General features: G+C 42.7%; 5 protein-coding genes and 1 long non-coding RNA gene across 8 annotated transcripts; 3 read left to right on the top strand and 3 right to left on the bottom strand.

Annotated features, from left to right (window-relative positions):
• Positions 1 to 94,674: 94,674 nt before the first annotated feature.
• LOC125330791 (glypican-5-like) lies at positions 94,675 to 433,974 on the bottom strand. 2 transcript variants are annotated; one of them, XM_048314414.1, is made up of 9 exons: positions 433,749 to 433,974; positions 410,259 to 410,420; positions 356,878 to 357,572; positions 323,844 to 323,974; positions 319,460 to 319,519; positions 317,800 to 317,925; positions 242,458 to 242,578; positions 190,241 to 190,391; positions 94,675 to 103,135 (listed from the first exon to the last, which is right to left on the bottom strand). In XM_048314414.1, the coding sequence occupies exons 1-9, from the start codon at positions 433,912 to 433,914 to the stop codon at positions 102,933 to 102,935; spliced, it is 1,815 nt and encodes a 604-aa protein (XP_048170371.1). In that variant the 5' UTR covers positions 433,915 to 433,974; the 3' UTR covers positions 94,675 to 102,932. The 2 variants fall into 2 exon arrangements, with proteins under 2 accessions (XP_048170371.1, XP_048170372.1); XM_048314415.1 differs by lacking the exon at positions 319,460 to 319,519 and having other exon boundaries at positions 433,749 to 433,973.
• LOC125330792 lies at positions 388,498 to 402,607 on the bottom strand. Its single transcript, XR_007205706.1, has 3 exons — positions 402,597 to 402,607; positions 401,601 to 401,609; positions 388,498 to 388,616 (listed from the first exon to the last, which is right to left on the bottom strand). It is a non-coding gene; the product is annotated as an uncharacterized LOC125330792 (long non-coding RNA).
• Positions 433,975 to 496,396: 62,422 nt separating the features above from the next.
• Positions 496,397 to 504,180, top strand: LOC125331019 (syncytin-1-like). The gene is made up of 2 exons (XM_048314849.1): positions 496,397 to 496,716; positions 501,332 to 504,180. The coding sequence occupies exon 2, from the start codon at positions 501,584 to 501,586 to the stop codon at positions 502,727 to 502,729; it is 1,146 nt and encodes a 381-aa protein (XP_048170806.1). The 5' UTR covers positions 496,397 to 496,716; positions 501,332 to 501,583; the 3' UTR covers positions 502,730 to 504,180.
• An 8,548-nt stretch (positions 504,181 to 512,728) lies between these two features.
• Positions 512,729 to 517,022, top strand: OTOS (otospiralin). Of its 2 annotated transcripts, XM_048314851.1 has the most exons (5): positions 512,729 to 512,857; positions 513,648 to 513,719; positions 514,022 to 514,112; positions 514,459 to 514,485; positions 516,518 to 517,022. In XM_048314851.1, the coding sequence occupies exons 3-5, from the start codon at positions 514,061 to 514,063 to the stop codon at positions 516,700 to 516,702; spliced, it is 264 nt and encodes an 87-aa protein (XP_048170808.1). In that variant the 5' UTR covers positions 512,729 to 512,857; positions 513,648 to 513,719; positions 514,022 to 514,060; the 3' UTR covers positions 516,703 to 517,022. The 2 variants fall into 2 exon arrangements, with proteins under 2 accessions (XP_048170808.1, XP_048170807.1); XM_048314850.1 differs by lacking the exon at positions 512,729 to 512,857 and having other exon boundaries at positions 513,595 to 513,719.
• Positions 517,023 to 517,319: 297 nt separating this feature from the next.
• On the top strand, positions 517,320 to 519,819 carry COPS9 (COP9 signalosome subunit 9). The gene is made up of 3 exons (XM_048314852.1): positions 517,320 to 517,434; positions 517,511 to 517,583; positions 519,515 to 519,819. The coding sequence occupies exons 1-3, from the start codon at positions 517,372 to 517,374 to the stop codon at positions 519,550 to 519,552; spliced, it is 174 nt and encodes a 57-aa protein (XP_048170809.1). The 5' UTR covers positions 517,320 to 517,371; the 3' UTR covers positions 519,553 to 519,819.
• A 7,060-nt stretch (positions 519,820 to 526,879) lies between these two features.
• Positions 526,880 to 533,310, bottom strand: ADIPOQ (adiponectin, C1Q and collagen domain containing). The gene is made up of 3 exons (XM_048315025.1): positions 532,907 to 533,310; positions 529,113 to 529,332; positions 526,880 to 528,686 (listed from the first exon to the last, which is right to left on the bottom strand). The coding sequence occupies exons 1-3, from the start codon at positions 533,021 to 533,023 to the stop codon at positions 528,160 to 528,162; spliced, it is 864 nt and encodes a 287-aa protein (XP_048170982.1). The 5' UTR covers positions 533,024 to 533,310; the 3' UTR covers positions 526,880 to 528,159.
• Positions 533,311 to 555,073: the final 21,763 nt, after the last annotated feature.

Here is a 555,073-nt window from a genome sequence, read left to right on the forward strand (position 1 = left end):
TAAAAAAATAAAGACTGGCTCCTACAATGAAACACTGTATTTTATCCTTGCTGTCCTCTCAAACTTGCATAATAAAATGCTTAATTTCTGTGCTTTCTTGTTTTTATAACATTAACAAGGTCCATAAAGTCTGAGGTAACCAAGTCCCCTGTGAAGCTTGCTGAGCAGTGAGAAGAATTTACCACACTATCAGAAACTGCATGGATTTGCTTAGCCAGGGAAGGACTTGTACTGGATACCAGCGTATGCAGAGTTCTCTGCTTAGAAGGAGACTGACCCAGTGTCACAGGAGAGAGCTTTTTGAAATCTCTAACTGCCTGTCCTTCCTAACTCCAGCCTGGTGGGAACAGGAGACTCCCTTCTGACTCTCTTGACATAAGAAGCTCATGAAGTGCTTGGCTGTAATGAACTTGTAACCTGCCTTGCACTGTGACACCCTGTTCCCATACACGCTGCAGGCTCCAACACCTGTGTGATTGGCATCAGCCTGATAGCTCGGGTTCAATTACCAATGCCAGTATGAGAATTTAGAGCTGTTCATTTAATAGCTGCTCCCATGACCTCAAGGCAGACAAAAGCTGACCCATCAATGGCTGCCATTGATTTGATGGGTCACAAGGCAAAAACACCGTGCAGTATGTCCACAATGGCCTTCTTGGGTATGGAAGCACAGCAGTGTCTGTAAATCCTTATAAATTATACCACTATACTATCTAACCTTCTTATGTAGGCTTGGACAATTTCCTCCCTCCTCCCATTGCTCATTTTCCACAACTCACAAATGTCTGTTTCACACAAACAAGAAAAATGAGCTGGCAAACACCCTGCCCATAATTCAATTTTAAGGCAGAGAAATACAATTTTCCCCAAATCTTTCCTTCTTAATGTTTTGTGAAATGAACTGTTCAAAGCTATCTATTGAAAAGGAGATGAAAATCCTTCCCTTCCAAAAAGAAGCATAATGAATGTACTCTTCATTCTTCAAGAGATGCAGCATAGCCTGCCAGAGAAAGTCCTCTTATTCTCCATTTATGGGGCTTGATTAAGTGTTCTGTTCATGTGGATTTGAAAGTTTTGATGCGATTCTTTTAGTCGCTGCTTTTGTATATGAAAAACAAAATTTGAGATAGCCAAATGCAGAGGTAAAACCACAAAATTATTCTTGTCAGCTCAGTAGGGATGACTGGAACCTCTTTGCTCAAACTCTCCTTAACATTAGTGGGAATGTCACACTGCTGTTTATCCCAGATACCACTCTTGGCTGGAGAGATCCTGAGGCACAGAGTGCTGGAAGCTCAGAGGGTCCGTGTGGAAGCACTGTTGTATGCTCTTCACTAGTGGCCATTGCCAAAGTCAGCCCTGTGCTCTGCCCCTCTCTCACATGCACTTTGCAGACTCTCAATTTACTAATGTGGTTATCTGAAACCATTTCAAATTACAGCTGCACGAAGAACAGCATAAAGGATTCAGCCTCCCAGAGAGGCTCTTTGTGCACTTAGATGCCTCCAGAGCAGCACATCATTCCCAGGACCAAGCAGATTAGCTCCAGGGCTTCTGTATGCCTGGAGAGGGATGCTGAGGACAGACTCCTACCCTTCGTCCTGTCCTGCAGTGTGCCAGGAGCCTCCTGTGAATGGCTGTGCAGTCTTCACTCTCAGGGCAGTCCAGAGAAGTGTGCTGTGTCATGTGATACTTAGGAATACTTTGGGCAGTAACAGGTACAAAAACCCTCTGAGGTTTGTTAATGTCTTTGGTGTGGTCCCCTTTCCAGTTTGATATTTTTTTGTACCACATACATATAATGATGCCAACAAAGAACACAGGTTACAGCTACCCGGGAAAGTTCATAAGAACACTTCACTCATCCATCCTGATGAAACCTCTCAGCACGGCTGTGCAAACCCTCCAGTAACACCGTACATAACCTTTCTCTTCTCCCACACTCCATGAATCTCCCTGCTTTCCCTGCCTGCTGGTTTGTCCTGTACTCAGCTAGAGGGGCTACTTTAGGATGCTTTTCTTCCTGTTTGGGCAGATTGTTTTGCCTTTCTAATGCTCCTCCTGGTCCTGCCAGTCCTGGGAGCACGAGGCTCAGAAGGGGAACTGAACTCACATCTTCCTAAGAGCAATCATAAAAGCTGAGGTGGATGAGCTTTAATTTCCCTTGTTTTGAATTCCATCAGCAGTGACCCACAGCCATGAAGAGGTTTTGTCTGCATGCAGTAATCAAGAAAGCCAGGAACTCACCTCAGAAGTTGCTATGCAGGACTGCTTGTAGCCTTAGCTCTGAATGATTCATCAATTTATTTGATTGACAGGGTTGATAGAAGGTCTTAAGGGCTCTCCTGAGAATCAAAATCAAAAGAAAAATCCATATGTGAGGGTGCTCTATATCTTTCTAAAGCTTCTCTTATTTGGGAACTAAGCTCATCTACTTTTAATTTCATATAATGAGAAAGTATGGACTTACCTTAGTAAGAACATGGCAAATATTAATTAAGTACTAGCGACTAAAAAGAATATCAATAGCAACCAGGGAGGATAAGTCTGAGAGACTGGGGTTTAGACTGTAAAAAAATAATAACCAGAAAGCATAGGAATTCAACAAAGTGCTTGTTAATTAGAGAATATTGAAAGCAGTGGGATAATAACAAATGTCCACTTTTCACCTGTGACAATGGAGACAACTCCTTCCTAGAATTAAGTTGCTGGTCTTTCTGTACATGGTGCTGTTAGAGTGGAGTACCAACATCATCACTGTTAGATCACTTACTTAATGATATGGAAGCATCAGATTGTGCCTTAATGTACCCTTCTCCCCTAGACCATGTGGTGGTTTTAGGCTGACCTCATGAAGCTGAAATACCCATTTCTAAGAAACCCTCTCATGGAAAAAAGTCAAAATTCTATCATTGTTGCTCCTACACTGGCAGAATTTCAGGGGGACACGTGACTGACCTGCTGTATCTGTGGGTTCCTTCCCAGCTGAGCTAAATCAGTTAACATCAGCTCGGGATCTGCATCACATTTCTGGTTTCAGAATGAAACCTGTTTTATTAGGAGGACAGAGACAAACAAACTATAAATAAAACTGCATAAGGACTTTACAAATCAGTGCTTTAAAAACTTAACTTTTCATCAATCTAACTGCTGCTCTGCTCTCTGTGATGCCACTTTATCTCAGCAGAGACACAGGCAGCCTGTATTCTTTTAACCTCAGCAGGCTGTCACTGGTCTTTGATATAGCAGCTGTCTCATAGCTACCACTAGATTTCAATTAAACCAGGCTATATTTAGGGTGAAAATAGGGTTATTTTCAACTGCCATACCTGCCAACTTTTATTCACTCTCAGCAGTAGTTATTTTATTTGATGTACCTGGTTTTAAGCTGTGCCATCCATAAAATTAAAAAGATACCCAAAACTGTGATGTATTTTACATTCACATCACCAAAAATCTATCATTAAAAGCAGCAGTTCTCCAGAGAAGAACACACTTTAAGGTGATAAATAACAAAATGCTCTCTACACACAGGCAGGGTTGCTAGCACAGCCTTGCCATGGTGGGGTGATACAAATGATTCTCTGGTGCCAAGGAGAACTAAACTGAAAAATGTATTTATTTTTCACTGATCACAGGGGTCTGTTGCTAACATGGAAAGACTTGGTGTGTGGAACATCAGTGGAGCACTTTTGTGTGGTGTTCCAACCCAAAATGCTTGTTTTATGGACAGATTATATGATTTGGGATTGAATAGCTCTGTCTCCTCACATTTTCACTTCAGATGGTCATTCCTTTCCTCCTCTTCTATCAATACCACACGTGCTTTGTCAGCAGAAAATGGGTGAAAGCGCCATTAACAGAGACCTCAACCCTTGTTCCCCTTCCTTATGATGGGAAACACCATATTACAGTATTCCAAAATCCTGTAATGCTCAGCCCATGGTCAGTGTGATGCACTGTCATAAAAATCTGTTCCATGCACAGACACACTGGGACACTGACCTGGCATCAGGAGTGCCTCTCTAAGAAAACGTGTGAAGAGCCCATGTGTTTAGATAATGCAATTACCTGCATGAAAAGATGGGGCACATTTTTACATGAACAAGAAAGAAAATCTTATTTGAGTCATCTAAAATTTAATAGGCTACGAACATGGCTAAAGCAAAAGATAACCCTCTCATGCAAAAGCCTTCTCATAAACAGTCTGTAATTACACTTGCTGCTGCTGTTTGGTTGATGGCACAGGCTTTATTAAGTGCAAGAGCTGTTTTTCTGCAAGGAAGCTTACTGGGGAGTGGATTAAAACAAGCATGATCACATCCTGACATGCATAAAATGCTGATTGTCTCACTTGCCCTATATGCCAAGTGCTTACTCTTGCAAGGTATTTGGAGCTGTCAACGCCAGCTGAACTCAGAGAGGCAGAGAGGTGCTCAGTACATCTTAAAAAGCCCTTGGCATGGAGAGCGGGCCTCAGACACACTTGATGTTTGCCAATAAAACATACCACAGGAATGATGGCAATTACAGAGCAACTATTTGTGTGAGCATTACTGGAACTCCACGGCCTCCTTCAGAGAAAGGACGCTGGCAAGACCGAAGGGGGATGCAGAAGTGCTACAGCTCTGGCTCAGAGGCTGGAAACCTGCCTGACCGTGACAGACTAAATAAAGCGAACCTGTGGCTCATTGCATTCAAAATACAACATGAAAACAAGACCGTTTAAAGGGCCAAATGGAGACACTGAGAATGCTGGAATGGTTATACCTTGAAGCTCTGCGATGCATTCTGCCATAGCCTTCAGCTGTGTATGCTTGGGTGTATTCATCACCTCCTTCAGCTGGGGCATAAAAGGGACAGGGCATACCAGAGCACACTCATGGGGGCATTATTCAACATTCTGCTTTAGCACTGTTCTTCCAAGCAAGGCCCTAAATGCTGCCTTGTTCGCTGTACTTTCACCAAGCCCAGCTATGAATATAGAACACTTAATTTTTATTGGTTTTTTTAAGTGGCAAGATGGTATCAGAACACTTCAAAGCATCACAGAATGTATTTCCACAACAAAGATACCAAATGCTCATCCAGGCTGCCTTTTTTTTTTTTTAAACTGGTAAAAACAACCCTTCCCTCTCCTTATTCTTGCACAAACTGGATCATTTTGGCTGAAACTTACAAGAAAAACAAAACAAAAACCAAAAACCACTACAAGTATTTCCTTACTTTGGAACGAAAATAACCCTGACTGGAAAATGAACCTAATGGTTCCACTTTGGCAAAATGATAAGCAATTGGTAAGAAAAGAATCCTACAGTGAGAAGCATGGAGCAACCATTATATATATCGCCTAGGCTGTTAAAGAGTGAGTTTAGTCCTAAGTGTGTGTGTGGAGAGGGAATTCCTCAAAGCAGAGAAGGATCTTCATTACCTGAGAGATACAGGTGTAACAAAAACCTCTAAATGGCAGCGATTCAGATGAGATAAGATTCTTCTTTTTTTAACCACCAGCGAAGTAGATATGAGAGCAGCCCATTCAGGGATGTGTTAAAATTTCCATTTCTTGAAGTCTTAGAATCCCCAGCAGACATACAACTAAAAATACATTGGTTCCAACAGATGCTGGGAGATCAGTGCCGAAATCTTCCAGTGCAGTGGCCAGAGCTGTGTAGGATGGCAGGCTACAGAATTCCTTCTGCCCCCAAATGCTCCTCTTCATACAGTGAACACACTGAATTACCATGACTATCTTGTCAAGTGCATGAGATTTTTTTGTTCTGAAACCTATGCCTATTGCTTTTTGGGTAGTTGGAGGTCTTTAAATTATTTTTCTCCTTTTAGTTTGCACACCAAACCTCTCCTTTTCCTAGGAGCGATGCCATGACAGCAGCTGATCCCCACAAGACAAGGGTGCAGCAGAGGTTGCCTACTGAGCCTTCAGAACAGTTCTAGTGAGTATGAGCTTAGTATGTGCTTAAACTGTGCACTCAAAACCCATTGGCTTCCCAAAATTTTGTCCATGCCTCTGCAATCACAGACAGACACGCAGCAGTTATTCTGCAAAACTTCCTGGTGTCCCAAAGCTCCTGCTTCAGTACTAACCAGAGCAGAAGACCAAAAACTTGCAATCTGTTTTTCAGTTTGATTACCATAACTTCTGCCTCTTATGGCTTCCTTTTGCTGGAGTTTAGCACCATCTCTTATATTTTACCTTTTTTTGGCACTGTTTACAGATTCTTCACCTTTTGTTCTAGTTCAGAACCATTCCTGATGTCTTGTGTGGTTTTTAACTGCATGCCTAAAATACATCTGTAATTCCTTGCTGGATTTTCAGTATTCTTGAGCTCCAAGGCCTTCATGCCTCTCTAACCACTCCTTATCAATTTATTCCACCTCTGATTCCCGTGTGCCAGTTGCCAATTTTTTCCCATTGCTCCTTATTGTGACGCTGACAAGGAGCACAGCAAAACTGACACAGCGAGGCACAGAGATGCTGCAGGAAGAGCTCAGAATTGACAAGTGACAGCGGAACAAGTGGCAGTGACCAGGTTTTCTCCCTGAGATCTGATTTCACGTTCAGCATTCCTTGAAATGAAATAGGAATAAACAGGTATTTTGGTTTTACTCCTTTCTGTGATCTCTGGTATAGAAATATGACTAGTTTAGACCCAGTACTCAGAGGAATCTCAGTTTTGCTGGGATTATTTGACAACCATTAGGCTTGTACTTATTTCCTAAACCTAAAGCAACAGATACATATTACTGGGGGGAAGGGGAGGGCTTCAAGGAAGGCCAGTGGGTCTGAGAAAATCTGACTGAATGTGATGGTAGGGAGGAACCAGGCAGAGACAGCAGCAGATCAGTTTTGCTGACCGACTGAAGGCTCATTAGTGTGTCAGGAAAGGTTTGAGGCTGTGGCCCCAAGCCTCCACTGGGCTATCAGGGACAGGGCTGGGGGACCCCTTGGGGCAGCTCCCTCTGTGCACAGGAATCTGACCATGGAGACAGCTCAAGGCCCAGGCTCTTTGTGCTCCACCTGCCTGGGGACACCAGGACAAATGCAAAGAGGACCTATTTTAGTCACTGCACATAAATAGTAGCCACCCACTGTAAGCAATGGCTTTGTTCTTCTCTACTCCAGTCCAACACATAAGGCTTCCACAGCAGCCTGACCTTAAATCTCAATTTGCTCCCAAATCCCAAGGGAGAGGGAGCTCTGTGAGAACTCCTGGAGATGGGTCATTAAATTAACATTTTTGTCTCATTAGCTTTTGAAAGCAGCAGTTACAGCACAAGGGACTTGGCCTGGTGATATACCTACACATGCACAGCATGCTTCTACTAAACCCATTAGACCACATCTGCCTAGAGTACATTTTTCTGGCCAGAACCCATAATATTAATCTCTGCTGTGTCCTACATCCAAAATCTAATTTTACACTTACTGTATTGGGAGATGCTGCATGAATAAAGGGATATGTCATTCTCACTCCTTTTGCACATGGAGCCACTCTGGGTCCCACTCCTGCACTGCAGGAATCACAGTCAGTTTGGGGATGGCTTGGGGACCCAGAGGACACCAGAAGCCCAAGAGCACTGGTGGGAGCAAGGATGGATGGGACTCTGAGTAAGCTGGTACAGTGGAAGGGTCCCTGCCCATGCAGAGGGCTTGGAAGTAGATGATCTTTAAGGTCCCTTCCAACTCACACTGTGATTCTGAGAAACTGTGTAGAAAAAATGTGCAGAATACACCGTTCTGGATGAATCTGGTGAAAAAAAGACAAAGCTACCTTGCTCTGCTAATGCCGATGTTTCTATACTGTTACAAAATTTGATTAACACATCTAATAGGACAGACAGTACCTAGCAGCTGTCAGTAAGTATTTAGCCTCTGGCTGGCTTGCTTATCCTGAAAAGATTAAAGAAGCTGCAAATGTACTTCACAGCAGAGACAAGGAACTAAACAAGATTATTAGCCTTCATGAGAATGAGCACCAATAAAATGACACGGGAGAGCTTAATGCTATTTCTTGAACAAGAAGTCACTATTCTTTATAAACTTAATATTTCACAAATTCCAAGACAATGTATCTTGGGAAGAACTGTGGGAAGTACTGAGCATCACAGAACCAGCATTCCCCAGCCACAGGTACCGTGTGTGACGCAGTCTGTGAGAACAGGGCGTGAGTGCGCACGCTTCACCCCGACATGGAGGAATGCCATTCACAGGTGTCTGTGCTCAACAGTCTGTGCTCAGTTTCTGAGAGGATGGCACAGAGAACAGGAGTTATTCTCAGGAACCAATATCCCCTGGGTTGTCTAGTGCATATCTGTCATTAATCTGATGGTGACATTTGGGGCTGCCTCATTTTACTACTGCTCTTGTTTTTAGGAGTCGGATTGCCGTTAGCACAAGTTTACTTCTAAACCTTGCTGCACGCTGAATCCCAAACTCTCAGGAGTATTTATGCCAAAATTTTGGGCCAGGCAGTGAGAAATACTGTATTCCCCCTACAGCCAGGAGAAGTCAGAGCAGAGAAATGTAAATGGATGGAAACCAATCAGCAGAGAATCTAAGTGATTTAAGGGATATCTGGCTCTGCCAGGCAGTACCCTACTCCAGGTTAAACCTGGTTTTAAGTGAGAGACTACACATTTAAAGCACCCTGCTCTACTTAAAGCTTATTACACCAATCTACAAAATCAGTGGGTTGCCTTTTGATTACATCTAGGAGACTGCAAACATCCCAGAGATGGGGTCTTTCCTCTTCTAAGTATTTACACAGCGTGCAGGACCAGAACTATCTTTGTCAGGCGCTTAGGACCCTAATGAAATACAAACAACAGTTACCAGGAGGCAGCTGCTCAGTGCCACTGTTACCTTAGGCAAGTATAATGTTTTGTATTAACTTAAAACTGACATTGAAAACAGCTGAATTAACCCAGTATTAGAGGTGTGTAGTCCATACTGTGCTGTGCTTCAAGGAATTTGTGAGCTAAACACATTTCTTTCTTACCTACTCATGAAATTTTGACGTCAGAGTAAAAGAGCATTATATATTAACTGATTCCTCAGAGGTTTAGAGATTATTTCTTTCTAAATAGGCTAAAAACCCTACAGTTAAAAATTATAGCTGAAATTTTACAACTCAGCAAGTAACTTCAAGTTACAGTAAATAATTGGAAGACCAGAGCTGATAATAGAATTGTCTTCCCTGGCTTCTGGTCATCCTCTCTTTCATTGTTTCCCTCTTACTGACACAGTGAATGGTGAGTGACTGGTGGTAGTCAGGTGGGTATAACATGTAGTACCTTAGGAAGTGTAATTTAGCATTAATTAGCACCACTTTAGATAAAGTTAATGGCCAACATAGTTGTCCGTTAACTAAATGAAACTTGAAATTAGAGTCTAATTATCAAAGGAAGAGTTTAAAGAGTATCTGAGAGTTTTTTTGGTTTATTTTTTCCCTCTATTTCAGATTAAAACCTAAATCAATAACCAGGTGTAGCGCAAGATTGTGTTTTAGTTTTGCTTTTTGGCTTTTTAAAAAAAATCTTGTACATAGAGCAAAGTTAAATGCACTGATTTTCCTTTTAAGTTTAAATCTGACATGCTAGCTGCATTTAGCAAAACGATGCCATATTTGTGGAATACTAATTTAGAAGCCCCAACCCAAAACAATTCTCTCCCGTCTGTTTAAATAGAAGGCTGGTGCATATCAAACTCTGTCATCAGCTATTATTCAAATTGAAATAGGTCAGGTCCCTGAACACCTAGAAATTAGCCTGGAAATTCCCTCAATTAATGAAACCCTGTCTGCCTGGATTTATACTGCCTTACCCATAACACTTGGACAATCATAGCTGTAGCATGTAAAATTAATCTCATTCTGTTACTTTCTGTGGAAGGGCATTTTGATTGCGCTCTGACCCCTGAGAGAAAGGTTAATACTTGTTCATTCTCCTGCAGTTTGCTCAGCAGACATGCAGCTCCTGCAGTCCAGCTTACTGGAGGCAGCAGTCACAGTTCCCCCAGTGCATGTCCTCAAAGCAAGATGCTTACCCTGGCTTGATAAGACACTGAGGTAAAGCAGCACCTTATTTTCTTACACTCCATCTATTGACATGGAAATTTTCATATTTAATTTACTTTAAAAAAACTATTCTTTTTCCAAAAACTCCCTCAGTTACTTAAAACTATCAGTTGTTCTCTCGCTTTCTTCCCTTCCCACTGTCTGCACACAGGATTTGTCCTGGAGCACCGCACAGTGCTGCAGGATGCCATTGCCCCTGACATTTATAGGCAATTCCACCCAACCAGACATTTACCTCTCCTGGAGTTTGCTCCAGGCTTTCCATAAGTTTGAACTTTGCTGTGCTGGGTGGGAGGAGTTGGGCCGCTCACTCTCAGTGATGCTGTTTGTAACCAGCTCTTACCCCGTCACAGATATGTGCTCTAGAAACTGAGAATGAATTAAGTGACTGCTCTTCATTAAATAAAATGTTGCCAGCCTCAACAATAATGTAATTGTCACAGTGATTTAAAACAAACAAAAAAGGCACAATGCAAGTAGCTGAAGTTCAGGGGTGGATTAAGTTAAGCTTGTGCATAACACCAACGTCCCTGGTCCTGTTTTTGATGGTATGGTCTTCAACCACAAGGAAGAAAGTGCTCATTTGCACTTACTGCCAACATTCTCATCCCACAGCTAGGGCAAAATAAAGTCACGTGTAAAAAAAACGTATGGGGATGGGGAAGGATTTTGTTGAAATATTGGGCTAGGATCAGAGAAATCCACCTTACCCTCAGCCCATACAGGGTGTGCTTTCCCACCAGGGGAGTGAAGTGCACAGCTCTGCCTGCAGCCTCCCTCACCTGTACTGAGGTGTCTTGGCCCCAGACTGGCTCTGCCACGGACTGCAAAGGGGACTTTGGCCAAGGCTTTCTGTCTGCTACCCCCTCACCAGTCGAGTCTCCCACCATGCCCCCTTCTTCTGACCTTACCCCTTCTGTTCCCAAAGTTTTACACTGGAGATACTGTCTCTGTCCTTGTGCTGGCAGACTCCTTCTTCCAACACACTCCCGAAACAGAATTTTTACCCTCAGGCCCTAATTCAATCCTGTTCTGCCAAAATCTGGTGTTGAAGATAACTGCTGCAGAAAATTGTCAAAGTGCTCAGTCTTCAAGGAAGACTCAGTTCTTCTCACAAGAAAGAAACTTGTCCTTTCCTTTCTTTTCTAAATTTTTGAAATCCTTTATTTTATCTAAGTGAATTTAGATTAAAAATGAGGTTATATATAGATATGGACATGAATATATACTTGTGTATATAAATATAATGGCCCTAAGGGACCCATCAGACATGAGCTGAGAACAAACCTTGAATGGTTTAAGATGTTTCTGCTGGTCAGGACCCAGCTGAAACAAAGTGTACTCACCTGGTGTGAAACAACCTAGTTTTAAGTCACCTTCACTGACCAGAGGTGCCCTTAAATCTCTTTAATGGGGTAGTCAAATAAGCGATGAAGTTAAAAGAGCATGTCTAATTTACATGCATAATTACATCAGCCATATATACAAATTATGGCCTGAAGGTCTGTCCTTAAAGAGGCAGAAGCAAGAAGAGGATGATGTAGGACTGGAGAGTAACAGGCAGTTTCAGACTCAGATGAGCACAGAGCTCAGCCTTATGGCCAGAGCCCCTTATTTTGAAAACAAAGCCTGGTTATGGCACATGAAAACTGCTCTGATCTTGCAGGTTCCAGGGCTCCCTCGGCTCACACCCAAGGTGCCTGCACTCATGGGGATGGGCTGCACAGCTCCCTGTGCACAGTGCTCACGCTGCCCCTCACTGCACAAGTGCTGCTCTCTGCCACATCACCCACTGCTGCAAGGAGAGCTGATCCCAGGCAGTGCTATTTCTAGACAGGCTGTGCCAGAATAGCAAAAATCCAAGAGTTTAAGAAATGTAGAGCATTTTGCTTAGGAACTGTCACTCACTTGAGGTTCACCCTGCCCTGTTCAGCTGCTGTTCCCATCTGTACCCTCTGTTTGGTTTTCTATTCCTATTCTGAAACTGAATTGCTAAGCAGAAAATTTTAGTTACTGAATAAACTACTGCCAAAAATCTCTGAAGAATACACTGAAAAGGAATGAGGTTGCTGTGTGATAGGCAAAGAACAACTTCCAGTCTGGAGAAACTCAGGCAGAGACAGACCCTCAGCATTACGGCCTGTTGGGCCACATGCTTGTCCCACAGGAGGTGGGTGCTGCTCCTGTCCAGAAATTAAATAGAGTTCTGCCATTTTTAAGAACAACCTCTCAGTGATTGATGGGATCAGCTGCCCCAGAGTCTCTGGTACACAGCACCTACTCCTACTGTACCTGGCACTGAGAGACTGGCAGCGGGTGCCAATTGAAGGGGCTGACATTGTCAACATGACACGAGTTCTAAGGAACACACTCTGTGTAGAAACTGTCCTGCAAGGGCAGGATTTCTTATGGCTGAGACTCTTGCTTCAGACTGTGTTTTCACTTATTTCACTGCGATGCCTGAAATTGGCTTATTAGGAGCATTCAGCTTATCAGTTAAATGGATTTTTGAGTAGCTCTTCATCATCTCCCTTCAATATTGTCAGGTTTTGAGGGAAGATGTTTATAAGCCATTATACAGAGATGTCTTTTATGTGCGATAAAGAGCTCTTTCTCCAAGATCTCTACACTCACACTCCAACGTATAATCAGCTTTTACAGCCGTATTAAAGTCTTCAGAATAGGTGGTTGGTTTCTACAGTGGGAATCCCTGGTATATCCCTTAATTACACCATTGCTCAATACAAGAGTATAGGAATACATTTAATATAATACATACAACATTTTTATCATGAAAACTGCAATTACTTTCAATAGAACAACAGTTTCCAGCCGGAAAAGCTGACCTGACTGTTTTTCTCTCAGCAAATGCTGAAACCAGCACATGCTGAAACCAGCACTTACACGCTGCAATATAGAAGAGAATCTCTCCTCTGACTGGACAAATTATAAAAACTAATGCTTATACTGTAAATAGCTTTAAATGCCATAGGACCTGTGTGTAAATTAGGGTACCATTAGACTATGCTCATTTACACCAGGCCTCTAACTAGCCTACAACCCTGTATAACTCCAGGATTAATTGCTGGTGCTTTGTCAGTGAATGGTCTTTTGTTAGTTCTCTCAGCAGGCATTCTGCCTTTCTGGGTGGATCGCCTCACATGAACCTGATACACCAAGAGTTATGGCATATCCTGTACTCTCCCTGAACGGGAAACAGAAGTTTTAATTGTCTCTTCTTATTATACCTCAAAACACACTTCCTTCGTGCTTGTGGAGAACGGAGGAAGAATGACAGAGGTTTAGTAACAGCGAGCCTTTCACTAATCTTTGCAATCAGATCTTTGGGACTTTGCTGCCATCACACAGAGCAATCACTTCACACAAGTGAGAAATCAGTGCAGCTTCAGTTCCTGATAAAGTTCAGTACAGGAACCAGCTAAGCCTGGGCATGCCACATCCATCTTTCTGCTTGGTGCTCTGTTTTGACAACTGCTGTGTTTGTGTCCCTTCAGATAATATTTGTCTAACACTAACATAATCAATCTAATTTGAGAGTCAAATTTAACATGTCTCAATCTATACCTAGGCTCCATATGTTGTGTGCATTCTGGTATGTATTAGCACAGCTGAGTGCCATGAGGCATATTAACGAATCTCATCTGTAATTTGCTACTTGTTTTAAAAGAACTTTGTTGTAGAAGTTCTGCAGCCAATTCACTACATGCGTGAAGTCAGCAGAACAACTCATTTCCTACTCTAATAAGACTCCAGTCTCTGGTTGGGATGGTTGGTTGCCAGAAGAAATGGCTTTCTTAAGAATGGAAGCACACAATTGCCTTTCTTAGCTGCTCTATTATTCATTGTCAATCTAATGACCTTGCCATTTGTTTTTTCAGCGTTGATTCAGAGCTTTCTTTTGCGTTGAAAAGGTCACAGTGCCTTCTCTGCTTCCCCTCCCCTCAGGTAATTTTCTTGATATATTTTAACTACTCATTTTCAGAGCAACTTCACTCACATTTCCACCTTTTCCTTCTTTCTCCCCCAAATCTGTGTATTGGCCAGCTTCTCAACCAGCATACACAGAACCAATTCCAGTGACTCTGGCAAACCCACTCCAAATTTTCTCAGAGTTCGCCATATGTCCCCCAAAATTATAAGGTAACTTCTGGAAGTCATGTCCATTCAAAGCCCTGCATCCTGGAACAGGAACAAATAAATTATCCAAAGCTGCTGTGCATACATTAATGGCATCTGGAAGGTTTGCATGGTAACCAACATGGTCTTGTCAGGACGACGTGCATCTTCCAACAGTCTAAACCATGCATTTTTAATGAACTTGTAGAAGCTCTTATTTACTCCAGGTATTTTCCTTTTCTCCACAGCTATATTACTTAGTCTAATAAAAAGGTTCAGGTCTCCCTGCCAAGCTTTCTCATAATTACTGACTGTGAGCAGGCTAGCTGCTGTTATCCTTGGCCATTTTGGTGAGACTTGGGACATAAAGCCATAAATTAGGTCACTTGTCCTCAGCAGACTCTCTATTTCCTTTCCATATTTTTACTGCACTTCCACAAAAACCCTCAGTATGGAGAAAGAAGAAAAATAATCTCATACATAGAACTTTTAAAATTCAGGTTAAAAAGGAGGGAAGGGGATAAAAGGAGTATTTGAGCATTTTATGCATCTGTGATTTCTGGGCACTGATCAGTGAGAGGATTCCCTGATCTGTGTTTATTTTTCCAGGACCTCAATTTAATTTCTCTCTTTGAGTCCACTGCATTTGCACCTATTGTTCTTGCTCTTCCTTTGGGGTTAACTGAAGTGGTGGTTTTTTACAGCTTAGAAACATTTAATATTTTTCCAATATCCATCTCTAAATGAAAGTAGAAATTAAAGCAGTCGGTTTGCTACAGAAGACAATTTGTTTTCTTTTATAGCTTTCTTGGCTGCCCAAGGGTAATACAATCAGGACAGAAGTGCTTGTAGTCTTGATAACCACTGATAATTTTTCTGATAATTTTCCGACAGTCTTCTGTTACTGCATTTATCTGAAAAAACCAGCCATGAAGTTTTCAATTCAGTCCTGGCACAAACAGCACAATTCCCTTGGACACTAGTGCATAGTGCACCTATTATTATCATGATATGACCTGAGACTGTATTTTCTCCTTCAGTACCCTTAAACAGCTCTGAGAACATGGCAAGCCACTAGATCTTGTTATCAACTCATTCGTACTGAGCCTTCATTTCTGCCATGCTTCAGCCACATTGGGAAAAAAAAGGATTGTTTTGTCTTCCTAACTCAAAGCATTAGTTCTTTTTATAACTTTTAATTTTGACTTAAGTAGGATGCCTCTTGCTAAATACATCTACCTTGGACTTGCTGTCCGTGTGGAGGAAATGAAGCCAAGTTTGTTGAAATGGATCAACTAAATATTACAAAAATGCACTCATCTCTACCCTCTCACATACAGAGCGGGCAACAGCACTTGCTACTGAGACACATAAAGGAAAAGGATATTTCAAGAGTAAAGTTTTTCCTGACCCACATGAACTTTTTCAGCCTGCTCTGAGTGTGCTGAACTCACTTACAGACTTCCCGTCAGTGTCTGTAACACCTTTAAGGGAATCACATCTCAAATATATAAAGCTTGCCTCAGTAAAAGTGTCAGAAGCCTTCATTTAGCTCCTATCTAAAAGACTAGAGAATATTCCTGAGACCAGGAAATTAGACATAGATGATCAGGGTCAAAATTCTTTAAGACAATGCAGATTGCAGAACTTTATTTTTACTGACCCATTCTGTTCTGACACCAGTCTTGATCCTGATACTCACAATGTATCACTGCAAAAATCATCCAGAAGTATAGAGAAATAAATTTTTAAAAAATTCCCTTTTCATAAGGAGTTTGACTCTAGTGCTTCAGTGTATCTCATAAGTACTGAGTACACAAGAGACTTTGGCTTACTATCCTTTAGAATGAGTTAGAATAAACTGTGAATCCCAAAGCTCTAGTTAATAGAAGCATAAAGAGAAAATTGGCAGGTAGCAGTGAGGCAGTGGGCTGAACGGCTGCCATCGACAAGGCCTATAAATAGATTTTTCAAAGACATACACATTTTATTACATACAAACATAATGTATTTTTCCACTTTGGGCTAGTAAGAGATCCTCACTGTTAAGAAACATGAAGCGGCCACTTCACAAGTTTGTCTCAAGAGCAGATTCAAGCACTGCGTTTTTATTCAACTTGCCATGTGCTTCTCATGCCTGTTGTCTTTGCTGCAGAACAACACAGAACTGATGGGTGACTCTAACTTCCCCTTGGACACACGCACTCCCAAACAACGTTTATAAGCACTTTTAAAAGTAAATCTGAAAGGTCTCATGTTGAGTAGAATCGCTGTGTGAGCAGGGCTAGGTCATGTAGCGCAGCTCCTGTGCAATGCTCACTCTCCGCCTTGGCTTTGGCAAAAGCAGCGGCCGTCACTGCAGGAGAGGCCTGAAAGGGCCATTAGGGAGTGCTCTTAACATCCTCCAGAAGAGCAGGACAACTGCAGAACACTTCACTGGGCTTTTCAAAACCACTTGCATTTGTCAGACTTCTTTCCAGTGTGGTCAACAGCAGTTCTAGCAGTGCCCCCAGTAACAGCGTAATTAGACCAGTGCTAAGTGCTTTCAAATGCCTAAGATGTCCACACACAACTGGTAATGCAGATACAAAATGAACACTGCTTGTGCAGACACCAACAATGACAACTGCAGATTACATGACCTCAGATTCGGGCACCTTGCTCATTGAAGCACCACAGAGATGGACTCAAAATGGTGTTCTGCTCTCTCTGAAAGTCCAAAACAACCAACCTGGAGCTGGAGTGGATCTGTAGGATTACCTTCCTAAACCAACCTGAAATCCAACTACACTTCATGTCATGCCTTTCACTGGAATTATTCCTGCCAGCTTAAGTGGGGTAGTACAAAACTCAAATGCTAGTAGAAAAAGAATACAGTTTCTGGTCAATCCTGCTCACCATGGAGGATGTCTGATTTCCACCTCTACAGGGCATCTAAGAACCCAGTCTGATGATAATTCACTGGAAGACATTTTCTCAAAAAATACTATCTTCAGGATGGAAGCTGGCTCAGGAGAGAAACTTGAAGATGGTACAGGAGACAAATACAGAAGGCAGACAAAAAATGCAATAGCAGGTGGGAAAGAAGCAACAAAGACACACTGTTAAAAAAGAAATTAAAAGGGGAAAAGCAGGATTGGCATGCTGCACGAAGCAGATTCAAACAGGTCTCTTCAGCAACATTTTTGTTGGTTCCGGTTTGGAAACAAATACGTTGATTTAGTGAGCTTTAGAGGAGGTCTTGTTTGTTCATTTTTACCTTTCAGAAATCAACAGCCTTCAACCTTATAGTCTGAGCTAAATTCTAAGGCTTCAGAACAGAGGCAATAAAAAAATGACATAGAGCAAAGAAAGGAATATTGTGTTGTAAGGCTAAATACACTGTGCAGACAGATATAATTACTCAAGTTTCCATATACCAGCAATCTCAGAGCAGCAATATTAAAAGAAAGACAAAATGAGTGAATTTCACTGAAAAATCTCTGTGGTTACACTTCTGTGCCACATAAAGCCAGAAACCAAAGGGTCAGATGCTTTTGTTTGGATGTGATGTTGTAAGCAGGGTTTAAGGCCGGCCACACCTGCCTTCTCCTTTGCTGTACGAGGCAAATGACTGTTAAACCTACACTGTACATCAACTCACAGCAAAACCACAATTCAGGCAATAGCCCTGTAGGTTTCCATTACAAAATGGACTATTAGGATTAATGTTTTCAGAGATCATTTTATTTAAATGCAATTTTGCTTCAGCATGAACTCACGTTGTTCCAGTGGTGGGAATGATTACTATTCTGAATGCCCTTGGAATCAGGATCTCCATATATTAAACCCAGTTTTGGATCAGACTCTAGGGATCTTTTTCCTTCTTAGCAAGTCACAACATGGCTGGGTAGAGAGACTCTGCTTCATCTGGATGCTTAATAGGGAATCTACTCAAATTCAGGTACACAAAAAAAAAAGCTGTGAGCAGCTCTACCCTGAGTCTCCAGGGAAATCACTTTTCATTTTGGGTATGTTGATGGATCATAGGGCAACAGCCATGGCACACACCATGAACTATTAGTGAGTTTGTCCCATAAGTTATCTGCACTTGAGATTGAGAGAAAAAAGTTTCATTTGCCTTAAAGGCAGAAATGTTCCACCAGAGGGGAATGATTCACTGACCTTGGAGCACTAAGGCTGATCATTTGGCACTAGTGTAAATGAAAAATTCAACATTACCAATGATTTTTGACTGCCCTAGAAAAACCAAATAATAATATGATTTAATACAGCACAATTGAAAATCCAGAATGCAATAAAACTTTCATATCATGCTAGCACAGGGATTTCTTTGTGCTATTCATTCAAAGAGCGGGATATTCTCGCTCTCTGTTTCAAGTCATCCTTTCTGGAACTGAAACAATATGGGATTACACCGAGTACCTGTCACCACCCTTTCAATATATGGGCTCACAGGTGTTTTCAGTCTTACAGAAATGATAAAACTCCTGTCTGCATCTTCTCACAAGTTCTGAACACAGAGTCTTTGCATTATTTCCCTAAGAAATATTTGGACACATGCTTTATAACAGTCTGTGAGGTACTTTGGCACTAGGAAACTCTACTCCAGAGGAAAAGCTGAGATAGAAAAGGGGATTCTCTCCTGAGACAGGTGATAGTGACCTTTAGAGGCTCAGAGCTGATAAACAGCCCAAGTCTGTGACATAGAGACCCTCAAAAGTCACAGGCCAAATACAAGATTTCATATTTTTCCTAACCTGAAATTGGGATGCCACTTGTGGGAAAAAAAAATAATAGTCTACCTTGGAATAGTGTAAAATATGAACTAGCCACAGGGGATTCACATTTTCTAATTAAATGCCGATTAAAATCAATTAAGAAGCTATAGCAGTCCTGCGCTAATGAGGGAAATCATATTATTACCTCTGCATTAAGTACTGTATCATCCACTAATTCCATTTAATCACAGTGAATTTTTTTGTAATACGAGGACCTCGACTAATATTGCAGCAGATTTGAACAAAAAATTATGCAGTTGCACTGTTTCCCAGCCAAAGTAACACATTTTCCTGTACACGCCACGCTATGGTGACTCTAAGTGTGATCTTGTGACAATTATAAGAGGTGTCATCTCCATTTTTTAATTCCTTCATGTTTGAATAGGGTTTTTTAACTCAAAGGATTGCTAGTAGTAAATTTTACTTGTCTTGTTAAAATGCATGTAGAATTATAAAGTGTTGTGATACAAGATTTATAAAATCTTGCTTCTGTGTCTGAAGGCTCCAGTAATCAACAAGAAAGAGCACAAAGATGAAGGTAATATGTAATCTAGAAAAAGAATAGGAATAGGCATATTCATCAAAGTGTTAGGGGAGGAGACAAAGGACCCAAACATCTTCAGGGTCATGTGATGTCCTAACTTTCCAAACAGAAGAATCGTGAATGGGCAAGAAAATAAAGCTGGATCTTTCCATTTGGTTTATAGAAAAGAGCAAATAATCTTGTGGTCTGGGTAGCACAGACCCAACTTCAAACAAGAGTAGGAAAGACATTCCAGCAGGAGTTCTCCAGGACACATGAAGCCTGGGCGAGGTTCAAATAGCTAACTAGCCTCCTCAGGAGCAAGTAAAAGGCTGCAGAAGTTAGAGAGTATCTCTCTTATTCAGTAGTAACTCGGATAACATGCTCTGTAGTTTCTTTTCTTTGTAATTTAGTCTAATTATCCCAATATACATTCCTGTAGCAAGCAATAAAGCTGGTTCTCTAATAACCTACAGATAGAAGAGCATTACACTGTTCCTTCAGGGAAATGCCAATTTGTTACTCAAGGGGGCCCTGCCCAATTCCTGGCATGCGCCATCCCACTGGATAGGGGGGTGGGAATCTTTTGAAGGTCTGGAGAAGCCTATGCTGGAGCTGCAAAAGTTTGTTGTAGGAGTTTAACACACCTTGCCCATTTGTAGGGAATCACAGAATAGCTTGGGTTGGAATGGGAAGAGGGGCTTTACCAATGGGAAGAGAAAAGTGAAGACCTGAAACTCAGAGCTCAGGCTTCCAGTGGCCTTTGGCGGTTGGATTCTGGTCTCTGTTTAAGTGATGCACGCGGGGTTCACTGGTACAAACCCAGCTGGCTGGCTGAAGCAGCCACAGAGAGAGTGTATCAGTGCTTCCTTAGGCAATGGGGGCTGCAAGTAACGCAGACCCCTGTGAACCAGGGCACTTGGTGACGAGGCACCTACTGTGCCAATCAGAACTGAATTGCAAGCATCCTCCCTCACTAGCCACTAAACACAAACGCGTCTTAAAATGTTTTATAGTGATTATAATGTTAGGCTGAATGGTGCTGACAGTTTATTCATGGGTTCCCAATAACGATAATTTTTAATGTGATTTCCATACTTCCCCAAGCTTTTTTATGCAGTCTCTCTGTGAGACATCTTTACTCTGTCATTACACAGAGAACTGGAACAGAAGAAAATCTACAATTGTGTTTGCAAACACTATTGCAATGGGAGCGGGAAAGGGAACAAATGTTGTCTTGGAGACTGGCACTGCTCACCATGCTGATACTTGACAGAGAACAGGTACTATCACCGTGCTGCCACGCCGTGTTCAGGGACTTGGGACCTGCCCTGCTCCTTCTGAGCCAGATGGTCTTGCAGCCCATCTCTCACAGGTGTCCCACACGAGCCCTTCATGCAGAGACACCCGAAACTGCACAGGGAGGTTGGGGAAACTACGTGTTTATATTGATCTTTATTTTGGAACATAAAGTCATCAGTGCAAAGCCGGTGTTCCTGGCAGGTGAAGAAATACTACACTTGATCCCAAATTTAAATGGAGGACAGTGACACAGAGAGCAACAGATCCAATGATTTGCAGTGACTCAGGGAGCTGAACGTGGGATAAACCCACTGTGTTGGAAATGAGTATTGTATGATTGGGTGTATTACTTTTAGAACACTCAGCTCCTTTTGAACATTGCTGAAGTCTCTACTATTAGGGACCCTCTGGTAGGCCAGACCTTGCTATGGATCCCAAGCAGAACTCCAGTAGCCCATAAGGGCTGCAGTCCTACATACCCTGGAAACCAAAGCATGGTCACTATAGTAATTCATGGGGTTTAGGGAATAAGAACAAAAATCAGAGAATAAAAGAGGGAACCACTAATGATCAAAGTAATGATCTGCAAAATGTCTTTAAAATGAAAGAGTGTTTATCTAAATCTCATCCTTGGGAAACTTTTGGCCTCTTCAAAAGTCTTGACCAGAATCGCCAAGCTCTGAGCCTGGGGAATTCAAGCACTTTCTGTCCAATGAGAGGAAAATAACCCACCTGAGCTCTCCTCATTTTGGGATGAGCCTTTATGCCTGATGAAGATAAAAATCCAAAGAGAGGTTGGTAGTATAGCACTCAGCTGACAGAAACACCACTTTGAATGGTGTACATTATCAAAAAAACCCTCTGTGTTGGCTTTTTATTAAAAAGCTTGCTAAGTCTTTCTAGGACTGACATAGAGAAGGAAATGTCTTGCAGCAGTCAAGGCTCACAGGGCAATTGTTGCAGTTTAGAGCTCATCATTTTTCCCTCCTTTCATTATTCCTCAGCCCGCTGTGGCTGACATTATGCATAACCAGCTCACAATCACTTCCTTATTGCATTTGATTTCCCATGTTTCGCCCTGCGGATTTTATCTTGCTAATGAAACCCAGGGTATTTGTCCTCAGGTATTCACATGGTCCCCATTGCCAGAGAGCCTGAAGACCTGAACATCTTAATGGAGCCTTACAAATTCCTCTGGCTGCTTCTGAACCACCCGAGATGAAAATAGACTTTAAGTCATTCAGGCTGGGTCACTGGTGTTGTGTATCAATTATGCAGATTCCCTCAAATGGATTCTGAAAGCATCTGTCACACATGAAAGAAAAGCTCTGTGAGCCTCTCCAAACAGAAATGTCTTTTGTTCTCTGACGACTTCGTACATAAAGGTGTGAAATGAGACGGCTCAAACAGGCTTTCCTGTGACATGGAGCAAGGAGAGCTTATTGCAGGGATGTGGGGAAGATAGCTTTTCATGGATCCTGAGGACTGGATGGGTGAGGTGGGGGCTGCCTACCCCCAGCCCAGGACTCACCCTGGGGCAGTTCTCACTGAGGGAAGAGCATAAAGGGAATTCTGTTCCCTCTCTGAGTACACAGGAACTTTCCGAGAGGAAACGTGCACAAGCACAAGGCTATGAAGGTTTCAAAGACTGTATAATGAGAGTGATATGCTGATAATCAGCTTAATTCCCATTTCACACACCAAAGTCCTTTTGTGAATCTGGCCCTATAGACTTAATCCTGCATATAGCTTAATTAGCTTAATTGTTGGCCATGTCTAGTAAAGGGAGGGTGGGCAGGACAGTGTGCTCTGGGGAAAATGTCCACACCCAGCAGGTCAAAGAAAAGCTTATGGTGGATGGGGCTTCGAGGGCTCTAAATGGAAACGGCTTTGTTTCAGGAACAAGAAGCCTGGGAAGAGGCTGCAGAAGTTTGTGTTCAGATAGGCAGAAGTAACTGGGACTGAATGAAGAGGAACCTCTTAAAGCTTTTCAGGACCAGAACGGTCCCATGCCCAAGGCACTGAGGATCGCTTTTTCTTTCTTGTCTCCAGACGAATGTCTAATTTCACTGTTTATGACCAGGGAAGTGAGCGTGCAAGGATCTTGTAACTTATTTCTGTTCACTCTGAAATAGCTTCACAGTTCAAACTTGGCTGCATTACCTCCACATGCCACTGTTCTTGATGCTTTCCCTGGGACAGGTTCCACATGCTTGTAGCTTGGGACACCTTACAGGATCAAGATCACACTCCTCTGCAAACTGCTTCCTGATATACAGGGAGAACGTGAGGCTGTGCCTGAGGTCCTCCTGTGGAGGGGACTCTCACAGGCATGGGAAGGGCTCTGGGACCAGAGCTGCTCCTGATGCCTTTGCAGGGACACAGTCTGCCATGTGCCCCACTGGCATCACAGCTAACCTTCAGTCACCTTAGAGTAGTGTCTGAAGTTACTTTCCCCTATAAATCACTAATAATTTGGCAAAAGAAACACTTGAGCATCATCCTTTCTTTAAGAACAGTAAAATAGAAGTTGGTCTTGTCTGCACAACTTCTGGGAAAGTATTTTCTGTTGCATACAGGAAACATGCAATTTTACTTTATGTAGCAAAAGGCAGGTGTGTAATTGAATGAATATCTACCTAAGTATCCATATAAACCTTTTTAAGCAATTGAGACTACCAGAACTGAAGTGGATTTTGGAATTTTTTTTTTGTTTACCCTGGTATACACGGTTAAATGAGGAGAAAGTTGGGTAAAGCTGCCTCAGTTTATAGAGGCCTCATTAAAAAATAAAATAAGCTATCCTTCTGCAGTGAAGAAACCATTAAATATAAGTTCCATAAATATTTACTCATGTGAAAGAAATCCTTAATCCAAAGAGTTTGAGAAACGGTCTTGTTTTACTTGTCCTACTATAAAAAGAATCCAAGCCTGTCCAACCTGATCAAGCTGCCTTTCTAATATTGTAAACATGCGTATGGAATTGTTTTTTACATTTTCCCACGATGTCCCAGAGGACAGCATCGTATTACATTATACACCAAAGCCACAAGCATTTAAACAGACAAAGTTCATCCTGGCTATCAGCTAGTTCCTCAGTCAGTAAGGCAAGGCAGTTAAACTGGAGTTAGGGTAAAGAGCGAGCACCAGGAATTTCAGAGAAAAGAATCCTTAAAGAATGTGGAGTCATCCGCAATCCCAGATCTTCATTGTACAACAAAAACTATGAGACTCATAGGTGCATTTAAACAACCAGAAAAGGAGAAGCAATATCCCTAAACTCCTCTCCCTGTCCCCAGGCAGTGCTGTCAGTGTGGTTTGTGCAGCAGATGATTGATGCTTCATTGGCAGTGGAGCCTTGGCTGGAGTTTGCCCTTCCTCCTGCCTCGCACAGCTCACACTGGAGGCAGGTGCCCACACAAGCTCAGCAAGCCTGCTCAGCTACCAACCAGGTGCTCTGTACTTCTCAGTACCTGGATTAAGAAGTAAATCTCCTGTTTCAGAGCTGTACTCCTAAATGTAATGTGAAGACACAGCAGCTTGAGAGAGTCACCTTTCCTGTTGAGAGAGACTGGGGCCTTCCAAACACCTACAGCTTTAACATCTGAACCAAAGCCTGGTTCATGGCAGAACCAGGGTCCCTGGGTGATGACATTCACAGTTGCTGATGGACCTGTGCAGGATGGGCACTGCTGAGCTGTGATAAGCCCTCTGAGCTCAGCAGCACTGCCCCCATGTAAAGCTCTCGTTTCACTGTCTCTATTAAGCTGAACAAAGTAGCTGTCAAACACTTCACCTTCTCTCCCCAGTTGCTTGACTTCCCTGTTATTTTGGCTCCTTACACCATACTCTTTGTTTAAAGTACTAAGCATTAGCATGTCTTTCTCCCCCCCACCAGTGCTTTTACAATCTGTTCTGCTGCTTCAGACAGGTGGTGTGTCTTGGTAGACCACGCATCTCATCTTCTTCTCTGTCCTGACAGTCTCTGACCCCCTGTACACACTTTTCACGCTTCTAGTCAAATGGGCATCTGTTTTCTCCTCCTTCCTCCTTATGGGAAGGTTTCATCTAAGTGCTTACCAGACTCTACTCTCTAACAGTCATTCAGTAACTCAACAAAATAGAATTTTTTAGAGGAATTTTGTTTGACTGTTCATACAAAAGCCTCCTTTCCTCTTGAACACATTCGTTCAAACTTACTTGGCACTTTGTTTCTCCTGTAAAAGTAAACATATGCAAATATATTTTTCATTTAAGGCATAACTATATTATTCTATTAATTTAAAAAAACACCCCCATGTAATTTTCCATTACAGAACTGTGGTCCTGATTTACAATAAGCCCTCCTTACAGAAAGCTTAATTGATGCTTTAGCACAGGAGCCTATTATCATTCAGTGTTTGCTAATATAGTCAGTGGCTAGAGTTTATACTTCTCACAGAAGTAGTGTTTAATTTTCTCCCAGTGTTACCTACCATTAGCGGATTTAGCTTATCAGAAAATGCAGCAATAAGCGTTCACAACTCCCAGCCTCTAACTGAAGCAAGTCAATATTCTCCAGTTGGGATAAAAAAAGAGAAGTGAAGGCAGCTTTTTGAAAGGCCCTCAGTCTTACTTTTTTCTGGATTTTTTAAAAAAATAAACACTAATGAAAATATATTTGGCACGAATAATTTCTAGGCAGCAGAAACATTACTGAACTGGCCTCCTTTTACTCACATAAAGCCACTGGCCATGCCCTCAGGTTGCAGTTGCTGTTTTGCTGCACCCTTCTGTTGCCGGTTGCATGAAAGATTAATAGGGGTTGAGGTTACTGGCTTGAGAGCTTTCGTGGGATTGTACAGCAGCAGTTAGTTCACATGAACATGAGGCAAGCACTGTTTGCTCTTTTGCCCTGTCTCTCCTACAAAAAGGGTTATCAGTTTGCTGTCTGTAACCATCTAGGGCCTGAAGAAAAATATAATTTATTTCAATTAACGTAGACAAAGTTCACTGAGACCCTCTCAGTATTCAGAAGAAAACTAAAAGTGAAGCTGGAGAAGCTCCATGAAGCCATGGCTGAGTCTGCAGAACGAAGTTTGGAGGACTAGCACACACATGTGCATGGAAAGCATGTGTGATTGTATTCATACTAACTTACAGCATATGGACATTATACCTGGTATCTCCAGTTTTCTGGATCACTCCTGTGAGGTCACCACTTCATTTGGCTTTTCTGCAAATATAGTGGGATATTGAAGATGTTTAAAAGACATTTTTTCCAGACATCTTGTGAGGTAATTTTGACAGGCTTTATCCTTCTTAGAACTTACCAGTATTACAGAATAAATATATACTATAATAAACACATTCTAATTTATTTTTACAAGTATTTTATACAGGCAAACACATGCACATTATGGATATCCACAAACTCTCCATACAAGGTGCATGTGTGATTTTATGTACATATGCCTACATGTAAACTATATGCAAAACACATATTTGGGTTCCTACAGGTAGGAACTGACATGTATGTATGCAGATACATTAAACTGGACTGCGATCTAGTTTTATTTCATAAAAATTGTATAGGATTATGTTGGAGTACTTAATAAAGATATACCACAAAGTCCACTGTATTCCACCCAAGAGGAAGGCATAGGTATTCAGAAGGTCCTAGAAATCTGTCAGTATTAAAGCAAAATAACAGATATTTAAAGTACTGCTTCTGATCTACAGAGTTTCTGCAGCAAGGACAGAGAGAACGGTTCTGTGATACAGCATCCCAAAGCTTTGATCAATCCCAGTGTGCAAACCCTGCTTTGATAAGGAGCAGGAGGGTGAGGCTGTGTCAGTGCTGCAGGACAGTGTAAACACACCCGAGCCATTTCACACAACCTAAGTGGAAGCCAGAGCAGCCTTGATGCAGCAGCAGAGAGCAGAGTCAGCTGAGAGGCACTGTGGGCCCTGTCACCGAGGGTGCTGCCCTGACAGGCCTGTGCCTGGTGTCTGCCCCATCCAACAGCCCACTTGGAAAACAGATCTCCAGCCAGAGCCTAGGGCTGAACCATGGTTCGACACCAAAGCACACAAGGCCCAAGATGGTGTTTACTGCTGGGCTCCTCAAACAGAAAGCCAGGCTTCTTCTCATGGGAGAAGCATCCTGCCCCAGACTGCATGTTATAGCAAGTTACTGCTGATACCTGATTTCCTACTCGTGTTCTGTTCCTGAGTCCCAACCAGTGATTCTGTGTGAATATATATATGTATTTTTAAGCAACTTCAGTTATCCAGACTTCAACTACTATTTTTTTTTTTGCTACAGAGAAATACAGATGCGGCATGAAACTCATTCTGAAATTCTGTGTGAGGAATCCAGAGAGATTCCCAGTCCTTTTTGAAGAGGATTATCCATGTCCTCATTCCCCTCTGCAGGGACAACAACAGAAGCTACTGCCATCAGGCTGTCTCCATTGCTCTGCCAAATCCAACAGGCAAGTTCCCTGCTGACACAGGCAAGTCCATTAAAACCAATGGATTTTCATCTTTGGAGATTATAGCCCTACAACTCTTTTCAGGGATTTCCCAGGAGAAAGAGCACAGATTGACCTTGAAAAGAAATTAAAGGCTCTGTCATTGATTGCCAATATTTGCAATTCAACAACTGTAAGCTCAGGGAGGAGCAACACCTGGAAAGAATTCCACAAATCCTACGGATAAAAATCATGCCTAAACAAAACAAGCACGTGTTTCTATGCTTAGCCCCCAGCAAGAGGGATGTCATGTATAATGTGTGTGTAAACATGTACCTGCTTTCTTTCTAAGGCTTTAAGAGCCTGTGGTACACAATGCTAGGGGTGCTCTATTCAGTAAAGTCCATTAAGCACACTGTCTAAACACTTGTAAAAAGAAAGCAACAAAAATGAAGAGTCACAACATATTACGAAACTTCATTTCCAAAGTTTAGATTCCTTCATTTGAAATAATTCACATTAGAAATTAATGTGGATTAAGTGTTCTTGGGATCTCTGGATACTCAACCCTAAGCCTACATGAGAAGAATTCAAAACCAGACCTCCTTTTTCCATCCAGGCTTCCTCCTCCTGCTGTAGTTTCCAATGAAGTCACCATCCTCTGTAGCTCACCACAGTTGTCACTAAGTTCAGTGAAGCTCTCCCAGTTGCATCAGGGATTTATTTGGAACCTTATGTTGACTTTAACATGGGAACATGTGGAACCAGACACATACAAGAGGAAAAGGCTATTTAAAATAAGTATCTGGGGAAAAATAAAGGAGACAGGAGAGCTCAGTGCTCTGCACACATCTCGAGCTGCTAACAGCTAGATTTGCAGTTAGGGCGGGTAGGCTGCACCAGGGTTAGCTGGAATCTGTCCCTGGGAATTTTCCCGAGTGCTGTCAACAGTATGCCTGGGCTGGATCTTATTTTAGCCATCCAGCTTAACCATCGTCTGTCTAACTCCAGAAATGATGCACACCCCTCTCCTTCCATTGTGGTTATCCCCCCAAGATCAAGGGACAGAAAACCATGCCCACGTCTGTCACTGATTACAAGACAATCCCATCCACAGGCCAGGGGAAGGATTAACAACACGTGGGGTGCTCTGTGCAGTGACCAGGAAATTCACTGCACACTGGAGTAACGCTGGGCTCACGTGCCCATGTTACACAAGAGCCTTGTCTTCGTTGTGTACCACTACCCAGCCTGGCTGGCTGTCACCTCCCATTTCTCAGGGCCTGCTGATATTGGTCTGTTTGTTTGCTATTAATGCAAGGCATTGAGGATTTGGCATGATTCACTAAATGGATCCACTTCCCTGGAAAGACAAGCAACAGCAATACTTCCTTCCAAGGAAAACAGTGTTTCTGAGACACAGCAGACCACGCTGAATCCCCTCAGTCCTCTCCAGTCACTGCTTCCCTATCCACACACAGATATGAGATGGAAGAGACTTTCCTGCTGGCTGACTACTGCACAGCTCCAGCAAGCTTGGTGACATGAATAGATCAGACTGCTGAAAGATGAGATTTGGGGGGGGGGGGGGGGGTCTGGCTGAGCATTTGAAGCCTCAGCAGACTGGTTAGTTACCAATTAATTAGAAACAAAACTCACACTTGTTTTAAAAAAAAAATAAGCTTTGGCAAAGTAAGAACTAATAAATTTTATCTTGGTCTACACAATGATGCATATTTTACAGCTTTAAAAAGCAAGAAGAGACAGAAGATTAACTTGTAAGGCAAAAGTGTGAAATATTCTTTGCAACTACTTTTTAAAGCAATTTTGACACCCCCAAAATGAGAAACATTTGCTTTCATAATATTCTCTCTTTCTTTTCAGTAGTACAGAGAAAGTGAATGAAAAAAAAAAAAATCCACCCCATTTTTCCTAAGAGTTTGGATCACTTGGAGGGCAGGGCAATAGTAAATCTGAGCTGCTCACTCTCAGGAAGGATGAGGGTTTGCAGCAGCCTGCAGGAGCCTCTCTGTGCAGTGGGTGTGAAACACTCAGTGCTGCAGGAGCAGACAGGGGCCAGCAGCAGGCCTGCATCTCTGCCCACAGCAAGGGCATACACAGAGGGCACTTACAGGACAAAATGTGCCTGAATTGAGCTCCTCAGCGCTGCCAGCAGAGCTTTATGCTTTTGCATTACCTATTCAGGCACTGGCTGGGCTGAACCTCAGCCTGTGTCTGGATCCATGGTGGTATTTTCAGTCTGAGCTGGAAATGCATTTTCTGCAGGCCAGCTCAGACATGTTCACTAAAACTGCAAGGGCTGATTTTTAACACCTTTAGAAAAGGCCTTCAAATAGCTGATTGTGTAAAAGCCAGAGAGAAACAGAAAGCTATCTCATCTAATTCTGTAGATCCCACTGGCCACCCATGAAAACCCTGTCAACATGTGCTGCCTCAGTTTCACCTTTGTAAACTTGAGAAAAAATTCCATAGTATTTCTCCAATGGAAGAAACCCTGCAAGCACAACTGTTCTGTTGAATACTTGACTTTCACAGAACAATGCCTTAATCAATAATCAAGAGAACAGCTTTGAATGCATACAAATGATGCAGGTCCACTTCACCACGACTATATGCTGGATTTTTGAACAGCAAAACATTTTCCAACAGATTGTATGTTAATGACACAACTGCTGCTGGCAAAACAAACTCCCTTCACCCTGAGCTGCTTCCAGATGCTAAACAAAGCCTTAATAAACCCAGACTGTCCTTTAAAGGGAACAATCTCTAAACCTGTAAGAATGATTTAACATACAGTGCTGTACATTCAGTATCACTGCTATATAAGATATTACCTCTGAATATGCAATGAAAGTTTTCGATTAAAGCATAAACAGAATGAGAGATTAACAACTTCTACGAGGTTCTGCAGCTGGGTTTATTCATCAGTTGCAGAGACTGTACAGAAATTCACTTTGTCCAAGATAACCATCTCAGAATGTATTTTCTCTCTCTATATGGAAACTTTTTTCCATATTATTTATTTGTTTCACACCTATGCACCTGTCCCAATACACAGAATGAAAATAAATTCTGGGAAAGTCCTGCTGTTGGAAGAATATGGTAATCTCAAGAGAATGATGTTTAATCCTTGTCATTTTACTACATAAATATTATACCCCTAATTTTTATGATGAAGCCAGAGAAAGATGACAAGTCAGTTTACACCTTTGAACATGTCTTAATTTTTAAATAAATAAATAAAAATAAATCCATAATAAGCCACTGTGTTCTCTTCCAAAGACAGATATATATATTGGTGGAAATAAAGCAACTCATAAGATAATGCTTTAGCAAAAAAACCAAGCACAATCCTGGTGAATTTGGCATCGAAGGGGTTAATAACTCAGCACTCTATACCTGGGACATTCTCTAATTAAAAAAAAAAAAAAAAGTAGAAAAAACCCCTGTGTTCAGGGCAGCACAGAAAAGCATTACTACAACAGCAAAACAAATCAAGCACTGATCAATGTCCCTGTGGTCACCTGTTACCAAAGACTCGTGATGTGTTTCGAATGCACTCTGTGTTGGAGCCATATTATCCCCTTTCCCTGATACTTTGTGGTAATTAGACACATGTGAAACCACTTCTGCAAGAAGGACAGCCCTCCTATTTTGCTTTCACACATCCTTTGTGGCAGTGCCTAAATGACAGATGAGGGCTGGAAAACAGTGCTTGCAGCTAGATCTGACTGAAGATGGTGGAAAGCCATCCCAATGACAGATCTGAAGGACTTCAAACAGGATTCAAACAGAGTCAGTTCTGTCACGTTTTGGTGCCATTAGTGTCTGTTTCAAGTAGTTTCTGTCCTTCCCTCTCCATTCACATAGAGCCTGGAAGGCAGAGAACAGGGCGGGGACTATTTTCACTTTCTTGACTACAGAGCACTAAAATGAAAGAATTTTCTTTTAAATACAAGGACCTGAATTTTAAGTTCTCCAGCAGGCTGTTTCATTTACAAGAACTATTAACAATGGAGTAAAACCCTGTGTTTGCCCATCCCACTGCCAGACGGGATTTCTCAGGGTAGCAGAGTTGCTAAGCGCTGCTGCTGCTACCTGACCAGTATCCTTCAAGAGGCAGCCACTCTCCATGAGCACAGCTTTGGGGAACGGGCACCACCACGCACCAGGGCACTGCTCAGCCTGCTCCTGCCTGGGCACAGTCTCACAGCACCTGGAACAACACAGAGCAGCTGGCCCAAGCACAGCTGTGGCTCTGTGCAGCACAGCTATCTCTGCAACCCTGGCTTCTACAAACACCTGCAGTGGAGGAGGTCCCACTCTGCTTAATTCTGTAACTACCAAAAAAGCAGCCAGAACAGCTTTGGACATTTCTCAGTAAAAGCTGATAGGAGGCTGGGTTACAACAGGAATCAAGCAGTGGTGGAAAACAAACCAGAACATCCCCCACTCTGAACACGCTTAGTCCCTCTGATTTCCCACTGTTGTAATTGGAATCAAAGGCACCATCGAGCAGTCCCACAGCACAGCCAACAACACTTTTAACTGCAGGTTGAGCCTCTGCTGCCTTAGTTCAGGCAAGGGCCTGGAAAGGTGTTTTTTGGCCAGCCTGTACCTGCAGGACATGAACTGAGAGCATCTTCATGCTTCAGGTGAGTATAACTGCATATGAGACCCTTCTCGAGGTGTCTCTACACAGATCTTCGTTCCAGTGTGAATACAAGCCATGCCATTTCCTGCAGCCCAGGCTAATGAACGAAAAAGTAATGGGAGTCAAATCAGATTCAACTGTTTTTAAAGAAACCAAGTTTTTTTTCTAACCTTTGAAGCCTTTGAGCAGCAGTAGTCTCTCTCCCTTACCTTTAGCAGAGGACTCTACAGCAGAAGCAACCCCCACATGCACAGCTGGGCTCCATCCCTCGATGGTTTGACAAGGGTGGGTCTGTGTTTTTGTCTAAGGCCTGAACTTGACCCCCTGGGACCAGATAAATACTTGGAAAAGACAAGGAAACTTTGTACTGTCACCACACCCCATTTCCATGGAAAGCTAAGCTGCCAAGCAAAGCTCTCATATGAAGAAGCTTTGCATGAAAAATACAAAAGAGAGAAAATCAGTATGTTTTCCTGATTGCAATGACTTAATACCACATTATTTAGGGTCCTACTTAGTTCAATATCTTATCTTTATAGAAAGAAAATAAAATCCACATTTTCTTTTGAAAACCATCCATATTTTCTTCAGATGTGGCTTACAGTCTGGGGTTTCCCCATTGGCAATATTCTATCAAAGATCTGCTTTGTCAGGATAGCTTTTCATTCTTTTCAGAGAGTCTCTATAAGATGTTTCAAAAGGAAATTTTAGGGATGTCCACGGAGTGGAGAGTTATCATCAGTAAAGGTTTGAACTATAAAGGAAAGATTAGAACCCATGCTCATAATTGCAGCTGTGCTAGCAACACACAGAAGGAACAGAGGAGGAAGGAGCCCCATGCCCTGTGCCAGGGTACAGGATACCTCACCTGTGACTATTCTGTTCAAGAATCTCTCCTGTAGACCTGTCTCCACATAATTTCTCTATGCTCTACTGGAAATACTTAATATTCTAACTTGAGGGTGCAAATTTCTACCTTTGTTCAGAGCTGGGCCACGTGTCAGAACAGAGGCAGGAAGAAAATCAGCACAAGCGTGGGATCTCTGTCATAGAGAGCTGGAAGCAACCCCCCCCCCCCCCCCCCCCCGCCAAGCTTTGATGCTAAAACCCTAACCAAAAAATCATCTCTTCTTCTTCACAGGCTCTAAAGAAAATTCCGAGAAGCCTGTCCACCATCTAATACAACTGTTGCCCTTCCAGCTCATAGGATTCTCTCTACTGCTCTCACAGATCCAGGTGACCAACTTCTACCTTGTGCAGAAAACTGCATTTTGGGATAACACTGCAGACAGGAGGTGCAAGGACAACCTCTGGCATCATTTAGCAACAAGCTAATGCTAGCTTTGGCCAACTTGCAGAAAGCATAAAATAACTGTTCACAGCCACTGTGGTATTTTAGGGAGGATCTTAACGAGGCAAAGCTAGTGGGAAAATGTAGTATCTTTGATAGGAAAAAAATAAAACAGGTTCTCAAGTATAAAAGGGGGTTTTTTTCTGTCTAATCTAGATAAAAGAGGTAAATAGGTAAAAATAGGTAAATTTAGGATAAGCCTGAGCCCAGGTTAGCCATGGAAGAAAGAGATATGCAAACATGACCATTTAGGTTGTTTTCTTTCTAAGCTCACACAAAATCTGCTCTCAGTGCAAAGTTTTTATTGGGACAAGTGAAAATCATAACAAACTCTCTGGAAGCAAAACTCCATGAACTCCAGGGTTATTGCAACTCTCTCCTACTTTTTTGATTAGAACACATCATATCACCTGCCAAACCTTCTGCTGATCGCAGTAGAAGGTCAAAGTTCTTTAATAAGAAAAGATACAGCAGATGTGCTTTGGATAAAACTGCATTTTTGATCTGGCCAGAGGCTTTATGAATGCCATTCTAATTACTTCATAAAATCAAACTAAGTTTTAATCCTACTTTTACTTCTAGAGATTTACTTTCAGCCATGTTTTAATTAGAGATTAAAAATACACTTTCAAAAAAAGCCCTCTTTAGACAATAAAACACCTTCAGAGTACAGCGCACGCTTTGCCACAAAAATCCCCATGATACTGCTCTTATAAATCACTTCTCCTTGAGTCAGACAAGGACAGATTACAGAAAAGACTCACCCCTGAATTCCTAGGAATGTGTGGCTGCAGCCACAGCCTCAAATCTTCCCTTCATCTTGGTCTGCTATGTAGCACTGCCATCCCAGCTAAAAAACTCAAGCCAGAATTTTCAGGTGTGGCCTATTCTCCCAACTGCCAGACAAACGCCCTTCCTGCTCCAGGTGCATCCTATCATGCAGCAATAAAACAACCCCTCAGAAGGCAAATCCTCTGCCAATCCTACCCAGCTGATTCCAATTGCATAATAAGCCCAGTCAACTGAGGCTTTCAGGTCAGTTCCTGATTTCCAGTGAGTTACCACATCCACGTTCGGGTTCACATTGTTCTGGGGCCTTGCTTACCTATGGGGTATCATTTCTGATTTATCACCCTGCAATGTCTGAAATTCTTTCCCATCAATGACAGCAGCAGCCACCTTGACTCCCCAGAGCTTTGACACATGGCAAATTAAAACCATGGGATAATGGCTGTTTCCCTGCCCCCACAGCATGTTACCTAAAAAAAGAGCCTACTATGCTTATGCCTAAAGGAGGATTCAGATGTTCCCTTCTTACAGATACATGTTTGTAGGCAGAGGTTTTCAGAAAGAGTACTGAAACTCCATTGGCCAAAGATTATTTTAACTGTGAAGATGCACTTCTCAGCTCACAGAGGTACAGTTTTAACAAGCTACAAGGAGAGAAAGGTTCTCAGTCCCCTGGATCTGCAGCAGATATACAGGCATTGGCAAACTGTTCCCAAGATAAATACAGTCAGGTCCAGAAATTTTGGAAAGTTCTTATCAAGGAAACTTGCCTGGATATGACATACTAGTTGAAATCTGCTCTCTCAAGCTCACCTTTCATTGTCAGCAAGTCCCAACACATAGTGGTGCAAATTACAGAAGGCACCAGTAAATAACAGAAAATGAGACATTGAATAAAAAGGGAACAGGGTTTTGTGGGATTTTTTTTTTTTTCAAGCAATATAGTCAAGCTCCAATCCACAGTGCATTGGTGGCCTCAGGTAACACCTCTCATGTGTTTCCCATCCAAGCTCTCCTCTTCCACTCGTGTTGGGCCACTGAACATCAAATGCATGTTTGGTGTGCCAGGACAGCTCTGCTAAGAGCCCTGCTCCTGTTCATTACCATACAGTGCCACATGGAGAGAAGAGTATATGTTCCTTGGTTTGCAGCAGAGAAGCTCCTTCCCCTTTAGAGATGCCTGTCTGGCAGCCAGGCTCTCCTTTCAGAGGCAGTTTTTCCAGAGGTGGCAATCTCTGATTACCCCAAAAGTACCTGATAGCACAGTTTAGTAATGAAGGCTCCAGTCATTCTCATTCAGGCAGCAACTCTCCTGAAATGGATGGCATTTCATGATATTCTGTATTCTTTTCTTACAAATCTTTGCCTCACATAAGGAATAGTGGTTTGCTTGCTGCTGCCATAAATAAATAGTAAACTGAGGAAGCTCTGAAGCTAGACATCCCAGAGAGTTCAGAAGCTTCTCAATAATTCTAGGGTAAATGTTGTACAAATATCTATATCATGTCAAGTAATGGTCTATGTATCTTGGACGCTTTTTAAAAAGCAGCCTGGAGTCAGTAAGTCATACTGACACGTTACCAATTTTGGCCCTAATTGATGATCTGCCTGAAAAGAACAAAGCTGCTACTTTGGTTTTGAGGCCGACCACAAATGTTCACATCCCAAGACTGCTGGATTTTATTTGACTGCTCTTAGTAACAGAAATACCTCTGTTACAGCAGAGCCCAGAAGCCAGACTGAAACCATATTGTGTTCAATGCACTGCACAGAGACAAAAGTACAAATAACCAAAAGAGAAAAAGGAGAGAGATGAAGAGGATCAGCAATAGGTAAAACAACAAGTAAAAGAGCACATGCCTGGTCAGCAGGAGCACTTAAAACATTGACAGCTTTTCCCTAATGGGCTTGTCCTCTGCCAGAGCCATTTGTGGAGTGACGCTCCTCTGAGCCATACCTTGCTTAACAAGTTGCTTTTCCTATTTTCCTGCCTTCTTGAGGAGAACAGACAATCGAGGTTTTTATAGGACACAGGAAGCTAAGAGCTTAACTAGGAGGATGGAGAAGACAAAGGGACAAAGTCTACTTCCTTAAGGGAGGTGCAGAGAAAAAGAGGTTGGAAAGCCACATATACCCTCTCCCTCTGTCCCACATCCTCCCTTTTGCAGAGGAGATGCCCTTCCAGTGGCATTCTCAGACTGGAGCAGGACAGATCCCTGGAGGTACATGAGAGCAGGAAGACACTAAATGGCATTATGGAGAATGTGAGAAATGTAAGAAGATCCACACCACCAGGCAGCTTTTTAGATAAATCTGTGTAAGATTATGTTCTCTGAGTTCACTTGGGGAAATTCTGGCTGCATAGCCCAAATCATTGGGCTTTACATTTCAGAGAGCTGGCAACAGGAACAGCCTTGCAATATGTGTGTGTGGCAATTTCAGAAGTCAAGCGGCCAACGCAAACCAGAGCTCATGGCTTTTGGGCCCATCATCATCTCAGTGTGGGAGGTCTGAGGGAGGACTCTGCAGTGCTGGGTGGTACCAGCTCGCCTCTCAGAGCACCAATTTTATGATCACTCCCTGAGCCCATACACTACACTCAAACTACACAGAAAGAGCCAAATCTGCCTGGGCACTGGGAGCAGCACAGCTGCATTGGCAGAGCTTCCTGCCCAAACACAGCACCATTCCAAGGAGGAAGCCTGGGTACCTCTACTTGGCATAATACTGGATACAAGCAGATCTCTAATTTCAGAGTTAGAGTATTAGAATAGACACAATATGTTCTTATTCTTTATGTAAGCCTTTAAAAAAAAAAAAAAATCAATTCAAGCAACAAAGCAAATTTGATAGAAGTTTGATGATAGTGTTTTTCCTGGGATGGATACCCCTGCATGGACTTGCTGCTTTGGACAGTGTTTGGACAACACTGGATAGGTAATCTTTCCAGCAGTTTCCCACACACCACCCCTGCATCCACAGGGAACAAGGATCAGGGGCAGCCCACAAACCAACAAGATCTGAAGGAGATCAGCAGGACACTGCAGGATTATATTATTATGCCAGCCCAGTCATTCAGCTGAATACATGTTAAATTCAGCAGCTGGCTTGGGGCCAACCATCTCTTTCTCCCCAGGCCTGAACAGCCACCAGTGTGTTTGCAGGAGCTGCCCTGCACAGCCAGGCTGCCAGGCTTTCTCTGCATTGCACAGCCCCTGCCTGAGTTACGGCATCGGGAAAAGCGCAGCCCGTGCAGCTCCTGAGGAGCCTGCTCCTGCTCTCCCCACACCAGGACCAGGCACTGGCCTACAACTCCACCAGGAGGATTGGGCCCCCCCTGCAGAACAAGTGCCTACCAATTAGTGACACTTACTGATTATATCTGTAGAGAATCATTATGAAAAATACAAAGCATTATGCAGCCACTATTAATCTTCTGCTTTTGTTGCATTTACTCATGGTTTATGGCTCTCTGAGGAGGATAAATGATCAAGGCATGTACTCATGTTGTTATTTGTCTATTTGTCCGTGCAACAATACACGTGCTCAGCACTAAGTAGAAGTTATTTTTCATGAGGAATGCAGCTTTAAGGCTTTTCAAGGTCAGAAGGCTTTCTGAGGAAAAAAACCTGCAAGTGACTGGCTCATTTGCTGCCAGCTCTTCCTTTTAAAGTTACAACCCACACAAGACCATAAGCAGGCTAAGACTCCAGGAGGAATGACCAGAGAAGTGCTGAGGAATTATTATCTTTTGCTAGGGTACAGTATGGCACATGGGTGTGTGCATACGACAATTATTGTCAAATTGTTGTCAAATGACAGCTCCTGTTCTAAGGTATTTAATATTGCTGAAACACCTCTTCCACCCTACATTTGTGATAGCGAAATCTCTCCTCTCTCTACTGCTCTCCTTACTAGCTTATAGCTCACTGTGAGCAACTATTTTGGCCAAGTTTTGTTTAGAGCAGGGATTTATTTCTGGAGGTTAAGTTCTAGCAAATTCAGGCTATCGTACATCTGCAGTGGTGCTTAACTAGCCAGCAGACACTAACAAATAGCACTAAGAAATGTTCTTTGGCACTGCATAGCTCTCTACAAGAATGGCCAGCTCTGTTATGAACACACAGTACTTAAAACAATATTAGTTCAAACCTGGGAATGCAAAAGCAATACAAATATTTTAGTAGCTGCTACAAGAACTACATTCTAGTTAAAATGATCAGATTTCCATGTTTGCTTTGAAAACATGCAGATGTAAGTTCAAACCTCTCCTAAGTTTTTAGTTTTAATATAGAATCATGATATTACGGTAGGGATGGCACTCTGTTATTTGAAAGATGATAAAGATGAGAAGCAGTATTTTCATATAATAGTCACATGGCAAAACACAGCATTTGTCCCTTCCTTGCTCAGAGAAAGAGCAAGGCTGAACCAGAGCCAACTGTGTCAGTGCGAGTCTTTCTGTCACTTCTGCAGCTTTTGAATCTGGCCTGGATGCCCCACAAGACTATAAATACAAAACACGGCCTCAGCACCGTGTCACACACAACAGGGAAGTAAAACGTGCTGCCAAATAGCTATCAGGTAAGGCCAAACATCTGCTGCCTGATTCCCCCAAACAAAGCTCCATTCAGGCAGAGGGTTATATCAAATATTTATAAAACATAGTCACAGAGGAACTCGGTTTCACACCTCACTATTATCTTTTCTTCTTGTATTTCTTCCTCTCTGTTTCAAGTCAACTAAAAATAGCAAGAGAAATATGAGAAGATGACTTTTCCCAAGATACTTGTTAAATGTATTCCTTAAAATAGGTTTTGTTTCCAGAAAATTGTTCAGTGTTCACATTTGCATGTATCAGATCCGCTCAGTCATTTCCATTGGTAGATTGGCAGTCATTAGGTTCAAGCAATCTAATTTCAGTAAGTCAAGCTGTGCAAAGAGCAAAGCTAGTGGAGTATTTGACAATAGATATTCAGGCATCATGGAGGACACTGAAAAATATTTTCAAACTATTTAATGAGATATGATTCAACAGATCTTGCCAGGTGATAAATGGGCACTGTTTGAATAGCAGATATTTTACAGAACATTATCAATGCTATGCCATGAATATTGTATTGCCAACAATAAATGTTTTGACAGATAATGATGCATTTATATATAAATCAATCAGACACTACACTCTCAATTATCCATACTGTTAATTGTTCAGGCTTTTTAATTGTTATGAATGGTGCCTTCATCAAGGGTTCTGTCTGTTGTAAATCAGAATAGTTCATTTAATACCTCAATTTACCTTAGTTGAAGTGCAGAGACATGAAGAGAGTCAAATTTGGCCTATAATCTTTGGGAATGATGGATTTCTCTTAACCTAAAATGTTGTCTCCTCTGGCTTAATCTATAGCAGGTGCTGGCATTGATACCATGCCTTTTTGGAGAGTCTATGGCTATGTCCAAGCTCCAAACATTATCTTGCAATTAGAAAGGTGTAGGGCAGGAGAATCTGAACAGTTCTCTTTACAGCTGAAAAGTAGTGCGAAAGCCATATACCATTTTTCAGTTTTTATTCTTTAACTGTGGATTTCTATCCCATTAATTGCTCCTGTCTTTGGCATTACTCTGAGTTGCCAACACTTTCTCCTATTACCATTCCTATAGCTGCTGTTCTCCCTCCTGGGCACACCTGGAGAAAGGCTGTTGCCTCTGATGACATGGCATCCGTGCTTCCAGAGCTGACCATTGCCTGACGTACCTGCCACTTTGCACTGCACTACAAGTTCACTTGCTGCCCGCTATCATTTTTGGACTGCACATTTCCCTCCATGACACTGAATCTCTGGGTCTGGAATTATTTTTCCTCCCAGATGTCCTCCAGGTTGTTTTTTTCCTAAGCAGATTCTTATACAGTGGCATTTAGGTCATATTTCTAGTGCCTATCCTTTCTGCTTTATCTTTCCTTCATCTTGAGCAGCATCCATACCAAGTCCACTCTAGCATCATATCTGCTTTCAAATGCCACCAATGTTCCTCTTATTTACAGAAAACATGTTAGGCAATAATGGATCTCATATGAATGTGGCAATTTTCATTAGATATCATCTTCATCAACCCCCTGCTTTTATTTCTAATTGTTTCTTTCCTTTCTGTCTGTTAGCAACCAAAAGACACTTATGAATTCCAAAATATTTCAAAATTAAATTTTATGCTTTAGATTTCACCAGAAACCACATTAGTATCAAGTCAAGTCTTTTCATTCACAACAATCCAGTTTTCAGGTCAGGTTTCACTCTTACAGCCCAGCACAAGGCACATGTTTATGACTTTGCAGTGGGTGCTGTGCAAGATACCTGAGCAGTCTCACATGGAAACCCCAGCTACCGGAAAAGGAGAGATCAGTCCCACTTTCCAACAGGGGCCTGTGATAGGAGGAGAGCAGGAAAGGAGGAGCAGGCATCCCTGCATGTAGGGACACTTTTGTGCATTCCCTCTGAGCACTGGCTACTTGTTTGAGGTTTGCAGGCATGGCTGGAGTGGGAGCAGCAGCTCCATCAGAGCTATAACTCCTGCTGGCTGGATTGCACAAACAGCCCACACACACATGCCATGTGTCCTTGCATATACACACACTCCTCTCCTGGGACTCACCAGAACTGCCAGGAAAGTGTTGAACACGTACCCAGATGATGGTAGGGAAAATCCTACACAGTAACTGTTCAAAAAGCATCAGACATACTACACATCTGCAGGACACCTTGCAGAGGGTTGGCATATGCTTTTGTTTTCATTTGGAAGACCCAAAAAAAAGTATTTCAGCCCTCCCTGTACAAGAACAGAACTTTCTACCAACCTGTCTCTGTCCCTGGAGTTTCCTTAGCAGAACAAGTCTGTCTCTGCTGTTGGAGAAGGGACTGGGTGCCTATGTTGGCAGCAGACCGAAGGAAAATATAAAAAGGGAGAGGAGGCTTCTGGATGTCAGACCTCCACCTGTTTTTGGAGAATTTGTAATTGTCAGGTGTGACTGACCTTTCTGGTCACCTCAGCACTGAGGCTTACTTTAAAGAGAATCAACCTGCTCCTAGTGCTGCCTTCTGAGCTGACCTTCAGTTTCTTTCCATGGTCTTCCTAGAGCTTGAAATTAGATCTACCAGACAGGAACTGCCAAGCTTTTTGAGCTCTGGTATCTCTAAAACATTCACAAATGCTAGACATGTCTCTCCCTCACCTTACACATCCTAGAGGTCAGAGGGAAACCTCAGAAAAGCGTGACAACTCAGAATCCAGAAATAAAAGCTGTCAGACACTGGAATTTTATTACAGTAATGGAAGTTATCTGACAGGAATGAATGAACCCCTAAGAACATTCTTGTGTGCACACAAACTTAGAAAAATAACCAGCAGAGGGAAAAGAGAGCAACAAAAAAAGCCCCTTTCTCAAAGGCTTCTGTTATGTTTTTACTTTTATAACTTAAAAACTGTACTAGAGAGCAAAACAGTCGGAGGGCCTGGGTTTGGGGCATGACCTTTGTTTCCTGGCCTTCCTCGCCTTGCAGCGCACAAGAGTTTGTTGTTTCTGCATCCTGCAGAGTCCCTTGCACAGGAAGCAAGTGTCAAGTGGAGATGTGGCCCTGTGATGCAGGAACGAGCTCCCTCCTAATGCTTTCCTTCCAACCAAGCTCATCATGGCTCTGTCACCGGGAGGATGGTAAAGATCTTGTCACAGCAAGGTTCAGGTCTCCCTTCTACCTCAGTACCAAGCAAACATGCAGTCAGCCTTTATATTTCCTACCCTAACCACCACTTTCCCTACACAGCCTGCTCCCCTCTGAGCTCTCCATTCCATTGCATTCACCCAGGAGCACTGGCACTGGCTTTGAAATGAGAAGACTTCCTCTCAGAGAAGCTTTGTGCCCATGGTTCTCTATAGAGCAGGTTTCAGTGGGTTATACCTGCATTGCATTGCCAGGTAGCAATTAGCAATTCCTGTCATATGGGCCTTAAATTCAGCATGTCGTGCACTCATTTCCAACCCCAAAATTTAGAGGCCCAGATGGTCCTTTGGGTTATCCTCCTCAGGAATCCCTTGAACAAGGGACCAGGTAGATGCAGTACAGTGTTGCTTGTCAGGTCCTCTCCTCTTTGATACCCATTGCCCTGTTACTGTGTCACTCTGCTCAGTCCTGTGTGTGGTATCAGCCTGTTTCCTGCCTGGACTTCTTCCCTCATCTGTATGTAAATAAGGGCCTGAATTCCCAGACTTCATTACTCAAGTCTGCACCACCATTACTGCCATCACCTACAAAAACTAAAAGCTTATGTATATTCCTTTTTTGTGGATAAAACTTCTAAGTCCTTCCATGTGCTAAGCCATCTCATTTGGTTTGCTGCTAACTCTTCAGCATTATATTTCACACAACAATTAATTCATCCTCTATTTCTCACTACACTGAAGGCTGTACCTTTATTGAAGTCTGTATCTGAGCAGAGCTAGTAATTCATCAGCACTCCAATATCTCTACATACAATGTGCTCATTTTGCTATAATAGGCTTTTTTAATCTTGCTGACAATTGAAATGTTGATATTGTTAAGGTTAATGACCCACTGATAAATACCAGAAAACACATTTACCCTCAAATAGTTTTTAATCACAGCTGTTGCAAAGTGTGACAAGAATGCTTTGTGCCTAAATAGGCTTTAGGAACAGTATTTTCTAAATATCTGAAGCGCCCTTTTACTACACAAGTGGTTTCTCTGAGAGTTACTGGGTTTGCTTGTGTGCCAGGTTCTTAGGTTTATTACACTGAGTTTGTGTATGAACTGGCTGGTTTTTCTTTCACACTTCTTAATGGTCTGCATTGTGTGTTAGATGTGCTGAGATGCCTTCGATCTGCACTTTACAAATGATGAAATCAATGCAATAGAGCAAGCTAATGGAAAAGAAGGACAGCCTGTGAGAGTTTTATTGGGGTACAATCACCTAAAAGGTATTCTCTCTGATAAAGTACATGCAGCTCTGGGGACAGGATCATAAGAAGGCAGGATCAACACTGATTTTTCACATTTTAACACGGAGTTGCACGTGAGGAGACGTTTGCCCTGTACTAAGCAAAAGGCATGCCCAGGTAATTCATATGATCACTAAGCCAGCATGCAGAGAGGGCTGGAGAAGACGTTTCCATTTTTAATTCACATTGTTTTTTGGCTGGATTTCTTCCAAGCATTGAACCAGCAAAAGAAATATGAAGTACTTTACATGGTGTTCCCAGAGATACTTGCCCAACTTTCTATAGCCAAAGAATGTCAATATAGCTCCACTGGAGCCTGAGTGGCACGTGCCTGTCAGCTGATGATCTGACCCTAAACAGAGATTTCTGACTGCATAAGCTCTGTGAAAGCAAAAATGGATATCACAGAATGCACAGTATGAAGCCATGGGAATGCAAAAAGATAATTCTCATTCAAAGCAAGCAGTATTTTGCAGCACGGAAGGGATACAAGAGGGAAAATGAAATCCAAGACGTGGGTCTCATAAATTCTATGTATTGTCTCTACATAAGGGAAAAAGAGCCCTTTGCTTAGGCTTTCACTGCCCTTGATTTGTCCTCCTAATTCCAACTGAAGTGGCTGTAGAAATAGCTGGTACTTGCGGAGACTTTCAGATGAACTGAGTGTTTCAGAGCATGTTAGCCAAATGCCACTCAGATCCATCTTGCCTCCCTCTGAAGCCAAGCAACTGAGCCAAAGGACAGTGCTGGGGAAGGACAATGAACTAATGGAAATGGCTAGAGATATATTACCTCTGAAAGTAAGAGGCCTGGTGAGAAATGATCCTTGCTATTTGCATGATGAAGTATAGCTGCTTTGGAAACGTCAAGGTAACCATTTTCCCTAGGGAGACTCGCCAACACACTTCAGCTGTGTTCTGAAACAGCCTGTGCTCCCTGTGCTAGCAAGAGGGCAGTCAGAGAGAGGCCCCTTCTGATTGCAGATTTGACAAGGAATGGGCCTCTAGAGCCAAGGCTGAACCTGACAACTTGCACTGCTCAAGTACAAGTTACATGAACAGGAGGACTTAGGAACTGCTTCCCAGGTGAGACCGATGGATCCTCAGGCCCAGCTTCCTGACTCAGTGGCAGCAGGAGAAACTATTCAGAGAGACCCTGTCAACATGGTCTCCCTCTGCTCTCCATTTACTTTTCACTCTCCCAAAGCTGTTGTACCAAGGAGGTGGGGTACATAGCAATACACAGAGTGTCTTGCTCAGTCCTCTTAGTATCCATTTCTAGACTCTTGGTCCTTGAATGTCTAATCCCTTCTTATACCCACAAACACCTATGGCCACAAGATCCAGAAGTTCACCACCCACTGCTTAAAGAAGCACTTTCTTTTATCTGTTTTAAACTTTTCTTACCAGCTCCACTGAGGTTTGTGAACACTTGAAGGGATTCAAGCAATAATTCCTGCCACATCACAAGGTAACAATAAAAATACATACGTAGTCCCTGTTCCAGACATGGGAACTCCAGAGTCCCACAGAATGTCTTGTAAGTCTCCAAGATCAAAGAATTAATCACACTTTTGGACTGATTTAGTTCTAAAGTACACTAGCAACATTATGTTGGTTTAGCCCACATAGCAGCACTCAGTGCAAAGGAAAAAATAAAAGCTCATTTTATACATGCGTACACACAAACCAGATGTTCTATATTTTTAGCTTGTCTGCAGGTGTGTGTAAAAGCAGTTCTGGGACTCATTGATTATGGAGCTCTCCAACCAGTCTTAAGCTTGCACCATTCAAAAAGAGATATAGTCCTAAGAGCCTTACTGCTAACAAGCTAAGCCCTTCACAGGAGCTGGCTTTTGGTTTGGCCACATTTATTTCAAACTGTGCTATTCTCTGCTAATTAAACTTTTGAAAACGAACATCGCTGACAAGAAGCTCTGAGTAATTTGCTCAGTCCTTGACATTAGTCAGGGAGTCTCAAAGCAGAGGCCACAGAAGTACAAGAATACTAACCTCCAAGAGAAGAGACAACAGTCCTTAATTAGAGTCTTGCCTCAGATATTGCTGGGAGGGATGAGCTGAAGATATCAAAGATATCCAAAACAGAGATGATGCTGGTGGTAAGTGATCAATTCAGACGTACTGTGGCTACTGGATCCCCAGAGGAAAAAAGAAATGGAAAAAAGTCTGAGTATAGCTTGGAGACACAGATGCAGAAACTTGGCGTTTGCCCTGTGGAATTCTTGGATGCACTTGAAAGATTCCTCTCAAGGATGAAAGTGCAGTCTTCTGTTTGTTTTTCTGACACCATCATATTATCTCAGACTCATTGGCAAATGGTCTCGTCCAATGGCTGCAGCTGTTATTACATTACAAAATATGCAGAACGACAGATGTCTGCTAAATTAATTGCCAAATGATTAACTGAATGTTAATGAAGCAAGACTTTAAGAACAAAATTTAAAGGAAGAATCAGGTATGAAGGAAACCTGAAAACGGCTCCATTTTCAGGCTCTATCTTGCTAAAGTGCACCATTAGCCAAGGAGACAGTTATTTTTGAAGTCACGAGCAGCACGTAAGTTTTTCTTGTTCAGAGCAGGATTGGTAATGTAGGGAGACTTTATCCCTGTCCTCAAACTTCAGCAGAAGTCACTGCTTAAGAAATGAGTTCAAAAAGACTTACCCCCCCCTTCCCTTGCTCCACCCAAAACTACCCTCCAGCAGGGATTGGCCAACACAGTGTTTGTGGAGACAGCCGTGCCTTTTTTACACAATGCTGTGTACACAGATCAGTGCTGTTGATGTCTACAGCAACAATGGACTGTGTAAGTAAATGACAGTAAATCTATTAAAGACATACTTAAACACCTCCCTCCAACTAGAGCCACAGATTTAGGCACACCTTGGTAATAATTTGAGAAGTATAGGACATAGACTGATTGAAAAATGGAAGGGCAGTAGCTCTGTCATTCAGCAGTATGAAAAAAGGCTTAATTTAACATCTTAGAAGCAGCAACCACAGGCAAAAAGCCTATGGCACAAGTCAGACGCAAACTACTGCCTGGTATTACAGCTTCTTGGCACCCAAACTAAGGGAGATTGCAGGCCCAGCCCAATGGACACTCAACCGCCCATGTCTCTGCCGCCCCAATGCAGTGGGGAGCTGCAGGGCTGCTCTCACACTGCAGCAGGCAGAAGCACTGTCCTGGCCATCACTGGAAATGAAAATCCTGGCAAGCCTGGCCTGTGATGAAAATACCAAGACTTCATTGCCTCCCGTTTCCTACAGATAGATAAAGCCAAAGACATTTGAAGGAGGAAAGGCAAAGCACTGCCTGTAATGGCAGTCGCCATTTTTCTTTTCCCTTGATATATAACTACACACAGCTATGTATCTTCAGTTTCCAGGCTCAGGTCAGCACTGTTGGCAGCTCTCTGCCCACCCCAGCAATGCAAGGACACCCTGGGAGGGCTCTCAGAGTCAGCTCAGTCTTGCAGCTCCCACTGGCTCTGCTTCAGGCCTGAATGTAGTCAGGCTTCAGCTAGAGACACCCAGATGTGTCCCAGCTACAGCATGTTCCCTGGCACCCCAGACTGGTGCCTGACAGCAGGGATTGTGTTGCTTTCTTCCACATACAGTTAATTTATATAAACCAGCACTGACATTTACTTAGCTCTGCATAACACTTTCTGAGAGCCTCTGGAAAAGCAGGGCTTTGTCTGGGATCCTGCACTGTGTCAGGCCTAAGCACAGGAGGCAGAGAGGTGGGATGGGAAGTACAGAGCAGTGCCCAGTGTCTCCAGCCCCCTACACAAATTTTCAATGCATGGATTACTGTCAACTTTCATTGTATGATTCCTTAAACATTATTGTTCTGCCCTCGGTCACTGTCAGTGTGTACAGCACTCTCATAACTAACAGCAACTGCATGAAAACTTCACAGCAGCTGACTGAAAACTACCACAAAACAATGTATGTTCAGGTAGTCAGTCAGAGGCAGAATGGAAATTTGCTTGCTCCTATTCATGTTGCAAATGTGTGCTGACAATTTTAACTCTCCTAGATGTAATCTTTCATGTTTTGAAGGACACAGCAGCAGAGCTGTAGGACTCTTACATCCCACAGTCAGCATGTACCACTTACAGTCCTCTTCCAAGCTGTCTGGCTGTTAGCACTTAGGAAAATACCAGAGCTCAAAACTCTGTTAAGACTTCCTTATTAGCCCCACTGACTCACCTCAAATCCAAAACTTTGTACAGGGATCTCAAAACTTCACCAAAAAAAATACACTTAATTCTTCTGTTCCCTTGAGTTTCTGCCAAGCTGCCTGAACGCTTCACCTTCCCGTATGTGATGGGGAGCCTTGTTCTCACTCTTGGCCTGAAATACACAGAAGAAAAACCCAGTTTGAATCCCACTTTCACTTGGCTTTAGAGAACTTGGTTAAGTTTGTTTTGGGACATGTCACTATGATCTTTTTCCTTTTAGTTACCATGGCTGCCTGAGAGAGACATGACGTGACAGAACATCTGCAGTGCATGTAGTTCTCCTCCCCAAGTACCAGACCAAGAAAAACAGCCTGGCAGTGAAGTCAGGTAAGTAGCACATGAGAATTTGGGTGCTTTTTGCTGCTGTTAAACCGTTCAGATTCCTGTGGGCACTTCTACTTTGTGTGTGTGTGTGGTCCTACGTGTTTCTAGCAGTGCTTCATGAGATGGGCTCTACCTCTGCAAGCAAAGCTGTTCCAGCTCTCTTCTCCTCTGTTTCCACTGCTATGCTATGGAAAACACAGTTGCCTGCAGTTATGGGATGGAAAGAAAACATGTAAGGGATGCATAGAAGGAAGATGTATAGTCAACTTTCTGGGGGAAAGAAGCGGGAAGGACCTCCCAGCAAACATTAGCTACTGTCTCATTTTTTCAAGAGCTTTGAAAAACAAGGGAAGAAAAAAAATTGCACAGGAAAAAGTCTGTATATCCAACCTTAATTATGGTAATGGATCACAAGTGGCTTCCAGCACTCAGTTGAAACATGTCACCCTGTCCAAGACCAGTGAGATGAAGCACCAGCTTGCAGCCATAAGCCAGACCAAGACAGGCTAGCAGTTGTGAAGAGAGCCCCAGGAAATCCAAAGTAGGAGAGTCCAGCAGCTTCACAACTGAGCACAAGAAGGCTGGATACCCTGTTAAAAATCCTCATGCATGGTGGATTCACCACATTGCTTTTTAAATGCATCTTTCTGTATCAAATGGCACTTGTAGTTAGGCTGTGTCATTTCACATTGCATTAGCCTGTATCATCTCATATAATTTGGCAGGAAAATGATATGTCATAACATCTACATAATCTGGGACATGTCACACCCTATATTTACAGTATTTAGTATATTTTATTTGATTGTATGTCCGTCTTGTCCATCTTTTTCACACCTTCCTCTTACTGAAGCTGATGGAAGAAGCATACGAACAACTGACAGGATAATCAGGATCCAGAAGCAGAAGGAGAGGATGAGTGACAGTCTAGTTCCACTGACTCATTACCAGCAGCATCATTTCAGTTAACCTCACATACTTCTAATTCCCCTTTCTGTCTGCAGAGCATCCCCTGTTGTCACAATGTCAGTGAATGCCATTAAGCCTGGATAGTCATTTGCAAAGTCCTGAATAATCCAAAGGAATAATATTGAATTATATTAAAGCTGTTCAGCTTCTTCATTTGGTCTCTTGCTTTCTTGAGGGTATCCTAAGGAATTTTATTGTTTTCTTCTTGCCAGATAAGGTCTTTTCTTTCCTGACCTAAATTAAAGACTATATGGCAGGTTTTGTTGATTAGCCACAGCCAATTATAACAACATAATGTATAATATGTCATCTATATCTGCAATATGATTACATTATATTTACTTCAGTGAAATCTTCCTCATCCATGGCAGGACAAAAGATTTAAAAGCAGCCAGTGACTACATATTGTAATAGCACTCTGAATTTCTTCCCAGCACTTATCAGATCAATATCAGTAACTGGAAAGAAACTGGTCTGGAGCAAGACATGAGGATACAAATTTGTTATGATACTGATGAGCCTCCAAGTAGAAGCACACTGCCAAGGTGTGATGAGAAGAGACACGGAAGAGCTCTGACAATAAAGCACCACTTCCCAATCTCCTGAAATTCAAGTGCTTCACTTCCAGCACACCTGCTCTTCAGAACGAATCTGCTCTTGGGTGAAGACTTGCACAGAATTAAAATAAAAAAATATCTACATCTCTCCAAGTCACAGTCACAATCAATCACAATGGACAACCAATAAATGCAATATATGGTATGTTCAGTAGAAGACAGAGTAAAATTAATGAAGATGCCCAGACCTGGAACCCATATACGATCATAAAAGCATAGACAACCTCTCTCGTTAAAAAACAAACTCTGTATAAAATTGTATATTGCTGTGCACAGGCAGTTTCTGGGCAGTTTCTATGTTACAGCACAGCAATAATTTAGCTGCACACAGCAGCCCTGCCTGGCAGTTTATGGAGAATCTATAAGGCAGCACAATATCCAAATAACATGTCAGGGGGATTTAGATGGGCACGGTGCAGTAACTGGAATTGGATTTGGGATGCTCTTGCAGCCTCGTTCGCAATCTATTACAAGGCCCTTTGGAGCTACACACGATCAAAACCTTCATTCAAACCTCCCCAACAGGCTGCTCACAGGCACACACTTAGGAGTGGATGGGCATAACACACTGTCACATCCCCCTGCCTCATTTTCCCTGCTCACAGCACCCCAGGGACCCTGGGCTGGAAGGCCTGCTGTGGAGTGGGAAGCACCAGCCGTGTGCTGGAGGGTGCGGCAGTGACTGCAGCTCAGGGTCACACCTCTCCCTGGGGACTGAGTGCAGGTAAAGTGACCACCTGGATTCTCCAGTTTGGTTAACTGGGGTGCCAATTTAGGCTCTTTCTTTTAAAAACTCAGTAACAGAACAATTCTTTGCTGCAGATGAAGCCTCTGACCCTGTTTCTCTAAAATGACCTTTTCACGTACAGATGAACACTGTTTATGTTCTCCCTCCTCCTGTCCCCAGTTTAACGGGCAATGCTCAGAGGCTGAAGTGACCTCCATCAGATCTTCTGCCATCCTAGAATCATAATACAGGAAATGATTTAGCTTAGAGCCCATGAAGTCTATCTGCATGTCAAACACGCTGTCTGTCGGTGTCAAAGGCCAACACGTAATGATACCTGAGGTCTGCAGTCCTTTTCAAATTCATTTCAATCAGCTATTACTTAAATAAGCATGGGAAGGAACAAAACACAACCAGTACAGTAGAAAGATATGCTGAAGGAGCCAAAAAGGTTGACTGACCCCATTTCTTTCTGGACTCATAAAATGTGCCAATTCACTGTTCTCATACCTATGTGTGGCAGAGTTCTCACACCAATATGCTTTAAAAACCTGATTGTCCCCTTTGGGATAGGTAGACATCACAGAAGCCCACTTTCTTCTTCCAGGTCTGTTTCTCAACATTTCCAACTGCTCTGTGGGACAGCTTTGCCTGTGGGGTATGGTGGGCTCCTTCCCTGGGCATAGTGGCCATGGCAGATGGGATGGGAGGTACTGACAGTCAGCTCAGGGTACCTGGGTGTTACAGAGCCTAATTCCAGTGGCCCACAGGCAGTGTTGGTGGGAAGGGGCGAGGGAGGGGGTGATTCCCAGCACTGAGGTGGGACCCCAGCCTCAGCAGTGGTACCATGGGATGGTCTCAGTAGATTCCTCAGGGAAAGTGCCCCAGCTACAGACACAGCACTCAGCCACTGAAGGGAAAACATTTGCTAAATTGGCTTTGCATCTCTTTAATATTACATATGATGTACTTCAAGTCACTCATTTTCTGTTTGTTTGGGGGTTTTTTTTCCACACTAGACTAAAAGCTGGACCATTCCTGACCCAAGTGGAGCTTACCAGGTCAAATTTCATCCATGTCAGGATGTTACAGCATCTTGAATCAACAGAACAGTTTTGTGCCTAGTGCTTAGTTCAGAGTTAAAGAGAAACCTGCAAGGTTAACAAGTAACAGAAAGAAATTAATTAAAGTTTGCATAACATAATGTTTCACAGTGATTTCACTTCATAATAAATTTTACATCTTCAAGGAAGAACAAAACCTTGGAAAAATGCATACCTAACGTAAGAGACTGGCAAGCAAGGTGGACTCCTCAGCACTGTCCAAGGAATTTTGGAAGCTTTAACACTGTTTATGGAGCTCTGGTCTTTATTCAGAAACGCTTAGTCATTGAAGTGCTTCCTTAAATTGGCTTTTTCTGATAAAATATTCCGTAAAAATTTGGATGTCTTCTCTTTAAAAATTCCCTTCTGTTTGACAACACCCTCAGAACATTTGCAAAATAAGTTTCATGCTTCTTTACGTTGAGAATTAAATCTTTTTAACAAAGAAGTACAGCACATGTATCTTCTGACACGTTCAGTGTCAGCCCTTCCTGCAGACAAGATGCCAGACTGGACAGACATGACAGTTGCTTTACTAAGGTCGTTTCTACAGCACCAACAAATATGAAGGAATTCCTGCAAAGCCCTGTAGCCTGCAGTGAGCTCTATGGATCCAAATGGTCTTGCTTTCCTTTTTAAATCAAAATTCTAGAGTCTAAATTAACTTCCCAAACTAAAAAATCCACAGATATGTCTTTTTAGCCTAACGATGATGATCACCTAGAACATTAAAATTTTGGCTTCTAGTTTCTCCCGTCTCCCTAATTCCCAGAGTTTCTCAGAATACAAAAAGGCCATCCTTCTTAACCAGTGAACAACAACGGAAGTATGAACATGACAAGAAAATGTGATAGATGACAGCTCTTGCAATAGCAGTTGAAAGCCAGGGCCCTTGGCACAATTCTAGCAAGTGCACAACATTATTATAGTTACAGATTAGACCAAGGGATGTATTTATGTATGCAGTGCTGATTGTGCATTTTAACACATTGGTAACTGGCATTTAACTTCTGGAATAACAGCTTAAATCCGGCCATTAAATTCATTTTAATTAAATGTTTGTGAATGCTTTTTGCTATTATACACCACAGAGATACTGCTAATGACTGCTCCATTAGTCTCCACACAGCATTATTCCCTGTAGGAAGGCCCTTACTGCTTTGCCTGCCCTTTTATGGGGAGGGTGTCAGCATTAGTCTTTATGCACAGGGCCTGATTTTTCTGCTGCTGCAGGAAGACATCTCATTCCTCAGGCTGTCACTGCTCATCCCTCAGCACGGCAGGGGATCGGCCTCATGTACTCCAGGGAGCCGGTGCGCGGGAGGATGGAGCAGGGCTTGCTGTGCTCACTGCTGTAGTCCTCAGTGCTTCTCTTCTGCTACTCTTTCCCCTGAGGCTGTTTCTTGCTTTCTGATAGGCTCAAACAGAGCTCCTGGATGTTTACATAAACTTAAAGGATAGAACTGATTTCCAGAGGGTTTGGATTTTGCTTCCATACCTGTTGTGTTCCCAGAAAAGCCCAGACATGCACGCAGGAATCCACAGGGATACCTGCAGTCACTCACCTTTTCACCTCCCCACCTCCCCCGGCACCTTCCGCAGCACTGAGCACCACAGCCAGTCAAGCACAGTGGCTTTTAGAGGCTGTTGTCATAGCACCTGCACAGTGACAGAGAAGGAACTGCCATTATCACCAAGCTCATCACCATGTCTGCCCTGCTCCTGCACACAACCACACCATCCAAGGAGGTTCACCAAGTGATCTCTTCCACCTGACAATCAGATCCCTTCATCAGTCATGTTGGGAGTTGCCCTATAGCTCACCATGCTTACACTAAAAACTTCCATCTACACTCCAGAATTTATATTTGGTTAAGGCCTATTTGTTTCTCTCCCTTAAGCATGAAAAATTTAGGTTTAAATGGTTACAAAGGAGAACTTTCTAACATTTTCCTGCCTAAGTCACCTCTGGTGCTATATAATTGTGCAGCAGTCAGATATAGTTAGTAGTTAATCTTTTTTCTAATACAATAAGATGGCTGTATCACGGAAGAAAAGGATAAAAAAATATTTTTTTAATCCAGTGTGACTGGTGCTAGGTAGGTGGAAGGTTAAAATACCAGCAAGGATGCACAGGGAGACAGAACACTATGAGTGGTGAGCAAATCCCAGATTCTTTGCTGGAACTGGTTAAAGATGATTTTGGAAGGGGTGTCACAGCATGACTTGGTTAAGCTTTCTGTAAACTTGACAAATAAAACTCCTTCAAAATCAATTGAGAAATACTGTTTTCACATGCTTAAAGCACTAATCTCTGGAACAGAGGGACTATTAACAGGACAGTCATTTGTCTGCAGCTGCCAGAAAAGCCAGGAAGTGGGAGAAATGGTATTCTCTGCTGCAAATGGATGGATAAGACTTTGCTTGGGTTAGTGGGTAAATGGAAGGAAGATCAACCCTTCATTTGCAGAAACAAGAAATTAGAGCAATAGCAATCATAACTTGCTGCAGAAAGCACAAGACACAGGCCTACAGCTCACAGGAGCTCAGAATTCCCACTAAAGTCCACAGACACAATGTCATTGGAAAGAATTCTCCTGTTTAAATAATCCTTAAATTTTACTACAGAAAGGGATTTGAATTGAAGAAAACTCCAAGCACATCACTGACTAGCACACTGAGGAGAGTTTTCCAGAGTCAGGACTTGGTGCCTGTTTTCAAGATTCCAGAGTAGGAAAACCCTGGGAACACCAGCCAGCTCCACTGGGGCCTGCAGCCACTGTCATAAGAGCATTTAGGATGTCCTCCAACAGGCTGTCAATCCAGCAGCAGACTGCTGGGAAGACAAATGGATTGACAAGGAACTGTTCCCATTGGAGAATTGTGAATAAAACCCCAAGTGTGTTCCAACAGAGTGCCTTTATTTCACTGCATACCTCTACTTCCTGCCTGAAGAACGGTCCACTGGAAGATTTACACGGTGCTCTGGGCAGGATTATAGTCAGGACACCAATCAACTGAATCAGAAGTTCCTAAATTGAGGAGCAGTTCAGACACATTCAAGGAGAAAGAAAAGGATTTCAGACAAGCATTTCAAAACTAGTTCCTGAGATGCTATTTCAAGAAAAGAGACGTATCACATCATTTTCCAGACCACTTATCCCACATCTCCCACTGTGATGACTAAGAATTTCTGGATGCTCAGCAGTTTTGAAGAGCAGGATGCCTCATTTGGGAACAGACGAACAGTGGCAGCCTGAATGTGGTGGCTCAGCAGAAGCCAAGCAATCCTGGGGAGGTGGCAAAACGCTCACCTGCTCCCATTCAGGGGGCAGCCCCTGTCCAGCAAATGCTCCTGGACTTGGCATTTCCCAAGGCTACCTTCACAGCAGACTTCTCTGAATCCAGCCGTGATGTCCTGCAGAAGACCAGGCTGCAGGAGTTGCCCACGTTATTGGTCCAAGGCAGGCCCTTGCCTCCAACCTGCTCCCAGCCCTGGGAGTCTCTCCACACCCTGCACAAGGGACATGGGCACAGGGCTTGCTGCTGCTGCCTGCAGGCTGGAGGGGTTTATCCCTGTGGGTGGATTCAGCCCTGAGCATCAAAAAGCTGTGAAGGTGTTGGCCTTGACCTTCCACTTTGAAGAGAAGTATTTCACGAGTTGGTGGAAAAGAATGAGCGACCACGGATTCAGTGCATTGCTTCCTTCCAAAAGATGCTGACACTGAATTTACATGCCCACCCAAAAAACCCCAAACATAGGTATTTTTCAGTTCCACATCCAGTGTGATTAAGAATCTGAGGTTCATCTTCTGGAAATGCAGAAAATATTTTTTGGAAAGCTGAAAGAACATGGGAGATAGACTGAGACTTTACCAGCCTTTAAAGCACCAGTGACTTATGAAAGAGAAATTTTTGGTTTCAGACTTTCAGAGTAGAAAGCCTGAAGGGCTGACTTTAATTCATTTGCAATTTCTTGCAATAATCTAATTTAGATGTCAAACAAAGTTCTGGGTTATTACTTTTCAGAGAAATTACAATGTAATTGTTATTGTTTTCTTCTATAATTACTGCGATGGAATTAACAAAGGATATTTTTAATAAGATTTGCTTATCTGAGAGATAACACTTGAACATAATATAAACAGAAGTCAGCCTTCATTCAGTGCTGTAATATTTTCTGTAGACACAGTAACATTAGAATTTAGCTAAAGGGAAACCTGTGTCTGTGTGGACTTTGCATCTGGCTGTATTCATATATCAGCAGTACGAAACGGACAAGAAAACTCTTGCATGAATAACAAGCTCGCTCTGCTTTCATTTAGAAATTCATATATTAGGCAAAATACTGTCACTCTTGTTTGGAATATGTCAACATATTCCCCTGTACTTCAGTGAAGATTACAAGGTACATCTGCACAGGTACTGCTGTCTGTCAAGGCATTTACTTAATCATTTTGCTGTCTTTAAATAGAGTGTGCTAGCCACTGTTTTCACACTGAACATCAAATATTAACTTTGACAAATATACTTTGTAGACATGATTACACCTGGAAGCACAGACTGCAACATTACAGCACACATTTTGTAGGAAAATCACAATGCTTTATCCTAAACAAAAGTTGCCAGGCTTGTTTCCAACTTGGAAATCAGTGAGGCATCATAAAGTTTAAATTTTAAGGTCTCAATTTAAAGTTTCAGATTTCAGCATTGCTCTCTGCTATTTTTTTCCCCTTTTTTGTGCAGCAGCCAGCAATTTGATGACCAGATTTGCACATAACTCATTGGCTGAGCATGCATGTATGTACATTATCTTCCACACAGTCACGTTTGCTGTAAAGCAGTGAGATTTCTCATGGGATCTGAAAACTCTCTTCCACTGTTTGTATGCAACTGTATGGATAATCTCACTATTTAAGCTTTTCACCTCTGTGGCTGGGGACTGTCCTCTGTACAAAGTCCTGGTAAGGGCTATGTCAAATCTACAATACACAGCAGTATTGTCACACACTTAAATCATGGGAGTTCCCACAAGGCAGTGACCTCTGTTTATAGAGCTAAATTTTATGAGCTATATATTTTATTATATGACTGTCTGAAAACCATATTGTATTAAGTACTCTGCATTGTCATGAATCACTGTGAGACTCACTGAGAAAATGTATAAGGTTCTCTCCTTCAGGGTCAAGAGTACATTCCTCTGTGACCCTTCACTTTAACATAAGGGAAGCATGTAAAATACCAAAGGCTCCTTTTACACGGATTTGAGTGGAAATAGTTCAGAGATTATTAAATACCAGACAATTCCACTATCAATCTAGCATCTTAAAATGGGAAACCACCTACAGAAAACAGACCAGTACGAGCCAACATTACAATGTAGATACATACACACACAGACCTGCTATTCAAAGCCAGTGGCTCTAATAAAGCTCTTTTTCTTTTTTTTTCACATATTCCTTCTGTTGCCTGAATGACTGCAGTCTCTTTTACCTTAACTATTGTGCCCAGTGAATTAAGGCAATGTAAATTATTCAGGTATGTCTTGTGAATCTTTAATGAAGAATCTCTGTAGCAAAAGAAAAAAAACAACTGGACATGAAATTGTGTCATTTGCAAAGGCCTTCCCTAATGCTATTCAAATACAGAACATTTTATTAGAGAGAGAAATCATAAAATTAACATCTCACTTGATACCGGTCTGTACGTTTCTGAAACACTAAGAATAAAGTGAGCTCAGCATTGTTTTTACTGTCAGATTTTCAGCATGGGAATTCTGAAGTGCATAGAATATTTACAGAATGCTTGAGATAGCCTAGAAATTGTGTATGACACTAGTTAATTTCTGAAGGTGAAGAACAAAATCCCCTCCCTTTCAAGGATCTCAGTTTTTCATTTTAACAAGACAGACATTGTAGCATCTAATTTCATAAACAAAAATATTACCCACTTTCATCTACTGTAAGCAGCTACAATAACAAGAGGAGCTATGTTTTTATATACTTCATGTGAGTTAAAAGTGTTTTTCAGTGAAGAGATAATTGATATTGTGCTTTTAGAGCAAACCAGTGAATAGAAATGCTTTGCAGATAAAAGATATTGAAAGTTTAAAAAAATTAATGTTTAATAACTAAATTTTATGAAATGTTTAAGATCATTCATTATTCAGCATTGCTGGTTCAATTATTTAAACTCTGAAAGACTCCTGTTGGCTGGTCAGTTCCAGAACAGGGTGTTTGGGAGCCCCGTTGGGGGCTGGGTGCTCTTTTTCACCCCCAATCCAGCTGCACAGTGTGTGCCCAGAGCACCTCTGCCCTGCAGGGAGGTGGCACTCCCTGTGTGCAGGGCAGTCTGTCCCAGCCCTGCTCTCCAGGCCGGTCACCTCTCACACCTCCACAGCCCTGGGTCACCGAGGAGACACCGAACCAGCTGGGTGTGAAGTGCTGTGTCAGTGCTCGCTGTGTTCCCCCATGGCTCCCAGCCTCTGGAAAGCGAAAGCTTGTGCTTGGACCTTGCCAGAATCCAAAGGATGTGCTCAGCAGGAGCGTGGGTTAGCTGTGACAAACCTGACACCACAGCTCCCTGTGCCGGCTCCTGCTGCTCCAGCCTAGGAGTTGAGGCTGAAGGGCTCAGGTGTGACACAGAGCCCTCCAAACACAGCTCTGGACACTGCTGTGGCATCACAGCAGGACAAGGGCTTGGTGTGATTTGCAGCTTGGGGGTTAAACTCGACCCATGTCTGGCACAAACATACACCTTGGAAAGCCTACCCTAATTCATCAGTTATTCAGAATGGCAGGAAATACAGGCTTGAATCTTCTAAGAAACTGTAATTTTTTTCTTGAAATTTATTATAAGATTTGTCTGGAAACGTAAGTGTTCTCAATGAGGCTTCCAGAAACAGCAACCCCCTTGTTTTGAACTGGGCAATTAAGGCAGTGATTAATAGAAATTCATGGTATTTTCTTCAAAGAACTCCAAGGAGAATCATCTCCTGCAGCATCAGTCTGACCTGACATTTGTTCTCAGATTCTTCAAAGTCAGCTGAAAGGTGTGGAGTGGTTTTTTGTTTATTTTGTTCTGTTGTTTGGTTTGGTTTTAATGGGGCCATGAGCTTCAAGGCACATCCTTACATTAGGCATGCAAATAAGATGGCTTGGTCCTCAAAAAGTTTAAAGAAGCAACATCTAAACGTTTTTTAAAAACATAAATCTAACATTCACATGGTCAAATATAGCTTTATGCTTCCAGCTGTAATATATGAGTGCTAGGACTTGAGATTTTCTTCTCCTGGGTGAGTGGCCTAGTTGCCAGGCTATAAAAAGTCATTTACTCCTTCAGTCTGGCCCAATTAATATTTAATTATGTCAGGCAAAGTGGAACAGCTTGAGTAGAGGGACTTGAGGGTCCTCACATAGCCCAGGGTAGCCCAAACTTACAAATTCATGTGGCACAACAAAAGCAAAAGTGAATCCAGGTCTTCTGCATCCTAAGCAAATCCTAACTGCTAAGTTGCTGGATAGCAGGGAAAAACCAGTATTACCTCTTTTGTCAGCTAAGACCAAACCACTAGATTTGCTCTGAGGCTCAGGATCCTTTGGGAAAATGAAGACAGACTCTCAGGTTGTGAAGCCTGGCAAGGATTAAATGCAAGGGAAGTGCCTACCTACCCCCAAAACTGTCAAAACAATGCACATCTGCAAGTGCTGAGAGACAGCCTCAGCACCCAGGCAGAGGACTCTTCATCTCAGATTCCAGCAGCTCGGCGGCAGGCAGGCACTGAAGCCCCTCTCTGACCTAAGCTCTGATCTGGGGCCAGATTTTGACTTGACAGTCTGAAATGACAGGTAGAGGAAGAGAAAATGAATTCATTTGCCTGCATACCTTGTCTTCTAGCTGCCATTCAATGTTTCATGTCAGGTGTTTTATATGCAGGAGGTTACAAAGAGAACTGCTCTGTGTTTTCTTTATGTCTAAAAAAAGTACTATTTGAATATTTGTTTTTGTCTCCCTCAATTCAAAATACATGCTTCCTGGACTGAAAAGGCACATCTTCCTACTGGTACAAGAGAAAGATTTCCAGTTTCCACCACTATTTCATAAATTCAGTTTGCAATTCCTAGTAAAGTAAAGCTCTGTTTATGCTGTTATTTTATACTGCACCTTAAAGCTTTAGGCAACCAAGGGCTAAAGTGAATTAACTGTTCTCTGCTGTTCAGAGAGAATGAAATGTGGATGTTAAAGATTAGATACTAAGCTGACAGGCCTATGTGCATGAACAGCCCCTAAATTCAGACAAAAGCCTTAATGCAGAAAGAGCACAATTTAACCCAAAGCAGATTCTGCGCCTTGAGTTCTCACACTGTGCCCATGCATCAGGCAGGGAAGGCAGCATGGGGAAAGGGTGGGAGAACTGTGCCTGCTCCCAAGCCAGAATCCCTGGCAAAGATACCCAGGTGGAAAGTGTTTGTGATACCTTACACCCTCATGCCCCACAGTGCTTCACAGTGTCCAGGCCTCTCATACTTGGAGTTTGTCTCCAAGCCCTGAGCTCCTCCACTCTCCCAGTACAGAACTCCTGTTCCCTGACTTTTTGTCCCAAATCTACTCCAGCTCATGTCTTCCTCTTTTTTGCCAATACTTCCAAATTGTACCCAAAAGCCTCCCTTATGCCACAGACCTGAGCTCCTCAGTGCTTCTGTCCCACATCTCCACTGGCTCTCTCCCCCAGGCACCCTCCTGTCTGGCTCTGTACCCACCAAATCATCCCTTCACTCTAAATGACTCCATCCATAACCACTCCCTACCTCGGCGCCACAAGCCCTGCTGGTGGCCCAGCTGTTCTACTTATGCCAGCTATTGACTCGATTCTGTGGCCTCTGCTGTCCCTCATCCAAGCTCTGACATCCCTCCTGCATTCACTGCCATGTTCTAACTTCCCACCCCAGCCAACCAAACTTGTGTCTTCCCAGGACCCTGCATGTGAGTTGTTCTGACTTCTGCTTCTGGGAAACATTTTCAAAATCTGAACACAGGCTACCCTCGCCCAAAAATTTGCCTGGCTCAGCTGTGAAGAAATTAAAAATAAGCCACCTCCAAGAATAGGATATATGGAAGCTATAAAGATCTACTAGTGTGAATTGGCTGTTCGGCCCCCAAAATAGGCAACCACCAGTCTAAATTCTCTGCACACAAATCAGAAACCAGCTTTGGTTTCCACTGTGCATCTAGTTATATCTGCAAGCGACTGGATGGTGCTATAGAGGTATGCATATTGTAAATAATGTGAAGAACCCTGATGCTTCAAAATATGATATAAATATCAATAAGCTGTCATTATAGTGCAAAGCTGAAAGCAGTGCATGTGGGCTTATCACTGTCACAGCTTAGTGCCTGGGAATGGCTGCCTAATATATGTTATAGAACTCTCTTTTGCCTCAGAAGCAGCAGATTAGAGTATTTTGTAACTTCCATTATCACGTGTTGCACATTTTTCAGAGCCCAGGCCTGAAAATGAGTTACCTGTAGGATATACAACCAGGCCTGACATCCAAGTGTGATAGGATTTCTGTGGACATCAATGCTGAATAGGCTGACCACTCTGTTAGTGTTGTTCATATCAGTCCTTAGTCAGCAGTTAGGGATGGCTCACATCCTGATGATGTTCTCCAGTTTGGGGGTTTTCCCGCATTTAGCAAACCATGAAAATATGTAAAAAAAGTCAGTGGTTTAAGTGTTGCCTTTGGGGTTTCTTCTAAATATTGTTCAAGAATATTACATCTTGATTTTTATGGATCTCATCTCCAATCTTACTTCTAGTAATTTTATTAATTATAAGAATTTTAATCATTACTTTTAGCTTTTATAATCTCTATTAAGTTGATGAAATAAATATTTGGTGATATATTTAGATGTGCATGTAACTCAGATTGCTATTAGTATTCCCTGTTCAGTGAGGTTAGTCTGTTACTCAAGATGGGGAAAAGGGAAAGCATGTACTTCATCACTATGGAGACTGCAAGGCCTCTAAATGTTTTTACCCATTTTTGAGAAAAGGGACACTTCAAATGTCTGCATATTTGAAAATCTGCTACTGACCGGAGCCATTAAATACATTCATACAAGTTTTGCTACTTCTAAGAACACTGCCACTACAATTCATGAAAGTCATATAGTAACTCTGAAACTGTTCTATGAACTCTTTGTGGATGTTGAGTCAAAATTTCAAATATTCAGCCCACAAAGATGGACAGGCATTTTAAACGGGCTTGATGTTCACACAAGTACCTGCTTGAAATGGTCTGAATTTCAGAACAGCTCATCACCAGCAGCTACTACAGCCATCAACACCTTACTCTTGTTGTTCAGATCTTGTCCAGTTTAAATGGTCTCCCCTAGCTGAAATGGAGACTTAAGCTGTAGCTGAAGCCACAACACACTGTCAGTCTCAGGACACCTCTGAGAATGCAAAGGTCTGCCTAACAAAATGCCCAGGTAGCCTGCAACAACTACATTCAAAATGCTATAAAAGGCAAACACAGACTTATAAAACCTTCCCTGTAATTAGAAACTTTGTGGATCTCTGGAGTTTTATATAATAATTTAGTAAAGAACTGAATCAACAGAGATTTTTTTATGAGACTCCTAAGACTCGTGTGTATTAAAGCAGTAAATATTTCATTTTCTTTATAAATGTTAACAGGAATAAAATGGAGCAAGATGCAACAAGACTCGGATATATAGCACTTGGCTGGAGACACACACTGTTCTGTCATGTTTGTGGAAATCAGGACAGTCAGTGGAGTAGCAGAGCCAGAAGTGATGCTGAGCTTCTGCTCTGACTCCAAACACCAGCTCCCAAAGGAAATCCCCAGCACACTTTGTCCCACTGCATCCTGTGACCTCCTCCCACTGCCACCATTGCATCACCAACCGCTCTTCCCTCGCCCAAGCCAGCTGCCCTTTCTCCCACTTTCCTCTCTGCCCAAAGGGAGCTGTGGGAATGCTGGCTGGAAGAAGGGAGGCCAGCTCTGGTGGGAACAGCTTCCCTGGCCAGGCAACTACAAAGGCAACTTCAGAGTATGAATGAGAGCCTGGGAATGCCTCAAAAACAAATTTCCCTCCATTTCTAACATAGCGGGAACATGTTACTTATCTTTTCCATAAATGCTCAGGGAAGGAACTTATGCTGGCACTAGCATCATGTCATTCCAGAATAATTCTATCAGATTTATTACATCTAAGCGCTTCAGTAAATATTTAAAGAATCTGATTGCAGCATATACGGTTCTAAGAGATTAAAAAGAAATGTTACCTTACATTAGCATTTAATATTATTTACCTAAGATAATAAAATCAACTCAATTAATCACTAAATCAACTGAATTTTCATTACCATGATGTGCTAAAGGAGTGCAGGTGACATCTGGTTAGAAATGTTAAAGTAATTCTAATAACAACGGTTGGTTGGTGGAGCCAAATTAAAGTGACATTAAACCTCACAAAACATCTTCAGCATTAATCTTAGACAAAAGTCAAGTTTGCACTCCTGTAGAGGAAAGTACTCATTCAGCTGTGAAAAGTGTAGTTTAGATATATTTACCACTTTGCCTTCAATAAATACTAAATAAGTATCACATGCCTTTAACCATTTCACAGGTGGGAAAGCAATGCCCTGCAGCACACACCTTCCAAAGCAACCAGTGGTTTTCATGAGGCCTAATCTTCTGACCTTCTATCTGATACTTCACAGAGAACCCTTCATTTGAGTGCTTACAGCTATTTAGTTGTTCTCTGTGGTGTGCTTGGGATACATAAAGGTGATTATTAAATATAAAGGTGGCTGGTCAGAATCATTTTACTGCCAAAAAAATTGAAAGGAAAGGCATGTATAGCAGACCAATAGCCAGGGAAAAATGGTCAGAGGAATCAAGTCTGAGAACAGATGAACTACTGTCATTAGCAGCAGGAAAAATGTGATGTTTTTCTCGTGAAACAGTGCCACTGTATGGCTCCACTTCCCATTTCATTTGCTCTCTGCACCTCTGTGTATCAGATAACACCTGCATGCTGCTGTCCTTGCACAGACACTCCTTCCTCAGGAGGAAACTGGCAATTGTCACTGCACACAACAGCAATGCACTCAAGGAGTCAGAGCTTACCATCACTGCTCCAGGCAGCTGAGCCAGAGCTTTTTTCAGGGAAAAGCTAAAGTTCTACAATTTTACTGTTCTTTCAAGATGTAACTTCTGATTAAAGCTTCCTTCAATCAGAGACATTCATTGGCCATACTATTGTTCCTCAGCAACATCTCCGTAGCAACTGATTACAAAGGGAGCTGGTTCTCAGCAGAAAAAATATTACAAACTATAGTGCCCCAAATGAGAAGTAATCCAGTTTTGATTGTTGACCACAAGAAAGAGAAGCATTAAAATTAAACTTAGAATATTTTTATGGTTACTAATAAAATTAACAATAGCTTTTCAAGACTTGAATGCTCTGTACTTTTTTTTTCTCTTGACATCTCCATAACACCTGTAGTTGTCTGTATTCTTCCAGATATAGTCCTGGGAAACAGAAATAAGGTCATTCCACCAAAAGCAATGGAAAAAAATGGTACAGAGGGGAGCAGGACCAAAAATTTACTTAAAATCATGATTAATTCTTGTACTCTCCTGGTCACTACATATTAGGATCCCTCCTTCCCTTGTGCTGATCCACTGGGATTTTTAATGTCTTGCAATCGTCAGCCTGAGAACCATCCTCATTCACGCATATGCAAAAGCCTCATATTTTTAGCCTGGATGTGTTGATCCAGGTGGCATCCCTTAAATTTCCATTTACTGGGAGTCCATCCAAGAGGAGATGGAAATCTTCTTGGCCAACTACATTGCAGGAAATGGGCCACGAGTGAAAAACCACGGCTGAGCATCAGCACACAGCAAGGAGTGGAGCTCCTGCTAGGCCAAAATGCAAAAGGGAGTTGGGAGGGAGGAGCTGTGAGAGCTGGAGCTGTCAGCACAGCCAAAGGTCTGCACCAGATCTGGGGAGAAAAACCTTTGTGCTTGCTCTGCTTCTATCTGTGGCCAATGTTCTCTGTTGTAATGCAGGGTCTCACCCCAGTTATTTTGAAAAGAGTGAATTCTCTGATCAGATGATCTAGGGGACAGCTACATTTCATATCCTTAACCCTTGCAGTTTAGATTCACCTTTCACAGCTCATCCTTGCCAGCACTTTTTGTATTTTCTGTTCTAGTATATAACGTACAGTTTATACTCCTTTATTTTTAATCACCTTTACTGTGTAATTTTCTTAGGTACCTGTCTACCATTTCATCTCCCTGCTTTGCCTAATTACCTGGTCCCTTTCCTTCAGATGGTTCTTTTATTCCCTTCTTACTTTTCAGAATCATTAGCATTGCATTATTATTCTTAACAGCAGTACATTTACGTTTACTATGCAGTGTTTGCAAATAAATAGAGAACTGAATTTCTGGCTGTATTTACCTAAAGCTAAAAGGAGAAAATGCAATGTGGGTTGAATTCTCATTTCATTTACTTGCTTATTTTTGGAAGGAATAATTTTTAGTGACTTTTAAGACCTCTACTTTACAATCAGTACTTTTTATAGCTTTGGTGCTGCAAGGAACATGGGAAATATTTATCAAATCATCTTTTAATACAGAAAAAGTACTACTATTGAATCTAGTTTTCTTCTTCCTTGGCTACTGCTCTTTTCCTTAAGGAAATACTTGTAACTACATCAGATAACTGAAATGATCCTGACTAAATGGTGACATTCTGCCCTGTGAAGCACATCTTGCTTGTCCATATTTGACTCTATAAACCTCATAAAAGGATAAACCTACTCACATGGTGTTTTACTGCTGTAACCAGTTGGACTGTAATTTTTTTTTTTTTTCCCCTTGCTGTGTTGTTACCCTGCCATGGGGTGAGAAGACTGAAGTGATGCCAGGCCCTTCTGCATTCTGGTGAAAGACAAACACTCCTATAGATTACAGCAGAAGCAAAGCTAAAGTCACCCAAGCTCCCCAACCAGGCAAGTGCATGGATGTGCAGTAGCCACATTTAAGTCCAAAGGCCGGTTGAGTGCACAAAGATCAGTTCAGACATCCCTACCCAATCAAGGCCCAGCATGCCTGCTGATCACAGAGCTACAGATTCATCTGGTTTTCTTTTGCAGAAGCAGGAGGAAGGTGGAAGCTGTTAGAGTATACCATTGCTTTGTTTGAGCTCATTTTGCTTAAAATTAGCTCAAGCAATTATGGTTTTGTATAAACTAGTCTTGCTTCCTGACAGCCTGAGCACTGACTGCCATACCCATGGCAGGCTCTCAGCCAGACTACATTAAAAAAATTGACACTTCACTTTCTTCAAAGGCTGAGAGAAATTTAGCCTTTGAAGAAAGAAAAAGACATTCTCTCTTCCTCCAGGTTAGGCAGCAGTGCTTTTAATTAATCCAGGGAAACAGGGAATTTCTTCCACTAGGGTAGGTCCCAATTGCCCAAGTCTTAGTGAACCACTCACTTCATGACTCCATTTCTCTTCCTCTGCTGCTCTCTATTTAAAGCTGTGAGCCGTGCCTTGTGCCCCTTGGCTGCTCTCATCCCCTTGACTGCCACACCCCACCATAACATGAAGTCTGCAGATGGCCCAAGTCTTTAGGTCCCTTCTATTGCTTATGTTCATAGGAAAGAACACTTGTTAAACACTAAAAACTAGACAGGAAGTGACCCCAATATCTCAGTATTAATCCAAAGGGGATTTGATTTGTTACATGCATTCTTTTCCCTTTGTCAGCAGTATACAAAACTATCTGGCATTTAATGGGAATCCTGCGCCTTGCCCATTAAGTGCTGTCCGAGGCTCCCAGGACCAGCTGTACTGTGAGATGTGTGGTTTTATGAGGACAGGATGCTGGCTGGCAGCTGCTGCATGGCCCTGCTCACACAAGAACACAAGCCCAGGCTGCAGCTGAGTTCACAGAGCTTGTATGACTCCGGCTGCCAACACAGTAGGCGCTGTGAGCTCATGGGATCGCATGCCACTGGACAGAGGCTGAAACAATGGAGTGGCAATTATTGCTTGTTCTTCTCCTAAGAGGTATCACTGAGCTCAAAGCTGCTGCTTCTATTTCTCATTTTGATCTTGTTTTATTCTTTGTCCCAGAGACAGTACCAGTCAGTGAATACATTAAATTATATAGGAAGCAAAGCACTTATATCAATCTTTCCCTAAGAAGCTACAGTTGTGTTTTATTAACAGAAACATTTCAGTTTCATAAATACTTAATGAAGTGACTGCCTATAGCAGGGAGTCACTCCTGAGTTAATTGTTGCTGTGGTCAAACCACCAAGCTGCTTAGTATTTGCTTGCAGCATCACATTACATTGAACACAGCTGACAAACTGGTTATTAAAGTATTAGAAGCATCTCCTCAAAAACTGGGATTGTTTAGTTAGCACAAGTCACTTATGCTACCTCGGGAATGATGTGGACTAGGAGCCTGGTGCAATATTGCATGAAAGAGAAGTCAAAGTAATCGATGGACCCCGTAGAGTAAAACCAGAGAGTTCAGATTCTAGGGCAAACTGTCAGTGACCATCTATTTGTACCCATTTATTTCCGCCGGAGGAACAGAAGCCTGAAGTTATCCTGGTGGATATACTGGTGCAGCAGCAAGCTACAGACCAGCAGGAGCAAGAGACAGAAACACAGAAGGGACCCAAGAGAGGCCTGGGCAGTATCCAAAGGCACACTGCCGAAGGCTCCAGCAGCGCCAATGGGAATGGGCCAGAGTGGCCACTCCTCTGAAAGGAATCAGGGCAGTGCTGGCTGCCCAGCTCTTCTGAAACTGGGCAATACAGAAAGGTTGCTGCAAGGTTAAAGTAGATACAGAGGTTGTACACGTAAGATACTGAAGAAGGAAAATGGTAAACCAGCATCTAGACAAGACTAAAACATCAAAGTATGAAGCCTTACAGTCAAACTAAAATAAATTTATTGTATGTTAACTTGGTAGGATGCTGAGACACATTGACATAGTGAAATTTATATCATTTTCTCCAAGATAATTTATACCACATATGCATTCTCATACCTAACAGAAGGGCACTAACACTTAAAATGAAGGTAGGGTGTTTTCTTCCTTCTTTTATCCTTATTATTATTATTAGTGAAGTGGCTTGCACTGTTTATTCTGGCTTGCCCATGAGACAAAGTCTGACTGGGAATCTGAGAGGACAAAGGTGTGTAGCAGAAACACACCAGAAAGCCTGGTTATTACACAGTAGTCCCGAAATGACCTCCCCACCTGCTGTAGCGGCATCCCCACATTCACTCAAAAGGCATCACAAGAGAAGTCTTGTTCACACTCGGGTTCACAGCCTGGAGCAGCCCAGCCATACTGAAACCCCTGTGCATGAAGCCCAGGGGAGAAAACAAGTAGCAGATACTGAGTACTGGAGCCTAGAGCTTCCAAAAATAATCATCTCCTGGTCTCATGGTGGGATGGGTGAACTCCAGATGCCGGGAATCACCATATAGAGCCTGAGGTATGCCTGGATTAGACTGACTAGATATGACTGACTACAGATTTTTTGCTATTTCTATCATAACTTTTCACTGCTACACTACACAGTGAGTCAGATTTCATGGTTAGAACAAGTGTGAGTCATACCACGAATCACTCTCCAAACCTATGAAAGTTAATTTATTTATTTTCCTTTTCAGAGACTCTTGCTGATCATCCACTGCTGTTAAGAGGTATGTAATTCAGCAGTCTGATGGGGTGGTTTCAAATACTGAACCAAAAAATATCAGCTGAACCAAGCAATGGAAAAAACAGAGCAGGCATGCAGAGATCTCACTGAAATGTGATTTAGAAATAAGTTTCAGAGGGAAAAAAGCCACATCAGGTCAAAGTCTGTTGAGCTGTGAGTCTGCAGCTGGCACTCAAAAGGGTCACCTACAACAAGAAATCTATGAGAGTACTGGATTTCACCTCCAGATGTAACAGGGATTAAAACAAGTAAAGATACCAGAAAATATAAAGTGGCATTGGAAGACTCTTCTGAAAGGAAAACACACATGGCTGATTGAAGGAAAATTTAGTTGGTGATTATGTCAGACAGCACATTGACTACATATAGATATTTAAATTGATAAAAATGCAAGTGAGAAAATAATCCATTTAATGGTTTGCTTGCATGTTGTTCCTTTCCCTTATTCATCAAATCCATCTCAATTGATAAGTTCCTTTAGTAAGTTTTCAAAAACAGCTCACAGCTTGCTGTGGAGTTACCCATGGAACAATATTGCTCCATGTATGGGCACTAAGCCACTGGTTTGTACTGGGAACTTCCTTGTGCAAGAGTACTGTGGCTTCCCACCTACTTCTGTACAGCACATCCCTGCAAGCACTTGGCACAGTTCTAGGGAAATCCTGCTGTGAGGTCAATGGCTGCAAGGACAACAGCTTTCTCGATGCTTTCCTTCAGTTTGGTGCTGTCAAAAAGGAGATTTGTGCTCTGTAGTGGGGAAGCTGGCTCGGAAGCATTTAAACAATCTGGCCATATCCAAATCTGTGGGGCCTGATGGAATGTGCTCCAAGCACTGAGGAAGCTGCCAATGTCACTGTGAGGCCACACTCAATTATCTTTGAAAGTGATCAGGGGATTTTTCTCAGAATTAGAAAAGCAAATCTTCCTTTTATGCTCCTTCTAAGGAAGAGGATCCAGGGATCTACAGGCCAGTCAGCCTCATGTTGATCCCTGGGAAGGAGCAAATCCAGGGAAGAGTCACAAAGATGATTGAGGGACTGAAGTGTCTCAGGTGCAGAGAGGCTGAAAGAGTTGGGACTGTTCATCCTGAAGAAGGAAAGGCTTAGTGGGGCTTTACCTGTGTGTATAAATACCTCGTGAAAGAGTATAAAGAAAATGAGCCAGATGCTTCTCAGGGGCACCCAGTGAAAGGACAAGAAGCAATGAACACAAACTGAATAGATGAAACCCTACTAAATACAAGAAAAAAGACCCCAAACACGTCTTTTACTATGAAGATGGTCAAACCCTGAAACAAATTGTTTATGGAGTCTCCATTCTCTAAAATACTGAAGACCCAAACAGACATTGTTCTGAACAATCTACTTTATAGAGGTTGCTTCCAAAGTCCAGGATTCTGTGATTTTGTGTGATTCTGGTTTTGTGTTTAACCTGGACACTTTAGTTCAGACTAGATTCTCCTGGATTTATTTTCCTAGCAGACTGTCTGAAGATTTGAAAGTTCCTTTCAAATCTCTTATGATCTTCAAGTCTGAAGACCTTAGATTTGAAAGGTCTGCATTATGGACTATCAAACGGAAGATTACCTTTTTCCAAAACAGTTTTTTTTCCCCCATGAACACAAGGTACACATAATTGCAAGGAAGAAGTTAGATGTGACCTATGTAGTCCGTCCCTTCCTGACCTTGTTTACTGCTTTCTTTTCTAGAATTTTGTGATGCTGTGATTCTTGCCAACAAGCTCCGAGAACTGGTAAGACAACTTAAAATCCCAGACTTCTAAATTTTTGAGTGGTCTCTATATATCACAAAGTTCTACAATGACAGGTTGATAGGAACTTTTTTTAAAACGCTCTTTACTATAATCCTCCAGATAGCACAGGGAGCCCTAGCTATAATATTTTCTTTGACTTAATGTAAAATTCATTAAATCCCATTACTTCAAATTACTGGGCTGTTGGAAATCAGCGTAACTCCACTGAAACCAGAGGAATTATACCAACTGACTTTAGAAGATGATCCAACTATTAACCACAGTACAACAGAATTTCACATTAAATCTGAGCATGCAGGTCTTTGGTGACAGCCAGAAGCAATCTGATTAAGCCATTCTGACTTTACTCCAAAGCACAGAACTTTATTTCACAGACTTCTCAGGAACTTTAGGGTTTATAGGACTATCTGACAACCCAGTAGTTTCAAGTCACTTAAAAATAAATCCTGTGAGTCTCCCTTGGCCTTAAATAATATCAAGATTGGAATTACAGGCTACAGCATCTGACCCCATCACCAAATCTTTCCACAAACTGATCAGGCTTCCTTTCTTTTACAGTTTTTACTATTACTATGCCTACACTACTACTACATTCAGGTTTTTCCTCTAAGTTCTAGACATCAGCCATCAAATCCTGGTTTTTTGCTTTATAGAACTGGTTCTACACCCTGCCTCTGATATCACCCCACAGCATATACCTGGAGAACAGTTATTTTGCCAAAGTAAGTCAGCTAAGTATGCTTAGTCTCCACTTAAGGGATAGGCTTTCCACCCCCTAGTGTCACTGTAGCTTTTTCCTGTACCTGTGAATGAATCCCTTCTAACACAAATACCTGAAATCATTCACACTGTTGAAGATGCAGTTAACAGAGAACCTATGGCTCTGTACTATCTCCTGTGGAATAATATGGCCTGATATTTTAGGTTCACACTCATCTTGCTTACAGTGATAGGCATCTTCTGGCCAATGAATATATTTATGCCTTGCTTCTCCTTTTTCTTCCTTTTCAAATGTAGAGCTCCAACAGCATATAATAAACTTATTACTGGTCCCTAGCAGCACAGACTTGCCCTGGGCACTGTGGAATTACTGCTCACTTTTTAAAGTTCAGTTATTAGAGTTCTCCTGCTTTTCCTGTATGCTTTGATCTGCTAAATTTTTGATCAGTTTTATATGTGTACTCTCACCTAACCATGCCATTAACAAACATATTAACCAAGATCAATCCATCCATGAATCTCCTCTGACCTTTACTCCCCCCTTCAGCACAACCTACTGTTGTCTCACATTCAGCCCACTTAATTCTTGCCTTGTCCATATCTTCATCATCTCGACTATGAAGTTACCATCTGGCAAGGCAACGTGGGTTGTACACTTGCTGAGGCACAAAATACATGTGTGCATCCAAGGAATGAAAAATGACAGTCAAAGACAACAGAATTAAGGAAAGGATCCTTTTAGGATTCTAATCAGTCATTATTACTAATGTGTGCTTTGAGGATTAATATTTGAAGATGCGAATACCAGACCATTAGTTTTTAGAAATTAACTATAGGATGACATTCACTTTGTATCCAGCTTTTATTGAATTTATGTCAGTACCTCCTGCTCACTTATCCAGAGATGAAGACTGAAGAGAAATCACCAAGCACACGAATGGGGATTGGGAGACATGGCTTCCAGTGCCAATTTGACTTCCTTTCCATCTCTGTCCAGCCCTGTAAAAGGGCATTAGTGCCCGTTAGCATCTTTGTTTAATGTTCAGAGCTATGGATTTCATTTCCTCTCCATACAGACCTTGCTTCAGCTACAAGCACTGCTCATATATGACTGCAGTGTTACTACCACAACCTGGAAGGCAACAAAAAGCATTCAAGGCAGCAAACACACAGCAAGAAGGAAAGCTAAGCTAAATTGCACGTACTTCCAGAGTTAAAAAGACACACACCTTTAGGGCCCATTAGCCATACCTGTCTCTGAGTACCAAATGCAATGACTAATACCACATGAAGCGAAGGGGCTTGTGCCTGTTTTCTCACCCCATCAGACAGCGTGGGGTACAACATGCAGTAAGCTTGCTATGAATGAAATATAGCGTATCAATGATCATAACAGCAGAGGATTTATTGAAAGGAAGATTCCTTGTGTCTTCCTTTCAATGCTGCGCTGTTTTCCCTGCTCTGTGTAAGAAACGTTGTGTGCCAGTTCTGTCTCTAGAATGGCCAGAGATTGGTACTAGAGGCTAAACAGGAAGAAAATGAAGTGCTATGTTGGTGCTGCCAGAGCTGTCCACTTCCCCTACAGAGCACATCTGAGCAACCTGCTGGCAAGGCAGGGAGGAAAGAAAGCCTATCCTTGCAAGTAAGTTCCTCACACTTGCTTGTAAACACCAGTTCCAGGCTCCATTACGTCAGCAGTAACAGGAAATCATGACTCTGCACGCTTCCCAGCAGCGGCAGACGGACAACCTGTGCTACTCAGGCAAAATTCAGAACAGAGCGCTGAACACCTGAACCCAGAAAAATATTTTTCAGGTTTTTGTAAATTACCACTTGTTTTTTACCATCACTCTACCAAACCTTTCAAAAAGCATGAATCAATCTGCTAAGAACCATTGTTCCACTATATTGTGCTCCTCTATCAGGTTTTACAGCACAGGTTACAGGAGGGGTAGCAGCCACACAGACAGCACCGAGGGCTTACAGCCCTCCATCAGGCTGAGTCCTGAGATGCCAACAAAGGACAAGGCCTTAGGAAGTGTTAAAACCCCTCATTTTCACATGCAGGGCTGAATTATTTGTTAAACTCCCACAGCAAACAGAAAAGACAAAAGGAAATAACCACAGGGCAAACACGCACCTGCTGCTTTTGAGTTGGAAGAAATTAAGTACTTTGTATATTAAGATCTTTTGTTTCATGAAATAATTCTTTTGTTCTAGTTAACCAATCCACACCGGGCAAGGGCTCAATGCTCATGTTCCCAATGCTTCAGAGGGTTCACAGAGTAGAGAAAAACCACACTGCTAATGTTTCATTTCACCCTGCTCCGATGCACGTTGTGAATGACTAAAAGTCAAACACACTCCTACTGGGATTAGAAATTATAAATTATTATAATCCTGCTACTGCTGGGCAGAATGGTTAGCAAGAGTAGAAATGAAAGGCCAGTACTTTAGCCCAACAAGCAACTGTGAACAGAAAAGGGATGGAGAGTTGTGGACACACAGGTATGGAGGAAAATGTGCCATGATTGATAATCATGTTGTGAAGAAAGAAGTAAAAAGCCACATGGAAGAAATGGCTTTGTTTTGAAGGACTTAGAGAAAGCGACACATGGTTCCCCTTATCAGCAAAATTTGCAAAGCAATAGGAGGAAAGTATAAAGGGAGAAAAACAGCCACTACATTACAGTTCCAACAGGCATTACACCATGTGAACAACAATTTATTTATAACAATTACAGTATTTTTGGTTTTTTACCTTTTTCTGCTCCTGACACACCATAGACATGTGTCACCTACATATGACATTTCACTAATGCCAGAGCATTCTCTCAGCTCCATGTGCTCAATGAACCATTATAAAATCTGAAGTGAAGATTTATTTGCAGGAACTAGAAATGATTCCCCAGTTTTCTCTGGGAGAAGCAGGGGGCATGCAATCACCCTTGCACAGCCTCCAACCATTCTTCATCTGAAGAGCAAGGTGCTCCCAAACTTTTTTTTTTCTTAAATCCCTTCTGGAGCCTGCACTCAATAAGCAGATACTCCACATGCTTAAGTCTGCTTACTTACCACAGCAAAGCCACAGGGTCATTTTGTCTGTTCCTGGAGAGATACTTCCCTCTCAAGTCCTTTGGAAAAGCCTGGAAACATCCTGGGCTGGAAACACCAAACCTTTGAAGTTCTGCTGCTGCTAAAGTGCAGAACAAACCCCATGAGTGTTTCCAAGGAGAAAAGGGAACTGGAATAGCCCATGCTATGGTTCCCTCTGTAGAGTCCTTCAAAATAAAAACCTGCAGAAGTGGCTACTGAAATATCACTACTTATTTCACTGCTGAACTGAGACAGATTTAGAAACCATTTGTACGCTGTCAAGCAGTTGCCAACATTCATGCTCAAAAGAGTTTCTTAGCATGGGCTGAAAAGTTAGTTCTTCCATTTACATAAAGTTTAGCCTCTGGAGAAGTGAATGCCAGCAACAGAAGTCTCCCAGGAAACTAATGTGCTGGCAGCCTTCTCATTTTTTTCCAGGGCAGAAGGATTTTGCAAGCCTGTCAGCAATGAACTGTGCTTACTACCTGCCTTCCAGGGGGTTCGTATTTTGAAGCCTGTTACACTCAGCTGAGTACATCTGACACTGATGCTTTAAAGCTGTTAGTGGAGCTTATTGACATCTATTTCAGTGTTTTCTCCTTTGCTGAGCATGGATCCTACACTGGTTTTCACACGTGTGTCAGCTCCAAACCTCTCAGAAGGTCGACAAAAGTGTTCACTGGCTCTGATGTGCGAGGTGGCCCCAGCTGATCTGAAAGCTGACATTCCTCAGTGCCTTCTCCTCCTGCCTCAGGTAACAGATCAAACCGACCAAACCTATTCCTAGTTATGCTGTTTACTGTGTCCAACAGGAATCAAGGGAGTTTTTTCTTCTTGCTCATGTCAAGCATTTGTCCACCAGAGAGAAACTCTCAGCGATAGCCAGCACTGCTGATGAGATGCAACACTAATGTTGCCCCGTGCAGACCCGTGTTTTGCTGCGGTCCCTAAACAAGGGTTTGGCTGAACAATTTCATTCATTTTTGCAGAAGCCTAAATCAGAAAGATGCTTCCACAGTCTTCAATTCAAAAAACCTTTACATGAGGAGGGCCTAATTTTTCAGCACTATGAACTTCAGCTAGAGGCTAAATGAATGTTCAATGAATGAATTTTGGTTCTGTGGTCCTGCCTTTCCTCTGGATTACATGGATTAGTTGCCCTTGAAACTATTTATCAGATAAGACATCAAAGGGGATTAATTGTACTCATGGGTTATTTCAGACACCTCATATTCCATTGCATAAACTATATGTAGTTTGGAAAACTGATATTGTTGACCTCGATAATTAAATGTTGCAAAATCAGTTTTATTTTCAAATTTTAAAATTTAGTGAGGCAATAAGCAATAAAGTGGACTGGGCAGTTTCCTCTTTGCTCCTCCTTCCCAAATGCCAGCTCTGTTTAGCAGCCATTCCTGCGATAAGAATATTGTGAGAATCCAGCGTGAATAACACACTCCAGATGCATGCAGACCAGGCAAAACAGAGCAAATACACGGCAGAGACAGAAGCAACAACTGCTCAGTTTCATCATAGAAGAAATACTACCCTGTGCCTTATAGGCAATAGCTTTAGCTAGGGGTTTGCTGTCAGCTCAGCCCACAACAACATCTAAAATCATTAAGTACTAGACCTGACAGGCAATGAGAAATCAGACAGGGTCTAATGCAATGAAAGGATTTATTGTGTGTTCTGTGTTTTAATTTTTTCTGTATGAACTCTAATTCTAGAAATAGTTTAATTAAAAAAAAAAAAATCAAGTAAAATATGAGACATTCCTATGATGGAATAATGAAGTCAAATGAGGCTAATGTGCACCACAAAGTACATATGAAGGGGTAACAGGATGCAGTTCTAATGACGGCTTCAGAGTGCTGTGAGGGAATTAAGCAAAAGCAGGAACACCAATGTTTTCAATTTATCTCAACAGTGGGTCCAGAAATGGTTCTTAAAAAGGAAAGACCCAGTTAGTGGCCTGCTGAAGCCTTATCTTCTTTGCAAGCACCATTCCCACAGGGACCAAATCCAAAGACACTGTATACAGACTGAAAAAGCTCAGGATTTCTTTCCTATGGGAAATTCTGGTATTTTGTGAGAACTTTGTTCTGAATTAGAACAAGAAGAAATTTAGAAAAATCCAGATTTAAGGACACTGTGGAAGAAAAAAAGAAAAGTAGAGAAGAAAAACCAGTTTGGTTTGGTCCCCCCCCGTCCCCCCTCCCCTAAAAGGAAACAGAACAGTTGATTGCTCCCAGCTCTGGAGGATTTTCTGCCTGCTTTCTTACTCTGAGGCACTTCACGAGTCCTTGAAGTCATCAGTGGGATCCTACACAGAATACGCCTTTGAGGGTCTCTGCCAAGGAGATTCCAGTAAGCCACCTCACACTGAAGCCAGGGGGCCCAAAGCTCCTCCTTTCTAGACCCCATATCTGCAAACCCAGGAAGCCAGGAGATCCCAAAGCTCTCAGACCACACATGGAGTCTGCACTTGAACTGAGTCCCTCAGCTCCCCAGCATCAACAAGGCAACAAGAAACCACACAGCTCTCTATTAAAAACTCACAAATGTGTCAGCAATAGGTTGTCAAACAGCCAGGTTTCCTCAAACATTTTAGTTTTGACATAAGTGACATTTTCCAGCAGACTCTCTCTTCTAGCAGGGAAAAACCCCCCCATTCTTGGAAAGTTCCCATCCAACTGTACTTGTGATATACACCTACAGAAATAGCACTGCATTTAAAGCCATTTCAAGCTTAATTTATATGAACCTTACAAAAAAAGAAGTACAAACGCATGTGCTGAGTGTCTAATAGCACGTAATATCCTCCTGGGAAAAAGCACCTCAGAGTGTGGCATATCTACATAACATTCCTGTACCACAATCTGTACATGTCTGGCTCTTAGTCACCAAAATAACACCTTGATATTTCATTTTTGTGACTGCTAATTAGAGCATACTACCTTCCTTTGTGGCAACAGTCTCATGCACAGCTTGACATTACAGCGCACACAGATTGCCCAGAGAAGTGCAAGCTTTTTCTTCTTTTTTTTTGGTGTGATAATTGATCTGAACTTGCCTGCATTCATTTCCCTCAAGATGTTTCAGATTAAATGAATGAATCTCAGGGCTGCAGTAGAGTGAGTATTAAAAGGATTATGCTCACCACAAGAGACTCAGTACTCCTGAATCCACAATCACTTTTACACACTTTCTACCTGCTCTTCAAAATACGATGTCTCCTCACTAAATGTCAGCAGGTTGTGGAGTTCTGCTGAGTTTAGAGATGCTCTGACATATTTTGCTCAGGCAGACTGCATACCAAGAAGTACTGGTAAGGTTAATGACCTAACAATAACAGCACAAGACACCTTTGCAGACAGAAGTTCACTAACAGAATTACTAAAGTGATTATGAACTTTGCTCTCTTCCAGTTTTATACATCACTGCACCCTAGGAAGGTGCAATCTCCTCACAGAATCACAGCTTGTCATTTAGCAGCAGTGTCTTTAAACCTAACAATGGCTAGGACAACCCTTTGTCATCTTTAGGAGGTGGAATCACTGCCTTAGTTACACTAAAATGATTTCTAAAAATGTAGGATGGAACTAGCAATTATAACCACTAAAGAAAAGGCCATGAAACAGCAATTGCCACAGGTTAGCGGTATGGTGGAGTTTGCCAGCATTTGAGCAGAGGAGATAGTGGCAATGGATTAAAGTGAAGTGACCAGCAGCAGGTACAGTATCTGTAGCTCTCACCAAAGAATCAGAATTATGCTTTTTGCCATGGACGTCCCTCCCTGCTCAACTGGACCCTTGGGGAGCAGATCAGTCTTACAAATGTACCTCTGGTCTTTAATGTCCTACCTGACAGTACCTGACACAGGCACAGCTTCCCTCACTCAGCAGCATCCCACTCCAGACCCAGAATGGATCTCACAGAACAGATCATATTCTTCAGCTCTCTGGTCAAAGCACCTCACTGCTCTTCTCTGGTGGACTGAATGTCCCAAACATCTCAACAGCCCCCACACAGCACCCGCACTTCAACTGTGAGTCCTTGAGTCTCCCAGCACCAGCAAGGCAGCAGGAAAACAGATGTTCACTCTCCGTTAGGATACAAGCAATCCCCTTTGGTTACCTCCAGAATGGGAACTTTGAGTTTGCAAATTTTATATTCATATTAAAAGTCCTCCTTGTTCTGGGGTTGGGCCCAAAGTCATTTGGCAGAAGCTAGACACAGAAGCAAACAAAATAGACAAAATAAGGATTTTACCAAACTTTACTACTTGAACTGCCCATGAACCAGGCAGTTAGCGTTGGGCTACACCAGACACAGAAAGGAAGACCAGTAAACTGACAGGGCACATCAAATGAGAGACTGCAGAGAACACCTAGTCACTGCTTTAAATATATGCATTAGATGGTATTTTATAGAGCAGCAAAGGAAAGTGTTTCCTCACCAGCAGTAAAGAAGCAGTCAAATCAGATAGGAGGAATTACAAGCACCCAGGCATTCTTAAACTGACTTTCCCTGTTTGTGTGCCAGAAGTAAGAGGGGGGGGGAAGGGGTGGGGAAAGTAACTTTCACATATGCTGCCTCCCTGCCTACATTTCCAAAGAAATTAAAAGTCATCCTGTAGCCACATTTTCCTGGGAGTGATGACTTAGATATGTCATCCCATTCTTCCTACACACACACACACACACAAATCAGCACAGTTCCCCAGTTGTGGCCACTGAATTATGCCATCTTTGTGTTTAAACATCCAGTGCAATGCAGGACCACTCCAACCTGATGGTGCATCCCTCTTACCTGCATTTCAGTGGCTCACCTGGGGAATTTCATGCGGGAAGACAGCACCTTCTTCAAAGTATATGGCAACTCTGCACAACACATAGGGCTGGAAAGAGACCACCACTGGTCCTACTGAAACTGCAGGTGCACCACTCATAACACACCAAGCACAGGAAAAACAGGGCCAGGGCACAGAGCCAATACACACACTCCTGCTAAGGGCACCACCACCAGGCCAGCACCTGCCTCTAGCACTCAGTGCCTAGAAACTCCACCTCTCACCTTGTCCCCCCAAAACACTGTAGCAGCTCTGCTCTAAGCAGGAGGAACAAAAGGAACATCCATGGGATAATGAGAAGAGGGGATTGATAGAGGTGAAGAACTCTCCCAAACAGCTTTAAAGAGTTTTGCCTGTGTTTTAACTTCTGTATCCCCCTTTCTGAAGGGAGAATCACTACGGCCACAAAAGCAGCACCTGTGTGTGTGGGTTGGGGGAAGTTCAAGTGAGAGAAACAGATTGCTCTTTAAAGCTCTTTTACATAACATGGCCACAGAATCCCTCAATGGCTCTTAAAAACACTTCAACCAGAAAAACACATTGGATGACTGAACAGCACAGGAACAACAAAGCACAGCTCTATTCTCAGCCTGACGTCTGTGAAACTTTTGAGACAGAAGTGAGATGGGAAACTCTCACACTTGTGCTGTGCAGGAAATTAACCAGGACTCCATGGGAAGCACTCCATTAAGGAATCAAGAGTATCCAGCACCTTCCCATCCCTCAGCGAGCGTGGGCCAGGATGGACAGCTGACTTTGGAACACAGAATATGAGAGAATGGGCATTTCTGCAACAGATTTTTTTTTTAATGGGGTTGACACAAGAGGTAACCCTGAGAACATACTAGCATTAAAAAAAAAAAAATACTGACCATGCTGACATAACAGGGTAATGTTGAACTATTTTTTCAAGGCTTTTCTGGAAAAAAAAAAAAAAAAAAAAGTATATGATTTATTGGGGGGAACCACACAAAGACTGCTTTAGCAACCATAGCAACAAAAAAGCTGGCATTTAAAGGCTACTTGGATTTTTCCCTTTGTTTTTAAGAAAAGCTTGAATCTTTTAATAGAAAAATAGTATGTTCTTAAAGGTATTTAAGTAGTTCTTGAGTAAATATCCTCTGCTTATAATGGAGCTCTCCCCTGTGGTTCCTTGCCCACAAGGAACCTGAACTAAGCAAATTCACCTGTAGGTCACCCCTTGCAAGGATACAATTATCTGATTTCTTAAAACATGAGAGAGTTGCTCTTTTCAGTGAATGACTGGATTTCCTGCTCTCTTCTGCTTTTTCAAGACAAGCTCCCTACTAGTGCTAAGTTCAATTGTTGGCTAAGCAGAGAGCAGTGTTGGAAAAACAAAGAACACGGCTGGAAAAACCCATTTCAAGGAACTGAAAACAGACTGCACTATCAAATCAGAACAAGATTAAAATTGCTCCATTTGAAGTCCTGGAAAAATGTAATTTAGCTCTAGGGTGAGCATCAATAAAAGCACTCCACTATGATTTCACACCTCATGTCAAAGCTTTACTATTCTTGCTACAGGTAAGTTAGAAGGAGAAATTTATTGCCTTCTCACACTGACAAATATGTAACTTGTGTGAGTTGTGAGGGCATGTTAGCCTTGGAAAAATAAGGCACCTAAAACCTGGAAACCAACACGTTCCCCAAAAGTCACCCGTGCCAGGTCCCTTCACTGTCCAAGCGCTTTCCACAGTCAGAGCTGCATGCCAGCAGGGGCCTGTGCTTGGTGGGAGCACAGCCCCTGTTTACCCAGGTGGGACAGGCTCTCCTGCACCACTTCAGGAAGGAACTGGCACATTCATTAGCTGCTCTTTTGGGAGTTGCAGATGGCATCCCTCCAGCAAAACACAGTTTTCAAGTACTGACATGAAAACCCTGGAGATGAAACATACACACAGCACACACCTAATATCAACAGCTCTGCTTCAGCTGGCCCGAGTGGCCCTCCTTCCAGGAACAGCCACTGATCCCCACAGGGCACTGTCCCTTTGCAATGGACATACAGGCATACACAGAGACAAGCAGAAAAAAAAATAAAATCCCACTGTGACAAAACAGGTCATTATTTTTCATTTAGTAACAAAATACTTCACAGATGGTGCCGCCATCACCTGTGGAGAAAGGGAGCAAAGCATTCTTCTCACTGTGGACAGCATGAGCCAATTACCACTGGATGGTTGGGAACTTCCCTTTCTCAGAACACACCACCGACTCTGGCCTCATCTCCAACACCATTTCAATGATGTGTCTGTGCTGCAGGGCTGGCAATAGAGCCAATGCACTGGGGAGGAGACGAGACATTTCTGGAGTAGCACAGCTCTCATTAAAACACTAGATGCCTTGCTCACTATGAGCAAAAAGCTGCGTCATTTGGCTGCTTTAGCTTAGTCTTTGTGTGAGAGGATGGCAAGAAATATGCTCTAAACTCAGTTTGACTTTGGATTTTCACAGAATCATATAATCACTGTGGTTGGAAAAAACCGTCTAAGATCATCAAGCCTGACCATTAATCCAGCACTGCCAAGCCCACCACTAAATTGTGTCCCCAAGTACCACAGCTACGTGTCCTTTAAATCCCTCCAGAGATGGTGACTCCACCACTGCCCTGGCAACCTGTTCCAATGCCTGAACACCCTCTCAGTGAAGAAATTTTTTCCCAGTATCTAATCTAAATCTCCCTTGGAGCTACCTGAGGCCATTTCTTCTTGTTCTGTTTTTTAGAAGAGACCAATCCCCACCTTGCTACAACCTCTTTTCAGGTAGTTGTAGAGAGCAGTAAGGTCCCACTAAGCCTCATTTTCTCCAGGCTGAACAACAATTATTCTTGCAATACTCCAGGCACAGCAGGTGTATTAAGGCTGAAAGGTCAGATCCACATATTTGAATTTTCAAGATGCTGAACTGCTTATAACTAAACTGTAAGCTCTTGTGAGACTAAACCGCAGTACAACAACAGGGGTGAACGTTCTTTAAGCTTGATTTCTTTTCTCCCTCCAGTGTCTCAATTCACCTCAGTGGTTTCTCACACTTTTCTCACGAGCTGCAGCCAAACACTCCTCCTTCTGCAAGCAACCCTTCAACTCCAATTAGTGTCTATCCTCACACCCCAAGCAAAGAAGCCACTCCCACCTATCTCTTGCAGAAGAAGCCTGTTCTCCAAGACCCTTAGGCAAGTAGCCACCATCATCTAGTATCCACTCCAGGCTGTTGCCAAGGGAAGTGGTGCAGAGTCCTAGGCCAGGAAGGCTGCAACTGCCTGATCTCCTGCTGAAGGGAGACACAAGGCAGAGACACATCTGGAAGGATCTAGCAGATCCTGGATGCTGCATCCAGTTGCATGCCTTTATGGGGCAATCATCAGCTGATGCTTTTCACTGAACTGTGGCAGCTTCCTGGCAGCTCCTGCTGCACCAAGTACTTGAGCACAGCTTGCTCTCTCCAGGGAAAATGTGACAAACCACCTGGAAGCGTCTCAGGCCAGCCCTGGAACCAGTGCATTACCACTTAGGCTCCATTACCAGTGTTTGTGAAGGAGGCATTGTATGTTACCGCCAAAGGAGCGACCTCCAGCACGAATGGATCCAATTCCTCTGTTCCTTTAGGAAGAATACAACACATTAGAAGATATCCTGTCTCTTTGGAATTCAGGGTGAGAAGGCAGAGCAACTTTGCTTTGTAAAGGACATAGCTTATTTTATTTTGTGGGTATGACCCAACAATTGGAATAGCATGAGGCAGGTCTGAGACTTTAATCTAATGGTACAGCTATAAAGTAACTGCTTTTCTTTATGCAGACTTTAGGTAGCAGAAAATTGGCCCTTGCTCAGACAAACCCCCTCACACTACAGCAAATAGTGTTAGTGAGCACTGACATGCAACACCATGTCATTCTCCAAAGACAGTCTCCAAAGGAACTGCTTGTATCCCTGGCAGAGACGGAAGAGAACAGAGATGGGACATCACATACAGGTCTGGGGTTGGTCTGGAAGTGGAAGGGAAGACTGAAGAAAAAACCAGACTTGACTAGTTATGCAGATAAACGAAGACATTTCATACAGACCTGTCTAAACAGGTAATGAGAGGCAGACAGCAAAAACACTCCTCAGGGGTAGCAGCACAGCTTATGTGGTCATGTAAATGAAATAAATTGTCCAGTATGCTGGCAATTCAAACAAAAAGTCTTGGTTTTAGAAATATAGTCGCAACAGCGTACAATATGCCATCCTCCAGGCAAAACAAAGCCATATTGACTTGACTGAAATATTTTTCTATTTTTATGCTTTAATTAATTCTTAGGAAAGAAATGTCCACATCAAACTAGGTCAAGATGACAAATCACAGTAAACAAAGCCTGCCATGTTGGTTCATCAAAATTAGGCTTGCAATATGTTTTTGGTCTAATTGGAATTCCACAGCACCCAGTAAACCTGGCTGGACAGCCCATGTTAACCTGTGGGAGCAAGGCACTAGAAACAATTCATCGTGCCTGGATTTTGGAAGCAGCAGTGCTGCCTGCAGAACCAGTCAATTCAGTATTCTCCTTCCAGGGGAGAAGTAAAGTGTTCCCACAAACCACAGTGCAGTGTCATTAACACTGAACAAAAGTACAATAGTACTCTTGAGCAGGAAAGAGTGATTTCACAGCACTTGCAGATGAAAGACAACACACCCCATAACACAGTATAAAAATATCCCCAAGCCTCCTGCTTCACCAAGTGATTCAATGAAGAGCTATAAATAAGCAGGAGAGAGTCAGATGTTACAGTGAAAGAACTTGGTGACTTAATGACACATTAAGCTGATTTGGATAGTTAAGAATCAGTATGTTCCCATAGCAATAAGATAAATAAGCATATAAAAAAATATATAAGCCTTTCACGGCTCTTGACAAGGTAAACAGGAGAAGACTTTTCTATATATACTGATGAGATTATAAAAATGTGACCAGATGTCTTCTATGCTTCATAATAGCCCATGAACTCTCAAGACATCTGCAGAAAATGCTTTGAGGATATCATTTTGATATGCTGCCTTCTGCTTCCCTTCACTAACATTGTTTTCCTTAACGGTGGCCACAGAGATTGACTTCAAGCAGCTGTTCAACCCAGAGCAATCTGATTCTCTTCATTTTAACAGGATAAGGAGGCTACAATAACTGTATTAAGTTGAGGGCCCTAGAGGAATAGTTTCTTGCTTAAATAGTACCTGCACTGGCAATCAAAATCAATACAAAGTCAAGAATATAGAACCTCCCTCTGCCAGACCATGCCTGCACTTCCAGGTTACTCACACAGCATCTTCAAAAGCTGATCTATCAACCTTCTCTTTAGAGCTCAGTGGCAGAACTTAACCATCAGCATAAGATCAGTTTTGCCTTATTTCATTTTATAATCCATACGAAGCAGGCAATAAAGCAACGGATTTTTTAAGGATTGGCTCAATGTGCTGTCTCTAATCCACTCGAGCCAACTGCTGAGCCTCTGGACCTATGACCAGAGTAACTGGGCCACTCGTTACTTGAACAAGGGCTGTTAAAAAAAGCAATTGGTACTGGTGGCCCACTGACCATCTGCTGGTTGAATACTGCTATTTTATTTTTAATTTCATTTCAGACTACTACAAATGAAAAAAAAAGGAAGCTGAAAAGTAGGAGGATAAAACACATCCAGTACACAATAAAAAAAAAGGTTACATAAAAGCACATTTCAAAGTCAGAAAAGGACATGCATTACCTTGTGGTGAAAGAATTTCATGTAGCTTGAAGATCTCCAGATCTGCCAGGGAGACAGCAGCACTGGTTCCACTGAACCAAACCCTGGTGTTGCTTGCTGGACTCCAAGGCGAGCTCTGAGGATTTTACTCCTCCAGCACATGGTCCTGGGGGCTGTGCAGGACTTCAGCAAGAACCACCTTGAATCTCTTTTTGCATGAACTTTTCAAAGACCCAGCTAAGGAAAGGTGTTTGGCAATTAATGTGTCAGGCAGATGGGTGGGAGGAATGGTACTTGGAATGTTGAATAGTGTGAATGAAGCATTTGGGGGATGGATCTAAAACATTATATAGTGAGCATGGTGTACCGACAAAAATCACTGGAGCTAGGGAATCTGATTATGCATTAAGAGAGCAGCCAATTAGTTAGGATTTTACCCTGGTTTTGGCTCTAGGTTTGCCTCTGTAGCCTTTCAGGAGACACCACTCCTACTAAAAGTCAGTCATATTTACACCATGGTTTAAAAATGCATTGGTGAGTTGCTAAGACTAATTTTAAAAAGAACCGACAAAGTAAATTTTCATGAAGAGACAAGGGACTAGACAGTGAACATTATTTAGATGTTTGTGGAGGAGTAAATTTGCCTTTAACTCTCAAAAAGTCAAGATAACTTTGCAGCTAAGGGTTAATACAAATTCTCTAATTAATTTTATTTTCTGTATATGTCTGCATACAGAGGAAAGAAAGAGAAGATGGAAACAGGGAGACCTGTAAACAAGGGACAAACTAAAGAATGTTGGCATTCTGCATTTTTAGTGGGGTGTCTGAGATAAAATTATTTTCATTCTTCTGTCTTGCTCAGATTCAAATCAACAACCAAGGGATGAAGGTATCTCCAAGTGCATATTCAGTGAATTTCCATTATCAAGTTTTGTGCTCGGGGTTTGTGGACTCTTACTTAGTTGTTCTCTCTTATTTATTGTCTGGAGTACCATAACACAGCTTTAGCTTTCATTAAGAGGTCTTAAAAAAAAATCTGCCTTGACTGAAAGCTTCCTTGCATATTTCATGCTTCTACACTGCTTCTGATTATCACTCTAAATTCTCTTCAACTTTCTGTCCATTAGATTAAAAATACACAGATACACACAACCATGAGCATTGCTTTTCTTTTTGCATTTGCCAGCACATGCACAGTCCAAGTAGCTCTTCCCCAAAAATTTCTATTTCTGAAAAATCATTTGAGTTATGTCAGAGAAGCCTTCAAGCCTGTGACACCAGATCTAGTGATGGCACTAGATCACTGACATCTACTCGGGACACACTGCTATGTCATCACTGCCAGTGATGTAGGGATCAAGGTGGAAAACACTGGAGTGATCAGATTTTTTTTTTTTTTTAACCTTTTTTTTGCCAATGACCTCTGCATGACCTTGCACAAGCTGTTTTCTCTTTCTTTCACTTCCCCTCTATTTTTACTTGGAATTTATCATCTTTAGGAAGGGCCTGTGTGTGAATAGGCACAGCACATACCACTGTGGATCTCTCATTTCAAAGCAGTAAGTACTGACAGCAAACGATGATAAAGGTCTCAGAAATTAGACAAGATGTGGTATAAGAGAGATTTCACATTGCCTCTTTAGATTCACAAGAGCTTTTCTCATGTAAGGTTTAGAGCTGGAACAATGCATGCCCAAGAGTGCATTACAAGTCATCGATGCACAATGCAGCATTTTATACTTATGTTTCTGTTTTACCCACTTTTAATAAGGGGCTTGTGGTGAAAAGTGAGGGAAGACGTGAGGGAACCAGAAGGGTGGAGTGGAGCAGAGGGAGAGCCTGTAGGAGCTGTTTAGCCCCCCACGGCGAACACCCAGAAGGGAGATAACCCCGATATTGCCGCTCCCGAGCCTGCTCGCCCCAGGGACACAGCACCGAGCGTGCCAAGCTGTGCCGCGACCCCACACCACAGGTGTCAAACCGAGCAGGCAAAACACCCGGTCAGAGGCACAGAGGAACCTGCCGGCCCTGGGGGGAGCGGGAGGGAAGGGCGGTGTCCCGGCCCAAAGCAAAACCCCCAGAGCCACCGCCGGCCGCCCCAGGCCGAGCTCTCGCCGACGCAACTGCAAGGACGGGGCAAACAACTCAAACGGACCAGAACCAGCCCACAGCAAAGCCCCGTGATGGGCAGAGGGGCCGGGCTGGAGGAGCCGCTCTCCGGCACTCCTTCCCTCAGTCCCCAGGAGCCGAGCAGGCACCGGTGCTCCCCGATACCCCCCCTACCTTTGCTGTCTGTTCAGGACACTCCTGTTTTTCCTTAGGTAGCCGAGGCTGGAGCTGTGGCAGCCACGTCCCTCACACAACTCCACCTGCTCCCTGTGAGCACCAAGAGCCACCCTGTTATACCGGAGGGTGGTGGTAGAGTCGATAATGCGCCTAACGAGCCCCAGGTGTGCACCAGTTCTCAGGTGCACAGGTTCTCAGGCTGCCCGGCACATGAGCTCCAGCCCGGAGCCTTCCCCTCTCTCCCTCCCTTCGCTAGGACGGCCGGGGCCGTGTCCCCCCCACCCTCCTGTCACGGACAGGGGTGCCTCGTGCAGGGTGTGTTTTGGGCTGCTGGAGTTGTGCTGGCAGCAGTGATCTGGACTCCTGAGCTCCTCTGAGGGGGACATGGCCACCTGCCCAGCTCCTCCTGAGAGGGCTGGAGTGCCCAGGGCTCTTGGGCCACATACCTGGGCACTGTCAGGCCCTGTGTCCAACCCCAGCCCCTGGGGTCAGCCACCATATGGGGACAACACTCGCCATGGCCTTTCCTTCCACATGTGGGCCAGGTCCATGAGGGAGAGACATTCTCTCCTGAACCCATGGAAAGTGTACAAAAACACATGTAAGGTGCTAATCAGGCACCTGTGCCTTAGGAGCAGCCAACCTTTTTGAAGGGTGGGACAAAGCCAGTCTGTTTTCTAATCTATATTTGAGCCCCAAACTATCATTAAAAGCAACCTCTTTCTTCTCCACTTGACAGTCACTCAAATAGGCCAAACTCTCTAGACAGGCTTTTTTATATATAGCAGACTCAAACCATATTGCTGTGAAGCTCTCACAGGGTCTGTACACCTGCTCTATTTCAGTACTTTTTAAGTATTCCAGTCTTTATTGATGTTATTGTGAAATTTTGTGTGGAAAGAGCTCAGCAAGCCTAGTCCTGGAAATCAGAGTTTACTAAGTATTTTTTCACTATCATTTTCCACTCCTGTTTCCTCAGCTCACCTTCCTTTCCCCTGTACGTTCTTTGCTTTGCCATGTGCTTTTGCCACTGCTCACTGTTGTACATATCGTCTTTCTCTCTCTCTGTGTTCATCATCTCCTATCTTCTTCTAGAAGAAGAAAAATGCCACATGATGCAACTGTCTAATAAGGTACGTCAAATAAATTATTTTATTCCATGTGGGAATAAATCAGTGCAACAGATGCTGGGGTTTCTGACCTCTTTACAAGGCTTATCTTTGCCTTTGGTAGCAAATGCGAGGGTTTATTGCTGAAGAAGCAAAAGATAAACTAATATTATTTAGCAGTTGCTTTGCTGCTGGCTGTTGATTAGCTCATCTGGAAGAAGATGAGAAGCAGGATCAAAGGGGTTTGGGCACATGCATCTGCCTTAATATGGAAGTGGGCTTGGTCCAGCTGCCTGGCATTAGAAAAACCCTTGGTATAAATTGCTTGAATGAAGTATCTAAGTCAAATGTGGATCTTGCACATAGTAGAACTGCTTAAAAGGAAATGTCTGGGGGAAGCCATTAGGAGAGAGAAAGACTCTAAGGAAGGTTAAACCTCGCTAGAGAAAACCTGATAAAATGAATTCCCCCATCTTCTCCCCTGCTGCACACACAGATGTTTGCCAACCCCAGTGGAACATGACAGATTACAAAGGAATTTCTTCCAGAGGGTATCTTCAAAGGATGTGCACAGATGTATTTTAAAATAAATTGGGTGAGTATTGAATTCACATCATTATACTATATGTACTGCTTGTTTCTTCCTTAGTGGATGACTCTTGGGGATCCTTCTCTCATTAGGTCCCAGACAGGAAAAAAAGCACTTATTCCTTAACTGGAGGACTGTGTAATCTGTTTTTTTCATTGATCAATTAGTCATCTGCACAAAGGCCATCAAGTCTAACCGGCACCACATCCCTATTTCCCATGGATAGTCTCTCTTTGGTGAAAGCACTATCAAATATTCTTTATACAATAAAGCATAGGTTAAAGATAAACTTAAGCCTGCACCTCAGCTCATGAGTTAAATATACTCATAACTGCCTTTTGAATGGAATAATAAATTTGTTCCTCTGTATAATTTGTACTGGAAGGAAAGTAAGAAAGAAAAGGTGAAGTTTAACAGACGAGCAAACCCAATATAAAGTAGTCTTAAGAGAAAATATTTACCCTTCAATAACACAAAGAATTTCATATTTTTCTGTGTATTGTGAATTTTCCTGATAGATTGTGAATTTTCCTTCATATGTAATAATATATGGTGTCAATAACAGGAGTAACATATGAGAATGCTTTTGCCCTGTGACTTTTCTCTGGTGTTAGAGTATAACCTCCCTTTTGCTCCACAAATGACATTTTACAACTTCCTGCTTAGTTTAATCAGACCAAGTCTGGTTTTTTTCCTATCCAGGGCAAACAAATGAAAAAGGATGACTTTGTGCAGTTTGCTTTCTTCTGTTATTATGATCTGCTGCTCTTATTTTATTCCTTTTTCTTCCCTCCAGAATAGAGAAGTCTGGGGCAACCAATATATGGAATTTGGTGGTGATGAATTTAAGCGAGAGGTTGAAACTGGGAGAGGGGAAAACACCACCTCTTTTTTTTGTTGCTTAGGTAAGGGAATATTTCACCTGCCTCACACTTGCTGTGCATACTCCATAACCCTGCTTAAGAGCCTGGATGAAGACTGCTATCAAAAGCTGGTGGTGCTCTCCCTCCTGAATGACTTTGCTCATTTGTAGACCTCCCTTCAAAGGCAGGTGCTAAATACTGGTAAGAGGCAGAAGGAAATCTCCTCTTGGAGTGGAACTGAAAAAGAGATTTAGAGTGATTATTTTAGTAAGAGGATATTGTAAAGATAGAATGATTAGTAAATAGCATGCAAAAGGTTAATGAATATCTGTTGATATTCTAACAATGAATATGAGAAAAAAAAATACGTTCAGGAAGACAGCTTGGATCTAGGAGTATGATGGTAGGCAGTTCAACATGATAAATGGAAATGGAAATGTTTACAAAGCAAAAGGGATATCAAAACCAGCTTGGGGTTTTGCAATTGTTCAGGAAAATGTGCCCTGCATGGGGTGGAATAAGGATGTTGGGGACTCTGGATCCATGGTTAGAGCAAATTCAGAGCATGAAGTGAATAAATCCTGCAGGTAGATGAAATATACACCATGCATGACTGATTCCATTATTCTCCTTTATGAGTTTGCAAGTTTTTTGAACTTTCCTCATACCTTTGTCTTTTCTACTTTCTTTTCTGAGACAGGGTATCTTTTCTGAGACAGGGTATTTTAGACAGAGATGAGCCACCAGTTCACTCAGGAAAGGTGATGCTTAACTCTTTAACTCTTCTCTCATGGGACTCTCTGAGTTGTGCTTTTTTTGGTGTTCTTTTTAAGCTTTGCATTTTTTTGCACCTTTTAATTATGATTCCTTCCATTTACTGATTTGCCTTCTTTCTAAACTTTATGCTTATTGATTTCTGAAGATAACCATTAAAGACATGTAGTCATTTCTGTATACCATGAAGTCACTTGGGAGTTCACAGAAAGACATCTGCCCAAGTAATGAGGGCTGACAGTTCACTGACCTTTGCTCATGTGACAACACAAAGCACCATCTTCTACCATCATTAAAGTGAAGCACCTTGAAATCAATTATTATATCACTGCCTTGTTTTGTTCTCAGGAAATGATTAATTAAGCCCTTTTATATCTAAACCAGAGTCTGTAATTCAGCCACTTTCACATTTTCTGCAGCCTCATGCCCCAAGTCTGGCTCCCCAGAAATGCTAGCAGAAATACTCTGTTTTGTATTTCTCCCTAGAATAAGCCCCAGACATGTTGAGGACTACAAGCTTAGGTATCCACAGAGGAGTCCCCTCTGTAGCTGGCCAGTATGAAATGTTCCACAGTGGTTTGTGCTTTTGGCTGTTTAAATCATGGCCTGAAGTGATTGCTATGTTGTTTTTCAGGAGAAGAAAACAGGCAGCAGTGAGCACGACTGTCTCTTGTCGTACCTTCTGTGAGATCCCACGGTCCTCTGCTGTCCGAGCAGCAAGAGGCGTGCCCAGAAACAAACCCCAAGGGACTGCCTAAAATGGGAAGCTCAGGCGTGTCTAATTAGCTCTTTCACTGAGAGGGATATTCCACTTGTTTTAGTGGCATTATTATTTTTAAATTTAATACTTTTTTCCTTTTGAAATTTCCGTGTGAGCCAACCCTCTGGAGTCTATTGGATGAAGCAGCTTTTCTTACAAAAGGACCCAAAGAAACTTGCAGGTACATACAGGTGTTTCTGCACAGCTAGTTGTCTATATATGGAAAAAGAAATTGGTAATAGTGCAAGACTCCTGCTGATCTGCCCACCTGCAAGACAAACCTAATTTCTGAGGCAGAGCTGAGTACTGAGTAATAGCAGGGCTGGAGATGTCTCCTGGTTGCCAGCATGGAAAAAAGGTAAAGGGAGAATGACCCTATAGGTGTGCTCTGCATCATCTTGGGGCCACCTTTTACTCCAGTATTAGTAAAATAGTTTTGGGGCCCTCAGTTTTGACTGTAGCTGTTTACTGGGGCAAAGCAGGTGACTTGACAGGTTTTTCAGCCAATACAGGTTTGAATCTTGCTGTTGTTGCATGTGCTGCCATGTGTTTCTGTAAGGATGGAGCACATTTGTAGGTTCTGCTTTGCCCAGGGATGAGTGATCTGGAGTTAGCAGGGAGCATTGAACAGGAGGAATCATATTCCTATTAGCTCATTTTGCTCTTGGCAAGTACAGCCTTGTGCTTTTGACTGCCTGTTCAGACAAAACAAGCTGCTACTCTTAGTTGCCTATCTGTGGGTAGGAATATTATCCTGTGAGTAACATCAAAAAGTCAGTATTTACTAGTCCATTTACCCCTAAGAATTCCTGTTCTGCCTGTAAGAAAAGGTCAGGGTAGTTACCACTGTGTAGTCAGTTAGCACATGCTGATGATCTCAATTTGTGTTGATTTTTTTTTTTTCCAGATTGCACCCATGACAAATATAATTTCTTCTTTGCATAGGAAAAAACTTAAGGCTCTGGGAGGTTAATGAACTTGTTTGTTCACACTGTTCTAATAGGTTACATGCCAGAGTAGGAGCCAAAACCATGAGTTCTCATTGTGGTTCTGACATGCACTTGCAAGGTAAGAGTGCTGTTCCCTGAGGTTCATTTTCCCAGACAGACAATGAACTATGGGGCTCTTCATCTGAGGTTAATTGGAGTTTCTGCACCTTTCCTTAAATTAAAGAAATGCCCTGAGGAAATTGATGCACCAAATGTGTCTCAAGAATTTTACATCCAATTTAAGGTGGAACTGAGAAAGACAAGTGCTGAACTGTGACCTCACCTCAGAGAAACACAGCAGTGCATACCAGGTGTGTGCATATCATGGATACTTTCCAGGAAAAAGCAAAGCCACTGCCACTCCTAGAAGTTTCTAATTCCAAAAAGATCTGAGGTAGTTCACATTTTAGACCCAGTAGGACCAGGATACTTTCTAGTTCTGCAGACCAAGTTACTCTGTAATGAAAAATGTTGCTTTTGCAGCTAGAAAGTCTACCCACTGCTGGCTGAGAAAAGAGGGCAGGCACCGTAACAGTTTGTGCAATAGGATAAGGGAGCAGCCTCCTGCTGCCTCAGCACTCGCTTGAATCAACGAATAATGAGTCATGGAAAAAAACTTGCCTTTAGTTTTTAAAGGATAGCTCTGAAACTGAAGGGTTGTCTCATGCATAATTCATTCCTTCCTGCTCTTGGGTGGAGGAAGATCAGCATCAACTCTTCTCCCTTTCTTCATGCCCTGTGGACTACCTGTGGAGCATTCATAATGTTGTCTGCATGTACCTTAAAAAAAGGAACAGCAGCATGATGTGGGACCCACCATGAGCTCTGGGGAAAAGCATGGGGTCCTGCTGTGAGAGGTACCCTGTGTCCTTACCCCCTAGGAATCACAGTACAATGCCTGTGGGACAAGGGCAGGCAACACCATAAGGATTGAGTATTCTGTCTTCTCTGGAGGTTTTCAGGTTCTAGATGTTACCTTGGATAAGTGACTACAGAGCCAAAAATGCACAAGAAAACACTGAGTAACCACTGTGAGTGAACAGGGCTCACACATCTGGTGTAATCTCCTTCTGCTTGCTCTGGCAAATTCCTTTAATCCATATGTTGTTTTCTTGAAAATATGCGAGATGGGAAAGTAGTAATCTGTGGTTACAGGACATAATCCTGTAGGTGTAGGACATGGGTTTCTCTTCCTTTGGAATTCCTTGTTTCTTCTAAAGTTAATTCTGAATCTCCTTGAGGACATAATAAATGCCAATAAAACCTGTCTTTTTCTTACACAAGCAGGAGCATTTTCAGTTTGCTCTTTTAGGATGGTGGTAGTTCATGTTGGATCCTGAGTTAATCATGACTTCACAGGCGTTCTTTCCAAAAAAAGACTGTTTATTTTCAGATGTAAAACTGAAGTGTAGGAAGACTTCCTACACTGAAGTCACAGTGCCTCTCTCAGTATCATAAGGCAAAACATCATTCTGGTAAGTCAGTGGTTGTATTTGGAGCTGTTCCACATTGGAACCCCTGGGACAAGGTAGGCTAAATGCATTCTTCTTTACCCAGGGTTTGGGTAGGACAAATTCTAGATGTTTCAAAGCCAAACTGATATATTGCTCATAACTAAAACCAAACAACAACAAGAACAAGAACAAAAAAAACTAAAGAGGAAAGATTTAGATTCCTGATGGGAGAAACATGAATACAGTTGCAACCACATGTCATTAGGCTAAGCAGAAGAGCCAGTTACTCACTGCAATTAAAGATCTTCAGTCCAAGATATGAACTCCAGTGCCACTATTAAAGAATGTCCTTGAGGCACCTCATCAGATCTAATGTATTCTGTGTATTTTTGGAAAATACTTACTTAATCAGGTGAGAAGCAAAGCCTTTAAATAACCCTACAAATTTGAAGTGTCAAAGAAGCACTTTTTAAGCATCTCTGGGAAAAGAAACAACATCTTTTGAAGCGGAGGCAGGTTGGATTTCAGAATGAAGCAGCTTTGCAGATTTAGACACCTGCTTAATTAGAGGATGAATGTGAAATCCTTAAAAGGCTTTTATGAGGCAGCACTTCAGAGAACAAGCATCCCCTTAGCATCAGCAGAGAAGAGCTGTTGGCTATTATCTTTGGAGCTGGGTCAAAACCGAATGTATTAGCAAAAAGCACTCTCCATACATGGTGGGATGAGTTGTATGCAATTCCTGGACCTCAAATAGGAAACATTTTGGAAGAATCAGGGACAGCTGGAGTCATGGATGCTTTAGGAGGCAACACGCAAATCATTATGGAATCAAAAAACAAATAGAGTTAAGAAAAAAATGGGTAGGTAGACAGGAGGCACACAGTCATGTAAACACAGTCAAGGAACATTTTTTTCATGATTGTACTTCAGTGGTCTGTCCTACAGTCTTCAACCAATAGTACCAGAACAGGAAGGAAAAGAGAAAAAAACTTTCCCACCAACTTCTAATCAGGAAAAAACCCCAGCTGTTTTGACAGAGCAGTGAAGAGAAGCTCATGGAAATGAGCTTTAAGAAATGCTTGTAAGAGCAAAGGTCTCTGCTGTGTCACTTAAGGTAGAGGCATCTGGGAAAAAAAAAAAAAAAGATTTGGTTTTTCCCCACCTCAAATGAAGGAAAACTGCAAAGTTTGTAACTGACAAGTGATGAGAACACTAAGAGAGGGGAGTTCCCTTGTCTAGTACACTGGCTTATATGAAGACAGAGTAGTAACGTGCTCCTAATCAAAACCGGGGAAAAGGCTTTTAATAGGGCACACAGTGATTGTAAGAACTTGGTCAATAGAGAACTCAGATCTATGTAGGAATGGAAGTTTTTTGGAGAAGTCCTACCTGTTGTGAGAGGTGTGTGGCTTTTACCCAGGAGACCACTGCAAGTATTGCATCTCTTCAGGGGTATTGAGAGCTCCCAGGAGAGCAGGTACCTTTACACCTCACTGTGTTTATTCCAAGAAAGGAAGAAGAACAATAACATAGTTATGTGCTGAAGAAACAGACCTTTCCTTGCCAGACTGTGGCCAAAATACTAAGAGTTCCTCAGCAGTTCCCAAGGTCTGCATCCTTTAGTCAAAGCATCATCTGAACAGATTAAAAGATATTTAAAATTTTATAAGCTCTGTAACTTACATCACTGATGATGAAAATCATTCCGAGAAAAAGAACAGAAATTTTAATAGACAATGACAATTTCCTGCTGTATTGGAGTATTTATTGTTATTCCAAATCACAGTTCACTGTCCTTTACAAAGCACCCTGTTTAACCTTTTCAAAGTAGCCTTGTTCGTCTTTTAAGACATTGTTTTCAGACTGTTTCTTTAAATTGCCTTTATTGTATTCAATGCTGAAAACAAACTGAAGAAAATTGACAAATTTATGCAATAAAAATATAAGCAGATATACTGCAAATAAAACACATGCTTGGGAAACAGAAATATGTATTAGAGCTTGAATACAGCTTAAGGCAAAACCAATCTATTTTGGAACTTAAAATACCCAAGATGCAACTAATGCAAGATACAAATGGAGCAGCCTATTAATTCCTGTAAAGTAAAATGAACTAAAACAGACTAGGAGGCCATAAACTAGTTATTTAAAAAGCTAAATGGCAAAGCACATATTTTACTAGAATTTCTGTGCCAGTGTAGTGTAAACATTCATGCTGTGTTAGTTTGGATACCAAAGTACAGTAAGTAGTTGTATTATGCAACACAAACTGTAAGGTTTAGTGTTCTGGCTTCCATTTGTATTCCAATATGGCTCCATAGAATAAGCGAGATACAATAAACACTTTCTGTAGTATTGCTGCTCCAATAGCCTGCTCCCATTTGCAGCTGCAGGGTTTTGGGAGGAGGTTTCAACCCTGTTGCATGTCCCTAATGCAAAAGCTCAATTAAGTCAGTAAAATGCATCTTCTCATTTTTTCAGTGAGCCCCCCACTGAATGCCTGCTTTCTTCACTGTTTTGTGGACTGGTCTACAGCTTTTGCCTATACATGGCTTTTCACCTGTGAGCCATAAACCTTAGCTTTTTTCCAGCCCCAAAACAGAACCAAAGGGTAGATGTGCTCTTCCATGACAACCAGGTAAACTCTGACTCTTGCACCAAACCCATCCCCACTCGGGGGGATCTATGTCTTTGGGAGGCCTAACATCCTGCTTTGGTGTCCTTCCAAGTTGGATGTTTAGCACAATACAGAATAAAGTTTGTTTCTGCTTAGGAGGAAATTTCATTTCTTCTCTATAGAACACTGGGCTGCAGTAACTCAGGAATTTGTCATTTTGCTAATCTGGAAACTCCTGGGTAATTTACCTGGAACTGAATGCAAAGCCACACAAGCTTCAGCTGAGGCAGAACACGGCTGCTTGCCCTCTCTGCTGTGTAAGCTTCCCTGAAGACATCAAAGCCACTATCAGTCTTCTCCAACAAGTGTCTCTTAGTTTTTGAGACCAGTTTAGGATCCTGTTTTAACATGAAATAGGAAAATCAAACTTCATCTGCCTCAAAGCCTGATCTATATCAGCAGACCTCTGAGAAAGAATTTCTACCCTAGGAGACACTCACAGAATAAATAATCTCCTTGTAGCCCAGCTACAAGGTGTTGAACCAACTGCTTCTGGAAAAGGCCCCTGCTGTGCCCCTGGAAAGGGAAAATGCCAGAAGACTTGCGGCATCCCATGTCTTCCAGATTTGTTTTTTCAGGCATGACATACTGTCTGATCAGTGGCTGGGACAATGCAAAACTTAAGAAAATTTTGTAATCTCTGCAGTTACTCTTGATTTTCTGTACCTGCAAAATGATGGGCAGGAACTGCCATTCTTGGGCTAGATATGTAGGTCTGGGTAAATTTACATTGTTAAACTGAAATCAAAGGAACTGCACTGATTAATAGGAGCTGAAAAGTCTGTTCCAACAATTCATACCTCCAGAAAAGTCTCTTATTTTTTGATTTCTCAATTTTGTATTTGTGGAGAGTATAAACATTTTTTTCAATTTCCTCTTTAGAAAAATCAAATTATTTTTCTCAATATTCTGTGCATTTAAATAGAAAATTACTATTTACCTAGAAGCTTCCTTACAAGATTGAAGCAATCTGGTTTAATTTCCACAAGTTTAACCCAGTGTCCTCAACACTCCAGCACAGCAGGGCTTTTGATAGCCTGATTAGTAAAACTTCTGAACTGTATATGCATATACAGAAATACAAAAATTACACTAGTATTGATATTCTTGAAGTTTTACTGCTTTCCTTTTTCACTACTGATTAAAACAGGCTACAAATCTGGGATACTGTACTTAATTATGGGAAAGTGGTATCAGACTTCTTCCATTTTAACTGCATTTAAAATGTCAGTAACTATTTTAGGTGCAATAGCCTAAAAGCCTAGCCCAGCTCATAAACCAGAAGATGTATGAAAATGTGCTTTTGCATTCCCTTGAAAAGTAATTTTTACAACTGTGTATTTGCAAGGAGTTCACAAAACTAGCAGTGCATTTATTTTTCAAATGAAATGTCCATAGCCTGTAGTATAATTCAAACAGGTGCTAATTAGGTGTACAGAAAGGCCACCGAGGATAATTTATATATCCCCTGCAAGAGAAAAAAACCCTGAATAAATATTAATTGCTTACACTATGCAACTAATTATTTTCAGGATGGCACTAAATTAACTGCAAATATTATAATTACAAAGTACTGGGTAATTTACTAAAGATTAATTGAAATTATTAAGTGCAAACAGCATAATTTTGCAAGGTGGTAATAGTACTTTCTGCATGGAAAAAAAGAGACCAACGTGGCTGTTAGCAGCTATTTAATGAAGTACTTCAAGCACATCGTGAGACCATCAGTGGCCTTTGATGTGCCCTTCTCCTGAAAGGGTATTACAGGATTTCCACTGGGGGAAATGATTGTAGTGTTGATAATGACCAGAATGCCTAAACCAGTCTATTTCAAGGACTGAGTTTGATCTCAGTGACATGGAGTGACACAAAAATATTGCATCATGGTCTGTGTCCAGCAGCCTCTTCTGAAAGCTGCAGCAACTGCAGCTGCTTCCTGAGTAAGGACTGAAGCAGTTGCAGTTGGAATGCATTCCTTGCAAACAGCAAAAGGACATCCACTGCAAGCAAGATACTTGGAAATATTACTATGCAATAGTTTTAATTCACTTGCTGAATTCAGTACCAGCTTCCTGCATGCACGCTTCTTATTGTGCTGTATGAAGGTGGAATGGTGATGAACCTGGAGAAGGGAGAGGGACTTGAAAAATTGTTCTAGTCCATGAGTGGTTTGTTTCCTAGGAGTATCCTCTGTTTTAAGTCCAGGATCTTTTTCTGAATTTATTCTCTATTTATTACCATCTCTCGGCCAGTGTTTTTTTTTTTTTTTTTGGTGGCTTAATATTTAATACAATTCAAATGTAGTTATTTAGAGAGTGACAGTGGAAAACAGAAGATAATTCAGTATTGAGAATAATTCTAGACTTCTGAGGCAATGGAAGACATAACTGTGTTCTTTTTGACTCTGACATTGACTATAAGATGTTTCACTTTTCACTGACACATATGCCATATGTCATTACAAGAAGCACCGAGAGTAGTAAAATGCTATAAATGAAAATAAATGCTTTGTACTTATGGCCAGTTGTAACCTTAAGCACTTACAAAGCTGTGATGCTCAATGTGCAAGATAGGGAATGTCTCCTACAGAGCTAAACTTGAGCACGTGAGGAGACATGAGGAAAGCATTGTACATCAACTGATTTCCACTTAAAAATGGGTAGACTGTTTATTGATTTCCAATAAAAAGCTGAAATCCCTCTGACACCACGCTAGCTAGGAAATTTTGACTGTAAACTGTTCAATGTGAAGGGTTCCATTCAGGAACGTAGGAACTTTCTGGATTTTTTGTCCTACTCAGTATCTCACTTCAATGTGTGCTTCATCTCCTTTCACTTAAACAGACCTTGCCTAAACCTAATAATGTGCAATACTGAATATCTCAGTAAATATGGGCAAAAAGGCTTGACTAACATTAAAATCAAATCTGTGCACAACATCCTTTGGGACAACATTGAGAGGACTCATACAGGATTAGAGAGTCAAATTTAAAATTATTATATATGTTGCAGTCTTGGTACCAAAAGGGAATAGAGCTGTTTTAAATACAGATCTGATTTAAGAGATCAGAGAGATGTGAATCTCACAGCCAGATACCCATGCACAGAGCTTCTAAAGTCAATGCAGCTGGACAGTATTATTTGTGTTCCCTTATCAAGCTCTGACAGACATTTTTACCTCAAAAGGTTCATTACTGAGAGATCAGAATCACAGTTCCTTATGCAATGACAAAGTTGCACTAGAAGCCAGGGCACAGCACTGGCAATATGCAAGCCAGAAAAAAGTGCGAGAGGCCAGACTGTGTAAAGCATCTAAACTGCAAAAAAAGTCCAATTCCTAGCAGGTGGCTGTGAAGTTGTCTGAAAGTGCAGTCTCTTGATTCTCTGCTGCTCTTTGCCTGGCCAGTCTCCAAGAGATGATTTGGAGAGGTGTAAAAGCTGCTTGAAATTAGCTGAGAACATTGGGCTCAGGGCCCCAGAGAAGCCAGCTGGAGGCTGCCAGGCCCTGGCACCCTGCAGCCACACACGCCTCTGCCCACCCACACTCACCCTTTCCCTGGTGCTTTCGTAGCCAGGAAGGGGACTGGGGACACACAGACATCCTGAGCCTCCTACAGGAACACACAGCCTGAAGAGCAGTGAAACACTAAGAACTGACACTATGCCCATGGCAGCTTTGTCTTATTTGGTAAAAAGCCTGCATCACTACCAACAGAAAATTGTACATTGATTTTACTCACAAATGTGTAACAGCAGTTACTTTCCAATGCTGGCATTCACAAAAGTGGGCACAGCAAAATATTCAACGAAAGTCATAGCAAAACAATAAACAATCAGAAAGCAGTGGCTAAATACAATTCATAACTGTTAGGCAAGGCTACAGCAATGCTCTTAGACTGGTACCTTATTTTACACTGAGATTACATACACAAGTTCCAAAGTATTTTGAATGTAGACATTTGTAATTACATTGTAATTACAGTGTCCTGGATAACAAATTAAGACTTTGTAAAACAGGTATCTTTTTCATCTGAAAATGAATGCTTCCTTTATCTGACACAGCCAATTGGTTTTGCCTTTGCTGGTATAGATGGTTTGTTTGATGGAAAACATTCTTTTTTGTATATGTAAATGCAACTGATCCTGAGGAAAAAAAGTATCATAAACCACCAGTAAAAATAAAATGCACTGCCCTTTAAAATGGCACCATTTTTGATGCTCATTGTGAACATATTTCACGCTGGTTTGACCAGAACTCTTCTTACAGTGTACAAGTGGTTTTGCATGAAAATGTATTAATTGATGTAGAGCCCTCTTGCCTCATTCTGCAACAGTTTTTGTCTATCAAAATATTGGTTGAATCCAATGAAATGAGTTGATTCTATCTCACCCCATGATTTGAACTTGTTGTGTTTTGTTACAGAAATTTTTAAAGGGCTGTCTTGTTTAGTTTGAGAGATGAATACAAATATTTGCTGACCAGTCCCCAAATTCCAACACTTGATTTTTCAGAGGTTTCTGTTTGGAAGAATTATGACATTTAGCAACAACAAATAACCCCCTGGGTGAATTATTGCATACTTGCCTCCTGCAGGGCATCTGCAGCTCCCTCTGCTACAGCTGAACATGCGGCTGGCGGGATTGCTGCTAAAACCTTTTACAGAACAGACCTCAGAAACACACCTGGCTCTGGGCCTTCAAGTTCCCTCTCTGCAGGTGAGAAAAATCTGAAATCTCCAAACTGCACAGCTGACATCTGGCAGGATCAGAGCCCAGCCCTGAAACCTCTATCCATAGGAATCCTGACGGAGACTTCAGTGTGTGAACTGGATGCACTTGCCTGAATGATGACAGAGCATTGTTAAGCGTGAGAACACTAAATCAGAAGTCAGGCTGCCAAGCATCAGACATGAATTGCTCCAGTGAAGCCAGAGTGATTGGTGTGAGCTGAGGGGCAGGTGGTGAGTGTGAGCACCCAGTGTACATTTCTGTGTGTGCGCACAGAGCTGCCTGACGCAGCCATCAGAGTGCAGGATTCTCTAAGACTGCCAGGCATTACAGAGTCCTTCCACTGTACAAATGACAGGACCTGCACACCTCCTCAGGTAAAACAGCACTTTTCCAAAGGGCACTGAAAATGAATACAAGAAGCAGCATTTTTAATTATGGTTCCATAGATTGGTGCAGCTCACAAACCCTGGAAAACACAGGACAGCCATTTAAATACTTGTGGGAAAACCGATTTTCACTGATCGGACTGGGAAGCACTCCTTAGGGATATTAATATCCTTACCATTGTGAAAAATCAGATTTAAAATATAAAATACTTGATATTAATGTAAGTATCTCCTTATCTCCTTGTTTCAACATTAAGATTGAATTATCTTTCAGAAAACTTAGCTGCTGTCACTTTAGAGACGCTGCCTTTGCAGCTGGGTGAGTCCATAGCTCTGATCATACCTTTATGTCATAAATATGATCTAGGAGCCAAAACTGGAAATTAAACTCAAGCCCCACCTTTGCAAACATAATTAGACATGTTCACTAATAGTTGTCTGGAAATGTGCAAGTGTAGCGAGCCTTTGTTCACTTACTGTCTGCTTGTTCTGGGCTCTTGTCACCTCCTGTGTGATGACATCCAGCAGTAATACTGGCCCATGGCACCTTCTTTGAGTCAGGCTTTTAAAATCAAAGCTGCCAATAAAATGCCTGAAGCTGGTTAGTGAGATACAGGGCTCTTCTTTTGAGTAATCTCAGTGACTGTGTAACGCCAAGTATCAAAGAGATGTTTTACAAAAAACCAAAGTCAAGTGTTTTACATTAAATCTTACAAAACTGTACATAATAATAGTCTACAACATGAAAATGGCCATTAAACAGTTGTAATAGTTATGAAATGTAGTAAATATAACAATTCTAATGTTTCATATATTTATCATATTAATCACTGTATTCATACAGTTGTGTTTGTACACATATATTCAATGGCACTGTAAACAGTTGTTGGAAAACACACATTAACTCTTAACCCATTAGAAGTTATTATAGTACTTTTTCATCCAAAAAGTTAAAATGCATCAATGTATCATTGATTTAAAAAAAATAGCCTTGTAATATAATGCACATTTGACATTTTCTAGGGTAGCAATCAAGATGAAGCATAACAGAGAATGTTCTAGATTTCAGAATGTTTTACATTTACACCTAACGTGATACAAAATTTTAAACATTAAATGTAATTAAATAATACACAGTTTATGAAACAGTTGGTTTCAGAGATCCATAATGCACAAAATCTAGTTAGTGTCTAATAGGAGTGCCCAATAATTCATATCTCTGGGACCTTTATGGAAAACTTAAGTTGGTTTCTGTGTAACATCTCATAGGCAAAGTAAGTTTGAAGCGAATTATCTTTCTTTTTTTTTCTGTACAGAGCTGCATTCAAGTGGATAAAACATTATTATGTTTATTTATGTTTCCCTTTGCTGGACATTCATCCAATAAGCCTTGAGCATATGCTTAAGCATCTGGTAATGACATTTTGTGGGGCAGGGAAACTCACTATCTATGTCCCTCAGTAAACAAAGTGGTTCTATTTTTTTCCACAGTTAAGGCAACTATACTGATATATTAGACACACCATATGTTTTTATGTTGCTTCCTACAATCTAAACAGTAAGAGTGAAAAGAAGTTTCAAACATGCTTTGATCTTCTTGACCGCTCAGGAATTTGATCAGGCTGGTAGAGAGCACTTCACTGTACAGGGGAGCAACCTGGTACCTGCTCTGGTGGGAGGTGTCCCTGCCCATGGCAGGGGGGTTGGGACTAGCTGAACTTTAAGGTCCATTCCAACCCCATAACATTCTATGATTCTATGAACTGTAGCACAGCTTGTTAGCTGTTCACTAAAAAAACCAAAGTATGGATTGCCTTGAATTTGAAGAGTGACCATTCATATAACTTATCAGAAAAACTAAACAAATAAACAACAGCCAGTCAGATTCTAGCAAATGAAATTGATAAAAACAGTTAACACACACATACACAATTTCTGTGTTTTCAATTATTTCTACCCCATAACTTAAGCTATTCAGACCCTTGTGATCATCCTTGCTGTACCTTGGATGGGCTTTGCCAAAGGCTATCTTCAGACATTGTAAGTGATGACACTTGGTATCTGCCAACTCCAGCATATCACTTCTTATTTATTCTAACATATCACATCAATGAGAGAGCCATTTCCATTTGTTTCCAGTCAGGTAAGGCTGCAGGTATAAATGACAGTGAACAGGAGCACTAGCACAGCATCTGCAGGGCAATACAGCTACAGGGGACAGTGCCACAGAACTGCTAGTGCTGCCAGAACAGCAAGGGAGGGACTCAGGGCTGGACTGCTCCCATTTCCAGTTACACTGTGTTTGGAGGATGACTTGACAGTGCTTGTGGTGGTTGTGGTGTCAATCTTTTTCACGGTTGGTTTTGGTTCATTTCTGTTTTCTGGATGGGTTTTCTTGTCCTTGAGTATATCTGAAAACATGAAAGTAAACATGAGATTAATCACACATCTTTTAAATAGAGCTTTAAGTTCTTTCCATTGTTGTACACTCACACTGAGTAACTGAAACATGTATGGAGACTGATGAGGCACTTGCACTAATGTTTTAGTTGGGCTCAGCATGGCTACTCTGTCCTCAGCACCCACTGTTCCGCACAAAAAGCCTTCTCTGCCTGCCTGGCTCCCCTTGGCTACTTGCAGACACAGCCTGAGCAGAATAATAGGTATTCTGCATTGCAGTGGCTGGGCTCAGAACATGATCTTCTCTCACAGAAAGTACCTTCAGTTTCACCTGGGATGGGAACCAGCTCATGCTTTAAAACACGGTTTTAGGATTGAGTGATTTTGTAACATGTCACAGTGAAACACCCTTCAGGTTGGTGGTTTGCTGCAGGAGATTGGATATTGACTTAATAGAATCTCAGACTGGTTTGGGTTGGAAGGGACCTAAAAGACCACCTTGTTCCACCCCCCTGCCATGGGCAGGAACACCTTACACTATCCTAGGTTGCTCCAAGCCCTGCCCAACCTGGTCTTGAACACTTCCATGGATGGGGCATCCACAGCTTCTCTGGGCAACCTATGCCAGGGCCTCTCCACCCTCTGAGTAAAGAACTTCTTCAAGTATCTAAACTAAATCTCTCACCTTTTCATGTAAAATCATTACCCCTTGTCCTTTTCAGTGTCTCCTGTGTAAAGGTTCACTCTCCCTCCTTTTTTTGTCTCCTTTAAGCACTGGAAGGCTTCTCCCTTCAGATGCATTTTGAGGCAATTCCATGTATTTTTATATAAAGAATTGGATTCCGAAGAAAGTAGGAGTAGCTCTTTATTGCAAAAACATGGATTTTTTTAAAAGAGAGAAAATAATAAATCTTTGGTTATGAAGACATTTCCAAGCCATTTGCAAATATTACTGAGACCATATTGCCCTTAAACCCTCTCGCTGGCATTGTGGAGAAAAAACCAACCAACCAACCAACCAACCAACCAACCAGACTATTTCACCTGCTGAAGGGATGATGATTTTATAGTCAATCTGTAAAAGCATACCTGAGTGCTTGGAAAGAAAAAATGCCTACCTGGAAGAATTTATAATTAACAATAAACGTTCAGGTCCAAGTTTAAAGGATTTGCGATACTAATGAATGCAGTGCACATAAAAAAGAAAGCAAAAGGCATAGATTTGTAATGCAGATGAAACAGCAGTCCAATCTTAAAATGAAAACTCTGAATCACAGAAGCAAGTTCCTGGCAGAAACTGGAAAGATGGAAAGTATTCCAGAAATGTAAATGCAATCTGAGATCATTGTCTGCACGTCAGTAGTTCTGAACAACCATCAATAAATTCACTTGATACTAAAAATGAGCTATTGTATTGGGAAAGCACACATTGTTCTTTTGCCAGAATAAACTGTAAGAGAAATACAATGAATTCCTCCATTTTACCATAATATCAACATTAATCCTGGAGGAACGTGTGATTCCTACACCTGACTCAAGAGCGACTGCAGTGAAGGGACACCAGCTGGCAAGGAATACTTTGGGGAAAGGGTAGTCTGACATTGTGCTCAAAATTCCTTATGGCAAAGTGCAGGCATATCTCCTCTTTGATTCCAACTTGCAATGGAGCTCACAGAAAGGAGGGGGAGAAAAAGCATGCTCTAAATGTTTAGAAAATATCAGTATTCTGAGGACATTTAAAGAAAAATGGACAACCTTCAGACTGTCATTAAAGTAAATTAAGAATAAATCATGGAAATAGGTGTGTTCTGACACTGCCTAGAGTCCTTTCCATCACTGTCACTCTCCTTTGCAACTGCAGTAAAGGCACTATTTCTCTGCTGCCTCTTATATCAACCCAGCCTGCTGACTTCAGCTCTCTGGGGCCGGCTGATTAAATTAAGACCTCACTCAGGTAAATCTATTCCCCTCTTTCAGCTGGCCATGTCCAGCATTGTAACTTGATTGGCGTCTATAAATCGGGCAGACTGAAATGTATTAATTCGTTTATTTTCTAACTATTGACTTAACCAAAAATCTAAGGTAAGATTTAATGCTATCAGAGAGACTGCTGGTTTTTAAAAGCTTTCCTCTCAGTGAGTGCTTAATGCACTACATAACAAGCGTTAAATAATACATTAGAAAATTCTGCCTTCATCCTTTCCAGGGGAAGGACTACATTCTGAATTCTCTCTCTGTCTTCACAGCAGAGGATCTTCTGATGCTATTCATAGCCAATTCTAATTTGGGATCTAATTGTGCAAAATTGGCATTTTATTCAAAATGCTCTGTTTTCTCCTTTCTAAAAAATAAACAAAAATAGCTTAACTTTCAATTCCGTTCAAAATGGTTTTCAATCCTGTATTTAGTTTTTAAGGCACAAATTTCAGCAGTATAAAGATTTCATGTTTTATTACAGTTTCCTCAGAGTTCCTGTTGCTTACTCACTCCATGATTTTGGCTGAGAGACTCTGAGTTAAATGAGTTTTTCCTCTTAAATCTTTTTTCTCTGAGTCAGAGATGGTTATGTTCAGTCTACTACTGACATTCAAAAGGCAAAAAGTACTGATCATGCTAGAAAGAAAAAAGTGTTAGTGTGAAGACTAGCACAGAAATGAAACTTCAGTCTCAACACAGAAAACCCCAGATGTTCAGCACCCATGAATCCAGCCTCCAGAGCATGACTTCATAAAACCAACCAACCAAACCCCACAGCTTTGGTTTGTTCTCCTATTTACCTTCTGCGTTTTAAAGGCTTTATGGTTCCCAACTAGAAGCTTTCGCCATTGCTAGAAACTTCCTTTCACCATCAGTCCCTCTCTCCTTTCCAGAAATGGAGTGGTTAAACTCTCTGAAGGCTTCAGCTAACCTCAGCCTGACAATGTGATGACCTTTGGATACTGGCATATAAATATTGTTCTATGCTGTTTATTTACCACTGCACCACGATGGTGATACAGCCACTGCAGTAGCTACTGTGCTGTTCCCTCATCCAGGCTCTCAGTGAGAATATTCAAATCCTGCCAAAACGAGTGCTTAGTGAAGGCAGCTGACTGCCAAAGCAGCCTTTCTGAGCAGCCTTTCGGGACTCTTGCTGAGGACAGGGTCTGCTGGGGTCAGTGAAGATGGCTCAGAGTTCCTCCAGGCCCCGTGATTACAGCTCAGTTAGTCCAGGGGATTGAGTCCACTTCCTTAGCTGAACTCTTATCTGTGTTAACTGCTGCTAAATTCACATCTTGACAGTACAAACAAAACACATAAAGAAAATGACTTGACCTCGCTGTTTAGAGCATACAGGATTATCTTCACCTCCGAGATGTAACCGCAGATTGCTGCTCAGTAATGCATGTGCCACGCCAATGGCACCGAGCTACTCATAAATACTTCTATGGATCAATACTGTTCCTCAGAGAGACCAGCTTAGGATGACAGGGAGAACCAAAACTGTCACTGACATCTAATTTAGGAACAGGAAACCTCCCCTATAGTGAGGTCTGATTACGCCTTTCAAATGCATTCAGTGAATCGTATGTTGAAGTACACCTTAACTGGAGTCAGTAAAGATACCGGGGCAAAACAATGCAATTATGATTTTTTTATGTTATTACCGGGTCATCAGACAGAAGTTAAAGTCATACTGGCACCCAAGCTGTCAGTTCCCCCTTCCTAGGCCAAATGATTTGCAGTTTGCTACTGCTAGGGATTGTCAAAGATAAAACTATTTATTGGTGTATTTGCATGCTATTGCTCTCTAGTGAGCGCTATCAGCATGGTCTGCTTTAATCTGTTCATTACTGTCCTGCCAAGGGATGAACTCATTCAGCTACTTAATAGAAACCTCCTTCCTTTTTTGTCGTTCTCTTTGATCTGATTTGAGCTCAGTCCTTTCTCTGTGATTGTAAATGACTGGACCTCTGCTCGTCAGGCACTACACTTGTGACTGCCCAACAGCCTGCGTGCCTCTGAGGCTACAGATCCTCTCACCAGACAGGGGTACAGCCCCTGTGAGGGGATGCTGAATAAAAACAAAGCAGAGAGATTTGCCAGACCAGTCCTGTAAATGTTAATTACAGCAGCCTGGTTTCTAATGGAGTGGGGCACTGACAGCAGAGAATCCGTGCTCATCAATCCACCGTGCCCTTAACAAAGTGGGGATTCTGGACACATTTCCATCAGTTTTAACCATGAGCTGCTAGAGAGAACTTTCAACCCAGCTATTTCGGGAGACAAAAGAAGTAGAGATTGTTTATTTCTGCTTTCCCCACATTAATTACATCAAGTCAGACCTGTCCATTTCTTTCCAGACTTTCATGCAAACACTGTGCTTTGAGAAGACAGACTGTCAGCATCTACGATAGCAAATTAATGCCTTGGTTTTGAATGCCTGATCATGGATGTAATGACACTTATAATGCAGGTCTGAAGTGAACTGGTCAGCACCTGCAGTTACTCTCCACGTTGGAGCTCAGTTGCGTGATAAATTTCCCTTCGATCACGGGCTTGGGTTTGCCTGACAGCTTCATAAGAAAATTAAAGCTAGGTGCAACTTGGTGGAACAGGCTCTTAAATTACAGTAGATGCTGCAGTGTTATTATTAGCTTTTTATCACCTCGGGTAGCAAAAGCTGAAATTACTTTTACATATTCAAAGGAAGAAGCTCTGAAATTGCAAAACAATGCTGTCACCATAAAATGTACCAACCATTTCCAAATAATCCATTATCCTGACATTAAGACCAGCACTAATTATTTCCAGTTACAGCTGCAGCAAACAAATGGAAACAGGAATGCTGTGGAAATGGGAATGTGAGAACTCCTGAAGTATGATAACTTGTGATGCAATTCTCCAAATTCTGGAGTCTATTATTGTCATCTATATAATACCAGTCAGTAAAAGGTGGGTGTAATGTATGCTTTTTTGGAGCCAGAAGAAGGGAGCAATGAAAAGCTCTGCATCCTCCCATGTATGTACTGTTCTACCATTTTCTGTTTCAGCCTGAGAACGTGGTGTCTACAGAAGCCTTTGCCCCACACACCTTTTTATGGAAACCTGGTGTTAGGAGGAAAAAAAATCTTTAAGCAGAAAAAGGAAGAACTCCAGGAGTTTCAAGTGCATAGAGCACTCTCCCCACTGAACTCCTAAGTGGCATTAGGTTCAGGCCAGCCTTTCCAGAAGACCTGTGGGACAAGATTATGGGGGTAAGCTGATGTGTCCCAGTTTGATTTGGAGATCTTCCCATTTCTCTTTTTAAGAAGTTTCTCTTTTTTAAGGAATGAGTGGGGGGATAATCATAAATTGGGACCAGGATTATCTGTGTCTGGGTTTTAATTCTATATTAAGCTCTGTGTGATCTTTGGCAGGTCGCCTTTCCGTGTGAACCAGTGAGAGAACTACTTTATTTCCTGCACATTTTGTGCACTCTGGATGCAAACTCTTCCATCTGAGAGCCATACCCACTCTCCTCAAGAAATAACATTGGCTGGAACTTTAAGGAACTCATTCAAATGCAATCAAGAAAAGGCAGGAACAACCATGAGACAGTTTGAGATGTCAGGTGCCTAGAAGCCACACGTACATGAAATGGCCAACTCCTTCCCCATTTCCCAAGCAATCTTTTAGTCCACATACATCTGAATGCAATATATATGTGTATAGAGAGAACAGGACATTATCTCATCTGTCCTGCTCTAAGGAAACCTGTCACTGTATGTGTTTGGCTTGTGATATACAGTGGCCATAGCAAACCTTGCACGATTTTCAGGAGCCACAATACAACTGTATTAGTTCTGGGGGTTAAAAAGTAAACCTGCACGTAGAACTGCCTCAGCTCCTGCCATGGTAAATGTCAAGCAGGAACAATCCATCTTTTTATTGGGAAGAAATAATCTAACCTAACAAAGCTCACGTGATTCAGAAGTACTTCCATTAATCAATCAGTCATTTGCAAGAAGAGCTCTTGTCATTTTGTTTTTATTAATATGGGACTTATTCAAATGGAGACAAGCTGAAAGTATAAGCTTAAAACATGCCAAACATCTTTTACATTTCCTGGAAACATCTGTTTTTAGTCTAGTCCTAGGCACATGTTTGTGGTTGCATGTTTATGCTTGTTTAGTTTGCCAGATACCTCATACGTAGTGCAGCACAGCTGACACGATATCCTGAAACACAGCATGGAAGTATCTGTAAAACATGATGTTCCCAGTAAATCTGTTGAACATTTGTTGTAACTTTCTTGTAATAAAAGAAACAACTAAAAAGCCCTGTGACAGCCTTCTGCCTTCACTGTATGGTGCAATTAATTAGCTAAGTTTAGAAATTGTGTACATGCCTCACTGGCAATATCAGGAAGACTGAGAGCGATCCTGATGCCGCATGCCTTGCATGCTCCAAACTCCTATTAAACTTAATGGGAGTTTGGGGGGATGCAAGGAATGCAGGGCTGACCTTTATGGTTAAAGATGAATGTGAGCTCCAGACTTCAAAGATTAGGTGCCCCTGCCAGTCTGGAGCATGCAAGTGATCAGCACGCCAAGTGCTGAAGGCATCTGCTAAATATCACACCACAGCTCAAAGCTGTAATTAGGAAAAATATAAACTGGCTCGAGGAAGAAAAATATTAGTAATAATTGAAAATGCTTTAGCTTTTGCTTTTGTCCTGATGATCTCATTAGTTTTGGTTACAGAAACAGTTCTCACACTGGCTGACATGGGGCATGCTTTGTTTGTGCTCTCCTTCTACCCACATCTTTCCCAGTTAACTTTTATTGCTCAATACAAAGGTCAAATAGAAGGTTTAATTAAATTGTATGTGGGGAAACTATAAACTTATTTTGGAAGGGAGTACAAAAATATTTAAAGCCATCCCAACTCCTCTCCCCCAGACACTCCTTAATTTCTTGGGAAGAAAAGGAGCATGTGTTGTTGGCACTCTTTTCCTTAAGGAGAAACTGCACCTTTTCTGGCTTCAAAATTTACATGTTACAAATATCCAACCTTTTCATAACCTGCTAATTGTACTTGAAATTGAAATTTGTAATAAGGATTTTAATTTAGCTCTGCTGCTCTAAACACAAGAGAGCTCCATTTTGTAAAAAGCCTGGATATGATCTTATACTTCAGCAGTGTAAGTTCAACTTACAGCCAGGATTGGAACTTACCTTAACCTTTGTTTAACTTTAAACAAAACTTGTAGCACCAAGATAAATACTATTACCCCACGTGCTGAAGTTAGGCACAGGTCTCTCAGCCTTCAGGTCTAGAACTGAAAACTCATACTGAAAACACTCACAGGTCCTACCTAAGCAGCATTTACAATTTCATCATGCCATGAGAAGACAATCACATAGCTTGAGAGTAAGGTCAGGTTTGAGTAGGCTACAACCTTTGTACAGCAACACAATCCCCAAGGAAGTTCAGTCTTCCATGTGCCAGGCCTGCTGCCCGAGCTGTGTTCATGCACCACTGAGATTCTCAACTCTCCCAGTCTAGGCTGTTGCCTAGCTATAGGGGCAGAAGGATTCTCTAGATCGTTCTCCATCTCCAAAAGCCCTGCACTGTTTGTGTTTCTGCAGCTGGCTGTGCACATGAGCCCTGGGGAGCTGTGCTGGAGGTGGAGGATGCTCTGCAGGTCTGCTCTCCTTGGCCAGACCTTGCCAGCACAGGCCTGTGGGATCACACCAAGTGGTAAGAGAGCAGAGAGGAATCTGCCAGCTGGGGCAGCAGCTCAGTTGTGCTCCCATGACAGATGATACCAGGCTCAGATCCTTCCTGTGAGTGATTTAGAAAGGGTGCTTGAACCCAGGTCTCTCGTGCCCTGTCCAGTCAGAGGAGGTATATCTCAGCCTGAAGCAGGCTCTGCTTGAACTACCTGGGTCTACCCTGGAAGCAAACTGGCCCAAAATACACTGGAAAGAACTACTCAAATTAACTAACAGGTTGTCAGCCAAAAGAGAAGGGACAACAGAATCTGCTCTGTGCCACTGTATGAGGTCTGTTCATGCCTCCCCAAGAAGATGGCAGTGAGGGGCAGGAGCCCAGACTGCTCTCTGCTTAGGAAGCCATCCTCTCACATTACAGCATAAGCAGCTCTCGTATCTGTAAGGAGCAAGCAGGAGAAAATAAGCCACTGCAGAACTCCCCTCCCACCAGAGATCTGGGACTCAGGGCAGAGCCCTTTTAGCTCAGCAGCCTTTAAAAGGAGGCAGGGAGAACTCAACACAGGCACTGCAGGCAGCTCAGCCAAACCCGGAGTGAATAACTCACATCAACTTCCAGCATGGCAGGCACAGGAAAATAATCACAAGTATCTCTAAAAGATATCTGAAAGGGTCTTTTCACCCTGCAAGCAGGCTGCTCTCATCAGTCCTCATCCTTTAAAAGCCAGTCAAATTCCTCCAGTTATTCTCACTGCTCCCTTAGAAACTTGGGCAGATACAATTCCTGCTTTAAGATTCTGAAGTCCCCAGATCTCAATGGCAGCCGTGAGGGTTTAAAATGCTTCCTGTATTTGTCATTTCTTGAGCAGCCATAGAACCTTATCCTAAAGATCTTTTAAAGAGGTTCAAATAGGATGTAATAATAATAATAGATGTTTAATTATAGAAGAAACACTGAAATCACTTCAATCTACATAGCATCTGACTTCTTTTAATCTAGATTATTATCTCAGGGGGTCCGATGCTGGTCAGCATCTGTATGCCACAACCTTCCTAGAGAGAGCATCCTGCAAAGAACAACTCTTCCAGGGGTGATGGCAGGCCTCCCTGGGCAGCAGGTGATTTCAGCAAGTGTAGCAACTACTCTGCTACAAGTGATATCAGCTCTTGTGATTCAGCTCTTTGTGAAATCACCCAAGTTGAACTCGGGGACAGAGAGACAGGAGCTTCATGTGGCAGTTCCACAGAGGTAGCCTTTATTGTCCAGCAGCCCCTGTGAAGAAAGGCCAGGGACAAAGGCTCTCTAGTCTGGGGCAGAAACGGGCTTTTTATGGGAAAGGCAGGGGGTGGGGTAGAAACCAACTAGCCAACTGGGTACAGGCTATTGCCATATAGAAGCAAGGCATGCTGGGGGTGGTTCACTTTGTCACCATGACCCAGAGGAAGGTTGCTTATCTCTGGGGAAAGTCTTTTTGCCCTCAGGCCTCTCTCCTCCAAGGGAGTGCAGAGGGCTCTTGTGCCAAGGGCTCACAGCCCTCCACAGATGATAAAAAGGATTAGTTGTAATGCCAAACAGTAGTTCTAGTCCTTGTATCAATCAGTAGGAAATGTTTGTTTATTGAATCTTTCCAGTATTTAATTTCGCTCAGAACTGAAATCAAAAGAAACTGTGGCAAGATACTATCCTGGATTAATCATTTTAGCCTGAACATCAGTAGTACAGAAAAACATCATGGCATCAGGCTTGCTTCAGCACTGGTATGGGAAGCTTAAATTAGTCTTTTCTCCTGCTCTAGCCTGGCAACTCTTCAGCATTGCATAGCCTTTATTTCACATTGCTGGTTTATCCGGCCAGCCAGAACCCCAGCTCCATCACAGCTGACAGTTATTGACGGGGAGGATGATTAGAGCCATCACTCTGCTGAGGATCTGCAGCAGGAAGAACATGTTTCATGTGAAAATACCAAATGGCTTAAAAGCATTATCTTATTAGTAGCACGCAGTGAAACTGATGAACCCTTATCACAGTCAGCAGGATGATGAATACCCAAATCAACACAAATGGAAAGGACATATACAACCAGGGTAAAAAATAAACTTTTCTAGTAGAAAGTCTTACAAAATGAAGTCCCATCCATTAGGATATGCATAAGGCTATGTTCTGTCAGTGTTCAGACTGTGGGGCAAATTAAAGGAAGGAAATTCTTGTTTGGAGCTGGCAACGACCCCTTTCCCTGTTCTGTTTTTGTAAGGATGTGAACTGCTCCCTCCAATTTTCATGGAGTCACCTAAAGAAAAAGCACCAGACTTGAGTTTAACTAGTCTGCCAACACTGGTACATAACAGACTGAGGGCTACAGATCATCCCCCTTTTTTGCGTAACAGCACCGCTCAACTTTACATTGGCCAGGGTTCTCTCACTTGGCCAAAAGGAAAAAACACTTCTGCCACTAGCCCACATGGGCTAAACCCTCCTCAAGGCATTATCTCCATCATGAGAATGGTAGAAACACCATTTGGAGAGTGATAAACCCTGCATTGGAACTCAAAGGTCTGGCTTCTCTCTACACTGATGTGCTCAAGCTTGACTGCCCAGGTGACACCAGTGACAAAGCCCATGGTCCTTCTGCAGGCACCTGTGAATGGATCCAGTGGCTCATGACAAGGGGCTCAGGGTGGTGGTGTGAAAAAGTACTTGTTTTTAAGGAGGAGGAAGCTGGACAGCATGCAAGCATCAGGGTGTTGCTGGAAGCATGTGGAGAGCAATGGGGACCCCAGATCAGGGAATTCAATAGACTTTGATGAACGTGAAGGACCATCTCTGCTGTTTCTATGCACAGAACTGGCATGAACATACATAGAGCACTTCTCAGGTGACTGAGCAGGCAGCTTGACTTCCGTTGTTTCCAGCCAGCCAAAGAAGCTCTGACAGGCACTCAGTCTGCTCTGAGGTATATCAGTTACTGCCATTTCTTTCTGTCACAGGAGCTCCAATAAAGGGAAAAACCCACTGGAAGTTCATAAGATCTGACACTGTATGCTGTGATGGATCTGTTGGCACTGCTGTAGTCTATTATGCAAATACACATCAGTGGACTTCGTAAAACATAAATTATGTAAACACCCATTTAGAGACTTTTCAAAATGCAGATTACTTGCCTGATGTTTGGAGACAATAATTAAGATCTCTGATGTGAACCTGTACTTGGGATTGCTGTGCAAGTCAGGCCAGCCTGTGGATGTCTAGGCCGAGCAAACCTTATTTCACATGCAGATTCCATCTTGGTAAGAAGAGATTTGCAGTCAAAGTTGACTGTGTCATAATCTACTTAAGCCACATTTCACTGACACCACAGGTTATAAGAGATCCTTGAATTTACTGTTGCAGAAGGGCTCCATAACATCCCATCTGGAATTCAGGTATATACTTGTTCATTCAGGATTACAAAGGATCTTCTTTTTTAATTAAGAATTTGATTTTTCTTTGATGTACGCCAAACATCCACACGCCTGCATGATGGCAGGTGGCTCGTCCTTCTGTGGGGGCAAGGGTTTGAGTGCTAGTTCTCCACCCCTCCAATCTGCTCCTGGCCCTGGGTGAGACCTGAGTCATAACTAGCACAGACAAACAGGACTTTGGGCTAGACCACGAGCCCAGGTCACAGGTTTGGCACAGTAGATAGAGGTCTACTCCTCAGGGCTCCCATTCAGGAACCAGGTCAAGCAGTGTTGTGGTTTAACCCCAGCTGACAGCTAAGTACCCCAACTGGGGTTAAACCATGTAGTACCCAGAATCAGCTGCTGGCTCAGTCCCCTGCCCCTGTCTTTGAGGGCAGGAGAACCAGAAAAAGAAAAAGTAAACCTAACAATAATTGTAATGAAAAGGAGAGAGGAATAAAACCCAAGACAAGTCAGTGACGCACTACACAGTTGCTCCCCACCAGATGGCCAATGCCCAGCCCATCCCTGAACAGTGACTGATGCCTCCTGGCCACCTCCTCCCAGTTTATATACTGGGCATGTGGCATGGAATACCCATTTGGCCAGTTCAGGTCAGGTGTCCTGGCCATGCTCTCTCCCAGCTCCCTCTGCATTTCCTCACTGGCAGAGCATGGGAAACAGAGAAGTCCTTGACTCAGGGTAAGCTCTGTTTAACGACAATCAAAACATCAGTGTCTTATCAACATTATTCTCATACTGAATTCAAAACACAGCACTGTACCAGCTACTAAGATGAAAATTAACTCTATCCCATCTGAAAACTGGACAAGCAGTTGGATTTTTTTTTTCCCAGAGAACACTAAGCATCTTGGATTGGTCTCAGTAGGCCCATTCCTGTCATCTGACATCTTACAAAAATCTAGGCCAAGTTTGGAAAAAGAAAGAAAAACATCACAGACTGTGTACTTGGGTAAAGAATTTGGAGAAACTAGGTTTCAGGAATAGTAAACTGAGCATCTGTTGGACTTCATTAAATTCTTATTTAACTTGAGTTGAGATCAGTGAAATTAACCTTCATACCTCAACTGTGCTCCTCCTGCTTGAAGCAGCTGAATCAAAGCAGCTTACCAAGGGCATCTTTCTGCTTTATAACTTCAAAGACCATTTATTCAGAGATAGCATGTGAGGATCATATAATTGGAGCCAGCTGATGGAGAAAGTGCTGCAAACTGAGGTATCCAGGAAAAATACCTAATTTAAGGACAGATTAGAGATCTGAAACACAGGTTCATAAAGACTGGTGTGTTACAAAGCAGAGGTAACGATTTCCCAGACAAGCAGAGACAGTACAAGGTGAATGGAAGAGTCTTTCTATCCACTGTTGCTGAGTAGTATTCCCTGAGCCATGAACTATAAAAAGAAAAGGAGCTTAGAAGGTGATTTGCAACCATTCAGTTTTCTTTACTGGCCTGTGTAGGCTCTTCAGGACATGGACAACCATTTCTGTGCACCTACAGTAGCCAAGGTCAGGACCTTGACTGGGGCATTCCTGCACTACTGTCAAATTAAAAATGGGAAAATACAAACAGTGATAATTAAAGGACAGTAAAGAACAACAGTGGATACTTTAAAATTCAATTAAACCCCAACATTTACTGGTATCCAGAAAAGTTACCAAGTTACCAGACATCCATAAGGCTGCCATCAAACCCTAAACTAGAAACCCCACAGATATACAGCCCTCTAGTTACAAATTCAGATTAGAACCATTCAAAACAATTAGAAGAGACAGAACTAATCATTTCACTGAATCTTCTCCAACTGACCAACTGTGTATCCAAGTGCTGGGATGTGCACTGAATTACATCCCTCTATCACTGACCTGGTACACTCAAGAAGTACAGGCTCCTGACATCTCCAAAGCTGAAAGCAAGTCAAGGCTGCTGTAACAGGAAACAGAAGTACTCCTGTGATGTGTCACCCAGCCATAAGAACCCCTCAGTTCTGCCATGGCTATTCCAAAAATCAGAAGATACTGTGAGATGAGACCTTGCAACACTCAGAGCATTTATTTCTAGACAGGGAGTGGGAGAAGAGAAGGCAGGAGAAGATACAATCTTGTATCTGTTTCTCTGCAACAAATTGTTCTACCTCACTGAATATCAAAAGACAGTTTAGTTCTGCCATTGATAGTAAATGAAAAAAATTGCTGTGGAGTGACAGTGGTCACACAACTCTATGCAACTTCAATGGAACTAATGTCACAGTTTCCTTTTAAAATACCAAGCCTTGTTTGTGCAAGGATTACTGTAGTATCATCCCTTAGGAGCAAAAAAATTCCTTGTACATGGGCTGATGCACATTCTCTTCCCCACCCCACATTTCCACCAGTTTCCATCAAAAAATTAGAAGCAAATTGCTTGACTTATGAGTTACAATCCTTACACCAATGTGCGCTTGAAACTCAGCTGGGAGAAATGCCTGAAGTTTGCTCTGGACTTTACTCTCACTATCCAGTTACACAGGGATCCTTTTTGGTAATAGGTTTTGCTTAAAACTGTCAGAGAGAAATAATTTTACCAAACTGTCTCCAATTAGTGTGGCAGAGCATGGGCAGGCATAGAAGAAGTGGCCCCACACAGCTCAACCAGGTGTCTCCCTGTTGAGCCAGACAGGAAAAGGAGAGGTACAGGATGGTGGGATGGGGCACATGGTGACAAACAGGAGAGCCAAACCTCTAATTGCACTCAAAGTGGCACGGATGTGAAGGGCCACAGGAAAGGCCCATCACCAGTGAAAGGGAGACGGGGAGAAATGTGATAAATGTCAGGGTGACAGAGGACACTACAAAACCTGAGGTATTAAATGCCTTCTCTGCTCTGGCTTCGCTAATAGGGTGATTGCTCAGGTTCCTGTGGCTCAGCCTGGGGAGTGAAGATTACCAGGGCAGAGGAAAATCAAATTAGGGACTGTGTGTTGGCAGTGGGATGAGGACCAGCGTTAGGGCTATGCAGGCAGCTGCCTATGGGACGCTGTGAAAACTCTCTCGGTGAAGGTTTTAAAACCCAGACGAGGCACACAGGCATGGGTTTGGCAGAGCTGACTTTGGCCTGGGACACTAATCCATCCTAGAGAAGCTTCTCCATCGCTGTTCTCAATCTTCCAATGATCCATTCATTTTGATGAATCTAGTCCATGCAAAAAGCAAATGAAAACGAAGTATTCAATCAGTTTGTGACTAAATTTGTAACTATCTATAAAAACCAAGGGTAAACATCTTGTAAAAAGAATATACACTGGCAGCTATTGCTGATGAAGTGCTATCGATAGGCATTAAAGCTGCAAATGGCAAGGTGTTGGCAAAGTGAGAGGAATTGCTGCAGAAAGTAAAAAGCCAATCTGTATGATGAACAGAGTGTACATAAAGTACAACAAATTACCAGACACACAGCCATGAGAGCACAGAGGCATGGGAGCTGATTAAGAAGTCCTTGTGAAGAAATCTTGAAGGCTGGCCAGTTCCTCCTAATTCTCTGGCAGGCGTTGCAGCCGCTCAGCCAGTGAAAAGAGCACTGTCTGTGATGTGAGCACACGTAGTGTGTATTACAGGGAGATGATGGATGTGCAATACCATGGCAAATGGCTGCTTGGAACTGCCATCCCCCTTTCAGAACAATCCTGCTTTTCAAAGCCTCAGTACTCTTGGCTAAATGCCAAAGAGGGAGACTTGAAAGGCCCAGCTCCTGAACTCCCCCGCGAGGAATACGCCGGGCGCGTGGCTGGATGTACTGTGCGTCACTGGCACCTCGAGTGTGTGACATTTGGAGGCTCTGCTGCTGGGGCTGTACTAAGGCTAAACACCTTACCCTGTACATTTGTAACCTTAGAGGGAGGTGATAGCCGTAAGACCTCAGAAGCCCAACAGCTGTTGATTTTCTTTAAACCCAGGAGCCTGATTTTTATTTATTTTTCACTTCCTGGGTTTTCTCAAGGCATTCCTTCTTCCTATTTCCTCCTAATTAAATACAATGGAGCCTTGCTCTTTAACCTACTAACTAGAGAAGAAACAAATGATTTTCTGGTCATCTCAAGAGCCATAGAATTGTTTAAACTGGAGAAGACCTTTAACATCACGAAGTCCAACCACTAACCCAGCACTGCCAAGTCTACCACTAAACTATGTCCCTAAGCTCTGGGGCAGGAGCTTGGACTAGATGACCTTTAACAAAGGTCCCTTCCAACCCAAGCTATGCTATGATTTTATGAAAATATGAATTATTTGAGTACTGTTAATAATGGCTTGTGCCAAGGAAAAATTAATTGGGACTGAATTTGATGTAACTGAAAGATGAGCTTGGCTTAGAGTCACAAAGGGACTGATTAAGCTCAGGGCTTGTATTGGAAGACTATACTCTGCTTTACCAGTTCTCCAGGAAAACTTGAAGACAGCAAAATCACAAACATGACTAAATGTCTGATTTACCTGTCCATTTGAAAATTACTAGTGCTTTAATTTTTCCCTTTTCTGAGATGGTCTACTTTAAATGAAAGGTGAGTAGGCAGAGGTAGCCTGGTAAAAAATTCATTACTGTCTTTTTGCTTACCTATTGAAAAGGAAGACATCCCCCCCTCAAAATGACAAACGTAACTGCTTTAATTGGGGATTCTAGGTGCAGCAGCAATGGAACTAATAAAGCATGCATGAGATTTTGATTGTTGAACTTTCATCAACTTACTTCATCACTCTACAGTCAAAAATAACTGGAAATAGGTAATTGCAAACAACAGCCAAATGCTATTCCAAGGGCGTGTCTAAGTAATTGTCTTGTTTTCACACAAACTGAGTCTCTGTAACTCCCACTAAAATCAGGACCTTGAAATGCATCTCCAAGAAAATCCCCCTGTGGTGCTGTGGCGGGGCCAGGGAGCACAGCTGAGCAGTTTTCGCTGCCATGCATCGCCAAAGCAAAGCAGCAGCAACTCCGTGCCCAGAAACGCTTCCCAGTGTGTTCCACTGCATCTTCTAACAGGGCACACACAGCAGCAAATGAACACCACTTGTTTCAGCCAGGTCAGTACCTGGGACAGCTTTCCTTGGAGAGCCCATCCTGCCCTCACCACAGACCATCTCACACTTTGCAGCTGCCAGAGTGTTAAGCACAGATTAACATCAGCACTTAGGGACAGATGTGAATGGCAACGTTTTTACTCTTCCTGTGTGGAGTGGAACAAGAAGGGGATCGTGAAAGAGTGTGTGGGGATGGCATTAGGATGGGAGGGAAAGGTACAGCTGTTTTCTGCACCTTCCCAGTATGACCTGTATTTTGGACTAAACCAGCATGGCATCTTGCACGTGCAGGTGGGGGATTCTTCCACTTCTTTACATCCTCCTACAGCTACATCTGCCAGCCTGCTGCCAAGCACTGCTCACCACTGTGTGTACCAGGAGAGTCAGGTCTACTCTTGCAGGGCTCTGAGCAACTAAGGTCAAAACATTTAGAGGTATAAAACACTTTCGCCTCAGGTGTTATTGTGCCCTTAGGTAGGCTTTAAAACCACAAAACCCCTTGTTTTTTTCAATAGTTCTGAAGCTGTGCTGCAAGTGTATTATGTGACTTCGGAAGGAACTGCCTGTAAAATGTGACAGAAAATGAATGCAACTAAACCCAAACAAACCCCTGCCTCACTCCCAGAAACACCTTATCTTTTACATCCTGGAATTCTTCAGTGGTTAAAGTCATACTTCAGCTGAATTTCCACTGTTTAGGTAAAATTTATGATGCAACAGCCAAGTGATTTATATTCTTGTTTGGAATGAGATTTCTAAATTCTGCTTTACTACAGATGTCAGCCTCTATACTATATTCTATCATTTGCCAGTGAAAGCTTTTCTTTAAAGTTAAGACATTCAGATGAATCACATTTTCTTTGCATCTTTTTTAAATAAAAGGTTTCCTTGTCTCTGTAATTCCCACTCCCCATCCTCCAGTTTCTCTTGCTCTCAGTGTACAGAGAGAGACTGTGATATTTATTCCCTTACTTAACAATGAATAGTACAACATATCAGTGAAAGCCTTTCTGAAATCAATGAGACTTTTTATGGAGTGTGGTACTACTCATTGTGAGCAGGAGTGTTTCAGTTTGGCCTGAAGAAAGATCCAAGATGACATAAGCTGAAATGAATAGAGTTACTCACCACTACAATACATGTGTTAAAGAGACCTGGGCAGATGGAAAACCATTCCAGTAGCTGCCAAGTGTTTTGACTCCCTAAAGCAGGTAACAAGAGACCCTATCAGTTCTTAAATCAAAGCATGACTGTCTTGACAGTAATTTCGGAATAATCAATGGAAGAAGTAACTTTTTACATTCTTATAAAGTCTTTAGTTCCGGAGTCTTAACAGATATTACAAACAGCAAATATGGCAGCACTCCTGGGAAGTATTATTCCCATTTTTCAGGTGCGGTAACAGACATGAAGTGGCTAAAATGATCCAGGTGGTGGTCACAGCAGAAACCTGCAACGGCCTTCAGAGTCAGCACTACACTTCCATCCTTCAATCCAGAAACTGATGCAGCCAAATGTCATTTCATTCCAAATGTGGCCATTTACTAAAAGGTAATTTACTGTATGTCCAAATCAAAATCAAACTGTATGTAATGATACACTAGCTTTCAAGCCTGTTGCTCATAGCTCATGGTTCTTAGCCCACAAGAGCTGATGAGAGATTGGATTGTCTTTGTTCTGTTGGTACAGTCTGATCTAACACTGGGGCTCCAGGAGTATCTGGAACAGGATCATTCATTTATTGTAATTAGCTAGGGTGTACCATAACTGAATGCCTGTCCTTGCTGAAAACAAGATGGGCATCAAAAATAAAAAATGCAGAATGAAAAATAAACAGTGATAATCAGATGTGATGACAGAAGTACACAACAGCTGCTGCTCTTGTGAGGTGCAGTGAAGTACAAGCTGGAAGTATCAAAGGCAGAGTTACAATGGAGAAAGCTGTCAGCAAACAGACATGAAACAGTGAAAGATGAAATAGCTTTCCCCAAATCATGCAGCATACTAGAAGTTTCACATGTGATGTGATACAGATTATCACATGTGAGATTATCGCATTATACAGTGAAGGTGCAGTAAGTTCAGTATTTCTCTGTGTGTATGATTTGGGTTTTACTTCCTACAGTGGAAATGAACAGTACCAGGTTCCTGAAGCACAATTTGACAGACTTACTACAAACATCTATTTAATTCAGACATTCTCAGCACCTGTGAGAAGTTACAAAGCCATCCAACCTGCCTCTAAAAAAGAAAGGTATCCAATGACAACATATGCCTCAGCATCTGGAAATCACCATGCAGCACACACATCAAACCTTGCTTGCACAGGCTGAGATAGGCAGTAGTTTGCTTTTTGTCCCACCTGCTGCATTGTTAGATTATTATCCTTGAAATACACCGAATGATTATGTAAAGAGAACTTCATGCTTGACCAAGTATGCAGTGCAAAGCAATTAACATTTTAAAGCCATTTGGTACATGTCTAATCTTACTGCTGTCTTCATCTTTGTCCCTGTTCCTGTACTGACAAATACTTATTTACTTGTTTTTGCCTTGGCCTACACTGAGCTATCAAATCCCTTTCCAGCTCCTTTCCAGCTGGCTCAGACACAGGGAGAAGCACATGGGTATGAGGTGAAGGGTGGGCCACAAATATCACTATGAAATGGAAACAACATCCATAAATGTTCATCACATGTTCATAATTATGGGCTAGATTCTGTGAGAGACAAGAGAATGGAGAGACCTGGACCTAAAGCTCTCCAAGGGGCTTTGTGCTCATCACAGCTGCAATATTCTCCTCTGCTCCCACACACCTGAAGCAGCCAGAAGCCACCTGAATCTCCAAGTGTGACACTTTGCTTAGTACTATGCTGGATAAAGAAAGGACTAAAGACGACAGATATGTTCCTTTCTCAGAGCTGAAGGGGTGCTTCCACTGCAGCAACAATGGGGCAGTGAGAGTGCTGATGTTTGTGAGCCACAACAGGCACTGAGGGCTTCTCCTGCTGTCATGTGTGGTACAGATCCAATCCAGCTGTCAGCCTTTGGCTGTGCTTCTCTCTCTTCACATCCCAGCCTGTTTTGCCTTTCACCTGCATGAAACCATGGTACTTTCCAGGAGATGCTGAGGGCATAGAGCACTTGCCCCAAGCTTCTGGAAGGAAATGAAGATTCTTTCCTTAGGTATCTCTAAGCAATTTGCTTTTTCCTCTGACATTTCTGGCTTTCCGCACATCCTGATTGCTTCCCCTCGTCAAAGTGCTATTTGTCCTGTTTGCTCCAAACATTTTTGGGTGCCCTGTGTGCTAAAGGGAACAGCACAAGTTCTCTGACAGGGAGGATACAGCCTGACACTAAATCAACAATAACACCTGTGTAGAAACAGAGCTCAGCCTTTATCTGGGACTGGCTATCTGTGTAGGGAGCTCTGCTGGAGTGCACTGTCATGGCACAAAGGGACCTTCATGGACTACTGGCATGTAAAACCTTTACAACTGCCTTGCATCCAGAACAGGAGAGAACACTGATTAATGCACAAAAATATTGAGTATCATCTGTTTTAAAAAGACAAAAGATGGTTAAGCTTTAGAGGGAGGCCGTGCAACTCCAAACCTCTCATTCATATCCCCTCTCTGTGGAAGTGAATGGAATGGCCTTCCCCATATACACACACCACAGGAAGGACTGCCATCCTGCACAGCCACAGGTTCTTTCTTGCAGTAATCAGCCACTGGAAGTGAAAGAATTCATTTGTACACATAGAAATGCAGCATTAGGAATGTGCAGTAGCACGCAGAGCAATCATTTCAATTTTACTTATGTACCTCTTGTAAAAATAATCATTTATGGTCATTATAAACCTGCTCTGATGTAAATCAAGTGAACAAACCAGTACATTACTGCTGTCTCCTTTGCTCAAGTTTATTTGGCAGCTGGGTATGTTAGCACTGTCAGAACCCAGGTAATCAGTCACCCACAACCGAGGTGAGAGTGAAGAAGAGGTGGATGCCATGCTGAGGTTGAATATGGAGAGCGAGGGGTTGCTCGTCCCTCTCTGTGCAGGAAGCAGTGTGGGGCTGTTCCTACACTCAGGCACAGGGCACAAACCTGTGAGGAGGCAGCTGCTGGGAGGGCAAAGCTGCCTGTCCCCCTGTGACCACCTGCCAGGCCATGGGGGTGCCCACAGGGCACTCAGTCCCCCCACCCAGCAGCTGTAACCCCAGGCCTGCTGAAGAGCCCTCAGCACCTCCAGCTGTCAGAGCAAGAGCAAAGGCAGCTCACAGCAAGCACTGCCTGGGCTGCAGCACAACAGAGTGAAGGATAGCTGCACCCTGTTATGTGCTTCTTTTCACTCCAAAAGCAAAGGAATTACAGAACTTCACATGATACCCAACTCCACCCCTTGATAATCTTCTGCTTACTTCCTTCTAGGTGATTTCATTTGGTGACAAAGTGGAAAACCAAAGAGAGAGGAAAACGGGAGCAACGCCTAAATCAAAAGAAAGGCCTGATGGAAAAATCTTTCCCTTGAGACTTCTGGCATCTCAAAATATGAATTACTTATTTTTACTGGAGAGCTGCCTGGAATAATCTGGGGAGAAATAAGGGCCTGTGACTTGCTCCAAGTTAAAAACATTGTCGAGAGAAAAGCTGAGGGCACTTTTTGCTTGTACCCAGCAACTTTTCTATGCAGTCTGATAGGTATCACATTGTGTTATGCATGAGCACAAAAGAGAGCACAGAGAAGCCCGGTCCTTTAACAGAACCTCAGAAATAAAAGAGATTTGAAAGGAGATTTCTACCCCCTCTTGAAGTAGTCACTTATCAGCTCAAAAGAGTCCCTGTGGGGAAATAAACCTTCAGAATCCTCCGGTAAGAAGCTCCAATGCATTTATTCCTTCTTTAAATACAACCTAGAGTGCCAAGCAGGAAAAGAATGGGGACAATGGGGAGGAGAAGCACATATACCAAAATATCCCTGACAACAACATGTGCCCCAACATGACAAGCTGTCCCTCTGACAAACCTTGGTGGGTTTCAGTTTCCTGTGGGAATGTGCCACCAGCAAGAAAATCCTCAAACCAACCACATTTAGAACCTCTATTGCTTATTTCTCTCTATCAGAAATACAATTTGCATCTTGGTCTGGCTCAGAAATGAACACATTAGTAAAGCAGATGGAACCACTCAGTTCTACGGCCTTTAAGGAAAGATGTTATGAGATCCTGCAGTTCTCTGTATTCCCTGGGCAATCCTGCACAGTGGTGTTACCTGCTCAGCATCCAGCTCAAAATGAGTACAGACAGGTATTTGCTCTCATAATTACCATTTGATAGCAGGGATTATATTCTGTCCTGAATCTGCCACCTGCCTCTACAGCAAACTTGCCTGGATGACTTGCCTGAGCATTCATTAGAAATGAACTGATCAGTAGTTTGACTTGACATCAATGGTTTCCCCCCTGGTAGCTCACACATCCCTTTCCATGTGATAGGATCCAATAACTCACATGGCCACGGTGTCCCCAGACCTCAGGGATTAACAGGACGAGATCTGTGAGTGCACAGCAGAACACAACACGCACATCTCGAGGGGAACGCTGCTGCTTGACCCCCAGCTGGGAAGTGGCACTGGGAAGTGTCATCCTGCACAATTCCACATGCCACAGGAGCACTGTGAGCCCAGGTGAACCATGCAAGGGGGCTGCAGCTGCAGCTGAGAAGCCACACTGCTCTCTTCCCTGCTTGCTGCCATCCCTGTTGGGATTTATCTGTAACTTCCCATGAAGGGCAGCACTCTGGTCTTTCTCTCACAAGTCTGTGGGTACAGAGGTGATGAGGAAAGAAGTCCTGTAAACTGTGATAGCATCATCTCTGGTGATGTCTTCTTCAGTGTTGTGTGGGAAACACAGAAAAGCCAGGCTGTGAAGGATCTCCTAAAGAGTGCTGTGTGCTAGACCTGCTTCCAAAGATGACACCTCTGACAGAAGGAAGCTGTCACCCAGCATGGACATGTCACAAACAAGGCCACAGAACACATGCAAAAGGACTGGAAACTCATTCTCCCTAGAAACATTTCCTGTACCCCAAACACTGCCCTAGAGAATCAGACTTCAAAGCAAAGCAATTCCCCAAACAAACATCCCTAACTGGCACCTCCTCCTGCCAGCTAGTAAGAAAATCATCCTTGCAAATCGCCAGAGCTATTTCAAACCAAATGTCAAATGTTTCAGGTGTGTTTGAGGGAACACTCCTCTCCAGGCCTGCTCAGAAGGAGTGTGTGGTGACAGGGAGTTTGTTGGCCTGGCTGGACCCCACTGCTGTGATCCAGTAACTACTACTCTGCTTTGCTAAATGATTACACAGCAGCAGTGAAATAAAGCCCAAACTCTTCCAATAATGTGGTGAACATTCCAAATGAGACTACAGGAGATGTGCTGTGTCTCACCAGTGTCTGACAGCGACCTGTAGGTCGTTCTTATGTTTGTGGATTCTGGGGACAAGACAAGTAGGGCAGAGCCTCTGGCTCAGCCCGGGGTAGCTCCAGTCACAGACACAATCTGGCAAATCAAATCTCTTCTGCATCCCAATTCCAGTATTGTGGAAGCGATTTATCTTCTTCACAAGGTTGGCGAGGGAATAAAATCACTGTGTAAGTGTAGATGCTCCAGTGACAAGTCAACTCAGTTCTTTTAAGTATGTCCTACATCCTTCTGCATAGGAAACAGATTAATCCCGAGGGACTGACAATGAACTAATCTAAATAGCATTCCTTTTCCTCCTTAAAAAATAGAAAAAGCACAGGAGAGATTCTTGGTGTTTGGTGATGATTGATGAGGGTCTTACTGAATTTCCCCCCAAATTATTCATGTTAGCATTTGATCAAAAGGTTACTTTTCTATACTAATAGGGGATAAATCCTGTATTTTTTGTTAAAGGTAATTTCATATTTAGGGAGGTATGATTCTTCAATGCTTGTATCAAACTTGTAAGAGAAAAATCCCATTTTCTAGCAATTTCATAAGCCTCAAGGAAATTTGGAAAGTTTGGTGCCTTAAAACTTCTGTGTTTTTTTTAAAAAGTTAGCCTTAACAGGAAAATATTGTTGCAGCATATTTACTGTATGTAAATAGACCTGCTAGCTGAGAAGTCTTAATTACTTCTCAACTGAAAGCAAACATTCATCAATACACCAAAAAATCTCATGGATTTGATTCTTTGTTGTGAAAGACATCAAAGTGATGATAAACTTGAATGAATGAATGAAGGCAACAGAAAACTCTTCCAAAAATTTTTTTCAGAGATTTGCTAACGTAGTGAAAACAAGAAAATAAATTAAGGTTTGCATCTGCACTAAAAATCAAAACCAGTTCCACCACAAATATACAACTGTTGTGAGAAACATTTCTTTACTGAAGTTGTCCAAGAGCTTGATTTTATCTAAGCCACATTACTGAAGAAAGCATATTTTAATTAAAATTCTTACTGCACCAAACACCTCAAGTCAATATTTACATCCTATTAACACCAAAGAGATACACTTCAATGCCCTGCTAAATAGGGACAGTCTGGTCATTTTAGGACATATTTGCCACGAATCACCTTCTGCCAGCTCCAGAGGAATCTCCTGACAGCTTGTCCCAGTGCTGGAGGAACACTGAGAGACACGAGCAGGTTACTCCCCTGCAGAAGTGCTGCTGGGATATCTCCACACAGTCACACTGGGAGTGACACAGAGCTCTGTCCCACCTGTCCTTCTGTCTCTGGAGACATCCAAATGAGCAGTCACCACACAGCCAGCCTCCCACACAACCCCTCAATGGGACTGCCCAACTCTGGGAAGGTAGGAAGTGGGCAGGGGGCCTCTCTGTGGCTCTCCAGGGTGGAGACAGCCCATGGTGACATGAGTGACCCATGCCCTGGTGAGGGCTGCCCTCCCCTTGGACCCACGACCATGTCAGCACCTTGTAGCCCTGGCTCTCCCGGCTAGGTCACAGCCACACAGCTCCCTGGGGACAGGGCTGCACCTCTGGCTCTCACACTGTGACAGGGATGGCCACCAGGACTGCTTGGAAGGCTTGTCGGAGGAGAAAGGGGCTCAGCACATGGGGCTGTTTCAGCCCAGAGTTACGAGGTTGGGTGCTTTAATCTCCTGAGGAAGATGAAACTTGGCCATGTCTATGTACAGAAGCTGGAGAAAGGACCCAAGAGACCCATTCTAAGAAGGAAATCATAGAGCAAATGACCCTCAGTACCTGGATTTCCTTCACACAGTTGGTGTGAGCCATTCCAGCAGAAAGGTGATCCGCATGGAAAGCCAGAACAGCTTGTTCTGGCCCCAGGCATCCACCTTGGGAGTGCTAGAGGCACTTGTACAAGTGAAAAGGGAAGGCTCCATTGGACAGGGGGTATATTTTACTTAAATCCAAGCAAATAAATAACTGTCTTTTGTTTTGCTGCTGACAGAGTACGGCTCTTATGTAATCATTAGAAAATGGATGGATGGGTCTGAAGTCTCAGGAAGCTACTCTTAATGAAACAGAAGAATTAAAGAAAAAAATGGGAGTGCACAAAGGAATTTTGAATTCCAATGAAAGTGCAAAACAACTGATAATAAAATATTGCAGTTGCAACTATTTGCATGGACAAAATTACCTTCTACACAGAAACAAAAGGCATTTGACTGCACTCCCTAAAAATGTTAGTGCCTGTGTTGTATGAGGAAAGTAAAAGAAGAATTGGACAGTTTTAGGCTGAATTACCTCTCATTTCTTTCAAGCCAGCTTTACTGGCTTCAATGAAAAGACTCTTGCCACTTAGCTTTGAATCAAAGATTTTAGGATTTTCTTGGGTGTGAATATACAATTCCTTGGACTTTTGCATGCTTTCTTTTCAGACAGCCAACTTTTCTCTCCCTTGTTACTGAGGAGGTGGCTGCTCTCTGCCACTCTGAGTTTGTCACCACTGTGTGTGCCCATGATGGACTGGACATCACTGTGGGAGCACCAGAACCTCAGGGCAGCACAGCATATCTCAAAGGGGCTGAACAGCACCCCCGAGTGTGCCTGATGCTTTCACACATCTTCCTGCCCAGGCCATGCAGGCTGGAAGAAAACAGATTGTCTTCAGAGGCATCAGCCCCATGGCCAGCAAGGCCAGCAGGATCTCAGCACCCGTCAGGATTGTGCCCATACATTTCTGAAGCCTGGAATGCCAACAAAACATCTCTAACACATCACTCCTCCCTCACTGCTGGTCTCCAGTGACCTAGAAAGCAGTGATTCAGAGTTCAGACACAAATCTGGCAGAGAAGCAGCAACTGACTCAACAAGCAGCCTGGGGAAACAGTGCCCTTTTGCAAGCACATGCTGGCAGTTTCTGAGGTGGAGAAACCGGACGGCTCCGACAAGGCAACTGCTGTTTACTTTTACCATCACAAATACAGAGAAATGCAACTTCAGTGTAAGAATCTCCTGAAAGCATTCACCACCATTTTCATACCATCTACTTGAACTCATCATGTGCCCTTTTCCTCTTAGCAGTGCTGCAATGTGAAGTAATGGTCTGTGACTGCAGAAGCTCTCAGGTAAGCAAGAGCTCTCTCAAGTTAACAACAACATCCTCCAAAGGTTGATATTCTGTACATCTTGCTCCAAAAAAACATTTGAAAGAACAGTTTAAGAGATTAATCAATTTTTTAATGATGTGGGATTTTTCACCGAGTGTATTTTTCCCGTCATTTAGTCTTACAAAGATGACAGTGCTCTGATAAACAGACTGACTTTGTGCAATTCATCAGGACTTTCAACAAACACTCTCAAACTTCTAATTCGTTTTTCTTAAACCCTGTACTATGGAAATCCAAGACCAGATTTTGCTTCACTAAGGTCTAATAAAGTGTCTCTGTACAACATTTATATACAAATCCTAAACCAGACCAAAGTATGTGATTTTAATGGTCTGAGGTCATGTTACTGTAGGTGCACAGCTCACAGTTTACACGATCTGCTGGCTGCCTTGTTTATCGAAATATGCGATAGTGGCTAATTTTGTTTTATATGTCTGGGCTGGGCTGGGGTGAAGGTCAGCTGCAGGAGACAGACTGGGGCCGGGTCTGCAGTTCTGGTGGGAGTGACTGAGGGAGGGACAGATGGACAGAAGGCAGCAGCCTGCAGACACACAGCCGTGTGGTAATGGGGCAAAGGAGAAGCTGGACAGAGCACAAATGTGGCACGTGAGTGAAGGCACAGGAAACCCAAACTCCAGGTAAGGAGAGATGTGCTTTCCAAACTCATCTCCTGCAGCAGAAACTGTGGCAGAGAGAATTCCAGCAACGAAACAAGTGGCGGAGGCAGAAGAAAGAACTGAGAAAGAAAACCATGGGAAAGCACATGGGGCAGCATAGGGGTGAGAGGAGAAGGCCCAGAAGGCAAATGGAGGGGACAAAAGTGGAGGGAGGCAAAAAGAAAAAAGGGTGACAAGAGCGTCACCAACAATGGGGCAACTGTTGCCAAAGAGGGGTGGCTGTGACAGAAACACTTCAGCCTTTTGATCCCGTTAACAGCATTCAGAGACTTGCCTTGTGTAGCCAGAGCTGGGCACAGGGCCAGGGCAGACACACAGGGCCTGATTTGCAACCTGCCACACGCCTGCCCTGGGAACGGCGCCTCTGGGAACGGCTGGCGGCTCCCCTGCACTGGGATGGACCCCACCGCCGTGCCAGGCTCACTGCCACCGTGAGATCTCAGCACCTCAGAAATTCATGGTATCTGAAATGCCCACTGGATGGATTTTTCTTCATGATTTTATCATTTCTGCAAAAAGTCTGCTGTGGATTAGCTTGGGTACTTCTGAACACCCCCTCTACAGCTAGAAAAGTCCTTTGAAAATTTGCCCCAAACACAGATTTGCATGGCTGTGTTCCAGCCTCAAAGTGTTGACCAAGCTGCCCAGGACAGTGCTGGGAGACCAGCTTAGCTTCAGTATATCGAGGAATGCTGGCTTAATTCTGCTAAGAACCTTTCGAGCCAGGATTTAAAAAAAAAATTACCTCCAGCTCCCTGTATAACATATGCTGAGGTACTTTGTAACGAGAACTTTTTCAGAGTAGTTCTGGAAGGACAACCCAGGGCAACGATATGCCACATGCTGGTGCTGTCATTTGCCAGACTACTGCTATGCTACAAACTACCCTGTTCCACTTCAGCTCAAAATAAGAGAAAAAGATAAAACATTAGAGAAGGACTACGTCCTTATGCGTTTGTCTGCTGAGAAGCAAGTAATGGTGTTTTGTTTCCTAAAAAAGAACCTGAGTAAGATCCATTAAAGCAAATCTTTTAGACCCCACAGAATGCATTGCACAGGATTACATACCTCATAAAATTTTTGCATACAAGCACGAGTACACGAGTACAGGTACACATGCACAAAGAAAATAATGTTTATCTTCAACAGCTGCCAAGTTAACACACCCCTAAAAGGTAGAAGACTTATACTCAGCAAGTGGATACTCTGGGTTTGCCATTTAATATCTGTAAAGATTTCCTGCAGAACCCCTTTTTTCTTTCCAAAAATCTTCATGCAAAGCACATTCGAGCCACCTATTTAAAGAGAAACTGTCTACTTGAGATAAGCTGCTCCCTACACGTTTCTGCATTTATCAAACATGACTTAACTGAGAAAACAAAATGAAAATCTATTAGCTGCAATTCAGAGTTGTGACTGCAGTGTAATGGCTTCATTATGACCGGGATGATAAAACATTCCCAACTGCAGGCTCTGTTTCAGCAGCAGCTACTGAACAGGAGCTACACTTCAGCAGCAGCTCAGTGACACAGCACACAGTGCCTGGCCATACTGCAGGGCAAGGACCTCAGGCTGGAATTCCCAGGAGGTGCATTCCATCCCCTGCCCTTGAAAGATTTCCCCGTAGCCTTGGAAAAATGAACCTTTTGCTCTGTCTCTCCATTCCCAGCCTACATACGGGAGAACAAATGCAGAGGAGGACTATGAGGCCCTCTTTTATTACAGCAACTGGCCACAAAAACATCTTCAGAGTGTTAAGGATTTATGCCATAAATGTAACAGCAATCCTGGTTTTCTAAGAATTTTCATTTAGCTTCCATAAAGGGTATGAGGAGATATTGCCATGCTTTGGGGAAGTGGAGCTGTTTGCTGGGGACTCTTGAGAAACTGGGGAGCTGGGCTTCATTAGACTCTGACATGGCCCAACGCAGAGAGGATCAAACCCCATCCCCTCGCCCCAGGCCCGTGGCACACTGTTCACACACCCAAACACGCAGCTCAGGCCCAGAGCCTGCTTTGTGTAATAAACTCCCCCACCCCAAAGCAGCAGCTGCAGACATGCCCCGTTTGGAGAATACGTTCAGTGCGAGGTGCAAAAACACACGTAGTGTTCAGCTGCCTCCATGTACTCCCTTTGTGCTCAACTTGAAAATTAATTGCTTAAAAATCCAAATATGAATTACTCACATATTTGCCTATAAATTAGAAGCTTTCACAGCAAACATGGGCAAGTTATTTACTATCCACACAGAGCTCAAAGCAACCTTTAATAGTAGCCACAAGGCCAAGTCCTGAGCTAAAAAAACATCAAGCTTATGTACTTTACAAGCACACAGTTAAAAAACTTGCTCCTAATCTGAAGAACAAATAGGGGATTTATTCAGAGAATGCCAGAGGGACTGTAGTAATGCCAGCAGACTGCTGCAGCCAGCCTCGTGGAAGGTGAGCAAAGTTCAGACTTGGTACACTAAAGCTTTTAGTCTAAGTCAGGACAAAAAAAGGACAAGAAAAAAGACAGAAGCTGCAGAAGGAAGTTGAACCAGCATGGTTAGAGCTGACCAGGGAATAGATCAGTCTGCTTTAGGTAAGCACAGCATATAAGAGGCCAAGTTTAGACCTAGTCTGCCCAAAAACACAGTGACAAATTAAGTAAAACCACATTCCCTTTTTGTAATCCTGTGGGTTTATGCTGTTCATTAGATGATACCCTGGTTCTGCCCCAGGGCTGTGTTCCCCTGGCACTGAACTCATGCTCACACTCAAGTTCCCCCCTACAGATGCAGAGACACCCTTCCTTCCTTCCAGCAGAACTCCTGACACATGGTGCAAGGTGTGGTGCTTGTGGGATGGCCTCTCCCTGACCTTTCTGAACAGCTTAGAAATTATTAGAGTCTTAAGACAAAGATTTTTATCTTTCTTAGATAAAAAAAACCCAAAACCAAAATAAAACAACCCTCCCCCCCCCAAAAAAAACCAACCCAAAAACAAAACCAAAAAACCCCCAAGAAACCACCACAACCAAAACCCACACCAATCCTAATTTATTTTTTGTTTAAAAAGTGTGTAGTATTTAAATTTATTTGCTTCTACACTTCCCATGACTGATATTTTTAGAATATTCCATTTTTTTTCTGGAATTGATTCCTCCAGCTCCCTGTTCCTTGTTGCCATGTGGTGTCAGTAGCACCAGCCTGATGTGGACACAGCACAACAGTAGGGTACCTTTCCCAAAGCTCCTAATTCATGTCCCCCAGGACTTGGTGAGGAGGAACACAGTGTGTCTCGTTCACTTGGGAAAACTGATGTTTCACCCTTGTAATTAACTACATGCAAAAATGTAACTGAAGTTTGAGAAATGGAGCACTCAGGGATCAGGAAATGTAGACAGAAGGTGGAAAATTCACTGTCTTCAATTTTAGGCTTTTGCCATACACTCTGATTTCTGTCCAAGAGCAACTAGAAAGAGAGAAAAATTTAAAATAAAGTTTCTCATAATACAGAAGTAATCCTACGAAGTCCCTAAGATACAGACTGATGGAAACTGTGAGAATACACCAAGGGAATTGTCACTTATACATTTGCAAGGGTTTTTTTGCCAGAGACAGATCTCTGGCAAAATGAAACTACCCTTATACTTGTATATTCTGATTCTAAATTTTAAAATAAATTTCTATGTTTACCTTAAAAAAATAGATAATAAAAAAATTCTCCTACACAAGTTTGTTTCATGAAATTGAATGATTTGGCCAGCTCTCCCTGAATTAAGGCCACCAATAGTTGCACACTTGACAGAGGACTCCTGAATGCCCTGGAGAACACAGATCTTTAGTTGGCACCTTCAGGTAGTGTAAAATTAACTCTCAGAATTTCAGTTCTATTAAACAGCTCTTAACTACTTGGCACTAACAAAATTTGTTCCCATTAAACTTAATTTATGCTAATCAAGTACTGCTTAACACCATTCTCTATCATTAGGCAAAATCAGTTTTCTGGGAAAAGTCATAATCAAGAGGAAACTTCATTTCAGAGTGTTCCAACTCTGAACAGCATGTTGTAATAAAGTTCATTTATAGAGCACCTCACCACCAGCATTTCACCAAAATTCTGTGTGCAGCCAAGGACAGTGTCCAGCACGGAGCCCTGGGAAGGCAGAGGATCAGGGAATGGGGCAGCCCTTTTTAAAGGGCCATGGGACACCAGCAACAAAGAGCCTGTCTGTGCCGCAGAAAGCACAAACAGCACATTTGTTATCTGGGCACAGCTTCCCCTGAGGGGGACCACAGCAGGGTCTGCTGAGGAGAGGAAGTGACAAAATGCAACTCGTCCCCAGCACGGGGAGTGACAGGAGAGACCGTCCCAGATGTGCCTGCAGATGTAGCAGGAGGCTGCTCTGGAGCTGCCACATCACTGGGGGTGAAAGACAAGAGGCAGGGCCACAGGACCGAGCCACAGTTTGAATCTTAAAAGCTCTCAAAGGAGACCCCTGTATGTCTGGCAAAAGCATGAGACAACTGCCCTTGAGGAGCATGAGGGCAATGCTGAATGAGAAGACAGATGGGGGAATTGGGAAAGAGGAGAGAAGGCATATGAGTGAGATTGGTTAAGCTGGGCTCAGTGAGGAGAATGAGATTCTCAGTCTGATACTGGTCTGAGCTGGGGAGGAAGATCTGTGGGTTACCAGCATATGGTAGCATTTGCCTTTGCCCACATGGATGAGATTTCTGCTGCTTTTGTGGGAGCTCAGCTAAGGCCAACCTAACTGCCTGGGAAATCCTGCCCATGCTGCTTTAGACCACCAGCACAGGACACTGCAGTAATTACTTCTCCTTTACAACTAAGTGTCCTGTGGAACAGCTGTGATGCTCTTTAGAGTAAATTTCTGCCTTTCCATAAGTGATTTAGAAGACCTTTAAGAGCTCTTTGTATATACACTTACTAATTGGTTCCTGTAACTTTAAAATGCAAGTGTCCCAGCAGCTGCCTTGTCCCAACCTCTGTAAGCATGTGGTCATCCTGGTGAATGCAGGAATACAGTATTCCAACTCATTGTCCAGTCAATAAAGTGAAAAATGCCATTCCTGTTTTAGCAGATGGCAGCAGAAACGCAATACAAGGAGCAAAAACACTAATATAGAAATCAATATCTATTACAGTTTAAATCACATTGCAGTCCTGAAATGATAATAGCAATCCTTTAAAAGCTAATGCTGATCCTGTTTGTATTAGAAGTCGGTTCAATGTATTTCAGGTTTTAATTCTGTTACAAAAATAATTACCTTTTAACCTCGACCCCCCAGCCCCAGCCCCCTCCTCCTTCCCCAGCCCCTGATCCCACAGAAGAAAAACAAACCAACCAGCAAAAAAAGCCCCCAAACAAACAAACCTAATCACTTCCTTCCTTCCAGTCTATGACTGGCGAAGGGATTTTTATAATGGGAATTCCCACAGCAGGCATGTCATGGTCAGTGCAAAGGGATTGTTCAGGCAGCTCTGTCCGTGGCTGTGCAAAATCTTTCTGGACAGCTACAGAGTAGCACGAAGAAGAAAGAAAGTCTTTAGGAACTGCTGACAGAGCAAATGCTCCCTTCCTCGAGTAAAACCGAAGTGTTTTGATGTTAGAACACCATCTTTTGATATAATCAGAAGAGCTACTAGCACAGCAATGGTGGCAAACCCCATCTCTGCTGGTTAATGGTCTGCGTGAGCCGTGATCAGCACAGTGAGAACTGTCTGGGGCATCATGTCCATGATAAATAGCGAAGAATAGACATTGGGAAACACCCACCAGGCCCTGCATGTGCTGGATCACCTGAGGAGCCTGGCAGCAGGCAGAGAGAGCCAGGCACACACCCGCAAAGCCTCCAGCCCCACTGCAGCACCCCAGCAGCCCATGATCTGAGCAGCTTTATGGCTGCAGGGACCACAGTGGCTCAGGCATAGAGCAGGGGAAAACCAAATAAATTATATTACCACTGCAGCACTGCCACTGCTGCCAGCAAAATCCCACATTCAGCATTGGTGTTCACACATCAGGGGAGAGCATGATAAATTTTGTATGGCTCCAAGTCCTGAGACTGATTAAAGGATGGGAAAACACATCTTACAGTGACAGTCTCAAGGAGTTCAATTTATTTAGTTTATCAAAGATTAGGTTAAGGCATGTCTGATCACCAAGTAAATACTTACTTGGGGAAAGGGAAACTGATAAGAAGAGCCTTTTCATCCTAGCAGAGGTGCAACAGTCCCAGAGGCAGAACATGAAACCAGACAAATTTAGGCAGGCAAAAGCCACACACTTTTAATAATAGAGGAATAAACCACTGGAAGAATTCCTGATAATTTTAGAATTATAAATGGATGTTTCTTTAAAAGATATGCTATACCACAGAGTAAAATTTTGGCTAGCTCCCAAAGTTGAAAAAGCCTAGAATAAAATGTAATTCTATTAGCCTTTTGATTTTTCATCTCCTCTCTTTGTAGCATTCAACAAATGTTGTTTGATTCAATAAAAAAGCCTCAATGTCATGCATGTTGTTTCTAGCTCATTTTACCTCTCCAAAATCTATTCCTTTCTACTTTGAGTACAAATCAGTACTCAAAAGCTTCATTTGCTTCTTTCTTTAAGTAAAACTGAAGTCTTTTTATGCAAGACACAATCTTTTTTGCTTCATTTTTTTCTTCAGCTTCATTTGGAAGAATTTATACTAGTGTCCTTAATGGTACATATGTATCTGCATACACACTTTACACACTCCCAATCTCCACCAACACCTGCTCCCACTGTGTGTCCTTGAGCACTCCTTTTACTCATCCCATTGAGCAGCAGCTCTGGAGCTCAGCTTCCCAAGCCCCTCCAGGCCCCAGGGTCACAGCTTAGGCTGCTCCTCCCCCAGCCTTGATTGTCTCCTCTCACCTGCTCCCTTTATTTGAGCTGCCCCTCTCAGACCTGGAGGAGCAGGTTCAGGTATCCCCATTGCTCTTCCAGGCCTATGGAAGAAAGTTCCTTAAAACTTTCACCTGGGTTAGCTCAGTGCTGCAGGCAAAGAAAGGAGAGAGGGGAAGAGAAAGGAAGGAAAGGCAATAGGAGATGTCCTGGCAGCTGGACTCCCTTGGCTGCCCCACTCCTCCCTCCCTGTGCTGGGCACACCTCCACCCCTGCACCTGTCCCCAGAATGCTGTGGGGACATGATAGGGCAGAGTCTTTCACAGCACAGGGGCTGCAAGTCAGGCCCCTTTATAGCATGTGCCTTTCAATGCCTTGCTGTCCTTCATCAACATGTCCAATTTCCCAAGAGGTTGTCTCTCTTTTTTGATGACTTCCTGTCCTTTCCAGTGAGCAGAGGAGCAGGGTTGCCCCTGGCTTCCCTCCTGCTGGGCTGGGGAAGAGGAACCCTGTACTTCCCTTCAGCTTCACTCCAGGCTTTATGAAGTGCACTGACCCCAGGTGTGGCTGCAGGGGTCCTGCCATCTCCCAGGGGCTTCTGGAAAGATCTAACACCCTGACAGTCATTTTTTCCCCTTCGACTTGCCAAAAACCAGTGTCTTTTTTGCATGTACACATTCAGACTGTGGTTGGCAGAGCCCAGGTCAACTTCCCTCTGACTGTCCTGGGCTTCTCCTGCTGTCTACTTTCCTCCTCCCCTTGCACTGCTCCATCCCACACCATGTGCTGGCTCAGGGGAGCACTCTGTCTCCTCACTGCTCCTGCTGGTCAAGAATGAACCTCCAGCACCTGCCACAGAAAGGTGAACCTTCAAAGATCAAACCTTCAAGATCAGCCTCTCAAACACATGAGCAGGCAGGTCCAAAATCCACATCCTTTGGAAAAGCCCCTCTCCCTGTGACAAGCCACTCTTGCAGCGGCCAGGACCAGCGAGCACAGGAGAGAAGGGCTGGTCAAACACCATTGAACAAAAAGGGTTTTTAAGGAAAAAGCAAGTCAAGAGAACGTGCAGACACCAGTGAGAGCCTCTGAGCAAGCCCTGTGCTAGGTAGGTGAGCAGCTGCCCTGTGGCCAGTGAGGCAGCAGCCGGGCTGTCCCACTCACTGCACTCCAGCCTCCCTCTTGCACTCACATTTGGGACCTTTCAGGAGCACTGGAAAGTTACCGAAGTCTGGTGTTAGTGAGACATTTTGGAACTGCAAACCAATGAAAATGTTTTGTTTGCCCTCCCTGGCATGATGAGAGTACCAAGAACATGAGTGTCACTCATGCTACTCTGCCTGCTGAGATCCCCTCCTGGCCACGCCGGCTGTGGGGGCAGGCTGGAGGGACAGTCACCATGTCCTGCCCTGGCTCACTTCTCTGGGACTCACCCAACGGCTCCATGTTTACTCATGTGAGATGCAGCATTCTTATTCAATCTACCACCGATTATTTTAACTGAATGACCAGCGTCTATTTGCCCAAGTAATTCCCTGGGAACAATGCCAGCAGCCCAGGCAGCCAGGGCATAGACGAGTCCCAGGAGGGTGGGTTCAGATCACTGCCAAGAGCTGGTGCCCTGGACAGGTCCTCATCCTCTGCCTCTCCTGATGCCGGCACTGTTTGCTGGAATGGAAGTTGCTGCACTTGAGTAAAAACTTTTGGTTTTTTGGAGGAGGGATCAGTGTTTGTCCAGTGCTGTGATCCATGACAACAGCTCCTGCATTTTGCAGTGACAGGAATGACACGAGAGCCACTTGTCCAAATGGTTTTGTCCACAGCACTGTTGACAGCAGAGATCTGAGAAACAAGTAGCCCCTAATACGTATCATTATATGTGCACATTGGAGCTTTTATATTCACTGATTTGAAAAAAACTAACCAAGCCTCATTGTTAAGAAAATCCAAACTTTCCGCAATGTTAGCCCAGCTGAAGTCTCTGGAAATTCTGGGTTTAACTTCGTATTTTTTTAATTTTCTTTACTGTCAGTCTCATAACTGAGCAGCCGAGATCAGTCAGCTAACACAGCAATGTACGCATCAGCCTCAGCAGCCTTTGGATCAGGAGCATAAATGATGATTTTAAAGAAATTTTGATAAATACTGAACAGTTAAAACAAACACAATGGCTAATAGGTTACATACATCACTTAGTATAATCAACCTCTGCTGATTTATTATGTTTTTAATTCTTGCAATATGCAAAAACGTTAAATTAATCATTTCTGTTGAAGCATAATAATACTGGGCTCCAATGTTGTATCTCTGCAGTACAGTTTGCCTGAAGGACTAATAAAAACCGATCATTAAAACAACTGGATTTGGCTTTGATTAGAATCACCATAGAATAAAGGGAATAAAAAAGAATTACAAAGAAGAATGGGGAAAGTAAATGAAACAGACAGATACTAGTGAATACTGTACATTAATATTTACTAAGGAATTAGGATAAAAACTTTTAATATGGCCAGCAATGAGGTGTGAAATACACCATATTAACAAGTTACTCACTGCTGCACCAGAATATAAACCAACAGGGTAAGGTGCAATCAGAGGTCATTTCCATCCTTCTGCACTAAATTACCCTCCACCCCATTTGGAAACACAAACAAAGCTTTGAAACAGAACCACAAAAACCCTGCATATACACTTATGAAAAATAAATTACTTTGTTAATCATGTTAGACTGAAGATCAGATTTCACCCTGCTCCCACCATGACTGCTCCTGTCACCATTTCTGTACATTTCACAGTCAAGTGTGTTTTTCCTCTGCAAAGTGGCAACTTTCTACTTGAAAAACTACCAACTGTTTCTTCAGCACAAGTGGCAAAATATTTAATAGAAGATCAAACACTGATTGCTCTTTTTAAAATTTCATTTAAATTAGCAGTTCCCACATCTCCCTTTCAAATTAGTCCCACTAATATCTAGAGGTAGAGAATATTGAAATTTACACTTAATAGTTTTTTAGCAAGGACATGTTTCTGGTTTGCACATTCCATCCTGTCTTCATTTAGTATGAGGAAGAGAGGGTGGAAAACCACCAGCTTTGCTAAGGTACCCATGCTGCTCCTACCTGCACTGAACTGGCTCTACAGTTCCTCATTCCAGTGTGGGACCCCAGTCTGTAATCTCCAGAAGTCACCACTCACAAGCACCAGTTTTGATGATTTCAGTGTAACTAAACCTCAGATGAGGGTATACCTTGCATCATGGAGTATTTATAGCACTGGGGGACAGGGACTCTCCGTCAGTTTGAAAATGAGCAGTAAGTCTTCAATATGTCAATATAGAACATAAGGAATTTCACATGTGACTATATGCTGGTAATGCTCAACAATGCTTTGGGGACCTTTCATGTGAAAATCTGACTGCATAAACACTCTCCATAAGAAAAAGCATTTGGATCAGGCTCTGAAGGCAGAGATACTTCTTTTTCAACTTCCTGAGCCTTGACACTGTACATTAAGTTTCTGAAACACAAATGTAACTTAACTTCACTCTGGATCTAGGACAAATGCCTTTTCCCTAAGGCAGATGATTTTCATCAGGCATTGGCCAAAAGCCTCAGGTGTGGTGCTGGTAGCTGGGATGGAGCTGAGTGTGAACATTATTGGCAGTATCACCTTCCCATCAACATTGCTACCAGTGCCCCAGCACTGATAAAAGAAGTCATGACTTGTTTTTCACACACTTCTCCTGGAAAGATACCTTTAACAGCTCATCAGGGGAGATCAAAGCTAGCAGTGGTAAATATTTTAGGAAAAAACCCATCCAGAATCAATGTAATAAGCATAACTCCTATTGTCAGTGCTACCACAGCCCCATCGATCAGGTCCCAGCGTTCGCAGCCACTTGGGCACGCAGCTGAGCTGCACAGCGTGAGCCAGGGTTAGTGATCTGTGACCACTCAAGGAGAGGACTGGAAATAACTGCAAGCCAAAGAAGTATCTATTGATTAGTAAACAAAGGAAAATGCACTTGAGAGCCTGTTTTCAGAAGGTCCCTTAAGAAATACTGAAACTAGAATCCACATCCCTATTTTATACCATTCCTCAAGGTACAGCCTTGAAACCCACTCCCAAACCTGCCACAGCAAAAGGCCCAACCACAGCCGCAGTTGTGGCTTCCCAAAAGGTCTGAGTTTCTTCAGTAGAGCTGACAGATTTGGAAGCTCCTGGGGGCAGAGCCAGACTGAGCATCCCCTGTGCCCTAAGCTTGTATCCCATGGACAATCCCTTCCCATCCCAGTGCACCTATGTGCCATCATGATAAGCAGGATGGGAGAAATGACAAGTTTTCAACCCAGATCAGTTCTTCAAATTTCATCGCATGTGCACAGGCAGAGTTACGTGGAAATAATGGAAAAGGAGGAACAGGACAGAAGTAAACAGGAGACAGTAATGCAAACTGCCTTTTCAAAACCCTTTAACTCTTCATGCCTTGCTCGTTTTAGGAAGACGAATGTGGAAATGTGCCTAGGTCACTACAGGCTTTGTTGGTGTGTGGATTCCCAAAACTCAGTTGCATCTCCAGAATGGAAGAGCTGAGACAAAGGAGGGCAGAACAGTGCAACATATCCAGCCCAGACAAAGCCAGCACAGGGAGCCTGAAAGATGCAGAGGAGCAGCTGCCCCTGAGGCATGGACAGGAGTGATACCACATGTAAAATGTATTTGACAATATTTAACGGCTTAAGGTATGAGTCACAGATTGGTTTTCACTGTCCTTGTACTTTGTTTCCCACTTAGGAAAAAAAGACAACACAGAGCAGGAGATGCACACAGAAACCAAAGCAGAAATTAGAGATTGTGAGAGAAACACAGAAAGCAGTGAGTGTCACTGAGGGATCTCTCACTTCCTGTGATAACCACAGTAAGATGAAATACTCATATTTTTCACAGCAAATAAAGACTTGCTTTGACATCAATAATCTACACAGCACATCTTTCTAGTGGCATAGCACGGCCTCAGCTCTTAGACACAGATTAGATCATGAGGACAAGTGTTACTTTTACACTGCAAGCAAGCTGCAAGACTGCAAGTAATGCACAGGATGAAGCTGTGGAGTAGGTAAGCACAATTAAAGTCAGCTAATATTTTTATGGAAAATAGGTGTTGTCAGTAACAAAATAAAAAGAAAGGAAATTCCCTGGTTATCCTCCGTTACAAGACCATGTTTGATTAGTAATGATCATTTCACCATTGTGATAAGGTTTTATATTGGGTTTGATTTAGTGCAGCATAATATTCTGGTTAAAAACACATTATAACAAGTCAACTGAAAAAAATTAAAGTGCTAGCTTGCCAAAGGATCATCATTAAAAGAAATTTCTAATGGGGCTTCCTAATGAATTGTTACTAGTCTCCCTGTATTTTCCAACACTTTCACCCATGCTTCAGATGGAAATACATTTTAACTGCTAGAAAAACCTGGGGGTAACATAGGTAAATAAAGAAAAAAGGGTGTCTATACTAAGGAATCCAGATCACCCATCTCAGTTACAGAAAACAACCTTAAACAGAATCAAATGTGACCGGGTAAACATGCCTGAACATGTTAATCATCCTGATCTGCATTTTAAACTGCCTGCAGTTCACTACTTCCTCTGGCCTTCAAACAACTTCAAACATGGCAGCTACTCGGAGGAGAGGCCCAGTAAAAACAAGTTTGTGTCTGGCTTTTGCAGTTTATAGTTTACTATTCCAACATTAAGTGCACTGACCCACTCAGATATGTAATTCCCAATACCAAAGGACTGTCAGGGAAAGCAATCTGAGTCATGAAAAACATTATTGCACATTTTGTACTGCACATTGCTGTGCTCCCAGTGTAAATGGCTGCAGCGATGCCTGACAAAGGAAATCCTCCTGCCTCTCATCATTTATTTCTGCTTTCTCACATGCCTTCTGCTCCTTCAAGCTGCTGCCAGCAGTGAGCCTTTGTTACCTGCCTGTGCTGCCCCATGGGAGTGTGTTCATGTGCCCCTCTCCAGTTCAATGTGCAACTTGGAGATCTCTTTCCCACTCCTTTAATTGTTCTAACCCTCTAACTACACAAGTTGTCACTGTTAGAGTTCATCACTTGTTCTCTGTTGCCTGAAAGCTGTATAATTAAGAGCAGCATGTGGCCTGACTTGTTTGGGGATATGACTGCTATGGAAATTGTTAAATATAGTAAGATTTTGATTCTGTTGCCTTCCTTTCCTCCATTAACCCATGTCTCAAATCTCTCCATCCTCCTTATCTCTTATCTTGTACTCCCTCACGCTGTACCCTCAGAACAGCTTCACTAAGTTATCTGTTGTACATTTTACCTCCAAAGAAGGCCACGCACACATAAGCATGTGAACAATAAACCATACACACAGTTTGACCACGTGAGCTGGGGGTAGCCCGTAGCCAGGTCCCCAGGGGGAGTTTCCACAAGCACATTTCCCCGATTCTATGATCTCATTTGCTCTGCTGGAAAATGTTAAGCATGAGGAATTATGCAGAGCACAAAATGCTGTGTGAATGGAGGTCTGAGCAGGGAAAGCTTGTGTGTTCTTAATGAGCACCTGCTGCAAGAGATGCTGCCAATATCCTGTGCAGATGACACCAGCGAGAGCAAGGCAGGTATTGATTGGTGCCTCCAGGGTGCAGGAAGAATTGTTAAGGGTCTCCTGAAAGCACAACCCACAGCAGTTCCTTGGAGATGTGCGAGTTGCTGGTAATAACATTATCCTTGCCATCCCAGCTCTCCGGATCAGCAACGCACCACGGAGCAGAACCAGCAAGAGGCTTTCCAGAAATAGAGATGCAAACGAGCATCCCATTTACCAACCCTGTCACTTTAGAGGAACTACAGATTACATAAAGTCCAACTTGCTGTTTCTGAGTAGGCAGATTGTTGTCGGTAAGACACTTCCTACTGTGTTGACTTCTTAAATCTACCAGTGCCTGCTCGAAGAGGGCTGAAACTGATTATACCCAATGTGCTAAATGTCACTTAGTCATGATATGTGAGGTTTCTTCCCGCCTTCTGTGGACTGGGAGAAAACAGGCTGAGCTATAATTTTGTACCAGTGAGAGAAAGTTCGGTCACCAAAGGGCCAAGGAAACATTGCCAAGCTGGTGAGGGAGGCAGGAGGTGGAAAGAATGGGGAAAGAAGAAATAATACATACGTGAACTGTCGTGGAAGCTTTAAGGAGCTACAATTAAAAAAAACTGGGGAGATATTTTAGGGAGATGAAACACTTGCTAATGTGATGCTTATATTAAAATTGTAACCAGATTGGATAGTGGTATAAAACATGTCACTGGAAACAGCATTTCCATATTGTATGTTATGAATTTTGCCTTAAGGGCAGAAAAAGCAGCAAATGAAATAGGAGTTTTCACCCCACCACCCCAGTTGAGTTTCATGTAGTTATTTTAGCAGGCTTACTTAGCAGGAAGCATACCGGAAAGAAGTATTTTTAACTGAAACAATCAGAATCAGACAATTCGGCCTTTTTTTTTTTGACTCTTCAATGATAAGATCTTAACCTGAAGAAGGTGGTTTTAATTCTGTTTGAGTACTTTTTTATCTCGGTAACATGCTGCAAGATTGGGCACCACAAGTAGCTCACTTCAAAAATGACAGCAATATTTTGTTATTTGTTGCAATGGATTTCTGGGAGAAGCATTTCTGAGGGACAGAGAAAAGAAAGAAAGGTAAGGGGATTTCTTTGGGATGAACCCAAGTCACTCTCCCTCAGTGGAGACAGGATGCCATGCTGCCATTCCTCCTATTGCCAGGCACATGTAGAGACACCCTCCTGAATGGAAGGAAATACCCTTTTTGGGAGTTCTCAATCCAGATGGGAGAGCACCTCACAGCATGATGGGGGCTCATTGCTGAAGTAGTTTCCTTTGTATAAGGGTTTATGATTGGGAAATGATGAATCACCCAGACAAAATTATGTTGTCAGCACAAATCGAAGGCTCAGCAGGAGAGCTCAGGGAACCTTCAGTATAAGAGAAGCTGCCAGTGTCTTGTGCAGCTCAACAGCAAGAACAACAAGGCTAAAGCACCTTTCACCTCTGCCTGTATCCGCACAGATAACTCCAAAGGGGACATATTCTGGCAAATACTGGACTTCTCTTTATACCTCAGCATAAAAAAAAAAAATTGCAACAAAAAGACCATAAACAAACTTCTCTGGATTAAGTTGACAGAATTTGCAAATAGCTAGCAATAAAATATCTAGATACTCCAGCCTATTTTCCATGCCATTTATTGCACTTGGAGAGAAAGAACAAACACCAGGCAGATTCTTCATGGGTGAGGAAGGAGGGGGTTTAGGATGACAGGAATTACAGTAAAATTGTACTGAAGACTAACGGATATGGCACCCCCCTGTGTGGAAAGCCCCAAAGTGACTAGTCACTGTCCAGTGTGAAAGCTGGGCAGTGACTAGTAAAATAGCTTATTTAAACATCAGACTCTCTATAAATTTATGGAAATGTGGATAGCAATGATAAGACAGTCAGTATGGAACTGAGGAGAAGTTCTGGCAGCCCTTGATTTATCTCTGAAAACTGAATCCTGGCTGCTTCTAAAGTGATTCAGTGTCTGTTAAATGTTTGACTCCCCCTCCAACTTACAAAATATGCTTGGCAGAACATTGCTTATTTCTATGCTAGTCTTGGGTTAAATACCCCTGAATGTCTCAAAAACCAGGCCCAGACTGAATACTCAACCCACACACCCAAAGTCAGGGCTCCTGTGCTGCAAACAGTTTATCAGGTGGCTGCACTTGCCCTGAAGTTCACTCTGACACTGCAGGGCCCAGGAGGCAGAGGGGCCTGAGAGGAAGGACGGGTTATCCCTCTGGGAAACACTCCTGCTCATTGCCAGTCAGATCTCTGCATCCCTTCACCTGGTGCAGAGGACGTGCTTTCTCCTTTACCCAGGTCAGAAGATGGCCAGGATTCTGAATTGGACAGGAAAACCTTGGCACACTGGGGGAAGTTTCCCCATTTACTCAGGTATCATCTTTAAAACCTCTCACCTTTCAGGGATCAAAACCCACTCAAAGTGTTTTTTCCAACAGAGAAGTAAGAATCCCTCTGGATTTTTTGACTGAGATGTGAATACTCAAGGCAGTGTTTACCACAGGCCCTGCTGTGGAATGGTGTGTTCTGACTTTCAGAAGTCTGAGACCCTTTGTTCACTGCTCACTCGTTTAGAGCCCCTGATATGGGCAGTACTGACACCCATGTCATGACCCCAGCCATCTTAAAACAAGCTTCAAGAGGGATTATGTTGATGCAGGTTTTTCAGTATCAGCAGCCCATCTGAAGCAAGGCAGTGAGTAATTATCACTGACTTACTGAACTGGAGGCACAATGGTGCGACCCCTCTGGGACAAGGGTGGCTGCAGTATGGGGGAAGTTTGCCACTGCACTTCCCTTGGACTGAGGTGTCCTCTGCCGCCCTCCTTCCCGGGAACTCTCACAATCTTACCTTGGGGTGACAACACTACCAGATACTTGGGAGCCCTCGTAATCCCATCAAAACACACCAAGACTTGGCATTTTTGCTCATGTCAGGAGAAATACTGCTCCTGATCAAACATGTGCTCAAGACCAGAATTTCCTGTTTAACCCAGGTTAACACCTAAGAACTCATTAAGAGAAGCACACACTTATCTCTAATAACCATTTGCCTTGCTCTATCCTAAATTCAGATCCTTTTCACTTTCCTTCAAAAGATATTTATCATGGTAAATTTCTCAATTTTACATCTCATCCTTTTAAAGGTCAGGGTACAATGCTGTATTTATAGAAAAATCATCGTTATCAACAGCTAACATATGGGCTGCACTGAATAGCAGAAGTCACGGTATTTATATCATATTTACTGAAAATGTGTTTGCAGCCTCATCCCTCCTGTACTGCTGGGTGATGCACTAACTTACAAATTAAACATTAACGGTGATGGCAACTGATTTACTAAAGAGAAATCCAAATGATTCACTAAATCACAGCAGCACCTACTGTTAAATATTGGCATTTATGAGTATTGATGAATTTTAACACTACAAAGTGTTAGATATACCAACTAATATGTTCTACACTCAAATCAGTAAGGCTCATGAAAATCGGTAACAATTACTCTGCCATCTAACAGAGAGGCTTTCCCCTGGTTCCAACATTTGCCTTAGTGTTCAAGGTTGTACAGTTACATCTACTACATTCCAATCGTGAGAGGCAGCAGGACAATCCAAATAAATTCTCCCGTGAAAGCAAAGCTCACCAGTGAAGCCGTATTCGCCCGACTCACACCTTCTGTGACATCTCTAACTCATCCCCTTCTTCCCCTGAGTGAACAAGAGAGCAACTGTGAACCCCAAACCACTCTGATGCTTGATTTATGGCAGTAGAGCTGCCCCTGCTGCAACCTGTCCTGCCTCAGTGGGAAACGAAGGTCTTTTAGAACTGAACTGCTCTTTAGAGAGTGATTTATGTCCTGAGATGCTGCAAGCACAGCTCCTGTGCTGGTGCCAGCAGTGGCCTCCTAGAGCTGCCTCCAACGGGCCCACCCACACGGCTGCCCAGGTGAGCCAGTTGATGCCAGAACGTGCGCTACTGCAGAAACACAAAGACAGGAAATACATGACACTCCAAAACAAACACAGTTTGGGGTTTTATTGTTTGTTTGGGTCTTTTAAAGCTTGGCTTTCCCCCAAGAAAACACTTACTATGGGCTCCATGTTGCATTGTAAGACCAAGTTTTTCCCTTTCACCCTGTCTCCTGTGCCCTGTGACCCATCTTTGGAAAACCAGGGAACACTCGAATGAGTGTCAACAGCAGAGTGATATCAGGGCACTTTCTGCCTCTAATCTGACCACAGGCACTGGCCTGGGTTATCAAGTATTTAATGTGCACTGCTGTCTGCTGGTTCTGCAGTGCCTCCAGCAAACAGACTGGGGCTCTGAGCCCAAACACCTCTGTCAGGAAAGAAACACTTCTGTCAGCCTGAAGGACAGCAACTGCTTTTTCCTCCTCTTGCATGAAAGCTCACCTAGCTCAGAGGAAAGGTTTGCTGGCTTGCAGTGTGAGAACTCAGTGTTGCTGAGCAAATGCCTCACTTCCTCTGATTTAATAGGAGTTCTTTTGGTCAGCTTGTGTTACTCTGTCAATCTCCACAGATGCTGAGAATCAGATTTGAATGTGCTCAGTAGTTACAGGACTGGTTCTTAATTGTTACGCACTGCCCTCTTAATCTATTAAAAAGGAGTGATAAACCTGTTTTACAGCCCTTGAAAATAAACATTTGAACCCACTAAGGCTATGTCACGTGAAGAAGCTGCTTACCACGTCCAGAGAGACAGTATTATGGGAAACAAATGATGCAGTTCTCCCTGCAAACCTGAGAGTCATCATATGGAAATTTCACTGCAAATCCTCTGTGCTGCCACCCTCCAAACATGCCAGCCAGTGCTGCTGAGAAGCGCTCAGGATGGCAGGCGCACCAACAAGTCTCATAATAATCACCTTATTAAACTATCATCTGTCATTGTAATTTAATTACTTGCTGCCTACACCATTCCTACTTGGGATTGTTTTTCAACACCTGTGGTAGTAGATCATCTACCCAGATGACATTTTATTTCATTTTTACATTTCTAATCTAATCTGTGAGCTAACAGAATTGTTTTAGCTGTCGTGAATTCCGAGGCACACAAAGAGCTTCATTAGACATCAGCCTCTTTATTTTGCTGATGCTTTAAGAAAAATTTACCAAAACTAAGCAGTCCTCTCATTTCAGTATAAACTCTCCATTTCTCTTCAGGTTAGACTGACTGAAAAGTATAGCACTCCATTATCACAGTACATTTAAAATATGCATTAAACACAAAACTACACCTAATCTTGTTTAATGCCAACATAAAACCAGATCTGTATCAACATGGAAAAAGCTAGATGCTCTCTCAAATTACTTAGTGTTTGAACTAAAGAAAGCTAGTCTCTTCATATGAAGTACCTGATCATGCAAACAACACAAGCCCTCCTCACACGGGTTGGGGAGTGGTGGGGACCTTGCCTTTCACTCTCAAACACCTGCCTTCAGTCTGCTGTGCCCTGCACAGGGAATCCAGGAACTCCCCCAGTCTTTACAAATCAGACTTCACTCCCAGGGGAGCTGCACAGCCTGTGAGAGTCTGTGGTGAACTGGCACAGACTTTTTGGAAGAACATTTCTTTTATTAACGAGGCAGACTACAGTGAATTGAAGCCTTTGGGTAGCAAGGGAAAGAGAGGTACACACTGATGTGGGGATGCTGCCAGCCACGTCAAAATCAAAACTCCAGCCTAAAATGCCTGGCACTCTGTACTGCACCCCTCGGGAGCTGGCATTTAATTCCTTGTGAGAAATTTTCAGACAATTGAGTGACTGTGCTTCTCTTTCCAAGATCTGGCCATGCTTCTCTCAGCAACTCAAGGTCAATTCAATGGCCTCTCCCTGCTCCACATGGGACCTACTGTGCCAGGCTCCCCTGCCAGACAAATACTCCTCCCAAGCTCCACACAGCCTCCTCTCTAAAAAAGTCAGGGGCCATACATCTTCTGCCCTCTAGGAAAGCCCAGGAGGGGCTGCTCCTGAGGAGCATCACGCACCTTGCTGAATAAGATTCCTCTGGTATCAGCACCTTCCTATGGACAGTGTAATGCACACCGCTCATCTTCCAGAATGGAAGCACTGAGCAGAACCACCAAACCAGGACTTGTGCTCCACTCCCAGGGCTTTCCCAGCTGCAAGGGCTCAGGAGCCTTTGGATACCATGGATGTATCCCCATGGATGTGCTGCAGAGTTGGAGCAGTTGCTAAACTCCTTGAGTTGAAAAAAATCTAGTTTATGGATCTGCCATATCAAATTAAAAAATGATCTGTTAATCTTAAGTATCAATAGTCCACATTAAGGTAACAAAAAGCCAAACTGTCTAGGACAGACAGCACAGGTACATTTGTTTAGAGAAGTCACAAAAACATAAAAAAAGAGAAGAAGAAACCTCCTCTTAGTCTAGTTATGCCACAGTTGTATTAGCAAAGTGCCTGTTTCCCTCATTAAACAGAACTGCTGCTTCCCTCCTAAGGAAATGGTGATCATGTCCAGAGCCCCCGGCTGTCCTCCCTTCTCCTGGAGGGAGAGCTGCTCCTGGAGCAGGTGCTGCCCACACAGCCCTGACCCAGCCCAGCCAGGCTCTGGCCAGGCCTCTCCCCAGGCTGCAGTCACTGAGGCACCTCCCGGACATCCCCACACTGCTGGCTCTGCCAGGGGACGGCTGTAACAGACAACAGGAGCAGAGGAGCTCTTCGGGTTCCCTCAGGTGCAGCTGCCCAGGGCAGCCCAGCACAGCAGCTCTGGGCATTCCCTCTGCAGGCTCTGCCGAGTCACTCCAGCCTTGTGACACTGAGAGGGCCCTTCCATCCTATCTAAGGCCTTTCATCTGCCAAAGAAAAACCCATCCCGAGAGGCATCTGACAGCTGCTGTTGAATTGCTGTTAAATTACAGTTTCCCCTCTTGTTACCTGTTCATAGGGGGCTCCTGACAAAGCCCGCTTGGGCAGGGTTAAATAATTTGTGATCCCTCCCCACGGCTGGTTCCCAGCCACACACCTGCAGGCAGCATTAATCACCGATGCCAGCCAGGCTCCCACAGGCCTGCGAGGCCCTGGCAGCTTTATGAATTAATTGTTACAGCAGGGATCTCACTTCCAGGGAATGATTAAACATACTTTTACTTAGTTATTTATTTATTTTTAAGGAGCACAGGATTCAGTTTCTATCTCAGGTGATAAAACTCTTCCTTGCACACATTTACCTCTCTGGCAGATTTGTCCTTACTACCCTCTTTTTTTTTTAGGCAAAGCTCAAAGATTTTTCCCAAGATATGGTTAGTCACAACTTTTCTATCATCTCAGTATAGCAGTTTGATACTCCACAGGAGGTCTCTAATCACCTCTGGGTTATAGAGAAGGGATGAAGCATACAGCCTTTTTTTTTAGGAAAAAAAAGAAGCCACAAAAAATCCCCACCAAACCCCAACACAAAAACACACAGAAAAATCCTAAGTTCACAAAAGCCTCGTTGATCTTTCAGGATCCCCGAGTTACTGTTCTCCCAGAAGAGACTTCATATTTGAAATTATGAAGGGTTTGTGCCACTCCTGAATTTCCTTTTCAAGCAATGATCTCTTTTACTTTCCTTTAATGATATTCTTCAGAGCTCAGGGTACCCAGAGGCACTTTTGTTTGCAGTGCATTTGAAGTTGCACAGAGACTCACAGGTTCTATCCCATTTCTGGGGGGTTTTGTTTCGAAATCTCTTCCTGCTGGTTTAAGATAATCTTCATCTTCTTTTGATGAGATGTATTCTCTTCACTGAAACACAAATATGTTCAGCTGGGAAGGGAAGATTCCTGTCCTGGCAGGAACAGCACCATGGACACGGCACCATGCCTCACATACACATCACACCTGGGGTGTATCCCAGGTAAGTGTGGGAGCTGCTGCCCTGCCTTTCCACCCAGGCAGCCTTAGCCCAGCTGGCTTCCTTTGCACCAGTCTTTATCCCTTTTAGATCCTAACAGATAGGTCTTTTTCTCCACATATACCAAGCAGGGATTCACCTTGCTCCTGCTGGATTTCTGGCCAGCTGTTATTCACATACAGAATGCTCCTGCCCCACCACTCATCCCCAGCCTTATCAGCTGATCTGTTCTCCGTGTCTCTGTAACCACTCGGGTATTTACTCCTGCAGGAAAAGGCCTGTTCAATTACACACACCAGGGTGGGCTGCAGTCACACAGAATTCACCCTGGCACAGCACTGTCAGCTTGGCAAGGTGCTGAGGACAGCCCTGGCAGGACCAGCCAGTGACACCAGCACAGCACAACGAGCCTCAGGGGAGTGGTGCTGTGCAATGTGTGCAACAAGATGAACTGTGTTCATTATTTTCAAAATTAGCATCAGAAAACAAAGTCTCAAGTTTCAATCCTGATTTATTTCCTCATTTAAATATCACCTACTTTTCCTGAATGAAGCCTGCAATATTTTGATTTAAATTATAGTCATCAGTTAAATCATTCATTTCAGGTATGACAGTAAAAGTGATGTGTTGTAAAATTCATTCCTCAGCTAACTTGATTTTCATGTGTGTGACTAAAACAGCTGCTGCTTTCTGTACATTTGCCTTTGAAAACACCTCCAAAAATAGTGAGGCTGGAGAAATGCTGTGGTAAATAAAAATTGCTTTCTCTGGACTGGTTTCTGGCAGACTTGGATGTGTAATGAGAAAGACACTGGCTTTAGGAACTATCCATGTTTATGAGAAGGCTAAATATAGTAATGAAAAGGCACACTGTTCATAGACAAGGAAAGCAAGCTGTTTTCAGGAACAATTTGCATGAGATCTTACCCACTAACCTAGAAAAATAAATGGTGTATTCTAATACAATAGGAAAAAAGAACACAAAACCAAAACCAACAATTCCTCCAAAACAGCAACATACCCTTGTCAAAGAGAGAAACTCAACACATCAACAGAAACACTGGCATTCTCTCCTTCCTTGACATGTCTTCATCATTTTTTATACTTATCAAAACATTCAGTAAAGTCCTGACTCACCAATGGGGCAGCACGCATAGGATGTCCAACATTTCCACCTGTGGGTACCTTTCTTCCATAGTGCTTGAAGGAGGGAGTAAAAAGCATATCCAGGTTTGAGGGTAGAACCCCAGCCCCTGCAGCAGACAGAAGCCACCTCACTTGAGAGCTGTGGCAGTGACCCAACCAGCCAGCCTGAGGTGGGTACATGCAAGCCCAGATGGATTAATGCTTAATAAATCCTTCCCTTACAATCACAGAAACATTCAGAAGCCAGTTTAAAAAACAACAGTATAGAAACTGTACAGAAAAAATCTGTGGAGGTGACTAATGTGGTGACTGAGCACAAACAGGATACACAACAGCTGCAGGAGGCTCGGTTCAGGACCACGGAAACTGCAGGGAAAATGCAGCTACTCATCAGAGGTAATGAGGTATTTAGAGAAACCAAACGAAGCACTTGTTCTCTGCAACAAGCTCAGCACTAAAGGAGGGAGCAGCTCACACACAAGCTTCCTTCCACAGCCCCGATTCCACTGGGTACCCCGGGCAGGCTGGACAGCCCCAGCCTTCAGCTGCCCCAGGGACACCGGCATGGAGCCTGGCCCGGGCTGTCAGGACTGTGATCCCCATTACCAACACCTTGGAAATGAGCCCTCAGACACAGGACATGGCCATTGTACTGATGGAAAACTACGGCACTGAGACGTCATGCAGGGACAGCTTGTGCAGAGCACAAACCACAGCCACACCTGTAAGCTGGGAAGTGTTTCCATAGCCTTCAGCACATCGCTATTTCCCTAAATGGAGTCCAGTCCTCCCACAGACACAGCAGCTCAGCCTGGGAAACAATCTGACAGCACCTACCTGGTGTAAGAGGTTGGCACAGGTGTGTCTGAACAGAGCTCCTCTCCACAGGCCTCAAAGCTGTCCCAGGCAGTGTCACTGAGAACAAGCCATAGCCCTGAGGTGCTGAGTGCCAACTGCCCACAGAGCTGGGAGCACCTTTCTGAACCTGGATGCTTAAAAACAGACATTGTAACTGTGTAATGTGCATACACTAAGCACAAACCCCTTATATAATGCATTACAGGTTACTTTGCATAGGTTCCTACCCTTCTGCAGACAATTCACTAGCAAGTTGTGGTGAGTGGAGATTATTGTAATGGTGGCTTAGAAGCTGCACCAAGTTTTTATCGAGTGCAGAGATCACCACAGACCTCAAAGCAGCAAGCAACACTATCACCTGATGCTTCCCAACAGCCACACACACAGAGCCCACCCTCCCCCTGCTCACATGTGACACACGAGGTGCCAGAGCCCTCAGGACAGAAAACACAGCCCGTTTTCCGATGCTGATTCTATTCAGCTTCTGCATAATGCCCCTATTCTTTACCCACCTTTTCCTCCTGCTTGAATTTTCCCATCCTCCCTCCCTCCATCCTCCTGCACAGCCCACCCCACCCACCTCTGTCTGCCTGCTCCCCTCCAGCCCTTCCTTCCATGCTGCTGCCCCAGGACAGCTGAGGAAGGCAGCAGCAGCAGGACTCGTATCCACATGGACCAATGCTGGGCAGCAACAGGGTTTGCAGCACAGAGGGGTGCTGGAGAGGCTGCTGCGAGTGAGGGGTGTTCCCCTGTCACCCACCAAAGGGACCTGGAGGTGGGCAGCAGAACCTGTGCTGGAAAGGGTTATGCTACACTGCCGTGTTACACAGACACAATCTAAATTCTAAAGAGCAGGTGAAATGCACTTTGGAAAGACTGAATAGTTCCAAGTTCATCTTCCCACGTACCCAGTCACTTACTTGAAAATTTAAAGGCACTTTTACACAGCTTGTCCTCACTTAGAGCCTCTTCTGCCATGCAGATATTTCCTTCCCCCCACCTTGCTTTCATTCTTACACTACCACCACCACTGTCAAAAGTAATTTAATTTCAATTTCATGGCTTGATTGGGCTGAATGTAATGGAACCAGATGCTGTGAATGAATGAAAGTTCCTCCTGTGAAGACCCATCATATTTTTGAGCTAAGTGGGCCATGTTCAGCTGCATGCAGGTACTTCATATGCTTTCAGAGCATTAATCTGTCTGTACCAGGTATGAAGCCAGTCCGATGAGCTGAAACTAAAGTAAAAGCATTAAACTGTCCTTTGTTGTTCCATAAAGAAAATAGTATAAAGCTTTAATTGCTAGTTAATCAACATACTCCAAAATAAATGAATCATACTATTTTTCTTGGTGCTTACGTGGTTTAAAATAGCTAGAAAATTACACACTCGTTTTCCCCCAAGGGCTTTCGGTTCAGAACTATTTCAAGGATGAAACAATTTAACCAGAACATTTTATTTTAGTATAATCATGAGGCCACTGCTGAATATGGCTGCATAAAACTCAGTATTGGAGAGTGCTAGTGGCTGGTATGCTGAGTATTTCCTTCAGAAACATGCTTTTCCCAAAATCCTCTTTTATGTTCCCATCCAGTGGAATGACCGGGTTGTACTGTGTCAGTGAGGGAAGCCAGCCTCCATGGGCAATACGCTGGAGACTACTAAAGCAATGCTTGAAGTTATTTGAAGGGGTTTCAAGCAGCATTTTTTCTGACTTTTTCTAGTGACTGTCCAGATATCATCTGTCCAGTGGAAGAGTTCAGGGAACTTGGTCCAAAGATATTCATAGGATTCACTTTCAGATAACTTCAGCAGCAATGAAACATGGAATTCAACAAAGGAATGAAACATAATGGAACAGACCCACTGCATTATAGAGGTATTTAGTATATTACTTCCAAAATCAATCAATGAAAAGGAGTATTAATCTTAAATCGTATCAATTTTTAAAGAAGTGTCAGGTAGTGAAATTCCAGCCCACTGGAGGCAGATCTTGCCCAAGCTTCAAAATCATATTGGTGGGAAAAAATGAGTCTCCTTGGACGTGTGAGTGGTAGCCCGAGCATGAACAGGACTGAGGTGTCAGAGGGCCATCAGGACTGAGCCCTTCCTTTACTAATGGCTACTAGAGGACTGTTCATCAATATCAAATGGCAGACCTAAATGCCTATAAAGCATCTTAATGTGCACTAAAAAGCTCTTCTGAAGTCTGCTAGCCCTATTACAGTCCCTCTGCCTTCTGGGTATGCACTTTACGTGCTCTGTAGGGCAGGAAAAGCTTCCTGCTCCGTGCCCAGCATCCAGCACGTCAGGTCAGGGTAATGGAGACTCCCAGGCTCTCCAAGGCCTCCAGGCTCATGCCCTTTGTATGGTTTGGCCACTAAATCTTTCCAGGAAGTTTTGCAGATTATGAGCTGGTTTAGGAATAAACACCTAAATTTAGGTGTAGTTTCACAGAGATGGGACTCTGGACATGAGGAGCCCCTGGATGTGCAGCTCTGAACCATGCTTTAAAGCAGAAACTGGTATGAGGCATCTGAGTGCGTTTTGTACTGCTGATCCTATCGTTGTTCAGAGTGACAAACAGGACAGAGCATCACCAAGAAAGTTGTTTTGCCCTGAGGGCTCCTTTTATCAGGTTCCCCACACGGGCAGCTGAGCATGATCCTGTTCCCAGGCACACAGGTGAGATTTTGGGTGTCTCCCAGCATGTGTGGGTCACAGCACATACTGCAACTGGAATAAGTGACACAGGCCCAGCAGCGCCTGGGCCTGAGCCCTTTGAATGGTGATCCACCACGTGGACACCAAGCCATCACATGGACATTGCATCCACAAACACAAAGGGGCCGAACACCATTACATGCTATCAATGAAACCAACCACTAAACACCAAAATGGGATTTTAATTCAAATAACACTTATTATGGGGGGGCAGGGGCTGGTAAGTATTTGAGCTTCTGATGTAAAGCTTGAAATTCAGAGAGCTGCCTATATTAACTCATCCACTTTTAATTTCCAAATTTAATTGCAATACCATCTAATTTTCTATTTTTTTTTTTTTTTAAATCTTTCTAAGGTTAAGTTCCTTATTTCAATAGCACCAAAACTGTGTTTCAGAAAATTCTTTGAAGGGCCAACAAACAATTCTCCCCCCAATATTTTTGGTAGATGGCTCATTATGGAAAATCAATTATGCTGTTTCTAATTAAATGGTCCAACAGTATCATGAATGTTAAACATAATAAATTTCACATTGCAAGACAATTTCCATACTTGAAATCATGAGGTTAGTGACATTATTAGCCTTTTCCCTAGCTAAAGCTCTTATATTACTTCTGATTTTCTCTCCCTCCTAGGAAGATACAATTTATGAGGGCAACCTAGTCTAAGCTGGGTTACTGCTTGAATTATTAGTATTGAGAAGCAGTCTTATCTATTAAAATAACAGAATAAAACTACTTAAATATTTTTAGAATATGGATGAATTTTCCTGTTGAAAAGAGATGCATTTAATACCACAGGAATAGGCACAAATTTGGTGTAATTAGTACATCAGGCAAAGAGAGGGAAAACTGCTTCTCGTGCAAAGGAATTGACATTCATGGTTCTTGTGTTGGGCATGGAAACCTTAGCAAGGAAATAGAATTATAAATAGAATGTTCTCAACACTGAACACAACCTTTCCTTCTTCCCCCACGAGCACATCCACCACAAACAGCGAATCCATAAATAACCCCCATGTTGTGCATTAATGGATTTCACTGTTCCCAACATGCAGAAACCCCTGACCATGGAGGTGTCTCCTGCAGCTGCAAAGAAGCTCTGCCTGTGATCTCAAGCTGCCACTCCTCTGACAGAAGTTGCTTGGTGGGGTCACAGACAGGCTCCCTATCCAACAAGCAAAGGTTTCCATAGGAAGCCACACCACTAGTGCATTTATGTTTTCTAAAACAAGCAATATAAACCAAAGTCATTTTACTCAATATGGAAAGCATTACATGATCTACATTGGAAAGATCCCTAACAGTTTCTGGAGCGTGTCATCTCCGAGCAGGCAGAGCCAGCAAACACGCGGAACTGTGAGGATGCTCCAAACCCTGGAAGCCACTCCCCATAGCCAGTACCAAATCCTGCACTCCACAGCACAACCTGATAACCAGCGCAGCTGAGGAATCCCTCTCCAGAAAGCACACACATCACAGACACACCAAAGGAATTAGGAACCCTGAACCACAAATATCCTTGGGCAGGACTGGCACTTCTGGGACTTTGCCAAAGGGTTGGTGGTGCCCACCCTGCACCCAGGAGAGGAGCTGAGTAAGTCTGTCAGGTTGAAGCATTGTTTTACTGCTACCTAAGAGCAGCCTCTGCAGAAAAATTTGTGTGAAACTTGAGCAAGTGACACTTGATGTTCCTTGTGCATCAAACCTGTGAAATTAAACTGTGGAATTCAAGTGGGCCAATTTAGGACTAGGACTGGCGGCGAGTTCTGATCCCAGCAGGACTCCCCAACACATCCCTGTAGCTGCTGCTCAGAAAATATCCTGCCCTTTGCAAAACCTTGTTTGACTGGAGGAAAGGAAACACTGAGTTTGCTTCAGCCCTCAACGACTTAACATGAGCACTGGGATTTTTTCCCTCCCCTCTCCTTTTTCCTTCCTTAGGTGTTTTTCAGCTGTGGATGAAAACGTGCTGTGGCCAAAACCATGCTTCAGGCTGAGGAAAGTGTCTGTGGCTTGCAAAAGCACAAAGGCATAAACCCAAACCTTTCTATTAATAACTGAAGGAAATAAATTTCTTTGTACATTATATCCTTGTAATAGCTTTTGTGATTCTATTTTTATAGCACCATGGATTGCCTCCCAATCTCTGTTGTCTAATGAACTTTCAAAACACCTCACATAGGTGAACAAGCATTTTCTAATGTATTCCTGTCTGTAAATATACTACTACAGAACACAAAAGTAACTAAAATTGCAAGCAAGACCAGGTATGGAAAGCAAACCAGCTTTGACACTTCCCCCAGAAGAGAAAACAAAGTCTGCTGTTCTTCAGTAACAGTCAGCCTTCATCACCTACACAAGAGAAGAGTGGTGCTTCACTACCAGGTTAAATCCTGCTTCTCCAGGGTGTTACAACCCAAACTGTCACTTGCACAGACTGAAATTCTGGAGCTAGAACACAGTGCAGCCTTTAGCTAACCCAGGTGCCTAACACAGGATTTCAGCACAAGAATCTGTCTGTCTGCCTGTTTCCTTAGGTTTACCCTCTGAATTGCAACACACACACACACACACAGAGAACCAAGGAATGTTTTATCAGAATAAGGAATTCAAACTGCACGTTTTCTTAGCCACACAACGTGAGAGAAAGTTTACAAAAAGGCAGTGAACAAGCCCCATATGACATAAAGAGAAGCATTTGCTCAGGCAGTTTGTACCACCTGAAAGGCCCGAGGGAAGAACCTGGCACACACTCAATCACAGCAGTAGAGCTGTGATCTTTTCCAGGGAGAGGAAGGTTTCAGAGAAAGTCAAGTGGGAACCTGAAAGCAGCAAGAGCCGTGCAAGGTGTGGGGACAAGGAGCAGCATTCCAGGCAGAGGGATATACAGGCATCCTTCTGGGTCAAGAGCTGGGGCAGTGAATGCTGCTGGGACCTCTGATGCCTGGCTGGTATGGCAAGGCTGAGAAGAAAAAATACTGAAGCCCTCATCAGCTGTACCAAAAACCTGGAGTTTACATGTGCGGTCAAACTCAGCTTTGGCTCAGCTCCACACATTCCTCATAGGACAGGCTGAGCCAACTGTGAGACAGTTTGGCTTTGGGGGGCTCACTTACAGACCAGGTCCTGAAGAGGAAGGAAGGGTTTTAAAATACTGGCTAGTGCAAGGGAGAAAGAGGCAGTGAAAGTAAGAGGCATGGGAAAGCATCCTGAGCAATGTTGTTTCAGATGACTGTGAACATTACTGAAGAAAACTGAACTTCTCAGACAGCACAATCTGGTGCAACTCAACTGCAGAGGCAGCACCACTTCCACCAGCCATGAATTTGGCCCAGCTCGTTGTCTCTGCACTGCCTCTCTGCTCAGGAACAGCCACAGTAAGATTTAGAAGTGTAAGGCAGAAAAGAATCCCAGTCTGTTCTGCTCTGCTCAGCTCAGCACAGGTAGCATATAAATAAAATATTCACCATGTGGGCTCTGCCCCTTGTGAATTGTTTTACCCTTCCTCACTCAAGGCACGAATCTGATCTCTTAATTCAGCCCATCACCTACAGCCTGCACAGCACTGGAAGATACAAGCAGGTATTGCTGGACCGTGGCTCACCCACCTGAGAAACTCTGAGCTGCTCCTTCCCCCCTTTTGTTTCAAAACAACAGACTTGCGTCTACACCCTCATTACCCCCACTGAGACCAGCTAAGCACTGGAGATGAACCACGGGGAAAATGAGTGGAAGCCTCATGGTGGAAGGTGATGGGGATGCTTTAGCACCTTTAAAAATGTTTATCTGACATGGCAGGGACCAAACAGAGACCAAGCCATGCCTTGGCCAAACATCTTAGGAGTGTGGGGAGAAGTCTGAATTGTAGGGGACTATATTAGACTCCCTGAAAAATTCACTGAAACCCTGGCTTCTCTATAAGGAATATTATATGAAATCACAATCAAAGGCTCTCTCCCTAATAAGCAGCAAAAGCTCGTGGAAAGCAGTGTCAAATGGAATATGCCCTGAGGCTCAATAAACTTGAAAAATTCTCTTTATTGGTTGTGTGAACTGTCCATGATACTGTTTCTCAACTGGTGGGTCACGAACATCGGGCAAGAGAGCAGAGCAGGCACTAGAAAAGGTCGCGAGATGGTGACCATTGCACTGCAGTTTCAAAGAGCTTGTTCTTTGCCCAACTTAACACCTCCCTGGCAGAGCATCCTCTGTGAGTTCTGCAGTGGGAAAGTAAATTGTAGGGGTTTAACTGTGCAGTCATTAAGAGAATACAACTTCATGAGTGAGAATAAAAAACGTGGAGTCATTTAGAGTTTGAATAAATGCCTGGTAATCTGAAAATGCTGCAAGATACTTGTTAGGAAGAATCTGCACATGCTTCCCTTTTTAGAGCTACAGAGAAGGGACTCATGGCGGGTAAAGTGCAAGATGATCCAGACAATCTGCTCCAGCACGTAATCAGCTGGATAATTTAATATGACTTAAGGAAGAACAATTATACATCTAATGGCTAACAGAAAAACAAAATACATCATGATTAAGGTTTTGCTGGAGGAAATGGGAAAGGCTAGAATACTCTAGGAATTACACTACAGAGAAGAATGATTAGCACATCAGCACAGCAGAGATGACTTCTTGCAAAGGGAGATACAAGAGAAAAAAGCTTGTTTCTGCTATAATTCTCCTTCCTCACAGAGAATAGTGCAGTGCTAGGCTCAGCTCTAGTCAGTGTACGTGCAGTGCTAATTTCGCAGTTTCAAGACACTCTTTCATAATGAGTAAAGTGCAAAAAAACCTCAAGTCACAACACTGAATCAGGGACCTATAAAAATATTAAACACAGCACACTTGGATGAACAGGCAAATAGATGATACTTCTTGAAAGCTCATCACTGTAGATTCAGAATGCCATCCACATCTTCCACCAAAAACAATTGTTTTGCATAAGATGCTGAATTTACTCAAAGCCTATTCCGACGAGGTTTATTAAAAACTCTCTATAGAAAAGAAATGGCATCCTGAATATGCAAGAATCTAGACCAGGTGCCGCTTGACAGAAGGTAAGTGCACATGACACCACTCCTGAGGCATCATGGAACATTTGATATAGAAAGTTTTTGATTTTGCCTTCCAGGGTTTTGCTTATTCACTAATTTTATGGGGGTCAGTTAAAGCCTAAAAGCAACGCATCTGCCAACCTGTCAGAGGTATGAAACGTGCTCTGTATCTAAAAAGAAGAATATCAAGTTTTAAGGAGGTACCTACAAGAAAGACCAGTGAATGTTTTTAATTGTATTAAAAAAAAAAAAATCAACAGCACTTGCTCAAAGCTCAGGCTGTAAGTTTTTGTGAGTAACTGCACTCTGCAGCAGCCACTGCATGCTGGAGTCAGAACGGCCAGAGCCTCTTGCCACAGCCCCTGTGCTCTTAGGGGGCAACCACAAGCCTGCAGGAGAGGCAGGACGAAGCCCAGTAATGAAGGATGCAGATGGACAGATCTGGGATCTCTGCACAATTAACTTTGTGTGAACTGAAAACCACCGTGCCTCACTCTCCTTATCTATAGAAGGGAGATTATTACCCTTATCTCTGCTGAATTACCCTGGTATTTATGAATATAAAGGAAGTTGAGCAGCCTGTGAATGTCAGTCTTTCCTTTTTTGAGTAATTAAAAAAAAAAATAATAATGTGCTGCTATTTTAGCACCTCTTCTGGTCTTCCAGATGCAGAACATACTGGAGCTTTCTGCTCCTCCAGTGTGCTATTTCCCTGACTTTAGTTTCTTAAATACACCAAAACAAGAGGGAAGAAGCAGAAAGCAAAAATAATATTAATTTCACAGACAGCAGAAAACTAACTCTGGGTGTTAAAACAGTCCACAAAATTGGTATATTTTCAGTAGATGGCTGTACACGAGTAACTTAATTTTCTTAACCATAAGATTTATATAACAGCATTTTTTACAAAGCCTCTCAATGTTTACTGGTCCATTGTAGGATATTTAAAACCAGGATCTGCAAAAGAAAAATATTCTGTAGAAAACAGAACAGGACTTTTAGTGCTGTACTTGTGTCCAAATAACAAGACATATATCATTTTTGAACACTCTACCACATATACTCCTTATCCTTTTATTTAAAAGCATTAGGGCTGTTAAACCTGTAAATGGCAGCTCCAGAGCCAGGCAATAAAAACGCACTTAGAGCTATTTTAGCCCCACATGTAAGTAATTCAACCCTTTAAGTTATTAGAAAAGACACCGATTGTGACAAAATTGAGAGGCTTTCTCCACCATTCATACAACAGACTGCAAAAGAGGGATGCTATTTCTCAAAGCTGCTCTATACCCACCTTTTGCTGCTAACACTTTGCTGGCCAGGGGTGTCAATCTGTATTAAATAAGCCTGCTCAGAGGCCCTTGCACAATGCCAGTGCCAGCAAAGGGCACAGCTCAGTGCCCTGGCCTTACAGACAGAGCTGGGAATGCACAGACTCCTTGGCAATGGCAGAACTGTTTCTGTGAGAGGAGTCTATGCCTGGGTACCAGGGCAGCCTCCAGCACAGCTGGATGGGCTCCCCCGCTGTGATTTTGCCCCTGTGTGCCCACAGGCTGGGCCAGACAGCACTGCAGCATTCTGCACTTGTTGCCTATTTTCAAGGTCACATCCTCAATCGTGAGATCCACAGACAGCCCCGGGGCTGAGGCGCTGCCCCCAGCTCTTCCCCTGGAGCTGGGGCACACTCACACGGGCAGTTCTCCCTGGCTCGGTTTGCGGACTGAAACCCACCCTGAGGAAAGCCTGACTCAACATGCAGCACTACAACTGCTCCTTCCTACCAGTTAAAAATACACATCAAGTATCCTTGTTGTAACAACCCTGATATGGAATCCCTTTTGCCTGGTAACATCTGCTGGATGCTTGAACGTATTTAAAGAGTTAAACTATAGGACGCAACTTAATGCTGCACCAACAGAACTCGGACTAAAACACATAATTTCAGCTAATAGAGCTAAGCTAATAAACCCAAATGCTTTCTTAGGCAATAATTGAATGTCTTTGGTACAAAGAGCTAAACAAGGAAAGTATCATTGTCACCATGAAGGTATAACCTGTTTCTGTCAAACCCCCTTCCAGCACTCAGAATTTCAGCACTGGTGGAATGAGACATGGTTTTGCCTCTGGTCAATGCACTGGAATAATCTCCTTCCAACAGTAACCTGTGCTGGCCTCAAAATCATTCCTACACTGCAGAGCTTTTCCTCTCTCCTCTGGGCATGTCTTGTAAAAACAGAATTACTGTTTATCTGGCTTTGTTCGGAACATAGCCAAGTTAAGGATGGATTTCGCTATTCTCCCAACAATCAGCAAATGAAGTTAATAGGATCCCTGTTTCCCACTTGGAGGGAGGCACTCCTTCCCCTACCATCAGTAAAGCAGCCCTCAGCAGGGTAAGCCCTGTTCTGCACACCCTGTTCCATAGCCAAAGGGCAGGAGACATCTCCTCAGGTAATTTCTCCTGTGGAGTGAGGAATAAATTCCCCCTGCACATTTTTCCCCTCAAGGGGAGCACAGACGTCCACCTGCAAGTAGAAGCACTCAGCTCACATTCTGAGGTCAACCAACACCTCCTGCTCCCCATCCTACCTAAACCCCAGGCACAGCCTCAGTTCCTGACACCAGAGCACTGCCAGGGCTCCCACACCATTTCTTCCAGCATTACATTCAAGGATACCCAACCCTACTGAAAATGCCTTTGGTAGTTTAATTTCAGTTGGCATAAGGACGCAATCTGAAACATTCACTGTCCCTAGTTAAAAGAAGATGCATCATAAAAAACAAGTGCAACTCTTTATCTTCATTTATAGGACTGAAAATGGTTCTGGCACTGAAAGGTCAACCCAGCTGGCTACTCAGCAGCGTTCTCTGAGCCAACACCCTTTAGTTTCTTGACCATTACAAAGGAGTTTTATGTTTTGGTGTTGGCTTTTTGTTTGTTTGAGGCTTATTTGTTTTGCTTTTTTGTTTAGGGAACTGGAATAGTTTAGTCCAAAAGAGTGGCATCCATTTAACAGAGAACCTGGCTGGAGATCCAGAATCCTTGCATTTCCAGGTTCCTAGACTTCCTCCTCCACAGCGGAAAGCACAAGCCTGCTCGCAATTGCAGGGTCTCAGACATCAGGGAAGTTCCTTGTTCCACTTACACTTCTGAGACGGCAAATTCAGCACCTAAACTGCAGCCAGCCCTTCCTGGGCTGGTGGCAAGGGGTCTGAGGGCCAGGCACCACATTCTGGACACTCTGCCTTAGAGTACACAGGATGTCACTGGGGCATCTCATCTGTTCTGTTATCGTGGTATCATTACACCCCAGGGGAAATGAAAAACATCACAGCTTCTAACCGGGCTGATACTATAACCACCCCATCCTAAAGGGTGTCCTGAAGGCTCTACATTTAGGAATTCCAAAGACCAGTAGTGTTGGCTTCCGCTCCTGATTTGTGCATTGAGTTTAGTCTTTTTTCCTTCGCCTTTCTGACTTTCAATGTGTTTCTTCTGAATCAGCAGAGCTGCCTGTCTGGTTTGGCTAGAAGGGAGCCTGGGACACATCAGCAACCCCTGCCTGTTCCCAGCGCTTGGGATTGCCTGCAGGGAGGGGAAGAGCAGCCTCATTTACTGCCAGAGGCAGTGATAAGGAAACAGGCCCTGATTAGCTGTGCTCAAGCCTTGGCCACAGCATCCATCACAGAGTCACTTCCTTTCCTGAGTTGATTGAGTACCCAGGAAAAAGCCCTGCACTGTAAACCAAGCAAGAGAACAAATGTACTTTAGAAGGAAGCTAAAGAACTCCTAATACATCCAGAGATGCTTAAAATAAACTGATGAAGCCCCAAAATAGTAACCAGTAAAAGTAGATTTAGAAGCTGCTAGCTTTGTTGATACAGTATCTTCCCAATACAATAATGTTTACTCATTTCTGATGAAATCATTATTTCTTAAACTGAATCTCCACAAAGAGCTTTTACTGATGGCTAAAATGGGTGTATGTTTAGGAACTGGCTCCATGGAGTTGGTTAGAGTGCAAAAAGATCTGCAACAACAAAAGACAGGCATGTACAACACTCTCACACTATCCCTGCATCTCTCTGATATCAAATCATTATCATAATAAGAAAATAAGAACCTTCCTTCAGATGCCAGAACTGATCCAAAGAAATAGTATTTATTGCAGTTTAGCCCTGTTCCTTTAGAGCAGCTGAGTCCTGAAAGCAATGCTGTGAACCAGCCCCCATGCTAAGAGATGTATTGCACAGGCTGTTTTCATAAACTATCCTCAAAACCAAAGACCACATTTCTTCACGTTGGCAATCGGTAAACCTAATTAAGGAAGAGAAACATTGCAAATGAATGCACTTAATTTTGAAGAAAATGTGCAGCGTATGCAAACTAGTAGCACACTGAAAAAGTGGCTGGGCATCTTTTTTCCTCTCCTCAGATCTCAGGAGCTCTGCGAGAAAAACAGCTACTGAGTCAAAGCAGGGGAAATGCACGAATTCTTGCCACCCAGGTGTTACAGATCACCGGCTTCCTCTACACACCCCCTTCCAAAGTCATGGAATCACAGACTAGTTTGGCTTGGAAGGAAGCTTTAAAGGTTCCAGTCCCCCAGAGTAAATCATTAATCTACAGAGGCCTGCACACAAAAGATTCTGCTCTGGATAAAGTACCCTCAACAAGCAAGACCCTGTGCCAGGGGCTGATTCAGTGTGGCCAGAGAGGATGTGAGGAAGGTGCAGGGTACCCAATCACAGACAGGCTCAGGTATCATGAATTATCTGAAGATAATTCCTCTAGCGTTCTCAGACACAGACTTTCCTCCCAACAAGAGCAGTGAGGGAAAAGCATTACCCTGGTGTCTGACAAGGGCAGGGCTCAGCCCCGGCACAGCTCCAAAAGCTCGGTGAGTACATGCACTGTCACACATGGGGCTCATGTCAAAGCCAAAACTTAAGACCACAACCTGTTTAAACATGTTGTATTTTTAAAGACTTCCTCCTAAACAACAACAACAAAACAGTGACTGGTAATAATATAACTGGAGGTTGTATATAAAGGAAATGGGGAATTGTTTAGGCTAATCTTTAAAGGACCCTTAAATAATGTAACATTGCTTACAACACACATGGCCAAAGATAAGGATATTTTAGGCTGATTTTGTACTGTGGTTTTTGTTTTTTAAACCACTGCAGGAAAAGAACAAACTGCTGTTTATTAATGTTAGCTTGACTTAGAGAAAAAAACCCAGAGTAACTTGGCAATATAAAACTCAAAGGGGACATGGATGGGCCTAAAACCTGAAATCATGTGGATTTCAGCATTTACAATTACCTACAGGGGTCACATCCTTAAACCTGAATTACTGTGGTCTGTTCATTCGGCTGTGAAATCTACATTTCTGTTGAGATGTTTTCCAGTCCGTTCAGAGATGTTGTAGGATGCCTGTTAATCAGCCCCTTGTTCTAATAAAATGAGGGTTATGGTATTTGATCACTGTATTATGGCCTGCAAAACCTTAGATGATTTATTTTACATACCTGACTTCAACAGAACAATGATCTCTTAACATGAAAGTGCTTTGCAGCACTCAGATGGGCTGTCTGGTCCTCCATGGCACAGCCTGTCAGCCACACAAAGGTCTCAGATGATGATGCAGAATAAAGACTGCTAATCCCTGCAACTACCAGAGGCATGGCTGGTCTGCTAATTGGTAACAATCAAATTATACTTTCTAATATTACATGCAGTGGAAAAGCCTGTTCCAGATGAACACACTGCAGCAGATGACTTCTTTATTTACTCTAAGTTCTGTTACCTAAAGCAGTGAGAAGGAGTGAAATGCTTGATGTAGGGTCAGAGAGCCACAGGATCGCTGGGACATGCTTCATGCCTTGAAACCCCAAAAGTGACAGCCACACCATGGAAGATATCTGGAAGGGATGACACTGCTGGTTTTGTCCCATTTGTTTTGCCTGGCAGCCTCAGATTTCCCACTGGCTCCAGACAGGTCATTTAAAATATGATGGAGCCTGTGAAGGGCATCAATATTTGCAGTAGCCCCATATTTCAGATTTTCCAGACATTTTTTCTATGCCCAGATCTGAACAGAAAGCATTTGTGATAGATCCTCTGTCTTGAAACTCAGAGCAAAAGGTCTGTGGAAAAAGAAAAATAAAATCTACAGAAGTTAAGTCGCTGCTTGTTTTTTCCCTTCCCTTTTCCAGGAGGAAACTATCCTTCACCCAGAACAAACGAGGTTCCAACTCCTGACGTGCAGCTGGCACACAGAACACTGAACAAGATTATGTAAGCCACAGAATGCAACACAAACCAGTTGTTTCCCCAAAAACTTCAGAAGCATGGAGTCATACATCTAATATATACCTTGAACTACAAGGTCTGGCCCAGATTTGTATCTGGTTGTGTGAGTGCTGCCAATGAACATCACTCAAAAACTTGGCCTGAGCCATGTATTTCCATGGAGGTTTATTGTGTAGAATTCAAACCAATGCACAAGGATTCACACAGCACCACAAACACTGCACAGTCCTGCTACTTCTTGGATTTCTAAAGCCTGTAACTCCATGAATGCTGTACAGAGGTTGGTATGGCAGGCTGGGTCACACCCCATGCTACTTCTACAGAGGCCCATTTCCACCTGGAGCTCTCCAAGACTAAAACACACACTTAAAGTCCCTCGGTCACCTTCCCAGTTTGTTTCAGCCCTCATCATCTATCAGAGTCAGAAGAGGGTGCAGCTGGTCATTCATTACCTATCAGACTCCGAAATGGGTGCAGCTGGTCATTCTGCTCGCTTTATCACCTTCCCTCCTTGTGCCTCCCCTCAAAAAAAACCTTCAGTGACCAGCAGCACAGTGGGGTGGCAGCCAGGGATCAGGAGACCCTGGCTCTGTTGCGAATCCTGGGGCTAGGTGACGGCAGCACGAATCTAAACCCTGTTCTGACCCCCTTCCTGCTCCCCATCCCTTCAGCCTGGCACACCTGGGGCAGAGGCCAGGTCTCCCAGGTGAAAGTGCAATTCCTTGTGTCACAATACACTGGCATGGATGCATCTTCCAGACAGAACAGCAATGCAGCTTTTAAAAAGCTGGCAAGATTTCACAGAGTCAACATCTGGCAGCAGTTGCCAAAATAAACACAGCATAGAAATATTTGTAAAATAGCTGAGAAGCACTACGGATAATGTGGCATTATACTAGAAACAGAGCAGCATATTAATCAAGGAACAATAAAGCTTTTAATTATATTTTAAAGAGTCTCAGTTAAAACCAATGCAAAACATAACTCATGTGGAATGACTGGCCTACTTCCCATTGCCTCCCTATGCCAGTTCTCCGGCTGTAAAATTAAGAAAACAAGTCTTGGGGGCATAATGAGGAAAAAAAAAGATGAAAAACTAAAGAACTCCAGTAGAGCTGTAATTGATACCATGTAAGTAGGCTAGAGATCTAGTAGGGCTAGAGATCACTATCCAAGTACTACAAAATTGTGTTTGTTTGGAAGGAAATACCACAAATACTAGAAGAGGACTTGTGGCCATCCAGTCCGCAAGTGCAGATTCACTCAGGAAGTCCAACACCCTTCAGCTCGCTCCCACCTTCTGTGACATATTGAGAGTTCTACCGCTCCCCCCTGCCACACCAAACCCTCTGTAGAACACTGACACTGCCTACCCACAGCCATGAGGCCACTGTCACCTACTCACTGCATCCTGTGAGATCTGGGCTACCAAAATGCTCCTTCTTCTTGAGCTTTGAGCAGACAGAAATAAATAAGGCTGTGACATGCTCCTAAGCTGCACCAGACAGGGTATTTTACACCAAGTATATGGAACACACATGAATCAAAGTACCTTGCACACATAAGGGAGAAAAGATTGACAATATCTGCTGGTTTGAGATGCTGAGAAGAGAGACTGTCATCGTTTACTGTCAGCTACACAAGGTGTATATGGCCCTCTGAAGCACTCAGCTCATCTTCAGCTTCCACCAGGAGAACTGTGAGATTGATGGGAAGCCCTGCTTGAGCAAGGTACATCTCCATGGAAATCCACTGTGATGAAAGAACCTGCCACAGGAGATGGAGAGCAGAATAGCTGGGGCTCAGTCACAGCCCGCTGAGAGGCAATGTGCCATTTCAACTGATGAAATGGCAGCGCTGGCCACAAGCCTTTCTGTAAGTTTTTTTGCCTTAAAGCCCACTCCACTCAAACCCACTCTGTTCAAAATGACCTTTCATCTTAAAATTCACAATAGCAATAGTTAGAAAACATCAATACAGTAAAAGCTGTAACAACTCATTTAGATATTACCAAAATGAGTGCTCTGTGTGAACCCTTCCCCAGGCCCCACATTCCCAGTAGTTTTTCCTATTTCTATTAAAGGGACCTAAGCGTTCTCTCCTCCACAAAGCTCTAAATATTGTGCTGTATTTCCTCATCATTGCACACTTTCAAAGAAGCAGGACTGTACTTTGCAGTGTGGGTTTAACAGCACAGGACTCACGGGAGGTGTTCATGGCTCTGCACACACTCACGGTCTGGTGTCACTTGAGAACCTCTGGCAGCACCAAGGAAAACACATCACCCCAGCTGAGCACCCAAAACAAGTGGGATATTGCAAAGAATGGAAAAGGGGATGACTAAGCAGATTACAGTGACCAAGGAGTGTAAGAGCAGAATGTGAGATACCAAAAGTCAACCTGAGACTCGGCTACAGATGTGAAAGCCCATGACACAGATGTTCTGCAGCTGTATTTGTTAAAAGAGAACAGTAAAGCAAAAGAGAAGCTGCCACACTGTTCACTATGTGGCTACACAATCCCTCAGCTTTGGGATTATTTGTGATTATGCCAGTGAATATGTGCAACTGGAAACAGAGACCAGAATGTCTTAGTAGGAAATACATATGGGAATGGTCCAATGTCCCATGTTCCACCTGGAAGAAGCATTGGAAGACAGAGAGTCACCATAAGCAGTCATCCATGGTAATACCTCTGATGGAAAACCACAACAGTCCATAACTCCAGGTCTAACTGTGATTATATCAAAGGCTGTAACAAACTCTGGCTGAGGGCAGCAAGTATCTCCAGGGGAGTAAGGGTAGAAACCCATGGGACTGATTAGCGCTCTGGCCCTCAAAACTTTTTAGACCAAGAGACAGATTGTATTGCTAAGGGCTTCTCTGGTATAAACCTTGCTAGCAAGGGCTTAAAGTTATTTTCTGCAACAGGGGAAAGGTGAATCAAATTTCCAGCACTGGACAATGAACTTTTCAGCTCAAAGCAAGCAGCAGAGATTCTCCTCTTTCCAACCAGGCCTTAACTGCATGAATCCCCCAAAGAGAACGCTAAATGGTAATTTATATTTAAAAATACACAGACACAGTCTCATGAGTAATAGGGTATTTGAATTACAGGTCAGCAGCACTGTAAATAACCCAGGGCATGCACAGGAGCTCTCCTAAGGATGGGGGTCCAAGCTTCTGAGCAGTGCTCCAGAATGTACCCTGACACAGGCAGGATGACCACCCTCCATCATACACCAGGCATAGATCACCCTGCTTCGGGGCACATTTATTTTTAACTCTTCAACTTAATCCAGAAGCCACCTGTTGCAAAAATACTTAGGATGATACAGGCTGACTCCAGGATCAGAGCTGCTCTGTAAATGACCCATGCTGAACTTTCTAACAGAATGAAGTAAGAAAATAGTTGTTGCCCAGGTAAACCGCAGGAGAAGAACACTCCAATGCTGGGACAGTAGATAAGCTCTGTGGAGAGAACCTGAATTAATTTTACAGTATTGCACAGGAGACTACACAAGGGATGCTATTATACAAATGAATTAATCCTTATCTAATTTCTGCATACCCAGAAGATTGTGTCCAGTGCCTGCAGACAATACATCTAGGTAGAATATTAGCACACTATCCAAGAAGCACACCTTAGAGCAGGGAGTACATTTTCACTAGGGCATGATTCCACAGGAGAGTATACTTTCATGGAAAAATCAATTTTTCACTTTCATAGTGATGTTTAAGTACTGCAATACATTTTATGATAGTTTCCTCAACATTAAAAATACAACTTCAAATAATACGGAGCAATAAATATGACACTTATGAATATGATGGCAAATGAAGCAGGGACAAGTTCTGGGCTCAGTTCTTCAAGGTGGGTTGATATACTGCAGCTCATTCTGTGGGGCTGACATACCTGTAAATGCTGCTTTTCTCTGGCTATTTTTTTTTTTCTTTCATATGATTAATATTGCCAATTTCTTTTTGATTAGTATTGGGTATTTTAGAGAGGAGAGAAGAAAAGAAGTGAGGGGCAGGATGATTCCTGTTGTTGCATCTGGCACTCCAGTGACAGTTTGGAAATTACTTTTAATTAAACCAGTGTTGATTTTTAAAGTGAAGAGTAATCTGAGTCTGTAACAAGCAGCTGGGAAAGCAAACAGACATTTAGTTCAGCTGATAAACACATGCTGAAGACAAGTAAAAGGAGGATATTAACTGGGATCCCACATGATGCAAACACTCAGAATAGTGGGGGGGTGTGCATGCACACGTGAGTGAGTACATGTGCATCCAGCAAGGCCTGACAAAGCCAGACTGGGGCCAGAGCTGCAGCTCAGTGAGAGGCTCTCCTCAGAATGCCATCTGATTAGAAAAGCAAGTGATTTGGAAGGATAATCTGACTTCTGATGTGACATGACCAGATATCTCATCACCCTAGGTAGCAGACTGACTGTAGGGCTTGCCTTAGAGTTACCACCTTAGAGTTATCAGTCAAGAAAAAAAGCCCCCCTCTCCCTGTCCATCACCTCTCTCACTTCATATCAGGGTAAGTGGCAGGAGAACCAGACCCTGGCACACAACAGCTCTGCAGAGGAGGGAGCTACACAGGCAGGCAGCGGGGACAATCCCTTGTGATTCTCTCACTGCACAGATGGAAACACTATGGAAACCTGGTGTGGTGCAAGAGAAAGCTCAGAAGGAACAAAGCCTATTCTTATCTGCTCTAGACCCAACAAATCAGCTGAAATTAGGCACACGAATAGCCCTAACTGTAAAGGAGAGAGATGTAAGTATTTGCAGTAGGTTTTCTGTGGGTCAGAGCCTCTGGAAGGCAAACACCCAGAGCCCTGCTCTTGCTCTCCCCATGAGCCACTCACGGGCACTGCCCAACGGTAAGATCAGCATCGCATGCTTTCTCCACACTACTGAGATGTCATTTCTCCTCTCATCCAAAATCACTACCAAACAAAGAGAATGCCCCTGATGACTGTTCCTGTTACCAAGCCAAAGTCCAGAGGAGTTCAGGACTCCTGCCCTGATCAGCTGCTGTTGGGGAAGATGAAACAGGAAAGCCTTGGAAATATGATTGCCTGACAAAAGATTTTGGGAATATGAAAACTACAGGCAACATCGAAATGAAAGCCACTTTTGAAATACCAGGTCTTAGTTACTGAACAACTAGAAAACAATGGTATGGCCACTGAAGTAATCCCCTCTTGATGGAACAATACCCTCTGCTTGCAAACAGGTCCAAGGGTCAGAGCAGACCCTACTAGCTCAGCAGAAGGGGTCCAAAGAGTAGTTTTTAGAAGTTAAGATGTAACACTCTATGGTAATATAAGAACTCTTATAGGCTGTATGTAAATGCTATAGGATTTGTATCTTGTATTAGATTGGTTAGTGACAATTAGAATATTCAGTGCAGAAGATGATTTATTGTATTGTAACCAGGACTTCAGACATTCTCTCATTTTCTCATTCTCATTCTCCTTCTCATTCTCACTTCTATTCATTCTCTCTTCTATTCATTCCTCTCTTCCACTTCTACTCTTGCTCCTACTCTCTCTCTCTCTCTCTCTCACCCGTTCACTCTCTTGCTCTCTTGGGCCTGCTCAGAGCTGAGTCTACCAGCTCTGAGCAGTGCCCCAATACCCACGCCCTTTACAATAAACCGGCTGTGTCCCAAGACCTGCCTATAGAGATCTCTCGTCTCCATCCGTTACCGTCTACGTCCGGCCGTCCCGACAGGACCTCAGAACCCCCAAAACCTACAAGCTGCCTCTGTCCATGCTCTACATTTGGCCTTGGCAAGCCGAGCTGCAGCTGGAGCCGGCTGAGGCTGAGCCAGAGGAGCTGGGTGAAGGATCTCCTTTGTGGATTCCAGGCTGCCGGGCTGCAGAAACTGGAATTTCTCAAGCTGAGAGAGAGGACAGTGTCTGGAAGATGTTGGAAAGATATTTCTGATAGGCACTGAAAGCTTGCAAAGAATTAGTAGAGAATTAGGCTGAAATGGAGTTACCATGCTCAAATGGGTGTGATCAGGCTGCAGCACTTCCAGGAAAGAATGTTTAAGGAAGGCAGGCATCAGCCAAGCCATGGAGCATGAGCCTGGGCACAGGTGGAGAAAAGGCAACACATGCTATCAGCAGAGCCCAGCACGGGGAAACCAAGAGCTTGGAGAGAGATGCCAAAGGGGACTGGGAAAATGAGGAGCAGGGACAGCTGGTTCTGTGAACCTCCGAAGCTACGTGAGTGGCAAAGGGACTCTGGTGATTTTCTCCACACACCAAGCTCCCGTTGAATACATTCTTTTCTGCCTATAAAAAATGCCAATATCTGCATCCAAAGGCATTGACAGCTTCTGAGAATATGCCAGAAAATCAGTACTTAAGTTTTTACCCATAAGCAATACCAAGGGAATGTTAATACAGAACAGAAAGCAAAACATGGGTTCACAACTCACAGCCACAAAAAGAGCCCTTCCCTTTGAAATGTTCAGCTACTCCCCACACCTCTGCACTCTGCAACAAATGCTGTCCTGGCTCCTTCCCTCAGCTCAACCAGGAAGGTCTTCCTTCCAAGGTAACCTGTCCAGCACCGGGGTGTTCCTCTAATATCCCTCAGAGAAAGTTCACGTTTGAGACTTCTGAGATCTTCAGACATACTCATCTGACAAAAGCGCCCAGGACTTTCAGATAAAATAAGAGATTTTGAATACTGCATGGATTCTTGTTATCTAAAAATTGTGAAAATGGATCATTGTACTAAGTTTTCTGTGAGAAAAACCTAAAAAGAAATAATAGTAACAAAAAATTCCCCAAATCCTCAGGCCGAGATACTGACCTCTAAAGAGGTCAGAAGAGATGAGATCTGAGAAAACAAGAACTATGGGGGCATTTATCCACATGGCACAATTAAGGCAGTTTGAGAAAATGCACTGAAATTTAAACACTTCTGTAGACATTATACTTTTAAAATCGAGGCTGCTCACAGATTGTCTTCTTTTAAAATGGAACCTTTTTTTTTTTTAATTTCAGTAAGTCAGAATGTTTCATTTCTCAGTCACAATTGCTAATCAGGAAGATGTGATACAATCTGCTAAATCTCAATAGTGCTAAGATATGAAGGGCCTTTAGCAGTCGTACAGGTAATTAAGTTTGTTATAATTTTCTATATATTCTGCAGCAGAAAATCTGATTGTTCTTTTGGCAAGGGGCCATGCCTGTTCATCTTCAAAGATGACCTGCTTTAAATTTTAAAATAAATATTATTTAAAGTTGAAGATAATTTTATTTAAATAGAGCACATAATACCAATGTACGTTCTTCATTACATACAGCAATTAATTTTTTTTGCTAATATACCATTGCATTGAAAACTTGTCTGATATTTTTAATACATATTCAAGAGTTGGAGACACTAAAGGCAGGTACTTAGGTGATGTTAACTAAGATGACAGATCCTGTGGAGCTGTATTAACATATTGGCACACTAAGAGTCTGGAATTTTTTGACTGACTGTAGTAAAGGGGAAGATTTGAGGAAGAGTCTTTGAAAAAGAGAAGAACTCAGCATAATTTTTTCTTAATTATTGGTATTTCTCAGCAATTTCCACAAGGCATCATGAGAAACAATGACTGTGGCAGATCTCCATGGGATTCTTACTAGTTGACAGCAGAAGGAGAATGTTATTTTGGAAGGATCACGGGGTATGTATGGGGCTCCCCATTTCTCTGGTGCTGGAGGGAATACAACCCCTTTGTACCATTGCTTGGGAGTGTTCCATGTGGAATTAGAACTACCCTGTGACCTAAAAATGCCATAGGTGTTTAGTACCTCCAGCTAGTCCACAGAGCTACTCTGAAACTCTCATTATAGTCAGCTCAAAGGTGATTTATTTCATTAAACAGAAATTTAGACATGCCCTAATCTTAAACCTTGATAATTTCAGTCAGTATTCAAAATATAACTGTTCTCAGTGCCATTAATCCACACGTGCTCACACATCTGGTTCCAGTCAACAGATCCAATTAGTCTTCTTCCTCAAGAAACTGTCTCAAGTGAAGCCCCCAAGAAAATCCTAACCACATGCATCTCACCACTTCCTGAGATTTACTCCCAACATTATTTGACAAGCTATTAGACTGAACTGGATAAAAGATGAGTGCAACCATGTAGCTGGTTTAATGTACAGACAGCTGCTTTAGCAGCTACATAAAATTAAAAGTATCTAACCAATTCTCATGCACAGCCTTTGGTAATTTACAGGCACAATTTGGATTTCTCGAAAATGCCTCCTGTTGTCCATTTTGAAATGATACTTTTGCTTTGTTAAGTTATATTATTGATGTCTCCAACTCTAATAAATACGTTAAAAATAAGCCAAACATCACTCTTGGTGCACTGCATTATTAACCTGCAGTCATTTAACTTCATAATATTTGTGTATTTTTCCTAAAAAATATTAACTTAACGCAATCATCAAAATGAATTTATCTACAACCTGTAACAACCAGTTTTCCTTAGCACAGACTAACACATTTGCACTACCTTAGCCCAATAAAGAATTTAAAAAGAAGTATTAATGCAGCATTTTCATGAAAAAGGTGTGAGCTTCCCAGGGATGCATCAATTATTACATTAACACCTACAGCCTGGGAGTTTAGCTGTCAAGCTTTTGATGATGGGCATTTTAAGGCATTAATGCTGGGCAATTTTCTCAAAATTCCTTTCAGGACAAATCTCCTTAAGCTCGTAATATCTTAATGCTTTCCAAGAACAAAAGCCTTACATTCTAAGCAAGCAACGTTAATGCAGTTTGTCTAGGGCACATTTATGAGAACTAACTTGCATGAGACCTCAGGAGAAAATAGATCTGCAGGGGCCAGGTAGAGAGGCCAGGCAGGCAGAGAGTGCCTGATCTGCCATGGCTACACAGCTCTGCCACGGCCACACAGCCCTGGCAGGTGTGGCTCTGCCACGGCCACACAGCTCCACGGGCACTGCCGGGGCTTGGTGTGGCCCTGCACATGGAGACTCCCGAAGAGGAGACTGCCATGGGAAAGCCTTCTGTCTCGGAAGGTGATTTATGACCACATCCCAAATCTCAGGAATCAATGAGATGTGCAACACATGGGTGAAGTGAAAAGAGCAGAGGACCTGAACGCTCACCAGAGGAGGATTTTTGACTATTTACCTTCTAAACTTGCTGGCATTTACCCAGCGGCTGTGACCACCATGGAAAAGGATCATTGCAAAGACTTAACCGCAAGGCTCTTTCAGGGGAACACAGCAAACACAGAAAAGTTATCCGCACCAAAACCAAGGCACATATCTGCAAAATAGGAGAAGGAACCCTTAAGTAAAGACACACCTGTGCCAGTGTTTGTAACACAAGGGAACAAATAAAGAAGAATCTCTATTTTATAATAGTATTCTGCTTTTAAAAAATTACATTATTAAGGTGTATAATCCATAAATCCATCTAAAAAGAATGCACATGAAAGAAAGGGATTGTGTTTGATGATATAAAATATAACTGGTGATAGATTACGCTGCACTCCAGTGTCAGCAGAACATAAAGCATTTGAAAACAGTGATTTGATTTTTAACAAGACGCACAGATTTTGTCCATGGTTAGTCAGAAGCATTGTACTTTACATAAATGCTTCACAAATGGTGACACAGTAATTACAGCACCAGAAAATGGCCACTATCTATCTGCTCTGCACTTCACAGACTAAACAGAGATTTCATGCATAATGAATACACTTGTGTTAGCGCAATACACTTTTTCAATATTATTTTATAAGGTGAGAATAATATAAATTTTAAATCGTTATTCAAGTGTTACATCTATTTTATCACAAGTTACATTTTTAATAAAATGCAACTTTACTTGAAGCACACATAATGTTTGCATAATCTGTGGAAGAAAATTGGCACTCTAGGAATTTATAATTCGCTTATTCCTTATAAAGCCTTCTTTTGATGTATTCTGCAGACTGATAGGGTTTCAGTGTATTTATACAGATATAAAAATATTTTCTGTGGTTGTGTATTTGCTCCTTTGAATAGATTTCTTTACAGTTTGCAATACATTTTCATATAGTTTGCAAAAATAAGCTTATGATTTATCTGCAGTTTAAAAAATTCATTTCCAATCTTCTTTGATACAACATACTTCCAATTTTTGTTGTGACACAGATTATGCAAATGTGCTCAACAAAGAGGATGCAAAGTGATTTTAAAGCAGAAGTTCAGCTGACAGTGCCCAGGCTGCTGTGTGAACTCAAAAGGATTGGGGGTTTATAGTCCCATGGATGGACATTGATTACTTGGGGCTTTTCTTAGATTAATGGAGAGGCTCCCACTGGGCATTTCCCAGTGATGCATTTGGGTATGATACCGAACCCCTGCTATGTCCCCATTAGCGTCACGCATCTTTTTCATTTACTGACAAGATGTCAAGGACCTGCTAACATGTCATAGGACTCTGGAACATGATTAAAGTGGGGGTTTTTTGATAAAGCTCTTTTCAGTTCCTGATATCCATGCAGAGTTTATGTCAAAGCTTAAGGCAGCTTGGAGACAGCCAGTACCTTCCTACTCAAGTGTGTAGGACTGCACATCCAGCAGAATCCCTGGGAACAGGTGAGAACCACATGGGGATGCTGCTTTCAGAGGAATCTCACATGCTGCTCACCAGTGCAGGAATCCCCTCTCAGCACCAAGGGACCTGAGCAGGAAACACTGCTCTATGAAAATCTGCATTCCCAACCCCATGGGATCAGGAGGCCACAGGGAACAACACACACCAGTGTCTGTGGGTTGGAGAGAGAAAGGAGGGAGTTCTTCCATGTGCAGACACTGAAACTGTGGAGGCAATGACTGGAGTGTAGTAGGTCAGATTGCTGAGAAGCTGTCTGGCTTTCTTACAGGGCAGTGCCATATTCCACCCTGTCGGAGGGGAAAAACACATAAACGTGATAGTGCCAACCACAGAACTGCTCTGCAACTACAAGAAAAGCCTCCAAATATGAGGCTTTGAATATGACTAAGCCTCATGACTCAGAGCCTCTGCTGATGCTCAGGGCTTTTCTTCTGCTTTGGAAAAGCAAAATCCAGGCAGTACCTGGCTGGTTCCATGCTCCAGTTCATCCCTTGGAGGGCTGGAATGAAATCTGCAAGGACAGTGGTTGGAGAGACCCTGGAAGGCAGGCAAAGAACTTTGAAGAAAAATCCCCCATCTAAGGTCCATGGAATGAACACAACTGCAGCAGGTATTGACCAGGTTGCCTGGAACATGTGGATGTTTCTCACACCGCAGACCCAATAAAAGGAAAGAAGTTCCCACAGATTTAATAAAAAAATAAAGAGCTCCCTGAAGACAGAAAGAGAAAAACTAACTTCCAGTGAACATGAGTAGCTGGTCACTTTCAAAAATAGTAATTTTTATAATGTGTGAATATAACATGAATATTTCAATTCCCAGGACTATTCTGCAAGTACTTTTTATGATGAGTGATAAAATGTTCCTGCTTGGATGCAATTGTACTAAACTACTGTAATGAAATTCTCTGTCTGAACTTGCAATGGAGCTGTATCCCACTTTTGGGAGGATACTTTACTACCAATAGTTTGAAATGCGGCCATGACCTCTGTAAATCAGAATATTAAAAAAAGACGGTGTCAGTGTTGTTTAACTGGAACCAATGTAATTTCTGTGCTTTGGCACAGGCCAAGCTCATTGCTGCAGATCACCCTGGGCAGTACCTTTGCAGTAGCCTTAGGGTTACTAACCTGGACAGGAAGGAGGAGGACAGCAGAATCCAACCCTTTGTTGGCTCAAGCTTTTGTCTCATTAAGTCAAAAGCAAAATCCCCGGTGATAATAACCGGGTCAGAATCAGGCCAAACTCTCTCATCTCTTTTTTTTCTGGCCTTTATAATCTTTCTTGTGAATTTCAGAATATAATGCCTTTAAATCAGGAACTTTCTGGCTAAAAACATCAAGCTTGCTATATAATATTACTATTATTATTATTATTATTATTATTATTGTAATAAAAACTATATATTATACACAGGGGGCAAAATATTCCAGCTTGAATCGACATTTTCCCTTTTGTGTTCAAAACCTACAAAAATATCCCCTTAAATTAACGTTCTTCCAATTGCATATGTACAACAAATGTTTCCATTTTGGAAAATGATCTCTTTTCAATACAGAAACAAATTTGTGGGTTTTTTAATAGGAAGAAAACTGTTTTCCCCCCATCAGCTCTACTGTTTTTCTATTGTGGAAGAGATTTATCCTGATAGAGTTTAGCCCAAGGCGCTGTGCTTGCCCCTCCATGTTCAGGTTACTGCAAATGTTCTTTGTGCTGGCTGTCGTTGTAGCAGCGTCCTGCGTGCGCTGCAGCTCCATACATATTTAAACAGGCTGTTGCTTTACAAGCACATGTTCAAAAGATTTTATCTAATCAAATTTTAAATAGGAAATTACTTGTCTGACTTCACATCAGAAAGCTATTCCTTTCCCTGCTGCTCCAGATTGGATTATTAGGACTTCACTACTAAATGGTCAGCAGCGTGTCTGAGTCACCAGTCTTAATTCTGGGCTATAAATATCAGATGATGATTTAACTAGGCAGTTGCAATACTGGAGGAGCAAATTCTCTTTAATGTCTTTAATTTTGAGATGAATGGCAAATAGTTTTGAAAGCTGAGAACTTCTAAGGTTCTCCATGCAAGTAACAGCTTGATCAGTTGATTTCAATGTCTCCCTCCACCTTCTAGTGATTCCAAGAGGTTTTCATGCCCACACTGACCCAATCCTGCTTATCTCTGAATTAACTGCTAACTGTGGGCAGCAATTCCATGGTAAATGGGCTAAAGCTGTGATGGTGAGAATGTTAAACGACTTTTACAGCTAAATTGAATAAACTGTGAAGGAGTAGTTGTTACCCTCACGTGCTACCTGCCTCATCACTGTTTAACATTCCTACCTCATCTGGACTCCACATGAGAGTTTATGATCTGCACAGTGACACAGATTGTACTGTCTGCATATTCAAAAGTAGGAGTTTGCTCCCCAGAATATACAGTTACTGCTTTCACCTCCTCCAAAATGCTAATGACGTTTCTCCTGAAAGGCACCAGACCAATGTGTCTCACCCTTTCTGGGAAACGCAGCTGCCCATGCAGGTTGCTGGTGCAAGGAAGGTTTGCTTGTGCAAATCACACCTGGCTCAAGAATGTGCATCATTTCAGAAAGCATTAAAGCAGGAAACAGACTTAAATCTCACTGAAATGAAGACTAATCTGCAAACTTGACAGAATTGTTTATTTAGAAGATGAACAAACTAATGTGACACAAGATACCTCAAGAGATTAAAAAACCCCAAACTAAGAACATTTTCTTAATTTCAAAATACTTTTTTGTCATATTCAAAGTTTGGTTGGTTCCTTGTGGCATTTTATTTAAGAAATAATTCAAATTTGGCTTGACAAACTATTAGGCATTCAGAGAAGAACAAGCACAATAGGGGGCTGAGAAACTGATTAAAGAAGACAGCCTAAAGAAGGTTAGACAATCTGTCTAAATCCTAAAAGACAAGAAGACAAGGAAAGAAAACATTTTCTGATTGTGATATTTAGGAGCCTGAACTAGGAATAGAATGTAATTCGGAAAAATAAAAGCTTCTGATACAAGTAAATATGAGGGGCAATTACTGGAGGCAAATAGAGGAAACCAGACTAACAACGGTGTTAGAAGAAGTGCTGTAGGATCTTGTATCCAGCTGACTTTTCCATCATTGAGAACTATGCTGATGACCCTTAGTCATCCATAATTTAGAGACTTCACCCTGTTTGTAGAGAATCAGGGTCCACACTTCAGCATGTCATATAAATCCAAAAAGGTTTCTAACTTCCCTCTTTTGCAAGTTATATCTGGCTCCTGAGTTTGGGACTACTGGATGATATTACAGCCTAACACACCCTAAAAGACCTCTGAAAGGTGTCAACTGTCCTGTCCATCCTGGAAATTTCAGGGAAATGTTACTTGACTGCTTTCAGGATCAGAGGACAGAAATAAACACTCTTAAAAACCAGCAGACAGGAGACACTGTGGGATAAACCAGATGCAAAATCACCCGCTGAGGAATAATGTGCTTAATCTTCAAACACTTTTCAGGGAAGGTATTTAAGTACATGCAAGATCATCAGCTGGTTTAAGTTCTTTTAAAGTACCTTGATCTCAAGGGAGCCAGATCCAGCCCTGTAAATTCTTGATCCTGTTGATATGTCACATACTTTAGCCTGAAGTTCTGTTCTTTTTGTAGTAAATCAAGTATAGAGTACAGAGCAGTTGTGCTGCGCTCTCTATTACTGCAAAACTAAACTGTGCTTTCTTTCAGGGTATTGTTTGGTCCTAAATTTCTCAGCTGAGACATTCTGATGGCGTATCTGCTGGCCTCAGGCACAACAGAACTCTTTTAAGGAGTATTGTTTTACCATAAAATGGACAGTCAAGGAATAGAAAACCTCAAAATGTGCACCTGGTGTACTCAAGGCAGCTTCTTCCCAAAAGCAAACACAAAACACCCCCAAGAAACATTGGTTCAAGAAAGGGAGGGAGGGGAAAAAACAAACCAGAGCAGCTCTTTCCTGTTCTAAAAGAACAGCAACTGCTTAGGCTTTCCTTATGAATCATAAAACAAGGGAAGACATCAAGCACGGAGAAACAGAAAGTGTATTTTCATTTGTCAGTAACTTTCAGTTCTATTTCCACTGCCAAACAGCTGCACTACCTGCCTTACACTTGCTGTGTGCAATGACAGATGACAGAGGGCTTCTTAAAGCCTTTAAGGTTGCAGTAATTCATAACCTCACCTTAATTAACCTGGAAGAATTTACCATTGGAAGAAACAAGGCCCAGGGTTTGATTTTAGTATCTTCTTTCCTTGGAGAAACGTGTGGGTGTTTTTCCCCTGGATATCCCCATGTGCAAACACATTGCTTCTCACAGCAAGAGCTGTGGATAGGACTGAACTCCTGAAACAGTGGAGCGCAGCAAATGCTCCAAACCAGTGTGGGGTGGAAATGGCACAGCCATTCCCTGTGTTCAGTTCCTCACTCTCTGCTCTCTCCAGTGAGCAGCGAGGCCTCCACAGAGGAGCAGAGGTGGCAGAGGTGACATGGGTGCAGCACAAGGAGCAGGAACCAACGTCCCTGTCACTTGGCTCTGGCCAGGTATTCTTCCCTTGTGCGGCACAAAGAGCAACTCGCAGGTGACCATTTACCTGGGGCTTACAGGATTGTTTGGACAATTTATAATCTAATGGCATCACTATTTTAAAGGGCGCTTCCCTTAAGTTATATGAGTTATCTATTCTGGAGCAATTTGAAGGACCTTTCATTGTTAACTCCTCTTAATTAATTTTGGCTTTATGGTATTTTGGGGGCAAATTGCCTTAGCCTTCACATTTATCCTATCACTATGTGGCATGACCGCGAGAGCTCTTAGGTGAATTTCTCTTCAGAAGGACCTAAACGACACAGCTCATGAAAGCTCCATGTGAAGGTTTTACTCTCCCTTTAGCTTTGGCCTCTGAACTCCGGGTGCCAGCCTGCTCCTTGCAAATGACATTCTCAGAAAAAAACCACCACGACTGTAGGGTCCAAGTATGCACCTGCAGACTGCTCTTATAGCCTGAATCAAGATGTTCTGTTTCATGTGTTTAGCAATACAATTTTTCTTGGAAACCTGTCTTCCATATTTTAGCCATCAATCACTAAGTTGCTTATTTTTGTTCATGCTCTTGGTGGTTTGACTATTGTCCTGTTTGGGACCATTCAGCTTTCTGATACTTCTGTTTAAAAGAAGTCCCTTTTATTAATACCTGTGAGAAATGCTACTGAGTGGGAACTCACTGGAAAATGAGATCAATGAGTTTTCAGTTTAGGACTGTTTTTAAAACTCATCTCAGAAACATATGTACACATGGAGTTGCTCCTGTGGAAAGTAACTAGATAAAATACTGCTGACAACGGCAGTGAAAATTGTTCTGCTGTAATAAGTGTGTTCAAGGGACAGAGATTACTGGTAATATTTTTAATAGGAAGTTGGTAAAAGCGCATTACCCTTCAGTGATCTCCAATGCAGTCTCTGATGACTGCTTATACACAACTACTGCAAACACTTAAGCCCCAAATGTCTTTATCTTGATCTCTCCAATGTTTAATTTCTTCCTACAGAACATGCATTGGAAGGCTTAGGGTACCCTAAGCAACTAAAATGCTTTACCTTTTAAATTTGTCTAAATGGTGCTAAGATGATCAGAAATGTGCTGTAATTTAAATTTCTCTGGTGAAATGGTAAAATTGCATTTCCCCAATTACCATTTTACCTCTTTGAAGGCACCAGAGATAGTTCCAAAGCTGTTCAGAGAGTCACAGAGCTGGCACACGGTCTGTTATTCCTCTGGCTACTGCTCTGATTAGCATTAGGAGAAATTCCTGCAGGGAACATGTTTATCTGGTTGTGCAGAAAGTAATTTCTACAACCTGGCAAAAACTCCTGTCTTGAATGGATCTAAGCAGGGGCTCTGATGGTACTGGGAACTCTCACCTCACGTCTAGGAGTCAGAATCTGAAGGAACTGAAATCCCATTCCTTTACACCTTGAACTGTCATGCAAATGCTGAGGCTGAGGAAGGATGAGGAATCATACTAATATTCTTCTCCTGTTCATTCCAGTTAAAATTATACCGTGTAATGCAGAACACTAAACAAAAAAAAACCACCTTATTCCTGTATTGGCAGATTATAACATAGATTTATCCAGGGAAAGAGATGAGGAAACCTCCTTCTGTCTTTTTTTTTTCTCTGCCCTTGCAACACTCTCTTCCCTTCTCTGAAGCCCCTCTGAGCTGCCCTCTGATCCCAGCTGCACAGAGCAGAGCCTGCAGGAAATGCCACTGTCACCCAGAGAATCTCTCAGCAAAGTGTACCCAGGAGGGAAGAGTGGGGCACCACTATGAGATCAAAGTAACTGATCTCAGGACCAGATCTTACCAAGTTCAAATTAATAATCAAAAATCTGTACTTTTCATCTTGATTGTTTAGGTTTCTCTGGTTTTCTCTGCTCCTATGTCTCTTCCCAAACTGTATCCTAAACAGAAGCCAAAGCCAGAAATTCACCAGCTATGGAACTACCAGTCACTCTCCCCCACATGTGCTGAAGGCCCTGGCAGGGTTTGCTTATGCTCCTCCTGACAGAGGCTCATGTCTCTCTACCACCCCAAATGGCAAGCATAAGGTTGAGTTTTCTTGAAAAATCAAACTTCTATTTAACCTGCTACTGTGCTGTTTTGTGGACAGAATGAGGCATTTACACTGAGGGCAATCTTGGAATTTATAGGTTCTCTAAAAACAGAGTTGGAGATGAAATATCTTGAGCAACAAAGGATGTAGAAAAATGGCTATTCAAGGCAGCAGGATGGGGAGGAGGTGTGATGGAGAGGTTTCTCTAGGTAGGAAGATAGAAGACACTGAAAATGCAGCATTTCTGTGAGCCAGGATCATCTGTGAGGATGTGTGGCGATGAGAAGCTGATGAGCATGGCTGACTGCCAGCAGATATTATGATCTCAGAATATTGATGTTTTGTACTAATAATTACAAAATCAGCAGCTGTACAACTGCATATTTGGATAAATACAAGTGTAAGTGCATCCTGTGACACGGTGAATGGAAATGAAGTATGACTAAAATGATAGGTCATACAGTAATACTGATGCCAAAAAACGACAGACAAGCTGGGAGAATGATAACACAGTAAAGCATTAAAGGATATTGATATTCAAAAGGAAAAAACTGATAATGAAAACATTCATAAGCAGTCAGAGAAACACATTAAATTTCCATTGCTGTTGAGAGCAGATACAGATCAGACAGAAGACAATAAGAAAAAAGAAAATTTACTTGTCTGTAAAGGCATATTGGGACAAAAATGCATCCTTCTCATAAGCCCTAAATAAGAAATCTACAACCAGGATAATCTCTTCAGATACTCTGAAAGATAAGCAGAAAGATGGGGATTGTCCACACAGCCAAGAAGAAAGCCAAAGGTTGGAATCATGTCATCTGAGTGTTCTAAGTAGATTTGTTACAAATTCCTACCCAGGCAATGAACTGTGACAACAGGCAAGATATTCAACAGGGATGTCTGAAATCTGAAAGTTCTTGTTAAAGGGAGGGAGCTTCATGAAGGAATTAGGAAGAAGTACAGAAGAAAACTGTTACTGGGATTAGGTAAGCATTTGGCAAACATCACAGTAATAAAAAACCATTTAACCCACAGTCATGGTCAAAGTCTGCCTGGGATGTCCCAGGATGTTTGCTTACTGAATGCCTGCACTGACAGACACGATTTAAAGTATTGTATAAAATCTGCTGTGCCTGATGGTCAGCAGTGGTCAGTCACTTCTTATTATTCCATGGAAACCCACTGCTTTTGCAATGGGGACAAAGCAGAAGACCATCTCTGTGTAGAGCAAGGCAGTGAGCCAGGAGAAAGCAAAGTTCTGCATTTCCATTTCCCAATGATCTCAAGTTTCAAGGAATGTCAAAAGGAGTGGGGTTAACACCTGTCCCACCTGAGGGCTGAGCTTTTTGAGTAATATATAGATTCTAACCTCAGAGAGGTGAATCTGGTGCAAAGACTGCAGTTCAAGTACACCAGACATTTGGGGTTGTCTATTCTGTTCAGTGGAGGACGGCCCAAGGATGGACTGAACTGTATTTTCCTTAACCTGTGCTGTTTGCTTGCCCTTCCAGCCAGAGGACCGCTGTAGTCCAGCATGAGCTACACTCCCTGGGACTTTGCATGATGTTGTATCAGGCTCCTCTAGACAGAAGCTTGGATTAATTTCTGTCTTGCACTGGCTGTGTGAGACATCCAGCCTCATATACAGTGATACAGGAATAGCTGGGTCCCCCGTGCATGCAGGTGTGCTCATGGACTCATGCCCAGAGTGGTATCAGCACCACCTTCTTCACCACAATGCTTCACAACTTCCACACAGCCCAGAGCTCCACACAGCTGGCTTTGGGCTTGCACTAAAAGCAGGCCCCTATCTGTGGCCTAAACAATTCCTCCACCTTTGTTTAGCAGCGAATCACCTCATGATTTCCCTGAACTGAAACCTAATGTTGGTTGTCATTGCTTGGGTGGGGCCTCATCACAACACAGAGCTGGGAATCAGAATTCCTTGCATAAACTTCCTTCCCACTTTTCACCTAACAGGCCAAAACATTTTGCCCCCTGAACAGCAGAGGCAGGGCACAATGTGAATCTGTTGCTGCTCTATTTTCATGAGCAGCATGACACTCATCCCTCTCCCTCAATCCTGCAGGGCACTGAGCAGTCCCTGCTCTTCTCCAGCACCACCACCTTCATGTAAGGGCTGAAGAACACGGACTTACACCAGTGGACTCACGCTGTGATCAGGTCCATGTTAAGACTGTGATTCTGCGAGCAGGCTGGGCTCAGCAAGGCTCAGCCTGAGATGCTGCTTTGCCCTTCTGCCTAGAAACCTGCAGGACTGCAGCAGGGCAAACCACAGAGCAACTTCCCCATCCACGCTCAAGATTTATATGGCTTGCTTTCCTCTTCTTGAATCTCTCCTAACAAAACTTTGTTCAAAGATGATTCACAGATGTTGTCATTAAAAAGTTGGTACTTGCCAACAAATAACACATGGGCCTGCTTGAGAAACTGCTGTTCCCACAGCTTTCCCCAAGAAGAGGTACTCGTGGTAATTGATAAAGCCTGTGAGAATACGACATTATAAAGCCTCTTCTACCATCCATAATTTTTGAAGACAATGCTGGCTTCCTGAGAATTTATCTTGTTCATATAAAATCATTTGGATAAACACACCTGATAGAGAATAGATAATTAAGCCCATTATCATTAAAGAAGTGTTGATCTTTTCAGGTAATAGCGCATGTGTCAAACAAAGACTTATTTGAAACAAAGATAAACAAAACCCCAGCTAATAGATAGCCATGTATCTTAATTATAGACATTAAATAAAACTATTGACTGATATGCAGGCATGAGTCTCAAAGGCTAGAAGGTGGCAAACAAAAGGACAGGATTGTACTGTCCATTGCAGGATGAGGTGAACTACAGAGATTGAAATCCCCAAGCAAAAGGGAATTAAAATAAACAAACAGAGGGAAAAGGGTTTATACAATGACCTGGCTGGAATATACACACATAGATTCACATTTGTGCTCACCCACTCAGGACATGCTGAAATCTAAAACCCAGGAGCCCCGCCCTCTGTCAGCAGCTGGGAAAAGCAACATGGGGAGAAAGCAATGGACCCTGTCTGGGGAGATCTTTACTAACAGCTATGAACAGAAATGTTTCATGACGGTAACCCATATATTGATGAAATTCCTGGCCATTTATCGGTAAGGAAAAGGGGTTTTTTTTCTGGGAGGTGGAAAGAAATGAGCATTTGGTAGGTTTTCAAAAACTAAAAGCAATCTCAGTCCTTTGCAATGCTCTCAACACACATAGAGCAGTAAATATAATTTTCATCTATGTTTTGAATAAATGACAGATGTAGTACATATTTACTACATTTTCAATTCTGCATTTTAGAGGTTGACATTGAAATACTTTCCTCTCTTTTTCATAGGCTTGTTGTTAGAAACATGACTGCTCTGCCAAAAAGTCTGTGTTTGGAAAGGCTTTTATTCCTTTTTTATTCCTTTTGTTCTGCTGTATGACTCTGTGCTCCAGCATGCCCTGAAGAGCTTAGTGGCATTTTACAGCTCTCATTTGTGTCTCACCCACACCTGTAAGGACGTTCCCACTGACTTCACCACGCTTCAAATCAGGGCTCGATTTGGGATCTAGCTTTAGTGCCAATTCACGACTCAATTTCCAGGCAAGCAGGGAACAGGCAATGTTGTCATGTTCTACTTCCACAAAACAATGGTTAGATGTACTGGACAGGTTTTAAGCTTAGGAAATACAAGTTCACAGGCTGTACAACTGCCACCATCATCTCACAGACATGCAGAAAGAGGAAATTCAACTCATCTGATGTTTGTTTTTCTTTAACATTCTATTAAAGCAAAGCAGCTCCATAATGAGATTACTGCGTTTTATCTCTTAATTGTATCCAGATATGGAAAAGAGATTTACAGCTAGTGGCTTGTATACAGTACAATATTTTAAAGCTAATTATGATAGAGCATTACTATTGTCACACAATGAAATACTTATTCTACTGTTATGAATCAATATCATTTTCTAAAATTTATTGTAATTACATTTTTAACTGGATATACACCCTGCTAAATTCTGAAACAGCCAGTTATATAAATACAATTCTTTTAAATCCAGGATGATATCAGCATAAAATATTTTAATTAAATAGATTGCAAAAAAGGAGAAAAAATGACATTAAGTAGCTTTCCATTACTAAAGCCAGCTGAAAGTCAAGTCTTGAAAGTATTCAAGGTTTTGTTTTTGAACTCTGCCATTGTCCATGGAAGCATGGATACACATCCTCCCCAAATGCTGTATTAATAGTTTGATTGTTCATTGAAGACTACCTAGCACCTGGCTTTTGTTTCCATTACTCCACGCAGAGAGGAAATCATATTACAGTATTTATCTTCCTAAATCCCCAGGGTTGAAAACATCTAAAAGTCTTGTCTTTGCTTATGGATCAAATACAGTAAACAAAAAAAAGCTAAGCAATGAGTTTTAAAATAACATTGTATCAAAATTCCTCTGTTCAAAAATATTGGTGTAGATGGTGAAAACCTCTGTTTGATCTGACAGTTTTAATTACTTAACTTTTAAAAACAGTGTCCCTATGTGATGATACCTTGATCATACAGGCCATCAATGCAAACTATAATTCAAGTATTTATAAGCTGATACTGCAAATTAGCTGTAACACGCTGCACACATTTCAAAGTACATCTTTAAGCTTGATTTTCCCGAACAAATATTCACAATAGGGACAAATGAAGTCTTGACCACAGGCTTATCACAGCATGTTTGCAAACCTTACCTGAGTATGGGATACCTCTTCCCCCTCTCCACTCAGTGGCAAAGAGACAAGTAAAAGGCATTTGTTTATCTCAGCTGAACCAAGCAGCAGTTTAAAACCTACCTGAGCTCCAGCCATCTCAATGAACATTGTTTTCAACACTCTTATACCTGTATTTCATGTATTTATGATCCAATCCACATTACATTTACACACACTAAGGTAAATTAAACCAGTTACATTTTGGTGAGTTAAAATGAATCACAACTTAGAGATGAAGTAAAACAGTAATATCAAGTATTTAGAAACACTTTACTTCTTAACAAGTTACTGAAAGGATTTAACTACATATTATATTGCCAGTATGTTGGTGGAAGTTGTCAGATTCTGAAGTTGATTCTACACTTGATGGCATATTATCCAAGTAATTTCATGAATAAATATTGCAGAATGCAATATCTGAAAACTATCAAGAAATTTCATTTAACCAGCAGCTCACCACTAGGGAAAAACCCCACAGTACATCCTATGTTTTTTTCAAGAATATATGCTTTCAGCCAACTCTGGATCATCCTTCAGTATCATTATGCAATAAATAAATGTTTATGTTAACACTTAGCATACTCTATAAGGTCATCGATTTTCTATTTATCTGAAGAGCCCACATTATCTAGGAAGGCTTTTCAGTATTCTTGTGATCCAGATTTCATTGCAGACATTATTCACTCCAAATTTAAGTCTTTTATCTGTCTGCCAAGTGTTAAATAATATTGGGTTACTGCCTGTATCATTATATTTTTACTGCAGCTCTTCACAGATTAAGATTCAAATCCTTTGAATTTAGTAGGATTTTAACAGCAATTCAAGCAGCGTAAGTCTTAGCTCTGTCCACCTAATTGTGACACGTGCATTTCTAAGCTCTCTAAGTGCCCACAGAAGCTGTATTTACCTGCTGTGTGTATCCTGTCACCGGATCCTTGGCAGCCATCCTCATCATCACAATCTCCGCTTGACTCCATCTCCTCACTTCTTCCACCCCCACTGCCAGCGTCTCGGGGACCCCATCTCTCCAGCTTCAATTTTGCCTTCTCAGCATCCAGCTGAAATGGAAGAAGTGGCAAACCAACAATGGTCAGACTATTTACACAGTTCCTACCCCTGGCGACCTGGTTTGTAAAGCAACAAACACTTTCTCATGTACTTTCAAGAGCAGCTCCTCAAGCTGGAGGCTGTTTCTGGCAATGGCATTCAAATATTTTGGAATAACAGATTATGCAACCAAATGTTCTCCACCGTAGATGACCAGGGGCACTTAGCAACTTTTAATTGAAAACATCACATCTACCAGTGCTGTTCCTACACCTTTTCCTTTGCCAACCACAGTTTGGGGAACACTTGCTAATGATGGTACAATCTGCCAGCTGTCCAAGTACTTGTTTTGAGTGATTACAGTTGAAGACCATGATAAACTTCACAGCTGAGGGCATTTGCTACTTTTCATGATGGGCTTGGTCACTTGGAGACCTTGTCCCTGGATATGACCTTTAAGATGGTGCCATTTAAGATGCCTGTACCAACTGCATGTTGTTCATTAGATTTCACTTAAAATATATTTTTAGGACTGAGTATAGAATAAGAAAACCTTTTCTAAAATAAATCTAAATATGTCATACTAGGTCATGCTTGCTCCAACAACATATTTACCCCCCAAACTCAGCTGTTTGATCTTTAGGTAACTCTTTCTCCTGCTGTCACCACAAACAGCTGCCTACTATTAGCACTGTGGAAATAAATGATTTTTCAGCTCAATGGTAGTTCCAAAAGATGAAAAATCCTATTTCCTTGGGAGTGAATCTAAATCCAGCCTGTGCAGGGCACACCAAGAGCAGAACTATCTGGTTAAAAAAAAAAAAACCCAAATGGCTCAGACTAATAAACCGTGTTATAAGGCAAATATTCGTCAAGCAAGGATGGTCCAGGAGAAGCCTGAACCTTTCCCCCACACCTGAGGAGCACTGACCAAATGGAAAGACTCTGTACTGCCCTCAGAGACTCTGCACTGCTGTCAGATTGTGGATCTATCCAGTACCCTCAATCACAAGTATCTTCCTCCTAAAGAATTCCAGATCCATTTCAGGCTTTGTGATCTGCTTCATCCCAGAGGACTGATTATTCTTGGTACTGAGCAAAACGTATTTTGAAATGTAACACTTTGGAGATTCAAACACTAAAAGGAGGTGTTCTGGGAGCTGTGGGTGAACTGCAGCACAAGGCTAATACAGCTGTATTAACTGGACTGAAAGGATGGTGATGGATGCAGCAATTTCTCTGTACTGGGAAGCTTTGTGTCACAGTCTCTTTCTTCTTCAGATGCTGGGAGCTGCCATCCTCCACTCCAGGGCTGACAAATGCTTGGAGCAGTGCGGCAGAGATCCAGTTCTGTGGAACAACAGATGCCAACTTCTACACGGCAGAACTCAGGAAACTTTGCAGCCTTTCACTGAAGAGATCAGTTTGCTCCTTCTGAAGACACAAGTAACTCCACAGTGCAGTGGGAAGATCAGTAAGTGGGAGGAGAGGGTATGGACTCCAGTGGAGAAGCGCACTGTACACTCTCTAATTGTTACTGCATGTCTGTTTTTTATAAACCAGTTGCTTAATGTTGAGCCTTGTTATTCACAGCCATGAAGACTGATGTCATGGCAATACAAAACAACATTTTCTTAAACAATTGGAAAATTTTGCCTACGAGGGTGAAAGATAACTCAGCTCTTACACAAATTTATTGGGTCCTGACCATATTAGAAAAGACTCATTCATTCTTAGTTATAATTCTTCAGAATGAAAAGAAATGGCTGAGTGGCACACAGAACAGACACAAAATTTAATAAAAGCTTTTAATGACTGTTTCCCATTCAGAGCAGAAATGTTTACTGCCTGTTAAGGCACTCCTTTTCAAAAATTTGATTTCATTCATTGCCCATGGTCCAAATCCTGACCTCTGCTCAAAACAAGTAATACTTGAACCAAATAGGCCCCACCTCCAAACAAGAAGCTGAACTTTCCAGCATGGTGCACTGCAGCATTTCTGGGTTCTAGTGCCTTCACTGCAGCAAGAGAGGAGCTGTAGCCCGGATCTGCATCTCCGCATCTCTGAAGGCACATCCAGCCCTTTCTTGGCTTGTCAGCAGAGAGGGCCACCAAATTACCCAGAGCCCTGATATCCAGGTTCACCATGACCACATCAACTCAGGTGCAATCTACCAACCCTTTTCACCTTGGATACCCTTTCCCAGCCTCTTTACAACAGAGCTTTTATGTCCTGTGGCTACCACTCACCTAGAACGATGGACCAGAGCCTGACTTTGTGCATCAGTAATGGTTTATCTACAAATAAATCATTCCAGGAGATGGAATAGTGTAGCCACATCAGTGAGGAGCTTCAGACACACCATGCAACTCTGTTGAGTAAGCAATGTCATCATTTCATAGTGACTTGTGACCCAGCACCCTTCTCATTTTCAGGTTCTGAAGGCACAGCTGTCCTTTGGCTACTGCCACAGGACTTCAGTGAGATCCGTGTTTCAGTGCAATAGCAAAGCTCATGCTAGCATGTGCCAATCTCCTTTTTTTCACAGAATAATAGAAACCTGTCCTAAAGGCCTGAAACTGCACCAAAATAGCACAGACTGCATCAGGTTGGACTGGGATGGTGCAGGCTTTAGAAGATCATAATGCAAGACATTAACCATCACTTTTTACTCTCTGGGTCCAGGGGGTGGGTATGGGCAGGGGATGCCTGCTGTACTTTGTGGCTGTGGGACTGGGAGGTCCCCAGCAGAGAACCTGGTGGTCACCTGAAGGTTCAGGTCATCTTCTGAGACACACTGGCAGACACGGATCTGTTAAAAGACCCCCCAACAATTCTCCAGGCCACTGCCACCAAGCACAAATCTCCCTGCTTCCCCAGATGGCTGTAGGGAGAACCACAGTCCCTTGCTCGTGTTTAACACTGAGGAGCAGAGATTGGAGTCAGTTGTGGCATTTCTATCATTGCTTAAGAGCCACTCTTAAACCCACCTTATTCTGGTGACTCTTTCCCTGCCAGCTGACAAATGATGCCACCCAGCCACCTCTGGCAGCTCTGCACAACAGCTCCTGCCTGGAAGTGTCCTGTTCTGGGGCTGAGAATTGATGCCTTGGTTAAATAATTGCAATGAATTGCAGGCTGGGCCCTGGAGCTTGTGCCTTTACCTTCACAAAGCACAAGATACCTGCTGCCTAAGATTCCAGGGAATACTAGAATCTTAACAGCTTAAAAATTAAGTCTTCAAGTTTTTGCCATATGTGAAAGATAATTTTTTTTTTCCTCTTGAAAAGGTTATATAAATAGATCAATAAGATTTGTACAGTCCAACTGGAAACTGACTTAAATCAGGAATTTTCCCAACTGCAATAAGCTTTGGATCAGGTTCATAAACCTCTGAAGGGTTTCTGAGAAACTATATACTGCTTCTGTGGGAAAGTTTTAGTATCTGTATCTGACTCAGCTTAAAGGTAAAAATCACATATTACTATTCAGCTCTGAGTCAGACACAGATGACTCTCCCGCATGGATTTTATTTATTCCAGCAAAGGCCCCAACCTTAAGTGATATTAAAAAAAAAGTTCTGCTGACATAAGGTTTTCTGGAGAAGAAAGAATTCATATGAGAGTGGCTCCTGTATTTCTCCCCTATTAATACTTCATGATGTAGCACACGCACTCCCAGTCACATAAAAGAGTCCTTCAGACTTCAGAGGCTTCAAAGAGTCCGTGACACACAACCCCTGAGCTCTCCACAATGAGTCTAACCCTAATTCTCACTCTGAACACACGTGTGTCACAATACAAATTCATTCTCACAGTTTCTCATGAAGGCATGTTCCACTTGAATACTTCCACACCTTAATTAAATAATAACTGTTTCACTGCATGAAAACCATTCTATAAAAAGGTGCCAATTTCTATCTGTTTCATCGATCAGTCTGTTTTCTGAGGGGTCATATATGCATGTGTATCTGATGGGATGACTTCAAGCTGTAGGATAATAACCCCAATTAATCAGAAAATAGGTTTTAAAACCGTATTTTACACCACAGTTTCAGACTTCTCAGGTCAGTGAACACAACAATGAAAATACTCTCACTTAATAAAGCCACCTAAAACTTGTGTGCTTGTAATATTCAGAAACAAATTCCATAGAATAATTGTTCCTGAGGGATTTGTTAACTAGTTTTCTACATGACAGATTGCACTGTGAATGCTTTTTCCCTCTGAAGAGTCAGCTTTGAGGTGAAATGTGACTTGTGTCCACTCGCCATGTGAGCACATGTATCACTTGCTGGTGTTTCCAGTGGGAGGAAAAATCAGCTGATTATACGCTGCATTTAGAAATTGTAAGCTAAGCATGTCTTTTCTCAAGGTACTTACAAGTAGCTGCCTTTTTAAAAGTGCCCTAGTGACACAAATATGATTTGCAGAGACAAAGCATTTTTTCCAGCTTATACACAAATAATGCACAAAGCCTAATCTTGAAAAGAGTCATAAATGACTCAATCCTTCCACTCATTTATTTAAAAATAAAAAATCCTTTCTAAACCATTATTAGGTCAGAAATGACTACAACTGGAAAAGACAATGTGCCTTTGTTTTCAGCCTGTTATACACATTTTTTGTTAGGAACTGACATACTGCTTTAGGCATAAAGCTGCATTTTACTGGGGCCTTGTGACTGAGCAGATGTTCTGTCATTTCACAAAACAATAGCAGCATAACAAATTTTAGACATAACTGCCATATATATGCTTATTTCAAGTGGGACCTCTCCTCTGAGATAACATTTATGGTTAATTTTTCTCCAAATATGCTCTTAGCTCTTTTATAAAAGCATTTGGCAGTTGCTTTTATTTCTTCATGTTATCTAGCAATCATATATTACAACGTAAGTAAGAAAAATAAACTTACTTATCTTCAACTTTGTCAGACATTTTCTTTGGTTTGTTCTTCCCTTGTCTCTATTTCACAGAACCCCAAAAAGGCCTGATGCATTATCCCCTTCTAGTTTCTTCAGGAAGTAGAACAACTCAAGGAGGTAACTGCTAAATCCCCTTTCTACCTGAAGGGAACAGACATCCAACCTTCTGTAGCAACCAACACCCCCAGCCTTCCTTCTGCTGTGTTTATTCAGGTCCTTACAATAACCTTTGCATGACACATCCTGCTTTACAAGTCACCTGGACACATTACAGTAATTTAATTGAACAGCTATACATAATTTATGGGACACAGTTATGGGCTGACAATGGCTTTAGAATTTTATTCACATCCCTCCAGACCAGACCTTTCCAGCTTGGGAACTGGACCAACACTGGTGGATTCCTTTGTTCCGTGGTTTTCTCTCCAGCCTAAGCACCTCACATTTACATCCACTGATATTTGTATTTGTTGTCTATGCCGGTGCTCCTAGCACATATAAATATGCTGTATTTTTATATGCTAGGAGCACCGGCATAGACAATAATACATACACACACTGAAGGGGAAGGCTCTCTTCAAGCACATGGGAACGTGCCAAGTGCAAGTCTCAGAAAGTGGGGCCTGACACCTTTCTTTTGCCCTCCGCCTCAGTGTATCTCCACTCAAGCTACACAGCAATTTCAAAGTTCTTTTTCCATTTTTGATATTTTTTTTTCCAGATTTTTTTTTGCTTTGTTCTCCCATCAAGTTTCTCAGGATAACCCTACCTGCTCTGTCTTGATTTGTGACATTGCAGCTCCCCACAGAGCCACCTTTTGGATAAATGGCACAAACTTCTGGTTGAGCAGGACAGGCTTACAAGATCCAGCAGCAGAAGGGTCACAGTAACAGAAAGTTTCCTTGGGATCACTACATGTGGCAGGGGAAATGACACAGCTGCTTCTAATGTCTTTTACATGCTGTTTTTCATCTTCTGCTTCATTCTAGAATTATTTTGTTCCAAGTATGTCTATTATTTGACCAACCCTCCCACTGTTTCTGAGCATCTTTAGTATGAGGTGTACATCTTTTGGGAAGGTCAGGACTTGTTTTCTGACTTTATCCAACTTTTTAAAGCCAAAAAGCTGTTGGAATTGGTGTTTTTGTTTGTTCTGACTTGCTTTTATTCACATCAAATCACTAAATTACTGCTTTCAGAAAAACAACGTCTGTATTCCTACAATTGCTTTAGATTCTTATGGTTTCAGTGGAAGCTTCTTGTAAACATTCCTTTATTTTCTCTGTATGTTTTTCTCCTGATTTTAGAGCCCTAGCTTCTCCACACACACTTTCAAATCCTCTGTCACTGAGGCTTTGTATTTGCCCAAGTCTGTCTCTATCTGTGATTCTTTTTTTTCTCTTGGTTTATGCAGGTTGACTCATTACCCTCTCCATGATATTTTTGTTGCCAGATGACACACTGTATACCTACAAATCCACACTTTCACTTATCTTTGACTACTTTTCACTTCTCCTCTGAGTCCTTCCTCCAATCTGGCTCTGTCTCTCTGATTTCCTGGATAGTCCACTGCAGATCCATACCCCACAGCAGAGGAACTAAAAGTATTTCTTTCTGGTTGGATTACAAATGTTTCAGCAGGAATCTGAAGATGGTTTTTAGAGATTCACTTTGTTATACTGCACAATTAATGCTTCTATTTTTATAGTTTACGGTTTTTGTTTTCCAACTGCTTCTTCAAGGTGAGCTTGTTTCTAGGAAAGTGCTAGCACCAGGAGCAGCTTAATATTCACTGAATTAAATTACACAAGCTACATATGTTCTCATATTTACTGATGACACTGTGAAGGAGCAACCAGAGTGTGCACTCACAGAATCTTATCGCCATTAGCAAGAGCTTCATAGTAACAGCTTAGGTAAACTGTCACCTAAAAAGTATTAATTGTGACTGATGTGAAGTGAGCACAAATTAAAAAACCTCAACTTATTCTAGTTCATAATGTGCTTAAACAGATGTTTAAAGAGAAGAAAGAAAATCTGATTTAAATTCAACAAGTCAACTGGGGCAAGGAAGCAGCAGACACCTCTCCTTGATGTCTTGTCTCGGTGTTGGACTGTAACTTTTTGGTATTACGTGATGCACTAAAGAAAATCCTTCTGATCTGGTATCTAATATGCCTAACTCAGACATAGATGTTGGGTTACTCTCTGTCACAGGTATGAATTTCACCTTTAGACATAAAATGTAGTGTAGTGTTGCCCAAAAACATAACTGGCTTTTTAAGTTGCAGTACATGTAGTTTGAAAAGAGAGCATATGGCCGAAAAATCTGTCGTGTTACATTGAAGACTCTCTGCATCTTGTTAAGGTAAAAAAAAAAAAGGTAAACAATTACAATAAAATTGTAATAAATGGTAATAAATATGTAACATAAACAATTATTGGTGAGGAATAGGCAGTAGTTGCTTACAAAGACCTCTGACTCTTCAAAGTAGTTCACTTTGAGGAAGAAAAAAAATCACCTTTAGACGGTGTAGTGTATTCTTTCCCAAAAATAAAATCTAGTAGTAGTTGCTTACAGGAGACCCTTGACCCTTCAAAATAGTTCATTATTGGGGACAGGGTCTGTTTGATACAACAACTTCAGAGGCAGAGGGTTGCTGTGAGTGCCCACAAGGTACTGAGAATGACATAAATAAACCAGAAGTTTGGTTTAAAGATTAAGAATGTAAATGATAGGAAATAGTAGGTACGTCTGTCTCTTTTCAGTGGGTTCTTGCTTCCCCCTCAGCTGTCTGTGCACGATATTCACCACAGTATGGCTCAAATTCCAAGTTTTGTATAGATACAATATACTAAGAGCCTTCCCTGAAAAGACCATAGCCCAAAGATGACTGGGAGAATCTGGTTATTGTTGGTAAAAGGTATCTTGCCTTTCCCTTAAATGCAGAGACATCTCTGAGAATAAAAGAAGCATAGAAAAAAAAAAAAAAAAAGGTGGAAACAAGCATTTTAACTATCAGAGTGATGAGTTCTGGGAGCAGCTTCCCATGATGAAGGTGAGGACAAAAATTCTCAAGCATTTGCAAGACCTGGATGAATAAATCCATGAAGAGAGTTGCCTGTGATGTCAATGAGCTACACGTGGTATTTTAGAAGATGTCTTCCAGACTTCTATGCTGTATCTCTACACTCCACTAGTTTCTAATATTAGAAAATTGATTTGTAAAATCCCAAACCAGAACTAGCCCCATTAGTAATTAGGAGTGGGTTTTTTTCCTTGCTTCTCTGACTTCTATATGGGAGAATTCTGTCCACCTAGCAAATTATGTCCATTCTTTCTCTCCTCTAGGCTAAGAATGAAACCTCTTAATTGTGCCTGAAGTCAAAATGTGGTTCAAAAAATGTATTAATTATTACTGGGGCTTAATATGGTTTACAAATGAGCTCTGACTCATCAGAGTTTAGATGTCTAATAATAGCCAAGGACCTTCTGTCTGATCAGACTCGGGAAGTGTGAAATGACAAGTGCCCGCAATCAGCAGGCTGGTCACACTCCATCAGCCCTGAAATGGCACCCTTCTGATAGGCTGCACGTTTTTATGGGCTAAGTGAGTAAACAGTGGCCAATCTAAATTGTCTAAGGAGCAGAGCCAACCTTCCTCCTTGCTTTGTACTCTGACAGCAATTACCTTTGTTATTTACTGAGGGAAATGTTCATGACATGCTCCAGTGCATGTTAATACTGTTCCATGTTCTTGGATAATTATCTATTTTCAAGCTCTATGTTGGGGAACATAATTTTCTTAGTATGAAAAGTTTGACATTTCATTGGAAAGACTTGTGAACCATCAAAGTCTCTCATTACTTGGTAGCACTCAATGGACCCAGGCTTCGGATTTGACATTTCGTGTGAAAACATGACAGAAACAGGGATCTGCTTAGTCTCCTCCACACTAAATCACAGCAACGAAGCACTAAAATACAATATGGAATGAAGTATGGAAAATATGGTAAGAAGATGGGTAACGATGTTTGTCATCCATTTAACATGTATCAATGTGGGAGATAAATCACCAGCTATTTATTATATAAGCTAACTAGCTTTAATGACACTGCAACCCAAACTCACATATAAAAATAATCCCACTGTCTCAGGGCCACCACACTTCTCTGAAATCTTGAATATCATAAATATGTCGAATTATTTAGAAAGTGCCACATGTACAGGAAAAGAAAGAGGAAAAAAAAAGGATTGGAGCCTATGCTGCTATGAATCAGCAAACTGAATTCTGTGGAGCTGCTCCAGTTGGTTCCACATGAAGGGCCAGCCCAGATTTTTTCTGTTTGGAAAAGCATGGTGCTGTAACAGAACAGAAAAATGCATTTCATGTTGCATAAGTTTGACAGAAGAAAAGACTCTCTTTCCAGATGTTGTACTCCCATGGTTTCATGGTAACATCTGAGGACATGATTGAATGCTTTTGCTAAATCATTTTTATTTAAAAAGGGAAGAAGAGGGAAGAAAATATACTTCTGCAAGCAGCAGCTGTCACTGCAGCTTTTTTCTTATGGTTTTTCCTACAGCTTTTCACTGATGGCTTCCATGGAGGTTCTGTGCCATCACAAAGATTGAGTTCACAACACTGTGTTTTTACCAGTGAGTCTCTCTCCTCACAGAACTCAGGATCCGTTAAATTTGATTAAAATTGGCTAAAGAGTAGAAAAGCTACAGCAGGAGTGGCAAGGCTGAGAGGCAGGGACGCAGCAGAGCACATTACATAAGCCGTGTTTGTTTATGAAACCAGGTTAAAATACAACATAAGGGCAAACAACCAACTGCCCTTGGCAGATCACCAGTGAAATTTCTGGAGAGCAGGAAGAGTTCTTTGTCTGATGCAGCTCTGCTTTTCCCCTCACAGGTTTAAATTCTGTTCAGGCTCAGACAGGCACAGTAAATGGAAAAAGGTCAGTGCATCGGTCTTCACGGAATATCATCTGCTCCTACTGCCTTTTGAGAGCCACTAACAAGATAATCTGATCACAAAGATCAAAAGCTCTCTTGTGGTGCACTTGGGAAATTGATAACTGCATCCTCCTATGCTGGATATCCTATAATTCAGAGCTGGGAACTGGCCCACATTTACCAAAGATGTAAAGTGGCTTTGAAAGTCTGTCTTTATCTCTCATTCACGCTATATAAAGGTATTTCCAGGGAGAGAATAGGAATGTTCAGAACAGGGCTCCAGACTTGTGCTACCAGCACTTTACTGCAGGACTCATTTAAGCCATTTCAGCACATCCAAGCAACCATCATTTGCCCTGATGTTTTACACTTATATTTTATACTTATTAATTCAGAATGTTTTCTTGACAAGTGACTAAGTTCCCACTTAATCAAACAGAATAATTTTCACTGATGTATCTTCTGAGATTTCTGAAGTTTCTCCATTCCATTTTTTATGTCACAAAAAATTTAATTCTTCGTTTAATTAAAACAATCATCCTATTTTCTCCATTGATGGGTCTCAATTAGATTCTACTCTTGTACAGCTCTGTAGACTTCACCTAAATTTCAAGCAGTGTTCAAAAAGAGCAAAGGAAAGATGTCAGCTCTGCTAAAGACAAGAGAGAATTCTGGACTGGAGCTGGCTTCTGTTACTGTTAAGACCTAGTTTGGAATAGGTGAAAATCCAGAAAAATGACCCGAGAACCACCAGTATAAGACAGTCAGTGGAAAACAAAACATTCTACTGATATTGTTTTCCTCCTTCTCAGCAAGATGCTCTCCATTTCATTTGTATTTAATCTTTCTTGCCAGGTCCTCTTCACTGCTTAATTGGGACCCACCCCTGTCATTTTTGCCTTCTCATGGAGCAGCATTCTCTTTCCTGCCTAAATGCAGTCATTTATTCAGCTGAGCATGAGGATTCTTGGTCACTTCTATTTGAATGCATCATTAGGTTTTACATGTGGAAGCTCTTCTTCCCCTGGAGACCAGTCCCTTGTGGACTGCAGCAGCTCTGCCCAGCAGATACACACTGAAGGCCTGCGAGGACCGTTCCATCCTCTCACCTGTGTCTCTTCCCTGCCTTAGACCTCTGGAGAATAAGGCTGGCCTACCTTTAAATTTTGCTCTCTCACAGCTTTTATACCACTCAGAATCTTCCTTTATGCAGGGATTCTCAGTGGAAACAAGGAGGAATCAACCCCAGGGATCTCACCACTGACCACCAGCAAGTTTCCCCACTGTCCGGGAAATCCTAGATGAGCTTCTCCGCAATACAGTGCTCTAGGGGAGAAATGTAGGCTGGAAAAGCTCATACATTTTCATGGACAGGGATGTTATTCAAGGTAAGATGGCTCTAGGAAAGCTTATATCCTGCTTGTCAAGCATCCCATGTGGGGTACCTGCCCTGCCAGCCCCGGCTCCCTGCTGCCTCCGGCCTCCTCTGAGTGAGAGTTGAGATTGCATCACGCATCACGTGCTGGTTCTGTACCGATGTCCTGTTTTGCTCCCACTTAACTTCGACTTGAGACAGCAGCAAATACCAGGAAACACACAGCTGGATAAGCTATTGCTTCAGAACAAAAAGCTAAGGGTGAGAGGTCCTGGATTTCAGAACTGACAGCAAACACTGAGCCTGTCAATTTTCCTTCCTGGCAAGGCACTCTTGCTGCAGTGAAGAACGAGTTGTGGCATTGTCACTTCCACCAGCTCACAATAGCCTCACTCCATCCCCACAAGGCTGGTGTGTTCACACGCAGCTCTGGGAGGAACGATTATTTGTGGTGACAAAGGATGATCTAAGCAAACAAAGGCAGACTCCTGTGCCCTTGTCTTCTCACCTGATGCCTGAGTAATCACATTACAGAGCCTTCATTCTGCCTTGGGCATTTTCCTAACCATGAATCACAATATACAAGGCAGAGATGGCATAAAGAGACTATGAAGAATTTACCCTTCTGGCACTGTGGCTTCCTCTCCTTCCCTGGAGCTTAGACATGGCTGTGCTGAGCCCTGAGCACTGGTTGCTCTGGCAGCAGCCATACAAACCAGTGCTGGCTGTAACCCAACTGGGAAGGAACAGCAGTCCCCAAAGAACCCCAGCACCACTACTGTATCTGGGGGAGTTGTTTAGTCTGGGTCTTTTAAGTATTTCTGAGGTAATACAGCTATATTTAGCTGCTGAAACATAACATGAAGTATAGCAAGAACCCCACTGTGTATTTGGTCATCTGATCCAAATCAGGCATGAAAAAGAAGGAATCTATCTTTAGTTTAACTTCAAAGCCGAGGCCATGCTTCTTACTGTCAGGCAGGTAGGACTCACAGTGATCGGCTGTGATTACAACTGTGGGGGCACACACCCGCAGGGAAATCTAAGGCAGCTGGAAAGGCTCAGCAGCACTAATGCTCCCTCTCTCTCTCCTCCCTGCCTGGTGTGTAAGTTATGGGGCAGGCCTGTGCTATTCATTCCAATTACTCTGATGCCCTGAATGACTGACTACCAAATCAAAGCCTGCTCACCGATTTCACTCAAGGTCATCGCTCAAAAAATTTTCCCTCCTCAGTCCCCAGCCCTCCCCATGCTGTCATAGGGCTCAAGACAGAGACACAGCACTCAAAGGGACACAAAGAGAATGGTGCTACAAGCCTTTTTATGTAGAAAAGTGGGCAAAAAGCCATGGTGGGAATTGTGTTAAGATCCACCTCCATCACAAAGCTCTCTCTTGTGCTGTCACCCTCCCCAGAGCTTTACCTGGCCTCCTGTATTTGCAAGCTCTGCAGGGACTGCCTACTCTTTTGGATTTACTACTACAGGGAGCTGTTCTTAGCTGGTCCCTTATTCCATGTGTAATAAACATGATTAATTGTAATAATTAAAAGGATATCTCCCTGCTTTTTGTTCTTTTATTGCTGTACAGATGGTAGGTGGTTTTTTTCTGTTTTCTTTCCTATGCTGGGTTTTTCTTTCAAGTCTGATCTCACCACCTCTCCATTGCAATGTAGGTACACATCAGTCAAATAAGTGAAATTTTAATAAGGTGAATGGTGCTTAATTGTGCCCATTTTTATAAATCATATTTCCTCTTACCCCCCTTCATTTGACACATTACACTCCAGGTAAGACGGAGTTATACCAGTTACATCAGTTATACCATGACAACACATATTGTAAGTCTTGTTGTGATTATCTAAATACATGGTGTCCCGATTCTTACTCACTTCACCTGGTTTTTGTTAAAAGAGATGGCAATATGGAACCATAATGAAGGACTAACTTGTCAAATTTTATCTTCAAGGAGGTTGGATTAATGTGAAGCACACAGCTGAGGTATCTGTGTTTTGAAGGGCTTGAGAGACTTTTTAATTGCTGCAATCTGTTGTGCCTCTCAGATCTATTTGTGAAGGTGTTCAGCACGGTGTGTGCTGCTTTGCTAATCAGCTATTCTTTGTCTTGTAATGAAGAAATGTTTTGTCTTCTGTCAGATATTAGAGCCACTGATATTTAAATGTTTAAGAATGGGAAATGAAAGAATGAATATTAACAAAGGAATGAAAACAGTTACAATGACGTTTGATAAAACATCGTAAGGTGGTGTTTTGCTATTTTATTATGTTTTATTTATCTCTCTTCTGTTCATTAGCGAGAAGCCAGGGAGGTTTTTTTCAACAGATCCTCTACTCTAATGCTTTCTAGAAAAAGGCAGTTTATTACCTCCAAATAAATGGTTACTATGGGCTACATCCATGTGTTTTCTATATCCTTTCTTTGGATCTACAGTGGATGTTTTACATTAGTGGCCTCTTTCAGAAGTTCCCATTTTTAAGACGTCTCTAAAAGGGAAATACGCAGCAATAGTTGATTATACCCTCTGATTCTTCTTATTCCATCAAAAAAGGGAATTTATGTCACAACAGGAGTGGGACTACCACTGGAGCAGAAAACTTTAATAAATGTTTATTTTATATTAATAATAAATCATGCCTATATTATGTCCATACTGAAAATAAGTGGCCAGTGTAGAGCAGACCAAGTCACTGCTCACTTATTGTTTATAAGGAAGGGGAAACTGACTGAACCGTATTTTGCTATAATTTTCATGATGTCTCCCTCCTCCCTATTACATTTCTCCCACACCCTTCTGATGAGTAATACACATCCTAGATAAACACCCTAGGGCTTCTCCTCAGACATTCATCCCACCCCTGCTGTGCTCCCACAAGCATATGTCTCCATTTCCCTCTCACACCACTCTAGGTTTATTTCTTGCCCCTTTACCTGATCTCACACAGATACTTTATTCTCCCTCCTCTTGCTGCCTGCAAAGCCTCCATCACTGCAGTTTGCTTCTCACATCTACTGTTAGTCCCTTTATTCAGCTGTGAAAGAGTGGAAGTACTCAGGGTGTTGATCTGGAGTTGCTGCCTTTGTTAACTTTCTTTGGACTACAACTCCCTTTGTACAGTGTCTTCTAAATCGTGGTGTACCTGATCCTGGGAGCATGATTTAATCCCGTTTAACTCTTCGGAAGTTAGTGCAGCCTGCAACATCAGAACTAACCACTCTCAGGCTACTCATTTTCACAGATCGTATTAGTCAAGAGTTTTTTCATTTCTCGTTTAAGTGCCAGAACTGCCAACAGAAGGTGAGGAATAATGATCTACCTCCAGAACAGAGTTTAATATTTAATGGTCCATGATCACTATTTAATTTGGACCAATCCCATACTGTATGCCATAGAGGTCTCTCTCTACTGTTCCACATCTGTTAAATATTTTAGATATTTTAGCTTTATATTTATGTAGTTGAGGTGCAGTATAATAAAGCCTGTTAAAATCAAGAGTGTATGAGGTTATATTGGGTATTCTGAGAAAGACAGATTTAGCAAGCTTAATGGAAACCATTCACTCCTCTATAGAGACGTCACATTTGTTTCTCACAGTTTAGTACACTATGTTTAACTCCGTTTTTTCCATCAAAGGCAACTGATGTCTTCTAGCAACACATTCAGACATGGTTTCCTTCTTAGTTCCAACTTCTCCAGAATAAATTAATCCGATAGACAGTGGCATGCATGTGAAGACGATCATTCTGTATGCAAAATGACATCTCCATAAAAATGTGACGGAGCACAACTTACTGTCTACATCCACTGGAATCCTCCTAAGTTCCTACTGGGATTCTTGTTAACATTTGGGCAGCACATTCCCATTATGGCTCAAAATTCTTGCTCTGATTTTCCTGAGCTTTAATGAGCCAGGAATGTCAGACTGGTTAACACCACAGCAATACCACCTCATTTTCAGCAAACTGTTCCACAAAGCTTGAGTATCATTAGGTGGATGGAGCATTACAGATGTGTCTCTGCCATCAGGCTTCTGTCCACAATTCTCTGCTGTCAGTATTTTCGCTAAAATTGAAGGTTTTATCCTCAAGAAAGACTCCTACCCTGAAGCAGGACACCTATCTTTACCAAAGGCCAAGTTCCATAATGGTTATCAGGGCAGGTTTAAATGAGTGAAGACAGAAGTATCCTCAGATCGTGTCCTCACTGTTACAATTGTGGACACCACAGTCTTGCAAACAACTGAGAAGTGCAGACCAAACCAACAAAATGTGGTAACAACTCCCACTCTCACTCCTCACTAACTTTATGCTTTAAAGTGATCTCACTGGGCAGTAATACTGGGCAAGGCCTAATAATTAAAATGGATGACATAAACTTGGAATTAGAGCAAATACCATGACCATCACAGACAGCTGAGGGGGAGCCAAGAACCCACTGAAAAGAAATAAGCAGACATATCTACTATTTCCTATCACTTACATTCTTAATTTTTAAACCAAAATTCTGCTTTATTTATTTGGAAAATTAAGTAGATTATTTCATCACTGGCTGTGCACAGAACTTGGAGGATTTAGTTAAGCTCTTAAGCAATTCTGAAACGTACTGGGAATACTTGTTCAAAAACGTGCCCATGTCATATAGCATGGACAGGTTAAGAGAGTTAGTCAGAAGACAAAAAAGCTGATGTTAAGGAGGAAATGCTCTCAGGGGACACTAACACAAAGCAAAAGACACATCATGACTTGTGTGAATTACCTACAGAAGTGTTTGCTTTCTTATCGCAGCATTAATCTTGGCACGTGTGGGCGTTTATCCTCACCGCCATTGTGCAGCAGGCAGGGAGCTGCAGGACACCACTGCCCTCTGCCCCCAGCCATCTGACAGCAGCTGATCTCCCACATTTTGTGTAGGTCAAGAGTGCCTCTGGCAGAGAGAAGAGGATTTGTTCTCTCTCTTACAAGTACCATTCACACAATGTAGAGAGTTTCACTGGACCTCTCCCCCGTGTCCCAAAGTTTCCTCTCCTCCCCTTTCTTTCCACAAGCCCAGGACCACATCATCTAACTTTGGCCATGTCCACCCTGAGTGCCACAGTCCAGATCCTTGTACTCTGTTCCCATTCACATCAAGGTTCACGAGGACCTCTCTGCCCTCCGTACTCCTGCAGGAGGAAGGGCTAGATCAAGGAAATGAGGAACTACACAGGCATGGCTGCAAAATACCCCCCTGACAAGCTTCCACATCGCTGTCTGGCAGTGTAAGGCCACCTTTGCAGGGCTAGGCTTTTGTCCCAAGTAGAGAATTTAAAAAAAACTTTTGAATCTTGGAGGTGTCAAGCACAAAAAGGAGATAAACAACATCCATTCTTCATAAAACAATAAACACACCAAACTTCTCAAGCTAGAGGCTTTCCGAACGCAAAGCACAGCCCCACATAACATGACCTTCCAAAAAGAGAATTGTCACCTCCTGATTTATACTTGCAATATCACATCCTCCCTGCATGAATTTCAAAGTGTATGATAAAGTACTACAAGTCCTCAGAGCCAGAGTGAATTGCAGGATAGCTGGCTTGGGATCAAAATGATCAGTATGCAATAAAAATGGCCCTACAGGTTGAGACAGGAGTTCATCCAGCCTAGTATCCTGCTCCTGATGGTGGCACAAACCTGATACTGCTCTGTCTCCCTTCAGGCAAAGTGTGTTCATCATCCTGATGACAGCAGGCAAAGGAATTCACTGACTCACTCCTTGAGGAGCTGAACTGTAGCTGGTGGTGAGCGCTGTGGGACATTGGCCGGACCAGGAGGTATGACAGCCTCAGGGGCCTCTGGATGGGGGGAGTGCAGTGGAATCAGAGGGATGAGTGACAGCAAGACTTCAGGAGCCTGTGGCCAGACTGCATCTTCCTCCTCACTAACCTACTGCTCTCCCAGCATTCAGGTCTGCCTGAGGGATTCCTCCCCACTGTGGGACTCTGTAGACCAGGATGGACTGGACATGCTGGGTAGAGCTGAAGACCATGAGGGAACTGCAGGTTGCAGTCCAATACCTCCAATAAGGTTTTTAACAACACGGCTCTTGGAAACCTACAGGTGAGTATGTGCAGCTGAGCCTGTCACACTGCATTGCTGCATTCCCGAGTCTTCCCGCGGCCAGTTTCCCGTATTCCCAGTGGGCATATCTGGCACTGCAGTGCAGAGCTCCATGAGGGCTGTCAGGCAGGGCCAGATAGCTCTACAGCGCTGCAGCACCAGGTCGGGTGTCTCCATGTCCCGAACATGCCAGGGTGCCTCCTACAGAGCTCCTTACAAGCTTTAAGCATCACAGCTTCATATCTGGTCCTGCTGACCCTGCAAAGAGCCCCCACCAAAGGGCACACACTGAGACCAGAGAGCGCCTTGGATGTGCCTGAGTCCTGCTCACAGCACATGGCTGGGAGCTGGGAGGAAATGCAATGCAAACTGTCCATTTGTAATCCTTGATAGCTCACATTAAATAAAACCACAGGTGTAGAGGAAATGCCTGACTGATAGTGTAAGCACTCATGTAAAATGTGTACAGACTGGCAGGCTGATTTTCATCACTCAGGCTGCTCTATTCTTTGAAGATATGTCACTTCCCTGGATCATGCAGCTGTGTGTTTGAAGCTCACACTAGTTGGACAAAATGATTTGTTCATGATCTTAATGTTTAGCCCTTTCATGGAAAAAAATTCCAGTACTTCAAGCTTTTGTGAGTCTGAAAGGCTCATTCAGTTTTTACAGATCTGCCTTAGCTTTTCTATTTCAATTATTTATTTGAAGCCTGAACGGGCAATTTGATGAATGAAAGAGAGAGGGTGGACAAGAAAGCACACAAATATCATTTTGTATATAATTTTGCCAATTACTATGCAACAGTCCTCAACCAGTTGAGGAGATTTAATATTTTTGGCATGCTATTACACGGGGCTTTTTTCATTTTCTTCTTGCTTTCCTCTTTCCTTATTATTAATCAATCTATTCAGTCACAAGAGCATTTAATTTTAGGAACTGATCCCGATGCTACGTTACCTTCAGGAAACCAATGCCATGATCCAAGAAAACCAAATCACTGGATTCCAGAGCTGGAGGGATATTCACTTCATTCAAGGCTGTTATGCAAAGATGTTGAGTTTCTCACCCCTGCTTCTTCTGCGCATATTTTTACAATTTTAACCCTCTGCATACACATGTGGCTGATTTCCTCCCTTGCATCTCAACCAATAGACAAAAATTTTAATAGTAAGATGCTGTTATTTTAGGAGTGTCAGAGGTGCCAGCCCCATCCTGGGAAAGGTGATTGTGGTGTCTCTCAGTGAGGCAGGTAAAGCATAAAACTTCCCATCAATGTAGTTGATTCTTCATTTGACTCCCTGGGGGGCTTCATTCTTTCTGAAGTGAGAGATTAATCTGGAAGTGAGACCCAGTGCAACTCCTCCTTTCCTGATATGACCTTGGCTATACTGCTTCACTGAGAGGGTCTACCCCTACACATCTACAAACCTGCTGGCTTCCCCAAATGATAAAAAGGCATTTTTAGAGTACTCCTTGCAAAAAAACCCCAAAAACCCTGAGGGAGTAATTTAATAAAGAATGGTAATTCTTGCAGTACTCTTAAAGCCAACCTATTTCCCAGAAAATATATTCATTCAATGTTTTTCTGAATTTCATGTTTAGTTCATCAGGACAATCTCTACATACAGTGACATATTATTTCTTTTTATTTTATATTTTCCAGAGGGCTGCTCTATCAGGGAGTGTGAAATTTAGGCCTGAAAGCATTGACTATTTTTTGAAGCTAACCCTAAGCCTCTGAGCTACTAAATTATTTCTTAAGCAGAACCAGCACACTCTTCATTTAAGATCATTCAGCATCCTCTTGATTACGGTATGTCGTTACTTAAACTGCTGGAAAACTTTAGCTAGTCAGTAAGTTTTTTACACTGATCGTATTTTGCCAGTAAAATTTTAACTATGACATAGTTAAAGAGACATCTTTCATAGCTGCTGACTGAATATTAATCTGATTTTTTATTTCCACTAGACTCCATTAGAATGTAACTAAACATTAAAAATGAGCACTAGACTCAGTGATGCTTATTCCCCCATTGCCTATCATTATGTGACTCCTGAGTCCTGTTTCTCTTCATTCCATTTGAGGTCCTATCTATCTGATTTATGGAGCAAGCTGTGGCAGGAAGTGGAAAGGAATTCTAAATCAGCACTCATTCGTCAGACTTCAATACTAAGTGCAAAATATGGTATTAAAGCAAGACTGAAAGCTTTCTTACTTCTCCTTGTAGAAAATATCTCCTTGCTCAGGACTGCACGGAACAGCAGAGGTAATGGGATAAGTGGTCAGGAAATTTCCAACACTCAGCTGCTCTGCACCTGTGTGCCATCAGGCAGGGCAGAGTTGGAGGCAGGCTCAAACATGCAGAGTACATTCAAGTTTATGACTTAATTACGCTGAGAACCAGCACTGTTAGGCCGGATCAATGGTGCTGAGAGGAGCATTTCTACATCTCAGAGCTTCCCACACTGATTTGCAACTACCCTGCAAACTGTCCACTTACTGCACTGTCCTGTAAGATGATGCCTTTTCCAAGAGGCATTAAGGGGTTTCATTTCTGCTGCTCAGCTTTCTTTTCTGTCTTAAACTTCCAAAGGATTCATACTATCGAACATATGGTGCTTATACTACCTGCTTCAAAAATGATACAAGCCTATTTTAATTAGATTTATGGGAAATCTTCCTAAGGGAGATTCTTCCCAGTTGCAATTATGGAGCACACCTGAGATAAAGGGATGGCAGTGGAGGAATTACCTTTCTTTTAACATGAAATATAGTTTATTTGGTTATTTTCATTATCAAAAGAGGTAATAATATTTTCAAAAGAAGCAAAGTGGCTCATCTGTATGAATCATTAACCGTCTATCCATAAATATGCACAAAGCTGCAAGAAATAAAGGAAATGAGGTTTCCTGCCCTAGAGAGTGTACAAAATGATGCTACAGACAAACTTGCAGTGGCAGCAAAAGCACTGGGCAACACGTATCACTTGAGCTGTGCGTGCACAATGAGCAAGGAAGGACTCAAAATTACCACAGCAAAATTTTCCTAAGGTCTTTCAAGACAAGCGGATGCCTCTGGACTTTGAGTGCTCAACCCTGGGAGTGTAGAACTGCCTCTCTTTGGGATGAATCCAATGCACCTTCCCTAGTCCTGAGCAGAGCTAGGAGCAGCAATCCTTTGTGAACCTGCCTCTTACCAAGCAGCTGACACCCCTTTACTCTCTTGTGTCCAGCACAGCATTTTGGGAGGCACAACCCCACCGCAGCTACACAGATGGCAGCTCTCACAGACGTGAGAGCAGGGCAAGTACAAGTACAGCGAGAAGACGGGGTCAGGTAGCAGGAGAAAAGCATGTGAAACATTGCCTTTTGCTCTCTTCATTACTCAGGATTGAGCAGCCCCTCATCACCATAAAAAGTTTGCCCAAAACAAGCCAGACACTGAAAAGAAACCCACTCAAAGGTTAGATCAGTGAAAGCAGACTAAAGATGAATGTTAGTGCCTGGTGACTTCAGGACGCCCCTGCACTGGCTTTTCAAGTCTTACAAGAAGCAGTGCTTGTTTTTATCACTATCTGCAGAAATGAAAATTGTATTTCATGCAAAAAGCTGCTCTGCTTAAATGGAACAGCTGATGAAAGTAACCCCCTCAAATTGTGTTAACACCTGGTCCATTTAGCTTCTGCTTTGAATGAGATTTTACAGTTGAATTCTGAGCCACTCAGGGAGGGAGGGTGGGAGGGAAGTGCTGATATTCCCTTCCTATGGTAGCACTGCGTGGCTGTGCTGTGAAAGGTACAGCAGTGGCATGTTTGGGATGTGAGCTAAATGGGAAGTCATTTGTTGTGACTAACATAAACCACAATTTTCAGCACAAAAGTTATCTTACATTTTTGGAAATGCAGTAAGAGTGTTTAAATTTAACAAAATGCTGGCATGTGACCTTGACGCATACTAAGCACAGCTAGGACTATAAATGCAGATCCATGGCCTCAACTCCATTTTGCTAGATAAAATCCCATGATATCTACATCATAACACCATAAATGTAGCTTTTTTCTAAATATAATACATGTTAATTGTGGCAGATAAAGATGTCAGCAGGACACTGACCTGAACAGAATACTTAAATGGCGCTGCAACAAACTGCAGAACAACAAAAATCTACAGCAAACAAATAAAAACCCAAATAAAGAATGAGATGATCTTTAAGGTCCCTTTCAACCCAAACCACTCTATGATAAGAATATCTATATTATAAATCACCAGGATATTAAACAAATCTGACAGAACAAGAACCCTTGAGTTCAGCATCTAAGTCAGGCAGAGCTACATAGTATGATACAGGACCTAATGAAGTACTTGCTTTCCCTGCAAGTAAATATTTTAAAGTATTCATATAAGAGCTGCACATGAGCTTCTTATGTGGAACTCTGGACCATCTCGCTCTCATAAGTAATACTAAATCCCTGGAAAAACCAATACAAATAAAAAATATTCCTGTCTTTTCAAACAGTGTTTTAAAATGTTTTTCAAGAACATGCAATTATCCTAGCTGGGAATGGAATGAAAACTAAATAGAAACATGTGTAATCATTTCCTTACTAATGTTCTAATTTACTAGATGGATAAGCTCAATATCCATTCCATGTAGGAGAGATCATTTTAGCTCCTTGCAGCTATGGAAGTTCTGGCGCAATCTTCTCAATCCAGCACACAACAGTGCTTCATGAGGCATTCATGAATTCCTGGCTTCTCCCCTAGGCTCCCTGGATTCCTCCGCATGTCACATTCAGTGGGGCAGCAGGGGTGTCCCATAGGATGTATCTGAGATCTCGAAATCTAGTTGTGAGCATTGTTCTGTCCCACACAGAAACTAAAAGATTCGCTATCTCAGGAGAGATGGTTAAAAGCATCTCTTTTTGTGCTCACTGTCACCACACTCACAACTTTTTTGCACACCAGTGACTGCTGTATTTCTTCTAATGTTAATCCCAGCCCCTGACTCTTTCTCTTTCTCTCTTTCGCTTCTTGGCAAGCCCGTACTTTACACAAATAATATATCTATATATATAATTCTGCCCTGAATGTCTTCTTTGGACACTTAACTGAAGATACCCAAAATGGAAGCAGCAAGACATGTACCAAATGTTAGACTGGTCAAATGGTCACTTGTACAAGTATTAGCTTGCTTTTGCAACAGTCAGTATTTAACTCTTGGCTCAATAATCCTCATGTACTCCTCAATCCCAGTCAATATCCATTTAATATTTCATGATCAAGCTAACCAGCGAGCACCAAATCAATCTGCCTCCCTGAGCTCTGGGAAGCACACAGGAGTTGCAACCAGCCCTGGGAGCCAGGGATGCTCCCCCCAGCTGCTCTTGGGAAGGTTCACCCCTGCCCCCCACTGCTTCTCCCAGCTCTGCACCCCTGACACCCCTCGTTCTGCCCATCACTTTGGCCTGTCCTCAGCAGGAAGCAGATGACAAATCTTCAGCTGTTTTGCTCTTTCTGCTTTCTGCTCCCTCTGCTGCAAGTGCTCTTCAGCCTTTGGTTTAGCAGAACACAGTGAAGTCTCCGGAAACTTAAAGCTGTGATCCTGATGGCAGAGCCGCTCACACTGCTGGAAGCCATGCTGTCATCTGAAGATGGATCACTTCTCTTCAGTGCATCTTCTCCTGCTACTAGCTGTGGCTTCCAGCTCCACAGGGCTCAGGGGTCATGCCTTTTCTTGGGTTGTTTAAGGAGTAAAAGAAAGCAAAGGCTTTCATTCCTTGTCACTCTGCTTTGCCTGGTTATCCTGCATAGAGTGGGGGGTCTCTTAGGTATTCTCCATCACCAGCTGCTAGCCAAGGAGGGCACTGGAGCAGAAGGAGGACGTGGTTGGGCTTTGCCTGTTCCCCATATCCTCCCTTACTCCTAAGAAGAATAACTGGGTTTATGCAAGGAGAATAAGTTTGCTCTCAAAGGAGCAGATGTAACTTCCTCAAAGCAGAGGGAATTGTGTTTTACTGTTTGTGTAGTTTAGGTGCTCAAAACACGACTGGCATTACAGCCTCTCTTGGGTGATGGCACAGCTCCACCACTGTAGGGGGCTCACCTCTCCATGATTCCTGCGAGGTTTTCCCTCATAATGCCCCTAATTAGACAGGAGATGCTATTTATCACCTGAAAGACTGAGAGCAGGTAACTTGTCCAAGCACAGCAATGGCGGTAAGACGGAGCCTAATTTTGTGAAAATACAAAATTCTGTTCTTCTCACTTACAGTGCTTCCAACCAAAACTGAGCAGATAATTTGGTTTTCAGAACGCATACAGGGAACTCCACTCATTAGCCAGCTGAGCGAGCACAAGCTAAACAAGAACGCTGACACTCAGGACCACACTACAACTGTTCACATTCTTTGTAAATTTTCTGTTTAGGAATTACATTCCAAAGGTTTGTGTATCACAAAACAAACAAACAATCAAAAACAAAAAAGAAAAAGGTGAGGAAAACCCACCAAATTATGTTTTTCTGAAGAGAAAGGACAAAACCGGCCCAGCAACAAGCATTACTTGCAGGATTAAAGGCAGCACTAGCACGTGTCTCAAGTGCTCTTGAGACACTGCCTGCTCTGGAGCAACTGGCACGAGGTGAGAGCACCCTGCAGCAGGGACACGCTGTACCGGAGCCAACTGGGAACCGCAGCGCACACCAGAGAGGCCTGAGAGCCCCGTGAGCACTGCCACACTCCCAAGGTGTGCTGTCACCTCAGGAACCGGAGCAGTGACACATTTATCACACTCTGTCCCGGCAGGAGCTGCCCGGGGCTTGCAGTGACACGCTGGGACAGACGGCAACGTGCCGGTCCCCTCCAGAGCCAGCTCTGCAGCCCCGGCTGCTGCTGGGAGCCAGACACAGCCCACAGCTCCTGCTTCTAATTACTGTGCTTGCCATGCATTACTGTTCCTTAGGAAACCTCTCATTTCCAGATCATAACTCTGTAGAACAGGCTTCTTCCTAGTTATGTATTGATCCTTTTGAACCCAGATGCCTCCAGAGATGTTTTAAATTGCACATTTTGTAGTAGTGACAGAGACCTGTGCTTCTCTTACTGTGTGTGATCATGCCTGCAAAGTTGTGGGGTAGACAGAAGTCAGCAGCTTTACAATTTATTTTGGGGTGACAGTCTGAACTTGTAAGCTTTTAGGAAAAGCAATATTGTTTCAAATTTAATTTCTCTTTTATGTTCCTGCTTCAAGTTTTGGCATTCAGGAACCTCAGATGCAGGGGAACAAAATAAAAAGGGAACTCAATTAAATTAGTGGCTCCCAAAGTTGTGTCTATAGCACTGGCTCGCCTCCTGATCTCCAGATGAAATAAAACAGATGTGAGGGGAAATTAATGGAGCAGCCAAAGTAAATGGTGTGACTTGGTCAAAATGAACTCCCTCTCCCCCATCAGATTTCAAGATTCCCTCTCCTCCAGAGCCAGCTGAAGGGATATAAATACCTTGCCATTTACACCTGGTTGAAGCTTTCTGGATTTCATTTCCCCTCTCCAATTTTCCCTCTTCCTTTCACCTCCCCCTTATTCCAGCCATCCTCTGCACAGGTATACATACACACACTGAGATAGAAACGCACAACACACCATGGGTTGAATTAAAAAACCCCATGATTTGCAGGGTAACATGTTCTGAAATGTGAAATGCTAACTAAATATTGTGTAGAAAATCGCAAAATGAGTCATTAAGACAATTTTTGGAGACAGAGTTCGGTGTTGGAACTCCAGCATTAGATATTAGTTAGCATTTTGTGCAGTGTGGCTTTAAGTTAACGCCAATTATTATCATCAACCCTGTCATTAAAACAACTATTTTCTCTCATATTGCTTGGACTTTTCTACTGGGACTTTCTTTCAAACATAGACATAAATCGTGCAAAGCATGTAAACAGCTACATTGTTTTCATTAAGCACTACTGATATCTCAGTTTATTATTTAATCTTCTGCTTGTAAACTGCTTTGAAGACATTGGGACAGCAGAACAGATGCTCAGCACCACCTGGGATAGGCCTGATGGGCAAGGAAAACCATTCTGTGAACTCAGTGGTAACAAGCAACATTCCACTTAGAAGGGGACTTCAACCAGCTGATGTGCACAGTGGAGGCTCATCTGACAACAGAGCTAATTTACAAAAGAAAAACTCTTTAATGAGAAATCTGAGAGAGAGACAGAGCCAGGATGGAGGTGAAGAGCAAAATGCAGGGCAAACTTTTGTCACAGCCAGCTGTCAGGGCTCACCCAGCAGTTGGCTGCAAGAGAAAGTGATGATGCTCTTGTTTGATGAAAAAACCACAAACTGCATGATGGGCTGATCTAATCCCAAAGTGAGAAAAACGTGTAGGCACCTATTATTGAGTCTAAATCTACTGATTTGTTGTGCAAAGATAATTGAGCAGTATTTGAGGGATCCAGGGTCCATTTGGAGGCTCCAGGCTCCCATCCTGCTCTTCCAGTTTCTCTGCACGGTGGTACCACAGGGAAAGATAACACTGGGGAACAGGCCATGCTCTGACACACAACCTCCATCTGCTCCTCCTATGCCTTGTGTACTTTGGGTTCACTAAAAAGCCTGTCACCGTCTTCCTGCTCAATTAAAACCAGGAAAAATCCACACGAACCATTTGTTGAGGTGTTGTGAATACCCCCACAAAATAAACTTAAAGCCAACATGAATTGGCAGGGCTTCATTTTCCCTCATGAATATGCATAACTAATATAGAAAATGCTAATCTTGCCCTCCTCCACTTCCTTTCTGCCTTCTCCGTCTGCCCCTTTTGGAATTAAGCACTTATCTCCTATGGAGTGAATAGGGCTCCATTATGTGGAGAGCTGCAGAATTTTAATGAATTGCAAAATATAGTTAATTATGGAAAAAAGACATCTTCTGCACTTTTTCATGTAAATTAGACAAATTAATTGGTGTTCGGTATTTTTTTAAACACATGCAACCCTGGGAGGGAAGGAAAAAAAGCTACTTGACAATTCAGCATTGGAATCGTGACAGAGAAAGGAAAACTGAGGGGGCATTTCTGATATGCTGCACTAATCCAGCCTCCAAAGTGACAACTACCTAATTCCAACTGGAATCGTGAGAAACTTAGAGAAGTCTGTTCTCACAAACCAAGTTATTAATTTTTTAAGTTTTCACCTCTTTGAGCTCCCAGATCTCAAGAACATGTATCAATAGCTGGGTCTGATCAGACCACAGGGCGGGTATTGTGTGGGATTTCCCCAGCAGCACCGGTGCCGCCTCGGTGCCCATTCCCCTCCCCATGACACTGCCTGTGGGGGCAGCCTGGATGGGAACACGTGTCCAGCTGGGACTGCAATGACTCTGTTAGGTGAGGTGTCGGTTACACTCTACCAGCATTTGTATCCAGCATTTGCAAAATGACAACAAGCTGTTCTGCTTGAAACCCTGTCCACAAAGAAACCACTGCAAATTGCTCAGGCTCTAGCAGTGAACGGTACAAAATATTAAATATACTCCAGGAGAGTCGGAGTCCTTCAAAACACAACATAAATCTGCACTGGTGACCTAAATAAAGCACCTACATCCTGCTTTAGCTGCCCAAATCAATATTCATGTATGGAAGGAGACACTACTTGTTGCAGGTGGGTTGAAGGAGTTCTCTTTAAGTGGAACTTAGAGCACTCCGTCAGCTGCAATAAAAGGAATGGGTTTATTTCTCAAAATGTAAAATTGACTGGATAGTTTCAGAGAGGGTTACTGTCACAAAACAACACAACAGCAGCAATAACAGCATCGATTAAAATGACTATATAAAACATGCCATAGCATATTAGGAGTGCTCCTTATAAATAATATTGCACTCTTACATTGTAACTGGCATCTGTAACAGAAGCATTTAGGCTGACTTGTTTCAGTGTAGCAAGGCAGCATTACTACACTGTATTATTTTTTTAATCTGGCTGTGTTGGAGAAGTGCCCCATTCAGAACAACTGAACCCACAATCTGCTCACATGGAGCACAGTTTCATGTCCTCTAAAGCAGTGCACAGAAATGGGTAGGAATGCTGTTTGCTGTGACACACCTTGTGGTCCAGCACATTGCTCCCCTATTTCATAACGCATTCTGTATGTCTTTATTGGCACGTGGAAGAAAATACTTCCCCCCCTCCTTTATCTTAATATATCACAACTGGTATGGCTTCTACCTGTTTAAGGGGACTTAATACTTAATGATACTAAAGGCTTCTGTGAAGATTTGAGTCTTTGGGTCCTCTACAAGCCCAAGAGACAGGAGATGATCATGAAGATGAAGGTGCTGGCACAGCCAAGGGAGAGAGGGGCTCCTTCCTCACAGGGAGATGCCGAAGCAGGAACCTAACTCAAAGGGCTCTGAATCTCTTCTAGAATTTCTCTTCCTCTACCCTAAACATAGAAGGATTCTGCGGACACTAAAAAGGACTAAAATTGGCCTTTACAGCATTCCTGTATCTCCTCATCAGAGATTAGATGAAAATGTCTAAAGTGACTCCAAGTTCAAAATTTACTACAAATATTCACAAAACGAACTTCATAACATTAATATGAGGTAAATACAAACTATTTTTCTTTCTCGTTCTACAAATGGAGTAACTGACGTTATTTAGATGGATCTTAACATTTAAGTAATATTAAAAAAATCTAAATTAAAAAGTAACTTGACTCTGACGGAAGAATGATAAATGCTGAACGCAATTTTATCAAAGTAAGAGTTCAAAGCACTGCAAACCCACAGCTGATCCTCACTGACATGAAGAGAGCATGCCTGAGAGATATCGGGGCTTGTTTCAGGAACTGATTTATTTCAAACATGAAACACTTCTTAGAAAAAAGCTGCTGATTACAACTTTTTAAGAAGCAGTCAGTAAGGCACTAAGTAAGTTGAACAGAGGATGAACTTTGCTGTGGGTCATCTGCAGGCAAGTTGAAACGTGGAAGTGCTGAAAGCGCTAGGAAGCATTAGCAACAAACTCTAACCAGATTAAATGCTTATAGGAAAACCTGGCTGCTCCTAGGAAACATTCATGCCTTGTTAGGAACTTTAGAAGATTAGGAAGGGTTTAGCATCACAATTTTAAGCACTGGAGGGAACCTCTGCTAACCTTTCTATGCTTCATTTTATTGATCATGATTTTAACTTAAAAAATCCCTCCACACAGTATTCTTTTCCATCTCCAATCTCTTTGAACCATACTACAGATGGCTTACATTTTGTTGTTACATAACACACCTAGGATCAAACGTCCTTGGAAATCCATGTAGGTTTTTAAGGCTACCTGGATCAGGCAATGAATTAGCATTGAAGCACTTCAGTCTTCAATCTCCTTTACTGTTAAGCAGATGTTACATCCCACCTCTAGCCACTGATAAAAATTAGATTATTTTAAGTCCTTTGCTGAAAAGAATGGAATGAAGCATCTTCCTTCCAACCAGGCCTAGAAAACAACAGAACCAATGAGCAGAGCCCTTCTTTGTACAGATACTTTAAAAGGGATATGCAATTACCTGAGATAGATGTATCTGACACAGCCATTAGAAATCACCTAAGCAAGAACATATAGATCAGCTTTGCTCTGCATTTCCTTCTAGCCAGACTTGTCTTGGCTCCTGTTTTCTTAGGGTACCTCATAAAACACAATCACAACTGAAGTGAAGGTGTAATACATGTAAATACAGTTACTGAGTTTATGCTTCTACACTACTGTTACATCTAATTAAAATCTTAAGTAACTCAGGTTCTGCTGTGAACAGGGAGAGTGACAACAATAAACAGCACACGATGATAAAATCCCCTTCCATAGGTACACCACAGCTGGAACACCTTGGACCCCACAGGAATTAACGGGCTCTGCTGGTGAAGAGTAAATCAGCGTATTTCAAGTACTATCCAGTTTGCTCTACACTGCAATTTAATCTGTCAGCTAAAATATCCTGAATGTTGCATTATCAACTGCAGTGTGTTGATTTTAAAAGGCTATGAAATTCCAGGCTCTGTTTCCTGCACTGCAATCAGCAACAGCTTCAGCAGAACTCCTGTGTGAAGCAGAATGTGCCTTTCTGGGTACAGCTGTACAAAGCTGAGCTTCCCCACCCAGCATCCATTTGTATGGAAGCAGCCTTGATTAAAGGGAGTAAGAGAGAGCACCAATTTCTTTGCTATACTAAAGCCTCTGGAGGAGCAAAGGACTGCCAGCTGGAATTAACCTCTGACCCTGAGATAGTTGTCAGTCGGTCCCAGGTCCCCATCCAGACATGCATAAAAGGGCTTTAACAGAGTTCTGAGGCACTGCAGGGCAACCTTCAGGTCACCCAGCTCCTGCCAGGGCCACAGAGAGCTCCTGATCCTCCCCTGCACACCAAAGCAGCCCTGGAGGTGCCAGCTGGAGCAGCACTAAGGCAGGCTACACACCTCACTGCAGGCTGAGATCACCCACCTGGGCAGGTGTTGGACTATTCACCAAGGTAAAATGTTCAGAACATAAAAAATATTCTGTGAATCCATTATTATAAATCCTGAAGCTAGTTAAGAAAAAGCTAGTTGAGAAAAGTAAATCAAAAGTACGTTTTAAAGAACAGATTCTGTGTAATAATGAATTCAGTTACCATTATCAAGCTTCATTAATATTTGTCTAGATAATGAATGAGATCTGTCCTCCTGATGCTAACAAAATTTATTTGCAAACATATATTCCCATTGTCCAAAGCACTATGAGATGCTTCCACCTGATAAACAGACATTGTACAAAATAAATAGCTTTGAATGGCATTTCAAAGATATGGTTCATTTATTTCTACTTTCTATCCACCTAGAAGAAAAAAGGAGATCACAATGTTTTTGCTTAAGTTCTTCATTTTAGCATGTTTCTTGCAACAAGCATTAATTATCACTATCTATCCATTATATTATCCTGACAGATGCCCTTCAGTTTTTTCAGGTATAGACAGCACAGAAGAATCTCAGTGAGTCTTTTAAAATATATTCTAGTGCTAAAAATATGTTGTGTACACAGAATAGCCATTGTACAGCATTGTTCTACCTGTACCATTTAAAAAAAAAAAAATTTCTGCTTTTAATTGTTGCTGAATTTATCATTGTTATGAGGAAAGCGAGATGAAGAAAAATCTTGAACTGGCAGCAAGTTTGCTCATTTCTAGGGGACACTTTTCTCTAAATACATCTGTATTTTGAAATAAATTTTCTTTAGAAGAAACATTTTGAAACAATGGGATTAAAAAATAGTAGAAGACAGTATAATTAGTACAAAGAGTCCCCTCCCTCAAGTGGTCCAGAGGGAACCATACTGCACTGTGAATTAGGAAGTTGCAGTCACTCCTCTAATTCCCAGTTTTCAAGGAAAGCTTAGAATTTTGCAAGGTCAGAAATGCTGGCAAAGAAAAGGTGATTTCTATGAAACATATGTTCTCTCATCTTTCCAGTCCAGTGTTCCTCATCCATCACAATGTCCACTACTGCTTTCTAACCCAGAAACAAAGGCAGCTGTCTTTCCAATGACCATTATCCCTTACTTCACCTGCATTTCCAACAGGTGATCTAATGATACTCCTGCGAAAAACGATGATTCGTAATTCTCTATTTACTCTCGATTTTTTTTGATTATAGCTTTTTGTCCAACTTACTTTTTACAAAAGCCTTCAGTAAGACCGAAGTGAGATGTATTTGATGACCCTCTCAATAAACTTAGAAAAACCCCATTTTGCCCAAGCAGAGACACTCAAACTCCCATGAAATCTGGTTTCCCTTTCAATATGTCTCAGGTTTCAGCCTTAGAAACCTCTACTGCCTTGTTGCTACAGTATTCTGCCCGTGAACACTGACAGTCTCATCCCCAGCACCCCAGGGGAAGGAAGGAAGCTATACTTCCATCACGTTCATGTCATGTTCCTTGCTCCCAGGAGACCTGAGGATGCCATCAATTTATACTCACTCCCAGTGAGGCTGTGACATGTTCAGCCTAATTCCAGTGTGGTGGGAGATTCGGGGGAGTGGCAGGAAGGAATCCTGTGCTCAGTCCCCAGCCCCTGCTCAGATCTGACAGCTGGTGCTCTGAGCAGCCCCATCAGCAGGACAGCCTGAGCATTTCCAGTTCTCATTCCACACAACAGCTGGTCTTGCACAATCACTCACCCTTAGAACACCACAGGAGGAAGGGACTGTCTGTCTGTTACCAAATAAGAAATACTGTGAAAGACAGACATGTCCTTGGGAACACCAGGGGTTTGTCTCCAAGATGGAAATTAAAACTGAGTTCTCATTTGTCTTCTATATCCACTCTGAAAACTTCTCCATCTCTGCCACAGAATCATCCTTGGCTTCCATTTGACTTCCCCAATTCCTGTAAGGCTGCCTTCCTCAAGCTGAATGCTGAGAGAGATGCTCATGATGAAATAAATGGACTTTTATAAAAAAAGTCAGGCTATGGAGTTCCTAGCCTTATTTGATCACCTTGGTAGTAAACGGGCTGTTAGAAGCTCAGCCTCAGCAAGCTCCTATGGAATATTTTGCAATAATAATCATGAGCAGTGATGATGAGAAATTTCACTACTAACCTATTCAGCCTTTCTCAGGGACTGAGAAAGATCAACTATTTCTGTCTGGATTAGCAAAATTATAATTAGAGAGTCTTCTTTGTTTACACTTAACAGCATTTACCATCTGACAGCACAATCTTCGAAGCATGAAACTGCTTCAACTGAGGCTTTGCATTTTCTCCCCCTCCCTTTCCATACCAGTTTACACACCTTCCATACAATACATTTAAAAGTACCTTGTACAACTTAATGTAGGACATGTGTCTCTCCTTAGGCAAGGCCAGCAGGGAGTTCTTGACCCTTCCCCCTCTCCCGCAGAACACAGAGTAAGAAGAAAACACTATTTCAGTGACATGACTTTTCTCCTCTCTGTGGGACGTGAACAGAGATTTCAGGGCCTTTACACAGAGAGGCTCCTTCCACTTCCACATGGGAATGGGAGCTGGCACTCAATGCTCTGTGCAAAGGCTTGGCACTGAATGATTAATGAAACAATAGCTACCAAACAAAAAGGAAGGAACCCCCCTTTTTAACAGAACTATATATTTCTCTGAAGCATTTCCTTTTCCTAGGACAAACAATGAATATAATCTTTGAAACAGGTTTAAATATAAGGCTTCAATACCACTGCATCCTGAAAAGAGCCCCTGTTCCACTGGCAAGTGGCAAATGATTTCCAAAAATGTGAAGGAAGCCGAAAATCTTGGGAGGACCAAACACATAGATGCAGGTAACACGTGTTCCCATTGCTTCCTTGGCATTTCCCCCTGCTGGATCATTGTCAGAACCAGAGGTATTGAAACTTCATGAGGAAACCTGTTTACACAAGACTCCTAATAGAGGGCTGTGGGTGCAAACACAGTGGACAGTTCCTACGTGCATTCCCAACCCGGGCATGTTCAGCAATGTGAACTCCTGAAACTTTGGCAGTTCATCCATCAAAACTTAGAGCTTGTCCCCTCCTTGAAAAGGTTTTTTGTTTCTTTATTTTCTTCTTTTCTTTATGGGTAACCTTTTGCCTCTTCTCCAACTCTTTACCTTTGCCATTAATCTGCAATAGGCAAACTTGTCAAATGTCAGCAACACCCAAAATGTAATTACAGCAGGCTTGAATTTTCTTTGTTTCTCTCCTCTTTCGCTCTCTTTCTTTTCTTTTTCTTTCATATTTATCTATCTATCAAATACACGGCTCTGATTTTCAGCATGAGTCAGAACAACTCTTCTCTAAAGAAATGGAATTCTAAACCCAAACGAGTTCAAACTACCAGCATTTGGTTTTGAGCTCTAGCATCTACGTGTCCTAAGCCTCTATTTAAGTATCCAGAGACATGTTCAAAAAATGGCACAAGAAAATCAGAGTGCAACTTTTGTGAATTCTGAATTTTTCAGTATATCATGTTATGAAGCAACGTGTCATGTACATACAGCTTCCAGTTAAACCGTGATTACAGTGGGTATCTTGATATCTCTCATTAGTTGTGTAGAAAGGAGGCACTTTTTGAGCTATTTTCCAGAACCAAAATTGTTCTCATGCCCTGATCTTACTCCTAATTTAGCCCTGAGTTACTTCGCTGACTTCATGGATTTGCTACTGCCACAGATTAAGGAGTGTTAAGGAGACCTGAGAGACCAAGTGATTACTTCCTCCAAACAGAGACAGAGTTTTCCCAGAGCCCATCACAGCTTCCCAGGCCAGGATGTGGATATGCCACACCACTGAATCCCAGCCAGAGCTGCCCTGCCAGACAGCAAAGTCTGCCCCCACTGACCAGGAGCCAGCCTGCAAGGAGGACTGGAGGCTCAGGAATCATGTTCCCCACCACAGGCTTGCTCTGGCTCTGTACAGTGACAAACTCCCTCATGAAAACCCTGTGGAATGAACGGGTTTCTATTCTCCAGCCATTAAATCAGTGTTCAGGTGGATGCATCCAAATATCAGGCACATGAACTTACAGAAACAATCATGTTTTGACTGGCAAACAGATATATTTGCTTAGATTTTGAAGGCTGCTTCAGACACATTCCCCTTCTTCCCATTTTGGGCTTCTTCAAAAGTTGCAATTTTGCACAATTTGTTGGACAAATCTGTCCCAAAAGTTACAGGCTACAGTAACTGGTTTCTTGATCACAAGCTGAAAGCTTGGGGGGATTTCTGTTGGGTTTCTTTGGTCATTTTCCTGCCCGCCTGAACACCTCAGCTTTCCTTTATTTTAAGCTGGGAACTGCACTTACATGGGATTGGCTTTCTGAAGATCATTTTCAGTGTGTATAGTAATCATCTGTCACTGCTAATTATTGCCACGTTGCTGGTTTATGTGAAAAACAGTAGCTATATTTTTCAGAGTTCTCTAACAAAGCTCTCTTGCATATGAAGCATTAAAGAGGCTCTGTGGCATCTGAAACATTAATAATTCAGAGTCCTTCAGTCCAAAAAACACGACACGTGACTGACAGCTGTCAAATGTATGACATCACCCCTCAATTATACAATATAATAACTTACAGTCTAATGTGTTCAATAAAATGAACAATTCACAGAAAAGCACAGAAACTTAAAGGTGACATCCAAGGGAGAATTCCCTCCTGAGCTGTTAATTTAGAGTTTCTGGAAACAGTAGGAATGTGCAGTTCTCAGCACAGCAAGGCCTTTCTGAAATGACATTAACTTTCAGCACGTAGCCATTACCTCATAATGGTCCAAGATCATGTATTAGGCTACTGTACACTATGTGAGAAAGTCAAATTCTGCTATGAAAAATACAGAGATAACATTTTCCTTTCAAGGAAGTGAAGCTCTTAACAATTCTTATTCATTACTGTGTTAGTTATGCAAATACAAAAACCAACACTCAAATCTTCAGTGTTTCGGGCTGCAGATCAATCTACACTCCCCCAGAAGAGACAGCAGAAAGCAATGCCTGGAAAGGGTAAGAACAGGCACGTAGAGTTTACATATTTGACAGTAAGGAGTTTAACTGTTCTCACTCTCTAGCCCAGAAAACAGCCAAGTTTATCCACATTTTTGTTCACCAAACTGCCGAGTGTAACAGGGAAAGCCCAACTGCACACACAGGCACAAATGGAACAAGACGTTCTGTGGGAAGCAGAATGCAGCCTGAGTACCTTTGGTTTTGTGTTCATGGCTGGAGTACCTCACCTGTATTGAAGCAGGAGACCTGAGTGAGGCTCTTCTCGCAGTGGAGCCATGTGGAGACCTCCTCATTCCTTCCCCTTAATGTGGATTCTTTGGGATATAAAACACAGCACACCCTGCCAGCCTTTCAGCCTCTGTGTTAGCAGGGCACTGAGCAGGATCTCACTCTCCAAACACCTATTCTCCAACTTCCATGGTCTCAATTTTTTTTTTTTTTTGAGGCTGAAACAGTGGTTGAAATGACTGACAGGTTCAAGAGTTTCTGGGAGGATGAGCAATGTACCAAGCTGCTCACTCCCTGATGCTGAGCAGGGCGTGCTGACCCTCCCTGCACCTGGATGCCAGTCCCATGGAGGGGACAAATTGCAATCCCTGCAGTTCTCAGGCTTCACCCACTGCTTACACGGCATGACCAGGAGTGAAGGGAAGTTCCCCTACGCTCCAGTCTGGGCATCTGCTGCAAAGACTTCCCAGGCCTATGCCCTGGCTTCCAGAAGAAACACTTGAGCTTCTGACACATGGATATGGCATGGGAGCAGCATTTTGACCAGTGAACTTTCTCTGTTATTTCTGATGCAACCATTTCTCCTCTTACCAGCTTTTTCAATTTTTATTAAAAGAACACAAAGAATTTGCAACTATAGGAGAAGATTATCCGCTTTCTAACAGCAGCAACAATCTGACATTTTCTGCAATGGTGAGAGGAAAAAAACCCAACAAAACAATCTAACCACCCAACCCTTTGAAAGACACTCATTTGCCTGAAGTTATACCCTTACAATCTGAGCAGAGATGGAAGGCAACCTTTATCTTCAAAGAAAATAATGAGCGGCAAGATGCCTCTATTTAAAGATACCACACAAAATTAGCCACATAATTCTCATTTTTGGAGAGGAACCAGCTCCAAGGATGCAGCACAGATCTGAATTTAAATAGTACAATCTTACTGCACAATGAATATCGGATAGGGCAGACCAACAGAGAATAGCAAGGAATTAATGGGCAGCTCTCGATATTTTTTTAATTAAAAGAATCCAGAACAACGAGTGTGTCTACAAAAACTCCCAAAAGACCTGAAAAATATAGATCTCAAGGACAGAAAATCCTTTTCAGACCTGCACCCTTGTGAAGGTCACACTTTGCAAGGGTAAAATTTAAAGTTACAGAAGCGTGTAGAAACTTGGCATCCCAAAACACTCAACAACATAAATTCTTGCTTGTAGATTGAAAATATCCACTAAATTATATTAAAATGCCATAAGACCAGTTATACTGAGTCTTTCCATTGGGATGTGCAGAGCACTTTGTGTATTAATTCAAATAGTATTCACAAAGAAACACCCAGAACTCAGCTGCTGCTTTGGAGGTGCTGGAGGGAGTTACCCTCTCCTAGTCCATGTACAAAGGGCAGCTTTGAGCCAAAACCTATCTGCCTGTACAGTCATGTACAGTCCTGTGTCTCCTACAGATGCAGGTCCACAAAGCCATAGCAAAATTAGGTTTGGGAAGTCATGTTTTAATCTAAAAACATGAACAGGCACTTCTGACCTCTGTCTTAGGAGCTAAATTACCCTGGCAACAAATGAACCTGAGCAACGCCATCAGATGCAGCTCAGACTTTTGTCTCACGTTAGAGCAGTGCTCCAAAAGGTGACATCCAGCCAAAACCCTCAGTGAGCTTAGAAACCCTAAAGAGAGGATGTTGTCTTGCCTAGAATTTCAAGTAATAGTTATTATAAACTATACATGAAGATGAGCAGAGGGCAGGGTAGAAGGTATAAGATGCTTTTTAAGGATAAAGTACCAACCATGGAACTGCAGTGGGCCTAGAGGATTCATATGGGAGATGCTGCTGTCCAGAGTGAACCCTCTGTGTGAGAAATAAGCATAGCAGATGATCGAAAAAGGTACTTTGTGGATAACCAGCCACTTGTCTTCGTTCAGAGACGAAGGGAGAAAAAAAATTCTCTCAGTGTGACAGCCACAGGTAACCACCTACTGACAGTTTGCAATGGCATGTGAGCATCCAACTGAGCAAGCAGCTTTTGATTCTGCTGTTTTCAATCTGTGATGCTCAAAGCTATACCCATACATATACACACATACACAGATGCCAACACAGCAGATTACAGCTGACAGCCTCTCTGAAAGCCACCAAAGTCCAGATATGGTGGAAGCCTGTTCAAGCTGTTGGAGATATTTAATCTGATTTCTGTCTCATCTAAAACTCTGTATAAAGCCACAGTGAGGAACAGCACCCTAAAATCACAGACTTAACTGCCACCAAGCACTGCAGATCTGCAGGTGCTAATGAGCATTTTGGGGTGAGGGAGGGACTGGGAGGAAAAAGACAAAATTCAACCTCAGTTCCTCATGTTGTCAGGACTCATGTTGCTATTTTCTGTTTAGTCCTAGACTGGAACATGAAAATACAGCATGTTTGAATTTTCAGGATTTTGTGTTCTTTAAGAAATCAATGCCATTTTTTCTTCAGGAGCCAGACTAACACTGCTTTCTCCCACCTCTCTTATAGGGCTTCCAAAATGGTGGGAGAAACTTGGCTGATTTAACTGCAGCAATGTAACTGTTATGGGCTTGTGGCTGTTGTTGTCAAGGGTTTAACCCAAATCCAAGGCAGAAGCCAGGGACTAACTGTGAATTTGCTAAATCTCCCTCTTACTGCTCTTCCCTCTGACACATGCTGAGGTTTCAACTCGGCTAAATTCCTATTATTGACCACTTTGAATGGCTGATACAACCAGAACAGAGGGATGCTGAGACTGACCTGAATTCTGGGGCTTGCAGTGAATTACCACATCCCCAAACTGCATCCTCCGCGCACTTGAATCTTCCCTGGAGAAGCATGTCCACGGGCTCACCCACACCCCCACAGGCAGATAGGCTGCTTCACACACATGGGGCTTCTGCTCCACCCTGCTCCTGTCACCCACTTACCATGGGCAAAATTAAACATTTCATTTACAGCAGGGATTGAGAAGAAGGGAGAGAGAAAAAATGAGAATAGGAGAGAACCAGTGCCTCCTCTTATTCTCTACGGTCTGTCCACAGCCATTTTTACTCCACAGTTAGATCACCCTGGGAACGCTCTCTGACACCCAGAACCACAATATCAATAGAGACCAGGCCAGACTTTCTCTTTTAGGCTACCTTCTAATCCCCTATAAAAAATGTGGCTGAAATCTGCCCTGGGATGCAACCAATCTCCTCAGGTATTCTCCACAGACCAAAATTTCCTTGGATTTGAGGTTCCAGCAAATGATCTTATTGTTCCTCTGTGTACCAGCCAGAAGGAACTAATGTATTTGATCGTATGAACTCTCTGAAATTGCCAGAGCCTAACAGCAGGCAGCACAGTAACTGCACACGCTTTACCTCCTGCTCACTGGTTTAACTCCAGCTTGACAGTTCATATAGAACTATTTTAGCTCACCCCAGATTACAGTCATTCAAGTTTTTCCCTGCCTGAACTGATAAAAAAAAGCATCCAAACATAAACCTGTTCTCAGTTAATCAAAACAGCACCAGGCCAGAGTCTCGGCTGAAAGTCTGTGCTCAGGAAATTCCCAAGCAGAACACAATGCCCTGCATCCTTTGCCCCTGTTCACATGCTCAGAGTGCATCACTCTCAGGCATTTCTTCCAAGAATCTTTTCTCAGGAATCAAGCTGCAATATGTGCTAATGTGTCAGTGCAGTCCAAAACCTTTTGAAACAGGAGGAATGGGCAAGGAGAGAAACCTCCTGCCAGCTAAAACCGGCTGTGGAAATGTGGTTGGACTCCATCACTTTCAAATGCTGCTGGAGGAGCAGGCTGGTGAGCCGACAGGCAGGACAGCTTGGGCTGCCTAAAAGAACAGAGCCCAAAAATTTCAAAACCTTTTCTAGAATTGATATGTTGCACAGAGCTACTTTTTGCCTCCTTATTAAATAAGGGACTTTCTTGCTGTCCTGGGCCCTAGCTGTCACAGGTTTTACATTGCACCATTTAGCTTTCCTTATTGAATTTTACATATCGTAATTTCTCCTTCATTCTCTTCAGTATTTTTCTTTTCTTACTTTTGCTGCCTTTGAAATTGTAAAGTGCTTTTCCTTTGCCACTGACCTGAGATGGTTTATGACCAGCTAACCCCGTTTCCTGAATGTGCATTCATGACTTTCTGGCTTTTACCATTACGCTTAGAAGCTAAAGAGAAACTTCTTATTTCCAAAATAAATTATTCACATTTTCAAAGTAATGCAATATATTTAGTTCTGCTTGACCGTCTCAGAATTAAATAGCAATTTATTGTATTTTGTTCGGATTATTAGTTAATATATCATATTAACAACACACAAAGTATCTATATGGCTGATTACTGGTGTGCAATTTGTAGTCTACCAAGTGCTAGGAAGTGATTAGCAAAGCTAGACAAAAAAACCCTCAAAAAGTATTTTAACCAATAACTGAAATAATCTTTATAATAAGGAAGTATAATATTGCTTCATATGGTTCATAAACACTCTAACTGAAGTCCAAAATTGAACTTTAATACTCAAAGTGATTAATTTTATACACCTCAGTTAGAACTTCTGTATGGTGCTGCACAACTCAGAATTACCCTTGAGACTAGAACTTCATGCAACACAGCTCTTAAACATTAAACTTTTATTTGAGGGACTGGCACAAATGGTCAGCTTCATCAAGGGGTTCAAAGTGCCTGCAGCTTGCCACAGCCCCCGGCCCTCTCCCCTCTCTTTATGACTTCATCCAGCCCCAATTATAAGGCCTAAGACAAATCTCAAGCTTTCCATTTACCCTTCTGAAATCCATTCAATATTATTAGATTCTCTTATTCCAAATGCCACATCAAATATGGCTCAGTGTCATTTTACTGCAGTGAAGCACAAGCCATATTTCATTATGTTATCCAATAATGACATTGTTTGTCTCCAGTTCACTCCCATGAACATGTCACTTTGAAAAACTGCCGTGAGAGACTCCTCTTATAGGTCCTGAAAGCAAATAAGACATAGCCCTGAAACGGTGCTGAGCACTTTCTGATTCTGTTTGCAAGGCTGATTACTTGTATCTGGACATACGGCAGCATTCAAAACACTCTGTGCTTCCTTATCAGCAGGCTACATTCTAGTTATTTACTTCTGGCTATTAAAAGCTCTGTTCAAATTTGACTATCACTTGAATCCACTGCAATTGGTTATCAGACATATTTTATAACTGTGAAAAAGTCCTCATCACATAGAAAAAAAATCTTCCATATCAGAATTATTAATAAATTAGAGCTGGAAACCTTTTCTAAATGTTGGAAACAACAGATTGTGTACATCAGGTTTTTTTTCTTTTAGTTACATATGTTAAAATCATGTGGCCAACTTAAATTCATCTTCAGATATGACCAAACTGTGTAAGACTGAGGACACGTTGTGGCTGCTTCAAAACAATTCAAGCCCGTTACCTGTCTCTCTGGGGGTGTCTGTGTGATGTGGTTTGCACACTCCCATGAGCCTGACACACACAAACACTTGGGCAGGAGCACACTCGGCATCAGTAAAGCAAACATTTCTTCACACACTGACACAGGATGGCTGAGTGAGCTGTGTGTTTAAATGCCATGCTGAATAAAGGCTTCTGATGAGGAGGAAACTGCGGGGGTTGAATGAGAGTGGGCTGGCACAGGTTACTGTGAGCCCTGCCAAAGGACCCTCCCCAGATTCCCTTTATTGTTAATGGAGAAGGGTGATGGAGTAAAAGCCCCAAGATTTACATTTATCCTCTCAAAGAAAGCATCTGCTCCAACAAATACACCAAGAGTAAAACTTCAGAAGGCTCACAAGCCCTGCGTCTCTTTTTATTTCTGAGCAGGCATATAATTGTAATTACACACAGTGTGAATAGCCAGTGGAACTATTTACATCTTTAAAGTTAGGGACACAGGTAAAGATTGATTCTGGGCTTGAGCATGGTTACACATGCTGGGTCTTGTTTGCTTTACTAGACCAATGTTACCTTTTGCAAACACTCACCAACGTTTCTACATAAACTTCTTGAGAGCTCTCAGTTGCTGCAAGAGGCAGAGAACTCCACAGCCGCCTTGCAACATGGCAGGTACCTTCTGCATTTGTCTGTGAGAGGCTCATGCTTACTGAGCACTGGCAGCTGTCAAACCTTTGGGATGGGGGAAGCACTTGTGTGAGATTTATGTGGTAACAGACTCATCTTTCCTCCCTGAGGAAAGGCTGACTTTCCTCCAGAGTGACACCTGGTGTCTCTGCACAGCTCAAAAGCCAGCCTGACAAAACTGTGATGGAGGTGTGCAATTTCTACACGTGAAGTGGCACTGTCTTATTCACTGCCTCTCATTTCTCACTTTGCTATTGGTGTTAAGGCAACACTAAGGCTCCCCATCTCTGAAGGAACTCAGTGGTCTCCTGGGTGGCTGTTCTGCATAATGACAAGTTCATCCATGACATCTGGGACTGGGAATACTCAGCCCCAAATAGACCCAGTCCCACATAACTGCACTGAGGCACAGGCTCATTTCAGATGCAGGAAAAAGGCAAATGAAATAAATGTATTATCTCATTTAAAATGCATACAGTCCCAGGAAGCAGGATAGATTGGAGGTGTCACTGAACAGTGCATAGTAAATAAATCATATTTGCAATGCAAGACACTTCAGCTAGCCAAAGCCTGAGGTGGTTAGGGGCATAGAAACTGAGGGCCTGGACGTTTTCAGGACTACAGAGCTCAAATCTTTAAGCAGCATTTTCCACCATGAAATCACAATCAAAGGTAGAAGTCCCATTTGTGTTCAGGAGGCAGAGATGTCTGCAAACCCACCAGAGCTGTGGCACACAGGCCCTTACACACACACCTCATTGCTATTCAAAAGCACAGTAATGAGCAAATGGCTTCTCGCTGTAATACCCCAGGCTTTTCCCAGCACCATGTGCACAGTAAATTTTCTTCCAACCCGCCAGTGTATGCAAATTCTGTGCTCTGAAAATGAGGTTGCTGCTGCTTAATCAGTACTCTCCATTTATTTATGTCCACCTTGCTGGAGGGAATCCAGGCAGGTTGGACTTGCAACAGGAATCTGCTTCATGCAAGGTACGGAGACATACTGTCTGCTTTGGTTGTCATTTCCTTTGGATGTTTTCCTACAGGAAGCAGGAACTTCCAGGTATCCCACTATTGAGTCACATAAATGCTCCTGCTTTATACACTAGAACATATTTCAGTGTATAAAGGTATAAAATGCCTATTCTGTGCCCAAGACTTATTGTCCTTGAATTCAAGCCGAACCCTATACACACAATAAACAGGAAGAACTGAGGCATTTAAGACTAGTGTACTTATTTTCATAGAGATAAGCAAGCAGACAAACACAAAGCAGAGGGGCACCAGGGAAGAGATAGAACCTCTCCCTCTGGAATTATGCAGGACCTGTTTTTACAGGGCCTTGGATAACCTAATCTAAAGCCCTGCTTTCAACAGAAGGCTGGATTGTCTCCAGACTGTCCCTTCCAATCTCAAATTATCTATTACTCTGTAGTAACTTTTACAGTCTGGTAAATGCTGGTACAAGATGATAGAAGACTCAGAATTAAAATATATGCCTCTAAAAATAGTTTTATTGCTAATGCACTTTGAAAAAAAAGTCTTTAATCTCAACTGACTATTACATGACAGCCGTTCCCATCAGTGCTCTGTGGGGGTCTCTGCATTTTGTCATTTAAGCACCATGTAAGCCAGCCCATACAATGCTGGCTGGGACCTAGACTTCTACTGAAGTCTGAGGAAGGGCTGATTTTCACGATTTCTAACTATTCAGATAGAACACTGTTTATGGAAAACTATGCCATATGTCTCCTATGACCAAAGACATTCCTTGCTACGTTTTCCTCTTCAGCCCACATGCTGGCCTTGTACCTGCACAGGACTGAACTGAGTTAGGAGCAAACTGCACAGACTGTCTGGAGTAGAATGAAATCAGCTGATACACTCAGTTTATTGTGCCTTTAAATAATAAAACTAACCAAATTATTTTAAAATGGACTCAAACGAGGCTGATTTTCAGAAACAAAACATTTCAATATGGGTAAGAAAGGCCAGTAAAAAAGTAAGGAAGTTAAAGACTAGCTATATGCTCCTAAAAGTAACAGAGTGTGAAAACTAGAGTGTGGTAAGGTTTGTAAAATTCCTACTAAACCTTTTTGTATTAGCTGAACTCATGTTCTTTGCAAATCTCCAAGTCTTGACACAAAAGCAAGGAGACAAAAATAAGAAACAAACAGTTATAAAGAGAAGTGATACTCCCTACTAGATGGTTCTCTTGCATTTAGTGCTAGCCAGCAGGCAGGTAAGGCTGGCAGGTAACACTCAGCCTCTGGTATCTGATGGGAAGCTCATTGTGGGAATTCTGATGAGTGAAATGAGAGAAAACAGGATGTCAGCCACACAGAATTAATGCTACTGATGGAGGAGTGTTTCCCTGGAGAAGCACAAATAACTACACTTGAGGAGAGATGTCTCCATGTCAGGATGGCCTCCCAAGCCTGCCTGTGGGCAGAGGGCAGGACGGGACCTCCCTGCAGTAGCAGAGCCCAGCCAACCATCCTGCTCAGCACCCAGAACACTGAGATGCCCCTTGTTTTGGGGAACACACTGAAATGAAGCTCAAGGAGGTCTGTGGCCATTACAGAATTGCACCATGCTTTTGATAAAAGAGCAGTAGCAACAGTGATCGTGCCAAACTGGCATTTTTTGATTTTACTAATTGGGTTGATGCACCTACACACATCTTGCTTTTTTGATTCCAACTTGGCAGAGGAACTCATCAAGAGATGGGGAAAACAAGTCTGATAACCTAGGGTCGATTCTCACTTTGGTGAACTCCTCTCAGCCTGGCTAAGGGCTGTGTGAGATGTAATATACTCAAACCTTTACAAGTACTGTGCACAACACCAAAACAGTGCAAGAGTGTCAGAAGCAAAACAGGCCTATTTTAAGACTGAATTTCTTTAGATTGACAAATAATGCTGTTTCACAGCAGTGGTTCTGCCTGAAACAAAGATTGTTTCCTTTAGTCTTTCCTATTTACTCATTACTTGTGAATGTTTCCCTTAGCAGAAGAGAAAAGCTCTTCCTGACGTGGCCTCTCTCCAGCATACAGGCTTGCTTTCTAAATTCCAAGTGTAAGGCAGTAGACACTGAAGAAGAGCAAGGTAGATCAAGAATTCCTCTACCTTGCTCATGGCCCTATTTTCTCCTTCAGAGACCACACAGGGACACTGGAAAGTGTGGACAACCTCACCTCACACCATTAGCTCTTCCTTTGCTCTCCAAGAAGTACATAACTGATCACATGAACACACATGGCACCAAACATCCACAGGTTTTAACTCCCTACACACTGCAGTTACACTGAGGAGATGGATTAAAAGAGTGCTTGCCTGGGCAGACAAGTAAGAAACAACTCACATGAAGCTGTCACAGTTAAGCAACACAAATCAGAGGGCTGCAGGTGCTGTCCATGACCTGCTCCTGAGCTGCTGGGTTGTGCAGGGAGCTTCTGAGGCCGGCACTGGGCAGCAACATTGGGCATCCAGGTAATGGAAACCTTTCAGAGGGACACCTGAGCTGGGGCTTCTCCAGTGCTTCTCCAGTCCAGGTCTGATTCATCAAGTTGTGCTACAACACAACCCAAATTATTGCTGGAACCACACTGTTTGCTTTAGCTGGTAAGTGGATGAATACTTCAGTATTTAGTATTCATTAATCCACTTGTCACCAGCAGTACAGCTCCACTTGAGCTTTACAGAAAAAGTCTGGGGTTTAGATGGCCTTTAGTCCTATTCTCTTACACTGTTTTTTCTGCCTGTCTGCTCCCTTCAGTAGTGGAACAGAAAGAGAGGAAAATGACCCTTTTCTTGCTTTTGGACAATGATCAATCAATTGTTTGAAGACCTTTACCCTAAAGAAAACAATAAATCTCTGCTTTCCTTTCCTATTATGCTAAACTTACCACCTCCAAAAATAAGCATGTTATTGTACTTCAGGAATTAGATCAAAAGTAAATACCATGATCACACTTCTAATGATAATTACTTGAACAATGTACGTAACTCACAATTACCAGAGTGATCAGAAAAATATGGTTAAAAGAACAAAAGAAGTATTTACATAAAAGAGAATTTGTAATTTCAGTTAATTAATTCAACGATGACTGCTGACTTTCTGTCTATAAAAATATCAATTACCATCCAAACCAATAGGCCAGCTCCATGCGTCCTCCCCTCTGTGACCCGCAGGAAGGGGCAGTGCTGGTCAAGAGCAGTAACAATTCCTAGCAGTCGTTGAACAATAACACAGCAGACTTTGGTTAGCACCCCACACCACAGAGAGAGCAGTTACCAGAGTGATGCATTGCTTGTGGGGTGGCAAGAAACCAAAGCATCTCCATTAGTGGTGGAAAAGCTTCCTTTTGGCTGCCTCCCTGCCCTGGGCAGCAATCCCACGCTCCAAAACCTGCCAGTTCTCCCTCATGCCCCAGATGCCTCATGCTCGCATCTCTGCCTGGCCTGGGGTGCTCACTCCAGCCCTCATGTTCCCACCTTCCCCTGGTCAGGTCACAGCAGATCCCTCCACCATCCTCTCCTCAGTAATTCCACCAGAGCATCCAAAACACTTCCAGGGCTCAGGTTGCACTTAACAGCTGCAAGAAGAACTGGGCACCCACACCAAGAGACAGACCCCATATTTATTTTTTTTAGAATAAGACTCTTCAAGCTGGGTTTTTCTGTATGTGAAATGCTTTGGCTCAGCTCTAGATTGAAACAGTAGCTCTGCCCTCCTCTCCCCCACTTGGCTCAAGTCACTACTGTGATTCAAGATGTGATTTTGATTTATTAAGACTAATTTCCTGCAATGAGCAAAACAAAACACATACAATGGTCCATCTGGGCAAATAATTTCTGAGAAGGCTTGCAAGACAAATAGCACAGCACACTCTGAGACACAACACATGAATAATAAAAGGCCATTTTAGCATTATATATTTGCTAGCATATAATAAGATATGCTGGATTTACACTGAGATTTAGATTTGTCTTGTTTTAAAATGCTAAATTCTACTTTAGTGGAGCCAGTATTTCACATTACTGTTTCAACTGAAATCCTGATGCTGGGTTCTAGTACCAGGAAGAGGTACTTTCTCAATTTCTCAACTCCAATTAAAAGCTAATTTCTCAATTCTAATGAAAATTATTTAATTATGTCTCAAGTCACTATATTTAACAAAACCAAACAGATAACCTGCAGACCTCAGACCAGCAAAAGTTCACTGATTTCAGCCAGGGATGATATATACCTCCATTAGCAACAAATTACAATGTTAACACAGCTGCCCATAAAACAGTGTTCCAGTGATGTTTTTTCAGTGTGCTGGACTAGAAAGAACTCTCCTGTTCTGATTCATGGACAAACTTCTGGGTTTGACAGGAGTTTTAGTGCCACAACAGAACGAAGGTTAGAGCTTCCAAACTACTTTCCTTTTTAAAATCTAAGAGGATTGGAGAGAAGAAAACCACAGGTTGGAGCTGCCCAGCCCTGAATGAGGAGATCCAACATCTCCAGATGAACAGCCCAGTGACTGAATCACTGTCATCTGCTCTGCTTGTATACATATATAAATATATATATATTTCCTAAGAAACAGAAAACCATACAGAAAAGACCACACTGAGAAAGATTATTCTCAGTCTTTGAGTAAGCTGGATTGTTTCAAGCATTGGGATGAATTGTTTCATTGCATATGGATTATGAAAAAGATCATAACTTATCTCAGACCTGAGCATTCACAATCTATATCTGGGAGCAAAGACATGTTTGACTTATCAGGGGAGAAGAAAAACTACCCATGAATCTATTAAGAACAAACATTTTGGAAAAAAACCCCCAAAAAACAGGATGAAAAACTTTGTGTAACTGATGAAGTAATCTGAAGTGATAGTTTGACTTATAAGGGTGAACAATTTTTATACAGCAGGGCAGGAAATAGAAGAAAACAAAACCATATAGTTCATTTGGTCTTTCCTGGTCTTCACAAGATCTTAAACATAATTGTTTCAGGCTTCATTAATTCTATCTTTATTTTATTCTAGTATATGCCTGTCTTGGTGCTGTTCATTAATCAGCCAGTAACTGTGGTATTAATTAAATTATCACTGCTGTTTGCTTTAGGAGACAAGGGTGGTGAGGACTGTTAATGCCTACACAGTGATGTGAATTCAAAAAGGACCATCACAGCTGCACAGGTGTTTGCTTCAGTGAAAATGTCCCTTTTACCTGGGCTGCAGACAAGCCGAGGCAAGATTCATCTTTGAGGCTTCTCTGCCCCAGAGTGTGGAAAAGCTGCCCTGGAGAACTTACATCTCTGCTGTATTCTGAGCAGCTTTCACTGGCTGAGCAGGGTGAAAATGTCCTTTTTCGTGAGAGTGACAGGGCTGGTCTGGGGAGGAATGGGGGGGACAAGCAGTGTTACCTCTAAGCCTACTGGGGCTTTGAAATACCAGGGGATAGAAGTAGGAAAGCAAGAGTCTTTCTCGGGTGACTGCCTTTCCTTCCTTGCTTTCACTGGATGAAACAAAGAACAGAAAATTCTGAATCCTACTCCAAGTCAGCTACAACTTTGGCTAAAAATCAAACCAACTTGTCTCCACTCATATCTCATTAAAAACTCTACAATGTAATAAATTTTATAGATGTCTAAAAAAATACACACTTTTAAATTAAGTACTATTTAAATTATTTATTGTATTATTCCCTATTGTATAACTCAACTAAATTCACTTTCAGGATTAAATTATGGCTGGCTCATATTATTGGTATGAAACATCTCAGTGCTGTTGCTTTGAACTCGGCTCTAATGGAATCCTCTGTATAGAAGTCTGAAAAGGAATTAACTTACATGCATTTCTTAGTTCAGCTGGCAGATCCATGAGACTTTGGCAGAGAAAAAAAAATAAAATACATGGGTCCCCATTCAGGAAGATTTGCTTTGACATTACTCTTATTTTCTGCACTAGGTTATTGCAGTGTCTTGAACTACAGCCATGCCCTAAGCGTTCATCTCTGACAACAGCAAAACACACTGATTCACAAAACCTGTCAAGAGTAGATTTAGGCTGACAAAAACCAAATAAGTCAAACTTGTATAATACTTATTGAATTGTAATCCTTTGAGAATGTTGATACCTCTCTGCTAGTAAAGGTATAGTCACACTTTTCCCAGCATTCTCATTTCTTTTTAGAGCAATTGATCCTTGAGGATTTTTAACCTTGGCCTAAGAACCATTTTAATTTGAACTATGAAAAGCATTAAGCTGAAGAAAAACATTAAAACATTTAAGTGTGATTTTGTGGCAAGAAGTAGTACTCAAAGAAGTTGCAATGGGTGATTTTTGTGTTTACCAGCAGTTTGGGTTCCCATCTGTTCTATTCATAAAAAAGAGGGAGGAAAAGATGTTATTTCTGCTATTTTTTCCAAATACACCTGGGACTTCACTTGATCTGTTTCTGCATTACTAAAAGTTACCATAAATTGTAGCTCAGTACCTCTATTGATATGTGAATCAGCCACTACAATAAACCCTTCCACCACCTTATCTGTCAGGGATGCAAATAACAGTAATTGTTGAATAATATTCTCTAAATTTCACTTTACTTTCAGCTTTGCCAAGTGGATATAAAATAGCCTGCTATTTGCATAATCATTTTATAAAAAAACAACAACTATGTGGTGAGGATTTAAGTCCCAGATGAAAAAAAAATGAGGAGCTGCTATAATCTCCAACAAACTGGCATTTCAGCCTAAACGACAGCAGAAATGGAAGATGCCTTGCATACAGATTATTTGTAACATGCTGGAGCTAGGATGCACCAACTAGAGCAAGAGCAGGACAACAGCTTTGTTCACATCCACAGGATTTAAGATCAATGAAGTTATTAGGTCTTTTACCTTTGTGGACAAGCTCTAATATGGAGCTAACAAAGAAAGGGCTGCTGTACACCAAAGCCTGTCAGGCTGGGATTTGAATGAGGGAATTGTTTGCCACTTCTGCCTGGCCAGTGCCACGCCTCTCCTGCTCACGGTGGCCAAACCCTGCTGGCCCAGCTGCAGCTGAGGCTGCTCAGGGATGAGGAGGAGCTGGGCTCCAGCAGTGGAAGAAGAAGGCAGAGAAGAAACTATCACAGACAGCAGCGATTAGATTTGATCCAGAAATCATTAAGAGTTGCTGAGCTAAGGCAAATCTTTTAGGAAAATTAATCCTGTTGATTTGAACGTAGCTGTAGTTGACAGCACTCTCCAACCTCAGCAAACTGAGCCAGCAGCAGGTTATTCTGATTTCAAACACCTTTGCAAAACAGAGGGAGAGAGTGAAAGCCAACAGGTCCAAGCTCTCTGAGGGAAAGATGCAGCACAGCTGGAGCTCGTTTTCTTGAGACAAAAATGTTATTCCTTTAAAAATTTCATCACACCTTTCTCTTATCCAAGAATATGCTTTCTTCTGGATAGTTTAGCAATATTACTTAAGTTGTAGAAGATTGCTGGGGCCCAGACACACCGAATCCCGTATGATGCACATTCTGGGCACTGCTTTGCTCTCTGCTCCCCAGGCTTCCCGCCCCTCTGGGATTGCTTCTGTGTGCACAGTGTGCAAGTACTGCTCCAAACAGTGCTGCAAATGTGAAGTGCTTAAGAAGGTACAAAGACAACACCTTATTTTAGCAGTGTTTAAATTTCACCCCACACATTGCTAAAAAAAATTTTTAAAATATATTTTTATGAAAAAAATCAATTTGTCCATAAAATTAGTAATGGAATTCTGTACAACTCTACAGTCTACACACCCTATTGATGACACTTTAAACTCCTGATTTAATCGGCTTCTCAGTGTCAGTTTTTATTTGTACAATAATATCACAACTGAAACAAAAATCCAAGAAGTAGAAAACAGCTACATGTGTTTGATGTTGTATGTGAAAGCCTTAGATATTTAGCAACTTCTTTGATGCTTTGATCTCCAAAGAAATCTTACTAAAATTATGATCAAAGGATTTTATATTATTCTAAGTACTTAAGAACGAACCATCTTAGGGCAATAATCAGTATTCTGTTTAATCCTTCACCCTTGGAATCCATTATTGCTAAGCACCTCAATCTGATGGGAGTTGCATTTACTTAATGATGATATTCTCCTAACACAGAGTTAGAAGCACCAGAAAGCAACACTTCCAACTTAGAGCCAAGAGCTGGATTTTATTCTTCTGGCTAAAAAGTGCTTTTTAAAGCTGTTTTTAAAATGTATGTAACTTAAGAAAATTGGTATGCAGCTCAGACCAGGCAGATTTTTATTTTTCTACAGCAGACAAAGAAATAGAATTTCCAATATGCAACTACTTTTAATTTAATCTATTTCTAACTATTTCCTATTGTCAGTGTTTATAGAGGACTATTACACAGATGGATATATCTAATATTTATAAAGTAAATTAACACTCTACTTTATAACATGCAAAGACAGATAAATAATGAATTATCCTTTTCATCAATCTGACCACATAATGTCTATTTCATTGTAATATTGAGTACTGCACCAGACTGGTTGTTGTAATCCCCCATGGTGAGTTAAATCAAAGGGTGTGATACAAAGAATCCCTAAACTGCAGCCTTCAGAACAGGAGAAAAACATTAGAGCCAAGCAAGATTTAACAAAAACACAATTACTGCTTAGATTATGGATTTACCACCATTGGTTGATGAGAGGTAAGGGAGGATTGGACTTTTTCAAAAGCAAGTAGATGAATCCCTGACTCCCAGGCACAGCCATAGCCTTAACAACCTCCCACATCCTGACTAAGAAATTCCTTCTCAGTTTTACCTGTGCAGATTATTCTTCTTTCTGCACACCCCACCCACAAGGGTGGGTTTCCTACTATTTATATCCCCATGCTCCATCGCTTTTAATGGTGAAAGATGACGAGCAGACTGATGTGCAAACACCTCTGCTGTGAACACACTGCTGTAAGCATTCTTCCAGGCTGACAAGAAAACACACCTGCTCTAAATGAAAATCAATCTCTGTTAAATCTGTTCGCTCCAGCTCGCTTGGACTGGCGCTGCTTTAGAGCTCACAAAGAGCTGTGCTTAGCAGGAGGATCACACATTCAGCTTTGGAAGATGTCAGGAGCACCAGGAATGCCAACTGCATCTGAGGGACCCAAATACATGCCAGAGGCAGACACAGGTTAATCACATCTCTGAAAAACCCATTGGAAGGTTATCTTTCCTTTTGGACTGAGGGGCTTGAGAAAAAGGCCTGTCAAGGAAATGTATTCCAAGGCACAAGGTTAATTCATCTTGGAGCACCCTCCATCCTGACTTCAGCATTCCCTGTAATTCCATTGTCATGCCCTTACAGACTCATTTTGGGTTTGATCTGTTTGTATCTCCACCACTGAAGAGCAGGAAGCTGCACAAACAAAGGATAGTCCTCCAACCCAGGAGTATCCCAGGACTCCTAAAGGCACCAGCATGGCCTGCCTGCAGTCCCAGGCTCCGTGTGAACTGTGGGGAGCAGGAGTTCCTCCGTGCTCCTGGGGCTGTGGGCTATAGGACAGTTCATCAACAGCTAGGGAGCAACTTCAAGGGAAGTCACTCTGCCTCGCTGGAGTTCACAACCCAGCTGGGACAACGGAATCTTCAGCTGCCTTTTGTACAAATCCACACACACCATAGCTACTTCAGGCCTATAATCCTGGAAGATGGAATATGATGAGCAGTACCACTTAAGAGATTTTACCTTCAGCTGCATGATAAAATGCTTTTATCTTGGAAAATTACTTACTTGATTAAAGTGCTGAAGTTTTTCAATTAAATTGTTGATGAGTGGGTCCAATCCTCTGACTTTCAGTTCTGGATTATTAATTTGTGCCTTCAGTCCATTGGAAACAACTCTGCTGGTGTAACTGAAAAACAGAAAAATACCACATCAGTGACTGGAACCATGTCCACCAGAATCAAAAACCGTATTACAGGTGACTTACAAAAAGAAAATATTTTGTAAATGGGAATACATTTTTTAATAAATATTTATGTTTTTAAATACACCAACCAGAGTAACAGTCAGTGTTTCTTGCAGCATCATTTACCACTTCAAACTATTCAAGTCATGAACCAACAGCAATTTCATAAATCACAGAGAGGTTTGTTTCATTCATAATTTAATATTTGAACCTTTGTAACTAACATTCTCAAGTTCTTCAATACAGCAGTCAAGGCTGATAGCTTCCAAAAATTCACTCTTTTGTTATTTCAGAAACTCAGGGAATTTAAGACGGAAATTACATTGCACGAGATTGAAGCAAATTCCAGTGAAAGGGGAGTCTGGTTTGAAAAAGATTCATAATCAAAGTGTGAATTGGAGTCCTCTTGTCAGACCAGCTGGGGACACTGGGGAAAAACTCTCTGGGGACACTATAAAGCAGCAGGTGCTGCTCTACCATAGTTCCCCATGGAGCCTCACCTGCCATGGGCCACACACAGCAATTCTCTCTGACCAAGCCCTGCTTTTTCTGAGGAACAACAGATCTGTCTCACCCACTTCTCTCACTGATTGTTGACTGAACAGTTCCTGCCAGTCTTTTCTAGGAACACCCCACAAGGTATTCTCAATCCTGCTTGGGCTGGGGCTCCACCCAGGCACTCTCATGGGGAAAATCCTAGGGTTGTGCACACCTGGTCTCTCCTTCTCTACTCATCTATACCACAGCTGAGGAGGTGAATTCATTGGCACGTGTTTGCTGAATGCAGTGCTTCTTAGAAGTATCCAGACTCCTTCATATTTGCTCCAGCATTTATCCGTGTACAGTTTAAATTCAACCCCTCCAACCAGACTGCAGGTTGCACAGAGCTACAGAGCAGCCATTTTTTTGAGAGTTATGGTTTTTATGGTTGTATGAAACCCTCAGCTCAGCACTCATTTGTAACAAAGGTGATCAGGGTTGTTTTGCATGACCAGCTTTGAACTGGACAATGACTGTTCACATACCAAACTCTCCCAGACTCAAACACACACCAGGGAGGATCTCATTAAAGATTCAAAATTGAAATCTTTGTAAGTGAGGGAGCCACTGGCTCTGCTCCTTTGGACTGAAATGTCGAGAGACATATCCTGCTACATCTTTCACTTTGATCATCCCTACACACTTGGATATGCCAGATGTTCTCCTATCAGTGAATTCTTCACTGTAAACCAATTTGTGCTGAAGCTGAGGACAACACTTCTGAGTAGAAAAAAAGGACCAAATTCTATAGTAGAAAGGCAACAGAATGAATTGGGGGGAGACCAAGCTCTCCAAATATATTCATCCTATCTTAGTTTTATTTAGGATGAACCACAAATTTGTGCAAACTGCTGGCAGAAGACACTGTAGTACACTGCTGCTAAAGGTGTGGCTTAGAAAAAAATAACTGAGAATGGCCTGCTTTTTCAGTAAACTCAATAAATGTCACTTCTCAGGGAAAAAAAAAAGAAAAAAATTGTTTAAAACAGAGAATTGAGAAAAATCAATGTTTTGCCCGAATAGCCAGATAGTATTTAGAGGACAAATGTTAAGGAAAACCTTTTTCACTGAGATGGTATTTTTTTTGTTCACTGAGCCTTTTAAAGACAATGTTCTATTTTTTCTTGATATGTAACTCATATATGTAAAAACGAATCTAAAGTATAAATTTTCACAATGCAATGGCACACCCAAAATGATGGTAGGGCTCAGATCTTAGAAGCAGACCCAGATGGACGGATGTCCCCAGGAAGACTCCAGCTTAAGTACTGCTTTGAAGCCAAGGCTGGTATGGACTGTATCCATCTACATCAATTCATCTGGACAACAGAACAACACTGCTGCATCTTACCTGCCTTTACCTTTGTTCACAAATCATATTATTTGCTGAATGCTCAACATAGTTCACTCATGTGAAAACAAACACATGGTGACCCACTGTAGAAGTACAGGGACACGTGACACAGCTTCCTGAGATCATCTAGTTACGATACAAGAGAAATTTAACTTAATGGGACAGCTCCTGGCCTCTACCAGTCTGTTTGGGGATTCCCCGAGTGTGCTGCTTTGTCTCATCAGAAACTCATCAACAGCAGCAAAATGCAAGGGTTTTCCTTTTCCCTGCTTTTGACTGCTCTCCATTCAACTCCTGGTTAGAGCTACTGGAATTTCTCTAGAGGTTTATGTCACTATAATACTGGATAAAGAAACCTCTGGGTTGGCTGGGGTGTTTTTTGGCAAATGACATTAAGTTTTTCCCCATGAATCACAAGCCTCCATTAACTGCCCCTAAGTGGTATTACAAACCTACAGCACTGCTTGGAGTTTGCATAAACACCACCAGTTCAGAGACAGCAGCAGCAGCATTAATGCCAGAATCCTCAAAGCGACCCAGAATGGGGAAAGTCAGTCTCAGCCAACTCATACTTACTGCTGTTGCTAAATACATACTCTCTTCCACATACAGAATTACCAGGAAAATAGGCCCATTTGGAATGAATGAGTTCACAGTCCATGGAGACAAAGTGGGTGCCCGTATCCTTCGAGTTCCACCCATGTTTAAGGAGTCACTCTTTAAAGCTCTGGAGATAAGCATACATTATGCACAGACATTTCTGTTGCCTAGATTGTTTACAGTTAGATTCATAACACAGCTTAACTAAATTCCACGTGTCAGAGACTGCATTCACACATGACCTGTGTGAATCCTGCTTCAGATCCTTTATCTCCCTGGTGCCACTGCCAAGCGCATCACAACTGGCCCAGCTCTGGTCTGGAACGTGTCCTGACCAACTGGAAAACCCCCGAAAACCAACTGGAGAGGTGAAACAGATGTGATCTGCCCTATGAATAAGGTAAAAAGCTGGTGTAAAAGAAGGCAAAAGACTTCCAGAGCACAAAGCCAGCTCTTGGGTTTTCCCATAATAACCTGCTACGAGCTCTGCTTGTCCTGGGTGTTCTCACTGGGAGATCACCATTAGAACAAACCTGAGCCTGGAAAGACTCAGAGGAATTAGGAGATGGTGATTTCAGAGAAAACGGGCCACACCTCCTGAGGGGAAGGAGACAGGGCAGAGAACAGCAGGAGAATTGCGCACCCAGCAAGGAGGGAGTAATTCCCCCAGTCCATCCCAGCCAAGAACCAAAGCCTGCTCTAGAAGCAGACATTATGTCCATCTGACCCAAACCACCACCCTGCAAACTGCAGATCCTTCTACTATCTCTGTACCACGTTAGAATACTTTGAAATAAACACTATACATTTCCTGAAAGATAATCTGATTACTTTATTTCTTTGCACTATCTAAACCATTTTTTTTTGTTGACATCAGATCCTGAATTACTGGAAATGTACATTAAGTGAGATCAGAAATTGGCTTGCTTTATTTAATAACCTGCAATTTAACTGAAATATTGTAGTACAGAATTGCTAACTCTGGTTACAGCTCTAGTACTTTATTCAAACTAAACCCAGAAATGTCAGCAGGAATGGCCAGGAAAGTTGTATTAAAATATTGTCACTGGAGCAATCCTGAAAGTAACTGTTACACTGGAGCCCAATGAACAGCTTCTGCAGACAGAATTTTCATCTAGATCTCAAGCCTCAGGCCAATGCTATTCCACTGATTGATCAGGCTAAGCTATGATACTTTAAAAAACCAAAAGCAAATTATAAAAACAACAACCTCCCAAACCCAGCTTTTCAGTATTTCAGAAGAACAGTATCAATTATTTTAGATCTTAGGTAAGGCTCATCTCAAGTTTAAAAAAAGGCAAAAAGTAAAATACTGTTTACATATGGGATTGCATTTCAACTGAAGATATATGTTTTTATTTCATAAATAAATAAAGATAAATTAAGATATTTGAGTAAAAACACCTATTTTAAAAAGCCTGATACTCTTCTGAAATGTGTCTTTTTCAGCTCCTAATAGTAAAAGGAATCAAGGGACAGGGTTTTCTCAAAGTCAAATATGCCTTTAAAAAAAGCCAAAAAAACGCCCATATAAAATAGAAATAACTTCAAATTCCAGCAAATGACTGCAGGAGCTGCCTTAGAGACAGATCTAACCAGTAGTGATATTTAGCCACAAAAGCCCAAGAAACAGGGTGCTGTTTTCACACCACTTCCTTGCTGCCTCCCTGCAGGAGACCACAGCAGTCAGGATGCTGCAGGCAGCTTATTGATCGCCTCCAGCTGGGAGACGGCTTCCACTGCGCCACATTGCTCAGGGATTACCCTGAGCTGTGCCACCAGCAGCCACAGTGCCGTGCTGCTGTGTCCAATGGCCTCTCTTTCCTGAATTAAAACAGCTCCACCACATCCACTCATCCCAGGGATTATGGAGCAAGACCCCAGCACATTCCACATGCTTGGGAACATGTACTGAGCATTTCAGGATTATCTACATTGGAAATTCAGGATACCTGGAACCTGAACTTCATCTCAATGCAGTTCTCTTAATTTTAGTTTTCTGTTCTCCACTTGAGTATTTGACCCAACACAGCTGTGCAAGAGGCATCAAAATTTTTATTTAATTGTGGGATAAATGGAACATCAAACATCACATGGCAAAGCTGAAAATCTGAGTCTTATATTCAGTTCATAGGAATTCAGGAAGTGCAGTAAACATCTCTATGGGACAAAAACTGCTTTTGACAAAATCATTTGTCATACAATCTTAAGAGTTGCCATATATGTAGAAGACGAATAAAATTTACTGTCTACGAAATTGAATCTATTTTGCTGAGACGTTTCTAATTTTGTAATCACATTTTTAAAAAATTAATTAGACGCTATATATCATCAAGACAGCAATACCTAAGCACAAATATTTTGTCATCTGCCATGTATTTTTTTCATCAGTATTGTTGGTACTGATTGAATAATTCGACTATGATCAACAAGGGCTAAAACAGCAACACCTTTCTGAGACATACTAGGAAGTACAAACTCTTCCTGAGACTAAAAATCACACTTCACCATTTATTTCTTTGGCATTATAAAATATGACTGTCCTGTTTTCTGTACAAATGTACAAACAATTCTGTAAGAAACCAGCACACAACCCCCCCCCCCAGAGAAGAACACATTGGAAATCTACAGACAGGACCACGTGAAAGGAAATATCTGGATTCGCAGTCTTCTAAAACTCAGCAGTTGCCCAGCAGCCTGCTAAAGCCAGAGAGCTCTAGAGTAAGCCACTCATTTTCTAGCAAAATCATAAAGTGTTGAGACAAAGTGAGAGTTTACAGCATTCATTTCACATCCAGCTTTGCTTCTTTCATCTTTGTGCATAACTCATTAAGCAAGAAATCATCCCAGAGATCCATGCTGTCTGCAAGCCCTCCCAGAAGTAGACGGCACTGTGCGGACAGAACTACAGGGAATTGAAACTGTGCCTTTCTCAGCCCATGTGTTTGACAGGGAGGCATTGACTGCAGCAGCCGGTTTACCTCAGCAAAATACTCAGCACAGCACCAGAGCAGACACCACCCACCACTGAGTGACTCTGAGGTTAAAGGGTGATGGGGGAGAAGGAAGGGAAGAGCTCTGAATGTGCCATTTAGTAAGAAACAATGAGAAATATGGATAAGCTACTTAACTGGTCTTGAGATCCACTGAAAAACTAATTCAGTTACATTAGGGATGGTTCACCAGATGGTGTGTTTTGTCTTATATTTATTCATAATTTGACCCTTGGGTTGGAATGGTTTGCCTGAAATTCAATAATGTGAATCCACTGCTGATCTACAGCAGCCTGTGTTGTCCCCAAATTAATTTTTGGACATTTCCCTTGCAGTTTTCAGATGCAGCCCTTGGAGTGTGTGACCCTCTGACCTTCAGGGCTCTGCAATCCTTGGTTTTCTCCCAATTCAAGGAACACAGAAATGTGCACCAACTAGTAAGAGCAGTAACAAAAACTGTGTAGTTGCAGATTGTGACATAATTCATCAGGATTATCAGCTTTGATCTCATTAACCCCTCTGCCCACTTCTTCACAAAGTGGCAAGAACAAGCACAACACATGGCAAATGCATATCCCTTGCCAGGTTATCACAGTTGCTTGTCACTCAGTGAGTAACTTCAAGGAAGGAAAGAAAATGCCATTTCCCTGAAGTGTTTCTGAGCACGACTCTCCATGAGGAAAAGCCAGCCAGAGCAGGACCCCCCTCAGACTCAGCTTTCCTTAAGCTGCTCTGCACAATGAACTAGAGAGGGGTGAGTCCCCTCACCTCCTCCTGAGCTTTGTCACTAAAAGTGACCAACAGACAGGCTGTGCTTCATCTCTGAGCAACTCCCACAACAGCACTGCTCACAAAAATGTCTCGTATCACACATTTTGTCATTTCTGTACCAGCTTAGCAAATCTGGTTACAGTCACTGAGCATCACATGGCTGATAGATCTCCAAGAAAGGGATGATCAACCCATGACCAGTACTGTTCTCTAAGGAACTAAGCTGCCAAAATAAACACTTTATTTAAACAAAAACCCCACAAACAAACAACCAAAAAAAAAAAAAAAAAGAAAGAGAAAAAAATAAAATAGAAAATAAATACACCTTGATAAGTTTACTGTCACAATCAGTAGCCATGACAGAAAAAAACTGCAACAGTTTGCAGATTTTGCTGTTGTCTTACAATTTTTTCTTTTCACCCACCCCTTGAAGATTCAGTGTGTGAGTGCTTCGTAGAACTAAATCTCAGAGGATCTTCATGACTTTAACATTTATTCAGTAGCCTGATTCATTAGGTCACTCTGTAATTAACTGCCTTCACTTGAGTGGATCTGATCCTTGTTTGCAAGGAAGGTTTCAGTCAGGCCTCTCCTCAGGGCAGAACTGCAGCAGGAGCCCCTGACACCGGTGAACTCTGGCAAGTGACACCAGGCAAGGGCACATGCTGGGAAATCCTCAGGGCTGCAGAGTTGCCAAGCCCTTGCATGGAGACTGCAGGCTCCTGTGAGACTGCTGAAAGTCACATCTTAATGCTTCTCAGGAAACCTGAAAGCCAGCAAGGAATTCGGTTTGTTTTTAAGGAAAGAATCATTGCATCTATGCCAGTGTACAATTCTACTGAAGGAGATGGAGTCACCAGGGTAAAATCTGGATGCACGAAGGAAAACAATTTCGTGTATTCTACACAATCAGCTGAGCACAACTGCTGCAACATTCTCCAAGAGAAAGGCTTCTCTTTTGAAAAATACCTATGCAAAGAGTTCATTTTGAAATGATTAAGTAACTGCCAACAGACTACAAGAAAGCTCAAGTCTGGCACATAATGAGTTTAGCGGCCCTGAAGATTTTGTGAAGCAGAACTGACACAATGTGAATTCCATCTCTGCCAGAACTGGGCTCCAGTGGAAGTTTCACAAATAATCTTATTTATTAGCAATTATGGAAAACGATGAGACAAATACAGTGTGCTAATGGGATAATTAGAAAAGGAAAATCACAAAGCCGAATAGCATTTATAATGGTCTTTCTCCACTTCTACAGGGCTAAAAAAGACTTCCTGTAATCTAGATTATAGACAGTTTTAAGACTGCAGCTACAAAACAAGTTACCAGATGGCTTCAAGTGACTGGATGATGCCAGCCCGTGAACACCCTGAGAATGAGTGAAAAACAAAGAGAGAGCATACATGTAAGAGATCTCAGCCTCAAAAAAGATGTGTTCATCAGTTTGTCCAAAGTCATGCTGAAAATGTATTGACTGGAGCTTCACAGAATACTGCAAAATGCTTGAGAGTGCTGCAGAAGAAGTTATTACAGATTGTTGGTGAAACAGCCTTCATGGTGTATGAGAAGTTAATACTACCTTAAGGCACACTGAGGGCACCAAAGAAATTTGTAGAAGTTAATTGGACAATCTTTATTATGCCAAGGGAAAGAAGGTACTTGCCTGGAATACCATCAGATAGGAAACTCTTTAGTTTCAAGTGAAATAAGCTCTTCAGGACACACAAATGGTACCTCTATACCCGTCAAACTGAATATAATGAGCAATGAAAATGATACAAACCCAAAAGCTGATATCCTAACTGGGAAGTGGAGGCATAAAGAGCACTCCCCATTATAATGACTCGAGAAACAGAATAGAAAATAGAACAGTAAACAAAAACTATATACCTATCAAAGTAACATCTGTGGCCATTCCTAAGGGAAAAGTAAAGCTAATCTGAAACACCTTTTCTCAGCAACTCCCAGGCCAGGAGAGAGCCTTCTTTGAGTAAAAACAAAACAGAGCCCAGATAAATCCTGACAGAGAAACTAATGCTGCCCCTCTTGCAGACTGGCAGCTTCCACTCTGTTCCAAGGGCTGGGCAAAGCAAATAGAGACAGATGACTGCCTAACTTTTGTAACTGCCAGACGGAAGACACTGGTGGAAAAACACGACTGACTCAGCAGAAAATACAGTCTTAGGAGAGGAGAGGACTTGAACTCTTACAAGAAAATAGGAAAAGCAGACGAAATAAACTTAGCAGTGGAGAGAGAATGAGCACCAAGCAAGGACTCACAGTTCTTGGTTGACAGGACTTTTGACAGGCCAGGGCAGCAAGAATCCAATTGCCTTTCTGAAAACCCTGGTTGCAGATACTTAACAATTAGTCTTGACAGATGACCATGGTTATACAAAAGGATATTCCCAGCATAGGAATTTCTATGAAGCAAAATGGAAAATGTCCTAATTTGCACACTATCTGACATATGTCACAGGGAGAAGAACTTGCCTGTGGCTCATTAAAAGCAAACAAAACAAAACAGAAACAGATTAATACTGAGGTCAAAATTCCAGCTTTCCTCAGAAGCCAGTTTCTCCAAATGCACTTAGATACACATGGGAGATTAAAGAACAGATGTCAATAATGAGTACATGAACTCAGCTCTGTATGAACTCAACTCAGGGACTGAACTCTGCCCTCCAACAGTCTTTGCTAATCCCCCTGGCTTCGGCCCTGCACCATTCTCGCTCCGCCTGCAGCTCCTGCCCCAGCAGCCCTGGGTGTGCACTGGGCAGATGGAGCACACCAGATACACCATTCCCTCCCATCTTATGCCAAGGAGGTATTTGGATAGTCCAGCCCACTCTCTCTCCCAGGCTCAAGCATAAGGCGGCTGAGATCTGCACTTTCTGAAGCACTGTCAGTTCCCCTGGCTGCTGTGGCTCCTTAGGGATGTCTCTGACCATTATGGATTCTGAACATGCACTAATGCACATACATTCTATTTCATTCCTTTATACTGTTTTCCCAATGTATTTATGCAATATATTCGCTGCAATTCTTATCTGCTCCAGTGTCTCCACTTTTGCCCAGGTCTTAATGTCTTAGAGCAGGTGTTTGGTCCTTGAGTCACAGATGAAAAGGTTATTTACCTTTCTGGGCTGCCAAGGTACATAGTTCCAATTTATTCCTATTTCCAGGTTAAAACTTCATCACGAGGATGGTGATGCTAAGTTTTATGTAAGTAAAAAGTAAACAGGAGACCTTAGTGCTGTACAGAAAGAGATCAGACACTAAGATTTCCAAATCTCCTGACTTAAGGGTTGTTAAACTCCTTCCCTTTTGCTTCTTCTTCTCCCCCAGCAAGAAGGCTAGCTGAATTCATTATTCCAAAGCATCCAAGTTTTATTCTTTAGAGAGGAACATGTATTTTATTGCAGAAGCTACCTGTTCATCTCACTACCAGACTTATACACTTCATTCAACTCCTTCCTTTGAAACCGCCTGACATGGATCAGGACAATTAACACTTACTGTCCCCCTAACAGTAAAACAACAGCCCAACTGCACTCAGCTAATCCTGTGCCACTGATGATGGCTACAGGCACCAGACTGGGCTCAGCCTGGAGACATCCTCACTGCTGGAATTCCTCACAGGCACACCAAAGCCTCTGCCACACTGGCACCACAGGGGGATGTGCTCAACACAGACCTTTTTGGTGCCAGCTTCATGGTTTGGAAGCACTGTTAAAAGTAGTGCTTTTAATTTGTTCTAGAGTTTACCTAACTCAGTATTTGATGCAGTATTTCAGTATGTAGCAAAAATCACTGTTTTTATTGCTCCTGAAAACACTGCAGAAAATGTTAGTAGTAATAAAGGGCAAGTAGGGCCTAGTTATGGAGACCACAATGTCTTTGCAGTTATCCAAGACAAATGTTTACCCAGGTCAAGGTTGAAGAGCTGGAGAGAAATGTGGGAAACTGAGCAGCCCCTATTCATGTTTTTGTCATTAAATACAAAGCATTGTTTTCCTCCTCAAGTGTTTGGTACTTCTCACAAAATAGCTGCACTAGAAGAGAGGTCAAATGTAGAAAGATTTTCCTGTCATCACAAATCTGGAACAGAGAATACTTATACAAAAATCAATTTACTTGACCTACACTGTTCAATTTTTCTGCTAATACTGCTGGAGATTTATGTCTGGTTAAAACTGTTCCCTTCTGCAATTCAGCGTCTCTCCCGCTTGATTTTGCAGAAAGGTCACAGTCCCGAGTTCATGATTTTATACTTTGCTGCCACAGAGACAAACAGCAACACAAATTCAGCACAAGTTCACTGCAGGATAAACGACAGCAAGAACCACATTGTTGGGGAAAATATATTTAATGCACACAAATGCATGCACCACAAAATACTGCGTACAGAAGAAGACCTAAGAAAAAAATAAGGGCAGGGAATCCCTTTCCCCATGCTACAAAAGTCCTCTTCTTGAAAAACCAAGTTGCCAGTTCAATCGTGGGATACACAATCTTACTTTTGACAGTTACTTTTAAGCTAGACCATAGCAAATGGGAAGAGTAACTACTTCCGACATAGTTGCAAGTTAGTGGCATGTTTCCCCTACAGTTTTGATTTCTGTTGCAGAGATTCCCTTTCCTTAAACCTCTGCAAGAGCTCCAACACCTCTGTGTTAGATGCAGACAAAATCAAAATCCTCAGCATAAAACCCCCAAGTAAGGAAACACAAGGCAGATCACGAGGCTCACCAAGGACAGGTAAACTCAAGCAACCTGCCCATCACACATATAATGTAGCACACTCACAAACATGCATTTTTTACTTTTCAGCTAAAAGGTGCAGACAACTGAAAACAGACAAATAAATAGAATGAATAACATAATACAGAAAAACCCAAGCCTGACAGGACATTGAGCTAAACACAACAGAGAAAGCCCCTTCAACAAGGTCCTGATGCTGCAGTGATGGCCCTACAGCCCTCCCCTACAGAAAGCCCAAGTTGACTTGACCTTTTCTTTGCATGTAAGTATAATCACAAATAATCTGTTTAGTAATAACGTTATACTCAGTTTATATTCAGGGGATGAAGTAATGGTGCCTTAAGCAGAAATCTTAAAAGGACCCTGCTCCATCCAGTTCGCACTGATCATCTGGGCCTAAAAAACGTAAGTTCATACTTGAAAGATTCCAGTGGGCAAGGAACCAAACGCTCTCCTGCCATCACCCACCCACTACATCCCTCTTGATCCTCTCTGGTTCAGAGCAACATGAAAAACAGGTGCCTCTTCTACCCTCCCAGGCAAAGGCACACCAATCCAACTGCTCTGTCACCAATACATTGCTGGAATACTCGCCTCCAGGTGCAGAGGTGCAACTGGAATTTCTCCTCAGCCCTCCTGGCCCCCTGTGAAGATCAAGATGCAGTACCCAGGACTGCCCTCCCAGCACAAGGCCAAGGGGACACCTGAACAGGCAGTACCGATGGGCAGGGCTGCCATGGCCCAGGCAGAGCAATCCCTACTTGCCTGCAGGAGGAGTGAACGAGCTGCCTTTTACTGAGTGCTCCTAGAGAACACTCCCGGCACTTCACTGCACAGCCCAGGCACTTCCCAGAGCAAGGGACAGAGGTGAGGAGCTATCCAGCAGCTCCTTATCTTTTCTGTGGACATAAGGTGCAACACAAAGCACTTGAGAGCTTGAGTGTGACCACCCACAGTAAAAAAGGAGCTGATCGTTTCAAGTGGCTGCCACTGGCTGAGCAGACACAGCATTCTTTCCTCAAGCTCAACAGCTGCCCTGACCTGTGTGTTTTTTGAGTCTTTCCTGAGATGCTGAGAGTTTTTGCCCACCACACATGGCAAAGCTGACACCCCTCAGCATGGGAAGTACAGACCGGCCTGTGCTCAACCATAAGGAAAGGCCTACAAATACCAGGGAGGAAAAAAAACCACAAGAAGAGAACTGACTTTGCTTTTCTGCCAAAAAATCAGGAGGGAAAAAGAAAAAAAAATAGACAGGAAGTCTCTTTTTTCCTCTTTCTTTTTTTAAGCTGTGTACAATATCAAAGAACACAGAGAACCAAAGTCATTCTGAACACAAGACAAAAGGAATGAGAGAATAGCAGGCAGTTTGTTGCAGCACAACTATCGGCTACAAAGCACCCCTTGTTATCTGTGTGCTAAAAATACTGTGATGATTAACAGCAAGGACCAAGGATAAAACAAATAATAGAAGAATAAATGACGTAATGATGTTAAAAAAAAGAAAGCATGTGACATTTCAACATTTACAATAGGATCTGAACAGACTTCAGTTGTCTGTAGCATCATCCATGTTTGAGGTATCCTGAAGAACTGTACAGAGGGTGGGTTGGGCTGGTACTACTGTGACCGAAGGCAAATGGAACAGACATTAGTCACTATGAACAGCACACAAATATTACAGCTGGTTTTCAGTATGGGAAAAAACTCTGCAAGTCTACACAGCTAACACCATTGGATACTGAATTCCTCTTTTGAATATGATGGCGAGCACAGCACAAGGACACTCGTGATGGACAATTTTTTGTGCTGAGGCTTTGAGCTCAAATTCTTCCCCGAGTGTCTGCCATGCTAGCTGGCTCCTCGGCAGCCCTTGGGGACGCTTCCCTGGGGACAGTTGTGAGGAACGTTGGAGAGCCTGTCTGTGCTCAGGAAGTTCCAGGCAGGCTGACTGCTGGTAGGGCTGGCACCTTTTAGCAGGATAAAAGAGAATTTCTGTCCCCTTCAGGTCACTAAGTTCTTTAATTATGGCATAGGCTTACACAGGCATGCCTGAGCAGGAGGAGGGGATGGACACAGGCCTGGGTTGCCATGGTACCACTGGAGTGACCCTGGGAAGGTCCCATTTGAACACCACATCAACTGGCAAGGCAGCACCAGCCCAGGCCCCAGCTTCTGCAATTGGAGATGAAGCAGGGACAGTCACCTGTGACACTTCCTTTGCTGAGCAGCTGGCAGAGACTGACTTGTATGATGGCCCTTCTTACACCATGAAGGGTAGAGACACACACAAACCCAGGGCTTTTGCAGCCTGTCTGTACCTCTTGCCACATGCCCTGCTCTGGCTCCAGCATAGAGAAGGGACAATCCCACACCTCTCCCTGAACAGAGGCAGACCTCCCAGCCTCTTCCCTGTACCACATCAGAACCAACCTGGTCACACTCACAGCAGCACAGTACAGGCAAAGGATGTATATCCTTCCTTGAGCCCTTTCTCTGGACCTCTGAGGCCTTCCAGGCCAAGCAGAGCATGAGGACCCAAAGGGCAGCCAGCACAGGGGGTGTCCATGTGTGTCCTCGTGTGTCCCCATAGCAGCAGGGGACAGCCCCAGCCCGGTCACCTGCCCCATGGAACCACCCACTGCTGTGCCCTCCATTAACATGATAAGGGCAAGGATGGGTCACACCAAAACCTGTAGAAGCTCTGGATCACACACTGACAATTTAAAGCAGCTGAAAGTACAGAGACAACCCTACACCCACAGTCACTACTCAGATCTGAGCAATATCTGCATGGACAAATTTCTGTCTGTGATCATCATCCTGCACAAGGCCGTGATGTGGCAGTAAACACAAGAATACTCTGTTTAGGGAGTGGCTGAAGAGTCTTACATGTTTGTCATCATTAATTGAAAGGTTTTCACCAGTTAAGGACTGTCTTAAAATGTGAGCAAGAAATTATGTCTGAGTCTGTTTCACAGAGATTTACAGAGAAATTACTACATGCACAAATCCAGGAGCTTTGAAAGTTATGCTGGACAAAGGCAATAGGAGCAAGAGAAGAGGAAGCATTGACTTTCATGTCCTACTAGTGCACAGAAAATCTTCTAACAAAGCAACTGGGTTAACAAGCTATGAACCAAGTTGTCTTGTTTTACTGACTTCAAACCAAGTGTTTCCTATCAGGAATGGCAAAGTATTTTCTGCAGACATCTATTAGACACGTCAATCCTCTACTTTGAGATTGCATTTAAAGAACAATTAATGATAAAAGGTTTTTAAATTAGATTAAAATTAATCAAAAGAAATGCAGGGGGTGAAGAGGTAGTTTATTGCTTGCATTTTAGATGAATCACCTCTTTTTACAGGGAAAAAAATTAATCAAAAAAATAAGGATAAATTTGGAAAAAGGTAAATTATTTCACCTGATTTTCTCTCTTAGTGTCTAAACTAAGAGTCTATTAATCCCTGTGGTGTACAGGATATTCCAATATGTCTGTCTAGTTTTACATACATTTAAAAAGTTTCTGTTTGGATATTGCCTTGGCATGAGACTAAATACCACCAGAAATGACTTGCCTCCATGTAGACAGTAATGTTCAGCAATAATGGTCTCTCATTTACTTTGGAAAAGCATCTGAAACTCTAATGACAGCTCTCCCCCTGGCAAATGGTGCAAACACAGCAAATTGCTTAGGGAAAAAAACATTTAATCAGTGTTTTACTGGTTTTCATCTTGAAGAGAGCAATACATGATCCACAAAAAAAGGTAAGATAAACTATTACGAATTACTGGATGATTAGCCCAGCACAGGCCAAATTTGTTAGGCAATCAAAGTCTGTGACTTAATGCCACTGCTTTACAAGGGACGAGCCTGGAACTTGTAGAAGCAGAACTAAGAGCCACTTGTGAGAGCACAACAGGACGGTCACACCATGAGGATCCAGCCTCCCTGCCCAGCATGCATCCAAAGGAACTGCAGCTCTGAGCAGAGCTGTGAACTGCATTCCTTTGCTCTTGTGCAGCCACATCTTCCGCCACCTGAGTGCCAGGGACTTGTCTCCCAGCTGACACTTTCTCCTTCACAAACCTGTCTGCTCTTGCACAGTTGAGTTCCCACACTCATGGACTGGACTGCAGGCTGGAAACTGTAGTCTTGGTCTTGTGTGTGCAAAGATCTTGTGTGGGGAATACTCATGGATTTAGAGCTAGACACACACAGACAGTTTGCAGGAGTAGAGCCTGTGTTAGAATGCAGTTAGAGACACATCAAATCCATTAGTACAATCAGCAAGTTAAAGCTCTTGATGGACATCCCATTCACAGAAGCTGTAGGATGATGTTATGATGCTCCTGGCTCACCATGCACATTAATGAGGAACCAAGCAGAGGGTCTGTGCGGTGTTTCTGAGAGGTATCGTTCTCACCTTTAACACAACAAAGTCTGGGAGCACAGGCTGCTCTCAGGAGCAGTCCAGGATCTCTGCTGAATGCTGAAAGCTCCATCCAAAGCCCTAACAGGTATCCCAACCCAGCCCTTCAGTAGCCATTTCAGCCTGGGCACAAGAGGAGAGTGGAGGAGCAATGGCAGGACTGCCTTGCTGAGGAGGCAGAGCAAATTTCTGCACATCTGTCATCCTAGTTTATTACTTTACTTAGCACATGGAGACCTTAGAAGGGAATGAGAACCCCATGTCTTATGCCCCTCTTAAATTTCTAAAACCTCTGTGAATCAATCAAAGGAGGAAAAAAGACTGAAAAGAAAGTAACTAGTTTAAGAAAACAGCTGAAAGCCAACAGGTAAGTCCAGCTTACTTCACCTATCCCACATAAAGATGCTTAACTCCTCTCCCATTGCAATCTGATTGTCAGCTTGGGCAGAGCAGAGTGGCTGGAGCCTGTGACAAGCCTGCAGTGAGATAGCTGATACTACCACAGCTAGAGAACCCCTCCAGCCCGGGGCAGTGTTTCAGTTTGCTGTGTTTCAGGGACCCCCAGGTTTATGGAGTGGTTTTCCAGCTTGTCACTGCTGAAAAAAAACCTTTGCAAGATATGGAAATGAAAGCAGCAGCTCTTAGTAGCAGTAGTTGTCCCTGCAGGAAAAGAGCAGCAGCTGTCACACACGTGGATGGTACAGCAGGGACAGTATCTCAGAGTGTTTGGTAGCTATAGGACACAACAAAAGGCTGAACATCACTTGCAGAGTCTCTCTGCCTGAGAGCAGCTCTGGAGACCACACCATCCCTATGTTTCTGTACCTGTTCCATGCAGGCTTCTTTTTTTTTCTTTTTTTTTCTTTAATGCAGAGGAAGTACTTTAATCATAAAACCTGTTTTCACTTGCCTCGCTGAAAACCTGCTGTGTGCTTCCTTCAAACTAGTCAGAGTAGCAATCAGAGGCTGCCAGCACAACAGGCTGGCATGTAAATACAGCTCCAAGCTGTCCCAGGGCAGGGAAGCTCAGGGTCCCAGCTGGGACCATGGCAGAGCCCAGCCCATGCTCCATGGAACAGGCACCAGCAATGCAGGCACCACACAGCCCTGCAAGGACTCTGGGGACCCCCCAGCAGCGACCTGGACTCACAAGCAAGGACCTCAGGAGTACAAATGCTGTACCTCCAGTAAGAGGCAGTGATTAATCACACAGCTGTATGCCGTGGGAGTGGAAATGAAAAGCCTTTTATTGGCATCCTCACCATTTAGTGATAATTAGAGCCCAGTGTGCCATAAACTGCCCCCAGATTTTATTTTTACAAAGAGGAGGTAAATTCACTGCCCCTTTTACAGATGTCCTAGTATCTCTTCAGTTAGCCCCCAAGTATAAAGGAAATTGGAAATGCAATGGCATAGTTAAATCCAATACAGAATTAAACAAACCTTTACCCACTCTGTACTTTTCAGGGAGATGGGAAAGGGAGAGCTGTTGCTTAAATTATTTCTGCAGCTTTACTTGGTTAGTCTCCAGCAGCTCTAATCTGTCTCATTTCTGATTTCTCCCAACTGCAGGAGGTACACTGGAATTGCCAGAGAAGATCAGCTCTCCAGCACATTTAGCCCTGAATTCCTGCCTCTGGCAACTGCCTGACTTCTAACTTGCACTGTAAAGCTAACAAAGGTATTTTTCTGAACCAGGATGTCAGCTTGTAGCCTCAACCTTTAAATTTACATCTTGCCCCCATCTTTCCTCCCAAAGATATACATTGTCCCTTACACTCTAGTTATGCTGGTGTACCTTTCACTGGCTTTCCCAAAAACAAGACACAGAAGGAATTTCTTCCCCAACAAGAAAGACGTCATGAGGCAGATCCCAGGGTTCAGAGGGCTGGGATGTCTTCTAGGAGTTACAGACAGCCACTGAAGAGAGACCCAAAGCACCCAGTGACTGAAATTACACCTACAGCTGTAATTCTCTACCAAACTCCTGGCCTTGCCCACGGTTTTATTTAAAAGGAGCTTATTACCACATTTCCTTACAAAGCAAACAAGCAGAAATTTCTGATTATAAAAAAAAAAATCTTTAAGCTTGGCAATATCCAAATAAAATCCACTTCTAGTTTTTGTGACAGAGCACCAATCCCACCTCCAAAGTGCCCAAGGCACCTCAGGAGGGCCAGGGACAGCAGCTGGTCTGCTCCCCTGGATGCCTGTGACATTCCTACAGCCACTACACAGACAGCACTGCAAACATACTGCTGCTGCTTCAGCACACTGAAAGTGAGTGAAGCACACTCATACTGATAATTATATATCACTAAATACTGATTTTGGGTACGAAAGAAGCTCAAGACTTCTCAGTTCTAATTTAAAAGCCAGTGCAGTAATTTTCTGTCACTTCCCTGTGCTCATTTGACATGCCAATCACAACAGGTGAGGAACCATATTTCCATTTTAATGTAATTTCGAATAACAACAGCACATTATTGCTGAAGAGTGATTAGTACCAGCACTTCCATCACAAGCAAAGTAGCACAATATTACTGCTGAAGTTCAGCTCTCTACTAAAGCTTGTGGAGCGATCGCTCCTACAGAATCTCTAAAGTTCTTACACTGCATTCAGTGAGGAGAGTGACTCCCTGTACACACATCATTGTTAGAGCTGAGCGGGTTTATAAAAAAGCAACCCTTTGTGAATTACTGTGTTAACTCAGCAGAGAGGAAAAAGCCAGTCTGCATGGATTCTACTGAAAAAATCAAGTAGTTTCAGTTCCATTAAACTATTATATTCTTGAAATCGTAATTTTATCGTTAAGTCTAATACACTGAGCAATTTACAACAGAACCTGGCTGGGGATGTTCTGCACAATCTATGAATATTCAGCAGCAATTTGAACCTTGAGCTCCCCCTTGTGTCATGCAACCAAATTACGAATAGAGTAATTGGGGTTTCCTTTACTGCCCTGGCTGGTGGGAGAGTGGATCCAAGCCCATCCCCACACGAGTGGTTAATATCACATATAGAAGCTGACTGGGAAAATGACTAAGGGTAGGTAAGAACAAGGGCTTGTACTTGTGCTCAGGCCACAAAAGTATGAATATTTTGTAATGCTATTGACACATCAAAATGCTGCTGCAGCTTAATACACACGATACATGTGACATGCAAAATGTAGGATCCAGATTCACTCTCTTCATGGATTCCTTCATTTTGACCAAAATGCTGTTTGTAACACACTTTTCAATGAATAGTTTTTCCCTGAATCCACATAATCTGAGGTATATAGTGCTACATAAAAACAGCCTCTGAAAAACTAGGTGTCACCTCCAACCTGAGCCAGTCTAATGTTTTAAAGACAGAGACCACCACAGGCAATAACTATGTAGACAACAAATTAGACTGCTTCAAAGACAGTCTTTCAGGCCAGTCATTCTAAACCCTTATTCGAGATTTATTCTTTTACTCTAAAGTAATAGCTCATCTATGACTTGGTAAGGAAGATACAGGTTGGTTACATTAGTTCTACTACACTGTGGGTAACTAATGCTGACACCTGAGCGCTCCAAGAATTACAATCATCCATTTCACTAACAGGAAAGTGTTTCTTCAAGCAAAGTTCCCTGTTTGAAATATTTCTGGTTTTCTCATGAGGAAAATCTGTGCCTGTAACTGAGTTTAGCTTATAAACCCCATACAAATAAAAACCACTTAAAGGTGACACTGCTTAAAAACCAAACTAATGCACATATAAAATACATCTTAAAAATGTGTATCAAGAACTTTCCTTGCACCAGAGATTATATCAAGATGAAATGCTGCTCACCTTACAACCAAGGAGGAATTACACTAGCACTTGCATTTATACTGAAATATGGAGGAGCTGTGTTTATTAGAAGTCTGTGGTCTGATGTTTTGCTGGGCCTTCAAGCACAGCTCTGCACAGGGCTGCTGTAAAGCTGCTTTTCCTGAGACTGATTCCACTCTCCTGCCCTGCTTTCTGAACCAGGGGCTCCCAGCATAAAGGCAAGGAGTTGACATGAGTAGCCTTCGGATATCCTCCTAGGTTTTGAGTGAGTTTTTTTGCTTTGTTATAATAATTCCCCTAATTTTCCCATCATTTTCTATGACAATGATTTTATATTTTTTCCCAGTTACAGGTACTTGATTTGCACTGGGCTGCATGCAGATCCCCATGGAATGTGCACTAATTAAGCAGCTTCATTAGATGAGGATTCCTCATTTCCAGTTTGGGGTTTTTTGGTGATCTTTCAGGCAGCCTTAATCCAGTGGATATGGGCAATATGGATTTAATAATCACACATGGTTTTACTCAGAATGTTGCCTGGCACTATGTCAAATGCCCTACAGAAATCTAAATGTATTAACAGAGTTAACTTTATCAAACTTTTGTGAACGCCAACAAAAATCCGGCATCAAGACTGTCTGTTAAGATCCTGTTTAGAAACCAGTGTTCCCTGGAATTATGTTTCCGCCTCTAGGTCCCATATGATCCTTCCTAACTGCAATTATCAACTGCTTGAAACAACCCATTCAGTGATTCTGGAACAGTGACATGGCATGAGATTTTCCTCCCAGGTTTTCCAAGCAGTGTTTGACAAGTGAAACCATTTCTGTGACCTTACAGACAGAATTTCACCACACAGACTGCACAGGGGCAGCCCCTGGAGAGACACAGCACCCACCAGGGTTAGACCCTGCTCCACCCTTCAACAATTACATTTGTACTTCAAGCCTAAACTGTGCATGTGGTGGCACACTTTGTGTATAGAAACAAAGGAGAGAGTAAAAGCAACCACTTTTCGTGGCAATCAAAGGCTGCCCTGTATTTGCAGGAATTGGGTTCCCTTCTACCCATCTTTTACATCCTCAGCAAATCAAAGCAACCTCTGTCAGGATCATATCTACTGCACATGAAACTGCTGTTTCCCTTTGTCTTGTAAAACAAATTTGTTGCATTTCTTCAAAATAATGTAATTCTAGCCTAGTTCTGCTACTATAAAAATTCAGATAGTCAGACTTGCATTGATATCAGGAGGGCACCAGGCTAAACCTGATTGATTTTACCTTTTTCTCTACTCTTCCCTGGGATGTGTGTACCTGAGCCTCTTGTCCTTAGGGGGGGAAATAGCTGAAATTTGAATGTTTCTGTGTTCCCACATGCTATCTCCAGGAGAGATCAGGACCAGGCAACCCTCAATTCCTAAGCATGACCATTCTTTGGGTGCTGTGGTCAGCACTGCAAAAATAGTTTGATGACACACTCACTGCTACAAGTTTCAAGAAGCCTGATGAATGTGCAGATTTAAATATTTAAATATAACCAGCACACTCCTCCCTCCTCTTACCCCTTAAGCATCATAAGGAAGAATGTCTTAGCTCCCACGTGCCACAACTTTTCCCACAGCTCATTCTGCCTTCACAACTGGAGTTTGTCAATCACTGTTTACAGCGATAAAAGATCAGGAGAATATATTTTGAAAATTTTAGAATACTTAGATTTAAAAAAAAAAAATCTTCTCCTTCCTTATTTTCCATAGCAAAGTAGAGACAGAGAAGAAAAAAAAATAGAAGTGCTTGCATAACCAGAGAAAAAAAAAGTTAGATAAAATATTTTTTTTACATTTTCTGTCCTCTCTCTTGTTCAATGCTAAATGAAAAATAAGCCCTCAAAACCTTGCCATGAAGAACTCCAAAACTGGGATTTTTTTGCTGTTGTTGTTGATTGGGCTTGCACGTCTGTGAATTAAAAAGAACCACCATTTTGCGAGCACGTTTATCTCTTCTCTTGAAGATGTATGCTAGTTTTCAGACATCTGTTTTATGACAAAAAAAGAAAAATACATGATCAAGCACCCCTGCTTTCTAAAAAGACCACAGCAAAAGGCTGACCATTAGATGGCCTGGACACACAAACTTAAATTAAACTTGTGAAACTTCAGCTCGAGAGTGTGTGTTTCTGGGAGATAAACATGTAATACATTATAACAAATCAAAGTTAATCTATTGTTATCTCTCTCTTATTTCATCAGCTCTTTGGATTAGACTACACAGCTTCACTACTATGCACTAGGAATTGAGTAGATGGAAAAATCTTTTTTATTATTCTTACTTTAAAGAATACATTTTTCAAAGCCTGATTATAAATCCTTGGCTGGCAGGAATTACTACCATAAGTATTGTGTAAGAAATTTATTCTCAGCACAATGCAAAAGGCTTTCATGGTGGATCTGAGGAAAGTAATGAAAATTAACATTAAACCTGAAACTGGGCAGACATTGCACCTTTCCACACCAAGTCTAATAGCTTACCTTCATATTTGCATACTGGCCCCTTTTTGATATTTTTAAGCTACAGAGCAGGTGCATTTAGACATTTTTAATGCATCTGCATATTTCTGCCTGTCATTGCACTGTAGTGCCTTAAGTCTGAAAAGGAAAATGGCACCAACCCTACATCAAATCACTGCCTGTGAACATACAGTGACTATGCCGCCCTCCTGTATCAGAAAACAAGTTTAAATAGCACTTGTAGTTTACCTGTCCCAAAACAGTGCCCCACACCTTGCGGGTGAAACAGTGCAGGTGGGCACAGCTGCCTGCCTGCGTGTAGGGGATGCTCCCCTCCACTCACCACTTCCCACAAGACTCTGTTATGACCAGGAAAGATCGAACTGCACACGGTGTGGGGCCTGTCCAACACTTCTGGCAGACTTTAGCAGCCCCCAACAAGGCAGTGATTGACCATCCCACAGTTCAGGGAAGTGGGGAACAGAGATAACCCCACAGACCACCTCTGTGTGCATGCACAGCCCATGCTGCTGGGAACAGGCATGCAGGAGTGTCTCAGTGGTGTCACTTTATGTCCTTCTGCTCTACACTGGGCACTGGTAAAGCCACACTTAGCACAAACTGACCAAAGAGTTACAGAAACAGTGGATTAAAAGGACCCAGACCACTAGGAAGCGGACACCAAATGGAATTTTTTGCTTTCACTTACTAATTTTCTTCAGCCTTCTCTCCTATTGTTCTTGGCCCTTTTATGAGCTCCTCTGGACTGTTACTTTTTGTGCTATCTGCTGATAATTGCAGGCAGTGATGAAGTGGAGAACTGCTAGCAACTGGTCTTGCCAGCTCAATAACGCAATCTCACATATGGACGAACCCTAAAAAGCAATCTATCAAAAGAAGAATAAGCCTCCCCTTTGTCCCAGGGGCAGAGACAAGGTTTTATTAAAAAAGAAGGAGGGGGTTATGAGTGAATGTCTTTGTTGAGAATTTTTACAATTATATTTCAGTTTTCCTCTCAACACTGAACTGCCACTTGCTCCCACATCTCCTGGGTGTTTTGCCTGTGTAAAACAACAAAATGCCAACACACCAGTTTTAATATAAAAGGCAGATCAAATAAAGAACGACCCTTAGGCTGTAACCTATGCAACAATCATTAAGCAATTTCAGGCTATTCTAAAAGCAGCTTTTCCACTGAAAAATGTCCAATGAACTCTCAAGTATATCCTCCAATCTTGCTGAATTCATCAAGTTTAGCAGGAAACCACTACACTAAATGCCCCACAGTAACAGCATTAAATTCTCTGGATCTTGGACATATATTCTGCATGTAGTATATTATATCCAGTGCATTAAATGCTCTCTTAGCAACTAAACAATCTCTCTTCACCAAGAGATCGCTCAGATTCCTAATAACAGACAAAACCCCAGATACCCATGGGAGAACATAATTCACAACCAACCAGTGCATCTCTGACCTCTCACCCCTTACGAGGGATCTTCAAAAACAGTTCTAAAACACAAGCCTTGGAACTAAAATTCGTAACTCTGATGGACGTTAAAGAACCCAAATAAATCAGTCTCAGTTTATACACAGTGGTTCCACAGAATGTTCTATTTCCCCATCTTCACAAGCTGCAAACTATGAACGACCTGTCTCCTCTTTTCTCTCTGCCTCTGGAACTCCCCACAGGCAACAACCCCCTCCTCCACCTGCCTCCATCTCAGAGCTACAACCTTCCTCCCAGCAGTTCAGCTGATTTACATAACAGAGTGATTGTGTATGACATTCTGGGCCTTTGCTCTGTTTAAGGCAGTCACCCCGGAGCAGCAGACATTGCCCATCAAACTACTCCACATAATAATGCCTTCATCCCAGCAGAGCAAATGGAGCCATCTTGCACCGTGTTCCTTTGTTTCTTTCTTCCCGTTTACTCACGTGTGCAGACCCTTTTCTAATGAGGTCTGGGCTGCCAGCAGATAAAACACAGCCTTGTCTCCTCCATGTCTCAAAGCCAGATGCAACACAGCAAGTGAGAGTGACCACGAGGGAGCTGAGTTTGAGACACATTCTACTGAAGTCATCAAGTTGCATTTGGGGCCATTTTAAATTTCCACCAGCTCCCTATGACCCTGAGCAGCTTTTCCCACTTTCAGGGTTACCCCCTGGAATGAGTTAGTTGACCTCTCTCATCCTACCTTACTTCCCTGAAAACAACTTCTCCCTGTCCTGTCTTGCCCACACTGCCTATGTGCTGACCAACAGAGCAGGACATTTCTGCATCAGAAACACGAGCAGCACCTGCCTTTCCACACCTGCATCAGCAACCACTAGCAAAGAACAATTACTGTTCAAAAGAACCTCCTCAGATTGCTGGCAATGACCCCATTGATTGCAGTCCCAGAGTGCTTGTTTTAATTTACAGGATAAGCCACTGTTCTTACGGGCCCAGTTCCACCAGGCATTTCAGCAAAGTCTCGTGGACAAAACCTAACTGAGTAACCCAGGAGACTGACACAGTCACATAACTGCAATGGATCACAGCCTGCTTTGACTTCTACATTTCTCACCTGAAATTCTAATGAAATCACCAGCTGAGGACAACAGATCTACAGGTGGCCCTTCTCCAGGTATGCTCTTATAAATGGTTAGACTCAGTGGGACATCAATAATGTTTGTTCCTGAAATTTGCAATAATAGGCTAAAATTTAAGTAATCTTGGAATTTGAGCCCCAGTTCTGTGTAAGAAAGCACTGAAAACACAAATCCCATCAAGGGGTCTCTAAAATAGTGATAGGTTTTCAAGTCCATTATATCCCCCCCCCCGGGAAAGTAAAAAAAAAAAAAAAAAAAAAAAAAAGCAGGACTTGTGAAGTGGGGAAATGCTATATTTCACTCCTCCTCTCCTTCTGGACTTAGAAAGTTGAGAGAAAAATGTTCTAAGGTATGGAGAGCTTAAAAGAGTAATTCTTTTCTTGGTCCTGCTGATATGACTGCGGCATTCACACGCCATTCAAAACTCAGAAAATCCAGAAAGCTGACAAAACCTCAGTGCCCAAGATGGCAAACAGACCTCTTTCCATTCAGGTAACCAGATCTGTTCAAGGATCCCTAATTTTGGGCTGCCTTCTCATGCCAACTCTCAGCTTACTTCCCATGTGACACTCAAATTCACACCCATTCGAATTCAAACGGATTGAATTCCTCTCTCAGTAAACTTACATTCTGATTGTCTCCTGCACTGGGCCTATCAGCTCAAGACAGAATTTACTGCCGTTAGACATTGCGTAGCATCTGTTCAACTATAAATTAATCACTGCCAGATAGGAATAAAGATAATTAGTTTCCTGGAGTGCATCTTTTTCTTTTGTTGTTAATTACTTACACAGGGACCTGCACCTTTCATAGTCAGCATAATCACAACACTGAAATGCCATTATTCAACTCTGAGAAAACAGTCACCATCTTTATACTCAGCAGCATGGAAATATCTACATTTTTTATCAGATGAAGACACGATTATATTCACCATTAAAGCCAAATGGAATAAACAAGTTATCACAATGTTTAAAGTTAAATTGCTGTGCTACCAGATTGTGTTATAGTAAGAATGAGCAACTGCAGGCAGACCACCTGGATTCTCCTTCCAGTTTTACAGTGGCCATTCTATATGCCTGTCCCTGTATTTCAAGCACCTTCTTAAAAATTCAGGTGACTTATCCAATGCCTTTTGTGCAGAACCCTGCAACTTCTACATATGAAGTACAGAGTTTTGCGCTGCCTTCTTGCTTAGCATAAAAAAATTTAAATGATGTTTAGAAATTGATTATTTACAGAGATGCCTGATTAAAAAATGAACATATATTTCTATAAGGCTGTCCAGAGCAGAAAATGTAAACCCCAACAATATATAAATACAACTTCTTGTACTGTTATACAAGAAACATTTTTTGGGGGAAAAAAAACCAAACAGACTGTTGGGGGTTAGGATTTTTCCTTTTGTTTCCTTCTCTCATGGAATTTTGTCCCATCTGTTCCTAAGAGACAATAACATCCAGTACTAAAGAGAGACAAAAGTAATGGCCAAGGTAGGGGAAGGGTGCAGCTGGCTACTCTCTTACCGGCAGGGTTTTCTCTTGGGAAGGGTAGAGACACCTTGAGATTTTGGGCTGGAGGGAAGGGGCGGGGTGTAGCTCCTCGCTCTCTCTCGCTGTTGGCATCGGAGCAGAGAAAGGCTGTGGTCACTGTGGGAAGAATTTGCCACCACTGCGAGGCTCCATCTCCTGCTGCCTTCTCCTACTGCGAGTGAAGCTCTGCTCATGGGAGCAGCCATTGCACTAGGACCTTATTAATACCCAACCTCACTGGAAAGGACCCTCACCATCTACTCAGGTGCCTCAGAGTAAACCAAGGGACCCCAAGCCCCTTCCCCCTCCCAGGGAGCCTCTCCCAGCCCTGTTTGGGAACTGGGCTACCACTGCCCAGCCCCGCCGCTCCTCTGTCACTGCTGCAGGCTTCTCACTACACTGTAGCCCGGCACCCCCGCCCACCAGGATGCTCCACAGCTCCAGCTATAACTATGGAGCGTTTGATACATTTCGTTTGCCACTCTAGGGTCTGCTCGTTCCAGCCGCCGCTCCGAGGCTCCTGCTGCAGCCCGTGCTCGCCGCCCGCCATCGCCGCGTGAGGGAGAGACACGGCTGCGCTCGCGGCACAGCGCCCCCTGCAGGCGGGGAACCATCGCAGCCGCCCTGCCCGGCCGGGAGCCACCAGCGCCCCTGGCGGCCGTGAGCGGAGCTGCAGCGAGGGAAAAGGGCCTGAGGCCGAGAGCGGCTGGCACCGGCTGTCTCTTCTTGTTTGTTGTTGCTGCCGTTGTGGTTGTTTGTTTGCCTCGTTATACACATACACACTTTATTCCTTTTCTCATATCTCTGCCTAAAAGCCCCTTAATTTGAAAGTTACATTGGGAGGGAAGGGGGTCATATTTTTACCATTCCAAGGGAGGTTCCCACCTTCCTTAGCAGATTAACCTGTCTTTTTAAACCAAGACACACACAAAAGAAACCCTCAAGTCCAAACAAATATGTAACACGTATCAATTTCTCCCCATGAAACAAGGACTGCCAGCTGTGAATTTTTATGTGAATCCAGTAAGTGGACTTCTCTCCGGCCACAGGATCAGAAACCTGAGAGACAGAAATCTTCCCCTTTCCTGAATGTTGGTTATCTAATACCTTTGTATTTCAGATTGCAATAAATGACCAAGGGGAAAGAATTTCTTCCTCTGTCCCCCATAGCAGAGAGGTGCAGCTCCACCATGACAATTCAGCTGATCCCTCCAGGCCCTTCTGGCGAAATGGAGCCTTATGTCTATCTCAAAGCCCCTGCAGGGGCCTACAGAAGAGCAGCACCTTTTGGGAATCCATTGGATGGATTTGCACAAGGAGAACATAATCCATTTCCTTCTGCACTGCAAAATAAAGCAATCTCCTTGACTGAGTCTCTGAGGTCAAACACACATTGAGGATCCACTCAAGGAAGCTATACCAGCATCTAAACTATCAAAAACTGAACTGTTAGCCTCAAAGGTGGGTAAAATTAGTAAGATGTTAATGCTTTATTCATCTTGTATTTACAAAAACTCTGTACCAATACTGGAGGGGAAATGGAAAAAGGAGGCATGGAAGGAATACCTCCTTCCCAATGACACTTGGTTAAGACTGAGGGCACCTGCTGAAACAAATGTCTAAGCTGGAAAATGAAGGAGAAGCAGCACATGACATTTTCCCTGACAGAACACACTGGAAATCCATACCAATAGGCCTTTGAGAGCAGAACTCCTGCAGAAAATTACCTCAGGAGAGGTTTAGGCTGGATAGCAGGAAAAGGTTCTTCACCCAGAGGGTGGTTGGGCACCGGAACAGGCTCCCCAGGGCAGTGGGCAGAGCACCAAACCGGTCTGAGTTCAAGAAGGGTTTGGACAATGCTCTCAGACACATGGTGTGACTTGTGAAGGGCCAGGAGTTGGACTCAGTGATCCTCGTGGGTCCTTTCCAACTCAAAATATTCTATGATTCAAAATGGAATGCAGAATTCAAAGTTAACACTGGAAAGTACATCTTCTCATAACGTAAGACACTGTAATGTTTTTCACCAAGAAATGGTCTGAATATCCTCTCCTCTAGCTGCCAGAAGGTGGTAGTATTTCAAAATACTAATATTATTTATGAGGAAACACACACCCTGCTTTATGAATGCTGGCTGCCTGCCAGTGCTGTATTTATTGTATTCACAAGAGTTACAGGCCAAGCTCTGCAAAGGGCCTCGATCTGGAGCCCTGGGTGTCAGAGGGACCGGAAAACAAACTGCAGAGCCTTGTCATCCCAGACTGGCTGTTTTGGGGAGACAGTGCATTAATACCTACTTGTCACTGGGGCAGTCTGACACAGTATCAAACATCAATGATAACTTCTAGAATCTGCAAATAAAACTGAGTGAAATATTCCCAGGCTGAGAACAGAGTCCCTGAAGGATCACTTGAGGCCAAGTCTCACCATGGAAATGAACACCTCTTTACAAAGTCATTAAATCTTCCAGAGCTTCTTCTGCTACCTTCAGAAATGAATTCTCCAGTGAGGACAAAGCAAGTTTTAGGATGGATCTTTAATTAAATAAGGCTGCCAAAGAACAAGTCTGACTCATGTTAAAAGCCAGTTCTTGGCATACAGTGTCTGAGTGTCTATCAAGGTAACCTGAGCAAAAACCATTCCACAGAAGTGCTAGCAAAAGCATTCTGAGCATTTGTTCATAAATGAACAAAATTCTGCAATCTTAGAACCAGGGTGAAATTGCTGTAGCCACATAAATATAGTGCATGTTGCTTAGACCAGATGTGGTTAGTCAGAGAAATTGGTTATAGCAGACAGAAACCAGATGTCCTAACCAAATAAATTAAATCCAATGTATTTCTGCAGGATACCATAGGCAGAAAGGGCACTGCTGGCAGATCCCTTCTGAGCAGCTCTGCAGGTCCCCCATTAGTGGTGTTAGGTTCAGCTGAGGGCAGGTGGCACAGGGAAATGGTCTATTTGAAAACATGACAAGAAAAGATCCCAGTTAATTCTGCCAAAATGGACCCACACAGCTGTGCCAGCTCACATTACCACAGAACTACTACCAAACATCTTCTCAACATGGAATATTACACCAAATTTTCTGACATTCCTCCTATTGGTGGAGACTGATGGGATGAAGGAGACAAATGAGGACAATGGCTGTACCCCCTCCCAGTCCTGTCCATGGAAAGCTCCTTCCACTCCATGGATTTCCACAATATCCCTGGCTCTTTACCACAGGGAGTTCCAGCAAGGGCTGGGGGAGGTCACACGGCCCCAAGTCACTGTCTGCCCCCTCCCCTAGAGAGTGGGGAACAGCATGCACAGAGCCTGGAGGGTTTTTCCAGAGACCCAGGGAATATCTCCACTAAGAATCTCATTCCTGGGTAGGTTTGTGGGGAGCACGGAAGCTCCTTCATCATGAATCTGAGAGACGCGGAGTGGCACTGCCCAGCTCTGACCCACCAAACCAAGCCACACCTAGAGGCTCTCAATAGACTCATTATTTACTACATGCTAGGACAGGTAAGATATTCTTCACAAAGGTGATCCTTCCTAAAAACCTAAATGACACTCATTTAAAAATACCTCCATGTACCCACCTACCTATTGGTAAAAGAAGTGCAAAACCTGTCCCACCCCAGCGCTGCACATATTTACAGTTAATAAAATACTCCTGATTCTTGCATTTTGATTTTATCCCTACATCTTTAAGAAACAAAGTTTGGCAGAAGGCGCCTTTAATATTCGGGGAAAAAAAGAAGTTTTTACAATGGCACCCCAGGAACCAGAACAATAGTGCTGCCTTCATTCTGGTGTGATCTGTGCAGCTTGAGAAGTAATCTAGAAAGCCCAAGTGCTATTAAAAGGGAAAGATCTTTTCTTGGGGAAAATAATTCCTTCGGGCATGATACACAGAAAAATCAAACCACAAATTACATGGATCTTGATTACACTGAGAGAATTGTGTGCTTCAAAACTGTTAGCTCAGCTCTGGTCAAAATCCAGTCAGAAGGAATGAGGCTGAAAAATAAAAGGCTACGTGGGAGATCCCTGGTGAATCAAAAGCAGTTTCATTGCAGAAAGGAGGAAAGAGCCACCCTGGGTCTTGGCTCCCATCACAATGATGTGATGGATTTACTTTAGGAACAGCATGTAATGGCTCCAGGAAAAGGCTGGTTGTACACAGTGTAGAAGTTTGGCCCTCGAGGCATGAAGGAAAACCCCTGCAATTTCTAGGAATTAAAAGCAAAAGGCAAAACAATGTACAAACAGCAAGAGGCAGAACAGCTTAGACTGTTATGTTCAAACCAGCATTGTCACCCAATGGAGTCCATAAGAGAAAAATATTAAACACAAGGGAACCCTCGGTAGCAATTTATTTTTTTGAGTGTGCAAATACCACCTTTCTGCTGACCTTTTTACTGAGAAACAGAATTTCTAACGCTGAGCTAAGAACGGCCCTGCCTTTTAGACATACACAATTACAATCCACACAGCCCTATGCTGTTGAAGACAGCAAGATTTTAGCCTCCTTTTTTTGCACCCTGAAGGATGTTACACCCAAAGTAGAAATGTGTAAAAAGGAACCAGAAATCTCACAGGTTTGCTACTGGCTGGAGTCAGAGCCCAAATGCCATGTCTCCTACGTCCTTCAAAGAGAATAAAAAGTGATGACATGTTCTGGACTGGACTTGGAACTGTCAGGCAATAAATCCACTGCAAATGTTTATTTCCCTGGACTCTGCCTGACTGAAGAGAAATTGAGAGTCCCTTACTAACGGGAGCTTATGTTTTCCATAGAAATATCCTACAAAAAGATATTTATTAGATAGTGAATTGCAAAGGGCTGTCAACTGAAAGTGATCTCTCATGCAAGCAAGTGGTCTCATTAGGCAAAATTTTATTTTGGTCATTTAATCAAAGTCAAGGAAATGAGTTTATACATGAATTCTGCATATAAATCCCTTTTCTACTGTCTGTTTCCTCTGTTTAAACAATTTAAGGTAGAATTTCCAAACCCATCAGGAATACTTAATGCTCACCTCTGTAGCAAAACACTGTTTAAACACCTGTATCTCAGTGCACATCAGGAACTTCTGGACTCCAGAAGTTGCAATCCAGAGTGACTGTCACAGCCTTGCCACTAGCTGCATCACACTCTAGTTATGAAAATTGTGACTAAGTATTTCAGGTGTTCTTGCTACATACACAGGTACTTCTGTGAGCAGCAGAACTAATGAAGCCTTTCCTTTGGGGATTTTTTCATGTTTAATAAAGCTGCACTCACCTTACAGTTTTTCAATGAATGGAAATATTAATGTGGTTTCTCTGTGCTTCCTATTCTTGCAGGAGTTGTAAAGCTAATATTGTTGAGAGCTCTTCCTTTCCATCAAATGGGCTTAGACTAGTTCAAATTTCACTGAAGTTATCCAAGAACTGAGAAGTTAAGAGCAGAGGAGAACACTGTGACTGCAGACACCTTGTTGTATAGGAAACTATGCCAATAAAAAGAAGAAAAGGCTTTTTTTATAATATTTAACTGCAGGGAAAAAACCCAATTCAGTTGGGATCCTTGTAAATGCCTGGATAGTTCTGTTCAGGTTTTAAACACACATTTGTTCCAAACATTTAATAATTGGGAGACTGTGTTAGGATTTCTCCTTCTGAAATGTTTGATTAAAGATTTTAGTGTCTTCAGGCCAGGTCAAGGAACAGTGTGTGAAAACCAGCCTTTGAGGTCAAGGCTGCATCACCACAGGGACATTTTTAGCACATTTTAGGCTTGACAAATGATTTTAAATGGGAGAATTTGCTTGTACTTATCAATGAACAGGGATTTTATACAAGAAAACCAGTAAGAAGATGGAAGTACCAACATGGAGGGGTGGGGGGCTATGCTAATGCCAAGAACATTTTGGATGAAGAAATTACTTTTATTTATTTTATTTTTAGTAAAGCATCATCCCACACACATACAGATAACAGAACAACCAAGCCCTCAATCAGTGCACGTATTATTCAATGGAATTACTTTTATGAAAATAGATGGCTTAGTCCTTGTACACCTGTTCTAAAAGTGTTCTCACCTGACTGCTGCCAGCCTAAAGGCTTTAATCATTTATTTGTGAGCTACAAAATTCTTCTCAGAGCTGTGGGAAGGAGGAAAAGGGGCACGTGGATGAGCCAACACAGAGGTGATGTACTACAATGCATCTAGGTCCTGCTCATGTGCCTGTCACACTCAACAGGCCATTGGTTACTACTTCTTTACTTCTGAATGAGGAACAGCAGAACTGAGAGGGGCAATTACAGAAAAAAAGGGGTGTAGGGCAGCTTCTCTCCAGATTGCTGTTCTCCTGGAAGGTGGACAATTTTCTCTTTCTTCTGGAAGTCTCCTTTCCTTCACTAAAGGCCTTTCACACATAAGGAGCCCTTTGACTCAGTGCAGGCACCTGAACCTCCGGCTCCTCCTCCCACACATTCTGTATTTGTGCTATGGGTGTATAGTACATATTTAATAGAAGCAACAGGCAGAGGAAAAAGCTGACAGCAAGGTCTGCCAAATTTTTTCCCTGTCCACTGAAGAATGAGAAAATTAGGGCTGGCCTTGGGTGAGAAAAGTATATATTAAAGAAAAGTTGAAAATCAGGATGATGCTGAGAAAGTATTTATGGTCTTGGGAGGAAAAATGGTGGCTGAGCTGCTGAACTGGAATAAATGATCATAGTACCACTGACTGTAAGAGTTTATCAACTTTCCACCAGCTGGGGAACAGCACCATTTGTGGGAAAGCAAAGGGAGCTCAGCTTGTTCGAAAGGGCCACAGATTTCAGGGAGTGATCCAGGTCAAGTGGATTCAATGCGCTCTCACCATGATGTCTGAACTCCTCATCTTCCCCAGTCACCCAAGTTATGAACTTCTGAACTGGCACCAATAAATTCTGAGGGGCTTTATATAACAGATGAAGTCATGTAGGTGCGTTTTATCTCAGTTATCCCAGCACATATCCAAGGCCCCGTTCCATCACCTCGTACCATGTGTAATCATTTACGCTTCTCCAAAGTAGGCAAATGTGTAATTAAAAAACTGTGGTTGCACCTTGTGCAGATTTTCTGCTGGTGCAGGTGATTGGGAGTTGACCTTTTCCTTCCTTTCTCTCAGGAACTAACAATATTGCTTGAAAGCTGCACTGAAGTTGTGTAAGGGAAGTTACTGTTGAGATTTTAGAAACAGATCAGAAGTGAGAATTTTAACATTCTTTTTCTTCCTGAGATGAGAAAATACAACAGAGATGGACACCACCAGTGATGCAAAAGCAAAATGTTCACGGGCTCTTGGGGGAGCACAAATGAATGGCTGGCCAGAGGATGGGCTCAACAGGAGATGCCAGACACCACAGTGTCTCCTGAGTGGATTCAGTACAATCCTCCTGAGCGCATTCACTTCAGCCCCTTCCCAAAGCAAAGGTGTTGGAGTGAGTATTTGAAAACACACCCTGATTGTGTTGGCAGAGTTCAAACCAGACAGCACAAGCAATCCAAACCAGTGAAATGCACAGGAGGAAAACTAACACATAGCACAGGGGGAGAAAGGGGAGAAAACGAGCACCTCCAGACACGGTCAGAGCTGCTTATTCAACTTCTAGGAAGAAGCCATCTCTTTGTCCTGAAAAAAGGCCCCTGAACAGGGGTAACAATTTAAGCATTCCTGAAAAGCAGCGATAAATTACTGGAGCACGTTCATGGGTTGTGTGCTGGCTCAGATGGCATGGAGAAGTACACACCTCAAAGACACCTCTGAGTTAGAATACAACTCTCTATCACCCAGCAACTCTCTATTACTGGCAACAGTGAAGTTGTTTAACTCTGAGGAAACTGGAAGCATCTGAACAAAATAAACCAGCAAGGCTACAGACAAGAGTATGATGCTTCCAGTGGTTTCTTCCTGGCTGCCCAACCTGCACCCCTCCTGCCACAAGTGACTCCTCACCTGGAGAAGCAGTGGTTGTGGGTTCCACCATCTGAGCTGGTTCCCACTGAAATTTTTTTCGACCTCATTTTGTCTGAAATGGTTTAGATGGAAACAGAAATCAAAACTGGGAGAAAAGCAAGGTTGTTATCCTTGTTTCACTGACAAGAAACTGAGACAAAGGGAGACTAAGTCATGTTTGTGAGCAGGAATTGTAGCTTAACTCATATACCTCCTCAGATCCACACTTTGAACATTAGACTTGCCAAATCCTCCTTCTTCTTCCCATAAGAAGGAAGAAACACAATTTTTGTTGGTTTTTCTGAGCCTCTTTGACTATGGGGAGTTACCACCCTGCACCACCACCTCCCCACCCTCCCCTCTGCCTTTTCTCTACACCAGGCAAGGTCCACACGCCCTCTAGTTTCATCCCCCAGCCTTGCTCAGCTCTGTGCTCACACACCCTGCTGGGTGTCAGCATCAGGCCCTGGGTGTCATTCTCCTAACAGGATCTAAAATCAGATGATCAGTTTGAGTAATTTTATCCAATAGGACCAGAATTCCAAAATATAGAGTTGAAGAATATGTTATCAGTATGGCTTCTGCACTGTTTTGCAGTCATTTAATGGTGTGACTGTAGCTGCTGACGCCAGTGAGAGTGATGGACAGCCCAGCACCACTTCACAACACACTGTGATCTGAGCAAAAGTTCATATCCATGAATTATTGATAACTCCATCATGACTTACACTAATGCAATACTAGGGCATATATTGTTTCTCCTACCTTGATGCTCCTGCTGGAATATTAGAAAAGGCATGTGCATCATAAACCATCAAAGTAGCCAAAATAAGTCTCAAACTCTTTCCAGTAGGAACTTTTCAAAGCTGAAAGTAAAGATCAGAAAAGTCCTTGGCACTAAATGCATTAATTTTACTGAAAATACTGTACTGAGTAGCATTAAGTACCTCTAGAAAAAGTGATCTGATTTCTTTGGGTCCTCTGCCAACCTATTTTCTTCAATTCTACCAATGGCAAGCAACTTTCAAAAGGATTATCAGCCTCTTTTCCAACTTGAATTGTGACCAGAGAATATGTTATCCTCACAATATGGCACCCTCACTCACTCTCAGGCTCTCACTTTGCCCATGTTTACAGGCAGCAACACTGCTCTGAGTGAGAGAAGTATCTGGGACAGTGCTCAGAGACACACTCACTGCTTTCCCAGCAATTCCTTCACGAAATCACAATGCAGAGCCTTTGGTGCACTCACTGCTGACTCCAAGCTTACACATGTGGAATAGGATGATCCATTCTAAAACTACAGGACCTGACTCAGTTTTCATTTCAAGAGACTCAGTCCTTCTACCAACTCATCAGTGGGCATAAAACACCAACCAGGAGGAATGTGTGCCTGTCATGGAGACACTAATTTACAGCAGTTGAAAAAGGGTCTGGTGAACTTCAGTGCAGATATTATTACTCATGACTGGTGCAACTGGGACAAGAACTGAGCTCTTTGAGAACCAAAACTCACACTGATCCAAAAATGCCTGGCATTCCTCCCTCACCATTGTTGTATCTGGCACAGACAAAGCATGCACGTAATAGAAATCTTTCTTGTTAATGTCCCTCAGGAATAAGGGCTACTGAAGACTAAGGATCATGGCAACAATCACACAGCAGACCCACTGGTTAGGGAGGAAAAGCCTTTTCCCTCCAGCGTGGCAGGGCCCCACACACGACAGCACAGCTATTTGGGCTTGTGGGGAAAAGGGGGAAGATGCAGCCCCAAGAGAGCAGAGGGTGAGGAATTCTCTCTTAAAAACCTGTTTTCTATGTACAGTAAAAACTTCAAAGCTCTAGGGAGCAGGGAGCTGGTTATATTGTTCAGGCTGTGACTGGGTTGCTGGGATTTGGTAAATACAAAACATTTTACAGCTCATTAAGTGGCGCTTTGGGAAATGTTCTCATATCCGTTTTCAAGGGGCTGTGGAGAGCTTGCCTTGCATGGTGGGTCAGGGAAGCAGTCATTTCAAACTAAGGGTTCCATGGAAGGTGTGTGCATATATATTTTTATATATATATATATATAGATCTACTGGTCTGAGGAACCTTACTGTATCATTCGTGCAAAGAATACCCACTCCTGCTCTCTGTACCTCTGAGCAATTTGATGTTCTGCCTTCAGAACTATGAGGAAAGCCAAAAAATCATACAAACACCTTTCTGTGTGCAAAACTAACCTAAGTCTTTCTAAGTGTGGAACTGCATAAACCCGCATTTCAAGCCATATGTAAAATTGAGAATTACACAGGGAACTAAACAGATGGTCAACAAAAGTGAGAAGTAACTTCTCTCGCATCAACATTTTAAGGACTTTTGAGTTTCCTTTGAGATTAAAAAAAAACACACCAAAAAAAACCCCAAAAACAAAAAAAAAAACCCCACCAACCCCAAACAAACCCCAAGAAAAATCTTATACATTAAAGCGTAATGGTTTTTTTTTTCCCTCATGAAAGAGCAGTTAATTAAGAGCTCTGCAGGAATGCCAAAACAGTCAAGAGTTTGCAAGTATATGGGAAAAGTCTTGTAAGGGTTGCACTGCATGCCATCCCAAACACTGCAGCAGGCTTGAGAAGTAGCAAAGATGTCCCTGTGAAGTTATAGGTGTTTTTTATTCAAAGACCAATGTTAGCAGTGAGCCTGAAAGAGAACAGCCAAGCCAACAGGGTGTGCCTGGAATTAATTTATTGGAAGGAAATCTGCTGATTGGCAGCAATCAGGATGGAGCTGACAGCCAAACATTTTCTGGGGCTGACTCAAAGAAATGATCCAGGACTTGGTTAAGAGTCTCCCCAAAGACAAAGTCTGTCACTGCTAATTAGTTTATCAAAATGATGCTGTTCCATTGAGTAGAACGAATTGGATTCATCTTCCCATTTGCTAAAAGTCCCTCAGTACGTTTTCTCCAGCCAGCACACATGTAACCTTTAGAGAGCCTTCCCATAAGATGAATTTTAATTCTTCAGTGTTTTTCTTAATTCTTAATTGCCACAACTGCTTGTAGCCCAGTGCCATGTCAATAGGCAAAGTGACACAGATGCTCATTTGCTACCTCTATCAATGTCACCACAAGTTATCTACCTGTCTGTGCCTTTGTGGGCTGCCTGCTAGAGCTTCTAAGGCTATGAACACACAGTTCATTCTGTCAAGGCAGAGGAAAATGTTACAGAGCAGACATGAAGGAAAGAGGAATGTGAAATTTATGCCCGTAAGTTTTAGGGCATTACACCTCCCAGTGCACAGTCTCACTGTTCTTTCTCCTTCCCATGCATGTCAAAGTGGAAGAAGAAAGTTCGGGCAATTAAAAGGATGCTTGTCTTAAAAAAAACCCAAGCAAAACCATCAATTAAACAAACAAAAAAGGAAACCATTTTAAACAATTTAAAAGGTAACTTGTGTGCAAAACTGCAACAGCACAGCTGCTTCAGCAACAGCTCCACACAGATCTCCAGACCTACGGGGGGAAAAAAAGGTAGGAAGCCCCAGAGCAAAAACAGGAGAGAGGTTTGTGTTTGTCTTGGGGTTTTTTAATACTTTTGTCATCCCTTTCTTCACTGGAAAGTAATAAATCTTCTGCAGGAAAAAGTACCTGCTAGTATCATTAAGAGGTTTAAACACGGCAAGATAAAACTCCCTGAAGCCAAAGCAGCTATTTGCATCAAAGACAACAATACAGTAATTTATACTTCCACTCTCAAATCTTATGTTACTGCAGAAAATGTGGTCCTTTAACAATTAATCATAAATCAAAGCACTGACAAGATATTAGTCTCCCATTCCTTTGAGAGACAAGTGGAATGTGCATCAAGAAGCAGAAGTAAGAGCTCGCTTGCCAACGTGTCAGATGGAAGCTGTGTTAAGGGGATCACTGTATTTTCTACCACAACAGCAAGACGGAATTTCTGATTCAGCATTAAGCCAGCCAGTGACCAAACTTCAAAGCCCACAGGCTTAATCTGACGTGAGATACTCTCTTAGAATACTTAACAAATGTGACTCAGAAAAGGCTGGCCAGGGAACGTCTTTGGCTGCACTCTCTGCTTTGCAGGAGCACCAGGGAGGTGAGGGGAGAACACTTTTTGTGTAAGTGGGGAAACACAGAGCACTGATAACTCCAAGGCAACAGGAAAAATGCAGCACTTGACTTTTCCACGTGGAAGAGGGGCAACTTGTGTTTGTGTAATTAGTGATCATTATTAAACAGTCAGAGCTGCTAAATGCTGGAAACTTCAGACAAATTCTGAAACAATTCACACTGAGAACAAGGCAAATGAGAACAAACTTAAGAAATAACCTTAAGATGCCCACTTGCAGAAGTAATTTCTGCAAGAAACCTATTTAGTTGCTATCGTATCATACTGCACATGTACCCAGCTGACTGCTTGCTAAAAAGAGTGTATGACAACAGCTCTTTATTTTCATCTAAAACAGCATTCTAGTTAAGGGGGAAAAGTTGTTCCATATGCAGATAATTTTTTTAAGAAGCTTCTCAGGTGAAAAATTAAAGGTATTTGGGATAAAAATGGAAGGATTTCTGGGAGGTACTTAGCACTGATTTCTCCCTCCTTCTCAGACAGCCTGGAGGGTGACTGGTACCACAGAGAGCACTCCAGATGCCATAGGAGCTCACCTGCTACATCCATCCTCAGTGCAAGGCAGAGGGGGAAGGCATGGGGCAGACAAAAGTTCAGGTCAGTACTTGCCCCCTCTGCAAAAACCTCAGGAATTTACAGATTGCTCTTATTCATCAAGTAAGCTGCTTTTAGATTTAGGGCTTTGTTTTTTTTTTTTTCAGAAGTGGCATTTTTAGTCCCTGAAAAAAAACCACTGCAAAATTGTGCACATCCTGCAGAAAAAAAACCCAACCCAAACCCATCTGAACAATATTAAACTGCAACGTGTGATGGGAATAAAGTGGGGAAAAGCAATCTAAACTTTGTAACTCCCAAACATCTTCCACCAGCAAATGGTTTCTTGTTCTAGGGCAGCACATTCACACAATGCAGGTTTGAATACTTAACACTAAACACACATCTCTCATCAGTGTGAAATATTGCTGGTTTCCTAATCTCCACATCTTTCTCAGCCCTGGTGGCTCTGGTGGGATTGCTGAGCTGCTCCAGAGCTGAGAAGTACAGGACTAATGTGCAATCTTTTCCAGGGAGATTTTTTTCAGACAATTATTCTTACAGGTTCTCACAAAACAAGCTATAATTTCACTATTTCTGTGAACAAGGAATAAGAAATCCTTATCACCATTTCTGTAGGGAATGCAATTAACAAATCTTGTGCTTACTTTAAATAACTGCTTAATGTATTTTGTTATTCCTACAGGATTTCTCACCTGACCAGGAGATCATGTTTGAGTGCTCTACATTAAGAATTTCAGTGGCATTCCGTTATACCTACAAAAATTCATCCCTTAAAAAGAACTGTACAGAAAAAAAGCCTGGCATTGAGCAATTAAAAGATGCAGCCATTTCCTCACAGCCATACAATGCCTCCTCAATCAATCACCTTTACACTGCTCAAAAGGAGCCATTCAGCTAATCTTGAATTTGCATCTTTGCTCTCCTCAGTAATAGAATATACTGGTGTATGTAATTGATTATATAAATGATCATTCTGTGTGCAGTAAATTCTGCTCATGGTCCCCCCATTTTCTTGGAATTATTTGTGGAGGCTAGGATACTTTTTAATTAAGAGAATCAGAATGGAAAAATCTTATACAACACCACAAAGACAACATTTTACAATATAAAATGCCTCAAGTGGTGTAGTTTTGTTTTTTTTTCAATTTCTTCTCCTGAATTGTCTGAAGAACTAGGTCACCTAGACCACAAAAAGAAATTACAACAGGTATTAATGAACTCAAAAGAGGAAACCAGCCCTAGTCCCCACATGGAGCTGTCACAAAATATCTATATCCCCCAGTAGAACAGAATTTAACGCTACTTTAACACTACTGGAGTCTCTGAAAACTTCTGTTTAGCTTGGTAATTTGATTAAAGCAAGACTTCTATTTGAAATTCTATTTCATGGTTTTCAGTAGAGAAGCCTCAAATCATTAATCTTACTAAAAAATGAACATTAAGAACATTTAACATATGTTAAGGATTCTTCAGCATCTCTCAGAGTTATGTAAGCAGTTGAGATATGTACCAGCAATAGCCAGAGACAAATCTAATGCTTCCAGGTGTGCTGGGATGAACAGCATTTAAAATAGTTCTCAAAAAGCTGAGTCTGTCTGCTGTTTGTGATGAAATCCACCCCTTACTGTGGCTTTACACAGTGATAAGGAGCCCTTCCTAGATGACTGAAAACCACCTTGTTATATTATTGCTATTATCAATAAAAGGTCATGGAGAGAAAGGTTAAAGGGAGGAAGAATTCTGGTAACCTTTCTTTATCAGCAAGTTTTAGCTGGACCACTCCCAGTCAAGCATTACAATATTTAGTGACATTTTTCTTCCTCCTGATTTTGAGATCTTCCCTTTTTAACTGCATTTGCTCAAACCCCCGCATACAAGAAGCTAAGCTGATCTCTGCACTGCTTTTTGAATCTCAGGCAATCATTGAAGCCAGAGGACAGAGAGAACCACAGTTTACTTTTATTGCCTAGAAAAGTAAGAGATGCACTGAAAGCAGTGGCAATTACACATACTGTGTTTGCAGAAAGGCTGTTTTCTTTTGAAATGTAGTTCAGGCTCAGAAACACTTTGCAGCTTTACAGCCATTTTACAAGTCTGCTTTGGATATTTTAAATAGGACATCTTTTATACAACTATCTCAAAAGAGGCATCTTGAAAATTATTCCAAGTTTATTACGCAGCTTTATTTCATTAAAGGAAGTTCTCTCAGTTAATGGACTCACTTGCCTAAATTGTGGGCTATATCTACAAAGTTTCTTAAGAGCTGAGGGCTGGCCTCATCATCACATGACTGTCTGCAAAAGGGCCATGCAGGTTTTGGCATGAGGGTGAGCCCCATACCCTGTTTATCACAGGATTAGACTGGAAATGAGCTTCTTCACCATGCACAAACAGCTTGGAGAACTCACTACCACAGAGTACAAGCGCTTGGGAGGGCTCTGACCAGGATAACACATTTACACAGCAGTGGAAATGTGCACTCGCTGTAACTTGTCTGAAAAACCCAGCAGGAATGGGGCAGGCACTCCTCAGGAACACATCCTCCAGACAGCTCTGTCCCCACCCACAGGTGGATGTGCACATGCCACAACCTTCACATTGGATTCACTGGATTTAACAAAACCTGTATTTTTGAGCGGACTTCTGTGCAACCAAACACACCAACAACTAAAGCTGAGAGTTGTACAAGAGAGTTCAGTGTCTCTGAGCTGCTAAAATACAGAGTCATTACTTGTAAGCAGCGAGTATGCTTTTCATGGTTTCTAACCTGAAAACATACTTATCTTTTCAACACAGAACAAATATAATCCTTCCCCTACTTTCCTTCAAAATAAATGTAAATCAAGCACTTTCTGAAAAGTCACAGAAATGTCAAACTGTGCAACCGCTCTGGATGGACTCACTGTCATGCTCAGTTTATTCAGGAGAAGATTAAATTGCAACAAAAAGCAGAAAACATTTAAGAATTTTGCACCATTTGGCATGCATACAAGCAAAGGAAAAGGCATGCCACACATCTGCTTCTTGTCATGATTCAAGCCAAAATACATGTGACAATTGCTTTGCTTTTTATTACCATGCATTCCATAAAACTCTGAGCCTCTCCCTCCTATTATGGACATAGCGGTTTCCAATCTGTTCCTGGATGTGAAGCATGGGGTAAAATTCCTGGTTAACCAACAATTACTTATGAACTGTTAGGTAACAGGGAGGGTAGGATTCCTCCAGAGAGCCTTGTGGAAGGGTCACAGCAACGCTCAGAGCCTGTGAAAGGGCTCCCACAAGGGTGGCTGACTCTGCAAGTAATGAGCACAAAGAGCATCTCCCAACTCACGCCATTCCCGTCCCAGGCCGTGTGTGTTTTGGGAGCTCTGATGGAGAAGGGCTTAAGTCCTTTGTGGACTTTAGGGTCGGGTAGGCAAAGGCACTGGTGGTGCAGTTTGTTTTCTTTTGTACTGCTCGCTACCTTACTGAAATTCCCAATTACCACATTTCCTGAGCTCATGAGAAACTCGAGGAAATGGAAAGGGTGAGGTCAGTCCGCTCTGCACTACTCCTGATGCCTGCTCTGGCTCCTCTGATGTCCCACCAGTAACTCATAATCCATAGCTGTGCATCAGATATTCCACCTAAAAACCAAACCCAGAGAATCAGAAATATTTAGGTTGGAAAAGACCCCGAAGATCATCAAGTCGAACCATTAATCTAAAACAAAGTCCCTCACTGAACCACGTCCCGAAGCACCACGTCTACACTTTTTACATTAGCTTTTATACACTAGGGAGGATCAACAGAAAAAAATAATCTGATTTGAGGCAACACAGCACCAGAGACTATTTGCCAAGGAATCAGTGTGGAAAGGCTGGAAGTGGAAAAGGTGGTGTTGACTCTCAGTGCAGAGGCAGTGAGTGAGGAGGCAATGGGTGCCTTCCTGCTGCCCATGGGCCTATCCCCTCTGCCCTGCCTGGTGCTGCCACATAGCACAGCTGAACCCCAAGAAGCCACAGACACTGTACTGGATGATGATAAACAGAACAAACTAGAAAAGCACTAGGTCCTGACCAATTCACCTCACAACAATTCATTCTAACATACAATCACAGAATGGGGTCAAAAGAACCTTAAAGAACATCTAGCTCCAACCCCCCTGCCATTACAAGCCTTTACTGCTGAATTTTTAAGAAAAATAGATAAACAGTAGACTTTAGGTCATCTTCGGCTATGGCCAAAAAGTAGACAAGGATTTATAGACTCCTTGACAAATCTTCCGGGAGAAAAACAACAAAACCAAACTCTACAACCTTTCACCTTAAAGTGAATGGTATAAAAAATACAAGGTTGATATGACTGGAGAGATTTTCCTGACTTGCCAAACATGTCCCAGAACACACTGCCTGCCTCAGAAAAGTCCGTACAATCAGGCTTTAAAGTTCTGATGTTCCTGAAGAAAAGCTTCTTAAAGTTCCTACTGAAAAATACTGCTCTTGATTTCAATCTTTGTGGCAACTGACCTCTGCCCAGCTGGGCTAATGAGGTTACCTTCCCAACCAAATAAATCAACATCGCTGTTCTGAAGTGAGCAGGGCAACATTGATTTACAGCTCTTGTTTTGGGCCATGGAAAATAAACTTTAGGTTGTGAGGGCTAGGCAATTCTTACTGGTGAAATCTAGAAGCAGTTCTAACAGCATGTTACAAAGATTTATCCAACATTTCAGTTGCTGAGTAAGAGTTCTGCTTTGCTTTCCAGTTCACAAATAATACAATCTTTTCAAACTCTGCTGAGGTACATTTAAACCAGGTGACAGTATTCTACGAGCAGATGGATGGACAAAGTGATGCTTTGACATCTTTCAGAAAATTAGTGAATGCTAAATAAGCTAAAACAGAAATCGTTTCAGTATTTCTTGTCCTTAAGGTTTTTGCTTCTCTCTTTCACATTCACAAATGAAACACACTTCCAGCATAAAAATCAGCAAAATGGAATTATTTAGGTCATAACGTTTGTGACTTCTTAAAACACCGCCAATACAGCCTGAATAGCTCATTCTTTGGAACATTTTCTTCTGAAAGTTGTGGTTTGATACTGTAAAGAATCATTTATTTTTGTTTTTCTCTCTCATAAGAGCTGAACCAAATACTGAAAACAAAACATCAAAACTTTAAAACCCAACAGAAGGTAATGCTTTCATTCAGCCTTTCTGAATTTGTGACCTTCTTCGGAGACTGAGAAGAACACTGTGCTACTTCCTGACAGCCACAACAGGGCTTTAACATGACTGCTTCTGTTGGGGCTGCCTGGGACAGGGCTCAGCACCACTGCCCTCAGCCCCTCTTCCCACACCAGCCTCACAGGAAGAGCAAGAGCAAAGTACTCACCTTTGTGCAAGCAATGAAAACAACCAGCTGTACTCACAAGATACAATAAGTATTTAGGTGCTGCTGTGCAGAGGAAGTTCAAGAATTACTTATGACCAGATTAAGCATTGGTATAGACCTGGATGTGCTTCCAGGAAAATTCTGCACAAAGGAGGTTAGTGTGAAGCACAGGTAGGTGATTTTTTCAGATTTTTTAGTGCACTGTACACTTACACACCCAGGGAACTGACCTACAGGCATTTTGTGGAGCAGAGCTGACTCCATGCAACTGAAGAGAAGTAAAAATGTCCTCCTACTCTTTACTGGGAGTTTGCAGTTGTCCTTTTCTTTTCTGTTTTGTCTCTGGAACCTGTAACATTATCAATAGAGAATGCCAAAAATTTTAATTAAAGAGTGACAGGAAAGAGTTTTTGGGTTGGAATTGAGTACTAGAATGTGGTTTGCAACCCAAGATTGCAGAACTCTGTGCATGTGAGGCTTCAGATAAAATGGGCTGTAATGAAAAACTGTTCTCATTAAACTCCATCAGCTAACTCATTTCTGATAACTTAAGTCAACTGATTCAGTTGCTAGGGAATATCTGCAAAAAATCACCATCCTCTTAATGTTACTGACTCTTTCAAAGCACTAGTCCGTGAGATTTGCAAAACATCACAGATTAAATTAATGGTAATTAAACATAAACGGTAATTTTGAGTAGGTCTTTCTCCTCAGGTCTTGTAGGTCACTGTTGAGTGGGCCTGCTAATGTGAGGCAATTTGCCTGAATGGAAATAGAGACTAAAATTGTGGTTTATAAACACACCAGACTTTAGGGGGAGAAAAGGCAAACAATATAAAAAGAAAAATCATGAAGTAATTGCAGAGGCCAAACATTTCTAGGAGTATTTTTCTAACTTCTCTCTCCTTACTTTGCATTTTCCAGCATAAGCAAGCTGGAAAATGTAAATGGATGCCAAAGTTTACTGAAAGGGTACTTGATTCTGGTGCAAGTAGCCTTAAGATGTTGCTGACAACAACAACAATATTAACCAATATTGACAATTCATGTTGAAAGCATGTGTTCTGCACCAGATGACACAGCTTTTACACAGACTGGAAGCAAAGAGCATATTGGACCCTGATGAAAGAAGGGAAATTAGGAAAAGAGGAAAAAGGAAACAAAGAAAATACGAAAGAGGTGTGGGTAAATGTTTTATCAAATAAGAAACCTTAATAAAAAATGGTAATTTTTTTTTCTTAAATATACAACAGATTATGAACTTTACAAATTTACAAATAACAGATTTGTAAATTATATTAAGGCAGAATCTGACTGTATGGCACACGACAAAGATGCCTGAAAGTGTCAGGATGAAGTGCCACATTCAGGCAGGTTCCATGTTCTGGTGGAACTGCTGAGAAATATCAATTTATGTGTTTGCTTACAAAGGTAACAACATAAAATGTGCCCTGCTCACCTGGAAGCTAGGGAGCCAATATATGGAAGACAAACAGTAATCCAGCTTTTAAAGCAAAATATCCAATACAGATGGAAAAATGAGGAATTGGTTTTGTGTTTTGTTGGGGGGTTCTTATTATTGTTTGGGGCTTTGTTTTGGGGGTTTGGAGGGAGGTTTTCTTGTTTGATTTACTTTTAACTATTTCTTGTCTCTAACAGAATCAAAAGCAGGTACAAGCACAAAAGAAAAGGAGGGTTTTTTCTCTTTTCTTAAGGGCTTACAGTCCTCATGGTACCCTGTATTTAAATATCCCCTTTCACACACAGCTAAAAAAGGCCAAAGTAAAGACAGACATCTAAGAGGATGGCAATTCTTCAGTTACTCGTTAGCCAGACAGAGGACTCCTCCTCCCCTGTAGGAGCAGTCATATGGCAGGGTGGGATGGAGCCAGGGATAAAACCGAGGCTGGCCTCTCATTTAGGGGAGGAGGCATTTTTGGCAGCCAGCACAGCCCAACTGCAGAGCTGAATCACCCCCTCGAAGTGCCTGATGCTCTCTGCTGACAGCAAACAGTGACCAGGGCCAACAGGCTCCTAAATCACTCGCCTCAGATAAGCAGCTAAAATTAGGAAAGGGGAATTGAGGCTACATCCAGGACAGAAGAACACTGCTGCAGTCTTTCAGGCACGAAACCTGGCCTTGCATGGCACAAAATGATGGCAGACATGCCTTCCCAGTTGCTGAAATATTCCAGGCCAAAGGAGTCTTAAAGCTCTTCACAAGAAGGGCACAGCATGAACTCCTGGACAAACACATTTGATAGTTACATCCATTCCCTCAGTGGCTACTGGAAAAAACCCGTGTTGAAGGAGGAGCCAAGGGGACGGTCGCACAAATCACGCATTAATATCTCCAGTGATCCCAACTCTGCTTGATGGCTGTGCACAGGAAACAGCAACATCATCAACACCCCCCACATGGCAGGAGCTACCTGCCAAGGGGATTATTTTCTGGAGCATGAGCAATGGGACATGGAGCACGAGTCCTTCTAAATGAAAACGAGTGCTTGGGTGAGGATGAACCCAGGAAGAGGATGGTGCTAATGAGGCCAAGCTGCTCTAGAAGCACTGCAGCCCTTCCCAGTGGGAGGCTCTGTGCAGGAAGGTGTGACTGGGATGGCTGAGAGGGGCTCTGTGGGCTGGAGGCTGCGAGGAGAGTCAGCCCTCTGCTTCCCAGCAAGGCCAGATAAGTGAGGCCATGGTGCTGGCTCCTCTCCACAGCAAGGAGCTGAGCTGGATGAGGCTGCAACTCCCAGGATTCCCAGTTCCTCTGACTCCCCAAGGAGCCTGTGCAGCCTCACTCCAGAGGGGTCATTAGGAGGCACTTTCTACATGCACCACGTTCAACCTCCAGTTTCCCTTTTCGTTGGCACATCCCACAGAAATTCTCACTAGGAGCAAAGAAATGTGTCAGCCTTTCCCATCAGCTCTCACTTCCCTCCTGAAGTACAAGAACAGTTATTTCCCTTTTGGATCTGGCATATCATTAGTGCCTAATATAATGCATAAAAGATTTCTGATAAAATACGATTTGGCCTGAAGCATACTTTTATTAAAAAGCTTAACTCTACAATATGCACAAGCATTAATAAAACACCAGATTATAACTGAAAATAAAATAGCCAAGTTTTTTTAAAAATCCTTAAAACTCCCATACACTTTTGGTTTTGTGCTTTGGTTTGATCTGTTTGTTGGGTTGGTTATTTTTAAACAAATGAAGTTGGTCAAAACCAAGATATTTTCCACCATCACCTTCTCATAGTGACAGTTAACATTTTTCATTAGCATATATATACACACACACACACACATCTTGCCAGAGCTAAACTTATTAACTGGAAAAATGAACAAAGTTTCTATTTGTCAACTCATAAGTGAAAGAAATGCCAAATACTGCTTTGTCTGAGGATCATTTAGAACACCTCTGCTCTGGGAAATCTTGACTTCTGGTCTGTTGGGAAGATGGGAGCTGGAGTTCATTTGATCCCTTTCCAGACAGGGTGTCCAATAAATACTGTCAGCCCAAATCTAATGGAAACAATCTCAAAAAAAGATCTGTAACTCATTCTGACAATTCATATCAGGTTTTTTTTATATCACAGAAGTTACCATTTCTTTTGATTTTTTTCCCCCCAAACCAGATTTTTGATCTTACTAAAAATCTAATGCTGGTTGTTCAATGACAGCAGTCTTCCCTCAGTGCAGTACTGTCTCAATCCAAGAAAAGTGTTAGTATGGATTAAAAGCATATGGTGGACCAGGAATTTCTGCATGTTCTACTTTAGGCCAGCCACTTCACTGGCCTGAGTAACACATTGCACTTAATTAGAACTGAATCAAGACTATTTGGTTATACTTCAAAGTGCATCTCTAAGGTAAACACAACAACCTCCCATTTTACTGAGAAACTGATACTCCCAGAAGTGAAGTGACTCGCCCAAGGCTACAACCCCTCACTGCCAAAGCCAGGGTTAGCATCAGCCCTTCCTGCCAGAGAAAATGCTTAGCATTGTATTTCTTTGAAAGCTCGAGGTTCATTCTTCATAAAAAAGGGATGAAATATAATTACTTATCTCTAAGGACTCCTGAGGTCTATAAATTTGTACGTTGCTAAGTCAGAGCAAGCCTTGTCAGGGGTGGCAGTGCTCTCTCTGCAATGCCAGCTGCGGAGAGCACGTAGAACGCCAGCCTTTGTGGGCACGGATGCTGCCAGTGTACCAGAGCTTCTGCCTTTAGAAGCATGCAACATGAGAAAAGTATTTTATGGAAGGAAAAGTTCAGATTATTTTACAAAACTGTTTCGTTTTACCTAACTTTTCACAGATGCAGAAGTGTGCAGACATTTTTCAAAATTTGCTTTCAGCTGAATGCCATTTCACCTCACACACTAACTCCTGGCCAGTGCTGTCAGATTACACATTTTGGGACATTTGATGCCATTTGCAGCATTTTGCCTATTCTTTTAGACTAAAACCATGCTTTACCCATAAATGTGTGTCCAACTAACATAGCAAAAAGAAATGGAACTACTTTTCCACTGCTGAAAGACTCCCAAATAGCCAGACTCACTCTAGGGGGCTGGTGTGAGACCCTCCACTTCCACTGCTCTCTGGCTTCTTGGTAGCCACAACCCCAGCTTAATCAAGCTTGCAGAAAATTGCAGACACAATTCTTTCTGCTCACTTACACTGCACAGGATCATACTGAAAAGACAGAAAAAACCCTCAATTTCTTTTCTGTCAGCTGCAGTAAGGAAAAAACAATACACTGACAGAGACAACCAAGAAAATCATGAAAGGACCATGTGTGCGCTTCTAAATACTGTTGTTTCTTCTGAGGAAGCTTTTTCTCCTAACAAATGTTACAAAATACTGCTTCAAATATTCCCTGTCATACATTTCTTACATTTCATAACTGACTGAATTTTAATCTGCATGTTTACAAGTGTAGTGCACCCCCCAGGTGCTAACAGAAAATGAAAAGTAATAGAAACCCTTTTTGCATTTATCTGTTCTCAGACTCACACAACTGAAGAAGAAGACAATAGCACCCACCTCTCTGTGCTGTTCTTGTGTTACAGCATGCCCAGTATCCAGAGCCTTTCCTAAAACTCCCTCAGAAGTTTTTCTAATTACTCCATGCTGGCTCTACCGCCGCAGCCAGTGTTTGGAGAGCAGCAAAGGAGCAGCAGGGCTTTTGAAAATCACTCAACTGAATCCCAGCTGGAAACCTGAACACCTCATCTTTTGCTAAGCCTGTTCTGCTGTGCAGCAATTCCATCAGTATAATGACCTATTTTCTTCTGCATTGACACAAAAGATATTTTCAGACATCGTGTGAAGTGTTACAAAGAGGCATAAACTTCTTCAGAACAATCATAGGCTAGAGCAAGGAATATTGATAGTAAGGATGATTTATTAAATATCAGTTAAGCTCAGATGCAGTCCCTGACCCTACAGGGTGTGTTCTGCCACCACTTCCTAAAACTACTATTCCGTTTACTTAAATCCTATACCCTTAACAGAAAGCTAAATGGTTTTATACACACAAAATTTGTGAACTTCACAAGGATGAATTTCTTGTTGCAATAATACAACAGCAAAGACATCTCAAAAGATTTCTACTAAAACCATATGAATCAACTTTGAAACTAGAAATAACAACCAGAGCAAGCAACAGCATTCTAAGCAGCTGAATGAGTGTTCCAGTGTGGAAGAGGGGATTTTTGGATACTGCTCCCCCATAAGTGTTATTGCCAGTTCTAACAGCAGCAATGCATCACTTCTGCAATGAGCAGACTCTATCAAGAGATCATGGCCATACCTGGTAAGGCACAGTATAAACATGTACTGGGGAAAAGAATTTCCTGCAGTTCAAGCTTTGGAGATGAGAGACAGATATGAGAATTAAGTTATCTGACTACAGTAGCAGTTAGGTTGTGGCAAAAGCAGGAACACAAAAGAAATCTTTTCACTCCCAAATGGCCCACCAGTGACAGGACAGAAGCATAAAGATCATTTTCAGTAGAAAACATACTATGAATCACGCTAGACTGGACTTCATTGAATCTGACTCCCTTATTGCTTCAAGTGCCCTAAATCTGGAACCATGAACAGCAGAATCAGCCATCCCATCATCTTCCCTTTTCTGTTTGCTCCTTTTCTGTGGAGAAACTGCATCAGCCTTACATCTTGCCTCCAATGCTAATACTTCAGTGCTGTTCTCTGGGGGGCTTGGCTGGGTCTGGTTTGGGTCAGGAGACTGCCTGGTACAGGCACGGGATGCTCTGTGCCTCGGTAGCTGACGAATAGTGGGAGCTTATCTATAACAGCATTAAACTTCTGCACGAAGTATCTGTCACTGCTATTACACTTCAAAAGGTGCCAAAGGCTTATGGATTGTGATCCATCCAGCCCCAGCACAAAGGCACTAAACAGAGTCCTCTCTGCTTTTTTCTCTCACAATTCATGCTTCCAGTGACACATGGCTTTTCTTTTAAAAAGCTTACTGCTATTTTTGCTAGGATCTCTGTTAGCAAAAGAGAAAAAGCATCGCTCTTTGGAACAATGCCAAATAACCATCGTGCAGACACTGCTACATGTTCACTCCATTCAGCTGAGCTGCTTGCAATATTATGAACAAATCCTACAAGCAGAAAGGTGGCACAAAACATAAACAAATGGTCCATGCCTAATGACTGTGTATTTATAGTAAGCACCTCCAATTCATCATCCACCTGTTCAATGGGTCATGAGAAGAGGTTTATGTCCAAACAGCCGTAACTTCCAGGGAGTGGGATGCAGAATAAGTATCCCTCTTTGCTGGGAAACCTGATCTTTACCAGAACAGATTGCAGTAACAAATGCAGCCCGGATAAACTCAATGATCTATTACTTTTGCGTTTGTTGTGTTCCTACATGTCTCGTGTTGGGTTTTTTCTTTACATTTGATACAAGCAGCACAGTATAAATGTAACTGGCAGAGTGTGTCATCCCGTGTTTTCTTTTCCATTCAGCTGACGTGCTAATTTTGTGTAACACAAGAAACGAACAGTTCTTTCCAGATGTATAAAATTTAGTTTTAACAACCAAGTAAGGCGGGAACTTTTTTTTTATGGGATCACAGTTTCCTCAATTAAATTTTAAGAGAATTCAGCTTTGGAAACATTGAATGCTGTATTTTACAGTTCTCTGAGGGAGCAAAAAAAAGTGAGGTGGGAGGATGTATGCCTATTTTCAAAGTACAGAGTTAACAAAGCATTACTTTAAATTCAGTGATTTTCAAGTCGGTTGTTCATGTCTCCTTAAATGCCTGTGGCTAAATATGCTGAGCTCTGTAATACATTCCAAATGGTCAGTGCTGTTATGATACTCTCACAATTACTGCACTACAAGAAAGATTAAGTCAATATTTACGAGATGTAGAAAGGAAATATTTTTCCCTTTTCTGGCTAAGACAGACAATTTTTCAAGTCACAACCCCACCTACCAGCTCAGAAGGATGGTGGCAGACTCTGTACTGAAGGTGCTCTGCCACACAGATCCCAAAGGCTCTGCCAGAGGTGGAGTCCAGCAAGCCTGAGCTGGCTGGAACTGCCCGGGGGACTAAACGGGTTGAGTTTGTCCTACAAGCAGCACATTTGGGCTTTCTACGAGCCCATCTTGTAACCAACCAAGAGCCATCATTTTAAGGGGACAACTTGCTGATTTTGCCAAAGACAAGAGAACTACTGACCAAGGGGAGGTGTATGTGCATGCACGTGTTTATGTGCCTGTCCACACAGCAAGAGGAAATCTGAATCTATATACAGGCAAGCAAACTACAAAAAGGATGTCAGCCATGCTGTCAACACAGAATTCTTTGCAGAATGGAAGGAAACAGAACTGCTCAAAGAATTGAAAGCATTAGAAGCAACTTCTTTTCTGCTCTTCTGGTTTTTTGTTAAGTTAGCTAAAAAAAAATATGCATGCAAGTGTTTGAGTAAGGGAATAATTTCTTGAGTTAACTGTCCCCACTGAACAGAATCATCAGTTCAGACTGGGGACGCTGGCACTGACACCATTCTGTAACCACAGAAAACAGCAAAACTTCCCTGAGTGACACCATCTTTAAATTTACCAATTTCACAGTTAATTGTTCTTGCAAAAGAACATGGGAGAAATACGACACTGAGACAGACTCTGACCTCCTCTTCCGAACCAGCTCAAGAACATGTTTAGATTTAAGCTCTGCTGAAATAACAGAATTTACTAATAATACAAAATTATTCAGCGTGTGGAAAATCACAGCTGTCCTAGAAGAGCGATGGGGAGGATTTCATGATATTGAGTCACTGGGCCACAGAACTGATGGATTAAGTTCGACATCACCAGATGCAGCCAGAGAAAAGCTGCCCTACATACCAGCACATTGTGGGACACACAATCAGCCACCACTACTCAGGACAGAGCAGAGGACTATTATGGTCAGTTTGGGAACATCAGCTCACTGTTCTGCCACTGTCAGAAAGGACAAACATGATTTCTTCTTAGATTTTCTTTCTTAGATTTCTTCCCAGCCGTTTCCCCCCCCATATAATTTTTTTTTTTTTTCCACTACAAAGCCATAGTAATCCTGTGTCTTGGACGCTCCACAGAATTCTGGTTATCCCACCTCAAAGAGGACACTGCTAGAGCACAGAGAGGTATAAAAATGGCAATAAATATTTTAAAGATGTGGCCTAGCTGGAATACTAGGACAGGCTAAATACATAAAGGTTCTTTAATGTGGGAACTAGATAGTTGTGAGTGGTATGATTAAAGTCAATAAAATCCATGAATGGCCTGTAAAAGGAGGAAATTTGGTTTTTACACAGTCTCAGGGTGATTGTGGAGGAACAGGACATTAAATTAAGCTATCAGATAGCAGGGTTAAAACACGAATATATTTCATTATATCACATATATTGGCACCACTGCTACCATGTAGAGACCAAGAGAGTGAGTAATTCCTAACACACACACGTACTAAAGGCTGCTATGAGCTAACACCCAAAGACTCAGACAACACCTCAGCCAAGATTGCTGCAGTGGAAACAATCCTCTCAATCCAGTTTCACCCAGAAATACCACTCTGTCTGCACATGGAAGTGGACACCACTTGTGTTCCAGTCATGGGCTGACAGTGTCAGCTCTCCTCACAGAGAGCTGCAGGCTCTGGCAACCATCGAAGTGGAAAAGATGCCTCCTCTGAACAGCAGCACTTGAACTTGCTCACAGAAACATGTTTTACCCCTCCTGCTGACACCACTCTCTCCAAATGGCAGTGGACAGGGCTATTTTTACAAGGCAGCTATGCCTATACATGCATACCTGCATTGGGTTTTTCTTTTTTACAGCACTTTGAACCTCCAACAGCAATTCCAGGGGCTACGACAAAGTAACAATTGGGTTTTTTCAGTGGTATTCCTACTTTTCTACTGAAAGTCTGACTTCAGGTTCAACAGCTTCTACTTAATGATAGCCCCAGGACAGAGAGGGTTAGTACAAGTCAAACACCCCAAGAGTTGTACTTTCCCAGATCAGGGCCACTGCAAATGGCACAGAGCTCCAGTCTCTCCTGTGCAGTGCTATCAAATACACACCATCTTGCACACACACAGCCAGCCATTCAAACACACACTGTTTGTGTTTATGTCTGCTAATAACAATGCTGATTTTTACTACCTACAACTATAATCATGAATCAACCAGTATTTAACAGATCTGTATCCAGATGCTGTGTATGTACTTGTTACATCTAGCAACACAACTCCCTGTACTTTATCTTCTTATAAAGGCCAGAGGAAAAAAAGGACAAGCAGCATGTCACAATTTCTACTGTGCTTTAGGCAACTCTTGAATTTGAATTAGTAATTAGTACATTAAGATGATGTACCATAAAACCCAAGAGAATAAATCTATAAATAGATTACAAGGCTGACTTTCAAAAGGATTTTAAGTATCCACTCATAATTGGTCCACCTGGTGTTACCAAAACATTCAACTAATTTTCAGACCCTGTTATATCTAAAATAGATACCATGCAGTGCCCATTTCGAGTTTTCCATTCAAAAAATATTTTTATTTTTTAAAATTACACCTTTAACCTTAATGATTAAAACAGCCTAAAGATTTGTATCATTATTTCCAGCGTGACTCAGCAGTGCAATTCACCTTTTGCCAACAGCAGATCAATTAGAAGGCATCAATTCCAACACTGTTTATTAGCTCAAGGCCTCTCGATGCCCAGCCCTGCGACCTGCACTGCCAGGAATGTCTAATGGGAAAAAGGCAGACAGGGAAAACAGCAATCCAGGAGGATGGGTGTTCCTGTCCCCTCGGCTTAGGGGTGAGTGACTGATCTCCTCAGAGCTCTGCAGACACACACACACCCCCACGCCCTGGGAGCCCCTGGGGAAAGGGTCAGTACAACACATTGTGTCAGATCTGGTAAATCACAGATAGATAGACAGACAGACAGACAGACAGTTAATGCCTCCACCCCCTCTCCTCCACTTTAAGCAGAGCCCCGGCCACTGCCAAACCCTCTGGGCAATGGCACACTCAGGAGCAGGTGGATGGGCAGCGAGGGGCTCAAGCAGCTGAGAACACCCACAGGGATCCACAAAAGCAAAGGGGCTCCTTTACCAAGCCAGCACAACAAACACAAGGTGCAGCATTTTCTCAAACCATGCAGTGCAATTACAACACAATCAAGTGGTGTTTTCTTCCCAGACAGATCACTCTTCTTGTTTGTTTTTGCTCCTTTCATTTAAACTGTATAAATAATCACTTCTTCTGGATGAGATAGAGCAGCTATTTCCTTCTAGGGAAAACATCCAATGAAGACAAACACAATGCGGTCTTTCCAACTGAGTAATTTGCCTCGACACTTATTTCCCCTGGCAGGAGCCATCTCAAGCAGTGAGATTTACCTGAGAGCTGGCAGGTGGAAAAGCCCTGTGATTGCAAACACATCTGTGCTGCTCTAAGGAATTTACTGAAGTTCCGATTTCCAAGTTAGTTTGTTTCTGCAAAATATCATGTCTCCTCCTGCCCTCTCTTCAATATTTTTGTTGAAATTCCTTTTAAATTCAAATTTCAATTTACACAACAATACCTCATTCGCTATGAAAAAGCAAGACAAGTTGTTTTTGTTTTCCAGGGGAACTAATGTTGAGCATTGTGAAACCATGGTAACTGTCAACTTCCACAAGGTTATGCTATAAAAGAAAATGAATTGGTACAACCATCTCATAAACATTTCTGTGGGTTATCACCATAGTAAATCTGACAAACCCACACTTCATCCTATAACCAGATTTTCATTTCAATAAGGGAAACCATTGATCACTTTAACAAGCTATTTGTGATCTACAGTCAGCAGTTCCCATAGGAAGTAAATCTGTGCTAAGGGAAAGAGGGGGAAGAGTATTTTTTCACTGGTTTCTCTTCTGTCAGCACAGGGCAGCAAAAGGTGAGGTTTAGGGGTCCTTGCTGGGACAGGAAACACTAGATAGGACCAACTATAGATATCTTACAGCACAAGAACCTGCAGAAATGTTAAGCTTTATTGTCCTTTGAGCAAGGGAAATATAAAAGACCGTGATGGCAAATTAACCGTACGGAGCTGCTGAAGTACTAATAAACAGGGAATAAACCTGAGTGCAGTAGAGCGGGGGATAAAAGTCTTCCAGAGAAAATTTCTTGGTTATTAGACTTCCTACAAGACTCTACAGCAATGGCCAGTGACGTCCTGGTGGGTTTTGCCTCACATGCCTCCTTCCTTTCCAGGATCTGCACATGAAACCAGGAGAGTGGATGAGATCAGGACTTCTGTCCCACAAGAGTAACTCAGAAATCTCTGCTCTCCTATATCCAGCCTTATAATGGAGTCTCTTTCAGATGACAGCACTCCTTCTAGGACACAGGATGGAAACTGAACTCCTGAGCCCCAAGGCCTAGGCTATAGCCATGCTTAAAATGGTTCATATTAAAACAATATGGATTAGTTGACCCCCTCCCTACTCCTCTTAATAAACTGTTCCAGCAGTTTGGTTCTCCAACGGACTGACATCTAATTCCCAGACTAAATTTACCATCTGCAGTTCATACCCACTTATGTGCCTTTGCCAACAATCTTTTCCACTTAAATAACACTTCTCCCTCTAGGGTGAGGCATTGAGAGAGAGCAATTGCAGCCCCTCAGTGCCCTCGCTCTGTTCAGCTGCCCAAGCCATGCTCTCCCTGATGCCTTTTGTGAGTCAGGCTCTGCCTCTGTCCCCAGCGTGAATTCAGCCAGAGCTGACTTGCTCAGTCACCGAGTTTTGCCCTGGCTCCATTAATGCTTCTCTGTGCTATTTTCTCTTGCACAGAGGAGCATCACCAACTTTATCCACACATCCCCAAGCTTCACTACATATGACTGGAGTCTAATGTACAGTGCCTCCCAGCCCTACAGTTCCCACTTCCCTGAGCCCTGCCTGCTGCTCTGCCACGTTTCTGCTCTGTTATCTCCACCTCCATGGAACACAGGGAGCGTTCACAGCCCTCCCTGCTTTGTTCCCAGTTCATTGGCTTGCTGCTGACCATACCCACGTCCCTAGCTGGGCTCAGCACTGTCCCCCCATTAATTACAGCACTTCTGTAAATACTGCATTCAGCAGCCTCGGGATCAGCCTGGGCATTCACACATGCTCATGCATATGTGTTGACAACAGCTAATAAACTAGACTCAGGCCATTTTTTACTACAGATGATCATGAATGGTGTTTGAATTCTATTATTAAGATAGATTTTTACCTAATGTGCCAGCCCTGACACTTCCAGTTTGTCCCATCAGACAAAATATAGTGGTTTTTAAAAAGAGGAAACCAGCAGTAATGACACGTTATTGATCCATCAAGAGAGCTTAGGGGCTTTTTTTTTTTTCTTTTGGTTTTATGTACCAAACTATCTCTAGAGAGAGATCACACAGCATTTTTATCATGTTTCAGAAAACAAATACAGCAGCAAGAAAATGCAGACTGAGGTGGCTCTAAAACCCAATGCTGGTTAAAAATACAACAGTAAAAACTCTTGAGGATATAGCCTTCAAGATCAGAGCCTCAGAAATGAGCCCAGTAAATACTGGCACTGTCAGACACTTCCTTTCACTCAAAAGATGATCATTCTAGCCCAAATGAGAACACAATCTCTGGCTTCACCTGTTGTTTAAAACCCAAATGTTTCAGTTGCAGAAAGGAATTTCATCTGGAGCTCTACTACCAACCTGCACAACCCTGGCCCCAGATTTGGAAAAGGTTCTGAGCAATGCAACACCATTCTCATAAACTGCAGGAAACACAAAGTTGCTGCTATTTAGAATAAATTTAACCTTCCCCAAAGCTCACAACAGGAGTAAACAAAGCTCCAGACAAGAACCATCAGACAACAGGCATTCACAAGCACACTGGTGAATGGTTCAGTTAATTACAGCAAACTCAAAACTTTCCTAGCAACTTTGTTCTGTCCTGTGTGCATGCTAGGAGGACTGAGAAAGTGAAGACACATTATTCTTTGCAGCTATCATTCCAGAGGTATAATACCCATGCTGCTTTTTTCTGAGTTTCTCTGTTTATGAACAGAGAAAGGAAATTCAGAAACTACCACTATGGGATGAGACAAAGTCAAACCAGAATTCTGCAAAAATTTAGAACTCTGACTCAAAGGTTTAGGAAGAATGAATTGCAATGAAAAAATCTTTGATTGTTCAAATTATTTTCAGTTAGATACTGGAAAACAAGCTAAAATAAAAATTTAGAGTCTTAGTTTGATTTCTGAACCTCTTCATGTCTATTTAATAAAATGAAGCAGCCTATGGCATTACTTTGCAGTGAAGTACAAGTTTTTGAATACTTGGTAGACAAGAAACGAAACCAACATCTGTCAAAACAAACAGCTACTCCATAACAGCAATCATGTACTAAAAACAATTCCATTTTCTGCTGGTGTGAGACTGTGCAGTTCCACTGATGCAGATGCTGCAGCAGCTAAAGTGACAGAGACTGCAGTGGACAGTGGCTCCCAAAAAGCTCTAGTTCAGAACATTGGAACTATAGACAGCCTTCACCAAAACCTGTGTGAGCTACACCAGATAAAGCTTGGGTGGAAATCTCACTGCTACTTAATAGATCTTACTGCAAAAAAGGTGATTGAAGTAAATTCTAATGATTAGGTTTTCTTTTTTTACAAACTGAAGATTTATAATGAGAGTTGTCCAATAACCATGTGTATCTCATTCTTCCCTCTCATTCTGTTGATACATTAAAATATGTTTGGTATGTGATCACTTAAAAAACCACTTTAATAATCTAAAAGGTTCACCTAAACTATTTAAATAAAGCCTTTTCCTGCTCCCACTCTTCTTATAACAAGTTACCTGAACTGCTTGAGATGCTTTATGCTGTATGAACAGTCAGTTATCATCATCCAGCACTACTGACACACACACTGCTATTTTGAGAACAACTTAGACTTAATAGCTATTAACTCTGCCACACAGAAAAGCTGAGAAGAGTATTATTAATACAATGTGAGCATCTTGATTAATTAAAAAGCACTGATTTACACACAATTCTCTGGAAATACTTAGAAACCACACACACAAGTTGTCATACAAACTGAATATAGTTTTATTTTTAAGCTGGATCAAGTTCTATTACCTAACACAGACCCTTATATAGAGAACTTCTATTAACTCTAAATAATTCTCATCAGCCTGTGAAAATGCAACTCAAAAACCCCCTTCCTATTAGAAAGGAACTTCATTATGTTCCAAGTCTGCTTGCAATCAGCAGTTCTTTGTAGGCAATACGATGGTTTAGGTCCTTTGCCAAATCTCAATGTGTGGTCATTCCATAAAATTGACTAAATCAATACACTTGGAATTCTCAGGATAGTTAATTTTCCAAAGAACTTGCCTGACTCAGATGTAGTTAATATATATGTAGAAAAATGCGCATTACATCAGTTTCTATTTTTCTTAGTTTTTATATCTATTCTACCTAATTCAGTTCACATTTAACTTTTTGGTATGTCAGCATCAGCTCTGCTCAGTGCTAATTCCAGCAGGAGTTATGAAAGGCTGTGAAACACTTAACTCACTGCTTCAATTGATGTAGCACCCAGCAACACCTGTACTCCACAGGGGTGGAGAGAGCTTCAGTGCTCACCTACCATTACTCCCCACCATCACCCTGCAGTCGCAGAACACCCCTCAGAGTGTAATGCTAGTGGAGAAACCCAAATGTTTCCAGCCACACCTGCCTGTTCGGGCACTCAATGGCTTGTGAAAGACAACTGCGCCATGGGCAGCTCAAGCAGCAGCTCCCAGAGTTTTCCAGCACTCGAGCAGCTGCAGTTTTCTCCCCATCAGTCCTGCTTGGGCTGACCCACATAAGTGACACCACAGCCGACAACCACCCCAGGGGAACAAACTGGATGCTAACAGGGAATGCTGCAAGGGAGGCCACTTAGGGAGGGTCTGGGAAAGTTTTCCAAGTGTTCTGTGTATCAGCAAAGAACCAGGAATAAAAATTTCATAACCCAAGCCCGCTGGTGGCAGCGAAAGAGGATCTGATTTAGCAGCCCTCTACTTGCAGAGGAAGCGCCTCTGCCCCAGAAGAAAATTCAGGTACAAACATATCCATTCTCTGTTTTTCAATAATGCTACTACTTTCTTCATGTTTTTATGTTTTTGTTTTAAATTTCTTTTCATGACCTGTGCAATTCATCACATGACAGCTGACACATTCTGGGCCCATGTGCAGGGAGCTGATGGACACCACTTTGTGATGTGGCTTCCACACCAAGCAACACGATCCACTGGGGACTGACAGAAGCTTAGCATCATTTTCTCTAAACTTGGGGTCAGAGCCATGGAAAAAACCCACAGTAGTTCTACATCCAGCCTGTTTCCAGCCCAGTCTGTCTCACCATACATTCTGATGAAAACTCTCATGGGCAGTTAACCAAATGTGCTTTAAAATTAAAAGTACTGAATGTTAGATGATACTCAGCTTTTTGCTGCATTACCCAGTGAATAACACAGAGCTTAGCCAAGGCAACAGACAAGGAATCAGCAGAGGGTTTTGTAGAAGACATTTGGTCTGTAGCACTTCACCTGGAATTTAGAGCATGCTACTGTATTTTGAAATCTATTGAAAAGGCTTTCTAGACAGAACTCATTGCTAATACAAGAATAACAAAGAAACTCCAGAGAACACATTATTAAATGGATTTCCAAGAATTAAAATGGAAGAGATTAAAACACAGCTAACAGCCCAGTACAGTTTGTAATTAAACATGAATTCTCAATTGTAAGAGTCTACTTACTGAATGCAAAAGAAAAAATTTTTAAAATCGCCTGAGTACTTCTTTATCTTCAGGAAGAAAAATATGAGACAGACCAGTCCTACAGAATCAGCTAGAAAGCATTTTTCCTGTGGTTTTGATCAGCAAAAGCAACATTAGTTCCACATAGTTGAAATTAGTACAGCAGGAAGTTTTAAACATTTACTTCATCAGAGAACTCTGCTTTTTTATACCCCCAACTCCAGTGCTAGTGCTGATGAGGCAGCACTGGCCAGTGGGTGCCAGCGGGACACCTGGGATGCCCCCAGCACAGATGATGCATTTTGAACTCACCAAGCATAGACACTGTTCCCATGGTCCATTCCTCTCAGGAATGCTCACAGCTGAATGCTCAGCTGGAAGGGCTGCATGAGGAGCTGGGGCTGGGACCGACAGAAAGACAGTAGTTTCTCACAGGAGAGCAGAGTTCTCGCTTGCAACGTGCCCTGGCCTGCTCCTGATGGATATTGAGGGCAGCATGGGAGGTAATTCCCTTCCCCAAAGAAATGAGAGATTTTCAGGAGTCACACAAAACTGAAACAGAACTTACATATTAGGCTTAGAAAGATCAGTTTTTGCCAAGACTTTCATTGACAGAAGAATTCATTCCTCCAGGTAAGAGAGCACTTTACTGTTGCGGTAGCATGGACTGTTGCAACTCAATGTTTCAGGAGGGCTGTGCTTCTGGAATTACCACACTAGGAAGCAAATATCCCTAAGCATAAGGACATTCTGTCCCCTCAAAAACGTCTGGTTTTCTCCAGCTCTGCCTGTATGACACCAAAGACAGCAGTTACACAGCTCACACCTTTGCAGAGTCCCAGCAGATCTCATACGCTCTGCAATAAGAACAGAATTCAACTTCTTAACCCCAAAATATCAGTGACAGGGTATCACTGCCGTTTCACAGCACTGTTGCTTCAGGTTTTCAAACCCTGCCTTCAGGTTCCCTAACTCCTGGCTGCCAGTTCTGAATGCTGGGCTTTCGGAGCAAGATGACTCTGACACGTGCCCTGTGTTTTCTGCAGACGTGGGGCCAGGTCCAGCTTTTTTTTGGATGTTGGAGCCATGTTCCCAAGAACATTATAAAGGTACAACAACACAGCCTAACAAACTCTTGGAGGGATTGCTGGAGCTGAGTCCTCACAGCCAAACCATGGAGATGTTCTGACAGGCTGCTGGCAGAGTCACACTTCAGCAGGATTTGCTGTTGTCCACAATCTTCACTCTCTCTTAGAAATCTCTGGATTACAACTTTCCTTTTATTGTCTTTGCCCTGTAGTTAAGTTCTCCCTAAACAGCAAGGTTTGTAACACCCACTCAAACATCTTGGGTGAACTGTCTGACACCACATAGCAAAGACCTCAATCCTTTCTCCTTCCAGTCTAGCTGCAAATAAACTCACCTAGCCTCTCCAATAAAACCAGACAAGGTGTCAGAGTATACCCACAGGAGACAGCCATGCCAGGGAAACAGATGTGCTTGAACATCTGCTGTACTCAACTGAACTTCTCTAAAACTATCTCTGCCATGGTAACCCTACACAGAAGTGTCCATTCTTCTGGGTTTAGCACATTCCCAGGCAGTGCAGCCACCCAAGCCTTCCCACAGAGCAGTCTATCCCCAAGGGACGTGGCTACTAGAAGCAATCAATTATCAAGGATCAAATCTGTCTCTGGTTTAAAATGGCACAGTTCTATTTAAATTAAAACAGCTTAAAGGATGCCAGTTCTGTATTCCAGGTATTGCAAACACAGCTAAAGAGAAGCTGTGACTGGAGCACCAGTAGATTCCAGTTGTTCCTTTTTTTTTTTTTTTGAGTCTGTTAAGAGGTTTTGGTGGCATTCCTTCTCCTGCACATCGGTAGGAGGTTGAGGAGATATGAAAAATGCCGCAGTAACCATGGCAGTGTGCTACATCCCACTAATTGTGCTCGACTGTCCTGCCTCTGCAAAAATGGAAAATAAAACTGCAGCTGTTTTTGGTTTGGCCCCAGGTGTTTTTGCAGCAGTGTATCACTTTTTGTCTTGCTTTAGCTAAAGCATTTTCTAATTAGCTAATGAAGACTCCATGATCACGAATCAACCACAGACATTTAAGATACTGCAAGGTCTGCTGGTTTTCCTTAGTGAAATCCAATCTCCTAACGTGCACTCAAAATCCCAGTACGTACACTGAATTTCCGTAGCACTTCAGGGATAACATTTCAAATGCATTTCCTTAGAACAAGCCTGCTAATCCTGAGTCTCAAAATGCAAGTCTACCTCTGTGTTTCTGAAGTAAGCAAGGTGAAATTCTGATTTTAGACAAAGAGCCTGCAAAGGTTAGAGGTTAACAGTCAACATGAACTTGTATTTTTCAAGTTAACTTACAGCGTTTGTCCCAAGGAGTTTAGTACAAGGAACTCGAAGGGACTCCCACAGCGGGGCAAGGAATACATAACTTGCTTTAAATTTCTGTATGTGGAAATTGTGTATTTATTAAAACCAGAAGTGATGATTTGCCTTTTTTACATTAAGTTTCCACAAACATATTGTTCAAATCATGCCCCAAATTCTTCAGAGTAAGTAAACTGCCAAGTCCTGGGTATGAACAGAAATAATAACTGAAAATTTATAGATAAACATTTTCTGTAAATAAATGTGTTTATAAATAACTTAATTATTATCTGGACAATAACCCTGGGAAAACTATGAGGTCACAGTCCAGACCACTGACACATTTTATTATTCACTGTAAAACTAATTCATTCAAGGGTGAATCCGTGACCTGAAAGGCAAAGTTAACTCCTCTGTTCACTTGTGAGTTTTAGCAATTCACTCTCAAGCATTCATTTTGTATTTAAAATATACTTTGAAATTGAATTATTGCAATAAATAAGAAATCAAAGGCAAGTCTGAGATGGGCCTTTATCAACATCTCTGTCTCTTCAGGTAGTGAAGTTCATCAGAGCCTCCTAAACTATCTGCAATATTGGACCAATTTTCACTAAAAAAAGACTTCTGATTTTTCACATTTAACAAACATGCACTTCGATGTTTAGTCATATTTATTCTAATTAAAGGATAACATTCATGTCAGAAGAGTTTACAAAGCAATACACTCTTCTACAGATAATTACTTGACAACATTCTGCTCAAAGAATGAAGTAAATTTACGAACAGCCTTGAGAATTCTTTCATATTCAGGAAAGCTCATGCAGTGCCTTTTGGCCTAGAAAATAAGAGAGTTGGGGGTTTTGTTGGTTTTCAAAGCCAGCTTTGGAAAGTTTTCATCCTGCTCAAATATGCTTTTCCAGCACCAGCACGGCTTTCAAGAGCATTTCAAATGTTTCTACAGTAAGTGCTGCCAATAAAGACACGGAGACGTTTGCAGACCCCATGTTCCCCTTTCTCTAATCAAATCAAAGCTCAAGTGAGTAGGGATGCCAGGAACACCTCTACAAACAGAATTATTTCTGCAGCAAGTAAAGCAAAGACACAAAGAAACACAAATCCGGGTCAAGAAGAAAATAAGTGCAGCAGAGAACTGAGAAAGATGTAACATTCCCTACTTAAGCATTCTAAGAAATTAATTTAAACCTAGCACATGGAAAAAATGGTGTTGGTAATACCTTTAAATGCTGGGCATCATTTCAAATATTTGTATTTTTTTATTCTGAATAACACAGAGATGAGCCAGACAGTTACTAAGTTGTGAAATATTTGCAGCAATCACTTTGACAAGTTGGGTGTCATTTCTGTGTATTAACTGATCAATGCAAAAAGCTACTGGGTTATTAATGGGTCTTATTTGCTCAAGGTCTCTGGTAGCACCGTGGGTGAGAAAACACTTTGAAAAGGCAATCACAGTTCACCCTCACCACTACACTCAGCTGGCAAGAGACTGCCTGGACAGAACAGGGGAGGCTCAGGTTGGATTCATCAGCTGAGCAAGGCAAAACTTCCATCAAAGCTCGTTTTTTCGTTATTCCCATCAATCCACTGGGTTCTTTCTGTGGCCGTGTGTAAACCACCAAGTCTCAGCACAGAAGAGCTCATCTGTTCTAAAAAGCATTACTGGGGAGGTCAGTGAAAGTACACACCAGGCAGGGACAGCGCCAGCAAGATGGGTTTGTGTCAATAATCTGGAGAGGCTGTGGGATAAACAATGTACAAATTTAGACTACTTTTAAATGATACTTAACATTTCTCAAACGATCTTTGTGTCTACTCATCTAATCTAGGCAAATCTGCCTCTAACCACAAGCCATGGCTCTGAATCCTACTGGAGGCAGCAAACATGCTGAGATAACCCTGTGTTACTGGGACATCAGTTTGGGGCTAGAAAGAGGCAGCAGCATGGGGTTTATTCTGCCAAAAATATCAGCATTTCAGAAGTTTACCTGTTCTGTGTTGGGAAAACACAAAACCTTTCACACAGGAGAATAATGTCAGTCCACTCCACATCCTCGCTTATTAAAGCTGAGATTGATAGCCCAGCCAACCCCAGTGCAGCTGATCCCCCAATGCAGAGCTCCACACTGGGCACCCTTCAGTGGTGTGGTGAATGTTTTATCCCTAACACCCAGAGCAGGCCCAGCAGGAGAGAGTGACCATCTCCCCACAGCAGAACAGGTTTCTTGGCAATCTGGGAGACTCTTCAGCCTTCCCAGCCAGAATCTAGATTTTTTTTTTCCCCCCATTTCAATGAATCAACATGTTTCCAGTGAAAACAAGTTCAATACAAGAAAAATGCCTCTCCCTGACTCCAGCTCTAACTCTGGAGTCTACCCTGCCTTGCCACAGCAAATTCTCTAAGAAGTTGGCTGCAGCTGGATGTGTTAAATCATACACACCTTACACTAGACCAAAGATATTTTGCCAGCATCTACCCCAAGCCTAAAGAAGGAATACAAACCAGCAAAAAGGAGATTATTTTGTGTCTTTTGGCACTTACGCTTGGAGAGCAGCAGAAACAGACTGCTCCTCCACTCTTTAGATACAAAGTACCTATAACACAAATAAAACCAGCCTGAAGGGCTAATTTACCTTCATGACAATTTACAGCAAGATCATCCCACTAGCACAGTAAAACCTGCATCGAACTGCCAGGGGTATATATATACAGTTCAACTTATATCTAAATTAATTCACACAGAGCAATTCCACTGAACATGGTACCAGGGTGGGAGGAAGGCTGGAGAACTATGCAGAGATTTTTTTTGCATTTCCACTAAAAGGTTTTCATTTAAGCAACTACAGGTTTTATCTCAGCAACACCTTCCTCACATAATTCCCTTCCATTTGAAAAATATAAAATTTATTATTTGATCGGCTCTGTTAAAACACTGACGGATTCCTGCTTCAAAGTCCAGAGAATTTAATGCATGGTTTTTTTTTCACTGACCTGCTCATTCCATAGTCTACAAATTCTGTTTTCATCACTGCTGGGACAGAAGACTAGGAAAGGAAAATGAGAAAATTCGCTTCCAACTACTTTTTTTAAATACACTGTTACTTTTAAGTCTTCAATTTCGACTTGAAATCAGGTCAAAAATTCAGTGTTCTGAAAAATACCAAAATCCAAACATCATATGGTAATCCTTTTCATCTAACAGACAAAAGCACCCCACTTCCAACCCTACCCAATAGTTTTAGGAGAAAGGATTAGCTGTATCAGTATTAAAAACACTCTTACTGGTATCTCATTTAACTGATATTCTCAAGAATACATTTTCAGTCCAATATCTCCAGGCCTTGATAGAATTTCTCCTCCTTGTTTATATTGTTGTATTGCACACCCATTGCAAATGAAAGAAAATGAATTTTACTTCCCTCCAGGAAGAATCATTGGCTAAGACAAAGAAGGATCAGATAAGACTTTCACTTTCTATCTTTTCAATAGGACTTTGAGGGTGACCTTTCCTAAGAGGAGTAGGTATAAAGTCACTGTGTTGGACCCTGCACGAGAAAATAAACTTTACCTTGGATATTTTCCACAGACTTTAACCATGTCTGGATTGTCTGTGTTAGAAGAGTTTCAATGATTGGAGCACTGCTATATTATTATTACTGTAGTATTTTAACTGGAAAGTTTCCGTTTTCTGACTAAATAAGGGCTGTTCTTTCCTTCTGAATTAAAAAAAAAAAAAATAGCATACAGAAGAAAGAGTACCTGCCCATCACTCCTTTTTACTCTTCAATAAAAAATATCCCAAACTTGTCGCAATAAAAGACATATTATGATACTATCAAGTTAGTCCCTGTTACATTGCATCTGAAAAATACTGTCCCACTGGAGCAAGCTGGTGACTGTATGACAAGATTTACTCTTCCATGAATTCTGCTCAAGGGAGTGAAATAGATATTGAGTAGATACCAAATGCAGAGGTATCCCCCAAGAAACTCTGAAATCAAGTATTAATTATTTGTGTTCGTGTCCCTGAACCAGAAAGAAAATGTTGAGTGCTGCAGTGTCCAAAAAATGCCTTTGCAAGTCAAATGTCCATTTGCATTTACAGAAATGTTTTTCAAGTACTGACCTAAGCCATTCATTTCAATTGCCTGGACATACCACAGTAACAACATAAACTAAGAAAAAAGTCTACCACTGCAAGTAAGATGAGAGGGTGATCTCACAGAAGGAGGATTGTTTCCAACAATTAGGTCCTTCTTCACCAGCAGTGGCATGGGCTCTCGTGAGTCAATCCCCAGAACTGCATTCACTACATCAGTGTGATTTATAACTATACTATGCACAGAACACAACCCAAAGCACAATTTTAAAACAAAAGGGGAAAAAAACCCCATCTTTAGAGAGAAGCACCAAAATATTGGACTTAATTCTGTGCTCCTCCTCAAGGCTGACTGTAGAAGGTTTAGTGAAGCTGCCAGCAGAGTTCCTCAAGTGACCCCAAACCCAGCCTGAGCACCAGGAGCTCCTGCTGCCCACCAGGTCATGCACAATGTGCACCAAGATCTGTCATCCAAAGCCCTCAGCAGTCCAGCCCAGGAGGACACAATCATTTTATCAAACTTCACCAACAGGCCTTGGCTGAGCAGTTCCTCATGCCTTGAGCTGGGCTTCTCGTGCTCTTTTTGTGCCACATGAAGAACTCCCAGCTTGCTCCTGGCTCTCTCTGTACCTTCATACCAGACTTGCCTCCTGACTCACATTAGCTTCTCATCTGTAGCTGTCCTGGATAATTCAACACATTGCTCCTTCCTGGTGTTAAATTTTCTCCCAATAGCCAGCACATAATTACATGTAATGAATTACCCACACTGAGATCAATCTGTTGATAGTTTCCAGGACTGAAATACTTAAAATTGTCTTTCCTTGACAATTGCATTAAAAAAACCCACCAAACAAAAAAATCAAACAAACTCCTTCATCACCACCAACAAAACTAAAGCTATTAAGCATACAGACTTATCAGTTTATCTTACCAAGGTGAAATTCAGCCAAATGATCTGACACAAGTATCTATGGGTTAGACACCATGTACAAACATCACTGACTTCTGTCACTTTTCTTCACACCCTTTTTCCAACATGGATCATAGTGAAGATGCGCCTTGACCTTTTTGAAATTCATGGTGAGGAGAAGGAACTTAAAATAATCTTGTTCCTAACAAAAAGCCTCAACAGAAAACATGATTTCTAGGCAAAAACATAAAAAAATTTCTTATGTTTATGACCAAACTCATAAATCTTTCCTGAAGAATGGAAATTCAATCTGTATTTTCAAACCCAAACATTAATTTTCAGAAGTCATGCAATTCAGAAGCAAATCATTCCTTCTTAATTTAGTCATGATTTGACTACTTAACAGAAAATCTTAATTAAAGGCACTGAAGTGCCACGAGAAGCAACTTTAAATACAATGTGGCAGAGGGGCACGTGTGCAACCATTCCTTGCTCAATGGAGGGGGAGAGAGGGAAGGATTGTTACTAAAATTCAGGATGAACGCTTACAGAGGTTTCTTTTATAGCATAAGGAGAAAGATTGTGTCCATATGTAGGGTGTGAAATGATGCCTGTCCTCAAGCACATGGCTTCAACCCAGCCTGCACTTGAGGGTGCTGCTGCTCCCACCCACAGCACAGTCACACAGCAAATCTGAACCCAGACTGCACCAACTGCCTGCAGCATCTCGGTTCTGAAGGGTTCTCTGGGGACAGCCTTGCATTTGTACTTAAAAAGCTTCTGTCTGGAATTCCAAAGGTCTCAGCACACAGCAGCTGTGGGCCACACTCTCTGTGATCTTGGCAGCTCAGCAGAGGAGGCACCTTACTCACAGGTAGTTATGGGATACATATAAAGTATTTCATGACCATTTCGTTGCAAATGGTCCCAAAAGTGTAATAGTGACCCTTCTGACAGAACAGAAAACTGGGGCAGAAAGCTTGTGTCTCACAGCTTAATGTTTTGCAATATTAGAAATGGCTCTTGACCAAAGAAGTGAATGTATCTTCCCAATCTACGGAGAAAAGTAAGTCCTGTAGTAATCAATGGCCAACTTTAATGTATTCTCACAGCTGGGAAGTGCTGTGATGGTAACGGATTTTGAGACACTCACCCCTTCCTGCTGTCCATGTGTTCAAAAATCTCTAAAGCACTGAGCCTCACTATGAACAGTTTTACAAGTAGGAAGGAGACTTCCCAATTCCATTTTTGCCCACTCTGTTTTAGTTAGAGTGAGACTGTCATCAAACAAACAGGGTAAAGGAACTCTCTGCTAATTATTTACTGGCATTGTAACGTCCCTGTTGATTGTCAGAAAGATAGTCTCCAAGTGATTGAGTATAGAACAGCTCGTGGTTTTCACAGAGGCAGAACCAGAGGCAGAAGAGTTACCTAGCCACAGGATCCTATGTGGCACTAATCTCAAACCACCACAGAAGTCACCCCTTTCTACATCTGTGTATTCCCGTAACCCGTGGGAGGTATTTTAGGGACATCCTTTCTGGCACTACATAATAATTCCTTCAATTAGTATCAGCCTACTATGCTGCCCTCTGTGATCCTGCAGAAGAAAAGTCATGCAGGTGTTATTATGTGGCATTTAGTAACTCCAGCAGATGGAACAGAGCTTGTTGGTTGAATTTGTGTGCCTCTTTTTCATAAGGAATCACTTCACATGGGTTATAGACACACCGAACATCCAGTGCTAACCAGTTCTTTTTCTGTTTGCTGAAATTGCTGAAATGCAACCAAACAGCTTCACTTTCACAGTCTATTACCAATTCATTTGGACCACATTTTCTGTTCATAACCACAAGCTGCCTAACACTTTCAAGAAATCCTCTCTTAAATCAAACTGAAATTGCATTTATTCCTGTTAGAAACAAGGACAAATATTATATCCTTACTGAAGCACTTATTTCCTTATATTGCTGTTTTCCTAGTTGAACAGATTTTCTTTTATAAGCATCTTTTAAAACCTAGTACACTCCCCTGTGGTGGCACTACCTACAGCATATATATTTTTATCTATGTACTACAGGTTAGTGGCTGAGAGTAAGAACACTTCTAATCTAATTACGTGCATAATGCTCTGTGTTCAAAATGTAATTGCTTCTTTCCATCATCAGTGAAGCCTCTCACCTTGTAAACACAGAAAATAGTGCAGATTGCTGCATGTCTCTGCATCTCAGCTGTTAGAAGGGCCTGCTAAGCACTGGTGCACGCTGGACTGCTGTTAACAAGGCCTTCAAGAGTCTCAGGTATTACACTGCAGTCTGTACCGTACTACTGTGATACACTGGAATTTGCACACCATTCCCAAGCAAAGCAGGAGAGAGCAGAACCACTGCAATGAACATTGCCTTTTCCATCCTCCTTTATGGGACCAATCCCAGAGCTCTAATTCCAGAACCTTCTTGTCAATCAAGCATGAGCCAGAGTATTCCCCAGAAGTGAACAAAGCCTCTGTGCTGCTGATCTGTGAGACAGAGATCAGTCTTTGCTGCCCGAGGGTGGGAGCTCTGAAACAGGGTATCCCAGCAAAGACTTCTCCAGGCAGCTCAGCACCCTCAGCTGTTCTCCTTCCAGCATCTCTGGACTGAGCATTACTCCTATTTCCTCCCCTCTTACACAGCTGACCTCCATATACCCCCACCTATGCTCCCTGATCGATTTCCCTACAAACTCTTCCTCCTTCCTTCTTATTCTGTGGCTTGGCACTGTCCCTTGGGAATCTGACCATGCTCACATGGATGTATTTTGTGGAACAGATGAGGTATGTGTCTAACAAAGGTAACCAGTTTCTGTATGAAACCCTTCTGTCTTTACTTCTGCAAAATGTCTCATTTTCAGTGACCAAAACCACAGGACTTATTTTTCCATCTGAGAGAAGTGAACTGGGAGAACAGGGCCCAGTGCTGTCCTTTGCCGCTAAGTGATTTGCCTTCACAATTCAGGAGGTAATTAGCAGCCTTATTAACATTTACATGCTTTCATGGCAAGGAATTTTAGCACTCACCCCTCAACCATCCTGACAGAAGGACAGTCTGCCACTCCAAGCCTGTCAGAGCTCTGCATCATTCTGAAGGGTAAACTCAGGCAAATTTGTGTCTTAAATGGTCACTTCTGACAGTGTGTATTTGGTTTATTCTGTGGGGCTTAAAATTTAAAAAACTAACCAAAGAACTCACCCTCTCTCTGCAAAAAAACCCCAAACTGAACAAACACCAACAAAAACATCCCAAGTCCTGGAAAATACCCTAAAACCTGAAAAATACTGCAAAAAGAGAGAGAGAATTTTGCAGTTTACAGTCACAAGTATATCTCTAGAAATTGTTTACACTGATGGCACAAGAACAACAGAGTTAAACATGCTTTAAGTATGCTAAGGTTAATGATTATCTCTGTTTTCCATATGCAGATGGCTGCTTACTAGAGCCTAAGGAAATGAGAAAGGGGACAATGAAAGTGCTAAACTCATAAAAACTTAAAGTCCCTAAAGGAACACATTTTGAGAAAACAAAGTCACTGTGATTTGCCACTTCCTTCCTCAGCCAGCTCTCACAGGCCCTGAGAGCCTAACAACCCATGACATGATCTGTTGAAGCCTGTGAACAGGTGTCCCCTAATCCCCCCACTCAATGCAAAATCCCAACAAAAACAAGTTAAGGAACGAAGGAGAGAAAGAAAGAAAAGAAATGTGGGTCCCTATTGGCTGTTAAAAAACATCCTTCTTCTCTGTTCCAGGTAACCTGGTTTAAAAACCATTTACATGTCCAAGTTTTTAACCCTACAGCTGAAGGTTCCTGAGAAAGTGACTCCAAGTGGAAAAACAGTTGCTGTAAAAGATCTCCTCCCCGTCCCCCACCAAATCAGGGTACTACACATCAAACCTGTACACTGCAGTGATATGAGTGTGTATTTATACCTTTTAACTCCTCATAGCACTACAAAATCACAGCAGCTATGGACAAAGGAGAATGACAACTTTAGCATCCCATATGTTTATGCAATACCAGCCTCGAGGTCTGCCACATTCAGAGCAACCCATTCCAGCTAAAATCCACCCATGCACACCTGAGGAGACACCTATGCAATGGAAAGCTGTGTCTGACCAGCAGAATCTTTCTACTTCTACCATCACTAATGATATTTCAGACAAAGCTAACTGGCAATAACAAAAAGACCATTTCATTTGGAAACTCAGAAAACTTCCTCTTGAAATGGAGAGGCAACAAACACAAAACTCCCTGGAGTGATTTTTAGAGTGGTTTTTCTTTCTTCACTCCAAATAAATCTAAGTTTGATCTTCTAATCCAACAATTCTGTGTAGGATCCAAGTTAGAAATGTCTGTAGCTCAACAATCATTAAGCTGAGACCATTCATTAGTGCATGGATGATGAATGTCTTGCTTCAGGAATAAGCTGCTCAAAAGAGCAATTAAGAGAAAGACAGTACTCCTGGTGCAAGTATTTCTAATTTTGTCCTGAACTGACACTGGAGGATTCCTAGCAAAGCCATCTCTTCCTGTTCTCTGAAGAGCAGGCCAGAAGCATAGTCAGAAACCAGTGGGAATCTGACTCTTTTTACGATGAATTTAACTGGCAGCTCAAACTTCTTTTTTCTGCAAACACAATGATTTAAATATGGCATAATCCAATCCAAAGAACTAAACTAAAATAAAAAGGTACAACACTAATCCTGTTTATCAGACCTCAAGTGCCCTGTCTACTAATTGAATGCACTATCCTCATTTCTGAGTAATAGTTTCATATTGTTTCAGGCTGCATTTGTGTGTCAAATTGTTTTTAAAGCTCAAGTTTGTTTTTCCTAAAGAGCCTGCATGCCAATTAACACAGAGCATAAATAATGCTCAGCTTTCCAGCAGCATTATGAAATGCAAGCAGTGTGGAGGAAACAGGACCTGCAGCTGTGCCAGCTCCACAGCCCCAGTAACCTTAAACTCGGGTTCGCCCAGACCCATCGGGGTGATCTATTTGCTGACCCACAGTTAATAAAAAGGCTCTATTTTGAGTTCAGAGCTGTTTACTACTGCTGCTATTTAATGCCCTGGTGCCCTGGGAAAGGAGAAAGAGCAAAGAGGAATGCATCTTCAGGCATCACCAGGACAGGTTTATGTCTCACGTGGGGAGAGCTGTGACAAGTCCAGCCTATAAAATAGGTGATGAAAGGAGCAGAATGTGCCAGTGAGCAGGAGCCCTGTTTGTGCTGCTGGTGTGGCACTGCTGGCAGCTCAGGCTGCCCAGAAAGTGTCCTCCTCTTAAGGTAATCAATACTGGGAGAGAACATATAAATGTATAACATTTATATATTATTGTATTTTATATTATTTATCTACCTATAGCTGTCTGGTTAAACACATCAATTTAACCTTTTTGTTTTCCATTTTGCCCATTTAATATGTTAACTACAAACATCTGTCTAGGTTTGGTGTTGGGGCTGGGTTTTTTGCTGCTGTCATCTTTGGGGGTAGGTTGTTTAGGTTTCCTTTTTCCTTTATTTTTGCTTTGTTATTCAAAATATGAGGGATCTTGTTAGTCTCTTCCCTGCTACTTTTCTCAGCTTCCTATTCCTTTCAAACTTGAAACTTTTCCATGAGTCTTCAGCTCTGGGAAAGTTACAGACTGACAAAGGAACATAACAACAGCTTTCCCTTTCATGCCTTTCTAAAACATGTATATCAGCAATTTGAGTGGTTTGGATTTTTTTTTTTTAAACAAAGATAAAAATTAAATGTAACTTTTTTTTTCCCAGAAAACTGATACAGAAAATGTTTGTTTTCATTTGTTTGGCTTTTCTTGTTTTTCTTTTGGCCAAAAAGCTGTTTGTTCTAAAAGTTAACTGTGCATCCAGCAACATGTCACAAGCAAAAGAGATTCTGATATGGAAATATTGATTAGAAATATTGATATTCTTCCTGTTTCCTCTCCATTATTTTTACAGTAAAAACTTCAACCAGTATTCAATCAGTATACATCAATATTTAGAATACTGCTTTGTTGCCAAAATCTTCAAACATATGCTCTACAATTCTTTTGTAATGACAGTATCTATTGAAATATTAAAGTTCGTTGCATGTGTTAGAGATGCGTTTATCTCCAAGTATCTCGGATGTAATTAAGCTGAAGTTATTTACACATGAGAAAACTAAACAGAGCTATGTGGGAGTCAGAACCCCCATTAATGGGACAGACAGTAAGTGCCATATCTTTGCTCCATGTCGGAAATATTCAGTAAGCTCCTACAAAACAATCTGCAATCATGAAAATTGCTTTAAAGCAAGAAAATGGAACACTAGAAATTTATCTTTTATAACTGCTACAGACCACAAAATCCACTTCAAAAAGAAACATCACGAAAGCCAACACAATCCCATGGAACTTCTCTGTTTTGACAAAAAAGAAATTTTTTGGAGAACATTCACTGGCACACTTCCAACCAGCTCTGCTGCAAAAACTGATGTATACTTTGACAGTGATAGTAAAGATACAGTTGTGTTCTAAACATCTCTTTCTCCTTAGGGCAATGTTTCCTCATGTTATACAGAGTAAAAGAAATGACAGCAACAAGTTTGGCTTCTGAAAATGCAAGTGTATATTCCAGTTTAGAGTCTAAAGGGTGATGGGAAAGACACTGATAAAATACAGAGGGGAAAAAAATTAGCTGAGAAACTAGCTTTGTCTTTTCACCCTACAGAGCTTCCAGGTGCCCTACCAACCTGGAACAATGTAATGTTGTTACTTTCTAAGAATGCCTGCAGAACTTGCTCTGATAAGGATGCTGGGCAATTCTAAGAGCAGCTGTTATTCACAGTGCTATGGCAGAAATTCTGAAAAGGGAAATTCTTTAGAAACACAATGGTCTGGTCACTGTGTTTTTCTGACACCTTTACAGGAAGAGCTTCATATTATCTAATCAAGGCCCAACATGATGCTCAGCTCTGCACTGCTGAGCCCATCCAGAGCACCCTGCGAGGGGCCTCCAGCCAGTCCCAGAGGTGCTGCTCCCTCACTGAGCCACACAGGGCAGGATCCTACAGACAGAGCTGTCTCAGCTGGGAGAGGACAGGACCTGCAATGCAGCCTTTCAAGAAAGCCATTCACTGTATCTAATACAGATACCTAAAACTCAGGAATTACAAGCTTCTACTTCAACAAAACCCTCTCTCAATTAAACAAGTTCAATTCACTAAGTTCACTACGATGAAAAACTTACGATGGCAACAGTGTCTTAGAATGCTGCTGAACCATCAGAAGGATGTGAAGACACCTTTTTCACCATTACAGCAAGCTTTTACTTGTAACTTTACCTTTCGACAACATCCTCTCCATTCCAGCAGGTTGAGCTGTCTCTCATCACCAGGTCTCCATCACAAAGCCTTTCTGCTATAGAGGCATAAAAGGTTCGGGACCGCTTCATGTAATTGATGAACTCTCTGTAACGTAGGAAGAACACATTTAACAACACAACAGTAAACTTAGCAGCTAAACCCCCTGCCAGCCTAACCCTCCACCAGAGCAAGACTTTAGAAAATAAGTAATCTGAGTAATTTCTATTTCTAGTGTATTTCTACTCCTTATAAATCATCCAGTTTTAATTAGTCCAGTGTCAATACACGTAATTATACACATAAGGGGTGCTTTTAACACATTGTGTTAACAGGTCTCTCACAAAATTTGAAAAAGGCTACACCTATTCTTTATAAACAGATTAAAAAACATCGAGAAAACATCATCATTAAAGGCATGGCCAGTACAGACGGTGTATTTCTGATGACTGTTTATGGAAAATTGCCTTGAGGGCAAATTGCTGCCTCTTTTATAATCTGATTATACCTCTAATATATACCTGGCTGAGGTAGCCATAAAAACAAACTAACAAAACAAGTGTTAATTCAGCACACAACAGAGTATTGCAGAATGAGAAATTACCCTACTCCACTGCTTTAGAAGCTCCATTTTGATATGTTAAAGATACAGAGAACAAGATGCCGGACACAGATTGAGCTCGAGCTATCACAGCTCTGTGCTTGGCTCAGAACTCCCTCAGCAGCTCCACCGTGGAGGCCAAAGGACTCATTCTAGTTTCCAGTGTTTGAGCCTGGCAGGCTGTGAGGGGACACTGCACTGAAGAGGTGCCTGGGGTACAGCTGGATGGAGCTCGGCACACCACCAGTCAGGATTTATCACTCCTTAGGAGCAACAAGCGCTTTAAACAACATCAAATCCACTGGTAAATATCTATCCCTACAAGGCTGAGGCAGTGGTCATCTCTCCCCAGAGCTATCTTTGTACTTTCTCAAAAGTGCTTAACCATCCCATTTACCTTCTGTGATGAAATCCTGCTCTAGATAAATTAGTCATCACATGATCCTAAGAAACTAACTTAGCCTGACAGAGCAGGAAAGCTGGTATTTAAAGCAAAGAAAAAAGCAGGAATTTGGGGGCTTACAAGGAGGTAATCAGCATTTCCACCTCTTGAGCACCAACTTACAAACATGAGCTCTGAGTATTTAAAGAGTAGAGCCAGGTCCAGCCAGAAGGCTGCCTGACAGAACAGCCTAAGAGGATCAGTTCCAAAAGGAAACACAGATGCCAAAGATTCTACAGGTTCTAAATCAGAATCTTCTTTGAAGGAGGAAACTAGCACCCTTTTAAGAGTCTAAAGCTTGCCTTACTCAGCTCACCCCAGAGGTTTAAACTCGTTTGCATTCTCATCAGAGTGGGGCTCTGACATTTCAAAGTAGTATTTTAGCAAATGCAGAATTCTGTGTCCAACTCTCCATCTTACTGAGTGAAAATATTCACTTTTCATCACTATAAAACTAAACACACTAGGGTAGAAAATGTAGTTTCCCAGTGCCCCACAATGTAAAAGCAGCAATCAAAAGTATGCCAGCTCCTAGATTACAGCTGGAGATGAGCTAGGTGTAAAGACAACAAAGCATGTCACCTTGTTTTCATTCTTACCGAGAGATTTTTTTCAAACTTCTTGATTTGTCATTCTTTGAAGCTTTCAGAGGCAGAGAACTGGAATAGCCCGGGGAGAATAAGCATCAATCAGGAGAGGTTGGGGAGTAGGGGAGAAGCAGGAATTCAGGCAAATGAGGAAAAGAAATGAGAAACAAAAGAGAAAAGTAAAAATTATTTGAAAGAAAGGTCATCAAGCACATGCATAGGACAACATAAGAAAATAAATAAGGAGGAAAATTATCATGAGATTTTTGCAAAGTATACATGCAATCAAAAATGTCAATTCAATACTGGAAAGAAGTACAACAGAGATTGTCCCAATCATTTTCAAATAAGAGCAGAATTACAAATGCAGCGCACACAGAAAGCTGAAAGTAAATTCAGTGGTACTTAAATCAACTGTAACTGATACCAAATGGAAGCACTGGAAATACATGAAGCTGTACAAGAAAACATCAACAAACTGTTAAGAGCCATGGGAAGGGGGATACAATCAAGTAGCATTCATATTCTGGTACAACGAGCAATTTACAGCCTGTTAATAAATAATATAAATACAGGTATTTTTTGCTGTTCTGGGATTGCACCACTGAAAAAACACCCAACTTTGCAAAACTGGAGATACAGACTTTGAGGCCATATTGGAGGAAGAACTGTGGAAATAACCCTGGTAATTATTTAGTGCTCTTACTGGGGAGAGCAAGCACCACCTTCAGCAGCCTGAGGTGCAGCTTTGCCATCACATGTTCTGGCAGCAGTTCTAGCAGGAGTGGCCACAGGACAGGAGGGACCTTCACTGACCGTCAGGTGAGTGGCACCTGCCAGCAGTAATTCCAACACAGCCACTCAAAAAGCCAAATGAAAATTTCTAACAGGGAAAATCTGGATCGGCTGAAACGTCGGTCCTGGCCAGTGGTTAACGTGCATCTGACATTAATAATCTGTTCTTACTAGCTCTTTATTACCCAAATTTTAATAAAATCATGTGATGTCTGACCCAATAGATAGTTTATTTTAAATGAAATAGATATCATTGACCTCAAGCATTCCCAAAGGAATGCCTAAGTTGTTAATTTTAAGATGTATAAAACATCTGTAAACTCACAGCATAATAAAGAAATCCCAAAAAAATATAATTTCAAAACCTTCTTCCTCCAATTAGGGACCTAATATGCTACAGTTCCTTGTGAAACATATTTTATATATAGCTCTGTAACCAGTCTGTGTTTAGTGGTTTGAAATGTTCCATGGAGCAGAGATGCTAAAAGGCAGGTATTCAACTTTGCTAGGAGACCAGACCCTGACCAGAACAGTTCTTTGTGCTGAACTCAGCAATAACTTTCCTATTTACTGAGATTCTGTACATGCCATTTACATTCCCTGTACCATCATATGGTTTCAATTTTCTTGTCATCTCTATTACATGTTATAGTAACCTCCACATTAAAAAATGACTACAGCAGCAATGCTGCCAGTTTCAGTTAATCCCCAACTACGACTGTGTAATGGTAAAAAAAATTAATAATCAATTTTATGCTTTCCAGTTTAATCATAGGAAATGGTTTCTTGCAAGATCGTGCAACATTTATTCAAGTTTCAGCTTCTTTCATTATTGTCCCCGACACTTAAGTGATGCACAACAAAAAATATGCAGGAATGGAATGCAGAGTAAAATAAAGAGAGATAGGAAATCTCCCAGGAACCCATGAGAGTAAGAGGAGAAGAAAAAGGTTCAACTACTGCAAAAGAGGATCCAGTTGCTCTGTGCATTTGAGGACCTTGCAGATCTTGCTGTGCAGAAGAGTGAAGGGTGAGAAGGGCTGGCTCCAGTCAGACCCTAAACACCTCCCCCGGAAGAACCATGTCAGGCCAAGGGACACCATTTAACAACCCACTGCACCAGCAGCCCTGGCTCTGCACAACAGCTGAAACCAGAGGTTCTCAAACTCCTCAGAAAAGGAGCCTGATTTTTTATGTGTCCTAGCAGAGACTCAATACCTCTGGAGCAAATATCCATCTGTAGCTGTCTGGCATTGGAGTTTTAAGGGCATCTCTGAGCAGGTGGTATACAAGAGAGGAGAGCCCACTTGATTGTGGTTTCTCCTACAGATGTGCCAACCAGAGAGGTTCTTTTCTTTGAGCTCAGGAATGCTCCAACACATTAGGGAATGAGCCACAGCTTTTCTGTTCACTTGGAGAGTGTTGGCTCATTCCTTCTCTTTTTCTTTCCTTACTCTAAAAGGCTGGTGTCACACTCCATACTCCCCTTGAATTAAAGGATCACTTGGAACCAGGACCAGACCGGATCAACAGACAGGCTCAGTCTGACCTTGCACCTGAACTGACAGGCAGCTGACATTATTGCTCTTCATTTCTTAAAATCACCAGAAGGAAGGGCATCACAAAAGATTGACATAATTGCTCTCATAATCTGGTTCCCCTGTAGCAGTTATCTATCACTCTAAGTGCATTTTACACAACCCACTGCAGAAATTATTTCACCCATGTATTATAGATTTTTATTACCTTAAATTGCTTTTTATTGATATTATATGTGATTAAATGATGGAGAATGAACAATGCAGTGATGCAGCCAATCACTGTGTCTTTTACTCTATGGTTTCACAATTGTTTTCAAGAAGCAGAAGTACAAGCTTCAGGCCATGTGTTTTATAGGAAGTTGTGGAGAATAGCTTCAAATTTTCCACTTCTTACTATTTATGGCATATTTCCATCATTCATTTTTGGTGCACAGGCTCTCCACAATACCTGTCAACACCGTAATTCAGTAATTTTTCATGCTAATTATATAAGCAGGGACTTAGTTTAGATTTTTTTGATAAATTAATTTTCAGTCTACAGACCAATTCTGGCAAACTGTCTAATTTACAGTGCATTAGTTTATTTTCTTTTCCATCTACAAGCCTTACATTTTGAAAAGCCAATATCCAAATAATTCTAGATGGTTAGGAAGGAGAGGAAGTAGATCCTCAGGTGAGAAAGAATGCCTGTCATGCCATGAAAGACACAAATTCGCACCTATTTAAGAGGTCACCTGTTTACAGGTTGGCAACTCTGGCTTTTGGGCTGCCAGTGTTAAGCCCCAGCCAAGTCAGTGAGTTACACAGAAGATGGCCCAGGGCTCTGTGCTGTTAAAAGCCTATTTCAATAATTGTACTACAACTGTTCTTTGGACTTTTGCTGCTGAACTTACTAATTTCTTTAAAGCTCTTTTTTTCTGATTTGCATGGTAAAAATTGATTAACTCCAAGCACTAGCACAAGCTGTTATGCTTTGATTTTAAATTACAAAAGGATAAAATTATCACCATCACTCAAAAAACTTCGCTTGCTGTTACTACTTTTATCTTTTAAAGCAGTGTTTGTTCCATTCATGCAAGCTGAGAATTAAATCAGAAATAGATAAAAATCTCATCTTCCCAACTGAAACTCCAGAACCCAGGCTACGGAAATGTTAACATTGCTGTCTGTCATCCACTTGTCCAACAGACAGAGATACACATGGACTGCCTGGGTGGTTTAGATGCTGGTATTGGCTTGTTCCAGATTAATGATGCTGTTACTGAGGGCAATGTGTCAGCCAGAAACAGGCACTGTGACTGTATGGGCAGCTTGCTTTGACATCTACTCGTGTAGCATGAGTGGGATTCCAAAAGCATCCTTTCCTCCCCACTTAGAATGTATAGAAAGCCAATTCAGGAGCTACACAAGGTAAAGTGACAGAAGAACTCAGGAGATCTGGGAGCAGGGATACTCCTGTTTAGGCCAGTAGCAGTAACTCAGCTGTAGGTGTCTCAGATGAGGCACAGCTGAAGAACAGGAGCCAAGATGGACACAACAAGCCTAAAAAACTCCATCAGCTCCTTCTCTGTTATGTAACAAATCAAGGAGATTCCAAAGGATCTTATCACTCCTCCCCAGTCCAGTGGAATCGGGCTGACTTGGTGTCAGGGCAATGAATCTTTCCTTTTCACCCCTTCCTCCTTCCCACTTCTGCCCCTGGATAAGCTCATGTCCTTACAGACCTGGGCAGTCACATTTTAAGTACTTAGACTCAACTGTGGAAATCAGTTTCCTCAGACTTTGTCGAGGAAAAGCTTTCACCATTTTCACGGAAAGATTCTGGAAATAACAAACACCTTGGTGTTAAGCAATGATACCTAGTCTGGCCTTTCTTGGAGAGACCCACAATGTGATGCTACGAAGTCACCTGTGCAACTGCCAGGGATGGCAGTGGCTGGAAAGCACACAGAGAAGGTGGCAGAGCTGTGGCTTTGGCTTAAACACTACAGGGCAAAGAACCAGTAGTGCAGATTATGAGGCAGAGGGTTTGTTTCAAAGCAACTGCAGCCTAGGGTTACCTTCTTTTATTGTTCAGGCTGGTGTGAGCCATCATGAATGTCTGGGTTTCAGTCACTTCCTTCACTGGCACAATATTGGCTGATGACAGGTTCCCTTCTTGCTGTCTGGGCTGTCCACACACTTTATCAACCTGTAAGAACGGGAGGGAAAGGAAAACAGGGTGTGAATGGAGAAATGCATTTACAACCCTACAAAAGTCTGCCTGTTCCTTGCAGTTGGTGTTCAGTGCACGAGACATTGTCTGGGTGAGAGAAAGATTAGGAAGGATTCTTCCTTCAAGGAGCTGGAAACAAATGCCTTGCAAAAGAAGGACCAAATTATGAGGCAGGGCAAAGAACACCAGAAATGGATGTTCCATCAGTCAAATCCAGCAGTCATGGATTTGTCAGTGGCTACCTGGACTACAGCACACTTGGAAACAGGCTGAAGCAGCGACTGACGAAGTATTGGCAAACCAAGCTTTTCTTTAGAAACATAACATAAAGGAGTTTCAAGGTACGTGGATTTTGGTGGAACATCTGCCCCATGTATAAAGAGCAGAGTCTATCTGGAGTTTGAAGGGGCTTGTAATCAGAAGATAACCAATTCTTCCAGCCTTTAACCAGGCCATGTGACATCACTCAGTCCTCACTGCCCTTCCCGAAGCCTCTCATCAGGGATTTAGTATCAGTCCAGGAGAAAGCAAGCTTGTGTTTATCCTTTATGCACTGTGAATCTGACACTGCTCGTGTATCCTGACATGTTTATTTGCTGTAACAGCTGTAAGTGACAATAGTAAGGCAAGTCTCTTCCCTTTCTAATCCACAAATGAGTAACCAGTAATGTTTAACCTACACTTAAATCCCCAAGCAAACACAAAGAGACCACAAAGGAAATCCTACTGTGGGCATGGTGCTACCAGTGACCTGAATCACACAGAATCCATCATCCCACACTGCACTGGATTTGGTATCCCTTCTTCAATCGTCCACAGTAACCAGGGTGAGATGGAATCTTACTGCTCTGTGCACTTTCCTGCATCTTTAGAACCCTTACGAGTCTGCTGAAGACTCTGTCCACAGATGACTTCCGATAACTTTCTCTGTCCCTTTGCACCACTATGATGCAGGTGTCAGCACAAGCACAGGACAATTTTCTCTGCCTTAGCCATTTCCTCCAGGAAAACCACTACTATGTGAAGCTAAGACATTCTCCTCTGAAAAAACAGCAAACTGAATATGGAAAATTGGAAACTATAAGCATGACAGTTACTGTCAGCTTTAGTTATATCAGTTACAGCCCAATGCAGTATAATATGCTGTGAAGAACCTAAAACTGAAGCAATTGAATGGGAACATACTGGATTAATCCTGACACATCTCCAGCAGCCAAGGTGGGAGCCAGCTGCCTCACTCAACACCACGCACTGTGTATATTGTTCTGGTCTCACCAGGGACTAGCACAGCACTGTTTTAAAACACAACTTTGTGAAATAAAATAGTCTATTTCAGTCCCTTCTAAACTTCTGAAAAGAAAAAAACCCACTCTATGCAAATGAAAATATCAAACAAAAAAGCCTTTTGAACCCTCTAGAGCTGGACAGAGGGTATAACACAGCTGGACCACATTCCTGGACAGGATGCTTTCTCCCCTCCACCCCAGGCTTCCCAGGTCTCCTACAGCACACAGACCCAAATTTCCAGCAGAGGTCTCTGCAAAATCCATCTTAGATTACATCATGTCACTAAAGTTCATGTTTTCAAATTACATACACCTCAAATCATGTCACTATGCATTTGAGACAGTTTTTACCAACTAAAATCAGAGTGGTTCACAAAAGCAATGTTGTTCTCATACACATAAGCAATGAAGAACACCTAACTTTGTTTTTCCTGAAAGAAGATTCAAAGATATTTAAGTCATCATTTTTGTTGTGAATCAACAGTTTAAGCATCCAACTGAAAAAAAACCACTTTGTTTTGATTAGAATCTTTGATACTATAGAAATGACTCTTTAGATTGCCCAGGTTTCAGTATTTTCTATGCCAAACTTATGCTTCAGGGCTCTCTTTTTAAGCAGTAATAACAGTTTCCTGCATATCAAACAAAACCACATTATTCGAAGGAAAAATTCTTCTCAGTGGAAAATTTTAACCAGTTCTAGTCCATTAAGAATAAAGTAATTTGTTACATAAAAGGGCAAATCACATCTTTTGTGTCACACAGGCTTTCAGTGCCTTTCTTCTCAGTCCAGCTCCCCCATCTGGTCCCAGGCCAGGCAGTCCCAGTAGCCCCAGGCTGGCCACTCATCACCTCTTCTACTCAAACCCCTTCCTACAGGACATGCCCTGAAAGTTAGCATGGATCACCAGCTTCTCTTCATTCCCAACCTCTTTGGGGCATGCAAGGATGGAGGATTTCAGCCCACCACTGCTCCTACAGCACATGCAGGTGGTTTGAAAACTTAATTCCATGAATGTGGGTGTACCCTACACCTTTGGATGCAGAGACTAAATAAACTCCCTCCCAGGAGACTCCCATGATTCTTGAGTTATCCCTGTTTGGCATATTCATTTCAGATTTTGAATGAGTAAAACAGAAACCTGACTTCCAAATTTTCTTTTTCATGTGGACTCATTTTCACAACTCTCCGACATGTGTATTTTTCTGCAAAATAAAACACCAGAAAAGCCTGAATTTTGCTAGCTAATTTGAGCAGTCACAAAGCTGATGGCACAAATGAGAACAACTCATGTATTAAAAACCACCTAAATTTCCAGATGGGACATTTATGAAAAATAAGATAATGTTGTGTGAACTGAAAAGCATGAGGCATGCCATAAAAAAGCCAAAAAGGTGTTTTCTGGAACTGCAACACCTGCAATCTACAAGTTCCCTGGGTGTTAACAACAGTGAGGGACATAGAGTTTCCCTCCCATCCTAAGGGCACCGGACAACTTCACTGTCAGTTTAATCCAGAGACGGTGAATCAATCCTCACCACCCACAGGAGAAACAGTGCACCTGGAAATGGTGACTGGAATCTTAAAGCTCTTACCCTAATTTCAAGGTCCAGTACTCTGAATAATCAGGAATCAACATAAAGAATGACTGAGCCCAGTTCTTTGATTTTTAAACCCAAAATAAGTCTGCCACTCTTAAATTACAAACTGACAGAAAATCATCCCTCGTTGATGGTGAGACCCTAAGCCTAAGGCCTTTCTGCTCGTCTCTGCCATGATATTGAAGCAAGTCGGTCTTCCACCAGCGAACACCTACAGCTGAAAACTGGTATTCCCCATACCTCGTTATCTTCTGAATAATCAATCATGTTTCATAATTCCGACATTTTTATTCATATTAAAGCTTTTTTTATACACCAATGATTCCTCTTAAAGATCTGTTTTTCTAGCCATAGCTACATTTTTTCTGCTGTGAACTTTTCATGGTAATGAAGTACAGAATCATATATATACACATTTTTTGACCTCTTACTATTTGTTATTAAAAAGAATGACTATTTACAATTATTACAGAGGCTTAACAAAATAAATCGAAAAATTCTCATCCAGAATCTTTTTGAACTCTAACAGCTTGAGTAACCTTAAACACTGAGGTCATATTTAATATATTTGATATAATCAAACATGGGAAAAATGTCATGCCCTTCTGGATACCAAGAGAATCTTATCTCTCTAAAGCAAGAGACCTTTTCACTAGTTCGGAACAGTAATTTTCTCTGATTTCATAATGGGAAGATTAGTGTTTTAAAATACAAGATTTTTCCAGTGATTGGGTTTTGAGTTATTATTAAAACACTGACACATTTGCCTGCAGGTTTCTGTCTGCCAATCTGTCCCCAACCCAAGCCAGCTCTGTAAAACACCTGTGACAAATTGCATCCCCCAGCCCCCATTCCATTCCATTGCATTGCCCAATTGCTGTGCCTTGCAAGTGCCACAAACACTCTTCAAAGCAGAATTGGAGTTTGCTCCAATTCAGGTTCCAGCTGCCAAGTTTGAAGTGAAATGAGGGAAGCAAAAAACACTGAAATATGGGGAAATCAGGCTTGAGTTTTCAGACTTGCATGTTCACCAGGAGGTCTCACTTCCTCAGGGTCAGACATATCCTTGTATCACTTGATTACCTACGGTGAAAGAAACCATCATTGGTCATTTTATGCTGTCCAAGCACCAACCAGAGTTTATGATGGAAACACAGAATCCCCTCCTTGCAATGGCTGTCATCTGCTACTAGAGTATTGCTGTAAAACATTAATTTCCAGTGCTCAAAAGCTGAGTGGGAGCCCATATGATAAAATGCAAGTCAGGGCTCATAGCTCATTGCTACTGCCTTTATCTTACTGAACAAAATCAGACAAGAGAGCAAATAACCTCTGACTTCGCCTTCTTTTAAATATTCTCTCCCTATGGATTATGTTTTCTATTATGAGCATTTTGCTGGTAGCAGAGTTCAGCAATCCATAAACAAACTAAGGGATTATTAAATTCATTTTCCTACAGGAATATGTTGGCTTTCACTTGGGATGGGAGCATTCTCTTCTCTCTCATCTTGAGTCTACTGAATAGTTCAATTTAAATTAATTTCCTACAAATCTTCTGAAATCTGGCAGCTAGAGAAGTTGACCCTTACTAGATAGTAGAGATTCCTCCAAGGAGAATAGCATTATGAATTCCTCAGGGGCAGAAAAACCTTCTGTCAGACTTCACACTTAGACATCAAAGAATTCAGCCACAGAATTTAGATCCATAAAAAATACAGTTCTATGTGTTCTGTCTAGGGCAGAAGAGATCCTTTCAGGTAGCAACACTGGGCAAGGGAAAGGTCAAATTCTGCAGCAGTTATCCAAATGAATCAAATTCTACAAGACCTTATCCCAGATAAAAGTGCAAATGATGAGAATTTGGAGCCTTATTCTATAACACCATTAAGAAAGAGTGGGAGATAACCTGTCCACAAAACTGCATCTAAACGCACATGCACAGCCTTTGTTCACAGGGAGAGTAGTCAAGAATCCCTGGAAAAATGTAAAATAAAGAAATACCTTACATGACATCAGGCATTTCAAGAATTCTACACAGTTTGTATCTAACAAACGTTTACCATAAATTACATTGCTGTTATTTTCTGCTCTCACTGGCTTTTAAAATTGCATATACTGGTCAGTGTATCAAACTATCCACGGTGCACCTCCACATCCACAATCTTTTAAGCACACATAAGTCAGTAACTTTGTCTTTTTAGAATTTTTTCAAAACCTTTTTGTTCTAACTGTATATATATTTGTCCAGCTGAAAAGAGAAGTGGTAATTATTTACAAAGCCAAAATGAAATACCAGCAACACCTGAGAGGTCAAATGTATCTCCCCTTCACCTCCACAACCCCCCTAGATTCAGGACTAATCTTCCTTGGCCTTTGTTACTTGTGACATTTGTCTTTAGATATTGAAAACCTACAAAGGTTAAGCTAAATTTTGTAATTAATTACAATAATCTAGTATTAAAAGAAAATTCCATTGGGAGCCAATCCAAGTGAGCCACTTTAAGAGCTCTCAGAAAAATGAGATGACTTTAAAGATAACATAACAAAATCAATTAAAAGGTTTTATTCAAATTTCCCTTTAATCACTTTTCAAATTACTTAAAGTATATCAAAATGGTATTGCCTGTTACCGTGTTTACTATTTATACCCATTCCTAAGGGAAAGCAATTATCCAAATATTCCTGGAATTTCTTTTATCACTGCAATCTTAAAATGTAACAAAGAAAAACCCTTCACAGTTTGTTCTTCAAAGGTTCAATAACCAAGTACAAAAAGTAGCAGAGAGAAATTGTACAAATACACACACATGCACACATACATAAAATAAGGAAATCCTTTTAGGGCTGCCCCAGTGGTGCACAGAGTGCACCCAAACATCAGCAGCAATCCCTGCTGATGGTCCCTGGCACAGACTGGCTCCCCATGGCACCAGCTGTCCCTGCCCGGCAGCAAGGGCTGGCACCAGCACCTCCACTGGGGACATTCCTTGGCCCCCTGCAAGCCACAGAAGCCCAATGTCAGTATGAGGGCTCAGCTGGGCTACCCAGGCTCATTGTGAGCTGGCCCAGCTAGACAGAGCTGCAGGGCGGGGCTGACAGGCAGGAGGGATCGTACCCATGGTTCAGGCAGTTCACCAGCTGGCAACTCCAAAAATCAACATCTTTCCTTAGGCTCAGGCACCTCCCTACACACCTTTAGCCAAAACCGAGCGTGTCACCCTTCTAGTCCCTATAGGTAAGTCACGTTCTTCTCCAATTAATTTTAGCAATGTTGAGGCATACATGACCTGCTGATGACGCCCAAGAGCTCCCCAAGACAAGATCTCTCTCCAGTACCCTTTTCACTAAATATAGCCAGTTTGATCACCACCCCAGCACAGTCAGTCCTCTTTGTTTCAGCTGCCCAGCAGCAGAATTCACAGGATGGCCCAGTGCCATAAGGAACCGACACTAATGGGAGGTTACTGAAAGAGGGGGTGTTTCTCCCTATAAACAGCATCTCCTTTTGGTATGGCCAAAGACAACTGGGTAGGAAAGACCATTAGTCTGACCCACCTGGAGTCTCATGTTCCTCTACACATACTTACTGCAATCATAATTACACCAGAATTGCAGGAATTATGATTTTAAATAACTGGCTGAGTTGACTGCAGACACTCATTTTTCATATATGAAAAAATAGTAATTTGCAGTGAATTACTAGGACCCTGAGCCAGATTTGATCCATGGACAACTCAGTCACATAGTTCTCTGAACATGCAATTCAGCTTCATTTTCAGATTAACACACTTTTGTAGGTGGCCATCACCACTCAGGTATTCAGGCACAAGCCCAGACATACAAAACAAACATCCTAAAAGGCCTTTTGGTACAACAGACAGCTTTCAGTGAAGTGTTTTGTCTCCAGGCTTTGTATAACGCAAGCAGAACTGCTTCTTAGCAGTTTTCATGTGGCTGGCATTCTACAGAATATCTAAAAGACGACAATAAACAGCAACACAGAGCAAAATCTATTTTTGCTCACTCCATGACTTACAGTGATTTGGTGTCTGTAAAACAGTACATTACTTAGATATTTAATCATGCAAATAGGCTACATAACTTTGTACTAGAGGCTCTCAGACAATCTGAAATGCCTCTCAAAACCAGTGTGTGTTCTGCGTGGGTCCCTCTTCCTCTGCAGGGTGCTTGGAAGTTGCATGAGCTGGGACAAGCTCTAGAGTGGTGAAGGGACAAGCAGAATGTCCACACAGAAGAGAAATGTCCTCAGGCTCACAGGTCTGACAGCTTCTGGACAAAATCTCCCTTTTCTTTGCAGGTAGAGACAGCCTAAGAACCAAGTGTCAGGAAAATAAATGGGGGAAACATTCCCTAAGTAAAAGAGTTTACTCCAAATCTCTTAACTTCTTCTGTTACTTTAAACTGACATCCGAGTCTGTTCAGGGGATAATTAAATATGTTATACAAATAAAAAATGTGTCATTACATACATACATACGCATAAAAGAGGGAAGGGAGCATCCCTCGTAGGGACGGCTGATGGTGCAAATGGAAACCAGATTTTAAGATACATGAAGTCATGCCTATCCTATATATTTATAAGAGCACTTACAAATCAACCCTGAAAACATTTGCCAAAGATAGCAATCAAGAGCAGAAAAAAAAACAATTTTCAGCAAAAAATTTTAAATCCTTCTACGATTATTTTTTTCTGTTCATCATTACTGCAAGCATTTCATTGGATAGGCAAAATGCCTGAGCTTTCTCCTCCAAATAACATCATGAATGTTACCTAACAAAAATATGTAGGAAGTCAGAAGGTCATTAGATTTTCATTGTCCTATTAGACGAAATAATGCTGTAAGTTCATGCAGTCCTTAAATAAACATGTCAAAAATAATGTCAAGACCTGCAGCGAAAGAATAACCTTCCATTTTGCATTTAACAAACATAATAATTAGAAAAGACTGATAAACACATTCAATTCTTCTTTTTTCATGAGATATTTCAATTATGATTTGCTGACATTTGCTGTCAAAATAAATATATTCTCGCATGCCTTTTTTCTGAACACAAATAAGTAACTTTAGATGACTGAAGACTTGAGTAACTATCCAAGGCCTGTAGCAATAGTAGGCAGCACAATTATCAGGCAAGCAGGCAGCCACCCTTTTAAAAAAATATTTCGAAGACATTTTTCCCGCTGAGACAAACACATTACATTTATCAGCAAATTGTCAGACATTTCCCCTGTCTCCCAAGGAAATCCCTCCTTGGGCAGTAGAGATGTTTTGCTTATAGTGGGTACCAAAACAGCCACTTTTTTTGCTCCTTTACCTTAGGACCTCAGGTAGGTTCACTAGCAAAGAGGACTGGGACCCTGCACGAGTTAAAACGTGGAGCCGCCCCTGGGGACCTGAATTATCAGATCTCCTGGGCCTCACCTGTATCACCAGGCTTTGATTTCTGAGCACATGTGGCAGGCAGACTCACCTTGCTCACGTGGGGAAAGGATGGATGCTTTGAGCATTCACTACAGTGATTAATTAAAATGGAGATCTGTTTGGACTATTAAACCAGTCATGTCATTTCACTGGCTGAGCAGTTCTGCAGCTGAAACCTGTGAAGATACCAAATCTGCAAGTTTAAGTGCAAAGCTCAGATCAGACCTTTGAGACTGTACCTTTGAATATCAGGACAGAGCTCTTTCTAGCAAGACAACAACTTATTTACTAGTAAGGGCATCTTGTTTTCAACGTAAAGAGTCAAGAACCAATTGATAAATAAAGGAAACACGGTCCCAAGAAAACTCGGTCTGAGACTGGCTGCTCTGCAGAATTCATTCTGACTGTGCTCAGGTGCAGGAATGGCCCCATTATGGCAGATCTGTGTTAGAGCACAGCAACAGCGTGAAAACAAGGAATAAAGATGCTTAGAACAGCATCCAAGACCACGACTCCTCATTTATGGTCGTCAGGCCTTTTTAATTCTAAACTTTATTTCTGATCCATGCTTTCTTAAAACAAAATCAACAGAAGGATTTACTTTAAACCATTCTATATATTTTTCTATATAGCCAAGGAGTTTTGCCATTATTCACAAGCCTAGGAATGATTTCCTCACTGATGTCGCACTGAAGTTTCTGAGATGTGTTCATGTACCTCTCTGAACCTTTTCTGATGTAGTTCTGCAGTAAGAGCAAACAAATAATAGCCTTTCTTTCAACTTGAGATTCCCCAGACTTTCTATACAATCTCAAAAAACATGAAGGAAACCAGACAGGATGTTTTTGAGCTGGAGGGTAGTGAAAACTTAATGTTTTTACTTTTAGAAACACATCATAATCAAAAGTAAGTCTCCTTTTACAATGGAGTCGTACTTAAAGAGAGACAAATTCAAGAAGGGACATGGAGTGTAGTCAACAGTGAGTTACAGTCACTCCACCAACTGTAATTGCATTCATTTCCCAAAAACCTTTTGCTAGTAACTGACTGGAAAAGAGTTACAAGCTCTGACTACAGGCAGAATTAATGTCAGCAGTGTTGTCAAGAATCAATCATGCTTTATCAACCATGCAGTAAAGCAGCACATTAGACATCATATCATATCAAAAGCAGCACGGTGAACATGTGTGAAACTTCACAGCCCACTGAATGCATATGGAAAACTGACAGAAAATCTGGATTCTCAGCACAGAACCTGAATTTGCATGGAAAAGATGTCCCAAAAGGGCATTGGATTGGGGATCAGAAAATTTTAACCGAGCCAGCCCTACAGGCAAAGGCTAGTAGTAGCCCAGAGTATTTTAGAAGTGATGATCTTCCCTTCTATTCAGCACTGGCAGGGCCGTGTCCTGTTCTGAGCACTGCATGACCCTGTTCGAGCATGGGGGTTGGACTAGATGACATTCCAAAGGACATTTAAGAGCAGGAAATTTAAAAACTGGATGTTCCTGCTGGAGATGTGGATCCTCAACTGCAGCACAAGAAATGTCAGAAAGGGACCCAAACCAAGCAAACACCCAAAGCAGAAGACAACAAAAGATACATAATCATCGACAAACCTCTACATTTTCTCTCATGTTTATGTACTTTACTAAAGATTCATCTCACCCCTGTTGAAGTCAACAACGGAAGATTAAGACTCAGTGCATTTGTTTCCCACCTCTAGAAGTTACACAGGGCTTCCCTTCCTTACAGCACACTGACTGCTTAAGCCACTGCAACAGGATAAAATACCAGACAAAAACTGGAGGCAAGAGAACTCCCAAGGCCGATGGACATTTGGTGTAGTCAAATAGCTATTGTTCAACACCTGTTCTAAGCACTTCCAAAGAGAAGAAAAATATATTTGAATTTTAGAAGGGAAAATAACAGTTCAATTCAGACAGAAAAAAAAATTAAGCAAAGCACAGTAAAAGTTCCCTGCCAGAACTTGCCTGCCTAGCAAACACCATAGTGTAGCATTCCCAGGACAATTACATGCTCCATGAGACCACTATGCTTCTGGGAAGCCATCTGTTCACTTCCAGTCTTGCGTAGCATTTATCAACACTGCACCCTTCCCATCTTACAGCCACCTCACGGCAGGCAGTACCTTTATTTTTATCCCCATTTCTCAGACAAGGAGGCTAAGGCAGCAAGATTAACAAATCTGAGAAAAAAACCACATAGGCAGGCTTGGAACTGACCAACTCCTGACAACCAGTTTACTTCTTTGACAATTAAATCACATTCTGAGGTCCAAAGCCTTGGCAAACTGCCTGCATGTTTAGGTACTTGCCTGTCTCTAACTTGTGGATTTGGGCTACACATCTCAAGAGCATGGTCTCACAAACATCCGACTGGGTCCACGGCTGCCCTGCAGACCCGAATGTGCAGATAGATAATGCAGGCATGATGCATCCAGTTAATGTCCAAGACCACCCAGCAGCCCAGCATAGCAACAGGAGTTGGCAGTCACCACTGCAACCCAACTCATTGTTTAAGGCTGAAATTAAACTGCCCTGAAAAGACAAACTTGTTTCATTCACTGTTTTACTTGCCCAAAACAGGAACTGGAAGCAGCTGATTTCAGCCACATGGTCTGTGCTCATCTGCTTTTCAAAACATGCACCAAATTTTTTCATTAAAAACATCTATTTCTTTACTTCCTTCAGTACAGCAGAAAGGAGCTTAATTTCCCTTTTTCTCCAGCCAGAAGAAAGCACTACTGGCTCAAACTGATGCTAAATTAAGCCGCTGGTCCTTTCAATACATGTGCCAAGAGACACTGCCCTCGAAAAGCTGGCCCACAACAACGTAAAATGAAGGAAAAGGAAAAAGTAATGTAGTGTTTAGGTGGCTTAGTCTGAAGCCCATCTCTCTGTAGCTAGCGAGCTGCACTTGTGGTCGGGGGGCAGCAGGTCCTGTCTGGGACACAGAGCTGCAGGTCACACACCCCAGGCTGCCGTGCACCTCAGACATGCACAGCACACTGCTCCCACTGCTGCACCCACTCCACTCACACAGCTCTAACAGGGGTTGCAACTTCTTTAGTAACTTCCCTGTGAACTGACAATTTTGGAGAGCCCTAGCCTTGCCTTCTTTACAGCATCCTCAGTGGCACATCCAACTAAATGGTCATTTGCAGATGCTTACTGCAAACCAGCAGCGCAGTTATTCCATCCTCATAGCCTGGTGCCCACAGCTCACCCAGCTTCCATCCTTTCACCTCCTCATTTAAGTAGGGTGATGATAAGAATTACTTAAAAGGATCCAGCAAGGTTTTGATCTTGCAGATCCTGGGGTACATTCTCCCAAACGTAGCCAATGAATCAGCCAAAAGTTCAATTTCAGTATCTACTGGGATAGAACTGAAGGTCTTGTTTAGGAGCAAGTTCTTGATGCAAGAGCATGGTAGACCAGTGAGAATAAAAGTCATCATCTGGTTGCAGAAAAAAGTTAAAGCTGGGGAATATACACATACCTGGGGTCAATTAATTACCACATAATCTACCCGAGTTACAGCTTCATTTTCAATTTTAGACTTTTGCAAGGAAATGTGATTAGATAGAGGCAAGACACTTACTTGTAGAATCTTGTACACTTGGGGCCCAGTTTGGCCCAGTGTTGTGCTAATTGGAACTGGTTATTAAAATATGCTGAAAGCATCTTGAGAGTCTTGTAAACAGGACCACTTTCACTATTCAGTATGCATGCAGGACAAATAGAATAACAACTAGACTACAGCAACCAGCTCACTCAAACCCTTCAGCCACAGTTTATCAAACACCAGCAAACAGCAGGCTGCTATTTGTTTCCCTAAGCAAAAACTGTTAGTCCCACTTTTTTCTGGTTGGTAAGAATTGACATGACAAAACTTGTCACCATAACGAGATGGAGGAAGAGGACTGAACAATGATGGAGAGAAAACTCTCTCCTGAATTCAGGGGGTTTCAGTGTCTCCTGGAGCCCAGATCTCAGATGTCTTGGGTTGAGATTATTTAATGTAAGAAATATAATTTGGGATAGGAGGGCAGTGTTTTGTAGCAAACACCTTTTGCTGCCTTTATATGAAGTTGTCTGCCTGGTCACTGCCACTCTGAACTACCCTGCAGCACAGAACACTTGATGAGAAGCAAAGTGGGGCTCAAGTGCTTGTTGGAGTGGGTGAAGCACGTGCTGAGGACAGTTGTCCACAGGGTGCAACAATCTCCTAGGAAAAGAACCAGACACCAAGGGCTCCTCTCACTTATACTGTGGCCTTCCTGCTGCTTTGATCAGCTGCTGAAAAGATCTGTATACACAACTTTCGTATGACAAAACTTTTTAGAAAGGCAATAGCATGAATAGGAATCAAGACCAAAACTCGTTTATTTTCATAACCAGTAAAAAATAAAAAATTAAAATCTCAGCAACCTAATAAAGCACATGAAAGGTTAAAAAGTAAACCTGGCTTGTTACTAAAACAGGTCTTAATACAGGATGCCTGTAATAATGAAAAAGGGTAAATGAAAAGCATGCTGATTCCTGTTATTCTTTGAGTTAGACCATGCCCTTGGGTAGTATACGAAACCCCAGAAATGCAAAATATGAAAGTAATAAACATACAATTGCTCAGAACTTGATAATGATCTCTGTGAAACAAAATCTGAGGATTTTTGGTAGGCTTTGATGATTCTGAAGATGGAATTAAGCTGAATGTATTTTAAATTAAACCTAAAATAAAAACAGCTGCTGGAAAACATGCATGACCAAATTCCTCATCTGAACATGTGCTGCTTTTGGCTATTTTCTTTTAGATTTTAAAACTTCACTGGCATTCACTATATTCAACTCCAGTATGAAGCAAAGTACAGTAGCTACTGCTGGCATTTAGTTAAGCCAATCTAATTTTATAGAAGTTTGCCTGACAACTCAGAACCACTGCTACTTCCATTGGTGAAGGATTATACCACCAAATAAATTTATTCACTCTGGTAGCTGCAATTCTGTGTGCAACAGGGCCTAAGAGAAATACATGCATCGTTAAGGTTCATGAACTTCCCCCTCCTGCTCTGATGGCAACCCTCAAAGCCAAATAATCATATGGAAAAAAGACAGACTGCTAATTAATTTCCCTAAGAGTTAATCTGAAAAAAAAAAAGACAGATTCCTAAGAGAATTTTCCTGTATGAAAAGGATTTGTCCCATTAAAAAAATTAATTTTTTTCTGCTTGAGAAACAGGGGAACAATATAGGAGAAAGCGACACAGGAGAAGAAATTACTTCTATTACCGATACACATGAAAAAGACTTATTCCAGCACAGCAGGCCACAGGGCAAAATTAACAAGACGTATAGAATTCACTTCCACTTGTGACTGAATTACCAAACAAAAGATATCCACATCACAGTGGAAATGCCCTAATCAAATAAACTTTGAAATACCATTTATTTGGAAATCTGAACCTCTATTCCCAAATCTACCAGATTCCATTGAAATTCAAGAGGGATACAAAACACAGAGCATTCCGCAGCACTGTGAATTGAATAAGCTTTCATACTTGCCATGTTTTTGTTGATAAAACTATAAACCACGTATATGTGTTGTTTCCTTTGTACTTGGCAGGAAGACAGCAAAAATTTGAGCAATTAATTTCACAGTGGTCAAAAAGCAGTTATCTGTCCCCAATTCATTTACCTTTAAAACCTGGATATCTTAAAAAATGAACCCACATCCTAAAAAAGCCATTCCTATGAAAACCTTTCTCACTCTGTTTTAATCTCCCTGTAGCATCTGCATGTCTAAAGAAAACACTTAGAGTGAAAAGACAGATGTCTTCTTTAGCCTAAAATCTGAAAGCCCATAACCATTGCTAAAATAAGGCAATATTAACTATACCTAAACACCAGAAGATCATTTTTAGAATCTATCCATAAATCTGAAATGCCGTCAAATGGAGACAGTAGGAAAAGATTTCCATGCATTCTGGGGAAAAATCGAAACCAAACCCCAACACAGTCCCCATGCTGCACTCCTGAAAATGCCTCCCAGCACAAAGATAAGCTTTCATTGTTTTTTGCAAGGAATAATTCTCAAGGGTTTCATGTAACCAAGTTATGCATAAAGTTGTCCGTGACAGCCATGGCACACAGACGACAAGAGAGGAAATGGAGCTTTATTTGTTCGTAATCCTCAGGAGTAAATACTGCAGCTCCAACAGCTGCCTGCCTCCTCAAAATCCCAGTGCCTTCACCTAATTTGGCTAGAGGAGTTGGGATTGATGCAACTCCAGAATTTCAGATTACTCTTTTATGACCCATTAAGCATTAGTTTCACTCCTCAACCTTCCTTCTGACACCCTGACTTGCTGAAGGACCTGCTGGCCTCCCACTGCCCCACTGTCTTTCCATAAGGAAACACAAAAAAGTGGGAACTGGAAGGATGGAGTGATGGTTTTAGAAGGAACAGGGGCTTGCTAAGTAATATTTAGCAGCACCCAGACTCTTATATGGGTGCCCTGTGATGGTGGTGAAAATATTCCCTCCCTGCAACTCACAACAAGATCCAGTTTTTCAGACGTGCAGGACAGCACTGCCTTCACCACACAGGGCAAAATCTTCATGTAGCAAAGCACCAGAGCTCACTCCCAATCACGGCAGCAACATCTGACAGACACAAGCTCCCCCTCCAACCTTTGCAACCACATGGCGATCAAAAGGCTCAGGTGAAATGTCACAGAAAATCCTCCCTTCATTGTCATTTTCTCCATGTTTTTCCATAGTTTATTATGGACGTTTTACTCATATCAGTATCAGAATCTACTTCCTAAATAAAATCTAAATAATGTCAAGGTCATCAAGAATCTGACCTTGGAATCAAAAGACTGCAAATTTTATGAAAGCAGCAAGCAAGACAATTTCCAGTAAAAAAAAAAAAAGTGCAAGAGCACAATACCAACCATGTCAGCATGTTTTATTAGAAACATGTTACGTTTTCCTTGACAAAAGATGAAAAATTGCAGAAAATTAAAATTATTAGTTCTGATTTTTAAATATAAGAGGGGCTTGTTTTCTCTTAAAATATCTTCACATTCAAAAAAGTTCAGTTGCCTCAAGTAAATGGACATAATTCGCACAAGCGAATTTAGAAAAGTCACATAAACATCAAACTGATCAGTTACACAGAAAAATATGGATGTTTGACATCACATCACCAAAGTATCCCAGAAAACACATCCACCATGGCCCCTACGACTGGGGTTCGCCATACTTCACTCTTGATTCATTACCTGGAGCAGAACTGGGACCTAATTTAAGTTTCAAAGGTGTAAATAACATTACACCAATTTCCAAATTTGTACTTAAATGCAATACATATGCTTTGGGCATATCATCATCACTGTCACACTTAAGTCTTACTGCTTTCTTTAGATGATGTGTTTGAAACAGATCAAAATAATTTCATTTAACCAAAATTTTTACATCTCCACTTTTAGTAAACTCTAGGAATATGATCTTGCCCATGTTCAGTGTATTTCGAGAGCTTCTGTATTTACAGTGGAGTAGTGAACAAGTTACTGTGACAACCTTTATTTGGATATTCCCAGTCCATAATTTTGAACGTGAATGGCACTGTAACTCAATGCTTTGTGTCAAAAGAACGCAAAGTGCACACTCATAACAAGCAAATGAGCTGAAATACAAAAATGTGCTAGATATGATGGCTTGGAAGCTGAAGAAACTTTCAGGCACTGAAAAAGCACAGCAGTAAAAAGGGAGTATTTTGCTATGCAAATCTCAGTATTTTTTTCCTCCACAGAGTATTAGGTCCCTAAGTAATTCACAATTAATAGGCCTGCTCTTGACAGAAAATGTGTATCTTGTTAAAGGAAGAAAAGTTTGTTACTTTTACTCAAAAAGATTTAAGAGTTTCCATAAGCTGTAAGTGGCATAAGCACTTCTTCAGAGAGGTACTTCTCCTCAGAGGTATAATCTTACCCTTTTCAACAGGGGCCTGTTAAAAGAATTCATTTGTGAAAGGATAATCTTCTGCAGTTTGAACTTTCTCACCAAGCTGCCTGCTCATTGCTATGCGGTGTGGGAGGTAAGTCTGCTTGCAATGCCAGCCATGTCTATCGAATCAGAACTAACCTTTTGTTCCACTTATTTTCTCTGCAACTTTCTGCCATCAGTAGCCACCTCAAAAAAATATACTTTTGAAGCCTTGTTGCCTTTTAGGTAACAACACTTCCAAGCTGGTTCAAAATAAGAAAGTTTCATGGTTTTGTGGAAAGCCAATACAGACTTTCTGCAGAACACAGGAATGTCTGGCCTTAAGTTTGTCACCTCCACTTTATGAATGCTCATCAATGCAAAAATAAAGGGAATGTCATCTCATACTCCAACACCAACTTATACCAGGGTCCAAAAATTAAAGACCAGAAGACTGATTCCCATTACTCATCAATACCAACTGAATAGCAAGATTCAGACAGCAAATCAGTTTCAGAAAGAAGAAAGGTCATAATAACAATCAGCACCTGTGATACGTATAAACACACTAAGGAGATCAAAAGAAGATTGATGACTACAGTACTCACTTCACTTTACAGAAAAGAAATATTCTGAAAGAATAAGTACCTGTAACTTACACCACACACACAAAATTAGCGCTTGCTCACTAAACATCATAAATGCATATAAAACTATAAACACACACAAAAGTACACTGCAATGCAAAAAATCAACCCATGGTCTCTGAAGGAAAAGCACACAAAACCAGAAAGCATATAAAATTAGAAAACCTTATTAAGCAGACACTGGTGATGTATCCAGAATGCAGCTTTATCACAATCTTAAACAAAAAAAAATACATGATAAAATTATAAATGTTTATGGTTTTTCATTTCATTCAAATGCTATTACATTACAATGTGTATTACATTTTCAAATTATTAAAAATCATCTTGGTAAAATCATGTACTGTAGGGGTAGCACTGGGGAATCTGGTAAAGAAAAAATATCTCTTTGTTAGCCAAGCCACAAAGCATCTACAGAGCCTAATTCATCATGAAAATGCCAGGATGCCTGACAGCTGAGTGACAGATCAGCCCTCTGCTCACTCCTGCTCCCCTTGCAGAGGAGCCCCTGTGATTCGATGTGTCTGTTCCTCCTGGACAGCACAAATCATGTGCACAGTGGCTGCAAGCAAGAGCTTAGCTCAGGAAGAAGGGGACAGACTGAGCACAAAAGCCCTCACATGACAGCTGGGAATTTGCTGGGTGGTGGAAATTTCTTGTCGGGTGTAAGGGACCATTTCCTCACATTTTCCTTCCTCTCCCCGGCAAGGGAGAGCTCTGCAGCTCTGCCCACCCCGTGCAAGGCACCAGGCTTTGGCAGCACAACCTGACACCTGCCCAGGTGCCCATTCCCAGAAACCCCAGTGCTGTCACCTGGGACCTGCCATCCCACCTGGGCATGGAGGAGCAGCCCTGGCTGGGGCACGACTGCGCGAGCAACCCGAGTCCTGCTGCACACGTAGGGTCAGGGATTAGGAGTTCAGCCTTTCTAGCTGTCAGTCAGTCTGCTACTCACTTGAAAACGAAGCCTGTGCTTAAGTGCTTTATGGGACTGGGGCCAGAATGCTCGGTTTCTTGCAGAAATGTTTTTATATCCATAATGTTAGCTCAATCCTTCTGCCAAGTAAACCTCTTTTCGCAGAGTTTTGTTTATTTTTCAGGATTGAGCTCAGAGAGGGCTGGGGGTTAACCTCAAGTACAATGGCCTGATTGCCATATATGTTGAAGGCACTTTATACTGAAAAGGCAGTTATAAAGTATGCTCACTTTATTAGTCCCTATCTCTGCATGGGACAAGCAAAGCAGCACAGGGATAAGTGAAAGTAGGGCTCTCGATTCAATCTGTGAAAGAACAGACAGTACACAGATGAAAAAGTAAATTAAATAATGCCAAGTACAAGTAACACAGCATTGGATCGTTTACACTTTCAGTATGTAATTTTTCTCCGTATATTTTAAAAATCTAAAACTCTAAGATGAAAAAAAAAGGAAAATAAGGGAGTACTTGGAAAAAAAACTTCAGAAGCAAACACTTGAGCAAAACCACTCAAATCACTCAAAAAGAGATTATTTTTCTAATCATGACCAATGTGTCGGCGAGAAATGACCCTAGAATAACCCTAAATTTTTATACCCAAAGATAATCAGCTTCAAAAAACAAAGCAAGAGATAGTTTGGGTTCAGGAATTTTGTAGGAAAGCCGTCTGTATATCACACCTTCCCACCATTCCCAGTTGGTAGCAATGGCTGGGTGGGACAAGGCTGAAGAGGGGACACAGTGGCCACTGTGGCCATGTGGAGGATACCCACAAGGGCAGGTGGGGAACGGAGCAGGACTGGGCTCTATCCCACACCCTCTGCAAGGCCACAACAGCCTTGAAGGTTATGAAATCCAAGCAAATTTTAAAATCTTATTTTCCCTTCTGCTGCTTGAGCAAGTGTACGTCGTTGGAGAAATTTTCCTCAGAAATTTTAAGAAATGTGGAGGGAAAAAAAAAAAACAAACCAACCCAAAAATGATAAAGAATTTACTGTCTTATGGCTTAGCTCAATAAAATTTAGATGCTCAAAAGCAAAAGTGGTCATGAGATCTTTGCCAACAAACCAGTGAGGCATAGACTTTATTGTTCTGTCCCTAACCTTTCAAAAAAGCATTTTACAGTGTACACAAGGAAAACTGGAACCACTCAGACCTTGCAATGACAAGCTAGTACTTCAAGTCTCACTCACTCGTTAGTGCACAAAGTAATGATGGGACAAAGTCAACTTCTTTGGAGTCTGATGTCAAAAAATTGTATTTATTCTATAGAATACTGTAAAGAAGTGATGAAACATTTTCATGGGATCATATGCACTGGGGAGAAACATGAAAAGACTTTTTTAAGTGTATCACATCTTATGACTTGGAAATCCTGGGTCACTACATGTAGTCTCAAAATAGAATCATGGACTGATTACATATTTTCATAGTTAATTATAATGAACAAGCCATTCTTTTTCACTTTCAGATCATGATAAATGTCAGTTCAACTAATTATCATGAAGAATTAAGCTCATATCAAAATTCAGAGTCTATCAATGGAGCAGCTCAGATCCTGCAAGAAGCTGACTTCATAATTCCATCAAGGATGAAGCCCCACAATTGAGGACATATTCTGGGCAAGTTTAGACATGGAGAAGTATAAATTGTATATACTTAATGATTAAAGCTTGCAGAGTAATGCATCACATACCTCACAAAAAAACCAACAAAACACAAAGTGCCTTTTTTGTAGAACACATAGAACCAATTAATGGGAGAAGAGCAAAAGAAACTGACCAAAAGCCCTGAAGATCTGCCGCTGTGTGGGTGTGCAAGGGCGTGTGTGGTCATTCACACACTCCTGTCCCTCTCCAGCTATCGGCAGCATGGAAGGGCACACCTGAGAAGGTCAGGCTGACTGCTCTGGAGAACTCACACACAGATTAATCCAGCCAAGCATCCTCTAGCATAGGCAAAATATGGCTAAAACCAGCTTGAAATGGTAGGATTAACCAAGCAGGACACTCTAACGGCAAGACAGACAATACTGAGGTTAAGTCCTCACCAGCACTCCAAATTGACAAAAAAGGAGGCAAGTAACTGGAATACAAGCACTGAAAAGACTTCTCTAGATGAATCTGTGCACCCCGAGAGCTGGCTGATGTGACACCCTTTCCCCCAGGGTTTAAAAGGAAATCCATCACATACAATGTCTTGTGCCTTACTGGAAAACCCAGCACTGCAGCCAAGCAGCACTGGGAAAGGAAAACCACTGCCTGGGGTGCCATCACAGTGAGGGGACAACAGAGCAGTGCTCTGCTCCCATAACTTTGCACAACTCTCTCTGTATAACACGGGTCAGGTTGCTAAGCCTGGCTGAGGAGGAGACCTGTAAACATGGCCGTGCTGCTGCTGGAACTGTCTCCCCTGTTGTGTTGAACTCGTTTTCTCAGAACAGCCCAAGTGAAACCAGTTTATATTGCTTCATGGCTTGTAAGACCAGCCAGGCCAGACCATCTATTGACACCTTCCTCCAGTCAGCAAAAACTATCATTTATATAATCTTAAAACACATTCCAGTTCTTTGACTCTACAAATACAGGGGGGAAGGGGAAGGGTTTCCATAATTGTTTTTCTAGCTCTTTTCCATGTCTTTTGTCTCAATTTCGTACATTCCTTTCCCACTGCTTTGCTTCCATATTCTTCTACATCTCTTTCTCCTGGGTTAGCCCTTTTTTCTTTCCACACAAACAAGATTCTCCCAAAACCACTGCCTGTCTCATTCTATGAATAGTGTAATTTGTCTATTACTTGAAATCCCTGTTTCAGTTCTTCGTATGTGCCTCTCCCCCCTTCTGCCAATGTCCGGCAGTTCAGAAACACAAATGACAAATTCCTGTCACAAACAAAGGCTTTCCCAGACATGATGTACAATTCCTGAGAATTTGCCTTAACTTCTTCCTGCAATCTTCTATTCCCTAGAAGATGTGCTCCTCGAGTCTGAGCTCCTTCTCCCCAAATTTCCATCTGTGTCAGGTGCCAGTGCCCAGCGCTGGCTGGGGGTGGTGGGAGGGTCTCTGTGAGGGGAAGGGGCTGCCCTGTGCCCCAGACACAGCCAATTCCAGCTGCCCCCAGGCCCAGGGCTGTTCTCTGCTGCTTGTTTGGAAATGTTTGTTGTCCGTTCTGCTGCTGGCAGATGAGTTCCAACTCTTGGTACGTAAAAATGAGAAGGTAAAAATCCATCAAGCTCTGCATGTCCCTGCTCTAGTGCCACATTCGAGTGTGACAGCCTGGGTTAGTACAAAGCACAAAGGGATTATTTCCTCTTGCCTCCACAGAAGGCAGCAGTGTCACACTCACTAGAAAAAAATGGGGGAAAGTATGTAATTAAAATATAGAGAGCATATTAGGAATGAGAACCAAGGGTAAACTCCATACATCAAGTACAGCGGTGAGTCAAAGCAAACTGTCTTATTGAGTGAAGTTTTTTAAAAAAAAGCATTGGCAAAGAAAGAAAACAGGGGGAAAAGTATGGACATCTCCCTAAAAAGGGCCAATGGACCTTTCAAACAAATATGGGCACATCTTTGATTACTTCCACTGTGATACCACGTGAGCAAAGAAGTGTCCTTCTGTAAGGGCACACCGATGGACAGAAATGCCCCAATCGCCTCTTCACTATCCAGACAGACGTCTGCCCCTCAATCCTCTTCCTGTACATCCAGTTTCCTGCTGCCTCCTGCCAGTCCAACACACCAGGACCCTGTGCTCATCTTTCAAACTCCACTCCTGATTCCACTCCAACTACACAGAACGAAGCACAGACTTGAACGCTTGAAACAGACAGTCTAGAAATTACTGTATTTTTTCTCTTTCCCCTATCCTCCGCTCCTTATTAGTATTTCCAGCAGTAAATGCCTTCTAGGGAACTCTGCAACAATGAGGCTCACCTCTGGGAAAATGAGGATTCACATGTTGCCGTGGCTCACAAGCTCATGAGCCACAGGTCTGCAATAAAGCAACACAATTTCATTAGAGAGGATTAAAACTGTTTGATCTCCCAGAAAACGACTACAGGGGATAGTGTAGAGCAGAGGAGGTTTGCAAAGAAACAGAGATTAGAGGTACCAATATACCCTTCAGGTAAGGAGACAGAGGCTCCTACCATTGTAAAAAATAAGCTTTGGAAGTTGTGTTGGTGACTGCCAGTAACTCAGACGTAACACAGCTGTCAGAATGTTCAGGCCCTGTCCCAACTTGAAAAATCAGGTATTTTATAGTATGTCCAGTTAGTGACATATGAGCCAACACTTGCTTGATATCACAGACAACAAAATTTGTGTCCCTTTCCATATAAATGGTAAATTTTGCTCTGAGCAGAGTCCCCTTAAGCTGGTCAGGGCAGACACTTGCTCCGCTTGGTCCCATGGCTGCAGAAAGCATTTGGCTGCAGCACACGAGGGATGAAGCCTTAAAAAGGCCACATATCTCTCTGGGCTTCAAGTATTTAAAAGGAAAGGCAGGTCTTCTCTAAATGCAGGTACAACAAATTCAATAACTACCATTTATAGTTCCATTTTCCCTTATATAAACTATGCTGACTTCTCTGGTTTATATAGTCAGAGGCGGACTAAAGGAAAACTCAGTGAAGGTTTTGTATAGATGGACTAGAAGAATAAAAAATAAGTAAAGCTTCACTACAATTCATAAAAGCCTAGAGAAGCACAACAAAATCACCAGGGCTTTCCACCTTGTCTACCACAGAAGGGGACAACAGCTCATGAGTCACCAGGCTCCTGTTTCCAGGCTGTGCCCTAGGTTTATTCACAATATGACCATTTCAGCCCTGACTCAGAGCAGCACCATGTGCTGATGCTGCTGCTGCTCCCCAGTGCCTCCCTAGGACAGCTAGGAAGCATTACAGCATTTCAAGCGTAAGACCAAATGCTGGTAATGGCGGTTTTTTCTCAACTTTTCTAATTAATGTTAACCTAACTGAATAATTACAGGGAAACAGGAGAGGAAAAGGAAAGTTTGTACTCAGCTGGATGAAATCTGTCGTTTTTCCCAGTGTACAAGACACAGGTCTTCACAAGGGGCAGCCTCTTCTGGGGCACAAGGTCACAAGAGAACCAACTGGCTTTTCACTCGAATCTCATGCCCCATCTAATGTCAGAAGGTTGCAGCCTTGCACTCAGATAAATGGAAAAACTGAACATTATCCCCAGGTTCCTGTAAGTCCCTTCAATGAAGCTGTAACAGCTGAGGATCCTCACTCTTCATCTTCCCTTGGTATAATCCAATACTATTGTCACTGTGTCTGCCAGACATAACTACAGTTCACGACTGAACTATGGCACACTGTGAGGCAGCCAGCACTTACAATATGAAATATTTGACAGGTAAAAACATTTTCATGTTCTTTCACACACCGAATCCACAGACTAAGCTACTTAGAAGAAAAAAAATCAAAGGAATTCAAAGTAAAGATAGAAGAATTAACAGACATCTTCAGCTGGAGATTGAAAAGACAACGCCCTAAGCTGTTTGTACAAGAACCTGCAGCACCAAGCTTGTGTGGCACTGCAGCACCTAAAAGGTGAGCAGGGACATGAAACAAATACCTACAAGTTAACAGATTAGCCCTCAAATACCTTGTTGATAAAAACAGGACCTGAAGTTATTGGTAGAAAAAACAGTGCTAAGAGTTACGTTATAGTTCAGTTTTTATATTCAAAGAAATGTAACATTGCTCAAGGTATACTTTAGATGGCTGGTGTTTGTTTGGGGTTTTTGGTCATTTTTCCCCCAAAATCTAAATTATGCTAAATGCAAAAATCAATGAAAAGCTTTCTTAACTATCTTAAAAATGAAACGAATCCGGGAAGATTTATTGTTTAAATTGGCAAATCCTCTACTGGCAACCAAATGGTTAAAGAAAAAATAAGGGAAAAAAAAGCCTTAAAAGACTCAGGAGAATTAGCTGTTGCTAAAACAATTTTATGGTCCTTTCCACTTCAGTGGAGGTAGTTTGTATGGCTGACTGGAATCTATTCAATGCTGTCAAACATCTAACACCCCCATAGCCAGACGCCTTACAATGAATAACAAGCAGCCTCGCTGCCAATATGCTCGAGCTGCATTTTTTACCAGGGTCTAGACCCCAACCCGGCAACACTCCAACTTCATTGTTTGATGCCTTGTTAATTTATAAGACAAAAAATTAACCACAACAAACAGAAGTACCAAAATTCTAAAGCAATGCAGCTACAAAATTCATCATATTTAACAAACCACAATACAGAAAGTCAGGTTTGTAAAAAGAACCTGCACATCTAATTTCTCTTTAGTAGTTTAAATTGATTTCATAATAAAAAATAACAATTTCAGCAGATGACTTCCACTATCTGGGGAGGCTTACAATAAGTGCATAGAATAAAAAAGAAAGAAGTAGAAACAATGAATAAAGTGTACACAACTCTCGTTGAAACACTAAGCACATCATCTGTCATCTTGAGTATCATCATTTCCATAAATATTATCCCAACCATTGATTGCCTTGCTCAGTGCTGTGCTTCAAGCAAAATCCTGGACTCTTACCATATTTACGTCCTTCATCTTTCAACTCTAATAATGGTGAAGCGCTGACACCAGACTCATATTCCAGGGAAGATAGAGAGTGCTCAGTGACAACCCTGGCTCTGTGAAATTACAACTGTTCTCTCTTGGCAGGTTTATGATTATGGCTCTGACAGGCCTTGTATTCTGGAGCTCATATCCTGCCTTGGGCACATCCTCCTCTTCTACAGCATGGAGCTAAAGTCAAACAGGACATACATTAGCGTGAAGGTATCCTTTAGCATTTTCAGCTTTGGGGGGAAAACAAGCATCATTCTCACCATATTTAACACAGCTTATGACTCTGGGGTTTACTTTTAATTATACTTGCTGCTGAAGTTCCCAGGACCTAATTCTCTAGGAACCATAAGGTGGTGCTGAAAAATTCCAGAGCCTCGATTTGTAAAACAAAGTGAAGCAAAGCAGCTGCTTTGAGAAAAAGTGGCCATATCATGCTGATACATGGCCCTGAGAAAAAGTAAACTCAAGTTCATAGTAGAACTCATGAGTTCATTCTTACTAAACAAAAATAGCTGCTGGACTTTTAGAGCTGAGTTGATTATCCACACTAGAAAAGACACAGCTTTGAAGGTATGAAGAAAAGCAGTGGGCTGTGTTTGTCAGTGTGTGCACAAGTGCTTGTGGATGCCTGTGTTAGTCTTGACAGCACTGAACATCACAGAGGGACAGGCTGAACAGCCCTGCAACGGCCAAGGACACTTGCTTCATCAACCATGCACTTTTAAGGATGTATTTAGAATGAACATCAATGGGGTATCATTGTTTTCAAGCTTAAAGAAAACAACAAGGAAGTAATAAAACTTATCTTTCAGGAATCTATCACCCCTAAATTATCTTCCCTAAATACAGACAGTATCCATAATATGGAGTGATTTTCTTTTTTTCAAATTCATTTTTTACAACACTGTTTCTTGGCCTTATCATTAACCCACTGTCCTTACTCTCTACATCTGGCCCTACAGCATACATGAGCATATGTAATGCAGAAGCAGCACCTGAATCATGCACAATTTCATCTGGTTTGAACCAGCATGCATGCACATCTCCGGAAAACATTCACTTAACAGCGTTTCTGGGACCCCACAAACATACACAAATACCTCACACATTTTCTACAAACACTCTGGCAATAAGATTAGGCCAAACAAGTGTATCTTGATTGTAAGCAGGAAAAATAATGATGCTGTCATCCCTCTCAAAGACAGAAGCCTTTGTCAAAAGACACTACCCCTAAGTCACTATCATTCTCAAAACCTTAATCACAGTAATTAACCACAAAGGGTTAATCACAGATAAAGCTGGTCTCAGATCAAAAGCAGGTAAAAAGCTACATCCATCAGTTCCACTGATATCAATGTTTAACATAAGCCCTTTAGGTTATGTGTTTACACAAAATCCAAGATTTAGGGGATGAAAAGTAGAACTTGAATACTGCTCCACCAGGCAGAAAAGAGCTTTTTATCTTACTACAGATTAACAACTCATTAATAGTGTGGTTAAGCACTATCAGCAAGTCAGCAGCCCGTTGGGAGGCAAGATGGGCCTTGTGAAGGAATGCTTTTGGGGATGAAGAGACACATCCATGCAAATGAATCATCACTTCTGCAAAAGCAACTTAAGGCTATACAGTTTACATCACATCCAATTCTTAGCTACATGTTTAGTCAAACAACATGACAGCTGAATAATACCCAGTAAATATTCTCAGAACTAACTCAATTGTAATTACATGGTGTTTCTTCATTCCTGCTCCACTTGATAATATTTTTGGAAATATGTATTTCAATTTAACCTACTTCATTTTGACACAAATACTAAATTTCAAGCAGTTCCATCGCTACAGATGAGATGATCCTTACCACCAGGAAATCAGGCTACTCTGTGCTATCAAACACCTGCATGGAAGAGAACTGTCATTAACCAACAGGGGCCAGAAAGCTCCTTGTGTCCCCTTAGAGAGCTGCTCAAGGCTACATGAGCTCTAATTCTCCAGAGGACTTCTGTAACAGATGGAAATAAGGCAAATGCATTAAACAATTTAGATGATTATTTCCAGAAATACTTCTACAGTACTCAAGTGTCGAAATGCTTTTAAATCAAGCAAATTGCACGTGGCAAGACTTACAAAGCTGACTGCAAGAATTAGATGCTTACACTCCATGAAATTCAGTTGATTCCAGATACGTAGTCCCACTGCTGCTTTTTAAAAACTCACCCGTAACTGCCCATAAGGTGAGAGCAGTATCTTAATGAGTATAAAGCCCAAGAGAAATAAACCAAAAATTTAATGCAGACTTATTTTTGCATGTTTTACAGCACTGTGAAAGCCATCCTCTTACCTTTCCCACAGAAATAGGTCATTACAAGGTGTGCCCTTGGGGCAATTCCCCTGGCTTCTAAAGGGAATCCTCCTGCCCTAGGATTCGCAAAGGATTTGAACCTGATGTACGATCACATAACCCGGGTTCATGAGAACCAAACATACCAGGACTGCTAAAATTGCTGCTAAATCAGACAGGGCTGCTTGGAGACCTTGAGCAGAAACCTCATCACAGCTGACTGTTCTTCCGGTTTCTGTTTTCAGAGGAGGTTTCCTGCTAAGTGCTTAGAAAAAGCAAAATGCCATTTAAAGTAACGTTTCTAGTGCAAATACTGCACAAACATAACTTCCCCTGTCCATTTTTACAGTTGTTTTCTGCAATCTAACCACAAGGAATTGAATATACTGCTTTAACCTCTGCTAAGTACAGTTTTTATACTTATTGACAGCTGGTGTTGATCATTTGAATTGGAAAACTTGCAGGAAGGAAACACCTGAGTTCAGCTCTGAGTGTTCTCCAAAGTCTCCAGGAGTGTTTTATGATGCCATTCAATGTCATTAATCAAGTAGTTCATTACTGGCTGGCAGAAACTCTTTGTTGCTGTGAACTCACTCAGCACAAAGTTATTTTGTTCATAGTACTGCTGCTTCCCTTTCAAATTTGTAAGGTTACTGTGCATCAATCTCCTGCTGCTGCAAATTTGGCACTCTTTTCTCTAAGCTTTTCTTTCCCTAAAGGTGACTGTTTAACAGATCTTGAGTCTTTTATTGTTCAGGATTTTTTTTTTCCCCTGCACTCCTAATAATTTAAGACAACTGAGTTATTTTCCATAAGCCTTCCTGATGCTGTTGAATTTTTACCAGAAAATTTATAGTAAGCTTTTAATATTTGTTTTCCCCAAAGGCCCCTCCCCTGTAAGTTCTGGCTCAAGGCCACTGCAGTAACACAGGCGTTCCAGGACACCCCAAGTATATTCTTTCACAGGCAGATGCCCTCTTCTATCCTTAACTTGAACCTAGGAAATATCTATATGGTTTGCTTGTTCAGTGTAAAGGTACTTTGTGCTGCTCCTCAGCAGATCATCATCTGGTTAAATGCAACATTTAAACCCACTGATGGGAGGAGATTGATCAACCAGCCACCAAGAACAACCATCTATCTATATGTATTTTCTGTTCATTTTTTTTTTAAACTCCCCTAAGTTCTAGTTTGCTGTTAATTCTGTGTAATTTGCCTCCCAGGTTCCAATGACATCCCTAATTGCAAAGGACCACAGCAGAAATGGTTGGACAGGCATGGAAAGCCCAACTCCTTTGTCTATAATTTTCTTTGTCAGTGAGGACAAGAGAGAGTCCTTGCTAGAAGCTTTCACCTTCTCATGCCTTTCTTGCATTTCTTCTGAGCCACACGAACTTTTAAGAAACAACACTCAAATGATCTGCCAAAAATAGGCGTCAGAGAGTCTCTTTCATTACAACCTGAAACCAGTCCCTTTAAAATACAACTGGTATTTAGTGGATCTTTTCTCAATATTATCCATCCTTCTCCTTGATGTCTTCACAACTTGTAGAAAGGTTGTCATTGATTCTGATCTGATTTTGATCACAACCACTATTTCTGTGCTTCCTGACACTCCTGCAATTCTGTGCATCTTGCATCTTAAACACCCCTCCCTTCCTGTATTTCTCCTTCCTCTATCTGCTCCTCTTCCCAAAGTTTATTCTTCTATCACTTTTTTATATCATTTTTATCACATTAACTGGTGAGCTTGTCTCCAAGAAATTAACTGCCTCAAGGCACATCTTTCTGCTTTCTCCTAATGCTTAATCTCTGATCATATCTCGGTTTTATAATCCCTATCAAGCCTTTTATTAGGTTTTGCTTTTATTACTCCTAAAATCACAAAACACAGTATGTTGGACTCTGCTCTTGCCTAACAGTTATCCATTCTAAAAATAACAGGTCTGTGGCTTTTTACGTTCTCCTCATTTAATGCTTTTTCAGCCATTACAACATTAGCAACAAGATAAATACTTTATGCTTATGAACTTCTTGCAGCAAGAACAGAGAGAAGTATGTCCCTTCCCACATTCCAAATATTCTGCTAACACACATCCCCTTTGCATTTCCCACCATGTGGGCAGGCAGGCAAAGGGATTCTGTTCCAGAGACAGGAAAGGGGAATCTCTGTAACCATGAGCTGGCAAAGCTAAAGGAAGTCTGTGCCTGAGCAGGGCAGCAACTCGTGAGTGCCCATTGGTCCAGCAGGAAACCCATCCCACAGATCGTGGGTGCCTGTCAGAAGCAGCAGTGCCACTGTGGGGGCAAGATGGCCAAGCCTCACTGAAGGCCCAAACTGAAGCACTCAGATATGTCCTGTGTATCAGCAGAGGTGCACACTTGTAGTTGGTGGGACTGGTCAGATTCCAGCCATTTCTGACCCAACAGAAATCTTCCTTACCTCTTACTCTGTTTCCAACACCCATCCCCATACACAACCTGCTGGAGTTGGACTGCAAGTCCCTGCTGGCCCTACACAAGCAATGGGAACACCTCACTGGGATTTGGCTCCAGGGAGTGTGGGCAGTGTTTGTTACCCCACCTGCTGATACATCTGCCTGAAGTGCCAGCAACCACACACATGCCTCTCCTCCTGCTCCTCTCTGCATTTTAGTTGAGAATAGTTTACTTTCACTTTGAAAACGTCAGAAATGATGCATAAATACAGAGTTTGTACAGCAATAAAGTAAACTGAACACATGAAAAAGGAGATCAGTTTTAAAACACAAAGACAGAAAAAGAAATAAACAAAGAGGAAAATTGTAAGGAAGGTTAAACCAAGTTGGTGTGTGTGTAGCTGGCACCACGAGGCAGTCAGGGCTCCTACCAGGAGAAAGACAATTAGATTGAGCAGATGAAAGCAATGATGATGATTGCTGGTGCTGCAGACTGGGGCTGGCTTGCATTAGGTTAAGCAAGCTGGATGCAAGCCAGCATCATTGAACAAATGGCATGGCACATTCCCCAGGAATCTGAGGAGAGATTACCAATATCTTAAAGGTGACCTTTCACACTTGCTATCCCAGCAAATCAGGCAATTCTCTTGGCTGTAATGGACGAGATCAGCAGAGGCCACTCTCCTTAAGTTATGCACTCCTCATACAAATAGGATTTTTATTTTTAGATTTAATATCAATTGACTGCACCTCATTTGAGCAAAGTATCCTAAGTGCTTTATTGGTTTATTTCACCCCTTCCCCATTTTAAAGAAAACATAATCTAACTTTCCATTATTCATTATCATCCAGGCAGGCAACAAGAGAAAAAAAGAACCCTAATTTTTAGCCATATTGTCTATTAAAAATGTAAAATGTTTCCTAAAAGGGCAGGCGCATTAATTAAGGCTGCCTCGGGACAAATGAAGATGACTAGGAGTGCTCTGTTTTCCTGGATGAGTTTTCCATTATAATTGAATGAAACCAATTACTGCATTTGTAATGGAAACTGTACCTAAGTTGAACATTTCCACTTTTGCAGAAGCTGGAGAGTACACTGCATGAGCAAAAAAAGGTCTCCAAACACTTAGGAAAGGAAAAGAGAAGATATCTTTTCTGGGGAAAAGAAAGAATCCCGTAAACACATTGGGTACAAATCAAATGGCCCCAGAGTAATTGAGAACCACAGCCTGCATTTTCAGAACTCATCTCCAGCCAGAAATCCTGAACCTGGGGATTGAACTCCTTTCCAGTTCTTCAGAGAAGAAAATACGGCTTAATTAGGCTCAATTTTCTAAATAATGGTTATCCCTCTGTAACTAATCAGGAAAATTTTAAACCAGGATCAGATGAATGCTCGTTTAAGTAGTGAAACATGCTCTGTCTTCCAAATATAATCTTACTCTACAGACAACTGAAAGGATCGAGGGTAACACACACTGAAGCATAGTTTTTATTTTCAAACAGAAAACATCCTTTGCCATTCTACTGAGCAGCCCCTAGAACAATACACAACCTTCTTCTGCACATGGAGATTCTGCCAATGAGAGAAAGCAAAGATAACTTCAGGGAAAAAAGAATTAATGGAGTTTCAAACACAACAGCATTTTCTGAACTTATTCCAAATGCTTCGAAGAAGGAAGCTGTTTAAAGGTATTGCCAGGGAACTAAGAAGTCCCCAAATAAAATCACTTGAATAATCTTTAAAGAGAATCCTGAGCATGAAAGACACTGTAGAGAGAATTCTACTTCCAAATCACCTAAAAGCAATACACTCATTGAGTTCATCCATAATTATCCAGTATTCACCTGGATCATGAATTTTACACCTCAGTAAGCTAAGGAAGTGCACGTTAATTATGAGGCTGATAAATGCAATGCAGAGTTATGTTTTAGCATTTTGTCTGTGTAATCAGCAATGAAGCTCTACAATGACTTTAGAGGTATCCATCTATAGTCAGATAAAACCAATATACAGCAGTAGTGTACTTTGATTTCTGGTTCCCTTCTAGACTCATATAAAAACAACTTCTGTATGAAAATAGGGGCAGATGCAGGAACACTGTTCATGACACGTTCTAAGTTTAACACTGCTCTACGGGGTACATCGTGACATCACCAACTAGACTTTAGCACAATGCAGACCTGCAGCACACACAGGCTCCAGTGCCCACTATCCACTGCTCAAGAACCTGGATATAGAGGTTTTTCATGTTTATCTTTGGATGTCAGATAAACTAGCAAGTTTGTCATTCATGAAAAGGAAAGGAAAACCGAGGCAATATGAACTGAGTTGTAACTAAACATAACAAGTGAAATTCTATCAGATTACAACAAGTGGTTGAGGTTTTTTTATAATTTATTTATTATACTGACTAAGTCTTGCTCAGTCAGGTGTTCTACAGTGAAGGGAGCTGCAATATTAGGGATTTTGGAAGGCTGCAAACGTAGAAGCATTTTTCTCCTATTAAAAAAACATCCTTCATTTAGAATAGACTCTGACACAGGTTCTTTCTGTGGACCCTCCAGACTACTTTTGCTCTTACAGAATGCGGTGATCGAAGTTCTACACAGAAATTACATATTTAGATTTGTGCATTTCTGTCTCATTTGTTGTCTCCAAGAATTCCCTTACTTTCAAGACAGGCAGATCTATCTGCATTTTTTAGATTAGTCTTTATACCCTTCTTAAGGCCACATTGCTACATGTTTTTCCACTGACAGTTGTGCTAACTTTATACAGTTGTAGTCAGCTGCATCATTAATCATTTCAGTAATTGCTAGTCTAATCTTCAACACCTTGAGAGAACACCTGCCAGTCATATGCTGCTATTATTTATGTGACAGTTCTACCATCCTAGTTCTTTCCTCCTTAATTTACACCACTCACAAAGCCGTTTCCACTTCAAGTGTATTTTTATCCTTTACTTATGTAAATGCTGCCAAATCGGTTTGAATTTTTTCATGCTCCTTTCCCAACTTCTGTATGATAGGTGTACTTATTACAGAACTGTACTACCTTCCTGATGTCTCAGCACAAAAATAAAGGGACTGTAAAATTGTGGAAGTCAATTCTTTTGCCTTTATTTAAAAGCTCACTCTTCTAACCCCTTATACCAAATCCCGTAGAATGTCCCCACACACTACAATTACATGCCAGGGTAACACTTGATTGATATCTACTATCAAAGACCACCCCAAATTTTTGTTTAGAAAACCGTGCAGACAAGGCAGAGCTCTCTGCTGTGCAGGGTTCCTTCTAAAGAAACAAATCCCCCCCAACCCTTTCATTTCAAAGCAGACTCTGTTGAACCCCATCATAATTCTCTGTAAAGTTTGCATGGATTATTAAACACAGATCTAGTGAAAGACTAAAAACTGATGCAAAGACAACACCAACTTGTTTGAATGTTTATCCACCGAATGAGGAAACTGATAAATGGGAGTAGCGAACAGTTAGAGAGCACTTACTGTAGCAGAGAGCTGTGGTCCATTCAGCTGTGCGTGCAGGATGGCCTCGTTGATGGAGTTCCAGATCCCCGACAGAGCAATTTCCAGATCGTGTGAGGCAGCCATTTCATTAGTCAGATATTCCAGCGTGGAGATAAACTCCCTCCATTGTGCATCCAGTTCAGACACGCTGGCCAGGCAGCCCCTCATTACATTGAGACAATATCCCACACAGGGCCTGATGAGCGTCAGGCCCTGGCAGTGTGGGCAGTACTGCATCTTCACCAGGGCTCTGCTGCACTCCTTCGTCAGAGCGGCGTGTTCAGTAGTATTTATCACTTCAATGCCCAGGCTCAGGGCCTGGCTCAGCATCCTACTGGCCCAAAGAGATTTTGACAGCTCTGTAACCATGTTTTTAGAATAGTGTCCAAAAGGATTTATGTCTTGCCTTGTAAGCCGCAGACACTCTGTATAGTCCTCTGACAGATCTGTAATTCCTGGGTTTATTAGCCGGCTATACACCAGAGGAAAGAGACTGTCAAAGAACCGCAGTACTGCACTTTCCACTGTGGTCTCTGCGCCCAGAATGTAGAGAGAGATGTCTGTAAAAAGCTCCTTAACAGGCTCTGCTGCTTCTTTTGCCATAGGTCTGTAAGCTGTCTCAAACAGGGAACTTGTGCGGTTTTCAGCAAAGCGAAGCAAAGACTCAAAGGCCTCTAAAAAAGGGGCAGGGGAGAGAAAGAACTAGAGGTTAATGGCAGGCACCCGACATCTCAGTCACAGGAATAACATTGTCCTGAACAGGAACATCAGTAGTTACATGAAATCTGCAATATGAATGCAGTAATAGATAATACAGCTTTCAGCAGTAATGTGATTAAAGAGACCCCGAAGTATTGCTTGTGCATAATAAAGGCAACACATAACACACAATAGTTTTTCTTTAAAAAGGTGACTGTGTTCCCCCTAGCCAGACCCTGATCCACACTTCACAGTCCACAAAGGACTCGCACGGATTCCAGGCTAGGGCTGGAGCACCAGCCAGGGCTGCGTAAGATGGTTTTTAGAACTTGTACTGCATTTGGGCAGTTCAGCTGGTTACACTTCCAAAGCATCCCTCAGCTCAACTGTGAGGTAACCCACTACAAACAGAAGCTGAAACTTTTGTTTCACAGTGCTTGAGTAGGTGGCTGAGAGGCACTTCTCGCAAAGTACAACTCCAAGATGAAGGAAAAGATGCTGGGTGAATAAATTCTCTCCCCATTAACACTGCCCATGTCTGGACACCAACCGGTGGTTGGGGAGGACTTGACATCATGTCCACTATGACCCAAAACCAAAGTGAAACAAACAAATCAGGAAAACATTATCTCCTTTAACTACACCATTTTTGAGTGGCCTAAGAAAAAATAGTATTTAAGGAGTGTCACAGTTAACACATTTTAAATGGCACATGGTAAGTATTATACACCCAAACAACTGATTGGGGTGCTAGAATTCGTGGACAGGACAAGGAAGGAATCAGTTTCCCAGACTATTTTTAATGACACAGAAGACAGTAATCCACACCATTCCCACTGCTTTCTTTGGAAGCTCTCCAACAAAAAGCCTCTGGCATAAATCATCCTTGCACTCCTCTGGGTAGCAAGTAGTTCCAGTCAAGGCAGGAGACCTGTCACTCCATACCTCCTGAGGACTGGCCAGATAATGGGGTTTTGGTCTAATCCTACTCTCCATTCATCACAACATCACCATGCGATTCACTGCTCTGCAGCACAGCCTAAAGTCGCTCAGAGATCAGCCCCACAAAGGAGCAGACACAATACAGAACTCAAGATTAGCACACACTGGCAAAGTTCTGCAGCAAAGCCTGCACCGTGTCTTCCCTGTGACAGCTCCCTGGGCAACTGACTTGCCTGTTATGATAAGCATTACAACCCCTTTTACCACAAAGTGTGCTTTAGCTAAACAGATAATACAGCATATCTCATTGTACATTAAATCATCAGTATTTTGCACACACACGCTGCATCCTTCTGCCAGAAAAATCACTTCAGCACTCCCACTGGTATTACAGCAACTAATACTTTGGAAGTGCTTATAAAATCCTAGAAATTAAGAAACCAGATACACTTCAGTTGAAAAAGATGACAGTACATTCTTGGCAGAGAAACACCTTGCCAAGTTTCAGACTGAAGCAGACTTTCAGAGCTGACGACAATTCTGAAAATTGGATCCAGGATAGAAATCTTGACGCAACTTAAACAGTAGTGCAGTTTGTTGTGGGCTACTGCATACTATTAAAAGGGTTTTTTGTTCGCCACATCACTCCTATGTGTTTATCTTTATTTCTAAAGGAAACCAAAACATCACTTTTATCATACTACAAAACTCAATAGAAGTATTACAAAACATAAAAACAGGTGTTTAAGTTTCCTCCCTATGCATGCTCCCTTACAGATATTCAGCTTATCATTAAATTATGGGAGCAGGGACTGTTGTCTACAATGCCATCAATCTTACACTCTTCCTTTACCTTCCATATCCATAAAGGCAGAACTGCAGGCATTGCTCTCCTTACCTGAAAACTAAATTAAATTCATTCATGAATGTGCTAATGCCCTTATTTTTCTGAGAAAAAAAAAGCCCCAGTGAAACAAAAGAGCAAAACATCCACTGACAACATATACCCCAAAAAAAGAGATTTCAGCAGATTCCTGGGATACTAGGTTAGAAAACCATGTAGCATTTTATTTTCAAACCTCGTAACTGTGAAAATTCTGCATGCTATTAAATAAAACTGTGCATTATTCTGAGACAAGTGTGAAATCATGGTATGTAATAATGACATTTATTTTTCATTACATAAGGGAAAAATTGTAATGGCATATAGCTTCATTCCTCCTGCAAAAAGAGCCCTAACATCAAAAATATGGCACAAAAATATTGCTGGTGATTATAGATGTGCTGCAAACCCCTGTAAGGTATCATGTGCTTCCTTATCACCACTGGTCAGACACAAAAAGTGACTCATGCCTGCAGTCAATTACATTTCAGAAGGAAATATGTAGGTGCTTTTTCATTGCTAAGGCATTAAGAGATGTTTGAGACAATCAAATTACTGTTCTTAGACCTTTAAATCAGAAATAACGGGGCTTCATGCAGTCAAATGATGTGGCAACAATGGACAGCTTGAGTTGTGACTCTGCAGAGCAGGAGCTGCTGAAGTGATTAATCATGTGCCTTTCAGTGCACTTTGTGTGGTACTTTGTACAAAGTTTCTAAACCCCAAGGAAGGTTTACCACTATCTGCAAGACCAGATTTCTCATTTATGCTGTCAAATACAGCAAACTTCAGACAGTTATGAACTCACAAAAAGCTGAATTCTAAGCCTAAAGATACACTCGGAGAATTATTTGATCATCTTTCACTGCCTTTGGCTTCAACAAAACCCTACCAGCAGCATAGAAATATATTGCAAATATATCAATTCTGAACAGAAATAAGCCTTAAATGAAATAATCCAACATCTGATGAAGAAATCAAATTTGGAGGTTTTTCGTCTTCCACTCATATTAAAACAAACAGGAAGGTGGAGAACAAGGTTTGTTCCCATGTTGCTGAGAAGCCCCTTTTTGATTTAAGACTACAGGAAAAGTGAAACACCAGTTAGTTTTGAATTTTGAACACACACAGTGGTGACTACTTAATGAAAGGCAGCATCACCTTCCACGGGGAGAATTTTGTTCAAACCGTTCATCATATGCTGAGCGAACACTTGACTCCAGCACTGATGTGCCTGGACACTCAAACACAGCTGATCAAACACAGCTCACCTCTGCAAACTTCCCATCTCAACTGCCAGGGTTATGAAATGAGCTCCTGGAGACAAGCCCAGTTCTGACAAGATGCCACGCTGGGTTTGCTGCTCCAGCAGCAGCACCGAGCCTGCCGGGCCAAGCAGCCAACCTGGTCCACATGCTGGGCCTCCAGCCTGCTCCCCAGCCCTCACGTGCACTAGAACTGGATTATGGTCAGTCTGACACACACAGATGGACAAACATTGCTCTGCATGTATAGCATTCATGCTTATTCATCCCGAGCATGGCACAGCTTGGTTTGGAGCACAGGCTCCCTTCTGACAGAAATACATCCACCCTGACACAAGTACGTTTCCCTTCTCTTCAGCCAGCAGCTACACCTCCCATACCTCATGCAACGAGCATAACAAAGGATTCCTGACTTATCTCACACCAGCTTCTGCACTGTAACACCACTGACTCCTTCAGTGGGATTTAATCCTGATTTAAACCCACTGCATATCACAAAATGCTGCAAGAATGGAAGCGTTTCTGCTAAAGAATAGTGCTACAGGGAGAAACAGATGTAGGACGAAGGTGTCAATCTGCTCAATGCTGGTGTACCAGCATTTTCCAAATATCTCCTCTATTTTTCCACCACCTGGGGATCTATTTGTGGAAAAACAGGTAGGTATTAAGTGTCTCATGTCACATAAACACTGCATTCACCAACTTGCACAACCTCCCTTCAGCAGGAATAGCTGCTTGAGTTTTTAAACTGATGTCACCTCTATTTTAGTCCAACCAAGTGCAACAGCTCTCCAAGTTTGTCTCCAGGCCACCACCTTTTCTCCTGCAGCCTTATCCTCCAGACAAGAACCAAAGATGCAGAAGTACCACACATCAATTTGCCACTCTTTCTGCCACAAAAATCTTTCTGGGTGTGTTTGTCAGGCTCCAAGACAAACAGCAACATCAGCTCAAGGAAATACGTGAGCGGAGGATTCAGCGAAGGGCACAGAGCTGGTGCATACATGGTGGTGTGAGAGCCTGCATTCAGGGTTGCCTTCATCTCATAAGCCCCAGATTTCTTACAGTACATGGAAGGCAGCAGATGTGGTCTCAGGGAACCCACACAGATAGGAGTTTTCCAAGAAAATCTGGACTGACATATGATAGCCATGCTTAGAGTAGGTTCATTTGCTTTCCTCACTCCTACAAGACCCTCACATGCCATTGAGATTCTTACTCTGTAAGCAGCTGTGGGGTTCAGATGGAGAGCATTAGGCAAGGTTAAGCAACCTCCAACTTGCTGGATTATGAATCAGCCCAAACCTACATTCTTTTCTTTCCAGAGGTCCAACCCAGGAATATTAGCATGGAAACAATTTCACCAAAATGAAGTCAACCTAAACACCAGATACCTCTGCTCACAGAGGATTATTTCTGCCCCAGAGTAGCTGAGCCTCAGATATTAATGAACTCCCATGTCTTCAAAAACCAGAGTCCCAAAACCCAGTGCAAACCATGACATGCCTGTGTGAAAGGGAGGTTACTGCCACTGTCACTAGACTTGTGTGTGCCACTGCAAGCTGGCAGCTCTTGCTCACAGAACTGACCATGTAAGACCACTGGGCTAATGCAGCAGCTCTCCACTACATCAGTGACTCCTTGGACTCTGCAGTTACTAACGGCCTTCTGGACTTCAGTTTTAAAAATCCACAAACTCCTCAGAAAAAGAAAAAAGGAAACCATTCTATTATAAACATTACAAAAAGATTTTAACAATGCTCAAAACCCGAAACTATCTATACAAAAATAACATCTGTGTACATTTTACATTTTGACTGTAATCATGAAAGAAGAATGACAAATTTAAGTAGCTCCATTATTTGTTTGGTCTCTTAGGACCACACTAACATTGGCTGCTTTCCTTTCAACATCTTGCATTTATTATAGAGTTACAGAATGAATGAAAGCTAGACTTGGTTGAACAATGGCTTCCTTCTCATGCTTTCATGTCCATTAAGATTTCTACATCTTTATGGCTTGCCAAAATAGAGGACAACATATTAATATTTTGCAGTAGTAGAATTTAAGTACAGAGTGTTTGCAATGTAATACAGGGAGAACAATGCACAAAGCAGAAAAATCACACCCAGACATGACACATAAATGATAAAATTTATCACTCTGCTTTTAGGGTGTACAACGATCTCAAAACATGTTTAAAAGAATATGAACAAAGAGTGCTTAAAAAGCATCATTAAACAAGATGAACAAGTGGTCGGGTTTGTTTAAGTTTTTTTTCAGATTACTTTAAAAAAGGATGTAAATGCAGAGGAAATTGTATCATGTTTGCAAAGACAGAACCCAAAATCCATTCATTCATTCAACTGCTTTTGCAAACAACTTCATGTAACTTTCAGCTTCATTTCAATTCTATGACATTTTGCTAGGAGCAAAATTTCCAAGCATTTGAAGTTTTCTTCTTATCCTCCTCATTTACCCCTCTGCAGAACACAGGCCCAAAGCTCTTTATTAATACCCTAGCTTCCCATCTGCCTTACTGGTTTTAGAATGGCAGTCTTCCTATAAACAAGCACAGTTGCTCTTGATGAAACTGATGAGAAATGACATGTTAATAAACATGTCTAATGAGACAACAGTGTCCGCTACATCCTGGTTGACACATCATCAACACTTGCAAGAAACATTGCAACCTTGCTCCAAAACCATTTTGGGCCAGAGAAACCCTAAAAGTGCTCAGAATCCGGGCTGAGCAGAAGCATCTCCTGCTTCCTACTCACCTCCTGTAGCTGCTTTTAACAAGACAGGGGCCAAAACAGTTTCAGAATTAAGAAAGCAAAGTCAGTTTTGGAAGAGGGGAGAAAAGGAAGTTTGAATTTGCTCACCTCGACAGTCTTTAGAGTTCATCAGTCCTTCAGAATATAGACCAGATGGGGAAAAAAGAGCTTTCCATTACTGTGTATAGGGGCAAAGTCTTTATTTAACAGTCTCCCCATGAACTTGTCTACATTGACAACATCAGATAAATATCCCATTGTGTACCTGTTGATAGAAACTTCTGCCCAAGCTGGAAAGAAGTCTGTGCCTCTTTCTCTGTTTATACCCAACAGCTACAGACACTGCTGATTAACCAAAAATCAACAAGTAGAATTATTTACAGGCTTCTATTACCTCCTTTAATCCACTGCTCAATTCTAAATGTAATTCAATACTGTTTTTAACTTTAAAAAACTTATGAAAAGTTGTTAGGGCTTTAAAAAGTTCTAGAAGTGAGACTTTGGGAGCATAAAACCACTTTCCTTCCTGGCCTTTCCTCCAGTGCTGGGAGCTACGACAGTGGTTTGCCACAGGAAACACTGGACATGAGAAAGCCTCATGCAATGTGAGCGTCAGAGCAGCTGACCCACTGCTGGAATTTGGGAATGTGGGCAAAACCATGACACTTGGGAAAACCCATTTCCAAACGTTCTGTTGGAAGACTGACTTCCAAGAGCAGCAACAGGAAACACACCACTGAAGGACCATCTGAAAACTGCTGTCTTGAGATGAAGATTAGTCTTGCTTGTTTTATAAGCACAAGCCTACTCTGGCAGCCTTGGCACAGCATTGCAGTTGCATAGGAAACAACCACCCCCCTCAGACTGCTGCCCCAGGCAGCAAACCCACACCCTTTGCTCAACCACACAGTCTTACAGGACACTTTCTTATTTTACTATTTCTTCTTCTACTTTTTTGTAAGTTTAAGCAGTTTCTTTGTTACACATTCTTGTACAGGGAGAAAGGGGGTGAATATGCAGCTCATTTTGGTGACACTGATGTACACTAACTTTGGGTTATTTTAGTATTTGATTCTATTGACAATAGAAATAACACCAGGTTTAAAATAGGCCAACTGCTTCAGAGGCTGGGGGGGGCAAGGGGAAAACAGGCAGTAGATGCACAAGCTCAGGAGATGCCTTAATAACAAGAGAATGAGCCAGCAATAAATACAATCTTTTGTTCTGCTCTGGTCAGTTTGCCATGAAATCACAGATAATGGTTTCTGTAGACTGTGCTGGGGAATATATCCAAATTACTGGAAGTGGAAACCAGAGTGCACATATTCTTCAGACTTAATGGCCTTGGCTTTATAACTTACAAACCAGCAATGCTTAACAAGTTACAACTAACTGCAAAACTATTGGCCAAAAACAGACTAGAGACAGCTCTGCACTCTGCTGCCCCAAACCAAAACTGCCCTTTTTAAAGAAAACACTACATGGAAGAGTTTATAAAAAATAATTGTTACACTTCACAGAATCAGTTACAGTTTGCTGGCTTGACTTTGACTGTTCACTACATATTTCACCTTCAAACTTTTTTGTGAATACAATGAATGAGCTGGTAACTAAATTTAGCTGTTTATTACTTCTGCATACTTGATTTCAGTACAGTTGTACATTATTTTATACACTGTAATTATAGGGTAAAATTACTTATGCTTTTTTCAAGTGAGCAGTCTCAAGTAAAACTGAGTCAGTTGGCTGGCAGAAAGCTGGAGACCAGATGTGGAATTAACCTTTTATGACACTGCTGGGCTTCTGCTGACAGATAAATAAAGCAAGGAGTTCTCTGGGAATATAAGTGCAGTAGCAGGCTGATGGACACCTACCATCCCCATGGTAAGATGATCTAGAAGAGCAGTAAAAGCCCTGAGAGACCAACTGGATACAGCATAAAGCCGTGGCTATTGCTCTTATTCCCCTCTTGTCAAAACAGAACTCTAAAGGATGGTTCATGTAATTCTTATCTACCAAGTTCAAACCTGTCAGCTGTTACTTAATAATATCAATTCACAGTTCTAACAGGATCTGGACCAAGATAACTGAAGAAAGAACTACGGCCGTGCTTCAACAACAACATCTGTGCCCTTCATTTGCTTTCCCAGGACAAGTAATTTATAAAAAACACTTCTCACAATCTATGAGGGGAAACCCACAAGCAGTTGTGTATCTGTAGGTAGCCAGTTCGTCACATAACTATAATCATCTGAAGTTATTTGGAGGTTCAACAGCTAGTGGAGCAGAAACAGAGTTACCCAATTTATTTGATCAGTCACACAGACAACGATGACTGGAAGCCACAGCTACAGCAAGTAGCACACAATTCCCAGGATGGATTACAGCACAAAGCACTTGCAAAATAGCTTTGAATGGCAACTCTGTAACCATTAGTGTTTCTTTCAAGACAGACCCACAGGAACAGTCTACATTGCTTAAATTAGGGCTGATCTAATTAGTCTAATGAACGAAGTTTTTGCCACATAAAAAAAGCAACCAGTTTTATTTTTCCAGGCTAAAACCCTGTGTACTGTTGCAAAGATGCACCGTCAACTGAGAACAACATTTTCCCTTATAAAATGAATTTTTCTGGTAAAAAGAAACATCTTGAACAGTATTTTCTTAGAAATTTGAACTGTGGATCATCAGGGGATGAGGTAAACCCCTGGTGTATTTGCAAGTAACCATCTTGCTGTGGGGTGGGGTGGGTTTGGATTTTTCCCAAATTTTACCACTATTATAAAAACACAGCCCTAAAAAGTATGTTGGCCTAAAAATCCAGGACTTGCATGGCCCCAGACAGGATGCATACTGGCTCTAAAAGATGGACTGCCCACAGTTTGGTGCCTTTGGAGTAGACACCTGGCATCTGTGGCTGCAGTTCCTCTGAACCTGCAGAACCTCCAGTGCCAAAGACCTGCACAATTTCTGTTCCTATTTTCAGTACCCAACGGTTTGGTTATTCAGCCATAACTGTACATTTCTCAAAGCTCACCGGGTTGTTACCCAAGCGCCCAGTGAAGGATGGAACTCCAGGTATCATCAGGGCATGTCTGATTCTGGGGTGAGCTGAGGGGTGACACTGCTACTGGGGACAACACGTGTCACACACTAGCACCCAAAAATGCTGCTGTTGCTGGGAGACGGTGCAAAACCCTTACCTCGTTCTTCCTGCGGTTCCATAGCAATTATTTTTCCACACGTTAAGCAGTTTTTCAGAGCTGAGAATCACTGCACTACACATGCCAGCACAGGGCTAGTTGATAAGTGAAAATAATGCCTTTAATGCGATCTCTAGGATTGTGATTTTTCAGGTAATCTCTTCCCACACACTGCTGGACAGAACAAAAGGGTATCACTTCTCCTTGGAGTTCCCAAACTACTCTTATCAGAAGGACTGTTGGAATGAACTATTTAGTGTCAATAGTGTAGTTTCCAGAATTAAACCAGACTTGTGGGAGAATCTCTGCACATTCCTGACTACTGTTTGGGCTGGCTGGAGAGTCTGAGGCAGCACATCCTTTATTGTGGCACTCCAAATGCTCTGGGCCTTTATGGAGCAAAAAATCCTCTTACCTGGAACCTGTGCCTAGGTAAGGGTGAGGACAACATTTAAATAACATGTGACAACATACACACACAAATATTCAGAAGCAAGCAAGTGGGCTATGGCCAGAAAATCCAAAATGCAACTGTGGACACAGCTAATGTACAAGTAAAATGTGGCTGCATAGAGATGTTGCTGGTTGATATTGCTGGTTTACACTGCCTGAGGAGAGGGACTGTTCAAATAAATAACAGGCAAAAAAAAGGCCAAAAATTGCTTCTGCAGCCTTACCGCAATTGGAAACCATAGAGAAAGTAAAAGCTGTGCCAAGTGTGCCCTGTGCCAGGTACTAATACCAGGGAGAGCAGATGCCATGGCTAGAGAAAGACAGGGCATTTAATGCTGGTGGTCTCTTGAAGCTCAGGCACCACACAGTGACACAATTGGGCTTGGCCAGCGAGCCAGCCAGGCCTGGCAAAAACACTGCAGACAGACTTCTCTCTGTTGCTTGACTTGCACAGTGGCACTAATGATCCCTGAGGCACCGGGCACTGGGATTTACCTATGGAGAAGTGTAAAATACAAAACCTATCTTTAGAATCCAGAGGTGACCAGGATACCCAGTACGCTCTAAAACTTGTCTCTGGAACACTGCTGCACTGCAGGCTCATGTTTCTTCAGAAACACACTTCAGAGGTGCCAGTAACTCTGGCAAACAGAAGAAATTGAGATATTTATTTGTATGTATCTGATGTAGTAAATACTACCAAGAATGGAAAGTAAAAAATAGTATAAGACCTGCAGTAGTTAAGAAAAAAGAACCAAAAATCCATCTTATGAGTTAATTAGGAGAAAGCAGGAAGATGCAGAAGACTTTTCATTCTTCTGCGAATCTTTTCATTAACAGAAAAGCAACCAGACAGGGGTCTCTAGAGAGAATTTTCTCGACCCTCTGATTAAGGAGTTCAACTGGGAGCAGGAAAACTAATACGTTAGTTTCATAAGATCATGAACTATTTCATGATGTCCAGCTGAATTAGTTAGGTGGTCCATTAAGATCCATTTCTAAAAATCTAAGCAAAAAATAGCTACAAGAGGCAGGATTAATTTAACAAAGATGAAATATGAGGGGAGATGGCTTATTTTTCATGTTTGGGTTTTTTCCCTTTTTGTTTAGGTACTAACATAGGAATTGTGTTAACATAGGAAGTTATGTCCAAGTTTTGTTAAAGAGCTAAGGTCATAAATAAGACTAAAAAAGTTCTTAAAATCTAGACTAAATCTGTATTTATCAACAAATTTAAAACTGTCTAAGTGGAGAGCAGCGATAATGTAGCCCCGTGGGATCAGCAGTGGAGCCTCTCCAGCCGAGACGTGCCAGCTGGCTCGAGCACTGCGCTCCCTGTGCCCACACTGAGTGCGTGTGGGCACATCCTTCAGCTGCCCAGCGAACAGGAGCACGGCTCTCCAGGACACCCAGACACCAGCCTGCACAAGCACGGTGTACTGCCCATGTGTCCAAAAGCATGGGCCACAGAACCTTGTTGCTGTTTCTTCTGATTCTGGATTGACCAGCACTGACCTCATTTCCCAGGACCAACTTCACCCAGCCTTCTTTCTCTATGTAGGGAAGCCTTGGCAAAGCAAACTAAGGAAAACATAAAAGTACCGTAGCTAAGAATGGTGCAGGGGCTGTCTTTCGTACAAGTCATCTTCTGCAAACAGTTTAATTAAGTGGCTTTTGTGTTTTTCAGGCCCTTGGACAACTCCTACCCACAAAAACTAGCAGCAGACCAGCACGAAGTATCCTCTCCCAAATCTGAGCTGGAAACACCCTTTGGCGTTGCGGCACAGACCAGCTGCAAGCCAGTGTGGCCGATGTGCGGGCAAGCAGGGTGAGGGCTCCTCAGCAGCGCCCCAAAAACACACTTAACTCATCTAAGATTAAAGGCAGAGGTACTGCCCTTGGAGAAAAGACACAGGCAAGCAATGCCTGAAAAACAGAAACCACTCCTGCAGCATCTATTTTTGGCTGTGTCCTCTTGTAGGTTACTCTGAAGACATATTTGGTACCATAACACTGTAAGGTAATTGAAAGGATATGTTTACTTGAAGAATTTGACCTTGTTCATGGACTTTCGTTCCAGTCTGTACAAAGAATTTCACTAGACTATTGAAGAAAAACAGTGGACAAGACTTCCATGACTGATTTCAATGGAGACTGAATCCAAATCATGGTAAATTTAGGCAAACATTCAGGGTATTGCTTTTTAAAATTTCCCATGCTTACAAAACCCCACTCAATGGAAAAAATTAAAGACGGATCAATAGCTAAAATAATCCTGCAAAAATGGAACATATATTTCTTTATGGTGAATAATTTCCCCTCAATTTATCCTCCAAATTCCTTCAAGTAAAGCGACTGGCATGTGTTCAACACATGGGTCAGAGCTGGCAGAAGTACATATGCTGGTGATTTGATAGCTGACCAGATGTTTGTGGAGAACTAGCTCCAGCTATTCCTAAGGGAAGGCACATGAAACCCGTTAGCACTAATAAATCAGAACACCTATTTTTCTCCTGAAATTCCTTCCTTAGAAAATACACAAAGGTAAGTTTTTTCCAATCACACCAACTACAGACATTTTACAGGGAACGTTCCCGTCACACCGACAAAGACCAAAGCAGTGAAACTTATGTGCAGAAAACTGCACAGTCCTTGATCAAAATAAAACCACGGTGACACTGCATTTCAACATTGCCACACATACCCAGACACCTTTACAGATGAGCAGGGTTCACAAGATCATAGAATTTGCTTATATTCAAGAAGTTGCACAACTGCAACCTCGTGCTTGCTTATCCATCCCCTAACTTTGAGGTGAGATGACTGGCCTGTAGCTCCCTCGGTCTTCCTTTTTTTCCTTTTTAAAAATGGGTTTCTCCTTTTCCAGTCAGTGGGAACTTTACCAGACTGCCAAGATTTCTCTAGTATGATGGACAGTGGCTTAGCCACTACATGTGGCAGTGCTCTCAGGATTGGCATCACAAAGGAATTCAAGGGCAGTTTTTTGTGGAAATGCATTCATTTCCTTCTGCTTTCTCACATTGTATTATCAAAGTAATCATTACATTGCTTCCTCCATTGCTTAGAGTTATTTTGTGAATTATTGAGGATTTTTGGTTAAACACGGGTCATTAGTGATGGGAACTCAACTGCAGAAATGTTAGACTTGGAATCGAGGGCCAAAGCATCCATCACATCTGTCACACTGAAGTTTTAATAGGCAATTGTTAAAACCTCTCAAATATCTGCAGCTTTTACAGTTCTGTTTAAAGTTTTGCAATCTTTGACTCAACAACTTAATGAAAAACAAAGGTTGCAGATAAATCAGTCTGGTAATGAAAGCAAATTAGCCATTCTGCTCCAGCAGAATTCCAACACGAATGAGTATGCTGAGATTGACTGCAGCAATATAATGTAATGCTCTCCTGAATTCCAATTCCAAGCTTCCCTTTCCGGGAGCTTTAGAGGAAGTTCAGCAAACAAGTATTCAGAACTAAAGCACCAAAACTATGATCTACATAAATGGTACCATAAGCTTTGACAAGCCCCAGCCAAGTCAGGAGTCTCTTTAAAACTCATGACAGTCCCAGCCTTTCAACAGCACGTTTTTTTAACACACCAAAGCAAATCAGTTAGTTTTATTCTCTCATTGAGACAAAAAAGTTAATTCTCGACAGAGTGTTTCACACTAGGGTCACTTGCTCTTCTATCCTATAAACTCAGTTGATTTTAATCACTGAGTACTGTCCTAAATTTGCATAATTCATACTACATTAATACTTAATACAGAGAGCAAACAGACACTTAACTAGAAGGTAAAGTTTAAGAAGGATTTATATCTTCTTAAAATGCCTATCTTCATTTCAAGGTCACATGGAATCAGTAAAAATAAATAATTTTTTGTACCTTGCTCATTTAGGTATCACATTTCTAGCCTAAACAGATATAAAAAGTAAACATTACGTTTTAGAAAGGTGGTGGTGGTGGGAGAATAACTGTGAAATATTCTGACAGATATTTTGTTGGTTTTGCTTCAGGAGAAATTTCAAGATTCCACTATTTTCATGAGCAAGTAAATTCTCCACTTTTTTTCTGTCTCCTTAAATTTAAGACAACTCCCACTGTTTAAGTTCTACTCTCTGAAGCCCTAGAATTGATTGCTTATTTTAAAAGAGACCCTTTGGCATGAAACTTTATCTGTGTAACTCTGTAAATGGGATCAAGCCCTTCAGAAGCACTGAAAGAAACCAAGAGAGGAACAACCACCCAATCAAAAAGGAAATTACAGGCTGAAAATGAGAGGGTAACAGATAACGCCTAAGAAATCCTGGGCCCTGAAGAAAAGCACATTTCTGCATTTCAGACCCAGTTCAAAAAAACATTTTGACATACACGAGGTTTATCTTAGTTCTGCAGTACTGTTCTTGATCCACAAAATCCCCACGGAACTTCAGTGCTCGCTTAAGTTTTCTGCCAAGAAAGCAGATTTGTAAAAAGGGGCCTTCAACTTTGCAAAATCATTTGAATTCTGTAAGGCCCTTTCTGTTCCTCTGACAAATCTCCTGCCTTCTTGTTCCACAAAGGTCAGTTCGTGGAAGAGTTTCCTCTTTCAAGTCTTTCAGATCAATCTTATATAATGATACTCTTCACAAGATTATGAAACAAAATGTTGACTTGATTAATCTATTCTGGGAAACGTTATGAACCAGCTCCCTTGTAATAGAATATTTCAGTTAGAAGGGACCTACAGTGACTACATCTAGTCCAGCTGCTGGACCAATTTAGGGCTCATCAGGTTAAATCATTTTCATAAGGGCATTGTCCAAACACCTCTTAAAACACTGACAGGCTTGGGGCACCAAGCACCCTACAGAATGCCCATTGCAGGGTCTGGCCACCCTCTTTGGTAGAGAAAGGCTTCCTAATGTCCAGCCAAAACCTCACCTGGCACAGCTTTGAACCAATTTTTTGATCAAAAATTCTCCCATCCTGTGGAAATACCATGCCCTAGCACATGTTTTTACCCCATCCTAATGGAGGGAAGCTCTGTAAGAACCAAGAGTTTCCCAGCTCTAGAGACTGTCAAAGCACCCCTTAAATGGCAACTCACTGATGCTGAAAAGCCTGCACTGTAATTTAGTGAGGCACAGCTAGAGACAACATACCAAACAGTAATTTAGCAAACACACACAGAGCAAGAGACACAAACCATCAAAATAAAAGTGGCATCATGTGAAGGTGTTTCCCAGTTTAGAGGACATGACCTTGAGGACTGGCTTTCAATCTCTTCTTCAGAGACCAGGTGCTGGAGATTTGCCACTTGGGGAATTTCAACATAATGAAGGAGCAGAGCACTCAGCAAAGGAGAACTTCATAGGAGCCCTTAATCTGACTCTCAGCAGGACAGAACAAATCACTATTTACAAGCCTTATAAAATCTGAAGTTGTTTAATATACTTTAGGAAATGCTGGTTCTTAAAGCAGGCTCAGGAACATTATAAATTTCTCTACAGTACCTGAGTGCTTGTTTCCCAATGCTGATCACACCATGCAGACAGAGAACAAAAACCAAGCAGTCTGTCCCACTGGCCAAGACAAACATCCATCTACCTCTTCCTCAGCCTGGTATTACAGTGGGCCCTTGAGGGATGCAAAAATGTACACCCATTGCTCCTCAGAATGTGACATTTGATTTCATTGAAAGCTGCTTAAATATCACAGAAATATCCAGGGACTATTCAGAAATTATTTCTGGATCTGGTGGTTAAGTGGGATGCAATGGCACGGACTTTTGGGAGACGAAGCAGTCATCACGAAGGAACTGCCAGACAGGAAGAAACAGAGGTGGATGCAGTCCCAGGTCTGACAGCTCCCCTCAGCTGCCTCACACAAAGCTGATGGAGCCCTGCAGTTGACAGCTCCAGGGTATAGGGCAATGTGCCCAGGGGACCTGCCCAATCCCTCAAAGTCCTTTTCCTGTCTTTAATATACCACAAGAATTTCTTGTTGTTTGTTTTCATGTCTTTGACTCTTTGCTCTTCAAATTCCATTTCAAGCTCTTCAGTTTCCTTCTCACAGTGCCCACTTTGGTCTGTGCCCCTGTCTTTAGGATTCACTAGTGTTGGATTTCCAGTTTCTGACAGCTATTTCTTTTGCTCGAATAACCTCCTGAACTTTTTGTTTAAGCATATGGATTCATTTGCCTTTCTGCTCCTTTTCTCAAAGGGTGCTGTTCCTATTTGCAGTGACAGGCTGCAGGGTTCTTAAGCAGCTACTATGCCTAAACCAAGATTTTAATTTCTATACTTAATCACAGCCATATATTTAAACAATGTTCACACTGTTCTAGTAATCAAGAGGGGACCCCAAAAATGTTGGTCATTATGTTTTCCAGTCTCTGTATGATCTATGTTGAACTTCATCTGTAAAACACTGAGTATGAGACGAGCTGCATGTTTAAATGCAAGCCTCCATAAACCAGACCTAGTCTTCAGCTAACTGAAGCAATAAAGGTGGCAAGTAATATTGGGATCTCAATCAAATATAGCAGTGGCATCCACAAAGTCTGCCCATATCATATGGATAAGCAGTGGGTTGTTTTAGCTATGTGTATTTGTGCAAAAGTTCAAATAACGGAAGTCTCTAAGTGCCCTAGGCTCTGAAAACCACAGCATCTCTGGAAATACTGCTTATTAAAACTTCTGGGCAAGGTTTGCCATCAAGATCTTAGAAGTTTGCATGTAAGTGACAAATACAACTTTAAAAAACTTTCCATTTCCTGAGATGCTGACAGACATCTCAGCCCAGAGTTCTTAGGCATCTGGGACTTGCTTTCCATTTCAACTAACATGACAACACAAAGTTAAAAATTAATTAGAGACTGATTTCCTTGCTACAAAAATCATCCAATTCCTTTCAGCAGGGCAGCTCTGAGAGGAAAGTCCTTCTCCAACAAAGAATATTGAAATTTGTCCCCCCCACCACTGCATGGTTGGTTTCAGGGGTCTCCCTCAATCAATCACTTCATCCACAGATTAACGACAAAAGTAAATTGCAATATATCATCCCTCTCACATCTTCAGTATCCTCCATGGATTTACCTCCTTCAGCCTCTATGAATTAAATCCCCTCCACTTTTCCAGACCATCCATCATGTTCTTTCCCACTCTGATTCCCTATCTCCTTATACCACAGACTGTCTTTCATCTCTGTTGCAGTCAAATTTTGGAACAGCTTCCTGAACTCTGCTAATCCCTATCTCCAGATGATTCTCCCTACAGCCAGATGACCGCCACAAGTCTTTTCCTAACAGCATTTTGTCATTTCGCATTCCTTTGTGTTCAGCTACTGAACAACACAGAAGTTACACATACAATAAAAAGCAGTAAATTCATACTGCTTACCCGACTGAGCTGTACAGCTGCAAATAGGCTGAAATGCACTTATTGGGGATTAGACCTTTTATATGAAACTTGTAAATAAAAAGGTAATTTATCATGCCATCTTTTAAATGTACATTTGCTTTAGAAAGCACTTTGGAATACACTGATCAGCACATAAAATAACTATATCATGGCAAAAAGATTGAAATAAAGATCTTCAAGATGCAAGCAAATAGTAAAATTTCATTTATATCAACATTATATTTTTTTACCATCAATGAACAATATTTAATAGATCTTCTGCAATCTTACTGAACAAAGACAGAAGTACTGGTTCTTGCTAAGTCTTAAAGATGTACTGCCTATTTCAGTCCCACATATGTAGTAAATGTAGGAGGGAAGGGCAGCACAGTTGCAGTGAAGACAAAGACAAAACCATGAAATCCTGCCCATTTTACAGCTACCTCTGGAAAAAAAAAATTATTTTTCTACAACTTAAGTGTTGCACATAAAAACCAAATACAGCTGCCTGCTAAACACAAGCATGACAAAGCTCTACAGTGAGTAATAAAGACTTCCCACGTTGTACCAGAGAGAGGAAGGAGCTTCTATTGAAAGACTGTCACACCTATCAGCAAACACAAAAATGTCCTGTACAGCCTGGCTCCCATGGAACAGTGCCAGGCAAGCCCTTGGTAGGCCAGAAGGGGAGGCGGGGGTTTCCCAGAGAACAGCTGAAAAAGCTGCTGGTCAGGGACACTTCTGCAAGCACAGAGCAACACCAGCACCCTGCACTGCCCCAACACCTGAGCATCTCACAGCTGCATTTGCTGGCTGATACACCTCCAGCACTGAGGAGAAACTCCTCAGGAATACATCAAAAATTCTGGAGTGGACATGCAAACAAAAGTCATTGAAAACTGCATTCACTTAGGTGGCTTAGAGAAAACAACTGCAGGTAATTCTGCAGTTTCTAAGGAATTATTAGATTATTAATACTCTATGCAATTTACATATGAGAAAGGTCATACTCAACAATACAAATTACTATTCTGGCTTTATCCAGCTATCAGCCTACATATTTTACATACTGCACAGTACTTTCACAATCTTGACTATTGACCAATCATAACCATTTTCAGGAAGATCAAGGACATTTAACTGGGAATGTACCAGTGACAGGGGGAAGCACAGTGTCCAAGACAGCATGGTAAAAGCTGCCTTTCTTTCTGTGTCTTTCTAGCTGCTTCCCACCATGAGATTGTCTCCCTTCTGTCAGGAGCCACTTTGCAGGGAGGGATTCCTGGAACATCAGCCTAAACCTTTCCTGTCAGATCAGGGGGTAACATCCTCTCCTTTTTCTGAGGACAGACTAGCTGATGAATACAGATTTCTATATTAAAAAAAAGAACACAAACCACCACACCATCCCACACACCAATAAAAGAACCAAGTTTCAACTTTTTTGAAGCGTCCAGTTCAGAGATCACTGAAATCAGAGGCTGGAGTATCATTCCTCCAGACATCTCCTCCTCCTCTTAAGTCTGAATTTAAGAGTTAGATTCGTCCAAGTTTTTTCCCCCACATCCCTTAGATCCAGCAGGCTTTCCTTGAGCTGCTGAGAAGCACTGATGTACTGCAGCTCCGAGCTCCACACATGTGCCTCGAGCTGTTTCCCTATGCTGTGTGTAATAATCCAGGGAAAACTGCATTAGTGCTGCTCTGCTGAGCACAAGGGCTAAATCTACCAAAAAGCATCAGACATTTCTAAAATCACTGCTGTGCAACTGGCCTAGACATTTGTAATAAAGGACATTTCCCAAAATATTCAGGACTCCAGCAACAGGACATTTGTATCCAAACACAGGAATACAGTGGTGTTAGCTTGAAGTTCAGCCCCAGAGTCTGAACATTATCATCATTCTCAGGAATTGATAAGAAAGCATAACTGGCTTTAGGGGTAAAATATGGTAATGCCTTCAAAAGTTCTTTTTCTTCTTTCTGAGGCATTCCTTAACATCTTCACTCAAAACCCACAAAACTAAACTCATCTTCTGATGATAAATTGATACACCAACCATTTTTTCCTGCTTTCCTGAAAAAATGTTTTTTTCAAGAACACAGAAACAGTAGCAAAATATGAATCGTTAAATAGAAAACACTCTAAAAAGAGGAGCAAGCATCAGCATGGAATAAGCTATCATCTAAAATCAACTGATTGTAACTACTTGTCTCTTCAGAGAGCATACTCTTACACAGGAATAAGGTCACAGATCCTTTCACGTTATCCAGAGCCAAGCAAGTATACCAAAAGCAGCAAATACCTAAGGGAGCATTCCCAAAGATTCCCTGCAGTATGGCCACATCTGCACTTGATTGACTGGAAATCTGACTCCAATACCACGTAAGGAAAGATGTTTTTTGAGGGCAAGTGTGAAATTCTGATCTGGCCACAGTGAATACAAGTGAGCATTTTACGAGGTGTCTGTTATCTGTGCTGGCAGAAAGGAAAGCCTGCAGAGCTGTTCCCACATCACAGGTCCAGCACTGATTTACCTACACATTTCCATTATCCTTCTGTATTTCCTTTGATACACAAGTTATACCTCGAGGTCAGCAGGGTCTGAATTTCCTTAAAACTGGGGTAAAACACATCTTTTTCATCTCTCAGCTCAGGTCTCCCTCTGCTATGAAGCAAAATCCCTTATACTCAATGCTGTTTGTCTTATGCACAAAGTCAATGAACAACTTTTGAGTTCACAATGTTTGCTTACTATAAACACCTATATTATACAGTCCCAAACTGTAAAATAAAAAAAGCAATCTTTATCAAGCAATTAAGAAATTAAGCCATTAAGAACTGCTTAAGAAATTAAGCAATCTTAATTTATTTATAGTTACCCTTACTGAGCTCAAAGGAGTACCCACGTGCACACAACTGAAAGTGTTTGTGAGTACCACCACGATTTGGACTGAAAAGCACAGACTTAAGATATAAAACCTGAGGTCAAATTCTCCTTAAATGCTTCCAAAAATTCTGTAATTTAACTGGAATATGCTACTGTATAGATATGAAACTGTACTCTGAGCTTTCCTGTATTTTTTCTGCAGCCTTATTCCCCTACCACCAGCTTCCTGACAGGTGGGATACTTTTCTACTGACAGGCTAGCAATTAACCTGCTGCCACAAAAGAATAACAGAGTAAAACAAAATGTGAAAAAGGAAAGATTCATCATAGGTATCACAGAGAAATCTAGAAACAGCATTGCTTCAATTAAGGTTCTTTTCCCTATGGTCATATAGTTTCTCCTGTACAAATCCACTGTTGTTCAGTTATTACTTCAATCTCAGGATTTAATTTCCTCCTCAGCACTTGAGATGCAAGTAGGAAGGAAAGCAGAGAATGAAAAATTGAAATCAAAGTCACTACACAGATCTTGTACTTCACCTTAGTTGATAAACCAGGAGTAACAAAAGGTTCATCTCCTTTCTCCCCAATCCCAAGTGAAACTGAACCAGCTTTGAAATCCCAGTTACTTTTTTTTCTCCTCAGAAAACGGAGTGGCTGGTGTTGGCTTTTGTTTGGTTATTTTAATTTCTTACTAACATTTCTGCCTCCTCAATGACAAAGCTCAAAGCATTCAACAGAATTTATTTTGGCTTTGCAAACACTTATGTTCATAAACATCTTAAGCAGAAAACAACATTTTCACATGCTGATTCAAATGCCACTGTTCATTGAAAAATATTTTGACAAAAAACCTTAACACAATTTATCACTTCTCTTACACTTTCCTATTTCTGGAAATGACTCCCTTCTACAGGAGCCTGCCATTCAAGCAGCACAAATGCTTTACAGACACAGGGTGGTATCACCTGCTGTGCCATGGTACCAGTGAGGAACACTTGCCTGGATGCACTGAGTGGATCCAGCCCTGGATCCAGTCCTGTGTGGCCAAGCTGCCTGCGCTGGGGAACTTTCCCAGCAGCTGCTCCAACCTCTCTCAAGCATTTATCCCAAGGACGAACCCCAAGGCCCCAGGCAGGATGGTGCACGCTGGCTGTGGAATGTTTGCTTTCACCTCATCTACCTCTAACCATTACACTTCACAAATTGTACCTGCAGACAAGAATCACCTAAGACACTCTCAATAAGCATCTCTCTGCACAAATTATAAAAAAAAAAAAAAAAAACAAACAAACAAACCAACAGTTAAAAATAGTTAGATGATGGGCTAGAAGTCACTAAGCCAGTCTGACAGATGCCAGAAAAATACATATTTATATATGTAAGTTGAAATTCCTTTGTGAAAATAGTTGGTTTCCTTTGTGTCACCTGAGAGGTTTAAAGCACTGACCATTCAAATAACAGATTAGGGGATCTGAAATTGTAACTCTAGGCTATCTCTCATGAATATAATAGACACCTGCTTGAGTGAAAGCAGCCTGGCTTATTTAGCTTAAACACAACCAGTTTATTTCAGACAGAACAGGCACCAACACAGGGACTGCATCCATGGAGAAGGGGTAAGGCACACGCAAACTCCACACAACACAGGAGACCCAGGAGGCAGCCAGCAAAGCCCCCAGAGTAATAAATCCTAACCAGAAATGGGAGAAAAACTTTGGATAGCCCTAATGATGCAGCTGTCAGATTATACCAGTGACAAACACTGCATTAAACTGCTGATCCCATCCTGTCCCCTGCTCTCTTGTAGAAAATCTGAGACAGGAGGCAGGTAAAGCTCTCTCCTGCACAGAAAACATGTTCCAGGAATGTCATGTGATTTCTATCCCTTAGAACAGCACAAATGAAAATTCCCCAGATGTATTTGCCTACAGGAAAAATTCCTATAGATCCACAGAACACTGGAAAGAGGGCAAGAGAAGAGAACTGATGAACCCACTTCAGAAGTCCAAAAGTTTAAATAAGAAAATGTCTATTATCAGATGCATTCAAGTTCACTCCTGAAAAACCTACACCTGCACTAGAGAACTGTCAGGAGTGAGAAATGTTTAAAAATTACCAAGTTAATGAGACACAACTGCCATTTACAAGCTTCTACTAATCCCAGTGGTTTAATCCCAGCGGTGCTCAGCCAGTTTTTACTTAATGCACAGCCAGTCATTGATTCCCAACTGAAATTAGTCAAGCTCTTGTGAATGACGGTTGAGTAAAAGCAGAGTTATGACTTAAAGAATTGGTCCCAGGATGTCAGTTCACTGTCATGGAAATGAAAACTGTGCCCTGTAAGCACACAATGCTTACTGGTACTACTAGGAGTTACTTGCTGTTGAACAAGCACATAAAAGAAGGGATTTTTTTGTTTGGTTTTTGTTTTTTGGTTTTTTTAGTTTATTTTTAGGCTATGATGAAAATCCCATTAGGGAAATTACCTCTGCAAAACTACAAACGGACAGTACCTCAAAGCAAGCTACCAAATATCTACCCATTTAGGGTCACAAAACTTTGCAAAGAAACAAGCACATTTCAAAACATTGCTCAGTTAACTTCCCCACCTCCTGACACAACATGATGGACATTTCCAGGAATTTTACCCACTGAGTTCATAACCTTGGATGCCACGGCCAAGGTCTGCAGCAGTGACAAAACCAGGAACAAAGACAAGGGCCTGAACATCACATGGATGACAAGAAAGAAGTCAGGGCAACTCGGGGCCACACCAAGCCAAGAATCTGGCAGAGGAAGCCTGCAGAGAAACCACATGATCCAGAGAGAGAAGAACAGGGCACTCAGCACAGCCTCTGAGGAAAAGGGTTAACCAATCAAAAAACACCGTTTCATTACCCAAAAGACTAGAGAAGATGCTCGAAAGTACCGAGATTTACAAGCACTCACAACTGAAATACTAGTATTGCATTAACTGGTGTGCTTTCCACACAAGAGGACTAGACTAAATTAGGGAGCCTGCGTAACTTCTAAGCACCCTCAACAGAAAAAGAATCGCCTCTCACAAAAGAACTTCAATTCTCATGAAAGTAGATAAAGATTTCACTAATATTTTTCAAAAGCACATCTTCTATAATTTTCATGGTTTCCTGTTAGAGGAAGCTCAGCTGATACCTTAAAATGGTAACTAAAGGGCTATGTTCTAATTAAGGAGAATATTGTCCATCTGTTATGGATGTAGGAAGGACCAGTTAGAAGAACAATGTCTAAATTGATCAACCTCAACTGGCCAGGTTAATCCATTAATGGGTCCAAACAAATACATAATCTTTTCTAATCACTACTGGATTAGCTGGATTAATCCAATTGGATGTATATAGTGTTCACCATATTTATTTCAAGTATTCCACCCTTTTTCTTCCCCTTTTCAAGCTATATTAAATTACTTTAAGGCTTTACAAGGTTTTGGAATTTTATTATGAAACCAGAAGAGCAATCTAGTGAGTAAATTGTTTCACAAAATGTAATTCTTTGGCAAAGAACCCTCATTCCCTCTTTGGTCCTCCATGAAAAATGGTAAAACATTGTTTTGGAAAACAATCATTCTGGTGTGAGGGACCTGGCAATGTTTGCTGGCTTTAATTTTGCATTAAAACCTATCTAAGAAACAGGGGGCAACTGCAATTAATCATCTCCCAGCCATAGATTTTTAAAACTGTACAGTGGGCATCCTCACATTACCTACTGGTATTTGCTGGGCAACTCCTCACACCAGATGGTTTCTCCAATTTCAGGGGGTCTTTAACCCCAAGAAACCCATGAAGAAGAAAAGTATCTCCCTCCCATCTGTGGTTGACCTGCTTACGAGTACTGGGAGGAAGAACCCAACAATAAAACAACCCACATCCACTGGAAGTGAATTGTGGGGGGAATTGCCTCAGCCAGCTCCACACTGGATTGTCTCTTTCTCATAACAGTGCTGGATTCACAACATTACCTGTGATGAGTCTGGTGAGAAGCAAATGGAACTGATCTCTTCAGGAAACGAAGCTGGAGCTGTAAATGGCAATAGCTGACCCAGGTGAGGCTGAGTGAGCTGGAAAAGGGAATGCCCTGCTGCTGGCATCAGCCTGTCTGCTCCTGTGGTGGCCACTGCGGTACCGTAACCGGGCGAGGAGCAGAGGGAGCATCACAGACTGACATTCACTGCTCTGACACAAATTATGCAATAACCAAAATGGCTTCTGCAAACTGCACACAAAAGTTACCTGGCAACACTGCATGGGGGGATACAGGAACTTCTTCATGCATTTGATAAATTTTCATTTTAATTGCACTACTTACACTTGCATCCTACTTTCTTCCCCTCACTTAATGAAGCTTAGAAAAATCCAACCCTTCTCTAACTTCACTAATTTCAGTCTAGGAATTAGATTTTTCCTTCATTCATCTTGCATTATCAGTGTGGCAATGAGAGTCATTACCCATCTCATCCTGACCCCATCATTCCGCTCCCTCCGTATGGAGGAGGCCTGTCACCACTTACTCCTTTCCCAGGCACATTTTTCTCTTGTTTTCAGTTGTACAAATGCATACAATAGAATAGGTGTTTTATTTCCTGCTATCTAACTGGATGTTTTGATTAGAACAAACTCAAAGACCTTGTGTGTAAAGCGAGTGTCAAGCAAAAGCATCTGCAAAGCCTTTGCAGAGATGCTATTCTTCAACTGAATCCATAGTTTTTGAGAGAATTTAAGAAAAGAGAATTATCTAGGCTTTTCTGTTGGGATTATTTAAAAGTTGACTAATGAAACAAGGCACTTAATTCCCTTAGGCCTATTTTAAAAAACTTCACATTTAATAATTAATCCCATGTCAACTTTACTTGTCACAAAATCTTGTCCTCAGTAAATTAATGGGAGCCAGACTCAATCAGAACAACTGCTCAGCTGTCTGGTAGCACCATTAAAGTAGGGTCAACTATCCTAAACTGCCAAAGCTGTAATCCAGAATCCAGGCAGAACTGTGTACCCGAACTCCAGGGCTGTCCAACCTCCTGAGCACATGGCTCAGTCCCAAACTGCAGAGCTGTGGGTGAGGCAGCCACTGAGCCAGCCCACAGAAGGGATCCCATCCTGCTGCAGGGTGACGCCCTTGCGTCCATCTGAGCTGGAGCAAACCGGATGGACTCCTTGGACTGGACTATGGACACACACTCCAGCACTGGGATCACCGTACGGCTGGTTACACCTTCAGAAAAACCCTGCTCCAGAGGAGACTTCACTGTTGCCAGTTCCTTTTTTAGATTAATAATCTGTTTCCTGACAGTACACCTGGCAGAGCTCACAAATCAAGTCCTGAAGGATCGATCCCAACCCAGCATGAAAAATAAACTACCTAAACAGTTTGATTATGCCAGAGAAGCATATTTAAATAGCACTGAGATTAGGGTTATGTAGCTCCACCCAGCTCCAGGTAAGCAACAGGAATGTTGAATATCTGAAGGAGAGCACAATATATTCCTGCTCACGTTGTAATGCTGATAAAACATAGTTCAGATGCTGTGAAATACTACCAAATTAATGTTTTGGGAACCCATTACTCTTTGTATTTCTTATGTTTACCAGGTTTTATCTGGGCAATCTCAGTATTGTGTAAATACAGTCTCTCTCTTCTATAGATAATATACTCCTTAACGGGGAGAAAAACTGAAAGAAGCACTCATTACGTAAAAAAACCCACCTTGGTCAGAGTGCTTCACTTCAAACAGATCTTAGACCTCCACATGACCCATTTCTAACATAACAATAAACTTTTAATTTCCTCCTCCAGCATTTCTCAGGATCATATCACTCTCCCCCATTACCAATGACACACACAGCAAATCTTTAACAAATGACCTGAAGGGTTCTACAACAGTTCTTAGAAGTTACTTAATAAAACTGTTTCATTCACAAGTGTCTAGAGAGTTGCATGTTGATAGCTTGAAAAAGGGTTAAAAATGCAACTTGGATTTCCTAAGGGTTTACAATGAAAGATCAACATTAGTAGTAATAAAGACCCCAATTTAACACACACTTAAGGCAGGCTGTAAATAAAAGGTTTAAAGACAGAAAAACAGTAGTTCTTAGACAGAAAAGGGGGAGATTTTGAAAGCTGAGAAAGTTAAATAAAATGTTTTGGAAGCATGCCAAGCTTAAATATATTTTTCATCTGTACTGTTTCTGAAGTATAACATAAACAAAACCAATCATCTAGTTAAGCTAATTACATCAATAATACACAATTAATTCAGCTGCAGCCTTAGCAAAGATGACGAGATCATGCTTCATAGAAAGGTATTTTTTTTTCTCTAAATACAAGGCAAAATGTGAATGCAGCTTCAGAGCCTGGCAGCAGATCTCAGTGGCAGCATTGATTTCTGGGGTGCAAGGCTGATCTGCACCAGATGAGGGGCTGGCTTTTGGCCACACACTCCAGTGATGGTGTGAAACAAGGAGGTACTTTGTGGGGACACCCAGTTCAGCAGTCCCCTCCTTTAAACTCAGGCACCTCTGGCCATGACCCACATTGCTCAACTGCACACCTCAGTGCTGAATCCAGAAAAACACAGCTCCTGAGCTCTACACTGTTCCCCTCACTGTGCACTATGACATGGTTTTCATGTCAGGTTTTTGGTTGGTTTATTCCCCCCAACTGGCAGGGCACTGCCAGAATCCAGAGTTTAGGAAATACCACAGATGGTCTGTGTGAAACAATGTCTTTGTGGGCCATGAACCCGTGTCATGCAGTGAGCTCATGCCATGAGCAGCTACGTGATCTTTCCCATCGTGACACCCTGCTCATCTCGGGCTCCTCACTGAACACTGTCACATTATGCCATGCACAACAGGACACCAGGCACATCACCCTGCAGTACCATTTAGTGGCATTGCTGATATCCAGCATTTACTTGAAAACCAATATAATGAAATGCTGCTCGTTTTGTGGGCAGAATGTCACCAGGACATGTAGCTCTGCTGACAGGCATTTGAAAGGAGGATGAAAGCCTGTACCAGGTTCACAGGACACAGAGAGCAGGTTGCAGGCAAATAGTCTGCACCAAATCACATCTTAAGCAGAAATAATGGGATATGCATCAACTAAAGACACTAATTCCACAATTATTTCACCTGATTTTGAACATTCATCAAAATCTGTGTTTGCTTAACACTACGTTTCAGAGGAACATGGTTCCTGTGAATATGGATTTTGTGCCATCATCCTTATTTTCCAGTATCTAACCATTTCTGCATCATTCCCAGCCTCCATGGGAATAAAGGAGAACCTTGCCTACATTGAAGAGCACACAATTATCACATCTACACACAGCCTGACACAAAGGCTTGAAGACATTGAGTTTATGCTCCCCTCCAAGGTCTGCAGCAGAAAAGCTGGAGCCCGTGACAGTGTCTGGGTACCAACACCATGAACAGAACCACCTCTCTTTAACACAGGACTGTGGGCTGATGCCAGATAGGCTGGGCTGGAGTTGTCACAGGACAGAAATAATAAGAAAAACAACGCAGGAGATTCACAGAGATATAGAAGCAGAAAGGGAGAGAATAGGATAGAAACACAGGACAGTAACAACTGCCAAGCCAGAGCACATTTTCTTATGAGGGGGCAAAATAGAGAAGACAGCACTGAATTTAATCCACGCATACAGAACTTAACCTTGGCAAACCTCTACTGCAAAAAGCAAAGGCCTAAAACAAACTAAACTCATCAGCACAGTCATAAAGTTGAAAGAATTCGGGTATTTCTCCCAAAACTGTATTTAAAAGTCATGACTTAAAAATCTTCTTGATGAAAGAAGCAGTGATGGCCCTGCACAGCAGTCTGTGCTGCTGACTCCAGCTGAGAGAACATGTTAGAAGTTACAGCTCCACACTTCCTCCACCAAGGGAATGCATGTTCCCATTCCACCCTGCCCATGTGCAGCACCCCAGCTCTGCAGGCTGCCTGGAAAGCAGAATTTAACCCACTCTCTGGGAATCAGGGCACTGGGCAAACCAAAGGCTGCAGTTCAAGTGGCTGCATGCCCTAGTCTGAACACATACTTAAATAATTCAAAATGCTGATTTCAAGCAACTGATACTTACATAACTTTAAATTACTGCTTTAAATTATTTTGAAGTTTTGCAAAAGACTAATTAGGAAACTGATGGGCTGGCAAATCACATTCAACTGTTGCAAGGAACTAACTTCTATTTCATCCCACAGCTGATGATGAGGTACCTCCACAAAGCTTTTAAGCGTCTACACGAGAAAAAAACTGGTCTTTAATCATCCTTTTGTGGCTTCTCAAGGTTGCAGCTCCCTCGTGCCAGGAGTAGAACGACACCCAAGGTCACTCAGCACAAGACAGTTCATGTCTGGAAGCAATACAGCTGCATTTATTTTGTCGCCATGCTGCCAGACTGACTTGAACAGGTCAGTACAAGCTGAGAGATCTCTGAACCACAGGCAAGTGTCACTGACCCTTCTTCTCTCCATTTCATCCTCCATGGATATTCTCACAACCTCAGCTACACGTGTTTTGAATAATCTGTCCTATCTGGGTAATAAATTTATCCTTTTACCACCTGGAATAATCAAAAGCTGACAATATTCAGAATTGAGGCCCTTATCCTAAGTGTTAAAAAGCAGGTATTTTGCTCAGCTCCACACACGAAAGTGTGTGTGTTTCATAAGAATACACAGTAACTGGGATAAAATTACAGGCATTAAAGTGGCATTAAATCTTCTGCTTTTAAAAATTATTACTTCAATATTACCTGGAAAAACCTGTGCGTTTTCTAAACACTGAGGAAAATGTCATTGACCATATATTTTAGATTAAACTGTCACAATTGAAATGAAAATGCATTTTTAAGATAAGTTTTGACATTTAAGATAAATTTTCATACCCACTGTATTGATTTAGGAAATTTCTCAAGACCACAGACTGCAGATCCTACCAGCCTCCTTGGGGTATCCTGCCTTTCATGATCATACTGAGCATTTCAGGAAAGAATGCTGGCTCCAAAGTAAGCAGGGGCTGTTGGATGTGAGCTTTGCCTGAGAATCTGCCTAGTGGTCATGGCAATAATATTAATGAGGCTCCTGGTTTGTCTTTTATTAGAGACATGAAGATTTTATGAATCCAAAACTTCTTAGGAAAAACTCACGTAGGTCACATCTGAAACTCAACTAGATGCTAGAAAAGTAATTAGAGAAATTAGTTTAAACTGTTCCACCTCAGCAGATTAAGGTTTTGAACACAGAACTCAGCACGGTATAGGGTGAACTCAAGATACATCAGCCATGGTATCTCAGCCTTCTGAGGGAACACTCGTCACACTGATGATTCTTAACCTGCTTGGAGCTGAGCAAGTTCCTGGCAAGGAACTCATCCCAGCACATTGCACATCTACACCAAGGCTTCAGGGTACCACTCTGTTTGCCTGTGAGGAGACCCAGGCCACAGCAACCCCCTCCAAGGTCCCTGTGCAGCTTCAAGAGAACCATTTGTTCTGCCAGTTTAGTAAGAGGTTCACAGTCCACGTGCACAAACACCTGTGCAAGCCCAGTGGAGGTGGCAGTGACCAGAAGCAGCAGCCCAGGGACAGGAAACAGAACTGCTCCCTATGAGTGTGCCATGGGCTCAGAACAGAAAGGAACCACAGCCTGGAATCAAGCAGGCACTGCTTTCAGACCTCTGAGCCCTGACATTCTCTTGCATAGCATTACAAGGATGTAATACCTCTACAGAAGTCTTTCTGAAAGGCTGGATTTTCATCAAAAATCCTGGATATTAGACACATTCACGTGTTGACTTGTAGTCAATTACATGGCTTAAGACAAGATCTTGCAAACAGACCTTGTTGTTTGCACAGTATCACTAGCAAAGAGTAACACTTTCAGTCCTTTTGTTAAACATCTGCTGTGTTGGAACACAACAGTGTTGGAAAACAACACTGTGATGAGAATATTTGGAAGAGAAAGCAGTGTTTGTTTTTCTGGGAATCCCTTGAATGTTTGAACTTCAGTTGTACTATGCCTCACAGGTAAGCATTATGAAGAACAGATACTCTGGAATGAATGTTTGTTCATTCATGCCCATTTATCAAACTCCTAAGTATACAAGCACCTCCTATTGACCTACTGTAAATACTCAAGTCTCCCTCGAGTAAGCTGCATGTACAACTTGCACTGAATCATTTAAAGGAGAAAGAGCACTGAGTTTACTGTACCAGGACAGACTGATTTCTCTTAATTTTTGCTTTAGCTTATGTCAAATAGATGTAAGTTTGTATTTAATTTTATTATATAAATATAAGCTTGCATTTGATTTTGAGAATGTAAATAATCTCTTGGGACCAGATGAAAATGCTCTTTAAATTAAGCACATTCTGGTCTTTCAGGACCCTGGGAATCTTCTGTCATTGCTTTTAGCCCATGCTTTCTCTACATACATGACAGACATTCGGGGAATACATTTTTTTAATACCAAATTTCTGCACATAATTCAAAACAAGTAAAAACTTACACCACACTGGATTGTTTAGATACTTTACCTGAGTGCATTACGCTACATAAATCTCAGGTCTTCATACAATCACTAGAGATTAAATCCAAGGCTTTCTACAGATAAGCTTCCTCTGAAGCTACCGCCGTATTACAAAAGCTGGAATTAATTTCAATAGTATCTACTTTAATCATAATTCATACCTGTCACTAAGCTCTCCAGTATTTAGCAAAGGTGATTTTGACTAAGATAGTTTCCTTTTTCTTACATCTTTTTCTTAAAAAAAGCACCCACCACAGCTTCCTGCCTGAAGCAATTCTTTGGTCTCACTAGCAATGTCTTCGTGCTCTCCTGTTCCCTCAATGACTTCCCATGAAAATATTCCTGCTCCAATGCTTGACAACGACTAAATGTTTCCTAATATCCAATCTAAGCCTCCTCTGGCACAACTTGAGGCCATTTCCTCTTGTCCCTTGTTACGTGGGAGAAGAGACTGATTCCCATCTCACTACATGCTCACCAGCCTCCTCCCAGAGAGTTGTGAAGAGCAAGAAGGTCCCCCCAAGCCTCTTTTTCTTCAGGCTGAGCCCCCTCCAGCTCCCCCATTTGCTCCTGGTGCTCCAGACCCTTCCCCAGCTCCCTTCCCTTCTCTGGACATTCCATTCTTAAGATTATTGTTCTGATCAGAAAAGCATTCAACTGGCTATCACAAGAAACTAACAGCACAGTATTGAAGTCTTAATTTCAGTAAAAATCATGTGAATGGCTCATTACTTTTCAGTTTTGCTGCTTTGAGTGATTCACTGCATAAAGTAAATGATGTGCAAAGTGGAGAACAGTTCAATTTCTATAGGCTATTAAAACAGAAATATAGGAGGCTGGGAGCAGGGAAAAGGGCCATGCTGCAGGGAGTACTGGTCCATTTAGAACCACTGCATGCATCTGAGTTTTACAGAAACAAGAAATATTATATTGAAAAATGAACTCACTTTTTTAAAAAATATTGCCCATTGTAAGTCATGCTCTACAAGATATACAGAATACTGAAAAATCCTTGAATCATCACACACATTTGGCCATACTAACACAGCTTACAGCATTTACTGCCACAATATAACTTCTCCTACACAGAAGAATTTTGAAGACGCCCATTTTCCAATATGGATAGCCCCTCGTTTTAGAGTCACGAGATGCTATCAATAGGAGCACTTGATTTCCTTTTTCTGTATAGAAAGTGCTGAGTCCTCTTAAAAGGAAGGCGAAAAAGCAAGATCCATGAAAACCAATACTGCAGTCCAGACTTGGTGATATTACCAGTATGCAAATCAAAGTCAAGCAAAAACTTTCTCATTACAAAGATTCATTAGAAAACCCTGGTTTTGTTCAGGGTATCTTGGCCTTGATAGATCAGCTTGTCTGTTACCTCTGGGCTGCACTGCACATCTCAAACAAGCTCCTGACAATATTCTCTCCTCCATATGCACAGAACTACCTTCTGAGGATGAAATTAAATTATGTCACTTGAAATCAAGGTGGAATATTCACCACGCTATTACCTAAGCTGCTCCTACTAAAAAAAAAAGAGCCTAAATCCTTTAGACTCCTATCAAAATCCCAAGCTTCAGAAGTCAGCACCTTTCCTCCAAAATCTCCTTGCCAGGAAGCTCTCACTCTTGAATAAGAAGCTCCTGAGAGAGGAGAATGGGATTACTGCTGGTTTCCTCTTCAGGGACATCATTAACACACACACTGAATCTTTCCAGCCTTTCTTTTTCTGCTCCACAATCCTCTACATCTGCAGTAGAAAAATCCTTCCCTCTTCTACAAACTGCAATGCCCTCAATTCCCAGAGTCCAAGCCCCTCTTTGCTCAGCAACTTTTTCCTCCTCTAAAAGATCTCACCTACCACTGACTGTTCACCTTCAGAAATGTAGTTTCACCTATTTCATCCAAAGCTTCACTAGGGAGACCTGAGATTTCCTCCTCTTTCCCTGAAGACTCAAAGTATCATGCAGTCCATCCTCTGTCCCGAAAGCCACTATCCCATAATGCTGCTGTGAGCAGCCACTTGCTAATGCAGTAAATCTGGAGTGTTCCATGCAATTCTAACTGCACTTCCAACACTCTATCCTCTACATACACAACTGAAAACACACAGCCAAAAACTGCTCTGCTGCTGGAAAGCTCAATTTTTCACTACCATGGAATTTGACCTGGAAGACCTACAGTAAAGATGTAAATCACTGACATGGCACATAGAAAACCTGGGAGAGGTAAAGCTCTAAAAACATTCCCCAGAGCATTTCTGAGCAGATTTCTTTCTGAGCATTCCTTAGATGACCTTGTCACCTTTATTTCAAGACATCCCACAGGAAAAAAGTGTGAAACTCAACTCTGTCCACTGCCATCCAATAACTTTATCCAGTTTAAAGGAGAACATGTTTTAACTGAAAATTGGGACTGGAGTGGACAACAACAGGAACAGACATGGCACTAAATCCTGTTCCTGAGGTCTTACCTTTGTGCTTCTAATTCTGCCGGTCAAGAACACTGTGTGTTTGCAGATCAGAGCCTGCAGGAACAGTACAAGATCTCTGCTGACAGATTTAAATCATGGCCATAACACACACTTGTCATACCTGTATTTAAAGCTCTAGAACTTGACAGTACTATAATAATCATCTTAGTGCTTATGTTCTCTTTCTCCCTGGGACCTAAACAGTTTTATTTGAAAATACACTTCAAAATTTATGAAAACAAAAAATGACATCACTTTCTTTTATTAGATGATGTACTGAATGAAGAGAATATGTCAGAAGGTACTAAAAAACCTAAAGAAATCATCAATAGGCAACATGAGTTACCATACTGCAAAAAAACACTAAAACCAACCTAGTGCAGCAGTCACAGATTTATTGGTCTGGAAAGAATAAGGAGCCTCTCGAGCCAAGAGATGCTAGTGCCTTAAAAATTGCACTGGATCAAAACACTAGATATAATTTCACTAAGGGGAATCAACAAGGAGCATGGAATTTACATGGGGTTTCTTACCCAGAATACATGAAGTCAGCATCTGGCTTCTTTTATTAAAAGTAGCTTTTTTCTGCCTTTTCCTTTTAAATTTTTTTGGAATAGCTCATTGTTATGCCATATAGCCAAAATCATTTTGTTCAGCTGGCAAACATGTCCAATATGGATTTAATAATAACATGACTGGGAAAGTAGTTAATAAACATTATTTTTCACCAGGAGATTCTGCTGCCTACATGAGAAGCTATCCAAGGTTAGTTTGAGACATTGACATGTGCACGTATTATGATGTTTTGGGCTGGGTTTTCTCACTAACAAGGCACCAGGCACGTGACTTTTGATATCTCAACAACAGCATTTGGATTTGAAAATGCAATGAATGCCAAGTGCTGCTAATGCTGATCTAGGTGGGATTTTTAGCTCTGTTATTCTGGAATTCTAACATTATCAACAGGAGTCTTTCTACTGCAGGTGTAACTGCAAAGCACACGGGTTCTGTTCCAGGGTAAAACAGATGCATTTAGCCAGAGATGCTGAAGAACATTCACAGAGCTAAGATTCTGTCTGGTTCTGATTTGAATCAAGTTGATGAATTGTAAATAGAAACACTCTAAATCCCACCCAGTGACAGCAGGGAACTCCCAGAGCCCCTCTGATGTGCTGAATGGGTTCTTTTAGAAAGGAATGCCACACTTCAAGAATGCTGATTGAAAAAGATTTCATTTTCCACAAAAAAATAAGAGGGCTTTTACTTTTTTTGAATTCTCCCTGGCACCAGCCAAAGATATACAAACAGTTTTGATGAATTCTGTTCCTCAATTTATAAGCAATATTATGTGTCCACATTACCCAATTTTAATGTGCTTTATCACTGTGTGTTTTTCCAGCTATTTAACAGATCACACAAGGTCATTGCACAGGCCTTGAGAGTAAAGATGTTGCAGGTGGCAATCTCCTGGTGGAAATGAAATCACAAGGCACACTCTTTTCAGTCAACAGATTATATGGGTTCAGACTGGCTGGTGTCAGAATTACTACTCACATTTTCAAAACAGATTTTAAAGAGAATATAAGTGATTCTCACACTTTTTTTTTTTATTCTTCTGAGAATGGTTTGGTGTGACACTCCCATACATTTCAATTCGATCTATAATTTTATGTTGACTGACCAGTGTCCTAACTCAGAATGTTTTTGAAATAAATTCTAGGACTTGTTCTCTGTTACAAGGTTTTAAAAAACAAAACAAAAATAACCCCATAGAGCTGAAGTTATCACATGGTTTCCCACTGTAAAGGATCTTCATGCTACTTCTCTAACTGCCACTTCTAAAACATCACATGTAGATCTATGCTTTAATTAATACAATTTAACCCAACAACATCAAATGGTTCTCAAAACAAAGTGGAATGAAAAATATTTGGAATTTTGTTTCATACAGGATGCATATTTAATAGATTTTGGTTTTAAGCTGAAGAGTAAAACACTTTAATAATGAAAATGTCAAGATCCTCCTCCCCCCATGCAATGAGCACAATGAGAGATAAAACCAAAGACAGAATCTAAATGAAGTCCAAATTTGAAGATAAAAGAATGAAGACATCCACAGCTCTCACGCTTATAAGCTACACTGGAAACAAAAACAACCAACCAGAAATAGCATCCAAATACTAACAAGAAAAAGCCTTTTGTCACTTACAGCTCAACACAATCTTAGAACAGTTTTATATAAAGTTGCATTTCCCACATCATGGATCAGTAACTGCATCAGTTTTAAATAGCAAGCCAAGATGAGAATGTGTCCAAATTACTCTAAAGGTCATCATAAAGGTTTAATTCCATTTTTATATACAATTTTTTATTTAAACAAATTATCATGCATGTGAATCTGAGAAATTCAAAGGTTAGCCTGTAAATAGACTTGAGTTACTTCACTCAAGAGCCCTCAGGCTGTTGAAACTCATATCCTGGCAGACCAATAAAACTTGCACAAAATCAAAATGCTTGATCTACAGAATGCTACATTCTTTGGTCTCAAGCCAATAAAGAACCTAAGCATGTGTGTGTCTGTCTTTAAAGCACATGAATCCAGGGCTGACCCTGACTTGTACAGTCAGCAAAGTCACAACAAATGGCTGTGGAAAGAAGATGAGAATGAGGAGTTGTCCTGAGGCATCAAGAAATTTATTTGACAGAACAACAATATATTGAGTGTTCAGATTCTTTTTTTTAGACAACCTGTACTGTGCAGCACAGCCCTCCTAAGCTGGAAGACCCCAAGCATCTTGAGCTGATGTGCTGCAGACACCAAGTGGAGCACTCTGCCCCTGCTGAGGCTGGGCCCAGCCCAGGATGACTCCAGCTGTGGTGACACTACTGAAGGGTCACAAAGAAAATTGGACAACCGTGTGGAAATGCTCTCAGGAGACTGAAAGCCAAACAAGGCTGTGAGGAGAGACACCACAGGGAGGGGGTGGGCAACCAAGCCCACTCCCCACTCATGGCACGTGCCTGGACAGCACTGCATGAAGCATGAAAACAAAAAATGACAGCTGTGTTAGAGCAAAGCTGGCTTTAAGGTGGCTGCTCTGATGCACAAAATAAACCCACAGATACTCACTAAAGAAAAGGAGCCTGTACAATTAGGAGTCAAGAGGCAGTAGCTGTTTGCAATCATACAGCTGCCTCCAAGGAAGGAAGGCTGTTTTAAGACTCTGGAAGAACTTCAAGTCTTCTGAGACACCATCCAGGATAGTGCCAGTGCAGACATCTTCGTCAGGAGAAGGGGATTGTCTTCAGAAACTCATCTTGGGTTCACATTGCAGTGATCTTTGGTCAGGACAAGCAGGCAGTGATGCTGATGCAGCAACAGCACATCCCTTCTCTCAGGAGCGGACATCGAAAGACAATGCAGCCTCTTCCTGGGCCTCAGTGCAGACGTGTGGGGCTGCTCCCCAGCACTTCACTCAGGAGAAGTGCTTGGATACCACACTAACAGAGGGAACTGCCTTCCCTAATCCTCTCCTTATCTAGCAGTCTCACCCACTGCAAGTGTACCCCGAGTCCTCAGAACCCTGAGGTACTGGATGACGTGCCTGGTTTTGTTACTTTCAGCAATGCAGATTAGTATATTCCCATTTGACTGTGCTTCCATCCTGTCAGGCCTGTAATCTTACCATACACATTTTTAAGCAACATGCAAAGGCCAGATCAGCTCCATTCTGATTTCTGCTTAGACAGGGCCTTGTGCTGCACCACCAAACCCAGCACATGTTCTGGTGGCACTTGATATGACAGCAGTCCCAGAAGGTGTGTCACAGTGTGTGGTGGGAAGAGTGAGTAGGCTGGAAGCCTGCACTTTGCTTTTGGTATTTCAGTTTTATTGATCTTGAAATAAAAACTCACTAAAACTTGCTATAAAGCCAATCAGTCATAAAATAAGATCAAAAGTAGACCTATTGAAAAGATGTCTGCTTGAGGAAAAGACCTTGATGATGGTTTCAGAAATACAAGAAAGCACATCCTTAAATAATGTTTATAGCCTCAAAACGGCTCTGTTCAGACAGATTATAAAATTAGATCAAACTATCTATTGCCTTGAGTGATGACAGGAAAATGAATGTTTCATCCTCTACAGAATCAGGAATCTTCAGGTAAGATTTGCCTCTGCCATCACAAGATAAATCACCGTGAGTCTCATGCTGCTGTAATTTACACCAGTTACACCTGGTGTAACTCAAAAGCCTTCACTCAAGTTACTCCACCTGCAAGTAGCCATGAGGAGAATCAGTTTTCAGACAGAGAGATAACTTAAAAATCTTTGAAATCTTCATTAGTTCTTTGCATTTTCCTTGAAGCTGTGCCATCCCCAGCCTTATTTTATCTTTGCTACTCATCAGCACATTATTTCTAAGCCTACAGTGGGTAGATGTGCAGGTACTTCTTTTCATATAGCTTTTTCTACATGTTTTATTTGTCCTTGAATTCTTGGGTATTTCTTTCTGCAAAAGTAAAATCATTGTTGAGGCTAGTCTTGCTGCTTAGATCTAATGAACATACTTAGGAAAAAAAAGAAGGAAGGAAGTTTGGTGAATACTTTAAAAAAAATGACATGACAAACTTCATAGCCCATTAGACAATGTCTAGATTACAAAGAAAAAAATTACAACAAATTCTGATTTAAACCACCGAAATGACATTTCCTGTTCTCCAACTGAAGTGTACCTGACTCATTGAAAAACTCCCCTCCACTCTGAAGTTAATTAATTGTACACTCAGAAGAAATGACGGCTCATGCTGTGAAATGCCACATGCACAGGGTTAAGGTGTGCAAGAAAGAGAATGACTGACCCTCAGGATCCACACACACACAAGAGCTCCCCACCAGCAGGACAGACTGAAATAAGATGACTTTTCTTCCCCCTTAAATCAATGCCCCCAGCTCCAGACTCATCTGCTGCAGAAGCAAACTGGGTGTGCCTGAGCTCGTGTGCTTGGCTGGATGAGTTGGATGTCAGGTGTGTTACTGCACAACAGCCACAAATGCCTCAAAACAGATTTGGTACTGCACAGTAACAGCTTTGCTGTAAGGAAGCCAGACTGAGGATACTGGCAAATGAAAGGTTAATAGGGAAGGATGGCATCTGTTATTACATGATTTGATACTCTGGACACAGAACTCTGAAGGTCTCACAGAAAAATATTCCCTTTTCCTTCCCCACTATATTGGTACAGCCAGTGAAACAAAATACCTCTGCTTTGTTTGAACCCTAACCTTCTCTCATACCCTTTGCAGAAGTTACTCTGCACATCTGAGTACCAAAGCATTGGTCCTCTTCCTCCATCTTTTCCAAATTTTGCCACCACATATAGAAGCAGCCAGAGTGAGGAAGGTGGGATAAACAGTCTTAAAATCTGGAGGGGGGGTGGTGGTGAAAGAGTATTTTTGCTGCTATATTTAGCATGCAAGTTAAAACCTTAGGAGGTCATGTAAGAGTAATTTTGTTTTCAACAAGAATTAACTACAGTGGGTTTTGGTTCTTTATACATTTACTTCTTCTGCAGGACTAAATCTCCATAAGTTGAATTATTAAATCCAAATAAAAAAGAGCATGTGCTCGCCTCTCTTTGCATATGTATATGTCAGTACTTAACATTTTTTGTATCTCATATGTTCTTTTGGCACTTCCTGACTTTCTCCTGTCCCCCAGTAAGACTCCATGAATGATCCTTCTCTCAGGAATCCATTTTTGCAGGCAGCCAGGAGGAGGATTTTCAGTAATGAGTTCAAGCTGGCTCATACCCATTGCAGTTCACTCATTTGCCACTTAACAATATATTCCATGGCACATCCCAATAAAGCAATCCTCACTGGGGAAACAACCCTTCCCTTTTCTTTAGCATCATAATTGAAAAGCTTTAGTTTCATTCTATCCTTGGAGGCAGGGCCCAAGCTCAATGAAATCAGTGCAAAGATTATCAGGGTTTTTAACTCCTTTTGGACTAAAGCCAAGGTGAATGCTATATTCTGTTTTGTAAAGGCTACATACATTTAAATCAGAGAAGACTTTCTCATTCCTGTGTTTTCAGGTAAGAAACAATATTCATCTTGGTAAGAGCTACTTCATCACTCGCTGGTACTATATCCACCTAATAACATCTGCCAGCACTACTCAGTAGTGCCATACTCAGGGAGAGAACCTGCATGCCTGAAAACTCTCACCTTAGCAGTGCATAAATCCTTACAGTGACTCCAGGACAGCAGTGGCTTCAGTAGGAACTTCTCAAGGAAACACTTCTGAATTACTAACATTCACTTTACTCCCAGGGCACAGATACACTCTTTCATTATTCCCAAGGGTACTGAAATTAGTTACATACATGAAGATGGATATATTCATAACTAACCAAAAAATCCACAGAAAAGCAGTCTGGGTTAAAAGGATTCACCCTCCTGCAGGTGGTCTGCTGTTTCTTTAATTTCCCACTCATTTGCTAGTGCCCCCAAAATGTTAACATTTTTGGCAATCAATTTGGTGGCTTTCATTTTTTCTGACCATTTTTTTCCAGCTGACTATACTTGAAGAAGTTAGTATTTCTGAAGTGTAAAGCATTAAAAAAATTAAAACTATTCCTTAAATTCGTTTTTATATTTGTACCTTTAGACCTGCTCCCCATTCCATGTGCCATTATTTTATCTGCAGTGCTCCAGCATTTCATACTTCGTATTTACAACTACCACGTCCTCCTTTTCTGCCAAGTTTAGTGACGAAAGAAGGATGCAGTGTGCTACAGGAGGTGAGTCCTGCCAAACCCCAATAACCTGTTTTTACCCCATTCGCTGTGCAAAAAGAAGTGCCTCAGATTTAGCAGACTCTAAGAGCATTTCAGAGACCTATGCATCTCTGTGCCTTTAAAACACAAAAAATTCTCACATCTAATGTTAACTGCACACCTATATGACTGGCATCTGGATCATTTCCTGCTGAGTCAGATGCAAAAATTGCCCTGATTTCTGACTTCTAGTCCACAGGAGAAAAAAAAAAAAAAAATCAGCTCTTTGCCACACACCAAAACTTCTCCTCAGAGCAACCTGCATGGGTAGAAACAGAGGGAAGGTTTTCCAGAGAGATTAGACCACATTTTCTGTTATGACTTTCACACAACCACCTGGCCCAAAACTACTAAGAGAAAAAAGGAAGATATAACACATGAGGAAGTGATTAAATGCACGTAGAACAGACGTTCTAGCTTAGATAACTGGTTTCTGTCTGCTTGACAGCTGTACTTCTCAGAGTGCTGTTTGTCCACCCAAAATTACTGCCTTCCCAGCTGTATGAGCACTGTTGGGTGAAACAGGACTCTGCAGCTGGGCTAGGGCAAGCTAAGCCTGGTCATGGAGAGAAGAAATGAGGAGTGGTTCCCATAGCAGTGACTTCTACACAAGGTGCCAGTGAGGAACAGGGCATCAAACATTCCAGGAACCACTGGTCACATATGGAAAATACTGATAGCACAAAGAAGCCTTCTGAGAACACAACTAAAAGAGGAAAAGAGATTTAAAAGTTCCATGTTTCTACATACGCATCTCTAAAATCCTGGTAGCAGAGACATACAACGCATCATTATAAAAAGCCTCTATTCCTGTCCATGGCCGCCTGTTTACAATGAACACTATGAAACCCAACAAAAACAGCAATAGAAAAGGTAAAGAAATTATTATATCCCCTACAGACATACCTCTTTCCCACAGCAATCTGAAACAGGCTAAAGGAAGTTCTCAAAAGCATTTCACAGCACAAATCAGAAAAGATGCTACACAACTGCAAAACAGTCATGGCAAAGTGTGAGAACTGTTAAAGCTCTTCTTTCTATTAAGAATCCATGAAGGTTTGCATCAATACTTACATTCCAAATACAAACATCTGCAGAGATTCTAACTTTAGCATGGTACAAAGACGAAAGTCTCAATACAGGAAAATGAACGGAGCCAACCTCAAGCCTTTCCCTTTCCAATTAAGAGATTCAGAGCAGATGAAGTTATTCTCAGCAGGACAAAGCTGCTGGATCCTCTCACATCTGACAAAAACCACCCTTCAATTGTTGTAAATAGGCCTGTAAGACTGCGGGAAAGATCTGGGAGTATGCTGGAAAGACATAACTCATCAGTTCCTTACTTCCAAGTCCTATTCTCACACTGCTTTCATTCAGATTCACACCAAAGCCGAGAGCTCCTCCACACAATGCCTGAAGAACAGTGGGAGGGTCAGTGGGAAGCTGCTAGGTAGCAGCACCAATCCTTTCCCCACTGAAATGGATAGGAAATAATGCAGCAGATTTTTTCTATAACCACACAGATCTTCCTAATTCTGAAATCTAAGATATCTGAGTTTACAGAAAATGTCTTGAGCTTTTTGTAAGGCCGGTAACAATTAAGAGATTCAGTTCTTCATCAAGTAAACCCCAACTCTCAGGAAAATAGCAAACAAAAGGCATAATCCAATAGCTGCTTCCAAAATATTTACACTCCATCTGCATGGCCCAAAGTATAGAAATGCAATCCAAACAGATGTCCATGAAAAAGGCACAGGACCAGGAATCCACATTAACTCCAAATCTGGTATGTTGCATGTGTCATTTCACAGATATTTCTGAGGAGAGATGAAAAGCCATGCCCATTAAAAGTCATATGGAGGAGTCAGTTTCAGTGAGAATCATGTTCACACACCATGGATTTGAGCAGACACCTCTACATGGTTATAGCACAGCAGCTACTTTGATGTCACCTCATTCCTGCATCCTTAGAAATGCCAGTCTCCCCACACTGGTGTACAGAGGACTGGCCCAAGCGCTGCTTCAAAGCAGCTCTGACAGCCTTACCATGGGGAAGGGCACCTGTCCAACTCCAAATCAGGGATCCTACACTAGTGCCCCGTCAGTACAGGGACAGCATTCAAGAAGGATTTCCCTGCTCTGCACATACATTCTTCCTCCCCTAGGGAGACACCTAAGGGAAAAGCATGGAGGATAAAGGGGGAAAAGCTGAAGTGACAAAGAGGTGAAAAAGGACTGACCTATGTACTTGTCCATTTGTGCTATGGGGGGTTGAAACACACCAGCACACAATCACAAAACAAGCGTAACAGCAGTTCTACTTTCCTTACTTCCATAGTCTGCTACAATTCTAAAAACTTTTGAACATGTTTTGTCTGAAAGACATGAATGAATAAGCTTATTTAAAATCAAGTACACCTCTTTTTAAACTAAAGTATCCTCCAAGCCTGCCAGCCCCAGTGCTCTCAACTGATGGGTGACCAAGGAAGCCATGACACTCCACAGTACCAAGAAAATTACAAACTAAGATCAAACGCAAATTCTGAAATCTGACCTAAAAATCCCAATGTAACTCAGAATGCTTGCTCTTACACTGAAAAACATGAGCCTGTTGCTTTCACACTCCCTCCATCTGTCTGTAGTCCTGTCACCTGTGTTACAGGAACTGCAATCTGCCTGGGACCCATCAATTGCTTCTTATTACAGTGTCTTAGGGCTTCTTACGCAGCCCCAGCCCATAAATAAAATACCCCACAACAGCAACAAGTCATTTTCTGTTAATAACTGGCTGAAAAGAAAAACTTTATTCACACCTAACAGTTTAGATCAGTAATGTGTTATGGTACACAGCATTATTAAAAGGCATATAATCAAATTACTCTAAAAGGAAAACAGATTACATCTGCATAACAGATTCATTAATTTGTCTAAAAAACGCAAAATAATCTAAGTCATTCTACATTTGCCTTCTAAACCAAGGCAAAAAAAACCCCAATGGCAGTGTGTATCTGTAAACCTAAAAAAATATTTAATTTTCTGAGTACAATATTCATCCACTCAGTCTACAGTTGGCACACTGCAAACTGAAATGCCACCATCACTGGGGCAAGGAGCTATTTATATTTTCTGTGTTCCTCTGAACATACTTGCTTTGAAATTCTGCTCTCTTAAAAAGAAAATGACTGAGAGTGCAAGGTTAAGTCTGAAAACGCAATGGTGAAAATGAAGAATTTCCTGTAAATTACTCCTTTTGCACTAAACTATCTACAAGGGTTTTACTCCTATTTTTATTGAGCTGCCCAAAATTTACAATATTGCAGTACCAACACTATTGCTCAAAAAAGATCTACAATTTTGGATCCAGAACTGGCCTAAGAAAATGCCTCTCCTGTTTTCAAATTCACATGAAAAGGACTAATAAAACAACAAAAGGAGTTTTAAACAACTGATCATCTTTGGGAGAGAAGGATGGGTAATAAAAAGCTGAATTATCATTGAAATACCCCCAAACTGACAGACAGTAACCATTTTATTCCAAAAACGTTTTGTGCAGGATCTTCATACACTCACACTCTTACTCAAAACTTTGTCAGAACACATTGTTTTCTCAGATCTTCACCCACTTTTTTCACAAAATGTCAGACCAACTTTGGCAAGCAGGAACTTGGACTCGATTGCATGGAGAAGAATTTGATTTCAGATTTCCTGAAGCACTCCCAGAGCCAGCAGCAGAATCACTGGGTTGAGGGACTTGATGAAATCAGACTGAGCAGTAATGACACCTGATGGAAATGCCACGTTGAGAACAAAAGGGAAATAACAGGAGAAAACCACCCACCTTCTAGTCCACAGGAAGGAGATGACAGAAATTTCACAACACTGTTGTGAATTAAGTGTGTAACTCCAGAAGAAAGGACACTAAAGGAGATACCAGGTAGCCAAGCCCTCAGATTCATTTGCTCACTTTGCTTTTGCAGGCTTTTTGGTATTTTTTTTTTTTAAATAAATGAACACTTTGTCTCCAGCGATCTTTGTGTTTTGTATCTCCACTAACATACCATTAGTTTATTGGGCTACAGCTCCACCATGCTTTTCTACTCTGAAAATAAAGCCAACAGCCTGACAAGGTACTGGGAAGAATGAAGAGGAAAAAAAAGAAATACGAACACCAACAGGTGAAATACGGACAGGGATAGAAGATAACCAAATACACGCTCACATGATACGTGTGTGCGCTCATTACATTTCTTCTTGGAGCACCAAGATGCCCTACCCACATTGCCTGAACAACAGTTATAAATAGATGATGAAGAGACTGTCCCTGCCCCAAATTGCTGACATTCTAGGCATCAAATGGCAGTCACAGCCAGACAAGCTCAGGAAGCAAGTTTACATGATGATTATCAAGGCTAAATGGATGATATCTTATCTAGACGATTTGCTGTTTCCTTTAAATGTATTTAATGTTTATTTCTCTCAGCACTTCACATGGAATTATCCTGTCCTTTCAAAGCCTCAGGCCGAAGTTCTGTAAAATCTGTATTTAATAAATTGAATGTTACAAAGATACCTAAACAATACAGCACTTTTGCTTGGCAGTCAAAGCATTGCAATTCCAGAAATAAGCCAAAAACTTCAACACTTGTAAGTATATAATGATTGCCAGTATAAGCTTTTGGCAATATTATCCAGTTATCCACAAGCACCATTCTGCATATGCATTCCTCAGAAAGAACTGCACCATTTCAGAAGCCAAACCTGCATACAACGCACAGGAACTCTCGTAACAGCAAGCTGCTCACAGTGCTGGTGACTCCCAAGTGTGACTGCTGATTGCCACTGGATAAAAGGTCATTTTAGTGTAATAGGTGAGACTTAATGTAGAGTTTTCCTATGTTTAAGGAGAAACCCACTATTAACAATACAGTCCCTAGCTGTAGTTATCCTATAAAGACTTATGTGGACATGATCCTTGCTAGATATGGTTTGCAGGACAGCGATTTCCATTCTATGGCTAGAATTAAGTGTCCTTCCTAGGTTTTGTATGCTTTCAAATCAAGTGGGAAAAAAGCCATCAGAATTTTGTTATTTCCTCCATTATTCCTCTGGTTTTTCCTGCATTCTTTTAAAGACTTGTAATTTCTTCTTCTTAAGCTGCCCAAATGACAAGAAGAAGCCAAGGGATATATTAATGCAATCAGAAGCACACAGAAATTACCAAGATCATCAGTTATTTACATTCTGTTGGAGTCAGAGATGCTGATAAAACACCAGGGTCACAGGTGCTGTAGAGATCCAGGATAAATCCTGGTGCCTCTCTCAGGGCTGCCAGTAAGAGTCAAGGCAGACAACAGCTGATACACAGGCAGGAAGGACAGAAGGGGGCAAAAGCATGAGAAACCTGGTCAGTGCAAGAGGCAGCAGATGCATCAGAGTTTGGGTTGGCCTTTCACAAGTATTTTGTTTACCATGACCTTAAGGAGAGTTTTAAGAACAGCCTGTAAAGGAAGGCAGTGAAGGCACAGAGCATCTTTACAGCTCACACATCTCTAATGCGAAAGGGAGCATAGGAGAAGCCAAAACTGTACCCATCTGAATTTTTATACTGAGAGAAAAGGCTGGAATTACTGGCCTGTGACAGGACCTGATATTTAGATCACAGGTGACCAGCAGCATGGATTACACTGGAAAATACAAGATGGAAGGTGTCTTTTAGATGCAGGAGGGTAGCACTATTAAAGAGACACAGAATGGGATCAGTAGTTTGATTAGGGAAATTATCTTTTCAGTACGATTTAAATAACCTTGAATAAACAGTGAAAACCATAAAAACCCATCAGATACTTGCTTTCTGTTATGTATCCTATGGGAAATGAAACAATATGGAAAAAATCTAGAGGCACACAGTCTCAGAGGACATGAGAAGCCGGAATTAACTTCTGCACAAGCTCATTTTGTGTTTAATATGCACTACAGGAAAATTTTAAAGGTGAGAGTTTATTTGGGGTTTTTCCACATTTAATTTTAAACTTGTATGGACATAGAAATAAACCCAATTTCTTAAATCATTAGTGGATAGTAGATCATCCCACTGATTTCAATATCTATGAAAAATGGAACAATACAAGACACCAAGGAAGAAACTTATTGATTCTTTTGTAACATACAGCATGAAAGCATCAATCTGAATCTAGAATCCTGACAAAAGTGTACACACAACTTCTGAAAATGTATTATTCCAAAGCATCACAGGTAGTCTTTCAGCCACCTCACACCATTCAGAATGTTTAGAGACAGAATACACAAGCTGCACAGTGAGTTCAATAATCTCCATTCTCAATGTAATGTTAATATTTACTCAAAGTCCCTGGACCACCACCAAGATTTCCTTTTAATATTCAGAAGATAAAAGGTGAGAGCATTAGGGAGCAGGACATTGCAAACTTTTTATTTTGCTGAGAAAAGGACAATTACAGGAAAGAATTTAACACCCCCTTCCATCAGCCCACATGCAGACAAAGACTGAAGTCTTAGCAAAGCCCCGGGCTCTAAAATCATACGTGGCATATAGAAGATAAAAACTTATGGGAAATAATACATTTGTAATGGTAAAATTTCAGGATCAATTGACACAATGGAACAAGTAGGCAACGTGTTCAAAGCAGGAAACCTGAAGCGTAATAAAGCTGCCATCAGCACACAGTCAACATTAACAATTCTGTTGTGGCAACCAAAAGATAACTTGGGGAAAGAAGAATGAAGGGACAGTGAGCCCAACAATGGATAACTGCACCACTGGATAACTGGTACATCTTGGCCTAGACTTGGCAAGCTCTGGTATTATCAGTCTCCAGGGTAAGAGGGAAGCATGTTCATATTTCTGATAGATCTCCCTGTTCATTTACTGCCCACGACTGCGTGAAGTGGCCCTGCAGCCTCACCTGATCTGACAGTCCTGTGTGCAGCAATGGAAACACGTGGCAATAGAGGGGATAAAATCTGGGTGGCAGAACCAGAAGACCACCTCTGGTTACCCACAGGGTAATGCTTCACTACCATGGCACCTAAGTTTCCTGGTCACACAGGACATTTATTCCTGATGGACTCTGCCTCTCCTGCCTGACAGTTCTTCATCTTCCATTGCCTCCACCCAACATAAACTGTTTTACACAAGATAGCAAGCTAGTGGAACTCCTGTCTCCAAACGGATGGCACACTGTATTTACCAACTTTCAGGCAGCACCAAAATACAAAGGAGGAATCTTATTCCCACAGAGTTGATGAAAGCCATCCCTTTTCTCCTACTGCACCTGCTCCGGAACACTGACCCAGTCCTCACTTAGGGCAAAGTAGCCCAACCGTGCCAAGATCAAGGACAAAAGGAGCATCTCCTACTCCTGCAGCAAACACCTCAGGAGACTAAAATCAGACAAAATTCCTTTCCCTTCAAGGTCTCTAGAAATCAAAAATACTTTTTTTAGAAGGATCCTATGGCATATGATGTGCCACTTTAGGAAACATTTTCCCTTCCATGTTCCTCCCTTCACCTATCTGGAGCACCAATGCACCCACACTGAGGTACTTTCCAAAAGTGCTTGAAGTCTGTAAACAAAGAGTATCCCATAAAGTGCTGAGTTTACATTTCAACTAAGACCAGCAGCAGCCAAGATAAGGCTGGTTTTGTCACAGGGATGAAAACAGGCTTCTTGTACCTACAGCCCCAAACACAGCCAGCAGTGTTCCACCAGCAGGCAGCTCACAGTTAAGAAGGGATATTCCAGCCTTGGACTGCATCCGTAACCCCAACTCTCACTCCTGCTGGAGAACGCAGATCCAGTGGTCCTCTGGGAGAGGAATAGGACAGAAACACTCTAGCGGAGCCTCTCTTCCTGTAGGAAATCATTTTTGCCACGAGCCAAACCAAATTCTACATCCTGGCCAACTTTCAGCTCAAAGGTCAGCAGAGTGCAAAACAAGTGGAAAGGGGCGGGTAACAATTTGTCTGAGTAAATGACCAAGCAGTACAGGACTACAAAAACCTATTCAAAAAACAACACTTCTGCATTTCTATAATCCAGCAGTAAAAAACAGGAACCAGAAGCACTGGTGGTGAGTTTTGGCAGGTTTCTGCTGGTGATGGTTGGCTTTTTTTTAAAAAGCTCATTGATTTTGGACTGCATCCATCTCCAGCATTGTGGCTACACTTCATGTAGTAATTTACTTCAATCCAGAGTGCATTTCTACAGCCAAGTCTTTGTTTTGTAAATGTCACTGCACTTCAACACCATTAACCAGACACCCCTATTTCAAGCTGATATTCCTAAATTCAGTAAAAAGAATTATCAGCAACACTGCAACTGAGCCAAATGAAAATGGAAAATGTTTTTGACTCCATATAGCTCTGAGTGCAGCATAGTGTATAATTCATGTCTGGGAGAGTTTGGATCAGTTGATTAATGGGCCCACTAGTGCTATCCATCCCAAGACCCCCTGAAACCACCCAGTCATCCCCACTCCCCATGGAGGCTTTCAGAGGAAAACATTTGAGCTTAAGGACTTCATGGATCAACTAGGCATTAACTTTCAGGCATTTTACTGACAACCAGAAGTCCTGGACTCCATGCCTGCTACAACGAGCTTCCCTTTCCATCTCATATCATTCATGTCCTTCCCAGTTGCCTGCTTGGATCAAATGGCAACAAGGCAAACAATACGCAGGCACTGCAACGTCTGAGCAACTGCAGCTATTAGAAACTGCAGCAAGGTGCTTTCCCAACTAGCATCTTTCCATTCCATATAAAGCAGAAGGTAAGCACAGCTTTGCCAAACCCCCTTGGGTTAGGAGTGAGAGGAACAGTGCTCCAAAGCTCATCTTCCCTCCTGTAGCTGGGAGAACACTGGAACTGGGACCACCACCTGACCCTCAAGGTCAAATGAATGTTATTTCAGAAAAGCAAGACAAATTAGTGCTTTATGACCAAGAAGTTTTCATTCATGGAAGCTTTCCCTTCAGAGGCTAAGTGAACAACTCCTATTGCCTGCTGCAAAAACAAGTGCAGAGAACAGTCATTTTTTTAAACTGCTGAGCTCAAAGTTTTTCACCATATCTCTGATAGCTAATTTGGTCACTGAAAAGTATGTAGGTTTAAAAGTATCTTGTTCTGCCTCTCTGGAAAGACCATCGGCAGAACAAATAAATTAACAGTGTTTGGATTCTCATTACCACAAATTAGCCTCAGCATAAGATGACAGGAGCAGAGCCAAGCTGTCTGTGGGTCCTTATGTGGCACCTGTTAGCACTCCATAAAGGACACAGAAAAGGGAGGCCAGGTTCTCTCTGCTGTCTGACCACAACAAAGCTTTCCTGTCAGACTACTGATACCTCTTCTGACAGCAACTTTCAGCCTGCACACCCACACCGCTCCTAATCCACTAACAATGAAGCAGTTGCCTTACGTGAAGTGTCCCCATGGAGTGGAGGGACGGCATGAGGAAATTGGGACAGGAATGGATGACTGCCAAATAACATGTATCCTCACCACAAAGACATCCATCTAAAACAATACACTTGTTTACATGCAAGCCTAAAATAACCACTGGGACAAAGAAAACAGTAAGTTCAAAAGAGAATCTTTGGATCACCAAAGGAGAAAGTGAGATACAAAATGAAAGTGTCCTGTTTCATCATTCATTTAAAAGTTCTGCTGGGCATTTCAGGCTGCAGCCACAGGAGCAAACACAAAGGCAGGCACATCTTTAGATGGGACAAAGTGACCTGCTCCAAAATGCCTCCAAAACAAAGCCAGCTCTGAAGAGACAAAGGCTGACCGGGAGGATCATTACAACAGGCATATTCTCCTCCATTACACTGCTCCTATTACAGCCTGGATCACTTACTCATCTCATGCACTTACTCCTCCTTGCCTGTGATTCCATGTGGAGCAGTCACACATCTGTCGAGGGACTAAAACCATGGTTATAACCTTGAGGCCACACCATGGACCAGAACATGAAGAGAAATGGAATGCATCAGCTTTCCATGAAACCCTCCCACAGGGCCCTGTTTGCTTTCAACGTGTCAGACACCTGGAACATTTTGTGTCACTACATGATTCTGCAGGAGCTAATTCTGAGGCTGTGCCTCCCAAACAGCCAGTTGGCACTTTCATTCCTGCCTCTCTCCCTTCCTCCTGTCCTGTTACTCATGGGGAGGACATTTTGCAGCCTGCAGTTGATGCCAGTGGGCCTCTTCCTATCAGTGCTTTCAGCACTCGAGACAGACATTCAAGCAAAAAAAAAAAAAAAGAAAACAACAAAAAACAGGAGTTTGATTTAGTAAAGTGTTTGAGCAAAAGACTGGCTTGTTAATATTGAAAACTTTAAATGGGGAAATACAGTGGGACTGAACCTTAGTGCTAAAGCTGCCCGTATATATGGATTGGGCACTAGCCCAAATAAAACAAGCCTGCCCACAGCTGCGATATATTTAATCAGGTCTTACAGACCAATTATTTTGCACAGCTAAATCCAGCACTTGTGAAAATTGTCTTATTTCAGCTGTAGGAAAAGCTACTAAATAACATTTTCAATTTCAAGAAGAAAACCCAAGAAAGTATCTCTTCAAGTCCAAAATATCCACAGCCAACAGCAGTACCAAGGCAGTACAGAAGGAATATTTAACCAAACACATATCAAAACTTCTACTCACGTGAGAAAGCTCCTTATTATTAATACTTGTGACACTTAAATGTCCTCAGAATTGCCTTTTGACTTCTTTGAAAGAATCTAAGGCGATAAGAACTTAAAAAAAACCAAAAAAACAAAAACACATTCTCCTTGGGTGTCTCCCCCTTCCAAAAAAGTTGATCTCTTTTTCCCCAATGAAATTCAACTCCCACCACTATGTTCTCAGAGATGGACTACTGAAAATCCATTTCTTACACCACAGTAATCTTGAGAATTTTTTCACTAGTACTGGTATAATATTAGTGGTATTGTCTGCTTTAAGTGCATAAAAAGCAGTTAAGACTTCCTTTCCCCAGAAGCAGGCAGCAAGGCTAACTACTGCTTTGCTTTGACTAAACTAACAGTACTAAAAATGTGTATATATAAAAGTAAATTGTGCATGAAAATTGTACAAGTAAACACCACCCCATACAAATGAATAAAGTGCTATTTTTCAGAAAGTCTGAGTCAGTTCTCACTGCTGCAAGAAACATGAAATCTAAACAGCATCTGAAAGCTTCTAAAATCAGAGTTTCCTTTTCTCAGGCTGTAAAATGTGCTGTTGGCACACTCACTTTATCATTGAAAATAGCGACACATGAAAGCAGACCAAAAGGACAGAGTTAATTCAATGCAACAATCTTCTCGCTCTGTAAATGTCTCGCACAGCACCACTCTTAGCAACAGAATGTTTATCCAGCACAAGATAGAGAGGCTTTTCACTGACACCTGGGACAAAACCAGAGAACAAAAGCAGCTCCCAATGCAAGCGAGCAAAGTTATATTTTTCAAGTGTTCCCACCTAATGCAGACAGAAGGCCAGCCACAGCAAGTCACAACAAACAACCTATTTACCCACTTCCAGAAAATGCTTGTAAATTTAAACTGTGTGAAATGTCTAACTACCGCTTTCATTCCATCAAAAGGCTTCATCAGCAATGGACAATAAAGCCTCTGGCTTGACCTAAAAGGGCTGGTAGGTTAATCTATTCTGACCTTACCTTTATTCAATCATAATACTGAAAGATTGCTTGAATGAATAACCAGCGTTTAACAATGCCAACAGCCACCCTTTCACTACAGTGCTCCTCTGAAGTGCCCTCCAAGCCAATTTTTTAATGAAGGGGGTATCAAACATTTTCAAAAATTAATTGTAAAATAAACCAAAATGTTATTTCTCACTCATGGGTAAAAAAGGAAAGAGATATAAAAAAACAAAAGCAGAAGAAAATTTTTCTCTTGTCCCTTCATGTCTCTTTCAGACTTCCACCATCACTTATTGTCAATTTAAGATAATATGCTGTCTCTTATTAACTGTCAGTCTCATCTTTTATTTATAGTATTTTCACTCAAATGGGAGAAACTAGACAAAAAAAGATACTACTTGATAAAACCTGCCTTCTAACAATAGGCTTAATCATCCAGGCCCCAACACTTGGTATTTTAATAACTACTGGCTTCATTTCAGAACCCATTCCGTAAGAGTGCTCAGCACTGAACATGGCAAAGCAGAGTGTTAAAATTAAGCATGTAATTAGTCCCACAGAGGTCACTAAGCAGGATTCATCACTCATTGAGTGATTTAATCACTCAACTCTCATAAGTTTAAAGTTCACAGCCTATGTTTAAATGCCCTTCTGGAGAAAAGTCTCCAGTGCTCAACACTACAGTGCACAGTTATACCCAAGCATTTTCCTCCTTGTAATAGTACAATAACCACCTGTACAAAGGAACTAAATAGTCTCATATGTGCCTGTTAGAGCAAGGTACTCTTGCACTTAGACATGAAGCAAGAGCTGTGTTCTCATTTGACACCTCAGAGCACTTATTCTTCAGCATCAACAAACAAATGCGCCTTCATGTGACGTTCTACACCCGCAAATGGTTTGGCAACACAAGAGAGTATCAAAAAGCAAGACCATCAGGCACTGAAAAGACACTTGAAAATGCCTTAAAAAATCCACACTAACCCCAGGAACAAAGTCTTGGCTTCAATCTATTCCTGATTAGATTTAGGAAGATGCTTAACATACCAGACAAGATTAAGTGCCATCACCTTTATCCAAAAGCACAATCATCAAAGAACTGGGAAGCAAACCATAAGGCAGTGACAACAGCATGTGATGCAAGAGGAATGAAAAACAAAGATAAGAGCTTTCCTCTGGCTTGCAGAGGATACTGTTATAAACTACTCAAAATTTCCTACCTTGAAAAGCTGTGATGTGACCAACAATCATGTACTTCAGTTCAAAGTTCAGCGCCTGGATACTCTGAGTCCTCTCCCTTCGAACAGCTGCCTGGTAGCTTTCTTCCATTTTTTTGGTGCAACATGTTGGTGCCCTGTGTTGACAGATCTGTAAATCTGACTCTTAAAGCAAACAAGAAAAACACAATAATCAGAAAACGCTTGAACTTACACTACCGAAGTAATGCTTCTTAACATCAGAAACACCACATTTTAAATTTTGAAACAAGACAAAACCCACAAGGAATGACAATGTGAAACTCAGATGTTGTCAGAAGGACACAAAGTTGCGATTGTTTCATCTAAATTTAAGTAACCTTACATTATCAGCTGATAAGTTATTTTACACTGTTAAGAACATTGGGCACAAAAGTTACCTGAACACAGTCAGTGGCAGCACAACAATCATCATCATGAAGATGAACCATCAAAGGGGCAACATTCCCACTGTACATCTGGTGCTGAGGGTATCAAAATTTGAATGTGTGTTAACTTGAATGTTAACCATGCCTCAAATTAGGATCCAATACTCACCCAGATTGTGCCTCAAGGAATCACCTATTCACCTCTTACACTAGGGGAACCTTCTTTAAAAAATCTGAGCTCCTGGGCAGCTCACCAAAAAAAAAAAAAAAAAAAATTAAAGGCACTGCAATCACTCTCACCTTACAACTACAGAGAAAGTTGATTAAAAGCTTCATTCTTGTAGAATGGGGGTTTTTTTTTAATCATTCCATCTTTGTACGTGTTTCAGCAAGTTTAATATCCTCAATAAGGAAACCTGCATCACAGAGTTGTGATGGACACACTCAGGGTCTATTTGTTCTACAGCACAGGATATGCAAGTGCCAGAAAGGATCTGGTACAGACTGCAGATGAGTGTTTTCTCACGCTTCACAAATACATGTTTTAGAAGGGGAGGAAAAAAGCAAGAGACTATTAAGCAAGTAAATCCAAAACCAGAGGCACACATAAATACCAGAGCCCAAACAGTCACACAGTATTAAGCGTGACAGTGTGTCAGGGGCTTCCTTCCCTCCACCTCAAGGCAGAAACAGATGCCCTGGGGGAAAGGGGCTGCAGGTGTCCACCTCCATCCCATCCTTCGGGCTCCAGGGAAGGAGACAGCCTTTCCCAGGAAGGCCAGTGCCATACAGGTGGCCAAGTTTCCCAGTCCCACTCCACAACTGGCTGTATGTGCCCTTTGAACTGGAGCTGGTATGCCCCCACACTGCCCTCTCTGTGCCCAAGGTGGGCCTCTGTTTTAAACCACTGCAAACACCACTGGCAATCCCTCCCCACACAGCACCAGTTGGGCTGGAGGGCACACATGGATGAAAACAGACCCGATTCTCCAAAGGGCCATAATTCCTGCAGACGATTTCTCACCCAGGCCACTGCAGAGAACCCAGACCAGGCCTTGGGATGGAAATATTAATGAACCATCACCTGCACTACCTCTTGTAGTGCAGCCTTGCAGGTTAATACACAGCAATGCTCCACATAACTGACAGTGATTAAAAACAGGGGGGATGCACACTGGAAAAACAAGGACGCACACTGAAAAATCAGTAAACATCCCCAAAGGACCGGGCTCTGCTCAGAGCCAGCTCCAGGTCACCAGCTCACTGAGACCAAACCTGCAGGGAGGAGCTTCAATAAATCTCCCTCACCAGGGAAAAAAATAAAAACACTGAGTTAGCTAAAACACCTTATTTGACTTGAAAATGTTGCTCCAGCTTATAGCAACTCTCATTGGAAAGTGCAGCTAATTTATGTCAAGAAGGTCAAAACCAAAGTAAAATATTTCAATTCGCTACATTTTTATGTAAGTTTGCAAACAAAGATCGAAGTTGTCACAGACTGAGCTGAATCGAGACACCATTTTGGGGGTGGATTTGTTTCACACTTCAATCTTATTTCAAATATAGGAAACAAAACTCTCCCCACTCCAGTGGGAAGCCCCAGACCCTGCTGAAGGCCCTGGCTGAAGCCAGCAGGCTGCCAAAAGCAGCAGCGGGAGGGCTGCACGCTCGTCACCGGCTGGGCACACTCGTCTGCTCCCGGCTGCCAGAGAAGCTGTCCCAAGGTTGAAATTAGCTTCTTGGCCAGGCTAATTTTAACTTGGATGGGTTCCCTGATCCAGTTCACCCCCTCAACACGTTTGTCCTTTCACAAGGAACTGGGGGTCAGGGAAGGACCACTTCTCTTGAGCTGGCACCACCAAAGCACGAGTGAAATTGTAATACAGACTGCAGAGCGACTCAGTCACGCACAAATAGGTGTCTGAGCAGAGGGGTTGTAAATGTTGCTCGGCATCTGCACTGCCAAGCTGCTGACACCCAGAGCATTTCTCCTTACAGCAGCCCTCCACAGCTTTGTTTGATGGGGTTTTGCAAAGCTCAGACCTGTAACAAAAAAGGTCTGAAATCTCAGGTGCTCTGCACTGACCCTGGCAAAGAGGCAATCCATGGCTATCAGAGCTGCACCTGGCATTCCCCTCTGAAACGAGACACATGGGAACCTGCTTCTCCTTCAGAAAGCTTTAAGGATAGGGCTATCTCAGCTGGAACTGCACTCCTGGGATTCCCCACCCAGCTACCTCCCCTGATGAATACTCCCAGAGCATGAAGGCTAGGATTTGTTGGTCCAGAGCCAAAATGACATAGAAGGCACTCTTAAACAGAAACAGCACTAAGCCCCTGACAGTTAAGGAGCCTGATGTAAAACACAGAGCATTGAAAGCACAGCAAAGAGTAAGCCCCACTCTCCTCACAGGACTGTCAGGTCACTGCTGTCATGCACACAGCCTGGCAATTTCACTTGCTCCAGTATTAGCCTGAGGGTATCACTTTTAACACAATTATAGAAACCTAATAAAAGGTTTCAGTGCTATACATGCCTGGGTGCCGAGATTAAATTAGAACTCATTAGTAATATCTTAATGTCTCTAATAACTCTGATACTAATTTTAGTTTCTCTCATCTCTTGCATCTTAATGAAAAATACCCTCTCCAACAGGAAGAGGGGAGAAGCCGTGACAGAGGGGTGGCCAAGGGGCTGAGCACCCCAGAGACAGAGCACCCCATCTGCCCTGCTCAGAGTGTGCTGCCCACCAGCCATAGGGACACAGCCTTAAGGGAAAACTCCTCCCTTTTTTAAGGAACAAAGCCATTCAATACACCAGAGTTTAGAAAGCACCATTCCCAAAAGACAGAAGTTACCAACAGCATCATTTCAGGATTTCACCCTGCTAATTTCCCTCTAGGACTTGCTTACCAGCTTTCCCCAAGCTGCCTCTCATTTCCTAACTAGTAATTTAGTTTGGGAGGCACCTCAAGCTCAACCTTCCCCTTAAAGCAGGTGTAACTACCCAAGAGCTTCATCCAGTCAAGCTTCAAGTGTCTACAAAGATCAACAACACCACAGCTTCTCAGGACATGTTTCAGCATTTGACTCCACTCGCAGTAAAATAAGTAAATTAAAAATTTCTATCTAAAGATAATTTCCCATGTTCCATCTCACATCTGTGGTTTTTCAGCATACAGCCATGTACCTACAAGAAGCTGACTCCACTTTCTCTATTTCCTCCCAAAAGGTAGCTGAAGACAGCAGTATGGCCTCCCTTAATCTTAATCTTCCTACAATGGAACAAACCCAGCTCTCCATTCCCACATGTTCCAGCCCCTGACCATGATGGAAGCCCTCTGCTAGACTCTTACTTTATGCCACAGATGCAAAGCACCTGCACCCCAAGGCACCTCTCCATTTCATTTTCTTATGCATTAACTTACTGACAGAGAACACTTTCAACTCTACATGCCTGGCCTTCAATTCCAAAAAGTTTATTAAAAGCATTCCTAAAACAAATTAATTTTCTTCTTCAGATCAGATGTAAGGATTACTCTCCTGATTATGTACATTATTTTTCCATTCACGTCTTTTTCCCTTGAGTACTGGTTAAAACTGAGGCCCAGCTTATTTTTTAAAGTGAGGAAAAACTACAGACTTTAAATCCTTACTGTTATTATAAGAAACAGGATAAAGTATTTTGCTCCACTTTGAAAAACAGTCACATTCAGAAGTGCAGGAAAAAAAGTACCTGAGTCTAAAGCATGTGTGTTTTGGAATGCATCAATGATCCCTGTTGAAAACTACTCTGCAACCCCAAAGCACTCAATACATGCCAAAGGCAACACCTTCAGACACTTCCCTGTCACAAGTATAAATTACTTTAAGTGTTAAATGCACAGAAAACTATGTATCCTTACCTGACATCCATCTGGCCAGCTCTATCAAAATCAGCTGTGGACTATTTTGTTATGTGGTGATTGGAGAGCTTTTTGTTTTGAATCAAAAAGTTTGGGACTTCATTCTGAACTTTGGTATAAATAAAATCTAATACTTTGGCCATTAAAACTAGCTGATTCAGTATCATTTCCCAAAAGCAGAGAGGCCTGTTTAGCAAACAACATTAACTTCTTCCAAAAGCTGAATATATATTCATTTTGTTAGCTGACCGTGTAGTTTAATAGTTCTGTCTTTAAAATGCTGCACACACTGTAAAAGCCATACTCTGAAACCAGAAAACCAAACTTTTAACACACACTAACTGATCTACCTGCACCAACTTTTTCAAAGACAGGCTGATTTTTTTTTTTTTCCCCAAACAAGCTGAGCCTCTAATTTCCACTGCACAGAAGAGTCCTGAGCAAGCACAATCAGAGGGTGAGCTCAGGGCAATCTGTCTTCTAACAGTTTTTGCCTTTGTATTTTGACAAACATTTCAACAGTATTTCCAAACAAAGCTTTAGTCCAAAGCCCAAGATTTTAGTGTTGTACAAATGTCTTCAAAGACTCCAAGATTGATTATGCCTTAGTAACACAGAGAAGGGTGCCAAAAGTACCTTGCATTGTGCCTGGCCCAGCTGAACAGGAGCCAACACTTCATCCTTCTTGAGACTCATCTGTCTAGTATAGCTGCTGCCTCAGCTTGAGGAAAATTCAGCAATTAAACACAAACTAATTCAGGGGAGGAGGCCAAATCAAAGGAAAAAGGAGCTATTTCCAACCAGGGCTCCCCCCCTGCAACTACTTGGGGAATGAGCAGAGCCCACACTAGCACAGCCACATCAAGGAAAGGGAACCCAGCCACTGTAGGCTGCCACAAGCTTGTAGGCTCTTTTTGCATGTAGCTCTTGTGCTTCAGCAGTGCAAAAACCATCACCACCTTCACCTGCAAGACTGCTGTCAAGAAACTCATCCACGGGCCACCCTCACCTAGCAGGGAGCACAGCTCCCCTTGCACAGCCTTACACCAAGCTCAGTCCCACCACAAGTAATAAAATGCTTTCAACTAGAAAGACAAGCAAAGTATCTTAAACTCATCAACTCAACATGTGCATAGTCAAACAGCTACAGTTTGATCTGTCAATGTGTAAAATATGGTAGTTACTATGCTTGAAATAGTACCAGGAATTAGCACAAAAATCAACAAGCCAGTGCACAGTGCTCTGGGACATAAAATAGCAGCTAATTCAAGAAACCTTCTGCTCCCTGGGCTAGGCAAAGAAGCCAGGTAAGCTCCAGGGAGCAGAGTTTAAGTCAAATGGAGGTGTCTCTTCTTCCTGCATCAGGTTCTTCCTGCCAGGCCCTCCCACACACATTTTCTGACTAGGCAGAAAGAACTTTCCAATCTCTTTCCTCTATTTTGTTAAAATAATCCTATCATCATCTTTAATATAAAGATCACACAGACAAACAGCACATTGAAAGGTCCCTTGAAAACAAAAAGCTCATAAAATATGAAAGCAGAGCCTGAATTTGTTCCATCCATCTACATGCAACTTGACAACATGCACATATCCAGCAAGAAACCTTACAAGTGCAGTTTGCAAAACAGAAGTTATGAAAATTTCCTTTCCCCTCATCCCTTCTTTCATAATGTACATTAACAGAGATACTGTTTAACTTGATCAGTAGACTTTGCCTTCTCACTGTTCTTCTGAAATACACTGAAACATGACTAAAGCCATGACCAGATGTGCTATTCCAGTTGAAACAATCAAGGCTAAAAGATAAACACACCTCAAGTTTTATCAAGCACAGCTTAGATAATCTACTAATGTAACTACTAGCAAGTGGCACTACTTCCAATTCTGTCAAGTCAAACAGCTTGCATTTGCTCAAGAGCTCCTGACTAGACCCAGAAAAAAAAAAAAAAGGTATAAAACCCCACAAAATAGAAGGACCACTTGATTGCACTGGAATTACACCTGCAAATCTAAGGGTGGTAGAAGCCTTGAATGGGACAGGAGGGGGGACAGCAAGAAGCACCAGATGTCATGACTCCAGAGAGCTGGCAGCATCATCAAGTGCCACAGCTTGCAGGACAGCTGGAGACAATCAGGCACTGGCCCTGATCAGCTTCCAGAGCAGGAACTCTTCCAAATATACAGCTCTTAAGGGCAGCATCTGCACAATGAAATGTTCCTAGGCCTGTTCACAGGTGCATCTTGTTCAAGTTTTCCCCACTCTGCTGCTTGCCTGGTTCTCACTGCTCTTGTATGCTGATTTTTGGTGTCCTTTGCAAAGCACCTTTTGCCCTACTCCATAGATCACTGCCTGGTAGGTTTTTCACCTTGGCTTGTACCCCACAGAACCTTTCTTGTTCCTGGACCCAAAGAGCAAAAAAAGCATCTGAGTTCCCTAACCCAAATGTCCCTCCAACTCACTGGAACCTACACAGGCATAAACCAGGCACTCCCTTCACTCCTCAAAGTCCCTCTCCTCGCTCAAGATTTCCTTCTATTGTTCCTCCCCGGGCCCCTCAGCTACCCTTCCCCCTGCCTTCCTCCAATTGCTTGCACACCTGTGGGACATCCTAGAGCAGCTGGACACATTTTCAGCCCATGGGCCACAGCTTCCCTGCAAGGAGGAGCAGCTGTTGCAGGGAGAGAACTCATCATGTCACTCATCCTCAGTTTTCCAGGCTGTTCCTTAGAAAGTCTGGCTGCACCCAGGAGGCTGAAGGCAAAGAGCTAAGAAGGCAGCTGCAGTCACTATTCCTCACCTCATGCCTGTTACCAGACCTGTGGCACAGATCCCAAGAGCAGCCCCCCCACCTGCCCCAGGCACCTTCAGCCAGGTTGCTTTTAACAGGTGATTTGCCTTAAACTGGTCTAAACGGGAGGGGAGCAAGGCAGGAGTCTCCACCACAGGACTGTCACAGCAGTGGGTGATGCAGAGCAGCTGGGCCATAAACCCCTCGCTCACTGCCGCAGCCACCTCCCAGGGAAGGGGTCTTCAGTCTGATAAACAGGAGGAATAGGGGATGGAACACATACATACACAGGAATAAAAAGTCCTGTAACACATCTACAAAGCACCTACAATTAGAGAATTTCCAGTGTTTCCCAGAACAGCCTGATTTTCAGTAGGGTGTTGGAAGACGCACCTTTGGCATCAATGCCAAATGGCCATAATGCTACTGCTCGAAATCGTCTCTTGAAGGAACAAAGAGCAAGTAACTTCCCACAGTTCACCAGCCCCTCCCTCCGGTCCTCCCCCCTACCAGCCCTAATCTCAGAACCAGCAAAATTTCAGCAGGAAGGCACAAAACCCACCTTACAGTAATTTCACTCCAAACTCTTAAATTTAACAGCTGAGCAGTTGAGAAGAGATTCTTGCCTGGTACATGCAGGTGCAGCAGGCAAGCACTGACTGCCATGCCCAGAGATTGCACTGTGGCCACTTCTTCAGGCCTGGTACTTCCTTAAATGGGTGAAATTCTTTAATGCTGATTACATTTAATAACTTCCCAGGAGCCCAGTGCTAAGTGAGATATTCTTTGAATGTGGATCTATCTGGAAGGCAGCAAGACTCTGACTGCTAAAGAGCTTGCTAATTACACAGTACATGCAAATTCAAGAGATTTATACTCTCAAGGATCCATCCTTTTATCTCCTACAGTTGATAAAAAAGCATGAAGACTGATGTATGTAAAGCACATTATAAAACAACCTAGGTTGGTAGATATCGGTGGATCTTCAACAAGGGGGTTTCTACATTAACTGCAATGCCAACTCCTTCCTCTGTTTTCCTGGGACAGCATGTATAACTGAATGCAGAGGAGAGAGAAAAATCACAAGAACTTTCATTAATTTAGAGTCTATTATGACTCATCTTTCACTGTGTCTCATCACATTCCAAGCAGTAAATCCCGTATTTTTTCTCCACCACCAAAAAAAAACCCATAAACACATGTAAAATATTTTTGAGAGGAGTCTAGTGATAACCTTCCTACTCCATATCATCCAAAGACAACAATAAACTAACAGCTGCATTTCTGCTGTCCAGAGGGGACAGCATTTCACTGCCACAGAACCCTGCCTTACCTGAAGAATGAGCCACAGAAACCACAAGAGGTGGAAAGCCTAAACCGGAACACAGGCATGTAGAGCCCTGCGTTTACAACAAAACTGAATTGTGTATAAATGGAAGAAGCAGGTCTCTAGCCCAGTACAGTGAGACAAAACACCTTCTGAATGCAAATCACACAGGCTGCCTATCTAGTCCTACAGGGAGGACATAAAATTCTTTATGAGAGGTGTGAATCACCTCATTCATCTCAACTTCAAACCCTAATGATAATTCAGATGTTAACAACTGTTTTACCAACTTTTTAATAGGAACCACTTCCTAATATGCTTTACCTGCTGTGGTAAGATCCATATAAGGTGGCCAAGCACAGAAAATTTCAAAGATACTGATAGGTTCATGATAAAATGTACTTCCTATTCTTCTTCATTTTATCTGCCAACATAAAAAATTTGTGAGAAGGTTAGACTAGAAGAAACAAAAGCAAATATAAACCTAAAGGAACCATAGGACTGTTGGACATTTGAGCCACAGCCTCAGAAAGGGAAACTGCAAGAACAGTATTCAAGAGGAGAGGAAAGCAACTCCTCAATACTCCCTTTTCCTCCCAAAATTTGAGTACTTCTGTTTTGCCAAAGCCATACATGAAGCCAAGTGCTCAGACAACTGTTTTCTCCTCTTTAAAAATACACACTGATCATGCCTAAGTATTAATTTTACAACCCAAATCCTAATGCTTTCAATGAGCTTGTCCTGCAAGCCTGTAACTTCATTTTTATGCATGACTTAAGAATGAGAAATGACTGGTTTTGATCAGTTTTTACCATTATTGGAACAGATTTCTTTAGGATCCCATTCTCAGTTTTATAATTTATTTTTAGGGAGAGGAAAGAGGAGAACTACAAAAACCTAGGTGCAATACCCAAGAATTTTAAGAAAAGCACACTGCACTCTTAATACTATTTACACAAAAAGAAGAGCAATCATTTACAGAGCTGAACCAGAACTAAGCAACTGATTACTAGACAAGACATCCCTCACTAGGGCCAATTCTTCAACTTCATCACCCATGACACGGTAATTAATTAAAACAGGCTGCAGCAAGACTACAGCATCACGAGGTCTCCGCATCTCATTCCCTTTCTGTAGTTCCTTATGCAGACAATGCCACTGTGCTGTCACTGCTCTAAAACTGGAATTTGATGCCACCAATTGGACCCACAAGCATTGGGAGGCATCCCACAGCAGGAGAGGGAGAACATACGTGACAGTAACTGGAGAGGAGCACTCATTCAGCATAACCACGCAGAGGAACCAGCTGACAGCCCCACTGGTCACACACAGGGCACCAGGAGGCTGTTTTTGATAGTCTAGTTTGAACCTAGATTTACGCTCAGATGACTTCTCCCACGCTAGACAACGCGTGCAGGGAAGAGGAAAGGTAAGCAACATCAGAGAGAACTTGGCTCAGCACCCCCTGATGTCAATGGAGACACCCCTGATGTCAATGGAGACACCCAGTGGCATGAAGTCATACAAAATACAATGAAACACAGCTAGACACAGCACTGGGCTTCATGCTTCTGTGGGATTTAGCAGTTTGAGACTAACAAAGCTCTGTACCCAGAGAGCTTTGGGTCAAACTCTTAAGCAGATCCTGGAACAAGGATCACAGCCAGGACACCTGAGAAAACTCACGCTTAATAAGAAAAATCAAAATTAAAGAGAAAAATGAACCTACAAAAAATTATAATTTAGAAAAACTTTCATTACCTTAGAGTAACTTGCATTTGATTTCAGACAGTTGCTTGTGATTTTTAGCTGCATGCATTCAATGAAAACCAATGGAAGGTCAAGAAGCTAAAACCCCAAACACATCATGGAGTTGGTGACAGCATTCAGTGGTCTAAAAAGCAGTGAGGGCCCACCAGCAAAGTTAATCTAACCCCCATGAAATTAAGGGCCACAACAGTACTTCCCCTTAAGCACATGGCAGTGCTCAGGATGGGACTGGCCTTCTGCCCTTTCTCATTTGTTTTGGCTGTGCTCTGTTCTGTCTGCGTAGAGCATGGAGGATGGTCTGATTGTACCAGGAGCAGACAGGAATGAAGAGCTGGAGAACTGCAGACCATCCACAATGAAATCTCACCTGAAGGGGCCATTCCCTGACTTCTGGGTACCAGCCATAACCCTAAGCTGGAAAGCAGCCGAGCTCACTGCACAGGACACATTCCACCACCCTCTCCAGGACCCCAGCAGTGTGTTCAGCAGGAAAACTGTACCTTTCTGGGATTTCTTGAGCCAGGATACTGGATTCTGAAACAGATGCTGCTTCCCAAAGGCTGAGGGGAAGCAGGAAGATGTCCTAAAAGCCTTTAAGCTGGGACCACAGGCAAATAACTTTTGAAAAACCAGAGTGGAAACCTCTGATGGGCTCCTACATTTGCCAATATTAAAATGTATGTTTGACCTTAGGCTCCACACTTTGTTTCAGACATGGCAAAGAGGAAGACTTCTTCCATTAGTTTGCTTAGACAAGTAAGCAATTCCTAGTGGACAGTGCCCTTTGCTATGTGCCGTGTTCAGGGTCTTCCCGGAGCCTGCTTTTGATTTGGACCCTCTGCACCTGTTATATAAATTAAGAAATCATGTTTCTTCCCTGACATCACTCCAACAAGGCACCTTCACAGCACACTGAACTGATTATCCTTCCCTTCCCACTTGTGCTATTCCACTCAGAACCACCAGCACGGAGCTCCAGAGCTTCCCACTGGAGGTGCCCAGCACAGCCCCCGTGTCCCAGAGCTGCCTGAAGCCAGCTGGACACACGGGCAGGCAGTGCTGGCTCCACTCAATTCCCTTTGGAAAAGCCAGAGGCCAGCAGTTCACAAGGCAGCCAGGCTGGGGATGGCAGCCACCGGAGACACAGCAGCCAAGCTGACACAAGCTGGCCCCAGGCAGCCCTCGCTACTCAGCTAATGTTTTGGCACCTGTGATAGTGACTTAGAACAAACTTTCCACATGTAAGCCAACAGCCCTGCCAACAAATGACACCAACACTTTTCATCCCAGTTGGGGTTTATTTCTATCAGAGAAGGCCACAGAGCACAGCAGGTCTGTTACCAGTAAGGGGGAAGCTCCCAGTAAGCTTTAGATCCCAACCAGGTACAGCCAAACCACAGCTGCTTTTTGGGGAATGCAAATGTTTATATTTCCTGACATATCTAAGGCAAACCAGATTAGAAAGAGTAAATTTAATTATTGCAGTTTGAAACTGAAAATACAATGCTTTAGCCAAATACAACTGTGGGCTGCTCCCAATGGTAACAGATATATTTTTCCCAAACTTCAAAACTAAGATTAGGAGATTAAAGTCAAGCCTTCTCTGAGCAGAAGTTTGAAAGCCTTTCTCTGAGAGCTGTGCTTCCGATTTCTTTTTTAAAAGCCCTACTCTGTTTTGAGAAGCCAGTGGTTTTTCTACATATGCTTTGTTCTCTTGCCTTCACATTCATTACACCACTCCTTTTAACCACCCATATAAAAAGAGAAGAAACACTGCTCTTCTGAAAGCTGGATTCTTGTTGTGAGTTGCAGGGAGGAAATATTTTCACCACCACCACAGAGCAACCATATCAACCTCTGGGTGCTGTTCCCCAAATATTACTTAGCAAGCCCCTGTTCCTTCTAAAACCATCACTCCATCCTTCCAGCTCCCACTTTTTTAGGTTTCCTTATGGAAGGACAATGGGGCAGGAACACAGGACATAATGGTTTGACATTTGATTAGAGGGATGGAGCACCTCTCCTACAATGAGAGCCTGAGTAAATTGGAATTGTTCAGCCTGCAGAAGAGAAGGGTTCAGGGTGATCTAATTACAGCCTTCCAGTACCTGAGACAAACCGACAAAAAAAAAAAAAAAAAAAAAAAAAAAAAAAAAAAAAAAAGGAGAGGAACTATTCCCAAGAGCATGGAGTGACAGGACAAGGAGGAGTAGATTCAAACTCAGAGTAGGCTTAGATTAGATATTAGGAAGAAATTAATTGCTGTGAGGGTGGTGAGGCCCTGCCACAGGTTACCCAGAGAAGTTATAGATGTTCCATCCTTGGAAGTGTTCAAAGCCAGGCTAGACAGGGCTTTGAGCAACCTCATCTAGGGGAAGGTGTCCCTGCCTGTGGTAGGATTTGGAATGAGATGATCTTTAGGATCCCTTCCAACCCAAACCATTCCATGATTTCAACCTCTGAGAGAGTCCCAGGACAAGCCATGTAAAGTCCAGCCATGCAGACAGACAGACGTGCTTTGGGGAGGCAAGACACGAGCTCTGACCTGGAGCAGTGGAGCACGATCTGAATTTGGGCACAGCATCATGCCAGGTATGGCTACACTGCTGGCAGCAAAGGACTGGATTATAGGGATCTGGAGCAAGACCAAATCAACCTGGAGACAAACTTTGAGCCTTTTTCAGCCACAAAGAATAATTTCCCTACATTGGTAACAATAAAACAGTGCTCAAGAATTAACACCCCAAAACAGTGAAACACTGAAAAACAGAGGGTTAAGGACCAGAGCTTCCCTCGACTGGGAAAATTAGAGATACTCAGACTTGCTCTGGAAATCCCACGTCTATTTGCAAGACTTAAAATTTTGATAACTGTCTTCTGTTTTCAGTAGCCTAATTGCCACCTCACCTACACACCTGCAATATAGTGAACTGCCTACCACCAGCAAAATCTAGGGTGAATACTTTATTTAAGTTAGGAGCAAATGCTCCACATCTCCACGCATCTCCGTGATGCCTTGCTACAACAATGCAGTTTCCCACTAGCAGCCTTGCAACTCGACTGCTGCTCAAAGTCTGATCACTTGAAAACTGCTTTTTCTGCATGCTCCTGTCCACCACTACATAGCAAATCTAGGAATTTGTTGTTTTGCCTTCCTGATCCTGGAATTTCATATCCCCACACTCTACGTCTGCTCCTTCTTCACAATACTCAAACTTATAAAGGAGGACGAAACCTATTCTTAGGGCTCCAACACCAAGTCAAGTTATAATCCTTAATGAGTCACCACATCTGGAATTCACTTCATTCCAGGTGCATTTAAGCTAGATTCATTTACACCAACAAGCTTATTGCTCTGTGACCAGTGCAAAAGCACAGAGCATTGTTTCAGAGCAGAACAAACCAGAGCAGTTGTCACATTAAGTGTTACTGCAAAGAGGAAGGTCCTCAGGATAGGGTAAGAAGCAAAAGGCCTGTATTTTAGCAAGGAAGAGTTAGGTTTTGCATTAGGAAAAACCTATACAGTAAGGTAATTAAGCACTGGAACAAACAGACTAAAAAGGCTGTGATCTTCTCTCACTGATTTGAACAGTTTATTCTGGCCACAAGTAGAGGGAATGGACCAGATGATCACTTCAGGTCTATTTCAGTACTATTTTCTGTTATTCTAATCTTTCAGCAGCTCTCAGCAGTGTATTTTTCTAATTACATCCAGTTTTCAACAGATTAGTCTCCCTTCATTCACATTTCCTAGCATAAACACCCAGAGCAAGCTGTTCCTGGACACCAGCTCCTTTGGCACTACGTTGCTGCACCTTTTGTGAGGATTTGGCCCTTAAGATCTCTCAAGAGTAGAGCTTTAATTTCACAGCACGGATCTTGCTCATTTTACTCCATATTTACTGAGAACAAAGGGAAGACTATGCAAATGCCCTGCTACTTAGACCTGAACAAAGTGGAAGCAAACATGTAGATGTGAATAGGAGACATAATGGTAGGAAAAAAAGCAGACCTTTTCAAAAGTAAAATGACTTTGTCAGGGTCCCTTTGCACTATGTGCATGGATGATTTGTGACAAAACAAAAAAGTGCTAGCCTAGCACGTCACCCATGTCAGAGATTAGAGCACTTCAAAACCTTCAGTAGTTCAAGCACTTGCTGGAACTTGAAAGGCTTTCTTATGCAGTGCTTAGCTTCTTTATGGCTTTTACACGACTTTGATGTGCACCTAAGAGTGAGGAATCTTAAATCTGAAGGTTTTCTATGGAAACACCCATATCGTATAATAAATTGCAAGATCTCATCACCCTGATTAATGTGAGTCAAAGTTTGCAAAAGTTTTTGCCAGAAGTTAAAAATTCGGAGTCGCTGTTTTGATACCCAAATAAGAACCCTGAAGTTCCAAGCACTTAGTCACTTTCAAAAGCTTCTATAATAATAGCACTGGTGTAGTATTTCTAGTCATTGACAAAGTATGGTGTGCAAGGAAGTAGGTGCTTATGCAAGTGTCACTTTCTCCTCCACTCTCATTCCCTCTCTAAACCAAAGATTTACAGCTTCCCTTAAAGTTAAGGGATCTGTGGAAACACAATCAGTTTCTCCTGTGTTACGAAACCTCTTCTCTGAGTGCAAACACGGGTGTGTAAACATCAGCTTCGTTTTCCCCCCCACTATACACCCTTAACCTCCAGGAGCATTAATGGGAATTATGCATGCATAACGAGCACAGAATAGCCCCCTTATGAATAGGGGCCTTGTTGGAACAATGAATACATTTAACCATTAACATCTAGGGATGTGCCCAACTATCCAATTTAACTAGCTGCCAAACAAAGCTACCATGACCTAGCTGATATTGTCAGGTTTGCAAGTGCAGCTCTCTGAAATTTGTCTCTCATTTGTTTTCAAAGGAGGTGACAGTGGTCTGCGCAGGGGCTCTTTGTCAGAAGGAGCTCCTTGCAGAAGGATGGCCTTCCAGAACAGCTTTCACATCCACCATGCAATGGAAGAACTCTACAGAGAGAAAGACCATGACCCCAGGAAGGAAGCAGAGTCATCAGAAGACCAAAAAAAAAAACATATATATATATATATAATTTAAGTGCATATATATGCTGGCCATCAGTATTAATAGAAACTCAGTAAGAGCAGAGAAAGGCAGAATACAGCACAGAATTATATAAAAAAGGTTGAAAACCGTATTTCAAAAGAAAAAAGAGTGGAAAGACTACTTCCAGGGGAATAATTTTGTCCTCTACAGGTCTGAGGTTCCCATGCAATTGCCTGGCTACACTTGCTCTTTATTTCTATATTTTAGCTATCAAAATGCAAGACAGAACCTGAGGATATGTATCAGTGAAACTCCCCTGAGACTTTTGAGTCCACAAAATAAATGTAATGGTATCATCTGTGATACTCAAAATTCCTCCATTGTCTTAATTTCTTTCTGTATTCTTCCAGCTTGTGTCATGAAATTTCACAAGTTAAAACTTTACACATTAATCATGCATGTATGAATACACCAAGAAGGTAATTAATAAACATCCTTTAAGACTGATGTACTGAAAAGACTAAAACAGATTTATTCTCCTGGAAGTGTATGCATAGTGTGCATCCCTAAGAGGCAAGGCTGCAACTGCTCCATCATAAATCATTTGTGTAACACTGCTGAGCTCCTTGGTGCTGTAGAATGGCACAGAGCCCCAGGAGGGTCCAGGACAAGCAAGCACTCTGTAAAACTCATCTGTCAGACTGCCAGGGTAAGCCTTTGGGCAGAACCTTGTACAGGAGACCACTGTTGAGCCAGAGGGATCCTCTGGGTGCCACCCCACTAAGCTGTGTAGCTTCACCTGCTATCAAACACCACAAGACTACTGGACTCAGTACGGAATTAGCAAAGCCACCTGAGTTTCATTTCACATCCTAAAATAGGGTGGCAAACATGGTCCTTAGGTTCTTCTACAGGATAGTCCAGTGGACCAGCTACAGCAGTTCAGACACAAAGGGCTCACTGCATCACCATCAGCATTACTATAAAAAATACTGAGCTGTTGTAAGGAACAAAATGCAGCCATAAAAAAGTGCCAGAGCAGGTTGGCACAGTCCTGCTATGGCTACTCCACGGCACAACTCAGGCAGTTCCCTGTCCAGACCAGGCTCAGTCTCCAGCACACCTGGATCTACAGACCACCCTGGGTCAGGAAGGACACAAAACAGGAAAAAAACCTTGTCCCCCTCGGTCTGTGCTATGTAATCCTGCACACCCAGCTCTTAGCTTGAGGCTCTGGTTATTTCTGTGGATCTAAACACAAGACACTGTGCAGAAATATTTTCTGTTTTTCCATCAAATAATATACTGCCTCAAAACACTAAATCTTAACTGCTTGGGTAGAAGATTTAACAGGCTTTCCTCCCTATCTTATTCTATCCTTAGGATAAACCGGTAAATATTAGGTAGATGCCTTATTTCATCCACTGGTGCTGCTCAGAAGTTACTTGTATGTGAACAAAGCAAATACCTTTAAATATATCTCCATGGATATGAGGATGAAGCTATCATCTTAAATACTGATACCTAATCAACAGATTGATACACTCAGTATAAATTTTGTCACAGGCCTGGCTGCTGTCTGGGAATTGACTCTGGTCCACCAAAATTTGTATTTTCCCCTAGAAGCAAAAGCTGTGCTCTAAACTGGTATGTGATGAGTATGCATTTGAACTACTATGAAATATATGCCTCTTTATGACATTTTATACTTTCATGGGACAAAGATTCAATTACAAAGACTTTGTAATATTTGGAACTCTAGCTCTAGTTTTACGTGGTTTAAAAGCAAAACCCTTTCACCACCCAGGGGGCATTTTACACATATCCTTGCTTTTTACAGATCCTCAGGCTATGCCATTTTTCCATGATTTATCCTTATAAAAGCGCTTACTTATTTTGATATATTTATTTTATTGATTTATATAGTGATTATCATGCTAACTTTGTTTCCACTTACCACATTAGTGCCTTTTCATCAGTACTGCTCTTTGGTTAAGAACTGTCTGCTCAGACCTGCCACACTGGCATGGTGGGGTGGGAACATTATTTTTATATTATTTTCTGATAACAACCTGGTAGCAAAACTTCAGTGGCACATAAAGTATTACAGAGGCAGCTCTTGGGAGCCACCAGTATTTTAAGGATGAGTCATTTCTTACTAAGCTTGTTTTCCATTCCAAAATCCAGTTCAACACCAGAACCACCAGATCTTGAGCTGATCATTAAAAAAAAAAAAAAATTGCTACATACTCTTTTCAGCAGAGATTTTTCAGAGACTAAATAGACCATGTGAATTATAGCAATACTTGACTCAGTCTGACAAGAAGATTGTGCGCTGGGGGAGAGTAGGTTCTTTGCTGACTCTTGGATACCTTCCCAAGACATTTACAGGAAAGGCTGATCTGAGTAACTAAGTCATTTTTCTTCTCACCTGGACCAAATGCTCATGCAAGTCACCAAGGACAATGTTTTTTGGGGCTTATGGACACGAAAACTACAGGTTTCCGTCTGGCAGTGGAACAGCAATTCCATCTTTATGAGGCATTAAGTAAGTTTAAACACATTTTTTCTGCCTATAGATTACTCCCAAGAGGCCATTACAGAGTGGGCAGCTGGTCCTGCGTCAAACAGAAATTTAAGACATGGGAAAAGAAGGGGAAAAAAAGATGTTACTGCTGGCGAGATCTTGCCTTTATCCACAGTCATCACCAGCTTTAGGTTAACACTTCTGTTGACAGTCTGAGCCTGAAGAGTGCTATAAAATCCAAAGACTAATGAAGGAAGGATCCTTTACTCCAGAGGAGCTGCAGGCTGCAAAAGCATAGCTTTCCTTCTACTCAGAACAGCTATTTCAGCAAGTACAGACCACAGCCCCAGACTGCTCAGAGGCTGGATCAGAGAACTGAAGGTAGGACAGCTTTCAGGTTCAGCTTCCAGTTCAGAAACCAACATAACTTCTAGCCTTTTCCTTCATTTAAAGAAAAAATTAAGTGAAAGTCAGCCTGAAGAAGTGAAGGTATAGCTCAGTGATATTTTTTCTGGCTGCGATCTACCACCCTTTCCTGGCAGCTGTTCAGTAATAAAAGCTGCTCGCAGTAATATACTGTGATATAAGCTGTAGACAGGGAAACTGAGGCACAACTGCTCTGGGCTACTCGGAGAGGGACAAAGATGGGAACAGAATCCATCTCACATTGGATCAATCCACCCCCCTCCAACAGGTATATCACCCCCTTTGTGATATAAATAACCAAGAAGCCTGTGTGTTCATAAATAAGCAAATACAAAGTGTAACAGGAAAAACACCTTCCGCTGTAACAAGCTGCTAGGTAATGCCAAGGACATTTCAAACTTGTGTTAACAATCAGGTTTGTCAAAAAGAAACAGGAACCTCATGGAAACAGGACTATTTTTTGCACCTTTTTAAAAATCTTAACCACCCCTATACAGTTCTTAAGCATAAGCAGAACTATGCTCATCCAGCAATCTTTCCTCCCAGATGTACCCTTCATCCACCCTACTGAAGGCAGCCCCACACTACCACACACACAGGTGTGGACAGAATACCCAAGTACAAACTGCAGCTCACACCAGAGGATTTGAGTCTCTCATTCTGATGGGACAAAGTTCCCAGAGCCAGTGCAGCAAATCCATGTCTCATCTGGCACACAGCAGACATCGACAGAATGCTGCTGTGAGCAAAATGCCTTTCTGCACTACACCTTTACCAGGGGAACCAAGGTGTTCTCATTAGGAACACAGAATTAAAAAGCTGAGTGATAATAAAAGAGAAACAGGAAAATAAAGTATGGCACGACCCACTTCATAATAAAATGGACAATTTAATAGAGATTCTTGGACATATACAAAATAAGTACCTAGTTCATGCTCCTTTCTCAACACACATGGGAGCTGTGCCACAGGCTGAGATGGGAGGAGATCCGGTCTAATGCATGCACACATGCAGCAAGGGGCTTCTGGTGGCAATCTAGGACTTACCTGTCATTAATCAGAAAGTAAAACAGTTTTAATGTGTAATTGTTAATGCATGTCCAGCTCTACTATGGGATATTCAATATATACACAGCAATGAACACTCCTGCTGATTGCAGGATGACATAGGGGAATAAAGCAGCTTTTAGTAAAACAAAACCTGCCCTTCAGAAGAAAATTCCTGAACACAGTCTGGGCATCTTCCAAGCTCCTTGTAAAGCAGTAGTACAGCAAGATAAAGCTAATCATACCTTTGGTAGTTTTCTACAAGATGATTACTTACAAGGTAAAGAGTTCTTAAAATTCTTTCACAAATGACATTTTCTATGCTTCCCAGAAATCAGCCTAATTCTTCTCTCTCTACTTACCATATGTTTACAGACTGGGGTTTTTTGCATGCTCAGACAGTAGTCAATAAGCCAGAGGGAGAACTGAGCATATGTAAATGAGTAGGATGTTCTCGTGGCCACACGATTACCAAAGGAATCACAAGAGGACTTTTATTCTGGTTCTGCTACGATTCACTGCCTGAATGCAGTCAAGTCTCAGATTACAGTTGGGTTCATTCAGTTTTCCTACCGAGAACTTGGAAAGCAGTGACAGGCAGGCACCACCATGTTCCATGCCCCAGAAAAACCTATGAGTATCCGGAACTCCTCCCAGAGCCCGTGCCAGGGCACGGTGGACGCTGTAACACAACCCAGGGCTCGCAGGGTATCACCAACGCAGCCCCTGTCTGGGAGCCATTCCAGACGTGGCAGCACGCGTCAGGTTGGAGCTATCTAGACTCCCTGGAACCAAAGGCTTAGTCCCTTGGCAGGATTAACACAGCCCTTCACCCTTGGAGACAGCTTAGAATTCCTCCCTCATCAAAATGTTAACCAAGGAGCTCCTACAAAAACATCCCAGCTCAGCCTGTGATAATCAAAGTACAAGATCAGGAACATATTACCTTATTTTTCAGTCTGTGGAAGGCACAAAAAAACCCTTCATGTGGATCACAGCCAAGGCAGCAGTACCTTTACCTGACCAATCTTTGCTATTTGCAGCAGATTACCCTTGAAACATTCCATTTGTTCCAAAAAAAGTAGGGTACCAGATAGAAGCACAGATTCCACTAGAGGAGAAGGGGGTCTTACAGAAAGACCAAGGAGATCTGCTGTTTAAAAATGCGTCCTATTTCGGTATCTCACTCATCCCAAAACCAAACATGTCCTTAGCCCTGCAATCATCAGTGGACTAGACTTCAGAGAAGAAAAATACCTCATGTCTTTTGGGGGAAGCTGTGGAAGAGAAATTTGAAAGCAAATCCTGGTCATCTCCAAGAGCTCATTCAGGTGACGATTTTCAGGCAGGTTGCTGCCAGATTCACAGCACTCCTTAAAACAAAAGCCTTTTTTTTTTTTTCCCCCCTTAGGAGTCTTCCTCCTTCCCTTGCCACCACATTTTATCCAGGAGGCTGGCAGGTCCTGCCCAAAGCAACTCTTCACCTCACTTCAGGCCATGCTGACACCCCTTTCACACCCACTCAGCAACCCCAGGAACCTGTCTGCAGACAGGTGCACACGGGGAAGCAGCTCCCAGTCCACCAGTCCCTACGAGGCTTGGATCCAGGATCCACTGCTGTACCCCAGATCCACCGCCTTACAGCTTCAGCACTGCAACCACAGCTAAAGCCACAGGAGGGTGTAGGCTACTAACTCTCCCAAGTATTTCATTTTATTACAGGTGAAATGGACAGCACCCATAAGAGGAGACAGAAAATATACACCTGACAGTCTGTCTGCTGGTCCCTCTCCAGGCGCTGGGTTGGGCCTCTCTCCTTGACTGAACTGCTGGTTTTCCTGAAGGGTCTAAGGACCTAATAATCATTAAGACTTTAACCTCTGCCAGATTTGTTTTATTAGCCTATAAATACTGGCTGGAGATTAGCCAAGGGCTTTCAACACTTATGATTGAAAATATCTAGTAAACAGACAACAGGACTGCAAAAGTTTCACTTTTTAGAGAAAATAAGCCAAAACCAACATGCAGGTGACTGAGGAGCACTCCAGGGTGGGGCAGGTCTGGCCCCCATGGGCAGAATCAAGCAGGAAGCTCCTAGCACTTCGCTCAGGGCTCTATTCAGCTGAGCACGCTGTTCCCCAGTGTCACCCTCAGCTGCCCACCACTACTCCACTTTAGCTGACATCTGACATCTTCAGGGGACATGCTTCAACATTCGTGTGGCATTAAAATACATAATAAAATAAGCCTCAATGTCAGGAGAAATGTGTATATGTATTAAGATACATTCACCGATAACAGCTGCCCATGAAAATGCCAGAAAACACTTCAATATTTAATTAAAAGAGGGCACAAGACAGGAGGCAGTACTGCCTGGCAAGGGATTAAAGCACACAAGTTTTGGTGGAGCAAGAGTAATACTCAATGAACAGGGAAGATCAATATGCACCACTTGTCCTCAGCGCTGCTCCAACCCTCTTCAAAGGAAACCTTTATGAGCTAAAATTTAAAAGCGTATTACCCTCCCTCACCTTCTCTCTCACCATTTCTTTTCTGAGAGCTTGTTATTCAACAGTAAAGTTCAATAGGACACAAGAAGACAATGAAACCTGTCCACAGCAGGAGGGTTGGAACTAAATGAGCTTTAAGGTCCCTCCCAACCCAAACCATTCTATGATTTTCTGCTGCATCACAGGATCTACACTTTCCTTCTGAAAGCAGACAACTTTTTGAGAAAGATTCCTCTACAGCACTAAAGTTTTATAGAAAATGTAAATGAATCGATTTAAAGTTGGAGGAACTTCTCCCAGGAAAAGCTCAGGAGAGAGGGTTAAGCATTCATCAAAATGGATGGAAAGCCTTGTTTTGCCTCTCTTTTAGCTCTCCAAAACAACCACCATTTGATGCCTCTATCAGCACAGAACAGTAATAACCAAGCTTCAAAATGCCATTCCTGCAAATCTCTTCTTGCCACAAAATGACAAATACTTCCTTCTCCACAGATAACTCTACACCCCTGTGTCATCTCAACTACCTCATGCAAAGTGAAGATCACCAGCACTCTGCAATCGATTACAGCCGTAAGAGATCAGCCCAATGGCCTATCAAATTTAATCCCCAAGACAGAAACCTGTGCCAGAGAACATATCCAAAACTCATCTAAGAAAAGAAGTCTTTCCATCAAACTCAGCAGGCTTTGAATTGAACTGCTCTCAAAAAAAAAAAAAAAAAAAAAAAGAAAAAGAAAAAAAGAAAAAATAATAAAACAACAACCCAAATTGAAACTTGTACCACCACACACCTACAAGCAATTGCAGTGGCATGAGGTAGCCAGAAATTGCGTTAGGAAGTTGACAGTCTCTTTTATTCCAATGCCTGTAAACATTTTCTTAAAACAGATTCACTGAATTGTTTAGATTGGAAAACATGTAAAACTGAGGAATGTGACTTCATTATCTAAATATATGATACATTCATGAGAGTTTAATTATGAAGTATTTCATCCCCTTACCAGGGTAAGGTTGTAGAATATGCAATAAAAAAGAGGCTATTCTTATTATCTCTGTGTTACTTTTCCCTTTCAGTGCTGACAGGCATTGTTTCTGAACTGTGAAAAGGCAAAATGGAACAACACTCTGCTCATCAACTTTCACAAGTGCTGCAGACTTACTGCTTAACTAAGCAAAAGCCAAGTTCTGTTGGCTGCATCCCTCCAAGGTGTCACCTCTGCCTTCCCTTATGACAGCTCCCCTGAATTAAGCTGCACGATGACTCTTCGCAAGTCAGAACTTAGCGGTGAATTCACCACCCGTCAGAGGATCCCACATCTGGTCAGCAAAACAAGCCTGCCAAACTATCCGGCTACTGACTAGCCTTCTGCGAAAGGGACCCTCCCTGTGAGGAGCGCTCTGCCTCAGGTACTCAGCAAAGGGACCGCACAGGTCTGAAACGCGGGGATGAAAACCCCGGCGCTTGCGGTGGCGACCGATAAGCAACACCTGCACAATGTAAAAGCGCAGAAGTATTCCCGCTCTCCTTTCCCGGGAAATGTTGAGTTATTTTAGCCAGCGGCGTGCCCAGTGCGCTTCGCTCCCCGAGCCCGCGGGCAAGCCGCGCCGGTCGGAGGGAGCCGGGCGAACAGCGGCACCAGAGAGGGGGCACCGCGGGATCCCGCGCCCCAGCCCCGAGCCCCCGCAACCCTCCCGTCGCGGAGCGGCCACCCGCGGGTGGGTCGGTACTGACCGGCCGTGGGCACGTCGGGGACCAGCTTGAGGGGCCCGATCTGCCGCAGCTGGAACGCCGTCCGCACTTCGTGGCAGCTGGGGGACCTGCCCGCCGCCACCGCGCCGTACAGCCCCGCCGCCAGCAGCCACAGCCCCAGCACCGTGCGGCATCCGCCGGCGGCCATCTCGCACCCCGGCCACGGCCGCGGGCGGCCCGAACGCTGAGGGGCGCGGGCCCTCAGCCGGTCCCGGCGGCGGCAGCGCTGCCCCCGCCTGCCGCCCGCGCTCCTCCTCGGCGGGAGCGGCCGCCGCCGCCCCTCCCCGCCCCTCCCCGCGGGGCCCGAGGGGCGCCGCCGCCCCCCGATCGCGGCGGGGGCAGGGCCGGGAGCGGGGAGGGAGCCCCGGCAGGGCGGGGGGTGCGGGGGGCCGGGCAGCGGCCGCGGGAGCGCTCGGGGGCAGCGGGAGCGCCGCGCCGCTGCCGTCCGGCCCCGCGGGACGCCCGCACTGAAGTTTGCGCTGAGCATCGCTGCGGTGCGGTCCCTGCGCACCCAGGCTGCACAGCCAGGTCAATGCAAGGCACCCAGGAGTGCCAGAAGAAGGGAGATCAGCACCAAGGGAAATGCGCACTCTCGGCCTTGGGTTGTTAAGAACAAGGTACAGAGGGCAAACAGAGCAGGAGGTATAAAGCCCCTAAGCACTGCAGGTTGCACACTCGTGCGCGGTTTGTTTCGATCCTGAAATTGCTAGCAGACGATATGGAAGGGTCTTCGTGAGACAAGTGTTAACTCCAGCCAACAGTCCCTGCAGAGAACAGAAACTTCACCCCAGGAAACATATCGTTATACACCCGACTGCGGATACAAATTGTTCATTTGTACGAAAGCCAGCAGAAATTCCATCCTATATGGTTTGGGGGGCATAGCCCCCTCCTGGGGATAACACCACCTTCAGAAAGGTGGTCTGCGATCTTTCCACTGCCCCCCAGCAGTGTCAACTGCTTTACCACGCGTTTGAGCACAGAACTACGCTCAACACCTATGAATATTTTCCATTTGACAAAAACACTCAATTTCCAGAGAAGCCAGACCCAAGCAGTCTCCCACAAAGAGTCCCATTTGCACAGTATCTCTCAGGCATATGGAGCACGTTACCAGCTACAAGAATGACTATTGTTTGAGGCCATTATGTCTGATTTCTTTAAGGTTACTTGCAACCCTCAAGATGCTTCTAATGTGCTTCTGGAGCAGCGGGGGAGTCCACCTGCAGCTAATTTAACCATTATACATTCCCATAGGTAGTAATGAGAGGCAGAACTCAAATGCTGAAGTTGCCTGAGTTGTATTTTAATAGCTAGAAACGCAAATCCTTTAAGCAATTTACTTCTATTAACTTTGTTCCTATCAAGACAACAAGAGATTAATTACCACTTTTTTTGGAGGAAAAAAAAAACCCTCAAACAATTTGATGTAGACCATTTAACTTGTAAACGAAAAGATAAAAACAAAGTGGAAGAACAGACCAGCCATATAATCAGGCTTCTTAATTCAAAAGTAGAGAACAAGTCACCTTGAAAGCCCTCTGCTCACCCAGTTTAGAGCTGCAGTCCCTGGCTCATCCTGCAGTTTTCCAAGATCACACAAGAGCCCAGGACACCATAGAGCAAGACAGCACACCAAAAGGGCTGACCCCCCCAGGAAGTCCAGAGCCCCTGAGACGGGCTATACAGCCAGCACGGCTGAGGTTACACACACACACACACACATTAACGAATCGAGGTGGCAACAGGTAGACTAAAGAGATGAGGGAATAATCAGCATCAATGACAGAACAAATTAGCATCATAAGGCACAGTACCCCAGCTGCCAAACTATTGTCCAACATGTGGGTTTATGAACCCAAGGAAGATGAACAAGTTGCCTTTAGTTGCATTTTATTTAACCTCAGGCCCAATCCTAAAAGACTTTATTCAGACAATACCCCCATTGACTTCAGTGGGAGTTCTGCCAGAAAAGAAATGGCAGGATGATGGATCTGACAAATAATTTACTTGACAAATAACAGCATTATTTGGCATCTACGTTATTCTATGAATAGCATCAAATCAGTCCTGTGCAAGGCCTTGAGGCATTTAATTCAGTGGGGTTTTTGCTATTGTTTTCCATGGGTGGCAAATTCAAATCCCTAGTTCTTTTCTAAAATGATTTTAGTGCCTTATCTTTATATGATGGGTGTTCTATTTGTCACCTGTCTTTTTAAGTTATGTCACTTATTTGTATTTTTTAATTAGTCCTCGTATTGTTAGCAGAGGACAGTCCATTACATCATCTCCAGTTCGCCTCCTCACCTCAAAATCCTGCTAAGGAACCAGAATTATTCCTGTGCCCAGCAGAAAACTCAGTGAACTGGAACGTCCATACATGTAATACTAGTTACTTCATTTCATAAGGAAACATTTATGTTTGCTGTGGTTTTGTGATATCTGTATTGAGAAGCATTAAACAAAGATGGCATGTTACATTTTTCAGGCTGGAATTTAATTTTTTTTTTTTTTTCATCCCTTTTCCAAAAAAAAAAAGTAGACCCTCCACACACTGCTCAGGTGTACATTTCTGCCACTGATTATATCCATAACAATGAGATAGTCGTTATCACCTGAGCAGCCCCAGGTGATGTGCATGCACACACACAGTCCACAGGCAAATGCCGGCCCTCGGATCCCAGGGCTGACAGTTAACTGTCACACCTCCTGACACTACTTTGGTGACAAATGAGAACCTTCTGGCACCAATGAGCATCCAAGATTGCTACTTAAACCCACCAAGTGAAAAGTGACAGGTATCTCTCCCTATGAAGTTATCCTCAAACCTGGTGTCATGTTTGGGCACCACTGCCTTCCCAGAGGACTGGGGACACACACCACAGGCATAATACAGTGGAGTCCAAGGAATTTACCCCCCATTTCTCCAAAACCCACGCTCCACATACAGCAGGGCAGTCAGACTGACTGGAGGGGAGGTAGGCAGGTGTTTGATGGCAAACACACGCCTGAGTGCTGCTTTGCTGGAACAGGGCTACAGATAACACAAGAACTGTTTAGCCAATTACTGTACATGACATTCTACAACACTTGAGTAATTTGCTTGGAACAATCACAGTTTACCTTGTCAACAGGTGTCTTGTATTTTAACAAATGAATATTTATTACCCGTACATCACTGAGAACTGTATCAGTGCTTCTTACAATGAATGGCCATATAAATCTGCCCAAACAATCCGCTCAGCCTAATCCTGCTAAAGTGACCACAATACTCAGCATGAGCTTTGGATGTGTAAGAAAAGCTGGGATCAAGCCTAGAAGCAGGGTTTTGTGTGCCTCCTGCCTCAGCCCTTCTCTTGTTGAATATAGCTGGAGCTTTGCCAGTGATTTAAATGGAAGCTGGACTAATTCCCTTATGTTTAAGATAAGCTCATCTCCAACTGGACTTTCCACCAATGGGACTTAATGGGCACAAGGTCTGCTCTTGCCAATTCGGCTGTCAGAGGAAAGCCTTACTGTTTGTGTCTCAGCCATTCCAGGAAAGCCAGCAATCCAGTCTTTACAGCCTTATTTTATCTTTGGAGGTCCAATTTTTCAAGGTATATGTTTCACTGAAGCACCTGAGGAACTCAGTGGACAGAAGTAAAATTAAGGAACCTATTTAAGTGACTAGAATGAGCCCAAATGGCATGCTGATTTTCATTTAAAAAACAACTTAATCATCCTCCAAACAAATACAAAATCCTCCATCTGTAATTAAGACTAGTTTCCTTTTTCAGGGTTTTATAATTTTCTGGTGTTTCTTCTTTTAAGAAAGTTAAATTTATTTTCTGAAGACTATTTCAAGTCAGAGCAAACTTTAAAGCTGAGTATGAAATTTTAAATATAGATCTTAATAGTAAAAAAGTTGTGCATGAAATATTCATAAATATGCCAAGACTAAAAAGTACTGGTAGGAAATTATTTCTGGTAATTTTACTCAAAATTTTCTCATCCTGTTAAATGATGAACATTATGAAACTATTAGAAAAATTACCAGTATATGCCTACAATTCTCTTTTTTGTTTAAAGATCCTATTTCCTTCCCTTCTCCTTCCCTCCAAGTACTGAGCACAAAGAGAATGATCATGCTGCCATACCATGAATTGTTTCCCGTGCTGCATGTGCTCCACACGGACAAAGTCTGTGCAGATCTTTTTGATGGTTAGAATGCAGTATTCCTGTGCTGCCTCACTATTTCATGGATATTTTCCACTTTACCAGACCTATTGAAATGCATACTTAGAAGTGCCTGTGGTACTTGTTTTCCCCGGAAAAAAATCCATCATACCTGAAAAGCACAGCTGTTAACTGTACCGTAACACTAATTTTGAAAAAAAATTACTAGACCACCAACCAATCAAAGATCTGTGAAAGAAATACAATTGATGTGACAAGCCAGCAAGCCAGGACAGCCACTAGTTAGGAGAAAACATCCTATAGACAGTGCTGAAGATACTTCCACTTTTTCATCTTTTTCCAGTGTTTCAACAGCATGATAACAATTATTTTGCATCAGACCAAAAATCCTTCAGCACCTTGTCTTATCTCCTGTCGCAGAGATCAGACCTGCTGTGCTTATTTAGAGATTACACCGTGTACAGCATATCAGAGTTCTCCCTCTCTAGATCTGTTCCAAGTCCCATCCTGGCCCCCAGAGACTGCTGTGTCTGTTCTCTGACATCAGCTGAGAACATCAGCCTAAACTCTCAGAACAGCAGCTTTTCTTTTGGTCATAAAAAATATGCCCTGAAAAATAGTTATCTCAAAATCTCACTGGAAATGTAAGGGAGGAAAAGGCACAGATTTTAATGACTCAGAAAAACAGCACCTCCCAGGGCTGATAAGTGATACGATCCAAGAGGAACACCGTGGGAAGGTGACTGCATAGGATCAGTCTTCCCATCTCAGTAATACCAGCTCTTTCTGTCTGAATTCTTCCTCAATCATGCTGGTCACTGAGCAGCTGAGAAGATGAATATACTCTTTGCCCTCACCTGCATGGCTCAGCATACAATTAATTTACTGGGACACACAAGAAGGTTCTGAACTTTCTCATGTGAGAAGCTGCCTCACAGCCCAAGGGAAATCAAGAAAATAACTCAAGGAGTAAAGGCTGCATGACATCAACAGAAGTATCTAGCTCTAGGTTCACATACATCAAATACTAATAATGGAAATAAGTTTCATGTTTAAAAAGTCAGTAGCTTATTGTGCACATTTCAGACATTTCTCCTCACAACAGAAGGGTAATATCATGGCAAATACCAAGAACTCACAGCTGGTTCAACAAATACCAGCATCAAACTCCCAGTGCTAAGGATGATAATATAGGGACATCCCATCCACCCCTCAGGGAACAGTTCAGGTCTGAAAGTGACCCAGCACAGAACAACAAACCCCCAGTGAGTGCCCCAGAGGGCTGTGTGGTTATCCAAGCCTGGGTCAGCTGGAGCCCCAGCTCCTCTGCCTTGCCTTTCCCTCAGGGCACGGCAGGCCCCGAGGGGACCCAGACAGGTACCCCAAGAGCAGGGACGTGCTGGCACTGTACAGACACCCAGCACTGCCACTTGGTTCCAGGTACAGCCCTTCCAAGTACCACATTCTCTTAAAACTTTGAACTTCAAAAAAAAAAAAAAAAAAAAAAAAAGCTGTTAAGGAATATTTGTAGAAAGTAATTTTTTTTGCTCTCCAGAATAGTCCAACAGACTGGATACACAGGGAAGAGGGATGTGTGGACTCAGGCTGTGACAGGGCATTCACGCTTCTCTGAGCGGTTGTAATGCAGATCAGCCGCCCCCTCACCACCCACAAAATTTGTACTTGGGGCTTCCATAGTGACAGACACACATCACATTTAAAGTGCTGAATTTAACTTTAAAATATGCATCAAAAGCTGCCTATAATTTCTGGTAACCTTACAAGAACTCCTGGCTGTTTTCTCCCTGACAGGTGAAGATCACAACATGTTGGACTTCATTAACAGACATCATTATTGAATTCAAAATGGCTTCTAAAATTTCAATTTATTCTTCTTAGAAAATAGTGGCCTTACTCAAAAGCTTATGGTATAGAACAAGATCATCTTCCAAAACTACTATTTCATAAAAAATTTAAAAGATCACATAAAACTTCTATTACAAGTGTGAATAGCATCATTATAATATATGTAATAGCTTTTTCTAGCAGAACAAAATGCCCCAACTTTCACTTTTCTAGCTGGGCACTCAGAAGAGCTGATTTTTAACTATGTGTCAGAATTTAAAGTTAATTAAAACTAATTGCCCACTGTACTGTAAGCGATGCCACCGCATTTTCAAATAGCTCTGTTTCCATGGGATGATTACTTAAAACTGATGTCTCTCATTGACTGAATTCTGGGTTTGCCTTAATTGTATTGTTCAAGTTGTTTATCTTTGCTTTCTGCCTTGGAACTTTACTTGAAAGGTCATTAATAGCAAAGTTCCTCACTAAGATTGACACTTTATCAACATGAGAAAAAGCATCTTGGAATATCAACCAGTTTATCAAAATAAATGAACTCCTTTGACATCTCACATTACCATTCCCACCAGCCACCATGTGAGAAATGAGACAACTCTTAAAAAGATTAATTTATTGAAAACAGAAAAATGGAAAAATTACAGAAATCAGAAAAATATAAAAATTTGGGATCCTATGGCTCAGTAGATGGTATGCCCCAGGAGCGCAGGCATTTGAGATTTTCTGGCTGAGACAGCACTAGACCTCAGGTAGAGAAAAAGAACTTGCAGTGCTGGGCTGACTTTTAAAAAAATTACTAAAAGCCCCTTAAAAAGGGGTAAGGCTTTTAATGCCCAGCACCGATGTCTCCCACAGCTAGTCTGGAGAGAGCAAGAGGGGAAGAGAGGAGAGACCCCGCCTCTCGGCTTCGTCCTTTTTATAGTTTTTGCTCTGCCCCCAGTCCGCCCACAGCCCGCCCCTTCAGTCCAAAGCAATTGGTGCTTTCCCTTTGATGGATCATCCCTGTCCACCAATGGCTCATCGTTATCGGGGGGGGGGGCAGGGATCAGTTTGAGATAAGGGAATACAATACTTTCATTAAAATTCAGGTATTCAGGTTGCCGAGGAACTTGCCTGCAGAGTAATGGCTCTGTAGCTAAAAATAGCTGCTGGCTATTAAGACTGGGTGGGGTTTTGGCCTTGGAATCAAAATGCAAGTGAAACACCTACAAAAAGTATTAAAATACATCCAACACACCTCAAAACACTTGTAAAAGTACACAGTAAACACAGGAAAGGTAACTCTTATGGTGTATAGGTGGTTTGAAGTTTGAGAAGGGGCAAGTTTGTGATTTTTAACTGGGAAAATTTTAACTGGGAAGAGTGCAACTCTATTAATAAACTACTTTAAACAAATGAGAACACTGATAATGGAACTGGATTTTTGTACCTGGAATGTTACAATTAACCCATCAGCCAATTTAGAAATAATTAACTCAAAATTAATTAATTAAAGCACTTAATATGCAAAGACCAAGCACAAATAGGGATTTCATGTATGACACACCACTTTCTGTCCTCTGAATATTTGTTTACGTGCTCAGCTTTGTAGCAAAACTTTATAGCTCAGAACTGCTGCACTGGTAGGGCAGCATTTGTTATCTTTACCACACCGGTGCAATGTAAACCTCTTCACTGAGAACACGTGCACCCAAAAAGCCTTGCTGCTGCTCCCACATGCACACAGACCCATTCAACTTCGTGTGTCCAGAGTGAAGTCTCCATGTGCTGGATCACACAAAATGGTAGTACCTCCTCCTTCATGGGGAGGCTGTGAAGGGTGCCAGGGTTAAATAGGGGCAGACATGGCCAGGCACAAGTTTCTGCAGCTGCCCTCCAGCATGAGGGGCTGCAGGACTGCAGCAGCACCAGGGGACTATGTCTGTCAGGAGTACGAGAAACAGAGGAGGAGGAGAGTGCTCTGGATTTCTCATGGCACAGGCTGAATCTAGTGACAAAGCACAGCCCTTCCTGGAACTGTGACAAAAGCAGGCTGGCTGCCACCACACTGATGCACAGCATGGCATGCTCACCTGCTCACTTCAGCCGGTGGCAGCACACATACCTTCAGCTCACCTACTTCCCCCACCTGACATCTGCAAAGGGTGCTAGGACCAGATTTCTAGGGCAGAGTCAGCTTTCTGGCATCCCACCAGCAAAGCCTGATGCTGGTGGCAATGCAGGCTCCATGGGAAGCTCTGGCCACAGTACGACAATCACTCCTTTCCCTGTGGTTTGGTTGTGGGAATTAACCCAATAGATCCAACAACAACCCTGGTGATGTTTACCACATAGCACCTGCCCTTAAACAAAGCATGTTCCAGTCAGCACACAGCATCACTGGCACCAGTAACCAGTAGGGAGCTGGAGTAGGTCCTGGAGGTAACTTTTGCTGCTATAGAAAATGTATTCTAGAGGACCAGATGCTGTGTAATTATATTTTCCAGCCTAAGAACATGCCTTCAAAATTAAATTTAACAACCACAAACTTGCCTCATTCCCTGAAGTCAAATCCTGCCCAAACCCATCCCAACTGCCAAGACTCCTATTCAAGCCCAGCTCCAGAGGTCAGGTGGTGGTCAAATGAGACAGACAATTGGCTCTGCAGACAGCCTTCAGCTTGCCTTGCACTTTTGGACAAGAGCCTCTGCAAAGCTGCTCAGCACAAGTCATCCACAATCTGCATAGAGAGACCCACTGGGCTGTAGGGCAGGACTGTGTTAAAATTTGCTGGCATGGAGACAGACCATCATTTACCAGTACAATCTGCAGTGGAGGGATGCACAAAGTGATAGACATGAAAAAAACACCACATTTCACCAAGTCCAACTTCCAGATGTTAGATTCATACAATATCCCTGCTCCACTTCATTATGAAAGGCAACAGCAGCTTGACTGCCTCGAGACTGGATCAGCAGTAGGACAACAGGCACAAGTCACTGTTGAAATATGCCTGGGAAGTTTGCCTGTGCTGTCTGAAGCACATTTGGTTAAAACATGCTATTCATAAAAAATACACTTTGTGAAGAGCTTTTTCTAATTGGCATTCACTGCTGTCGGTTTTAGACAAACACTCTTGCTAAAGATCTCACTGCAGACGACTTTGTGATAAACACTTCCAATAGGAGAATTCTGGAGTGGAAGTCCACACTTCAAGAAAATTGGGAAAAACTTCCTGGTTCCACAGGGCTAGAAACAAGAAGCTCAGTTTCTTTTTGGTTCAGAAACTGCCCAGTGCATTCACTGCAAATGGACTTGTAGAGGTATCCCTCAGAGTAGGAGCTGGGAATAGCAGAATTGGGAAAGTCTCTGGCATAACTTCTTCTGTAGGATCATTGTTAGTGCAAATGCTCAACACCTTTGCAAACTGAGCAACTGTGATACAAAATCAGAAGAATAAAGAGTAAGCACACTGGGTTATATTTTAATGTATGGTATATGCTACATGTACCGCTGCAACCGGTTTCGTTTAAATATTGAAAATCATCTTCTGCTGTTTTCACATCACATCATAAAGTGACTTCTAGATCTAATGCAACAAGTAATCCTGGAGCTGAAAAGTGCATTTCAAAGTGAGAGAATCTGAATGCAACAGCTCAGTTAAACCTTGTGTGTGAGTGCAAACTTTTCCTAGTTGGTTTTGCTCATGAGTAGCACAGCAATTGCTGCAGTTCTTCACATAAGTAAAACAGGGCTGTTCAACCCCTTTAGCTCCAGTCCTGCTGTGGGAACAACCCTCAATGTCCACCAATTTCAGTTAAAGTTTTTTCCCTGTACTCATACTTCTTGCCAGCAGATCAGAGTTTCAATTGCAACTCATCTGGGGACACATCACTGCAGCTCCTTAATGCCATGAGTTTCATGGTGGTTTCACTAACAGAGGGTGGAACAAACAATGACACAACACCTCTGTTTGGGAATCAGGCTTCTGCCACCCCTCCCTCAGCACACACCGCTCTCCAGGATGCTGAGCAGGTCCTGGCCTCCTCTGCTGGACACTGAATTTTTCATGCACATGACTGTAATCTCTCTTCTGCAAGAGACTGCAGGAAAAAGCAAATGAGCCCTGAGCAAGTATAAATTAATGCTGACATTTGCTGGAATAATGTACTCTCCCGAGCCTCTACATCTATGACGCCAATAGAGGCTGCTGGCGACACGAGTTTATATGCAACTTTCTGCTAAATCAGAGCATCATCTGCACAAATCAAGCACTTGGGAGACATCCTGAGATTTGTGATGGTCCCTAGAGCCATAGCTGGGTTCTGAGCCATCTATTCTCACTGACTGCCGAGATTCCTTACAGGCAATTTTTAGTGACAGGACTGAGGATAAATCCCACCCATACTTCACAAAGTAACAGGCAAGCTTTGTTTGACTTTGAAGTACAGATTACTCAGTGGTGATAACACTACCTATTCCACACAGCTCATTTTCTTTCTTCAAAACCAAGTCCAGGGCTGGTTATAAGTGGGTCTCTGCCCTGCACAGTAAATCTGGGACAAATGTGGGCCCCAAGGCATGACACCTGTTATCCCCAAGTCCTTCACACGATTGGAGAGTTGAATGAATCAGGATTTTCTACCTAATGGCAACTGTGCGTGTGTGCGATCCAAGACTCCTCAAAACCAGTGCAAAACTCCTGTGACCCCAGTGAGCTTTGGGACAGGTCTGCTGTGGCCTGGTGCTCTCTGTACATGTTTATCTCTGAGCACTCAGAGACAAGGGTTGGTGCCATGCTGTGGCTCCTAAAGGATAACACACCCACTTTTCTACTGGTTTCAGACTGACCCATCAGGAAAGATCTACACAATCTTTGCCCTCCAAGTCAGCAGTTCCAGCTCACTGGGAGAACCTCAGCCTGAGGCTGATGTATTAACCACAGCTCTTCTCAATGACTGAAGTCAGCATGCAAGAATTTTGCCCTTTAAGCTATGACATACAGGCATAGATATATCCAAAATAAAGCCTTAAAAGTCATCAACAAACTGGATACTAAGTATATACTCACAACTAGAATTTGCACTTAAAAATGTTGATATGTGGCAAGCTTTGTTGTGAAGGATAACAGAGTATGAGTGGGAGTTTTTTTTAGCTCCAATATACCACTTAAGCTGTGGCATGCTTCATTTGCTGAAATGGAATATAATATGTCTTTGTATTGAATTATACTTGGGTTGGTTATTAAATGAAAACTATTATTCCATTATAGCCATAAGAAATGGAAGTGCTGCATATGGCTGCATGCAATCCATTAACTGGCTTAAGGAGCCAAAGACCCTTCAGAGACCATTACAAATCCATTCCATGGCCCTCTCTGCTAGATTTTACACTCTGATATCTGCATCCGAGGCAAGAGGCATAAGGCTCTATAGAACCACTATTAATCAGCCTTTATACACTGTTTGTGCCAGCAAAGTCCAAGAATATTCCGAGCTTAAACCTATTCCTCGTGTATTGTTTTTTAGGTAAGTGTGTGATGCGTGGAGCACAACTTCACTGTTCTAGCCTGATGTGCTAACCAAAGTACATCAGGCTGAAGAGCTCACAAGCAGCTCATCTGCATCAATGGCCACCTGAACCTGCCTGTTGCAAGGCAATAATTAACAATACATCTTGCACTATGGGGATATTTTCCAAGGGCACAAAGTGAGAATAAAAAAGGGAGTTGCCTTAGTTGCCTAATAGACCTTTGACAATCTTCCTTAATATTCCTTCTGGTAGCTGGGGGTTTTTATGCAGCACACTATTTTTCTGTGTACAGAACCTTTAATATTAGAATTATTTACAATGATTCAGCAAGATCATTTGTTTTTGCAACATTCTTTGAAACAATATGATCATCCAGCTATGAGTCTGCATGATTTGTGTTTAAAAAAGGTCAAGCTTTACAGTGTGAAATCGATCTTTTGTAATTTCCTTTGTATCATCTGATGTGGAAGGGCAGCTTGGATTTAAAAGACACCAAGTTAATAACTCCAACAAAGATGCTAGTTGAAAGTAAAAGTTTGATCCAAGTTTTAACTAGGAATGTTTTTCTACCCAAAATGAGTCTTTCCTTCTTGTTTTATTTGGCTAAGTGAATTTTTCAAGCTGTTTGATACAACCAGTTCTCTCCTTTCTCCATTATCCATGTCATACTCACCAACTCACATCAGTACTCAGAAGATTTTACCTGGAAATGGTGATCACAGAACAAGGTATTGGCTCCCTGTGAGTCTGGACAGGATTCGTGAACATGTGCTACAGAGGTCACACAGAAAATGGTTTGTCACCAAAGCAGGGGAGAATGCTCTGGTGAGTTGCAAGTATCCAGAAACCTCATACACAGCAACATTCAGTCCAGGAGAGGCACAGACAGTAGACCTTTTTAAAGGCGATGACATGGGGACAACAAATCCAAGCTGTTGCAAATGGACACCTGGCTCTTTTTGACCCTATTCAAGATAGGGCTGAGCATCTCTTTTCTGATGTTCAGAGGATGCTTCTATTAAATGCAGGAGGAAGGCATGAAGAAGAGCCAAGCAGGAACTGTGAGGTGCTTGGAGAGCAATAGCACTGACAGTCCAGTGTGTTAGCACTTCCACTGCCAGAGCTTTGAAATATGTCTTTACTTAAGACAAACACAATTTTATGTATTTAGTACATTTTCTGGCAATAGAGTGAAAGCTGATAGGCTAAAAATGCATGACTCATGCAGACTGTTACATTTCATTTCCTCCTGAGGAAAGACAACTGCTCTTGTCTTTGTCCTAGGGCCAACATTTTGGGTAATCTACCTTTGACACTTACAGCCCTAAGCCACTTGGGATTTCTCTCTGGGCCAATTTCCAGCCCCTCTTCCAAACAGAAGAAATGCAAAAAGCTGATGCAATTCCTCAAAAGTATGAGGTGGTTGTGCAATGGGTGTGGGCTGCCTTAGCAAGGCAGTAATTAATTGTCTAATTAGCTGATCTGAATCACTACCACTGTGTACACAGGGCTCCACAGGTAAGCTGTGACAACAAAACATCTTTTTGGCAAGCCTGTTTCGATCTATCATAGCTCAGCACAGGAGCTGAGACAGCCCCTCCTCCAAGATATCCAATCTACTTTACAAGACTGAGCTCTGAACTACAGGAGACAGGAACTCAAGGGGTTTTTTCATGTTTTTGTTGACCTGTCATAACCAGGGTCAGTGTTATTTCAAGTTACACCACACTCCACCACCAGGAATTTTCCTATGGATTTCTTTCTTCATTCAGTAAATTCATTCAGAGGAGCTGAGAGCAGATGCTTACATAGAGGTGATAGAAGAGGGAAACCTGCCCAACTTGGCAGCATCTAGGAGCATCTGGTAGCAATAACACATCAGAGGTTGCTATTTGACTTAAAGAAACTCTCTTCCCAATGCAACAGAAAACCCTTCCCACAACTGGCAACAAGAACTTGACAAATTTCATTCTATTTTCCCCACTGTTTTCAGTACCATGTCAAGCTTGTGGCCAGAAGGGATCCTCCTTTCTGTACCTCATCAGTGGGGCACTTGTTTTTTGATTTTTTTTTTTTAATCTCCTTAGCACCAGTGCTTTTGAAGAAAGGAGAACAGCCAAAAAATATTCTGAAAATGTTCTCAAGGGAAACATCTTGCTGGAAACAGGAATGGGAGATAATCTACCCTGCTAACTGATGTTCATGGCAGATATGCTCTTTCGAGGCATTTAAGGTCCTCCTGATACCTGATCAGTTCATGCTTTCAAGTCCCTTCCTATAAACTCTTGAAAAAAATCTAAATGTATTTTTTAATCCCCAGGCTAAAAATTCTGTGACCTACAATCATGCCCACGCCAAATTCTTCTGACTGAAGAATTTCTTTTACTAGGAAAGATACCTCAGTTCACCCATGAGAAAATAGGCACGAAGCACTTTTTAGGTGCTACATTCCTCCATAGGAATGTAGCACTTTTTCTGAAACAAAGGTATTCTTTATGTCAAGCTGCCTGCACGGAATAATTTTTCCTCATTTTATTTCCTTTCTGGAAAGACACCTTTTCCCCAGTCCTTGTTTAATAACAAAGGAAAGATAAACATCTAGAGAAATTTGCAATCAGGACTTCCACAGCTGTTCACTGTAACAGGAAAATCATACAAACGACTCCCTCCTGTGCCCCTTGTTACACTAGGATAAATCTGCATTCCCACTTCCCCTGCTGCAAGGACAGTGGAGTTCACTGAAGCTGCCAGAGCCAACAGAACAAGCTCTCATCCTTACTGTCTGACTATAAGGAAAAAAACCCCAGCTTTGGCAGAGCACAGGGGGCTTGGAGGTCTCTGCAATGGCCAGGCATCGGTGGAATTGCAATTAGCTGACAGAAACGGGCACACAAGGGCTGCCTCTCGTTTTCAGGGCGTTGCCCTCTTCAGAGGGAGCCTCTCTCTGTTAGGAGGCACCCTGCAGAAAAAGGCACTGTCACTAATTTAGAATTCCACCTGGAAAACGCTAGGAATTTCACATAAAATATAAGATTGCAGCAAGTTGGGACAAATCTCCAGAGGAAGTAAAACTTCAAATAGAAACATAAAACTTACTATTAAAGGCAAAGCCAGCTCAAAGTATTTCATATGGAGAGAGAAAAAAATAATCAAGCTCTAACACCTTGTATCTTCTGAGGACCACAGTTCTCTCTCAGCTGTGGCAGCACCTGGAGGATGTATTTACCCCTCAACACTTCTTGACTAGCAAATCATTTGGATCGGATCACTTTGGGAGGGTAATTTCTCTGTGTGGTAACAAATCCAGCCTCAGCCATCAATCCACTGCACTGCCAGCTGAATAACAGGGTCTATACCAACAAAAGCAGAGCTGGACTAGAGCCAAAACCCTTGGTACTACAAACTTCACATTCTAAACATGGTATTTTACTGCTATTTAGTACTTTAACAAGAAAGCAGATTTTTCTGCAGTTAAAAAAAATAAGCATCGGTATCTCTGGCTAGATGCTCTGCAGGAATTCTTGAGCATCTCCCATTTTTAGAGAATGTCACTGGTTTCTATTTGTTTCTTTTCACTTTTTTTGTGGTTAAAACAAAATAAGTTTTTCCTTTCAAAAGCCAAACCCTCTCTCCAGATGACAAAACACTGTAGCTAATGAACCAAAAATGATGTATAAGAAAAGAAACCTCCATTCAGAGGAGTTATTCCAATTGGTTGATGAAAGGCATTCTGATATCGTAAAGACGTGTTAGAAGAAGAACAGAATTTCTGCTTATAAAAAGACAGTTCTCAAGTGTTAATGATTAATTTCAAATGAAATCAGCTTAACAATGCTTTAAGATACCAATACAGCTATGTAATTTCCCCATTAGATTTAGTAAGTCCTTTTGTGGGCACCAAGATGACATAAACCCATGATATACAAATAAATCAGAAAAAAAATACTAAATATTTATTTTCAGAATTTCTCCAAGGACACTGAAATTTCTCATTAAAAGAGGGCCTGGCTGAAAAGAACAAATCCATATAACAAATTAATATGCTGTTGATGAAACATGTGGAATATATACAGCAGGATTATAAATATGGATTTTATGCATCACTATACAGAATATGCAGTGAAATCTCCTCTTCCCACAAATGTAATAAAGGAATAAACATGTTGCAGGAATGGATTTATTGCACAAAGTTCCACGTTTAAGAGGTCTCCTGAGCAGTATTATGTGCTAGGTACACTCTGATTGATAGCAGCTTCCAATGCAGGCCCCTTTATCCCCTAACATATAGTTTGTAGCTTTGACAGAGAGATTTTTTTTTCCTGTTTGTCTTTTTCTTCCATTCACTGACAGTTAAAACACTCCTAAACAATGACAAAGTTTCTGCAAACCCTTTCTCATATTAAAAAGGTTGTACTCTGCTAGGTTTCTAAAACATCCTTGCTCATGAAGTGTACTTTGACTCCATCCACCAGTAAAGGAATCCCACACAACAGGAGAGACCTAAACAGTCTTTTGAAAACTGGGTTGTGTGCAAGGAATCACAGAGCGGCCTCTGACCCTTCCCATTAAAAGTCATGGGAATTTCATTACCAAGTCACACAATCTACTGCAGATCATCCCATTTTCCTTACAAGCAAAGGGGCACTGCCATTTAACAGAATGCTGCACAGTGTTCATCTTGTCCTAAGGAAGGAGGGAATGTCCCTCTGTGACTGTGCCTGAAGCTTACAAGACAGATCCATTAGGAAAAACAGCAAGAAAGATGATCAGCCCTGTGCCACTGTTTTCAAGGAAAATCTCCCTTTGGAAACCGATGAAAAATAAGTCACTGATACCTGAACAGGGTTGTGCTGTGGGTTTTGCATTATTTCCACATATGATTGTCAAATCAATCTGCAATGCACCTTTGTTGATAAGATGAGCTCATTTACTAAAAAACACTAAAGTCTGTTTGACACCTGCATATATGCTCATTGAGGACCCTGTTACTGGCTTTGGAACCATTTCTACTACTTGCAAGGCTGAGCATAAATCCCCAGGCCTGCAGAGTGGACAAATACACTCACAGCAGCTTTCAGACTCAGTGCACCAATTTATTCACCAGTCCAAACCAAAATCTGTTCTAACTGCATTGAATCAGCCTCACTTCCTTTGAAGACACCAGTCTTATGCCAAACCCTGGTAACTGAACATCATTTGTTTGTTGTTTGTATTGAAATGAAGTGCTAACTAGTACATCTCCTGTTAAAGAAAGAGTGGCATTGAGTAATTCTAATCAGTTCCTTTATGAGAAAGTCTGTTTCCCTTCTGCCCATGTTTGCTGTCTGCATGCTAATTCACCCTTGCTTAAACATGCAGTGTTGTCACCACTTACCCAAGTAAATCTAGATTTTTTTTTTTACTAAACCACATTAAGACAGGTGCAGTAAATGATTTATTCATCTGGATCACATTGTTCCAGAGATAGAGACATCCACAAACACCATCATAAGTCAGTGTATAATACGCACTTGCTTTAACTACACTGTTCAATTACTGATTTCCTGCAGTTCAAGTAGTTCTTATATATTCTGTCTCCTCTATCTTGTGCAATGTACTGCCACTTACTAAATTCACTTGAGGAAACCTATGGCCTACTGCCCTACATTAAAGCCCTGCTAATTAATTACAGATATTCTTCCAGGACTGTGTTCTGGATCAATGGGAGAAAAAAAAAAAAAAATGTGTCCCATACTTTTCCTTTGTTTTTGCATTTCCACACCACATCTAATGGCTGTTGTATTGAAATCCTATGCTGAATGTAATGAGATGCAAGACTCTTCTGCATCCATGGTTACTATTTACTAATAAAACTGATGATGTCAGGAATTTAATTAGCTTGTTTCTAGCACAGAGATTTTAAACCATGAAATCATTAAAGTGTCTAATCTTTTCTTTGTTTGCATTTTATAAATAAGTAAACCCCAAACTAAACACCATTCCTGTCACAGAGAGCTGAGCTTCTCAGGGTTTGCCAGGCACAACACTCTAACAGGTTTAAGAGTAATTAACACAAGCTATTCCACACACTATTATTTTTTCAAACTGCACCACAGCAGCAGCTGCCACTAGCACTGTTGGGCTTCAAGATTGTACCAGTGTTTTTATTACAAATCCTTACTTTCAAGATTTATAACTTGGCTGTAAAAATGAGCTTCAAGCTAAAATTTGGCATACATGCTGCAGGAATTTGGTTTTAAACACCAAGGTTGTTATAAACCTGCATAGAGTTGGGATGTGCCAGGATACCCCATGACCTAGCACTACAGAGAGGAGTGGGTCCAGGGGCTGTGGAAATATCCCATGTCTCTGCTCAACCTGGCTTTCACCCATCTAATTCCTGTGCACTCCCCTTCCATGGGAGTCCTCTCCTGCTTGCCCCACTGCCAGGGGCTGCACAGCCTTTATGGGAGCAAAACTTGCTTAGCCTCAAGGAGGATCCAGCCTAGAGGTCAGTGTATGGAAGGACACTGATCTCCTCACACTGCTGCCCTGGGCAAAGCCTTTCCAAGGTCCAGCCGTTCTTTAGAGAGCCAACAATGAGGCCACCAAGCACAAGGCAGCCAGTTTCAGAAATCCACTTCACCTGTGACCTGAGAAAGGTTCACTTCCAGGGTGTGACAAAGTGAACTGCAGTCACCTACCCACGTGCCTATTTATACTTTTATTTTTGTCAGACCCTTACAGCCCTCAGAGATCCTTCACTAGGAACACCCTCCCCCCCACCACGCTACTGCTGCCTGCAGCAACTCCATGTTAAAGGAATAAGGATGGGAGAAGACAAAGCAGCTCCCACCCTGCCAGCTCAGCTCACAAACGTGGGACCCCGCATACTCCAAGGTGGGATAATCAGAGGGTTCTGTGCAGCAGAGATGCAGCCTGTGTTCAACCAGGGACAGAGACCACAGGATTACCAACAAGCAAGAAAGTACAGGTAACTGCTATCTGTTACACTCTGTTCTAAGCTAACTGAAGGAGAGAAGTACTGAACGTGGTCCTTGTCCCTGCTTTTATAAACTAACACACCTGAAACCCAAGGTAATCAGAAAAGATTCTTCCTTCTGCAAGACTTAAGTCAGAAAAAATTAACACCAATATTTTTTTGCATGATATCGAGATAGTTTCCACTGGCTGCTCTGAAGGTGGGTTGGAAATTCTGCTCTTCCCCATCAGCATCATACTCACATCAAACTCTGGGCCACCTGTTATGTCTCCTGCTTATGCTGCTCACCAGCTGAATAGCTGTGTATTCATCACCTCTGCATGAAACCCACTCTGCACAATGCAGTCAGGGTCCCCCCAAGGAGGCCACTATAGTACAGACAAGTGACAAATGTGAGGATTACTGTAATGCCCTCGGGAGAATTAGAGCATGCCAGGAAAACTCAGTCCCATTCATCTCTACAAAAGGGATAAAACCATTCTTTATCACTATTACCACCAAAGCTTCTTAATGTACAAAGCCAGAGGTATCCTGTCAAAAAGCAGTAGGATATCAGACAAACTAAAGAACTCCATTAAACCCAAATTTCCCAGAGTCATGTTTCTGGAGTTTTGACATCTTCCTCTTTGTCATCAGGAGTAAAAATTTCATGAAAGTGTCTGAAGTTCTAAGTGACAGGAATGTGATCACACTTAAGAGTAAAAAAAGAAAAGAAAAAAAAAACCAAGACTTAAAAAAAAATTTAAAAAAAATCAAAGGTATAACTTCAAAAGAAAAATAGGCTAGGAGTCAAACTCAAGTAAATCAACAAATGGAACTGGTAAAGGCCCCAAATACGCATTTTCCTGAGCATATCCTTTTGAACAGAAAGCTGTTGAAAGGTAGATTGGAAAAAGATCATTGCATTGGAGTTTTAAGATAGTGGTTTAGTTTTGTCATGCAAGATAAAAGCAACTCAGATTTACTGCTACTTCAGGTAGCAAGATCCTCATGAAATTCAAGATAAACACTGAAGAGGATTGCAGTGGGGTAAGAGGGTTTTTACTTGTAAATGATGAAACTTCTAACAAATGCTATGGTGTTTTGGTGAAAGCCTTTTGCTAATCTTAGCAAATTATTTTGCTTGCAAAAGAAACCAGAACCTGAAGTTTCTTCAGTTCAAACCCACTTATTTTCTGTATTATTTCCTAAACTTTCATTTGAAGATTGAAGTATTTAACAGAGGTTCTTTTCAAATCGTTGTTTTGGGGTTTTTTTTTTTTTAATTTCCAACTTTAAAAATGAGACTGCAGTTGAAGTTCATTGTACTTAATTTTTGAATCACAAGAAATATTGGTGGAAATAAACTGAACCAAAGATGTGATCATCCCAGAAAGACTGCATGGGTGCCCTGAATAACCTGAGTTAGCATGTTAGGAATGCTTGTACACCTGAGTTTGGACAGTCTATCTCCTCAAGTCTGTCTGTGTAGATTATTTTGGAAAGCCAGTTCTGTTATTCAGAGAGCTCTGAAGACAGTGCCCATCTCTGTACAGCTCAGTCTCTAAGCTTATTGGTAAAGGCCAGTCCCCAACAAACTCAAAATCCTTTCAACTCCATTTCTTTACAGGCTTGTGCCAGTCCTCCAGAAACAAGAAGGAAATAATCTGTTCCTGTATAAGACAAGTAATAATGGAAGAGACTTGTGGACAGAAGGATGGATGGTTGTACAGTGTCCCCTGACATGTTCAGTTCCACACACTGCAGTGGTAGATGAAGGCTGCCTGCCCATCTATACCCACACACACGTGCTAGGGGATTTAAATGCAAGTGCAGCACCCATTTCTAGCAATATTCCCCTCAAATGAATTCAGCCCCTGCCTCAGGGCTGGCCCTGGCCATCACAGGCCTCAGTCAGAGAGGAAAGGCCCCTCTTGGGTGGAAAGCAGCCATTTTCCAGAGGAGAGCTGGTGCTCCCACTGCCCTCAGCACCACACCTGGCACACTGAGGGGGTAGCACACAACCACACCACGCCCCTGGAACAGCTCTGCACAGCACTCAGAGCTCAGTGACAGTGTTTTGTCATTTAGATTTTGCTTCCCCATTTTTCCAAGGCAAGACTCCCAAAATGAATGAAGTGGACTCCTGCATGTCACTATTTGTGACTGGGGCCCACATCAGGACTTCTAACCCCAGAGCTTTCTACACTCCAGCAGTGGAGCCACCAAGGTGTTCTAAGGACAGCTGGAAGAACCTGCAGGCAAAAGACTTGGCAACAGCCACTTTTACAGAAATGCTTTAAATAAAGAGATGCCTCATTGCTCATAAGTCACCTTAAAGCAGCAGACAGAGAGGACACTGAAGATGAATCTGAGTGAGTAGCTATTACTTAAGTGAATGACAAAGGCTATTCTAACTGAGCATTTAATTACTTTGACCTTGTAATAAAAAGCATCCCCTTTATATTTGTTCCAGGTTTGCATAATCAGTTTCTTTCCTCTTTGATCACTTAACTGCATGCATTTCTCCTGCACAGAGCTTTGCTATTGTTCCCATCAGACGCCAAAACGCCACTGTGCACTGTTATTGCACAAAAAGCAGAAACAGCAAGTTTGGGCATTCTGCCATTGCCATTTCACTTATTTTCATCTTAAGTGCAAAATGTTCTTTGTTTGGCAAAGAGTAAGATGTGTGTGTGTCACAGTGGGGAGGGCAAAAATATGAGTTGAAAGTCAAGCAGGGTACATTGTGCTCACCATGCTGTGTTTTTGTGGGCTGAAAGTCACCCATGATCAGCAGATCCAAGACTCGCCATGGAAAAAAAGTAGTAAAATCAAATAAGAAGCAAAGTAAAAACCCTTGGAAAAATCTCGCACCACCACCTCAAGACATGCAGATAGTGAAGAATTGCCAAGATACCCTGGTCTTTATCTACTATTGGAGACTGGTCTTTTAAGCACTTGTTTTGTCAAAGGGACAGAGGAGCAGGCAGAGCAAAGGAGAGTTATCAGAAAGGAAAGTATAGCTTTCAGCACACTTGTGTTACTTTCTGCCTTCCACCAGAAAAATTAGGATGAACACAGGTAAACATATAGGAAGAAGCAGTAGGGCTAGCAAAGAGAAATGGCTTAAATCTGTGGTAGCTGGAAGGTCCTTAAAATGGCTGCTTAGTTAATGTGTTCCAAAACCACAGTGCAGGGTAAGGGCCTGAAGCCAAAAGGGAAGAATACAGCTTGTCCCATCAAGTAAGAATTGAAGACTCCAAGCTTCCCCTCGTGCTGTGCCATGGTAAGAGGTGGTAAGTATAAAAATGCTGCAGATGCATAACAAAACAAGTCTGAGTGGTTTAAGTATTTCTTCCACTAGAATGATAGCACAAGGGAAGGCAGATCATAGTTTCAGAAAGGAGGCAAAGCAGCTGCAATTAATTTCAGCAGCAAAGAATCAGTAGCAAGACCAAAAGAGAGAAATACATTTGTGTAAGTGAGGAGTCTCTGGAGAGGCAGTGTCAACATAGTCTAACTGTGGCTCAGAAGAGATAAGACTGATCCAGAAATTCATCCCAGAAAGATCCTAAATGAACAGAACCTTTACAATATGGCCCAAAAAAGAGCCTTAAAGTAATCTGAAAAAAATCCCTTTTAATTGTTATTTGGTAGGACATTCTCTAATTCATCAGTAGAAGTTAATCACCATTAGCAGTCACTGCCAATTACTTCAGCTGAAGAATATAAGTCATATCTGCCAAAACACAAAACTGAAGTACCAAAACTAACATCCAAGCCTGGAATAACAGAGATCTCCATTCAGTTTGGAGCACAGGAAAAGACTTGAAGGCCCATTTCAAAGAGAGAATAAAGGAGCAGATAAGGGTAGAAGAGTATACTCAGCTATGACATAAAGTGTTGCTTTAGTTTAAACCTTTTAAATCAAATCTATACAGATCTTAATGGGAATTTTAGGAGTTATAGAAAGCCAGGTGTCATCACAAAGCATCACTGCCTTCAGTTCTGTGGGACTTTGTTTGTGAACTGAGATTGACAGATAACAGTTCTCATCATCCTGCTCCTTTCTCACCAAACTGTGCAGCACAAGCTCTATTCCTGGCCCTCAGAGTACAGTGCCTGAGACAAAAGGGGCTCTGAACTCATCTCAGATCATCAATAACATCCACAAGATAAGTGGCAGTAAGATAACCCACAAAACCAGCTTCTAGGAAGTCTGTAGCTATACAAGAAAGCCTAAATTCAACCCCCCTTCTGCCAAAATAGAGATAACTGTTTAGTCACTAATGGTCCTAATGATTAATTTAAACAAAAAAGTGTTTTATGTTCTCAAATTGGTTCATACATGAAGCATGTTGGACACTATGCCCTAGGAAACAGTGTTCTCCTTTTCTATTGAAAGGAAAGGATGTTGTATCAGCAGCCTGACTGCAGACTTTCCTCTAGGGCTGAACTGCTGCCACATTATGCAGATTGACTTGTGCTTGGAGAAGGGCACTAGACAGAGCTCACAGGGTGTTTCACAGAGGCAGCATCTGCATACCTAAATATCTCCTATGGATATCTAATATTAAGTGTAAAGTACTTGAAACCTTTAGGAGCAGGGACAGGTTGAAGTTCATCTTGCTTTTTAGTTCTGCTGCAGACCATCACACTGAAGGTCTCTCTATGCCTCTGTGGTCATTTAAAAATAGGAATAAAGTGCCTCCATCCACATACTTTTAGGTCATAAAACCTCTGTGTTACGTGTCTGAGTTACTGTGTTACTGTCCAGTGTGAGAAAGATGCTCAGCCCTGCAAATGGAAGGATGAAATAATGTACTTTTTGAGACATCCAGCCCCTTTCAAAGTTTGTCTAAAAAGAGTTACCAGAAATATAGAGCTATTTCACAGGGTCACAGAATCATTAGGGTTGGAAGGGACCTCTGGAGATTATCCAGTCCATCCCCCCTGCCTAGAGCACATGACACAGGAACACATCCAGGCGGGCTTTGAATGTCTTTTTAAATTAATCCCTTCTATTAGAATGCATCAAAACAGGTTGAAGTGAAGAAGACAATCAGTTTTTCTAGCAAGAAGGCATTGAGTTTCTATGAGGTTGTCTGAAGAACCAAGACAAACATGAATTGCCTCTCCATTTAATGTAGCACTTATTCCTTGCCCCCTTGATCAAGAGAGTGGACTTTCCATAGGTCCTAATTTCACTTACAAGAACAGTTCCACATTGTACCTCGCACAGGCTACTTTCAGGTAAAAACAGAGTGCAAAATAAGTAGATAGAAGATTTTTTTTTTAATTTTTCAAATGAAACAAAGATTGTTTAAAGTTCGTCTTTTTTCATCGAATCACATTGTGATAACCTTGCTGCACTCATTCTGAGAGCCTCTGAATGCCATGATGTCTAATGCATGTCTAAGTGCTCCCTTGGTTATAGCACCCCACTGAACATGGGGAAATGGGATGGCTCTGGTCTTCAGGGTCTGACTACGTCCCCTCATGCCTGCTGCTGAGCAAGAACTCACAAAACTGCAAAGGCAGGTTGAGTTTTCTGTAGCTTGAGTGGACTGGATGCGGCTGGCAGTAGAAATTCAGCAGAAGCCCTTGGCTCAAACACTCTGGGGCAGCTCCTGCAGAACCTGGTGAAAGCCTGCATGGTGAGGCTCCTCTGAGCTCGTGGCATCATGGCTGCTCTGAACAAGCTGGGGTTAGTACTAAGCTGGGAGCACATACTTGTGATGTGGCTGCAACAGCAGGAGCGCTGTACTCAATAACACTGACAACTTCCCATCTCAAAAAACAGCAGGGACATGTATCACTATCCAAGAGTTTCAGAGTTCTGGTTTATGCAAGCGTGTCAGGGCAAACGAAATACAGATTCAGAGCACTTTGTGCTGACTGGAGCACACTGTGAAGAGCCTGAACTTCAAAAGCTGCTCACAAACTCTGTAGCCATATGAATAGGCAAGGACTGTTACTGATTGCTCAACACACTCATTTTGCTACCTGCTGAAGTTAAAAAGCATTGCAGTGGACCCTCTCCCCGGCAGCCCTAATACTATCCATTTCTTTACCAAATAGATAGAAAGCAGCTTTGTAAAGCTATCTGTAAAATTTTCCAGTACTTCAGCTACAGGGTTACAGGGTCTGCAACCCAGATGGGTGGCTGCTATTCTCAGTGAAATATACTATTAATTAGCTGCTGACAGCACAAACCAGCTTTAAGCTGTACAGTTGGAGGAGGGTGGGGGAGACAACAAATGAATCTGATCTTCAGGGGACAAGATAGAAAGGTAACAGATGTTGATGTGCCATGACCTTGGTCTCATCACTGTTCCTGTAGGACTAATGTAAATAAAATTTAACAACCAAAGAAATAAGTGAGAGGGATTCATCTGTAACAGCTACCAGCTATGCTCCAGCACTTTGGCAGATGATAAAAGCAAGGGTTAGGTCCTCAATGTGAGCACAGTGGAGCTGTACTGAGTGCCAGGTGAAGATCGCCAAACACACAGCATGGACATGACCCAGCAGCACCAGCACAGCTCTGGCAGGATCGCACGTGAGGAAAAGGCCTGTTATTCCATCCCTTCCACCGGTGAGGGATACCATACACTCAGGAGAAATTAGAAGATAGATTGCCTTAAAGTCATTAAATAGCCCTTAACCCCTGGGTAGCCCACTGATGCATGCACAGCCTCAAGTCTGGCTTCCTCATGAGCAAGGAAAGTATCCTGTACCTCCCTCTAACAAGTCAGCCTGGAGAGTCAGATACAAATACCACCTAATCCTTATATTTCTGAAGTTCATGAAACAAAAACTAGAATTAAAAACAAACAAGCAGCACAGATGACTGCTCAGACTGCAACTGCAGCAGTGAACATCTAATACAGAAACCAAACTCTAAGGTACCTACGTGTGCTATGGGCAGCAATCATGACATAAATCCACAAAACATCTAACAGGGAAAACCACTTGGGACTACCATGGCCACAAGAACAGCTGAGAAAAGTGTCTGAAGAAAGAAAAGAGGCTAAGAACCAGCAATAGAGGTCTGAGATCAGGGAAGGTAAATATGGGAAGCATTAAAATGCCATTCAGTTGGCAAGAATTGTTCCACTTTTCTGCCAATCCAGGCTGATTTATGACTTCCAAGAAACTAGGATCATATCTGGATGCTCAGCACACCACCAAGTTGAGGTCTTCAAGGAGGTCTTTTAAAAATAGCTATGATCAGACCTGTAAGACTGAGAATAAACAGAAGAACAACATACTCCTATTGCTCTTTGTCCTGTCCTCACAAATTCCATTTCATGTGGCTAATCAGACAGAACAAGCACTCCTGGAGCAAGATGTCACAGCTGACGAGTCGGCAGATTATCAAGCACAAATTGTGCCAACTGATATCAGGATGAGCTGATGGCTTCTGAACAGGCTTGGTGTTACTCACATCTGGCTTTTGTGACAACTTGTACTGGGAAAGGAAGGAGCTGAAGGATTCTTCACACTGCAGAACCCTCAGCAAGAGGAAAACTAACTCCTTTCTGATGCTGAATCTATTCTTCTACTCTTCAGCCTCCTTGCTGACATCCAAACATCCAAAGTTGCATGCAGAATGAGATCATGTCAGTGATCTCAATCTGAATGCTACCACATGGGTTAATTGTTTTGCTGGCTCCCATGCTGAAAAGTGGTTTAAATTTCCCACAAGTTCAGCAGTCCAATTTAAGAAAACAGCTATCCCCAAACTTTAGACATTAATCTTGGGTGCAATTCCAGCACAATCAATGAGCCACAAGGTGGGGAAAAAAAGCAAATTCTTTTATCTCAGACAAGACTAAGGTTACATGGGCTACAGAAAGAAAAACTGCCTATTTTTTACAAGTCAAAAATGAAACTACATATTTGACAAAGAACAAAAACACAGTCAAAACACAGAACAAAAACAAATCCAGTGCAAATGCCACAATTTAAAATGTATGTGTCAACATCTCTATTTCACATAGATCAAGGAAACAGTAATGTTTGTGTTATAAATAAAACTTCCAGAATCTCTTTCTTGCCCCAAGTCATGGTCAAACTCATCTTGTCACAGATGTAATTCAAAGGTAAGGCTTTCTGTACATGAGGACTTGGACACCAAGGTTTTTATATATAAAAACTGACATCTGCAATCTGCAGGTATGGACACAAGAAGGATAAATAGCTTACAGCCATGAACTCTGTGCATGGGTAGTAATGACTAAGGTCTGGACTCCACATATATACACACGTGTATATATGCTGAATGGATTTTACAAAAGCTACCTGAACATGCTAATATTTGCCTCACTGTAAAACAGCCTCTTTTGTTAAACTGTGCAAATCCCTGGTAGGAATTTACCCACATTTAGCTGCTCCAATGACTTTATGAATCTGTTTCCTTATCTTCCCCTATTACATGTGTTGGCTCAAAGCCATCAGCTAACTAATGGGACAAATCTGAGTAAAACACCACTCAAAATATAAATAGGGAGAACAACTTGCTAATGGATAAAGAAAGATTATTTGAAGAAAACAGAAACGATTAGTGCAGACTGAATAAGCACATAATGAACAAATGGTTAGAAACATCATCAGCACAAGGACAGAGGAGCAGGTAACCATTTTATTACAGAAAAAGGCAAGATATAAAATTAGCAAAGCTAACTTTGTGTCACATGGCCTCTTCACACATTCACACCATGGAATGATAAAGTACCAACTCACATTCTGCCTGCTCCATCCTCTTCATAACACTGATGCTAAACTTATCACTGGTTCCCACCCATTTTCTACAATGACCTTTCCCCCCCAAAACCTGCTTTAATGAAGTTTCCTTCTAACATCCTGACATGGCAGAGCTGACTCATGTTTCTATGCTGCTCATCTACCTTAAAAACCCCTTCAAGTTTTCATCATCCACTCAGTTTTCAGGTTGAGGTATCAGCAATATGACAGCCTTGACCGATCTCATGTGGGATTACCATCTGCAGACACTCAGTTCCTCTGTTAGGAACCCAGATTCATCCTAAGGCAAGCAGGTAAGAATCCAGAATACAACTCTATCTTAAAAATCGAATTTTCAGATCTCAGTGTCAGTGACCAAATAAAACAGAAGCCTTTTAAGGAAAGGCTAGAGGTAACTAGAAAGATAAGTTATGCTTAGGGCTTCTGAGCATTTGTATTATTTGGGCTTCTACACTTTACATATGCTTCCTTACTAAAAAAAAGAGACCTTAAAAAAAGGGAAAACTCCAAATCATTACCTTTGCAGATGAAGCAACAGTTACAAGCCGTACAGAAAATCACTACAATACACCAACAGAAATCAAGCTTTGTGCTCATTATAGGCATGTCATCAGAGAGGAACAAAATATGTGACTATAGGTGGGGCAATCAAGCACTCAACTCTCTGGATCTTTACTGAAGCCCCTCTGTCCACTGCCAACAACAAGTTGAAAGAAAAATATGTAGTTACTACCAACCGGCAGTTGCTTCCCCTGATTTGGGCCTCATTGTAACAACAGTCATTAACTGGGATGCACTGGGAAGTTCACAGAACACCCAGTAAGGCTCCAATTCTCTTTCCAAGTTAAATTCGAAGTTGTCTTGTGATGGCTCTGTGGCCACCTCTGAGATACAAGGCAGGGGATGTCAGTCCAGCTCTTAATGAGGAGGTGACTATGCCACCACCAGCTTCACAGTGATGCCTGCAGGTGTTTTGTTTGCAGCCTCAATAACCAGGTCAGGAGCTGACACCAGAGCTGACCCCTCCAGCTCTGAGATGAAGTGAGACCAGCTCTGACCTCATGGAGCCACCACACCAACACATTCACGTTATTATGACTAGATGTAAATTAGTAATAAAGTTACTGGGAAAAAGCTCTTAAATCAACCTTTAGCACCTATCAAACAAGATGGAACAAAAATAACATAGGAGACTAGATGCAACACAAGTAACTGGGATGCTCTTCACAACAAAAGGCCTCGTACTGCCACGGAGCCTGGACCAGCTCTGGGCCAGGTAAAGGCCAACAAAAAGCAGTGCAGGAGCTGTGCTACAAGGATTTTACAGAGCAAGTTTAGAGTCTGACCTAACATTTAAGCAAACCCATTTGAAAAGCCAATGACATTTTGATTTAGCTAATTAATTAGCAAAATATAAGAGGTCAAAATGGCATGGTGGGGAATATTCACATTGAGTGAAACTGCAACATGCCTACTGCCTGCAACAATTTGGCTACTCATTAAAAAGGAGCAGTGTGAGGAGCTGTTATATAAAGTGACAGGAAGAAACTCCCATTGAGGGAGAATAAGGATGATGAACATGTTGGAAGATATTATGCATCCATTCTCATTTGTGCTGTTTCCACTGATCTAGAGGAAGCTAGCACTAAAAATAAAAAACCTCCTCAGAGTTTAACTAGGATTTTATCATCTGGTACCTTCTATGTTTGAAGGAAATGCATCTGCTAAACTTGGAAATTAAATAGATGGAAAAAATTATGGAGAACCCAATTTTGTTTATAACTTTTGCTCAATAAACACAACTCCTCAACTGGTTGCATCAAATAGGTTGGCACAAGGTTTATTTGCCAACTTCTCCTGTGATGTTGTACAGGGAACAACCGTGCTTTTTCAGCAGACAGAGCCCAGTAATAACCCAAAACCCAGAGCAGATGCATTAAGCAATAACTCAGCTTGCAGCTGAATGTTGTCTCAGATTCTCCTTCATACAATTTAGTCACTCACAGAAATTGCAACAAGAGATTGCTATGTACATTAGGCAGCTTTCTCCAAACACTTAAAAACCAATTCTAAAGAAATATGCAGAGTCCCATAGGTCTGTACCTGATTCTTAAAGACTAGGAAACATACAACTAAATTACAAAAATCCTCATCTCTTTGAAAAACAAAGCTTATTTCTAGTCACAACTCCCCTTTCAAATTTTACCAGAGCAACTCCTGGGAATGCATTTTCCTAAGCATGTGGAAGATCAATACTGGGATTGCCCAGTGCAAGCCTAGAGTAACACCAGGGCTCGTTCCAAGGGGCATGGCCAGAGCCACGAACCTCAGGCCACCATGGGGAAAGAGACTTGGCAGGAAGGCACTGGACATGGCACAAAACAACCCAACTGCTGAGATCTTGGGTTCATTGCTAGAGCTGGGACATCTCCAAGGGGCTGGTTTTGTTGTGGTCTCACTTCTTCAGCATGTGCACAAACCAGCTCATTTCTCCCCCCACCTCCAGAAGGGCTCAGGCCCAGTTATTAAGGTATACACACCTAGATGTTCTGCTTCCTGGTATCTTCTAGGTGGGCTTATAGCAAAGGTATCCTACTGGAAGCAAATTATGTTCTCCATGGGACACTCAAAATCATTCATGTTTCCCATAAGAAACACCTCACAGTCATTTTCAATCCATTCTGAAGCATAATTGAACTTACAAAAGGTTTATGAACAGGGTTCCACCTCACACCCTCCTGCCCTTCTAAGTGTTTTAATGGTGATAATTTACCTGAAAATGAAGGCCTAAGCCTGGTCTCATAACAGGTCTAAGACACTTTCCATATATTCAAGTAGGTACTGTCATTATCAGATAAATGCTTAACACTACTACTGATAGATAACATCTGTTTTAAAGGTGTATCAAGAGCAAATCACTCACTAACCAAAGGGAAACCCCTTCAGTATTTTCTTCTCAGGAAACCAGCCAGTAAAAGCCACACTAATAAAAAACTTAAAATGAGCATGTTTGAGTCACATCTTGAAAGCCCTCTCAAATACTGAGAGCTGGTTGCTGTATTAAAGGAATCAGAAGGGTTGAAACATATCTGGCTTACAGAGACCACCTGACTTAGTGGGATCCCAATTCAGGATGCTGTAATCCTGGGAGAGAGCCAAGCCTGGTAGTCAGATCTTTAAGCCAAGAAACTACAATACCTCTTTATCATTTCAGGACAGAAAACATTTTTTTCTGACATATCCAAACCCTTGGATTCTCCTGGTGGCATATCAGGCCTCTAACATAAATATCAACAGTGGCAGGGGAATAGATGGTAACATAAGGGTCAGTAGGTATGTAGTGAGAAAGGCATCAAACTTTGAGGAAGCACCTCCATCAGAATAAAGATAAAAACAATAGTGAAGAGCTAAGAGTCAAAAGTGGAGACAGTTGCAGTGCCTTCAGCCTTCCTTGATAAACCTTTTATCTATAAAGCTCTCAGCTTCCAGAGCAGTTTGGGGGTTGCCTGCTGTGCTAACAACTTAGGAGCATCATATCACAGAAAGCTTCACAACTATTCCAGCTTGCTCCTGTTTGTTAAAGACTCCAGTATAATGCAGAAACTGATGTGGAATTCATCAAATCACACAAAGGACAGGTCTATGCACTTTCTTCAGTGTATTTGTGCCCTAGTGCATGGTTGTAGATGTCTCTGCAGAGAACTGCCCTGGCTTTTGAGGATTTAGAGTCAAAGGGAGTCCAGGAGTCACAGCACAGTCTTGCTTTCAAGCTCCAGGCTCAGATGCATTTGTTCACCACAAGGCAGCAGCAGGTTCTCAGGTTCTGGAGCAGAACCGATACCTGCATGCAGGCAGGGAACTGGAAGCACTTCTCTGAACTGGAACATTAATGGTAATTTGATAGTTGGTTGTGCTGCAAGCTCTTTTGGTGCTCTGACAACACTGATAACACAACAAAACCAGAAGTGTTTCCAAAATAATATTTCATTATTCCTCTGGGGATGACAATCTACCTAAAAATGGTAAACTTCTCTTAGGGAACACATTCCTGATAGCTTAGAACTCCCATAGATCAAAGGAAATTATTAACATCATAGAGGTTAATGTCATCTGGTTGCTTTCATATGAAGTACACAATAATTTGATATCAAGACAAGTTCCTCACCTGGTATAAAACACAATAGCTTCTGCATTTATATTTACTTAGCGTTCACTTCACTTCAGATTCTTTGGAATTTATAAGCAATTCTTTGTCTGGTAATTTGTAAGTTACTCCCTCTCACTTTACCACTCATTTTCAGAAACAGGTTTTATATTTCTTGGTTTTAAGCTTGCAGTGTCCCCTTTACTTCAATTTGCCTTGAGACAAATGTAACCATGCTGTAACCATGCATTTGCTTACTGGAGCCACAGTAAATCTTTTTTTAAGGATTGAAAATATCCTTGGCAATATTGTCCTACCTTCCTAAGAAAAACAGTGTCCTGAGAGAGTTTCTAAAGCAAGTGCAGCTGGACTAATTCAGGGTGGGAATTTTCCTTAGGGGAGTCTGGCTTTAGTTTTTAAAGCTCGTTCTGGATACTTCAGAAAATGCCTCCAGTTTCTAGGAGCAAGAAGAAAAAAAATGCAAAGAGGCAAGAATGCAAGCCTACAGAGAGGATAGAGAAGCTGATAGTTCCTAAGAATATTTTGTCCTACTTATTGCATAAATAATTGGCAATAAAACTTCAGAAAATTTAGCCTGCACTGCTAATTAGAAGATATTTTGATAAGACTTGAGTGCAAAAATATTTACTTTAGTCATCTTATTATTTCTGGAAACTTCACACAGCCAATGTCTGATATCTTCCCTTTCTCATTCCATTGCCTGATAGCAAGTATATGATAAAACAGAAGAATGAAACATTTATAGGTAACAGATACAAGACTGAAATTTCCTTATTTGTTTAGATTATTTTTCAAGATTAACTCTTGTTACTAATTCTTTACATGTGGCATTACAAGCAGCAGTTGGAGTATCCTCAGTGCTCACCTAATGCTGCATTTTGTATTACACACATGGAGCCTAAGACAGCCAAAGCTCAACAGTTCGAGGCACTTCAGTCTCACTGACCATCATTAAAACACACTTTGGGATTAGGAAAAAAAAAAAAGGAAATGCTCAGACATAGTAAATGTCATAGGTTATCAAGCCTGACACACATGTTCAAACCCCTCTGCTGATTTCCAAGTCCCCTGAACAGGTGGAGGAAGGCATGCTATACACCCTCACCACTTGGCAGGAAGCTTCCAAAAGGGACTTTAGCCTGGACAAATAATCAGTGATTTTAAACAATTAATTCCTGGCCTGTAACCTGTCCTGGGTACACTGGGGTAATTGGCTTTAACATCGGGGTTGGTTTACTGCCCTTGAAGATATGTTTTGGAAGCTATAGATGAGATTTATTGCAATTGCTACAAAAGTGGTGGTCCAGTTTCTAAATCATTCCCTACAGTGTATCAGGGAAGAGCTCACAGGAGCAATAGCCAAGTTACTAAGTGCAGGTAAAAAAGTCAGCTGCATATCGTTCACTAAATTTATTCTTATTTCTGGCTAAAGTCACAGAGAGAACTTCCCTCAAGAGGTTCATCTGAAAACATTCCTAAGAGATGAGCACTTGAAATGTGGCTGCAGCATTGCTACCTCAGTAAGGAAGGAACATGGCTCTGATCCTCATTGTTATGCTTGGGGGTCCTTGCTCAATTTCAGAGAGCTTACTTGCAAAACAAGGTTATTTTGCTTCTTTCCTCCCACCTTTTGTATGAGCTACCTAAATTACCTTCTTTATTGAGCAGCCCTTGTGCTACAGTCCTAATTACAGCACAGCAGACCCATCTCAGGGGCAGCCTTGGTATATAAACTACCATGCACAGAACTGCCACTATGAAAACCAGAATATTTTCATTTCTTGACCCCAGTGCTCAAGAACTGCCATTTTACTGTCACATTCACAAGATCTTTTTTGCATGTAATTCATTTCTTAACTATAGCTTTCTGTACAACCAGAATCCTAAAGGACTGAAATAACTTCTCAGCCTACCGTCTATATATATAACATTATAAGGAAATGTGATTCTAAATCTTTTAAACTGTACAGGAACAAGTAGGAGAATTTTTCTCTGTGAAAAGATGCAGTATTTTGTGCCAGGTTGAGTTAGGTGTCCATGAGTAATTCCAGTGGTTACCATACCACAAGGCAGCAACTGGTAACATAGTTCATGTGTTAGTGAGCATTGTTTGACAACCATTTTTTGAGCACATGCACATTAATTATCTTCACCCTCATTTTAATGGGTAATATTTAACAATATTTAACTTTCTCAGGTTTACATGATTCTAAGGTCAGAGTAGATCTACATCAGTATCCCAAAAGTGAATTTTGAGGTCACTACCACTCTTCATGGCATACTAAAGGACAGGTTTGATTAAGCTCACAATTAGCTGTCCTGTGATTTTACCAGTGCCAGTCTGTCAGGACTGTGCCCTACTACAAAGGGGCAATCTATAAAGCACCTCATCTTCATGCTTTTCACACACATTGCACCAAAACATCTGCCCAAACAGTTTCTGAAGGCTGAGTGCTCATGGGAGACAGGCTTCGTGCTGTTCGGGCTCTGGGCTCTTCAGTGACTACAGCCAAACCCCACAAACAATACCCTACTCTTCCCTAGAGAGGGAAAATCAATCAAGTTTGAAAACTAATCACTTGCTAACTCAACCTGAATATAGCTTTTAGGAACAACCTGCACTTGGATGCACTGCCTTTGTTCCTACCTTGCCCCGCCCTCAGCTCCAAGATGGAATCTCTTCCTGCAGTGGAGGACATTCAGCTTTGCAGTGACAGAGTTACACTAAAAGATGAACTATGCATTACTTCACTGAAAAGCCACCTTTAGAAAAACCCATAAACCAAGCAGCTGTTACACATCTGATCCTTAGCATGCATCCAAGAGCAGCCCAGATTTCCAGCACAAATGTGTCAGTTTTACTTTCATTTAGGAGTTATCATAGCAGCTGTGGATAAATGCAGCAAAGAATGATTAAAATAGGCTTCTTAGGAAGATTTCTATGACAGATAGAAATTTTACCCCTGACAGTGCAATTAAGTCAGAGGGGAACTTCAGAAAACATCTAGTGCTTCAAGTTATAAAAACACAACATTGCATTTGCTAATGTTTTAACAGGAAAAGTAGATTAGTGCAATGAAAATGCTGTACTTCTGAGTTACTGGGGTAACCCTAACCCCTATTCTAAACATTCTAAGTAACTTGTTTCAAGAAGCTTCTAGGTGCTACAGCACAGAAGCAGAAGTGCTCTGGATACTGGCATACAAGTGGCTCACTTGCATCCATACAGCACATCTTATTTTGCCACATCCCATGTCCTGAGATGCACTATAAAGAGCCACAGGTTGAATTCTTCCTTCATTTACATTGGCATGACTGTACTGGCTTCAGTGGGACTGGGCTGGCACAATGGGAGGAATCTGCTCTTCTCTGTGGGCTCTCCCTCAGAAGTGCAGCGATCAAGCTTCTTGTAAGAATAGCCAACTGCAAAAACCCCAGACCCCGGGTTTATCTGGAGCCATCAATACATATTTGTGAAGAAACCCTGAAGATTGTTCAGGTTTCTCAGCCCTAATGCTTCAAGCAATGTAATGACTGGAAAGAATGCATTTTTAAGTGAGCATTGTATAAACATTATTTTCTGCAACCGTCTGCATCTTTTTTCTGCTATAACCACACATACTTCAGCATGACTCATGCCCATGACAGAAGCCTGCAATTCCCATGTCCCAAGCAATAAGCCAAGACAGCAAGTTATCCAGTTTCCAGTCTCCTCCTGTTTTCAATCCAGCATTTCCTCTCGCCCAAGCCTCCCTTCTATACAGTACTGTACATTCCAAAAGTTTTAGAGATAGCCTTGTTCTCCTCTTCCATTTTTAATACACAGAGGACAAGTTGTGGCTGCCCAACTCGTATGGATTAATGACCATACTTCAAAACAAACCAAAGCTACAAGCTCACCCCAACTTATTTTGGAAGCACTATAGTTTAGAGGACTTTTTTTACACACACACATATGTATATAAAACCCCCAGCAGCACTGCTAATATCTGGACATCTACTGTTCTGGCCATCAAGCCTGTAGCTAGGTAAACTCTATGTTAGCTCATTCCTCATGCAAGGAGCTGTGCAAGGCAAAGACCATGATCCATCAAGTGTAAGCAATTAAAGAATATCCTCTAAAAAATCTCTGTACCTGCCTCACAGATAGCACACTTTTTTGTTTCAATGAGCTGATACTTAGTAACAAACAGCACTGACCAATTCTGAACTTCAACTGGGAATGCAATTAGCATCATTAGCTGTTAATCTACATATAACAGGGATCTGGGACATTCTCAGCATGCAACTCCACTGCCCACAGAGGATCCATGTTAGGGCTAAATCCAACCTACAGTGCCTGGTGCTTGTTACTGCACTCACTGTGCCTTTCCCCTCATAGTGAAAAAGAAATCAGGAGATGAATTACAGATGCAGACAAAATCTTCCAAGCCACATTCAATTTGGTTTCCTTATCATCACTTAGTCCAGATACCATGAGATGTTCAGCTGCACAAAGGCACAGACTCAGATGTCATATTAATGTAATCTATTATTCTAGAAGTGCCTTGGGGGAGGGGAGCTTTCCCTCTCACAAACTGCGTATTTTTAACATCTGCTATTTTAATGCAATTTTTAAAAATTATTTCTGAGCTCTGGAGCAATGAGCTTATTGGATGGCAGAGTCCCACAGAGCTTAAATTAGGTGATTCAGGTCACAGGAATCTCTTATTTCAGCCTTTTTTTAGAGGCACACAATACCTGGGGAGAAAGTCCAGCTTGTTTGCATCTAAGAACACACAGTGTAGAAGAATGAAGATTTATTTAAAGCTACATTTTATACATTTCAAAGAGAAGATATGACTGTTTAAAGATGTTGAACACCAAATGAATGTGCTTTTAACCTTTTCCTGGCTGTGTGTTCAGAAACCTCTGCCAAGTGAGCCAAAAGACCTCCCCTAGGAAAACTCACCTGCCCTACACACCGTGCTGAGGATGAAATCTGTGCCCTGGGGCTCCCTGTGCAAAGGGGCAATGAGAGACAAGGAAAATCCCTGTCTCGAGCTTACACACTGTTTTGGGCTTCTGCACGGGGGGAAGCCTCTGTCAGAGCTGTATCTGCACAAACGAGTGATGGATTGCCGAGACACTGGCACACGCATCCCGCAGGTGCGGGCTCACCTCCCAGCCAAGCGCATCCTCCCGGGCACGGGGCTTTGCCACCCCACTGCCCGGGACACGGAACTGGGGGCGATTCAGCTAAAATAGCCCCATCTCGTGACTCCTGTTAGTATTACAGAGCACTACTACCGAAATAAAAGCTTTGTTTCGGGGCTAGCTCTGTCGAACTAAGCAGTATCTTGTACTGGGAGAGGTTTCCATTACCAGTACCCTTTCCGCATGCAGCTGCCACAGCAACAGGAGAGCTGCGAGCAGGAGACCACCGCAGAAGGGATTCCCACAAAGGCCCAGTTCCTGCAGAGCTCAGGCCTGTTGATCACAGCCAGAGCTGCCCTCCACATGCCCTTCCCTATCTGTGTTTGGAGAATGTGCTCCCCCAGCCACTGCGGGGAAATATCTTCCAGGGAAAGTACTGACTGCCTGCAGACAAGAGCACGTCTCAAAGAATTCCTGGTACACAGCTCCCTACAAAACAGGGTGGGGAAACAGTTGAACTCAAATGCAGAGAAACAGTGGTTTAACACAAGGGGCTCACCAAGGCAGTGCCCAGCACAGCCCAGCCCTTCCCAAACCAATTCAGGGCCAGTCAGACACCGCACACTGTGGCAATGCCCCTTTAGAACAGAAATTCTCAACTGTGTTGCTTTTTGTCCTAGAAACATGGACTTAATCATGAAACCTGACACGACTGAAGTCAGTGGTTTTGATCCCATGGATTGTTTGTACACTTAATACAGAAAAGCTGCATCTGATTTTGTTGGTTCCCACTAAATCAGTGCAAAATGATGAGGTATTTATGCTATCTGAATTCTTTCCTCATTACATCAAACTTCAGAAAACATGCTGTGGCAATTTGCACTTGTGACATAATGAGTGTCAATTACTACAAAGGAAGCACAGACAATCTGAGAACTAAGGGATGTGAGGATTAAAGTGATTCTCTCAGACACACACTTTTATCTTAACTAGTAGTCTTGCTATTAAATTCCACAAGCAAGCACAACTCAGAAAAACTCAGTAGCAGTGCCTGATCTCCCACATTTTCCAGTGCAAGGAAGTGTTCAGAGGGTCTGGTTCTCCTTAGGAAAGCCACAGGGCTGTTGTGTCCCTTTTCAAACATTGACAGTGACCCCCCACACACAGCATCAAGGAAAGCTCAAGTCAGCTTTTCCAGTTCACCAGCCTCCATCCCCAATTTATCCCAGTGCTTTTCAACTTCCCCCCTCAATTTTTGCACAGCCCAAAGTTTCTCTTCAATTGTGTTTGCCTTCTTGGCTATCTCAGAAGCACCTCTTTAGCCCCTCAACCCCAGGGCTGCAGCAGCAATAGCCCCTCTGTGATGGGCCAGGCCGTGCTCGTGGTGCAGGAGGAGAGAGCAGTGCTGGCTTTGCCTGTGCTGCAACTCACAGCAGCACACAGCTCACCCCAGAAACCCCACACATCTCCCCAGAAGCAGGAGCCATCTGCGTGTCCTCACTTGCTTATTAATGGCCTCCAAAGGAGCTCATTTAAAGCTTGCTTGGGTAAGTATAAATTGTTTAGTCTCTTGCAGTGCAGACATGCCTAATCCACAGCAGCATGAGATTATAGATCAAACACTTGTTATTGTTTTGCTATGGGAAGCAGGCTGTTTTTAAGGGGGGGAGGTTGGAAACCTGTGCTATTTCCAAATATATTGCAGTTACTGATCTCATCAAAGTAAGACAGTTTCCTTAATTTTTTTCCCTGACAGTTAATTTTTGTTGCCTGTTTTATTCTCATTTTGACTTGTCTTGAGATCAAGAGCTCTTCATGCAGAGATCATTGCTTTCAATACATTTATACAGCACCAAGTACAAAAACATTGAACATGTGGGTCTTTAGCACTATCAAAATATAAATACATAATCATATTCTGCATCTCTACCTTACAGGAAACGGGGCTGGCATAGCATGTAAGAGTCCTGGGGCAGGATTCCTTCCATTCTGCTGCACTTCCAGCCAGTGCAGGAAGCCACAGCCTAAAATTAAGATTTTTAGGTACGTAATTCCCAAACCTGGAAGTGCACATCTGACATTTTGAAGCATGGACCAAGCTGGCTCCAACTTACTGAAATGCTGTAGCTGCAGGACACTGAACAGTAACTGGAGCACATACTGGTCAAGACCAGATGCAGGTATTAAAGTGGTTATTCCCACACTTTTTTGATTCCCTGAAGCCTATCTCAGCTGGATGCACTGCAGTGCAATCACCTTGACACACAGACACAAGAGCAACTTCAAAGAACTCCTCTGTGATAAACTGGTGGGACTTGGCTTAGCTCAAGCAGGAGCCTCCAGCTGCAAAGGTGAAGCAGATACAGTTGATGCCACAATTGAGTAGAGCTAAAAAAGGAGATTATGGGACTGCATTTGCTCTTGCCTTCATTCCTCCTTTGCCCCAAAATGGGCTAAAGCTCTGCCCTGTCAAGGCCTCTTTGAGAAACAGTGTGGTCCATCTGTTAACCTTGTCTTGCTGCTTTTCCTGCAGTACAGTGGCTTTCCAAGCTAAATCAAGGCCTCCAGATCCCTCATGCCCTGTGTCTAGAGGAAGCATTATTAGCCTGAGCTTATAGGTGGGGAACAGACAGATTAAACAGTTTGCCCCCAGATTACTCAAAAAGTCCTGAGCTGAGCCCAGGGCTGAAGTCAAGAACTGCCTCCCAGCCAGTCCTTCAGACAGGCTTTTCTTCTCTCCAATAGGATCTGTAGTTATCCCATTGAAAAACCATAGAAATTATCTGTTACCATTTCTGCACATAAATTTTCACATGAGGTTGACAGAAGGAAACAAAATAAGACAGTGGGGAGTAAAGTCAGAGAAGGTAGCATATGATTGCTGTCAAAACTGTTCAGGGCTGAGATTCCCAGGTTTTTACACCCAAGGAACTGAGTCCACTTCCTCCCAATATTTATTGGGACCACTGACCACTTCCCAGGTCAGCATGTGCCAGACACTAACATTACTTAAAACAGCACAAACAGCTTTTAGCAATCATGAAATTCATCATTCTCCAGGTGCTGATAAGCCTGTTCCTAGTCTTACTCCAAATTTGTTATTTTTAATAACTTACTCTGGATTTGGAATGTGAATTCCCTTTTCCATTCATTCCCTTATGTTATTACAGTCAGGGATTCCAGCAGTTGGTTTCAAGTGATATTTACTACTAAAAGCCTGTCAGATGTGCTGACTGGTAAATATTCATGACACTGAAAAAAAGAAACCCCCCTTTCTGTTGATGCACTGAATTTCTGCTCTCCAGGTGGTCAGCTTCACACCACACAGACAATTCCAAACCTAGGAAAAATTTTGTTTTGAATTCCAGGATTTCAAATATTAGTAGCAGCAAAGAAAACAAGCACAAAAAATGGTGTTTTCAGTGACCTATGTAACTTCCCTCAAACAGCCAGCAACATTCTTAGCCAGTAAATGCTAAAGCCTGTAAGCCCCAACTCCTATCTGTTACATCACACATTCCTGCCAGGCTTTAAAAAAATCACCCTCTCCCTGTTCCATGCCAGTCTTGCTGGGGAGATCCTGCACTGGGACCTTAGGAGGGGACACTGAGCTCTTGGGGGTTTGTGCTGGATTGTCAGCTGTGCACCCTTCCAGCCCCTGCCTGCCACAAATCTCCCCGGGTGGCCAAGGTGACCCTGCTGGCCACAGCAGCCTCACTTGTGCACCTAATGAGTAGGGATGTGATCAGCTGGTCTGACAACAGCCCTACTTCCACTGTAAATCTGGAATTCCAAGAGGAACCTAAGACTGTGGATGCCTTTGCAGAGCCTCAGCTGGGAGAAAACTTTGAACCAAATGCAAAGCTATAGAAAGCCCTTTCCAGCCTTTTCACACTGGGAAAAGAAACCAGTGGGGTAAGGGCCCAGTTCTTCTCCCATTCCCAGGTTTCACAGTTGGTGGATAGAAGAGGACAACCCAGCCTTGTGAGATGTTTGGGGTTTGTCTGTGCACACAGCACTCATCTTTGGAGGTCAGACCAAGCAGAGGTCTGAAAGGCTTTCAAATGTGCCAGACTGACATAAAAATCTAACTGGTGGCAGTAAAAGATGAAGAACTGCATCTAGATTACAAAACAAACTCACAAAGTTTTCAGTAGTTCAGATGCAGCTCATACTGTGCAGAACTATTACAAAAACATTCCTCCAAAGGCTCTTCCCAACATCTGCACTTTTTAAAGTCACAATTAAGGGCTGCTGAATGTTCTGCTCCTGCTGTTTTTCCTAAAAGTCACGTATTGGCAGAAAACCCAATGTTACATCTTTTCTGCTGTAATGTCCTTCCTATGCCAGCTACAATGCCAAGCATTATTTATAGCCACATAAAGTCAGAATGAGCTTATACAAGACTGTCTTAGCAAACCCAAATTAAGAAGGAATTGCAAACAGATCAACTTCTTGTGTAGTAAATCTGTTATCACAAATCTAGGACCTAGAGAACAGCAAGCCTGCATAACAACAGAAAAGTTCATCAGCTCAGCCCTCTTGTCCTCACTCAGGTAGAATCACAGAATTATTTAAGTTGGAAAAGACCTTTCAGGTCATCAAGTCCAACTGTTAACCAAGCACCGCCAAGCCTAAGCCACAGACTAAACCCTGTCCGCAAGCACCACATCTGCACACCTTTTGAATACTTCTAGGCATGGTGACTCCACCACTGCCCTGGGGAGCCTGTAAGAGGCTGGAATCTCCTTTGCCCTCCATCAGGAGGGGGGAGAAGAGCTGGGCTGGCACCCCTGCCCCCTCTGCCCAGTACAGCTCTTGCTGGTACAAAGCACTGTAAGACTACACAAGCACCACCAGGCCTGTCTGCACGTCATGATTTTGCATTCCAGCCTTTCACAAAATTAACCCTGACCTACACCAGTGTAACCTCATTTACAGTCAGACAATTATTTCAAGGTAACAGAGCAGCAGTTTGGAGAACTTGGAGAACACAGCAAACCAGGAACAATCCTGAGGGATGGTGTCATTGAGCACCAAAGAGTAGGTGATATGACTCATCCCGTTCCTGGGTGTTACAGGATGCTGATGCTGGCTCAAGAACAGCAGGGAGATATAAAAGTATGGGAAGAGTGGGGGTCTCTGAAAATGGTGGGCACAATATGAGAATGAGACCTGCACTAGACTGCAACACAGAATTTCAAAGGGAACAAGGGAAAACAGTGAAAATAATGAGCTTCCTGAAACTAAAACATTGCCAGCTCACCTTATTTCTTTGAAAAATTACTAAAAAAGCTTTTCCCTGTAATGATGAGGAGGATCATACTACACATATGTAGGCACTGGACATTTTTTAATGTGACTCTCAATACACTTCAAAAAACAAAGGTGGAAACTCCACCTTGCAACAATCTTCTTTCAAGCTTTAGGGTTTTCACAACCCCAAACCATAATGACTATTCAAGGAAGGACCCAAAGAATCCAACATTTTCTTCCCTTAGGACTGTTGCTAGAGATGCAGTCATCAACTGAGTCTTTTCTTCCCCAGGAAGAGACCCATTGCTACATATTGTACATACAATACAGACCTTCCTGTGACCCTGTTTTCTCAACTCAGCCCACCCCTTCCTTCTACTCCATCTCAGAAAATTCCTACAGCATCCGTAACTGGTACACAGGGAGAGTGCTCAGCAACAAACCATCCATAAACCCTCTTCTAATCAGCACAGCTGAACAACACAGCCCATGCTGGGACACCCCACATTCCACAGCTTTTTTTTCACATATCTGATCACAAGACATTAAACAAAAGAAGTTTCCAGCAAACTTTTGTATGAGTGTGGGCTTACATCAGGTTCTTAAATGAATGCAATTAACTGCCCTAATCATTCTACAGCACAAAAACATCGCATCATGGTATTTGCAAAAAGGAGAAAAGCATTTTCCAGAATCACTGAAGTCCCTATCAACAAGCACTTAAAATCCTTCTGGAAATTGCTTCTTCACTCTATTTTAATCTTTTTATAGAAGTAACACATTTAACTAGTGCTGGGATGCTGAACCAGTAATGAAAAGGTCAATCCTAGCAACTAGAGCTATTTGAGTCTGAGGTGTTATACCATACCTATCTATATTAAAAACACTTTAGCAAGGTTGCAAAGCCAGGTGTTCAATAGTTCAGAGATCTGCTAAGCTTTTGTGTTGCTTCCTGAAAAGCCTGTATGATGATACAGTCTAATTACGTGATCACATCTTATTTTTCTCCAGAAGTTCCCCATCTTATTCAAGACACAAAAAATGGCAATATTACATTTCATCTCCTGTGACTGGTACTTACCCTTATGCTCCTCTTTACTGCACACTGCTCAGAGCATGCACTAAAGAAAAACTATTTCTTTATGGCTTCTTCCAGTGCTCAGTTCTTGCATCCAAGCACTTCAAACAAATTATTTTCACAATAAAAGAGGGAGATGACGTGCTTTTACTATGTATACAAAACAGACTCTGCACCTAAGATAATGCACTCCAGACCTTCATCTCAGCCAGCTAACAGCAGCTTTCAGAACTCTTGACATGGTATTTGGTTCTTGACACAGAACAATATGTAGTCAAAACTGGCTTAAGGGGAAGCCCAGGACTCTGGGCACTGGGCAAAACTGACTGAGAAATAATGGACATAAAAATAGCAGATGGTGCTGACTCCCTCCTAGGGTGGGCACAGATAAGCACATTTGAAAGGCAAGGCTCCAACTCCCCTTACATATAACTTACCTCTTCTCCCTGCAGTTCTCAGCTTCCCCTGAACTCCCCTTACCTCATGCCCACTCAGAGGCACAGGAAGCAGAAGGACCAGTCACTCCCTGGGCACAGCCAGGGAAGGGGTGAGCACTCTGCTGGAAATGGCATCCCCTAATCCTGCACTCAAGGGGCAACAAAGGTTCATGAGGCAACCTTTATCCCACCACAGCACACACTGCCTGCTCCCTCTGAGATCTCACCACTTCACCTGGTTTTGTGTGGTTTCACAACTGTTTTAAAGTTAACTACTCTTCCATATCCAACTTTTGAGACTCTTCACTCCTAGTTTTCTTTTCCCATCTCTCCATTTAGCTTTTATCCTTTCTGCAGACCAGCCACAGTCATCCTCTAGTTCCTGGGTGTCATGTGGCCACAGAAAAGGATGTGGAAAAGCACATTTCTGGGGAAATGGCTATGCACCCTAGGAGCCGAGCTCAGGCATTGTCAGGATGAACTGGGAGGCAGCTACCAAACCAAATCATTTCAGTCTGCAAGACTGGAGAGCATGTTAAGACCTCTCCCTTGGTCGGGTTTGGATTGCTCTTCCTCACAGAAGCAGAGGCTATGCCATTAAACGAAAGCATTCTGTACTGGAAAGCTTAGTCTGCAGCCCAGTAGTCTTAAACATTTATAAAGAAAAGTTTATAAAATGAACAGTATATAAATACAGGTGCCATTGTTGCTGAAGCTTCCCAAAAACATCTGGCTTGATGTAGATATGCAAACTGGAAAGTTTTAGTCCACTGTACTTGCAGTCTGATGAGGTTTAGAAGAAGGGGCAACAGACCACTTTACCTGAAGGTGCAGCTCCATCCCTGACTGTGCAGATAATCTTCTTTAAACCCCTGCAGCAAGAACAAGTGGAAGCAGTGCTTCCCAGCAGGCCCACTGCTGCCTGACAGGGCATCTCAGGGGCCCAAACTGTCACCTGGGCTGTACACACACAGATGTTCCAGTTGCTATGGAAACAGAGGTGGTGTCAGCACTAAGATGCAAGTGGGGCTGAAAGGGAGACAGATGAACTCAAATTAACATCTGCACACAGATTATGAGCAACTAAAGGACACCGATATGTCGGGTTGCATTTGTCCACCACACATCTAAAAATACACATGCAAACTTTAAAGTTTAAATTCAACACTTTTGATGTTTCCACCACACCTTAAGTATCCTGTGCTGAAGTACAGATATTAAACAAATAACAAAACAGGCAAAAAAGTGACAAAAAGGTGACACAAAAGTGCCTCTGCTCCCACTGCCTCCCCATGGGCACATCAGTCAGCATAGCAAGCTCTGCAGCTTTCCCAGGAACTAAAAGTAGCAACATTGGAGCAAAAGTATTGAGTGTCACTGGTGATGATGAGAAAATTTTGTCACAAAAGAACAGATACCATCTGACACATGGAACAGCAGCAGTAATTTGGAAATTAGAGACCCAGGCATATGCTTTCTAAAATTATCCATGAAACTAAAACCAAGGGCAACATACTTAAAATACTCTTACAGCAAGCCTGCAGACAGCCTGCATGCATGCTGCAGGCCTGCCTTCTGAGCTGGACTGGCAAAGCAGCCTGCCCTGTGCTGGACCTGGAATCTGCCTTTGGATGAGCACAGACTTCAGTGTCAGCCTGTCCATCCCCACCTCAAATGCCGATGCCTTCAGTGCTACGTGTTCTAACATCGCTTGTGAGGCACACTCAGACATACCTTGGGTAGCTCTTGTTTCATGCCAGATTGGTCAAAGTATTCCACATTTATTTTAGTGCTGCCTAATTGACTTTCCTCCCCTCAGGATAGCAATAAGCACAGCCAGAACATTTATTTGTTTGATGCAATGTGATTTCCAACCAACTGCAGAAAAATTGGCTTCTCAGTCAGGCTCTCAAGGACAAAAGTGACAGTGCAAACAATATTTATCTGAAAATAGCCCCAGCTGCCCCTCACCACGACCCTGCCTTCAGGCAGCTGTTCCTGGGCTGTGGCTCCCCAGTAACTCACCCTGCACTAACAGACGGGGAAGAGCCCTCCTGGCACACAGCAGCACTGGGTCAGTGGCAATCATGTGCCGACAAGGCAAAACCTGGGCACTGGTCAGCCAGGACAGCCTTCAGGGATGCTGATTTAGCTCAGTCACAGCTTCCCCTGGGGAGCTTGCAATAAAGATAACATTCTCAGGTGCCCATGAAGCATCATGAGATATATCAACCAGCAGCTTTGCACGTTTCTCTTTTAGCAGCCATTCCCCACCTTTTCCTCACTCTGTTTGAAAGTGGAGGTTTTGACAATCTCCTGGTGTCAAAACAAGAGACTTTGACACCAAACCATGCAACACAAGTGCTCTTGCTCTGCAGTTGCTTTGCACCACCTGCACCCCAGTGACCCAGCCACTGAAATCAGTGACCCTCTCTCCTCTCCCAGGGCTGTTGCTGTTCTGGGGAGCACAGCAGCAGTGCCACAGCATATCAGACAAGGGAACAGAGCTTTTGCTGGACATGAAGCAGGCACACTGAGACGAAGCCTCTAGTGGGAATGCAGCCCTAGGAACAGCCCTGCTGTGGACAGCCAAGAGCAAGAGAGGCAGTTCTCATGCTTCTCAATGACACTGTCATGGTTTGACACCCATGCCCTCACACCTGCACCTGTGCATAAAGAGGTAACATGGATTCAGCATTACTGGCAAAAAAACCAAGTGTTTGAGAAAGGATTTTGATGGTGAAAGGAAGGACTTAATGGGGCACTTCACATGAAAAAAAATGAGAATAGGAACAGTAACACTTGCAGAGGAAAAAAGATTAATATGGGCATTAAGGTGGCATTATTACCCAGCAGAGGGAAGAGTAATAAGCAACCAGGCTGGAAGAAAACATGTGGGAGTTACATAGGTAGTCTGGATAATCAGACAACATATGGCCATTTTAACAATGAGGCTTTCATGAAGTCAATGAGGAATGAATTCTGCCACAAACCCTGAAGGCACAGAAAGTTTATTTAAAGGATAGACAAACCCCAATGAGTTACGCATATTCTTCAAAAACTAACATGCAGAAGGCACAACATGATTTCATGCTAAGGCTGCAGCCAGCTGCACTGGGACTGGAACATCAGTCCTTGCAGTTCAGGTTGCATCTATTTTGATTTGGTACCTGTAAGAAGAAGCACTGCCCTTGTCCCTTGTGCTTGGCTGTTAACCTGCAAGAAACTGCCGAGCTCTCTCCTCATAACACCAGGCTTTGCTGGTGCAGGAAGGTTAAGGGATGGGTAATGAACTCCTAAACCTGTGCCCTCTAAAACAGCAGTAGAGGTGATCCTAGATAATCTGGAAACACACAGGGAAGGCACTCTGCTGATTACCTTCCTCCCAGCTCCTCGGCATATTCCCATTATCACCCTGAAGTGGCAGTTTGCATAAGGCAATCACCTGGAGTATTTCAGGTTAAAGCCTGTCCAAAAGTCAAGACAAAGCTTACTCAGCACAGCAGACCCAGATAAAGCTGTGCACCAGTCCTTCAGCAGCTCGTGGGCTGGGCAGCAAAATCGAGGAGAGCCCTTACACTTACGAGCAAGGCTGCTTCTTTCAGGATATCTCAGGGTGTCACCCCAGGGGTGACTGTCCCCTTTGCAATAGCATCACCAGTTTTCATCCTTACCCTTAGTGGATAGAAGGGGCTCTTGCCCAGCACTTGCAGTAAGGAAAACAGACAGGTGAATCAAAGATTCTTAATTTTGGCACTCTAAGCAGGGAATGCAAAGCCTTTGCTAAACACAGACATCCTTTTCAGTCTTGTATCTATCAACATTAAATGCCACAGTTCTTCCCTGACACTGGTTTTACACTCAGCCAAGACCCCCAGAACCTGCAGTACCACACATTTGCACCTCCTACAGCACTTTAGCCCTGCAGCCTGAAGATGAAGACTGGGGCCAGAAACAGAACTAGCATTTGATGCCTTCAGGTTCTTGTGGCTAACAAAAGCCAGGAAAATATTATGAAAGAAACCAGCAGTTGTTTCAGAAAATTGAGACAGGTGACAGGGAACAAAAGTCCTTCTCAAACTCTTCAGCAAAAGCTGAGGTTTGGGTTTGACAAGACAATCTCAGGTCTCATGGAGACTTTCAAAACTTGGGCCAAGGTCAGGTACAATACAAAAGAAAACAAGTAAATATTCATGCCTGGCTTTATGCCTCTTTATAAAAATTCAGTCCAGCTTCAGTCCCAATTTTCTTATCATTTCTTAGCATTGTTGGCACCCTGTATGAACTATGTGCTATTGATGTATGTGCCCAGTGTAAAGATTAATTGAAGAACCACAATTCAGGAGGGGTAACTTAATTCCCTTCTGCAGGTGCTGTGCAGTATTTCATACAACTTGTGGCCAGGAATATTTTATTAGCTCCATGCAAGAAGACTCATGGCAAGTGCTGTTACTCAGCCTTTGCTAGCTGAAGCTGCTGCACAAATTCCAGACCACAGAAGAGGCTGGGGAGGGGACAAGACAGTGAAGCTGTCAGGGAGTACCTGTTAGTTTAAGGACAGAAAACAGAGACAGCTTTAATATATCAGGATGGGAGGGCAAGTGCACAGTTCTCTGTTTTAGACTGAAAAGGATGCTCACAGCAAGGGTTGGGGCAATGGTATCATTGGTTTTGGCTCCCAAGCTAGCAGAAATAGAGTTTGTGAGGTGGAATTTTCCTTTCAGTTGCTTGGTGCTTTCAAGAATAAAAATTAAGCCTGATACATACTCCTAGTTTTGGGAATAATTATCTGACAACTTGAAACTCCATCACCTAATTTGGACAAAAGCAAAGCAAAGATTATGACAGTAATCCTTCTGGTACAAAAACCTTTACAGAAATGCATTAATAGATATTGTGCCCCTACTTGAAAGGGTCAAAAATACTGCAAAAGACAGTCTTACTCTGAGGACATGAAAGTCAAGGTTTGCAGGCACAGGAGGCTCCTGCCTGGTCAGCAGCTGGTCTCAGCCCAGCTTCAGGTGCTCAAAGAGGGTTTTCTCCCAGCATCTGTACTCACATTTCCACACCTGCTCGAGAACAGAGAGAGGAAAAGTATATTTTCAAGCCACCCTTCATCAGCTTCTGCTGGGCTGCTCCCTAGACTTGGTTTAATATGGTGGAAGTTTTATTAAGGCAGTCAATGACCTTGTCCATCCCCAAGGGAATGACTAACCAGTTTCTGGAAGGTTCTGGAATACTCAGACCTCCTCTGTGACACCTGTCTGGAAGGGGCTATGCAGGAAGCAAAACAAGCAGCTAAGACACAGGTTGCACCCAAAGTCATGAAGAGGGTAATGGTTAGAATAGGATTTCAAAGTAAATATTTAGAAATAGAAAAACATGTCCAAAAGGAAATTTTGGCAGTTGGCAATCAGTTTTACAATTTGAAAGCTCTGAATAAGAGTGTCTACATAAATGTATTTTTACATGTTTTTACATCAGCTCCCAAAATCAGATCTCAGTCCTGCAGCTGATTCAAAGCCCTGTTCACGGTGCAGGAACTTTTACAGGTCTCACCAAGACAGCCTTTTTTGTAATTTAATATAAATGCCAATTTCAGCATGCAAATTAACTGTGAGGCCAACTCTTTGAAGAGCTGGCTATCCTCAATTCCCAGTGAAGTCAAGAGAGTCAAAGAATCCATAAAGCACAGGATCAGAGTAAATTAGAAAATGGATGAGTACCATGTTATGAAATCCTGATTAGTTAATGCTTCTGAAGAGTGGAAGTGTAGCCAATAATAGGAGCTAATAGTTCATTCCAAAGAATTAGAGGAAACGAGGGGCAGTCAAATTCTGTATTTCAGCCTAAATATTGTTAATGTGTTTCTATATAGGTGGGGAGAAAAGTCAGCTGTAAGTATTCTCTAGGTACAGTAATTAAGGCTCCACTGTGACATGTCTCTGTAGGCATTTATTTTCCATTAATAGAGGATCAGAATTACAGTTAAATTATTCATATGGTTCTAAAGAGATACTCTATTTTATTCAAAAAGTCATTGACTGGATTACAGCAGAAGTCCACCAAGCTCCCATGCACTTTAACACGGCAAAGCAACAGACAAAGGGCAGCCTCGGGATAGAGGAGGGAGAGGAAGGTGGGAGAGCACTGCCACTGGCAGGGATATCTCCCCAGGCCAGACTCTGGGGATTCATCTTGGGTCACCTTTCTCTGCTCCCGGGGGACTCCTGCCCAGGTGCTGGCTCTGTCCAGGGAGGAGGATTCAGGTGCACAGCACCACACTCATGCACAGCTGTGTCCCAGCCTGGCATTTCCACGGGGCTCTATAGGACACGGGTCCCCTCAGCAGGCAGAGCTCAGCTCGCAATTTCTTTACATTGCTTGGAAAGTCTCAGAGTTGGCTCATTCCTTCGTACACAAATACCCATTCCCAAAACCCATACAAGAACCGATTGCCCAAACCCCAGGTGTGGCAGTTTAACATACTGCATAAGCACCAACACTGGACACAGGCAGAGTCACTCTGCACAAAAAGCCGCCGTCCCAGGGAAGCTTATTCCTTCCCCGCAGAGGTACCAGGAGGGGCGGCTGCCTCTGCGGTGACAGAGGAGGACACAGGCGCTGTCACTGATGTCTGGTGCCCTCTCCTGGCACCAACAGCCACACAGCCTGGTAAATCCTGCCTAGATCATGACACTCAGGGTATTTCAGAACCTATTTTCAGCACCGTGTGGAAATGAGTTAAATCATACACTTGAAAATGTAATTTTATAGCAGAGGAGCACAAGGTATTGACAGAATAACTTTTTTCTCTCGGTATAGATTTCCTTAGAGTAACATGTTTGGGGAAACAAGCTTCCTGCTTCCCAGAGGAACAGACAGTTTAATTTGGATTGCAAGCTTCCTAGCCTTATAAAAAGGAAACTGAAACACTTCTGATTAGTAAAAAGCCCTTCAATTATTTTAGAACGTCTCCTCAACCAACAAATAATGCAAATAAAGTCCCCAAGATCCAGAAATTTCTCTCTGAATTTGTCTTAAAGAGCGGTGGATAATTTATCCTGGAATTGGGAGTTAACCCCCTGAACTAGCTAACTATTACTAGGACATGTAGCTGCAAGTCATAGATTTCAAAACAGATAATACACACATTGCCCCAGACAGAATCATTCTCTGGTTGAAAGCCTGTACAGAAGTTTACTATAAAGAGCATTGCAGTTTCACTGTATATTTGTGCAGGATTGGTATCCTGCACAATCCTGGTCAAGACAGCACAGGAGCAGCTCACAGAGACATAACTTCAGTATTTACACCAAAGTGCCTTTGCCTCCTGTCTATAAACAGAAGTCAGTTTAACACACAAACATGTATCTCCAATTCTTTACTTTTAAACTAGCAGAATTTTAGAACTGGCCTACTTATTAGTCCCTTCAGTATTAATTATATGAACATTGATTACACATTAGCTCCCCAGCTACACATTTTCTGTCTTATACCCACAACTAACACAAGTAATCACAAGCAAAACTTCAAGTCAGAATTTTCAAGAGCACTCTCATGTAGTTGTTGATAAAAGGACTCTGTCCCAATCACTAGCACAAAATAGTCTTCACATGTGCTCATGAATAAAAAGTCATGAGGAGACATACAGAATTCAGGGTTAGCAAGGAACCCATGATTAACTAACTGAGCTTGCTGTCACGATCAAAGCTGCTCTGAGTTCAGGTGCTGACAATAATATGATAATAACAATCACATAAGACCACTGCAGCCCCAGGTTACACAGAGCTGGGGAAGCTGCAAAGGAAGTTTTGAAAGAGGAGTTCTTGTTCCATAACTTAACCAGCTTCCAGTCAAACTTGAGAAAAATACTCCAACATATGTTTATGCCCAGTATTTATCTACACCTCCTCCTCCAAAGCCCTGTGTGAGCACACAGGACACAGGCCCAAAGCTGCTGCTCATGTTTTCCAGTCCAGGCTGGACTGTGATTCCTGGTATCACCATCACCTCCAGGGGTTCAGCCTGGGGACCCTCTAGGCAAGTGCTGTACAAACAGAAGATGGTAGACGGTGAACACAGGACCTTAAAACATTACAGCCACCTCATCATGAGCTCACTCAATTGCTTTAGCAGCATTTCTCTCTCCAAACCCACCTTACTCTCAGGCCCAGCCATTACAGCCTTGGCCCCCAAGACCACCTTGCCCTGCCAGGGTGGCTCCAGGGAAAACAGCCCTGCTCCCAAGGGCTCTGTGCCAGAGATGAGAGAAAGAATGATGCAATGGGGAACTGTACACAGGACAAGCTTTGGGGAAGTTTTCCATTTCTAACTTGTGTTTTATATTCCAGGCTCAGTCCTTGGTGCTTTTTGCATTAACTAGCCCCTTGCCAGGTCCTTCTTTCTTTCCTGAGACCATTGTGCTTTATCAGCTGGACAGGCTGGAATGGAACAGGGGCAAAGACAATCAGTCCCTAGTCCTTGGTCCCCCAGTCACACTGATCACTCCTGCACCTTCCCTCAGGCCAGAACCGCTGCCTTTCCTCATATCCCAGTTTCCCTGAGAAATGCCAGTTTGGGAATACAGTGGGCTACAAAGCAGCAGCGTGGCTGGGCTCCTCAGTCTGCTCAGCTGAGCTACGCTGGGGTGTGTGGGAGAGAAGCCTCACTGCCCTGCTTGGCCGGCTGATCCCCAAACAAAGAGCTGAAATACAGAGTTCAAAAAAGCATCTTCAAAGTCCCATCCCTCTATGTCAGAATATAGGTAATAACACCAGAACATGAATAAAGCCTCAGTGCATTCCAACACAGTTCAGCCTGGGAAGCTCTCTCCAAGCCCAAGGCCTGAGAAGGTCCAAGGGACTGAGGGGAACATGGCAGCCTCCAGGCTCCTACAAGCACAGTCAGATGCTCCTCAAGGAGGAATTACTGTCAAGCCAGAACTTGAGAAAACTTAAACATTTGAATTGTCTTCAAGTAACATCCAGCTGAAGTCAGCTGGCCTTTAATCTGGCCCTCCCTCCCCTCAGCACACCATACCACTCTCAAAGAGAAATCCAGGGGAGAATAAAAATGAAAGAAATAGGAAAGCCACACCTTGTGGTGAAAGGGCAAACAGAACACCCATGCTGAGGGGTGGAGAGTACCAGCTGCCACCAGCCCCAGCAGCAGTGCTGTGGCCCTCCCCTGGCAGAGGGTGCCATCTCAGAGACCCCAGCAGAGGGGATTTGCTCCTTCTCAGAGACCAGCCCCCACCATGTGCTTCAGGACCACCAGCCTTGATGAGCACAGCCAGAGACACTTATTAGAGAACATCCATTAAGCATGGGAAAGCTGCAGAGGCTGCACCTCGATGAAGGGTTAAAATATTGGAAGGAGAGTGCCTGCCAAATTCTAGGAACACAAAATGCCAGACCTCCCATATTTTTATTGCAGACTTCTGCAATAAGAGTCACTCCATTAGTCCCCACCAAAAAATATTTGTCTCCATACTTAGGTCCCTCAGCTTAATGACTTCTAAGGGAGCCCTTTCACACCCTGGAAATCAAGCCAGTCTGGAATGCAAGTAGGTGGTACATGAGGTTTATATTAACTCTCATATGTCTAAACAAAAAGGTGTCAAGCATTGAAAGTCATCAACTGCAAAAATTCTTATAATTTAATTGCAAACACACCCCTTGTCTTTCATTCAAGGTGCTTAAAATCAATAGTGCTTTTGCCCAGACTCAGATGTAGTTCTTTAGAGAGGGCCCAGAGTCACTGACCCTCCTAAAGAGCAGCCCTGAGTGTTCATGTGGGGCAGCCCACAGCTACAAGGATGTCTCCCTTTACATTCCAGTGTCCACTGGACCAACACGACTTAGTTCTGTAGGCAACAGTAAACATGCATGTACTTGCTACCCTTAGACCTACAAAATACACTGAAATCATTTTACGACACAGTTCACAATAAACATAACTTATCCACAAAAGTGTTTTTCTGTAAAAAGGTCTAGTGCCTAGTTAAGGTTTCTGCACTCTCATCTTCCCTTCTCCATCCATGAATTTACCCTTATACTTCTATTTTGCCTCTAACTGAAGGCAAATGACCTTAAAATGACTACTTTGTCAATCTCTTAGAGGAAATAAATTTCCACAATCAAAAGCTTTCATCAATTAATTTAATCACGGAATTTTAAATTGAAAATACCAGTCAGTTAACTCTAGGGAACAGTCTGCTATGACCACCTGGCTAAAACCCCCCCACTTTCCCAGGACTGCAAGTTTACACACACACCTATGCTAAGTGCTCATTTCAGCCTCTCCTAACCTCCCCAGCTCCAGCTCCCCTCAGGCAGCTTTCTCCAGCAAGAACTGAAGCCAGCTGCCCTGAAAGCATTGAAGGGAACCACCTCTTTAGGTTAATCATACAGTGATTAATGAATAGTTTTGCTAGTTTCTCAGAATATCCCCTCTGCAAAGTGAGGGCAGAAGTTACCACAAGTAGCAGCAATATTCAATTATCTTCTTTTTTGTTTGGTTGCTTTTTAAAACAAAAGACTCAACAGAAAACTCTGAAACACCCAGAAACATTCTTTCCTTAAAGCACTCCCACACAACAGACAGATTCCTCCTTTCGTTCTGCTCGTTCCACTAACATCAGCATGTGGAAGATACCCATTTATATCCCAGATAGACAGGGATCAAAGCCATAAGACAGGAAGAGTTTAAGCTTCTGGCCCTTCAGGGATCAAAGGCTTTCTCTTTCAGGAAACCCCCTCCTGAGTACTCACCCAGCACAGTGGAGGCCCCAAAAGCAGAGACCAGGAACAGAAATAAACCCTTTTGTCCTACCCTTGGTTTTAAGGGCTGGTGTTCCCAGCAGCCCTGGGGAGGCCATCAGTGGGAATGGAGACACCTTAAGCAGCTGCACCTGAAGCCACACCTGCCCTCAGTCAGTATCTTAATGAGGACTTAATAAATGAAAACAAAGATAGTAACAATCCCAAAGCAAGGACTGGGGGAGGGGGTAGTTCACACTTTTGAGCAGATCCATGGCTCAGCATAATCCAGGGGTGACAGCCTCTGTTCTCAGCCTGCTCTGGGGGAAGCAGGCAAGGCAGGATCACCAGAATAAACTCCACTGTCAATTGTATGGTGCTGTGGAGGAGCAGGGGAGTGTCAGTGTCCTGGCACCCCAGTGCACTGGAGCTGGACAGAGCCCACAGCTCTGTGCTTCCGACTCGCTCCGGTGGTGCCCAGCTGTGTGTGCTCCAAGGCTCAGTGCCAGAGGCAGACCTGGAGGGATGTGCCAGGGGGGTTGTTCTGCTCGGGGCAGCAAAGGGCTGCCCTTGGGACTTCTCCAGCCCCAGCTGGGGGATCAGGGAGCAGGAGGCTTCCCAGAGAGCAGCTCTGGGGGTCATGAGAAGAGGAGAACTAATACATAACCAGAGTCATCCTAGAGTGGTTTCTTTCTCCTGTTTAAAATCAGCATCCTTCAATGGGGCTGTTCTTGTAACAGAGGGCTATTTATTTTCATGCTCACCATCTTATGGTTGCTTGTCCTCCTTGCCCTTTAGTTCGAGCCACAGTTACCTCTGCCTTATTCTGACAATGCAGCTTGTCAGAATCCATGACTGAGATATTTCCAGGTCAGCTGAATTCAAACTCTCATATGTCAGCTTTATCCTGTGGGGAATTTGCTTTATTATTCAGATACCAGTTGGTTGTAATTAACGTAGCAGGGGACAGAAATGCTGAGCCATGTTCTTGCAAAAACATGTATTCCTGAGATACCTGTACAGAAAAATGGGTCACTTTGAGATTATGCAAAATTAACAGGTTTCAAACAATCTGTTGGGCATCTCGATTTTCTTGCTGTGTCAATGGAGCCAAAATCATGGCTTAATTATTAAATTGCATTTATGCAGCCTCTGAATTTGATTGGGGAGAATTATTGCAGTCAAGGCCTGGACCCTGTTGTGTCAATTACAGCCAGAAAGACTTTAAAACACAGCTCCAGCTTCAAAGGCTATTTTCTCTCCATACCAACAAACAGAGTGCTTTCTATCCCCATTTCCCGGACAGGGAACTGGGTCACAGCCAGCCTTTTGCCTGAAAGTGGAAGGGGAAAATATTTCACCACCAGCTTGAATTCAGTGAGAGCAAATGTTGGGCATGGTGAGCCCAGTAAGGATGTCCTGGACACCCACCACATTCTGGAAAGGCAGGTGAAGAGAAAGGCCCAGCTGTGACCTTTTAAAAGTGTCCTCAGAGCAGAGGGTACCTGGAAGCCACAGGGTCTCTGCAGCAACACAAGGTGAAATCTTGCAGAGGGTAAAAATGCAGCTCTTTCCTGGGACTGATGGTCACTGACAGCAGCTCACAAGGGGCTTTATTGTGCAGGACTCCTTCTTTGCCATTGTGGAGCAGCAAGTTTAATTCCATTTGTCCCCATATCTGCCTCCCTGAAGGGGAATGGACCCCTCCAAGTGTCTGCTTTGGCCCTCTGCTCTGCACCTGCCTTGGCCACCATATTCCACTTTGGGAAACAGGAATTTTCGGAGGCTCAGGGCAAATGCTTGCTGCCTGACACACATCCAGGAGAAAGGAGACTGTATGCATCTGGTGAAGATAATTGTTCTCTGATCTCATTGCTGCTGATCTAAACCAGTGTGAATTTGCACTGAAAATGATGAAGCAATGCTAGCATGGAGCCAATGTATATGAGAGGAAACTCAAGCTTCATGGCTCCAGCTTGTATTTAAACCGCACTGCCTACATGGATTGCTGTGTATGACATCATTGAGATAACACATCGTATAGTGCTGGAGCCAGATGAAACAGCATCTGCCCTACCTGCCCTTTCCTGTGCTGTTGGACACATTAGTACCCAAGGCACAGACAGGCTGGAAAACAAAAGCATGTGCATGGCTATGCTCCTGTGTGGGCTCGATTTACTCCTGAATATTGTCATCTACAAAATATTCCTGAGCAGTAGAACAGCTTAGGTGATGGGCAATACCTGACCATTTTCTCAACATGGTCTAGTCCCAGCTGTTCAGCATTCTGCTGCAGCAGAGCAGCCCTTTTGCTCCCCGGCTCATCCCATGCAAGTGCACTAGATCCGAAAGCTGGAGGGGACTATAGCTATAATTTACATGGTTGCTGTCTCCTTCAATGAACAGCCTTCAGCCACCTGGAAGAGTCTCAAATTTCTTGTCCATATCACACCAAAATGCTCAGCAGATCAGAAGAAATGCTCAAAAGTGCATCTCCCCAAGTGCTCTCAATTCTGCAAAGACTTATTAATCATGAATATTTCTATGCATCAGTTTCTGAAGTATGTAAAATCCTTTTTTTTCTCTCTTTCTTGTCCTTCCTTCCTTCCTTCCTTCCTTCCTTCCTTCCTTCCTTCCTTCTCAAGGTCAGATCATAACTGTCAAGATCAGATCCTAACTGATGATAGAAAATTCTTTCATCCAGATAAGACCTTCAAGTGTCCCACATAGGCAGGGCACAACTAGGACTGTCAGTGGAAAGCAAGGAAATGCAGTACAGTTTGGCAGCTTTCAAAATGTGTTTCAAGATTGGATCTGTGACTGTGGCACATGTTACTTGCTATGATGACAGACCAGGCTAAAAAAAGTGCCTTTCCCAAGAAGGGAGATGTGCAGAGCATGCCACTGCTACAGCCCAGTCAATTGTCCTTTCCAGGAGGGTCTTACCGTATAGACACGTGCTCCAGATTGGGTGAAGTCTGGAGCAAATTGCCAGTTGCTGATGAAATGTTTAACTCTCTGTTGCTCTCAATTTTTTTAAGCAGAACCAAAGCTACAAAAGATTTGATTTGTACTCAGGTATATTTACTTTTTAAACCCCAAAGCATTTGAATAAGAAAGTGAAGCATAAAGTTTTAAAGAAAGAGAAGCAGAACACAGCAATTGAGGTGAAAGCAGGGAAATGAGTCTAAGTTCTGCATAAATACAGGAATAAGCCCCATCCTCGATCCAGGGAGATGACTAAATATAGAAATGCCTAGTCTATATTTTAATATTACAGTTATTACTATTTAAATCAAAGCAGCATTTTGGCCCACAATTTCCCATGGTTACAGAGGTTCTTTTTAATCCTGAACTGTGCTTTGGAGAAGAGGCTTGTCTCTCTCCTACTCAGTGACAGGAAAACGATGTATATTAAAAAAATACTTTCGAAGCCAAGTTGTCAAGGCTTTGAATTTCTCACTATGTAACCAATTCTCACAACATGCCAGATCCTGGAAATAGGGGTCAGATACTTTGAGGTTTTCCCACCCTTAATATTTACATTCACAAATGGCTTGCAGCATAAGATTCTGAGAAGTGGTCAGAGTGATTTTCCCGTGTTTGTTTATCCATGGTGACACCGTGGCCAGCTAGCTCATGAAATAATAATGAGCCTGTTTCAATGTAATATACAAGGAACTGCCCTTTTCAAAGAGTTCCAAGTCAGATGGGGCTATTTGTCATTTTTGTAGCTGAACTGATTCAAGTTGCTGCAACCTTCAATCTGTATTTTCTTTCCCTCCCTGAATTGCATTATGTAGTTAATTTAAATTACTTCAGCAAACAACCATGGCATATGGTGTGCTTCAGTTGATAAAAGTGTACCTTGGAGCTTTGGCCAGGTCGCACAGACACAGAATTAAGCACTGGACCTGTACAGTAGGCAAAATCCTGGCCTTGGCAAAGTTAATGGTAAATGTTTTGGCTTCAGTATAATCAGGCTTTCTGTCTGTCCTTCCTTCCAGGGAATGAGATAGGAGGGAGTAACAAAAATAAGAAGGTGATAATTCTTTAGTGCACAGTCCCCAAATGTAACCAGTTACACAGTGGCAGCAAACTAGAGACCTCTACACAGCCACTTGTTTGGCATCAGAGATTACCCTTTTTCTGCAGGTCTTATGCAGAGTTCAGGCCTGGAAAGGAGTTTCTAAGGGAATAGCAGAGCAATATGTTGAATCTTGAGAATCAATCATATAAATTATTTCTGAAATTACTCTGCCCATTACCAATTTTACCCACACATGTGATGAGAACATTCTTCTTTTTGGTCTATAGACTGCACCCATAAGTCACAGACTTTAGAAAAGGCCCTGTGATTTACCTCACTAACACAGACAGTGAGCTGTGAATGTTCTGTGCCCCAAAAATGTGGGCCACCTGGGTGGCACAGCAAGACAGCTGCATCATTCCTCAAGGGGATGAAGAGTGAAGGGATGACAGCACAGACTGGGGGCTCTGCCCTGCACCCCTTCTTTGCCTTGAGTTCCTGCTTGTACTTTGAACTTTCAGTGTGCAGCTTTCTAGGATGAAAAACTACAGCTCCTAAGCCTGCCCAGAAGCTCTAACTGTTCCTCTCTGCCTTTGGCACTGGACATGCATTCAGACTGGTTTTGCACATTTCCCAAATTTGGTCACATCATCATCAGGAGGACACAAGCAGTCACTGGGGTGTTCAGTCTTCCTCAATGGCTGAACCAGATAATGAAAGACATATGTATTCCTGTTGGGAAGGGTTTCCCAGCCTTCCCTAAGTAATTGATGTCAGCATCAATACAGCACTTTTTGCTGCTATGGCTCAGTAGCATTTATGGTAGGTTTCTTTTTTAACCATGCTTTCATTTTTTTCCTATTTCCTGCTCTTAGAATCTTGTCCAGTAAATTCCTTGTTTGGGTTTTATGGACTTTTTGATCATATTTCTTAGAAGATAATTCTTTTGGGATGTCACAAGCGCAGAGGAACTTGAAAGAATTACCATTGTTGACAAGATGTTTGGCCATGGACAAGTGTTCCTCATTAAGAACAGATTCTGTTTTCTACTTATAAAAACAAACTTCCTGCACGCTCCAGTTACAAGGAAATGGCCTTATTTTTATAAGGATGCGTTTATGTTTGAAGCCAGCAAGGGGCTTAGTCCTTGTCTGGCCTTTTATCACGTTCATGGTTGCTTTCCCTTGCCCTTGCAGAACTTGAGAGAAACTCCTCTCAGTACACCATCAACCCTTGACCCAAAGCAAAACAAAAGTACCTTAAAAATAATCTTGTGTGGTTGCTGCAAGCTAGCACAGAGCTCCACATCAGAATGAGGTCTAAAGTAATCCCACCCAGTCTGGGTTCCTGCTGGCTCTGTCCTTGCCTTGCATTATTAATAACAATTTATTAGTCTTTGGCCATGTTCATCATCTTGCAGCACATACACTGATGCAAATTGAATGCTCTAGGAGCAATAGCATGAAATGCCTCTGGTTCCCCAGGAAAGCTGTGATAGAACTCAAATAGAGCCTGGCTCTCCTGGGTCTCATTTGGATTTTGTTTTTTTCCTTCTTAGTGCCATCTTCACCAGCCTCCCTAGCTGGAGCTTGGCACAGCTGACTGCAAGGGGTTTGGCAGCCAGGAGCAATCCAACAGAAATGAATGGAGTTGTTGGAAGGCTTAAAACCAATCATCTGGATAAGTTACCTGATGTCACAAAGGGTGAAGATATTGGAGATCTAGAATTCTGGCTTAAATCCTGGCAGAAGCCATGATTCCATAGACATTAAAGCATGTACTTAACTAAAACCTCCCACTACCCCATCCCTGGGCAATCAGGCACATGAATGTGTGTTTAGCTTACTTGCTTTGCAGGGCTTGTCAGGAATAGCTGTTGCCTGCCTGTTACCCAGAGCTAAGTACTCCACACCTTTTCTGCCGGGCTTTGGACCACTGTGGAGCTGTTTCCAGAATTAATGAGGATTTATGGCCACACTGCAATGGGAAGACTCTTGGGTCCCCATTGTGCTGGTCGCATTCTCTCCCAGTTCTGGCAGCCGTGCCCACCTCTCCTGTGTCTGTAAACCTGGGCATTTCCCCCTTGCTGCCATCTGCCTTACACACTCATGCACCCTCAAAAAGGTCTCACCTGCTCTTAACAAGGCTGTCTTTTAGTCCTCTTTATTGTCCATAAATCATCTTCTAAGTTCCTTGTGATGTAAACACAGGGCCTGAAAGGGATTATACGTTGACAAAAATCTTAGCTTACTTCAGATACGATGGTCAAAGGTTTTACATTAAACCTGTTATTTCCATTGTAACAACTCCTGTTATTTCTTTTAATCTTTTGCTAAGGATGAAGAGAAGGCTGCAGGTAATGGGAAGGAGGGGGAGCACATTTAAATAATTTCTATTTTAAAGCTTTAAGAAAGGCTTTTATTTTATTTAAAGCCTGTACTCACGCATTTGCATTGTCCTTAGCAAAAAAAAATTCAAATAACAGAATCTCCCACAGAAGGGTATTTCCCTGTTTCAGGCAGCTCTCACAGCAATGCACACAGCGAGCCTGAGTTAATTTTGGCTCCATCCTCGCATGCTCTGGGCTCTGGCCCCAGTCCAGCAGAGCACTTAGAGGCTGTGTTTCTCGCCCCTCATGAGCCGCCCACCGATTTCAGCAAGTCCCTCTGCCTGTCTTCAGAGTTAAGCATGTGAGTAAGGGCTGTGCTGGAGCAAGGTCAGAGGCAGCCCCATGGAGACTGAGCCCTTTGTATCTCCAGAGCATCTTGAGGGTTTCAGAAGAAAAGCAGTGCACAATGAAGCCAAAGTTTACATACGGAGATGTCTGTAAACTTTAAAATGTAACCCTGTGAGCCTCCAGAAGTTTGATGTGCCCGCACTCGCCTTTTTTTTTTTAATAAGTAATATGTAAAATATTATCTGCCTCAGAGTTGATACAAAAGTAACAGCTGTGCCTCTTCCAGATGAGGAAAAAAAACCCCATGCAAACAAGCTCACGCACATACACACACAGAGTGAAAAATACTTAATGTTGAAGGATTTATAGTCAGTATTGCTGGGTCCTCCTGTTTCACGTAGATGAAAATGGGCATCTAATCATCAGCATGATGATAAAAGCATTAAAAAGCATGTGAGAACAAGAAAAAGGAAGAGAGGTGGGCCTGACTCAAAGCAAAGGTGAAAAGCACTGATGGGGCTCACATTTACGAGCTGCTGGCAAAGGGACAGGAGTGGGAGCAGTTTGTGGAGCAGTTTTGGCCGTTCTGACTGAGTGGAGGGCTGGGGGAGGGAGGTGCGCGTGGTGGGGATAGTTAATCATGTCTGCAGTGTTTTGGCAAGGTCAGGAGTGGATTACGTGTGTCAGGCCCTGGCTTCCCTGACAGTTTGAGAGGGATTAGGAATTGTGCTGGCTCAGGCAGTGAGAAGGTGATGAGACTTTGTTATCTCCCATACAAGAATTCTCGATAATGAGGGGAGGAAGGACACTGGGGACTGGAGAGGAAAACAAAAAGTCTCTGCCCTTAGGCTAAGCAAAAGGAAAGCTGCATAATGAGCAGGGACGTTTTATACAAAGGGTGAGGGGTATTCCGGCACCTTGTTAAGCGGGAGTCAAAAACTAACATAGCAGGTTGGTTATGCTAAAAAGGAGAAATTTGTGGTGTAGGGGAATTTTTTCCACACCTGCTAATGGACAGGATGGAAGTGGTGAAATGAGCAGAGACACCAGCAGGGACGTACAAACACTGGGAAGCACACAGTTTACAGAGCAGCCCAGGCCCTGGGCTAGCAATCAGGAAACAAGCCTAACCAATGTACATGTGACAGATGCCCCCGTTTAATAAGTATGGTTGGAAATGGGCTCCCAATGTGCCTTTTTTGTTTTCCCTATTGACCCTCTTTCTGCTGGATCTTGAGCATGGACAGCCTACAAAACCAGTAATCACTACTTGTTACCAGTCCCCAGTTTGGGGGGCTGCTGAGGGGAGCACAGGGGTGTCAGTGCATGCCTGCTCCCCTGGGTGAGGCCAAGGCTGAGCGCAGGTGGGTTGTGGATGGGGACCACAGCACGGGCCAGGCCACTGAGGCGCTGCTGGGAGGGCACAGTGGTATGAGGAGGCAGGAAACAGCACAGTGCAGGTGCAGCCCTGCTCAGAGGGGAGCTGGGTGGGCCCGTGTGGGTCACTGCCTTTACACGCACTCCTGTCTGAAGCTATGAAATGCCACAGCTGTCAGTAGTCGAAGTGCTGTAGTGGTGCAGCATCCTATCCCCTCCTCAGGCTGCACTGTGATCTCAGAAATGTTTGTTAGGCCTTGGCCTTGACAAACAGCACTTGGACTCAGCTCTTCTTGAGCTTATCAGAAACACTGTCTGCTCCCGGGAACTTGTGTTGTCTAACGAGCTCCTGGTTTTAACTAACAGCCTTGAAAACTTAGTTTTCTTGCCTGCTTAACAACCCAAGTGAAACAATATTTTTGTTATCAAATTTGCTTGCTGATCTAAATTGCAGCCAGGATGGAAAATTACTGTGACTAAAGCCCACTCCCTCATGGCCATATAAACAGCGGTGCAAAGACAGACCCTAGAGCTCTCCTGGACTGCAGCGGGCTGAGACCAGCACCTCTCTCTGAGTGGGGCCTCAGAGCAAAAGAGCTCTCAGCATTGCTGCTCCTGGAGGACCATCACCAAAGGACAGCAACAGAGCCTGGGCTAATACCCCCACTCCTAAGGGCTCAACCCCGAGAAGATGCAAAGACATCCAGTGTGAGTCCTTCACTGAACTCAAGGGAATCTTTCACAGGTATTTACCTTGCACATGCTCCTGTAGGTCTGTGGGGGTGTGAATGTGCTATGGCCAATGTACAATGAATGTTGCTCTGCTAGATTCTTCAGTGCTTTAGAGACATAAGTTAAGTTAGGCCTGTAAGTGAGTTATTGTTGTGCTATTGTAAGTCCTATAAGAATCTTTTGTTAAATTGTTTAGATTAAACTCTCGACCAAGTGCTGTTAAGTCTAAATGCTATTAAAACCTTTAGGCCTAAATTGCTGGTGAAGTCCAGGGCTAGGTTTGGCAAGGGGGTTCACTCTGAACGTTGTGACTCAACAGGAGGGTGTCCCTTATTCCTTCTTATCCTTGCCCTTTCCCATCCTTATCCTTTTCCCATTCCCATCCTCCAGGTAGATAATTTTTTGTTTAATTTTAATTTCAGATTGATTGATTTTAGGTTTTAGTCCAATTTTTCTCTGTGTGCTTATCCATCTAGTAAGCAGTAGAGTGAACCTTGCCAACAAGTTTGTCACATTTTCACTTTAATATTAAACCTGCTTTTGCTGATACCTTTGCCAGTGATTCTTTGAGCAACCTAAAATACTCATTTGTGACAAATTATTTTAGTCAGCAGGATGGGAAATTAAGTCACTGACTACTTAAAAAGCATGGAATAAGTCCAAGTCCTAAGTTCTCAGATGAATGGGCTTGGAATAATTGGCATGACTGGGAAGCTGTGGAGGAATGTCTAGAAGCAGCTAGGGGCCATATAAAGGCTGGAAAAAACAAAGGAATTATTTGTAAGATATTAGGCACCTGCCTAGAAGCTGCCCGCCAGTATAGGAAAAATCAAGTTAAAGAGAAACAAGAGCTGAAAACTGAAATAGAAAGCAGGAAAAGAACTGAACTATTACTGTCCTTGAAATAGAACAGATGCAGAGACAGTTACAAGAAGAAAAGAAAGGAAAACAAAAGCTGAAGGAAAAAGAGCTCCAAATCCTCCTGACACTGTGCAGATCAGAAAGATAATTGCGTCCCCTGAAGACTGGGATGGAAATATATGGGGTGATCCCTGTGATAACATACCAGGGGAAAAGGATCTTTTATCTCCTTCAAACTCCCCTGTGTATGAAGTCAGATCCATTATAAAAACAGAGGTAACTACTGGACCTCGGGGTGGATGAAGAAATCATAACCAAATGCCAACTTCTGTTTGATCAGATTCAGATAGCAAATTTGCAAGAACACTACAGCCATAAGCCAGGTGAAACTGAAACTGAATATTTATGGCGAGTTTGTTGATCTGGAGGAGACAGAGTCCTATCAAGTGGTAAAGAAGCTAAAGGGTTTTGGGGTCCTGCTGTCTTTTTAACTTCTGGTCCCTACCCCCCAGATGATCCCCATTTGATCACAAGCAGGATGGCATACTGGGCTGGTGAAATAGATGCGAGGGAGAGAGGAGAGCCTCTGATCACGCCCATTAAATCTCTGAGTGAGCTCTTCACTGTTACGAAAGCTGCCCGTGTCCAAGCCGTGCATAAGCGTTGCCCTATTAATGCTCCCATTACAGCACCTGTAACCTATGAAATGTTAAAGCTGCTAATTAAGGGAGCCCTTGACATACTCAAATCCTACCTGGCTTCAAAATGAATTGAAATTAAAAGAAACACAGCCTTTAATGCAGAATTGGCTGGGAGTGTTGCTGCAATTTTAGAACACAGAGAAATCCCCACCTGGGCAACACTAATGAGTGACAGCATAAATTACAGTCGAGAGATAGGATGGAGTGATTTATCCAGTAAAACTGAAAATAAAAGTCATAATTTTAGACAAATTGACTATTCCCAGGAACCAGGACCTACAGGTCATCCATCCAGAAAACAGAGGTGCTAGAAAGAGGTATATAATCAGGCATTATCATTAGGTATTGCAAAAGCTCCAGTTCAGAGACAGCCTATTGGTGTTATCCAGAGCCTAATTGATGCATTCCTGAGACAAGATGACAACAATCAGAGAGAATATACTCTGAACACTCAGACACCAACACCAGCATCAGATTCAGGGAGGCAGAATAACCCTTTCTCTCCGCAAAATCAGGGATCAAAAAAATGAGTAACATCTGGACAGTACCTGGGCCTGCCAGTCCAGCAGGTCAACGCTCATCAATGGATAGATAACAATGGCCCATACATTCTGATTCCTCATTGTCATTGTCAATAATAAAATTTCTATTATGTACAGGAGCCCAAGTTTCAGTATTCACACAGCAGGATGCCCAAAAGCTGGGTGTGCAACCTGTATAGCAAAGATTTAAAATCACTGGAGTGAACTGCAAGAGCCTCATATTGCCATGTATCATTTAGCGTTTTTGCTGAGGAATCAGTAAACCAAGTGTCTTCTCTTGACATCCCCTTAGTAAGGGGAGGTGCATCTAAAATTGGTGAAGGTTTGAAAGGTTGTTGTAATATTGTAATGGATTTGCATTTACAGAAATTTGTAATTTGTAAACTTAATAGGTTCTTCAGCTAATTCCTTCTGCAGCTGCCATTACATAGACATACTATTTCCATATTGTAGAGTTTTGTGTCACTTTTTTCCAGGGGGAAAAGTTCCCTGTAAGAGAGATTCCAGCAAATTAAATGGTTCTCTGGTTTGTACATGATGTTCCTGATGTATTTTCTCATCTTGTTTCACTGCTTGGGCTAAAGATAAAAGTACCTTTTTGCATTCAAAAGATCTCTGTTTTGTCTCTTCAAATGCAGTTGAGCCAAATACTAAAGGTCTCTGCTCTGTCAGGGCCAGTTTGAAAGAGGTTACAGTAAGTACCATGCTCTGCAAAAACCCCTTCTGCTGTAGTAGGATCATGGGGTTATATGGATCCCAGTGATTGATATGTTTTTAATTCCCATACTAGGGTTCTGATTGCCCTCATGATCTGAGGGCACCTAGCCAATGTTAGCCAAGGGTGGCCTGGGTGTTTGAAAGCTGTGGCAGCTACTGTTATATTGGTCCAGGAAGCCCAGAAACTCACCCTTGGGCAGCACACTGTAGTGTATGTACCCCATGCAGTACTAACTGTACTAGAACAAAAGGGGGGACATGGGTTGTCCCCTAGCTGAATGCTTAAGTACCAGGCTGTGTTGTTGGAACAGGATAATATTACTCTAAAAATAACATCTGTTGTCAATCCTGCTATGTTTCTGTCCTCACCATTGACTGGCAGTGTGCCCTGCCCGAGCATGACTGTTCACAGATCGTAGCAGAGGCCTATTCCAGCAGACCAGACCTGAAGGACGTGCCTCTAGAAAATCCAGACTGGGAATTGTATATGGACAGAAGTAGCTTCATGCAGGATGGTAAACAAATGACAGGACATGCAGTGACAACCCAGGACAAGGTAATCAAGGCAAACACTGCCACCAGATGTATCATCACAGAAAGCTGAACTGATTGCACTGAGAGAGCTCTAGAACTAAGCAAAGGAAGGAAAGTAAATATATGGACTGATTCTAAATATGCATTTAGTGTTGTGTGTACTAACGGAGCCATCTAGAAGGAAAGAAGGCTGCTAACCACTCAGGGCAGTGGAATCAAGCATGCCAACCAGATCCATGCACTCCTGCAGAGTTATTTGGAAGCCTACAGAGGAGGCTATTATGTATTGCAAAGCTCATCAAAAGGGGCACATGACTCCCAAAGCAGGGAACCACTTTGCGGATGAAATGGCAAAAGGGGTATCCTAGCAGTAATACCACAGAGAGAAATCGATCTGTCAGGGTTTACCCCAAAGTATGATCAAAGTATGAGAGAGACCACCAGTTAATTGAGTCCCTTAAGGCTAAAATCAAAGAAGTTGGTGGGCTGTTACACCAAAAGGACAGGCTGTAGTCCCATCCCTACTCCTTCAGGAGATTGCTCTGTGGGAACATGAAGGTACCATTAGGGAACAGAGAATCTCTTGAAACATTTGGAGAAGACAGTAATAGGAAGGGGAATGACCGAAATTGTGCATTCTATAGTAAGCAAATGTGAAATCTGCCATTGACACAATCCTGATATGAGCAAAAGAGTAGTGCTAGGGGTGACAAAGGCCAGAGACCTTCCTGGAGATTGTTGGCAAATAGATTTTGCTGAGTTACCAAGCAAAGAAGGATATGGGCACATACTTGTGTTGGTTGACACCTCCAGTGGATGGCCTGAAGCTTACCCCTGTCGTACCTACACAGCAAAAGAAGTGGTATAAATTGTGCTCAATCATATAATTCCAGTATTTGGGATTCCTTTGGGGTTGTCCTCAGAGGGCTACACTTTGTTGCAACAATTGTGGGGGAGGTTAGTCAAATTCTGGGAATTGTTTGGGATCTCTATATGTCTTACAGACCCCAGGTGAGTGGCAAAGTTGAACGTATGAATAGTACCCTCAAAACACAAATCAGCAAAATTTGTCAAGAGACATCCATGACCTGGGTTCGGGCCTTGCCTATAGCCTTACTGAGAATCCACAGACAACCGAGGCAGAGGGACAACATAACTCCCTGAAGTATTGTATGGTGTGTCATATCAAATTCCACATATGCTGGGAGAAATTCACAGGAGGGGGAAAATTGACTTAGAAAAGTATTTAATGGCTCTAAGTTTCACACTGCAGAAGCTCCAGAGGTTCATCGTGTTATCCAGACCCATAGGATTGGACACCCCTGCTCATCCATTCCAGCCTGGAGACTGGGTGAATGTTAAATGCTGGGACAGTGACCCTCTGCAAGCTGAGTGGAGAGGATCAGTCCAGGTCCTGCTGACTACCCTCACCACAGTCAGAGTCGCTGGCAAAGGACCCTGGACTACTCCAGAGTTAAGAGGGCCTCTGCTCCTGGAACACCTGGAAAAACAGAGACGGATACAAATGAAGATGATGTGGTTTAAATTGTTTTTTCTATGTTTACTCTCTGCACAGTCGGTAACAATGATTCAGCTTTGGAACCAAAATTTGCATGCGGCTCTAGTCCAAAATGTGTCCAATGCTCTTCATAAAAACAGTTGTTGGATTTGTACTCAAATGCCAAGAATTAATGAGGATAACAACTGGCCATTAATTGGTGTTTTAATGAATGAGACAAACCTTAACAACAGTTGGGAACAGGTCACTAAGGACTACCTACCTGTAACTCTAAGCAGCTTAATTCCTGATCAAGAAAATTATAAGGTTCCCTGCGTGGTGGTTAATGTCACAGGAAAGGTCACTCTCCCTCCGTATTGTCATAAAACTGAATCTAAAATAAGGCTGGTACCAAAAGCCATAGTAGGATTGGCACAGACACCCTGGAGAATGGTTCCCCCGCAGGGTTCAGGATGGTATTGGATATGTAAAAATGAAGCATGGAAAGTTTTGCCCCTTGATAAAGACCGGGCCTGTGCCCTTGGGGCTATAATCCCAGACATAACAGTATTTGGTCACCTCAAAGAACAAAGTGGGTGGAGGTGGACTAATATAAGAAGGATAAAAACACCCAATAATCCCCTTGTTGAGCATCCTATGATTTTCCATAGTGCAATTATGGCTCCTGTTCCTTCTTTAGAAGTAAATGAATTGGAAAAAGCAATTGTTAACATTTCGGCCATTATTGAACATACTGAGAATCAAATTTCAGATGCAATCATGGCCTCACGAGAAGAAGTTTGGGGTTTGGCTCGTGTGATTCTGCAAAACAGACTGGTTCTCGATTTTCTACTGGTTTCACAAGGGGGCATGTGTAGAGTCATTAACACTAGTTGTTGTTCTTATATAGATGAGACTGGAAGAATTAAAAAAGATTTGGCTGAAATTTGGAAACAAACTCAAATTTTAGATCAGGTAACTCTCGAAGACGACTCATTGGGCTTTGAAAATAATAACCATACACTTACTTCACAGTTTCCAAAGCTGATTTGGATAATACAACTCTTCATACTAGTTGTATTTGTAGTTAGTGTCTGCATAATGACTTGGTGTATGTTTCGATGCTGTAGCTTCTGGTCATCTTTATGGATTAATGTTAAATATAAATGGTAGAGACTAGACAAGATAGAATTTTTTTGTCAAGTCTCTAAAGAGGAGAAATGATGCCTAAAGATTTTTAGCTTTTTAAGAATTTGTAGCTTTGTAGATTTTTAACATACAGCTGTATAGTTTTTAGGACTTTCTCACACTTTGGAACAGTAGTCTTTCTCACATTTTATGCCACATTCTTGAAATTCTCTTTGGTCTTATTTTCAAGAAAAAGAATTTCTAACAAGAATATCCTGCTTTCTACCAGCATCTTGGCCAAAATAATAAGATACTTCATGGGCATAACAAGATACAGGGCTAAGAACCCTTGGGGGGGGCTCCAGTGGGGCAGATGGAAGGGTGGGTTACCAGGGCAACCACTCTCCTGCCGGATTTACTTGCTAGATATGCTAATTAGTTAAACTTATAAAAATCATGACAATTTGATGCTGTGTGTGTGCATAGGTATAATGTGCGCACCTGAAAGCTTTCATTAAAAGACTGCTCTTATGTTATCAATTTTAATATTGTTTGGAAAGTTTTTCTACTGAATTTAGGCAACAACTTAACTAAAATCAGGGAGATAAAACCAGAGGATTCCTTAAATCAGGAGTGGCATAGACTGGGAGAATGGTTACATCAGAAATTAGATCACACTGGCGAGGAAGCTTTTTATTTTGTTGCACAGAGCAAAGGGGGGGCCTAAGCAGGAAAACTTGTAAAACTATTCTTACAGAATCTCCTCAGTGTAGATTAAAATTACAGTTAGATTACCCTGCTAAAGCACCACCCCTACATATCAGTAACGGAAAAACTTACTGGGTAAGTCAAATAGATTCATAGAAAGGGATAATGGTCTATTGTAAAAGAGCTTTAAGCCACATATGACCACTCCTCAAGGTTCAATCCTTTGCCCATTGAGAAGATGCAAAGACATCCAACTGGAGGGGAATTTTCACAGGTATTTATTTACCTTGTACATCCTCCTGTAGGTCTGTGTGGGTGTGAATGTGCTATAGCCAATGTACAGTCAATGCTGCTCTGCTAGATTCTTAAATGCTTTAGAGTCATAAGTAAGTTAGGCCTATAAGTGAGTTATTGCTGTGCTACTGTAAGTCCTATAAGAATCTTTTGTTAAATTGTTTAAATTAAACTCTCGATTAAGTGCTGTTAAGTCTATTAAAACCTTTGGACCTAAATTGTTGGTGAAGTCTGGGGTTAAGTTTGGCAAGGGGGTTCACTCTGAATATTGTGACTCAACAGGAGGGTCTCCCTTATTCTTTCTTATCCTTACCCTTTTCCTATCCCATCCTCCAGGTAGATAATTTTAGTTTGATTTTAGTTTGAAATTGACTGATTTTAGGTTTTAGTCCAATTTTTCTCTGTGTGCTTTAACCATCTAGTAAACAGTAGAGTGAACCTTGTCAATGAACTTTGTCATGTTTTCATTTTAACATTAAACCTGCTTTTGCTGATACCTTTGTCAGTGATTCTTTGTGCAACTTAAAACACTCTTTCCTGACAGCTGTGCTTTGCATGTGCTTGTACAGGAGTCACACCTTTACTGAAGGAAAAGGAGAGCAGAGCACTCAGGCACCAGCTGCCTTGCACAAAAAGACAGTGCTCATGGAAAGGGAGGTTTGGGATGTACCACTGTGCACATTGTCCAGACCAAGAAAATCAAAGCACTGGTAAGAATCAAGCATTAAAGGACAAACTCCTGCCCTTCTTTCCCAAGAAGGCCTGACAGTGCCTGCCCAGTTTCTATCAACTGTCCCAAGTGCTGCCCAGCTCTAGTCCTGGGTGAGACAAGCCACCACATGCCTGGCAGCTGCAGCATTTTGTATGCTTTGCCTTCTAATGTAATTCACAGACATTTGCCTTGGGAAGGATCACAGGCATAGAAGCTTGGGCAACAAAAAGAAATCACCTTGATTCAGTCCCTAGGTAGCAGGTTTAGTTATTATTCCTGTCTTAAGCTCCCACCAACACTATAAGCCACAAGTCAAGGTGAGTTTAAAATTCAACACATTTTAAAGGGTTTAAAAATAGATATGATCATGACCGTAGATTAAATGTATTGATAAACATGTAAGTACCCTCATCGTTTTCCAGGGTCACGTGGGAAGACAGGAGCAATACCAGGAGCTGAATCTGTTTACCAAGGAATGCTTTAGAGTTTTGCCAGCAACACTGCCCTCATAATTCCTCTCCTAATTCATCCATTATCTTCTTTACAAAAATTTCAGCAGTTTTCCCTTTAAGTGACAAACATGTTGCTAGGAGCTGAGGGCACTAATATACCCTAACGGCCTCAAGCAGCTTCACCTGAAGCCCCCTCCCACGCCCCTGCCCATGGTCCCAGGAAGCATTTAAGCCCTTCCCAGGGCCACAAATCCTATACTCTCTTTTGTGGGAATGTTAGTTTTTGGCTCTGCGGGATTTATGAGTGTTTCTGTTCTATAGCTCCTGCTTGCATAATTGAGACCCTAATCCATAGCAGGCTGAGTTGAGTACTGCTTTCTTGCAATTGCTGATGGAGCCTAAGTGGGGGGAGCAGGGGGTTTAGGAATGTGGCAGTGGTTGTTTCCCCCCCCCCTCCCCTTGTTGCTATAAAGGTGAGTGGTGTCTGCATAGAGGATGTAAGGTGCTCCTAGTTCATTTTTGCATAGGAAGAAACTGATGTAGCCTTCATTCACAAAAGTAGTCTGCTGAAATGGGGTTTTCACCTTTGTGACTTTGGTCCTGCTTTTTATCAATCTCCTGATGCAGCTGAAGTTTTACCCCGACTTTATTCAAATTGCGAGCGTACTAAATCCGAGCATGGTCTGCCCCCCTGCCCGTGTGAGCAGCCTCGGTGTCTGAGCGGGGATCACAGGCCCAGGACAGCAGAGGGAGCCGGAGCCCCGCACAGCAGCCCCGGGCTGGGCTCGGTCCTACCGGGGAGCCTCCCGTGCAACCGCGAAGTCCCGGGCAGAGCCCGCATCGCCAGCAACTGCAGCTGTCCCCGCTTCATGTGAGTTGTGTGGTCCCACATGAATGAAGTCCGTGCCAGGACCCTGGTAAGGCTGCCCTGCCCATGCATATGGCTGAATTTCAGTAACAGTAACAAAAATGGTATTAAACTGAATGGTGAGGCAGGTCATAGTCTGAGCTGCCAGGCAAGGTCAGATGCGAACTGACTGCAAAGTTGTGTGTCAAACATGGGCTATGATCATCAATTTATGATCTACATAGCAATAAATGCTGGAGGCAAGAACTGCTTTCCCTGTGTTTAACTGTATGCATCAAGGAATTTGAGTGTCAGCAATGCTGTTTTAGAGATTAATTTATTTGGTCACCCTTTATAACAGGTTCAGTCTTGTTCAAGTGCACTGGAGTTTATCACAGCAGTCCAAACTAGAACCTCAAACATTATCTCTGCAAAGTAGCTTGTACAGCTTAGTAAGACCACTAATTTATAAGGCTAATCTCTGCCTTCAATATACAAGGCAATAATCTGAGTAACCATAATTTACAAGCTCCTAGAGCTGTGCAGGGTTTGTTCTCCAATTGCAGTGTTAGTACTGATTGCTGTTACCCAGAAAACCTAGGGCAGAAGGTAACCGCTGTTTCATTTTGGGTTGGTGACTGATAGTCCTCACCCTGCCAGTCTTTAAAACAGCAGAACTTTGTAAGGTGGAGAAACAGAATAATTCTTTCCTGACCCACAGGTGATGTTCCTTGGGTTTCCTAACCTTGAGGAAACAGAGAAGAGTGTTCCCAAATCCTCCCTGCTTCTCAGCTGTTCCTTCCAGTGCATCAATGTGCTTGTTAAACTTTAACAAGTTGAGCTTGTTTCACCAAGTGCTGGAACGCTGAGGGGAGGTAGGATGTAGGTGCTGCTTGCAGTGCTGAGCAGCATCTCCAGCAGGGAGCACGCAGGGTGACTGCACTCCTCAGTCACACCACCCAGATGAATATATTGAACCTGCCTCCTTGGTAGAAGTCTTTCACATGTAGACATCTCCACTTGCAGTTGAAACAATCTCTTGACAGTTCGATGGTCTCCCTGTGCTAAAGCCCTGCTTCTGGATAGCCAGGTCGCTACCAGCATGGCAAGGAACTGTGCAGCACTTTCTCCCTGCCTATGTGGTTTTTGGTCTGGCAACAGCTGCAATGATACATCCACTAACAGGTCTCATTGATTGCTGGTATCAAATATACTGGCAACTTGCTCACATTTGTGATGGATTTTTTGTAATCAAGCTCATCTCTTCATCCATCAGGTTAATCAATTTTATTGTCCCTAGGGCAGAGCTGCTTGTGGACAGGTATAACTGGTGATATTGAAGTAGCTTTGGAATATGAATCAAAGGGAAGAAGAGACTCTGGGTGTAAAGAAGCTTCTATTTATCCTACTAAAATTTTAACTTCAGTAATGAAATATTTAATGAACTTTTATGTAAAGAAACATCTCTATGAAATGAAAACAATAAACAGCTGCTGATGGCTTAATAGCTTAAGTGTAGCTGGAGCATTCAATCAATCTGAAAAAATTGAGTTTATTTCAAAATGGTGGAGGTTATTGCTATGATACATCTAACCTTAATGGCAATGGGAAAAATATATCCTCTCTTGAGAGTTCTTGAATAAACCTGTTACTTGGTGACCAGTTTATTAGATTCCCTCCTGAGTTCAGTCATCTGTGGCTGTGCTGAATAGCTGAGTAAGGCTAAAGCAAAGAACTGACCAATTTATCCAAAAAGGTGCTTTGGACAAGCTTAGGCCTAATATGTGTGCAGGAAGGGAGAGTACAAGTCCTGGATGTCCTGCTACTAGAATACCATTGCTGCTGCCTCTTATTCTCCCTGCAGGAGAATTGCTTGGAAGCAGGTGCTCCTCACTGCCCCATACCTTCTGTGATGCTGACAGGCATTGCCAGCTGTGTCTCCTGAGGAAACAAGATGCAAGAAACCAAGTAGACTTGTTGGCTCTAATACTGCCTATAGCAAAAATAGTTTGAAATGTTATCAAATCCTAACCCACTTGGGTGGCAGGCTGGGTGGGAGGTTCTTGGCATTCATATGAAAATTTGCAAATGGATGGTAGAAAAAATTTGTTGGTGTCAGTGGTGATAGGAAGGGAGAAGTCAGCCTGCAGCTGTTCTTTGCTGGCTCAGGAGCATCTGCTTGACTGGTGAGAAGGAACACCAGCCTTCTGTGTTGTGCCAGCAGCCTTGCATGAACGCTGGAGAAAGCCAAACCTGGTGCTTGGAGCTGGCAGTGCTGCCCTGAGAGGGAAAGGCACAGTGGGGGAGAGCTGAGGATACCTAGGATGTTCCTGGGGAGTGGCATTGGGATACCTGGCAGGATCATCTCCTTGGGAGGCAAGCTGCACTAGTCCCAATGCCAGTAGAATTGCTCCCCTCCTTTGCTTTCACTACCTGCTGCTGCATGCGGCACTGCCTGCTACCTGTAAACCCCTGGAAGCTCAGTTGCATCTACTAATATAACCTTTCTTCAGACAGAGGTTAAAATGGATAGTTGAAATACATGTGGACAGATGCACTTGCTTTTTGGCTCTTAAGAGTGATTAAGTGTAGAACTACTCCTTAACCCTATGGTTTGTAACTCTGACCTTCACAATTAGCTCTAGGACATCTGAAAGTGGCTCATTTTCACTGGGCTCTCTCTAATTGTGCTGCAGTTATTCTGTTAATGGTTTTGTAACTATCCAAATCCATCTGCTATGTCTCCTTTCAATTGCTTCCAGGGCTACTATTACCAGGATGATCAAGCCACTTGCTGTCAGGAAAGCTGTCTGTTCACAAGAACTGGAAATATGTAATATTTCAGTAAAACTGACTGTAAGATCAAGCACAGGGTCAGCCTGGGAGCTCACCTGGCCCAGCAGCAGAGGGTATCAGAGGAGTGAGCCACAGAGCAAAAGTGCAGTGCAGTTCTGCTCCTAGGCCAGGCTCAGACACTGCAGCCAGGACACTGTGTAGTTGATAATACATCATGACAAGACATTCTACAGCTTAACTGTATCAAACCCCACTACCTTTTGTTTTGAAAAAGCTGTTGCCAGACTAATTTGGTATCTCTTAGTAGAAATCAAGGTCATCCTTTTGCTGGCCTGAGGAGTCCCAGTCAGCTTCAGCTGGTCCTTGCCTGCTAATTCCCCTTATGCTGTTCTTTGTATCTTGTCTTGTTCAGTCATGACCTTTTGTTGTGTGAGACCAAAAACACAGGCAATACTCAAAATGGGACCAACTGGCACAATGGCAAAGTGATGCCTTATGGGTTTTGTTTCCTGTCTTCTTATTTGATTTGTCTTTTTCTGTGACTGAGCATTAAAGAATATTATACCACTACTATCTTTTGTAGCTCCAAATCTAGTTTGAGTGGGAATGGTCAGAAACCACATGTCTTGAAAGTGGGAGAAATTTACACAGGTACCTAATTTTACTTCTTCTGGCCACTTTGTTACTCAGCTTGTTGGTACTGTGAGGTCCTTACACCTTTCTGAGCAAATCATATTTAGTCACAGGAATCTCCTTTTGACCTGTATTATTTGGACAAATTGCTGGAAGAAATAATCAAACATTTGTTGTTTTTAGGGATGGTCAATATATCACTGTCATTAGTTGTTTCTGATGTACAAAAGTGTTGTAGCCCTATGGAGAACATTTGTCTGCTCAGTCCAAGGGCAAAACACTTCAGAGGCAACTGTAAGTCCTATTTAGTTTTTAAATACGTTCCTATGGAGCTCTGCATGCATTTGCTTTTGCCTATTGATTAAACAGGAAAGATTCTGGTTTTTTAAAATTATGTACAAGGTTTTTTTCAGTGCCTGGAGGATTATAGATTTTTGTGTGTGTGATACCTAGTCTAACATAGCTATTGAGAAAACAAAGGCATCCATAAACTTGCTTTTATGTATTCCTTTATCTTTGTTTCAAGTTAATTGACAAGGAGAGCTGAATTCCTCCACGGGGGTTGGCTCTGGATAAAACAGTCCTTTAGTGAGAGGCCTATCTGAAGGCAGGCTGGCAGCTCCAGGACTGCTCCCCATCGAGTCACACAAACAAGTGTGCTGCCCAAATTGCATTCCCCTATTCCCAAGGGAATGTCCTCTGTGCTCCAATTGATTTCTGTCTCTGACACAGCTCTGTGTGGGATTTTCTGGCTTTGAGAGCCATCTACAAAAAGTACATATTGATTGGATCCTCCTGGGATGGGTGGGTAGGAAAAAGCAACAGCCCTTTCTACTGTGTAGCAAAGCTTTTATGAGTGAATGGCCTTAGCTAAAAAACTTTATGCAAACTTTAGAGTAGAGAATCCAAATAACTTCTTGTCAGCAGGATTAACAGAATTTTGAGCTAATGGGCTTCTCTGAAAAAGAGTAGAACAGTAAATTTATTTCCAAAATAAGTAGAAATTAAGACACTGAACTCATTAAGCAGCTGCCCTGTTAAGTGCTGTAGTGTCTGCTGAAATGTGGCTGCTGCTGAGCAAGATTTGCATTTACGGGCACCATGGCATCTCCAACGACTGCTCAGCAGTGAAGAAGCCTGCAGGGCAGCAACTATTAGAAGAGGGCTCTGCTAACTGATCCATGCCAGCACTTGTGCTGGACATCCAGCATTGTTATTTTAATTGCCCTCTGTGTTGATTCAAAGGAATCTACTCCACAGCAAGGTACTGTAAAGTAAAGCACACCTTTAATGCACACAGGGGTTAACACCTCCATGTGTGTGTCCGCCATGGTCATCTTACAGAGGTTTTTTTTATATGTTTACAAGTTTGTCATCTGCCCTTGTTTTGGTCACTTCCTCTAAAGTTACAGTCCTAAGGGGTCTTAGATGACTTGTGGTTTCCTTATCTTAGGGTTACAAACACAGCACACTATTCTTAATATGTTATCACATCTATTTTGCTAATACACATTTAATTCTACTATTACACACTTTGTTGCTATATTAGTTATACTTCATTTATAGTTGTGTGTTGATTATATTCCTATTCTCCTATTACATTTTTCTGCCCTTTTGTGACAGTTCCTCCATCTGTCATTAAAACGGCAGTTGGGATGTGTCTTCCTCCTTATTGCTTAGCCTGTAGGGGTTAGGCCCTTGTTTTGCAGACAAGCAGTTAGCCAAACCCATTCGCTCGCATTCCATTCCCTTATTATCCTAGTCCACTCAGGTTTGGTTTTTTTCAAGAGCAGTTAGTGTTAGGCATAGCATCTCCTATTCACTTTTCATCATAGCCCATTCCAGGGCTAGGCTTCTTGTCTTGCAAAAGCAGTTGGGTTGAGCATAGCAGCTGACACCCAACTTTTATTAATCTATACTTTATCCTAAAGCACTTATGTTAAAGGAGTTGTATGATTCATATGTTTAAGGAGTCCTGTGTATCAGTGTTGAGTATGAAAAAAGGAAAGTGCTCCTAGAGAAAGAAAAGGAAAAAAAAAAAGAGAGGGGATGAAATAAATGTGCTTGCAGGGTGTTACAAATGGTGCAAGTCAGAGCAACATGTCTTCTGGGACTAGCCAGAGAGCACACTGTGCACTGTTTGGCACACTGAACCCACCAGGCACAGTCCTTCAAGCAGCTGATGAGAGCTCCTCAAACTCATCAGTTTTCTCTAGTCCAATGTTGTGTTTAAAACAGACCCAGTTGGGACAAGTACTCATGTACAGCAACAGAAGTGTTGATAGAAGAGGTTGTGTTGTGTAATGCAAGTTGTTTGCAGTGCTAATTCTCATCCTTTTTATAATTTCCTAGATCTGCTTTAGCACGGAAACCTTGATAATTTATTTGCATCTCCAATATGTGCACTAGCAAGTGGAAAAACTTGATTTGAATTAAGTTGCAAGCATGTAATTGTTAGAAGACTGCCACACAATGTCAGATCAGTGATCCCTCTAGCTCTGGAAAAGGGTAACTCCAAGCTTCACAAGAAAGAATAAGAAGGTGTAAAGGTGTATATCAGCCCAATAGCTATGCAAGTCCTCCTGAGATCATCCAGTGTTGTAGCAGACCATATTGTGACTAGTTTGACCCTAAATCTGATAACCTCTGGGACTGTCATCCTCCTACAACACTGTTAATATTCCAAGGGGAGAGCTGCAGGGTGTGGCTGCATCAGGAGTATCATTATTCTCCTTTGTCATCATCCAAAACATGTTATCTCACCTCCCACTTGGAACTATACCTGCCTTATCAACTGCCAAAACAAAAAGCTACTTTTGGATGTGTGTGAAAGTAGCTCTATGGCAATTATTCAGTTACAGCTGATAACTGTTTTGTGTGTATATCAGCACACCTCAGTGCTTCTGATTTTTTATTTCAGCAGGATATGCGGACTAGGCAGTAAAAGGGAAAGTTTGGCTCTGCAGGCAGTGCTGGTGGGTGGGCCCAGGTACATGGATGTACCACAGGACTCCAAGCAGGGAAGTGCCTTTTCCCACCCACAGCTGCTGCAACCCAGGTGAGTGGGCTGAGGTGCTGGAAGAATGTGGCTCATGTAGGGACCCTTCCTACAGGTCTGGGAAAAATATATTAAGCAGGAGGATTAAAGCCTTTCAAAGATGGAACAGGTTCTTCTTTCATAATATTTTTCTTTTCAGCCTCCACAAGAGTTGGCACAGCTTAGTGTGCTACAAAGCACCCTTTTTTTCCCTTGCTCAGAACATCTTGAATTAATTCTTGGCAAAACTATCCAACTCTGTGTGTAGATAGGAACAAACTCCAGCCAAGCTGGGTCCTCCTGCAAGGCCACTCACCCGGGTCTCTCTGCTCCAGGACTCTGTGAGTACATAGATTTTCTCTGCGCTCCTGTGGCAGATGGGTGGATGTGGTACAGCAAAGGCACCAATGTCGGGGCCCACACATGCAGTTGGGAAATGCAGGTGCCTAGAACTGACACAGAGAAATTATTTTGTAGACCATAAAGGCAACTGAAAATGCCCAGCAAGAGGGTGCAGCTCAGATCAGCATCTGTACAGTCAGATCTCACAGCATGAACATGCACAGTTGAGCTCTGCACTGGCATCTCAGTAGCTCCTCTCAAGAGAGGAGCCATCTGGAAGTAGCTGCCAGGTTTGGCAAGATGACCTGAACTGCCACATCTTCAAGAAGCATGGAAATCCCCACATCTCCCTGTGAGTCACAGAACACTTTCTGCTACATCTTAGTCCTTGACCACACCTGCTGCCATCAGGGGTTGCGTGCTAAAAGAAAATCAATCAAGATGTGTGTGTCAATTGAATGTTCTCCAAACTGTGTCTCCCCTCCAGGCTTTTCAAAGTGCTGGATCCATATAGCAACCTGCACAGGCTGGAGCCCAAAGCACCTGCTTGGTGTGGGAAACAAGTCTTTCCAGGAAATCAGTATAATGTGAAAATGCATTTCAATGTACTTTATTGACCCTCTGAAGGTACCTGCACCATCAGCATAGCTGCAGTCATCGGGGACTGCCTTCTTTACATACTGTAACCCAACTGATTTTTGTGGGCACTTGGTGCCTGTGTACATTTTAAGCTCTAGATTTTAAGGATCCTAAGTAAGAACATAAAGCAGTGTCAAGTATTTCTGGGTTTTGTGACTGAGCTGGAGAGGGAACTCAATAACCTTTTAGCAATTTGCTCAAGTAGTATTTTTGAAAATCAGTTTTTCTGAAGGGACAGAAAGAAAATCAGGAGGGCAGCAACTGTAATAATCATTGAATTTGCTTCTGGATTTTCTCCCTTTGTCTTTCAAAAACAAGTTTTATTGCCAAAGTTAATTCTGATTTCCTCTCAGAAACTGTCCACTGTGTCTTCCATGGGCAGTGCTGAAGTATAACGCAGATGTGAGCAGTTAAAATACCTGAAGAAGACAAAATCAGATTGGTGTAGTAACTCAGTGACGTTTCCCCCCCACCCTTCCTTACAAAGCACTGCTATTTTACAGCAATAGAAATCCTTTTGGAGTTTTGTAGCTGACTCAGAGCTGCAAGAAGAAGAAAAGAAGAGAAAGAGAGAGGTAATTTCTAAAGTGAAATTAAATTAACCACAAAATCAAACATTTCCAAAGACACTTAATTTCATGTCAATTCAGAGGCACCTTTTGGATTTATGCCATTTAAAACCAAAATATCAATACTCATTTCAGGACTGATGGTCTTTTAATACTGTGTTGCACTTCAGAAGCTGTAAGAAATGTAATTGCATTTTTTTATGCCTAAATTTGTAACTAGAATCTATTTTGGAGTCTATTCTGTTAAAACAAGAAATAATAGAGTTTGCATAATTATTAATCTCTTGTAATAATCCTCAATTGTACAGATTACTTTTCAGAAGCACAAGCAGTATCTTGCAGACAAGATGACATTTACTGGCTTAGTTTTCTTCTGTATGCTGATGAACATGCTAACAGGTAAGATTACTACTGAATTTATATTCTTGTTTATTTTGCAAGCTGCCAGAAATATTGTTACAAATACAGTATCTTCTGTTTAGTATTGCTCACATATTAATCCCAACTGTTTAGGCTGTGAGTTATGACTAACAGCCAGACTAAGTTGGTTCATAGCACTGACTGATTGCAAACGGGGAATTCCTTGCCCTGCTGTTCAAGAAACAAAAATCCTTTGCCTGCACAGAGGGTCCTATGTGGGCACTAAAGAACTTGTCAGCTTCCAGTTATACACAGAGAATGTTTTGTTAACAGAAAGTCTTTTGGTGCAGGAGCTGGTACTGATGCATTTCCTCTTTGTTTACAGATGCCCGATCCATCCAGGATGGAGATGGTAATTCCTAATGTGTCGTTATTTCCTTTGTATCGCTAATAATTAGGAGAGTAATTTGTAACTCCCAGACTTGATGCCCAGCAGTGACTTTGGTAGGAATGCTTATTAACCTCAGTGGACTATGGAAAAGCTTTCAATTAGTTCTGGTGGAAAAAGAATAGCAAATTTAAGAAAAATCCTTTAGAATTTATTAAAAGCTGGTGACATATTAATGTATAATAGTAGAGCTAATATCCAGTCTTAAAATGAAAAGGGATTACAGTCAAGTCACAATTCTGTTGTACAGAATGATAACTGGAAAGCACCAGACTGATAAATGTATAGGACATCTGAGAATTTTGTCTGTCCTGGACAGTAATGCTGTATGTATATCTGGTTTTTGGCAAGAAATACCGACTTTCATGACAAAAAGATTAAAATTTACAAATTGCCATAAAACCAATTAAAGAAATGTTGGACTAAATCCCTTAGCACAGCTACCCTGTGGTTCATGTCACTTTGTGTGATTAGTCCATTGGATTAGTGTTTGCCTTTGATTTAAAAAACCCTCAACACCCTAATGATGTTTATACTGGTTTACTGATGATTCTATTATTTAACCTCTCTTTGGCTCTGTTGACAGAATTGTCAACAAAGTTGCAGAGAAGTATCTGCAATAACCAAGTAACTGCTGTTGCTGGTGTACATCTCAGTTAACCAGCAGGACAGCCAGCAGCATCTCCAGTGCACAAATATGCAGAGAGTATTATAACAGATATGAACAGGACAAATACAGAATAAGGTCTAATAATATGATTACTTATAATTCAAACCTTTTTTCCCTATGCTCCATTCTATTTCTTTATGCCTCTAAAATATTTTTAGTATATCATCTGTTTGTGTACAGCAAATATTTTTGTGGCAACTTTTGAGTCAGTCAGGACAGCCTGCATCAATCTAGAATTAGAACACTGTTCAGGCAGTGTCCTGTTGCTCTCATTACCAGCAATTATTGTTTTCTTTCACACTGGACCAAACAGCAGCCTGCAAAGTGAATCTAAGGTCAGCTGGTATAAACAGTGAGTGAGTCCCTCTCTGCAGATGCTGCAAACTTTACTCCATAAAATTTAAGTCTGACAACAGGATTGTTGAAGGCTCTTAATTCCTACTAAAGACCCTGGCTCCAAGCTGAGTGGAAAACTTTCATTTATCTAAATGGGCTTTAAATCAAAATAAAATACTATGTTTAGCTTTGCTGCAAAGAAAGACATTTGTGACTGTGGTCTCAGCTGCTGTTTATATTTTATATATGCTTTGCTATGTTGGCCCATATTTGGGCCCATGGGTGGTCAGCTCCTGCATTTTCAGAACTGATTTTGTTTTCCTGCTGAATTTCAAATCTTGTTTCGATGATTATATCAAATTCTGATATTGCTAGACCAGGCCCAAATGCAGCAGCTGTCTCCCAGGTGGCAAAGCCTTTCCTCTCCATCCCCTTACCTCATTTCCTACAGTCCCCTCACAAGAGGCACAACTCTGCAGTTCCAGGCAATATCAGGGAAGGATGGTCCCAGTCCCTGGAAGTTCTGTGGGCAGTGCAGTCAGCTACAGGGGCATGGCATAGAGGGTGGTGCCTTATTCCTTCTATGTTTATATTGGGCAAAGCAAATTATGTGGAATGAGGAAAAATGGCTTTCAATTGCAATCGCTCCTTGCTTTTAAATAACCAGCAGCCTTCTAGAAATTAAGCCAGCCTGAGGAATTCTTTAATTGGCATAAATGTGGATGTGTCCCTTCATTTCTGCTCCTCATCTTGTCCCACTCTGTCACTCCTGATGCATCTGGAACAAGGAATACTGGCTCCGTTTTCTGCAGAGTGGGTCATGGAGAGAGGGGTCAATGGCTTTCCTTGCCTCTCTCCTGCCAGAAGAGCACAGCAGCCCCCAAAGGGAACTCACAACCCCAAACCATGGTGGCTCCAGGCCCAACAGTTCAACAAAAGCACTTCATGTTATAGTAATCTGCAATATTTTATTTTGGTTGGGTTTTTTAGATCTCTACCAGGAAGCTGCAGCCTTGCCGTACTGGCCCTTCTCATCCAGTGATTTCTGGTCATATGTGGAATATTTCCGGACCTTGGGAGCCTACAACAGGATCAATGACATGGCCAGAGCCTTCTTTGCCCAGTTCCCTTTTGGGAGCCACCTTGGCTACCACGTACCTGACCATGAGCATTGAGTGCCTCGCTCAGCTTCGTCAGCGCTGCTGCCCAGGTATTTGGGTGAGCAGCTGTCTGCCAGTGAATGCTCCTGGGCTGCCTTCAGCTGCTTCGTGATACCATGGTCATGTGCAGCATTTTATGGTTTTGATGAGTCTCTTTTTTACCGTTTCTTGTAAGGGTGTTTGAGTGAACACCTGACTGCCAGCAAATGTACCTGGAGTGTGCTTCAGCCACTAAATGACACTGCAGCTACATCCAGCACTTCAGGCTTTAAATTAGTCTCTTTTTTACAATTTATGCTTCTGTATGAAACAATAAACTCCTCCAATCTGCTGCATGGTTTTGGGAGTTTTTTGGGGTTTTTTTACAGGTGATGCTCTCAGCTTCATCTCAGGAAACTGCTCTCTGCGTAGACAGCTATTTACCGCTCTGTGTGTACAGGAATTATTCATCTTGGGGGCTGGAAGGGCCGCCAGTGTCAGCCGCACCCACATCCTTTGCAAAGTGACGCCTCACTCAGGCCTGAAGAGGCGCGGGGGCCACCGTCGCCATGGCGACCAGGGCGTGAGGAGCAAGATGGCGGCCCCCAGGGCTGGTCGCCAAGGCAACGGCGCGGCCCCAGGCGGGGGCGGCCATTGGCCGCGGCTCCGCCCCGGCGGCGGAAGTGACGGCGCGGAGGGGCCGCCATGAAGCCGGCGGTGGACGAGATGTTCCCGGAGGGAGCCGGCCCCTACGTGGACCTGGATGAGGTGAGGCGGGTGCTCTGGTGCCGGTGGCGGGGCTGTGGTGCCACGGCGCGGAGGCGCTCAGCGGCTGCTTTCGCAGGCAGGGGGAAGCACGGGGCTGCTGATGGATCTGGCCGCCAACGAGAAAGCGGTGCACGCTGACTTCTTCAACGGTAAGGACCGCCCTGCTCCGGGGGGGCTGGAGGGGTATCTCAGCAAACCTCGCCTGGTTTCTCTCTCGTGGCTGTGGTGCCTGGTGCTCGCTAAACTTGTCGCTCACCATATCTGGGGAGCGGTGTGAGAGCGCTTCAGTGCCAAATGATGCAGGTGGGAGCGGTAAAATGCGGGTTTTCCTCTCCTGGAAGGTTTAGCGTGTTAATCGTTACAATGAAAAATACCTTCGTCTGTTCACATAACAAATAGCTTATGTTAAACAGTGCAAATACATGTAAAAATGTGGGCAGGACTTTAAAAATTTATCTCTGAGTGTTAGTAGTTTACAGGTAGTTCATTAACTCTCAAAGTATACGTGCATATGTACCCAAATGGAAGTAAAACGTTGTTTTTAATATACTTTCTGCGTTTGAAAGTCAGCTGTATGAATATAGAATCACAGACTTATAGAATGGCCTGGGGTGGAAGGGACCTTAAAGATATCTCGTTCCACCCCCTGCCACGGGCAGGGACATTTTCCACTATCCCAGGTTGCTCCAAGCCCCATCCCACAAGTCCTTGAACACTTCCAGGGATGAGGGAGCCACAGCTTCTCTGGGCAGCCTCTGCCAGGGCCTCACCACCCTCACGGGGAAGAGCTTTTTCCCAAATACCTAAGCCTACATTCTGTCAGTTTGAGGCTATTCCCTCTTATGCTGTCACTCCAGGCCCTTGTAAATAGTCTCTCAGTCTTTCTTGTAGGCTCCCTCAGGTACTAAAAGGCTACAGTTAGGCCACCCTGAAGCTTCTCTTTTCCAGGCTGAACAATCTCAATTCTCTCAGCCTATATGTAAGTATTTACAGCTGCTTTTACAGAGAAGAGCTACGTATCAGGCCACTTAGGGGTAGAATATACAACACTCTGCACTTAGTTGCTAAAGGGGTTTTTACACTTCTGAAGAAACACATTTAGACGTTTCAACAGTGAGTTTTAGATGTTATTAAATCTGATTGCTGTGGTACTGTTAATATCACAAACTGGTGTTAATTCCAAAATAAAGTATGTTTCTCATTTTGCTCAAGACTTAGAATACAGGAGTAAAAGGCAGTTCTACTCTCAGCAGTTGTGAGGGACACCCAGCTCTGTTGGAGCCAGCATATTCAGGAGTAGCTATTTCCATATATTTTTAACATCATGCTGTGGCACTGTGTTCCAGTGGTAGTTTAGGACTCTTCTAAATGAAGATTCATCCTCAGTTCGTTGCACAGTACTTGTAAACTGCTTTCTGTAAGGATAAAGACTTGTATTCAGTTAGGTTGTTAGTTTATGTTCAGTATACAAAGAAGATGCAAAGCTGAGTAGTTAAGAGTGCTTCCAATGGGGCCTAGAACCATTTCACTAGTGGGAGATGTGTTCTGAGACAGAAATGTTATTGGCACCTTTAAAGCAATCAAATATTTTTAAGGAAGGGTTTTTTAACACAAATTTCAATTCATTAATCTGCAAAATTTGAGGGGGTGTGCTTGGATGCTATGACCAAAAGCCAGAATTCTGCAGGATTGTCTACACTGAGACTTTCTGCATGCATAAAACTAGTACTTGCGCAGTTCTGAACTTTGGGATTCATGCTTGAGCCCCTCTGTGATGGATACTTAATAACTTTATAAAAGTCCTTCCTTTGAAGCTTTGCTTTTGTGAATTTACCTGCAAAGCTTGTATTGTGCAGGTGAAGCAGTTTGTCCATGCCACAGACTGTGTGCATGGGTCTGTCTGCCTTTGCTGTCTCTTCTCACCCTGATGCACGTTTCTAATAACTGATGGTGCAGTAACTCTCATTCACTGAATTCACCTTTATTTCTGTCCTTAATCCAAGTAATGAAGTACTGTACTTGTATGTGCATTTGTAACATGGAAACTTGAGGTTAATTTTTGTCTTATTTTTCTGACTAGATTTTGAAGATCTCTTTGATGACGACGACATCCAGTGAACTTAGTTGCCCAGCTATGCAGTGCCGAGATGTGGATTTTTCTCTAGGATTGCCTGTGCAGTCCATTATTTATTAAATTAAATCAAAATGGGAAAATCACAGAGGGGGGGAAAAAAACCTGTATAAGCTGCTTGGGGAATATGAAAACCAGATGGTTAAAGATAACTAAGGAGGGAACTGTGCACTGTTATTTCTACGAAGCGGTGTGTAGATTTTCCTGGAAATTTTATTTGCTGATGTGCTTATTGAATAAAATACTGAAGAAAACCCTCTCTCTCTGGCTTATACTTTAAAAGTAGATACTGCTGTCTTCTGAGCTCCCTTAGACTGAGTATTTTGGTATTAAATAATCATTGTTCCTTTTGGATATTACGTAAAAGATATGCAGTAGGGCACATTGCTGCCTAGAAAAGTTTGTTGTAAAAGATTGTCTTGGGATAAGATGGTTGCTTGTTCTGAATAGTCCAACTCATTTGTTGGTTGGACTGAGAAGAGTGTGGGTTGTCTTTTGTTTCAAGACAGAGAGCTACCATCAGTACTTCACTTTTAATTTAAGGAACACAGAAACAAAAAGTAATTTCACCTTGATACATTAAGCAGAGAAATGTTCTGACCCCAGACCATGGGAATGCTTGGATTTAAAAATATAATTTCATTCTTGAAATTGTACTTTATAGAAAAAGAAACATAAAATTATTTTCTTCTCCTGCAGATGCTAATGCACTTATTTGTGCTTAGAGGTATAGTGTATATGAATCAGGCTGTTGAAATACTAGTTCAGATTTTTGACATAAGTTTTTCAGAACATAGAAATGTTTCATTTTTACCCTTCAGTGACCCAACTGGATCTCAGAATGAAAAGAACAGGTGAGTTTTTAGTATATTTTTTCAGAGTCAAGAGTGTAATCCTGTCTAATCTCAAATGCAATCTGTATTCCATAAATTGATCGGAAACGTAATACTGTGACTGATCTTTCTTTAAACACTTCACACTAAAATTGTACCTGCAGGGAAACCCTTTCATACTTCTATCACATTTTTATTTCTTTAGTTTGCCTTAAAAAAGGAAATCTTAAATCTAACAGTAACTGTTCTGACCATTTTTAAATAAACTTAAAACTGTAAGCACAATAAACCCAGTAGGGTTTAGGCGTCTTTTGATTGTGTTGCTGTGGATTTCTGAACAGCCTGTGTTTCATCATGCAGTGTACTCTAAATCAGCATTCTGACATTTACTCTGCTTGGTGCCTGACATTGTGCTGTGTCCCTGAAGGAACAGCCTTGCTCAGGCAGTGTCCTTTCCCTCTTAGTGCTTGCTTTGCTGAGAGCCTGGGGTTTCCAGTTTTCCTCATTGAGACCAAGGTAAAACAATTTGAGTGGTGGCAAGTGTGCTTGGACTGTCTCTGGCTTTGGTGCTGTGCTTTCTCCAAACTAGGTTTTGAGAAATGAGTTGCTGCCAGGAAATGGAGGCAGCATTTTGGGCAGGTGCAGAAGAAGAAATAAGATTCAAGAAGCAACTCTCCTCTGTTCTTCTATCTACTTTTGCTGATTCCTCATTATGGTCATCTTGGTTTTGGAAAACATCCTTGTCCACGTTTTGTCCATAGTTCTTTGTTTTTCCATTTGCTTTCTTAATCTGTAAGAAACTTGAGCATTAAGTTTGATCACAGCAGCAGGGTATATTCTGTGATACAAACCCACCTTGAACAGTTACACTTCAGTATGGATGGTGTTCTCTCCTTTAAAGATGTCTAAAACCTCAGTGAACATTGGTTTGAAGGTGCTAAAGGTGAGTGGTTCTAGTTTTGTAACATCTCACCTGATCAAAACATGGAACTCTCTCTGAGGAACTGGGTAGAGGGTAAATAATGCTCCTGGGTCCAGCAGGAGTTTTCATCCTGGTAGGATATAACTATCCATTCTAGGTAGGTATAGCTAACATACCTTTTTGTGAAGATTCCCAGAAACTCAGGGTTTCATGTAGAAAAGCAGCATAAATAGTACTGCTGGCACCTGGGAAATATGGTATGTGTGTCTGTAGGGAGGGAACCTAGTCTGTGGGTGTTTAAAAGTGTTTAAGTCCTAACGAAGAAAGCTGTGGAATCTCATTAACTGCCTGGGTGTGCAGCTAATGCTGCTCTGGCTGCAGCTACTGGGGGTTCTTGGGTATTCCCAGCTGCTCTCCTGCTAACTGAGCTTGGCCTTCAATCTGATACCTGTGTGGGTCTCCTGGGGTGGAATGAAATAGGAGGAACATGCAGAGTTGGGATGGGATATTGCCAAACATGCATCTTGTAGCTGTCTGGAGTGTGAAGTTCCCTCCTGCACAGTGAGGCTGAGGGTGTGTATCACATCATCTCTCTAAAGAGGACTCTGAGTGTGTTAAACTTCCAGCAGGAGCTGTAATTTGTTTGGATCCCTTCTGGAATGGTGTTAGATGAAGAACAAAATGCCCTTCAGCTTCACATTGTTTCTGTGTTACCATTTGTCAAGGCTTTCATTCTAATTAGTCTGGGCAATCAGCCTGTTGTCAGGAAATAATCACAAGATGTCAAAATCTCTAATAAAAATTGATGTACAGGGCATTTGACTGCCTTGGCCAATTCACTTATTGAGCTTTGATTCCTGTCCCTTTTGTTGAGATTGACACATCTCATAATAAGTGTTTCTTAGGGAATAAGGCTGTTCTAACAGCAATAAGCACACATTTAGACTGATGTGTATTAGGTTATAAGCTGCTGGGTACTGCTCGGTATTTCAACATCCAGGTAAAGGCTCTAGTCTGAATAGATTTGTGAATTGTCCCAGTGACTGCAGTGGGACAGCTGGCAATCTGTAAAGCTGACCTGCCTGAGACTTGGCAGGATGAGGTCCCAAGTGCTGAAAATGCCTTAGAAGGGTGTAGCCAGTGGTGCAGCACAGATGAAAAGTAATTGCTTCAAAACACTTAAATGTCAGCCTGTTCCCTTCAAGACTCTCAACAGGCCAGGGTTCTGTTTGTAGGGAACTGCAGACTGTCCCAGTACATTCTTTGGAAATAAGAATGTGCAATCTGTTTTGAGCTGAAAAGAATCCAGTCATTGTGAGGGAGAGAAAGTTGCCATGCTAAAGGAAGCTGGCTGTCATCTGTGTATAATATTTCTGCAGTGCTGCTTCTGGGCTGGTTTCCAGGTTATCCAGTATCCAGTGCTCCACTGTTCTTCATATGAGCAGGAACAGGCAAGCTCAGACCTAATGTGGCAATAGTGGGTTTTCCTTGATGGCTTTTTGCTTAGTTTACTTCCGGGGAATTAAAAGTTTTCCCTTTAATATTTTATTTCAATAATTGAAGTGGAAGGTATTTTTCTTGATAACGAAGGAATTCATTTAGATGAATAAATGGACTTCTTCCTGCTTCCCTGGGGTGTTGAGAAGCTGGCAGGCATCTTCCTGCTCTCAATGTGCAGTTTCTCAGCACATAAGAACATGCTGGGCAGACGATAGTGCAGCCCTGTTCTCTGCGTGTCCCTGTTGGTGATGGGGCTGGAATGCCAGCATCACATCAGGGATATTTTGGAAAAGCACGATACAAGTCAGTCCTTGGCAGCAGGGGTGGCTTTGAGCATGAAAATTTGCTTCCATGTTTTTTCTTTCAGGTTTATTTTTTTTTTAGTTTGGCTTTTATATTTGCTCATTGGCCTTTGCCAAGCAGCAGGGTTAGAATCCTGACCCTTATTACAAACCTTTTAGTCAAGCTGCTATAAGGAGTTCAGAACAGAGGGAGACAGGAGCAGTATCTTTTAACATTTTTAAAATTCACAAGTAGGACTATTTTGTGAATGATGCTTGCTTATTTATGAAAAAAGTCTTAGGTAATCTTGTATGAACTCATGTTAACTTAAAGCCTGGTGGAAGAAAGGGCTCTATTTTGAATATTGTGAATAAACAGATGCACAGCTGAGAATGTTGTGTATGAGGTGGGTGATGTGGCAAGGGGATACCTGTTGCCAAGGGAATGTGACAAAGCATCCCTGGTGCTGACAGGAGCTGTCCCACCAAGGGAGTCCCAGCTGGGGGTGCTTTGGCGAGGACACTTCGGAGGCAACTCCTGTCACAGGACAGTGGCTCTGTCCTGTCAGAGAGCTTCCGAGTCAGGGTGTGCCTCAACTTCCAGTGCAGCTTGCTGAGCAGTGTCCCACTGTGGCCTTTTGATGATCTACTGTTTTGGAGCTGCCTCTGCATCACTGGGGTACAGGTGCTGTGGTGTGGGAATCACCTTCCCTGTGTTGTACCTCATCCAGGATGACAGATCCACCTTGGCCTTACAACACTTGCCAAAACATGGTACAGATCTAGAATGGCTTCTTTGGAAATCCCTGTCAAGGAGCAGAGAAGCTGTGCTGTCCTCTCCGTTAGGCAGAGCTCCACTTCCACAGATGCCCAGATTTTCAGAGGGAGCTGGGTGTGTTGGTTCATACCCCCTCTCCTTCCCTGCCTGACTCCAGAAGGGAATTAAAGATTTGTCTTCAAGTGTGATCTCTCTGCCTCCCTCCCTGATGCCTCTCCATAAATCTGTCCTGCTTTATGGGAGGGATCCCACAGATTTCCTTGAGGGTGGGAATCCCTGCAGGAAGAAATAAATATTGACATTTAATGCATCCATTTCATTTGGAATAAACCTTTCTTTCCCCCTGGATTGGCTGGAGGGTAATGAACTGCACCTCCATGTAAGGAAGTCTCACAGTGTTCTCAAAGAGCAGTGGACTGGGCTGACCATCCTAGGATGAGCTGAGGGTGGGTTTGCTGACTCATAGTCCCATGGCAGACTGAGTCTTTTCATCAAGTACCTACACCCAGCACAAATACAGTCATAGAAGCATGTGGCAGCCTGGGCATGCTCTGGTTTCATCCACAGTATTTCAAAGACTTTAAACCTGATGGCATTTCTTGTATGGAAGAAGAGTAGCTGATTAGCCACATGTCAGACTTGATCCTAATCCCTCTGCCTGCTTCCATGATGAAAACCCTCTAGTGAGTTTATACTTCAGAAATGCAAGTCTTGCAAGCAATTTATCTTTTTCTTGTAGCTCTTCATGGTTTAGTGCAGCTGCTATTTGTATTCCAATTAATTACTGGCACAAGTGATTACATGGGGTTGAAGTACAATTAGGACCAGCCTATAATTGTGTTTGAAAGGCCTATGGATGCTTTTACAGATGGTTTCCCTGCTGGATGAGACTGGCCAGTCTCTCCAGCTGTCTCCAGCTTTCCATGTTAGTTCTCTCTGATTGTTAGTGCAGTGACTTCAATCTTTCATTGGGGAGTGTTCCTGCTTTCTGGCTCTAAGAGTATATTAGCCTCTAAAGGGAAGAGCGTCCGTTTAAACCTACCACAGCCAGAGAGGCAGTAAATAGTGAGACATAACTTCGTACAAGGCATCTACTGTCAGGATTGATTAAAAATCACAAACTAAAACACTTAAATTTGTTAAGAGAGCAGGTGATTCTGTGCCCTTTCAGCATGTCAGTGTTGTTCTTGCTCTTTTGTTACAACATAATTGTGTGTTCAATGCAGTGTGATCCTTAGCAGCCAGCCTGGGACTTGGAGATGTGCCTGTCTTGGCCAGGTTTTCCTCTCCCATGGGTTTATGAAGCATGGAGGGATAGTAAAACCCCAGCAACTCCATACTGGAAAAAGGCCAGATTCCTTAGGAACTCCCCTGAGCTCATCTGCCAGGACCTTGTTATCCCCCCAAACCCTATTTGCAGCTCTATCTTGAAAGCAGCCCAAGGCCAGCATGGTGCCCTGCAGCTCTCTGTCCATGGGCTACCACGGTCAGCCTGGCCGTGTGGCCTTGACGTGGCAGAGCTGGTGAGGTGGAGGTTTGGTATCCATGCCACATGCAGGAATTTGGATATGCTGGGCTATAAGGACTCCCCAGGGTGACTGATGGCCATGCTCAGCTGCTGCTCCCAAAGCTTGTCAGCAGGTTTTGGCTGGCTGAGACCCCCATGCAGACCCCTTCAGGGGCTGGGCAGCCTCAGGAGGCAGGAACAGAGGTAAAAGGGCAGCTGTGGGGCTGCAGTGGGGCAGAGGTGGGGGTGCTTCTCTGCCTGTCCTGTGTCTGTGCTTGCTTTGTTGATGGAGTGAGCTCTCTGTTGGGAGCATGTGCCTTATAGGAGAGATGGAAGGTGGCGTAAACTGGAATCTGGTGCCTGCTGGGAAAGTGCATGTCTCAGCTGAGCAAGAATCTTACCGAGATTTGAGGTGGAAGACTTCTTAAAACAGTCCCACTCCCTAAAGGGCGGGCTTTGACCCCTATTGCCATGCCGTGGGTGTTTACCTTCTTCACAGCCTGCTGCCTGGGCTGCTGTGTTTGCTGGGTTTTGAGGTGCCTGGCTGGGACATGCATGAGCAATGCAGGTACTCTCCTGGAGTATCATGGTGAAGCTGCAGTTCAGTATTTGTGTCTGTGAGAAGGGGGAAGAGTCAGTACACGGAACAGCAGTGCCTTAATGGCTTTCTTTAAAATTTTTCCCAGGGTCTAAGCCTCTGAGTACTGGTGTACTGGATAGAGCTGTAAGCATGTTTGTTCCTGCTGCATGGCAGCAAAGAAAGCAATAATTTGTTTTGGCTCCCTCTTGAACTAGTCTTTAAACTTGTATAGCCTCCTAACGTTTATCCCAAATGCCTCTTAGTACTGTGGCTGTTTCAATTTTCCCTGTCTTCTGAAGATCCATCTGAAAACATTGAAAGAAACAGTGCAAAAGCTCTGACTTGCTCCTTTCAATTTAAGCCTCTTACGGCATTTGATCCAGAAAATGCTGCATTTTAAAATCTCCTTTTGTTTATGGATTTATGGATTTATGTTTTGTTTTGGTTTTTTTGTACCTTTGCCCTGTTCCTTTCCCATTAATTCCCACGATAAGAGCAGGGTTTTTCCCAGATTTCTGAATTTAGCATGACCAGATTGAGCATCAGTTTCACCCTTGCTAAATCCAGTGTGCTTGAAGCCCTCAGGGCCAGCAGAGGCCCCTGCTCTGGATGGCCATTTAGGCTGGATTCGGGACATTTGGCTGGGGAAACAGTCTGAAAACCAGAGCTCATTTTATCCAAAAAGGATGCAATACAGTGTAAGGTGGTGAGATGCTGAAGCTTTGATGAAAGTTAGAGTGTGGAGTGTTCCTTGAGAAAGCAAAAGGGGGGGTACCCCTGTGTTTGCCAGCCTATAATGCCCCCACCTTGCTGGGAAAAAAAATAAAATTTCCTGGGCTGCCTGGTGAGGCTAGGAGTAAATCCCTTTCTTCAAGTTCTTCCCAACAACTCACACAAAAATGTGGAAACATTCTCATTGAGAGAGTTTTTTATTGTTTTTTATTTGCAGTGTGGTAATTCACTGGAGTGTGGAAAATGATGTTGCAAGTAATTTCAGTTGAAGCTCTTAATGCTGTTTTGTGCTTGTAATACTGCATTAGCTCTGATCTGTGTTAGCTTGTTCTGAAGCTTAGTAGCAGGAGTCTTCTTGAATGTATCTGAGAAACCATCAAATCCTCTTTCAGCTAGAAGTCAAGCAAGCTCCTTGGAGAGCAGTTTGATGGGATTGACACTAATTCCAGCCTTAAAAATCTTCTGCATTCAGCCCAGAGCTGGGGACAGGCCTGGGGGTGTTCATCCCAGGAGCCCACTCCATGTGGGAAGCTTCAAAACCACCTGAAGCTCTGCCTAGCTGGTGAGCAAACCATGGCTTATGGCACACTTAGGGCCTGGAAAAGTAGAAACACAGCTGATAGATCTCAACTTCTGGGTGCACTTGGGAGCTGTTTAGAGGGGAGATGGGACAGGATCTTTGTGGTCACCTCAGGGCCCCTGAAATCACACAGTCAGTGGGCTGCTTTTGTTGTGTGGCCTCACCAGTGCTCATAAGGCTTCTCAGATAAATCACAAGAGAAGATCCCCGCCCTAAACCAGCCTGCTGTCTGCATTAAGGATAACAATAGGGGATAAACATAAAAGGAAAATCAAAGGATTAAAATCAGTGGAAGTTAATAACCTGAATATATTCAAAGATCTGGGCTAAAACAAGGGAGACAACAAACCAGGAGTGGAAGTCAAAGGCCCTAACAAGGGGGAGTTAAAAAAAATGAGCCATCAGTTCAGCTGAAAACAAGAGCACTCTACTTTTGTGAGTAGCATTTTCCCTCTTCTACTCAAACTTTAAAATGCTGGCTAAAATTTCTACAGTTGGTTTAAATTGATTTAGGTGGCTAAAAAGGGGAGATTTAGAATGTTATATTTAAGTGCAACCAATTTTTCTCTTCTCACTTTTAAATTTAAAAGAAGGTTAAGCCATATTGAGAGTTACTTTTTCATGACATGGCAGGAGTGATATTTGACTTTGGGCTGAGGTTTCCACAGGAAAGCAAGAGCAGAGGTAGGAGTGAGCTCTTGGTTCCATGGAAGTACTGGTACAATCTCACTGATTTCACAGGAGAAAAGGTCCCCGCCTTGGCAATCGTTGCCCCTGTAAAAGGCAGTTTTCTGGTAAATACATTATAGCTATAGCGCCAGTGCCCCAGGACACGTCTGGGGTTAAGCCACCTGATCCTTTTCCATGCAGCACCCCCTACTTTAGTAGTTATCTGGGTCAGGGTACAGGAGGAAGCCCATGAAAGTGGAATCATTGAGGTTGTCAGCATAGACACCGTTTTTGTCCCCATTCCCATACACCTGAAGCCAGACCTCGTCCCCGGAGCTGAGGTGCAGCAGGACAGAGCCACTCGCTTGGTCAACGTTGTTGTTCTGGAACTGGTCATAGGTGAAGATCACGGCCTTGTCCTTCCTGTAGAGGCTGACCTTGACGTCCGACAGGTAGACCGTGAGGTGGTAGGCGAAGTAGTAGGTGCCAGGGACGTTGCAGAGGAACTTGCCCGTGCTGGGGTCGTAGTGGCCCTGCTCGTTGTAGAAGATCTTGCTGAAGCGGATGGGGACGTTGGGGGCAGGGCTTCGCTCCGTCAGCCCTACACTGAAGGCAGAGCGGTGGACAAAAGCATCTTTGCCCTTCTGCCCTGGGGTTCCAGGAATTCCAGGAGATCCAGGAGGTCCGGGAAAGCCTCGGCTTCCTACTGGGCCTGGTTCACCTTTGGGACCTGCTGGACCTGCAGGACAGAGTGGGGACTGGGAGCTGTGTTTGCACTGTGTTAGTGGCTGCTACTGAAATGCAGAGGGGGCTATGGCGTGAGCCCTGCTTGGCAGCACGGAGCTGAGGAAAGGCTCAGGGACTTCAAGAGCCCCCAGGAGGTTCCACTGAGGCAGCAAGTGGAAACCCTGCTCACCCCCCACCCTGGCTGTGTGCAGAGCTGCTGAGAGCAGCATGTCAGAAAAAACATCATTAACTGGGGAAACAAACCCCACACCAAACTGTTTGATTTAGGTTATGGAATCTCCACCCCAGGAGATAATCAAAAGCCATCTGGATAAAGATCAGGCATGAACCCACCAGACATAAAACCTGTTGAGACTGGGACTGGGGCTGGGGCTGCCTGTGGACTCGAGCACCAACATACCACCTGTTCCTCACCAACCTTCATCTCCTTTATCTCCCTTTAGTCCATCTCTTCCATCTTTCCCATCCCGGCCAGGGACCCCGTTGTGGCCAGGGTAGCCCGGTGCTCCTCCCATCCAGTTGGCACATGGCATTTTGGGGTCAGGCTGGGTGTCCTGGGCAGCCACCCCTGTGGAGTAGGGGGCCATCAGCAGCAACGAGAACAGCAGGAAGCCTGCCAGGCCCCTCATTGTTGGTTCCTGATGTGGACAATGGCTTTGTTAACTTTAAAGGTTAATAGGGAAAAAAAGTGAACACTCTCCCCCCCCAAATAACAGAGAGGCACAGAACACTGAAGTTTGAGTCAGTACATCTGAAGGAAAGCAGTGCTGCTGGCCCCAAGGGCCTCTCTGCATCCAGCGTGCTGCTGGTGTGAGCTCCATGAGCCAAGCTGGACCCCTGGGGGCACATCCAGTGCAGAGAGGAGCAAACACCAGCTACTCCTCCAGCATTCACGGGCTCTGTGCACAGGCACAGATGTTTCAGGACTGAGCATGGCAAATGCGAGGGTATCTGTGGCTGATCTCCTTGCAAAGCTCTGCTCAATTAGCCACAATAAGCCCTGACTCCTCCCCGGGTGAATGAGCAGCCAGTGGAAGGTACAGGTCTGGCAGAGCCTGTCTCAAACCCTCTACAGCCTTGAAGCCAGGCAGGGGTGGTTTGTCACTGCACAAACAGCCTGCTCATCTGGGTTTACCTAACACAAACAGGAACGACAGCCAGGCTTCCCAGTTCCTCTGAGCCACCATAAAAAAATTATGATACTGGAGTTTTTTCCATCTGAATTGTTTTTTGATTACAGGAAGACAAATTCCACGGTGTTGAGGCATTGTAGGACTGTATTTCTCTTTAATCTGGCTGCTTTGCTGGTCAGAGCAATTAGTGCAGCTGCCCAAAATCGGGTGGGTGGTGGCACCCTGCAGCCAGCCTGGCTTTGTCCTGTGCTCCCAGGCCTTGGTGGGCTTTGGGTCAGGTTTTTAGAACATAAGATATTTTAAAATGACCATTGTTGTGTGATACTGCTCCCCGGGCAGGGTTTATACTATGGAACAGTAAGAGTATCCTGTTAGGAGCATTGTAAGTGGCATAATAGGCAATAAAAAGTGAGCAACAGCATGGCAATTAGAGTCCCTTACCTCTGTAATTTTCAAGAAAAATAATATTTTGGAGCAATTTCTTTGCAGGGTTGATTTTCCTAGGCAAGCTATTCAAATGTCGTACTTTAAATAATGTCTTACTAGCTCTGGTGTAATTGCTTCAAAGAAAGCTAAAGGAATGTGCTGGTTTTAGCTGGGGCAGGGTTAATTTTCTTTGGGTAGCATGGGTTGTGCTTTGGATTTGTGCTGAACACAGGGTTGATAACACAGGGGTGTTTTTCTTATTGCTGAGCAGTGCTTGCACAGCATCAAGGCTTTTTCTGCTCCTCACACCACCAGTGAGGAGGCTGGGAGTGCACGGGGAGTTGGGAGGGAACACCTTCAGGACAGCTGACCCCGACTGACCTGAGGGGTGTTCCATACCATGGCATCACGCTCAGCTATAAAGCAGGGGTAAGGCTGGCCCCAGGCTGCTGCTCGGGGACTGGCCGGGCATCAGTCAGTTTGTGAGGAGCAACTGTTTCCATTTGCATCACTTGACTTTCTTGGGGTTTATTTGTCTCTCTTTGTTATTTTCCTTTCCACAACAATTTCTTTTTGTTATTATTACTATTTTATTTCAATTATTGCATTATTCTTATCTCTACCCATGAGTGTTCTCACTTTTACCAGTGCAATTCTCTCTCTCCCATCCTGCTGTAGCAGGGGTGAGCGAGTGGCTCTGTGGGGCTCAGCTGCTAGCTGGGTTAAACCACAACAGTAACAAAGAGGTTGCCATGATTTCAGTTTTTGCAGGATATTGAAGGAGCTTTGAAAAAAAACTTAAAAGCTCTGTCTAATGGCTTTGGTGGGCAGTGCCTAACACCTAAAATCAGAAAACTCCAAAATCCATGCCCACCCAGCCAGGCTCCAGCCATCCAGCAGCCACACAGCACTCTGAGATGGGGCCAGTGCCCTGGCTTGGGGGCAGTTTTGGGGCTGAGGGTGTGCTGTGGGGTCCAGTGAGCACAGCCTGAGCCTTAGGCAGTGTTCCTGTGTCCCTGCGCTTTGGGAAGTGAAATGCCCCTTTGCAGCAAGGGATGTAGTAATGATTGTCCATGAACCAGCGTGGACCAGTGAAACTGATGTCTACAAATCCTAAAAGTGGCTTGGTTTGCTAAGCAAGGGTGTGCATAGCGATCACACTGTGACATGACCCCCTTGCCATGTCCCAGTGGTTGGCACCAAGCAGAGGGATCTTCGTCCCCCCTGCTTGGGGGCACATATATGTATCCCTCCGAATCAGCCCAGGCTGCCTGGGGACACCTAACTCCGTTAAAACATGGTGGTGAGCCATAAAAATCTAGCTCAAAATTGTGTTTCTTGAGCCATGTTTTGGTGATTTTGTTGGGGTTAGTTCTGCTTTCTGGTATGCTGCCTAGAACTCAAATATCATTTCAATTTTAGTGGTGTGCCCCACAGCCAGGTCTTCTGGTGCAAAATAACCCTCTCCTATAAGGTCACAAGCAGTGCAGGTATGAGGAGCCCAAAGCAGGGCTGCAGGGAGCCATGCCCTCCCCAGCATCAGTGCACACTCATCACACACAGTGCTCTCCTTTCTCGTGAGAAAAGTGCTGTAATATGCAAGGAGAAAACTACTTCTATCCCTACAGTTTAACTCAAGCACAGGTGATTTCTGTGCTTGAGAAGCCAAGCAGTTCTCTGGCATAAGCATGTCTTACAAAGGGCAAGTTTTAAGCTGTGTCTACTAGATCTGAGCTTAAACTCTGGTTTAGAAGTGACATCCCTTTACTTGGTCTTTCCTATTTTGTCTTGGTTTTCCTTTTGATGCTTAGCATCAGTTTAACATGAAATAATCTGCTATATTTGAATGTCAGTCAAACCTTTCAGGCAAGAAATAGATGAACAAGAAAGAGATGAACTCTATACTGCTGGTGGCTTTCAGTTATTGCCTTGGCAGCTGCTGTATTAAAAGCACATATGCATTATATGAAGCTTATTCATTTATCAGTAGAAACCAGAGTAGCATCTGTGAGAACAATGCCATTCCTAAGGGCTACGTAATGATTCAGAATTTAAATTTCAGATAGCACTATATAAAAATTATATACAGCCCCCACACCTTTCTGTGCAAAACAGACCAAAAAATCCATCTGTTTTCCCACTAGAGAATTTCCCTCAAAAGGTATTAACCAGGGCTTTGGCTTATGTCAAACGTTTTTCTTTTTGTAATTCTCCTAGCATAGTTTTTGCTGATGTTCCAGCAGTAGCTTGTTCCAGAGGCTCACACCTTAAATGTGAGTGGTGCAGGTTTCTGGTGAGGAACTTACGTGACTCAAGGAGATTTGGGGCAAACCCAATCGTTCCTGGAGTCTTTGAGGAAAGAGGTGAATTGAAAGGTGCCAGTGCAGTATTTACTGTTACAGCCATGCCGTTTTTCACTGTTGTTCCTGACTACTTTTTGATTTAGGAGTTCTGTTCTCTAAATAGTGTTTCCAAAAAGGGGAGCATGAATCTAAAGGAGATCAGCTATTCTTGGTTTAAAACACTCTCTGGCTATTACAAGAATAACTCGGAGAAAGATAACTTCTTGCAAACAGAAAAGTCTGTCCAATTCAGCCCAAAAGAAAAGAAACTCCTGAACTTAGTAAGGAGGGAAAAAAAAAATCATGCTTACCAGCTGCTTTGAGTCCTGGTTGGCTTGCTGCAGTCTGTTTAGAGAATGAGGTCTGGCTATCGAATCGCTATCCCTAAGGGCACGGGGAGCTGTCAGCTCAGACACTGCTGTTTCCATTTGCTATTGCGCATGCTGACCTAAAAGTTGGGTTTTCCCATTAATTTTTCCTGGACATAACTTAAGTTTTGGAACACATATATAATCCACTGGGATAGCTTGTGAAGATGGCCTTACAGGGAAAAGATGGGTTTGGGAATTGGACGGGAACTGGAAGAGCAGTGGTTTCCTGGAGAGCCTGTGTGAGAGCCTGTTCAACCAGGGCTGTGCTTGCCCAGCACCGGCTGCTGCTCTCTGCAAATTGGGAAATGTTGTTAGTGGCTGGTGGAGAAAGTGTGTCCAGCTTGCAGTAATGCACGCACATGGGGCTTTCAGTGTGTTAGTAAATGAATTATTGTGGAATAAGTTTGGGCTTCTCCTTTTAACTGCAAGAACCATTCCTGCCTGGAGGCTGCTGCCACACCAAAGAAGGGCAAAGCTGCCTGAGGGGAAGGGCAGCACTGGGGGAGAGTTCCTTTTTAAGGCACCCAATGCCAGCACTATTGTAAATGACTGGAGTAATTTCCGCCCTAGGATGGCTTTCTACCTATCGAGCTTTTTGGCTTTAGGTCAAAACAAAGTCTCTTTCTCCCTGTATCTGTCTCCTTCCAAAGCAGAGGTTGAACCTTAGCTAGCAGACGCTTTCCTCTGCAGCTGCTCTGGGGCAGCTCAAAGTTAGCTAGGTGGAACCTTGGCAAACCTGAGCTCCCAAATCATACCAGGAAAAAACTGTGATGTGCGATGTTGCAGCTGGGCATGGGGAGCTGGTGTGCTTGTGAGAGGGGAAACTCATCCAAGTGAATGCCAGCATGGCAGTATTCTGAATTGCTGAGTTCTTTTCAAGAGCTGGCTATCTGGAGAGACTAAAAACATGTATAAATGAGCACATAAGTAACATTTTATATGTAGTGCTGGGAGTCAGCAAGAGTGAATTTTTAAGACTGAGGAGAAGGTGCAGAAGGGAGGAGCCACAGGACAACTGCATACTGCCTGCCTTGTTTTGGTCAAGCCCTTAGTCCAGCATTTGAAGAATATTTTTAGTTTTTGTTGGATGATGGATTTTCCATGCAATGTTGAGACTTAATCTCTCATGCAACCCCAGTAAAATATGACAGTGATCTAGTTGGATCTGTTTTGTTATAAATGTGATTTTCTAGAGCCATGTGCATTTGTGTGCATGCAATGCCAATGTTTCCGTTGAAGTCTCCTGAGTAATGAATGGAGGAGCAAGACCTTGGAACTGAAATTGGACCAGCTTTTTCTGTAGAGTGAGAGGTTTTCAGCTGCCCCTGCCCTAGGTGTGAGCAGGAAAAGGCTGGTTCCCCTGCCAACTTTTGGCTTGAACCCTGAAATGTATGATTGGGATATTTATTAGGCTGCCAGGAGTTGAGGACTGGACCTAAGGTGCTTAACAGGTAGTGCTGCAATTACCTCATGGTCTTTCAATTCAGTTGTCAGGGAAATACCACAGTGATAAATTTTTCAGTGGTCCATCAAACATCTTCCCAGACATTATCCCGGCCTCCCAGGAGAGAGGTGGAAGTTTATCTCTGGAGGTACACCCAGCTGATACAACCCCTGGCACACTTGCTTGCGGTTATGTTATGTTGCACACTTGGTTTGCAGATTGGTGCTGGCTCCTGTTCCTGCTGCAGAGGGAGATATTGTACAATCCAGGGAGTTGCTTCTGGCTTTGTGATAGGAAAACAAATCAAATGCTTTGTCTCTGCCTGGCGACAAGAAAAACCTGCCACCAAATGTGGGCTGTCCTGGCAGTGCCCACAGCAGCGGTGCTCAGGGACAGCAGCTCTGGATAGACTGGGGGTGTTTTGGCACAGAGAAGGCTGCTGCTCACAAGTCCTGCAATGCCTTCTCTGCTTTGCTCCATGGTCAACAGCTCTCCTGTGTGGGACACGTACCTAACTTGGCTACAGGCCTCATGCTGAGCCTGGATGTTTCCTCTCTTGGATCTGATGCAAGCCAGCCAATAAGAAAAACACAAAACTGACTTGATGGATTGTGGCTCGCAGCTTTCAGTAAGAATTAAAAATAAGCACAAGGTTATATTTAGCCATCTATAAACAGGAATAAAATAGAGCAGAGGCTCATTATCAGCTATGCTCTGTCAGATCCCTGCTGGTGTTGTTTCAGGGGTAGAAAGCTGCTTTGGCCAGGGAGGTTGGGACGGTTGGTGACTGTCCAGGCCCTGTTGGCAGGGTCTGTGCCATGGGGCTGGGGCAGGAGCCCTCAGCTGCCCACCACTGTCTTCTCCCAACGGGATCAAACCAGCATCACCGTGGAGCCCAGTTCCATGGGAACCCTCATCCCCCTGGTTGTCCCTTCCTGAGACTGCTCTTCCCGTCCAGAGCTGGGGTTCCTCCACTGGGATCTGTCCCGAGCACTGTGCTCCAGTTTGCTGTCCCCCCGGGATGCCAGGTCATTCCCTTGTCTTCCCTCTGGCCCTGGATACTGCATGTCCCAGAAACAACACACATTCCCCACTTTGCTAAAAATGGCCAAAACCGCTGATGCTGTCTGGCAGGCGGCCTGGCAGGCTGCTCCCTGCTATTTTGGTGCTGTCTGAGGCCGTGCACCCTGGAGGGACCACAGCCTCTATGCCAGGGTCTGCAGTCTCCATGCCAAGGGTGCTACTGGCTCCATTTCAGGGCACCGCAGGCAGCTCGGACAAAGTCAGCTCAGGCCAAGTCCACTCCTGTGGCCAGCCAGACCTGTGCCTGTTCCTGCCACTGCCTCATAGGCACCTGCATTGGGTGCAAGACACCAGCGAGTGCTGAGGAGCCAGCTCCAAAGAAAAAGCAGTAAAATGGCCTGTGCTGCCATCTCACCAAACTGCAATTCCCTGTGATCCCAGGCATCCTTGAATGCCCAAACCCTTCCCTGTACAGCCTTGTACTTCCCTCTAGTGGCTAATTATTACTGGGAGCTCTCCCTGTGCCAGGCTGGAGGGTATCAACCTGGTCCTGCGTGCCCCTGGGGCCTGCTCAGCCCCCTCCCCATGAAGCTGCATCCTGTGGGATCAGCTGTGCTGGTGGGTGCACCGTGTGCCATTGATGTCCCCAGCAGTGCCAGAAGGGAGGCACAAGGGCCATCGACATGGCGTGTGGCACAGCCTTTCCTGTTACTGGCCCTGATGTTCCCCCTGGATTTTCCTACATGAGCGTGGGGAGGTGGCACAGGTACAGGGACAGGCAGATCTGGCAGCAGTGCCCAAGGACAGTGTGTGGGTGCCAGCCCGTAGCAGGGGACAGTGGCTTTCTGTGGCCATGTGAAAGCCCAGCTGGGCTGTGCAGGGTGGCTGCTTCCCCAAGGCCATGGTAGTGTGATAATGGGTGGAGTGGGACAGGACATGCTACAGGATAATGGGTGGAGTGGGACAGGACAGGGGATGCTGAGGCAGCGTTTGGGTCCAGGGAGAAGGTGACACACCCCACTTGGTGGGCTGGGGGGAAGCCTGGCCCTGGCTGCAGGACACAGGACCCACTGCCACACTCTGCCTTTGCTTGAGTCCAGCCTCCTGCTCAGCACTGGGGTTACCGATTTCTCAGCCCATTTCACACGCACAAACGGGCTCTTTTCTTCCCTGTGATGGGCAGCTTGGACAGAACAGCTCCTTGCCAGGCTTGAGCAACAGCGTGTTTCTCTTCTTGGTGATTGCAAATAAATTTCCCTGGCCTCATGGGATCCCCACTTGGCTCCCGGCAAGGGATCTTGGCACAGCAGGATTTCTCATGCCGAAAGGGACATTGAGATGCATTTGTCCAGGAAACGGAGCCCTGTAAACACTGCTCAATGCTTCTTTTATGAATGTCATAGCTGTTCCCAGGGTGCTCATTTCTGCACTGCAAGTTCAGGGTGCTGCGTTGGCCTCCCCAGGCTGGCCAGGGGAAGGCAGCCAAGGGCCCGGGGAGGGGGTTCTGCACGACTGCATCCACCTCCCCCCCGCTCCCACGCCAGCCCCCAGCCGAGTAAGGTACTGGCGGCTTTCAGCACAATCTGGTCTCGTTTGGGGGCTCACTCTAAGCTGGGAAGAAATTGGGCAGGGAACAGAATAACCTCAGTGATCTGGTATGCGGATCACTCCCCTGTGACATCCCCAGCCGAAACGGCCCCGCCAGCTTTCACTCCCTGCAGAGATCGCATCTTTCCAACGAGGCACCTGGGAGCGCACCTCTGCCCGGCTGCCCTCTTCAGCCCGGCTCCACGGGCTGAGTTGTTAATGAGGTACTTAATGAGATTGCCACTTGCCTGTTGAAATGAGCGGCTCAGCGCAGGCAAGGAAGGAGAGCTGGCAGCTGCTAACCACGCAGCCCCCCGCAGCCCGCTTGCGTTCAGCGGGACCGCATTTTTACAGAGTACAGGAATTATTTATTAGGAGAGCGTTTCTGAGTCATTCAGGCAAGGAAAAGCGCATTTCCTTCGCGCAGAGGAGTTATCCTAGCCAGCCCCTCCGCGGCTTGGACAATAGATGGAGCTCACCGCCCTGGCTCCGCACGCCTGGCCGAGGCTGCTGGACCGAGGACACCCTCAAAGAGCCACCGAGCTCGAGGAGAGCCCCAAGACCCTCCGGGGGCAGCCAGGCACTTCTCTCTGCCGGTGGGTGGGCAGTAGGGGTGAGGGAGCCGTGACCCCAGCCAGCAGCAAACAAAATGGAAGAGGAAAATTGGGTTGTGTCTGGGGCTTTGCAACATTTGCACAATGTGGTGGGGGTAATCCCAGCACAGTTTCCACGGTCTTCCCGGTCTACATCACGCTTTTGTCCTTTTAAAAGAGGTGTCTGCTCCCAGTCCCCTATTTTTATTCGGTTTTGGTTGCTGAGGGACAGAAATGGCATCATCTCCCCTTGTCAGCACTTCACATCACTGGACATATCTCTTCTTTCAGACGCCATACCTGCTGCTCTCGATTTGGGGTAACAGTGTTGCCGGGGTGTCTGGGGGAACTGCACAAACCAGAGGAGTCTATTTGCTCTGGGTCTGATGGCAAAGGGAGCATGTGGAGCCGCAAAACCCCAAGCAGTTTGGCAGAGCCTGGGGGTAGTTGGTGGCTCCACACTAGGGCCCAGTGCAGGCAGCAAGGAGCCGTGGGATACTGGAGCTCCTGTTACTGGCATTTCAGAGTACCCCCAGCCCTCCACACAGCAGCCAGTTGGGATTTAGGACTCCTCGCAAGGGGATTTTCTTTCCCTCTCTCTGTCCCTTCCCCCCCGTTATCCCCCACTGCAAACAGGACAGTTGCTCTCACTGCAGGCAGGTGTGTGGGTGCTGGTGCCCTCCCGAGTGCAGCCCCGAGCAGGCAGGGCGCAGGGAGGGCACAGGGAGGGCACAGGGAAGGCACAGAAAAGGCACAGTGAGGGCGCAGGGAGGATGCAGGGAGGATGCAGGGAAGGCACAGAAAAGACACAGGCAGGGCGCAGAGAGGGCACAGAGAAGGCACAGGCAGGGCACAGGGAGGGCGCAGGGAGGGCACAGAGAAGGCACAGGGAGGGCGCAGGCAGGGAGCCGGCAGGGCACTGAGAGGGCACAGAGAAGGCACAGGCAGGGCACAGGGAGGGCACAGGGAGGGCACAGAGAAGGCACAGGGAGGGCGCAGGCAGGGAGCCGGCAGGGCACTGGGAGGACGCAGAGAAGGCGCAGGCAGGGCACAGGGAGGGCGCAGGCAGGGAGGGCGCAGGGAGGGCACAGAGAAGGCACAGGGAGGGCACAGAGAAGGCACAGGCAGGGCACAGGCAGGGCGCAGGGAGGGCGCAGGGAGGGCACAGAGAAGGCACAGGGAGGGCGCAGGCAGGGAGCCGGCAGGGCCCTGGGAGGGCGCAGAGAAGGCGCAGGCAGGGCACAGGGAGGGCACGGGCAGGGCACAGGGAGGGCACGGGCAGGGCTCCTCATGGCTCCATAAACCACAGCCCTCGTCAGCTGTGTTTGGAAGCGCTGCCTTGTGACAGATCCATGTCCGTGGTCACCGATCCATGTCCGTGGTCACCCCAGCACTGGGGTGAAAGTCAGGAGCCCGCAGGGGAGATGACTGCTTCCCATCACACTTTGCTGTGCATTATGCAAATTCAGCAGAACAATTTTTGGCCATAAAGGTTTTTCCATTCACTGAAGTATCGATCCAGAGCCATCGGCCCGGTAACCTCTGCCGTGCATTAGCTGCTCGCCGCCTTTGGATGATGATGGGTGTGGCGTTAGGGCATGGGGGGGATTTGGCGCTGGCCTGCTGGAGTCTGGGGCTCTTTTCCCAGTGCAAGACTCTCCTGGACTGTCATTCTGCTGCCAGTGAGACGGAGTCACTGTGTGCTCAGATCAGGCAACTGCTCCCTGCCTGCTTGCACAGAGGGTCTGTGCTCAAATTCAATAATCTTTGAAAGCACCAGTGAGGTGCTAAGGGATAAGTTTGCGTGTTTCTCTCATCTACAAAATCTATTCACTTAGAAATGAGAATGTGATTAATTAAAGGCATCAGGAATCTTACATTCTCTATAATGTGAAATATAATTGCTCAGTCTGAGCGATGCATGTTTCACCAAGAAACTGTAAATCTGTTAAAAAATTATTACTCTGCATTTTTACTTTGGGCGTAAATCATTCCAAAGTGCTCTTTGGGAAGTCACAGAGAATGACACATCCGTGACACTTTTGATAGGGCATTTCTTTGTGTTTTGCAGAAGGCGTTTATGTTTACCATAGAACTAATAAAGACTTATGGTATCTTCAATTATTCATTTTCATAAGTGCTTGTTCTCCTGACTTGAGCAGTCAAAACCACACTGTTACTGGCAGTAAATTACGGGGTTTTTTCTGGAATCAGATGACTTTGCCTCCACTTTGCCTCTGTTCCACATGAAAAACAATGGTGGTTCCCTCAGCCATCACAACATTTTATATGTTTCTGGCTTTGGAAAGCACCTTTCTTTGGAAAGCCATTCTGGCAGCTTGGGTGGCAACCGGCTGACCCAGCAGCCTTTGTATCCGCAGCACCTTGCCTTGTGGCTGCCACGAGTGTACATGTGAGCTGGATAAGCAGATCTGGCAGCTGGGAGCACACTGGGGGCCTCAACACCCTGTCCCAGCAGATATGAGGAACTAGAGGAACTCTGGAGGACTGATAAGACATATTCAGGCTGTTGTGCTAGCTGTGGTAGGCTGTGGTCAGCAGCCTAGTGAGAGCTTGCTCCTTCATGCTTGCAGCTTGGCCTGGGCAGAGCTATGACCTGATGTTTTAAAAATCCTTTACAAATGCATGCACAAAACTTGTGTTGTTTTGTGCCAGTGCCCCTGAGCTGGAGCTCAGTCATGGCTGCATGCTGAGGACCCTTTGCTCCGGGCACACAGCAGCCATGAGACCCTTAGTGCTGCTCATCTGGGCTTGAGACAGCTTCCGTGCTCTCATGGCAGTCCTGAGGGACTGGACCCCTGGACACTGAACTCACAGGCAAACCAGATGTCCTAATTCTGCTGCCATTGCACACAGCCTCCTGCTCCTGCCATGACCTGGCTGTCCCCCCTGGCAGGATGGGTACACTGACCGTGAGCCTCAGGGTGCCCTGGTGTGCTGGGCTCAGATCCTGCCATCTTGGCATCATTGGAGTCTCCTCCTGCAAAAGCTGTAGAGCTAGACAGGCAGGTGGGAGTGAAAGTATTTCTATAGAAAACACATTTTCTGGTGCTCCTTTATAGGTTTTTAATGTGATTCATATGTCCCTGCCTGGCCCATCGCCCACAGCCAGGCACTCCCCTTCCTCCTGCTCCTCACTGCAGTGTTTTCTGTGGATTGGGTTCAACTGGATAATTACATCTCCTTTTGTATTTATAATCCCTACGAGGGTGGTGTCTTTAACAAAGACTATTCCTTCTCATTGCTTTGGCAAAGCAAACAGCAGCTCCCTGCTGTGTCTCTGCTCAGATGACACAGAGGTTCTCTGAATAGCAAAGAGAGAAAACAAAAAGAAACAGCTTAGATGCTTTCTTTTTCCAGGCAGCTACACATATCCACCTCATGATACACATAGCCGCCTCATGGAAAATTCCCCCCAGTACTTTAGATTTTTCCTTTTCATGTGCCTGCATCCACAAGGCTCTGCCAGTGAAGCACACAGCTGGCTCATAGATGGAGATGGAGACATCAGAGAGAGTCTGACAGGAGGAGAGGAGTGAGAAAGGGGCTTTTTTCCCCACAGCCAAAGAGGAAAGAGTAAGGAAATTCAGAGAATCCAAATGAGATATGGTATAGGTATTCTTCATGGGAAACACCCCAGGGCCTGCAATCTGGGACTGCAGTGGGCAAGTGGTTCAGCTAAAAAGTAATTTAATTCCTATCATCACACAAGCCATTCCTGTGCTTGATCAAGGCTGCAGACTGGAGGCAGGAATGGCATTGCCTCATTTTCCCATGGCAGGGCAGGGCACCGGTGCTTGCTGACCCCAGGCCCTTTTCATCCCACTGGCTCTCTCAGCAAGGAAACCCTTGGGCAAACTTCCCATCAGTGTCTTTGGAGGGGACTGCTGGTGGCATGTGGGCACTGAGACCTCACCTGCCCCGCATGGCTGTGCAGCACTGATCTGTCTTCCAAAAATGCAGGTGTCACTTGCCCCAGTGGGCACCAGCACCAGACTGCGCCAGTGCCATCACTGTCCCTGCTGGGTTTCTGGAGGCATGAGGGGCAAAATCCAGCCCCTGAACCCCACTTCTTGTTTGTTTGTTGTCTCTTGGTTTGCTCTCTGTAAATATTTGTACCCAGCTGAACCAGAAGTAATTGCTCACAGCTCTGCCGTGGGGGTTTTTGTGAGCCTGCGAGCACCAGCGTGTGCGTGCCGGAGATAATCCAGGTGCTTTTGTGCTCAGTGACTCTGTCATCTCTTGCTTTTGTTTCTGGACTCTGTTTGTCTCCCACTCTGCCCTCAGTGCATGGTGCCTTTTCTGATACCTCTGAAAATAATTGACTTCACATCTTGGTCATTCTTTTGTATTTTTTTCTGGAAAGTAGGAAAGCAGCATCTCTGCATGTGTCCCCTGGTGACTGCTGCTCACACAGTGTGTGTCTTTATGGTTCAATTAAAAATGTTATGACATTTCCCCAGCAGACCCTGCCACTATCCTGGCAAAGCATTTGCTACCTTGATAACATTGTGAGTGTAAGGTATTAAACCAGCCCTTCCCTCTGGGACAGAATGCTCTGGCTGCACTGCAATGACTCCCAAATGCAGAGTGTTTCTGATGCTCTGAAATAGAGATAAAATGTAGCCCCAAGGACGTTGCTAAAGCATTTTTCCAAGACTGAGTTTACTTGATTTTTGAAGAGGAATAAATACAATTAAATTAACCACAAAGTTCTCTACTTGTCCCAACAGGCTTCTGCTATCTCACCTAGGTGACAGGGTTCTCCTTGGCCATATAGGTCCAAAGCTTTGGCTCTCCAGCTTCCCAGGCCAGCTTTGTCACCTGCAGGAAGGTTTCATTCATGCTTATCAAAGAGGAGCATTGGCCATGTTGCATTGCCCAGAAGAAATATTCTTCTGTCCCTGTCCTGATAACTTTACCCAGCTTCTCTCCATCAGTTTGTTACTCTTGTTTCTGGCACTGTTCAGCCAGTGATTGCTTTTTCCTCACCCTCTGTACATTCAGTTTGTTATTTGCAGCCAGTCCTGAGCATGACATGAACCTGGCAGCACTGGAATCACATTTTCCATTGCTAGTGTCAGAAGCATAAATCAACCTGTATGGCTAATGACAGGGCTATGGTTGAGACCTTACACATGATGAGGTTTGCTACAGGTGGGTAAGGAAGTGCTGATGACAAGAGGTAGGAAAGGAGTGTGGGTGGGAACCTGGCTCAGCTGCAGCTCCTCTCCACCAGTATATGCTGAGGCTGCTGCATGGTGGCCTGGCCTCATACAGAAACCCTGCTGCTGTTTCCTTCTGGAGGCAGGCAGTGAAACCCGGAGGTTCAGCGCCTGTCGCAGCCCTGGTGAGTCAGCGGCAGTGTGGAAACCTCTAGTGTGATTTGCTCTCAGTATTGCTCAGCTCCATCCTCTCTGTCTGGGCTGCCAGTTCCTCTGCAGCCTCTCTTGCTCCTGAATTGGGAATGTGCTTTCCCCAGAGTGTCCCCTGTAGCTGCCCCTCTGCTTTATGCAGGGAAGCCAGAGAATGTGCAGCTGCAGCAGAGACTGGGATATTGCATTTCATGGCAAAACTCTCTTTTCCCAGCAAGTCTGGTTTTGAAGGTGAGGCCTGTGGCTGACTCCTTGCAAAGGACGGGACTTTACCCACAGTCATCTCTAGGTTACTCTGTTTTCTGAGGAGGTTGTTACGGTGCTGCTGTTGGGTTTTAAACCAGCAGTCTTTCATAAGGCTTCTGAAGTTTTGGCTTTGTTTTTCTATTGCTTATCAGCACATCAGTGTATTGCTTATATTACCCTAAGGTTTATGGTGTCTCTCCTACCTGTGGAAGGGCTGAGGCACAAGGTGCAGTCCAAATGGCTATTTCCTAAATCAGTGCCTTCCTAAGAGTACAGAGAGATCTTAGGGTGGGATGAGGTTGGTTGTTCTTACCCCTGGAGGAAATCAGCTGAAGCCTCCAGTGTAGAAAAGCATCTGCTGCCTGCCTCACCACCAAATACAACCTGTTACACTGAGCAGAGGGAAATTACTGTTCTGCATACTTGTTTAGCTCTGAACACAGGCAAGCGTTGTCATCCTTTGTTTTTCATAGAAAAGGAGCCAACTCTGTTGTCTCTCTCACTTTTCTGAGATGATTACTTTTACCGTTCCCTCAGGTTGTATCTGGCGCCTTGCCCACGTGGCAGCTCTGCCTACAGGCTGGCCCTGCTCTGGCCTCTCTTTATTCCCACCATCTCCATACTCCTTCTGACCGTCTCCTGCCTTTTTGCTTGGTGTGAATTTTGCAGGAAGAATTTCCTCAGAGATCCTATTTCTGCCCCCTTTGGCACGTTCCTGTGGTTTCCATGTTGGTCTGCTGTGATATTGCTCTGCTTTCCCACCCGGCCATGCAGCCCCACTCCTTCTTGTGCTGTGCATGCTGCCCTGTTCCAGCTGTGCTTTTCTATATTTGAGGAGGAATATTCTGGGAATCTCTTCTTTTGAATTTCTGAGCCTGAGTGAAGAATTCCCCTGTCCTCCAGAAGTGAATGTATAATTTGGGTGGTTTTGTGCAGTGTATAAAAGCTTCTTAACAAGTTTCATGCTCCTTTTGTTTCTCTTAAATCCAACATTTTTTGGAGTTTGATCTATGAATTCAGTATCTTTAAAATCTCTGTGGCACACTACAATAACCTGCTCACTCTTCTCCATTTAACTTTTGAGCAGACCTGCCTCTGATTTAGACATATTAAATAAAAAATGTGGCTTTTATTCATCTCCCCTTCCAGGCTCCCTTTGCCTCCTTGAAAAGCTGAAGTTTTTGCTTGAATCTTTTTCAACTGCCACAAGTATTTTGGAGAGGCTGAGGTAGATTAGATTTTATAGCTACTCTCTTCCACATTCCATACCTGCTTTTCCCACCTGTTCCCTGTTCTGTGTTTAGACCCTCACCTTTTGTCCCCTGCAGCATTGTGATCTCTAGGAAAGACTTTGCAAGGTGATTTGGACAAGTCACTAATATAATGTAGGGAAAGATTTGCATGTTTCTCTCAGGTTGCAGCTGCTGAAATAACAACAGCTGCTCTAAACCCAAACCACCTTTCAGCTGGAGCTTTCTGGCATTTGCAATCCCAACCCCTTGCAGATGGGGCTGCAAACCTCAGCCTCCTCCTCCAGCTCCATACTTAGGGATCTGTGCAGAGCCTGGCCCTGCCCCTGGGCTCCTGGGAGTGAATACTCGTGCATGAGGGAAGGGGACAGTGGCTGCAGGTGGCCCTCTGCCAACACATTCAAAGCAGGCCTGGGTAAATCTTGACGACTTCTTCAAGGAAGATGCTGTCCAGGCCAGCTCCCTCTTTCCAGCCAGACACATGGAGTGGGCTCTGGTGCTCGTCCCTCTGCTGCATGGCAAGGGCTGGTGACCACACATCTTCCCCTTGGGGACATTTGGCTTCACCAGCCCTGCAGTAAGCCAGGGCCAAATCTGCTGCCAGAGGTCAGCGGGGGATGCACCTTGCCACCACGGAAACAGGAAATGGTAAGAGGCTAAACTTTTTTTTAGGGTTAGGTTGGCTATTGAGAAAGTGAAGAGTTATTTTGTTATTCTTAACTAACAGTGAGTCTTTGCTTCCTGTGTTATTGTAGGTAATGCAGAAGTCGTCTTCCTTTTGAACCTCATTTATGCAGGATCTTTTTTCAGTTCACAGCTTCCCCTTCACACCCCATTATGTAACGTTCTCTGGTCACGTCTGATTCTGAAGCTGTCTCTTGAAAAGAAGAGATGCCAGAGATGTGGGCTGAGGGAGGCCAAGGGTAACCCCTGTTTAGAGCTATGGGGTTTGGGGATTTGCAGTTGGTGCCTTGTCTGTGCACAAACAGATGGAAGGATAAAGCTCCAGAACAGGCAGAGAGCACAGTGCCTGTGAACAGTCTCATGTGCATTGATGGGTGTGTGGAGGGGCAGAGCCTGGGCTGGGGTAGCACATGTCAGGCTGCTGGCATCCAGGGAGTGGGTGTTGTGCCCCCAGAAGGACAGACCACTCCTGCAGTGGGTCTGCTGCCTTTGCAGGTGGAAGGACACCCTGGAGGATGCCCATGGAGACTAGAGTTATCAGGCTTAGTCTGAGCTTTTATTTCATTAAGTGTTAAGAAAAATGTATTTGATCATCTTCTCTGGCACGGGGAAGTTCTAAGTAAATAGATTTGGTGACACTAAGAATTCTTAGAAAATGTGATGAAGGGTGCAGGAGAGCAGAGGGCTGTGTTTCCTGTGTTCTGAGCTGGGCAGGCTGCAAGGGCAGATGTTCTGCCCCCTCCTTTAATTAGAAAATTAATCACAGCACTACCTTTGGAGGGAAAGCCTTGTCCCTGGGGACCCTGTGCTAATGCAGACATCCTGGGAGTGTTGGTGGGGAGCCTCTGTTCACTGATTTTGTCTTTCATGCATTTAACGCTTTGTTAAAACACTGCATGTTTTGACATTTCCTGCAGCACATTGATCCATATCACTGCTCTCCTCCCTCTGCCTTTTGGACACACAGGCCACCTCCCTGGCAGAAGATAAATCATCCTTGGAATAGCAGCCCCCAAATCTGGGTGGTGGCTTTAAGACCAGCTGAGCAGGTCTTAAAGGCATCACAGCCATGGGGGTGATGGCTGACATAGAATCCATGCCATCCCTTCCCTTGCCTCGGGGCTGTCTCCACACAAGTCCCTGGGGAAGGGCAGAGATGGTGCTGCCTTTGCTGCCATCTCAGCCTCACAAGCAGGAGGAGAGGGCCTGAAGCTTGTGTACCTCTGCATCAGCTGTACAACTGTGGAAACAAAGGAGAGCAGGAGCTCACAGGATGCTGAGCTTCTGAGCTGGCCGTGAAGTGCTCATGCCTGTGCCTGAGCCTGGAGAGTCACTGCTCCCCACCAGAGAGGGGTTTGGCCTGTGTCATTGGCCTAAATGGTGTCAGTGATCTGCCCATGCCTAGGTGGAAATGGGACCTTCCTGAGGTTGAAATAGGCTAAGAGAAAGCAGTGAAGCCAATCTGGCAGGGAAAGTGTGGGCAAAAGGCTGCACGGGGCAGGGAAGGCATTGCTGAGAAGCCTGCAGCTCCAGAAATGCTTCAGAAAGCCACAATCACAGCCAGGTAGGCATAAAAATAACATGTAGAAAGGTTTTGTGGCATGGAGACAGGATCAAGTCACAGGCAGTTCAGAATGTAATGGTGAGCAAGTAAAAGAAGAGCCCAAGCGTTGGAGATACGAGAAAGGCACCTTGCAAGACAGTGTGGGCATGGGGGCTGAAGTGTTCCTTGTTAGAAGTGGGAAATATGGGAAAAGAAAGAGGAGAAGGCTGCTGTAATACCTGCAGGAACAAAGTGTTAAATGCATGAAAGACAAAATCGTCGTGGCATTAAAAATAAAATGTATCAAGAAAGCATGGGCAAAGCAGGCAGCACTTAAAACTTGTGAAAGAAAATAGTTATAGCAACTGTGAAGAAATATGGTCCTACACACCCAAATGATGCTAGAGGAGTAGGGTTATTGTTGGCACTATAAAAATTCAAGGTGACAGTAACTGGGGTCAGTCTTGCAGAAAGCAGTGGGTGAGACGGAGACTGTTTTAAGAACAGGCTCAATTCCTCTGATATACCATTTGTGCTTCAGCAGACTGGAAAGGGAAGCAGGGTAGGAAATAAGCAGGGAATGGAAAATTTTTGCCATTTTCCTCAACTTTGTAAATTTCTCTCTTAGTTTTGCAAGGAGGCAAAGCAGTGAAATTAAAGTGAAAGCAGCAGCAATCACCTAGACGTGCAGGGTGGGAGGTTTCTGTATTCCTTGTCAAGCTGGGAAGGAGGTGACAGTTTTAAGTCAGTGCCACGAGGAGACAGTGTTTTTGTTTGATTTTTCTACACTGCATTTAAATCTCCTGCATCAGGTGGTCCCTCCTCTGTCTGAAGAGGTGCATCCATTCTGTGTGAAAGCTGCTGAGAGGGACACAGGGTACATCCTCACCCTGCCACGGGTCCGGCAGAGCTCAACTGGCAGCTGCAAGTGAGGGGACGGAGAGCAAAGGGTTGGTGCTTCAAAGCCAGGTGTGCAGCTGCTTTGCAGGCACGGCCAGATGCAGGCAGGTAGCTGTGCTGTACAGCAGGGCAGGTGGGTGCCATCCAGGCTGTGCTTTGAACACAACCCTCTATGCCAAGGGATGGTCAAGCCTGTGGGCTGGAGAGCTCTTTGTATCAGGCACTTTGAACAGGTACCCACACCACCCATGAGTAAGGCAGGAAGGTTGTACCTGAGTTTCTTGAGTACTCTGCACAAAAGCAGTGAGGTGTCAAGGGCCACCAGCTAAGATGGTTCTGCATGGATGCTTGGGAGGCACCCCCACAGCCTCACTTAAACACTTCCACAGCAAACCAGAGCAAATGGCATGGGCAGGGTGGCCTTAGGAGGAAGGAGTGCTGCCTCCCAATTGCTTGGCTTGTTACTGTATTTTTGTAATTAAATATACCAGTGAGTATAAATCACTGTCTGAAATTCCTGTACATATGTTACCAACCGGTGACATCTTTATTAGCCCTGACTCCTTATTTATCTGGAATCTCAAGGTCAGAGATGAATCCTGTATGTGTTTTCCTTCAGCAGTGTAAACATCACTTCTCTCTTGCCTCAGCTGCATGCTTTCCAGTGGGCTGTGGGTCCCCAGGGTAATTCTGGTGCTTTTAGGGACACTGGGCTTTAACATAAGTGCCCTGGTGCTAGTGGACATCCTGCAGAGCAGGGTTTGCCGTCAGCAGCGTTCCACAGCACTCCCCTGCAGCCAGAGCCAGAGCTCTCCTCTGACCCTTGAATCCTGTTCCAGCATGGGGAGTGGTCCCTCTTGGTGCCAGGAAGCACAAAGGATGTGGGAGGACCAAGGCACAGGTAGCCTGGCCATCAGAACCTGCATTTTGCAGGACAGTGGGAAGGGGTTTTTTGATCCTGGCCCACGGGTGTAACCAGTATAACCTAAAGTTCAAATATTTTATTTTGGTTACTTTGACAAGTTACGCTGCTGAAGTTTCAAAAGAAATGCTGGGTCTGTCCTGCACCACATGCGCTGCATTAGTGGAGCCACACTTCCGACAGCGAGGCTAAAAATCCACCTGGATGTGCTGCTTTTTTATTTTGTTTTTGCACTTTCTCTTTCCCAATTTTTTACTGAGAAACCAGCAGTCACCTAGTAATTAGTGCTGCTGGGTGAGTCCACTGGAAACATGGTGAAGGACAGCAATTTCTCTAAAACAGCATGCATGCTGTGAATTTTAAAGAGAGAAAACTTTAATTATCCTTGTCATACAAGTGGCAGTGCTGGGGAATTTTCTGGGAGCAGTGGGCAGGAGGGGCAGTCCTGGCAGCAGAGAGGAGCCTGTTCTTGCTGGTGTAGGAGAATAGCAGGGCTGAGCTGCTCCTGCGGCACCAGCCAGGGCAGCGCAATACCCAAACTGGCTGGTGATGCTGCAGCATCGAAATGCTATCGAGACAAACATTAGATTCCATCTGCTTCTGGGAAGAGGCTGGAAAGGAGCAGCCATTGGCTCGGGGGATGCCTCTGCCTTGTGTAAATCCACTGCCAATTCTCTTTCATTCCTAATTGGCACCATGCAGGCAGTGGACACCGTGGGGGAGGTGGCTGTTGGTGGGCTTAGGTCTCATTCCTGTGACAGGAGGCAAGCAGGACTGTGGCCGCATGGAGTGGTCTGACACACAGGAGTCATGTGGTGGCCAGTCACTGGAGCAGTGACAGACATTTCCCCTGAGAGTATTTTGGAAATCATCCCCCAAAAAATGCATCTTAATGTTAAATTATAGTAATGGACTGACAAGCTTTCCTGACAATCTCAATGCTATGCTTCTAGTAGAAGAAATTCTAGATATTTTATTAAGTCATGAAGCTATGTGGCTCAGAGTGAGCACAGTCCCAGTCCCCAGTTTGTCACATCAGGGCTCATTTGGAGTAAATTTTGCTGTGATGCTACAAATGCAACCAAGTATCACAAGCATTGTCATTCCTGGAAAGTGCCTTTTCAGGCACTGCTGAAATAGGTGCTGTGTGAGCTCTTTTAAAGCCTATTTTGGACGTAGTTTAAAAAGTCAGCACACCAGATAGCTGCATCCTGTTGGATACCTTGCCTCCCCTATTGTCTTTTCTCAAACAAGGATTCAAAGCATGGGCACAGGACATGCTGTAATCAGCATTTACAGCACCCTTACAATAACCTTCTCTTGCACTCCTTCAGGAAACCCGCATCAAGACTGAATGCAAAATAATTTTATTTGTTGATTTTAAAATCCCCTGAATAGCAGGCTCCAGAATCAGAAGGAAGTACACTTGAATTTCCAATGAACTGTCACAAAATGAGAACCCAAATACCTCTCACTACCCCAGACAGTTCTCTGGAAATCTTAGAAATGCAGAATCTGCACATTGCAGTGTTAAGCAACATCTTGCTGAAACTGTGGGGTGGAGCTTCTTTCCCACAGGAGTGTGGATCAACAGGGTAAGGGCTTTAAAATCAGTCCCTGAACTTCCGTATTTGTGACTTGAAAATGCAGTTATTTATTTTGCATATCTCAGGATGATGAGTTCAGGATCTGAAGGTATAGAGTGTATTAAGAATGCAGGTACATGTATGACAATAAAACTATACCCGGGAGAACCAAGGGGAAGCTGCAAACTTTTAATGTGACTGATACATGGCAAAAATATCCTGCTGCCTCCCTGCTAGGGGTGGTGCAAAGCCATTCCCTTTCCAGCTCAGCATTGCTCAATGTCAGGTAGCTGATCACTTCAGGAAGAAATGTTGCGCTTTCATCAATTCAAAGCACAGTTCTGGATTTAAAGGAAAGAAGGGGTAATGTAGAGTTTGGAGAAGCAGGCAGGAATGGCATATGTTTGGACATGAGTTGGCTTATCATGAGTTCACTAAAAAGGAAGGTAAGTAATAATTTCTTAAATTTTGCCTAATACATCCTTTAATTTCAGGCCTGCTGTAGTGAGTCAGACAACTCCATCAATCAGACGAGAACACCCTGCAGAAGTGTGGATGGAGCCTGTGCAGGGCCCCTCATCGCTGCCTCTCTTTGCCAGGGACAGGCAGGAACTGTGAGAAGTGGTACCCTCTGGTAAGCACAGCCCAGAATCTCTGGCCCAACCCAAAGCATTCCCTGCGTACATTGGGATCACATGGTGGGTACAAACACACTCCACGGTCCACATGACACTGAAAATGGTGGTTTCTGCCAAGGCCACCTTTCTCTGTTCAGTGTGTGCTGTTTTGATGCATCTTTAAAGGTTTCTTAGACCTACTGTATCTGAGTTCAGCTCAGATAAGCTCCTAATTCTGCAACTCCCCACAAACATACACCAGATGGGCTGTGAAATAGGGAGTCTGGATACGCTGTTGCTTAATTCTGGGCTGGGCAGAAACATCTCTGTAGGAGATGTTGCATCTGTCCAGGATTCTGAGGAGTTGGGTGTCCTGATGAGAACTACTTTAAAATGTTTTTTTGAATTTATTTTTCCAATTAACTAACCTTTTGTTGAGTGTTTCGGGTGGGGGTTTTTTTCCCCTAACAAATGTAAGAAAACTATTTTATTACATTCCATCAATAAAAGCACTTTGAATTGAGTGGTTTTCATGTTGGAGTTTTTGGTTTTCATTAAAACATTTTGTTACCACTAATGGCAGGTGCTGACCAGAGTGGCTGAAGTGTTTTTTCAGGGTCTGACTCTGGACTGCCTTATAATGAAATGGTTTATTGTTCTCAGTCTAATTACTATAGAATGGCAATCAAACAGGATAACTCAGCCAGCCCCAGATTAAGTTCATTGGATTTTTGAGCCATGTGGATTGTTTGCATTTCACAGGGGACAAAATTATAATACTCCTGTAAAAGCAACTTGTGGTTCAGAATATTCCTCTGGACAACAAAAGAAAGACCCTGCACAACTTCAGGGCACTGTGACCATGTCAGATGTGCTTCTGTCTTTGATCTGTGATGGTTTACAGTAGAGACAGGAGAGAAGAAGGGTTTGATGTGTTACTATTTCAGGGATGTGCAGTTCACCTTCATGGGGAAGGCTGTTGCCTCCCCAGTCATTCCTTTCTCCACCTCTACCCGCCCCCCCCCCCCCCCCCCCAAAAAAAAAATTAAAATAAAAGTGCCAAAACACAAACCCAAACACTTCAGAGACCCCAGAGAGCAAGAGAACAGAGCCTGTGAAAGCTCTTTGCACTTAAGTGCAAAGTCAGGCAGATGTGGGCTGGCTTTGTGGAGAAGCAAACTGCTGCTCTCAGAGCTGGGCCAGGGGGATAATCCAAAGCTGTCTGAAGCTGGATTACCACAAAGTAAGCAAAGTTTTGGGACTGTCTTCAACCGAAGGCTGACTGGGGACAGCTGATGGTCATGTCTTGGCTGTGACAGCTGCACTCTGTATCTCTAGAAGGAAGGGCAGCTCTTCTGCAGCCGGGTTTTTCAAGGATGGGCACTGGCCTCTGCTGACTGTCAGGAATGAACACTGACCATGGAGTGGCTGCAGTCAACTGCACTCTTCCTGCCAGCCTGAAGAAAAAAGCATCCAGGAGAAAGAAACAAGACTCTGCATGAGGGCTCCTCTTGACCAAGACCGTGGATTGGGGAACTCTGTTCTTGTCCAAGGAAATTTCTCTTGCTCATCTCTTGACCTCCCAGACTGTTGGCTGTGCTCCAAGGAAGATATCCTCCTCCAGAGCACTGATGTGGATGCAGCAGCCTTACCTCCAGGAAATGAGTTAGTGAAAAATTACTAGTACTTCCCACCCCTTTCTGCTGGTAACAGCTTTGCCTGGGAAATCCCAGTTGCCTCCTGCTGCTGCCTTAGTGGGATATGGCTCACAGGGTAGGTGACACTGGACTTTCTTCCATAATTAGGACATTACCTTAGATGTTCAGGCAGTAATTTAAAGATGTTTCAGTTACATTCAGAACTTAACCAGTCTACAAATTGGTCTTTGGAGGACAGCGGGTTCTGTGGCAACAGCAAGGGCCTCAAGTTCTCCCTGCTGCTGTTGTGTAACCTCCATGATCCGCAGAAAAGGATTTCCTTATTTTCTTTGTAGAAAGGCTAACATGCCCCCTCTTTTTCTTTTTCTAACCGTGATCAAGATAATGTGCAAGGGTGAGGGGAAAAACGTCACTCGTAATCTGATTCTAGTAAGCTTAAAAATATATGATTTCTTCTCTTACCTAAATAACTCTCAATGCCGTTTTCTTCCCCACTTTATACTCTCAAAGAGCTGAAGACATCAGCAACGTACATAATCATGGATACTGGTTGCAGGAATCATTCTAGGTCTTCATTGTTTGGACTTGAATCTTCTCAACCATATGAAGGAAACAAAGAAAATTCTACCTGCAGTTTATTTTTACCTTGGGTGAAGCATAACAGCAAAGGGAGCGGTGTGCTTTTTTCTCATTGGCATCTCATGATCTGGCTCCAGAGCAACCTCCTCCAGTGCCAGCATGGGAGGAAGTGGGTGGTGAGTGGGGCTATGTTATCTGTGTCTGTGCATATGCTGTTCTGCCCCACTGCTGTAAAATAATAATCACAGCCCTGGGAGGTTATAAAACAGTGTACATGGGGTTGTGCTGTGCCCAGAGCACGGCCTGGGGCCCCGGAGGTAGAGGAGCAACGTGGTCAACCCCCGTGACCAAAAACCACATCTGAGAAAGGCCCAGCTGCCGTGACCTGCCACACTGGGTTTCACTCATTCATGGGCAGGGGCCGGATTGTGCAAAGAATCCAACACCCTGCCAGGCCCTGGTAAATGCAGTGCCTGGGCAGAGCAAAGAGTGACTGCTGTGTTTTAAGATGTGCTGTGTACTTAGCCTCACACCCTTCCTCACTGCCCTGACCGCACGGCTGTGCACAGAGGCAAACCTGGGCTGCTCTGACAGGGAGCTGAGCACAGGGGCATCCCTGGTGAGCCACATCCCGGCTCAGGGTCTGGCCCCTTCTCCCTCCTCTGACAGATGAAGGGAGGATGAGCTGCTGTGCCATCCTAAACTCTGTGCTTGTGCTGGTAGAATTGGAGAAGATACCATGGCCCACAGGCTGCTGGGATTTGTGCTGACCCATTCATTTGCAAGCAGAATCCTAGCTCAGAGTGAGATTTTGCTTTCTTCCATGGGAGGCAACTCAGTGACACAGAATTTTCAAGCCAAAAAGATGGGATGTGTCTGTTTTAGCTTGGGCTGTGTGTAGACTTGCATTTGTAATGTCTGCAACTGCGATCTGAGACAATTGAACCTGCCTAATTGTTGCTGTGTGTATATGCTGCATGTGTGCCAGCATGGATTATACATCCTCCCTTCTCCTTGCTCCTGCTGCCTGGGGTGTGCTGTTTCTGCCATAGTTAAATGTGTCATATTTTTATTGAATAGCAACGTCCCAACCAAAGAGAGAAATACAACACAGGCATAATGAATCACAGGCTCTGGTGGACTTGCTTAGTCCCAGGAGACTGGAACAGGCCAAGGGATGAAACACCGTGGTCTAACTCTTGTTTTCTTCACTTTTGCCTGGAAAGTGCACCCATGGGGATTCAGAAAACAATACTCATCCTGCCTGTGTAAGAATCCAAGGATCATAAATGGGCCAGGAGGAAAAGCATGTGCAGGGGCCAAGAGGGCTAAGTGGCATCGTGCTCCTCTCTGCTCAGCATCCCTCTCTGAGGAGGGGTCTGGCTGCTGCTGCTGCCTGAGGAGCCTGGCCAGGGGCTGGAGGGCATTGGTCTTACCAAAAATTCCTTGGTCAGTGCAGAGCACAGCAAGCTGAACACAAGCCTCTAACAACACTCCCACTATGAGAAGAATAAATGAAATGAAGAATACAGACAAAAGTGCACTTGTACATACCATGCAAAACTTTCCCCCTGCTCAGGGCAGGCTTCAGGATAGATGCCAAAAGATAAAACCTGACTGGGGAAGAACCAGAGATGGGCAGCAAGGAAGACTGGAGGACTTGGAAACATAACCTGTGAGAACAGGTGGAGTGAACTGGCATTGGTTAATGAGGAAGGAGGACTAGGGAGACAAGTTAAGCCTTTAAGTGAATAAAAGACTACCACAGAGTAAAGAAGCAAATCGGTCTCCCACTGGGGATAGGGGAAAATTACAATAATATTTTTGAAAAGACATTGAGAGGAACTTTCCAACTGCAGGATAAATAAGGACTGGAAAAGATACAGGTTGGCATATCTCCCTGAACAGATGTTTATAAGACCAGGTTAGACAAACCTCTGTCAAGAATGTAGGTTTTGGCAGCAAGGAAGGACAATGTGGGGTGTTAAGATTAATTTCAGTGTTTTTTGTTAGCTGGTTTCATTGTGCTTAAGCCAGAAGCTTCTGGAGAAAATTTCTGCCATTGCACAGGGTGAAGCT

Source organism: Corvus hawaiiensis, chromosome 10, assembly GCF_020740725.1.
Source record: "Corvus hawaiiensis isolate bCorHaw1 chromosome 10, bCorHaw1.pri.cur, whole genome shotgun sequence".
Lineage (NCBI taxonomy): Eukaryota > Metazoa > Chordata > Aves > Passeriformes > Corvidae > Corvus > Corvus hawaiiensis.

Coding starts and splice junctions, on each gene's coding strand:
- ADIPOQ (XM_048315025.1), bottom strand. CDS start 533,023: ATGGAAACAGCAGTGTCTGAGCTGACAGCTCCCCGTGCCCTTAGGGAT. Junction 529,333..532,906: donor ACCAGGACTCAAAGCAGCTG/GTAAGCATGATT, acceptor TGTCCACATCAG/GAACCAACAATGAGGGGCCT. Junction 528,687..529,112: donor GGGAGATAAAGGAGATGAAG/GTTGGTGAGGAA, acceptor TCTGTCCTGCAG/GTCCAGCAGGTCCCAAAGGT.
- OTOS (XM_048314851.1), top strand. CDS start 514,061: ATGACATTTACTGGCTTAGTTTTCTTCTGTATGCTGATGAACATGCTA. Junction 514,113..514,458: donor GCTGATGAACATGCTAACAG/GTAAGATTACTA, acceptor CTTTGTTTACAG/ATGCCCGATCCATCCAGGAT. Junction 514,486..516,517: donor ATCCATCCAGGATGGAGATG/GTAATTCCTAAT, acceptor TGGGTTTTTTAG/ATCTCTACCAGGAAGCTGCA.
- COPS9 (XM_048314852.1), top strand. CDS start 517,372: ATGAAGCCGGCGGTGGACGAGATGTTCCCGGAGGGAGCCGGCCCCTAC. Junction 517,435..517,510: donor CCTACGTGGACCTGGATGAG/GTGAGGCGGGTG, acceptor CTGCTTTCGCAG/GCAGGGGGAAGCACGGGGCT. Junction 517,584..519,514: donor GCACGCTGACTTCTTCAACG/GTAAGGACCGCC, acceptor TTTTCTGACTAG/ATTTTGAAGATCTCTTTGAT.
- LOC125330791 (XM_048314414.1), bottom strand. CDS start 433,914: ATGGCCGCCGGCGGATGCCGCACGGTGCTGGGGCTGTGGCTGCTGGCG. Junction 323,975..356,877: donor GACCACAGCTCTCTGCTACA/GTAAGTGCTCTC, acceptor CCGTTCTTACAG/GTTGATAAAGTGTGTGGACA. Junction 319,520..323,843: donor AGCCTGAACAATAAAAGAAG/GTAACCCTAGGC, acceptor GGGCTATTCCAG/TTCTCTGCCTCTGAAAGCTT.
- LOC125331019 (XM_048314849.1), top strand. CDS start 501,584: ATGAAGATGATGTGGTTTAAATTGTTTTTTCTATGTTTACTCTCTGCA.